General features: G+C 39.7%; 6 protein-coding genes and 3 long non-coding RNA genes across 24 annotated transcripts; 4 read left to right on the forward strand and 5 right to left on the reverse strand.

Moving 5' to 3' along the window:
• Positions 1 to 45,385: 45,385 nt before the first annotated feature.
• Positions 45,386 to 74,829, reverse strand: LOC117657572 (uncharacterized). Its single transcript, XR_004589142.3, has 2 exons — positions 74,602 to 74,829; positions 45,386 to 50,615 (listed from the first exon to the last, which is right to left on the reverse strand). It is a non-coding gene; the product is annotated as an uncharacterized LOC117657572 (long non-coding RNA).
• Positions 51,564 to 56,188, forward strand: LOC148115450 (uncharacterized). The gene is made up of 2 exons (XR_015732534.1): positions 51,564 to 53,350; positions 55,446 to 56,188. It is a non-coding gene; the product is annotated as an uncharacterized LOC148115450 (long non-coding RNA).
• LOC148115451 (uncharacterized) lies at positions 74,131 to 74,848 on the forward strand. The gene is made up of 2 exons (XR_015732533.1): positions 74,131 to 74,221; positions 74,615 to 74,848. It is a non-coding gene; the product is annotated as an uncharacterized LOC148115451 (long non-coding RNA).
• A 37,369-nt stretch (positions 74,849 to 112,217) lies between these two features.
• IL17B (interleukin 17B) lies at positions 112,218 to 122,980 on the forward strand. The gene is made up of 3 exons (XM_034408743.3): positions 112,218 to 112,529; positions 113,976 to 114,301; positions 117,444 to 122,980. Exons 1-3 carry the CDS (start codon positions 112,509 to 112,511, stop codon positions 117,688 to 117,690), a joined length of 594 nt encoding a protein of 197 aa, XP_034264634.2. The 5' UTR covers positions 112,218 to 112,508; the 3' UTR covers positions 117,691 to 122,980.
• On the reverse strand, positions 120,971 to 132,967 carry PCYOX1L (prenylcysteine oxidase 1 like). 2 transcript variants are annotated; one of them, XM_034405693.3, is made up of 6 exons: positions 132,354 to 132,967; positions 130,572 to 130,778; positions 128,552 to 128,726; positions 126,958 to 127,169; positions 126,661 to 126,801; positions 120,971 to 122,409 (listed from the first exon to the last, which is right to left on the reverse strand). In XM_034405693.3, exons 1-6 carry the CDS (start codon positions 132,481 to 132,483, stop codon positions 121,751 to 121,753), a joined length of 1,524 nt encoding a protein of 507 aa, XP_034261584.2. In that variant the 5' UTR covers positions 132,484 to 132,967; the 3' UTR covers positions 120,971 to 121,750. The 2 variants fall into 2 exon arrangements, with proteins under 2 accessions (XP_034261584.2, XP_087743519.1); XM_087887393.1 differs by having other exon boundaries at positions 120,971 to 122,406; positions 132,354 to 132,842.
• A 3,935-nt stretch (positions 132,968 to 136,902) lies between these two features.
• Positions 136,903 to 153,508, reverse strand: GRPEL2 (GrpE like 2, mitochondrial). Its single transcript, XM_034405685.3, has 4 exons — positions 153,237 to 153,508; positions 144,750 to 144,906; positions 139,564 to 139,645; positions 136,903 to 138,914 (listed from the first exon to the last, which is right to left on the reverse strand). Exons 1-4 carry the CDS (start codon positions 153,320 to 153,322, stop codon positions 138,547 to 138,549), a joined length of 693 nt encoding a protein of 230 aa, XP_034261576.2. The 5' UTR covers positions 153,323 to 153,508; the 3' UTR covers positions 136,903 to 138,546.
• Positions 153,509 to 155,170: 1,662 nt separating this feature from the next.
• Positions 155,171 to 233,532, reverse strand: AFAP1L1 (actin filament associated protein 1 like 1). The gene is made up of 19 exons (XM_034405676.2): positions 233,089 to 233,532; positions 189,281 to 189,409; positions 186,427 to 186,510; positions 185,576 to 185,673; positions 184,034 to 184,145; positions 182,894 to 182,992; positions 177,651 to 177,862; positions 174,785 to 174,964; positions 171,862 to 171,957; positions 170,540 to 170,633; positions 169,172 to 169,324; positions 168,198 to 168,409; positions 167,415 to 167,560; positions 165,260 to 165,338; positions 164,914 to 165,025; positions 163,943 to 164,107; positions 161,413 to 161,591; positions 158,416 to 158,544; positions 155,171 to 156,742 (listed from the first exon to the last, which is right to left on the reverse strand). Exons 1-19 carry the CDS (start codon positions 233,114 to 233,116, stop codon positions 156,719 to 156,721), a joined length of 2,331 nt encoding a protein of 776 aa, XP_034261567.2. The 5' UTR covers positions 233,117 to 233,532; the 3' UTR covers positions 155,171 to 156,718.
• A 10,710-nt stretch (positions 233,533 to 244,242) lies between these two features.
• On the reverse strand, positions 244,243 to 415,424 carry ABLIM3 (actin binding LIM protein family member 3). 10 transcript variants are annotated; one of them, XM_087887404.1, is made up of 23 exons: positions 414,472 to 415,424; positions 320,913 to 321,053; positions 310,848 to 311,031; positions 300,885 to 300,997; positions 294,150 to 294,276; positions 291,640 to 291,733; positions 280,203 to 280,290; positions 276,527 to 276,585; positions 275,713 to 275,784; positions 274,992 to 275,147; positions 270,065 to 270,094; positions 269,471 to 269,600; positions 268,655 to 268,753; positions 266,361 to 266,411; positions 260,114 to 260,248; positions 259,545 to 259,609; positions 258,783 to 258,930; positions 255,883 to 255,912; positions 254,122 to 254,180; positions 252,296 to 252,356; positions 251,221 to 251,228; positions 248,278 to 248,358; positions 244,243 to 246,422 (listed from the first exon to the last, which is right to left on the reverse strand). In XM_087887404.1, the coding sequence occupies exons 1-23, from the start codon at positions 414,482 to 414,484 to the stop codon at positions 246,309 to 246,311; spliced, it is 2,058 nt and encodes a 685-aa protein (XP_087743530.1). In that variant the 5' UTR covers positions 414,485 to 415,424; the 3' UTR covers positions 244,243 to 246,308. The 10 variants fall into 10 exon arrangements, with proteins under 10 accessions (XP_087743530.1, XP_087743521.1, XP_087743522.1 ...); XM_087887395.1 differs by lacking the exons at positions 244,243 to 246,422; positions 248,278 to 248,358 and adding an exon at positions 266,503 to 266,532 and having other exon boundaries at positions 250,994 to 251,228; positions 320,913 to 321,050; positions 414,472 to 415,398; XM_087887396.1 differs by lacking the exons at positions 244,243 to 246,422; positions 248,278 to 248,358 and adding an exon at positions 266,503 to 266,532 and having other exon boundaries at positions 250,995 to 251,228; positions 260,114 to 260,233.
• An 18,601-nt stretch (positions 415,425 to 434,025) lies between these two features.
• Positions 434,026 to 484,546, forward strand: SH3TC2 (SH3 domain and tetratricopeptide repeats 2). 6 transcript variants are annotated; one of them, XM_034405637.3, is made up of 18 exons: positions 434,030 to 434,591; positions 450,200 to 450,316; positions 454,564 to 454,668; positions 456,230 to 456,357; positions 457,622 to 457,727; positions 458,064 to 458,207; positions 458,976 to 459,174; positions 460,390 to 460,463; positions 462,459 to 462,654; positions 467,539 to 467,672; positions 468,812 to 468,853; positions 468,951 to 470,663; positions 470,769 to 470,949; positions 475,319 to 475,469; positions 476,445 to 476,567; positions 478,091 to 478,241; positions 479,358 to 479,554; positions 481,335 to 483,113. In XM_034405637.3, the coding sequence occupies exons 1-18, from the start codon at positions 434,573 to 434,575 to the stop codon at positions 481,524 to 481,526; spliced, it is 3,972 nt and encodes a 1,323-aa protein (XP_034261528.2). In that variant the 5' UTR covers positions 434,030 to 434,572; the 3' UTR covers positions 481,527 to 483,113. The 6 variants fall into 6 exon arrangements, with proteins under 6 accessions (XP_087743531.1, XP_034261528.2, XP_034261541.2 ...); XM_034405650.2 differs by lacking the exon at positions 434,030 to 434,591 and adding an exon at positions 441,775 to 442,029; XM_060688571.2 differs by lacking the exon at positions 434,030 to 434,591 and adding an exon at positions 443,124 to 443,540.
• The last annotated feature ends 41,831 nt before the right edge of the window (positions 484,547 to 526,377 follow it).

The following is a 526,377-nucleotide window of genomic DNA, read 5'->3' on the forward strand; positions in this document are numbered from 1 at the left end:
GGTTTCCGATGTCCCAATATAGTCAGCTGGTGCCATCTCTGACTATTGGGGGCGAATCATTGGCCCCCACGGAAAGGGCTCGCAACTTGGGTGTCCTCCTGGACTCATGGCTGTCTTTAGAAGAGCACTTGACGGCCGTGACCGGGAGGATTTTTCATCAGGTTCGCCTGATTCGCCAGTTGCGTCCCTTTCTAGATCAGGACTCCTTACGCACGGTCACTCACGGTCACTCACTCACTCACGCCCTCGTCACCTCCCGTCTGGACTATTGTAACATTCTCTACATGGGGCTCCCCTTGAGGAGCACTCGGAGGCTCCAACTGGCGCAGAGAGTGGCCGCGCGGGTGGTGACGGGAGCGACGTGGTGCTCCCATGTAACACCTCTTCTGCGCGAGCTGCACTGGCTCCCGGTGGTCTTCCGAGTGCGCTTCAAGGTTTTGGTTATCACCTTTAGAGAGCTCCATGGTTTAGGACCTGGTTATTTACGGGACTGCCTGCTACCACCAATAGCCTCCCACCGACCAGTACGCTCCCATAGAGAGGGGCTCCTCCGGGTGCCGTCGGCCAAACAATGTCGACTGGCGGCTCCTGGGGGAGAGCCTTCTCTGTGGGGGCACCTACTATCTGGAACGAGCTCCCCCCGGAGATACGGAGGATCCCGGATCTGCGTATCTTCCGTCGCGCGCTCAAGACCTTCCTATTTCATCAAGCCAACCTGACTTAAGTCTTTCCCCTTTTTAAATGGAAATTTTAAATCTGGTTTTAAATTATTAGGGTTTTAAATTTGTTCAGCCAAATTATTTAATTCGTTTTAATCTATTTTAAATTTTGTATTTATATGTTTTATTCTATGGCTGTTCACCGCCCTGAATCCTTCGGGAGTAGGGCGGTATACAAATTCAATAAAAAAAAAAAACCTAATTCCAATGTGGCTTCAGCTACGAACTTTATGTAGCCACCAACTTATATCAAACCTATAAGGGTGACCTTATAAAATTTCACTCCCAACTTTGATATCTTTTTTCCACAGATTTCCTGTACAGAATTTAAGAGTGACCATGCTTCTCCTAAAATTCTGCAAAAGTTCTTGTTTTGAAGATAATGTTCTGAGTGACTCCTTTTCTCATCTAGGTACTAGATGTGAGAAGCTGCAAAGCGTGCTTCTAGACTGGAATTTCTGGCTTCACTTTATAAACAACCCAGAATTTAAAACATAAATAGCATTCTATTACTTTCTCCTAAATTATGGTTAGATTTGGCATTAGATTAGGTCTCAGCAGCAAAGGTGAGGTGTGGCTATGCATTTTTAAAGTCACATGAACAAGCTTATATTTCAAAGCAACGATGAAGATGTCTACTCTTGCTGGCCTCCTTCCATCATTCTTTTTAAAGAAGTTAAGGGCGGGGGGACGGACGTATCTGTTACCAAATAAATGACAGGAAATCTGCATTAGCTGGCTCCAGAATATACTGCCCATTAAATCTTTAACGGGAGAATGGGATTCAGCAGCTGGCCAGCTTATAAAAAATGGAGCTCAGTATCCCTTTCTCAGGGTTGCCTAGAAACTAGTCAACAGAGTAATGAATAACTTGGGGAGTGAGGAGATGATGTCAAACTTTTCCTGCTTTCAATGTTCAGCTGTTTCACCTTCATGCATTCATCCTAATACTTGGGAAGTGGAAAGAGAATGGGTTCACGAAACCTAGGCTCTTTCAGAGTTAAACTGGGTCCCTCTGCAATAAGCCTTATACTGTAATTTCATATCAAGATTTTAATACAGCACTAGAAATAGTGAATTCAAACAACTCATGCTCTCAATTTAATAATCATAAGGGAGATTGTTTATATAAGGATCTTATCTTACTTTGGTGACTGAACAGGATCTTCTGCATTTGGGACCCTTTTCTGCTTTCCAAGTCCAGTTTACCCAAGAAATAATCCTTATTTTGCAGTATGTCAACATTATGTGAATATTGACTTCCTTTTCTGGTATTCCCTAAAGTGCATGCTTTATTACTCTATTTCTCCATTACACTAGTTGGGCTACTAGGAATCTCCAAAAATTGGAGAGAAGCTCTTCCATGTGCAAGAGTCATGCTGATACGTCTTTGGCATTGCCCTAGCATGTCTCTCAACGTCATGAAGGTCCTAATAGAAACTGAGCTACTTCTGCAAATCAAACAGCTCAATTTCTACTCAAGAGAAAACACTTACTTAGATTTGTAGAGCAACCATTTCCCTTGTATGGAACTCCTGTTCTGAACCCCAGGATGCTCATCTTCAATCTAGCAATAGTAGTGTTCTGGGGTGTTTCTGACTTCTTTGAGTGATGACTTAGCCACTTCCCCCATATAAACAGTCTGCTTTCTCCCCACTTTTTTTTGGGGGGGGGGGGGCTGTAATTTTTATTTTGCTTGGTTGTAGTAGACAGCAAATGTGACCAAGGTAGAGAACCAACTGCCAACTGGTGGTTTGTGTATGTGTATGTGTGTGTGTATTCCCCAATTGACCCACCAAAGGAAATGTTAACAGTTTGATGGAGATTCATTCAGGGTACTTATCTGGTTGTGCAAAAGGAGTGTAACTGTAATTGAATCTATCCTTTTTCTGCTGGTTGTCCTCTTTCCTTCACCTCGGCTTTATAGCTTCCTTTTTTGGATTTTGGCATTCTTCTTCCACAATTTTTCAGTTTTCATTTATAGCTTAAGTTTACTTTATTAGAATGCTGAATATCCACTCAATATACATAAACATTCCATATTACTGTGACATGAGACTTAAAAAACAAGGGCCCTATCTTGAAATTTATTAGGCAGCAGGAGTTCTGCAAGTTTAGAAATGGCCACTTCTATCCCTAGAAGAAATCAGAGAAACAGTAATACACCCCAAAAGTAAACAGTCATGCATTTCATTATACTAGTATACTATATATATATATATATATATATATTATATATATAAAATAAACTATATCATAGCAGTTGGTTTGGTGTAGTAGTGAAGGTGATGTCCTGGAAACCACCTTAGGCATCAAAGTCAGCTGAGTGACTAGACCAGTCACTCACTCAGCCCAATTCGCTTCACAGGGTGGTGATTATGGGGAAAACGAGGAGCAAGGAGTATCAAGTATGTTTGCTGCTTTGAGTTACAGGTAGTTCTCAACTTATAACCACAATTGGGGCCAAAATTTATGTTGCTAGGTGAGAAATTAGTTAAGTAAGTTTTGACCCATTTTACGACTTTTTGCCAAATTTGTTAAGTGAATCACTGCAGTAGTTTAATTAGTAACACAGAATAGAATAGATTTTTTTTATTGGCCAAGTGTGATTAGACACACAAGGAATTTGTCTCGGTGCATATGCTCTCAGTGTACATAAAAGAAAAGATACGTTCGTCAAGAATCATAAGGTACAACACTCAATGATAGTCATAGGGTACAAATAAGCAATCAGGAAACAATATCAATATAAATCGCAATGATACAAGCAACAAAGTTACAGACATAAGTCATAAGTGGAAGGAGATGGGTGATGGGAACGATGAGAAGATTAATAGTAGTGCAGAATTAGTAAATAGTTTGACAGTGTTGAGGGAATTATTTGTTTAGCAGAGTGATGGTGTTCAGGAAAAAACTGTTCTTGCGTCTAGTTGTTCTAGTGTGCAGTGAGTGCTCTATAGCATTGTTTTGAGGATAGGAGTTGAAACAGTCTATGTCCAGGATGTGAGGGGTCTGTGTTATGGGTCATGGTTTAAGAGAATCTGGTTTCCCCATTGACTTTGCTTGTCAGAAGGTTGCAAAAGAGGATCTCGTGACCCTGGGAAACTGCAACTGTCATATATGTGAGTCAGTTGTCAAGCATCCAAATGTAAACCACATGACCATGGGGATGCTGCACCAGTCATAAGTATGAAAAATGGTCGTAAGTCACTTTTTTCAGGTCATAACTTTGAACAGTCACTAAGTGGACTGTTGTAAGTCAAGGACTACATGTACTTACAAAGTAATAAAGTTGGGATGAAAGTCAAATTAAAAAAAATACACTTACTTCTGTTAAAAAAGAAAAACTAGTCCAGTTTTCCCTAACATAGCAATATGGGGTGTTGTAGTCCTAATGAAACCAAATAGTACTAGGCTGAAGATCGCTAATGAACTACTGGGATTGGCTTATAGTTTATCTTGCCACAATAAAAAACATTCTATGTGTCTCAGATAAAAATTTCTTAGTAGGAAATCTTTATCCACTCAAAAAATTCTAAAAGGATACAATGATTTTTCCTCCCCCATTTTGTATTATTACCCTGTTTCCTAATACAGCTGTTCTCTCTCCAACCCCTGCTGAGCCTTAAGTGCAAGCCCCAATTTCCGCAATACCTTGAATCTCTGTTGCAGAGGACTGTCATTTACACAGTAGGCTAAAAGGGGGTTAGACAATTCGTGGCTTCAGATATTGTAGGAAGTCAGCCATTGTCTTTGCATGTTAGGTGAACTGGGCTGCTCATTTTATGGTTACTTAGCTATAGCATATTCTGCAAACACAGCAATTGAAATTCCAGTGTCTAAATTTTTTACTGTGGAAGCAAGTTTCCGTATCTCTGAATATTTTAGATGTGATGAAAAAAAGTGTAAAAAGGAAAATGTCCTAGGAATTGCATCTTACTATCTGCTGCTGGCAAGACAGATGGAACTGTAGCCTGCATGGATGAAGTAATTTTGCAAATATACTATGGTATATAATTTCATGAATATAAGCAGTCGTTTTCTTTTATGTTCCATCCAGTGAGTAGTAATCCAGAAACAGATGTGGGGCATGTCATAAACCTGAACGTAAAGCTCTCATTCTAAAGAAAGGAAATCAATGTTTCAGTTGCTTTATTAACTATTTTTCAAGATGGTTCTTTTAATAATTTAAAGGTTGATTTAATATTGGAAGTGTACAGGAACTGAAGGGTGCCTTCAGTTTCAGTCTATATACAAATTAAGTTTGGAAAACATGTAAATTGTTTAATATGGTACATCCCCTTCTAAGTTCCAGATTTGCTAGCAATTTTCTTTCTATGTTTAGTGTGATTAGTCAAGAACAGTCTAATAAAATGCTGACCAGAAAAGATTTGAGATGCTTATTAAGGTTGCTGTTTCATTGTTAAGAGACTGTGGTTTCATTCATGCTGATGAGCAAAGTTGTATTTCAACAATTAGCAACATGACTTATTGAATTACCAAAAAAAAAAAAAAAAAAAAAAACCTCATCTGGTTTAGTACTTCAACTGGATATTATAATTTTTTTAATTATTGAAGGAAATTGGGAGAATTGAATTACCCATAATTTACAATTAAGTATAAACATATTGCAACTGGCTTTTTTTCCTATCTGCAGAACTCAAAACAGACCCTGCTGAGTTGCGTGACACATGGCATATCACCTGCCCACAACATTTGCCATCACTAACTACAGGAGACAAAATTAGAAAATAACATATGGACTGCTTTATGTTTGTTCCTCTGGCAACAGCGGTCAGATCTATATGAAGATGGTATGCTAAACCTTAACCTAGTTATGGCAATATTCAGGCCACACAGGTTGAGCAAAGAATCCATCTGGTGTACTCCTACTTAAGTATAAACTATGATTATCTGGCCATGTGACTAACCTAAGCCTTGGACTGGGAATGGGATGGTACAAATTTAAAAATCTTGCTGAAAATTGGGAACAGTCCGTAATGTGAATCTAATTTAAGACTGTTGCAAGGGTAATATGGCAGGGGAAAGCAACTACTGGTCTTTGCAATCTTAAATTCACATATGCTCTCCTTTAGTTGGCAGAAAACTGAATGTGGATGAAATGTGCTCTCCTCACTGCCATTTCCTCTTCCTTCTATTTATTTGCCCAAGTATGCATAGGCAGTATGTGATTGGTGGATATCTTTCCCATTTATTTAACCTAGCAAGGTGCTTATGGACAAGCTCGCGTTCCTCTCTGTGTGCCTTTCCTCCTCTCCTCCATTCTGTTGTAATTCAGGCTGGAAATAGTTAAAAGGAAAAAAAAATCACAAAGGAGCTGACTAATAAACAGTTTCTGTATTTAGGGTTCCCTCTATCCTTTCCTTTCTTATCCAATAAATACCACCATCTTGGGTTCTTCTTGGAAAAGAAATGGACCAGGCAGGGATTGGTCTCTTCATTCCACTCTCATTCAGCATTAGTCTAACTCTATTCCAATACGGGCCATAGGCAGTGGTGGGTTGCTCCTGGTTCTATCTGGGTCTTATGAACCGGAAGTAAAAGCGGCAAAAGGCTCTGCCCACCCACCCGGACATCATAATGGATGATCTGCGCATGCGCAGAAGTGTGCTCCCGTTGTGAACCGGTAGTAAAGGTAAGTAGAACCCATCCTGGCCATAGGGTTAAAATGTTCACAGTAGGGCAGTCTAGCGCTATTGTGTAATTGTGATAAATGGTTGATTACATTAACTGGCTGTCAATGTAAATGTGAGCTACAGGAAGTCATGTTCTTGTGTTAGGGAATGGTTTGTACATGGCTAAAGCAAAGTTGCCAGAGAATCAGCCCCTGTGCTAAACGGTGGAGCTCTATAATTCTTATGCAAATGTGAAGGAATCCCCCACATATTACTGTACTATCTATTTAGTGATGTACCAAGAGAAGAGAATATTTGTAGCTCTTGAGTCAGTGGTGGGTTGCCCCCGGTTTGCACCGGTTCTATAGAACCGGTAGTAAAACCGGCGGGAGCCTCCACCCACCGACCTCGACGTCATCAAAACGCTTCGCTTGTGCAGAAGAGCGGCGCACGTGCTTGCTTCGCTCACACGCGCGGGCAGCCCCGCTGCAAATCGGTAGTAAAGATAAGTAGAACCCACCTCTGCTCTGAGTTGAATTGCAGGGACCTTGGTGCTCTTTGAGCACCAAGCTTGGTTGTTTTCTTGCAGATATTTCATTATCAAACTAGGTAACATCAACAGTGTATTTCAGTATATTTAGTGAAGCTATAGCAGCACTTCAGCCTTACTATTGATCAAAATGGAAGGGATATATGCCTTGTGGGTGTCTTAGAATCTGTTGTCCTAAAGGGGAAAGAAATACTTGGGCAGCAGAACAGCTAAGGCCCACTTAAATCTGCCTCTAGCTGGGGATCAGAGAAAGGCAATGTTATAGGGACATGTCTGTGAAAAGATGTCACCAGGATGTACATTTATACCATGGAACAGGAGAACCGGGTTTTGTATGCTACCCTGACCTTCCAGAAAGAAAGCAGGATTTTTATTTATATGTCCGAAACAATATCAGCCTAAGCTTACATTGAAAGGCTAATCTAGTCTATGTAGCAGACTGAAACTTCTATATAAATTGCTAATTATTACTTCGGTTCACTTATAAAAACTCACATTAAGGAGATTGCAAATTTCATCTCTTGTATCAATAAATGTTACGTTGCATTTCTGACTGGGTTCTTATTCAGCTGTAGCTTCTGCAGGAAGAGAACAAGCTACATTAGTGTATCTGATCGGCCATGCTGTTCTGGACAGCTGCCATTTGCTAATAGTCCAATGTTTTCAGTGAGTAAATGGATCCATTTGAAAGGCTAGCTCTAGGTTTATACGTGAGCCTAAAAGCAGGCCAGAGACAGAAACTGGAGTGAAATCAGTGCTGCTTGAACTGCTGCAGGAAAACTGTTGTTAGACATAGATTAAAATATCTGGAAAGAGAATAGAAGATAAGATATCAAATAATTCAGGAGGAATATAACCCTAAAACTAATCATAAAATAAGATCTAAAGGCATCAGAAGCAGGAAATTGGCTGGAACAGGGCAGTTGGATGATTGAATGACTGGTAGCCTGCACTTATGATATTAAGGGCTTTAAAAGTCATAACCAACACCTTTAACTGCACTTGGAGGTAGATCAGTAGCCAGTGAAGTTCATCGAGCAGAGGTATAATATGGGCCATTCTAGGGGCTCCTAAAATTGCTTTCGCCGCTGCACTTTGCGTCAGACAAAGCTTTGGAATAGATTTCAAGGGTATTACAAAATGTTGTAATTGTTCCATGCTCAATGGAAGCTCTGATACTTCTGTGAACTCTCATTCTCTCCAATATGTATTTGGTAATATACAAGCAATGGTCCTCTTTAAAAAGTAAACATTAAATGATATGCTGTTTTTTGTTGATGTTGTTGCAGCCAACAGCTTGAAGTTTATCTTGACCTAGCAGTCAAGATACATGAGAGTCTATGAATTAAGCTATTGTCAAGCAGTGTTTTTCCCCCTCAAATTTAATCTTGCTCTTAACCTTGCTTTGGCCTTTACATTGTTTAGTCCTGTTTGATAACTCCAAGCTTTTGTTTATTTGCTTTAACTGAAATTACAGTGCAAAACATCTGAGTGCAACTCAGATGGGCCATCTGAGATGAACTGGAACACAGTTTATGCCTCCTTGCAATGTCTCTTCAGCAAACTTGCTTCTGGCTGTAATGGAAGCAGTGCCTTGTATGTGTCAGCAATATATCACAGAGGGGAAAAGGGAAGAGTCAAGAATGACGCAATTAGTGGAGATATAACGTGTATTAGAAGCAAGCACTTCATGGAGATAAAAATTTGCTAGCAGAATATCTAGCCAAAAAAATGTTTCTGGTTTGTAATACTTAATAATCCAAATAGGTCAGCCATTCCCAGCTCAGTGTCTTCCAGATGCCTGGTAGTTGAGCTGATGGGACTTTTAATCTAATACCATATGGGGGGAATCAAGCTTTTTATTTTATTTTTTCCATGTGAATATTTAGGATCCTTGTGTGTAATAACATTTATGATGACTTCTCTTATTCACTTTTTCCAGTTAGCCTTGCCTCCTTTAGTTTAGACAGCAAAGACTTGGCTAGTTTATGATATTGAGATTTAAATTCCAAGGCATGTCAAATATTCTACCCTAGATGATTACCAGAAAACAGACCAGGGCTTGGGAGATGGGTAGTGAGAGAGGAAGCCTTGTTGGGTGTTTGAAGTTGAAAGGGGAAAATGAGACAGAGAAGGAGGGGAGGATCATGGTGGTTACAGGGAAATATGGGGGATGACATGGGGCAGGCTGCTTTTAGAAAAGGGGGATTGGAAATTTGAGGCCAGTCTTCACCACTGGTTTGGCCATTTCTCAAAGCCATGTTCTTCAGCCTTTGAGGGCCATGAATACCAAGTTTGCTTGTAATAAAGCTCTGATCAGTTATGATTTGACCATGGATGAAAAAAACTTGTATCCCCAAGATCAGGATGCATGAGGGGGAGTGGTTGACCTGGGGGAAAACAAGGAGGAGCAACAGCTGTTTCTTGGAAGGCTCTTTCTCTCTCTCACTGTTTTACCAAGAAATCTGAAGGGATGGGGAGGTTTTTTTTTGGAGATAGGGCTTCAGGGATGAGTTGGGATTGCCATTTCCACTACACACCACCACCACATGCTTCATCCCTGCTTGAGCTGCTGGACTCACTGCCAGGTTGCTGACCCGTTTCCACAAGCTTCCTCAAGCTTCTGCCCTCAAGGGTCTTTAGTTTGCTTTTCCTGGGAGATAAGTCACCACCATGGAGGCCAGAAGGAGAGCACCCTATAAGCATAGGGGCCACACATTACATCTGGTTTTAATTTCAAAGCAGATAGGATATAGATTCATTCTTTATGACCTCTGCAAATTGATGCACATGGTCTGCCCTTGAAGATCAGATTTCTATATCATCCCTATTTCCAATCATTAAATCATTTTTGTTAATCTGATGTAAAGAACAGAAATCAACTAACTTCTGGTTCCCGACTCCATCCTCCCTTTGGTAGTTAAGATGTCTAAGGCAAATGGGAGTAAAGTGGAAAGAAAATGATTTTTCTACCTCAGCTCTCGGTTTACTGCTCCATGGCTTTAGAAAAATCCAGCCTATCTCCTACAAATAAATATGGAACAGCATGATCCAAACCTCATACAGAACTCATCTTCACTTCTATAAGTTACACAGAAATGGCTTTAAAATTCACCTGGCCAGCCTGTTTCTATGTCTCTGGAAATTATCTCTGCTCTGTATGCCTGGATCAGCTGTGGGAGTCTGCGCAGGAAGGGTTGGTTAAATTGCCTTAGGTGCTATGCTATTATTTTCAACTTAGATGAAGCAAAACATTACATTCTCAAAATAACTCTTAGCTTTTCTAATTTTTTTATGGTTTCTAATTCTGCAGAACGTGATTTTTAATTTCAAAGCACCTGTCTGGATGGAAAGAACATCGCTATCATAAAATAAAACTTGCTGTACATACATGAGCATATACACCTTCCAGATAACATCTGATTGAAACAGTAAATCCTCTTCCAGCCAGATGCCCTCTAGAAGAACTGGGACTACAAATCCTATACAGAAATCCAATGCCTATCCCCATATATAAATCCATCCATCAAAGGAGCACTAGGTTGCGCAGGATGGTCTACTCTAGGGCAATGTCATTTCATTCAGCATCTTGCCCAGAAATATATAACCTGTGATCAGAAACAGAACAGAGAATCAGGGTGTGAGTTTCTGTTTACAACCAGGAATGGACAATCTGCAGCCCCAGGAGCATCGGCAGGACTCAACCAGTTTCAAGGCTGATTGCAAGCGATCAGTTTACAGTTATGGCAAGAACAACCTGACTTTCTTGCTTGCAAAGAGGAAGAGACCATAGAGGACCCTTAAAAAGAAAGAAAAGGGAAGCCAGAGAGAGAGAGAGAGAGAGAGAGAGAATGGATAACTGCCCTATATTGCCATGTGACATAACCCAAACTTGGTTTTCAAGACTTCCTCACGGAGAAAGAACTGGGTCAGCGGGCCTTTGTTCCCTGCAGGGCTTGAGTTTGCAAAATGATGTTTTTGTATAGTCTCTTGGGGGGGGGAGGCTTTAAGTAGGACACGAGGAACGGGGATTCTGTATTTCCAGGAGCAGAAATTTTCAGGTTTCATACGATTAGTCCCCTGGGTTTCTGCAAGCCCTTGTCCTTCATCGTGTACTTCTCTTCATTCCCTTCCCCATCCCATTTCCACCCAAGTTCTCAGCTACAGCTGGCTACAGAAATAGAATTACCGGTTTTAGGATTAAGCTACATTGTTCACAGCTTGGCTATGAACCTGTAAAACAATCTGCTAATGATAAGTTGGAAGTGAGGGAAGCCTGAAGCCATTCTGTTTCCAGGGTCTTTACATCTGATATTCCCATCTCTTGTCTCTTCTTAATGCCTGTATTATGGAGAAAACAATGGCTACAAATGTAGGGACTGCAGGCCTTTGCTACAGCAGGGGAAAGAAAGAACAACTTATTTTCCTCTGATCCAAAGCAACTTAAAAGGCCTCCACAATGTATAAATGGCACGAATTGGCAGTAGCTCAACTGCCTTGCTGTGCCCTTCACAATATCAAAGTAAAGTATGCATAAGCAATGAACTGAAAGCAACAATAGAAAGCATGTTATGTATCAACACACCCTCTCACACCTCCCCCTTTCGTCCTGTGAACACAGCGAATGAGCAGAGCCCTGTTCCTGTCTTCATACTCCAAGGTCTTTGGAGGCAACAACAAACATAGGAGACCCTATGACTCCTAAAGTTATCCAAATTGCACAGATTAAGGAAAGTGGGCTGGAGAGGATTCAGACTTCACCCTTAGTAAATTCTGTACAAAAGAGGTTCTGGAGAAATGTAGACAACTCTAGTGTTGGAAGAAATATCTAGGTCCAGTTCCAAGCCGGATGAAAGGCACTGGAGACAAAATGGAGGCTGAAGGCTGATTGGAAAGATGGGTTAATGATGAAGCAGAACTACAGTAGAATGTCTGGTCATGAACGCTTCTGACCACGACCAAATCGGGTTCTGATAAAAAAATTCACAAAATTTTTGAATCTGGTCATGAACACATACTTTGCTGGCGATCAAACACGGCCACGGCCTATTTCCCCTTCTGCGCCATTTTTTTTTTTGTAAGCACTGAACAACAGCAACCTCATGTGGCCACTGCATTAAGTTTGGTTAGGTTCAGGTTGCGACTAAATTTATGGAACAAATTATGATCATGGCCAGAGGTTCTAGTGTACATGGATGGTCCTGGACAGCTGACCACATGGAGAGTGGGGGGATTTTATACCTTCTCTTGCATTTGAGCTTCCTGTTCGTGTGCAAGAGCATATATTCTATTGGCTGTTTTAGGGATCATAGCTGCCTGTATATGTTGTCTGAGCTAAGTTTGATTGAAGTTTGGAGGGTGATGCAATGTCCTTAAGAAATTATGCAATGCAGTGAGCTCTGCTGCTAGATGGTAGTGGGCTAATCCTATTATGTCCTGAAGGGTCATGTCTTAATCCCATCATCCTAGAGCTGGACGTCTTTTGTTTTGTAGATAGGATAGCCCAGTCTTTCTTAATGGGCACAAAATATCTGTGGGGCTCTGAGTTTCTGTCTCCCTTAAGATTTTTCTTTTTCTTTTAGGGGAAATATTCTATCCTGCCTTTTTAAATATTTCTCAAAATATTTCATTCTTCTAGGAGGGGGGTGGGTGCTAACTTTCAACACTAGTTTGCATCACTGGAGAGGCCCACCTGGTGACCTAAAGAATATGACCCACCTTCCAGGTTTGACCCAGAGAAATAGGACAAGTAATTGGGCCTCAGGGCCTCAGAGAGGAAGAAGTACTGCCCCACCTTTCCCAAGGCCTTCCCCACCGTGGTGTTAATCCTGTCCATTTACACAAGTCCTATCACACATTGGGAAACAGAAGAATCTGAGGGAGATCCCAGATTAGGAAATTACTAGAGTACTGAAAGCAAAGAGCCAAACATTCAGTGGCCTGAATGGGTGCTTTAAAGGGCTCTGTTTAAGGCAGACAAAAGCTCTGCCTTGTCTCCAAGAAAAGAAGTGCTTCAGCACAAAGAATAACCCAGCTAATGGGGGACCAAAGATCAGCTAGAAGGACGATAAGAGGAAGAGTTGCCAAAAATACATCACTGTTGCTTCTGCAATATGCATAGGATTGGTAGGCAAGAATGTTAGCAAGGGAGGGCCTGTTTTTCCATCACCAGCTGCCTTTTTCCTCTACGTGTCTGGACTTGCCCGCATCCTCCGAGCAGCCACTTCCTTAGCCGAGCAATGGCTTGATATATGATCCTTGGAGGCCTGGTGCCACGTGAGTGATGGGGCATTGGGCCGCTGGAGGCTTCCAAAGCTCTTTATGTAAAGTTTATTCGGCAAAGAAAAAAACCCTTTCATGATAGAACTGCCCACAGCTCCACCTCTCTATACCCCTCCCCCCACCAACACACAATCCCAAGGATGGAGAATCATACAGGCCAGTAATTGAGGCTAGGTGCTGGAGGGAGGGGGGAGAGCAGGGAAGGCTATTTAGCTTTTGTGTTTTGCTCCAGCTCTGCAAATGCCCTTTATTGGAGACCTTCTGTTAGAGAGCTGAGCTGCGGGTAAAGGAGGGGGGGAGTCCCAGGCATACATTGGGCTGAAAGGTTGCGGCAACAGCTCTTGAGAGTGTTTTCAATGCACTCTGAGCAGATGGATCCGAGGAGAAAGGGCAATTAGGCTATAATTCTCTGCCTAATTGTACGTCTAGCTTTTCCTCTGCGAAAGGGGGGGGAGGGAGAGAGAGAGAGAGAGCAGCTGAGAGGAAGCTAAGCTAAAGCTGAGCCTTTAGAAAGTGGCCTTCAGTTGCCTGAGCTCATAATGCTCCCACTGGTCTGCCCTCCCTGCTCCCTTTCACGGAAACTGGATTCCGCTCGGCCTGCCAAATTATTGACTTCGGCGCTCTTTGTTGCTTTTGCAAACATTTCAGCCCCCTCTGAACTGCCCTGAGTCAATTTCCTAACTCTTTCAAAGTCAACAACAACTGGGGGGGGAGGAAAAACAGGAACAAAGCTCAGCAACGAAGCCAAGCGAAGCAAACCGGCAGGACAGGTTTAGGAAGGAGGAAAAGGCGTGTTTCTTTCCTCCCCTTGCCTTGTCCACTCATATTCCAATGCCAGCTTGATTGCAGGACGAGGAGCTCATCCCCATCCCCAATGCATTACATCCCCAATACTGATGGCTTGCTTGCTTATTTGTTTGTTTGTTTGTTTGTTTGTTTGTTCGATTTCTATGTCGCCCTTCTCCGGAGACTCAGGGCGGCTTACAAATGCATTAAGCAATAGCCTTCATACTTTTGTATATACCTGCTTAGTAGGGTTTTCGCCACCCCCCCCCAAGCGGTGTTCTTTTTTATACAAAGTCAGCTTATTGCCCCCACAAACCAGGTCCTCATTTTACCTACCTCGAAAGGATGGAAGGCTGAGTCAACCTTGAGCCTGGTGAAATTCAAACTTACAGTAATTGCAGGCAGCTGGCAGCTAAACACTACTTTAACAGTAGTTTAGTTCACTGCACCACCAAGGCTCAAGAGTAGGTGCTTTGACACTTAGAAACCTATTAGAAATGTCAGAAGTGCCCAGCCAGTGAGAGTATCCTGGAGGGGCATGAGAAATCTCAGCTTCTCCCAAATTATAGTATCCTCAATTTACGACCACGATTGAGCCCGAAATTTATTTGTAATAAAAAAAAATGGTTAAGTGGTCCTTTCTTCTTCTTCTTCATTTTACGACTTTCCTTGCCACACTTGTTAAATGAATCGCTGCAGTTGTGAAATTAGTAACACGGTTGTTAAGTGAATCTGGTTTCCCCGGTTGACTTTGCTTGTCAAAAGGGGATCACGTGACCCAGGGGCCGTGCAACCGTCATAAATGTGAGTCAGATGCCAAGCATCCAAATGTAAATCACGTGACCACAGGGATGTTGCAATGCTCATAAGTGTGAAAGATAGTCCTAAATCACTTTTTTCAGTGCCATTGTAATTTTGAATGGTCACTAAGCAAACTGTTGTAAGTCGAGGACTCCCTGTATACCTGCTGAGCTATAAAAGAAAAAAAACAAGTTTTCTCCCCCAAGCTATTATTCAAGAAGCCCAGGAACTGTAGAAAGATATGAGTTGAACTGACTCTTGCAACCCCGCCTGCTTCTTCCTCCCTGCGCCATCCTAGCTGGCAGAGGCGTGCCCTGGTGAGAGAAAGTCTCACCAAGCAAAAGGAAAATCACAGGCACACCCAGCTTTCTCTGCATTTCGCTGCAAGGAAGAAAAAGAATCTAGAGTGCTCGCAAGAATAACATCAATGGTGCCAGCTCTCAAGCTTTAATCTTGATTTTTACACAGGCATGCAGAAATCTGAAATCCCATACTAGGTGTTAAGAGTCTCCATTTTTAGAATCTTTAAAAGTAGGTCTTAAAATGGTGCTCGGGACTCAAAAAGCAATTTTGTAAAAAGATATAATATAATCCATGCGTTTTGTTCTTCAAATGATAATCCTTTAATTATTTTGAAAAGCTATTCAGTTTATGCTCTTGCTTATGCCTCATATGAACAGATCCAGTGTGGTGAATTGCACGATAGCAGACAACAATGTTTTGAGGATATAAAATAAGGGTTGATGGTTATAGGTTGCTTGCATATTTCATAAAAACCTGGTATTATTTTAAGAGGTGAAAGGAATACTAAGAGGTCACTAAGCAGAGTCAAATCTCTGCTCAGTGTAAATTTTGCTAAAGCATTTTTCAGGTTAATGGCTCTTTACTATCAGGAAACCCCCTCTTACTATCTAGCCTGCACCCAGAAGTTTTCACCTTTGGGGCAACATAAAATAAATCCAGTCCACCTATTTATGAAGGTTACTATCAAATCTCTCTCCTCAGTCTTCTCATCTGTGAGTTTAATGAGAAATCATGTCTAAATACTCTGTGGGTTGGCCGTTCTGCCAATTATGAATCTCCCTAAAGTTGTATCATCTGCAGTTCATATTTTACCTTTCTTTTAATGGAGTTACAATAAGAAACTTTGCCAAATGCTTTGATGAAGACAAGCTACAGAATGTTAAAGGCATTCCCTAGATCAGTGATGGCTAATCTTTCCGGCACCGAGTGCCGTAACGAGCGTGCGTGCGCTGGAGCACTGGAACGCAGAAGAGAGCAGCTGGCTATTGCGCATGTGCACGCCAGCCAGTTGCTCTTCCAGGTTCTGTCACGCTCATGCGCACCGGACAGCTGCTCTCTTCTGCGAAGACCAGCTGGCAGGCACATGCACATGCCGGACCCCGGAAGAGAGCAGCTGGCCAGCACACATGTGCATGACAGAACCCAGAAGAGCAGCTGGCGATGGCGCGCGTGCCCACAGAGAGGGCTCTGCATGCCACCTCTGGCATGTGTGCCATAGGTTCGGCATCACAGCCCTAGATCAGAGGTGAGTTTCAGGTTCTGACCAGTTCTGGAGAACTGGAAGCGGAAATTTTGAGTAGTTCAGAGAACCGGTAGTAAAAATTCTGACTGGCCCCGACCCCATCTATTCTCTGCCTCCCGAGTCCCAGCTGATCAGGAGGAAATGGGGATTTTGCAGTATCCTTCCCCTAGAGTGGGGAAGGAATGGAGATTTTATAGTATCCTTCATCCTGCCATGCCCACCAAGCCACGCCCACCAAGCCATGCCACACCCACCAAGCCACACCCCAGAACCGGTAGTCAAAAATTTTGAAACCCACCACTGCCCTAGATCTCTTAAAGTAGTAGGGGAGGTAAGGTTAGTCTGGCATGGCTTGTTTATGACAGATCTATGCTGACTGTGGTTATGTGTTGCATTCCAATCCACATGGTATTTATTAAGCTGCCTGGATATACAAGCTGACAGGCCTGTAATTTCTACCTCTTTCCACTGTTGGAAGACGGACATCTTTGCTCTCCTCAATCTTCTGGGACCTTAACAGTTCTCCAGAGATTCCAGTTAGTAATTTTGCAGTCCCCTTTCTTAGTTCTTGTAGTACCTTACCATGTAATTTAGTTGGCCCTGGAGACTTGCATCCCTTTAAATTAACTAAATTTTTGTTTGTTTGTCAAATTTTCTCGTTAACCACTCAGAGTTTCCAACTTCCATCTTCCATTAATGGCATAGTGATAGCTAGCTTGGACTTTGTTTTCCTTTTGAGAGGAGAAGACAGATATGAAATATGAGTTAAGATGTTCTGCTTGTCATCTTCACTAATTCCATCCCTTTCTCCTTACGGCACTACTTTGTCTTTCCTTTTGTTTCTGACAACACTTGAAAAGTCCTTTTGTGTTGCTGTCGGATTATTCCGAACCTTAGCCTTTTTGATACAGTCTTTACAATTTTGTGACTGCCTTTCTTTGGGCATTTGCGTTTCAATTTCCCATATTTTTATTTTCAGCATTTTTTAAAAAAAGTTCTGTGCAGACACAAGGGTCTCTCTAAATGTATCCCTTTTCCCTTCTAATAGGAAAGGATTATCATTGTACCTTCTGTGCCCTCTTCCAGTGGATTTCTCATCTCTCCCTGTCACTTCATTCATTGAGGATTTCTGGTCATTGGATTTGACCTATGTTTTTATCTGAATTCATCAATAATGAGAAACTCATTATGGATTCAGGGACTTTTACTTCTTTAACTCCACCCCACCCCCTTTTTAAAAACATTTTAAGCAAGATTAGGTTCAAAATAGAATATTTCCTTATTCTTTTTTTAAACCTTCTGACAAATAAAATTAGCAACATAGGACAGAAATGTATTGGGCCTGTCTTTTAGCAGCATTTGAGTCCCAGCAGATGTAAGAGTTACAAAAATCTCTCAAGGTCAACATGGTGTTTCTCTTTAAAAGCTTGGTTTGTTAACTTAGCATTGTGTCATTCATGTCTTCTACTTGTCCAGATAGTCTATAGTTTATTGTAATTGTTTTGAAATATGTCTTTGTTGCACCCTGTCAAGTAAAGTCTTAATTATTTCACTGGAACATTTGTTATCTCACATTTTTCCTACTTCAGAAGTAAAGTGCCTTGTTATTTTCTTTGTTTTCTTTTCATTGATATCCAGGGAAACAACCAAAATCTTTTATTACTTTCATCAACTCCTGATGAGATTTGCGAAGCATCTACCAAAAGACTTAATGTAGATAAATCTGTGGTTCAGGAACCCAGTTCTATCTTGGTGGCACAATCTCCCTAACCAGTCCATTTCTTATGATCTCTTCTTAGCAGTGGTGGGTTTCAAATTTTTTTACTACCGGTTCTGTGGGTGTGGCTTGCTGGGCATGGCATGGCTTGGTGGGCATGGCTTGGTGGCGTGGCAGGGGAAGGATACTGTAAAATCTCCATTCCCTCCCCAATCCAGGGGAAAGTTACTGCAAAATCCCCATTTCCTCCCAATCAGCTTGGGAGGCAGAGAATAGATGGGGTTGGGGCCAGTCAGAATTTTTACTACCGGTTCTCTAAACTACTCAAAATTTCCGCTACCGGTTCTCCAGAACTGGTCAGAACCTGCTGAAACCCACCTCTGCTTCTTAGACTATAATCCACAATTGGAAGAATTAATGAGGACACGGATTCCCACTTTTCTTCGTTTTTCTTGTGGTCTCTGGAGATAGGTTCAGAGTTTGTTCTAGAAGTGTCATTTATCCCTACATGAATTAATGGGAAGGGATGATCTTCTGGTTGGCTCGAAGCATTTAACAGCCTATATGATGCATCCTGGATAAGAGTACCTGGAAGAAAACATACTTCTTGCAACATTATGTCACGCCTGCCCACTGTGACCTCGTTTCCTCCTCCCAAGAGAAACTCATCCAATACAATCACAGCTATGCTTCTTTTCTTCTTTGAAGCACTCTTGACTTTCTTTAGCCCATGGAGACCTGAGGGTCTTCTACTTACACCATGAAGCCAGAGTTGGTGAGGTTGGTTGGTCTTCTAAAACGAGAGCCTGATAGAAAATGCTGCACTGAGTACCTCTTGCTTCTTTGGGACAGATTTTTACTTGTGTTCTTTTTTTTTCTTCTATGGCATACATTTTCCTTTTCTGCCTTCCTGCATGGCAGGATAGAAATTCTGTCATCAAGCTTTATAATCTTCCAATAAGAAGTGAAGTACTTCCAATAAGAACATGAGGCTTCACTTCAAGAAAACATACACTTCGTAGATTGCCATACTGTTCCTATTGCTTGAAATATTCCACGTACGCTCCCACTACCAAAATCCCACACAAAGTTCCTTGTTTGCTACCTGTTATCACAAGCTCCTAGAAGATGCTTCTCTGGAAGGTCTACCTCTGAAAGAACTCTAGGCATTAGGATGTAAGTGCTTATAGACTTTAGATGTTTGAGAGTACTGTAATTCTACATTAACAGTGTTGCCTGCTGAAAATGCATTCTTGTAAAATGGGATGCCCCTGCTGTCCTTTTTGTAGCTCCCATTTGTCCTCATATTTCCCCTTTCTTATTCCAAGCTGCATTTGGCACAAAGCTTTGTTTTCCTATTGCTACAAGAAAAGCCCTTGAAAAGGCTCTGCTTGCAATTCAGCACTTACTCAATTTCACTGAATGCTGACTAAGCCATGGAGAGGAGCATGTCATTCTGCCAGGGAGAAATTCCTCTGCTTTGAGTTTGTGCTCTGATGGGCAAAGGGCAGGCTGGTCTCACATAGAGACTGGCAGGATCCTACACACACATATCAGCTTTTTCCATCATTATTCACAGTTTGTTGCATTAAACATAGGAAGAACTGTGTGCAAGTTTAGGCCATAGACCAAACTGTTCCCACTGTGGATTTTGTGAAGTCTACAAGCAACAACATCGTCCTACTATTCATGCTGCGTAGGAACTGGAATTGGAAGGCATTTCATCTCTGTTCCTGGGAGGCAGCGTATACACATCATTGTTGTTGCCATTGCCTGATTCTCCATGAACTTGCCTAATTCTTTAGAAAGCTGTCTAACTCACTGGCCATCATTGAGTCAAGGTGGCGCAGTGGTTAGAATGCAGTACTGCAGACTACTTCTGTTGACTGCCGGCTGCCAGCAGTTCGGCAGTTGGGCAGTTCGATTCTCACCTGTTCAAGGTTGACTCAGCCTTCCATCCTTCCAAGGTGGGTAAAATGAGGACCCAGTTTGTTGGGGGCAATAGGCTGACTCTGTAAAACTGCTTAGAGAGGGCTGTAAAAGCACTATGAAGTGATATATAAGTCTAAGCGCTATTGCTAAGTGCTATTACATCTTGTGATAGCAAATTCCAACTTTAGCTGTGCTTTGTGTGAAGATATAGTTCCTGTCATCACTTCTCAGTTCCACTATTTGGTTACAGAGAATGACTGTATTGTGCATTAAGTGTTACAGGAGAAAGAGAAAATTATCTCCCTTTCCACACCGTCACACTATGTCTAATTTCAAACTAAATACAGCTGCCTTACTAACACCACTCCCCAAAGGTTGAAGTCTTTATTTTAGCCCTTTGACCATTTTAGAGAATAGAATAGAATAGAATAGAATAGAATAGAATAGAATAGAATAGAATAGAATAGAATAGAATAGAATAGAATAGAATTATTGGCGAAGTGTGATTGGCCAGACAAGGAATTTGTCTCTGGTGCATAAGTTTCTGTGTATATACAAACAACCAAGTAATATAATCATAATAATGTTTCTTTCTCTGTTTCTTCAGTTACATGTTAAAGGGGAAAAGGATGGGAAAGGGGTGAGCGGAACAAAATGGCCTGGGCCAACAAATGGGGTATGTGGTCAAAGTCTTGAATTTGGTTCAGTTAATTTGTAATAATGCAGTTGAAATTACCAAATGCAAAGGAGGGAATCTCACCTCAAACAAACAGCATATTAAATGTGGCTTCCATCTTTGCCTTCTTCAGATATCTCTGGCTCCAATATGTTTATGTTTAACACCTCTCCTGCGCGAGCTGCACTGGCTCCCGGTGGTCTTCCGAGTGCGCTTCAAGGTTCTGGTTATCACCTTTAAAGTGCTCCATGGGTTAGGACCTGGTTATCTACGGGACCGCCTGCTACCACCAATAGCCTCCCACCGGCCAGTACGCTCCCATAGAGAGGGGCTCCTCCGGGTGCCGTTGGCCAAACAATGTCGACTGGCGGCCCCTAGGGGGAGAGCCTTCTCTGTGGGGGCACCTACGATCTGGAACGAGCTCCCCCCGGAGATATGGAGGATCCCGGATCTGCGCACCTTCCGTCACGCGCTTAAAACGTTTTTATTTCATCAAGCTCGCCTGGCCTAAATCTTCTCCCCTTTTAAATATAAATTTTAAATACAAATTTTAATCTGTTTAAATCATGGGGTATTTTAAATTCAGCCAAATTATTTAATTCATTTTTAATCTATTTTAAATTTTTGTATCTCTGTGTTTTATCTTCTGGCTGTTCACCGCCCTGAGTCCTTCGGGAGAAGGGCGGTATAGAAATTTGATAAAATAAAATAAAATAAATAAAATAATTTATGCCATGGCCTTCTCCCAAGCTCCCTCACATGCAACATGAATCTCAATAAGGAATGCATCTCTGTAGGCACTGAGGCCTCTATCCAAGCATCGGAGCTTCTGTGCACGTGTGGACATGTGTATGTGAAATCTTTTCTGCTGATATTTCTGTTGTACAAGGATGCACCCTTTGCAGGGTTACCTTGTGAGAATGAAGTTCCTTGGACTCATCATGAGTGGAAATAAAACTCTTTGCCATTATGCCTAAAAGGGCCTCTTAAGTGGTCATTGGCAGGAATGGCTGCACTGCTGCATTTGATGACTATGTTTCTTTCACAGAGGGCATCACGAAATTCATTCTGCACAAGGGCCAAGGCTGGAGTCCAGCCAGATCATGCCATTTGTCCGACTGGTAGAGAATCTGGGAAATTACAATACTGTTTGCTTATTTTCAGATTGTGAAAATGGCTACAATGATTTGAGTCTCATGTGTTTCTCTATCATGATCTTCAGATTAGGAAAAGCATGCAGCCTTCTGCAAGTTTTAAGAGAAGGGAAGGGGAAAGGGAAAGGAAGGAAAGGAAAGAAGGAAAGAAGGAAAGGACAAAGAAGAGGAGGAAGGAAGGGAGAGAGAAAGAAAGAAAGAAAGAAAAAGAAAGAAAGAAAGAGTTAAGGTCAGCAAATAATGGAAGTATTGGGAAGTGATAAATTATGGTTTCTGTAGAAGCATCATAGTGGCAAGTTGTAATACTGTCACTAACTAGCAATCATACAACCAATGTCTGGTTCATTTTGTGTTGGACTGTGTGAATCGAGATTTATATCATGAAGGGTTGTGTCAATCTGGCCAATCTGGTTAGTCCACAAACTATGTTTTACTGTATTATGCTAACTCAGCCAGCATCTATATTACTAACCTAAAGCCAATGGTCTCCGAATGTACCTAATATGCATGGCTTCCCTCAATTTCTTAAGTTAGTATTACAGTACAGTACACACTGAATCATAAAGTAGCTACAGAGTCTGAGTTCACACAACATGCTTAGCTAAAATGTGATGGTTATCTGGTTTGTAAGTCAGGGTCTTGTGTGTACACAGCCCAAGAGCTTCCTGCAATGGAGTTGCTAGAGGCCATTCCTTTGGTTTGCCTTCCTTGTGTTGCCAGAAAGGACCTCCACATACACATACTAGTTCTGCCTGTTGTTAGAGTCTTTACTTTCTCTTGAAAGAAATTCTCAAGAGATTCAGATGAAGTAAACAATCTTGAGGATTGTGGCTGCCCTGGGCTTCAGCAACTTTGCACAAGTAGGTGCTACATTGCTGGGAGGCTGCTTAGGGCTAAGGCCGCTGTGCTTTTGTTCTTGTTATTTTCAACAAGGACAAATGGAAGGCCATCTGTGCTGAGTGGGTGGCACTTCCTAGCCTTAGAACTTGTGGCACTGCCAAAAACAATTGAAGTTGCCTGCTCCCTTGGAGATAGTGTCCTCCTGTCTGCCTTTTCCGTGGTGTGACAGAAGAATACTTAATTGGCACCTGGAAGGGGACTCTCCTAGTATTGAGACAGAATCAGACACATTGCAATTTCATTCCTGAGGTTTCCATCTTCCTTCAGAATAAGATCCAGTCCTCCTTAGCATGTAGGGGAGAAAGTAGTCTTTGTTCCCTGAACCTCCAGATCTTCTGCTCATGGATTAGGACTGAATGCAGCCCTGTTTATTGTGCTTTAACGCACCTAAAACAGGAAGCCTCACACATCAGAATGAAGTGGTGCTTAGCAGACATTTAGAACTGCTGTTAATGACAAACTGAAACACACATTCCAAATGTTGCTGTTGATGGCTGATCATTCATCCTAGGCCAGGGCTGAATAACAGAGTTAGAAGGGACCTTGTAGGTCATCTAGTCCAGCCCCCTGCCCAAGCAGGAGACCCTACACCATTTCTGATAGATGGCAGTCCAGTCTCTTCTTGAAAGCTTCCAGTGATGAAGCTCCCACAACGTCTGAAGGCAAGCTGTTCCATTGGTTGATTGTTCTCACTGTCAGAAAAATTCTCCTCATTTCTAGGTTGAATCTCTCCTTGATCAGTTTTCATCCATTATTCCTTGCTGGCTTTTGGGGGGCTTTGGAAAATAGGTTGCCCCCTTCCTCTCTTTGACAGCCCCTCAAATATTGGAACACTACTATCATGTCTCCCCTGGTCCTTCTCCTCACTAGACTAGTCATGCCCAATTTCTATAACCGTTCTTCATATGTTTTAGCTTCCTGTCCCCTAATCATATTTGTTGCTCTTCTCTGGAGCAACTCTTTCTAGACTCTCAATAACTTTTTTTATAGTGTGGTGACCAAAACTGGATGCAGTATTCTAGATGTGGTCTTACTAAGTATTTATAGAGTGGTATTAGCACCTCATGTGATCTTGATTGAATCCCTCTGTTAATTCAATTTAGGATTGCATTGGCTTTTTTGGCTGCCGCTGCACACTGTTAGCTCATGTTTAATTGGTTGTCCACCAAGATTCCAAGATCGCTGTCCCAGTTACTGCTATTAAGCCTGGTTTCTCCCAATCTATGTGTGTACTTTTGGTTTTTGTTACCTAAGTGTAAGACTTTACTTTTCTCTACATTGCTCATATACTGCTCATAAAGCCACCCACAGCACCTTATTCTTACAAACAATAACACGATGGCTGTGTTTGTGACAGACACCAACAAGTAAGAGACAGAAGTAGCTGTTCATAGGCTCTTAATGCTGTCCTGGCAAGAGATTTCCAGGGCGTGCTTGGCAATGCACTCTCTTCTTGGCACTGAGTCATCTGTACAGCCCATCTTCTTGCTGCTCAGGCAGTCTGATTCACTAGCTTGACTCAGTTTTCTTGGCCAGCCATGGCATGCTTTCCCTCCCCTTTCCTCCCCTTCCAAGAAACCAGCCCTTGATCTGGGTTACCAGCTCGATGTGGGACACGTCACTTGCTCCTTTGAACAGCCTCTTTCAGGACTGGTGGTCAAGCTCTGTCTCAGACCAGAGGTCAAAGGAGAAAAAGTGGATTAACATTAGGCTAATTTTGATAGCCATATCAGGAAGAGATTAATATATATCACTGCTCCAGTTGCTGGCAGATTGCATGACGCCCAGTTTTTCCAGAGACTGGAATGAGGATTAAAAACTTCAGTGTCAGATCAGAGATGTGGGAATGGAAGCAAGGCAAAGCATCAGGGCACTTCTACTACTGCCTTCCTGCTTATTCGTTTTTTGGCCCCACCTTGTGCACACCTGTGAATCACACAGCTCACAAGTCAGGGCAAACTGTGACTAGATCACAGAGAATTGAAGTGCTGAGTTTATCAGAAATGGAGGCCGCCTGGAGCTATTTGACAGGGCCAATTTTATAATTCAGCAAAATTTAAATGAATCAGCCATAACTATAGCACACAGACATGAAATAAAACATAATGAGGTCAAGCCGAATAACAATCTGATTAGGGAGAGTGAATTATCCAGTCCTGGAGGTCTGGTGGAACAGACTTGAGCATGAAATTGCTCATGGGCAATTTTTTTTCTCTTGAGTCTTGAGCTCCCTCAGCCAAACAGGGTCTGGCCACTTTATTTACTGACAGTCTTCTTCAGGCAGAAACACAAGGTAGGGTTGACGTCTCCCCAAAAGGTCTCAGTAGACCCTAATGCAGGACACTCGAAAGGCAAAACTGTAAAATGTGCTTGGCAGGGCAGTTTTTACCAGAAGCTTCTACAGAATGAAAGAAATACTCCCAACCAGGTTGTATTGGATCCAGTTGTATTGGACTATAGTTCTCCACAACTAGTGGTCTAGGGGTAGCAATGGAAAGTGTGGTGGGGACTGGGTGATGGAACTTGTGTAAGATAATGGATGGCCTACACCCATGTGACAGTCAGACTTTTCCCTGGCATGTGGTTGTTTTTCTTAGCATTTGTTCTGCATGGTCCATTTGCTTTTGCACTGTTTGTCTAGTTTTTACAGCAAAACTATCAATGCGTAACATGACCAAAGGTTTTGTTTGTCAGTTGGGTAGTCACACAGACGCTGATTAGGGCTGAGAGGGAGTGACTGGCCTAAGGTCACCCAGCTGGCTTCCACAACTAAGAGAGGACTCTAACTTGCATCTCTCCATTCCTGGTCAATACTTTAACTGCTTTGCCACTTTCCCCTAGCATGGATTGATTGATTGATTGATGCCACATTCTACACATCTGACTTCTGTCATGGTGACAGAAGTCAACCTAGCAATGATCCCATTATTTATTATGGCAAAACCCAAAGAAATAGGTGTAATATAGGTTTTGCTTTGTAAAGAAAGTACAGTGAAAGTTTAATTTTAAACCAGCCAAAATTGACATGAAGATCTGTTGTCTTTGGCAGATTTAGCCTATGAAGGTGCTTTAGAATTTCAATGGAGACTTGGCTAGAAAGGGTTATAAACAAAACAAAAGACACTAAAGTAAAAAGAGTTTACTTTCATCCATCAACCAGTTGATGGATGAAAGAACTTGAGATGTTGATCATGTCGAACAGCCTTCTCTGGACTGGCACCTCTATGATGTATGGGGCTGCCAATTCCTTTTTTCCTAGATCATCATTGGAGACAGTGGAAGTTGTAGTCTTGCAAAGCTTTTCCAAATTGGAATGCTCTCCAAATGTCTGGGCTTCCTGGATTTGGGAAACTGAAATCCACCCACATTTTGTGCTGGGGAAGACTAATTTAACCAATTAAAAAACTGCTCTAGATTACAGACAGACACAAAGTGGGTTTCAGTGGTTCTTTTCCCAGCCCAGGGAGCCCTTGTGAATCTGGAAGTTTAGTTGCAATCTCCAGCCCAACTGGGCATATGGAAACACCTGTTAATGGAAGTGGGGAGGCTTTGCTCTGACCTTGCGCAAGAGGCAGGAATGGTTCTATGTTGTAAGCTCTGAGGTTCAAAGGACTGAAATGATATAAAAGCACAATATAAATACAAATATTAATAATAAATACACGGATCCCTGGAAGTAGACAAGGATCGCTGTGTCTCAGAAGATCTGCTTTAAGAAGACTTTAAAACAATGGTGAAATTCAAAAATTTTTACTACTGGTTCTGTGGGCATGGCTTGGTGGGTGTGGCAGGGGAAGGATACTGCAAAATCTCCATTCCCTCTCCATTCCTGGGGGAAGGACATTGCAAAATCTCCATTCTCTGGCCAGCCAGAGGTGGTATTTGCCGGTTCACCAAACTACTCAAAATTTCCATTACCGGTTCTCCAGAACCTGTCAGAACCTGCTGAATTTCACCCCTGCTTTAAAAGGCCTACGGATGTGCGAGAATGCTGACTGGTTCATTAAATATAACCTCACCATTCTCTTGCCATTCAGTGGCTTGGATGATTTTCTTCTCAGATGATTTTAGCCCCTGAATTTGGGTAAGGCTCAACCCACGTGACTGGCAGAAAGTAACTTGAACAGTTTGCCGAGCAAGCAGCCAGCAGATGGGGCATAATATTCCCTCCAGGTTAGTGTCAGTCACAGCTTGAATGACAACAGTTAATGGCGTACCATTTTTCTGCAAGTCCCTTTTCCTTTCTGCGCCTCTGTGTGTGCATTTTGCCCTTTCTGCCGCCTCAGCGGGAAATCGTGCATCAGGAGCCTGTGTAGAGAAACAAAGAGTGATGAACGAGTATGAAAGAGTACCACGGCCTCAGCAGGATGAGGGGAATTCACAGCACCTGAGACATTGTGGAAATGTGCAGATACAAGGGATGGCTGAAAGGCCCGGGATTGTTTATCTCTGAGCCTGAGAGGACAATGCGATGAAAAAGCATATTGATTTGGGATAATGCTTGGCTTGAGGGAGCAAATTGTCAACTGACAAGAGGATCAAAGGGAACTAGAAAAATAGCAAATCCAAATCCCTACAAAGAAACACTGTCTCTCTATAGCATGAGTGCAAAATATAACCTGAGGGTTTTCAGAGGCATCATAAACAGTGACAAAAGTTGAACATATTGAACTAATTGCAACAGGCTATTTTGGCAAGCAACCCAGAGGCTCACACAATGACTATAACCCTATACTCAGTTACAGGATAACAGATGGTAAATTTAATTTTCCCTCTGTTGTCTCTCCTGCTTGTTGTACCTACTGCTGGAAAATGATCTTCCAAAATAGTTGATAGGAGGTGAGTGCAAAAAATTATGAAGCAACTCAAATTCAAATCACTGTTTTGAGCTTGAAATGCCCACTTTGAGCAGAAGACAGGTTTTGCGGGTGAAAAGGATCACGCCAAACATTTTGGAATCATTTTCAAGTTCAAAACAGCTTTGTTTCAAGCATGTGACCCCTCCCAACAGTTCAAAACAACTCATTTCAAGCTTGAAATAAGGTGTTTGGAAATCAGAATGGTTCAAATTTTAAATATGTTACACATCTTGGAGCTGAAATAAATTAGAATTCGGAATACTGCACCATGTAAAGGTGAAGCACAATAAAGAACATACTAAATAGTAGAATTTATATCTTCATCTTTATCTTCATCTTTATTTGATTTATATACCGCCCTACTCCCAAAGGATTCAGGGCTGTGAACAGCCAAACAATAAAATACATAAATACAAAATTTAAAAACAGAATAAAACTGAATTAAACAATTTGGCCCAGACAGATTTAAAACACCTCAATCATTTAAAAACAGATTAAAATTTTCATATTAAAAAGAAAAAGGGGAAAGATTAGGCCAGGCCCGCCTGGTGGAATAAAAGGTCTTGAGAGCGCGGCGGAAGGTGCGCAGATCCGGGATCCTCCATATCTCCAGGGGGAGCTCATTCCAGATAGTAGGTGCCCCCACAGAAAAGGCTCTCCCCCTAGGGGCCGCCAGTCGACATTGTTTGGCCAACGGCACTCGGAGGAGCCCCTCTCTGTGAGAGCGTACCGGCCGGTGGGAGGCTATTGGTGGTAGTAGGCGGTCCCGTAGATAACCAGGTCCTAAACCATGTGGGTGGAAATGTGGGTTTTCTAGGTAATCCAGTCATTAATGTAATTAACGTAGTACTATCTAGAATCTCGAACTTTTGTAGTGTCTCACCAAGTGTATCCTCTTTCACATTACATTGCTCACATTCACTTATAGGACACCACAATGCAGCTATCTGCCATTAAAAAAAAGCAACGGTATTTCTTAAGGTCAGTGTTTCTCAAGTTTAGCCACTTTAACATAATGTGTGGACTTCAATTTCCAGAATTCCTCAGCCAGCATGCCTAGCCCTTGGGCCAGCATGTGTGAAGTTCACACATCTTCAAGTTGGCAGCATATTCAAATCCTTTTTCCTGGGTGGGAGTTAGTTTCTAGATACTAATAATTAGGATCAATTGTCTGTGGGCAGCAGATTATAATCAAGCATTTCTTCCATATAGCAGTCAGATATAAGAATCTGACTGCTATATGGTCAGATATAAGAATGAAGAAGTACCCAGTTCAGCATCTCCTCATTATTTGGTGGCTCACCAAAAACTAACTACAGTAGAGGTTACTTGCTTCTAGTTGTTTATTTATATAGTCAATTGATATTCTGCTTTAGGAGCTCAAGACAGTATACAGAATATTCCTTCCTCCAGTTGTTTTTCTCTGCAATGATCACCTTGTGGAGTGGGTTGGGGTTGAGAAAGTATTGCCTGCCCCAAAGTGAGCTTCCATGATGATGTAAACCTGGCTTTCCCAGATGAATAAACATGTCCAACTTGATAACACCCTTCAGTTTTCAGGTTGTGTTTTTTTCTTTTTGGTTACAGCCCTGTGATTCTTGACCAATATAAAAACGTAGATATGAGAGTAGAGTCAGAATGTGAAGCTAATTATGTACTGTAAATTCTATGAGTCATGTGTTGGGATTATATATAGCCATGAATTACCACAGATTGGGGGGAGGATTCTATGCTTACGAAGAAGAAGTGGCTATTGTTAAATGACCAGGAGTCAAAAACTTTTGCTGATCTCATGCAAACTATCCTTGAAAATTGCTCTGAGGAGAGTTTTTCCCTCAGCTGTTGACCTGAACTTGCGGTTGTTAGTACACTCTGTTGACTATAGAGTACAGAGTTACCAATGCTGAATTGCACAGCACCACAGTCCTAAAGGAGACAGAAACACTTGATGTATTCAAAAGGAAAACATGAAGGACAGCATTGCTGGGAATCATGTTGAAGGATTCCATCAACCAGAAAAAAAAAAGAGAGAGAGAGCATTATTAACCTCTTTCTGCAGCCAGCCCTACACTTAATTGATCTTGAAAGAAGAGACAATTAAACTATCAACAAGTCACTTAGATGTGAGCTAATTATTAATTATTACTTGGCTGCAGTGTATTATGAGTCTGTAAGAGTGTCTTTGCTGAGAATAGTACTCTCCCTTCCTCTCCTTTTAGGAAGAGCTTGGACTAGAAGGCCTCCAAGTTTCCTTCCAACTCTGTTATCCAGTAGTCCTTCCCCCACCCCCACCCCCCCACCCCGTCCCTGCCAGTTTTAATCATTGGTCCACATTTAACCAAGAGCTGCTAAAGAAGTGATAGAGCCATTTTACAGCCATTTCCCGCCCCCCGCCCCCATTGAAGGAACAAAAACCTCCGTAGAAATAATTACAACGAAGTGTGGGTACTGTCAGACTGAAGGGGGTTATGTCAAGATTGAGGTCAAAGGTTAGAAAAGACTTTTGAGAGAATCCTCTTTAATTGTTCTTGGAAGCAATCGATAATCAGACTTCCCCTCATCCACCACTATTAAAATAAATCAATGGAAGTTCCTGTTCCAAGAATCACCACTTCTATCCGATTTTTTTTTACTACATTTTTATCTGTTCTATTAAGGTGTTTCACCTCTCTATAGGGAATAGAGATCAATCTGAGAAGCAACTTAATCTGTGCACGAACAAAGAGCAAAGGTGCTCCACCTCAAAGGTGGAGCTGTTTGAAGATGACCTGACTTTAGGGAGAGTCTGTCCTCAAAATATACACAACCTGGAAATTCTCGTTGGCCTGGCTCCTCTTTTCTCAGAGGTACCTTTCTTTTTTCCCCTAACCTTCAACCCATTAGCATGTCTTCTGCTGACAGAGTGCCATTGCAACTCTTCTTGGAAAAATTCCTGCCTTTCCCTCAGGGACAGTCCATAAAGTACGTCACTCATCAAAGCGAGCAGGCAATAAAGAAGTTGTGACAAAGGAAGGGTTGGGCTTTGGTTGAAACGAAGGAAAGTATTACCAGGGAGTTGACTAAGGGAGGCACAACCTCCCTTTCAGAGCAAAAACAACACGCATGACTGAAAAGCTATTCCATTGACCCAGACACAGAGATACAATCAAGCTTGGCTGAACTTATCAAGAGTTGCCGTTTCTCTCAGAAGGAAACTGCTATCACATGCATTGCAGTACTTTCTCTTAGGTTTGGAATACTGGCCATTCCAATCACCTCCAGCCTTTGAATTCTGATTGTGATAGGGTATTTCTGTGACTGGTCCTAGAAATGATTCTTGAAATGACCCTCCCACAGAGATAAGTTGAGTATATTGTGTAGTATATAAACACCTATAGGAGATAACAGAAAATGCTTTCCCTCCCACCACCCAAAGAGAACACAAGATATTTTTGTGAAAATGGGTCTGAGCGGGAGAGAATGTACATGAATCAAAGGTTAATTATAAAGAAATATGCTTTTCAGTTGAAAAGAGCTAAAGGATAATTTCTTGCCACTGGGCAGTGGTGAAATCCAAATTTTTTTACTACTGGTTCTGTGGGTGTGGCGTGGTGGGCATGGCAAGGGAAGGATACTGCAAAATCTCCATTCCCACCCCACTTTGGGGCTAGCCAGAGGTGGTATTTGCCTGCTCTCCGAACAACTCAAAATTTCCACTACCGGTTCTCCAAACTGTTCAAAATTTCCGCTACCGGTTCTCCAGAACTTGTCAGAATCTGCTGGATTTCACCCCTGCCACTGGGTATGTCAAAGTGTATCACAACTCCTATTAAGATAACATGGTTATTATAGTCCCATACATTCTGCCAACCTAGCAGTTCGAAAGCACATAAAAAATGCAAGTAGAAAAATAGGGACCACCTTTAGTGGGAAGGTAACAGCATTCTGTGTGCCTTTGGCATTGAGTCATGCTGGCCACATGACCATGGAGATGTCTTTGGACAGCGCTGGCTCTTCAACTTTGAAACGGAGATGAGCACTGCCCCCTAGAGTTGGGAACGACTAGCACATATGTGTGAGTGGAACCTTTACCTTTACCTTTACATTGTGAGGGCACCACATTGGGAATGCTAGTTTTGAGCATGTTACCATGCAGCTGTGGTGTATTCTCTGAGTCATCAAACTGACCATTTTTTCCAGGATCTTCTGAAACTAGACAGAGAGATGGGAGGGAAAAAAAACATGGCTTCTGTGAAATTCTACAGGAGCAAAGCATCCGAAAGAAAAAACATCAGAGATAAAATTGTTTTGACAATTTTTCTGTTTTGGATTTACTATGATTTAGAGCAACATCTGAGTGAGACTAAGATTGATGCAGAAAGTATAAAGGGCACACCTGGAGTCTTCCATCTGCTCAAGATGGCAGGTCTGGGAAGTGTAGTTCCAATACTGCAATAGAGTACCTGGTTGAGGAAAGTTGGGAAGAGTGTACAGAAACTTGCTGACTTAGTTCTTCATGGATTTTGGACTTGCACCAGCTCCTCTTAATTCGCACTATGCCAGTTTTCAGTTTTTATTACCCTACCTGCTAAGAGTTTAGTATACAGGTAGTTCTTGACTTACAACCGTTCGTTTAGTGACTGTTCGAAGTTACAACGGCACTGAAAGAAAGGAATTTATGATCATTTTTCACACGTACAACGATTGCAGCACTCCCATGGTCACGTGATCAGAATTCAGATTCCTGGCAACTGGCATGTATTTATGACAGCTGCAGTGTCCTGGCATCCTGTGATCATTTTTGCGACCTTCTGACAAACAAAGTCAATGAGGAAGCTAGATTCACTTAGCAACTGGGTTATTAACTTAACAACTGCAGTGATTCATTTAACAATTGTGGCAAGAAAGGTCGTAAAATAGAGCAACACTCACTTAACTTCCTTGCTTAGCAATGGAAATTTTGGGCTCAGTTGTGGTCATAAGTCAAGGAGTACCTGTAATGAATTAACACTGCATGTTTGCCCAGTGGTGAAATTCATTTTTTTTTACTACCAGTTCTGTGGGTGTGGCTTGATGGGTGTGGTGTGGCTTGGTGGGTATGGCAGGGGAAGGATACTGCAAAATCTCCATTTCCACCCTACTCCAGGGAAAGGATATTGCAAAATCCCCATTCCCTCCCCATTCCTGGGACCAGCCAGAGGTGGCATTTGCCGGTTCTCCAAACTACTCAAAATTTCCACTACCGGTTCTCCAGAACCTATCAGAACCTGCTGGATTTCACCCCTGTGTTTGCCTTAGAAATGGACATTTGCAAATTTCATCTGTGATTCCTAGCACTCGGGCGTGGATGTAAATATTCATTCAGTGTGTGGGCATCCACTGTACCATGGCATTTAAGCCTAAGAATTTATTTTTGGGTGTATTTAGAAGTTCATCTTTGTTGAAATAGGTCTGAAGAAACTCTTCATAGATGGTTCATAGAAACATTCAGCAGCACCAGGAAGCACAGCAAACTGACTAGTTATAAACAGCTAATTGGAAACTAGGCTAATTTTGATGGAAGCACTTTTAAGACTGTCAAGTTTAGGCTGTAGTCCCCTTACCTTCTCACTTGGGAGGAAGAATCCAGTATGATCCCCTTCTGAAACACCACAAGAGCAAAACAATGATCAAAGTCATTCTTCTTTCTATATACACTGACATCATTCTTCCCTAAAAGTAAAGGTAAAGGTTCCCCTCACACATATGTGCTAGTCGTTCCCAAATGTAGGGGGCAGTGCTCCTCTCCATTTCAAAGCCGAAGAGCCAGAGGTGTCCGAAGATGTCTCCATGGTCATGTGGCCAGCATGACTAAACGCCAAAGGCGCATGGAACACTGTTACCTTCCCATCAAAGGTGGTCCCTATTTTTCTACTTGCATTTTTTACGTGCTTTCGAACTGCTAGGTTGGCAGAAGCTGGGACAAGTAATGGGGAGCTCACCCGGTTACGTGGCACTAGGGATTTGAACCGCTGAACTGCCGCCTTTTGATTGACAAGCTCAGTGTCTTAGCCACTAAGCCACCATGTCTTCCCTAGCTTTGTTTATTCCCCAACATGATGCAAGCAGACCCTCTACATCCATGTGAATCCATGTGAATGTTGTCGCCAGTTTCTGAATCCATGTGAATGTTGTCGAATGTTTTTGAAGAATGGGCAACTGTCTGTACTAAATCTCATGTCAAGTAATCTACCGTACCTGCCGGATTGTTGTTGATGGAAACAAGACTCATTACTTTGTCTAGCTCAGTTCAACTTCAGGTTTTAGCACTGGGATTCATATTCAGGGAACACACCTGGAGCAGCATGGATTCCAAGGGGGAAAAAAAAGAATTGTTCTTTGCGCATTGGAGAATGTGCATTTCTGTCAATTATACTTAGGTAGAATATATGAGGGCCCATAGTTTCATGAAAACACATCAGTTCAGGATAGGAACTGGGAAAATGCTGGAAGCTAATTGGAAGGAATAAGGTGGAACCGCTCTTCCCTTTCTTAGACTTGCCTAGGTTTGTTCTTTTCACTAGCGGCACATTGAATGCACCCTCTGGGTGGATACCTCACCAGGGTGTGTCTCACCTGCACTGTATACAGTTGAGTCAGCAATTGCTGCAGTAGAAAGTGAATCTCTATTAACCCACTGGATGCTAGATATTTCTCAAGCTGGTACCTTGCAGAAGGGATGGGCTACCATTTCCATAATGTCAAAACAGTGGTGGTGGAGTAATAGGGATGACAATCTAACTTATCCAGAGGTCATTCAGTTGGAAAGGTGGGGGCTACAAATGTATATCATCTCCAGTACATTTCTTTTCGAAAGGTGTAGTTTAATTCAATTCTAGTGACGTTCTGGACATATTCACGCCATTGTCTTGGCAGTGTTCCCAAGGTAGCTGGTTTGTGTATTCTGCCAAAATGTCTTAGTCTACAGCTTTACTATTCCCTAGAGGAATCCTATCAGCCATGCCTGACTGATCCTATGTAGTTTCCAAACCCAGACAAGGTCAGGGAAATGCTGTCATCAGCAGAGACATGTACATTTCTGGAATCTAAAGGACATAAATTGTCATTGGGTAGCAATGACAGATACAGTATTAGGGGTCAACTTCACAGTACTGTCTAGTAGGAGAATAACAGATTAAAATCTCTAGAAGCAAGTGTGATCCAGTAACATCTAAGCCAGGTACATAGGAAGCTGTGTTTTGAACAGATGAGATCTGACCAGATCATTGGTTCATCTAGATCAGCTTTGTTGATCAGCTCTGCCAATCTAACCGTCCTCCCAGTATGTTGGAAGTATAATCCAAAATGCGCAGCTGGCAAAGCCAAAAGACCAGTATATTGAAAGTCATCAAGCTGCTGAAAGTTCATCACAATCAATAGTGTTTGGCAATAAGTCTTCAGAGTTTCAGATGGAGAATGTCTGACTGGAGACATCAAAGTTTGAATCTGAGAGCCTTTAGGGCCACAGCCATAGGTCCATGGGGGAGGAGGAAGGCAAGGGGGGCAATCAAATGAAAAAAAATATGACTACAATGCAGGGGTGAAATGCTACTGGTTCAGACTGGTTCAGCTGAACTGGTAGCACCGGCACGTGGTTCGGAGAACAGGTAGCAGCGGCAGTGCAAGGCTCCTCCTACCTGCCCAGATGTTGTTACTTCCTGGTTTTAACCAGGAAGTAACCTGTTTCTGACCCTCTGCGCATGCACGGAAGGCTTTGCACGCACACTTCTGAACCGGTAGGGAAGTTAAGTAGATTTCATCCCTGCTACAATGGAAGTCATGTATGTACTCTGAGGTGGGTAGTGCGTGGTCGCCAGTAAGATGTTGCTTGCTTCTCTAGCCTAGAAGGGCAGCATATACATGTAATAAATAATATACACGTGCAAAATAAGAATGTTGCCACTTACTCCCTCACCGTGACTCTGCTCCAGGCAAAGCAGAGTAAAATATGAGAGTGGTTTGGCTCAGACTGATTGCTGCATGGATTTGTGGGACAGCTACTGAATTCCACTAAGAGGCGGCTACTGTAGATGGCACTAATCCAGCTGATCACACCCTGAATTTCCATTGCGAAGGGAGTTTCTCTGAGAGGAAACCGGGTTCATACACCTGCAGACTCAACCACATGGTGGCTTGATACAATTCGTATTCCAGGATACGTAGTATTCTCTAGACCAGCGTTTCTCAACCTTCACAACTTTAAGATGTGGGGAACTTTAATTCCCATGCTGGGAATTCTTTAAATTGCCAAGGGTTGAGAAACATCCCTCTAGGCAGTTGTCCAGGAGCAACAGCTATTTCCCCCTGATCAAAGGCCTTTCCATATTCAAAAATTGCACCCTCAACTTACAACAGTTAGTTATGACAGCTGCCGTGTCCTGGGATCATGTGATCACCTTTTGTGACTTTCTGACAAGTAAAGTCAATGGGGAAGCCAGATTCGCCTACCAGGTTACTAACTTATCAACTGCAGTGATTCACTTAACAACTGAGGCAACAAAAGGTCACAAACCTGGGGCAAAATTCACTTAACAACCGTCTCGTTCAACAACTGAAATTGTGGGCTCCGTTGTGGTCCTAAGTCGAGGAATACCCATATGAGATTTGAATTTCCCTTGTCCCACTTTTGTTCATTTCATGGCAAAACCATGGTAAAGGAAGAACAGAAAAGAGATTCAGAGTGTTGGGAAGCTGCTTTTGAGCATTTTTACATTGTCCAGCTGGTGGGAGTGCTAGCCAGCTCAAGAAAGGGGAGGTGAGGACACCTGCAGTGTGCTGGCACATAGCACCACAAAAGGGAACGAAGGCATTTGGAAGGGCCAAAATTGATAGATGATCACATTTTGATGTTCAGTTCCAAGAGGGATCATAATGGTCCTAACAGGTTTAGATGATAGATGGAGATGACTTAATTTTCTTCTCCTGGTACATGAAGAGAGGAGGGGAGCAGTTTCTTATGTTACAAGTTGTATAAGTGTTGGATGTTGATCAGAAAAAAAGAGCTGCTGCCTTTTTTTTCCTGCAGAACTGGATGGCTTCATGAGTCCCAACCCACCCCACCTCCCAAAAAAAAATTCCAATGTGGACCAGGGCTTGGTTGGAGTCCGAATGTTATCATGAAACCAATCTGTTTTTGCAAGGTTCCAGACTGTCAGCACCCAACACAGACATGCCTTACCTACAACTCTACCTTCAAAGAAGCATCTTCTTAAGTGGGACATGGTTGGTTGGTTTTTTAGCAATTTATTTATTTAGTTAGTTAGTTTGTCAAACATGTACGAGATAAGAGGAATAAGTATAAACATGGATATGAATACAGGAAATGGGTACGAAGGAATGGGGACAGTAGGACAGGGACGGAAGGCACACTGGTGCGCTTATGCACGTCACTTAGGAATGGGGCGAGGTCAACAGTAGACAGTCTAAGGTTAAAGTTATGGGGCTTTGAGGATGTAACAAGAGAGTCAGGTAGTGCATTCTAGGCATTGACCACTCTGTTGCTGAAGTCGTATTTTCTGCAATCGAGTTTGGAGCCGTTTACCTTGAATTTGTATCTATTGTGGGCTTGTGTATTATCGTATTGCGGTTGAAGCTGAAGTAGTAATTGACATTGATTACATAGACAGAAAGGGAAGTTCAACCCTTCCTTGTCTAGAAGAAAAAGCTTTGGTCTCCTTCGACTGGGAGTAATCACTAATGGAAAAGAAGAAAAGCAAAACGTTTACTAGGCTAGGAAAACTCGAGACTATTTCACTTCAGCCTCAGATTTAAATTTGGAATTTCCAGAAAACCAAACAGGAAGTTACAGGAAAGACCGAATCGAAAAGGAATTTCTGATTCAAAGGAACTGTCAGTTAGGTAGTGTTGCAATGGTTCATGAAAGCTCTTGTCTTTTAATGCAGTGGGTTAGTCAGAAAAGGTGTTACCAGACTCCTCTTGGATTATTGTGATTATTAATTATTATTATTTATATCCTGCTTTTTTTTGTTACCATAATCTTACATGGCTCTCCTCCTATAATGTCTACAATTAGACAAACATAGGAAAATGCTTACTTAGCATTGTGTGTGTCTTTCATTACTTTCTGTGTGCTGGTTAAGCTTTTTATTTTTTTATCATCTCTGATCTTTATTTAATATATGCAAGACTGGTTATTGTATGTTTGATGCACTGTAGAATCTCTTTGCAGCATCTCCCTGTTTCTTAGTCAATCATTTCATCCTGTTATCTGCCATAAATTTATATTTTCTTCATAGCAGCGTATGAGGGATTCTTCTCTGTAACTTTAAAAGTACTATATTTTAATTATTTCCACTATTGTTTTTACATACAACTATCTAAAGTTTGAGAGGGACGTGGTGGCTCAGTGGCTAAGACGCTGAGCTTGTCAATTGAAAGGACAGCAGTTCAGTGGTTCGAATCCCTAGTGCCACGGAATGGGGTGAGCTCCCGTTACTTGTCCCAGCTTCTGCCAACCTAGCAGTTCGAAAACACATAAAAAATGCAAGTAGAAAAATAGGGATCATCTTTGGTGGGAAAGTAACATCGTTCAATGTGCCTTTGGCATTTAGTCATGCCGGCCACGTGACCATAGAGATGTCTTCGGACAGCGCTGGCTCTTTGGCTTTGAAACAGAGATGAGCACTGCCCTCTAGAGTCGGGAACGACTAGCACATATGTGTGAGGGGAACCTTTATCTTTACCTTTATCTAAAGTTCAAAGAGAATTTTTATATTCTTTTTTTACTTAACAAAGTTGTATTTTATCTATACCTTGTGCCATTGATCTAACATCTAACTTCTGTTGGCCAATAAGGCAATTAGTCTATGGGCTCATGTCTGACTACCAGGTTAGGAATAAAGAGAACTCCAGGTTAAGGTATCCCTCTGGAAGATAGGTGGTTGACAGTATTATCAGGAAACCAGGAAACTGAGCCCAGGATAAAACCCAAGAGCTAATAATTCCAATTATTCAGTTATTATTATTCATTATTCATAAGTGATGCCAACTATTTATTTAGGGGAGTAACAGTTCTAGGAAATTACACACAAGATTTCTGCTGGGGGATAGGCAAGCACACATACCTTTTCCTACTACATTATCCCAGCTTCATTAATAAAATTATTGGGGGGGGGGGGAGAAAGGAATTATCCCTGCTTCCTTCGGGTTTAAATTAGGGATATATAAAATGCTGAAGGGTTGGGCTGGAACGTTTTTTGTTCTTTGCTCCCTTACAATGCTCTGGAGTCTGTGGGCTGGTTCAGATAGCCTCGGGAACCAGCTTAACCAGTATCGGCTGAAAGGCTCAGTGTTTCCGGGGAGTGAGTCACAAGGCCTATCCTTGCAGCGCCAGCTCTGTTTGCTGACGATCAAATGAGAGGTCGAGACAAGGGAGTAGCTAGCCTTGTTGGGAATGATGGGTGCTGTGGAAAAAGCATCTGGAAAGGTCCAGATGTTGCAAGGTGGCGCCTTGAATAGGGTTAAATTAGAAAGGCCAAAGACTGAGAGTTTGTTTGAAGTCTATGAGATGCCTCCGTATCAAATACAGGTAGTCCTGATCCTAATTGAGGCCAAAATTTCTGTTGTTAAGTGAGATATTTGTTATGTGAATTTTATTTTATTTATTTATTTATTTGTTTAAATTTCTATACCGCCCTTCTCCAATATAGGACTCAGGGCGGTGAACAGCCAAAGTAAAAACAAGACATACAAAATCTAAAAACTGTTTAAAATAATTAAATATTTTGGTCGTAATTAAAACAATTCCAATTTAAAATCAGTTTAAAATTTAACTCAAGCCAGCCCAGCTAGTTGAAATAAATGGGTTTTCAGGGCCCGACGAAAAATCCAGAGGTCTGTTATTGTACGTATCTCTTGGGGGAGGTTGTTCCAGAGGGTGGGCGCCGCCACAGAGAAGGCTCTCCCCCTGGGGGTCGCCAGCCGACATTGTCTGGCGGACGGCACCCTGAGGAGGCCCACTCTGTGTGAGCGTACTGGCCGGTGGGAGGCTATTGGTGGTAGAAGGCGGTCTCGTAAATACCCCGGCCCTGAGCCATGGTATTTTGCCCCATTTTATGACCTTTCTTGCCTCAGTCGTTAAGTGAATCACTGCAGTTGGTAAGTTAGTAACCCAGTTGTTATGTGAATCTGGCTTCCCTATTGACTTTGCTTGTCAGAAGTTCACAAAAGGTGATCACATGATCCCCGGAACACAGCAACAGTCATAAATATGGACCGTTTGCGAAGCGTCTGAATTTTGATTACGTTATCATGGGGAATGCTGGAAGGGTAACTGTGAAAAACGGCCATAAGTCACTTTTTTTCAGTGCGGTTGTAACTTTGAAACGGTCACTAACTGAACTGTTGTAAATCGAGGAGTATATATGCCCAGTTTTCTTCTGGCAAAAGCCAAGTTGCTTTGAATCAGGCAGGGAGTAGGAGAAACAGCATTATCTACATTTGCAAAATGACAATAACAACCTATTGATGGAGGCAGGTGGGGTCCTTTGGGGCGGATTTTTCCCCTCCCCAAGTTCGTTTCCCACAAAAGAACCACAACCCCCCAAAGCTACGATTGTGAGGGAAGGTGCCGGGAAGTGGCAGCCCAGCGTTGCGTGACTCTGTTGCGCTCTGAAGCAACAACGCCTTGCAAAACGTCGCGGTGCTGCCGACGAACTCGCGACTGACTAGCGGGCGGAGTTGGGTTGCTCTGCTCTGGGAAATTACGTTCACAAATTATACCCAGAGCAACTGCAATCCACGCCACGCGTTGCCCAAGCTGACGACTCCTGTATCAGGGAGGGAGGGCCGCCTCGCCTTGCAGGATCAAAGGATTCCAGAGCAGCAGGGAGGCCGCCTTTCCTACCGCACGCAGAGGAAGTACAAAGGCAACGTATTATTACTATTTTGAAATAATAACAGCGTTCGGAAGCGCCAATGATATTTCTCCTGCCCCTTCCTGAAGCGCGCGTTGATTGCAGATTTCCGACCAATATATAAGGTGGCCATAAATCTGAGCAGCGCAAGCCAGCAGCGCCCTCTGCTGTTCCCAGGGTGCCTTTGCAGAATCCCTTCAATTACAGAAATAAATATATCAGAGAATCCCACCCAATTTCCTACATAGATTATACCTACGATGAATGCGTGCATCCGAATCTGTATTTTTTTCCCAGGGACCTCTCTCCCTCTCTCTCCCGTCCTTTCTCCCCCCCCCCCAAAAAAACAAAACTTTGTTCCCTTCACCACTCTTTCTCTTTCCTCTTCCCCTGCTCTCCTGCCCATTCTTGACTTTATAGTCAATTTGACTGGGGGCCTCTCCACTTTTCATGGAAATTTTATTGGTTTTTTTTTTCTGACTGATAGAGATTTATAGCGTGCTGCTGTCACCCTAAAGAGTTGACAGTAGCGTCAGGCATATGTGCCGATTGGATTCACGTGTTGTGCTAAAAAAACGGTTTACATTTTAATGAGCGAGGGTACATGAATGTAACCACTGTGACTTATTGTTATGAATGAATCTGAGTCTTAATTAATAGCTGTAGAGCGTCAAAAGTCATGGGAAGTGATGGTACCGTTCTGTATTACGCTGGCCAGACCATCCTTTTGATTGAAGGAGAGGTAGGCTAGGCTTTGAGAATAGAATAATACTAAACTGCTCCAGAGGTTTCTAATCCATTGCTCCATATTGGTTTTCAATTGGATATGTTCTTTTTTCTACTCATCTTACATTGGCTAGGCAAATATTGGTGTCTTGCCTGTACATTTACTTAAGAGTCACCTGACCTATGGATGAGAGAGATCCCCAACTAAAGTAATTATCTTCTATAAACTATTTATTTCTGTGTCAAATCCATACACCTACCTAGCTCACCAAAGGCAACTCTGGGCTGTGCACAATTTCTGCTTCTGTACAACTTGCACACTTATTCTATTTATTCAGTTAAATCGATATTTTGTGTTGGATTTGCACAACGCACTAAGCTGAAATAGGGTGGGCTTGTTTCTGATTCGAGGTTGTGTGACTATCATTAGTGAGAATATCACCTTGATCAGGGCTGTCAAACTCCCGACACTCGGGCCGGATGCATTGCGCACTGGCCACGCCCACGCCTGGTTTAGTGAAGGGGGGGAAGTCCGATATGTTACGTGATGCTGCCATGACAACGTGAGTTTGACACCCCTAATTAGTTTTTAATATTTGTTCTTCCCAATTTATCCAAACCTGTTTTTAAAGGAAGTGAGATTTTGTGTTCAAGCAGAAGTAACTTGCAATGCAGGGTCTTAATTTTGCCCAGCTGCTTTTTTAGTTATACGTTGGGTTCATGAAACAGCATAGAGGAGATAGAACATGTGAAATATAGACAATCTAGGATAGTCAGTAGAACCTATGCACCATCCCTTTGTGTGCCTTACATATAAACCGTGTGTATACAGGCTGGCTTGTGCAATCAAACCCTGCACAAAATTAGTATCTTTAAAAAAAAAATTAAAATCAGTATCCTTTGGGACGCAGTGGCTTAGTGGCTAAGATACTGAGCTTGTCGATCAAAAGGTCGGCAGTTCAGTGGTTCGAATTCCTAGTGCCATGTAACGGGGTGAGCTCCCGTTACTTGTCCCAGCTTCTGCCAACCAAGCAGTTTGAAAGCATATAAAAATGCAAGTAGAAAAATAGGGACCACCTTTGGTGGGAAGGTAACAGTGTTCTGTGCACCTTTGGTGTTTAGTCATGCCGGCCACATGACCATGGAGACGTCTTCGGACAGCGCTGGCTCTTCGGCTTTGAAACGGAGATGAGCACCGCCCCCTAGAGACGGGAACCACTAGCACATATGTGCGAGGGGAACCTTTCCCTTTTCCTTTTATCCTTTGAGAATCCTGGCATTGTGGAATGTACAATATTTATTTCCCGATTAAGAACTCACTATGATACCCATTAAGGCCATTGTGAATTTAGGTTTGTCATTAGACTAATCATGTTCATTCAGATGCTTATCTGACTCATAGGCAGAAGTTTGATACCCACTGATCAGTTCATAAAGAGCAGCATGTTTTCCTTCAAATGAGCCATATAATCCTCCTATCAAAGTCTGAATGGCTCCAACACACCCGACTGTTGATGCTGAGTCAGTGGCCTAGATTGCCTTGTCAGCAGAGACTCGCTGGTCTTATCTGGCTCTCTGCTTTGTAACAAGTCATCAGGACCATTCAGATACATCTAGTGCACAACTACACACATGCTGGCACATTATTATTATTATATTGTTTCATTGCCAAGGCCAAAATGTGCAACATTTTATTTTTCTGTATCAATTCAGTTCAAATGAATAATTGTGGAAGCAAGTTTACTCATAAAAATAATGTTTCAAAAAACAAGTTTTAAGCTTTATTGACACAGAAATCTTCACAGAAGGGATTAGGTGCTGCCTGTTGTCCATTCTGCAATGATGGGACTGTTGAGAATGAGAGGAGGAATTTCAACAGTAAGATTCAACCATTGGCATACTGTACAATACCGAGAAAACTGTTCCATATGATTCCTTGCAATCCAAAACAGATTCCATCTTTCATTTATTGAGCTAGATTGGAACACCAATATATGAATGTACAGATGTGTGAAATTCTCCAAATTAAGTGAAGAACTATGATATTATTGGGGCCCATCTCCCTCACGGAGTGGCCCTGGGTGGTATACAAGTAGGCATAAAAACATAAAAGATATATATATATAAGGCAGGGGAGGGGTTCCAGGGCACTAAGCAGCCCCATGGTTTCAGGTACACATCCCAAATATGTGGGCCCCGAACAAGTCAGCAGAGCCAGCTGCAAACAACCAAGCTCAGGAAACACAAGAATTCCACAGCCACGATATTCCACTTTGATTCCCTTATCTGTGCTAGCTTATTTTTGTTAGTGAAAGAGTTGTAAAATCTAAATAAAATGTGAGTGGCGCCTGCTAAGAAAGATCTTTCTCTAGCTCTGATCTCTTAGGAAGCTAAGTTTCTTAATTTAGGACCTAAATTAGGTAGGTTGAACCCCAGATGACATGTGGCCTTCAAAAACAGCAGCCATTGCCTCCTCCTACATTGTAATGCTTAATATTAAAGAAGGTGAAAATATTAAAAACAGGAGGGCAAGCCAATTCAACACCTTAAAATAAAATGTAATTTAAATGGTAATTTTATTTCCAATTAAAATGTAAATAAAATGAAATCAGAAGACGTTTTGCCATCTACTATTCTTCAGAGTACTAGGTACTTCATTCAGAGGCTGTGGCCTTCAACCCCAAAAGAAATTATAGGTTTGAGAGGATCCCTGTACAATTTTTGATCAGGTTTGTTAACTTTTGGAAAGCTTAAGAAAATAAAAATGGATGTGTCTCAAAAGTCTTTTAGAGATCTTGTTTTTCTATTCCCATTGACTTTCTGATTGTTTGTATGGCTCCCTCTGACCTGATAAAAGCGAACAGTTGTATCGGTTGCTGAGCCATGACCCCAAGAACAGTATTTCCAGGAATCCCCTTCTTATCTTCTAAGGGATTCCTGGGAAAACTGGACCCCGAGGACATAGTGAGATTGGGCTGGAATTTTCTCTTAATTCGCTCCTTCCCCTCTGCTACACAATAAGTGTTTCCCTCAGTGTCTATTTCCACTGGGTGGCAGCAGTTAGAAGGTGATTTAGTGGAACCAAAAGAGGCCACTGATTCCCGGGCCTATGATTTCTTTTTCAAAATAGGAATGATTTGAGAAACCTTCCTCGCCCCTGTTCAGGGCAGGAGTCTGTTTGGGTCACCTGCTTTTTTGCTCTTGTGAACTTCACTTCCTCCCAAACCAGAAGGCCAGTTGCCTTGCACTATATCCTCCATGATGCCTGGCCAGACAGAATGGGTTTCGGTATTTGTAGCATTCTCTGCAATCTGTCATTTTCTCCACGCTGTTCTTCAACGTTGTAGAATCGTCACCTTCTAGATCAGGGGTCTCCAACTGGCTGAGGAATTCTGGGAGTTGAAGTCCACAAGTCTTAAAGTTGCCAAGGTTGGAGACCCCTATTCAAGATCATATCTGCCCGGATTCTTACCTCTGGGTGCTTGACTTGATCACAGGAGAGCAGGGCTGGTCCTTTTCTTTCCGTGGCTTTGTTTCTCCCTTCCTGAGCTACAGTGCTTCATCTCAGACTCACAACTGACCAGAGATGCAGCACTGCACCTTGGGCTGGGAGACATCGAAGTCATAAAAGTGTCCATCTTGGAAGCAGCTTTCACTCAGAAGAGCTGTCGCAGAGAGCTTAGGCAGTTATTGGGAAGAAAAATAAGAGGATTTGGAGCGACTTGCAGTTTCTAAATTTTCTACCATGTTTTCCCGAAAATAAGACACTGTCTTATATTTTTTTGAACCCTGAAATAAGTGGTTGGCCTTATTTTCGGGGAGGTCTTATTATTTTGGGGCGCATGGAATAAGATGGGGCTCCTCTTGCCATCTTACCTGATTTCCAGGTCTGTCCCCCTATCCAGAGGAAATGGCGGGGACTGGCTGCGTATGTGTTTAAATATTTTCAAGGAGGGCTTATTTTCGGGGGAGGACTTATTTTCAGGGGATGGTTTATTTTTTGGGAAGGGCTTATTTTGGGGGAAGGTCTTATTTTTTGGGAAACATGGTAGTACCATTTTTTTCCTACTACTTCCCCCCTCCCCCCTATCAAGTTGCTCCCTGGGAGATCCTGATCATCTTCTCAGGAAGCCCTGAATTTTGCAAAGGATTCTCCAGACCATTTATTCATAGCAGGCACCAATCATATGCACTGTTAAAAATCAAAGTTGAAGTAGAGGATTTTTATGGAGCTTTTGCTGTAGGAAATATGTTTTAATACAATGATTGGACATTTTTGCAGGATTTTCCTTGTAGGAAGTTAGATGACAAAATTAGAAGTACGGAAAGTGCTTACTGGCCAAGGCCATATCTGTATAGGTGTCAAGGCACCTTTCAGATGTATTTACAGAAAAATGTCTCACTTTAAAAATAACAGCATGGTGTCAGAATGATTAGCATATCTAATTTAGTTCAAGAAGACCCACATTCAGATCTTCCTGTAGCCAGAAAACCATGACTCGATGATCTTGAGAAACTTTACTAAGCCTAACCTAATGGTGGCTACAATTGTCTCCTTGTTTTTTGTTTTTTTAAAAAAATACAATAAATAAATATCATTGAAGAAAACTTATATGGAAGGCAGAAAATAGTTGGGAAAGTTCTCTGAATCTGTTGCTCTACAACAATTCCATTTTGTGAGCATGTACCCAACAATAACAGGATGTTTGGCCAGGCGTTGTTGATGCTCAGAATAAACAGAGATTGCTTTTGATCTTGTGAATATTTCTCAACACTGAAATTGAGATCAGTAGAAATTCTGCCAAGGCGTAACAAGGATTTAGGCTTCCTTTCCTTTTCGGTATCAGCTTTGGTGGGTGTTTATGAGTTTTTGCTGCTGGTATTGCCAAGGCATTGCTTTCGGTGTATGATAACATTATATATGCATTTTCTACCTAGACCCCTCCAGGCCTTCATACAGTGGACACAAATTGTAGCTGCGCTCAGAATAAATGTAGTGGCTGATCAAACAGCGTGCTTAAAAAGACATTTCAGCCACTATGGGAATGTTAGATTAGCTATGCTTGGCAATGCTGAAATAAGTCAGATGTGAGATAATCAGCTTGATGTTTGTCTGCTTAAAGTTGAATTCCATAGCCATATAAACAAAACTATGATTTAGCTATTCCCTGACCTATATGCCCATGCCTCTTCCAATAATACACATTGTGTTTGGAAGCAAGGAATAAATGTAATTCCAGATACAGGTCGGACCCAGAAGGCGCTGAGGGAATTAATTTTAGAATTATCTCATCTTTTGGGTGAGGCCATCTGAGAGAGACAACCATGACCTGGGAATTCATTTCAGTTTCTTTTGACTTTTCTACGTACAGATGGACCCAGAAAGGGAGGATTTGATTGCATGCGCTGAACGAAGAGCCTTGGTAGTACAGTGGTTTAAAGCACCCTGTTATTAACACAGCTGCCTGCAATTACTGCAGGTTCGAATCTTACCAGGCTCAAGGTTGACTCAGCCTTCCATCCTTTCTAAGGTAGGTTAAATGAGGACCCAGTTTGTGGGGGCAATAAGCTGACTTTGTATAAATATATAAAAGTATGAAGGCTATTGCTTAACGCATTGTAAGCCGCCCTGAGTCTCCGGAGAAGGGCGGCATATAAATCAAATTAAAAAAAAAAAAAAAAAGATCGAGCAACACTTTTTTCCAGGGAAAAGCTAACATCCTGTGTCAGCCTGACTAGGGCTTGAAGTATGGTAAACAGAGCATCTGTCATAACCGCATCCTCACACTGCTGTCCAGCAACCTCCGTCATCAGGAACAAGCACTTCACAACAACTTGACAAGAAGCAGATGGCAGCTCCAGGGGCTGCAGCTCCATTCCGGCTGTTTGGCAGCCTCTCTTTTCTCTCTGCTCTAGGCTTGGTCCTCGGAAGCTCTTGGATCGCAGCATCCTTACCAGCTTCCTCCATCAACACAGCGAGAGGCGAGCATTGTGCCATGAAAGATGGAGAGAGAGGTAGCAGCTCACTATAGCACAGGTAATCTATGAAGCCAACTTCAAGCAGAGACGCAGTAACCCTCCAAAACGAACAAGAAACTTGTTTCTTCTATTTTTTTTCTATCCCCCCCCCTCCCAGCTATCACATTTGTTAAATGAAATGGGGGAACAAAGAAGAGAAGGAAAAAATGGCAAAGGGATTTTTTGTAGCATTTTTCAGACCCTGAAAGGCAATGCTGGTTAAGATATCAGCAGCAATATGCTTTGCGTTAAAAGCCCTGCTGTGACTTAGAAACTTTCCAGATACCCTAATCTCACAGTGTAACATGCACTCCTGTATATGAGGATGCACTTTTCTCATATTATCAACAATCAAATCCTCATTTTCTCATATTATCAACAATCAAATCCTCAATAGCTCTGCATTCACTTTTGCTATAGCTGAGCCTTTCTAAGTTCTAAATCCATAGTTAGATTGGACAGATTGACAGATTCAAGACCGGTAACCATTTGGAAATTATATAGATCAAAACCTCAAATGGATCAGGTCTTTGTTTCAGGAAGCTTGCCAAATGCATTATATTCAGCCCGCGAATAAATTTGGATTGATGGATGAAAAATAATAGCCAAATTTGGGAATGAGCTGCAATGAGTTCAAAGGGAAACCAAAGGACATTATACCATTGTTCAAATAGTTTCCAAAGGAGAAGAGCCTGCAAATGTAGAAAAGAAAAATGAAGAGCAGGATTCAAGAAATATTTGTTATTGATGGTGGCATCTATAGCTGTTTTTCTCACTGCAACTTCTTTTTTTTTTTAAAAAAGGCCACCTAAACAACAATGTTTATAAATCGGTATTTGGCTAAGGAGACATATGATAGCTTAACAGGCCAAGCTTATGTACATTGAACAGTGTTTTGGACTATGGCTATGATGTTACTTACACTGCAGATCTGAATTGACTTCCTTTCCTCTTGGAGCTCTATGAACTTCCATTTCTATAATGGAAGAAAAAGTGATGGGCTACATCCCTATATAAAACATGTAAACCTGGATTTCAGTATTATTGAACAAGTCAGAGTCCACATGCACTGCTAAGACATAAGGTTCATATGTCATGCCTATGGAGATTCTAGGTTAGGTGTCTACTCAGGTGACCCTGAGGACACAGATAAACCTCCAAGTGGCCTCAACAACTCTCTAAAACAATGCAAATGGCCAGCTGTCTGCAAGGAATATAAAACCTTCCATTTCCTAGCATCCACTCAGAGATGAAGAAGCTTCTTGGATGACAAGCGAAATGTCCTCAAAGAAAAAACAAGAAAGTCCAGTTGCCTCTTGAAAAACGTTCATATGTCATGCTGTGTCAAAAACCAACCAATGAAGTATGTTATGTCTTAGTTCTCTGTGTAAACCAGGCCATTGACTAGGGATAGAGAGAAACATTGTATGGGATGTGACAGGGATAGCAATAGCACTTAGACTTATATACTGCTTTACAGTGCTTTACAGCCCTTTCTAAGTGGTTTACAGAGTCAGCCTATTGCCCCCAACAATCTGGGTCCTCATTTTACCCACCTCGGAAGGATGGAAGGCTGAATCAACCTTGAGTCTGGTGGGATTTGAACTGCCAAATTGCAGGCAGCCGGCAGGCAGCAGAAATAGCCTACAGTACTGCACTCTAACCACTGCGCTACCAAGGCTCTTGAAAAGGTTCAGGTTATCCTTAATTTAATTCCCAGAATTGGTTATGGCAGCCTTCCTCAATCAGGGATCTTTTGGATGTATTAGGATTTCAAATGCCTAGGCAACTTGGTTGTAGGCTTGGAGTTATGGCAGTTGTATCACAGAAAACTTGGAAACTACAGCAGGGAAAGGTTGCTTTAGAGCAGGCTGAGGAATTCTGGGAGTTGAAGTCCACACCTTAAGGTTGTTGAAGTTGAGGAAAAAACATTGCTTTAGGCAAACCTATTACAATGAAACAGTTTGTTCTGATACTGATACAGCGCAATCATGTGCAATGGTGGTTTTTAGGAAAGTCATCTGCTACAGCCAGACAGGTGGCTGACCTAAAAACAGTCTTAGATGGTTAAGTTGGCTGATTCACATAAATATCATATGAAGTCGATGTGGACATTGATGGGACTCAATGAAGTATGAGAAAGGAAGCCCTGTGTGAAAATCACTAAAAGTTTCTATTTAGCTGAGGGCTTAAGCCTATGATGGCTAACCTTTTGCATGTATGCCACATGTGGCACACGATGCCATATCTGTGGGCACGCGAGCGTTGCCCTAGCTCAGCTGCAGCGTGCATGCGCGTGCCGGCCACCTGATTTTCCAGCCTTCCAGGCCCACCGGACATTGGGAAACGGACTGTTTCTGGTGGCCTCTGGAGGGCTTCCGAGGCGGTGGGGAAGGCCAAAGGGTCCAGGATGGAACCAGGCACAAGAAAGCTCACCTCAGACTACAGTCAGATTATCATTGTCATCATTGTCATACAGTCAGATGATCATTGTCAATCAGAAAGGTTGGCAGTTTGGCGGTTCAAATCCCTTGTACAGGATCTCCTGTGTGAGCAGGGGGTTAGACTAGATGACCTCCAAGGCAGGGGTGAAATCCAGCAGGTTCTGACAGGTTCTGGAGAACCGATAGCGGAAATTTTGAGTAGTTCAGAGAACTGGCAAATGCCACCTCTGGCTGGCCCCAGAGTGAGGAGGGAATGGAGATTTTGCAGTATCCTTCCCCTGCCATGCCCACCAAGCCACGCCCACAGAACCAGTAGTAAAAAAATTTGGATTTCACCACTGCTCCAAGTCCCTTCCAACTCTGTTATCTGTTATCCTATTTAAAAGTCTTCTGCTAGGAAGGGATGCCTAGGAAAGAAGGAAGCTTATAAACTAGGAAATAACTATAGCACTTCTCCCATCCCACCCCACCTCTGAGATCTGGTTCAATTGTTTAGTTTGAGCTCAGCAGGATATTTATTATACCCAGTCCACGCTCAAACAATTATTATACTATGAAGCTGCTCATATAAGATGAATGGACTGTGCTGAATATGTATATCTATATATTAAAGTATGAGTTCAGCATGAGTGTATGGAGGGATTTGTTGGTGTTCATATGAGCAGCATACAAAAAAAAAAAAAAAAAAAACCAAGCAAAAATAAAAATAATGTCTGGGAACGAGATCAGCATTACCTATTGCCTCTCAGCAGCTTAGCCTATGAACAATTATCTCCTGACTTCATGTCATATTGAGATATGAAGTGAAAATGACTGAATGAAAGTAAGGTTTTGAGCAAACAACAGTCAAAGTTTCCCCACTGTGTACAGGTAAACTGAACTTGTTTTCTGCTCCTCTGTTTCTGTTCCTTTGAAGGCTGACTCTCCACTCTTCTCCACAATGCTGCTGCCTCTCATCCACATGTCAGAGCCCTTCCTGTAAGAAACAGAGAAAAGAACCTGTCAATCACCAGGAATCAGAAAAGGATTATCTTTTTCCCATATATCAATCACCATTTCTCTACTTGTTCTGAATATTGCCAGCTAGACAGTCTTCATATTAATACAGCCAACCTGGAAATTCATTGGATGGATGGATTGATTTTAAAAAGCAACATCACATTAAAGGGCAATTCAAGACTGCATGGATGAAGTCAGCAGGAGTTGAGCTTGACAATAGATTATGGGAGAAAATATTGTTTTACATAGATGTGAGGCAATTGGCCATCAGTTTCACATAAGAAATAGAATAGAATAGAATAACAGAGTTGGAAGGGACCTTGGAGGTCTTCTAGTCCAACCCCCTGCATTTCAAGGCTCAAACACTCTGGACATTTACTTTAGATTTGCTGTTAGTTTGCCTAGTATCCAGAACTTGAGTTGAATAATTCACAATTCTATATGCCTGTCACTGCTTCCATTTATTTTATTTTCATTCATGCCTCTTACTGCTCAGCATTCATCACACAAATTCAACACGGTTACATAAGTCCACATACTGCAAAACATTAGGAAGCCATACAGGCAGGAAAATTCATTTAACAACGCCAGGAGGAACCGGGCACTTTATATATGTTAGTCTCAAGGTTTAAATCCTGGCTCTTTCTCTCCCCTTTTTGTTTCACTATTTTTCTCTTGGCTTTGAAAGATTCTGCTTCTTCTCTCTTATTTATAATATGGCTTTCTCCGGTGTAAAAATGAGAGATTTCTGCCTCACCAGCTTCAAACTTATCACTTTCTACATTCTCGTTTCTTTGGAGTGGTAGCTCATTTGTGTCCTGTATAACTCCACAAATTTAGATAATAGGAGAGGAGGGGAGGGGAGGGGAGGGGAGGGGAGGGGAGGGGAGGAGAGGAGAGGAGAGGAATAACAGAGTTGGAAGGGACTTTGGAGGTCTTCTAGTCCAACCCCCTGCCCAGGCAGGAAACCCTACACCACTTCAGACAAATGGTTATCCAACATCTTCTTAAAAATCTCCAATGTTGGGGCATTCACAACTTCTGCAGGCAAGTTGTTCTACTTATTAATTATTCTAACTGTCAGGAAATTTCTCCTTAGTTCTAAGTTGCTACTCTCCTTGATTAGTTTCCATCCATTGCTTCTTGTTCTACCCTCAGGTGCTTTAGAGAATAGCTTGACTCCCTCTTCTTTGTGGCAGCCCCTGAGATATTGGAACACTGCTATCATGTCTCCCCTAGTCCTTCTTTTCATCAAACTAGACATACCCAGTTCCTGCCACTGTTCTTCATATGTTTTAGCCTCCAGTCCCCTAAATGCCTGGATTCTGATCAGAGCTACTTCTTTCAAGTACTTTTGAGGGCTAGGAGGTCGGGCCAGTTCTATTCCCAATTTTTAGTCCTTTAAACAAATCAATCATTATCTGTATCGGATCAGGACAGAAACCCATCAAATCTTCATGAATGACTATATGCCCCATCCCCACCGGAAATGTATTGAGCAAGCAAGGAAGAAATATCTCCCTATTGCTTTTTATAGTACTTAGCACTACGACACATATTGCCTCTCAATGTAAAATCTTTATTGATTTGTAACAGGATAGTAACTGATAGACATAAATAGTAACATAATATATAGTACAAACTATTAATAAAAATTCTCCACAGTAATATAAAGTGAAGTCTACAAATACGTTGGTTTCTGGACAACTAGCGGGTCCATGTATGCAAAGCTTCAATTTATATGAATTCGCAGACTATGTTCATGTATTTGGAAGTAAGCCTGCTTAAATTCAGTATTTGTAAGTGTATGATTGTGATGTGAAACACAAGATTGGATGAGCTATTAGACGTGCTATCTATCTCTCCCTTTCCTTCTCTCTCCTCCAGTAACTGGTGCTTTTGGTCCTGTACAAAGTATTACCAACAGACTCTGTACTAAAGATTTGCTGATAAAATGAATCCAGGGACATTGTGAGTCACAGTTTGTTTTCTGGGCAATGTTGATTTCTCTCCCCCACCCTCCAGAATAGCTTCCTTAATGCATAATTCTCATCCCTCCCCTGAGAAAGAACTGATTTTCAAAGAAAAAGTGCTACTTTGGCAAGAAGGAATCGATCTGTTCTTTTGATGCTCTGACAGCTAAATGGTGTTACTGCCCCAATATACAACTGGCCGACGTAACTATATGAAAGCCATTGGATAAAGTCATCCGAAACTTTGGGGTGTGGCATCATCAAAATGCTGATGACGCCCAAGTTTATCTCACCACCCCATACCATAAGGGAGTTGCTGTCAACATCCTGTCCCTATGCTTGGAGGATGAAAAAGTTTAGATGGAACAGAACGGATGAGCATGGAACCCTAATAAGGTAGAAGCATTGTTTATATAATGGGGTTCTCTGCTGACACTAGGATTATCAATGGATGGGCAGGCACCATCCTTGAAATACCATGTTCACAATTGGATGCTCCAGCTGCTCCTGTTTGAACGGCAGGTGAAGGACGTGGCTAGCAGAACATTTGCAGGTGAAGGACATGGCTAGCAGAACAACTTTAGCTGGTGCACCTTTTTCAACTCTACCTGGTGCAAGAAGACCTAGCTACAGTAATTCATGCAAGTGCTATCACCACTTGATTTGATTATTGCTTTACCTGGGATTACGTTTGAAGAATGCTTGGAAACCACATTTTATCCAGATTGTATTGGATCAGGTAAGTTACCAGTTCCCAACATTTGGAACATGTAACCTCCATGCTGCAGGCTCTGTACCAGTGTTGAAATGTAAAATTTGTTGCTACTGGTTCTGTGGGCGTGGTTTGGTGAGCGTGGCTTGGGGGAGTGTCATGTGACTCGGTGGGTGTGGCCAACTCTTTTTTTTTAACTTTTTTAAAGCATTTTTTACTACCAGTTTGGGCGAATAGGTAGTAAAAAATGCTTTAAAAAAATAAATAAAGTACATGGCTTAGACCCGGGGTATTTGGCGGACCATCTGCGGCCAGCGACAGCTCCCCGTCGCCCACTGTGTTCCCACAGGGAGGGCCTCCTTGGGGTGCCGTCGGCCAGACAATGTTGGCTGGCGACCCCTAGGGAGCGGGCCTTCTTTGTGGGTGCACCTACCCTGTGGAATCAGCTCCCCCTGCGGCTCCGGGTGGCCCCTGACCTTCGCTCTTTCCGCCGTGGCCTTAAAACATGGCTATTTCACCTGGCCGGCTTGGACTGAAGGGGTTTTAGAGCGGATTTTAATGGTTTTTACAGTTTTATTGAGTATTTTTAAAGGAAGGATTGGACTGTATGTGTTTTATTGTTGTGAGCCGCCCTGAGTCCTTTTGGAGATAGGGCACCATATAAGTCCAAATAATAAATAAATAAATAAAATAAATAAATAAATAAAAGGTTCCGACGATCGCGCGGCACACTTGTGCCGTGCGATCGTCGGAACTTTTTTTTTTTTTACCTTTTTAAAACATTTTTTTTTCACTACCAGTTCACCCAAACAGAGTGAACTGGTAGCATTTCACCCCTGCTCTGTACTGATTATTGATTTTCCATGCATGATTTAAAATGCTGATATTGAACCATAATCCCCTTCTAGTCATTGCTTCTCCCAAATAGATTGGCTTAATATATCAAATTTTGTAGGAAAACATCCAAGAGTGATTCTATAGTCTGGAACGCAGGGAATGCTATACTTCTTTTTATTCCATTGCTTTGGATTGGGTCCCATTGAAAAATGGGACCCGTACGTTCCCTCCCTGACCTTTAGGAAACTATTAACAATGACTAATTCAGAAAGCATTTTCACGATCAAGCTAACTAAAATTAGTTCATCTGAAAAGTGATTCATTGAAATTCTTGCACCACTTTATTTCACTCTCTCTTATTTAGTTATTGCACTTAACACTGATACTCTATATTATTGTTTAAATTATTATTTTATTGTATTCATTGTATTTCAATCCATTTGAACACTAGATAGCACCAAAGATTTAGAATTCTCTGTATTTCTTTGGTGTTATCCAGTAGTCATTTTATTTATTAATTTATTTATCTGTTTATTAAATTTATATATTTTTACTTTTGTTTTATTATTTGTATCCCACCTTTATCATTTTTATAAATAACTCAAGGTGCTGAACCTACACAATACTCCTTCCTCTCCTATTTTCCCCACAATAATAACCCTGTGAGGTGATTTTGGGATGAGAAAGACAGTGACTGGCCCAAAGTCACCCAGAGAAATAATAGAAGTGCCTAAGGTAGGATCAGGACTCATAGCTTCCAGGTTTGTAGCCTGGCTCCTTAACTGGGACACCAAACTGTGCTGTCCATCTCATGCTACAAAGCAGCTCTAACTGTCTTTGTAAAGGACTCAAGTGATTGAACATAGAACTAATGTGTTTCCCTTGCTCTTGCCCCTTACACACAGATGCCCCACCCATTAAATCACCTGAAGGGGAAATTCTGTCAAAATAAAAATAAAGATCCATTAAACAGAAACGTGGCTCCGTGGCTAAGACACTGAGCTTGTTGATCAGAAAGGTTGGCAGTTCGGTGGTTGGAATCCCTAGTACAGGTCTCCTGCGTGAGTAGGGGGTTGGACTAGATGACCTCCAAGGTCTCTTCCAACTCTGTTACTGTTAAAATAAGGTCTTGCTGGTCCAGGTCACCAATGGAAAAATAAAAAGAAAGAGACCATATGTATCTACATACAAGGTAGCCAAGAGCATAAGTTAGCAGGGGGACCTGTGGAATTTAAAAGACCCCAAATGATTGCCTTTTTTCTTTCTTTCAAAACTCTCTGAATAGAAAGCAGCTCATATTATAAGCCTGTCCTAGGTTCATCAGAATTCGGCTCAGATACTGTTCCTGTTTGATTCCGTCCTGTCCCTCCCTCAAAGCTAGCCACGAATGTGACCCACAAGGCTCTGTGGAAAAACAAACACTCCCTTGATCCCAGGCCGAAAATCAAGTTCTCAGCTGCCTGCCCTTGGGGAATTGAAGTCATGGATGAATTGTCCCCACGTTCCCTTAGACTGGAGTGCGGCTGGGCATCCTACAGAACTTGGAGCAGAAGCATCCCTCGGGAAGTCATTCCAGTACTGATGCTGGATGGGAAAATTATGAAGGACATTCAAGACAGTTTGTAAATAGTCCTACAGTTATCTCCACATTCTGTGGGAAAGATGGAAGCTCATTTTTCCGCCCAAGATGGTGACTATAAATGAAACCTTGGTGGTGCAGTGGATTAAAGTGCTGTTAAGTAGCACTTAGCTGCCAGCTGCCTGCAATTACTGTGAGTTCAAATCTCACCAGGCTCAAGGTTGACTCAGCCTTCCATCCTTTCGAGGTAGGTAAAATGAGGACCCGGATTGTGGGGGCAATAAGCTGACTTTGTATAAAAAAAACACCGCTTGGGGGGGCTGAAAGCCTACTAAGCAGGTACATACAAAAGTATGAAGGCTATTGCTTAACGCATTGTAAGTCACCCTGAGTCTCTGGAGAAGGGCGGCATATAAATTGAACCAATAAATAAATAAATAAATAAACCTTTGCATCTGCCTTGTGAAATTCATGAATTGGGAAGAGCGATCATAGCGCTGGCTGGCCTGTCTCAGCTTCTCCCAAACCTAAACCATCAGCTTAAGGTTGAAGCTGTATTCCTAACCTGAAAGTTATGGGAGATTGTAGCCCCAACAGTTTCATCAGAACAACTTTAGAGAAGATCAATGTATTTCAGTCCTCTTCTTGCACAGATGAAGACCCCTAGGGAAATAGTGACAACTTTCTAAATACACTCACTGAAACACCTCAGAGGTAGCCTGGGAGCTGATGCGTGTGATATCTCTCTGTTCATTTATATTATATTATGCAGACTGGCTTTTTTCCCCTCCTGTTTGTCACAAAAGATGGCAAAGATGGAGAAGCAGCACTAGCTATTAGGAATATTGGTACTCAAGTAAATCTGCATATTGCTTGCCTTTAGGAGTGGATAGAGGAATAATTAGACCAATTATTCACAAATAGGTATTGGCATAGGTTAAGGATACTTTAAAAATATGAGTTATCCCCTACTGAAGGGCACACTCTGTTTTTCAGTAATATATCGTAGATCACATTTCAAACACCAGGCGAGGTCAGGAAAATGAACTAGCTGGACAAAGCAAAATTTAATATAATAATTTACATTTAATTTGCATTAAACTAATGAAAGACTATTAATTTGACTATTCTCCCTGTACAACTGCATATTGTTCGATTTTCTCGCTGTTTAATTCTCTTCTTCCCCAAAATCAGAGATCCAGGAGAAGGGGGTGGCTTGCATTTGCCATTTCCCCCTTCATTTATCTAGACTTCTGCAAATTCAACTTCTATAAGAATTGCAAACTGTTAATCCCAAAGATTAGTGCAAAGGAGGTTCAGCCATGGAGTTCCATGGAAACAGTGGTTAAATTCTATTTCTTCCAAGAAAGTGACAAAGACTTAGAAAGCTAAGGCTAGAAAGTGACAAACTCATAATTTCCAACAAAACCAATCTATTTGCCTCATGCTGTCATAGCCTCCCCCCATTTGTCTCCTGAATAAATCTTGAGGTTTGGCATGTTGCTGTGAGTGAAGAATGAGACTAGTTTATCAAGATCCAAGATTGGCAGCCCAACTAAGGTACACGAGAAAGAGTATATTAGGCCCAGACAACTGTCTAAAGCCAAATAAAGAGATGCAACAAAACAAAACAAAAACCCAACAACAACCAAGACAGGGTAGAAAACTCAGTATAAACACAACATGGTTGGCTGGGAAAATCAGAAGGGGCACAAGGAGGCATACTCCTGAGCTATTGGCCCTTGCTGAAAGGAAAGTTAGGATTGAAGGTTCGCAGAAAAGGTCCATGCTACAATTGGCTTGCTATGTCTGTAAGCCCACTCAAGTAAATTACTTAGTGAGCCATGATTAAGCATGCTAGCATTGTTTCTCACCTTAAAGGACTAAGAGGGCCAATTACGCCCAGTACGCTCCCATAGAGAAGGGCTTCTCAGGGTGCCGTCAGCCAAACAGTGTCGACTGGCGGCCCCCAGGGGGAGAGCCTTTTCTGTGGGGGCACCCACCATCTGGAACGAGCTCCCCCCCAGAGATACAGAAGATTCCGGATCTGCACACTTTCCGCCGTGCCCTCAAAACATTCCTGTTTCAGCAGGCCGGCCTGGCCTAACTTTCCCTTTATATTGCTTTTGATTTTATTTTAAACTGGGATGTCTTGAATTATCTAGGACCAGAGTGTTTAGTATATTTTAATTGTTTTTTTTTTTAATTAACGTTTGTATTACATGTATTTTTTATCGTTCGCTGTTCACCGCCCTGAGTCCCTCAGGAATAGGGCGGTATATAAATTTAATAAATAAATTTAACAAATAGATAAATAAATAAATAAATAAATAAATAAATAAATAAATAAATAAATAAATAAATAAATAAATTATTGTCAGGACTGATTGCTCATCAATTTAGGTAGCAGCCCTAGATTAGGATTGCTGGTGCTTACGTTTTCTAGCCCTGTTGCCAGTCAGCTGAGCTTGAAGGCAAGGAATAAACTTTCGTTCTAAATTCCAGAGCAATTTCTAGCATTTCAACTGAAGACAGAATTCCGTCTTATTCTGACTGGAGGGAGTATACAAATTTCATTCTCAGAGGTTGCTTCAAATGTTTTTCTATATGGGCAAAGATACATGAGCAACAAAACATATAACTCCACAAGTGCACATCCACATGATGTGCAAGCTTATGCACTCAGAAATAATAATAAGGAAAAAATTGGATGCATAGTTTGAAATAGGACTGGGGGTTGTTAATATGATTTATTGGGTTAGGGATTTTCTGCCTTCACTGTGAGCTTCATTGTGTTGGGGGAGGGGTGCACTGAGGGAGCTCAACCAATCTCTGTACATATGTTGTGCACTGACAATAAAGATTTGAAATTTGAAATGTTGCATGTGATCACACTTATTTATTTATTTATTTATTTATTTATTTATTGATTGATTGATTGATTGATTGATTTATTTATTGGTTCGATTTATATGCCGCCCTTCTCCGGAGACTCAGGGCGGCTTACAATGCATTAAGCAATAGCCTTCATACTGTTGTATATACCTGCTTAGTAGGGCTCCCCCCCCCCCCCCGGCGGTGTTCTTTTTTATACAAAGTCAGCTTATTTTCCCCATAATCTGGGTCCTCATTTTACCTGCCTCGAAAGGATGGAAGGCTGAGTCAACCTTGAGCCTGGTGAGATTTGAACTTGCAGTAATTGCAGGCAGCTGGTGCTATTTAACAGCACTTTAGTCTGCTGCGCCACCAAGGCTCTTATAAATTTTATATGCATGTGCCTTTTAGGCATGTAATCTACATCTTCCAATTTGTTCCTTGGAAGAGGTGCTTCTGCATCTACGTACAGGGTGTACCAAAAGTTAGGTCCCATAGGCCAATCGCAACATGTTTGATTAATTAATATTATTTTCCAGGGAAAATCTTACTGTTTACAAATGTTCAAAAGTCATGGGTCAAATGAGTAAAGAAGCGTTTAGATGAAAATAGCAACCAATTTGAACATGAAATGTCACGTAAGAATAACTTGCCTGATGTTTAGCGCACACAGTGTATTCGGCATTGGTGTGCTAACATACAAGGATAAAAATGTCCTGCAAAGCTATCCTAGAAACTCAGGAGTTCAGAAGTCAAAGGAAACAGGGTTAGAGAGCACTATTTATCAGTCTCCTGCTCTACTCCAAGGTTTCTGGTTTCAGATCAAATGCTTATGAGAAAACAAAGCAAGATCCCAATCAGGTCCCACAGTCGCAGGCTGATTAACCCTGAGTTCAAGCCCAGACCCTTACAAGGACTATAAATAGCTCTGCCTTTTCCTTTCCCATCCTCCCTGCAGGAGCTGAGAAATGCCTGCCCTTTTATGGTAAAAATGGCAGATTCCTGGAGCTGCACAGTCCAGATCTCCCATCCTGGGGCTTAGCCAAGGGGCCCAGAGGGACGTAGCTGCTGCTGCTTCTCCTCCTCCTTCTCCTCCTTGAGTTTTCTGGGATAAACTGTAATGCCAAGAACAAAGAGCAGGTTTTCACGGCCTCGGTGGAAAGAGGATGCAATTTGGAACCAGTGCTTAGGAAACAACGAATACTGTACTGCCCCCCACCCCTTTCCCCCATTTCATTTCTCCCTTGCCGTCATCAGGGTTTGCATCTGGGACCAGACATTCTGTTTTAGCATTGTGATCAAAAACTGCATTCTCTGCTGAAGATCAAAGGCTCTCTGATTTTCTTTTAAATACAGGACCAAATCAATGTCAAACAATGTTCAGTGAACATGAGGTTGAGGAGACACCTAACGCTGTGTAAATAAACAAGGAATGCAATGTGAACTTGATGAGTTATTTATTTATTTATTTAAGATGAGGATTAGTGCTGTGAAGATTCATAAATATTTCATAAATACGTGTAGTTGTTTTCTGTAATTATTTTAAAAATTCCTCCGAAATCAAATGATCAGAATTATATAGAACTTTCATTGTTTCGATTAAAAACCGTTTTACGCTTATAATTCTTTAAAGAAACTGCACGCATTACATGCAATGTGATAGATCAGTATTTGCACATATGTAGTTTCATCGAAACAGGAGAAATATATATAGATATAATAGTCAGGTGAAAATACATATGGTTAAATTTAAATGGCAAAAAGCACATTTTATCCAATCCCACTTCAAAACTGATAGAAAGAAAACTCTTCTTTTTCAGTTTGGAGAAAGAAGTTCAGTGATTTAGGGTGTGAAGAAAGTATAGCAAGGATGGGTAACCAAAAATGGCAGTCTTAACAACAGCTGGAAGACTGCAGGATGCCCATCCCTGATTAACTGTGGATTATATAAAAAGCAAGGAGTGGAGAATGGGAAAACATAGGAGTGAAGAACAAAGTTGCTCCTCATTCTTTTGTTTTCCGATGTCTCGTGTGGACAGCAAACCCATGAAAAATTACGGATGAAGAACTACAAGGAACAATGAGGTGGAGAGAACAATTGGGAAAAGGAGGCCTAGCGCCAGGGGTGGCTGCTGGGGGTTCACAGGGCTCGAGGGCTCGAGGAAAGCCTCTGGAATCCGGGGAGGGCAAAAATGCCCCCCCCTGCCATAGTGCAGGAGGCCAACTAGGCCCCGCCCACTCAGCAACCGGGCAGAGAACCCCTTGCTAAAATTTCTGAAGCCCACCCCTGCCCAACACTGCTAATCCCAACCCAAGATGTTCATCCGACATTTCACCTATCTTAAATTTGGAAATAGTTTATGAAACAAGTTCTAATAAAACTGGAAACAGGAAGTCTGAGAGAAACTAAAATGGAAAGATTCATCCTAGTCCCGGTATATATCATAATTTTATTTATTTATTTATTTTATTTCTATACCGCCCTTCTCCCGAAGGACTCAGGGCGGTGTACTGCCTGATTAAAAGCACAAAGACAGACAAAATTTAAAATTATTAAATAATTGGCTCAATTATAAAACCCCCAAATTTAAAATCCCATATTTAAAACCAATTAAAATCTTTACATTGATAGCCCGGCCTGGCGGAACAACAAGGTTTTGAGAGCACAGCGAAATACATGGAGATCGGAGATCTTACGCATTTCTGGGGGCAGTTCATTCCAAAGGGCAGCAATTTGATAGCATTTGTTATCATATGCTGATATACAAAACTTTAGCTTTGCCTCCTGGGGTAAAAGTCAGTGTTTGCATTGATATATCCTTCAGTTAAAAACTAAAGTTTAGTCAAATGTCTATGGAGATCCTCAGTCATCCAGGTCATGGTTGTCCCAATGGTGCTTTTTCAAACGATAACTGGACTTTGTTTTTCCTTGAAGATGTTTTGCTTCTCATCCAAGAAGCTTCTTCAGAGAACTGAAAAAGCTTCTGGGATGAGAAGCGAAACCCCTTCAAGGAAAAGCAAAGTCCGGTTGCCTTTTGAAAAAGCACCGTTGAGATAAAGTTTAGTCATTTTAGAAAGCAGCACTGGTGGCATAAAAGGGTTTAACATTCACTCTAGCTCCTTTGGTGGTATAACTCCAGACCCAGCAAGAATCTGCTTAGCAGCACATAGATAATCACATGCTGGTTTATGACAGTAAAACTACATCTTAAATCCACAGTAGGGAATAGGGGTGTGTATGAAATTGAGAAGGGAGGGAGTGCAGAAAAAAAAAATACTTGTCAGAGAAAAAAATGAAGCTTTTCTGTCCTGCTGCTTTTGGACTGACCTTGTATTTAACCCAGGGCTAAATGTCATACTACATAGTCAGCATTCTGTAACATAAATGGGGCAGCAAGACAAGAAAGAAAGAACCGCTGATCTTAGAACAAGAAAAAGAATGAAACATTTTCTTTTTCCTTGAGAGCAATTCCCAAGTGTCCAGTACAGGACAAGATGTGCTTTCAGTGACTGACAGCTCCTTCCTGTGTAATTTTTCTTTCTCATCTCTTTCCTATTTGCCTGATTCTCTTCATTCCAGAATTAGTCTTGTTTTCGTCGCTCTTTCAATGTTCCCACAACTATCTACCTCAGTGGATTGTCATTTAACATCTCCTGAACCCTGAAAAATTTCAAAATCCTGGACAATTTAAAATCTCCATTGTGCCTCATTTGTTTGAACTATATAAAGTCTCTTAGCTAAAGGTGTTGACAGAGACATGATTTTATAGATGTTAGTGTTTTAATACAAAGAAACCAAACAATAATTTTGTCTGCAGTTATTTGAGATCCACTAGTGCCATGATGGCGAACCTATGGTGTGGCACACGGAGCCATATCGGTGGGCACGCGAGCTCAGGTCCAGTTCACATGTGTGCGCCGGCCAGCTGATTTTCGGGCCTTCTGGGCCCACTGGAAATCAGCAAACAGGCCACTTCCAGCCTCCAGAGGGCCTCCAGGGAGGTAGGGAAGGCCATTTTCACCCTCCCCAGGCTCCTAGAAAGGGTCTGGAGCCTGGGGAGGGCGAAAAACTACTGGATCCACTGTGCCATCGCGTGCCAAAAATGGGGGAAGCGTGGGGGGGTGGTCGCACACACATGCGCAGGGGCGGGGCACATAGAATTATGGGTGTGGGCACACAAACGTGCGACCCCCCCGTACTCCCCCCCACTTTTGGCACGTGATGGCAAAAAGGTTAGCCATTACTCCACTAGTGTGTATGTGTGGCATGTGTATGCAATTTGGGCATCTTTGAATCACGATAGGGATGTACAGTGTTTTTAATCAAAACAGGAATACTTCCAAGAAAGTACTTAAACGATTACATGTGCCCATTTTATATTTGTGGACAGTGGCATTTTAGAGCTATTATTGTTTCATTACACCCATTCCATGTGGAACAGAGTGTAAGTGGGTTGATATGAACTTCCTAGAGATGCACACTTTAAAATATTTAAAAATATTATGGGGGAATTATGGATGAAAATGGGGACAGTTTGCTTATCAGAATTCTCCTGCTTTTATAACAATTATTTATTTTAGAAATAGAAAAAAAACCCTATTTAAACCACAAGAACAACCACTAGAAACCAAGAAGGCTTCTAGTTTTGAAGCATGTGAACTGGGGTGTCTGTAAATGACACCTCTTGCTTGTTTACATATTGCATTCCTAAAATAAAGGAAATGGTTAGCAAGATTTGTTTCCCAGTAAGGCTCAGTTCACTGGGGAAGACTGTTCTTTTTTGATTGGTGACCTCCATCTGTTCCCAAAGACTGAGCAAAAGAACAAGGGGAGTGTGAAAGGAAGTCCCTGGAGAAGGTCAGAGCAATCCTGATAAAATCCATGTGATTCCCAGTTTCCTGAACTTGGAAAGATTATGGTTGCCAAGGCTGGACATAAGATGAGTCCTTGGTGGTCTCTGAGTTGGGTTGTTTGCTTGAAGATGATGTCTCCAATGGACAATCCGGTGACATCTTCAGTGCTAGAAGGGAGTGGGGTTTGCTCTCTGTTAAAATGAACCTTCAGTGTTTTTCCCTAAGTGAATACATTGCCTGCGTTCTATTGCAGAGAGCAATAGCATGAAGTTACAGGACAAGGAGGCAGAAATGGTTTTGATTTAAGTTTCGACCTTTTAGTAGTCTTGAAATATAGAGACAAGATGCATATAGTTTACTCATGTGAATGCTGTTTTTCTATGATCAGGATTTTATAAAAAAACAGAATCCCTAAATCCAAATAATATTTTGCTACTGTGTTTCCCCCAAAATAAGACCCTGTCTTATATTTTTTTGAACCCTGAAATAAGCGCTTGCCCTTACTGCCTTGCGCTCAAAAGCCCGATTGGGCTTATTACCAGGGGATGTCTTATTTTGGGGAGAAAAGGGTATTCTAGCAAGAACATAGAAGAACACGCAACTACTGAACTGAGAAAGATTGTGAACCTCTATTTCAACCTTATGGAATCCATACTTCAACAAATGACACTGTTGTTATATATTTCATACATACATACATACATACATACATTATCTATCTATCTATCTATCTTTCTATCTGTAATACTTTTCAATATTTTATTGACGAACACATAGAAACCGAAACAAGTTCCTGTTCTCCATGCTTTAGAAATGACATTGGGCAAGTACAGACTATAAGTAAGTAACAAGTACACAAAGGCTTAATGCAAGGTATGAATTCACCTTTCTCTCCTGAGAATTCGAAGTAGTATTAACACTGAAGGAGTTGTAATGTGCAGGTATGCATAGTAATAGCAATAAATAGGTAAATATACAAAATACAAAAGTAGAGAGAGTGGTTTCACCAGGGGCACTGGGTCATAAATAGTGTCCTTAAATATAAAGACAAATAGAGGATGTGACAGAAGTTATTAGTTCAGGTATATCGATCCCAGGGTTTGTCAATAAGGCCACAATAGGACAAACAGAACATTATTCTGTTCAAACAAGCATGGCGGACTTAGGATTGAGATCAGTAAATATTCTAGATGCAATTTGTAATTTGGTTTGAATGATTGAATCTGATCCCTCTCCTCCACCCCTTTGGGTGTTGCTTCTTTTCATCATCCCAGTTTGTGCTTGAAAGAACAGGGGAGAGAAAGGCAAGCGGGGGCGGGGGATGGTTACAATTCTTATTTGTAAAACACTTCCTTTAATGGGCAATAGGTAAACTAAGACTAAACTTTGCTGGCTTTCCCGTAACTGTTTCTTGGCTCAAATGGCAGCGTTTATATATGGGAAGAGACTGAAAAGGCCTCCCCAAATTACCATAAATAGATGATGGAATAGAAATGAACTCTTCTGAGTAATGATAGAATATAGTCCGATATGATGCCAGTTCTGTGCTTTTCAAGGAGAGCTGTCCATAAATGGCACAATTTTCTTGTGGGAAGAGTAGACAGACCTGTTAAGAGGGACGTACTTCCCCTTCTACTAGAATCCTAAAGTCCACTAATCACACCCCTAGTTGAAAATAGTTCAGTTAAGAATTAAGACACAGTATGAATTCAGAAAACTTGTAATTGGCACTGAAATCAAGCTCACAATTTTTCTTATACAAGTTCCACTTGTTGGGTGGAACTGCATGTATGTGTGGCCAGAACAGGAATGAGTTGCAAGGTTGGAACACAACTTTCCAGAAAAGCCCTAAGAATTTACCTGCCTGAGACAACTTGACAGAAATATAAAGTTACAAAGTGGAGCGATTTAGGGAATGCCCACAGGTAGTTTAGGAAGGTGTCAGAGAATTTTGGACTCGACTTGCAGAATGAAGTAGCAAAGGTTACAACCATAGAAAAGATACCCAGTGAGTAGTCTTACAAGTTGTGCCAGGAGCTTTATATTTTTGAGTAGGACAGCCCTATCCAGAAATGTGCAGTCATGGATGAAAATTATTTAGGCACCTGCAGGATGAAGGAGACAAGGAAAAACTGACTTGCTATTGGAAGAGGACTAGTAAAAAGAGAAATTCCTAAGAAATGGGAAAGTGAATAATCCATAGAGAAAACCGTGTTAAAAGAAATCCAGTAGTTTAGGAGCAAAGATGGGATCTGAGAAGGAGAAAAAAAGTATGTGGCAAGGTTGGCCACATAGCCCAAACCTGCACTAAACAGACCCAGAAAGGTTTATTTTTTGTTAATCTCCAAAATGCAGCAGGGATGCATATAATCTCTTCTGTGATGAGCCAGAGGGCACAAATTTCCCCAAATTTTGTCAGTTAATTAGCCAATCAAAAAAAAAGTGGGGGGGACAAGCAAACAGAGCAAAAATAAAGAAAGGAAAAGATGGAGCAAGAAAGGGAAAATTTTCTCAAGGGTAAAGAGAAAGCCAAGGTTAAGGCACAGCAGAAGGGGAGCTAGTGTAACATCAGCGAGCTCATTACCAGGGGAGAAAAAATAGTTGGTGCTGATCAAAGCTTGTTTTCCAACTCTCCTACATTTGTCCAATGGAAGAACCCCACAGAAAGCAAAGTGAAGAATCAGCCTTAAAAATAAGTGAGGAAGAATCCAGAACTAAAGGAAACAACAAGGACCATTCAAATATAAGTCTTGAACCTACCCCTCAAGCAGTGGTGGGATTCAAGTAATTTAACAACCGGTTCTCTGCCCTAATGATTTCTTCCAACAACCACTTTGCCAAACTGCTCAGAAAGTTAACAACCGGTTCTCCCGAAGTGGTGCGAACTGGCTGAATCCCACCACTGCCCTCAAGCCTTATCTTAAAGAAGGCTGTGTGTAGCAATGTTAATCATCTTAATTTTAACACCTGCCCTCAGTTGCTTTTATAGGGTTGATCCTAAGGTGAATGGGGTTTTTTTTTGTGGGTCAGATTCAGGCTCAGTGGCTCAGAGACATTGAGAGTTTTGTACCCAATTAGAACACTTGGATGCAGATACATCTGCCTTATAGCCTAAAGAGCAGAAATATTAAGTAATGGAGGAGAAGGTTGTTGGGCCTTCCCGGAGTTGTTTTTGTGAATTGGCCATACTGTGTGGGTCCAGGAGAAGGGATCTTCAGGGTGGAGATCCGGGAAGAGCAACAGGACCCCAGAGAGTGATCTGCTAAGTGAAGTGGCCAGTGAGAAAGATTGCAGTTTGCAGAAAAGAGAGCAGAGACAGGGAAGGCAGCTTGACATAAGCGTTGGAAGCCAAAAGTGATTTTTTTCCCTCCCACTTCCCATCCTCCTCCCTGGGAAAGAAATTAGCCCCAAAAGCGAAAGCACATAAAGAAGCTGAGAAGAGGGGGGAGAGAGGAAGCACAACAGATAAGACACTATAAAAAGCTAATTTGAAATTGTTTGTTTAGAACTGTATATGCAGACTTTGTTAAGGGTGGAGTGGTATCTATATATCAGAGTAAATAGAGAACAATTTTGTTTGCCTATCTGGAAAGTTCCTGGTCCTTTTACCCATCTACCAACAGTTTCTCTAAAGCATTTTTTTAAATAGCCAGAATCCTCAGTCCACAACCTCTGATGAAGTCCTTTAGTAATTTGATTGTGAACATTGGAACTGCACAGGATCATGCCTCCAGACTGCTGAATTCAGAAATGATATTCTCTTTGTGTTTAGGCAAACAAAGAAATAAAATAAGTGTCTTAAGACTCTGGTAGGCTTTATGAGCTTTTCAATAATTTATTTTAGTTTCAACACCCCCCCCAGCCCCCAAATCATTAAAAGAATGATTAAAAGATGGGGGGGGATCTAGCCTCAGGTTCTTGATGATTTCCCCATGTCACTACCGTGCCTTTTGTGGCTGTTAGCTACCTCAAAATAGTATTGTTTAAGGAAAGGCAGCTCTGCTGTTTTAAAGCGATGCATTTTGGACAAGAACTTTATCTGCTGCATTTGGCAAACAACAAAGAGCTTCACATCCTTGCTAACCAACTGCAGATCACCCAGAGATCTGGCAGAAAATCCTGACCTTTATTTTATGAGACATAAGCAGGTGAATTACATATAATATTTTCCCTTGACTTAGGAATTCGTGAGTCAGCATGGCCATAGTTAAGAACTCTGAAAAAAGTTCACCTAATGGTAAAGTATTTGCTCACTTCAGTGACAAATCTTTAGGTAACCTTCTGCTGATACCTCTGGACAGGAGAAAGAATAAAAAATCCTGCCCAGATATTCAGTGTAACTCTTTCTTCCATAGTGTTGTTGGAATCAATTTGTTCTTAAATCCATATAAGCAGCCAGACTCCAAATTGTTTGAAATAGCACCCATGACCAAATTTGGTGAGAATTAGGGGGCAGATGAAGGAAATGGGTTGTTTCTTCTTCCAGTCCTGTTTCTTGAATCTCACTGTGAAACAATCCATTTATTTTAATTTCATTCATTCACATGTTTACAAATTTGGAACAAATTTGGAAGGCTGAAAATGGGCTGCGGAGGGGGGGGCGCATGTGTCCCCTCCGTGGCCCGTTTTGGCTGGCAGAAGCACTGCAGGCCAGTCCTTTGATATTTCCAAGCCGGCCCTGCGGGCCAGTTTAAGCACCCTGTGGGCCAGATCTGTCCTGCGGGCCTTGAGTTTGACAGGAATCCTTCAAGCCTTTTTGTCTCAGAGCCACCGCTTTCTTCAGTCTTACTTTATCCTAGTTCAGAAAATCCAGCGTGCCAATATGTTTCTCAGAACCCTTCCTTTTCTGTGCTGCTCAAATGTTCCATTCTTCTTTTTGGCTGACATTTTATTCTTATCTATTTATTAGATGAATTGGCTGTGTTTTGCTGTCCAATAGTTCCAAGCTAACCATTTCCTAGGTTAAGCATCCAATTTACAGACAACTTCCACTTACGAAATATATAACTATTATATTTAACATTTGAGTTAAATGCAACCATTTGTAATAACAAATGCACGCCCTACTTTGTGACACTTTGTTGTGAGTAGGGTTCAGTTCAATCATTTCAAAACAAGGGCAAATTTCCATAATATTGAAGTGCAAGGTGGAGTACTGATGTAAGTGCTGTGCATGATTTTGCTGAAATGCTGAGAAAAAGAGTATTGAGGAGGGAAGTTATTTGCCAGACTAAATACCGAATGAAGAAGAAACAGGCTTATTTTTGTAAAGAATGCCTGAAAGAGCATTTTGAAAGAGGAAAAGAAAGTGCACCGGGGGCATGAGGTATCAAAGGATAAGCTAAGGTTATTGAGAGTAACATTATCCAGGGATTGTATGCTCAAGTCTTCGTATGTGTATTGCTTCCTAAATCCAAGGACCCTTCGCTATATCATGAAAGTATCTCTTCCTGTTCCTTGGAAGGCCAAGGCAAAAGCTTCAGGTACAATTGCCATCTTTTTAGATTGGTTCTTGAACCATTTTGTCCCTATTGTTGAACATTTTTGCTTGGCCAAGAAAATCCCTTTCAAGATTCTCCTTGTGCTTGACAATGCACCTGGACATCCGAGCACTTTAGATGGCATTCACACCAATATAAAGGTCATATTTTTATCCCCAACATCCTACTGCTACTTCAGCCAATGGATCAGGGGACCGTAGCCTTCTTTAAAGGCCCAATATTCATGGCAGACTTTCTACAATAAGTCCTGTTATGCAAGTGATGTGAAGAGCTGATGGAATTATAACATCTATGATCCCATTACAAATATTGCTGATTCTTGGGATGAGCCAAATATGAAAGGAATAAATTATGGAACAAATTGTGTATGTGGAAAAAAGTGTATCCCCATTTTGTGCATGCTTTTCAAGGGTTTACAGCTGACAGCATTGTTAGAGTCAGGAAAGTTGTGGTTGGCATATTGGTAATCAAGTGCGAATAGAATAGAATAGAACAGAACAGAACAGAACAGAACAGAACAGAACAGAATAGAATTTTTTTATTGGCCAAGTGTGATTGGACACACAAGGAATTTGTCTTGGTGCATATGCTCTCAGTGTACATAAAAGAAAAGATACGGTCATCAAGAATCAGACATTTGTGAAAATGTACTCAACTCCCATGCTGAAGAACTGACCCACTGAGCACTAGAGTAGTACATGCCAGCAATTGATTAAGATGGGGACCCAAAAACTCCAGAGCCAAAAATGTTTTTGATGGAAAAGTTAGCTGAAGTCTCTGGTCTCTTTGAAGCAGGATGGCAAAAGATAAACGCGCAAGATCTCAATTTAGAGAGGTTCATCAAATTCATCAAGGATAGTTACTGAGAGCGTTAGCTGCTACAAGGCCATTTATGATGAGAAAAAGATAACTCTGTCCAAACCTCCCTTGATGTTTATTTCAAGAAATTAAATCCAGTAGTAACGCACCCTCCCATCCTCCAGCAATAGAATCAAACCCTCTCCAGCACCAGGCCAAATATATACTATATATTAATACACACATTTGATTAACTGATGCTAAATAATTGTTCTGACTTACCCACAAATAAACTTAAAAGACAGACTTAGGAATGGACCTCTTTCGTAAGCCGGGGACTGCCTGTATACTCGAAGAACATATTTTATTTGACTCTTCAGCCAAAGCAAAAGCCAGTGACACCAGACTATTCAATAGCAATCATAACCTTGTAAGAATATGAACATGAGTAATGGATTCCAATCACAGCTCAGTCACAAGGAGAATCATATTGGTCCCACATTTTATTGTGGTCACAATGATTAGTAAGTGATTTCAACAGTTGAGAAATATGCTGTATGCATAGTATGTCTGTCCCACAGAGTTGTAACTGATTTATTAACTTAAGTATTTTCCCTCGGGTGCTGTAGACTTTTTTAAGCAAATGGAACTAGGAAATTGTTCCTAATTCCACTGGTTTAAAATTCTCAGCCCTCTTATCAAATATCATTTGGAGGAAGTCACATAGGTTAATGAAATAGAAATTTTTAAAATGAGGATCATATTTTTAACCAGAAGTGGATATGTAAAAGAGATCATGTTTTCTCTCCCCCTCTTCTAGAAAAGAAATAGTTAACATTCAATTATATATGTCAAATCCCTGGAATATCCTAGAAATGACAATGAAGCTACTCTAGAATAGCGTAAGAGGAACAATTGATTGTCTGTTCCAAAACTTAAGATTGCTGATGCTTAAGGTAAGAGTCTTCCAACTAATTTTACACTAAACTACTATGTTATATGTGTGAAACCAAGTACTCTCTTCTGCCCCTTCTGCATGTGGGGCTGACTTGATCTGAGATTGGCACCATTTAGATGGCCCTATAATAATATGGGGTTTCTGAAGAGCTTGAGAAGATGGTTAACTAATGGCTTGACATCTGCTTCTGAGGAAATATAACAAAAAATGCTTTACAACCTTTTTTCTTGAGTTGCAAGATTTCCTATTTCCCAATGGGAGGAACTCCTACCTTATCCTACCTACTATTCCCAAGATCATGCATCTCCTGCCAGATGGCTTAGAAATGTTGCCCTCTCTTCCACTGCAATTATAATATAAGGAAAGAATGAAGAGGGGAACAGAGTGTTATTTAGCTATTTTTTTTACATTCTTCCATTGCTAGTTGGAAGAAACATTGGCCAACATTAAAGGAAGATGGAATGCAAGAGTAAGGACAACCACACAGTACTTCAGAAAGACTTCCAGAGGCTCTGAGGGAGTTCCCTTTGTCTTAAAGCACATGAGAATCCAATCTCCCCTTTCTCAATCTTAGAGATTGCTACCTACAACTAGAAGAGTGGAGAAAATGATATGTCCGAAGAAAATGAGCAGTATAATAATGTTCAGAGACACAGTTTTGGATAGAACTTTGTGGGGATTTTTGATGAATTACTAGCGCTGATCCTGTTAGGAACTGATATCATTCAGAATCTGGTCTGCCTTGTTTGAACATTGCCAAATCCCTTCACTTACAATCTTGTTAACAAAGGCACTCCGATTGCAATTTTATTCATATCTTTCTGGGATTCAGCCACATGTAGATGCACCACTAATTATGCATAAGATTGTGTTGTAACTTTCTTAGCATTTACCACAATAGCCCCTATCCTCAGATACCGGTAAAGGTCAATGCAACTGTTCCACCAATAATATGTAGTAAAATGAAGTTACACTGTCCTTTAGAAATGCATGCACTATCTCTGGCACAATGTACCGTAAGTTAACACCATTGTATCCATTCTAATTAATAGATTCAGACATAGGGTTTACTATAGCATAAGAAAACTTTCTTTTAAAAAGATTAAATGCTAAAAAAAAGATTATATGCTCCAAATTATATGAAAAGGTAGGTTCATATCCATGTTCCTTTCTCCAGTATTTGAATATAACTTATGGAAAAGTCAGCACCTAACCTTCTGGACCTAACCTCAACATCTGTGATTGGTCATCACAGCAGTGAAAGGTCAGACAGCAGATGCAATTGTCCTTCTCCATTGACCCATGGCGAAGATCATAAAATATGAAGACAATTATTCCATAGGAGGCGGATGGCTGCATTCTATAGTCAGTGTTTAGGCTAATATTTTCAAAACAGAAAAAAATTATCAAGACATTAAAACCTATGAGCATTTTCATAATTATATCTACAGCAACTTCCCCCAGCCTTATGTCTTCCAGATATAAGCACAGCTGTCTAACAATTCTAAACAACTGCAGTATCTGATGAATATTGTCTGGTAGCTTGAAGGAGGCTAATTTACATCAACTTTTGCTTTCTTTCCTGCATTATGAGCTTAAAAATGATATTTGAATTCAATTATGACTCATTTCGGATTTCACTACAATGAAATCTCACATCCAGAGTTGATTTGATAGGTCTTGTAAAGACATATATACTCAATTCTTGGCTGCTTCCCTACAATAAAAAAGAATAGAAAAGAAATAACTAAACAGGATTAATAATGATTAGGGTCAGTTTTGGGAAGTACATCTGTACTTCTTTCATGACATTCTATGAAGAGGGATAAATTGAAATGTTTTGGAAAAGCCGAGGTAAATGAGGAGGCATTTTATTTGATTTTCATCAGAATCTGAATAGTTTTCTGAACTATTTAAAGTTGTAAATGTGATTTATGAACTGCTCTTTTTTTTTTTTTTAAAGTAAGGTCTGGGGGGGGACAGTAAATGATTTCCAGACCCCGTTTTCACAAGTAGGAAAGGAAATATTACTCTCTCCAGGAACTATTTAACATTGTACCCCGTCTAGACACACAGACTTTCCTATAAATAATTGCTTTGGGAAATCTGAATCTGTATGTGCCTGTTTTTATTTCACTATAGCAAGAAAAGAATTCCCTCCTTGCCAGCTGTCTTTTTTTTGCTTGAGTGCTTTAAATCCTGATACCACATTTCTTATCAGATATTAGCATTTTAAAAGAAACATCAATACTGCTCATATTGCTACCTATATTCTAATAAGGGAGGGGAAAAAAAAGAAAGTGACCAGATATCAAGATGATTGACAGAGAGGTAGTTGTGTATAACTGAGATGCTTTGGAAAGAATTGTGTTGATCTATTAACAACAACGAAACATGTTTAATTTCTACCAGCATGTTAAAACATTGCTGATAGAGGAGAATATTTGTAGTTCAGGGTTGAAATGAGGGGTCCTTGGTGCTCTCTGAGCTTGGTTATTTTCTTGCAAACTTTTCATTACCCAAACTAAATAACATCATAACTAGCATTGATATTATGTGTAACTAGCATCCATAAGAGAACAACAAGCTCAGAGACAACCAAGGACTTCTAAAATGTTGCTATCAAGAGCAAAAAAAACCCCAGGATAAACAGGGGTAAATCCCTTGCTATGAAAAATCTTTTCTTTCTGCTAGAAAATTTGGCTGACTGATTATTCAGGGACGGATTGAATAGTCAGTGTCTCCACTTCTGGTTCTGGCCTGGATCACATTACCAGAAAAGCTGGGTATCTGCGTGAAACAAATGGACAAAACCAGACACCTTTTCCCACTGGGTTGCTTAATGCCCGTGAAGCTTTTTTGCTGCTCTAACTTTAGCAGCACCTCTGCTTCTAGGTTGGCTCCACTTTGGCGACAGAGCCCTGGGAAGACACAGTGATCTATTGCCTTTTTCCATTGCAGTGTGGGAGGTGAGGAGGGCAGTTCGGCTGGAAATATTTCTGGTTTTTATTTTCCAGCCTGGAACACATTCTCTGGAACAAACAAATACCAGAACAGCTCTATGAGACATCTGCATTTTAGAGACTGCCTTTGTAGAGATGACTGCTTTATCTTCCTTTGAAAAGTACAGGGTCACATCAGCATTTTGTGCTTGGTGCACAGCATGGGAGGATGGCGGTAAGAAACAGGAGCAGCTATAGGCTTAACGGTCCTAAAATCTTAAAAACCATTTCAGCTTTCTAACTGAAATCTTTCTACTCTTTCACTTGTGCCCTGAAACTCTCAAGATCAAAAATCATCTCTCTAGAGAATAACCTCAGGATGCTGAAATAAAGAGACCGACATGTCACGGTTAAGAAATAAATCTTATTTCATAGCTTCTTTGTTTCCCATTTCCATCATCAGTTCTCAAAGTCTGGAGAGGAGAGAGACTGGCAAATATATATATAAAGATGCTTCCCGCAAACAGATTCCCTCCCCTGCTCCAATTGCTTGAGGTAGGTTCTTTAATTTCCCTTCATTTTCATGAAGGGCATCCCAATCTTTTTCTTTTCTGGTCAAACCCCCATCCCCCCCACCCCCCTTAGAAAGTTATGTGATGAAAAGATGAAGGCAAAGTGATTTTAAGCATGTTAAAATTATGTATAGTCTAAGAACAGAAAGAGGAATTCAGACACAGACCGTTTGTTCCATCAGGATATTCCATATTACCCAAATAATGACACAAGTAACTAAAGCTATAAAGCCAATATAACACAGATGATGATGAGAAATACAGAAATATAGAAATACACACACACACACACACACACAGAGAGAGAGAGAGAGAGAGAGAGAGAGATTTTGTTCTGCAAATGTTCAGCAGTTAAAAACATACCTGCTTTCAACAGGTGGAAATCTCTGCCCATACCTGTCGTATACCAGGACCATGGAGTGGATGGAGAAGATGGGGACCTTTTCATCTGTTCAAACTATAGAGGGGCTACTGGAACATCCGAGTCGCCACTCCTCTTTTAAGCGGCTGGCACAAGTGGTCCTCTTTCCTCACTGCTTAAAATCTGGAAAACCTTTTACTTTTACCTTATATGAGCTGAAAGATGATGCTGGATGGCTGTCGGCCACATCTGTCAGGAGCCCCGAGCAGACCATTCGCTAAGGCTCAGTCACGTGCCACTACTGCCTTGACCTGCAACAGTTCAAGCGAATGTTGGTTTTACCCCCTAAGGAAGGCGTGCTTGACAATTTTCATATTTCTTCTAAATTTGGAGATTTCAGACAATGCTCAGAATGCCAGAGACCCATGTGGAAGTCATTAACGCTGGGAAGGAGGGAGGGAGAGAGAAAGAGGAAGGAGGGGGGAAGAGGCCGAGGGAAGGCGGGGAGGGGGGCAAAGGAGTGAGGCCTGGATGCTGTTGCCAGCTACATGCCTGGGAACGTAAATGAACTCACTTAGGGAAAGTTGTTTGTAATAATTTGCTTCCTTTCCAGTTCTCCTGCACCAACACATGCTTAAAGGGGATAAGTTCTACCCAGTCAGTGACAAACGCAGCAGAAGCAAAATGAAAATATATATATATATTTGGAAGGCAGTATTTTTGAACCCATAGAATGGAGTCGCTCCAGGCAGGCTGCAGCCGACACGGTTCAAAATCTGAAGAGAGACAAAGGCACTTCTCTGGCCTGGCTTGAGTTACCTTGTGATTTTTTTTTTTAGGTTTAGAAAACTTCATTTGACCAGGCTAAGAAGCATATAAGCAGATGAAAAGCAGCATACAAATTGATTTCTTTCTCCTAGCCTAAACTTTTCTTGATTCTCTCTCTCTCTCTCACTCTCTCTCTGTTTCTAGCTATACTGTAAATCTAGAACAAAGGTGACATAGAATCCCCCCCCCCCATGTGTGTTTTTCAGTCTGATTGAACTTTTCAAACAAGGATTATGTTAGATATCTAAAGTAGACTCTGAAGTTATAAAGAAGGTTGGCATGGTGAGGAAATATACTCATGAAGTCTTTCAAATCAGGTACAAAATTGGAAGCTAGAATTTCTAGTGCAGCTTTCTCTAAATGCTATCCATTTAGGTTTTAAACATTGGATAAAATATTGGCATAGCACAAGGATTCTCAACCTCTGGTCCATGGACTGAGACCGGTCCGCAGCCCATTGTGGGTCCACGCAAGCAGCAGGCAAGCATGTATGAAAAATCATTCCCTCCCCCCGCCACCACCCACTGCCACCACCACCACTGCCGGTCCATGGAGGCAGAAAGTCTGAGGATTGCTGGTATAGCACATACTGGCGATTAATTTGGTAAAACCCATGGAACATTTTTGGGAGAAACTCAGTGAAAAGGGAAGGAGCCCTTTTTGTCCAAATGGAACCAAACTGCTTGAATTTACCATCAAAAAGTTATTAAGCTGATTTGAGGGACAATTCAATGAATCCGAAGACCTGAGGAGTTGGGCCACATATACATTTAATAAAACAACAACAGCAACAATTATTATGGTTTATCACACAGTCAAACAGATATTTAGATTGGATTTAGCATTTTTATCCACTTATTGAGTCTTTCTCAAGGACCCGGGATAGAAAGATGTTGTTCGATGATGTTATTATTCTGAAGAGATGACTGATTTTTTTTTGTTTCCCCAAAAAGTGATAGGTCAGAAATAGGACATAAACTAATAGTAGAATGTGATAGACAAAAAGCCCAAAGGAAAGTCAAGCAACAGAAATATTTGGGGAACAATCCCATATTAGTGTTTTATACTAATGCTAGCAGTTTCAAATTGTTCCCAAATGCTTGTTGTATATATTAGTAGGTCTGTGAAGTATAAGGATGTAAAGAAAATCTAAACATTCATCAGCAAATGAATGGCAAAAATACATGTAAATAACAATGATCATTCACAAGCAGCGTTTAGGTGAAAATATTTTTCACCTGCTTTCAGTCAGTGATATCATTGGTGATAAAATAGCTATCATGGCGGTAATAAGCTAAATAATATTTGTTATGATCAACAGAAAATTATCGACATAACACTGCCACTATAACAGTGGCATTTTGCAATTTTAAGTTCCTTCAAGAAGAAAGCAAGGAATGGGTGAATTGGGGTGGTTTGTTTGAATGATTTCTACATAGGTAACGGATATTGTGTGTTGAAACAAAAATGGAAAGTCTCATGTAGCATACTGTAAAAGATTATTTTGTGGGATAATCTTTTGTGGATGATAACAGACTTGAAATGCAGGCATAAAGAAAGGAAAGAAAACCAGGAATAGACACTCATCATTAGATACGAACTGTGAAAAAAACTGGGAACTGCTTCCTAGAATAGTATGCCTCTGTGACAAAGAAAGCATGATGACCCATAAAGCAAATTTCTCAAAACGAAAAACCACCTCCATGGAATTACTGTGAGTTATGATATCAATTTCTCCAAATTGTTTTATCCTGTGGACATACTATTGTCCACCTGCCCGAAATATTAGGAATGACCCTGAGACGGAAAATTTAATCAGGGAGGCATCCAGAAAGGCATGCTGTGTAAACTGAGGTAATATCAATTGTTGTGATAGAAAAGAAGAAAAATATTATTTCACCTCTAAGGATAGACCTGAATCCCTTTCTACAGGATAGGACACATCTAGACAGCATACACGATATAGTAAGACATATAAGTGTTTCACTGACAAGAAACAGTGATCCCAATATTTTCAAACTTTATTTAAATGTCACAGGTAACATATGCAGAAAATCCAGCATATGCCAGATTTTTTTTTTATTGGGGGACAAGTAAAAAGGAAACAAAGAAAATGAAGTGTCAAAACTCTTGAGATTAATCATTTTGGGCTCAACATCATAATTTGTTTGTTTGTTTATGAAATTGATTTGCCATCACATATCTAATGTCTCTGGGCGGCTATAATAGTATAGCTTGAACATAAATTATAAGTCAAACTCTATCACCATCCCCAAGAGGATAGCTACCCAAATAATAGGCAGTGTTAAGGAAGCTTTGACTTTAGATTCCTTTAGACTAGAGATGGGCAACTGAGGGTCTATGGTCACATGTAATTATTTTATTTTATTTTATTTTATTTTATTTTATTTTATTTTATTTTATTTTATTTTATTTTATTTTATTTTATTTTATTTTATTTTATTTTATTTTATTTTATTATTTTATTTTATTTTATTTTATTTTATTTTATTTTATTTTATTTATTTCATCAAGCATGTAATAGGTAATAATGACCATACCTTACTCGAATCCTGAAACTCCTAAGGCTATTTCCATCAAGATTTAGCAGTAAAGTTCTGAATTTCAAAAGCATATTTTTGAGTAGGAGGGGCTGATGGATTTACTGGAAGAAAGGGTAGCAATTTGATTTCTAGAACCTTCTATTCTCATTCCCACTCTTATTCTCCCTCAAAAACAAACAAACAAAAGCAGGTAAAAGAAATGCGGCATGCCTCTTCCGCTGATACTACTATGTCACCCGATATCTTTTTCCGCAGCCCTACAGAAGGTGGGAAGTTTTAATTCCTCTGTTCTGTTTTAGGAAATGGATGCCTTGTTCAAAAAAAGAACAAAATGAAAAACATCAAATTCAGAGGTCATAATCATTTCAGTATTAGCTGCTGGGAAACACTAGCATGAAAACATTATTTCATTCTGTTTTACTAGTGAGCTTCACACAAGCTCAAGTTGGTCTCTATGAAAGCAATAAGTGGTGAGATTGGCCTATTGATCCAGTGCAACCCTCGTTATGTTCTTACCATTAGAGCTTAGCTACTCAGTGCTGGAGGCAGGAAAATAGCCTACATAGCCTGCATTGCACTTCCAATATTAGTCTTTGACGTTCAAATGTGGTGGTGGAAGGAGTTTGTTATCGACGTTGAGTTAAAATATAATCTCAGTAGCTTTTGTTTTGTTCCTGTACTCTCATGAATTGCTTGATTTAGCCTTGAAAGTGTAGAATATTTGTGATGGAAACTGAATCATAAAGGAAAAACGTTTCTGGAGACCTGACTACGTTTTCGTTTCTGAAGTTTTAAATAACAGATAGGAGCTCTTCTGTATAAGAAGACCAACTGAAGTTACAGTGTATGCGTACAGGATGGAATTGTGTGTACTAAATCAGAATAAATGTGCATTTTTCTTTTATTGTTTTGTTTATTTGTACTTTTTAATGAAAGAGATTTTGTACTGTTTAAATCCGGGCAAATTTTATTTCAGTCAGCCAGTCAGTCCCAGTGAATCCACTGTGGCTGATTGGATAGGCAGCCACCATCTTGTTATGCTCTTCAGAGAACAAAATGCCTTGTACTTGCTCTGAGATAAATTATACTTCTCCCATGTTTCATTTGAGGACAGAAATATAAAACGTGCACATCTATGGTTAGGAAACATGAGCCCATGTATGGTAGGGTCTGTCTCAGAGTGATTTAATTACTGGTATGATGAAAAAACCATGAAAGGCATAAAGCTTACAGGAGCTCTCTATCAGCAGTTTCTTTTCTTTCGTATTGTTCTTCTGCTAATGAGGACGGCTAGCTAAATCCCAGACAAAGAATCTCAGCTGGCCTTGATGCTTAACATCTTTTCTTCTTCAAAGCAAGACACAAAATCTATCACAGCACAGGGGTTATTTTATGTAAGGAGTTGAACTGTGAGCAGGAAAAATATTCCTAGAGTAAAACTGGACATAGATTTACTAGTTCTTTTTGATCACTAGAAGATGATGATCTGTCTGATTCGAGTTCCTCTGACATTGCTCTCTGTTGGGGGGGGTGAGTGAGTGAATATGTGTGTGTGTTCACCTTGGCCCTCTCTATGGAACAAAAAGTGAAAAGATATTTTGTTAGCAATGTATCTCCAGGTAACCAATGATAATCATGATGACAAAAATAAGTGTGATTGTATGGTATTGTTCTGCTAGATAGGAATGACATTAAGAGAAATTAGAAGCCAAAAAGAAGCAGCCAGAACAAAATGTCTGATCTCTCAATTAAGCTAATTTTCACAGTGGCTCTCTCACCCTTTCTCCAAGCAAGGAAACCTTAGTCACTGTTTAGGTGAAGGTAAGAGATTTGCACGAATTCCAAGTTGTAACCAGAAAGGGTCTAATTTCCAAGCCCGATCTCAATATAAATAGCATGCACAGCTCTGTACAGTTGTACAATGCAATTAATCTACTAAATGTCCCTATCTCTATTTTGAATTCCTAGCTTTGGGACCGGAACAGACTGTAGCTCCTTTGAAGACATGGGACTATTTTTTAAAAAAAAAGAATGTTGAGAAATCAATATGGATTACTATGGCCATTATTGATTTTTCTTAGAAACACAGGCATTTCAAAATAGCAGATATCCATACTCAAGTCCTAGAAGTTGAATTTGGAAGTTAACTATTCTTCACAACTTCATGCCTTTCATATGTGTTGAATGAGCATGAACTCCTCTTATTTGTCTAGTAACTATTGGGATTTGGGAGATTATGGGAATTGAAGTTCAACTGATTTGGAGGATGTCAACTGAGGTTCCTTGTCCCTAAAGGTAAGGACATGGTGCTCATGTCCATCTTTTGGCCAAGGGAGGCAGCATTGTCCAAAGACATTTTCTGTGGTCATGTGAGCAGCATGCTTATGCCCCAGAGGTACATGGAATGCTGTTAACTTCCTGCCAAAGTGATACCTATTAATCTACCCACATTTGTGTGCTTTTGAACTGCTAGGTGGGTAGGAACTGGGGCAGGAACAAGAGCTCACCCTGTTGCACTGCACTCGGGTCTCGAACCCAGGCTGTTAGCTTTCCAACTGACAAGCTCATATGTTTAACTGTTGAGCCATTACACCCCCTGCTCTCTTGTCCCTAAGTCTACCAAAATAAAAATTGTAAGGAAATTAAACTACTGTTCCTTGGTAAGGAGTTCTATAGTCTATGAGCATCTACCAAGGAAGACTTCCTTCATGTTCCCATTAAATATATGCCATTAGGAGTAAGTGAAACACTTCTTCAAAAGATCTCAAATGTATTGAGAAAATGGTTTTTCAAACAGTTGAAATAACACTATCCAAGGGAGATTAGTCCAATTCTCCTATTGTTGGCCTTATTCATAGAGTATAGGCAAAACTACAGTATTTACTTGATTTGGGAACTAACATGGGAATGTTCCTAGTCCCCGGTCAATTACCACTGAGTTCAAGACCAGTGAAAGTCCACAGCTCATATTTTTTACATTAAAAAAGGAAATATATTTGCATCCAGAGACTACATATTTGGGACAGATTAGAGGTTTAGAACCCATTGGACAGCCATTTGCCTGGGGTAAGTTAAAGATCCATGTCTGGCAAGGATTTGGCTAAAAAATCTCCAAATCTTTTTCTACCCTGGGACTCTGTGGTTCTAGCTTCTGAAGATCTGTCAGCAGAATCTATCAAGTTTGCTGTCCCAACCTATAGATTCTGAGCTGAGGCTGATACAGATTAACAGATTTGGAAGGGACCTTTTAGGTTTTCTAATCCAACCCCCCACCCAAGTAGACCCTACACCCGTGATGGTGAACCTATGGCACACATGCCACAGGTGGACCAATATTGATGGGCACGCGAGCTCAGCTTATTTTCAGACCTTCTGGGCCCACCGGAAGTAGGGAAACAGGCTGTTTCCAGCCTCTAAGACCTCATGGGCGGGGTGGGGAAGGCCCGTTTTTCGCTCTCTCCCCAGGCTCCAGAGCCTTTCTGGGAGCCTGGGAAGGGTGAAAATGGCCTTCCGGTCCCACCAGAAGTCAGCAAATGGGCTGTTTCTGGCCTCCGGAGGGCTCCGGGGGGTTGGGGAAGGCCGTTTTTGGCCTACCCAGGCTCCTAGAAAGGCTCTGGAGCCTGGGGAGGGTGAAAACGGGCCCACCGTGCCATCGCATGCCAAAAGCGGGGGGAGTGCGGATGGTCGCACGCATGCATGAGTGGGCGGGGCACATAGAATTATGGGTGTGGGCACACATGCACACGATACCCTCCCACACACACACTCCCCATGCTTTTGGCACACAATGGCAAAAAGGTTAGCCATCACTGCCCTACACCATTTCTGCCAGATGGCAGTCCAGTCTCTTCTTGAAAATCTCAAGTGATGAAGCTCCCACAACTTCTGAAGGCAAGCTGTTCCATTGGTTGATTGTTCTCACTGTCAGAAAGTTTCTCCTTCAGGCTGACCCCCTGTAAGCAACAAGAACTGTCTACCTCAGTAATGTGGTCTATATATTCCATAAACAATACCTTTCAAGAGAGACAATGCTTCTAAAAGCCTGTCATGAGATGTCAGGCTACACGTTGACTGGATGAGCAGGAGGAGAGATCTTACATGAGGAAACTTAAGTGAGTAAGGTCTGCATTAGCCTTATTCTCATGCAGCTTCTTTTGCTTTTAGTAGAGAACCAGTATGCCTAAATCATTAACGATAGATATACATTTCTCTTACAACTTTCAATCCCTGCAAATTTAAGAAGCCAGCTGCAAGAATTTAAACTGAACAGGCTGCACTGGAAGCTGTCACTCATGCTAACAACTGACAATCAACAGGCTCATCTATGAATGGCTGGGTGCCTGAATTTCAAAAGGCAAACCGATTATAGATTATTATCATTTAGCTAGGAAAATTGGAACAGATATGAAAGAGAGGAAGGGAGGTGATTGTGCTTGGCAGAAGCATCCAGACCAGATCCATTGCAATGGAGCCTTGTCTTACTACATCTTGGACAGAAAACAGTATTTTAAGAAACAAAGTCTTCTTTGGAATTCCCCTTCAGCCTGTATGTTTCATTTTGTTCTTACACAGTTCAATAAGACAAGGGCTATAAAGATAGTAACCTCCTAAACATTACCTTATTAAGTATTCTTAGAAACTAGAAGGCATGGCCCTATCGGGTCATGGAACAAGATTTTAGCTTTTAGTGAGCGAATAGAAGGAACGTTACATTTTTCATTTCGTTTTAGAAATCAAGTTACTAATTATAGAGGGTATTTAACAGCAGTGCTTATTTGTATTTCTGCTAGCATTAGTCCATCATAAAAATGGTCTGGATGAGTGATTTGAATAAGTAGGGGAGGAGGGCTAAAAGAGATGGGTACAAAAGTCTCCAGAAAAGTAAATATAGAGTTGCACTGCACTAAGAGAGATCATGACTACAATTTCCTACCCATATATAAAGACAGGCTATTCCTATGACTTCTTTGTACTAAGGACTTTTATTATACAGGAACTATGCGGACATAAATGCTGTTGTCTAGGGTTTAACCTAAGTTCCCAACCTAGTGCCCTCCAGATGTGTTAGTTTGTATCATCCAGCAGCACAAGAGAGATTGGTTTCAGCTAAAGCGGGTGTCTTTCAAATGCCTTATATTAACGTTCTCATTCTAATATATGTTGCACCATCCTGGATCAGCACCTGTGTCAATTTCCCTGTTCCTTTTGTTGCACTGCTTTGATGTATGCAGCTAAAAACATTTTGCATTAGGTCACATTCGTGAGCCAATCTCAACGAAACAAGTGATCGGAGGCCAGAGAAGCCTTGTTTGACTCTGGAAGTACACTCAGCTTGGAAGACAATGCAAAAGAGAAATGTGATTTGAAGCCAACTATTTTCTGAAGGCTAGGTCTACTTTTTGTCTTCTCTCTGGAACAATAAAAAAAACAAACTGGTGGAAATATTTGTCCATCTGTTGTATAGGCTCATTTAGTGTCTCATCAAGTGATATGAAGACATTCTGCTAATCATTTTACTGACTTTGTCACATTCCCCAACCCACCGTGGAAGCAATTTTATTCCTTGTTTTTGCTCTTCCAGGTAAAAGGTAACATCTTTCATTTTCTCCCAACACAGGTCTTGGCTTGTGAATGATCCAAGATGCCTGATCCAGTGGTGGATTCCAAATTTTTTTACTACCAGTTCTGTGGGCGTGGCTTGGTGGGCATGGCAGGGGAAGGATACTGTAAAACTTCCATTCCTACCCCACTCCAGGGGAAGGTTATTGCAAAATCCCCATTTCCTCCCGATCAGCTGGGACTTGGGAGGCAGAAAATAGATGGGGGTGGGGCCAGTCAGAATTTTTACTACCGGTTCTCTGAACTACTCAAAATTTCCGCTACCGGTTCTCCAGAACTGGTTAGAACCTGCTGAAACTCACCTCTGGCCTGATCCCAAAATCTTGATGGCAAAGCAGTCAGGTATCTTCTGTGGGCCAGGTGAAGTTGTTGGAAGAATGTCCTTCCTTCCAGTCAATTGCCCATCACAACCATTTTGGACTTGGACTGCAAGGGGACCCAGACATCTGATTTAAGTATGCCTGACTTGTGCTTCACAAAGCATGGTTAGGACTTTAGGTGGGCTACTGTACTTATGTACATCCTTTGGATTTACTACACATATGTTCAGTGGTTTATTAAAAGGTTTTTTGTAAAAAAAAAACAGTTGCCAAATAATTTAAATAGAGAAAGACAATCTGTTGCTGGTTCTTTCCAAAATTAGTGCATTATAGGTTTTCTGTGCTTCTGGAATGGCATCATTTTGTACACTCATTGAGAATTTTCCGGTGCAATGGAAAGACTCGGAAATATCCACAATGGAGGAAGATGACAAAATTAGCAGAAATGGTAAAATTAACTCATTTGATTACAGAAATATCAACAACCACATTTATCAGTGACTGGATACAGCTTAAGGACTTTTGCTGAAGGGGGAAAAAAAGAGAGAGAAATGAACTTGTGATTTATGGTTTGGAAGATTAGAAAGAGCAGTTTATGGAAAGAAGGAAATTATGATGTAACTTTGGAGAAAGAAGGCAAAATATAAATGCATTTATAACCACTGCTAAAAAGATTGAAAGCCTTTTTTTTTGTCTTTCTTTTTTGTCTTTCCTTTCTTACTTATTAACTATTCCTCCTTATTTTCTTTGTTTCTTTTTAATATTTGTATTCTTTTTAATCTGGTTCAAAATGTATTTGATAAAAATTACATTTAAAAAAGATTTTTTTCCAGGTGTACCCAGCTGTGATTCTGTTCTATCAACACTGGGGCTGCCTTGCAGATCTTTCTGGTGCATTTGGAAGGGGGTGAAATTGACAGCAGTCCTTCCAATTTCCCCTTCTTATGTACAGCAGGCCCTCTGACAAGTCAGCAGGTTGGAGGATGGGTCAGGGTCAGGGTCAGGGGTGAAATGCTCCCGGTTCGGACTGGATCGCCCAATCCAGTAGCGATGGTGGCAAGTGGTTCGAAGAACCGGTAGCAAAAATTCCTGCGCCCCCCCTCCCCACCCAGCTGAGCCGTGCAATCATCAGAGGCTTTTTTTTTTTTACTTTTAAAAGCATTTTTTCTACAACCTCTTCGGCAAAAAAAAATGCTTTTAAAAGTAAAAATAAAAAGTTGGCCACTCCCACCCAGTCACATTACACCTCCCACCACCAAGCCACGCCCACAGAACCAGTAGTCACACATTTTACATTTCACCACTGGTCAGGGAGAAACCAATGCAGTTCTCCCATTGCACCACCCAGGCTCCTTCATGCTTCATTTCCTGCCTATTTTCTGTTTGTCTGCCCAACAAGCTATCAGTTAGTCTATTTATAGATATAAATCTATTGGTCTACCAAAAGATTTGTATGTTCAGAATTAGTCTGACTCTCAGGTTACCTCCGTATTGGAGCTGTTGGGCAACTTCAATCACTTATCCAAGACTGTTCCATCCCATTTGTAAGGAAAATTTCATCTAACCATTATCAGGAATTGGGTCAGTATTGTTTTTGTTAGTTGCTAAGTCATGACTGACCCATTGCAACCCCATAGACAATGTTCCTCCAGGCCTTTCTGTCCTCTACCATCCCCCAGAGACCATTTAAGCTCACGCCTACTGCTTCAGTGACTCCATTCAGCCACCTCGTTCTCTGTCGTTTCATTCTTCTTTTGCCCTCAATCTTTCCCAGCATTAGGCTCTTCTCCAGTGAGTCCTTCCTTCTCATTAGGTGTCCAAAGTATTTGAGTTTCATCTTCAGGATTTGGCCTTCTAAAGAGCAGTCAGGCTTAATCTCCTCTAGGATTGACTGGTTTGTTCGCCTTGCAGTCCAAGGGACTCGCAGAAATCTTCTCCAGCACCATAGTTCAAAGCAGTGGTGAAATCCAATTTTTTTTACTACCAGTTCTGTGGGCGTGGCCTGGTGGGCATGGCAGGGGACGGATACTGCAAAATATCCATTCCCACCCCACTCCTGGGGGAAGGATATTGCAAAATATCCATTCCCACCCCACTCTGGGGCCAGCTAGAGGTGGTAATTGCTGGTTCTCCGAACTACTCAAAATTTCTGCTACCGGTTCTCCAGAACCTGTCAGAACCTGCTGGATTTCACCCCGGTTCAAAGGGTCGGTGTAGGAAAGATGAAAAGTGAAATATATTGTAATTTAGGATTAAAATACACCCTAATTGTTTGGATTTGAGACTTTGAGAAAATGCCCAGACTTTGGGGGGGGGACACACCCCTTTATCCTTACTGTGCCCTATCCAACATTGTAACGCCAGTTGAGAGTGAGTGGGCTGTTTGAGGGAGCTTAGCTATTGAACAACAGCAGTGTGTGCTATCAAGATTGCAGGGTCAATTGCAGACCATGTCTGTGGTTGAATTTCTCCATTATCAGTTTCCCATGTTGTGAATATTGTTGTTTCCCATGTTGTCCAACTGAGAAATAGCAAAATTTGGGAAGCGGAGACAAAGTTTGTCTGTTTACATGTCTTTCTGTAGCGATTTTCCTTAATCCATTCTAAAACAGCAGCCCCCAAATATTTGGGCACCAGGGACCAGTTCCATGGAGAGAGGTTTTTCCACGGACCATAGGGGGTATGATTTTGTGTGCTGTATGCATCCTGTGGATGGGGCTTTGCTTGTTTGCTTGGCCTGATTTCTGATATGCTGCGGATTGGTGGCGGTCCATGGACCGTGGTTTGGAGACCTCCTGCTCTGGAATGCAAAGCAGATTGTAAATTTGAATGAGGTTTGGTAGTCCTAGTGAAATTCCGATTCAAAATATAATGGACATTCTTTAAGTAGAAAAAATATAGTGTTGCAAAATAGTGATCTTTAGGGATACCAGATAAAATGATCACACAGAATTCTATCTTTTCTTTGATATATTTTTGTTAGATATGTAGTGACAGAAATGGAAGAAATAATTAAGAGCATGAGAAAGTTGCAAATGAAAATCAATGACATCCAGATTAGGGTTTTTTGCATTCCTATCAAATGAGGGAGGGTAATTTACAATGAAGGTCTTGTGTGGGATCACCCTTTTTTTCTAGTTCACGATTGTCTAGGAGGGGTATTAAGGCTTTTTCTCCCTTTTCCAGATATTAATGTTTTTAGAAATCAATTATTAAAGTTCTCATGCTGACCTATAATCACAGCACTGACTAGAATGGCTTGGTTGTTGCTGAAGCCACCAGAACCAATAGGATGATATTAGAAAATTTGGTTTGAGAGTTTTGTTTAATAGAATCTAGCAGGACCCTATTAAACATTTAAAATAACTGGACACCAAGTGCTTCTGACTCCATTAGCAGCAATCCATTCAGCAAGAGACAATGTGGTTTGTTTGGGCAGAAGAAGTGAATTTCTCATCCATCTCCAAATCCCTGTGTGACAACTTAATGGTTTGAAGGGAGTGCCAGGTACAGGCACAGAAGTAAATGTTAGGATTTTGTGAGCCATAAAATCTTTTTGCAGTCAGTGTCTTGGCCAGGCTTGCTCAGAATGAGGCCAAGCTTCACCAGGCAGATATAAGACCAATTAGGGAAAGTTTTGAAAGATGTTTAGACTGGTTTGAAAGCCACTTTGTTGGTAAGGAAACCAGAAAAGTCCATATAGGCTGTAATAAGCATCTATAATCCATCAGTTGTTGAATGAAGTCTACTGACTGTATATAATGGCCAACTAGTAGCTTGATGTGCTCCTTTTATTCTTACTTATTTCTGGATCTAAAACACAAAAATTGTGACAAATAGATGGCTATGACATTCATTGAACACAGTCTACGTCAGTGTGGCCTAGAAAGCGGCAAAGCAAAGGTGGTAAAAATGCTAAGAACTCTCTGCATGTAAATAAAAGCAAGTTATGAGGTCACCAACACAGTATCAAAAGGAAGACTGTAACTTTTGAGAGGAATATCATTAAATGTATTTATTTTTTTATTATTCTTAGGAGATGATTGGATGTGAATCCCGATCAGACTCTCCCATGATTTCAAAATGGAGTGTCTACAAATTTCCCCATGCAATATTTCTTCAATATTCCTTCTCCCAAATTTGCCCCCCTCCCCACCCAACATGCTATTTGTCCCTTTGGAAAAAATCTATATAGGCATTTTATTTTATTTATTTATTTATTTATTAATTAAATTTTTATACCGCCCCCTCTCCCGAAGGACTCGGGGCGGTGAACAGCCAGAATTAAAAACACACAATACAAATATTAAAATACATTAAAACAAAATTAAATTATCTCAGGCTACTCCAATTTAAAACCCCATTACCCATAAAATTCACCCAATTAAAAATTTTTAACCCAGCCCGGCTTGCTGAAATAAAAAAGTCTTCAGGACCCGGCGGAAAGGTCCAGAGGTCCGGGATTAGTCGTATCCCTGGGGGTAGCTCATTCCAGAGGGCTGGTGCCCCCACAGAGAAGGCTCTTCCCCGGGGGGTCGCCAGCCGACATTGCCTGACAGACGGCACCCTGAGGAGACCCTCTCTGAGAGCGTGTTGGCCGGTGGGAGGTTATCGGAGGCAGAAGGTGGTCTCGTAAATAACTGGGTCCTAAGCCATGGAGCGCTTTGAAGATGAGAACCAACCAATTTGCCCTATGCTGTGGCAAATTCTGGAAATTACAGTCCTTCCAAAATGTACAAACTTAAGAAAAGGTTACCCTTGAAATTTTGCATTGGGACAAACACCTTATCTGTCAGCAGTATGTGATTCTGAGTTCACCAGCAAATCGCAACCTCTTCCAGGAAATAATGCCAATTTCCACAGATAGCTCAAGTAATAATTCTGTCTTCACTTCTTTGCTGAACACTCTCATATAATAAACGATGGGCCACTAAGGTTCATTTCATGTGCAACTATTTTCTGTCATCAAGATTTTTTTTGTGTGTTGGACAAAAAGCATGCATTTCATAACCCTGGTATCGGTATAAAAGCAGCGATGTAAGTGATATGTGTTCAGATCATATAATATTGAAAAGCCAATATGGTTATTTCCATTCCAATGCAAGCTATATTCCATGGCCTAAGTCAGGGGTGTCAAACTCAAGGCCTGGGGGCCGGATCCAGCACATGGGGTGCTTAGATCTGGCCTGCGGGGCTGCCCTGGAAACAGCGAAGGACTGGCCCGCGGTGCCTTTGCCAGGGAAAACGGAGTGCTCGGGCCACCACAGGCGCCCCTGACACGAGTGATGTCGAGCTGGCCATACCCACCCTGGCAATGCCCCCCCCAAGGTCAAACACAACCCTGATGCGGCCCTCAATGAAATTGAGTTTGACACCCCTGGACTAAGTGATGTATGGACTTTTTCTTTAATGTCATTTGCTACTCCAAGTCAAGTAAACATCAATTATCCATTCCATGGAGTTTCATATACCACAAGCTTTCCTTTGTGTATAAATTGCCCCTCCTATCTCACTGAAAAAACTTAAACTGCATTATGTGCCTACATGCACACACATGCACACTTAAATCTCTGTTCTTTTTCTCCTAGAGTAAAGCGATTTTTAAAACTATAATTGTTTAACTTCATATATATAAATATATATATGTGTGTGTGTGTGTGTGTGTGTGTGTGTGGAACAGACATTTGTTTGGTATAGCAAAATTGTATATACTTGTGTCTTCCCACATTTTTTGTTGCTGCTTTTTTATTCTTACAATAAAATAGAGTGGAAATCAATGCATTATTTGTTGAGGAATACTTTGTGAGAAATCCTGTGCCTTCTTTGTTTATGAACCTATGAACTATCTGGCACTTTCCTCCATTTATGTTATGGAGTTATGTCCCAATTAGCATCCTTTTGCAAAAAATAAAGCTGTTATTGATGGCATTCCCAAACTGAGCTGATTGTTTTGCAGTTTATACACATACGTTGAAAGCTATAAATAGACTAAGCCCACCCTTAGATCCACCACCACTGAGGCTAGGTTGTTCAGGGGCTAACAGAGAAAAATAGCTGGGGATTGAGAATTCCCCAATATCCACGTTTCCTGCAAAAAACAAAAAAAATCAAATTTTGACAAAAATCTAAGAAAATCTGAGTCTGCTTGTTTTGGGACCCATCCAGCTATGTTCCAAGAGAGGACAGAGATAGTGATCAGGATGTAATTGTCAATTTGCTGCTTTTCTTGGCTATTTGGTATGTTTTTGTTTGTTGTGGTTCCAGATACATATCATCTCTTTCTCTTTTGTTATTCTGCATTTTTTATTACGTCAAGTATATAGAATCATCTGGATCTAGGTGTTCTTTAAATTAATTTTGTATAAATAAATAAATAAATTAATAAGCTCCCAAAATGTTTATTTTTCCTGATTGGTTCCACTATATCTCCTTCTTGCCTTGGCTAACTCAGAGGATCAGCTGAGGGCAAATCCACACAACTTCCTTGACCTAGAGCAAGAATGGCCCACTAACCATTTCTAGAGGATGTGGCTACATGTATTATCCACCTGTATCTGAAGCAGCTGGAGGACAAATTTTGGTGCTCCATTTTGGAATGCATGAACATGGGGGGAAATGATGTGTTCTGTATCAGCAAACTTATGGCTTCAAATTTTATTTTGCTACTGTCCTATAGGAAAAGCCTGTTGCATCCATTCCCTGATCTGTTTACCTCTCCCTCCATTCACTTTTGGTTGTGAGGAAGACTAGAACCTAGATTTCATGGTCACTTATTTTAAAATGTCCATTCTGTGGTATATGGTAAGGTCATACTATGGGAGCAGCAAGAGCCTCAGTGGTGCAGTGGACTAAAGTGCTGTTAAGTGCTAGCACTTAGCTGCCAGCTGCCTGCAATTAGTGCAAGTTCGAATCTCACCAGACTCAAGGTTGACTCAGCCTTCCATCCTTTCGAGGTAGGTAAATTGAGGACCTGGATTGTGGGGGCAATAAGCCAACTTTGTATAGAACAACACCGCTTAGGGGCCCCCGAAAGCCCTAATAAGCAGGTATATACAAAAAAGTATGCAGGCTATTGCTATAATGCATTGTAAGCCGCCCTGAGTCTACGGAGAAGGGCGGCATATACATTGGACTAATAAATAAATAATAAATAAATAAGATTGGAGGTTGTGAGATCCAGGGACGGAGGAGGACATGGCAAAACAGCTGAGTGGATGTAGTTTAAGGCTAATGCAGAGAAGCTATTGAATCAGGAATGCTGAGTGAGACTTAAGTACAGTATATTGAACTATCTAGACCAGCTTTCTGTTATTGAGCAAGCCAAACAGCGGCTAGACTGATGGGTTGCTGTAGATTTCTTTCTATCCTAAGAGGGATTTTATTTCTAAATTCCTTGATGGTTTGGACTTTTTTCCCCTTAACTTTATTTACTTGTATTAGTGTTTGTCCTGTCCCTATTGGCTTAACTTGCACGGAGAATATATTTGGGGGTGTGCGTGTATTATATCTTAAACTTTAAATAATACAATTTATTGCTAGACTTTTAGCCATAAAGCATTCATGTTACTGTCTTCTTCAGTTATATTGTTTTATCATAAAGTAGCCTTCTGCAATGTGGTACCATCAAATATGCTGAATGTGCATGGCAACCTGGATGGGAACCCTCTGAGTTATCATCCAAATAGAACATAGAATAGTAGGGTCTTCTTTGGAGGTTTTCTAGTCCAACCCTCTCGTCAAGCAACAGACCCCATACCATTCCAGATAAATGGCTCTCCAATCTGTTCTTAAAAACCTCCTGTGATGGAGCACCCACAACTTCTGGAGGCAAGCCAATCTCACTGTCAGGAATTCAGTTTATTTCTAAATTGGATCTCTCTTTAATGATCTTCCACCAATTACTTGTCCTCCTTTGATGCAACAGCCCCTCAAGTATGGAAGACTGTTATCCTATCACCCTCTTGTCCTTCTCTTTATTAAACCTGGTGGAATATTGCCCTGGATGAACTGTGCATCACAGAAGATTTCCAAAGGCAGAACTACCCTTCTTTCTCAATGGTTTAAATAACATTTTTTAAAAAATCCATCTAATCCCATTTTACCTCTTCTGCCTTTCTGCTCTCCTTCAAACACATGGACTTGTCCTTCCAGCCTTTATCATCTCAGAATTGTGCTGAACTGCACTTTTGACCAGCACAGATGGGCTCCAATAACAAAGAGCCACCCAGTGTGTGTCTGCATGTATCTTCATCCATTTGATCATTGATAAAGATCATCAAAGTAGGGACAACTCTTATCCTGCATTTCTGCAGCTGGAGTGATAATTCACAAGCTTTCAAGCTATTCCTTCTAAATAAATCAAATTAGTGCTTCAGAAGGAGAACACAGACATTGTCTCTGGAGGATCATTTCTCTAGCTATATAGGGGCATTATGCATTAGGTATTACAATATAGGTCAAAGGCAGCTAAATAAACGAGAGGGGATTCAGCTATTCATCGTTCCTTACCCTTATGTCCTCCGATTGTATTGGAAGACAAACCCCTTCTCCAGTTATGCTGGCACGATACAAGGAATATTATAAAACACATCTGGAAAACACTAGGTTGTGGAAGTCTGGAGTAATAGAAATAGCAACAGCACTTAGACTTATATACCGCTTCAAGTGCTTTGCAGCCCTCTCTAAGCAGTTTACAGAGCCAGCATATTGCCCCCAACAATCTGGGTCCTCATTTTACTGACCTGGAAGGCTTGAGTCAACCTAGAGCCGGTGAGACTCGAACTGCTGAACTGCTGGCAGCCAACAGTCAGCAGATGTAGCCTGCAGTACTGCATTCTAACCACTGCACCACCATGGCTCAGTTTGAACATCTAATCCTGTCCAATCCAGCTCGGCATTGAATAATGTTACAGTTAAACTTTGGGGGAAAGACATTTTCCCTTTCTTTTTCTCCATCTTGCTGATCTAATTGGTGGGACACATGTAACTGGGTTCTTAAATTCCTCTGGAAACAAATGTTTCCATCTTAAAACAAATGTTGCATATGATGAATAATCTTGTCGCATCATGTGGCTGTGATGCATAAATGTGATTCCTAGTATTTAGGTATTATACTTGGGGAAAATGCCATCATCGCATACTTTTAAATTCTTAGGCAGTGGAATGACTCGCTAGACTAGCCTTTCTCAATAGTTACGCTGACTAGCATTGATGTAAATCCTACCAAGGCCTCCTCCTGGGCTTGGATAAAATCAAAGTTGAGAGGTTTTGCTTGTGTAACATTTGAGGTTGAAGCCCCGGCATCATCCAAACGCTCAGAGAACACATGACTGAAAGAAACTTTGTCTAAGGCTTTGTTGTTGAGCAAGAGAGACAATGTTGGAGAAACTGAGAACTTAGGAGTTATGGAATCTGTATCCCTTTTTAATGCCTATGTATGCTGAGCTTGTCGATCAAAAGGTTGGCAGTTCAGCAGTTCGAATCCCTAGTGATGCGTAATGGGGTGAACTCCTGTTACTTGTCCCAGCTTCTGCCAACCTAGCAGTTCAAAAGCATGTAAAAAATGCAAGGAGAAAAATAGGGACCACCTTTGATGGGAAGGTAACAGCATTCCATGCACCTTTGGCATTTAGTCATGTTGGACACATGACCACAGAGACGTCTTCAGACAGTGCTGGCTTTCGGCTTTGAAACGGAGATGAGCACCGCTCCCTAGAATCGGGAACGACTAGCACATATGTGCGAGGGGGACCTTTACCTTTACCTTTTTATGCTTCTAATTGGGAAGTTGAACAAAAAACCAACAAGATGGGAAAAGCCCTCCTACAAACCCTCTCAAAAAACTCCATGGGTGCAGGTACCAGGTGTGAGTTCAATTTGAGGAAGCGCTTTTATAGTTTTCAGTATGGTTCATCCATGAAAGTATCCCTTTTCTTTCAGATGTTCTTGGCAGCTCCAACCAACAACACAAGGTGCAGTTGGGACAGAAACCCAGAGGAACAGGAAGCGGGAAGGAAGTTGAAATAGTGTTTTTATGTACAATTATTAGCCAAACTTTCCATCAGGTGTTTGGGATCAAGGGACAAGAAACAAAGTTATAAGAAAGGAAGAACAAAGTGTACGTTCACAAGAAGTCTGTGCATCTGGAACTTGTCAGAAGATGTGATATAAACTCTGGAGTGATAAATGCTCTCTGGCCATTGCTGCAGGATACACAAGATGCCTAGACACACATCTGGGCCTGCTTGCTAAGAAAGACTGTTTATTGACAATGAAGCTAATTTTGCTTCCAAGAGCTTCAAACAGCAATATGTTTATTAAACTTTTTCCAAGTGTGAGCAGGAATGAGGCATGTCAAGGCTGGGTATAGCTGGGGGAGGGGTGGAGAGCCAGAGATGGGTGGCTACTGCAAAGAAAGGGCTTTATACTACAGCACAAAGACTCCACATTCTCTGAGCATTGTCCCTTGCCTTTTGATCTAATGGTTAGCATGCTGGATTTAAAACCTTTCCAGGCTTTAAACACCATTTCCAGATGTGTATTTAGGGTACTTCTGGGTAAACATTTAGAATGCTTCCAAGTGACATGTTTAAACTGAGGTTGTTTCATCCCAAAATCCATATCTGGTGATACATACATACTGTACATACATACATACATACATTTGTATATGTGTGTTGGTGTGTATTAGGAATGACCAAAGTAAGGATGTATGTATGTATGTATGTATGTATGTATGTATGTATGTTGTTCTGACCCATCGCAACTCCATGGACATACATTCACACACAAACACACACACATATACATATACATACATATACAAAGTATTCTAAAAATACGAGTTCCAGGTATATTAGTAAAAAAAGAAGCAGACATACTGCAAACTCCGGAACTTAAGATTTTAAAATTTTAAAAGAATAAAATTAAATAGATAAAATAAAATAGAATAGAAAAAAATAAAAAGAGTAAAATAAAATTTTAATTCTTTTAAAATTTTAAAATCTTAAGTTCCGGAATTCGCAGTATGTCTGCTTCTTTTTTTACATAGATATACATATATATATATATACATACAGTATATATAGCAAAGCGCGTTTGCAAAGCGAACCGGTTGTAACACCAGTTGAAAACCACCACTGATACATACACACACACACATATACATAGATATATACACGTGCGTGTGCGTGTGTGTAAAAGTTCTCCAGAACTCTTACACAGGCAAGATGTTACCAAATCAGAAGACTTGATGCAGATAATATCTCTTTCTCTTAAATATTTTTTTCCAGAATAAACATATCAAGAACAAGCAGTCAGAAAATGTGCCGAGTTAGAAATGAAAAATAGCACCATCTAATCTTCCCTTCTAAACTTCAGTGATTGAGAATGATTTGTATAATTAGAATATAATCTAGAAGTGTCCTCAGATGAAGCAGATTCAGGTTCAAATTCCAGTCAGGCATGAAATTTGCAGTAGGAGATTGGAAGAAAATGTATCTTAATGAAAACAAAAATCCTTACTGTGCACACCAATAGTATTATATTCAAGACCTACAGTATATGTCCATTAAAGAAAAATATATAGTACTATGCCATATGCTCTGAAAATGATATCTATTAAAATAGAACATTCTGGCATTTTAGCTGTGTGATCTCATAAAGGCAACTTTCTATTCAATCATTAGGAATCTTTGGGCTGATTGCTTTCTAGGGTTGTTACGAGAATAAAATAGTACCAAAAATTCTTGAAGAGAATATAAACATATGCAGGTAGTCTTCAACTTACAACCACAACTGAGCCCAAAATTTATGTTGCTAAGTGAGACAGCTGTTAAGTAAATTTTGCCTAATTATTTTGTCTTGCCACAGTTGTTAAGGAAATCACTGCAGTTGTTAAATTAGTAACCCAGTTGTTAAGTGAATCTGGCTTCCCCATTGAGTTTTCTTGTCACGACGACGCAAAAGGTTGATCACATGACCCTGGGACACGGCAGCCATTGTAAATACATTTTGATCACATGACCCTGAGGATGTTGCAACAGTTGTAAACGTGAAAAACAGTCATAAGTCACATTTTTCAGTGCCGTTGTAACTTCGAATGGTGACAGAGTGAACTGTTGAAAGTCAAGGATGACCTGTACATAAATAAATAGTTTGCCTTGGGGTTCAAAGCCATTTGCAGAGATTCTGCCTTCATGCACTAAGCCTCCCCCCATATGTGACAAACTAAAGAAAGAGGTTCAAATTAATACAGCTGTAGTCCAGCCCAGATTACCTTGTCTACCAACTGGTGTTGCCAGATGTGAGAGAAGAAGCAGTTGCCTTTTGGGCTGGCTTTTTTTTGGTTCATTATGGCTGTTTGGAGGGTCAACTGTGGAAGATCTGGTATCTAACCCTTTATACATACCATCCTCAATTATCCATTTAGGGACAAAAATGTCCCAATCCTCCTGCAAGTTTGTTGGATGAATGTAGTTAGGTAAGGTTTTAATTATCTTGTATAGATGTGCTGCCTCTAATAGCATTATATTAAAAGCTCATACATTCTTGCGTGGCTAGGATTATGCTGATAGATTGCTAGAATGGAGATGGGTTCTTAACGTTCTCAATTGTGATACATGCAGGCATTACCTTTTGGGAGACGTGCTCAAGAAAAGGACAATATTTTATGCTCAGCATTGACTCTGCAACTTAACCCTCCAAATTCCATACCATTGGTTACTTTACGAATTGAGGGTAAAGAAAATATCTACATCCAATGCAAATGTCATGGGAGAATTCTGCCAGGCAGTGGGAACTGGACTCCCTTCCTGACCCACTGACACTCCTCCTGATGAATGTCCAGGAAGAGGGCACTGACCTTTACTGGGTGCCAGTGAGAAATTCCTTGCTACCCTCTTTCCAGCTGGGATGTGTCTCTGTGTTTATACAACCCAAAGAATCTGCAGAATTAGCCGCTTTTCATTTTGCCCTTTTTTGAGAGCCGAGAGTTTAATTCCCACCAAACAATGTTTTTTTTTTTTTTCAACAAACTTAAAATAAGCCCTCTAGGCTGTGATGCTCTGCAAACTGCTAGCATTGTGCAAATATGGACTTGTGCAGGGAGTTATGACACAATGGCAAGGCTATTTACTGTTTAGGAGAGGAGATGGGCAGGATGTAATGGGAGGGGCATTAGGAAAGTCTCAGGTCTTCATGCCCCCATATGGCTATTCTTCAAACAGCAAGAGCTTTCTTCCAGTGGATGCTGTAATACGATGAACTATAATTCTATCCACTACATGGAAACTTGTACATAAACCCATTTGTATACAAGCACATGAACATGCACACACACAACAAGAGAAGGCTATATACAAGCTGCTGAGTTCATGCGAGGATATCCACTGGAATTCCGAGGATGAAAGGGCAGGGAATATGCTCCGTGGACTTTTTCCTCCTAAACAGAACCAAGAGGTTGAATGTGTTGTGCTTGTGTGGTCTCTTGTAGTTTGGATAATGACATGATTATAATGTAAAATAATTTAAACCCCCTCCCCGGCTTTATACTGCACTACTGAGGCCACACTTGGTATATACAATCAAATCGAATCAAATTGAATCAAATAACAGAGTTGGAAGGGACCTTGGAGGTCTTCTAGTCCAACCCCCTGCTCAAGCAGGAAATCTTACACCATTGCAGACAAATGGTTGTCCAATCTCTTCTTAAAAACTTCCAGTGTTGGAGCATTCACAACTTCTGGAGGCAAGTTGTTCCACTGATTAATTGTTCTAACTGTCAGGAAATTTCTCCTTATTTCTAGCTTGTTTCTCCCCTTGATTACAATTTCCATTCATTGTTTCTTCAGATGTTTTGGAGAATAGCTTGACTCCCTCTTTTTTGTGACAAAACCTGAAATATTGGAACACTGCTATCATTTCATTTCACTCCTAGTCCTTCATTAAACCAGACATACCCAGTTCCAGCAACTGTTCTTTATATATTTTAGACTGTGTCCAGTTCTGGTCACCAAGATACAGAAAAGATGCAGAGGCCCTAGAAAAAGTACAGAGAAGAGCAACAAATGTGATAAAGGATCTGGAGGCTATACAATGAATGGTTGCAGGAACTGGGAATGTCTAGTCTAACAAAGAGAAAACTTAGGGATGACATGATAGTTGTCTTCCAGTACTTGAGGGACTGTCACAGAGAAGAGGGGGTCAACGTATTCGCCAAAGCACCTGAGAGCAGGACGACAAGTAATGGATGGAAGCTCATTAAAGAGCGATTCAAACTGGAACTAAGGTGAAATTTCCTGACAGTGAGAACGATGGAATGGCTTACCTCCTGAAGTTGTGAGTAAAGATTTTCAAGAAGAAATTGGACAACCATTTGTCTGGAATGGTGTAAGGTCTCCTGCTCAAGCAAAGAATTAGACTAGAAGGCCTGATCCAAAAAGCTTCTTCAGGGCAACCCTTTGATTCTATTTCTTAATAAAGTATGGCCAAATCTGAAGACAGTTTTAACACATGGAGATTCGTGGGGCTGCCCTGAAGAAGCTTCTTGGATCAGAAGCAAAACGTCTTCAAGGAAAAAAAAAAAAGTCCAGTTTCTTTTTGAAAAGCAGTTTTGGGACAACCATGACCTGGATGACTGAAAATCTCCATAGATACAGGCACATCTAAATACAAAGGTCAATACAGATTAAAGAGTCCCCTTAAACTTTTCATAGTCCTATTAATTAGTCCCCTATATACTATTAATCCCTTAAATGCCCAGTGACAACAGTTTAAATCTGAGTAGATAGTTTGCCCTTCATTTACTCTGTAGTAAAACAGTTTCTAGATGTCACTGTGTTAATGGAAGGCACACTTATTATGCCTTATACATGGAGAAAAAGTCTGATGCTCATTTCACTAATTGAATTTACACCTGTTTTATGTAACCATTGCTACAAGCACACACAATTTTGGAAAAAGAGACTATGGAGAAAATGAACCTCTCTTCTTAACTTAGAGGCCTTAAAACAATGACAGCTATTCTGTCTTCTGCCTATATAACATTATCTTTTCCAGTCCCAAACACAATTGAAAGACTGGCTACTCTGAGGAACTGAATACATTCGGTTGCTGCCATGTGTGCTCTACTGAAATGCAGCCCAGTGTGGTCAGAGTTGGCTTAAACTTTGCATCCATAGATGGAAGCGTCAAGACAGCTGGATTGTGTTTCCAGCAAAAGTTGGCTGGTAGGTCAAGTGATAGAGCTGAGTGGGTGGGCTTTCTCTCCTAAAGGAAAGTTACTGAATAATGTGCAAAAAAATACATTAAAAAAAAAACCAAAGAAAAAAAGGAAAATGAAAAGAATGAAATGTTTAAATCTTGCAGGAACTGGTAAATAAAATAGTCTCTGGAAATGTTCTACAAGGGCTGAGAAGATGAAAGAATACATCTACCATGATTGCGTTGGAGTGGAATATTTGTGATATTCATTTCCAGATGAGTATTAAAAAGACAGAAGAAGGCTCTCTTAGAAGGTAGCAAATTTTCTGACCCAGGTCTAAAAGATCATAAATTCCAGAATACTTCCAACAATTCACGTATCTATTAGGTCTCTCATACAGATACAAATATACTGGACCAAAATGATCTTCACTCATGTACACAGATCGTCCAAGCAATCTTATAAAAAGGCACAATCTTCTCCAAGTTGAGCTTAACTCCTGGTGACTTCATAGACATGTCTACTGAAATGGAATTCATTTGCCACTGCTTTCTTCTGGAACTTCCCTGTCTAGTGTAAAGCCCTGGGATTGCCCTGGTGGAATTCCATCCAAGGACAAATTGTCTTGATTTTGCTGAGTTTCCAAAACAGAGCAAGGTCTCTTGCTGAGATAGATAAACTGACATCTTTGATTAGAGAAAAAACAATATCTCCATTTATTGGTGACTGGAAAAGTCCCTTATAGACTTTTGGCACAAAAATGGGGGAAAAAAATGAAGTTGTGATTTATAGTTTTGATGATTAGACCTGCTAGATTATAGAAGGAAGACAACTGCAATCTAATTTCAGAGAGAGGAATTAAAATGTAATTGTACTTATATCTTCTGCTATGAAGAATACCAGAAGCTAATTTATATCTTTATATCTTACTCTTTTTCTACTTTCTTCTATTTTTTTTTCTGATTGCACTTAAAGCTTTTTCAGTTATTTTTTTCTTTTTCTGTTCTAATTTAGTTTGTTGCAGTTCTTACAACTTTTAATTATACACATGCCCGCACACAGACACAAACACCAAGTCGAACAAGGTCAACCAGGTGTTATCATCTGCTGAGACAGACCAAAATAGATCTTAAGTTAGCTCATAATTTCATTCAGCCATGAAGCTAAATGATCTTTGGGCAAGTCCCTCTTTTGGAGATTATGTGACCAAATAGATAGTTTGCCGAAGACAATGAAGTCAGTTTTGACCCTAGGGCTGGTTAGGGAATTGTTGACTTGCCTCTTGGTTTCTTAGAAAACGATAGTTTGAGAAAATTCTGGACCATCCACTTTACGTGTATCTTTTAATCTGGATCTTGGAAGTCAAAAATGAAACACTATGTTTTAAACTGTTAGACATATGATTACAGACAACCAGTTATTTATTACATATTGTAAGTTTTCAAGGCGTTAAAATGAATGATAAAAAACAACGACGAATTAATGCCAATGGAAAATGGAGGAAAGCTTTTTAGTTGCCCATCAGTGGCCAAGTACTTGACCAAAAATACATTTACCATTTGATCACAGTCTTTCTTTTTTTTTCTTGAAATGTTTGACATGTTGATTTAAATTACAGTAATTATTTCTGAAGGTGACTTTCTCCCTGCGTCTATAAATAAACCCATGCAAATTATATGCAATGTTTACATCCATTTCTACTGTCTTGATGAGGCATAAGAAGTTTTTATAAACACTTTTATGGATTATTTGGACATTTTAGAAAGTATGGAACACTTACCTTTGGATGGAAGGAAAACATTGATGTCCTTGTTTGGATCTGGAAAAATGGCACAAAACTGCCTCCTTTTTCTTCCCAGTCCCAGAAGAAATTCCTCATCTGAAAAACAGCGAGTTTCTCTCTTTTTATAATCTTATTTTAAGCATTAGAGTGGTTGGTAGAGTTTCTGGATATTAAAGCCACATCACAAGCAATTGAAGTATAAATTGTACCTTTGTGAGGCACTTTAAATTTAATCCATTTTTAAAATCGAGTAGACCTTGTCAGCAGATCTGTAGACCAATTTATTTTCAGTTGTTCATATCCATGTCTCAAGCAAAATCTTGAGCATGAGAAGAGTGTGACTATGAGAAGCAATTCATTGTGATGGTTGAGATTTTATACATCTTCTGAATTGAAAAGGGTAAAACGTTTTTGGCCTAAGTCCTGAAAGCACCTCATTCTTAAACAAACACAATTTTTAAATGTTGACAGAATGAGATATATTGGGAAATATCTAAGTTTCTCAATAAGAATAAGTGGGAAAACTAGACTGGCTTTTCTAAAGCCAGTAAATGTATTCCTAGTTATTATTATACCACGTGACCATTGCAATTGTTCAGTTGTTATGCTTACTCGATTATTACACTAAATAAACAGGGAGGAGAATCCAAACTGCCTGTGCAGGCAAGAGAGATAAAGTGGACGTCCATTAAGCCGAAGAGTGTAACCCAACATTTTTCCTTGCACAGCAGTTTGAAAAGCAAGGACAAATTGTTAAACTGTTCCCACAGTTCCCGCCTCCCCAAACTTAGCTTTTGCTCTCATTGGCAATAAAGCAGCACTTTTCAGTGCCATCAACAGCTGCAGTAGGCACCACCTTGTTCAGAGGAAGGTGTAACTCATAGAAGCTTTTCAAAGTAGAACCCTGTAGAGAATAGTGGCTATCTGGCTGGAAAACACATGTGCTCAGCCTAAGCTCCTGATCAAATTAGGCAAACAATTACAATAGACTTATTTAATCAATTCATAACTGTCCAGTACATTAGCCCATCTCACTTGGTCAAGCAGAGAATGCATGCTGCGAATCTCACTGGCCCAAGAATTTTGATTGGTGAGATCTAGAGGAAGGGCCTTCTCTGCTGTTGCCCCTGTCCTTTCCAATATCTTATTGGAAACTCAGGGGTAGGTTCTACTTACCTTTACTACCGGTTCGCAACAGGAGCGCATGTTCTATCCATGATGACGTCCAGGCGGGTGGGCAGAGCCTCCCACCGCTTTTACTACCGGTTCACAAGAACCAGACCAAACTGGGAGCAACCCACCACTGATCTTATCCTCAGAGGTGAGGTAAGCCCCCACTCTTCTGATTTTTTTGGAAGAGTTTTAAGACTCGGGTCTGCCAAGTCTAAGAAGGTGATGCAGTCCTGGATATGGCTGATGGCTAGAGGGCATTCCGACTGCTTTGTTAAATTTTTTAGTCTCCTGGATTTTTTAACTTTCATTTTTTAACCTTCGTGTGTTTATGTAGTTTTATTATATTGTTGCAAATAACCCAAAATCACTGAGATGAGATGGGTGGTACAGAAATGTAGTAAGTAAATAGCTAATTATTAAATAAATCTCCCTTCTCTGCTCCCCAGTTATAGAACTGATTGATTATGCAGCATCCAATCATTGTTGACTTTTAGCAACTACATGGATAGATTATCTATATTGTACAATTTTGGAAGCAATGTATTTGCTACATTCTACTTTGAGAATTACAAAGGCATACTAGATATATAAGCAAAGCCGATAGGTCAGACCTGAGAATAATTGTCATAGTTTCCTCTTGCACATGTCCTTCAACAACTGATATTAATAGACTTCTTCTAATTGTGGAGGCAGGGATGCAGTGGCTCAGTGGCTAAGACGCTGAGCTTGTCAATCGAAAGATCAGCAGTTCAGCAGTTTGAATCCCTAGTGCCACGTAATGGGGTGAGCTCCCGTTACTTGTCCCAGCTTCTGCCAACCTAGCAGTTTGAAAGCACGTAAAAAATGCAAGTAGAAAAATAGGGACCACCTTTGGTGGGAAGGTAACAGCGTTCCTTGCACTTTTGGTGTTTAGACATGCCAGCCACATGACCATGGAGACGTCTTCGGACAGCGCTGGCTCTTCGACTTTGAAATGGAGATGAGCACTGCCCCCTAGAGTTGGGAATGATTAGCACATATGTACGAAGGGAGCCTTTAGCTTAATTGTGTATGCAATATAGAGCCATCAGCATAGTAACCACTGAGAGTATCCTCCACCATGACTCTCTGTGGATTATTTTCAAGTTGATGAGTCTCACTCCTGTTTTGTGGGAGGAAGTTCCACAATTAATCAAGATGCGGTGTGAAGAATCTATAAGGCAACCGGAATCTCTCATGATTTGGTTTCATTAGATGGTCATGTTCAAACATACACATTTTCTATCATTCTGTAGAGATGAAGCAAGCCCACCTCATTAAGAGATTTATTTGGGGGGCGGGGGTTGATTCTCCTAGTCTGTGGTTTTCCAGAATTTTATGGGATGGATGGAGAAAATCAAAACAGTCAAAATTCTCAGCCACTTGGGCTAATAGTCTTTGTTATTCATTGATAATAATTGTCCTTATTACTCATTATTCTGTGAGTTGTCATACCAGGGCATGGAAGTCTGTTTGGAAAGACTATAGGAATGATATAAACTCCAGTTATAATAATTCCTTCATGGTTCTCTAACAAAATTTGAAGAAAAATGTTTTTCAAAGCAAAAAATGAAGGGAAGGGGGGTACTTCTCCAGAATAGGAAAAAGAAATAGGACTGATCAACCCATATGATGCACATAAATTAGGGTGGTAGGCTGGATGATTTTCTAATGTTTAGGCTATTTAATTTTGTCAATTTTAAGATGTGTGGATTTCAATTCTAGATGTTAGAACTCCTAACGTAGCATGTGGCTAAGGAATTCTGGGAGTTGAAGTCCACAGTTAAAGTTGCCAAGGATGAAAAACATTGCTTTAAGCATTATGCCTTGGAGCAGTAGAATACATATGAGCAAGTGCATCAACTCATCTCTACTGCTTGATTGAGCTTTCCCTGAGAATTTGGCCCTAGGGCTGTGCACCACTGTTCTCAAGTACTCTTAAAGGAAACCGTCTCACCTGTTTAAGAACTGGGAGAAGCACTGAAAGGATAAACACCAGAGAATCTGAAGAATTTCTGGAACGGTTGCTTTGGATATTTTGGGATCTGTTCTTCTGCGTTGGGTCAGGTCAGTTTGCTAGAATCTTTCTAGCTTCAAAAGAATAAAATATACAGGGACGGTCTAGCACTGGCTGGGTGAAATGGTAGAATCATTTGCCTTTGCAACAGCACCACCTTGTGGCACTGAACTGGAAATACAGGGATGATGGCGCAAGGGAGGAAATAGTGGTATCTTTGATGGTTTCCATTGATCTCTATTTCCAAGAGAGGAGGAAGATTGCAGTAAATCCCAAATCTGGACTGTTTTGGGTGAGACTTTAATTAATCTTGAAGCTTGCCAGAAAACCTGGACATTTAGTCTTCTTTTGTAAACCCTCAAAAGAAGGGTTTACAAGGACCCTTGTAACTCTCACAAGGACAAAAATTGAATAGGAGCATTCAAATAACCACATGCATTCCTATCAAGTTATTAGGCCACTAATAACCAGTTATTAGGCCATCTCAGTCTTGAAATGGTCAGTTAGGCCAATTATTAGTGGCCTAATAACTGGTTTCTTTTAAAATTTATTTTGATTCTTAATACTCATGCCCTTCCCTAGGGCTGCTTTTACTTTTTAGTGTGGAATAGATAGCAGAAGAAATGATTTTTCAATTAAACTCCTCTTTGGTTTATTGGCACATCACAAACAAGGCTGAGGCAATCCCTGCTCTCAGGATTACAGATTATAAAACATGACCAAAGGAGAAGGAAGGGTGTGGTTGGAACAGAAAACAAGCAAAGATGGGAAGAAATCAAACTCTTACAGCAATTGGCTAGAAAGCAAAGCTTTCAGGAAGAGAAAGAACCAGACAAAGTTGGTTTGCCAGTCAAACAGACTTCTTATTTTATTCTGCTGCCAGGTAACAACTGAGCCAGAGCCTCAAATGCACAGCAGCTTGATATTAAGCGTGAAAGAGATTTTTCGTCCTGAAAAAAGTTGGCCCAGAAGTAATAGGGTAATCAGATCTCACTGCACAATAGGAATGGCATTCTGGATCATCAGAGGATGGCATCATATTGCACAACGGTGCCCATTGACTCAAAGGGGAGTTGCTTCAAGGTCCACTGCTTGCTCATTTGAGGACTTCTGTGTAATAGGCTGCCTAGTCAGGTACACGGATATAAATAGCTGCCATCATCTAGCTGCCCAGATTCAAAAGGAGAAATTAACGCCTTCAAAATGGCTGCCTGCTGCAAAGGATCCTTCCTTAAAAATGCATTCTGTTCAGTGGTGCTTATTCCAACAGAAATATGGTAGAGAAAGGTAGTATGTTTAAATCATTCTTCAAGTAGAGACTGCTTTCCCAAAACAAAAACCAAAACATTTGTTTTAGACACTGCAGAGAAGTTGCCTGATGTTGAAAACTAATAAGAATGTCAGGGTTCCGAGTAACATGTCCGTAGCGAATAAAACTCTGAGGTAGGTAGATTCCTCAAAGAATAAGTTTATTGGATATGTCATATTGGCACAGGCTGGTGAAAACCGACTGTGAATATTCCGGCAGTTTTCACTTAATTAAAAGTAAAAGTTTTTCACTTTCTCAAAATAATCAGTCTCATGGTCCAATCCGGATACTGTCCAGTTGCTAGGTGACTCCAATCTTCTCCTTCCGAGCACCTGTAGGAATGTCCTTAGTTCCCAAGAGAAAGTATTTTGTTTTGACTACAACACCCCAACTGTCTCTATTCCCCCCTCCCTGTCCCTCTTCTACAGTGTGTCAGCGCTGAAGTCTCAAAATGGCCTCAGTCAGGCCAGCTTCAGGGTTGACATTTGGGGACCAGTGTTCATCAGAGTTTAAGGTTCTATATTTTAGCCATCCATCTTCTGCAGAAGGATCACAGTAGTAGTGTTATACAGGTAGTCCTTGACTTACAACAGTTCATTTAGTGACTGTTCAAAGTTACAGCGGCACTTTAAAAAAGTGACTTATGGCCATTTTTCACATGTATGATCGATGCAGCATCCCCATGGTCATATGATCAAAATTCAAACATTTGGCAACTGATTCATATTTATGATGGTTACAGTGTCCAGGGGTCATGTAATCATCTTTTGTGACCTTCTGACCTGCAAAGTCCTTGGGGAAGCTAGATTCATTTAAAAACTTAACAAATTGAAGAGATTCACTTAACAACTGTGGCAAGCAAGGTCGTAAAATGGGGCGAAACTCACTTAACAAATGTCTCACTTAGCAATGGAAATTTTGGACTCAATTGTGGTCATAAATCGAGGATTACCTGTATCCCCCTTTGAGTAATAAGATGTGGCTGGAGGGTACAAAAAAGTCTATGGCCGAGAGAGCACCAGATCCAAGGTGAACAAAATCCAGTTCCTTCTTTCCTCTGCAGAAGCCTAGCCAGGGCAGCCAATTTGACCAGCATACAACGCTGGCAATCTGCATAAGAATTATATCATCTGTTTTTAAAAATAAATGTACAGGATGAAGCCCTGCTGGCATTAGGCTGCCTGCATCTTCACCAAAGCTGATCAGCTTCTCACTAGCTAAATTGTACATAAGACAGAAAGATTGATTGTTAGACAACTGCCCCGTCATCCTGTCCCCTGCACTATCCAAACCGAAGATATGGACAAAAAGAAGAAACACGAATCCCAGGCTATCACTGGAGCATTTCAAATATATTTATAGCCAATGTGAAAGTGTCTGTTACAAATAATTGAAGCTCAACTTGGAAAGCAGCCAAACATGGATGGGTTGCTGTCAGGCTGGCTAGGTTGCAAGCCTCACCTGGAGGATACGTGAGACCGAAAGAGAGGAATCTTGTGTGTGCCCGATGGAGGGAAAAACCTGAGCGTTGGCAAATATAATTGGCTTTTTTTTTTTTTAAATAAACACGTTTGTGAACATTCTTGACTTGTTTTCTTTGACTGGGTATGTGCCTTGTGGCTCCGGCCCCTATGGAGATTTTTGGTATGCAGACTGCAGTGCTGGGAAATGTGGTCACCTCCATGATTTGCTTGGGCCTAATAAACAACAACAACATCTTAGTTATTCAAGAGGAAGGGAGGAATCCTGTTTTCAGGGCTCCGCTTAATACATTGCTTGATTGCTTAATTATAGATTTCAGAACATTCATTACCAAACAGTCCTGTTGCAAATTCCAGATGGATCTGTTTGGCAGGAGCCTGAATGCAAGTGATCACCAAGCAGGTGTGCCAGTACATTATTGAAACTACTTTTGTGTTCAGCAACCTTCGCCAACCAAATACCCACAAAATACGAGTTTTATTGCCCAGAGCCCAATTACCATCTTGGCTAAGGGAAGGGGGTCCATTACATCTGGAGAACACCAGTTTGAGAAAGCTGACTATGGGATTAAATTATAAATTATGCATCACCAGTCATTTACTAAAGAAGGTTGGGAGTGCAAGCAATCTCTATTTGTGAAAAAGAAATAAAAGTCAAGTTAGGATAGTGACATTTTGCCTATTGAAATGTTTTAATTTTTAATCAATGGAAACAGGGACGGTGTTTTCGTGGCAGTCTAAATCTTGCTTGCTTGGTTATTGGAACTGAACACGCTGCAGTCTTATTCATTCCATAAAACTCGTTAATCCAGATCTCAGATTTATTTAAGGCTCACTGGCCATGCTAACTCCAGAGCAGCTGCCACTTCTGGATAGCAGTTATCAGAAACCAAAAGCCAGTGTGCTCTAGTGCTGACATAAGTAATCTGTGTTTTATAAACCAGTTCTTACTAATCCAAAACTGCAGCTGTTCTGAGTTTACATGATTAAACCTTAAGTCAATATTAAATCTTGGTTAAAGAACAATGTTCTAAGGGATTGGGAGAAGACAATGACATGCACACAGGCCCATTAAAGAAGCAGATTTGATAAATGTGTCAGAACTTGTTCGTGATGGAGCAAATCTATCAGTGAGTCATCATCTGTATGCTGTCGTTACAGGTAACTGTTTTTCCTAATAGATTCCGGATTAAAAAAGGAGAATAATTCCCTATGTGTCATAATTGCCACCAAGCTTAAGTAGCCCTTATCATAGCATTAAGGGAAAATGTAATAGTAAAGGGCAGTACCTTTACTACTGGTTCACAACGGGGCTGCGTGCATGCGCAAAAGCATTTTGATGATGTTGGGGTCAGTGGGCAGAGCCTCCCGCCAGTTTTACCACCGGTTCTATAGAGTCGGTGCGAACCGGGGGCAACCCACCACTGGTAAAGGGACTATTCATGCTCCCCCATGACTTGTCTTCATTATATAGGGCAATTCAGCTAAGATATTAAACAGAGACTTGGTAAACGGTTCACAGCAAGTATTTCTCAAAACAAGCTTTTGCTCTCTTGCAAACCTGGATCTAAAAGCAGTATAAAGGTAAAGATTCCCCTCGCACATATGTGCTAGTCATTCCCGACTCTAGGGAGCAGTGCTCATCTCCATTTCAAAGCCAAAGAGCCAGCGCTGTCCAAAGATGTCTCCATGGTCATGGGGCCAGCATGACTAAACACCAAAGGTGCACGGAACGCTGTTACCTTCCCACCAAAGATGGTCCCTATTTTTCTACTTGCATTTTTTATGTGCTTTCGAACTGTTAGGTTGGCAGAAACTGGGAAGTAACAGGAGCTCACCCCGTTACGCGGCACTAGGGATTCGAACCGCTGAACTGCCAACCTTTCGATCGACAAGCTCAGCGTCTTAGCCACTGAGCCACCACGTCCAAAAGCGGCATAGTAAGCCTAATTTACATTTAATGGATGGTGTTGAAGATAGGGGGATAGCTTTTGGATTTGGAACAGTATTGGCATCTTTCTGTACATCCATCTCCTTCACTACACTTAATGCTAGCCTTGAAAAAAAAAATGCTGCAAGAGTGACTAAATAGCTGGTTGAGTTGATTCAAGACTAGAAAAATGCCCAAGAGACCTCCTTTTCAAGAACTTTTCCAGTCAAAATTGGAGTACACTGAGATTCTCAAGCAGACAGACTCATCTTTATAGATGGTTTCAAATCCTAAGATCATCTGTATTACAGGAGCCAAACTTCTGGCAATGAAGGTATACTCATTTCTTGAGTTGGTAGAACTCATACACCATTATGGGCCACTGAGTAGATAAAATCATTTGTCTGGTCCTTTTTAGGATTCTGCTATAGATATCAAAAACAGCAGAACAATATGATGAAATGAACAACAAATAGAAGGAACAAGCAGATTTCAGAAGCTGTTAAATAGCAACAACTAAACAACCATGCTTGTGAACTAGAGGAAATGCAACCCCCCCCCACCCCCGAATATAAAGAGGTTTATCTGAGAGGCAAAACATTAAGTAGTGCAACTTTCCCCTCACGCAGATATATTGATACAGCAAAATAAAGATGCACACACTCTTGCCAGGAAATCCAAGTCATAGTGATTTCTTAACTTATGTGGACAACAGGAATATTCATGGGCAGGTTTGGATCCAAAAAAGTCAAAATGGGAGCTACGACTATGGAACTGAAGTCCCACCCACACCCCTTTACAGCAAACAACTTGGTTTGTTTTTTTTTGAACCACCCCTACTGATGCCCCTGATAGACAAATATTTGAAATACAACAAAAGAAAATGATTTTTTAAAAATTTAGCTTGCAGTATTTGGCACAGGACTTGCAAGTACTTGTTCCCCTCAATTTTGGGGGCAAAGGAGTGAAGAAAAAAGTAATTGAGAGCTACAGACAGAAGGAAAGCAGAAAATATGTTTTCTTTTTGCAAGCTATTTTTTTTTTTAAAAAACCTTTATGTTAAAAAAATTTGGACATGGTGGAACCATCTTGGCGATATCTCCCCCATATAAAGTGTAACACAAATCTCTTATGTATTCAATATACATTACTACTTACTAATTATATACACATACTTGACCTCTTATACACGCTTACAATTACATGATATATTACATATATTGCCTCTTGTTTCAATCTACGCATCCTTGTTCTTATCCGTTCCGACTTCCATTCCTTAAGTCTAACCATTGATAAAATTTATTCCAAATCTCATAGTACTCTGTCTCTCCTTTATTTTTCAGTTCTAGCGTCAGTCTATCACATTCTGCACAGTCAAGTCTTTTCTTTGTTATTTCCCTTTCTTTAGGTATGTTTCCACTCTTCCCTTGTTGGGCATAAATTATTCTTGCAGCTGTTATGATATGCAGTATTAAATATGTTAACCATTTACTTAGCTCTTCTTTAATAATTCCTAATAGGAATAATTCTGGTTTGAGTTCCAATCTCTGTTTGGTCATTTCTTCCAACCACATTCGAATCCTTTGCCAGTATTCTTTTGCTTTTCTACATGTCCACCACATGTGGTAGTAGGTCCTGGTATTTGGTCACATTTCCAGCATTTAGGTGATAAATTTTTGTACATTTTGGCTAGCCTAGCTGGTGGTAGGTGCCACCTATAAAACATTTTATATAAATTCTGTTTGCACGATGTGGCCAGAGTTAATTTCCTGTTCTTTTCCCACAATTTTTCCCACTTTTCCAATTCGATATTGTATCCAAAGTTCTTTGCCCATACCACCATTGTCTCTTTAACACACTCTTCCTCCATTTTGTATTCTAGTAAAAATTTATACATTGCTTTGATCATTTTCTTCTCTGTCCCCAATAAAAGTTTATCTAATGCAAGCTATTTTTTTAATAACTTCCTGGTTAGTTTTGCTTTTTGAACAATCCCAGTATATATTTTTGTCTCATAAATAGGAAACATAGTTCAAAGAATACAAATTTGGGAGTGGGGGGAAACCTAGTTACCAACAAATAAAATAAAATCTAAGATAAGATAGATACTTTACTTAATGTTTTGGTATTTAACTGTTATTTAAAATGCATATAATGTGTTCCTTAAATTTACTGAATTGTAATTAAATTTGTAATTGAATTTCATGTAAACTAGTCTTACTTAAATAGTTTTCTTGGCATTCACTAAATAATTGGCCATTTCTCACCTCTAGTATTTCTTAGTGTTGCTTCTTTTTATCTGCAGGAAAAAAATGTCTACAGTTGATAGCATGAGAAAGTGCCACTCCGAGAATTCCTAGGCTAGGGTATGACAAGAATGCAAGATGCCTCTCTTAATCTATTAGGCTGACTTGGTTAGTTTGGTATTTAGAAACCTTGCTGGAAACTAAATGAAATGGGATTTAAATTAAACTAAACTAAGGTAAATGAATTTTACCTACTAATTTTCTCTTTCCTAAAAAGGATGAAGGCACCACAGTACAGGGATTAAAACATAAGTAAATAGAATCTGATCTTGGTCAAGTTATAGTTGATAGTTATAAATGTACGCTAACATAACAAGACAATTATACTTCCCATTAAACTATGGAAATAATTGAAAACGAACTGTGAGGGCTTGGGCATCAAGTAACCATCTATATATCTATATATCTATATATCTATATATCTATACCTATAACTATATCTGTCTGTCTGTCTATCTTTGGTCTATCTTGGTCCATTCAAAGCCCAGGTTTATGCAGAATCACATTTTTCATTCTACATTATTGAAGCACTTTTTTTCTTTTTTGGGGGTACGATCTCTCTTTCATTCAGACCCTTTCATTATTTCTTCTGAAGCAATTCTACAAAGAAATATATCCAGTTCCCTCTTTACAGAAAAAAAAAAAAATAGACCTAGTGCTCAATAAATAGAAGAGTTGTCCCCTGCTTTCCAATTTCTGCTTTCACCACCCATTCAAGGAGGGCAGCCCTTCCATTTTCATCATGTCCCTAACTTGCCTTTGCACTGCTCCAGGGTACCACCCAGGACTCTGGTTTTGCTAACGGCTTGTCTCTGCCACTTTCCAGGAGTTGCACAAGCCTGGTATTGAATTGCTGGGCCATTCAGGGTCTTAAGACACAAACCAAGCCTCCTGTCAACAGATGTTCTTCTTTTCCCTGCTTTCCAAGGCCAAGATCTAACTTTGTCTTTCGCTTCTGAGCAACTTTGGAAATCCTGCCACTATGGTTAGATAATATCCGGCCTTTCCTCCACCGTAAGGGAAATCTGCCTTCACAGTAATTTACTTAATGCTCCCCCCACTCCATTCCATTCTACTCCAGTCTATCAAGCAGGCCAGTCCTGTGGCTAGCCTGTTGTTCTCATCCCAGGGAAACCAGCTGTCTGGATAGCAGACAGCCCTGACGGTTGTCCCTTCTGTCAACATCCTTGTTGGCATCCTGGGAAAATGCCTTGGTGCCAGGCAGGCCCACCTCCCTGGCGATGAAGAGATTAAGGGTTGTTGCTTTCCTTCTTAAAGCGCCCGGCCCAATCTCCTTCGCTTCATTCTGCGGCAGAGGGAGGCATCTGCAGAGCCTTGGCTTACCCACCTTCAGCGGAGATGGAGTGGGCTCCCAAGCTGGTAGGTGCTTGGCCCTCTTGGAGCCTCTTTTATTTACTTTCTGCTAATTAATGACCTGTCAGGCTTGTTTGCTTTGGGAAGGATAAACTGTGTCTGGATGAGCAATTGCTTTTAGAGCCTGGCAAAGTGGGGGAGACAAAATCCAGCCACCCAGCTAGAGACAAAAATCAGAGAATGAAGCTCCCCTGTGGTGGGGGGTGGGGGGGGACACAGGGACAAAAAATGAAACAACTGCTGGCACACTGGAACGGCTGCCTTAAGTGCCACATGTGTCCCATATCTGTCCCAGCAACCCAAACAGATGCATGTAGAGAAGCAGTTGGCCAGGCTTCCTGGCATCACACTGTGGCTTTTCTTTTATTAGCACTGTTGTTTCGCCATAACAAAGGCAAGAAAGGAAGGCAAGGGCTGGTGTGGAATGGGTTGGAGAGATGAGGGGGACAGTGGGCTTATCTCAGAGGCCTCCAGATGTGTTAGATCAGCAATTCTCATTCTCCTTGCTGGGAAATTCTCTAACTCCAGTCACATCTGGAGACTGATATGTTAGCAATGTGCTTGAAATGATAAAAATCCAAATTCTTTTCTCCGAGTCTCAAACAAATCCGTTCCACTTGAATTTTGGAACAAGAATGCTTAAAAAAAAAAACCTGAGCATAGAAACGACAAAAAGCATAATTATTCTGATAAAAGGTTGCTTCAATGGCTTACTGTGTCATTTTTTCTTTTTCCTAATACACATCTCTGGGGATTGTGTGATAGATAGCATTCAGTGTGACCTTCTTTTGTAGCCACAGGAATGGGGAGGGGGAGGGGAAACAACAAGGAATAGGTCTTATCTCATTCCTATTGCATCCTGTAGAGGAGCCTTGAAATAAAATATTTGAACTTGGAAAACATGGGAATGTTCCAAATCAATCAAGTAGGAAATCTCTGGATGAGATATATAAATTATTGTCAGGCATCTCATGGAAGAATTGTTGTTTTCCACTCTTTTCATGCATGCAAGCAAGCAAACAAGCAAGCAAGCAGATTTTTGAGCAGATTTTTTGAACCCTGGACGGGATGGTTAAGCAGCCATCCCTCAGAGATAGTCTTTGACTATCCAGCTGCCACTCAGTCTTGAGACTCATTGAAAAATCCTGAGTGAATCACCAACTTTTAGGTTACTATCAAAAGTTTATTGGGTAGATGCTCCAGATCGATCAGTAAGAAATAAAAAAAAATATTAATCAGTTTTTTAATTAAATGTTCAACAATATTTTGTTATGTTTTGAACATCAGATCTTCTTTGTTTGCTACTGTACCTTATTTTGTGTTGGTTTGCGTGTTGTTCTTTGATCTTTGCTAGGGTTTCTGTTTCATTTTAAAACCATCATACAATGCTGTATTTATAGAACCTGCATTCATGCAAATGAATGAATAAAGTTTGCCTGTTTGCTTCTCCAGTTGCTTTTCTGTGCTCTCTGCCTCTCCTTGGCCCTGGATGCTAACCCTGCATCGAAAGAGCAAAGCAGAGGAACAAAAGGAAGAAGGAGAGGCTCAGCCAAAGTCAGGGAAGAACATCTGCGGGCACAGGAATCCTCGCCTGACCCTGTGCTGAGGGTAAATCTGGGGGCCCTCACCGACTACACCTTTGTGGAGGATTATGAGCGGAGCATTCAGGAGATGGTTAACCAGCTGCGAAATAGCTCTGAGCTGCTGAACAGCAAATGCCAGGTCAATCTGAGACTCTGGATGTCGAACAAGAGGAGTTTGTCTCCATGGGCCTATAGGTGAGGCGGAACAAAGTTTGGTAATTGAGGATCTCTCTCTCTCTCTCCCTCCCTTCCTTTCTCTTACATTTTGTGGCAAAAAGCACAATGAAAATTAACAGGATCAAGTAAAACAGGACTGGAGCAGGGAGGACTCTGTGTGTGTGTGTGTGTGTGAGAGAGAGAGAGAGAGAGAAAGAGAGAGAGGGGGGGGAGGGAGGGAGGGAGAGAGATGTTTGGAGAAATCCTTGCATTTTTCTTGCCAAAATTTCAGAAGTGGTTTGTTATTGCCTCCTTCCTAAGGCTGAGAGAATTAGTCTCCTGGTTTCTAGTCTGATTCCTTAACTATTACATCAAATTGTCTCTTCAGGAGAGAATTTTGGAAATAAATTTACATTTACAGTCTCCCTGGCTGCTTTAGATTACACATTACCGTAGTTTGTCAGGAAGCTAAAGGGGATTTGGGTACAGTGGATCCATCAACACCAGTAAAAATATTCACTTTTTCTAGTGTAAGAGGTCCAACATCAGAATTTGAGTAGAAATTGGGACTTTACCCTCTCACTCAACAAAAGGGGAAATATGAGAAATCCTACTGCCTCTGGGGATTAGAGGAATGGAGTTTAACTCTGTTTAGTATTGCTCAGACTGCTAAGGATCATCTGAACAGCAAGGATATATTTCATTCTGTATATTAACTAGTTTGGATTAGAATAGCATAAGTATATGATCCAGTCACTGCATGTTCTTATTTAGAATCTTGCACTGGGAACAGCTTCGGTGCTATTTTCCTAAATAACTTCTCTAAGTAAAAATATTTTGATTGCTATTAAGAGATTGACATTGAAATAGGAAAACTGAAATTTATGAACTTTGATCTAAAACTGAATTTTACTATAATGTAGCCACATGTAACTCCAGACTTCAGTGATCGGTTTAATGCTTCAGGTGTATTAGCCAACTCAACTTACCTGGAATGGAGTAGAATAGAACAGAACCTAAAAGAGAACTAGTAAAAGCCTGGTCCTTTGGGGAGGTTGTAGTTTGTGATTCACAGCCTGGCAACATCACTGGTTTAATTATTGTACATTGGGACCCTTGAATTGTCCAGAGCAAAAGTGACAGGAAGGAAGCTACCTTGACATCATCAAAAGCTGAATCCTACATCCAACCAGCATGCACTGTTGATAATAAAAGAGAGCTTATAGGGAATTTTCATTTAATGACTACTTATTCAGTGACTATTTGAAGTTACAGTGGCACCGAAGAAGGATATTTATGACTGGTCCACAGTTGTCATAGCACTCCCGTGACTAAGGTGCTTAGCAAATGACTTGCAGTTACAACAGCAATAGCATCCCAAAGTCATGATAGCCATTTGTGATCTTCATTGTTGTCTTCCAACAAAATCAATGGGGAAGCTGGCAGGGTCACAGTGACGACATGACAGTATGCTTAACAACCCCATGGGATTTGTTTAAAGAGCACAACCGGAACTGCTATAACTGCCATTGTAAGTCAACGTAGCCCCTTGATGCTGCATATTACAATTGCGTTACTTAGCAATTAGTCCCAATTACATTATCTCTGTTCTTGTAATGAACTTAAAAAGGAATGGTCAAACTGAATCTTTTATCTAGCAGAGCCTATATGCAGCTGTGATTCTGCATCTCCCTCATAAGCAAACCTGAATCAGTTTAATGATTCAACACTGCCCAATATTCAGATCAAGAAGATATTCAGGGTTGTCCGAGTTTGTAGCGCTGTATCCTCCACTCGTGGTATTTTTAACGGTCTGTGAGTTCACTGTATTTCTGAACATTGAACAAGTGATTTCATTCATCCACTAAGAACTGGAGATCCCAAATTCTAACAGGTCCAGAAGTAAAAGAATTGAATTCATGTATACTTTGCTTCATAGGAAGCAAAGGAATGCAGTCTATGTCCCATCATTTCCAATGGTGCATGGAATCACTGTTGCTTCACTGGCATTTAGCTTTGCTCAGTGATGATACATCACTGCTTAGTAGTATCAGAAGTATCAATTTGTGATCTGTAATTATCAGCAACAGCAGCAACAGCCACGAAATGTGGCATCTAAGCTATAAGGGCTTCTGGGCAGCTATTTCTAAGCCCAGCTCTGGTTCTAACAAAGTGTCACAGCAGAAGAGACTTCCTGGAACTGGCCATGGAGATACAATTCTCTGTTTACTTCTGCAGCTTAGTTAAATAATCGTAATAGAATTGCATCATTTTCTGGAGCAAATCTCCAGAATAGATTGTTTAAAAAGAAGGCATTCATCTAAGTTAGTTAGTCTTTCCCAATCTGAGAATCATAACTCCAAGAATTCTTAGCTGACAAAGCCATTAATTGGGAATGCTGGAAATCTTCATCTCAACATTTCTAGAAGGTACCAGATTGGGAAAGGTTGCTTGTGCTCTCACAAGTGGAAGAAATTGCCTATTGCAACCATTTTCTATGTGGCGGATGTTTGCCCTACTGTCCCTCTTGTCGAACCATGATTCTTCCCATGAACAAACAGGTTACAGGCAGATATTCTTCCCATCTGGAAAATAGAATTTTCTAACGAGAGAAAGAATTCCGTGCCATTTCCTTACAAAAGCTTTGGGGAGTGCTACAACAGGCAGCTGTCGTTTGTCACTGTTTATTCTGGGATATCGTCCAGTGATGCAATATCATCCTCATCTCAGCCATCATCTGTCTTTAAAAGGGAAACTGTGATTTACAGTGTTTTTCCGGTGAGACTGATCTATTAAGGCAACCTGGTCAACCCAATTACGGGATGGAGCATAATGCTTCTGCTTTTGCCTTTCAGCTCCAATCCCGGAGCCTTCGCAGGCAGTTACTTTCACGACAAACTATTTTTGTGTTGAATTTATATTAACATAAATTCAACACACACAAAAAATGTGATTTACAGTGTATACAGGCAGGCATGTTATATAAGATGGCACCTTCTCAGTCAAACGTATTTTCCGGCATTGTGTGATGCCCAGAAAAAGCAGGAGCTCCTTTAAAGAGCCTGGAAGTGCAATATAGATGTCAAGAACCACTTTTTCATCTCCATATTAGACTGCTGCCCAGTCCTACCAGCCATCAAGAAAAATATGCATGTTTTAATGTCAACCTGTTTTCCTTTAGGATAAACCATGATGCATCCCGGGTTCCAGTTGACATCCCAGAGGCACATTGTCTGTGCGCAGGGTGCATCAATCCCTTCACCATGCAGGAAGACCGCACCATGGTCAGCATTCCTATCTATAGCAAAATCCCAGTGCGACGGATGCTGTGTGAGCCAAGTAAGCCTCACAGGAAGAAGAAAAAGTGCCACAAAGAATACAAGATGGTTATGGAGACCATTGCTGTGGGCTGTACTTGCATCTTCTGAGTACCCAGAAGGAAGGGACTTCCTGCTCTTATGGATGAAGTACTATTTTTGCTCTTCTAAACCGCTCTGTTCTTTTGCCAAATGACGAAACACCAATGTACTTTTAGATATTGAAGTCACTGCAGTGGCGCAGTGGTTAGAGTGCAGTACTGCAGGCTACTTCTGCTGACTCCTGGCTGCCTGCAATTTGGCAGTTCAAATCTCACCGGGCTCAAGGTTGACTCAGCCTTCCATCCTTCTGAGGTGGGTAAAATGAGGACACAGATTGTTGGGGGCAATAGGCTGACTCTGTAAAAGGCTTAGAGAGGGCTGTAAAGCACTTTGAAGTGGTATATAAGTTTAAGTGCTATTGCTCAGCTCACATCTCTGCATTACCTTCAAGAAGGCTGGCAATATATATCTAGCAGGCAAATTACTCATTAATGCTTTAGGTCCAGTTTAAACAGTTCAAGCTACTTGCTATGATGCTATAGCCACAGTTCCCACTTCCTTTTTTTTTTCTTATCTGGCATCCTTGTTTGCTTAGGAATTTAGAGAAAAAACAGATTATTGGTTAAAATGTGTATCTATTTTCAGGCCTTCAGACTGGTGGCAATTTAGCTTATAAAGGTGAGTTTGGACCGAACCTTTACAGATGAATCACTATATAGATCAGTATGTCATTGTCTGTATGTGTGTTCAAGTTAGTCTTTAACTTTTGGCAAATATCTGGACAATTCCATAGAGTTTTTCTCTGCAAGATTTTCATAAATGGGTTTGCCATTACATTATTCCTAGAGCTGAGAGAGTGACTGGCCCAAGTTGGCTTCATATATTCAAAAAATACCTTTCAGAGCATCCTTTTTAGACAGTATTGGGACACTGAGTATAGAACACTTTGGCATAACTAACTAGCTGGGTTCACACTTTGTAGAGTTCATATGTCTGATTTCCAAACCATACTTGATTGGGTTCACACAAAACATAAGCCCAACCCCACTATGGGTAGCACAATAGAACCTACTCCTCAACAGTTTAAAGGTTAGAGAGTGCTCCATTGCCTCTCAAGTCATAGCAGAGAACAAGTCTAAGTGTTGGCCAATGGAGGAAAGAGTTGAGCAATGGAGAGGCTCTTTAAATCAAGATTGTTTGGCAGGCTACTATTCACCTTATGGAATGCTATCAAGAAAGCCTAATCTAAATACCAGCAGCCCCTGTGCTCAACATTCTGATAATATGGCTTGCCTGTCAGCAGGAAGCTAGAGGGACATTAAGGGTGGTATTTGTACCAAGAATTAGACTGAGAATGCAGCAAGAAAGCCCAAGAAATCTTTCCTGCCAATCACTATGCACGCAAATTTGTGATGGACCAAAGTATCTGTAATAACCTCTTTTAATACCCTATCCTTCACAATGGGAGGGGAATCACAACTCAGGGGCTGAGCAGGCAGTCTTTTGGCAGAAGGGCCCAGGTTCAATCCCTGCATTGGGGGTTCTCCAATGGCAGGATTGGAAAACATCCTGACATGGGATAAGCAGCTGAAGGACTGTTAAAATACAGAGAAAGCATCAGTGCTGCCTGTCCTATAGAAAGGAAGCTTGCCATTATTCAACATGGTTTGGTCCATGTTGGAAGAGGAGCCCGAGTCCAATCCTTGGGTTCTGTATGTAATCTCTAAGAAAGATTCCCATTTGAATCCTAGTTGAATTGTTTCCCAGAAACAATTTTTCATGGATGGAATGCAGTGCCATTATGGCTATGAAGCAACAGAGCAAAATAAAGGGCAGTTACTCAATCGGATGCCAAGAAGTACTGATATAACTGTAAGCAGCTGGCTTTTGTACCTGCCAAGCCCCTGCTGCACCTTTCTTTTTAATTATTTTTGTTAAGCGAAAAATGTGGGCGTACTTCCAAGTTCATCTGCCGCTATCTTATGTGGGGCCCAGTTTGCATTAATCGCAAACATCTCCTGAGGTCTTTCTCAACATTACATATGATCGTTGCAGTCTAGTGCTTTGTTTAGAAGTCCGTCCATCTACTCAGATACAGGAGAAGTGTTAAGTTGATCTAGTAAAGTTGAGATCAACTGAATAACAGGGAACAGTTTCTCAGTTCACCCTGACCAAGGAATATTTTGAGTCTAGCCACATTGACTGTGGCAGCCATTTCCTAAAAATACTCACAATATGCCAACATTCCAGATCTGCCAACCAGCTGCAAACAGTTTGCTACTCTTGATCTAAGATTTTGTCTATGTGCCAGAACGTCACAGCTTCAAAAGAAACAACTTGATAACTTTATTTTCATTTTCTCCGTTCTTCCCAGCCAGCTAAAAGATATGACTCAAGGCACAGTGAAATATCTCATTAGAGGCTAGTTGGGCCTACTCCTATTTAGCTGCTAGATCATAAAGTGCGTTGCTCGCCTGATTCTGCAAATATGTCATTGATTTAACAAAGTTCATTAAAGAAAACCTTATCAATATCCATGCTGTACACAGGGTAACAATCGAAATTAAGCATTTTCTTCCATTTCTAGAAAGATAGGGAACCTCACTGTTTTATTGCATCTGGAATTAGCAAAAACAAGTTACCCCTTTACCCTACACACAGTGGTGGGATTCAGCCAGTTTGCACCACTTCGGGAGAACCGGTTGTTAACTTTCTAAGCAGTTTGGCAAACTGGTTGGAAGAAATCATTAGGGCAGAGAACCGGTTGTTAAATTACTTGAATTCCACCACTGCCTACACAGCTGTTGTATGGGAGCCCAGCTTCATTAGCAGCAGAAAGCAAATATTCAAGTCCCCAATTCACACACTTTTTTTCAAGATTTAATGGATCAGCCTGACCAAATGGCTAGGGCAGAGGTCTTCAAACCTGGCAGCTTTAAGACTTGTGGACTTCAATTCCTAGAATTCTTCAGCCAGCTGCTGGCTGGAGAATTCTGGGAGTTGAAGTCCACAAGTCTTAAAGCTGCCAGGTTTGAGGACCTCTGGCCTAGGGCAGAGGTGGGCAATTGTGGCTCTTTTACAACCGGTGGACTTCAACTCCCAGACACCCAAAGCTTGGCTGTCTCAGGAATTCTGGGAGTTGAAGTCCACCGGTTGTAAAAGAGCCACAATTGCCCATCCCTGCCCTAGGGTATTGTGGAATCTACTCAGGAAAATTCCTGAATGTTAGTTCAGTGGTTTTTCCTGATTTAGGAATCAAGGAAATCTTTTTTTTTTTTAACCAAATGCTGGAGGACAGCTTGCTTAATCTATTTCCAGGAAAAAAGGCCCATGGGATGGCTGGCAGATCAGCAATTAATTGTGCACATATGTTTATCAGGATTGTGGATAAAAAGTTACATGTTTGATTAAGCTGTTTAGCTTTTCTCACAGTAAACATTCTAACACAAGGTCCTTTGCTTCACCACCATGGGGCTTTGTAATAACCGTAAGGGAACACAGTGCTTGGGATGCCAGGAAAACCAAGAAATCATAAAAGGTCTTACGATCCTAAAAGTGTCATTTCCTTTAGCTTAGGGGATGAAGTACAAGAAGAAGGTCCATTCCAGTATAAATTATTTGGGAAGGCTGCAGAGGAAGACACAAGAAGGAAGTATGAATCCAAAGTTGTAGCTTGCTGGGTGATATACACAATTGGGCTGTAGGAATAGGATTCAGCAGGTAAAGTAAAAGTCAAATGGAATTTGACACTATTCAGTTTCTTCCATGATTTCTGAAGAATCCTGAACAACTAGATAGAGCCATTAATTCACAGACTCTCTGAAAGAGCGATACTACGCTAAAGAGATTGCCATGACACAGATAACAGATGAACGTATAAATACACAGATTTGCCACTGCTCTGCTTTACTTCTGTTAAATTTGCAGTACAATTTATTTCTTAACTTAGAGGAGTTGGGGATGTGTGGGACTGCAAATCTCAGCATCTCTTACTATACTGATTGGGAATTCCGAATGCTGCAATCCAATATAACTGGAACACAGCAAGTCAAGGAATGGCACTTAGTAGCCTCAAATATCCCCCTCACTCTGCATGCAATAAAGTCTTGTCTCGCAGTGCTTGCTAAGTTCACAGCTCAGTCTTCACTTTGTGCATTAAGTCTTTCTGGTCTATTTTCTCTACATCACGGTTCCACCGATTGTAGGCTAAGAGAGCCACATTTTTGGCTGCCACGGCAGACATTTCCATGGAGCTGGCTGCCCACTCCATGGTGTTGAGGTAGAAGAGGCTGTCATGCAGGATAATAGGTGGGAGATTCTTGACTGATCCGTAATCAGGACAGACTTGCCATTCTGTCACCTGAACAGAATAATAAGAACGGAACAGCATCTTCAACTCTTGCTTCTCCAAAGGATGTTGAGAGTGGACACGCCACACAGCAGCTTCCTGGGGCTGCTTCCGCTTGAAGGTATTAGATATGTTGATGGGGCAAATATTATCCATGGAGTTGAAGAAGAGGCCAGGAGCTTCTGTGGTGAGGACACTGGCAAAAGGAAAAAGCTTGGGATCTGGGAAGCCAAAGTATGAGGAGTTGAGGTAGCCGTGAACAATGGAGGTGACTGTGGTGTGAAAAGTTCCAGGAAACTCAGCAATAGGAGGGTCAAAATTCTGAAAGGTAATATTGTTCTTGCTGTCATGTAGTTGAGTGGCAATGACCACTATGTCATAAAAGTTGGAACCTGGACCGTCTTCATTTTCATAGTGCACTTGGTAGAGGGGTTTTCCTTCTGGATAAAAATGCAAAGGGAACAAACAGGGGGAAAAACAGTAACTCAGACAGCTAGCAAGCAAGTCACCATCATTATCTAAGAAGCTGAATAGATGAGACTTCAAAGAGAAACAATTCTGCTAAGACCTCATAGTTTGCCCTGTTTCTTGGTTGATTCCATTGTTTCTGCAGCTTGCTCACTGCCTGTTGGTTTTATTTTTGAAGACTAGCTACACGAAGCACTCACACAACCCATAAAAGTAACAATAGGAACTGATCAAAGAGCAGAGAGAGGATTTCCCTGTCTGGTCACAAATAAGGGAAAATTTTATTGTAGTTTTTGGCTTTGGTAAGTGAAAATAATTGGGTTAAGTTGTGTATGTCTGCTGTCATTATAGTTTGGGATATTTCATTCAAAAACGATATATTTTATCTAGGAAGCTAGATGATGCTGAACAGTTCAACAAGCACAAAGCAAGTCCACCATGGCCTAAAATGGAAACCTGTGGGTATAGCAGCAACAAGGAGGGTAATTTTTCCACAGATCACTATCAACACTATTAAAGAAATACCGGTATACAACAAAAAAAGATAGGCAACTTTGTACTATCCAGCATTTAAGAGAAAAAGCCGTCAAAAGGATCCTTATTATGAAGGCTTTCTCTCAACTGCAAGTCAAAATACACATTTATCTAGATGCTTTTAGGAAGAAAAATATATGCCAATTATATCCTGTGTTGAAACTGGATTTATTTGTTTAGGAGTGGCACATTTTTTCCGACATTTATTTTCTTTAAAATCTCAATATCACTCCAAAATGTTAAAGGTAGAATTCTTATAATAAAATTATATCCTAAGCTATTGATTTTTATATCCTAAAGTTTAATATATTGGGTATTCAGTGGTGTATGATTGGATTACCTTAAGAGTTAAAATCTTATTTAATACAATACTTTATGAAGAAATAATATAGAATGAAAGTTGTTTCTAGCTAGAGGTACATCACCGTAGCGGCTGAACCACAGGATGATAGTTTATTTATGACAAGGCCACCAATATTTTTCTTTTTTCCATTTTATATATATATTATATACACGATTGTTATTTATTTTTATTTTCTTCACCCTCTTTTTATTCTGTCTACCTGAAAATGGTATCTCTCTTCTTGCATAGTTTTCTGCCCCTCTTCCTTATAAGGGAGCACACAAGTTAATTTCTTATTCCTTTTAGTAGAATGCAAGTAATCTACCATTTCATCACAACCTTTCTTAAAGCATCACATCTGCTTAACTGGGTACGCTTTGAGTGATCACAGCAACAATAAATACCCCGTTTACAGGAAACACCATCTTTTCTTAGGGAAGAAAAATAGTTAAGACTGTGAACATTTAGGAAATTTCAGTTGTCTCTGTGCAATAAATATGTCAACCTTTAAAGCAAGTGGAAGGAGAAAGTCATTTGAACCTTCCTTCCGTAAAAGGATCCTTATCTGTGTTGTGTCCTGCCTGCTTCTCTGCATGCATCAATGGATGCTTTACGTCAAAGGTATTTAGGTGGCTTCCAAGGTGCAATTATCCAGAATTCTTTAAAGCAGGTCCAGAGCAGTGGTGAAATCCGAACTGGTTTGCTACCAGTTTGCTGGCCACGCATGCGCGCTGCGTGCCAAATGTGCGCTGTGTGTGCATGCAGTGTGCATCAAACACGTGCTGTGCATGTGTGCACACGTGTACAAACTGTAGCACGCGCCAAAAGGAGGCTTGGGAAGGTAAGTAGAAGCGAGGGGGAGGGGAGTCAGCTGTGGTGTGCAATTTAACTTTGCTAGAAAGCAGGATTTCTTGCTTTCTAGCAAAGCTAAACTCCGCTGCACAGCTGATTCCCCCCCCCAATGTTCTACTTACCTTCCCAAGCCTCCTTTTGGCGCGTGCTACAGGAAATCCTGCTTTCTAGCAAAGTTATACCTCGCGCCACAGCTGATCATCAGAAATACCGGTTCAGAAGAACCGGTAGCTTTTTTAACTACCGAGTCGGCTGAACTGGTAGCTTTTTTTGTACTACTTGTTCGCCCGAACTGGAGCGAACCAGTAGCATTTCACCCCTGGTCCAGAGGATAGTAATTTATGACTATAACCTTTTTGCTTTTTTTTTACTACTTCCATCTTTTCCTCCCACTTTCTCCCAGTTGGAGCCTGGGTTCCTCCCTCTAACACAGTGGTGTCAAACTCGCAGCGTCACATTGTTGTCACGTGACTATCATGACTTCCCCCCCTTTGCTAAACCAGGGTGGGCGTGGCCAGTGTGTGATACATCTGGGCTGTGGGCCATGAGTTTGACACCCCTGCCTACTCTAACAGGTTGTCCTCCATTTACAACAGTTTATTTAGTGACCGTTACAACAGCACTGAAAAAAAGTGACTAGTGACCACTTTTCAAACTTATGACCGTTTCAGCGTCCCCATGGTCACGTGATCGAAATTCAGATACTTGGCAACTGACTCATATTTATGACAGTTGCAGTTGCATGTCATCATCTTTTGAGAACTTCTGACAAGCGAAGTCAATGAGAAAGCCAGATTCGTTTAACAACTGTGTTAATAACTTAACAACCGAAATGATTCACTTAACAACTGCAGCAAGAAAGGTTGTAAAATGGTACAAAATTAATTTAACAACATAAATTTTGGGCTCAATTGCTTAGTAACATAAATTTTGGGCTCAATTGTGGTCATAAGTCTAGGACTACCTGTAGTTGTAGCTAACAGAGCTTTAAAAAGAGAAAACTCCTTTCCTTAATGCATTAAAGTAGCTATAAACTATGGAAGACTCAGCTGCCTCAGACAGTGGTCTGCAAACACATGCGCAAGTACAGACATTTCCACTGGGCCTGCAGAAAAATGGAACAGCTGTGCACAGATATCCACAACAACTGGGAAATCTGCAAAGCAGCCATGCTGAGTTTTCCTGAATATGTGACTCTTGTGTTGCTTTGAAGAGAGGTACCTAGCTCATGCTAACCTGCTTTGTGACACTTTGGTTGTAATGCTTTGTTCAGCCTAAGTAGGTCACTTTCTATCATATGGTACAATATCCAGTCAATATTTATTGCATGTACTATATATCTCCGGAAAGCAACAATATCTGAATTCTGGGATTAAACCAGAGGGGATATTGAGTGAATACAATGAACCATGTGTATGTGTGTGTTTGCTCCTTGCCACCACTCAGTAAAGGCCCTCTCAGAAATGTTGGCTTTTTTGAAGAACCTTCCCTGAAAAGCAAATAAAAGACTCTGGAGGTGATGAATTAGCCAGAGGTGTGAGAGAATGAAAATATGTTCCATTTGCTTCTATTAAAGTCCTAGGGTTGGGTCATCTCTTGTTCTGCCCCAGCTACGGACCCCAAAGAATGCAGCACACACAAAGTCTGTACAAACCTTAGTTTACTAAATTAAACCAGTCTTTTTCAAACAAAGGCTGTTAATTAACTTTCTTAACAGCCTACAAGAATCCAAAGAATAAATAATCGTAATCTTACTAAGATTGGCAGAAAGCCCAGAAGCAATTTGCAGGAAACTGATAAAAGAACTAAGATCAAGACACGAAGGAGAGTGAACTAAGTTGTTCCCTGCAAATTGCCTCAGTCGTCATCCATCCTTAAATAGGACTTAAATAGGGAGTGGCCAATTAGCCCCAAGCCTTACTCTCAAGGAGACCTCCTCCTGAGGAGCCACTCCTGCCTTTTGGCAGCTCTGCGCGCCCGTGCATCGAGAAGAGGCTCCTCCTCTTCTTCCTATTCACCCATGGAAGTTTCTGGAGGCCCTGGCTGAATCCCTGCCTCTGGCACCACATCTTCTCCAGCCTCCTCATTGTCCGACACGAGTGCCAGCTGCACAGGCTGCTGGCAGAGCACCACACCAGCCTCCTCGCTATCGGAATCAGCTACTAGCTGCACAGGCCGCTGACGGGCCACAACATCTCTTGTGCTAGAATTCTCTCACAGAATCTCTAACAGCATTTATCCAATGTGCAGCACATCCACATTGACCCATAGGTGCCCCTTCTTTCTAAATTGCTTTTAAAATTCAGTCCTCCAGATTTGAAGTGCGCCCATACGAAAGGAGAAATCTGTCTTGCACAAAGTAAGACCCTTCGTTCATCCATCCCAGCATGTTTACTTGGTCTGAAGCAGCTCTTTAAAATCTCCAGCCCCCCTACCTGGAGATCTTTTGGTCTTTATTTTCAGTCTTGGATGAAGATGGGTTTGTGTGGCATACCTGAACTGTGCAGAGAGATAGCTGTCACCCTGGCATGGATTATGTTGGCTTTGGTTAGCTTCAGCAAGCCTGAGCACACCAGCTTGTTGCCACCTTCAACTGCCCATCGGTTGCCTTGAGCTCCTGCTAGTAACATGGCCCCTTAAAAAAGAAGCACAGAGGGGACAGCTGTCAAGAGAATAAACAAGCCGAATTGTAAAACATCAGCCTTCCCTACAACCTATTTGTCTCCCAAGCCTGAGCAATGGCCTATTGAAAAAAGACTGACTGGAGCCATAGAAGATGGGTGGTACTCACCTGCAAACGCAGGCACCAGTACTGACTGGCCATAGTTGGCCCGGAGAATGGCCATGATGACATCATCGATGAAGCGTTGTGTGACACCCACCTCCAGCAGGGACTCTACCACAGAGCGCTGCGTCATGTTGACAAAGGTGTCACCCCCCAGTGAACGCAAGAGCTCCTCAAGGTGAGAGAATGCATAGCCATGGGCCTGATACCTGTAGATTCTGCAGGTCATAAAAAGGGTGAAAAAAATGTAGAGCGGCACAACTTCTCTCTTAGGAAAAGACAGCCCTACAAGATAGACTGGACTAAGGAACCAAGGCCATGTAGGTCAGGATTAGATTTATTGCAATATTTCTAGCAAGAGATTTTGCAAGGCAGAATGTGCTTCCTCCTCCTTCACTTTGTGTGCACTGAGGAGGGGCTTGTTTTAGAAGTGTTCTTAAATTAATTCCTTGGCCCGGCTCAAGTCTAATTTAGCTGACTGCTGCCAACTTAGTGGCTCTTCCTCCTGCCCTTCAAGGCCATTCCCTATGAGCTTTACAGGAAGTCTTAAGAATCTTCTTTAGTTTACTTTATTGATTAGCCCTTGGGCCATATCAAAGTGCAGAGTTCCAGACACAAATTACTACTAAAATCTGATAAAAACAATTTAAAATGAAATTGGAATCAAATACAATAATTTAATATATAGATAAATAGAATGATAAAATTATATTTCGATGTCACCCCTACAATTTACCACAATCAGTCCCACATATGCAGATCTTAACCAAAGCATTTTGCTTAAGTACTGTGCTGTGTTAAATGTTATTTTCAGATTCTGGCTGCACATAAGGTACTGTATTTTTCGGAGTATAAGACGCTCCAGACTATAAGATGCACCTACCCCTTTTTGGGAAGAAAACAAGAAAAAAAAATCTGCCTCTGCCTCCCAGCATCCATCTGGTATTCATTTGGCCTGTTTGCTGTGGCCCATTCGGTGATGCCGCAGCCTGTTTGCTGCCACCCATTTGGCGTGGCCTGTTTGCTGCCGCGGAGGCCCATTCGCCACTGCCGCCGCAGCCCATTCTAGAACAGCTGATTGGCGCCACACCAACCCCCCGCCCTCCCCACCGCAACATTCGCTGTATAAGACGCACCGAAATTTTCACCGACTTTTAAGGGGAGGGAAGTGCATCTTATACTCCAAAAAATACAGTAAGTTGTTTTGATATGGGGATCCCAATGGGTCATTCGTTTGTTTTATAGACCAAGGTACCTGTCTCTCACCCTCTTATTCAGGCAACAATCAAATAGGATATGAGCCATGCCTTCTACCTCTGCTGCTCTGCAAATGCAGAGATGTCTATTGTAGGGTAGAATGGAATCTCCCATATTGTGTCAATATGTTGGACCATTGTGTCAAGCTGTTGGAATTTCGCTCGCATAATATCACCCTAAGATATTTGGCAGTTGCAACTTTAAATAGCTTTCTATTTGAAAAGTAATCTCCTTTATAGTATATTGCTACCACCTGGCTAGAAGCAAATTTGATCAAAGGAAGATTGTCCCATTTTTCTCTCACTGCCCTGGAGGCATCAGTGATGGCCTCTTTGTTACCTACCTCATGAACTTCTCCATTACTTCCTCTACCCACATTTGTAGACGTAGAAAGCTCATTCCATAGTGCCACCAGAGCCGAAAAAGGTTGAGCAGGTACCAGTCTGTCTCCTCAAGGACAAACTGTTCCCCAGTGAAGATGGCACTCTTTCCTGCCACTTCTCGGCGGTGTTTCAGTCCTATAGAACAGAAAACAAGGTCCAGTAAGGTTGGCTTATGACTTTTTTACCATAATGGCAGGGGTGAAATCCAGCAGGTTCTGACAAGTTCTGGAGAACCAGTAGCGGACATTTTGAGCAGTTCGGAAAACTGATAGCAAAAATTTTGAGTAGTTTGGAGAACCTGCAAGTGGGAATGGAGATTTTGTAGTATCCTTCCCCCAGGAATGGGGAGGGAATGGAGATTTTGCAGTATCCTTCTCCTCCCACGCCCACCAAACCACACCACACCTACCAAGCCACACCTACAAAACCGGTAGTAAAAAAATTTGGATTTCACCATTGCATGATGGGCTTTGCAAGAGTGTTGACCATCTTGATCTCTTTTGCTATCTACTTCTAACTCGCATTAATTCAGAGAAAACTTTCTCAGTTGTGATTTTTAATAGTTTCTCATTTGTTATCACGCTCATTCGTACTTCTTCCATTTTGGCACTGCAGAGTTCCATGACAGTGGCCAGATTTTGTTACCACAAAAACAAACCAAAAAAATATACTTCGCCTTCATCCACAACAGCCATTTTTTTCTGGCTCTGGGCTTCATGATGCTCTTTACAACAGAGGATTGAATCTTAAAAAATCAATGAAGACTGGTTAGGAAAATAAAGACAATTTCCAACTTTATTTAAAAGTAAAAACAACTTGGTTTCAGCTGGACTCTGGTAGAATTATGTCTAGAATTAATTTGTCCTGTTGGCTTATTGCTTCCTTTCCCCTTCAGCCCAAATCATACTATGAGATCTGTGCCAGTCAATCTGTGGAAACCCAACTTTTAGCTAACAAGATTGTTGTTAAGGGAAAATGAGAGGAGGGAGCCCTACATATGCTTCCTTGAATGTGAGTGAAAGTGGAGAGTCCAAGTTCCATAAATTGTATAATATTACAGGATTGATTGTCCATTTTCAGTTTTGCGCCAAGGCACATTTAATAATTGGATGTTGTTGTTACAATTGTTACATTATATTATGTATAATACATTAATGTATATTTCATTATATTTACATTCTACCTTTCCTCTGAAGGAATGGAAAGGCTCAGCTGAAGATGGCATATATTGATTTATTTATCAGAATTATGGAGTTGCCCATCTCACCAAAGTCAACTCTAGGTAGTGCACAACAATCAAGGACATCTAACAGATATAAAAAAACCCATATATTTTAGGCATATTTTAAAAATATAAAAATCTATATTAAAAAACAAATTTTGTAAAAAAAAACCCAACACACAAACTGTAGGCAAAGGGAAAATAAGAATGGCTACCTCAACTTTAGAATGATGAAAGCATGTTATATGAGGATTCCCCTCAATTTAGATTCTCAAAGTCCACTAGAAGGCTGGGCTGAGAAAAGAAACTGGTCTAAAGTCACTCAATGAGGTCCATGTTGTACAGAGGTTTTACCCTGGTTTTCCCTCAGCTCAGTTCAGTACTGCTTTATACTTAAACACCCATGGATCAAGCATGTATATACAATGTATTGAGCCATCACCATTCATTCACAAAAAGGACATATCTTGTGGGGAAAAAAAGAACTTCCGATTACAACTCCTCCAAATAGTCCAATTGTATTCCAAAAGTACAAATGGGAATGGAATGGAAAGTTTGGGCAGGAAATGACAGGTTGGCTGAATAGAACAAGAGAGTGAGCTCCGTTGTAACAGAACAGTGATGATTCCTGATCTCATCTATCTACCATGCCAGAGGAACCAAAGATCTGCCATACCACCCAAACTCAGAGGCAATAAAAGGATACGTACAGAAACCAAGCTTGACGTTCATTCATCTAAATGGTCAATCGCACTTACCCAATTGCTGCACAAAGTCCTCCATGTGTAAGTTGAGAGAATGGAAGAAGGCCCCTCCACTTTCGTAGGACTGTTTGTTGACTGTAACTGTGGCCAGGCGACCTCCCACCACAGCTTTTTCATATACGTCCAGTTGGACCTGAGGCCCAAAGTGCTGCTGCAGGAAATAAGCCACCGAGGAGCCGCCAATTCCAGCTCCCACCACAGCTGCCAAAGCAAAACAAGTGTGTTAAGAACCACCATAAAAAGATCCACCTTCAACCAATAGATATAGTTTCCCAGGAAACAGAGGATTGGTCAAACCACATCTCAGTCTAACAGTAGGATATAATAAAATAATAAGAGAGAGCCAGTTTGCTCTAGTGCTTTCTAGCCTGGCGTCTTACCAGGCTAGAAAGCAGGAAACTAAGTTCTAATCCTGCCTTAGGCATGAAAACCAGCTGAGTGACTTTGGGCCAGTCACTCTCCCTCAGCCCAACCCACCTCACAGCATTGTTCTCGTGGGGAAAATAGGAGGAAGATGTATTGTGTGTGTATTTGCTGCTCTGAATTATTAAAAAATAATAAAGGTGGGATATAAAAAAGAATAAAACAGTTTTTCTGGCTAAGTCTGAGCTGCGGTGGCGCTGTGGTTAGAATGCAGTACTGCAGTGCTGACTGCCACCAGTTCGATTCTCACAGGCTCGGGGTTGACTCAGCCTTCCATCCTTCCGAGGTCAGTAAAATGAGGACTCAGATAGTTGGAGGCAATATGCTGACTGTGTAAACTGCTTAGAGAGGGCTGTAAAGCACTATGAAGCAGTATAAAAATCTAAGTGCTGTCGCTATTCCAATCTAACTTCAAAACTGGTATCTCACTGTGAAAACTATTTAATGATTATTTATTTATTTATTGGTTCGATTTATATGCTGCCCTTCTCCGGAAACTCAGGGCAACTTACAATGCATTAAGCAATAGCCTTCATATTTTTGTACATAGCTGCTTAGTAGGGCTTTTGGCCCCCCCTAAGGGGTGTTCTTTTTTATACAAAGTCAGCTTATTGCCCTCACAATCCGGGTCCTCATTTTACCTACCTCGGAAGGATGGAAGGCTGAGTCAACCTTGAGCCTGGTGAGATTTGAACTCGCAGTAATTGCAGGCAGCTGGCAGCTAAGTGCTACTTAACAGCACTTTAGTCTGCTGCGCCACCAAGGCTCCTTCTACCAATCTTCCTCAACCTCTGTGTGTTGGGACTGCCATTCTGAATTTCTAGCCAGCCCAGCCAATTGTTGAGAATTCTGAGTAGGGTAGATCCCGTGTACCTGACAGGTATCAATCAAATGGGAGAAGGGATGTTCTACCACCAGCAATCCCAGCAGAAGGGTGGAAATCTGCCCTCCACAATACACACACACACACACACACACACACACACACACTCCTACAAGAGAAGCAGGGGTTAAATATACACAACGACCCTGCCATTGGGCTGGGCTGGCTTTTTAAAAAATGGGGGGGGGGGAAGGGATCGTCGGATAAATTTCAAAGCACGTGTCGGAAATACGACCGCTCCAGGATGGCCACTGAAACGCCAAGCCTAGGAGAAGCCACAGCAGCTCCACATTCAGCCACCATCGCTGCTTTTACGCTATTCCCTCAATGCAAATACGGGAAGCTCCAGGCTGTTTGCGCGCAGAAGCCCACCTTACGGGGGCCAGGTGGTGGTGTGGCGGGGGGGGGGAGGGCAAATGCCACCCGGGAAGCCGCGAACTGCCCGCTGCGATGAAACGAGCAACGCCTACCTATTTTGCCCGGCGGAGCTGCATCCCCTGCCGCAGCGAAGGAAGGCTCCGTTCTCATCCCCCCTACAGCTACGGTAAGAAACAAAAGCCACCGGGCAGGAGGCGGCGGCTGAGCAAACTCTGCCATCATGGTGACAACGGGGAGGCTGCAGCGGTTGCAAAAGCGAGAAAGCGCCGCGGAACGGCGGAAACCAGCCCGCACCTCCCCGGATGTTTCTGCCGCAGCGGCCGGGGAGTTCGCAGCTTTCGGGGCCCCGCGAGCTTCCCGAGATTTTTTTTGGGGAGGGTGGGGGGAGATGCAGCGGATCGTCGGGCTGCGCCTCCCGGGGCCTTTTTGACCTTCGCGGGGCGGATCGCAGGCAGCGACGGCTAACGAGGCAACCTCTATTATTAAAAAAAAAAGAAAAAGGGGGAAGTCTTTTGGTAGCTGAGGAGGTCGCGTCTTCTGGCTCGCTCCAGTGCGAGCGCCCCTTGCAGGAAGGCCCGAAATGCCAATTTGGTGAGATGCGCTTTCAACCCACAGCCCCGAAATTCCAAGTTTTCTGACAGAGACGCCTCCGGAAGGGAAGCCGCCTCGATCGCCGGTTGCAAAAGGCCCAGTTTCTCGGCGCCATAAGCTTGCACTGCTTTCCCAGGTTAGCCTGACCGAGCCCTTTAGAGTGAAATCTCCAGGCGCCCGTACAAAGGTGTTGGTTTTTCCGGGTCATATAATATATGCGGGTATATATGCATAATTTTGTATTTATTTTGTTTGTTTGTTTACATAAACAAACATGACAAAATAAATAAATGTATATTAAGAGATGGAGAGACTCTTTGAGAGCTGTAGGCAACGAAATTTCATTTTAATGTATGCCGATTAGTGTACATTCAAAGTGATAATAGAGTTACTCTAAGTCTAAAGGTAATCCTGGGGAATGGGGGACTTTTGGGGTTGCACCGCAGAGGCGCAACTCTCCAGGAAGCGATTTGAGTCTGAAAGGGGGGAGAGAGAGAGAGACGCGCCTCTTCTGGACCCCGAGATTTTCCTGCAATGGTGCACGAGGTCAGGTAGTATTTGAAGCACCTGGCTTGTTGTTTGTTTGTTGTTGTTGTTGTTTTTTTTACTTAAACCCAGAATTTATCCAACGTAGAGCGCATTTGCCAGACACACTGAACCACAAAGTAGCTGCCCCATTCCCTTGGTGTGGGAATCATAAAATTGGAGATTTATAGTTCAATGCCATTAATCCCCAACCCAGACGATAATTCACAACAGAAGAGAATAACAGAATTGGAAGGAACCGTGGAGCGAAGGTCTTCTAGTTCAAACCCCTGCTGAAGCAGGAAACCCTGTACCATTTCAGACAAGAGGCCGTCCAGTCTCCTCTTCTTTGAGAAAACGTTGTTTGCACAGGTTAGCCTGCCAGATCCACAGGTAACACTAAACTGACTTCAACTGAAACAGCTAAGTTAGATTTGTCTGGAATTGATTCTGCCTGCCCAATAGGTTCACTCCAGGTCCCTTCCGTTGAACACTGCCATCTTGTGGGACTAAGAAAGTGCATGTTCTCTGTTGCAGCCCTCAACCTCCAAAACAGGATTCCACCCCCCACCCCCCCAGATAAAAATGGAGCCTGTTCTCTTGAGGTTTTGGAAAGCTTTGAAACCCTGGCTTTGATCCCTGGCTTGGAGTTGATATTTGCTATTTGTTTAATGGCCTCTGCTTTGTTTTGTGGATTTTATTACCAGCATTGATTTGCCTATTGATTAAATATCTTTAATTGTTTTTAAACTTTTTTTTAGTTTAGTGCATTTCTTAGAGTCCGGTAAAGTTAGGCAGCCAATAAATTTAAATCAAAAATAAATTCAAATGGCTCTTATTTAACAATTACTCGTTCAGCAAGCATTCAGATTTACAATGGGACTGCAGTGCTGAACAAAAGGTAGTTATGATTTAGCTATCATACTTATGTCCGATGCAGCAGCATCATAGTCACATGATTGCCATTTGCTACCATCTTTGCTGGCTTCCTAGAAGCATCGTCAATGAGGAAACCACAAAAGGTGGCAAATGGCAACTACATGTTGTCTTCACATAACAATCCACAATGATTTGCTTAATGGCAAATGGAAGTACCAGAATTTCTGTTACTAAGGCAGAGCAGTTACATACATCTAACAACTATGTGACATTTATGACTGCATAATTTAACAACAGAAATTCCGGTCCCAATTGCTGTCATTAAGTGAGGAGGACTACCTGTAATAAATTGAGTTAGAGCTGATTACACATGAGATCTAGAAGTTCATGAAGTTGCATGAAATCCCCAAAGACAGATGAAGCAATTCACCTCTATGTTGCTGGAAAAAAAAACAGCAACATAGATATGGCCATGAAGTCACCAGAATTGAGCTTGACTCAAGAGATAATAAGTTTTAGCCACATATGTACAATGCAACCTGTACAGTTTATAGTCTGATGTTCATGTAGATCCAACCCCTTGGTAAGTCTACTGGGTGGACAAAGCCAGTAAGGAAGGGAAAAAAAATTAAGCCTTCAGATCTCCCTCTGGCACCACTAGGGCTTTTGCTTTTGCCCTGGAACTGGTTTAAAAATCATCATCATCATCATCATCATGAACTTTATTTATACAATTACAAAAACTGATTTGTGAGCTGTTTTGTAGGATTTGTATCTTGAAAAGTGGGATATAAGTAATCTCTATAGACACGTACCTACGTGTATATTTAGCCATTACTGTATTTCCTTTTAAGTAAGCAACATTACACAAGTGCAAAACAGGAGGCAGATAGATGAAGGCATTGCATAAGAAAAGGAAACAACTACATCTTATTTATAGCAGCAACATTCACTATTATGTCATTCTCTTGTTGATCCAACTTCCAGTGTATGCAACTGTCACTTCCATAGAATTAAGTGGGCTGAAGTATGCTTTTATGAGTCACTTTTACTTCTCTGGAAAACATTCATTCTTCATATCAAACCATATGCCATGAATTATCTTTCTGCTAGCATTTAAAAATTTCTAGATTCATCGGACCATCTTTGGAAACATTCAAACAAGATACACAAATGTATCTCTTTGCTCTACTTTTTCACTGTTTATGTAAAACTTGTAATTGCCTACTCAATGACCTTGGTCTTTCGTAAACTAATTTTCAATTAGATGTTCTTAATTGCATCCAACTTGGGCAAATCAGTTGGGCTCTCAGCAAAGAGCACTGTGTTATCTGCATACCAAAGTACACACATATTCATTCCTGCAACCCACACACTTGATATCTACAAGCATTCCTGAATAAATGAAAGAACATCGCACAATGTGCTTTACTTTGTGTTGAGCTATTTGCTAAAGGTTTTCATGCATGCTTTATTTTCATGCATACTTTCTTTCATCATATCCCTTTCTTATCACGAAGCATTCCACAATTCAAGCCCATTAATTTTATCATACTCCTTTTTTTCCTCAATCAGCAATTATACAATTGATTCATTAATTCTATCATACTCCTTTTTTCCCCTCAATCAACAATTATACAATTGTTTTCTTTCTCATACACATAAGTTCAATTATGTTGAAAAACAGAAATCTGCCTGGCACCTCCCTATATAAAGCTGCTTTGAATTAACTTTTAGTTAAAACTTCTTTAGCTAAGGATCAAAGGAAACCCACTTTGTGCATTACATCTGAGCCAAATGTTCCTAACAACAGAAAAGCAGTTAACAAGTATTTTCTGAAAATGATTAGAAAAGTATGTGAACCCATTAGCCTTTTAAAGGTATCAGCCATGATTGGAGCAACATGGCTATTTCCTCCTCTCCCAAAGCTCTAAATCCACCAGAGGCCACTGTCTTGGGCATTTGTGAGCAAGTTCAAGTCCTCGTCCTCTCCTTGTCCAAAGAGGAATTATGAAGAGCCAGTCTATTTGCTGGTCCTTCATTCCATCATGGTCTGCTTTTTGTGGAGCGGTCTTGTTTGCCATTTCTTCCCTAAAGTCTTTATTCACTCCGCTAAGGCTCCTTTCCCCTCCACTTCCAAAACAATTTATTTTCATCAATATCATTCTGCATTTCTCTGCCCCTCATAATTTAAATCATTCCTTGCCTTGCAATGGTTCTTTAATTACATTCTTTGTGACTCTCTCTCTCTCTTCTCTACAGATTAACACAGTAGCTGTCTATCATTACTTGTTTTGCACTGATCATTCTCTTAATCAGGATTGCATATTTCTTAATGAAGTATGTTGGTTTCTTGAGCTAATGTACACCATTATAACTTGCCCCTAGTTTCACCTGTCAGCCAGTTGATTTTTTCATATCTGTTTGCTGTTCAAGAGTGATTCTCTAGGAAAATAGCAAGGACTCTGTTTTATCAACAGATATAAGCAGCACAGATTCAGTAGCACACTTCATTATAGCCTCCATCTCAACTATGTTTTGCTGCACAATATGGGCTTATTTAGAGTTGAACAGTTCCATAAAGCCAGGTCCCATTTGTATCAAAGCTCACATGCTCAGGTTTGATCCTGAATTAAATTTACTCAGTGATTCTGTAACTTTTATTTTTTTTTTTTAAAAAAAAGACTAAATTAAACATAAAACAGATGACATCTAATCATTTCTAAATTAATATTTTTCTCTGTTAACATCTGCATATTCATTATCCCTAAGTTGAAACCCCCGCAAAAAGGCCAATACCATTCATTCTTTCCACCACTGGTGATAATATGTCAGGCTGTGCTGGAAAATGGCAGCTGATTATTTGCAGAATTATTAGCAGTCCACAAATCATTCATATATTGCTGTTCACTAGTTCATCTAGTCCAGTCATTGTTAGATAGTACGGTTCAATACATAGTCCCAAGGGAAGATCCTTCACAACAAGGATCTTGTTGCAAGAGACTCGACAACTTGAAATATTATGAACTGACCTGCTTCATGTAAAGCATATGTTTTATACTAAGTATTGATTTTTCCCACTTTAAAATGCTACATTTAGAGGACCTTTTATTGAATTAAGCCAATTTATGAAATGTGGAAAATCTTGATGCCGAATTTGTGGGTTTGGTGGGATTGCTAGATCATAATGTGGAAGACCAAATTCAAAATCAATTTAAAAGAAAAACAACTTCATAAATTATTTGGCTGGGCATAATAAACTCCACTGTATTACTCAGTACCCCAAAGAGATGTTCATCTTCAAAATACTTCACAATTTTAAACTAGCCAAGCCATTCTTGTAAGATAAGATATCCTAGGGTAGGGTAGGGTATCATATCCTACTTGAAAGCAGCTTCTTGAAAATTTCAAGAAAACAAAGATTATATTTAACCATCCATTTTCAGAAAGTAATTTAGGACAGAGAATGTTCTTTTACTGGCCAAAGCACTCAGGGAAATTTTGAGATGCAAAACCAAATCTAAGAAACATTCAAAAAGAAAAGTGTTGAAGCTTGAAGACTTGGCACATGCATTCTTGGGTTACGAATGCCCAAGAACAGTTGAAATTGGGTTCAGAAGGAAGGCAATCTTAGACTTAAGTGGGTAAGTGGTGCCTCTTCTCCAAAACATGTACTTGGCTGATTGTAAAAGAACCCCAGGTCTACCATTGTCCACATATTTAAAGGTGAAAAAAAAAAATTAAAATCTTGTATTGCTTAAGGTGAATGTCTCAAATAACACATGAATTAAAAAATAAATGGAAAAAAAACCCAGATTGAAATAGGAATGACTCTGGGTTGTAAATAAAGCTCAGATGAAATGTATACCACAGATAATGAAAAAGGAAATAGTGTGATTAATAAGCAAATTAAAAGTAAATCTTGGAAGAAAGCCTTTTTTCAGAGAACAGGATCCAGTTTTAATCACCCTTGAAAAGACCTATTGAAATCAATGGGATTTTACCGACTGACTTTTCAACAGGTCTCTGCATTGTTGGAATGAATCCTACATTCCTTTTAATGCAGGCTTAAAATTAACGATCAGAAAAGAGGGCACCACATTTGTGAAACAACTGAAAAAATATCTTTACATAACAGGAAAAACTAACATTGAATAATAACCGCTTGAAAAGGAAGGCCAAATGATCATGCCAATCCTGAGAGACCAGCAAATCATACCGGTGTGGCTTAATAAATAAAGCAGCAATGATGATGTGGACAAAAGAAATAAGTTCATAGGATCCCAATTGCTAAGATGCAGGTTCATCACATTCTTGAGATTCTACTGCCACCCCTACATGTGCATGTCTGATAGTGCGGCCATGAAGTTTGTAACCATCCACAGTCACTAAAGCCACAGTGCCCGGTTGCATATTTTCTGCTGGCACATGACACACAATTTCATGGTCATAGGGGTCATATCTGCCACCAATGGGGTTCATTTTTTGCAGACCGTGCTTAGTAAAGATGCTCTGTAGTTTGACTTCTATAAGAGTCAGGCCTTCACATATCTTATTCAGGGTCAGAGTTGGGTCATCATCTTCTTCTACAACAATCTCCAATGTGGTGTTCAGGATATCTGCTACTTCTACCAAATCTCTACAGAAACTCTGGATGCCTGCAGACACAAAGATACGCAAAAAATCAGGATGACAATAGTTCAGGAGGATAAAAACATTTTGGGATCTTGGATTATCTACAATAGAAGGATTTCCTGGGTCTCAGGGAATAAAGTATTTACACTGATTTGATGCTTCCACCGAACTCTGGAATCCAGATATTACATGTGTTTGCATCACTAGAATATATTTCTTTTAACCTGTAAAAAACTGTTCAGTCATAGCAACTATCTTCTTTTGAGGTTTCACTATATTGTCATCTTCAGGTCACTAATGAGTTAACCCAATTATTTCATACTCCATTTTATTTAGTAATATGGAGTAATAAAATTGTGTCTCATAGGCTATTACTGATTTTTGATCCCCCAAATGATTACTTGACTCTGTAAATTGTTGTGTAATAAATATAATGAATCACCTTAACTTTAAGGATGGATTATGTGAACTAGTGGTATCTTTTTTCAGGCTCATGCAGAACTTAAAACATTGCTGGACTCCTTCAATGAAGAGAAGAGATGCTGGATTCATATGAGGTCCAAAGCATTTCTTAGGAATCATTTTCAATGTGTGTAGTCATAAGAAATATGGAGATATAGAGGTACCACTGCAACAAACTCTGGTACAACATTGGCCTGTTTGTTTACTTACCAAAAATCTTAGCATCCTCAACAAATTTTTGTGTTCTACGTCTGACATTTTCAGAATCCATCATGGCTCTTTGGTATCGTTCCTACATGCAGAGAAGAAGCAGAATCAGATTAAAGAATTCTAATTCAAGTAACAGAGGATTAGAGGATTTCAATATCACTGCATATATTTAATGCAGCTTGGTGAGATAACTTACTCATGGGCAATAGAGTTGTTATTTACTGAAAAGAAATAGACTGATGTAGAAGCCACATTAGTAAATATTATCTTGATATCAATTTCCACTTTTCCAGGTGGGATGCCACCTGGCATTTATAAGACTGACAGCTTAATTCCCAGAAAGGGAATTCATGACCCTGAATTAAATAGGATCCTCCTGAGGAGAAATGCTTATTTTAGCATATAACAAAAGAACATATTCTCCACAACCCTTCTTTCTCTAAATTTCCCCCTACAACTGTTCGTTCTCCAGGCTTTAGTTCTTTTTAAAACTGTAGGTAGGAAATAGCTGAGCATCATAACTAAAAATAGAGCCAACATCTTTAAAGAAAGGCTACAATCTGCAAGAAGCTGAAATAAATCCAGATAAGCGAGAAGGGAACTTTAGCTTCAAGCATTAGCTTGTCTTAGAAAACAAGCAACAAGCTCAGCTAGAAATTCTGCATAAGATGAATTATTTTGATTGGGTATATTTCTTAATATAATTTATTTTCTCTGGTGGTTTTTTCTTTGCACAAGTTCAGTAATTTTGTGTTGTTTGCAATTTGGATCCTCCTTGTAGCAGTTAGCTCTAAATAGGAGAACACCATTACCTTTGCTATCAAGTTCCTCCTAAGTTGCCATCTGAAATTTGACCTTCCTTCCTTCCTTCCTTCCTTCCTTCCTTCCTTCCTTCCTTCCTTCCTTCCTTCCTTCCTTCCTTCCTTCCTTCCTTCCCTCCCTCCCTCCTTCCCTCCCTCCTTCCGAGAGGGGCTGTGGACAATTTGCCATCGAATGCTTCCTTCTGACTATCTAAGATTTTTTCTTCTCTTTTTTTCTGTTTTTCTTTCACAACAAGGCTTAATTTTTATTTATCACTTAGAACAGGGATGTCAAATTCACGGCCCGCAGGCCAGATGCATCATGCGCTAGCCACACCTATGCCCAATTTAGTGAAGGGGAAAAGTCATGATACGTCATGTGATGATGCAAGTTTGACACACCTAACCTAGAAGATCTCCTAAACCTGAAAAATGCTAGCCTTGGGTGAGACGGCCGTGGCAAAGCTGCTCAGAGGTGGCTGACAAAATGGTGCCCGTTTGCAACATGGTAGACCGGTGCATTCTGAGCTATTGTTAGGCTAGTTTCCTAGCAAGTAGACCAGTGCACTCTGAAAAGAAGCAGTAGACTGGTGTCCTCAAAAACAAGCTTGAAAAAATTGAAGCCGAAAAACTGATTTCCAATGGCATCTGAACAGACATGGGCTCAAATAGCTGAATCTTCCCAGAGATGTTTCTCTCAGGCAGACTGAGTCGAAACTGGGCCTGAGAGGAAGGAGCAAGGGGTGTGGCCAAAAAACTATGACTCAGTCTCTAGGCAGATCCGACTGTAGCAACCGATGTCTGGCCGATGCCACAACCACACTGAAGAAGGAAGAGTTCATTTGAGCCCCATATCTCAATACTTTTAGAGGCAGCAAGTGGGGATACAGAAATTATTTCATTTTTTCTCCTTTAAATTTGCCAGAAAATAATACAAGGTGTGGGGTCACTATATTTTTTGCAGGTTGTGGACGGAGGAGGAGGTGGCCCTAGATGAACCACTTCCTGGAAAATAGGTGGTGGCAGCAAGAACCACCAACCACAATACTAAAGTCAAATTGGGCTGCAATGGATAGAAATGAAGAGGGGTTGGAAGAGATGGTTAAAACTTCCTATTTTTTATCTATCCAATGGGCACAGCCCTACCACCATAATCATAAACAAGAAATAGGTAAAAGGACCATTTCAGAGACCCCTTCACTGGCCCTTTAAGTCAAATAAATTGAATTTCTGAATTTTAATATTTAATACAATAAAAATTAATTAATACAAACTACATAAACCTAAGTTTTTTGAGGTCCTCAATCATTTTTAAGAATGTAAATGTGTCCTGAGAACAAAATGTCTGAGAACCACTAACATAGATCAATATGCAACTGTTATGCAATACAGCAGCAATAACAAAATTGGGAAAATGAGAAAATACATTACACCAATTCTCCGCGAGCTGCACTGGCTCCCTATCAGTCTCCGGGCGCAATTCAAGGTGTTGGTTATTACCTTTAAAGCCCTACATGGCTCAGGACCAGGCTATCTTCGAGACCGCCTTCTACCACATAGCTCCCAGCGACCGGTAAGATCCCACAGAGTTGGTCTCCTCTGGGTCCCGTCAACTAAACAATGTCGGCTGGCGGGCCCGCGGGGAGGGCCTTCTCTGTGGCTGCCTTGGCTCTCTGGCACCAATTACTTCCTGAAGTCCGGACCGCCCCCACCCTATTGGCCTTCTGGAAAGCGGTGAAGACCTGGCTCTTCCGGCAGGACTGGGGCCGTTGATCTCGTTATAGTGATCTTGCGAGACCCGGCCACAAATTGGAGTGTACGTGTTTTAACGTTTTAATGTCTTCTTTTAACTTTTGTATGGGATATTGTTGCATTGTTTTATTCTCTGTTGTAAGCCGCCCAGAGTCCCTTGGGAGTTGGGCAGCATAGAAATGCAACAAATTAATTAATTAATTAAATAAATAAATAATTAAATAAATAAATAAATAAATAAATAAGTAGGGCTCTTACATAAATTGTTTCTTATAACTGTGATAAAATGTGTGCAAGAAGAAATTATTCTCCAAGGTAATAGACAGCAAAGTTATTTAAAGGCTATTTTAGTAACCTCAGCAAATAGCATGGATGGATGATCTAGAAAGGTAAGCAGAGTTGAGAACTCTACTTGTGACCATGAGCAATGAGCAAGAAAAAGGATGAGGATAGAGAGAGTGTGAAAAATAGTTAAAATAAAATAATAATCCTAAAAGGCAGCTATGGGAGACCACTTTTTCATCATGCCAAGAAACTTGCTTGGATGTATCCTGTAAGCATCCAGGAGTCAAGCTAGACTCAAAGGAAACTTTAAACTCTGCAGACTTCTTCCTCACTTACTGCCCAATAACAGTAGTTGGACTTACCATGGAGTAAGTCACTGGAAGATGGCCAGGACAAGAAAAGGTTAACTCTGCCTCTTCTAGCTAGAAGCTGGACTTAAGACTTCTTCTTGTCCCATGAAGGAAATTTCTTCCCTTCAGTCACATGTATTGACTTCCGCTGAGTATCGTTCAATTCTTCCTTTATTGTATATTCCACTATAACAAAATTGTTAAGACACATGGAGATGGAAGAATAATATGTAACTGTTAGTGAAAGACTGGTAGCTTCTATCCCAACCCTGCTTGGTTTCCTGATCCTCTTCTATTCCACATAGGGTGGGATTGTCAGTTCCATCTTGCAGTGACCAGAGAGATACATCAGAGAAAACTCAACTACTATTCTTGCTCACTGGGGACACAGTTGACAGGAAAAGGACATATTACAGCAGTATTCCCAGTAACAACTGATAGCATCAAATAAGTTGAATTTATTTATTTTATAATGCCTTATAGTTCCACCTGGATAGCTGTGTCTCTTACAGAATTACTATGAAGGAAGGAAGGCTATCTCTTGTTGGCTGTATATGCCATAGCAATGTGTTTTCCAACTTGAATACCAAATATAGAGTGAGAAATTTTGTAGGAGACAAAAGTGTTAGTATTTTTCTTCTCCAAAGATATATTCTTAAGAGCCCTGAACCTATTTAGTCTGAGCCACCTGTTTGATAGGCTTGGCTGGATTTGGACTGATGTTGAGAAGCACAATCTCTAGTGCATAATGGAATCTGGGAACTGATCTTCAATCTGTAGGAAACTCAATACTTCAAGACATGTTCACATGTCACAAGTTTCTGTTTTTTGTATTACCATTCTTGGACCAGGTTATCTTGTGACCAAGATGGTTTTACCACAAATATGGAAGGTCCATATTCAGCAACTGATCTTATTTAGCTTCCAGGCACAAGGCTGGAGCTACTCTGGACCAGTAGCTTGCTAGAATCAACTGTGCTTTGGGTAACTTCCTTTGCACATCATCTTGTATAGCAAAATGAAAGAAAGCAGGAATACAAAGTGTAGTCCTTTCAGTCATGATGCCATTAGGGTGCGTTAGTACTCTCTGCTGCCTTGTTGGGCTATAGGATCAACCCTTGCCAATACAACGGGTTCTGTTGCCATAAATCTGGCTGCAATTATAGAGAATCTTGAGAGATATATGTCATCAGGTAGGGAACCACAGAGATTACCTTGAAGAAACTATTCAGAGCCAGAGCATTTTAGGAAGAGACTCAAACTGACTCCTCCCTAACTCCCTCTGGTATCAGAGGGAAAACCATTCAAACTTGCAAGTTTCTGTTATAATGGCTTATCTCAATAAAGTACAGTTCTAAACATTTTGTGAGTCTGTTTTTTGATCTAGTCAACCTTATCACATCATTAGGTTCTTCTGGTGTATCCAGTATATTAAACTTGCATATCTATGATAACATCAAATGTTCATATAACTGAAGCTTGGTCAAGGATGTAAGAGATATGCTGCTGCCCATATTCCCAGGCTGCTCCATGGTCATTAGGGCCAATAAAACTCTTTCCTTCTTTTTTCAATATCATTTAATTCAGACATTTAAGACTGCTATCATCTCATCAAGATGATATGCAGAAGATACAAACTGTTAACTACTCCCTCTTCTTGGATCTCTTAGTATCCTTCATCTCTCCCACTGGCATCCTGGTGGAGTAAAATAGATACCAAGTGGATTCATTAACACTGGCATGAGAAGCCAGATGTAGCCAAATTGCTCTTTGGCTATTTTATTTGGAACAATGTATTTCTAAATCATCTTCAGTTTCAGTTGCAATTTGATAGATGCAGCACTATTAAGCTTTAGTCAATGACAAATACTCTATATGGTCCCATAGATTTTTTAAAAATACTTTTAAGTTATAGGGCTGAATCTTTTAAGAAAATGCACAGAAATTTAGATGTGTGGATCCCTTATTCTGGATGTCAAAACTAAAAAAAGTTACTCACTGTTAAGACACGGAGTTGTTCTTCTAGCTTGATAGTCTTGTGCTCTAAATTTTCTCCCCTCAGGATCTGTCTAGGTTCATTCTGAGGATCTTCTGGGCCACAATCATCCCCTGTGCTCTTTTGTTGTGCAGCAGTACTGAAGGCGAAGAGCAAACCTCTAAAACAACAAAGACCAAAAATGTAGTGAAGTATACATTTTCAAAAAGCCTTTCCATTTCAAATTTATTTTAAAAATAAAGATTCACTTATTAACTAGAAAGCTTTTGGTTTCTATCAAGAAATTTAGCCGTAGCATTGTACTACAAGTTAAGGATAGCAATAGCACTCAGACTTATATACCGCTTCACAGTGCTTTCCAGCCCTCTCTAAGCGGTTTAGAGTCAGCCTATTGCCTCCAACAATTTGGGTCCTCATTTTACCCACCTCGGAAGGACGGAAGGCTGAGTCAACCTTGAGCCTGGTGACATTCGATCTGCCAAACTGCTGGCAGCCGATGATCAGCAGAAGAAGCCTACAAGTACTGCACTCTAACCACTGTGCCACCGCAGCTCTTATTTTTGTTCACTTTTTTGCCAAATGAAAAAGGACTTATTCATAGAATTAAGACTGAAAAATGAATAGCTAGGAAGTTTTTACTTAGTTTGGAAACTTGATTCAGATGTTGCTGATTTACAGATTGGATGATTATCATGGGCATAGGACATTATCTACTATAATAGGTTTTTTTCCCCCTGTCTAGCACCTTCAAGACATAGGCACAAAACGTAAGAAGAACTGCCTAACAAGGAAGGAGAGTCCTACACCCCTTGTCATTTATAACACAGGGAAATGTTTAAAATTACACTGTGAGCTAACATTGTGTATATGATCAACAAAATGGAAACATAGAGCAGGTATCTATTGTCTATGCTGATTAGAATTTTAGAAATATGAATGTCTTGTTCTACAAAGGATTCTATCAACATCCTATGTAATGCAACAGTCAACTGTATGTACTTTATTTAGCAGAGGTGACTTCACTCAGCTGAGAAATGGCTGCAGCAGATGTAGGCATTCAAATTTTCTGAGAAGGTAGAACTCAATATACAAAACCTGAGTGAACAAAATTACTTTGCTTTCAATAAGGAAAACTCAGTTTTGCTGCTGTTTCTTTGTGTAGAAGCACACAATTATGAAAAGGCTCTGAATCCACATTTAATTCTCGGCTGCAGCAACATGGGAATCGGTATGGTAAATAGTCACAAAGGCATTTAATTAAATGTGCTAATGTTATTTGGAATTCTAATTCGTTTCCCAATGATCTTTTAGATGCTTAGATATTGCCTAAACTCACATTTAATTTTAAGCAATTCAGCTAATAATTGAGTGGGGCAACTGATTTTTATTAAAGCCAACTGACAGGTTATGCTAATAATTTGGGCAATAAGGGTGGCAGCAAGCAAGTTTATGAATTTATTAATTTACATTAATAAATAAGAATGTAATATAGTTTAGACTTCCAGCCAACAAAATCCTTAGCTTTTAGGATTTTGTTAATGTTATCTCCTCTCTAGCCAGTTTGCAAAGGGAAAAACAACTTCTCAAAAACAAACAAACAAACAAAAAAGCATTAGGTAAAGGTTAGATTCCACAATCCCTTCTCCTCAGTACATATACACATAATTATACTGCCAGCTACTGATAACAATTTACTATTAAATAAATTTTTCCTCAACTTGAGAGGCCTTTCATTCATATCCTGGTCACCTCACAACTGGTTTATTGCAATGCACTCCACATTGGGCTACCCATGAAGACCATCCAGGACCTACAAGTTCCAAATGCAGCTACGTGAGCAGCAATGCGTAAAGTTGCATTGGTTGCCAGCTTGCTTCCATGTGCAATTTAAGGTGCTGGCTATTACCTATAACGGGTCCCCAAACTTTTGGACCTCAGGGACCACTAAGTTCATAATTTTAAATCCCGCAGACTACTAATACGAATCCAGTGTGCCACTTGCTGAAGACTCCCAGTGACGGGATGGGGTCACTTCAGGTACTTCCCTCCTCTCTCTCTCTCTCTCTCCCCCCTTCTCTCTTTCTCTCCCACTCTTTTTCTCTCATTCTCTCTCTCTCTCTCCCTCTTTCTCTCTCTCCCACTCACTCTGATTCCCTCGTCTCTCTCTCTCTTTCTTTTATTCTCTTTCTCTCTTTCTGTCTCTGTCTCTATTTCTCTCTGATTCTCTCTCTTTCTTCCATTCTCTTTCATTCTGTCTCTTTTATTCTATCTCTCTCATTCTCTCTCTGTCTCTTTCTCTTTCATTCTCTGTCTCTCTCATTCTCTGTCTCTTTCTCATTCTGTCTCTTTCTCTCTTTCATTCTCTATCTCTGTCTCTTTCTCTCTCTCTGTCTCATTCTGATTCTCTCTGATTCTCTTTCATTCTGTCTCTCTTTCTTTCTGTCTCATTTCTCTCTTTCTCTCACTGTCTCTTTCTCTGTCTGATCTCTCTTCCCCCTTTCTGTCTCATCTCTCTCCCTTTCTTTCTCTCTCTCTCCCACTCTTTCTCATTCTCTCTCTTTCTCTCTCATTCTCTCTGTCTCTTTCTCTCTCTCTCTCTCTCTCTCTCTTTCTCTCATTCTCTCTCTCTCTCTCTTTCTCTCTGTCCCATCTCATGGGCCAGCCAGTGTCTTGGGGCTGAGAGGAAGTCAAGCATCTCCCCGAGAGACCAAAGTGCGAGGAGCACCAACAAGGGCTGGAAGAAACGCCTGCGAGATCCAGCAAGAGATGAAGTTTTGCTCCGGCTCTGGAATATGGAGTGAATCTCGATCCCTCGCCCTTCCCTTGCCAGGCGAGGAGTGACTGGGAAGGGAGGGCGAGGGGCGGGGACAGCCCCTGGTGTGTTCAGCCAACAGGAAGCTACAGCAGGGGGAAGAAACAGCCCGGGGTTCCCGCCACCCATTGCTTTGGCCCGTCTGCACCGCCACCCACCCTTTCACCATTACTTCATTCCGGTCAGCGAGGACTGCACTGCAAAGTTGCAAGTTGCACAAACCTCCCTCTACAGTGGAGATTTACAGCCTCCACCATCAGCTGCCTGGCCAGTCCCATATTCCAGAGCTCTAGTCACAGGACTGGCCATTGCTCATCCCAGAGCAGCACCTCCACCCGGGTGCGCCACAGACCACCAAAATTTTCTCGTGGACCACTGGTTGGTGACCACTAACCTATAATGTCCTTCAAGAAATAGGGCCTGGTTGACTGAAAGTCTATCTCCAATTATTTGTGCCTGCTGGGGTACATTCTGGTAGAGTGGATGTGCTTCAGGTTTCTTCATTTAAATGTCATTGTGTGGGCACCTTCTCTGTTGCTACCCCTGCCTTCTACATCAGCACTCCATTCAATATGTCTTTACTGTCAAGAGGTCAATTGTATGAAACCATGCAATGCATAGTAAAGTTAGTTTTTTAAAAAAAAAAAAACACACGCAAGCACTCAAAGGAAATGCCAAAACTTTCTCTAAGAATCACTTACAGACAACCTTTATCAAGTACACAGTTATATACTCATTTAATGGCAAATGGGCTATTGGCAGTCACCACCTCATAGGTAGTTCTTCTTTAATGCCTGCCTCATACAGCCACTATAGTTACAGTGGTGATGACAAATTAACTTTGTGACCAATTCTTGCATTTATGACTTTTGCAAAGGAAAGCTGAAGTAAGATCATAAGCACAGTTGCAATTTCACTTGCTTCGCTTAACAACCAAGTTGCCAATCCCAATTATAATTGATAAATGAGGACCGCTTGTGCATGAAGTACCCATGGACAGAAGAGGAATTTTCTTTTGAGATACAAAAATAAAAGTGATATAAGTTGCTAAAAAAAAAGTTATAGTTTAGTATAGAGGTGTCCATTCTGCAACCCATGGGCTGCATGAGGCCCTGGACAGCTAGTAATGCAACCCCACAAGATCATAAACTTTAACATTATAAATAGTTATATGCATTCCAAGACAATTCCTCTTCACTCAATGAGGCCCAGGCAAGTCAAAAGGTTGGACATGCCTCTGCTTGGTAGATGGTGGGTCTCGTGCCATATAATAAATTGCAATATTTGAATATCAGAAGGGAACCGTCAAGTTGATTATATCTGGACTTGGGAATTTAAGCAGGGCTGAGCTTGGTTAGTACCTAGACCACCAGGGAATATTTTGCCTTTTAATTCTTTTCTGCTTTTTCCGGAAGGCAAATCTTAATCTGCAATTAGAATTTTTGTAAATTGACAGTGATTAAATCAACCAAATTTTGAAGTCTTACCTGCCAAATTAATAGCAGGTAACTAGGATGCCCGATCCCTTGAATTATCTCCGTTCTTAGCACAAAGGCCCCCTTCAGCTGTCTCACTTGAAGGCAGAAAGGCTGGAGGAGGACAGGTCATGCGCAGCCACATTTCTTCTCCACAGGTTCAGGCAAACACCTGAATGAGGCTTAGATTAGTGAGGCAGCCACTCAGAGGACACAAGCTTAAAATAAGTTCACAAACATTCAGAACAGCTCATAAATCTCTTCTCTAAAACAAGCTGCCCTTTAAATGCTTACACTTTATCGCTGGTTGTTTATATCTGAACATAACTGCACATGCTGTTTATTGCGTGACAGTGAGTTTGAATGAGCCTTTGCCAAAAACTTACTTAAAGCAAATCACTGTCTAGACATGCACTCTCTTTTACCAAGCTCAGTAAATTCAGCAGCACAACACATACCCGCTTAATTTATGACACTTCCTGCTATTTCAAGTTATCAACCTTCTTTGGCCTTTAGGGCCAGATCCTAAAAATACTTAATATATAAGAGAGCTGTCCTTTGTCTTTACCTTGTCATATGCTTCAGCACCTAGAAAAACCTGTCTAAATGGTGAAATATTCAAATTGCACTACTTATCTATGGCCTTGGGTGTGAACCATAGTTACAAGAAAAGAAGGAAGAAAGGTAAGGGACTTGCCTCAATGACAACAGCTGGAGTAGGATCCCTTTTTTCAACAGAGTCTGAGGAATTATTTTGTCAGAGTAACAAGTCAGATATTCCAAAACACTAAATCACAATGAGCACTCTTACGGTTTTTAGTTATTATAGCACTTCCAATTCTAGAACAGATTCCTGTACAGTACTGTGCTCTTGTGTGAGGCTATCTTTGAAAACAGTACAAAAGCTTCCATTGATTCAGTACAGCTGTTAGTTCTTTCTGGATGCTTCTAAGTATTAGCAACCCATTTAATTTAGGGTTCAATAAAGGATGGTGAATTTTTGATCTGGATTTTAAAAATCCAAGTTTAAAATCTCAACAGTCGATTCCTTCTGTATGAGCCTGTTCAAGAATCTTCTTCAGTTCTAGAAGGCCTGTTTTAGGCATTCTGCCATCAGACATACAGTAGAGATGAGTAAGTGAAAGAAAACTTTTTAATTTGATCAATAGTCATCTCCAAGAGATAGTATGCTTGATACCCTGGGGTGAACATCAGTGGTGGGTTGCTACCGGTTCACACCATATATGGCGAACCGGTAGTGGCGGTGGTGGGAGGCTCCCCCCACCCATCTAGACACGCATGCGCAGAAGCGCCGCACACACGCACGCATGAGCAAACCGGTAGCGATAGGATTTGGAACACGCCCCGGTGAACATCCTCACAGTAAAGTTGAAGTGGAACAACACACCCTCAGAATGGTGTTGAAATCTATCTAACTAGGGAATGCATATGCCTTTTGTAACATAGATGTTTGTACAGTTGACATAAATCTATCACATGCTGGGTGTTTGCCGATCCTGTACTAAGTTCAAAAGGGAAGTTCAATGTTTAACTTTAGAATTTGCTGTGAAATCATTTACTTACATATAGGATAAGAAGTTTGCTTTTTTGCTACTTTGGTTTAATCATCTGTGGGTCCATTACACACAGGACAGTATATTTGTGAAGTTTTTGTTTCTCAAATGTGTGTAGCCACCTATCTCACAAACCACAACTGTGAGCAGCATACAACAATCGGACAACAACACATATAAAAACAAGAAATATAAAAATATAAAATCCATATTAAAAAGTATCATAAAAACAAATAAAAAACACTACTCAGAGAGGATAACAACTGTCTCTTAGCAATGGAGCTACCTGAATATATCTCCAGGTCCTGGAAGCTCCAGGCCTGGTGACATAACCTGTTCTTAAGGGACTTCTGGAATGTCAAAAGGGAATGGACCTAATCTAATTTTGGGGGAGAGGGAAGAATATTCTATAAGCAGGAATCATAGCAGAGAAGGCACATATACAAATACTCTGTGTGTATACAATACATGGGATTTTCCCCACTTGTAATTAACAATGACACAAACATGTCCCTACATTTTTTTTTGCTGCCATGGCTCCATGATCTTGCTTTTATCTTGGCCCATGAGCTAGACAGGCCTTATTCATCCATAGAAGCATGCTCATCTAATTTTGAGGTCATTTAAAGATATCAAAATGTTTAAAATCTGCTAAATTTTATGTTTGGAGGGAACTCGGGTGAAACAGGGAATAGAGGCAGGAAAAGGATCAGCAAATTTCATGCCAATATAATATTGTTGTAGATAATTGGATGGCACTATAACTCAGCACTCAACAAAAGCCCCTAAAAGTTGTTTCCTCATTTATAAATTATGTTCTACATTAATATGCATAGCTTGCTTACCAATAGTATTGCAGAACAGTGGAGTTGCTGGAAAATATATAGTGTCTGAACCTACCTGGACAACTAAACAACTATTCCAAAGTATTAAGCCCAACTATTTTTAAAAATCATGTTGATCAGCAGTATTTTAAAGGTTTTCATTGTGGTTTCAAAAGTGTTTCACAGAGATCTATTTTTTCAGTCTGAGTCCTGACATTGTAACCCCACCACCTGAAAGTTTTGTCCATTTTTATCTACAGATTAAATCATGGCAACTAGACCAAACTTTGTTAATCTGTTTTGTTGCTCATCCAAGCAACTTCGTTAGTCAAAGCAAAATTAGTTAGGCAGAGAGGTCCAGTTGCCATGATTCAACCTTTGGCCTGGATGATTGAGTCTGCATTGACATTTTGTCCAAGTTATTCTAATGTTAGTACTTATGAAATCAAGTGTAATTTTAAATATTTCTTGATCAATTTTAATTTTCAAGTATACAATTAAAGAGATACTGCCTGGAAGAGCAATAAAAGGAGTTAGATGGTTCTATGAAGGGCATCATAATGGCTACCCTAATCAGCATATTCAGAGGCATTTGCCTGCAAACATCACTCATTTGGAGATCAATGTTACCTTTGTATCAATAAAGATAAAAGCTTAGTCTTTTACAAGCTATACCTTAATATAACAGGTTTCAACCCATGTATTATATTTTAATATTGTGTTTGGTTTGCAAGTTGCTCAGAAAACTTGGAAGCAGCTGTACAACTCTATTACTGTACAGAAATGAAGACATGTGGCAGAGAAACTCCAGCCTGGTCTTCTCATTGAAAATCTCCTCCCCCCCCCCCCCCAATCTCTTCTGTAGGGATTTCTCCTGCTTTCAAGGCTGCCTCTGAGATAAAATATCCGTGTGAAGGAGGAAAATTGGGGTGTGTGTGTGTAAAATATTAGCTCATTTAAAAGTGTGCAAGTAGAAACAAGCCTGTGGGGAGAGAAAAGTTAAGAGAAAGAAAGGTGAAAAGACCAGGCAGGGTTGGAGAGTGATGTCAGATATGGTCACTTCTGGCTCTTATAGCGCAGGGAGTCATGCGATACCAATGTCGCCCCCACGCTTCCTCCCCACCCAACCCTGAGCAAAAATGGCTCTTTCACCCGATTGGAAAGAGGGACGGGACACGGCCTTTCATCTTCGCATCCATCTCAAGAAAGGCCGTTTTAGGGGCTCCAGCAGCATTTCAGCGCCGCCCAAATCATGCCACGTCCAGCAGCTGCTTGCACTAAGAGGATGGTGTGGGGGGGGGGGAAGGGGGGGCGTCCTGGCTCCCGGGTGCATCTTTTGTGTATATATATATATATATATATAAGCCCAAATTCTCGGGAAGGGGCCGCTTGGCAAAAGATGCACCCGGGAGCCAGGACGCCCCCCCTTCCCCCCCCACACCATCCTCTTAGTTGCCCATTCCCGAGCACGGGCGAAGCAACCACAGGCAGCAGGAGGAACGGTAGGCGGCTCCCGCATCGCCTCGTGTTTCTCCGAGAGCCGCAAGGGGCATCCAAGGGGAAACGATTTTAAATCGAAACATCCCTCCCCTCCCCCCACCCCAGGACCCTCGCTTTGGAAGACCTTCTCTGCAAATAGGGACCAAGCAAATAGAGCTGCACGACGCCGCCCCGTCCAACCTCAAACAGGGACCGCACATTTGAGATAAGCCGCAAGAAAAAGCGACCCCCAGAGCCCGCGGCGTCGGAGGATAACCAGCCCGAAAGCCAAGGGACGAGGAATAAAAAGAGTGAGTGGCCCGTACCTGTTGGAGTGGAACCGAGGGTAATTCAAATGGAGCAAAGGGCTCAAGCAATTCCGGGCCGCTCGCACAGACCTGCCCGCTGCCATACCGTCACCGTCGCCTCCGCCAAGACTGAGCGAAACGGACCCGCGGCTTCCCAGACGCCCACGGAGGGGAAAAGAAGAACACGCGACCGACTACAACAACCGGCGGCCACTGCGCCGTTGATTAAAGCCCGGACTGCGACTCCCGCCAGGCCTCGCGCTACATTACAATGCTCTGCCCTTAAGGGCGGGAACTTCGTGGGACGGAGGGAATTTATTAGGCCGAAGGAGGAGGCTAGCAGGCAGAAATCGTACTGGCTATGTTTTATCTTCCAGCCAAATAAGAATAATATTGCACGGGCGTCTTCCAGCTGGATCGGTTGTAATACTTCCCTGGTTCCGCCATCGTTGTAGCTAATTGTGAATTTATTTTTAATTTTATTTATTTTATTTCGTCAAGCATGTATTTTATGACAGATACAAGTGTAAACATAATTATAAATACATGAAAAGGATACGAATAAAAGAAAACATTAGGACAGGGACAGTAGGCACGCTGGACTCTTCATATTCTGCGAACCCTTTCGGCTCCCTTCGTTTTTCAAACATCCTAAAATTGTTCCTTGCTCCAAGAATTATATGTCAATTATATGTTAGTCGAAGAAATTATCATTGTAGGGCACACTTTCTAGCTAGGAGGAAGCGATTATGACTCCTCGTCATAAGACTCACGGAGCTGAATCAACTACCTGGGTTTCAGCAAGTTCCGCTGTTGCGTCTGTTTTTTTCTCGGCTCTGTCCTCCGTGACTTATGACTAGTATGACTTCATGACTTCTGAAGTGCAAAAATTTCGAGGATCTTTGGATGGCAATCGGGTTTTTCTGTGTCTCTGTTGCCGTTTGGAGGTATTGCATCCCAGATAGAATAAGCTTAGCTTTAACCTACGCTAGAACTACTGTATTGTAATGGTTGATCCATTAGAGCCAACTTCAGTTCTTTGTGATTTCAGAACTCACTGGGTGACCATATGTAAATTTACTTAATCTTAATCTCAGATAATACTATTATCTGTGAATCTAGGAATAATAATAGTTCTGTAGTAAGTTTGGGCCATTTTAAAAATATCAATTTTCCTTTCTCCAATTTTAGACCCTAAGGAACTTCATTGTAGAAACTGGATTTTAAAAGCAAGTATTACATGGCATAATTGAGTCAAGATAATTGTGTAAATGTTTTCAGCTGTTCTGTGTCCCAAAACCAAAAGGAAATAATTAACATATGTTCATTATTTCTCTGTGGAGATTGATTGATTATTGGATTTTTATCCTGCTTTTATTATGTTATAAGTAAGTCAAGGCAGCAATCATACCTAATACTCCTTCCTATTTTCTCCACAATAACCCTATGGGGCGAGTTAGGCTGAGAGAGAGTAACTGGCCCAAAGTCACTCTGCTGGCTTTCATGCGTAAGGCAGGACTAGAACTCACAATCTCCTGGTTTCTAGGCCAGCACTTTCCCCATGACACCAAACTTAAAGTTTGCTTTAAGTCAGGGGTGTCAAACTTGCATCATCACAACGGTGTCACATGATGTATCGGGACTTCCCCCCCTGCTAATCTAGGTGGGCGTGGCCAGCACATGATGCAAATTTGACAGCCCTGCTTTAAGTGATGGATCTGTGATGGAACTGTAGCTTTGGTTGTGTGTTCTCAAACCTGATGCCTTCAAAGATGTTAGACTTACTCCCATAAGCATCTCCCAGCATGACCAGCGAGAAGGCTTATGGCGAATTAAAAGAGCAGATCAAATAGATCTGGAAAGTACAAAATTGGGGAAGACTGATGCAGTGTATGGTTTTGCAACCCAACATTGCCCTAAAAGTTTGAAGAAAAACTGAAGAATACATACTGCTCTGTACAGAGATCATATTTTATTGAAAGACAGTGGAGCAGAGGATCCAGATGTTAAAGTGCAGATTGTTCTTAAATAATCAAAGATATGTCACACTATGCATCCAGAAAGAAAAAAGCACCTATTCACTTAATGTTTGTGAACGAAAGACAAACCACTATATCTTCTGGTCTGTTGGAATAGCACAACAGGAAGGTAATTGTAGACATTGATTGGGGTTTTCCTTGAGGTCTCCTCTTCAGGATGTGTAATTCAGTTTTAGTTTTCTTCACATCTTCCAGGAATTAGTAAGCCTAAAACTGACCGGAGACATTATGCTTATTAAGGCAGTTGAACCTCCATGTAGTGCAAAATGAATGTAAAATGAACTTGTCCACTGTTCCCTAAAAGAAGGATTTTTCTTGGAAATGGGAGTAGAAGATAACTTATATTATGAACAAACATAACATCTTCCAGTGGCTGATTTATGGGGAAAGTCCTTCAGCAGCAGTCCCATTGACCAGAGGTAGCACCTTTAAAGATATAGCTCTGGAGCAATTTATATACATTTGTAGAAGCTGATTTTCTTGCTATAGCCATCAACTTCTTCACTGTTCTTTCTCATTACAAATTGGATTATATAGAAAAAAATGGAAAGGGGAATTGTACAAATAATTGAGGCAGGATGACATATCTCCTGGGTCAAACCAAACCCAGAAAACCTTCCATGTCCTCCTAACCCATTACTGATTTTATTTAACACATTAAACAGCTTAAATAGCAGCCTGAGAGAGAAAGAGAGAGAGAGACTGAGAATATTCCTAATTGGCAGTCCTGAGTTAAAAACATCATTCTGACTAGGTCTTCTCTCTTTGGGACTCTATTGTGCCCTCATTACTCAACAGTTGCTGCCCTGATGTGGTTTGGCAGAAAAAAAAGGAGATTTGAATCAGGCTGACGGAATCGGGGGCTTAAATAATATCCTCCATGAGGACTGATTAAGGCACTTCCATGTCATGCCTCATTTCCTAGCACTGAGGAATGTTCATCTGGCTTCCCGTGTGAGAGAAGTTGCAACAAGATTTGTCCAAGGTTTTAGATGATTTTTTTTTTGAATGAGGATCTCCAAACAAATTCACCACCACCACCATCATCATCCCCATCATGAAAATATCTATTCTCTGGTTGCTTTATTACCAAGAGCAAAAGGATCAGTCCAGATGCTTGACAGGCCAACCCTACTGAGTTGCTCCTCTTAGGCCACTCAACAAAGAGTACTCTAAGGACACACACACAACAAACAAATCCTTGAAAAGATTTCTCTTCCCCCACCCTGCTTCCCAATGTCCCCGCCCTCCCTGTTACCCATGCCAGTTTTCAAAAGCTCTTCTGCTTGTTAATCCTTCATTTAGTGGAAGTTGGCTGCTCTCGCTGTGGAGGAACCAAGTTTCTCAGTATTCTGCAATTTCTTTGCAGGGTGAAAGACTCTTGTGGTGCTTTAGCCTTTCTCAAGAGTGTCCCTGTATCTGAGAGGAGTTCGCCTCAGGGATGAAGGCCCAGAGATCCTCTTATGTTTTCTTCATTTCCCATTCCTAGGAAAAAAAGGAGGGTGGGGTGAGGAAACAACATTGTAGGCCACTGAGTTACAAAGGAGATAACCATGCTTGAATAAACTGAAGAAAGAAATGAGGAAATTGAGTCCTGAAGCCAGAGTAGAGTAGATATATTGGGTCTAGCTGAACTTTCATAAAGGAGGCAAAATTTAGTGAGGCGCAGTTATGTACCCGGGATGAATGTTGCTTTTCAAATATCCTTTGGATGCTGCTGAGGAATTCTTTTAGAGACGTGATGCCGAACCTATGGCACGCGTTACAGAGGTGGCATGCAGAGCCCTCTCTGGGGGGGACACACGCTGTCGCCAGCTGCTCTTCTGGGTTCCGTTGCATGCATGTGCACCAGCCAGCTGCTCTCTTCCAAGTTCTGATGCGCGCATCTGGCACACATGCATACAACGGAACCCGGAAGAGCAGCTGCTCTCTTCCGGGTTCCGGTGCGCTTCAGTTTCGGAACTCAGTGCCGTAAAGGTTAGCAGTCACTGCTTTAGAAACTTTTGTAACTTGCTTTTTCACCAACAACATTCTCACCAAAATTTGTGATCAAATATGTACTATATATTTTCTATTATAGAAATGTCATAACCTCCGTAAAAAGATCATATATTTTTGCCCTGCCACAAAAAGTCAGCAAAAGTCAGTGATTGGCCCTCACTTTGCTGCACTATGGGCAAAAGGCAAGATGGCATCCTTCCATTTGATGTGTAGAGCTGACAGGACCAGCATCTGAATTTCATTTCAAAAGAAGGCAAGTTGGCAAACCCAGCTGTCTTGTTTCCAATCCCCTAGCAACTGTTGCCTGAGACAATGGCCTCACTTGGTGTTATGGGCTTTGACTATAACCAATGAGCAGGTTTGTAACTAGGCCAAAAGTAACTTGCTTGTTGGAATCATTCTGAGACCATTAAATCAGAAACATTGAGGTTGGAGGAGCTGAAGGAAATTAAGAGAACACCACCCCACTTAGCCCCTCTAGACCCAAACTTAAGCTTGGCTATTTTTTGGTGTGGTGGGAAACAAGAGGGCACCTTGGACACCTACTCTCCAATCTCTTTCACAGACATAACTCACGTAACATGGCTGGAGGAAGGTTGATCCTTGGTCCCTTTATCTAAATTCTCTACTAACTGTGGTCAGCATTTCTGGAGGCAAGTTGGAAAACTCATCTTGAAAAAGAAAGAAGGTGAGGGAAGCCATTCTATGTACCAGGGGTGAAATCTACTTACCTTCCCTACCGGTTCAGAAGTGCATGTGCTGTGCGCGCTTGGACCCTCTGCACATGCGCAAACCCTTCTGCGCATGCGCAGAGGGTAAAAAACAGGTTACTTCCTGGTTAAAACCAAGAAGTAAAGGTGTCTGGGTGGGTGGGCGGAGCCTTGTGCTGTCGCTACTGGTTCTTCTAACCACCTGCTGCCACCGCTACCGGTTCACCCGAACTAGTGCAAACCGGTAGCATTTCACCCCTGCTATGTACCCATTTCCCAGTAGATTCATGGCAGTAGTAGGATAGGGGCAGCAGAATAGGTATCTGCATGAGGCTATTTATAAACTAGCTGGAAGCAATAGGTTATGTGAAAGGGACATAAAGAAGGACTTTGAAATTTCTGGAGAAGGAAAGGGCTGAAATTGTTGTATGAAGATGGACTCCATACCTTCGCTTTCTGCAACACAGTCCCTTTGTTGGCGGGAAGGAGAGAGGGGCTTCGCTTCCTCATTTCTGATGCACAGTTAACTGGGACCAAATGGTCTGGGGGACTTCCATTTGGCTGGGTAACAGTGTCCTGTAAAAAGAAATAGTTACGGCCATATAGGTGTGCCATTTCAAAGTCAAAATGTTCCAATCCTGGAATGCCACAATGACCTTGGAACAGCTTGTTCCAAACTGGAAGAGAGCCAACCAGGCTGTTCTGATCTCTGGGGAATGTTCAGGATCAGAATGTTTTAATCTCAAAATATTTGGCAAACTTTGTTGAAGACTGGAAGAAGACAGATGCTTATTATTCCAAGGAGTTACTCTCTAGGCACTGTTTATCTCTGTGAAGAAAATTAGAAATGGAAAGAATTACCTTCTCCAACATAAATTGGCCAGTGACAAAAACTGTCTCTCCCTTTTAAGGCCTGGTAAGTAGGGACAGCCTTCTCAATTAGGATGTATTAGGTTAAGCTATCTTTGGAATGGTTTCCTTAGAGAGGTTTGTCTGACACGTCCTTTTAAAAATCTTTTTCAACATCAGAGAAAAAACTTTTTCCCCATATCATGCAAAGACTTATTAAGTGAATTCCATTAATCAGCGGTTATGATTTTACAATTATTATGTGTTTTATACTTAGTAGTCTATGGTCATTATTAATTGACTCCCCTAGAAAAGGATACTCTCTTTCCCTGATACAAATAAAGGAGTGAAATGAAAAGAATAATTTTCACTCTTTATGCAATCATTATCTCTATGATACTGAAGTATATCTTGATATCTTGTCCCATGTTTGCTCTTCTAACAAGCCAGTAGCACTTTCCTGGATGCCTTTCCATCATGGAATATCTTGGTTTACCCTCTCTATAAGCATCCTAAAATGATATCGCTAGTTTCAATTATTGTGGTTTCTGCTTGCTTGCCCAAGGGCCAGCTAACCTCTCTCTTCCAGAGAGATGCCTGAGAAAATCAGATTCATCTAAGATGTCTAGTTTATGTCTTGTAGTTCTAGTTTGATGAAAAGAAGGACTAGGGGTGACATGATAGTGTTCCAATATCTCAGGGGTTGCCACAAAGAAGAGGGAGTCAAGCTATTCTCCAAATTACCTCAGGGTAGGACAAGAAGCAATGGATGGAAACTAATCAACCAACCTAGAGAGAGAACCAACCTAGAATAAGGAGAAATTTCCTGACAATTAGAACAATTAATCAGTGGAACGACTTGCCTCCATAAGTTGTGAATTCTCCAACACTGGAAGTTTTTAAGAGATTGGACAACCGTTTGTCTGAAATGGTATAGGATTTCCTGCCTGAGCATTAAGATGTTGCACCTCCTGAAAGTTCAGATGGCAATATCACCTTGCAATAATTTCAGGACAGTGTTTGAAGAGACGAGAGAAGACCCACATGTACACTATGTCTTCTTCAAACTTCTTGCAATGCCTCTCACTAAGCGTGCTGTAATAAACAAGTCTAACAAAGGCCGGTGCTTACAGCAGAAACTTGTCAATTAAAAAATATTCAATAAAATATAAACCCTGGCAAAAGAAACTGTACATTTACTGCTAAGTGATGTAGGAAAGGATGCAAAATAGAGTTATTCACGTTTATAAAGTCACACCATGCCTTTTGTTTCTCCTTCAGTGGAAAGACTGTGCATTCAGAACCTAAAGGCACTTGGTTTTCTTGATGCACAGTAAGTGCACAGTTAAATATTCAGTTATGAGCTTGGATACAATGGATTTATTTCAACATAGAAAATGACACAAGAATGCATGTTCTTTTGCATTGGTGACCATACATGCAAATACAATCAAGATATGAGAAAGATGCAAGAATGCATGGTTTCTATAAAGAACAAACAAAACTAGACCAGATATTACTAGGGACAGATGAAATATTAATTTAAAATATTTATAGCTATTTATTGAGTATTAAAATGGAAGAAGAGCAAGTGAAAGAAACAATTATAAGATGGTCTAAAAACTTTGGTTACTCAATAGAATTAGACAAATGGCAGAAATTGTGGGATAGAAACTGTAAATTAACAATGTCAACACCTATAAGGAAAATCTATACAAAATGTTTTATAGATGCCATTTACCACCAGCTAAGTTAGCTAAGATGTTTGAAAACTTATCAGCAAAATGTTGGAAATGTAATCAGGTTCATATTATCATATGTGGTGGACATGCCCAAAGGCAAAAAAATAAAACTAAAACTACTGGACTAAAATACATACTTGGTTAGAAAAAATGATAAAACAACCCATAGATTTGAAACCAGAAATATTTCTGCTGGGGATATTACCAGAACAGTATAATAAAGGGAATACATATTTAATTTTGCATGTAGGAATGGCAGCAAGAATAGTATTTGCACAACAATGGAAAAATGATGAGGCCCGTCAGATGGAAGTGTAATAAAAAAATATTAGAATGTGCTGAGATGGATAGATTGACACTTGAGATAAAAGAAAAGAAAGAAGCAGAATACTTTTTAACATGGGATATATTTTACCAATGGTTAATCAACAAAAACAAAGGTTAGAACTTAAAAATAATTCAGAGATAATAAAAATCTGTATTGAAAATATTGCAAGATGGCTAAACTTATTTTTATTATTTTACGATTAATATTGATATGTTTATTAAGATTACTAGTATGATTATGGTTATTGTTGTACCTTTACTTAAAATTAATTATGCCCAGACAACACGCTGTTCAGATAGAGATGGAATTTTTTATGTTTTTAATGAAAAAATGCACCAATAAAACATATTTTTTAAAAAAGAATGCATGTTCTTTCAAATAGTTGTCTTTGTAAATATCCAGCAAAATAAACAGTTGTAGGATTTTCGTGACTGTCATTATTTTTGTTCTGCCCGTACATAGGTTACTTATCATGTTGAAATGGCTGTAATATGAGGTTGGAAAAGCAGACAGCTATTTCTTTACCTTGTTTTCAGTCTTGGTGTTTACAATTAGACCCAGAGCTGGCCCTCCTGCTAGTGACTGCTTTAACTGATCTTTCACTTCTGTCAGCTTGATTTCTAGATCTACCCGTCTGGCCTCGTTTGCTTTGCACTGCTCCTCCAAGGCTGCAACACGCTGTTCCAGCTCCTTCAAGTCTTTCCCTGTTACCAACATAGAAATGTTTACTTATTATTACTTTTTTTTCTGTGCATCTTACCACAGGGTAACTTACATAAAGCAAAATCTGAAAGAAACTAATGAAACTATGCAGATTCTAGAGTTCATACGTCTTTCCAAAATGGTTCTCCAGCGAACCTAACAAAGTTCAAGAATAACACAACAAATCACAATTTGTCATAAATTGTGATTTGTTGTGATTTATGATTTAAGAATCATAAATCACACAATTGTGATTTATGTAGAAAATCACAATGTAAAGAAATGGTCTATTTTGAGGGTAGAATATAAGTGGTCAAAAATTGTTCCCCATTTCCCTGAGGATAAATCTATTCCATCTAATTTCTAGCTCTGAATTTCCTGGGCCCAGCAGAATACTGGGCTAGACTTTCCATTGAATCCCTTGCTTCTTGAGTGAGTCCAGAAATACCACATATGGTTTTAAATTTAGAAAAAGCGAGAGAGAATAAAAGTGATTGCTAAAGAAGACTAATACTACATGGAAATAAAAATGAAATTTATTCTTGTCATATTGATAAGAGCTGAACAAACAGAAGATTAATAACTTTGTTAACTGTTTATACTTTTTGTTCTAGGAAAATAGTTTGTGGTTTTATTTTTCTGGTGTTATTTCTCTCCCTTTATCCTACTTTTTCTTCATTTCATGATAGCTTTTGAAAAAGCTGTTCTGGGTGTGTGTGTTTATAGTGGATATAGAGGGTATATTTTTTTCTTCACCTTTTCACTGTACTTGGATGAGGAATATTTATGGATGTCTTTTATTCCTAATTATATATAAAAAACCCCTTTCAAATTCTCCATATTTTTCTATTATTACAACAAGTACTTTGGGATGTGGCAAACTAAGGTAGAGGTAATCCTCAACATTTCATTTAGTGACCATTTGAAGTTACAACAGCACTGGCAACTGACGCTCCGCAACTGACTCATATTTATGACGATTGCAGTGTCCCAGGGTCATGTGATCACCTTTTTTAAATTTTATTTTTATTTTTTTAAATTTGATTTATATGCTGCCCTTCTCCGGAGACTCAGGGCGGCTTACAATGTGCTCAGCAATAGCCTTCATCCTTTTGTATATTTATACAAAGTCAGCTTATTGCCCCCACAACTGGGTCCTCAATTTACATACCTTAGAAAGGATGGAAGGCTGAGTCAACCTTGAGCCTTGGCGAGATTCGAACCTGCAGTAATTGCAGGCAGCTGGTCTTAATAACCAGCTTAATAACAGGGTGCCTTAGACCACTGTACTACCAAACCCTTTTGTGACCTCGGGGGTCATTGGGGAAGCCAGATCCACTTAACAATTGTGTTACTAACTTAACAAATGTCTTGCTTACAACAGAAATTTTGGGCTCAACTTTAGTCATAAGTCGAGGACTTCATATAATAAATTTTAGTGTCCTCTACCTTCCAAGCTTTCAGATAATAGTATTGATATTTTTAAATGGAAAGCATGGTTTTTCCAGTAGGTGGAGCACCTGAGCTTTCTTTTCTGGAAAGCAGGACTCAATTTGAAGCTGTGTAGATTTGGCAGACTGAAGAGATATTAGCAATATATCTAGCATTAAATGGGAAGGAACAAGGTGCAAAGCCTAACAACATGCTCTACCTTTGAGTAATGTGGAGGTACAGGTAGACCTCAGGTTACGAAGGCAATTGGGATTAGGAACTCTCAGTGATGTGGTTGTAAAGCATGATATCACATGATTGCATTGCTTAGTCTTGGTTAGCCATTGTTAAACAAGGACTGCATGGGTCATTAAGTGAGGACCTTACATGATCATGATTTTCAACTTCCTGGCTTTCCCATTGACTTGCTTGTCGGAAGCCAGCAGACAACATCAAAAATTGCAATCTTAGGACTGCAGCGATGCTATAATACCTGGAACTCTGAGGGGCCTTTGCAAGTCCTGTCATAACTTTGAATGGTTGCTGAAGAAATGATTGTAACCCAAGGACTACCTGTAATTTTTTGCAGGAATCACCTGACACCGTTTCTTCTTCATCAATAGTTAGACTTTCATAGTGAATCTAACTCATTGAACCCTCAAAAGGAGAGAGGCAAAACACACAGATGGTTTTGGGGAGGTCATAGCAGGTGGGGTACAGCTTTGAGCTGCACAGTTTCAAACAGAAATGTCTGCCAAACTGATAATGAAGAAAATCTTCCAGAAGCCAGGGGAGGAGACTTAGATGTAGATCCTCTTACCTATTACATATTGAACAAAAAACCCATCTCCATAAACCTACTATAATGTGGACAATAGAAAAGGCACTGCCTCACTGCCCTCGCCTTGAAGCAGGACTGTACCTGATTTGCTCTTCATGGCCTCACGTAGTTCCCGCTTTTCTTTACGCAGTTCAATAAGCTCATTTCTAATGGACGCTTTCTCCTTTTCCAGCTTATCTTTCTCTGTTAGGAACCTCCGAGCATCTTCCTCAGCCCGGTTCTTTCCATATTTATAATTATTGGCATCTGCACAAACATACACACACAACAGACAGGTTCTTGAGGGGAGCTCTTTTTTAGCAGCAAAGAAAGCAAATGAAGCTCAAAGACACACAGTTCCCCATTTAAAGACTCAAACCAAAGTGTCATCAGTAACTCCCGTACTTCCAACATAGCTGCCTTATTGTTTTCCAGAAATTGCTTATTATTGATATTTCTAACTCTATAAATGAATTATTAATGAGCCTATTACAACTGTAGCTTAACCTAGCATCCTTGCTAAAATGATTTATAGCTATTAGGAAAATGTCTGTGGCAGGACATCTGAACACCACCATTCTCATAGACCAAATTTCAGAGGATTATACAGCACAGGAATCCCCGGTGGACTTTGCCCAGCGTTCTTACAGCATTGTAGAAAATTGCAAGTAGAAAATTAGGACTCTCATTCACACTCGGCCATTTCAAGACTGTATCCCAAGTAATAAGGGGACACTATAAAAGGGAAAATATAGTATTAGCTTAGGTTTACAAGGATGTTAGCCAGGCCTGCAAATTGGGATTCTTGCATTATCAGAGATATAAGTAATCCTTGGTCATTAAGAAGCAGCGTTCAAATCATATGCAATCAAAAATTTGACAAAAGCAGAAACATCAAACAAAGAATGGGTTCTGTGCTTTTATATGTTGTGCTATGCAGCTGGAATTTTTATTTTATTTTTTAGGAATGGGAGTTCCTGACAAATCCCTCTCCCCCCACCCCATTCCCTCTCTTAGTTGGTTGATCCAGGACATTATGCAAATATATGACAGATGAACTCCATCCAACCTACTTGATGCATGACGCTTGACTTTAACTTGTGGATCTATACGGCGTGATTTCTCACTGCAAGAAGAGCCATGGCGCTTCACCTGGGATCCTGATGGCCACCCTGATTTTTCTGACTACACAAAGGAAACAGGAGGGCAAAAACAATTATGATGTCATGAAGAGCATTACCAAGGAGGTCTCAGTAAGAAATCCAGTTTTTCCCTAGATTGTGGAAACTATTTCTGCCTGGGAACAGTTCTCCACAAGTTGCCAAGCAACTGGGAAGGGAGGGTCACATGCAAGCTAGAAGAATAGTGATGTCAAGGAAATTTTAAAAAAGAAAGAAAACAGGATAATATTTTTGCTACCTCCACTTTCTCGTAGGGGACTTCATCATATAACACACGAGTTAGCTCTGTTTGGTTCTCAAGAGAGGAGCTGGCCCACCTGAAGAAGTAGTAATAGATTAAAAACAGCTTTAATTTTCTAAGCAAGTATTTAATAGGTAAAAATGATAAGGATCTTTCTCTACCTGCTATTAACTGAATCTAAACACTTTTCTGAAATTCCATGACAAATGTCACCTCATCTTGCTGTATTTAGCCAAAGCTAGTGTTTTTGGTAAGGCAGGAGAGAACATGCCTTTTGAAAAGTGGAAAACCAAAAAAATAGGAGGACATAATTAGCCTTTGATTCTTGATCATGAAATATCATGCAGATTTCCTTTATCCAGACTTTTTAGCTGCATCAAGGTTGAATCCCTGTAATTGTTGTTCATAGGACTGGAATTGTTACAAACTGCAATCCAGCATTTCTGGAGGACAGAAATATATAAAATATGTGAAGTGCACATCCAAAATAGAGACAGGATCCCTTGGGATACCTGTCCCTATGACAAGTCTGGGCTTGCTGTTAACTAAGGACCTGATACAGCAAACTAAATCAAAACACAGCTAAAGAGCAGCTTACCCAGAGGACCTCAGCTCTCACAGAACTGAAATCCTCCCAGAAACTCCCATCTCTTGTGCTCTCAAATATTCCTGCAAAACACTGAAGGATTTACTCTCCCTTCCTTTCACAGAAAGAAAATCCTTTGGGAGGCAGGGGGGTGGGCAACTACAGGAATGGGGTTGAAATCCTGAAAATTTCAGGTCTGTTCCTGCAGTCTGTTGAAAGATTCCCCCCCTCCTCTATAACCTCCACTTGCAGCCTTCCCTGCTGGCTTCCCCATTGATTTTATGGGGAAGCAGATAAGACTGGAAATGGTAATCACATGATCATGGGGCATCTGGCAACAGGTCCTAAATGCAAGTTAGTTGCCAAGTGCCTGACATGCAGTTACATTACTATGGGGAGGTGTAGGGGGATAGTTTAATGTTTTACATGTTTTATGGACCATAAAGTACTCTTTCTTAGACTGCAATGACTTTGAATGGTTATTAAATGAATGGTCATAAATTGAAGACTATATCTCTATACTTCTCACATTAGAGAGTAGTTTGCACTTATTTTTTTCTAGATGCAGACAGTTCCAATTTTTTTCTTTGGCAATGTAGCTTTGTAGCTTACTTTTAAAAATCAAATAGTAAGTCAAATATCATGAATATAGAGTTATCTGTGCTAGGCTTTGTCTCCACTAACCCTGTCATAGATGACCTAGCAAATCTCTTGTATCATGCCCCCATGATGTTGCATTCATTATATCTCAAGCCCATGAGTAAGATTGACTTAAGTCATTCGTTTTAGCAATGCTTAAGCAACATTCCCCACCCCATCTCCTCAATTCCAACACTGCCCAAGGGCAGCCTCAAGGCAATCTAAAATCTGCTAGGCACTTCTTACTATGAATGAACATCAAGTGACTAGTACTGACTGGGAACAGAGACATGACTGAAACTGACACAGATAACATCAAATGTCACTCTAGAATAATGTTCTGCTGATGTCACAGCGTTTTTTGTATTTGTCAGCTGGGCTCCCATTCTAAGACTTATGGTAGACAGAGTCTTATCTCTGAAGCTACTGCGCATGTCCACATTCTTTCACTTTTCTTCTAACTTTCTTTGTTCACCTGCCAAGAGGTAAGGCAGGAACACTGCCAAGATGTAATCATTAGCTAGTAAGATTTTTTTTTACTTCTTTATAATAAAATGAGTTTTATTAGAATATATCTCAGGTTTTATTTTTTTAAAAAGTATACTCCAAGGAAAAGCCATGACCGTCTCTAATTAAGGTGCAATTACCCAAAGCAGAATGGGATTAATTGCCACCCTGACAAAGGAAGAGGGAAAGAACTCAGCAGTAGAGACCCTTAGCTTGATATTGCTATATTTGTAGCCTAAAAGGCACCTATATTCCATGCTTATCCATTTACCTTTAGATTCAAAAAAGTTTTAGGAAATATCAGAAAATTTATTATTGTCATTGACCAGGAGAAAGTATGGAAGCAATCTGCAGAGGCAGACACAGAACCCCTTGTCAACCTAGCTATGTCACAAACATATCAGTAAGAGGAGCTCTTACATATAAGAGTGTCTCACAGCATTGATGATGTTGGCTATTTTCTCAACATCTACATAATCGTAATGCAAGGTCTCTGGAGTGGTCTGGGAACCAGTTTCAACCAGCAGCAATCCAAGCCAACGTCCCAGATCTTCATAGCTGTTTGCCTAAATGAGTAGATGATGTATAAAAGTAAAATCATAAATATTTCTCTGGGAAGCAACATGGAACATTTTTTCCTGCAAGTAAGTAAGATAAAGATATAACTTTACAGCAGCACTACCTAATCAAATAAAGATAGCAATAGCACTTAGCACTTATATACCGCTTTACAGTGCTTTACAGCCCTCTCTAAGTGGTTTACAGAGTCAGCAAATTGTCCCAACAATCTGGGTCCTCATTTTACCCACCTCGGAAGGATGGAAGGCTGAGTCAACCTTGAACCTGGTGAGATTTGAACTGCCAAATTGCAGTCAGCCAGCAGTCAGCAGAAGTAGCCTGCAGTACTGCATTCTAACCACTGCAGTGAATAGATTCAATAGCATGCTAAATCATTTGTCTGATTTTGGTTTAGTGTATTGTGTGAATTCAACTACTGTGATCTAGAAATAATGGGTTATGGATTAGTGCAATGTGGCCATGTGTTGTAGCTTATTCAAGAAATCATAATGAAGATAAACTATGGCGGATCACAGGATATGGTAACACTGAACCTACACAATGTAAAATCACTCCTAAATGTACATGCGTAGAGGTGTAAATAAAAGCATTCTTCTTCTTTATGAAAACTAAAAGCTCCTTTACCTCTAAGGCAGAGACTTCTTGTCCATTGCGAAGGATACGAAAAGCAAAGGGATGCTTGGGGCCCAGTCCTGGTGCCACCTCACATCCCCGCAGGACAATGGCATTTACATGGGTCCTTAAATCTGTGCGGTCCTTATGGAAATAAAGCATGTTGCCTTTTAAACGACACCAACGTTCCTTCCAACACTGGTTAACAAGAACATGCAAGTAGCCTGTCAGGAATTATGAAAGAAGATCAGCATTAGTGCAATGGCCATCATGAGAAAGAGAGAGAGAGAGAGAGATTAAAAGTTCCAGAGATTGTTTCCTAGGCAATCAGAAAATGTTGCACTTAGATATGATGCAGTTGGTTCCCAAATCCAAAATTACTTCAGACTAAAGGAGGGGAAACCTGAAGTTTTCTGGATGTAATTGACTTTTAACATTGGAGTTGGACACTTGGAGTTAAATAATATCTGGCTGGTTTCCCCTTCCCAGCATTATTATCAATGAGATTTTTTTCCTGAGTACATACATCTCTATTTTTTACACCCCCCATACCCCCCCCCCCACAGAGCATAAATTTAGAATAGCATCATCTTTGCTCTAAATGATTTGCTGTACATCTTAAAGTACCAGAAACAAGGCAGTTTTGTAAGACCCTCGGATTGAACAAATCAGAATATGTAGATGTCAGGGGCAAGGTCTTGTAAAATAATTGTTTTATTGTTTTAGGAAAATGGAAAGGTGGGGTGGGGGAGGGAATTATTCCAGGGATGCCTGAGATTACTATAAGAACCAAGATTACTATGTGCTGGATTTCCCTTTGAAACTTCATGAAGAAATGAGTGTGCATTTATCTGTCACTTTTATTATCTATTTGCAGTGCAAGGAAATAGCTGAGCAAGTATTTCTATCCCTACCCCCACCCCCAGGTTACCCCCCAGTGACTGATTCCCTCTTAAATGTGCTCCTACTCATGTCCTAATACAAACCACAGCAAGGGATGTCTTCTTCTGTAGAGGATGTTTGGGTATCTTCAGGGGAAGCCTTTTTCTTTGAGAAACTGATTATCCTTGTTATTTTCCTCCCAGCAGCTCTACTCACAGAGCCCTTGAGTTCAGCCAAGCCACTTTTTTTGCTTTTCCCTTGGAGAAGGAACAGAACATGAAGTTTGCATGTGATTTATCTGAGCCAGCAAAAAAATCATGAATAGATTAAAGGTTTCCCTCCCATCTTCCATAGTTATCTAGAGCATATCTCACCATATATCAAATAAATAGTATCCTGGGAGATCATATGCTTTTGCCTCTTAATTGTTTTTCTATTTTAAAAAATAATCTTGTTTTCAACTGGATGAAGGTGTTGGATTTTGCAGAGCTGAGCTGATGGAAGTAAAAGTGTGTCGGTGTAATTAGAGACAAAAGGGGGTAAATTGTATGTTAGATGGTATGAACTGGTGTTATCTAGATTATTGAAGGTGCATGTAAAACTACAAATGTATAAGTTGGTGATAGTTTCATGATGTGCTTCATTGAATGGTGATAAAGAAAGGACCAGAAATAAATTTTAAGAAAAGTTATTTTATTACAGAAAAATGAGGCTTCTTAAAGGATGACTGTAGCAATTGTTTGGCAGGAAACCATTTAGGAAAACATCTGTTTTGTATATATCCTTTAAGCTTAGGTCATTTTAGCATCTTTGCCACAGAGATTTTTCAAAATAGGTACAAGACTGCACTGCTTCTACTTGGATTTCTGTGTGATTCCCTTCCTTTGTTTTCTTTATATTTCTTTTCCTCAGCAAACTCTTTATATGTCTTATTGAAGGGATTGTCTGGTTAAACCTTTTCATTAAAATATTTATTGATTATAACACTGTACAATTACCCAGTTACCTCTTGTATTTTAGGATTTGTCCAACGTTTGTAATTTTTGTGTAACTGGGCTTTGGGCAGGAAGATTCAACTCTATCCCTTCTAGTTCACCTAGAGTTGGGCTGAAGGGAGAAATCCTGAATAAAAAGAGTAGTAACTCCCAGGTGGATAAACTAGAATGGATCAAGTAGTTAAGTCTGATAGGTGACAGCTTATTGATATTATCTTTTACTAATGAATTCTTAGACACATTGGATAAGGTTTAAATTATCCCTCTGTGGTACCAATAAGGGAGAATATTTGTAGCTCAGAGTTGACATGAGGGGTCCTTGGTACTTCTGACCTTACTTGTTTTCTTGCAGATGTTTCATTACCCAAACTAGGTAATATCATCAGTGCTAGTGATTATACTAAGTCATCTAGTGTATGTGCTCTAATTCTCAGCCATTTTTTTTCCTCTTATAAAGTGGAAAGATATCAGACTCACCTTGTTCGTGGCTCTCCCTTTGGGGCAGAGTAGAACCATTTTCTGCTGTTGCTATGCTGTCAGAGTCAGAAGTATGTTTATCCTGAGATGACCTCTGGTCAAAGAAGAACATACATCCAGTTGGTTGTCAGTATTTTTTTTTCAACCAGGGCTTTCTTCCAGGCTCAAAATGCTTATAGATTAATTGCCTTCACTGAGCAAAGCTCATTGAAGAAAGTGATATTGGTTGCTATCCAAAATAGCACTCAAATGCTCTTTACTTTGAAAATACACACTTGTAAGTCATTCTGGGAAAAGTTAGTTTTGAAGAGCAGCACAGATACTTTGATTAACAAACAGACAAAAATTAGTCATTTCCAACTGTAGTGTCGCTGTTGGTTACTTAAGAACTGGATTTTAAAAAAAAGAGTTTGCTTTATGCTCCCTTAGGGAAGATGATAGTGCCTTCTTCCAAAATCTTTATATCACAGCCAGGTGTCTCCTTTATAAATGGGCCTCATGCTGATCTTACAGCTCTGAGATATTTTTGCACAGTTTATTCAGACTGAGAACCACTCTTGGCACTGGACGGGGAGGTGGGGGGGGGCTAGGAAAGTATTCCAAAAGGAGATGGGGAGATTAAAAAAATGTAATGCAATTACAGATAGTTCTCAATTTATGACCAGTTGCTTAGGGATCATTTGAAGTTACAATGGACCTCCCTGGGGTTACTTATGACTAGGTTTGAAATTCCAACAACAACCCCCCCTCCCATCACCACAGTCACACAATTGCATTTTGGGTGTCCGGCAACTGACTTACATTTATGGCCATTTGCTATGTCCTGCGGTCTTCTGATCACAATTTACAACACTTTTTGCCCAAAACCAGCATTTACTTCCAGTTTCCAGCAAAAAATGCCTATCGTGGACAATGGATTAATTTAATGACCACCGTTTTCACTTAACAACCAGTGATTACTTAACTACCATAGTGAAAAAGGTTGTAAAATTGTGCTTGGTCACTAGGGACCTGCTTAATGACCAGCACAACTTACAACCTTAATTCTGAGCTCAATTATGGTCATAAATTGAGGACTACCTATATATTTTTTTTCTGATTCCAATGAAAATCTCTTTCTCCAGCTGCTACTTGCATCAGGATGGAGCCTTTTCTCTTGAACGTGGGGTATTATTTAAATTAAGCGTAGGATCACAACAGATAAAAAAATGTTATATTCTTCCCTCTTCCACTTGGTAGTTACATGTGGAAAATTACACTTGAATAGTATGAATGTTACGTGCATAATGTCCAGCTTGTCCTGGGAACAAAACAAATTTTACCTTATCATGATCCATCTTGTAGGTAAGTGTAGGAGAAAGAGGAACTTCATTTCCATTTAATCCTCCTCCAGTGGGATTGCTTACTTCCTTTATCACCTGGGCAAGAGATAGAGTTTAGAATGACAGTAATGAATTCCATCACTTTAAAAACAGGGATACACCTCTGCTATAATAAAAAGCTCACTTCATTTCAAACTGTCAGGTTACGGTTTCCTTGCCTTACAAAATAATACAGCAAACTCCATCTGGGATCACAGGTTAGCAGCTGAAAAGCCAACTCTTAATCCAGGAGCTATGAACTATGATTGCCATTTATCAAATTTGAGGAATAAAGAAAAAAAAACTTGTGATCGATTTTTGAGGAATAGAAATTAATATATACAAGCCTAGTAAAAATGAGTGTCGTCCAAATAATTTGGGACCACTCCTAGCTAGGAATCCTGGAAATTAGAAACCGAGTACATGGTCAGCATCAGATTGAAAAAGGCAAGATCTACACCTAATTTTTCAGCTTGTTTGCAGGATTAGTTTCTAATGCTAGCTATTTTTGATTAGGTTATGTTAAACTGACACCAGTTTTATGCCTAAGCCATTTATGTTAGCCATTTGGCTAAGAGGTCCTTCCTAACTCAAGATAATGTTTTTCTTATGCCTTGTAACATAGAAGGAAACAAAATTATAAAGTTCATTCAATAGCTCATTCATTAATTGGATTTTGCTGATTTTTATTATTCCTATTCCCAGTTTCTCTAATATTTCAGCAGAGAATGTTGACCCAAGTTTTAAGGAGATAAGAGCTTTCAATACAGGGCAGTAGCTTTTTCCTTATAGGGCAGGAACTGCATCTCATTCACATTGGGTTATACTCTGGTTCCAAAACAACCCTAGTTGACTTGGTTATCAGGTATTTTTAATTCAGGGAGGTGGTTTTTCAAAAGAAAGTTGGATTTATCCAGCCCGTTGAAGAATCAGGTGGACTGGGGCCAGGAGAGTACTTAACATTCTGAGGAAGGGAGGATCTGAACAGTTTCATCCCAAGCCAGGAGGGGGGAATACTTTAACTAATATATGCAGTAAAGGCAAGATGTGAAAATACTAAAAACAATAACAAAAAAATTCAGCCAGTAATATAAGGAGGAACAAAGACTTTTAATACTAATTTCCTGACAGTACTCAAGCCAAAGAACACTGGCTCTGCAAAAACAGAAAATAAATCAAATCCCAACTCATTAAACTTCCATCCCTGCAGTTCTGATATAAACTACTTACCAGTAGTTTATAGATTTCATTAAACTTCTCCCAGATAAATGCCCCATAAAATCTCCCAAAGAGTACATATCTTCATGTGAGGATGGGCAAACTACAAAGAAGCCAAGCCCCCTCCCCTCCATGTAGCAAATTCTCCTTTATGGTATAAAATTGAGCCTATAGGATCAGCCAACCCATTCTGTAGAGATCTACTGTCTATGGAAAATGCCATTGGTTGTTTAACTCCACACTTCTTCTTTCATAGCTACATAAGAAATGGTTACTGTGTGATCAGCTGATGGCACTTAGGTATTAGGGTAAATAGGAAGAGAAATCGTCTTCAAACATTGCCCTCTACAGGTGTTATATTTCAGTCCAAGTAATTCTGTTGCTTTTGTTGGGAATATATAGTGGGATACCAGTTAAACATAAAACAACAAGGAGAAGGCTGTTTCCACTATGTTCTATTTATAAGTATACTGTAGATATTTTACTGAATATTAATATAGCCAAGGCCTTTTGGAGCATTTGAAGGGCTAGGTGTACACTTTACAATCTTCTAGAGAACACTGATTTTTTTCCCTCAGTTCTCAGTGGGGATCAAGAGTAGAAAAGAAACAAACAATATCTGTGAGGCAAACATGTCCCATTCCTACTCTAGAATTCCCATAAATATTTTTTTAAATGCCCCCTCCCCATTACATCTCCATTTTCAATGACAGAATTTCAGCAATATAATTTTAAGACACTGCTATCAGTAGAAAGGTGGGATCAAGGTGCCGATGGACACAATATGCCTGCTTCTATCAAGTTTGCAAAAACACCAAAATTTAAATAATCCTACCACAGGAAAATGGGGTGTTGAGAAGCCACAAAATAGGTGCTGCACGGAGAGGCTCTGTGTATGTAGATTTCCTTTCTCTGTCCTAAACTCATTAGATCCACAAGAAAATTATTTTTCTTTCTTATAGATCATATTGCATGTATCTTCCTAGAATAGGTATTTACCAAAAACAACAATAACCATATCCAAGCCTGATAAATCTTCGTGATTTATTAAACTGTTTCCTATAGCATATGACTAACCACATGATACGGTATGTAATTAATCACACTGACTTGCCTACTTTTATATCTATCAGGCTGGTATTTTGCAATTTACCTTCTCCAAGTATATCATGGTTGCTACTCCTGGGGAGGGCAGAGGTGTCACTAGAGAAAACTGAGTTGAAGGGACTGGTTCTCCAGGAAGAGAAGGCAAATTTTACCTTTCCCAGAGATTCCCTGAGTTTATGAGCTCATGCTTGAGAACAAAAGCAGGAAAGGCTGAGTGGGGGTAAACAAACATCTCCCCTGCCAAACAGTTCTATATTGGGTGGGGAAGGTCTTCTCTGGTGGGTGGATATTCTCTCCACAGCTGGTGTTGCAATCAGACAGGCATGATAAGAGGGCTGGAAGGAAAGCCTTTCCCCAGGAGAAAGATAAGTCCCACTTCCTATGAGATCCATTCTCACTTGCTCATCTCCAAAAAATCAGCCACAGCATGATTGCTAAGCATATCTTGGACACTGTAAATAAACAAGTCAACAAAAAGATAACAAGTGTAGAAGATATGAGCCACAGATAAAGACGGGTTTGCAGAGGAATAACAGTCTTTTGTAGTGGTGAGAGATACCTTCAGCCATTCTTCAGCTTGCTCTTTACTTTGCACTGCTAACACTAGGACCTCAGCTCCTGGTAGTGTGAAGCGCAGCTCATGTTTCTTGCGGCGTCCGTCCTTTGGCACATAGACAACGTGGCTGGTGCTCAAAGGCACTTCAAGGTGTGGCTGTCTGTGCTTGGAGCTTTTGTAACACTAACATTAGAAAGAAGGGACAATTGAGATTTCATTCAGCTAGTCTTTCTTGCACATTTCACACCTGTTCTCCATGTGGTAAGAACAAACAGATGAGTATTGTCATGATAGGGTTGCTATCATGGAATTTGGAAATGGCTGGGATTTACATATGTCAGAGAAAGAAGAAAATTTAGAAGATTCGCACAGGTTAACAATACAGCCTTCAAGTCAGAACACTTTGTTACACGAAGCAAAAGGTACATTGACCCTGATGTTCTGTTTGACACATACATATGTCATGAAATATTATATCAATGTATGTTAAATTTCTCAGGTTGTTTTAAAGAAAGTAAAAAATATGCTTCCAGAGGGAGATCAGGAAGCAGCTAAGCATAGTTGGTAGAGCAGCTAGTATACTTCCTGATCAAATAGGGTCTTTCCAAGTGATATTGGTAAAGGAAGATGTTAGATGAAGAAAGACTTAAACTCCCTACTTTGTGCTTTTCTAGCCCATAATGAAATTTGAAGAATAAATTCCAATTAGAGAATTTTGACTGGATTTTTTTTCATTTTCATCTTAAAAGAGATATTTGGTGAGACTGGACAAGTACATCTTACAGTCAATGCAATATAAACCCCTTACAGGGAAGAACAAAGGTATCAAAAATGTCTAGTGAATGGACTGTGAGATGTTATACATTGGTTCAGAGAAAGGTATTATCAATATGCATCAAAATGTATAGCTGATGCTATTCAGCTATACATTTCTCTCCTGGACCTATTGGGAGATGCAGTGGAAATCATGACCTGCTATGTGGAAGCTGATGGCTTTATTCCTTCAGCGGTTTGAGAGGAACAATCCTGACCTATAAGAATCCTATAAGAGCAACGAAGAAACCATTATGCCATTACATTTGGACGTGGACTCTCTCCTAGAGTGGGCATCAGTAACCTGCTCAGAAACAAATCTGAATGGTAAAGATCAAGTCTGGTAAAGTCCCTGAGTATCATTATGTAATACTACATAATAATGTAGTTATACATAATACTACATTCGATAATTAGGAAAAACCTGGATTAGTGAAATCCAAATCTGGCTTTTCTTTTCCCTTTTTCATTGACTGCATTATGCACATCCCTAAAGATGAGGAGTGGGGGAGGGATGGCAATAATAATTCCAATGTACAAAAAAGTGAGACAAAGCTGCCACCAAATTAAGAAACTTAAAAGTCTGTCCAGTAGAGTCAGCAAATCTGTATGAATGATTAGTAGATTGGATGGAGTCTGAAAATATTTTGGCAGAACAATTTGGCTTTCAACCAAGCCATTCTGTTTTACATTCAGCCTTCATGTTGCACCATCTGGCCAAAGAACTGATCCCCCAAAAACATTTTATGCATTTCTTGATTTTAGATACATATTCAACCTGATATTAAGAAATTCTGGCATATTTTATTCTCAACAGCAACTGAACTAATTTTAATATCAAAACTTACATTAAAGATTCATTTTGGTGGGGCATCTCACCAAAGACATTTCAACCTTTAGAAAAATTAGGTAGAACTCCATCTTGCTTCCATTATTGTTCAATTTACATATTAATTCACTTGTGTTCATCTTGGCATATATCTTTACGTGGTTGATGTGGTAATTCTCCCTCAAACCCAAGTGGTTTACAAAGAACATTCTGTGCTCTTACTCCCTATTTTGACAATCAATCCTTAGAGATTAATTATAAAAATAATGGTATTCACTAAAAGATTATAGGCACTAAATTGGTCACTCAATGGACCCAATTTACAATTAGTAATATGCTTTATTAAATCCCTTGGAATAATTTTCCATCTATCAGGGCAAAGTGCCCAAGAAATATTCTTCAAATGCTTTGGTGTGTATAGTGCTGTTCTTCATGTGAAAGGAAAACTATCTGAAATTAAAGCCAGTGCATGAATTAACCTTTTCAAATTATTGTACAGACTTGTTATTTTTTTTTCTTGTAGACCTAGCCACATCTGTGTTAGCTGACCTCTTTATTTGAAATGGGGAAAGGGGCTGGAAGAGAAGCTGTGCCATTATCACCTCTCCCAACACATTAATGGCAATAGTGTATTATATAGCCAAGAAGACATTCAGACAATGAATATATGATACAGAACATCAAACTGAGCACAGCATCATTCCTACTGACCTTAAATAACCAAGTTAGCATTTATAACAGTTAGATATTTTAATCGGAGTATCATACCAAAATTATAAAGAGATCTGTGATTTTATGCTGCAAACTTTTATGCCTGCAAACTGGGATTTTAGAAAATCCCAGATAATAAAATGCTGTTGTCATTGTCATTGCCTTTAAAACAATAGCCAGCATGCTTCTTTTATCCTAGAGACTGCCTTTTTCCAACAATTTCCGCCTATCCCATTGAATATCTAGTGAGCATCTGCTAAGGGTCCTTATCCACCAGGAAATAGATAGCAGCTTCCCTCTTTTGGAATAGCTTTTCCCTGTAGCAAGGGGACCCCCGTATTTATGGTATTCTAGAAGTAGGTGAAAACATCACTCTATCAATAGATCATTGGGGTTCATTATAACTAGTGGTGCTATAACAAATTAATTTTAGTATGTAATTTGGAGAGGAATTTGTCTTCTTCAAAAAGACTTGTCACTGCAAGAAGACTGGTATTCTAAAAACCACTGACTCACCAGAAGCTTGTTGTCCTTAACAACTGTCAGCTGCTTGGCCCACTGTCCAAAGCGCTTCTTACGCAACAGGAAAGCACAAATCCGGCAATCCTTCACCAGGTTCATGGAAGCTTCCTCTGATGGCCATTGGTGTGTTAACCTCTGGCCTTTCCCATCCTCCTCCTCCTCATCGTAAGATTCATAGGAGCTGCTCATTGCATCAGAGTCATTGTCTATGAGGAAACAGAGAGAATTTAATCTTCCATAATGTTACTGCTAATCCCATAGGATTAGAGAGACTATTTTTATTGAGACAGACTACTAGTCAATCTACTTTTGTATCATCTACAATAAAGATCATCAGTTCAGTGTTCTTGTACATCAAGGTGCTTACAACTATCCGAATCCACAGAGTTCTAAAGTAAATTATTTTTCTTAAAAAAGAAAAAGAAAAAGGAGTGGCTGAATTCCCATAGGATCTAACACAATTTCAATTTGTTTTTCAAAAATTGTATCTGCACTATTGCTCAATTGCTTTACACTATAAAGTCAGAAATTTGCTTACCCTTGATCTATGCTGACTAACAAAGAGTCTTTAGGATTTCAGTATAAAAGCTTTCCAATCCTACCTAGACATGGAAGGAATCATCAATATCCCTAATATATGTAACAGAATACTATCTCTACCTGAGGGGCTATTTTTCCTAAACACACACACACCTCTACGTGCATGTTTTAGAATTATGCAAGCAAGAATCATATGTTGATTTCTGGTATACTAATAGTTTACAAGATTTCTACTGTTTTATTTAAACTTGTCTTGCAATAGTTGGAGGCTAAGTGCAACCTGCCATGCAAAACAACTTCCAAACTTTTGGAATTTCAATGTTATAAATATTTGCCTAAAACATGCCTCAGGGCTCTTTTTTACAATTTCTGAATGCCTCTCATAGAACTATTATGAAATCCTTTAGTTTTTAAAAAATGAAATCCAAGTTTGCATTCTACAAAACCACCCACCAGTTTGTAACCTCATCTTATTTCTAAGTCTGTGTCTGGGAATCTACATTAGTCCATATTTAGAAAATAAAAATAATGAAGGAGTTTGACCAGTACTTTGAAAGTTTGCCTTCTCCTACAAAAAGCATACAAATAAATTGGTATGGTATGGGGAACTAAAGAATCAATCTCGTTAATTTTCCTCCTGGTAAATTGTTTTTTGTGGCTGGCTTTGCCCATCAATTTGTAAATAGGTAAACTCAGGTAATAGCCTTTTTCTTAAAGTACCTATAGTTATGTGTCCAACTAGGATTCATAGTGAAGCAACCTGCAGATATGAATTCTGTCTCAATGTGAGACAATTTTCATTTTTCACAATCTAAACAGGCACATACTTGCTATCGCTTCTCAGTACCCCACTGCACTGAGTTTCATAAAATTTTGGGGGTTTTTTCCTGCATTTTCTTCATTCTTCTGGTAAAGGTTGGGGGGGGGGAACCATATAAACTTTCAATTTGTTTTACTGTAAAGTATGATAACCTCTGACCAAAATAATTTTACAGAGCTGAGGAAAAGGCATAAACAAACTGACAGATTTCTACAAGCTATTAGAAATAGCATGAATTGTTGCTGTAATGGCTATAACCTGGTCACTGATTTTAGAACAGAGGATAAAAATGCTGATAACAATGACTACATATGGTTCCTAAAGACGAGGTGGCACAGTGGTTAGAGTGCAGTACGGCAGGCTACTTCAGCTGACTGCTAGCTGCAGTTCAGCAGTTTTCAAATATCACTGGCTCAAGGTTGACTCAGCCTTGCATCCTTCCAAGGTCAGTAAAATGAGGACCTAGATTGTTGGGGGCAATATGTTGATTCTGTAAATTGCTTAGAGAGGGCTGTAAAAGCACTCTGAAGCGGTGTATAAGTCTAAGTGCTATTGCTATTTTTGGCCCAAAAATTACAAGCAACAATTTCTATACCGAATTAATGAAAATTATACACTGCTCAAAAAAATAAAGGGAACACAAGCAGAAGACATCCGAGATCTGAATGAATGAAATAGCCTTATTAAATACTTTGTTTGTTACATACAGTAGTTTTGTGTTCCCTTTAGTTGTTTGAGCAGTGTATAAACTACTGTATGTAAAGAACAAAGTATTTAATAAGGCTATTTCATTGATTCAGATCTCGGATGTCTTCTGCTTGTGTTCCCTTTATTTTTTTGAGCAGTATATTTGAAGACATTTATATTGGCTGATGCTCAATAGCTCACATCACATTATTGAACAAGTTGCCCAACTTTACCATAAACTAATAGAAAACTTCCTTATTCATTATGTAAAAATATTTAATATTCCTCTTTTATATGGATTTCCTGCCATATTAAGTCCAAGAAAGTTCTTAACTATGCCATTGAATGTTGCCCAACTTTGATAACAAGGTGGAAGAAGTGAAAACAAGGATAAATTAAATCCAGATGAAGTTGAGGTGGTGTTGGGCAATGAAAAGGGATTAGGATTCAGCTTGTATGAATTTGGATTGTATAACTCCATGAAAGAGCAAGGATATTGTCTGAAAAATGCTTCCTAACCTTATATCTAGATCCTCAGGTGATGGCGATGGCAGAGAGTGTGTTTGTATAGTTTTATCTCATGATTTAACTACAATCATTCAATTATCTGTGCCTTGATTACATCCCAAAGTAATTGCAATTACCTCTACATGAGGTTACCCATGAAACATATCAGGGAAAGATGGGGAAAAAATGCTAAATTAGCTAATCTGCTAACTGGTCACTGTTTGTATTGTAACATATTCTTGCTTATTGTTTTCTGGAAACAAAGTCCTAAATGTTTTACATATGCTGGTTATCTAAGGGATTATATCTGGCAGGTAAGATTAAGACCTGACGAAGCCTTTAACTACGCTTAGCTTCAGAACTCCTATATCTTAAGATATAAATCATGAAAATAAAAGAGAATGGCAAATATAACCCATTAATTTTGCATATATAAACAGGAGATGCTACCAAAACCCCACTCCTGATTAAATAGAACATATTTTTTGTAAAAATGTCTTATTTCTATTATCAAATGTTTTATTACTTTAATTAGCAGATATAAATCTGAATAATTTTACTTTATAGAAACAAAAGAGCAGCACAGAGCAGATCAGAACGTAATCAATTGAAGTAGTAATATAGTCTGTAATGAAAAATTAATACTGATATTCTGAACAAATCATATCTTGCAATATTCCTATTGCATCCTATCATCATTGTGTACTTTTAAATGAAAATGCATTCTATTTTTAAAGAATTTTTTAAAGATAAAATAATATGAGTACTGTATAAAGTAGAGCATAATACACAGAATAAAAAAACCTAACTTATATTATCCATTCCCTTTTTACATCATAGAAATTTTTTGGTGATTTTAAAAGAATAAAGCCATATAAAATATGAGATAATAAATTATGAAGATTATAATTTTTATGCAGACAAGGATTAGTGCATATTTGAAACGGATTTAGTTTTTGGAGGAACTGATCACTTATAGGTTTAACAGTAATGAGTAAAATATAGTAGCTGGGGGTTACAGCTGAGGAAGAGTCACAAAGGAAGTAATACCCATTGTAAGCATTTGGAAAAAAATAGTTGTTGCTGGAAAGACTAGAGAGAAAATAACTGCAAAAGAACTAAGCAAATTAGGTAGCTGCCAGATATATTCAGCCACTTTCTTTGGTTTACAGTCAATTTTTGTATAGCCCAGGATGCTATCAAGTTGTCTAGAATAGACCTCAGATTAGACAAGTAAATATATCTTCCTAATATTTGTGTTCTCCAACACAAACCCCCTTCGGGCTAAAATCTGTGTTGTGGTGTTTAGAAGGTTTTGGATAGTGAATTAGAACAGAATGTTTGGTAGAACCAATGCCTAGCTTGGCACAGGGCTCTAGTGCCAAGCTAGGCATTGGTGGGCCAGCAACCATCATCTATCTCTTCTTGAGGTCTCAGATAAGGTTAGACAATGTATGGAGAGGCAAGTAATCAGCAGTCCTAGAAAGAGTCAGATTTGGGTGTAGATCAGGACAGAGATGAGAGGGTTCAAAACTCATGTGGCGGATAGTATGTGAAAGGTTCTTTAAACCAAATCAATTATAATCTATTATCTGCCATGTTAGAAATCCTCAAAATATGGTGTCCTAAGATATGACTGATTTGATTTTGCTTAAATAGACCATGTTGTCTCTCCTGCTATTAACCTGCCTGGACATTTTTAAAAAGGTCACTTTTAAAAATGCTGCTGCTTTTTGAGGCACCTGGGTTAAGCCTTCTTGAGTGCTGCTTCCAAAATAAAAAAACTTATTTTTGATAAATATATTTGGCTCCCACACTCTCATGTGTAGAAAAAAATACATCTTTTTCAGTAGAGGCTTTGAATAGTTTAATATGTGTATGCCACGCCATCTCGGCTGCCCTAGATGGATAGAAAGGAGAGCTATGAATGGAAAAAGAACAAAACAAGAGGATTATGGCACTGTTACAGAAATTTGCAAACACATCAAAAAGTAATGATACTAGATTTTAAATCCTGGAATTGGGAGAAGCATAGCACAGCGATCTTTCTATTTACCATGCCATATCTCCCCCATGCAAGGTTTTATTTCTTTTTTGAACACAGGCAAACTTTAAATCAATAAGGCAATACAGACAAAGGAGAGACAATGACAAAGGGACCATCATGATATAATTCAGTGATAAGAGGCTGATTTACTAATAGTGATTAAGAAAAGTGCTAGGTACATAACAAAATCTCCAGGACTGTGAGGAAGAAAGAACTTTAAATAATGAATATATGTGATTAGTAATAGTCAACTTCAAATGAGCTCCATGTAAGAGACTTAATCTATTTAGTGGTGGAGAAAGATCCAATAACACTGTGGGTGCATTGGAATAACAATGGAGAAACTGGGAGAGAAATTCAAGGGTAGAAGGACAAGAAGGAAGAAAATACAGAGGTGCTGTAGACTTGTCCTTTCCTAAAATCCAAGATGGTTATGAATAAAACAACAGAAATAAGAAGAGGCTTTTCTTCTTAAAGCTACAGTAGCTTAATGGTAACAAAATTAACAACAAAAACATATAAGAATATAATATTTCCATAAAATTGTATTGACTGCCTGAATCTTCTGCAGTCAGGATGGTTCTCTTCCCCCAACAGATGTATGCAACACATACATATAGTTGCAGTGTTACTTACAAGAGTTTTTCTGCTCCCCATTTATTCTGGTGACAGGATAGTTGCTATCTGCATCCTCATAGTATCCATCCTCTATTGAATTGGGAGGACTGGAGCTGTCTGTACAGAAAGCAGAAGGAATATTTTAAATTGTACAAATTAAGCAGTGAGAAAGACTTTGCAGGGAGGTGTATGAGCTGTACTGTAAGTCAACTCTGAAGCATATAGGTAAGTTTTTATTACCAATAAGTCAGGACTAACAATAAGTGCAGACAATTTTTTATTCAATTTCTATGCCACCCATCTCACGGATAAATTATCTGTCATAACTTCAAATTCTCTTTCACTTTTACTTGCCCATCTCTAAAAGGATACTCTAAAGGAAACCACAGCAAACATATAATATGTCATTGGGTGCCAGTCATAATTATCTGTTCCCAACTGTTTTCTGTTTTCTGACTTATTCTTATTCTCACATTCTTTTCCTTACTGCAACCATTAGTAGAAAGCACATACTCTGCCTTCAAACAACCTCAGTATCTCATCTGCTTTACTTCGGTTGTTCTTCACATTCATTCAGAGTTCCCGTGGGGCTGAGTCCCAGAGCCAAACCCCCATTGAAACAGCTTCTTGACTTTAATATAGGAGGGTCTTTCCAGAATCCTTGTAACAGGATCTTACTCTCTCCTCATGTTTCTCATGACACTTATGCCACGAGTCAGCTGCATCAGCAGGAAATCTTATAATGTTCTTGTTTTTGTTGCTAGACCTGTACGTGGCTTCACTAGGGCTCAGTGATTACAAGAACAAGAACAGGTGCTGGGCCCTTTTCTCTACCTTCCCCTAATCTCTCGGACAAGCTACTGGAGAGACAGAGAAACATTGTTCTCAGGCAGGCCCTTCCCTTCCTTGTCACTCAAGATTTACTATACATTTCCAGGCAAGTCTGAGCAAACAACTGCTTGTGACATCTGACCAACTAGAGATGGGGGAGGAAGAAAAAACCCCCCAGAAAAGGAACAGGAAAGCCTGCCCCCGGTACCAATTATAACCGTGTCAGCTGCCAGACACCTCTGGGAGGAGCCTTTATTTTCCTAGCTGATAGGAGAGTGCCAAAATACCAGCTGTTTCCTTCCATAGCTGGCCCTCTTTAAGGCTTACTGTGAGATGTAATGTATTCAGGAGCTTTGCCTGGGCCCAACGGCAGCGCTTCTTCATAATAATCTTCTGGAGGAGGAGTCGTGGGCAATGGTGGAGGTGGCTCCCCAGAAACCTATGAGAAAAAGAATGCAGTATTCAAATGGGGTTGAATGTTGCACTGTTATTATCTGTCCCTGAATGTATCTTCCAAATGGAGATATTTCTGCAGAGAAATTCCTCAGGCTCAGAAGCTTTTGTTCAAGCCATTTACCTTCTGCTCTTGTGTCTATAGCGTCAGGGTGGATAAGGCAGTTTCAATGGCCGTGGGAGGACCCCATTAAACTACCTACCAGAAGATATCCAATCTAGCTTTCTAACCTTAACTGATTTTTCTCAGGTAGGAAAATAGATAAAAGAAACAATGGGAAAATTCAAGGATATTAGTGTAGATAACCTACCTCAATATCACTCTATGAGTGATGTAGAGCAGTTGCATAATAAAATATCTTTAAGAGCCCATAGTGTTACGGTGGATGTGTGTGTGACTTTAGAGCAATCAGTTGGAAACAAGGGGAAATTATTATGTAGACCATTGTTTAATCTTGCTCTGAGCAATAAGAACTATTCTATCTAAATAAGAGATAATTCTTTGCTTCTCTAAAATGCATACACATACACTTCTTTTATCCTACCACAGTTGGATAAAAGTAATACTAACATTTGCAAACATTTGTTGCTTCAGTGGAGTGAGTATGTTTTCATGTGTAACAATGCTTCTTTTCAACTTTTTCTGGCTTAAAAAGGGAAGAAAAACCGCCTTTCTATTTTTTTTGTCTCCAACCTCATTATGCCTCTTCCATATGACTATATTTGCATCTTATTGCATATCAGGTCTTTATGTGAAGTAAATTTGACTGTAAAAAAGGAATGGATTTTTTGTTTCTCTTTGGATGGAATGTTTTCATCTAACCAGAATTTAGAAAATAGCTGATGAAATAAGTGTTCTGATGGCTTCTTTCCAAGCTATGTGTCTTGCAAGCATAGAATAAGCAGAATTTTTCAGACATGATGTGATCCTTAGTTCTTTGCTTCTTAGCATTTCTTTCTGTCTCTTTCCTTATCTGAAGAGATCTACAATATAGCTCCACCCCAGGCATCAAGTGCCCAGAGAAATCCACCATGACCCATCTTATAAGAGCCTGGTAGAAAGAATTGAAAATCTAGAGAAAATGTCTCCTCTGCAGAGTTCAAACCTGTTTTGCCCACAAGTGGCCTCTTCAGTCTATCAGCTAAGAAAGTCTCAGATATAAAACTTTAAATGTCACAGTCAATCAGTGTAAACCAGCCTTCGCCAACTTGGTGCTCATTAGTTCTGCTAGGATAGAAGGTGCTGATGTTGCCAACCAGCATACAGTAGTTAACTATGGTTCCAATGTTTCTGGAGAGCACCAAATTAGAGAAAATGAAAATGAACAGCACTGAAGTAGATGACCAGTGTTTGTCCTTAGTATAAAACACTCTCCTGTGTTATGGAATGAGGAACTGAGAATTGGTGGAACTTACACTTTTAGCTGATTGACTCCTTGAAAGCTCCAAGCTGATGCCTTCTTTACCATCTCCATCATCTTCTTGCATGTCCTGAAGATTGCCCAAGTCACAGTCTGAGAAAAGATTAGAAGCCAGAGATTCAATAGTAGAGTAACATGTATATTCATTGTTGCACCAGACCCTAATGTTTGGGCCCACAAAGGTACAGGGCATGAGATTTATGTAGCCTCTTTCTTCTGAGTCACTATGGGAGACAGAGAAAGGAAGACACAAAGAGAGAGTCAGCTGTCCTCTTACTGAAGTAAACAGGTGATCAAGAAGAATGAAAGACTTCTTGGATGAGACTTGGATAGTTATGCTGATGACAATCTATGTTGATTCTGTGATATGTTAGGACTGGGGGGGGGTGGAATTATAATTTGAAAGTATTAAGTTGGATACAACCTTGACTATGAAATAAAAGATCAGACCAGATAAACGAATTATTCTCAATTCAGAAGAGCTATTGCCTTTTAGAACTAAAGCAGGGAGGAAATATATTCACTCCCAAACCTATATCCAATACTAAAAAAATGGTAGTATTTAAATTTGTCAAAATCTACAGGTAAATAATCAATATGTAATATGTATGTCAAATCAATCAGCTGTTGGAGATGAAGTGAACTGCAGCTCATGAAAGCTTAAGTTTTTAAATGAAATGTGTTAGTCAGAAAAGATGCTACTAGACTCCTCCTTATTTTCTGATACCTTGTGGGTTCTCTGTCACTTATAGTACTTCCATTACTCTTCTATTTCAGGTACTGAATGGGACCAAAATAACCACACCTATAGGTGACAATGTAATCACATCAATCCACTGTACATACCAAACTTTTCAAACAGTGATTCCACAAAACTAGTGCCATTATGCAGTGCTGTCGTATTCATATACATGTAATTCACATCCTTCCCTGAAAGATAGAAATGATACAATAAATAAACAAAAAGTGAAATTCAATGTTTAATATTTGACCTTCCCTCTCACTGTTGCAAGTCATTACTAGGACAACTTTAGCTTCCTTTATGCAGGAAGCTAAACTCTTCAGCTTCTCATTGGTCTGCAATGCACACAAATGACTCCAGAATATACTCAATATTTCCTATTGTACATTTTAAAGGAGCGATCAGTAGTAATGAGGTAGCATTTTTTTTCTATGAAAATTTATTTGCCATGTGTGATCTTTTAAAAGATAAAAACTGGTGAGCATCCACGGAACATAAATATTTTCTAGAACAGCTTAAACTCCTGTTCTAGATCTATAGGAAAAAATATCCAATATAGCAAAACAGGTATTCAGTCCTTGCAGAATTTTGAATTCCCTATCCGTCAAATCTGTACTGTCTTACTAAGTTGTAGATTTGATTCATAGATGTGAATATGCCAACATGAGTTCACAGAATAGATATGAGACCATCCAGATTTGCCCATTGTGTTAATTTCTTGTCAGTTTGTATCATGATTTCATAAGACAGCAGTAAAATGCACAATATCAGAACAAATACTGCATTTATATTTTCAGCTATCTGAATGAAAAATTTTCACTTCCTGTATCTATGGTTCCCAGAACTTCAGCCAGTCTAATTAAATAGCAATTTCATGCAAACTTCAAAGAAGGTCAAGAAGGGCAATGCCTATCTTCAAGAGAAAGACTTGATATCTGAAAAGTATAAGGCATGAATGAGGAGATATCACTTTCCTTCAGAGAGGGCCATTTCAGAATTGCTTCAAGTGATCCAAAGTTATGAAGAATATATATGCTGGGTGTTGCTGCAGGACAGAAGACAGAAATCTCCTGATCAGACAATGCGAATCATTTGCTCTTCCTATGGAAATCTTCTGTCTCAGCAGAAATCAGCCAGCAGGAAGTCTAGTGGAAACACACATTTCCACAGGAAAGAAAATAACAATTCCTGGCCAACTAAAGCAAGGTTAAATAATATCACTATTTTCACTACCCGAGGGTTCTGCTGTTCTACGCATATAGAGTCACATACATACACGAGTATGCCCACACAAAGTCACATACACACAGAGATGTAGACAGTCCATGGATTCTGACAGATAGCCCATCCCATCTGGAAAAACTAGTATAGCACTAATGACACAAATTTCCAAAAGGTAATTGGCTGACCTGAGAAAGCATGAGATGCAGTACCAAAAATTAAATGTAGAAAAATATCCACCCTGAAAGGCTTAAAATTTCATTTGTCCTGTACTGGGAACAATCATAAATATAAAGAAACCCTGTGTTTAAGGCTCAAATGGCTGGAAGAATAGAACAGTCAGCTCTTGCCAGCCATTGTTTAATGCCTGTTTATTTCTGCTCCTCAAGGTCAGCTGGAAGGGTCCATTAGCATGGAATGCTCCACCAGAGGGAGTCAGGTACTTGTAACAACAAAGGACCAAGGATCCTGTATTATGAAAACCATAATGGAAACAGATGCAGGAGGGAGGGAGGGAAGAGATATGAAGAAGTTGTTAAAGATAAGCTGCCTCAGATAATTGTTCAGCTTTCTGGGATGTAGACCCACCCCCTCCCTGCAATCTCCTGTTCCTGTAAAGAAGACAAAGATACTGCACACATGTTTCATTTGTGAAATCACAAGACCTAAAGGATGCTTTAGGCATCCTTTGGTTACTATAATGATTCATCTTTCTCTCTCTCTCTCAATCAAAACTATTTGGAGCAGAACTAGAGCACTGGAGGACAAGCATTTAATCATCTGCCCCTATGTATGTAATGTGTTGGTACTTGCCTTCTTGTTTAATGTTCACAGCAATTACACAGCAGTTGGATTTAGAGAATGCGAAGAACTGATTGTAAAGGAACAGTTCATTTGCCTGAATTAGCATCTTTTTTTGAAAAAATATTTTTATTAAACAGTTTTTTTAATAAAAACCAAAAGGCTTATGCATGCCCCCTTACGGACCTCTTAGGAATGGGGTGACGTCCACGGTAGACAGTTTAAGGCTGAAGCTATGTGGGTTTGAGGATGTAACAATGGAGTCGGGAAGAGCATTCCAGCATTGACCACTCTGTTGCAGAAGTTGTATTTTCTACAATCAAGTTTAGAGCGGTTTACCTTGAGTTTGTATCTATTGTTTGCCCATGTATTATTGTGGTTGAAGCTGAAGTAGTCGTTGACAGGTAGGACATGGTAGCAGACAATTTTGTGTACTATACTTAGGTCAGACCATAGGCAGCATAGTTACAGGTTGTCCAAGCCCAAAATTTCAAGCCTAGTGGCATAAGGGATTCTATTGTGAGCAGAGGTATAAAACTATATTTTCATCTTTCATGAAAATATAGTTTTATACCTCTCTGGCAACATGGACAGTCCTTGATAACAAAGCCTCAACTTGCCTTTTGCCTTCAGGAAACCATTCTGAGACATTTGCTTTTAAAAGAGCAAAACAGGACTTGCTGGCCAGGCAACTGATTACTGTCAACTGTCACTGGAGGCAAACGACTGGAAAAATGTTGCAATCATTCCAGTGATTCCCCAATACCTAAACAAAAAACTGACACCTGCCGAGACATGTCAGGAGTCAAAACATGTCACAATCAAGGAAGAAAAGATGCCAAACATATTTTTTAGAGTTACGGTTGTACAAAAAGGAAAAAAAAGGAAAACAGTAAATTAAAACACAGTGATGAAATATGACAAGGGTTTCCCAACCTGCAGGAGGCTGTAGCTTTTGCAAGATATTTGAAACTGTGTTTTTCTTCTCCACTGTGGTGGCACTCAGGTATTCATGGTCCAAGAGTTTGAGCAGGATGTTCAGCTCGGGAAGAAGCTGATCCAGTACTATGGGCAGAAAGGAAGATCTTAGAATTAAGAGTTCACCCACTTCAGCCAATATTGTAACAGACACAAGAGTTTGTTCAAGTAAAAAAAGAACAGAGGAATGGGGATGGAAGCGCTGATAAGTTTCATGTGAGCCTGGGTTCTTCCCCACATGATATGCTGGACAGTACTTTATAGTTCAAGAAGAAACTTGTCAAGTATTTGCAAGCCATTGGCACATGTGTCATATAGACACCAGTGGAGGCAGAGAGTGTCTCCACCCCTATGTGGAAAGGAGGGGCTTACCCCGAGTATAAAACCCCCTCCAACCTTTTCCACCTTGCTCTCTCCATCTCTCTCTTTTCATGTTTGTTCCTCATGAGACTTGATCTCTGTTGTACATAGTTAATATGCTTTATCATATGAATAAATACATTTAAGACATTTATTTATGCATCTGCCTCTGAACTCTTCTATGCTCCTGGGTGTTTCTACGATCCCAATTCCACAAAACTATATGCCAGCACTGGATCTTACAGCAGTTGGCAGATGAACAAAAGTTTGAAAAATAGGGCAATTTAATTAATGAGGGAGCGGGACAGGTATTGCAGCTTCCTTCATTTAAACCATTGGCACTGGGTTCTAGAAAAGGTCTCATAAGCTTATGGGTAGGTGGGACATGAAGGAATGAAAGATTCCTTTCATTCAAGGCCCCACCTACTTCGCCTTTCAAGTTCTTGTCATTTTTGCATTTGCTCATTTATAATGTTGTTGTAGCTCATGTCCATATTAATCCTCTTCTGTCTTAGATTGTTAAAGTCCAAGAGTGGATAAATCCTTCTGGTATCTTTATAGAAATGTGCTCTCCTCCAGTTCACATTTAAAGGCTCAGAGCCATTTACCTGTTATCAGAACTTGAAATGAAGGGGCAGGAAGGGACATTGAAACAATAATTCTGTAACACTGCCAGAATTCTGTAAATTCTGTAACAGTATTAATACACTTCCTTTTCCCACCTATTCCACTCCTCTGTCAATCTGCATCCTTTCATTATCATGTCCCTTTTAAAAAGGCTAAAGACTTTTTCCATGGCTTAATATGAAGGAAAGTCCTTGAATGATTAACTGAGAAAGACAGAGTTCACCCTAGATGCTTCAGAAAAGTTATGACATTTGATATGCATAATTACATCCTATATACTACCTTTGACAGTAGAAATAATGTTTAGTAGATTTATGGAATGCTTCAAATTCAAAGCAGCAGAGAACTGCTTTGGACAAGTGAAGTATTCACATAACACTTGTTGACAGCTCTTTAAACCAACTGTGCCTTGTAAGGACAATCCCAGACAAACTTGCTTTAAGGAGTTACCAACAAATGTTTACATTTATCCATGCATGCTCTGAAGCACCTTTTTTTTCTTTTTCAATCTGAATATGGCACAGCCCCAATACATAGTCATAACAACAAATAACCAGTGAGAGACTTATCCTTCATGAATTTATCTAATTCTTTTTAATATGCTGCTTTTGCTCAGGAATTCTAATGAAGGATTTTTGGAATACAATTGCAGCTGTGGCTATTTATGCTCTAGCCCAGGGGTGTCAAACTCGCATTGTCATGGCGGCCTCATGTGACGTATCAGGACTTTTTCCCCCTTCACTAAACCGGGAGTGGGGGTGGCCAGTCTGTGACGCATCCGGCCCACGAGCCAGGAGTTTGACAGCTCTGCTCTAGCTTGATATTATAGAACAGGGGTGTCAAACTCACATCGTCACGTTGTTGTCCCATGACGAATCAGGACTTTTTCCCCCTTCGTTAAACCGGGGTTGGGTTTGGCCAGCATGTGACGCATCTGGCCCGTGGGCTGTGAATGTTCTGACCCAGCCTTAGCAGAAGCAAGAAACAGACTCCTTGTCACGAAAACCCCCTCTTTATTTATCTCTTGTGAATTAATTGCATTCACCCACCGAAAAGTCCAGGCAATAGTCTTCAAGGAGTTAACTGCAGTACAGATCTCATCAGTTCCTTGTGATAATTGCAAGGCCATGAGCTCCCAGCCAAACAATTAAGTTCTGGTAAGCAATCTTTGTGGCATGAAACACAACAGCAAAATCTTCGGAAATATGAACTGTTGTCTCCTACGACAACCACTTCCCTTTCCTTCTATTTATTCCCCAGCCAGGGAGGGGCCATTCAGCATCCATGTGTGCTTTGCTTCCCGAGTCGACTCCTTGTCCTCTGTTGTTCACCTCTTTTAACTGCTCTGCACATATGTGCATCTGGAACAGGCCCCAGCTGTTCTTCCTCCTAACTTATATCAGCCTCCAAAGGCAGCTGCCTCTCCGGTGGCTGAGAAATGTTGGACAGCCCTGGCTCTATCTCTGCGTCCAACGCAGAGCATCCATCAGAGCCTTCCGCAGACTTCAGAACTGGCCCAAGTTCCTCCCCAGACTCCTTATCCGAGTCTGCTGCCAGTGGAGCTAATGGGCCACAACAGTGAGTTTGACATCCCTGTTGTAGAAGAATGGAAATATCCTCTAAAGTAACCATCAAATCATCAAGAAATCCATCATCAGTGCTGAATCATGAAGTCATTGGTGGCATGTTATTTTCTCTAGTCTATCATCAGAGCTAGCTAAGGCACTTGTCCGTTGGTTGATTACCATTTACTATCACCTAATTTACACACTGAGATACCACACATATAAAAATACACACATACACACCCTTTATCTGGAATAACTAACATTTCAATAAAGCTATCTTGGAAGTCTTGCTTTATACTGTAATCTCCTACTTGCAGCTTAACATTTATTTCCATTACCATCTCATTTAATAAGAGATCAATCATATCTCCATAACTGTTTAGAATATAATCTGGTATATTTCAAATATACATTATCCACTCCAGGACAATTTAATAAACAGCTGCCTTTTTGTTTGAAAATCTATTGCTACATTATAGATCATCCACTTCTAACTATTTGATTCAGTCTTCACTATTTCTTTAACATCATATGAACAGCAGCATGGTCCAGATATGTGTTATATCCAATTTTATGCAAAGATATTTACAAACCCAATAAAGGAAAGCATACTGTGAATCAACAGAGCGTAACCAGAATAGAAGTGAAGGAAGAAGCAAAGCTGGAAACTGTACATATGTATATGTGTTAAGATCATTCATTTTATTTCTTCTAAATATGTATGCCAGTTTTCTCCAGATAGTTAGGAAGAAGTCTGTAGTAATAGACCCAGATCCTATCATCTGTTGCACACAGGTTCCATTTAGGCTTTAGACCAAATACATGAATATCAAGGAATTGTCCCATGTTCTGCATGAGAAGCTGCAACTATAAGAACTTGCAACTGGACATTGTATAGTTTCTTTCAAGATACTCCAACTAATTGAGCCAGGTATAAGAATTGGTTTCTAATCTCTTCAACTCATGAATATGAACAAACCACAATTCCATGCGAATCAGATAATTTTAGCTTATGTCACAACCACAAATATCAAGTTTTTGTAAGTACAAATTCTTCCACATTTAGGTAAGATTTCAGCAGCGTTGCCCATGCTGGGAATTCCAGAATGCTGACTCAGCATTTTATGGGAAATGGTAAGCAGGGTTGTTCAGACACACACTTCACATTCCTATAGAAACACCATAATAACAGGAAAACTTAAGTCCTTTTCTGAATCATGTGAGAGGCATGTGAACTGCCATCCTGTTCATTTCACGTAGATCTTTACTACAGATCCTAAGAATACAGTATCTCCCAAATCTGGAGACAGACTATTTGTGGATCCACTCTAGGTCTTAGAAAATATGCAGGGTTCATCAACATAGCATGCCTCAAGTAAAATCATAATACTTCACAGTTGGCTCTGGAAGCATTTAATTATGTTAACTGAGTTAAGGCTTTGTAACCTCATGACCACACCTACCAAGATGGTACTTGCAAGATTTCATTATAACAATGATTCCTCCCCAATGGCCACTTTGGCAAACAGGCTAGAGTTTGGCTCCTGTGGGCAATCAATGTTGGAATGCGTCTTCTGTGGTAACCAGGCCTTTTGTTTCAGCTGCTGGACAACTCCCTCTTTTTCTTGGAGGACTGATTGGGTGGGGCTTGGACCCTGCCCTAAATTGTCCAAATTTGGCAGGGTCTGTAGTATGCCTGACTAGGCGGCTTTGCCTTGCAAATCCTTAGTAAAATTTTGAGTTAAAGCTGCTCCTCTCTGCCAAGTATTGACCTGTATGAGCAGCAAGTTCACACAATAGCCTGCCCCATCATTGGCCTACTGAAGTATGTTGTGTGGATCCTGCCATTGGGGAATGGCAATACAGTATTTGTGAGGAAAATTTGAAAAGGAAAAAAAAATCACACATGCATGCACGCATACAGCGTGATGCTTTCCATCTCAACCTCAATGTATTTGGTTAAGGCTAGAATGGAAGGGTTTTCTTTGCTATACAAGGACTACCTAAGTCAGCATCTTATATCAAACAGTGGCTGACCAGATGTATCTGGAAAACTTCCAAGCAGAGGTTGAAAGTGTCAATATTCTTCCACTGTTGCATCCTTCATATAAAATCCCCTACATGCACTACAAAAATGGCAACATGAGATGAAAGTGACCCTAAATATATATCCAAAATCTTCTTTTCATTCTGCCTTATCCCTCTTCCTACCTTTGGGATGCAAAGATCCTTGGTCTCCTGTTGCTGGGAACAGATTTGGAACCTGAGTTCACAGCAGGCTCAGGATGCCTCTATCATAAATGTTTTCCTGCGGCCTCCGCTGAGGTGCTTTATCTCCCTAGCCTTCTGTTTCCTCCTTCTTCAATACAGCCAAGCAAAATATGAGAGTTTTAGGTTAGGAGGCTACAAAGACAGCACATGCCAGAAAAGGGATATGGGCAGCTCCAAATAAGGGGTATACCTAAGAGAGGCCTATTAGGCCTATCAGGAATGTTGAGTTAGCTGCCTCAGCAAGAATAAGAGGGGACCCCTAAATCTAAAATTTCTCTTCCCCTTTCCTCTTCTGGCATTGCTATAGGATGGTAATTGGAGGCATCAGCATTTAATTAGGCATTTCCATTTAATTATAAAGACCATATTTTAATAAATAGCTGAAACAGCAGGTATACCACTGGTTAAGAAAAGAATGGGCAAAGCACCATACCAAAGTGTCTTTATGTTAGATGTGCAGTCAAAGAGAGGAAGGAGAGGGACAAATACGTCATACCTGACCTCATTAGATATTCGTTCCCAAATATGCCAGCTTTGAGCAAGCATTGGTAGGCACCTCTTTCTCCTTAGATTCAGTTGCAGTCAATAAACATTTTTGTGAAGGGTAAGAATAGAAATATATAGTTCTTAAATCTGTGCCTTGTGTGCTCCAGTTAGGTCGCATAGTAAGTGATGTGGAAATTGCATGATTTAAGATGCATGACATAGGACACTTATTTTCCTGTTCCCATCCATCACCACTAGCCTAGAACTAGCCAGAAGAGAGCTTCTGTTCATACTTGAATGAGTCTCTAGACAGACACAAATCAAGTAATTAAGTAGAAGATTCAATTTACTGATAACCGCAATCAAAGAGTACTTAAATGAACTATACAGCCACAGTATAACAATATAACACTGTATATTTTGTAGTCATTGAGTGTTCCACAAGAGGGTAGCATTAGAATATAAAACAGTATGAAAAAGAGTCTTGGATGTGTGTGTTCTCTCCCTCTCATATGAAATAGTAGATAGAAAAAGTAAAAAAAATCAAGATTAAAATGTAGCATGGAAATTCTTAATATAAGATTGTTGTCAACAAAGTATTAATCATATACATGTCTATAATCAATTACTGACCGGCTTTTAATAAATTCTTTTCATACTGCATATTTTAGAGAACTAGAATCCTGTCACTTTAATGAGAAAAACATTCAGAGGTGGGCAATCTCCATCCACTGATAAGACTAATTTATATAGTCTTATATAAAGTCTTATAGTCCCCAGGTGACATTGGACTTTCTATCAATCATCTTGACCCTCTGGCCATGATTACCTGGGGTGGCTGGGAGAACCCAACAACATCCAAAAGACAATGGGATCAGAAAGATTCAGGAAGGATATAGTGCAATCTTCTCCCATGTGTTGCCTTCATATGTGCTCAGACTGCAATACCGCCCACCCCAAATCAAACAGATCTGTAACCATCAGATTAAAATAAACCAATAAACTGGCTTCTTGATCCTCCAATGAGGATATTTCTTTAGAACACCAACACTTAAGATGGATGGGAAACAATTAATGAGATGCAAAAGGAAAAGACAAACATTACTTATTGTCAAGACAACAGCCAAACAAAGTTGAAGCATATCTACTGATTCCAAATGGAGTCTGAGCTATGTTTTGAAAAGAAACCACATCAACATATGGACAGGAACATTAGGACTGTGAGCTGAGACACCTGCTTTTTAGATCGGTGCCCCTCCTAGCTGGTTAAAGGGGAGTTCTAATGGTGGCTAATTCTTCTTTGAGTGAGGGCATTGACCCTTCACATCTTAAGAAGATCCTGGTTCATCACACTTCTCAAGAAGCCATCACTGGGCACCACTATATTGGACAATTTTTGACTTGTATCTAACCTCCCCTTTTTGGGGAAGATGATTGAAAAGGTTGTTGTACAGCAGCTTCAGAGGACCTTGGAAGAAGCGAATTATCTGGATCCCTTTCAGTTATGATTTGGATCTGAGATGGAAATATTATCAGTCATGCTTTGGGATGATCTCTAATGAAGGTGGGATGGAGATTATGCATCACCCTTGCCCTATTTGATCTCTCTGCGGCTACTGATACTATCAACCACGGTATCCTTCTTGATTGGCTCAGAAGACTGGGGGAAGGCTGTACCAACTGTACTGGTTTGCTTCCTTTCTCCAAAGCCAATTCCAATCAATGGTAGTTGTGGAGGAGAAATCTCACACTTGATCACTATTATGTAGGGTGCTACAGGGTGCAGTGTTTTCCCATTTCCTATTTAACTTCTATATGGCACTCTTCTGTGAGTTCATCTGTTGTTGTGGCATAAGGTATCAGCAATATGCTGTTGATACCAATTATATATCTCTTCCCCTTGCAAATTAAACAATGCTGTGAACATTTTATCCCTGTGCCTAGAGGTTGCTTACTCTGGCAAGATTGAGTGGCGTTTTGGTTTGGGGCCTTCTGGTTCTAAGACTATGCCATCTTTGGCGCTGGAATGGATGGCATTTTGCCAGATCGACCCAAGTTGCAACCTGGGGATCCTCCTAGACCAGGGGTGTCAAACTCAAGGCCCAGGGTCTGGATGGATCCGGCCTGCAGGGTGCTTAGATCTGGCCTGCAGGGCCACCCTGAAAACAGTGAAGTACTGTTCCACAGTGCCTCTGCCAGCAAAAATAGAGCTCAGGAGGACTGTGTGCGGCCTTCCGGCGCTCTGTCTTCCCTGGCAAAGAGTTGCAGGAGGCCATTGCAGCTGAAAAAGGAGGTTGTGAGGGCTGCGGGTGGCACTCCCAAGCTCCATTTTCACTGGCAGAGAGTTGCAGTAAGCCGTTGCAGATGAAAACAGAGCTCAGGAGCCTGTTTTCCCTGGCAGAGTGCTCGGTCCATCACCGACACCCCCAACACAAGTGACGTCGAGCTGGCAACACCCACCTTGGCCATGCCCACCCCAGCCCTCCAAGGTCAAACATAACCCTGATGCGGCCCTCAATGAAATCGAGTTTGACACCCCTGTCCTAGACTCATGACTTCTGCTGAAAGAGCAGATGGAACTCATGACTTGGAGGGCCTTTGCAGTTTTGTGTTGTGTACCTGTTACTCCCTATTCCTGTATCAGCGGCCCCTGCTCCCTGTCACTCATGTCCAGTTACCTCCCAATTGGACAACTGTAATGTGGTCGACCTGTGGCTGCCTTTGAAGAGTATTCAGAAGCTTCAGGTGGTGCAAAATGCAAGGCAATTATATGTGCCCCTATAATAAATAATTTTATTCTTCTGCTCTGAGAACTGCATTTGTTGCAGATTTCAGGATCCAATTCAAGATGTTATTTTTAAATTTAAAGACCTTTAAAACACTTCATGAGGGCCAGATTACCTAAGGGACAACTTCACCTGTCCCCAACAGAATGCATACTGCAATTCTCAGGTTGGCATGTCCCAGGAAGTGGGTCTTCTCTGTCATTGCATCCATTTTATGGAATCTTCTTCCCTGGAAGTGAGATTAGCTCTATTCCTGTTAACCGCAAGTCCCTCAAGGCATGGATATGTCTTCAGGCTAGGGGATCAGTGAAATCAATTTTTTTATGTATTTATTGTTTTTTAATTATGCATCTCAATTTTTTGTGACATGGGTTGTCATACACATTACACACATACATAACATATAACGCTGTGTCCAGTATACTCAAGTTTAATACTTGTATATCAAACATTATTTCCATCACAGGATTGCTCACTTGGAAATTCAAGCAGCCCAGATAGTATTAAGAACTTTATCTCACTGGAAAGAACATATTACAAAATAATTACATATAAATCTTTGAGAGTTTTTCTGAACTGATACCAATCTAATTTTAAAAATGGGTGTCATATTTCTAGATATTCCAGTGTAACTTCACTATGCTATTTTAGAGCTCATTAAAATCTCAGTTTAACTTGCCATGTAAAATGTACTATGTATGAACAATTCTACATACCATACGGTACTTGCTTGCAGTTTTTTTCATTTTTAAGTCAACTTGGCTCAGGGTGACTAGCAGGAACATATCAGTTTTCCTCACGGGATACAGAAGTGATTTGCTACTGATTTCTTCTAACAGTCTAGGCCACAGCCCTGGAAATCCCAAGTAGTCCTCTGTCAAATACTAACTAGGACCAACTCTGCTTAGTTTTCTATAAAAGCCAAATGTTGCCTCTGCATTCATTTTTTTTTTAGATATTAACAAAATGACCCAATGAAAATATATACTGTTTTTCATGTTAACTGGGAAAATCCCTCCTTTGATCTTTGCAATTACTCTGGAGAATTAGGGTCTCAAAGATTGAGCCCTTCTACATAAAACGAATCTTCTCCTTAATGAAAACATTTTTTGACATAGAAAAGAAAAAGAAAATACTATACTGATCAAGTAACTGAAAGTTGTTCCTGCTGCAGTATTTAGAAAATTACGGAAACTTTTTTCTCACTTCAACTAGTACTTATTAAATTGTGCCTTAAATTAGTCATATATTTATTTATACCATTAAATATTGGTGAATCTATCAGAATTATGACAGGTCTTCTTGTATGATAGCCAGTAGAACAGGACAATATAAATAAAAATCCATCTGAATATCTTAAAATTGGTGGATATGTGTTGCACAGTCAACTTTTATTTAATACATTCTTGATACATTAGACCTATTGCAGAAGTAAAGAAAAGGGTGAACATATACCAAGTGTATTTCTGAATGTTTGTTTGTTTTCCAGGTAGAAAATAGCATGAGGAAATGTTTTCTGCCTATATGTGGATTACCTATGGCTAAAATAGCTGTTAAAAGTCAGTTCATCTCCTCAAAAGTGGATCTTAATCATAGGTTCTAGTTACTAAATAAATACAAAAAGAGCAGGTCTCTGATCATTGCAAAACTAATTATAGGAAGAAAAACACTCAAACACTATTCTACCCAATTGTTTTGTAAAGAAAGAAAAAAAAGCTTGTGCCTGCTCTTTCATTTGATGTCAACGAAACCATGCTTGTGACTAATGCTGCTGCTTAAAATAACTGGTTAGAAACATTTGATAGATATCAACATTGCACTCTGTGAGGTTCTTGGTACACTAGAGCTACTCAAGGATGCTAGGGTTGACACCATCCATACAACTCCTGAAATTGAATTTACCTGATCTGATATGTAGTATGAAACAGTTCTTCAATAATTGGAAGGACACTTTGGATCCAAATCATATTAGGGACATGTAGCTTTCTTATATTAATACTCTTATTTTTCCATATAATTATCTTGTGTGAATAGCTTCTAATTGATACTCCTTAATGAGATATGCTTAATAGTTTTCTTTGAAAAGTATTTTTATGGGGTGGTTTTAAGAAATTTTCAGCAAAAGGCAATGCCGCTTATCTAGTATTAACAAGACCACCAAAAATCCAAAAAGATGAAGGTCAAAGTAGCAAGGCTCTAGCCAGCTTGGAATTCTCTCTCAAGGATGCAGGAAGCAACTATGTCAATAAATGGCATGATCTCAGAAGTTAAAAACAAACAAACAAATGAAAACATCAAAAGGTATTTCTGTATCCTTTAGATGAACTCAACTGCAAACCAGAGTGGGTGGGATAGAAGGAAGGAGATCTAAGCAGGTGAGCAATTGTCAAGGCAGGAGACTCCCTGCATCTTAATCTACAGAGAGTAATCAACCAATGGAACAGCTTGCCTTCAGAAGTTGTAGGAGCTTCATCACTGGAAGCTTTCAAGAAGAAACTACCATCTGTCCGAAATGGTGTAGGGTCTCCTGCTTGGGTGAGGAGTTGGACTAGATGACCTACAAGGTCCCTTCCAACTCTGTTAATCTGTAAGTATTTTCTCTGGCTCCCTGTCATGCAGGGGTATCAAACTGGCGGCCCACAGGCCAGATACGTCATGCACGGGCCACACCACCCCATGAAAAAACATCATGAAACATCACGTGATGACGTGACACTGCAAGTTTGATACCCGTGCCCTATAGTATTGATGAACATTTGAACACCTAAATGGACTTCTTTTTTATATGCTTATACCCAATTACCTTAGTAATATTAGGAATGTTTCCCTCCCTTTTCCAGGTGTTAAGATTCCAGCTGCTCAAAATTGCTCCAGTTCATAAATTTATCCTTTATTTTGCTGAGGCAAGAAGCATTTCAGAGTCAATCTTAGATTTATATCCTATTTCTATCACAACCAGATTTTAGGTTATCTACAACCCAACAATTAAAACAAGGTAAAAGGAAAACCCAGAACCCTGCTCAACTTTTAATCCTAGAACAATATTTAAAGTTTAATCTTCATAATGAAGTAGTTAACTCTGAGATAATCCACATTGTCTAGTTGCCATGATGCCAGGATAGAACAAAACAAAAAAAATTTCAGGACAGAAAACAGGTGACATAAGCCTTTGTTCCTCAATGTTCCACCACAAATTTGACCTCTGGATGTGGTTTTAAAATAGTATTGATCTTGTACTGCCTTGAATGCTCCTGTTGGTTTTAGATATCTGAAACCCATTTACCTCAAGTGACTGAAGAAACAACAAAATGGTGTCACCTGCACCTACTTTTGTTTTTTCTCTCTCTATAAAAGCTCTTAATTAGCTATCTTAAAAAAAAAACACTAGGAGGTTTCAAGTCAGCAAACACTCAAATACATATTAGGCAAAGTTCTACTCCCAATGTCATTCTATCACTGATGAAAAAGGTTCAGAAGTTAGAGAGAGAACACAGCAGCAGGGAAATTGTGCACAGGGTAGTCTGCTGTGTGGAGTGAATAACCTTGAAATCTGTTTTATCTTAGCCATACATGTTTTCCCTTAAGCCAATTTAAAAATTAAGCTGCAAACAAGAGCAACATAAATTGAAAGTGTTCTATGTTCTATGATATAAGGAGGGGGGGGGCTTTGAGCACCAACAAATTGATTGGATCCATAAAGAGGCTAAATTCAGAGGAAGGGTGCACAAAAGATTGGATTTGGAAGGAGCTATTATGTAATCATCCCCATGCATGTGTCCATAGTGTTCTCTGACTCTGTTTGCAGATTTCTTGATTTAGAATCTTTCAACTTCTTCTTTCAACTTTGGAAGCTCCCAGTTCCTGTTGTTTCCTTCCTTGTTGCAAGCATTTCCTTCCAGTTGCAGGTGAAGGCTGAAAGGGTGGGCCAGGGAATAATCATTGTTTCTAATTTAGTACAAAGGACTTCCTGTTGCTCAGGCCTCAAAATAATTAGCCACCCTAAAAACTGAGGCCTAGCATGGACATTAACAAAACAAACCTTTGGAGAAAGAAGTTCTGTCTTGCTTTTCTAAACCTAAATATTGGTGTGTGTATGTATAAAATTGAAAATTAAGCAAATATTATCAATTTCATGACATGTCGGTATCTTCGGTTAAGATGCATTTCTTATTTATGAGAAAATACAGTGGGTGAGGTATAATTTCTAAGAATATTGAAGAGTATTCTTACAGAGATTTGTGAAACTAACCACAACACCACCTTTCAATACCTTGATTTAAATTAATCCTTCAAAGTGTTCTCAACTATTTCTCTAACCCAGGGCTATCAAAGTCATGGCCCGTGGGCCTGATGCATCATGTGCTGGCCACGCCCACACCCGATTTAGCGAAGGAGGAAAAAGTCACGATACGTCACACAATGACGCCATGACGATGCAAGCTTCACATCCCTGCTCTAGCCCTTTAGGACTTTAGTCTCAGTGCCCACCTTTGGACACTGAACCCTGGGGTCATCTTTATAAACTAACCTTAAAGAGCTTTAGGCAGTTTATCTCTCTTTCCAATAGACCTCTGAGTCTTTTCCATTCATAAAATGTTTTCAATGAGAAAGGAAGAATGTGAATTAAGGCCAGAATCTCTAGGAAATCCTCCACCGAGGGGAAATATAACTCTCCCAGAATTGTTCCTTTGTGCCTGTGGTTTTCCTAGGTTGGCTGAAATTCCAGTTTGCTGAATAAAACAATTTTATTGCCCATTGTCTGCTAACATACATTGAAAAAACTATAGAAATTACACAATTGTTCTTCTCTCCTGTGTTTAGTTGAGTAGACTGTGTAGTAATGACCACACACACACAAAATAAGGCTTGAGTGGGAATGGTGAGAAAAAAGCAAGAAACCAGTCATTAAGATGTGCAGATTTATTCAACCAAAGGCAAAATATACTTAATTTTTGAAATGGACAATTCTGATATATTTCAAATTACTTTGCCTGCTTTCAAAGCAAATAAAAAGAGAGAGATCTGATCCAAAATTATTTTTTCTAGAAATCTGTGTTTCAATTTAAGAACTTCTTAAAAGATAAAGACTAGTTCTATGACCATATTTTCTGCTTTTTGCCCATTATTTTCCTCCTACTCTGATGTATATTGGCCACCCAATTATTTAAGCACAACATAAAGCCAGATATGTCCCAAAGGTTTTCCAAAGCTGTCACTACAACAGAGGAAAAGCCAATCAAAAATGATCTTATTTAAGAATTGTGTTTTCAGAATGAATATCACTATGTTTTCATGAAACCTTATAGCTTAGTCTATTTGTCCACAATGGTGCCTATGATACCTGTTTAAGAATTACAGGCCTCAAAAGAGACTAGAGTCCTTTAGAAATACATGTTAATTCAAAAAGTAGTTTTAATTTTTATTTGCAAATCTGAATTTTGATAGCCGTGAGTTAGGTGCTCAAATATTTTTATTGAATCTAATGTCTTATTTTAACAGGAAATTTTAAAATAACACTTCTTTTAATGTCAAGTAGCAACTTTTGTTGAATAAATTGTGGAGGGTTTTTTAAAAACACCAATATAAAGTAATGGAATTATACTGATAATAAGAGTAATTCCATTTAAATCAAATAGTGGCAGATGATCAGTTAAAATTATTGTATTACATGTGTAATTTGTAAATAAAACTACACACAGAATGGCCACAACTGGCAATTTTTTGCCTAGTGGCATCCAGTTATTTCATCTTCAAATGACACTTGCTTACTATAAGATGCACAGAGGAACACAAATGTGTGTTTTGTTTGGATTTGGATTTTTCTGATGTTTCCTGTTACTGATTGGTTTCATTTACTGTTCTCATGTAGAAATCTTTAGGATTGTACATGCTACTTGATAATTTAGTTTTACTTCTGATCTTATTTCTCTTTGTTATCACCTCCTCCTCCCCCATACTCAAGCTTGACTTTGCTGATGTTCTACTTCACCTTTTCTTATATAACTTAGGACAACTTACCTGGGTTCACCCTTCATTTTATTCCCACAACAACAAACTTGTGAGATAGGAATAGTGAATAGAATAGAATAGAATAGAATAGAATAGAATGAATAGAATAGAATAGAATAGAATAGAATAGAATAGAATAGAATAGAATAGAATAGAATAGAATAACAGAGTTGGAAGGGACTTTGGAGGTCTTCTAGTCCAACCCCCTGCTTAGGCAGGAAACCCTATACCATTTCAGACAAATGGTTGTCCAATCTCCTCTTAAAAACTTCCAGTGATGGAGCATTCACTACTTCTGGAGGCAAGTTGTTCCATTGATTAATTGTTCTAACTGTCAGGAAATTTCTCCTTAGTTCTAGATTGCTTCTCCTTGATTAGTTTCCACCCATTTCTTCGTGTCCTACCCTCAGATACTTTGGAGAATAGCTTGTCTTCTTTGTAGCAGCCCCTCAGATATTGGAACACTATTATCATGTTGAGAATGAAACTGTTGAATATTTTGTTATGTTTTATGCTTTCTTATATGGGATCTTTGATCAATGACCATAATGAAATGTTGATTTCATATACTGTTTCCTATACAGCTACAGCACTCCTGTAAATTTTTCCCAGAACCCTGCTGAGGAGCCAAAGTTTTTCTTTTCTCATTCTGGCCCGGGCAGGTATAACATCCACATGGACTATATTGCATGAGGTCTCTATTTTTATAGATAACCACTGCTACTGCCACCCATCCATGCACATGAACATCTAGGCGATAAGACAGAGGGTGTGGAAAGGGATGAATGAGAACCGGGGTGTAATCTACTTACCTTCCTTATTGGTTCAGAAGCGCATGCGCACAGCGCATGCGTGTCATGTACACATGCAGACTTGCGCATGTGCAAAACCTGCGCATGCGCAGAAGATAAACACATTACTTCCTGTTTAAAACCAGAAAGTAATGATATCCGGGCGGGTGGACAGAGCTTCGCTCCGCCATTGCTACTGGATCGCCAAACCAACGGCCAAGATCACTACTGGACTAAGCGATCCGGTCCGATCCCAGAGCATTTCACCCCTGATGAGAACCAAGGTCTGTAGCACATCACTGCAGCTACATCAGGAACAGGGGCAAGGAGGAAAGGGGGATAGAGAAGCTACTCAGGGGTGGGCTTCAAAAATTTTAGCAAGAGGTTCTCTGCCCGGTTGCTGGGTGGATGTAGCCATGGTGGGCATGGCCTGGTCGGCCTCCTGCACCATAGTGGGGGGGCATTTTTGCTCTCCCTGGGCTCCGGAGGCTTTTCTCAAGCCTCTAGGAGGGCAAAAATTGCCTCCCCAGGCTCCAGAGGCCCTCTGGAGGCCAGAAATGGGCCTTCCTGAACTTCCGGTAGGCCTGTTTTTTGCCCTCCCCAAGCTTCCATGTGCACTCTGCACTTACCTGCATCCAAACCAGGCCACGTGGGGACTCCTGGGAAAGGCGGGGCGGGAGGGGCCAGCCAGGAGTGGGATTTGGTGGTTCTCTGAACTGCACAGAATCTTAGCTAGAAGTTCTCCCGAACCTCTGTGAACCCCCAGCAGCCTACCCCTAAGGCTACTGTGAAGCAATGAGCAGATGGTGGGAGAAGAGAGGAAACTGGTTTGTGCCTTACATATGTTCTCACTTCTTATGGAGCATTTTCAGTTTGGTTGCTGCTGCTACTAGACAAGTTCTCATTGAGGAAACTCCTGGCTCTTCATAAGGCCCAACTTCTTAATCCCCAGAGTCTACATCCAACTTTTTCATCTATTCTCACAAAAGGAGGAGTTGTCCCCTTGGTGTGGGAGTGCCAGGGGATGGGAATGTTCTGGATTTAGCCCTCTAGCTTTCCTAACAACTCCCTTATAGACAGTGACAACCTCCAAAGAAGCAGAGGAGGAACAAGTAAAGAGAATAAGCTAATCCGTTTTTCTCTTTGTTTTTGCACAGGACACATGCCTTAATTTTGAGGCATAGCAGGAAGAACATTGTTTGCATCATTTTTCCAAACAACAGGCTGTCCTCACATCTTGAAGACAGGAAAAAAGCAGCACATCACTGGACATGTATGGACAGTCCAGAGTAGTTTTAAACACACTTCAGATTGCACATTGTTATTTCTCAAACATGAACTTGCATATGAGATCCTTCCCAAAATTCTTTGATTGTAAACTTTTCCCATCTTTTTTTTTTCAACTCTTAAAAGTTGGAAGAGGGGGAAATTGAGTAATTGAGTATTCTGACTGTAATGCCAAGAATATTAAGTACCTAAAACTGGGTACTTTAGAAATAAAAGCATGTAATAAATTAACCAGACCTGCTGACCTTTCAGTATTGTCACAAGGAAGAATGAACCTGTGCTATGCATGTATCAAAGATCAAAGAATCATTTTTTAGCCCAGATTAAAAGACAAAGAGATGAAAAATTCCATTATGATGAACTCACTGTAAAACTAGAAAAGATCTTTGTCTCTTGAGGCTTTTATCTCTATAGGATCAGGATGATTAATGTTCTATTTTCTGATAAGCCTGAAAAAGTAGCCTTGAAAGACGAGTATGAAAATAGTAATTTTTAAAAAGGGAATTAAAAAAAAAATACAGGCTGGGAGTGGAGATTCTTTCATATCTGTGGTCATATCTAACTAGCCAGCTTGATTTACTGGATAACATATCTAGTAAGTATTCATTATGAATACTCAAATATATCTAATATACAGTAGATATTTTGTATACAGGTAATATATGTGCAAGAAAGAGTTGTTTTGCTGCTGGAAGAAAAGTAACAGATTAGAATATAGTGCCCATAAAGGATAGATCAGACTACTGACTGGTCTCTCTGTACTGTAAAAATAAGTATCTAAAATGACTTCACTCATGCAAAGACTCAGGAATGAAGTAGGGATCGCTTGTAAGCAGCCTGACTATCTCAAAGAAAGTAAAATATTCCTTTGGAAAACAGAGCACACACAAATTGTTTGATCTTATCTTATTATTCTGACTTTGTTTCTGGTCAGATCTTAAGCAGAAAAGTGTTAACTTAAAAGAGTATAAAACCCCAAGTTTATTTAGTATGCTCTCTTGTGTTTTCGTTTGACACAATGACACACCCTTTGTACAGTTCAGGCAATAAAGCCTCCCCTGTATTTTATGTTTACTTGATCTATTCTGGTATGACAATCTTAAATATAGAATTCTTTCCGATTACTATGTTTCGACATGAATATTAGATACCAGCAACAAAGTGCTGGAGCAAAGGAGAAATAAAGAGGGAAAGAGTGCACATATGTATGTTGAAAACACTCTGTTCCAATAAAATAAGCGGAAAAAAATTCAAACTAGATTTATCCTTTGTCAGCTCATCATGTAAGCACATTTTTACAACACATTCATTTGGTTATTTCAATGACAGAAAGATGATTCATGATTGTTCACACACAGAGACCACAAATTTGAGGAGACAGCCGAAGCAGACAATCTTCCAAAACCAAGGGTCAACATTTCTTAAAAAACAATTGTTTCAGCTCCTAAAGACTATGGCAAGAGCATGAGTGTAAATGAGTGAAGTTTTCATGATGCAATAGGTGTCCTATTTTCCATGCTTTCCTCTCTCATTAGTTCTACCAAAGAGAAAAGGATGATTAGATGTTTAAAATCTACAACATACTGCAATCATCAATATACAGGAAACTTCAGCCATGATTGTGCTGTCACTGAGGGTCCTTGTCTTCTTCTTAGAGGACTAATCCCTGTTAGTCACATTGTCTTCCAGTTTACATTACACAGTAGCAATCAAAATCCCACCACAATCACCACTATCCAGAAAAAAAGGAGAAAATATCTTCTCCAAGCATTTGTAGAGCTTCCAATGTTATAGTGTTTGTGTAGACACAGCAAAAAATGTATTGAAAAGCCTAAAAAGACTGCTTGGTCACCATGACACCAGACACGCATTACATTCCAAAGCCAACCTGAATTGTGAAGCAAAATGAGGCCTGACTTCAGGTTAAGTATCTTCCTAATCCAGGTATGTTGGGTGGAGGAGACTGAGAGAGTAGTGCATAACAGTAATCTGGCAGGATGCTTTTTTTTTTGCAAACTGCTGGACAATCTGTACAAATGGATATGGCCAACTACAAGGAGTACAAGTGAATTTTGGAAGGGGCAATAATGGATATCATTTATCCATAGCCTCAATGAGCCTACAGAAAGATGCAAAGGATACTCAACAACTGGTCGGATATGAAGAAGCAAGGATGGAATTGATTGTTTGAGATATCTGGTATAAATTCTAATTTGTGGTGGGTGGGGGTGTGCTTGGGGATTGTTATGTGTGTTGGACCTGGTCTTTGGGTGTTAAGTGAATTTCGTTGTATGGGTATACTGTGTATATACGTACAATGACAATAAAGTTATTATTATTATTAATTTGCAAACATATAGATGTGCTCCTAATCTGAATACTGTATAACAGGAGGTATTTGGGGAAAAGTGCACCCCCAAAAGAAAAATCAGAAATCTCATTTGAATTTACTAAGCATTGCAAAGGCTAGTGATTTGGGGAAAAAAATAGAATTTGAAATTCTTGTAGATAGGTGTTTTGAACCTTAGTGGAAAGAATCCAGGGTTTGGAAGCATATAGATGGACTGATAAAGGAATCTGGATAGGCAACATTAAGACTGAAGACATGTTCATACTTTCATTGGCCTTGTTTTTGGTTGAGTTTCCCCAATAAACAACCAAAACTAGTGAAATTAACAGAGATGTAATAAATACCGTACATGGTTGATGAAATAACCAGGGAAATAGCTCAGTGGCAGAAAACATAATGTGAATGTCAACATTTCAAGTTCAAGCTGAGGTATTCCCAGATTTTGGTAGAAAATCAAGACCAGCAACCATCAGTCACTGTAGAAAATTCTAACTAGAAAGACAAATGGTTTGACCTGTATACAGTATATTCTATATTGTGTTTGCCCTTAAGCCCATTTGAAATATATGCTCAATGGGGAGTACAAAGGGTGTTTCTGCATAACAGTAGAGGCATCTGCCTATATGTCACATCTAAAATAGCCTAAGGGGCACAAATGAAATGTTCTGTCTTTGCAAAGACACAAACAACTGACATGACATGGAGAGTCACTTTTCATCTTATAGCCAATGGCTTTGAGGAGTATTCCTAACTTCCTCCTTCTGTAGGATGACAGTGAAATTGATATAAACAGAGACAGGCAGTTTTTACAGACGTTGCTATTTTGGAGGTTTGTTTGTTTGCTCCCTAGTCACTTTGTAGATGCATTTAATTTGGTGTTTTGCATTCTGTGCAAGGTAGTGCATATTTTGCAGAGACAATCACTGGTTATTTAAAAAAACAGAGTGGTGAGTGGGAAATGACAGTAGTGGTTACCGCCACTGTATACTAAGCTTCTGAATGTATTGTTTAAATTCAAGGAGGACTATTTGAAAAAAAGATCCAAAAAACTCTCAAGATAGCATATACTAAGACTTCAGAAGAATGGATATTATCTTGTTTGAAAGGCAAAGATGTAGTTTTGCAAACTGCTCTGAAAATGGATACTTATGGAGAAAATCAGGCTTTTCAAATGTCCCTTATTATTTTTATTTTTGTTTTAAAAAGTTGTCACTAGAAAGTTTTTCCAATAAGTCATAAAGCAACAACCATCTATATCACATTTTGTTAACCATATTTTTCTAGGCTATTGTGTGCTTTTAAATTAATTCAGAAAAGGTGTTTCAATATGAGTCAGCTCATTAAAGCAACTACATCTTTTATAGGCTTGAATGAAAACCTGAAAAAACACACAGCTGCTTTAAAGAGCTGCTCTTTTGTACTGCCATGTATTCCTAAACACTCTTGCAAATTATTTCCAAAGCATACACACTCCTATTTTTCCTTTTAATGGTTTATTTGTACATTTCAAACCGACTTGAATGCAATTATTTTAAATAATGAGGTGATGTGTTATGGAAAGAGAAAGAGAGTTATCCATAACAAGTCTTAAAAGTTCAAAAAAGAAACAACCAGGAAATATATAGTACTCTGCTCTCTTTTTTTAAAAAGAAGAGGGATCACATTGTGCTAATTCAATTTTGGATCTATCTATTATACTGCAAGAATCATACAACTGGAATCCAAGACTTTTCATATAAACTGTTTTTGTATCTTTAGTGTGTCTTCATATTTGTTGAAAGCATTATTTCTACATATCAATTGCAATGGGAAACACAGGACACAATTTTGCCAGATGTTGTTTTAAGTGCTAGTACTCATCTACTGAAACATACCACAGAGACCCAAAGAACACAAAATGTTCTATTTTTATAACCTTGTTTCCCAATGGGAGAGGAAAATGTAAGAACATACCTGCCCATTTTTAAACCCACAAGAAAAAAACAGGTTCATCTCTGCTATCCTCTCCCCCACCCCGACTTCAACCACAATGATGATAAAAAAAACATAGACAAGAAAACTAGACTAGATGTGTTTGTATTTGCATTCTCAGATATCATATTCCCCAATGTCCCACAGTAAGTCTAGAGCCTATTTAAGCTTTGTTATTCTGTTTCATTGGTAAATTCCATTCTGTACACATTGTACTGGCAAAAATGCAAGGAACTCTGATTTGGCATATGGGTTCTAATTTTGCAAATCTTAGAAAAGACCGGTGGTCTTACAATGGGATATGCATGAACTGCCACTACTGGATAGAAGTATTCAGCTGTCAACAATATTATATAGATTTATTTAGCGTATGGTTGGTCACACACAGTATTAAAACACTTCATTTTTACAGTTAAAAACAATAAAAACAATAAAAAAGAAATAAGAAAACCTAAAATGGAAAACAGAAATAACATTTCAAAGTTTAATGTCGAGTTTGGATATCCAGTCAGTAGCTGCCGTTGTTATGCAGAGGAAGTCCCTAGAATCTCCTGGATACCTTCTGTTAGGGTATTCCCTCACTATATGCTGGATAGTCTGTCGAGGGGCCCCGCAATTCACATTGTGCCGCAATCACATTGTGCTGAATCACATTGTGCTTTCTATTATATAGAAAAAGAGAATAAAAAAATAAATGCTTCCTGCATACTTGGTTCAACTGCTCAGAATAAAAACAAAGCCTAAATTCTAGAATCATAGGTTGGAAAAGAACTTGGAGGTCTTCTGGTCCAGCCCTAATTTCTAATTCAGCTCAAATCACATCCTGTAACTGGGGTGGGACAGAAATATGGTAGCCAATCATTCATATCAGGTGCTTTATAATCATGTCACAGTAGCACAAGGGTTCTGGAAGTGCTAAACTGGTGCTCAGAATTTGATTTTGGACTATGCTTGTGTCTTCATGGTTATTCAGAAGTTGCTTGTGAAAAGGAATGTCCGTATGTCTAGAATAACACTGAAAGAGCTTCTCAATAAGCATGGAAAAACTATAGTCCTAAACATCTTTTAAAATATATTTTATTTATTTGGCGTGTCTTCAAATCAATGTTGATTTAGGCAGCATTTGCAGAAGACTTGCCATTGCCTGGGGCTGAGAGTATCCAGCCCAAGATCACTATCTGAGGTGGGAGGACAACTCACATTTTCTCTCATACGTTTCAAGCCTGATGCCTTCATTATTATACCTGATTGCCTCTGCGCAATACCAAACCACTGCTTTGCTCCCCTCCATATATGCCTCTTTAATGTAAGCATATAAAATGTGGTACTGGGTAATAGAGTTAAAAGAGTTATTAAAGCTATTGAATGGGTTCACACATTTTTCTAAGTTTGGCATGTTTTATTGACCAAACCTCCATTGGCCAAGTTCACCCAACATGTTAAGCCATAAACTGTGATTTACCAAGCACAATGCTTGGCTTTCCCAGCATTGCAAAATAAAAACCAAGCACATTGTATTATGGGTTTAGGCCACTTTATAGTTGTCTTATGCAAATCAAACTTCTGATTTTTGTCATCACCAGTTTTCAGAATTACATATTCATTGGCATTCATTTACCTTGCAATGCCCAATTCTCTACTGAATCCAGAGAAAGATAAAGAAGACAGAGAAAGAGAAATGATCACAACAGTTTTCTTGAAACATTTACTAGGCTGTGTAATTTCAGAGTGTCTCTTACTTAGTTTATTAGATCAACCTTTTCAAACCTGATGCCCTCCAGCTTTGTTGGACTTCAGATCCATAACTCCTAGCCATTATATTCTTACATATCTATAGAGGATCTAGAATGCTGATCTAGATCAGGGGTCTTCAACCTTGGCAACTTTAAGCCTGGTAGACTTCAACTCCCAGCAAAGCTGGCTGGGGAATTCTAGGAGTCAAAGTCCTCTAAGCCTGGAGACCCCTGATCTAGAGTACCTTTGACATGTATTATATGAACCTGTCCTGTCCCAGCAAGGAGGCAGCAAGCTACTTCCTATCTAATGCAGGAGAAAAGGGTACTTTGTAAACAAAAGTTAGTTTAAATCTGTGTTTCAAGAGATATCTGTATATGAGAATTCACATGTGTATATTTGAGATAAACACGATTTTAAGATCACCATCACCTCATGCTTGATCCCCCCCCCAAAAGAAATAAACAAAGCTGTGCCAGACTGATGACATAATAAAGAACAACAATAGCCTCACATATCTAGCTAAGATATGGTTTGTTTCTGGCACAGCTAATTGGCAGCTATTGTGAAATGTTCAATCTGCAACATTAATGGAAGAGTTAATGATTTTCCAAGAGTGTTTTCTGCATCACTTTTGGAATAATGAACATCGGGGTGCTTCAAAATAGAATGCTCCTTGTGCTACCAATGAAATCATTCACCAGTTCCTTCCAAAAGATTGGATTTAGATTTATAGTGTTTATTTTATTTTTTATCCCCCCTAACCATGATCAATTATAAACAATATTCCGTAAGTAAATGGAGGGGAAAGATTAGTACATGGGGAACAAAAGAGTACATCAAGACCTTAAGTTGGGCTGTGTTAAAAGGAAAAGTAAGATTCTTTCAGTTGAGGGTTTGCATTTGATTTGGAATTCTAAAGAGTATTGTGAATTTTATTCTATTCCTTCTGAGAACTCAGAACAGAAAATGCATCAAGGTTGGAGTACCTTAGAAACTGAAGCTTCAGAAACCAGAACCTGGAAGAAAAAAAGGAGAGCAACCAACTGAAGGCCAAAGGTGAGTTCATCAAGCAATTGGTCTGTTCTCATTAAGTTGACGTGGTGGCTCTGTGGCTAAGACGCTGAGCTTGTCAATCGAAAAGTCGGCAGTTCAGCGGTTCAAATCCTTAGTGCAGCGTAATGGGGTGAGCGCCCGTTATTTGTTCCAGCTTCTGCCAACCTAGCAGTTCGAACGCACGTAAAACATGCAAGTAGAAAAACAGGGGCCTTTGGTGGGAAGGTAACAGCGTTCTGTGCGCCTTTGGCATTTAGTCATGCCGGCCACATGACCGATGACATGGAGATGTCTTTGGACAGCGCTGGCTCTTTGGCTTTGAAACGGAGATGAGCACCACCCCCTAGAGTCGGGAACGACGAGCACATATGTGCGAGGGGAACCTTTACACTAAGTTAGCCTATGGCCTTCAGTGTGATAGTGGATACTGTTCTATGACCAATACTGACCCAAAATTTAGCTGCAAATCTAGCTGACTCCAGAATATGAGTGGGAAAAGGAGTGGTGTCTTGCTTTCATTTCAGACATCATTTGTATGGCAATCTGACAATGTCAATAAAGCGTTACTTTCAGCCTCTCTTACATTCCTTGACTATCAGATGGACTCTAAGCAATATATATTTCTACTTGCTGACTAGAGATCATAGGATTATGGTACCTAGCCAGCACCTGAACGTTGTCAGATTGAAGAATATAACTTTGTGGAATGGAGAAAGCAGTTTCTGGCCTGGGACATTTACAGTCGTTCAGCAATTGAGAGATGCAAAGACTAGTGATTGAAGCAGGCAAAAATCAAGGGCAATTGTGTTTACAACAAATTATCTGTATAATCAAGTTCCATTAAGCTTTGCAAAAGCCGTTTAAAAGGAAACAGCACCATTTAATGTTCCTGGAAACTAGGTTTTATGCTCTTTTCCCTCACGACTGGGAATCTGTAACCTCTCATATGCAATTATTCTAATGTGCAATGGATACAACATGAAAGAACCTTCGCAACAATCCAGGACCCCAGGTAGCCAATATATCTAGATGGACTTTCTTCAATAGTCAAGTCTGCACACAAAATCATTTAGATTCATTCCACCAAGTTATGTGGAAGGATATCAGCATGAACCATATTACTGACTATTTAATGGCTTAATTGTTGCTTAAGCATTGTATATGATGAAAGGAACTGTGAACTGAGAAAGAAAGAAAGAAAGAAAGAAAGAAAGAAAGAAAGAAAGAAAGAAAGAAAGAAAGAAAGAAAGAAAGAAAGTTAGTTATTGGACTTCTTAAAAAAGAAATATTTAAAACATTTTTGCAAGTGGTTAGCCAGCAAGAAGTAATAAATGGTATTAAAAGGCTTCTAGCTGTTAAGAATGCTTACCGCTTAGGGGCTTTTGAATTTTTTGGCAAATTCAAGAATACTGCATACTGGCATGCTAAGGTGCAGTATTCTAATGCTACTCTAAGACTATGACTTAGAGTATTGTGTAAACCCAGCTAGTATAGTAATGATTCAAATGATCAGGAACACCACTATGGATATGAATGGAGTGCCTTCTGGGAACCTATAGGTTTTATGTGTTTTGCCCATGGAGCTCCAAATCACTTTGCCATTTGAATCTAGTTCCCTGGACAGCCCTAATAATTGTATAATGTGTCTTTTGATGTCAGATACCTAGTCTAAACTATTGCTCAATTAACAATAGGTTATTGTCCTGTGTACACACAGCCTCCAAGATGCCTAAACAAATGTATTGCCTCATTTAATCAAAAAGCATTTACTATTAAGGTTCCATTTTTTTTTTGCTTATTTGAGTCCTATTGCATCCCAATTCTCTTCATCTTTCAATTTTTTAAAGCTAATTATTCCCCATTTTTTACTTTCCCGGCCCCCACTATTATTGGTACAGTTTGAACTTGCTCAAAACTAACTTTTTATCAAATGTGTAAGGCTGCACTTCTCATGCAAGGTAACTCTGGGAAGCATACGATAACCAAGAGTTAAAACAGTATTCACAAACCAATTAAAACATATATAAGTAAAAAATAAGGTGATGAAAGGGAACACAGTAGAAAATTAAGCATGATGCAGCCAACACATAGGCTCCCTGTTGGTAGATCTCCAGACTTGCTGGAAAAGCTATGTTTTAAGGGATTTGTGGAAGGTCAGAGGGTCAGGCTGATCTCACCTCAGGGGGGATGATGTTCCAAAGAATAGATGTAATTGGGGAGAGGTGGTTGTTCAGATAACCTGGCCCCATGCTATGTAAGGATTTAAAGGTCAAAACCAGCACCTTGAATTGGACCCTGACGGAAACTGGTAACCAAGGCAGCTCATGGAGCAGAGGTGTAACTTGCATCTTTCCAGGGGCACACATAACCTGCCCATGCCGCTGAATTTTGTACCACTTGAAACTTCCAGATATTCTTCAAAGGACAGATCCATGTACAGTTCATTGCAATACTCCATTCAGGAGGTGACCATGAGCAGAGCATAAGTGACCATGAGCGGAGGCTCATAATCCAGGAATCATTGTGGCAAACTCACACATGACACGAAGTTGCACAACCTGACCAACCTTGGCCAAGATCTGTGAATCCAGCAGGATTCGCAGATTACCCACCAGGTCTGATTCAGGCAATGCCACCCCATCTAGTACTAATGATGGCAAAGTCCCAGATACAGAAGGCCCTAAAACCCAAAGCCACTCAGTCTTGGCAAAGTTCAGTTAAAGCCTAGTTCCCCATCCAGGCCCAGGCACCAAGACAAGACATCAACATCACCACTTAATTTGCCACGGACAGAAAGAGATATAATTTGAGTTTTATCATTGGTACCTCATTACATGGTGACAGATGATTTCCCCTAGCAGTTTCATGCAGAAACATAGAAAACTGGCAGTAGAAAAAGATCCAGTGATTAATCAAATCTTCTATTTGAGTTTGTTTGTTTTTATTTTAATTAATTTATTGTTTTTAATTATTGATTTTTATTTATTAATTTTTTATTAATTTGTTTAATTTTTGTCAGATGATAGGCAATGTGTTTATCCCAAGAATGTAGATTTAGACAAGAGTGGAAAGAGCATTGACCCCTGTCGCACCCCACAAAGTAGATGGAGACGGCAAGACTTCTCACTCCCAGTTAACATCAATTGGCATCAGACCCATAAGAAAGAAGAAAACCAGCACAACACTCTGGTGTCCACTTCTAATTCTTGGACCCATTCCACAAGGATATCCTAGTTAGTACCATGGTACTGAAAGCCACTAAGAGGTCAAGTCACACAACTCCCACCAGAGATTATCCAAAAGCACAACCAATAAAGTTTCCATCTCAGGTTTGACCTGTTATCTGATTGGAAAGAGTCCAAGATCTACTAAAACTGTGGGTAATCAGCTTCTCCACAATCTCCCCTAAAAAGGGGACACTAGACAGAAGTTGTCCAATAAGATGGGATCCAGCAATGGTCTCTTGAGAAGGGGGTAAACCAAAAATTTTACCTTAAAATGTGAAGGAAAAACCTCCTCTCTCAAAGGTGAATTCACCACCACTAGAACCACATATCATCTACCAGGCAGTGTTAGCTAACCACGAGGGGCATAGATTTAATGAGTAACTGGCCAAACGTGCGGTCATAAGGACCATGTCCACTTTCTCAGGCCCAACATGTTCAAACTGTTCCCAGATAGCATTGCAAAACTATGACATAGACACCTCCCATCAGATCTGTGCCAAAGCAGATGTCTAACTGGGAAGGAGAGAAAATTACTATTTATGTGATTTCTATCCTATCCCAATCCCCATTGAGAAAGTTAGAGTTTTAGAAAATATCTTCAGTAATATATCTATTTAGTTTGTATTGGAACTGTGCCACTCCTGATGCAAGATTGTATTGAGCTTCATTTCACACGCTGGTGCGTACAAATTAGCTCTTCTATGGAAAAGGCATTTTCCATATACCTTAAGGAACTGAAAGAGACAAGGTACAGCATAGACCAGAAGACTTATAACAACAACTGTAAGGAGATGTTCTTTCATCCATTTCCCTAAGCAGCTACGCCCCAAGACTTGGTCTACTCTGAAAGCCTCAACTGCTGAACAAGTAGTTATCCTAGTAACAGTACTCTTTGGTTCATCCAGGCTATTCCTCTGAAACACACCCAGTTTCCCAAATCTTTTAAAGCTGAAGTTGGCAATCTGGGCTAACACATTTTGTTCCATGTTGGGGAACAAAACTATGGGAGGGCTACAGCTGGTTTGAGGTCAAATGTTAGCTGGCTGTACCAACACCCTAAACCTGATACTAGAGAAGCATCAACCAGTGTAATTTGAATAGAAAGATATGTATACATTATTGCAAACTCTTCTAGCCTGTTCCTTGACATTTTGCATAACAAAAGGAAGAATCAAGGGGCTTGGAGGAAGAGAGGGCCAACCAATACATCCTTTTAAAGAAACAGTCGGCTCTGACTAATGTATAAAAACAAATGTTAAGACCAAAGGAGAGAATGTTAATATTACACACAACTTAGAATAAACCAGCTTTTTTTTAAAGCCAACTCTGGTGTGGGCCTCTTAAAAACAATCACCATGGAATGGAGAAAAGCAGCAGGCTTGCAAGGCTTTGGAGCCATGCTCTTCCAGTTGACAGGAGATGGACTCAAAGATAAGAGCACACAAGGGAGATTAGTGACTGAAGTCCAGAACAGATTCTTGGCACAGAACTGAAAGAGAAGTCAGTGCCAAAGGACAGACCCCTGATGGGAGGGAAATGCCATCCCCTCTTTCGTTTTGTTTTCAATCTCCCCCACCCCTAATTAAAGCTCCCCCAAGATGCTCAGGGGAATGACATTTCCTGTTCTGGGGCACTCGTTCTTCCCTGTAGCAGCCTTGCTTTTGGGAAGTGGTACAGTGTAAATAGCTTAAGAATAAAAGTTATTTACTTTTAGGGATTTTTGCAGAAAAGAACCTGTAAAAAGCCCTGGCCAACAGACATAATGAAAAGCAACTGAAGAAGAGCTCAACCAAGAGAAGTGTTAACTTTCAAGAGGAGAACAAGCAACTTCAAGATCTTTTTTCTCCGAGGGAGGAGATTGAAGGCGGCGCTATGATTCTGCATTATGACAGAAGAATTTAACTAACTTGCCGGTCGGTATTATTTTGTATTTCAGAAACCTAGTATCAGTTGATCTGCCATGGAATGCCCTCTTATGTTTTCACAATAATTGACTGATATAGAGGAAAGGCAGAGGTGTTTGAAAGCTAAAATCCAGGTGCAAAGAAACCTAGTATACTAATAAGGAGCATGTGATTATGTGGCATAAAGTCATTTTTTTTTACTCTTAAGAGACCAATAGGTAGTTTCCCTGATGAACTGACCCTAACCTGGCTTTGCAACATTGCATCCATTGGCCCTGTGTCTGAGTCCATCCACCTTGCAAAGAACATATGCCCGTACATTTTACCTGGTCTTGATCATGAGGATCCTCTGTTAATGCAATATCACATGTGTTTACTTAGAAACTACTTCTACTGTGGCCACATTCTCAGGTAATTCCCTCATTCTACAGTTGGCCGCCAGAACACCAGCACATACAACAAATTTAGTGAGAGTTTCAAAATATTTCTAATTCTGCTTGCCAATCATTTCTCTGAACTCTGTAAATGGAGGATGGACAGATTATATTATCTTTTATTTGTTTAAAATAAAGAGGGTTCTCTACACCTTTGTCAGAAAGTGATAAAACACTTGTCATGCTATGGGGCGGTTATTCAAATTGGGTTCTGACACAAAGTTGTATTCTACCTCACACCAAAAAGAGTGTTCTACATTTCTAGTTAGTGCCTCTGCTCTCAAATATTTTCCCTGAGCTGTACAGATTATTGTCAAGCCTACAACTCTATCTACCCAAGCTCTGGGGCAGTTCAATAATTAATTTTATTTGGGGGAAGGGATATACTAGCATTCTAGATTTAATTAACTTTAAATTAGCTGTGTAGCTTGAAGCTCAGAGTTTTCTTTAGATAGGAGGATACTAGTCTTTAGGGCTTCAAGAGCTATGTCTGCAATGGAGACTCAGTTTGGGTTGCTGAGACCCAGTAGCTCCCAAGACACAAAAGCTCCTTCCACTACAGTGATACAGGAACTGAAAGAACTTGGATGTAATACCAGGAAATCCTGCTCTAGCTGATGCTTCCTCGGGGCATCTAAATGAACAGCTCCACCCAATTCTAGGATTTAGTTCATTTTAGGGTTTTATTTATCTTAAGAATGCTATTGTCAAGTTGATGGCTTAAACGTCACTCAATCCCTGTGGAGTAGAAGTTTCAAGCTAAGGTTTGATATTCTGGGCCTAGCTAACTTGCAGTGATTTCCCAAGTGCTGGTGGTCAAATCCTGTGGCTTTTTTGCATTGTCCAGTAAATCTCTAATCCTCTATTCAATTACCTGGGAGCAAGTCTCCATGAACCCTTATTTCTAACTGTCTCCTTACTTCTCAGAAGACATGGCTAATGTTGCAGGATCAGGACCATTTTCTCCACATTTTAATATTTGTAACTGCGTTGATTCAGAATGTAAACCACAGGCATGTTGAAGCTTGCTTATTTCCAGCCTTGAAGCAATGATAAGTTGGAGTGTAGGCAGCACTTTTCCTAGAATTCCACCCCTATAAGAAAGAGTTTATTATCAAAAGCAGTGAAAACATTGGTGAAAAGTTGATAAGAGTTTAAAAAGGAGTTAAAGCCCCAGGAATGTGGAAAGGCTGTCTTGCATTTGTGTATTATGTTACAAAAACCAGATCCTTTTAGTGGCAACAGTGGCTGCTATTAAAACAAGGCCAACAAATGCAAGATAGCAGAAAGAAAGAGATTAATAGAACAAAAATATCTTGCTGTTGCAGTAGTTTATGGAATCTATGTCTTTGATGTTACTCTCCTAAAAAGCCATGATTTTCTATCATCCAATCTTGAACATTCAATTAAACAATACAAAAAGGGTAAGTTTTTAGTCCTGTGAGTAACAGTAAGTTATTTGTTGGTAAGGAAAAGTACTCAAATACAACTTCTGTTGGACAGAGTAAAGCACTGTCCCGCCCCTAATCTCCAAAGAAGGATTTTTTATTGTTGTTAAATAAATTACCCTTCATTCCAGCTAAACTATGCTCCCCAAGCAATATCCAACCCAACCAATTTTTTAAAATGAAGTGGGTTTTTACAAGCACTTCTTGCTTCATAAAATGAAAATACAAGAACAACAAATAAATGGGACCATCAACAATCAGAATCCCACTGTCAGATTTTAAGCAGAAGATGACTGTTTTTCTGTGGGTCTGGGTGTAAAGGATAAAGCAGTTAAGCCTCAATATATAAAGTGACAGATTTCTCCATCTGCCTTCAAACAGGAAATAAAGGCCCTTTTAGGCAGGGGAGGACATTTCCTATACCAAGCATCAGAAACTAGATTCATGCAAACAGGGCTTCTCCAGGACATCCCTTGGCATTGTGCAGGCCAAGATAGATCATGGAGCAAAGATGACATAAACATCCTGTATGAATGTAATGCTTTCCTCACCCTGGTTTCTTCAGTTGTAATGGGGCTGATGACATCCCAGTTACTATGGCCAAATGCAATGGAGGCAAGGACAACAGCTATTTCAAAACTAAAGATCCATAAACAGATTTGCTTCAAAGAGGTACAAGACTCCATTTAATATTCTGCCTTGGTAAAGTTTGACTAAAGTTTTCCTGAAACCCTGATGCTGGTGCTCTAAATTTTACATAAATATGTTTTTCTGATGTCTATCTACTGGTAACCTTACAGAATAATTTTGAAGCTGTTATCTTTAAATAAAATTTCTGTTTTTTCTTTGTCAAATATCCTCATACACTTCCATTGGCTACATAGTTATAGGAGTTACAGGAGTCCTACGTCTCCATGCAGAGTAGTCACATGGGGATGACAAATCCCCCACAGCCTTTTTGTCAAAGCAATTTGGAATATGGATGTGGCTTGTGCTATGGTTTTCCTTGGCAATGCTGTGTCATGGTCTTTCATAAAATGAACCGTAGTTTCTCTACTTTGGCAGCTTTAGGATATATGGACTTCAACTCCCAGGATTCTCAACTGTCTGGGGAATTCAGAGAGTTGAAGTCCACATATATTAAAGCTACCAAGGTGGAGAAACCTAAAATTATAGAGGCACTCGGCCTGGAAACCTGTCTACCCATAACAGCTGTGTGGTAACTAAAGACTTTTCCTAGTCTCATAGATAGTGGTAGACAGCCTAAAGTAAAGAAGCATCCAAATTTACCAGTCGTATTGTATGAGGTAGTTCTCAAATCAGCTGAGAACAGGATGGGAAGCAGTTTTAGTCTGTTTCCTGGCTGGGCCTGTCATATCCGCCCCTTGCTGAGCACTGCTGACTAGTCAGGTGCAACATGAACACACCGCTTGTTAAGGTACTTCCTATCAATTGTGAGGAAGGTTATCACCTTTCAGCAGCAGCTCTGATAAATGGCATTGGATTTTGTGCATAAAGTTAGAGGAATGTTTTCCAGATAAAAATCTAGAAGCTTTGATCGTGTTGACTTATTTTTATGACACAGACCACCATACATTGCCTCCTATTACCTCACTTTATTTTTCTATAGTGTGAGCACGCAAATTGACAAGGGCAAAGTTGAACCATCAGAGTTATCTGAATCATTCATGGTGCATCTATTGATATGACTTCCCACACTACAAAAATATATTCGTGTATTTACATTGTGCATTTCCTTTCAAGGAAATCAGCATGAGACACGTTTGTCTCCCAGTCTCCCCAAAATTATTCCAAGAGCAACTTGTGAGATAAGTTAGGCAAAAATATTATACCTGGCTCAAAATCAGTCAGATTCAGGGACACATAGGCAATTTATTTCTGTATCTAACAGTTTCATGAGCTTAATCAAGTTAGCAAAGTGACACTGGTATTAGGTGGAAATCACAGTGTCAGCACAATTTGCAACAGTAACATTCTTCTTGTCCACCTGTTTGGACAAAAAATGCTCATGTTCTATTCCCCAGTTATAAGGTAAAAGGCAAAACACTTTTGAGATCCAGGTCTATACACCTTCAAACATGATATAGAAGAAATATTTCAGATATCACACAAAACAGCACCTCTCTGCTACTTATTAAAGCAGTCTTTCTTTGTTCTGGCTCCCACACAAGTCAGCAAATGAAGATGTTTAAAAGCAGACACAACTTCCTTCAGGCTAATGAAGAAGTTTAAAAATGGTGGGATCATTTAGTACACAGAATAGGAGTGCTATCAGACATGCACAAGGTCTGAAGGTCTGAAGCAGTTCTCCAAATCATATTTGAAAGAATGCAACAATTCAAATAACAATTATCAGCATCTGCAAGGACCACAGAAAACCATGATGATATCAAAATGACAATGCGTGCAAAGGATGTCCTCATGCAAATGATGGAGTTATGGATTTGCAGTCTGATATCTGACAAAGGGATGGCTGTCATGGTATTTACATCCCGATAGCTGTGCACATTTCATCATCTGCTGCTTGTACTTTCCCCTGCAGACATCCGTGATAATAGTACTTATTTCTTGAAGACATTCAAGTCCTAATTTAAAATGGTATAACTATATGCAAGCATGATTACAATGTTCATCAGTGCTGTATCAGCAACAGCTAAACAAGAAATTCTGCCTGTCATCTATTTCAGCTGTGCAATTGGACTACATTTGCCTTCTGAAAATTGTTCATTCGAGGTTACACAAGTTCTGATAAGTCTCTCTATTGCATTACCAAATCCTGTGGTTATCAGCAAATAGAAAGAAGGTTCCAAAGGATACTTTGTTTTTTTTTCCTTTGATTGACTTTGCTGACATCAGCAGCATCTATAGCTAAAGAGACCAGGATTGAAAGCATAAGCAGGGCTTGCCTACTTGACAATGAAATAAGTGCTACAGAGTAATCAAAAAGCTATGCTATTCTTGGCTAAAAGCTCTCCCACATGTGAAACTTTGGATCTTCAGTAGTGTTTAGATTTATTTCCACAATTTTGTTCTTATTTGGCATACTTGATAATAAAGGAAACATTTTCTTACTCATAGATTTAGTACAAGTAGTCCTTGACTTACAATCATTCGTTTAGTGACCATTCGAGAGTCCAACAGCACTGAAAAAAAGTGGCTTATGATTGTTTTTCACACTTACAACAATTGCAATATCCCTGTGGTCACATGATCAACATTTACATGCCTGGCATGTATTTACCATAGCTGCACTGTCCCAAGGTCATGTGATCACCTTTTACAAGCAAAGTCAATGGGAAAGCCAGATTCACTTAACAACTGTGTTACTGACTTAACAATTGAAGTGATTTACTTAGCAACTGTGGTAAAAAATGTCATATAATGGAGCGAAATTCACTCAACAACTGTCTTGGTTAGCAGTGGAAATTTTGGGCTCAATTATGGTCGTAAGTCGAGGACTACCTATATAACCCACAATTACTTTAAGTTATATTACATATAAATATAACTTGGGTAGCACTACAGATTACCCTCCATTAATCTATCCCTGGAAAAATGCAAAACATGGGGAAAAGAATAATGGAAATGGAAAAGGTTAGATTTATGGAATTTGCATGGCAGAAATGTAGGTAAACATCATATACCTATACCCTTGAGTATATAAATAGCATTAGGAGCAAAAGTTAAATAGCAATATTTCTAATTTCTTGGAGATTTGTCATATCAACTTTAGAAAAAAAGGAAGAGCTCTATGGTGTCATGAAATCTACATGATAGAATAGTGCAAGGACAGCTTTTCTGAGTTGATGTGAATAAACATTCAGATGACTTTTCATTTAACACTTCCCTTTTTTCCCTAGTACTCATGTTTACATCTGAATACAAATTTTCAAAGAGAAAAACAAATATGGGAGAAATGGCTTTAGATCCCTCTAATTTTTTTGAGCGGGGGGAATATATTGTAAAGAGTTGTCATTGCAATGAGTTTTTGCCTAGTGCAGTGGGGGGAAACATTGCAACAATGTGGGGGAGAGCTTTTTGCTGTTCTCAGTAACAGCTGAGGGGTGATCTTATCCCTTCCCTTCTCATTTCATAACACACACCCTTGCATTTGGCTACATTTTACAAGAGGGTGGAATTCCCATAGTGGATTTTAGGCAACTAATCAAGAATGATTCAGGATTCCTCCCACCCAATACAGTGTCACCCTTTTTCTGGGGCTGGGCAGCTCCATATGTGCTTAATAGTCCAAAATGTTAAACCCAAGCAAGTAATTATAAGGTTGCTTACATGACATCACTCAGCTCCTGATAAAACAAAAATGAATATGCAATTGGGAAAATTAATATGTGATAAATTAAAGGCACACATTGTCCTTCAATTAAAACATCAAGACTTTGTCAGAATGACAGCACAATAGACAGGAATATATCTTCTTTCAGAATCAGTTGCTTAATTCTTGACCATAGCAGTTTTCTCCTGCATTTGTGTAAAGTCAGGAGGTATGCTCTTAAAATATACTGCAAAGTTAATCACAGTTTGGGGAAGGATTAAATCAAGAAAATGGCGAAACAGAAAGAATTTTCTTTTTGCAGCTGTGTAACTTCTCCAGACTTACATATATATATATATAGAACTATTGTTAGGTAAATACAAAGACATTTGCTTGTGACTCTCTTACACGAATCTGGATATTAGTCCCCACAGCTTTGTAATTAACTTGCAGTTGTCTATATAGTAGGGCATTTTAAAACAGTATTTTTCATAGGCTTTCTCATTCTACATTCTTCTTCATTGGAACTTAAAACATGCCACATAAGGGTTGACTCACACATCCAAATACATAGTTCTCATTATGCTATCAAAAAATTCTGGACAGCCTCTGGCCTCATAAAAATGCTCGAAGCTTATACTTCAGCCATCCAAAACAGAAGCAGATAAGTCTGTTTTGACCAGTATGTCCAGAAAGGAATCACAAACAAAACAGTGCTGTACTTTCAGAGGCATCCACAAGATCCAGAGCTTTCATAGCAATGTTACATCTATCTCATCTTATAAGTTTGTGTGATCACATGATACAAATACAAAACAGGCAGGGATTGTAGCATTACCCTTCAACACCACTTTCGTCAATCTAATGAAAACAGCAAGAGTTTGTGGATGCAGTCATTTAGAACAGCATTGCTCTGTGCTGTGACCTCCTTCCAACTTTTTCTCCTGTGATTCCTCCTGTCCAGATACCATTCTTGGGTACAAACATGGGGCAGTGACTGGTGCATTTTCTGGCATCATCGAGATAGTATTAGCAATATAATACAATTTGCTTTTGTGGGGTTCTCTCCCTCAGCATGTGCTGTTGCCCTGTTACATGTTTTTGATCTGTGGCCCCCTTGAAATATCCTAGAGCCCCAGTAGTCCATATTGCCACCAATTGAGAACAGCTGATCCAGAAGACACCACTTTGAGGAAGAATACTTATATACCGCTTTACAGTGCTTTATAGCCCTCTCTAAGTGGTTTACAGAGTCAGCCTATGGCCCCCAACAATCTGGGTCCTCATTTTATCCACCTCGGAAGGCTTGAAGGCTGAGTCAACCTTGAGCCTGATGAAATTCAAACTGCCAAATTGCTGGCAGCCGCTGATCAGCAGAAGTAGCCTGCAGTACTGTACTCTAACCACTGTGCCACGGCGACTCAACAAGCAAGAGATGAAGGCTTTCCCTCACTTTTATTCTCCAAGAATAAAAATAGTTCTCAACTTACAATTACTATCAAGGCCAAAATTTTCTTTGCTAAGCGAGACAGTTGTTAAAAGTGACTTTTGCCTCTTTTAACCTTTTTTACCACAGTTGTTAAGTGAATCACTGTACTTGTTAACAGATTCAGTTAACATGGTTAAGTGAATCTGGCTTCCTCATTGACTTTGCTTGTCAGAAGGTCGCAAAAGGTTGATCGCGTGACATCAGGACATTGCAGCCATCATAAATAAATTCCAGTTGCCAAGCGGCCAAATTTTGATCACACGACCATGAGGATGTTGCAACAATCGTAAGTGTGGAGAACAGCCACAAGTCACTTTTTTCAGTGCCACTGTAATTTTGAACAGTCACTAAATAAATGGTTGTAAATCAAGGACTATCCGTATCTGCAGCTTAGACAAAAGCAGGGACCTCAACACCAACCTTTTCTTGTTTTGTCTGGAATCATTCCAACTCTCTTCTTTGCATGTTGAAGCAAAGGTGCAGTCCTCCTCTTCCCCACTATTTGTACATACCAAAGGATTCAAGAGCGGGACAAGTTCAGTGGGGAATAGAAATACAGTAAGTTATCAACATGTCAGCCAGCCAGCATAACTATGGGCCCCTTTTCTTCAAACATAACTCATTATTTGATCCGAAACCTTTTTATAATGAAAGAAGATTAGGGAATTTTCCCAAGAGCAAGTAAAATGCATTTAGGAACAACAGGACATTCAGGCAAAGGACACCCCCATTTTACACAGATACAGTAACTTGTTTTCAGAGTTTAATTAAAAGATAGTTGGAATCAGTTGTACTTTACAGTTATTCTATCAGTTCTGGTTTAGGCTCAGCTCATTCAGTGACACTGACGTGCTTCCATGAAGAAGGGATAACTACCGGTAATTAAGCACATTTATATACAATTTACAACCAGATTCCCAGTTTCTGCTGGGACGGAGCATTTGAAACTGAGGAAGATCATGACAAAAATCCACTTACATACCGGTAGTTTTAACCAACCATGACCTTTGCTCCAGTCTAATAGTTATGCAAATATTTCCTTTCCCTACCACAGTCTATATATGCTAGTAGTCAAATACCTTACCTGCATTCAGACATAAAAAAAAAATCCTTTTATCTTGGAAATAAAGTTAGATCAGGTGAGATAGCAGTTCAATCTAAGAATCAATACAATGATTACTAAGTAGTTTCAATCCCTCCACAGACAACATGTCTGGACTCTATGACTCTGATACTTTCAGACAAGGCTTTTATCATGCAATCCACTCCAACACCGCCTTTCATTTGTAACTGTTGTGTGTTTTTCCCCATTTCTTGTATTTTCTTGTACAACTGTAAATTATTAAGACTAAAACACAGGATAGCTATAATATATCTTGGCAGTACCATCTAACTGAATATATCTCAAGAAAGCTAGATCATAGACAATATAATGACCAGATTTGGGCTAATGTCACATTTAACCTATATTTTTATACCCGCAACAGCCATTAATTGGGCATTTAATTATATAGCCAGGGGAATCATGAATCTGTAGGGATGCATGAAGTCTATTCTTCTACATACTTTGGAAAGAATTCAACTTACCCTATTTACTTATTACCCTCTGTTCCTCTCACATGGCTTCCATCAAAGGAAGATAGGTAGGTAGGTCTTGGAAGGATATCAAGATTTTACATTATCCCCCTATTTAGAGCAGTCCAGATGCCAATAGCAATTTATTATAAATCTTGTTCCTTTTAAGTATGTGAGCCATTGAATTTACCACAGAATAAAAGCAAAAGCCAAAAAAGTCTAAAATACAGGCATTTCTGTATTAAATAAATAAAGCTAGGTCTATAAACAGAGGCTCTTCAATAGGAGGTTGCCATAGTAATAAAAGTCTTGCAGAGAAGATTAGAGACTACCACCTTAGGTTGAGATGCCCTGTTCTTGATATGCCCTTTCAGTAGCTCACCCAGGATTTCTGTTTCATACTTCTCTTTGATACTTATTTTAGAGATTTGGGCTTGAATATCCATACACTACTTCTTCAAGGAAAAGGAGGAAAGAGAAGGCAAGAGGAAGATACACAAATTGGTTCTTACTTTTTTTGAAGGCAAGACTGTATTAAAGAGCTGTTGGAACCGTTAGCCTGAAGAAAGTTCACAATAATGCTACTTTAGATGCTGCAAGTTGCAAAAAACTGGTGCCTCCAAGGAAGAGGAAGAAAATATAAGACATTGCTACCTCCCAACTCTAAATAACATACTTTAGAAAGAAATCAATAGCTCTAGGGAAGTCTGTTGTAACTTTGAACACTGGCTAAGTGACTGATCTTAAGTCGAGAACTACCCATATTACCATTTATTTGGCACAGTGTAGTGTTTAAGGTTTTGCATGGGAACTGCATAATGCCCTCAAACACAAAAGCTGCTAAAAATCAGGAATCTGGCAGCATCTTTGTAACCAACATTTTTTTTAATTAAAAGGCATAAACTTTCATGAGATGAAATCAGGTGAAGTGGGCTGATTTCCATAACCATAGACTAATATTTCTCTCCTATGGAGCGTGCTAAGTTACTTTGGTCAAGTCAGAATTTCCCAGACTCATTTACAGGATTAAGAAGGAAGAAGACATGTCACATAAGTTGCCTAGAGCTTTAATAGAAAAGGATAGTTATAATTATAATACAAGGTAATTTAATGATAACAGCAATGTGTAATACAATCTATATATAAATAGTTTGTGCCAGTAACCAAGATATATACATCTGGTCACTTGCAGAACTATTTCATTATATTTCAGAACATTTTCAGTATTTAAGACATTTCTCTACCGGGATCAAGGTGGTAAGTAAAATATTTGTAAGTGTTCTATTATCTGTTCTTATTACTAGGCAACAGGCATGTTTTCTATTTCAGAAGGGTTGCAAAAATGGAGCCGAGAAACTGAATTCGAACACTGTTATTCTGAGTTTCTGAATGGCAAGCCTTGAATTCAGGATGAGGAAAGTTACTTCAGAGAGTGATGGACTTTAATCCCCAACCTGCAAGGGCTATGAACAGAGTTAATGGAAATAATAATCACAACCTTTGAAGGACACTGGATCTTCACTCTTACCTTAACAATACACAGTGTAACAGGATAAGGGCCAGAATAGAATCAGATGTCAGCTCCCAGGTAGGAAATAGGGCCAGAGTCATCACCATTTCCATGTTCCACAAAGGAAGTGTACCATTATAGACCTTTTTTTCTTTGTAAGGAAAGGGAGCAAGGCTGGCTTTTCCAGGATTGCAGTATTATTCCACTCTGATTTCAACCCCACCAAACCAAGGATCATATTATACCACCCAGGGTAAGTAAGATCATATTAGTACCACCCATGTAAGCAGGAAAGAGGAAATTTATTTTCCTATTTCTTGGTGCCAGTGCCCTGAAGACCCAATACAGCTTCTACAGTACTGTATTATTATTTTCTACTGAAACTCATCTCCAGTCCAAAAGATTGCATGTTTTAGCAGAAGCCAATGGTGGTCAAGTGCAGAAGAGGGTTTATTTATAGTCACATATCATAGCAAGGAACCCATCAAGGCTGTCCTCACAGCTGCTCAGACTATTGCCGGAATGTGCACCCTGGACACAGAAGAGATATACATAGCATTTCCAGACATGAGCAGTTAAGATTCCATTGAATGCCAGTTGAGAAAGAAAGAAGAGAGATCTGCTGCAAAGATTTTTTTTAAAAAAATCATGCTGACATCTGTTAATCAGCTCACTAAGACAAGAATGTCTATATCACACCCAACAACTGTTCTGTGGATGGTCACTCGTAATAAAATAATTGTTGCTACCTCTGTATCCTTCCCATCAAAATTTTCCCTAAAATTCCCTCCTATGAAGTATGAGGATATACTGTATCCATTCATCCATCCATCCATCCACTTATTTCAGAATAACGCTTTGTGAAGCTTATGAGAGGGATGTAGCCTGCAAAAACCTATGCCAGAATTAATTTCCTAGTCTAACCAGTTCCAAGATCTGGTTCTGTGAACAGATCTGTCTAGTACTGCCTCATAAATGAGATGAAAAAAAGAGAAAAATGGTTATACCATGATTCCTTTGCAATTTCTCTCCAAATAAAGAGAAAGGAAAGTTGTCAGGAGTGACAAAGCATGGAAATTTCATGCTGTCACTGAAATATTGCAATAAAAAGTGTAAACCCCACCCCCAAAATAACCTTAAAAATAAAGGTACAATATCCTTTTATCTTAGTCCAGTAATTGAGCTGCAAAAGTCCACGTCCTCAAAATATGGACACATCATCTCAACTACTATTTACCAATTTAGGACCTTTCACTTGTTATATCTAACTTCTAGACCCGTGATGGTCAACCTATGGCACACGTGCCACAGGTGGCACACAGTCATATCTGTGGGCACGCAAGCGTTGCCCTAGCTCAGCTCCAGTGCGCATGTGCGTGCTGGCCAGCTGATTTTCAGGCCATCCATTCCCACCGGAAGTCAGAAATGGGCCGTTTCCTGCCTCTGGATGGCCTCCAGGTGGGTGGGAAGGCCGTTTTCACCCTCCCCAGGCTCCAAGAAAGTATCTGGAGCCTGGGGAGGGTGAAAAATGGGCCTATCGGTAACTTTTTGAGCGCAGGGGATCATGCATGCATGCGCAGGGGGGCGGGGCTTGGGGTATTGAATTATGGGTGTGGGCGCACGTGCGTGACCACCACCACCCCGCATTCCCCCCACTTATGGCACACAATGGCAAAAAGGTTAGCCATCACTGTTCTAGACCATGCTGGCTGAGAATTATGGGGATTGAAGCTATAAACATCAGGATTATTACATCTTGGGGAAATGTAATCTTAAAATACAGTGGGATCCTCTGAGCTTAGTTCTTTCATTATCCAACTAGGTAACATCTTCAATGCTAGGAGAGAGTGGGGTTTGTCACAAAGCAAGCCACTGTATTAAAACAGATAGTAAAACCCACTCCCCAAAGCCCTGAAGAAGTTTCTTAGTTGGATTATGAAACGTCTGCAAGAAAACAACCAGACTCAGAAAGCACTAACAGTTCAATCCTGAGCTACAAATATTCTCTTCTGTTGGTAGTCTTAAAATACGCAAACCAATTTAAGGATCTTCTGGTTGCACAATTAGTTGTGAGTGTGCCTAAGTATACTTGAATTGACCTTCTCTCCCCCACCCTTTTTTCTCCTTTTTTCTTCTACCTATCTCTGAAGTGAAATCATGTGGACACTTGAGACATTTTATTTGTTTGTTTGTTTGTTTGTATCCCACCATAACTCAAAGTGGCAAACATATCCAACACACCCTCCTCCTCCTATTTTCCCTACAACAATAAACCTATTTAAATGAGTTGGCTGAGAGTGACTGTTCCAAGATCACCCAATTGGCTTTCAGGGCTAAGGAAAGAATAAAACCCACGGTTTCTGGGTTTCTATCCTTAATCACTAGATAAAGAGGCTCTCTTAATATGAAAGATTGTCATAAGATGCAGATTCTTCTAACACCATGATAGCTAAATGGATACTTTGCATAGTGATACATGAACCCAGCACACACAGCTTAAAAAAAAACCCATTCAAAATTAAGAGCAGACCTCTGGTGTAAATTTCCCCAACAGGGGTCTTGCCTCCAGGTGTGTTTGCATTACAGCTTCTCAAAATTCTCGGTAGCAGAGCCAACATTGTCTGGAAATTCTGGCAGAGGGAGTCCTCAACACATCTGGGAGACACCAAGTTGGAGACAGGCTGCCCAGAAGTCAATGGGAACTGAGTTCACTCCAAACTGATTTTCCGATGTGCCTCTCTACCTAGCACCAACACCATCATTTTCAACAGCTACCCCAAAGTAATGTAGCCAAATGAACTCAGAAATAGGAACCAGGTTGACCGCTTTGTAGAATCACATAACCCAGGTCAAAAGTCTCATCTCCTCTTGTCAAATACTTTTGGATTGGCTTATCTAATTTTATACTTACAATAGTGAATAAATATGGAGTCAATATGGCTAGAACTTCACTAACACACCCCACTTCAAAGGCTGAAATAACATTCCTGACCCCTTTTCTGAGTATTTTTTTTCTCATGCACAATGAATATGTACACAGATGGAGCCATGGTCTTAAGAATGCGCTGTCTTTTGGAACACAGATTGCCTAACAACACATGCTGCTCTATCATTTTGCCTTCTCCGCCTCAAGACAGAAGCACTTCAACATTGTGTATTGAGATTCTCAGTAATTGGGGTCATGGTTGTCCCAAGAGACAATTGGACTTTCTGTTTTTTCTTTGAAGACATTTCGCTTCTCATCCAAGAAGCTTCTTCAACTCTGAGTGCTTCGCTAAATGACCATGGAAATTCTCAGTCATCCACGTCATGGTTGTCCCAAAGCTGCTTTTTCAAGAGGCAATTGGAGCTGAAGGTCTTTTTTTTAAAAGAACCAGAAAATCCAGTTGCCTCTTGGGACAACCATGATTGAGATGACTGAGAATCTCCACAGACATTTAGCGATGCACTCAAAGCTGAAGAAGCTTCTTGGATGAGAAGCAAAACGTCTTCAAAGAAAAACCAGAAAGCCCAGTTGCCTCTTGGAAGAAAAAAAAAAAGCACCTTTGGGGCACTTCAACGTTGGGCGAGTCGTTGTCAGAGCAGAAGAGCCCCAGCACGTTTCGACGGCCTTTGCACCGAATCTCAAGCGCAGCCCCCGACGGATCTAGTAAAGGGCAAAGAAACAACGCCGAGGCCTTCAGACAGCCTGCCAAGGAAGTTCGAGGAGCGCCATTTGGCAACCGCTCGCCTCCGCCTCCGGCGCGCAAGTCACACAAAGCCCTATTAAGAAGACAATGCCGCGGTGGAAGCTTTTGGGCGCGCACAGCTCGCCCTTGGCATCCTTTAGGTCTCTTCCACACCTGGGGGACTTCCCACAATTCTGCTTCTCCTGTCGCGAGGTGGTCGCGGCCGCCCCTTCATAAACATGACACGCACGCGCACGGACGCCAACGCTTCTGTGTAGACACGCGCGCGAGTCGATTTGACGAACCTACCATTTAGGCTTCCGACGTTCTCCCCCACCCCCCACCCGAATCTTGCGCTTCTCCCGTGCCCACCTATATGTTTTTTTCCACCCGCCTTTTTTTCTCTCTCCCCCCCCTTCTTCGCGTTCGAGCCCCACAATGGAATTGCCCCCACGCGGAACGTGTCGTGAATGCGAGCTCGAGTGGGCGTGGCTCGCCCCCCCTCCCCTCCCCTCCCCGAACCAGACCGATGGATCTCAATTCGGGGGACAAACTTGAGGCACTTGTGCCCAGAAACGAAAAGCTTCCTATTGATAAACTGGTGCAAACAGATCCGTGGGGAAAGGAAGCGCTCGGTGTCTTCGGGATGCGCTGCAAGCCTACGCTGGTTTTTAAAGCCCCCCACCACCACCATCCCCGATTAGCCTGTCTTCCCCCCAAAGCGGCGCAGGAGTCCCTCGGAGCCAGGAGAGACGGCGTTTCAATCTTCGGCAGCAACACAACAGCAGCGGCGCCGTTTCCCAGGAGCCCTAACTGACGTTTCCCTCAACCCGCCGGTCCCGTTAAACAGATTTTTTTCTCTTTTTTAAAAGACGCCTCGCAGCTAAACCGGAGCAACCCTTGGCTCTGGCAAAGGCTTACCGCTGAGTCTGTCCATGGTCCGGAGCATGAACGGCGGGAGGCAGGAGACAGGTCGGGCGGCACGTGCGACTCTGCCGATATCGCTTGCCCACAGCCGGCCACTGAGCGCGAGGAGCTCTCAGCGCGGCGCGGCTCTGGCTCGGTCCGGCCCCGAGTAGAGCAGAGGGATGCGCGCCGCTGCACGGCACACACAAATGTCAACCTCTCAACCGGCTCCCTCAAACAATCGCCGAGCAGCAGTCCCTCCCTAGCTGCCGCTTCCTCCGCCTCGGGAAGACTGCCGGGTCTTAGCGCCGTCTTTGTCAAGATGCGCCCTTCGCGGAGCGAACCTCCGCCTGTGCTGGGTGGACTCCGCTCGCTTGCCCCGCCCTTCCGGACCAGGTGCGACAGTCTGTGCAGTACACAATAACAATAGTCTCCACTCCCCGTAGCGCGTGTGTGTGTATCGGGGAGGGGGGGGCAGCCTCGTGGTCAGCTTGCCCGCGCCCAGTGGCGCGCGCTTTTCCCCCTCCCAATAAAAGGGTATTCCCTCCCCCCAATATCCTCACTCCGTGGGTCCATTCCTACCCATCTCCAGCTATGTTTGCCCAGGCTGATATTGATTACTTAACTTGCATTTCGCGTTGTTTTCTGGGGGGAAATGCAAAATACTGTTCAAATAAATATAAGCTTAAAATTCATATAATCTATATATATAAAAGCGAAAACCACCCATGCAGTAATCATGAAATCTCCAGAACCGTAAAGCCTACAAACTTGAAATTTGCCAGGTATGTTCCTCTTGGCTTCTAGGTGCTCACTAAGAAAGGATTTTTTGAAATGACCATCAGAGCATTAGTATTTCCTATATTATGATTAACACCATGGGTGGGTTCTACTTACCTTTACTACCGGTTCACAACGGGATCACATTGAAGCTTCTGCACATGCATAGATCCCCATTGACGACATCTGGGGCAGTGGCCGGGACCTCCCGCCGGTTTTACTACCAGTTCTTGTGAACTGGTCCCAACCGGAGTCAACCCACCACTGATTAACACGCTCTGATGCTAAGGAGTTCTACTCCCCCTCCCCAACTGAAAAGAAATCTGGTTCAAATGCAAAACACAAGCAGAGGAGAGGAGTTTCACTTTCAGTTTTACTTTCACAGCAGCAAGCAAGGGATAAGATAGGGGAGGCTTCTGTGTGGTAAGGCTGAAGGAGTGAAGGGGATAGAATACGGGAGGCTTCTATGGGGCAAAACTGAGGGAGAGAAGGGGATAGGATAGGGGAGGCTTCTGTTGGGCAAGGCTGAGGGAGAGAAGGGGATAGGATAGGGGAGGCTTCTGTGGGGCAAGGCTGAGGGAGAAAAGCGGTTAGGATAGGGGAAGCTTCCTTGGGGCAAGGCTGAGGGAGAGAAGGGGAGAGGATAGGGGAGGCTTCCGTGGGACAAGGCTGAGGGAAAGAAGGGGATAGGATAGGGGAGGCTTCCGTGGGGCAAGGCTGAGGGAGAGAAGGGGATAGGATAGGGGAGGCTTCCGTGGGGCAAGGCTGAGGGAGAGAAGGGGATAGGATAGGGGAAGCTTCCGTGGGGCAAGGCTGAGGGAGAGAAGGGGATAGGATAGGGGAGGCTTCCGTGGGGCAAGGCTGAGGGAGAGAAGGGGAGAGGAGAGGCCTATCATAACTACTCATTAATTTTCAAGCTTTAAGTGTCAATTTATCAAGTCCCATCACATAGTTTAATAGCAAAGCATGGGTATCCAGCTAGTAGTAGATATAAACAGTAGTTCTAAGCACAGAACTGACCCATAAGATACATCTTTGTATGCATTTTCCTCTCCCCCCGTATTTGACACATACCATTTGGCAGTTTATAAAGCCTATGTCATTAATATTTTACTCCAGCAAAGTAAATTTTCCCAATGGCTCCAATAACCCATTTTTCCTTATCACATGTTAATTTTCTAACAGTGTTCATACTTCATATAGGAAACTCTAGGCATTGGGGTCATAAAAAATGAGAAGTGTGTGATTAGTACACTTGGAATATGCTTTGCCAATATGCTTTGCCATTGGAGAGTGTAGGATACTACTTGTCTTCGTAAGTAAGAAAAATGCAATGCATTGGCTGAAGCAGACACAATGCATGTTATTTTCAGGTCTCTTCTGGTATATCCCAGTATAGACAGTCCCCTCCTAAGTAGAGTTAGGACTGCACTCCAATGCTGAATTGAAGCTCAATCTGCCCTTCTTTGGTTCAGCAGAAAAACCATCCTAGCTTGAAAATTGCTCTCCACACCACCAATTCTGCCTGTACTATACTGTCACTGCCCACTACCTGAATTCTTTCCAGGAAAACTCACACTTGTTTGAGATCTCCTTTTAAGATAAAGCACAGCTGTTTCACTTCTAGGCTAGGGATGAGATGAAAGCAAGGTTGTGAGGATATGCCAGAATATTGCTAGGACACATTTACAGCATGGTTAGCTGCAGGCAAGAAAGGCTCTTAGAAGTGGCAGCACCAGGGCTACACATACAAATGGGGGTAGATGAGCCAGCTTGGTATAGTGATTAAGGCAACAGGTTAGAAACTATGAATTGTCCTGCTTTAGGCTCCAATCCAGCTAGGGGTCTTTGGGCTAGCCACTTTCCCTTGGCGCTAAGAAGGCAATGGCAAGCGACTTCTGAAAATCCAAGCAGTCAGCAGGAGCCAACACTGACATGAAGGTAAGGAAAGAAAAAGAAAGAAAGAAAGAAAAGAAAAGAAAGAAAGAAAGAAAGAAAGAAAGAAAGAAAGAAAGAAGGAAGGAAGGAAGGAAGGAAGGAAGGAAGGAAGAAAGAAAGAAAGAAAGAAAGAAAGAAAGAAAGAAAGAAAGAAAGAAAGAAAGAAGAAAGAAAGAAAGAAAGAAAGAAAGAAAGAAAGAAAAGAGGGGGGAGAAGAGATATATTGCAAACCTATCATATATTCTCTACCCAGATAGGTTGCTGAATTCCAATGGGATTCAATTAAGGGCTGCTTGCCCAGAGTGTTTTGTTACCTAAGAATGACATAGAATAGAATTCTTTAGAATAGAATTCTTTATTGGCCAAATGTGATTGGACACACAAGGAATTTGTCTTCGGTGCATAAGCTTTCAGTGTACATAAAGATATAAGTGATGAATATAGCACATACAAACCCATACCATCTTGTAAATGCAGCTCCAGATGCAGAATGTGGATCTTCTAGTAAATGCAGCTCCAGATGCAGAATGTGGATCTTCTAGTACTTCCATCATCACAGGTGATGGAAGAACATCAACCGCTACATTGGTGGGCAGCAGCCAAGCAACCAGGCAGAGGACAGATACTCAGTCTCTTGCCATTGCTTTCTGCCATCCAGCATCTGCTAAGTGGGGCAACTATTCTGATGGGAAGGATAGCTCTTGATGGGTACTATCATGATGGGTACTTCCCTTGTACTGTACTACTTCGTTTCTGAATGTCTGCCAGACAGGCAGTCTAGAAGGGCTGATGGTAAGTCTAATATCAGGGGATGGCTGGAGGCTCTTTAGCATTCAAAGACAAAGGAGGAATCCATGCCTGATACAGAAGTACAATAATAATGAACTTCGGGAAGTTTGGCAGCATGCCTATAATATTTTCAATAGTAGTGAAGAGTGACTAGTAAAGAGTGTGGTTGTAAGTCCTTGATTTACAACCACAATTGAGCCCAACATTTCTGTTGCTAAGTGAGTTTTGCTCCATTTTATGACCTTTCTTGCCACAGTTATTAAGTGAATCACTGCAGGAGAGACAAAGGAGAGGAGAGCAGAGGGAAGGATAAGAAAGGAGAGAAAAGGAAAAGAAAACCCTACCTTTCAGCATTTCTCAGTACCTTACTGAGAAACAATACAAAATCAGATTCTTGGTATGATTCACAGACCACTCAGCTTGAAGTCATACCTCATCATTCACTTGAGGGTTTGTCACAAAGTAGCCAATTTGATGCAGGAAACTCCCCCTTCCCCCCCATATTGTGGTCATGCAATCTCTCCCACAGGGAAACAGCGGTGCAGTCATCCTGTTGGCAGTGACTCATAGTCTGAGAGGCAAAACTCAAATCTGTTTTATATGAAATATTAATCCCAGGTAAATATGGTAGATTTTAGTCAGCCATACGTTTCTTTGCAAGATTATTGTCAGGGTGACTTCAAATTAGCTTGAATTTGGCAGCCTGGATTTACTACCACATTGATTGATTTATAGTGTATTACGTTTGTCTTCATTTTGTCTATGCTACATTTTTGGGCATCTATTGTTTACATTTTTACATGCTTTTAATATGCACACATTGACCTGATACAATTAAAAGTTAAATGGAAATTGAAAAAAAAAAAGAACTGTAAAAGGAAAGGAGAAACAGAACTGAATAGAAGAATCTATAGGATAATAAGATTTTTTAACACCACATTCAACATCATAATCATTGTTTCTTTTCCCAATACTCATTTAACAATTTTATGAATTAACAGTGCCACTGTAAATAAGCTAAAAAAATTAGTGTCTAATCAAAAATATCAATTCCGTTACATTGAAATAAAAACCCAAGCCTTACTATAGTACCCATCCTGAGGTAGCCACTAAACACAAAGTAATATTTTGCTACATTAATGACATTTTATATTATTATTATTATTATTATTTATTGGTTAATCTTTAGTGAGATTCACAGCCTTTGAGGCTGGTTAATAGCTCAGCAGCTCGAGTCCTAACCAAGGACCTAGGAACTGTTAAGGTATCGTCGGAGGATGTAAGCTGTTCCGAGTAAGGTGATTTTTTGTAGAGTCAAAATGTTCAAGTCCGGCAAATTTATTATTTATTTATTTATTTATTTATTTTTTATTATTATTATTATTATTATTATTATTATTGTTGTTGTTGTTGTTGTTGTTGTTGTTGTTATTAATAATAATCTCTTTTATTCATTAAACATGAAACTCAGTCAACTGATCATTTAAAAATGTGTCACAATTACCATTGACTGGTGCTAATGGTTGATACAGGTTGCTGCCAGCGTCCTAGATATCAACCAAGTATCTTCTTAAAATATATGATGTTCCAAGCATAGTTTTTTGCAGCTCCGCTGGTGTTATTGCAGGAAGCTGCAATTTCTTGATGTGTTTTGTAAAATTCTTGGACATGGTACCAAGTGCCCCAATGACAATGGGTATCACTGTTACATGTTTCATCCATAGCTATGTAGTTTCGATGGCCAGGTCGTGATATTTCATGATTTTTTCCGGTTCTTTTTCTTCAACTCTGGTATCTCCTGGTACAGAGATGTCAATAAACTGTACGCTTCGGCCCTCGACAACCATGATATCTGGCATGTTGTGTTCCAAATGACAATCTGTCTATATTCGAAAGTCCCACAAGATCTTCACTGTGTCATTTTCGGGTAACTTTTTCCACTTTGTGCTCCCATGACTTTTTGGATACTTTTTGAGTATTGATTCAAGTTCAGTGGGGCTTTTCACATACAGTTTTAAGTCATCCATGTATAGTAGATGGTTTATCTTGCCATGTTGGCTTGAGATTTGGTAGCCCAGTTTTGTGTTTCATAGGATTATTGTCAGTGGAATTAATGTGATTTTTTCCAGTTCTTTTTCTTCAACCCTGGCATCTCCTGGTATAGCGATATCAATAAATTGTACGCTTCGGCCCTCGACAACCATGATATCTGGCGTGTTGTGTTCCAAATGACGATCTGTCTGTATTCGAAAGTCACACAAGATCTTCACCATCTCAGTTTCAACAACTTTTTCCACTTTATGTTCCCACGATTTTTCAGATACAGATAGGGTGTATTTTTTACATAATGACCAGTGGAGTAATTTAACAACTTGATCATGTCTAGCTTTGGAATCAGTTTGCGTGATTTTGCTGCACTCACATAGCTGCACTCACGTCGTTATTATTATTATTATTATTATTATTATTATTATTATTATTATTATTATTATTATTATTATTTTATCCCATCTTTTTTATGGTGAAAATATTTAAAGACCTGCTTCCTATTTTCCTCTCAACCCTGTGAGGTTGATTGGACTGAGAGAAAGTCACTGGCCCAAAGCTCAGTGGTTTTAATATCTAAGGGACAGGGTTTCTAAAATTTACTATCTCCTACTTCTAGGCCACCACTTTCACTACTATACCAAACTGGCTTTTTAAAAAATAGGACATCAATTTAACATTCATTAAAACTCTAGGCTATTGATTTGCCAGAACAGGAGATTCTAATTCTTTATTTCACATTACTTGCAAGTTGTCTACCTATTATCTTAGTAGTAGTATTGACTGTACATTTGGAATCCTCAAAATATTTTTCCAATAATGTTAGTAGTTTAAGAATTTCTGAATGACAAATGTATTTGGTTAAGATTTTAAAATTAAGAGAGGTCTTAAATAAACCTATTGGTATTCCACAATTCTAGGCAACCTCATTTTACAAAACATCAGATCTTTTAAAGGGCTAACAAACAGCTAGTATACTGTATTTTGTATGGCAGTATATTGCAAAGACCTATATTGTAATAAAGACTATACTAAACTGGAATATCTAACCTAAAAATTGTCTGATAAGTGATCACTCTATTTTCATATATATGTATGATTTCATGGTTCAGTTTGTGAACCTTTCTGAAGTACATTAGGTTTAGATTAAATGGATTAGTAGATTTTGTGAAGGAGATTATTTTGTGAGTGCATCCATATGTGCTAGACATACATCACATGCTGTGAGTCAGAGATCCATTCAACTAATCCATTGGAAGTGAAGCAAAAACAGCAGTAGGAATTATGAAAAAAACAAAGCTCTAGAGCTGTATAGAGACCACCCAACCTGATTTTCATGCCTGAGATTAGACCCAAATAGCTCATCCTCATTTTGGGGATAGCATTTCCAATTCATTCGTGGTTCCACAGAGTGTGTGTGTGTGTGTGTGTGTGTGTGTGTGTGTGTGTGTGTGTATTTATTTATTTATTTATTTTCTGGAAATAAATTTTGCTTCCAGTATTACTTTCTTGTTTTCTTTAGCTGAGAAAGTGAGCCATGTCCTATAATGCATTGAAGTTTTTTTTAAAATCAAGGCTAACAAATTCACATAAAAACTAGTTCATAAACCTGAAAGGGGGGGGGAGATAATTTGCATTTTAATATGTATAAAAATCCTCCATCAATGCAAACATCTCTATTAAATAAAAAATGGAGAATATTAAGCAATGCCATTAAACCTACATTCAAAACATTTTATAAAAGAAAACTCGTTTTTTTTGCCATTTATCTAAGACTTGGCCACAAATTTCATTACCCAGAACAACAATATTTCATTTGCTTTGTATTGAATAACAATAGAAAACTATTGAATCTAATCATCTGAAGCTTGGTAGAATTTATCTTCTCTGAAAAGTTGACTATGCTTAAAATTATTTTCAATTGTGCCATTTTTAAAAAATGATATTAGCACTTCTGTTTAAAAGGAAAATAAATGTTTCATGTCCAACTCACTATATATTATATTCTCATATGCTGCTAAGATTCCTGCAAATTTAGATCCATTTCAAATTACCTTTAGTAGAAAGTGGACTAAAAGCTGACTAGTTATATTTTTGTTCACACAGAGGGAAAAAAAACTGCTGCCATTTTTCAGCAGTTATAATTAATGGAGAAACATGGAGGTTTGAGGATTCACATCAAGTTTAAGATTTAAGCTTAAGTCTCTCATATCACCTAGGGCAGGGGTCAGCAACCTGCGGCTTTGGAGCCGCATGTGGCTCTTTCATTCCTCTACTGCGGCTCCCTGTTGCTGGTTGGCTCCACAATTGATAGGGCTTTCGGTTAGGACAGGTAGAGGAAAAAGGATGCCACACTAGGAGGAGACACTACGGTGGGGGAAGTGGACTTCTGGTCAGCAGAAGAAAAAGGATGCTGCACTAGGAGGAGACTCTATGGTGGGGAAACCGGACTTCTGGTCGGCAGAGGAAAAAGGATACCATACTAGGAGGAGTCTCTGGTGGCGGAACTGGACTTCTGGTCGGCTCCAGAATTGAAGGGGGGGGAGCTTCCGGTTAGGACCTTTGTGGCTCTTTGAGTGTTTAAGGTTGCCAAGCCCTGACCTAGGGCAATGGCCCCCAACCTTTTGGGCACCAGGGACCGGTTTTGTGTGGAGAAAGGTTTTTTCATGGACCGGAGGGGGCATGGTTTCGCATGCTGCCTGCATCCCGCAGATGGAGCTTTGCTTGTTTGTATGGCCCAGTTACTGGCATGCTGTGGACCAGTGCTGGTCTCTGGATTTGAGTTTGGAGACCCCTGTCCTACGGCCATCACAGATGGAAAGCAATCAGCTTGGGAAGATCCTGTGACTGGATTCTTTGGACACAAGGAGGATAACATAGTGTCAGGAACGGAATAGACCAGGCTGGGCATGCCTTCTGGTTTATAAGTGAGATACCTTGAGAGAGTCTGTAGAGAATTCAACAGCTTCTTCATCTTGGCCCCAAGGCACAGAGTATAGCAGGCAGAACGTCTCCCTCCCAGAGGACATCTTTGTTATTGTAGTTTTTGGCAGTAACAATGTTCAGCCTCCTTTGCATCATGGTTTCCTGAGAGACATTGCCTTTTAGTTGCTCCCTATCCCTATCTTTGTTTCCAGCTCTTCTCTTGCACCCTGCAACACAAGGAGGCCTTGAGCAAAGCTCTTACTGCCCTGTGCTTCCCTCTGTCCCTGAATCCTCTGATGATGGGCTACAGTTTCAATCATCTCAAGAAGCACTGTCAAAGAATTTAAGGTTGGGAAAGACTCCCTTAAGGTAGGAGCTCCTCTGAAGACATTTGAATGATGAATTAAGCATGCTTAATGAAGCATGATTATTTTTTTTTATTGAAAAGTTTTATAAGAAATACAATTTTCTCCCCCCCACCCTTTCCCCCTCCCCACATAATAGAAAATATACATTTTCTTATACATAATAAATCCTACATATACATGTTTCCCTTAAAGAAAGCATTAAAATAAAACATTTTAATTACATTTGGAGTTGCTCTTCTTCTCTTTCTTCCCTCATTCCACAACAAACCTTCTTCTTCTCCTCCTTTCTTTCCCTTCCCTCCCTCTTCTCTCCTACTTTCTCCTACCTCCTCTCCTACCTCATCCTACTTCCTTTTCCTTTCCCCCACGTCTCTCTTCTTTTCCCCCTTCTCACCTTCACTCCTACTCCTATCCCCTTCCCTTCCTCCTCTCCTTTCTTCCATTCCTCTCCCTCCCTCTCCTCTTCCTACCCTCTCCTCCTCTCTCCTTTCTAACTTCTTTGCTGTGAAATATTCTCCTCCTTTAGTATCTGAGCAACTGAAGCATGATTATTAATGTCCTTTTGAAAAGAATAAATCAGTGGTGAAATCCAATTATTTTTACTACCGGTTCTGTGGGCGTGGCTTGGTGGGCATGGCGTGGTGGGCATGGCAGGGCAAGGATACTGCAAAATCTCCATTCCCACCCACTCCAGGGGAAGGATATTGCAAAATCTCCATTCCCACCCCACTCTGGGGCCAGCCAGAGGTGGTATTTGCTAGTTCTCCAAACTACTCAAAATTTCCGCTACCGGTTCTCCAGAATCTGCTGGATTTCACCCCTGGAATAAATTCATTTTAGAAGCTATTGCCCTCAATCCATCATATTGCTAGTGAAGAAGATGATTTCCACACCAAACACACCCAGTTTCTACTTGGTAAACTCCTTGAAACAGGAACCATAGCATTTGGGTAGTCCTTGAGCACCTACATTGGTAAAGCAAAATACAGCCATTGGTTTGATAAATATTTTCTGGAGTTGCAAGTTTTAAAGTGTTTGCTTCTGCATATTTCATGGATATAGGCAAACAGCATCAGATTCACCTTCCATATGTAACGTTTACTTGTCAAACGGGAAGGCTTAGTTGCTTTTGTTGTCATAGGGCACTTTGTAAAGTAAGCCATTAGAGCTGAAAAAGATATGATTATCCAAAAACTTCACCTTTTATCTAGAATTTCAATTCTATTGTCCTAGCTTTAAATTTAACCAACTTTCCTTTGGAATAAACTAACGTCTGAAAAGTGTTTTGAATTTGAAAAATGTTCCATAAATATTAAATCAGGCAACTATTTAATGGAAGCATTTATACTCCAGTCTTGTTTTATCACAGTATGGCTTTCTTCCATGGAGCAGAAGATGTTTTACAGCAGCTTTGGCCCACCTGGAACTCAGCATATATTTTAGATCTTATCCTTCTCAGAATTCTCTGACATCAATACAAATCAATATAAATATGAGCAGACAAATTCACTAATGCACTAAATGAAACTGAATTATTAACTCAATATTGTAAACATTATTTGAACGCATAAAGAAGTTAGGATCTATGGTTACTAGCTAGAGATTTATTTTTGTTTTGTTGTTTGTCACCTCTAAAGCAATACTTTGACATAACCTGCATATTGCCAGTTCTGAAATAAGCTTCTTTGAGTGCACTTAACCCACAGTATGTAAGAATAGGGTTATACCTTTGTACAGAAAGAGTGTGAAAATTGCTGATTACAAGATTTTCTTAGCTAATATGAGTACCGGTAATACAATATACAATTTCATTTGGTAAAAAGCAGCATTACTTTCTATATGTAATCAGCATTCTCTCAGCTAGAGTAAGTAGATGTATAATATAGAATTAGTCATTTCTTCCTGGGGAAAAATGTGTTGTATTCTTATATAATAATTGATTTCAGAAATGAGAAATAAAACACTGGAATCCTAAAATTATGAGTTGGAAATGGCCTTTTTGACCATCTACACCAATTGTGAACTTGACATTGAAGTAGAAGAACATCACTAGCAAAATGGCCTTTGTTTAAACAGAATCAAAACTGGATATCAACAAAGATGCCACACTAATATGGCATTAGTCTCTAATATATAAAAGAAGAATGTATTCGTCACATTAATTTAGATGCCATTGCCTTTCCAGGAACTCTGAGCAGTTTGTCAGTTCATACAGGAGAGAAATGCATTTGCCCACCTTGTTGGAAGTAATAGATTCAGCTTTGGAGCCAATTCATTCAAAGAGGAAAAAAACAATAGGAAAACAATACGAGACAACTCACAATTATTTTGTTCAAACAGTGTATTAGGTAAGAAATTTCTTTTTCTTTTAAGAAAGAACAAACATACAATCTCCCAAATCAAAACATTCCATAAACATTTCTTCATTTAGGAGTTGATCCTACTGATTTGACACAATATCAGAAATGTGGCTAGTGACCATGAAAAGGCCAGACATACTGAATGCAATTAAATTAGTTAAATTAAAGATGAACAAGACATTTCAAGTGCCAAGGCTTCTCCAAACTCTTTTTTCCCTATAATCCAACAGTTTTTATACACGTTTGAAAGTTCAAAGTTTGATTCCTAATATGACTGCTGTTTTCAGAAAACATATATAAAACTCACTTAAAAGTTCAGATGTAATGCTTTGAACATCACATCTGCCTGGGTAAAGCTTCATTCTTTTTCTAGCAACCATAGCCAAAGTTTATTTAAAGAACAACAGTGACAAGGTCCACATATCGTGCTAAGCCATAATATAATTTATTGGATTTTAGCTTAGCATATTATGTGAATCAAGTCACTGTATCTTCTAAACTATGATTAATGGCTTTCCACTATTATGCTTTATTCAACAAACCACTGATTAGGGTATAGAACTGTTTTGTTTGAGAATTGGACAGTGGTGCCAGTTATTCCCTGTGATTTTTTCCCTTTTTTAAAAAAGTTTTATCTTAAGTTTGTAAGGTTAAGCTCTTTCATAGCAGTGCTTTTTAAAAAATTGACTGCTTAAAGTGACTAGCAATAGAAGACGAAATTGAAATAATGGAAAGGAAGATAATTTATAATTGGGTGCATATCACAGATTGTACCTCCAAACTAGCCTCTACAAACATGGTGTCCATAGTTCAGTATGACTTCTGGAAGTTTTAGTCCAGCATGGTTGGAGACCACTAGATTGGGAAAGGCTGTATATAGACCTGGGCAAATGTAAATGATATCCAAAATTGTGTTAAAGTACCTAAATATTTAGGTAAGCATATAATTCTGTGTTCCAAAAAACCCAACTTCCTATTCCCTGAATGTAGCAGTATCTGCTGAACCAGAATGAATTTTAGTAAGTGTTTCAGTGCACTGCTTTCTACAGATCTCCGAAGAGGAATGGAAGTCAGCCTGCATGTCAATGTAACTGAGAGAAAAAAGAAATGTTGGAACCTAATATTTATTCATGGAGAAACCATTTTAAAGATGGTTACTCTCAATAATAGCTATATAAAGCCTCCATACATAGAGGTAATCAATCTGATTGCTGGATGCTGCAGGGAGGAATATAAAGCATAGGGATGCTCATCACCTTAAAGCCCATCTTTTTAATTTCCATGAGTCATTTGGATGTCTGCTGTAAGGGGAAAATAAAATGCTGACTGAATAGATTTTGGTTTTATTTGTGTCCTTTTATACCAGCATGTTTAAATCTCGGTGCAAAGGTGTTGTGAGATCTTACACCAAGGTCTTGGTGTTGATTTAAACCAAGATTTAAACATGCTGTTGAAAAGGACACAAATAAAACCAAAATCTATCCAGCCAATATTCTTTTATATATATATATTGCCTTGGAGATGATTAAGATAGTGAGGAAAATAATAGAAAAATGTAAAAGATATTTGTTGAGCTATTGTTAGAAACAAAAGGCAGGTTGAGATAAATCCTTGGCCTGATTGAGCAGCATACTTCAGATATTCTGAAGCCATGGGGTGGGGGGGAGGCGTATAAGGATGATTGGCTCTATCAAAAATGCCCCCAGTTCCATCATCCTATCTCTCCAGACTTGCTTTTAAGAGGCTCACGGGTGAACTATGATAATGCCCAAGGTTCTCAACATTGATGTAAGAAAAAGAAACAGCTCAGTATAAAACAGGTTCCCACATCCTCCCCACACTTGAAAAGTTTCCCAAATAACAGTTACTCTTTAAAAAAAAAAAGAATAAAAGAAACAAAGAGCATAAAAATATCTGTGAGACTTCGGTTCATTCTACAGGCTTCCAAAGAGAACAGCCAGAAATTCTACTCTGTACTATACAGAGCTTCTATATAGAGATATTTATATAGTTTTTGTATATACTGTTTTCAAAATAGCCGAGCCTGCTTCTTCAACTCATTTCTTTTCCACAAAGCCAGGCGATCAAATTCAGCAATAGTCATGCCAAACACCTGGTAAAATTCCTCTGGGGACAGATGGCGCTGGAAAGAGAACAGGGAGGTATGCTGTTATACAAATATGACAACAGGCACCTGATCTGTACAAGTGTGACAACAGGCATCTGATCTGAAAGATATGTAAGCTCTGAGGCAACATTTAGTTTTCACCACTGTATCTTCAGGCTCTACATTTGAGGCTGCACCCAGATATGACCCTTCTCTCATAGTAATCTGTTGGAGTTTGTAGCACAATTATTCACACAGTCAATTTTGGTGATTTAATGAAAGGACTTTCATACCAGAGGTGGGCCTTGATGAATTTGGAGATCTAAATATCTGAGTCATTCACCCACCCTCTTTTCCAGCCCATTCTCACCTACCTGTTCCAATTTCCCATGAACACATCTAAAGTTACAGACATTCAAGCACACATTTGGTGTCCTTGCATGCGTTCCTTTTTATGCATTTTTATTTTTCTCTACAAAATACTTCTAGGCTCAAGGTATTGTATACTCCTTCTCCTGTTATTATATTAACACTCCTGTAACACACAAGTTTGTGTGCTCACAACTTTGGTATACAGGAATAGAATGGAGGAAGAAAGGGTGATAAACAAAGCAAAGCTTCTAGGAGCAGAAACAGTCAAAAACATCCATATCTTTGATGATTTATATTTCCGTTTTAGGTCTTTCTCTCCAAATACTTCTCTTACTATTTCTTTACTTAGAACAAAATTGACAAAAGGAAGGCCAAAACTAAGCTGATTATTAAAGAAATATAAGTTATATTTTTTGTATCCACTGAGAAATTATCAGGATGGACCAGCAAACTGTAGCTCAAAAGGTCCATCTGAAAACAACCTGAGTCTTAATTACCTACAGACAGGAAAAATATGTTCCAAGGACAAACGATTTGCTTTGTGTTCCACAAATGAGGAAAGAAACTGATTTAGAAAGAACATTTTGTCAAGCACCAGAAAAATCAGGAGATTCAGGCAATTCAAATGAGTATAAAGATTTATTGCAAGGTTAAGCTCTCTACAAGTATCTGCACTACTAAAAGTTGAAGGATATTGGTGGGACTTAAGAAGGCATTCAAGGTGAGCTAGACTTGGATCTCTTGTGGGCATGCAGGGACTTATGACTGATGATGCATTTGACCCCTCCCTCAGGCTCAGCCTGGTCATCTCGTACAAATATACGATGCAGGCAGCTGTGAAAACTGTAAAGGCAGGGAATCTTTTGGTTGTTAAGGCTGGCATCTAACATGTAGGGGAAGGAAGAAAACTGCAGTGATTTTCCTTGCTTGCAGTAGGTTCAGTATTTTCTTGATTAGTTCTGTCTGTCTGTCTGTCTATCTAATCTATCATCTTTTATCATCTATCAATAAATGAATCAATCAGATTTACAAGCTGCCACAATCTCAATATTATGGCAATATTGGCCCTGAAACAGTGCACTGCTTACCATAGTTACTTGTATAGTTAGGCTGAATATAGGTATGTATGTTAGGTATGTATGATTAGTTTAAAAGTGCTTACTTTACCATTCACTTAATTGAAAACTATTTACCAGTAATTTAATAGTCTGTTAGTAATATTACATAGTCACTGATCTGAATTTGAAAGCATCTGTCTATAACAGAATCAGGGCTGTCAAACTCGCACCCCCGCAGGCCGGATGCATCACATGTTGGCCACACCCACGCCCGGTTTAGCGAAGGGGGGAAAAGTCCCAATACATCACATGATGACGCCATGATGATGCGAGTTTTACACCTCTGCGATAGACCTCTTCTTGGATCTCGCTGACATCAAAAATCCAAAGAATGGGAAGATTCAGTTTCAGAGGTTCCAGAAGTACCTGAAGGAGATTTTCAGATGCTGGATTTGACTTACCTCTAACCGAGTTCTGTCCGCATCTTTGGGCAAGCGATTTTTTCCCCTAGTTGTCACCAAAAGCAACTCATAAGGGTATATCTACAAAAGAAAGGGGAAAAAATATGATGCTGGATGAAAGAATCAGAAAAATAAGAATCAGTTGAACATAGTTTTGAGAAAATGTATGGAGGCTTCCACACCAGCACTTTGCATCATTTTAGGATTTAGCCTTGGATCCAATCAATCTCACAATACTTTTTATGTTGGGAAGTGAGTTTATTAATTTTTGAATCTATTCCAGTTTATTGGAAATCACAGCAATGCTGGCATTTCCTACCTATTGAAATGCAACAACTCTGTAAAATTTATAAGTAGTCCATTTTCCCTTTGGACAAAATGCTTGTCTACTACTGCTTTCTAGTACCTATCCTTAAGTTCTGCTCATAGAGATTTAGCATCCTGTGTCCAACAGTGTTCTGTTGGAAAGGTTGCAAAATTGCCAGCATGCTTAACATTTCACCTTTACAAATTCAGAGGGTTTTTTTTAATTGTCATTTTTTAAATTGCCATAGAGGAATAGTGGAAGATGGTCAGGAAGCCTTTAGAGGGAACCAGCATTTTTCTTTACGTTTTAAAGAAATCATCTTCAGATAGTTTTCCATTATAACCTTTTGGGATTCTTTGTTTTGGAAACACTAAGCGATTTCACATACTGTAAAATATGGGTTGAGATGCTACTAATTTGTTTCCTTTTCTGTGTGACATGGTGACGATGTGATTTTTATTACACCACGACCCATGATAGCAGTTGGGACATTGGTAGGATGTCTTATTTTTCATCTCCTATTAATCAGCTATGAAGAAAGAGAGTGAGTACTGATTCCCTACATTTTTTCTGCGTTTTGCAATCAGTAGAAGTGAAGATACCGTAATCATTGCAGGGTTCCCAGACTGCTTTGGGAAGGAGTCGGAGTAAATTTGCTGGTGGGTATGAAAAATTATTTATTTATTTACTAATTTAATTAGATTTAAGCACTTCCCAATTGTAATATGAATCTGGCAACTCACAATTTAACACATGCCATAAGAGAAGTGCAAGAATATTTTTGGAGAATATTACTGCTTTCTCTGATTACAATACAATGATTCTATTCAGTGTAACACTGATATTTACAGTTTCTATTTGCTCAGGATAGCAACAGCACAAGTGATGCCATAATGATAACAAAATAACAGAGCTGGAAGGGACATTGGAAGAGACAACCCACTGCTCAAGCAGGAAACCTTATACTACTTCAGACAAATGGTTGCCCAATCTCTTTTTAAGACCTCCAGTATTGGAGTACCCACAACTTCTGTTTGCAAGTCATTCCACTGATTAATTGTTCTCACTGTCAGGAAATTCCTCCTTAGTTGTAGGTCGGTTCTTTCCAAGATGCAGAAATTTATCTTTACTTAATTCAGTATATTATTAGTAATATGCTGTAATTATTAATAATAATAAAATAATGTCTTTCTTTGTAGAACATGGTAGACTGGAGCTCAGTAACAAAGGTCATGTTTTACATATATAAAAAAAATCAAGTTCATTTCTCAGCCTCAGTCAGCCTCAGGAAAAGATTTCTGTTTGAAATCCTGCCAGTCAGTATAGCTCATACATCATAATAGTTTTTAAATATATTGAATTTCAATTATTATACTTTTCTGTCAGCATATACTTTAGGAACTAAAGTCAAAGATATTTGAGCTGGACCAGGTCACGAAATGCTAATTTGCAGGAAGACATTTTATAACCTCTAATTATACTTTTTCAATGTGAAGATGCTCTGGGAGAATCTGATTTAGGCTGATATTACCTCAAAGCAACAGGGCCAGATATTTGTTACCAGAAGAGGTCAGGGGAATCCAGGAATCTGAAGGTGAATTATGATATTACAACCCAGATAGGATATAATTGTAATATCTATGGGAAATGATTTGTTTTCATTTGTTTATTAGCAATTGAATGGCAGTCAGTGTTCTTGGCACATAGAAAAGAAGGTTCCAGCAAGTGTTAAAAATAAAAACTAGAAGCAAAGTAGAGCAACATTTTTATTTTCACCTTTCTTGACTTCTAATACCCTTTACTTAATTCCTCAAAAACTGTCCTTTACTTCATTTTATACTTTACCTTCTCTCACTCAGTCTTTCCACAACTATATTGATCTAATTCTTCAAAAGCACACATTTTCACAAAGACTTCATTCATTCGTTCGTTCGTTCGTTCGTTCGTTCGTTCATTCATTCATTTATTCATTCATTCAATTCTTATTTTTTTATCAAACAATTCTTTTTTATATATCTCAAATATAAGGAGGACTAAGATTTCTTTCTAAATCATCAAATTCAGCTCAGCATCATCCACATATATATTAGTCCAAAGTTTCATAACTCAAAGTCAGTATCTTCCAAGGCCATGTTAGTTTATGACTGGGTTTAGTTAAGGACTGGGTTCCGCAAACTGTGAGCTGTACCTTTTTGGGGGAGGTACAGACAGAGACCAAGGGAATGTGAAGGATGTAGTTCAGTTACTTTATTACAGTAAACCCATCATCCAAACACCAAAATGAACACAATGAAAACAATACAACGAAACTTGCAATGCTTTCATTGTTCATCTGTACATTTTGGTATTTAGATTTTTAGGGGAGGTGTACATTAGGACTACACTAAAGGGAAGCATGGTGGCAAAAGATTTAGAAACTCCTGACTTAGAAATAGGCATTGATGATGCCTTTATTCAAATAGATGTTACTCATGGCACCAAAAGAAGCAAAAGAGAATAAGATCAGATTCTCTTTTAACTTGGCTATTAATGCAGCTTTTCCTGGTTGCTATTTAGTATAGTGACAGCTTCCTGCTTTCCAAAGAAAGAGCATCCACGATTCTAGAAATCTCATAAGGATCTTGAGAGCATGTTACCTTGTATTCTGAAAAAAAAAAGACAGGGAGAGGGTGGGAGACAAAAAAAGATAAGTTAGTCTCCAGTCCCTTTTCTTCAACAATGGCATCTTTGGCATTTGCAAACCTTTTTGTTGTTACTTAAAAATTAAAACAAAACAAAATACCCTCCCCCGTTGATACTGTGGTATTTGCAAAATTAGGCATTATTTGGGTGTGCTTGACTATAATAGGTAGCACTATAGATTACCTTTAAAACAATCTAAAAGAAATTCATTGTAAAGCTAAATTTGAGGATTCTAGTCATGTAGTATAGATTTGTTTAGTTCAGTGTTTTCTAAACTTATCTGGCCATGGACCATTTGGGAGATTTGAATATACTGATAGAACACATAGGTGCTTTCCAGAGATAGAAGACTTTTATCCTGATGCATTTGATTAGAAGGTTATATTTAAAGAATGACCAATTCAATCTTTGAAACAGTAGAAACTAGTAACAATAGACCTCAGTGTCGCAAGTGCTTTCTCTTGTAACTGCCACTATGTGTCAACTACAACTGTGTTTACTATCCACAAAAGATTAATAGGATGAGTATTTTTGCTTCTGCTAATCACAATTTCCTTTAACATTAAATCTTTAAAAACTTTATATCAGAAGCCAACAACATGTGGGCTTCATATGTCATTTGGAATCTAATCAGTGTCATATTTCCCACCATTAATTGTTGAGCAGACTCTGAACTGAAGATTGATTTCCCCAGGCATCACAATTTAACTTGTAATAATCACAGCCAATTCTGTTGCCCTTTTGTAAAATTTTGTAAAGTTTTTCAGAAATATTTCCCTAATATATTAACAGCACTATCTCAGGCCAGTATAAATCCTGATAGGAGAAAATCTGGGAACAAGCAAATTAAGATTCTGGTACAGGCCCCAAGAACACAGTATCGATTTAGCACATGGATCTGCCACCCAATCTTAGCCTGCCTAAAAGCAGTCTTCATCATAATACATTGATAAAATCCAACCTATCAGTCAGCAAGTCTATGAATCATCCCACTCCCCCAAATTTCTGTCCTAAGGTCATTCCACTCACCTCGCATCCCCCAGTTGACAGCATTTGTGCTGTCATAGTGGAAGAGCTCAGCGCTGGGAGGCTGCATAGAAAATTGTAGTATGGAAGAAGGAATGGTCAGTAAATGGAACAAAAACAGAATCCAGTTAAAAATTCTTCTATTCTTTTATAGCTGCTTCCAGCAAGAAATACAGTATATGGAAACGTTTGATTCAATAAAGATGTTAATAAACTTTCCTGCCATTTGTATGTACTGGCAGTGAGAGTGAAGTATAGGGGGAGATTAATCAGAGAAATAGTGTAGGATGAGGGGGAGCTAAGAGGAAAGAATAAACATTTCTGTGGAGATTCTTAGTCATCCGGGTCATAGTTGTGTCAAAGATACTTTTTCAAAAGGAAAGGAGGAGGAAGGGGGGGGAGGAGGAGGAGGAGGAAGAGGAGAAGAAGAAGAAGAAGAAGAAGAAGAAGAAGAAGAAGAAGAAGAAGAAGAAGAAGAAGAGGAGGAGGAGGAGGAGGAGGAGGAGGAGGAGGAGGAGGAGGAATAATAATAATAATAATAATAATAATAATAATAATAATAATAATAATAATAATAATAATAATAATTCTGGACAGAACCAATGAAGCTTTGTGGATTAGAAGTGAGATGTGGTCTTCTTCTTTCTCAAAACAGTCCAGTTGCCTTTTGAAAAAGCATCTTTGAAATAAAGAATAAAAGTCTTTCCCAAAATCAGTGTTTTCTAGAGAAAATATGCCAGAAGGGTAATAGCATATTAATCTTAAAAATGAAAGTTGACTTCAATTTGGGATTTGCCTTTATATGAATATTCTCCTCAGCAGGAACCAATAACATTTTTGCTTGTTTATATATTGTATGCCAGTCTTGTTCAAGACAATGTCCACAATAACTATAACAATGTTTAATGTTATTCACATAATCATCCTTTGAGGAAGTTTATCTAAGTGTCATCTTATTGATTGTCCAAAGTCAGATATATTAGCATTTGAATAATTCTCAAGCCTTAATGAGATTGAAATAGGTTACACATTAGCTAAAAATTGTAATAGTTTTGAAGTTATAAGATTAGTTCATGAGTAGTGTTATCCCAATACATTGTACCCTTTGTGGAACTTTTTTTTTTAACAGAAAGAGGCTGGATTAACAGAAAGAGGCTGGATTTGTGAAGATCCTAATTTCAACAGTACTAATGGGATAGTGTCCCACCACTATCTCTGTGCAGCAGGCCAAGTTAAGGGATGCTGGGCACAATATAACTCTTTCCTTATCCCTTCCATCTCCCAGCTGTGTCAGAGAGCTTCCTCATTCTCACAAGAGAGAGGGAATATGATCCAGGAATTATTCCAATGATGTAAACTTTCCTCTCATTTAGCAGTGGATTGTGCTACAAAGCCATAAGCAGGCTCTATGGAATACAGTACATAGGCCTGAGCTTAGATCATGAAACTGCTTCTCCAGCAGAAACTTTATACACTGGACAAATGCTTTCCACTCTAGTTAAAGAAGCCATTCAGAGGCACCAACTATTCTTATATATTCAGGAGTGGCTGTGGTTTTCTAATCCCAAACTCCCACTCGTAATCTAATATGTTCATATCTTCACCAGGAGTCTCCCTAACTGTTTCTTAGCAACTGCCCAATACTCTTTCAGCATAACGCTTGTGGAAGGACATCAGTCCCATTTCTGATACCGACATGACTCTCAACATTAGCTTAGAGAACTCCTATCATGATGGGGAGGGCAACATTAATTTTATTAAAATGGCAGTTTTCAGACAAATAATTGGAAATACTTTCACTTGGAGCTGAAATCTATGGCCACTCTTACCCTATGCAGCCCATTCCTTCTGTAAGCAGGAAGAGAAGCGGATTTTGAAATGAGAGGATCTGAGGAAAAAAAAAAGAATGGGCAAGTCAGAATTAATATCTCCAGTGAAGGAAAAATATCCTTCTTGTGGCCAGCTACAGAACAGTACTATTTATTTATTTATTTATTTATTTATTTATTTATTTATTTATTTATTTATTTATTTATTTATTCATTCAATTTGTATACCGCCCTTCTCCTAGTGGACTCAGGGCGGTGCACAGCCAAAACTAAAACACATAACAATACAAAATTTAAAATTATTAAAAGAATTATATACTTTGGCCCAATTTTAAAACAATTCGAATTAAAACCCATTGACAGATTAAAAGCTAAACAACTAAAAAACTAAAAAAAAAAAAAGGGGGGGGGGTTTCACGCCAGCCCTGCTTGATGGAAAAGAAGAGTTTTCAGGGTACGGCAAAAGACCTGGAGATCCGATATCCTTCTTATCTCCGGGGGCAAATCGTTCCAGAGGGCGGGAGCTGCCACAGAGAAGCCCCCCCCCGGGGGTCGCCAGCCGACATTGCCTGGCTGATGGCACCCTGAGGAGTCCCTCTCTGTGGGAGCGTACTGGTCGGTGGGAGGCTATCGGCGGCAGAAGGCGGTCCCGCAAATACCCAGGTCCTAATTATCAGAAGAAACAGAAAGAATGTCCACCCATAGCATAATTATTGCTATTATAAGTAGTCCTTGCTTAACAATTGTTCACTTAGCGACTGTTCAAAGTTACACAGATCACCCAAAGGCTACTTATGACCCTGTTCAATAGCTGGACATACCCCTGCAGTCACGTGACTGGATTTTGGGCGCTTGGCAACCAGCTCGCTTTGATGGCCGGTTGCAGTGTTCTGCTCTCACATGATTGAAATTTACAAACTTTTTTTGCTGGTTTTTGGCCTTTTCAGCCAGTTTCCAGGAAAAAGAAAAACTAAAACCCAGAGGAATACATAGATTCACTGAACAATCACAGCATTTGCTTAAAGACAGCTACAAAAAATGTCTAGAAATGCGCATGTTCATGTGAGTACCTGGATTTATGGCAGAAATTTCGGGCTCTGTTAGTGTTGTAAGTCAAGGACTATCTGTACTGATCTATACAGATAAAAAAAAATCTGTATTTTTTAAAAAATCTTGCCTTTCTTCAAATAAGCGTGCCGTAGACTGTGTGATTCTTTACAATTTCTTCATCATCAGCTGGTATGACTGCTAAAAGGCAACTAGTCCAAGGGTGCCTAGTCAGACCAAGGATCTGATTTTGTTCTTTCTTATGTCTGACCAACTCATTTATTGCACCGCATTTTCTCTGAAAGAACTCCACCCCCCAGAATAGCAGAATAATTTCACTGAAGGCATGATAGGGGAAGTTATTCAGAACATACAAACCCATTCCTATTAATTCTAAACATACATTAATGAAGTAAATCACAGATAATAATCCCATGAGAACTGCCTCCCAAGGTGGTTTACCTCAGGTTTATCTCAACCTGAGCATAGTAACCTATTTCACTCTGTTTAATAAATAGTAGGGTTGCCATTTCATCTTTACTCTTGAACATTATGGATGCACATATGTGAAGCCATACAGCAGTCCATAAATATCACCACCTAATTATGGCTAAAGAGTCTTATAACTCATCGAGTCCAATGAAACCCCATTAGAGAGGCAAAATGGATTGAAGAACACAAAGCAAAAGAGGCAGGAAATCAAGAAGCACATACCACTGTCTGCCAGGTAGTGTGATCGGGGTGCTATAAAAGAAGACAAACCAAGATATCAGGTGCATTATTGGCATTTTTTTTTCTTAAGAGCATTAAACTAGATACACTCCTGCAAAAAATTGTCTTAGGTGATGGTACCACTATGAGAATAATGTCATCATACTGTCCAAGCGGTAGGTGGCACTGGACTTCCTTGTATCTGGGCAGAGTTGGGAATTTCATATTATCTTCTTATTTTCTTTCAGAATGATGATAATATTCTTATCCTGATATACTCTATAAGCTCTATCAACAACAGTGCACACAAAATAAATAATCATGACTTCAGAAAACTCTGGATGATTATACGTTGCCAGCAGATTCTCTGACTCCCACGTCACAAAAGTCAAAAGACACATGGATACTCACACCCCTTCCTTCCCTCCAAAATGTTCCTGCCCACAAACTAGTTGGTGGAAAAGAATGCTGGGGAAGGTGAGAGAGAGAGAGAAAGAAAGAAAGATTTGGTATGGAAGCATTTGCCGGTGTAATCTGATATTCTTCATAGATTTCTGGGCGGAGTCTGTTTTTCAGAAACCCTGGATCCAAGCCATTATTTTTCACCTGGCTCTGGATAATGAACTTTAGGCCTCTATTAAAGTAAAAAAAAAAAAAAAAAAAAATCAGCAATCCTGAAATTTTCCAATCATCAAAGAGGCCACTGCTGCTCAGAGTGCAGCACATACCTCTGCAGTAGTTTAATTGGATCCCATCCTGAATACTTTCCATCACTTGCCTGTTTGCCACAATCCTACTTTTAATTAATTGGGACTCTTCCTAATCAGCCAATGACTACAGTTCCCTCTCAGTGCAGAAGCCAGACCAATCACTAATGCAAATCCAGTTTCTGCACTAAGAAGATCTACAAAAAATAATAATAATAAAAAAATGGAGCTTGCAACAGAGTACTGGCCAGAGGGGCCACCAAATGGGCCTACATGATACACGGAAGGAATTATTTGCAGGAGTTTCACATCTCTCAGAAAATACAGCACTGATGAACAATGAGTAGTTACGTGTAAATGCATTCATGTACATATATATGACTCTACACATGACTATGATTGCATATACAGACACGGGACTCCATGTTTTATATACTTCCATGTATCGGCACAATTTTAGTATACTATATGTCTCTTTCTTAAATTGTTGCTCTTATATAACATTTGCTGCTCAAAACCTTCCCCAAACAGTGTACTTCTGCCTTTTCTATGATCAAGAGTTGAAAAGAATGAGCTTTGAGTGAGACTTTGTGTTATGTGTGCCATGTTCCTATCTCATTTATCTACTCAGTCTAACAGCCCTTAAGACTGCTTTGCATTTATTTTTTTAAGAATGGCAAAAAGGTGCACATACATGCCAGGTCTAGTTTGACTTTAATAATAATTTAAAAATTGAACAACTGCTCAGCTAACAATAGTCCCATCTGGTGGTCAGTTGATGCTATTGTTGGTGCACATCTGTAATTCTTCAACTTTCATTCATTCTCTACCTGCCTATTAAAATAATGTAAGTGAGATAAAGTAGTTCATGTAATAAAAATCTCTTTTGATTCCATCTGTAGTAAGGTCATTCAGGTGTACTAGGATGCGAAAGTTGACTGTTGCAACAAAGTGGTATGTTGTTCATCCACATTGCATCATTGAAACACAGAGATACATACAAAGTGATTCATATCGTCAAATAAATTCAAGTGTCTTGGAATATCTGGCTTTGGTGAGTATGTTTTTATTGTTAGACCTCAACCAATAGAGAACAGCCTCTTGAATTTTATTTTGACCTCAAACACTAGAAAACAGCCTCTTGAATTTTATTTTAGCACCCTGAAATATAAAACTCCAACAAAACACAGACATATGCATCACCTAGCCTGGTACAGTATGTGTGGCACACAACCAATAGGGAAACAACTAGGAATCTCTTCAGACATCTAGCTCATCTAAGCAGTGAAATGGATGTACTTAAAGGCTACTTCTTGATGTTCCTTAGCATTAGTAGGGGGATATATTGGATCTGCAGGAATTACTATGAGGGCAGAGCTCCCTAATCAGAACAGAGGCAAAAATGCTTGGGAGTCAAGGGGCAATTAAGTTATAGAGAAAATAGAGATTGAGTAGAGACAGTGGTCATGAGTTGGACACATGCATGTGGGAAAGGGAAAGCTCAAAGTTACATTTGAATTATTACCAGGTAAAGGTTTTAAGAGCTTATTCTTTGGCCTTTTTTTTTTTTAGCATGGCAAAAAAATCAGATGGTTTGATTAGTCGAAGAAATGCAGTACAAGTGCCAGAAACAGAATTAAGCAAATGGATTGATTGTGTTTGATCACTCTGAACATACAAAGTTCCTCTTCTTTGACTGCTGTTATTTTCTTTGTTTTCAGGGCTCTCCTACCTCTAAGGCCATTTCCCACTAGTAATTTTTAGTGGTCCAACATTTTTGAGCTGATATAAAACTTGTTTTCATTCCTATTACATCACTAGAAATTATGATAATTGGCTAATCGGCATTTAGCCCCAATCTCATCCCCCTTTATTATGTTTTTGTACGGAGCAAGTAAAATATAGCTGGAATGATCACATCCATAGTTTTGTTCAATTGTACAAATTTCTTCAAGTCTATTCTTGGTTGTCATTGAACTGCTAGCATTGGAGCTTTCCAGCGCTAGCAGGTTGAATACCTGATTTCAACTGATCTCAACACTCTGGTGGGAGATCGATGCTCTGGGATCCTCACATACAATCAGGGTTCCTACAGAAAATCAGCTGATGACCACTCAATCTTTCATTGTTGAGGGTTCCCCAAAACAGCCCTCTGCTGGAAGGCAGAGTGGTTGTGATGTGCCTGCTGTTGCTTACAGCCATTTAAGGAGCCCTCGTAGCCTGCTGTATGAAGAGCTTCTCTGCTGCTCGCTGAGCTGCGGGGAGGCGTCCAAGGGTCCATGTATGAATTAGCACGGGCCTTCATTTCTTCCTTCAGTATCAATCGGCCAATTCCTGTCTGGATCTACATATTTTAAAAAGTTAAGGGTAAAAAAAGAGTAGGAGTCATAGACACAAATGTTTTCTTTCAGCTTTGGTGTAGAATTTTAGGCATACAAAGCATGCATGCATGCATACACATACATGTATGTTTGCATTTAATAAGGAGCCTCTTGTTTTTACAGAAACAAGAAAGGTCTGCTTAAGACTAATATTTGGTTAATATTAATACAATGACCTAAAGCAGACAAACAATTACAATACAATATAATAATGTCCAAAGGTAACATCTTGTATGAGATAGGCTTGATGAGGTCAATGTTTTTTTTTAGTAACTATCAATGTTAGATGATGTGGAGTTCAATTTTCCATATTTTCCAACCAACCATATGAATTTTGGAAGACCAGCATATCTGATAGTCATCAGGCAGGTCTACCTCATCACAGAGGAAGGTAGCTTTATCTGAGGCTATACAAAAAATAGCTGGGGTCCTTGCCAAGTTGTGAGTCCTCCTTTCCAATGCACTAGAGGTCCCCATAGAAAAAATACTGAAGTTTCACTACCACAAGAGAAAATAAAAAGAGTATTATCTATACCAGCATGACAGGAGGAAAAGTTAATCAGAGCTGTACACTCACTCTGTGCATCCCTCGATCAAAGCTATCTTCTTCTCCTCCTGATGAGAATCTTCGAACTCGGGGAGCTACATGGAAATATAGTCAAAGCATTCAGTTTGGAGTTTGGCCAATGTCAGAATAAGGCAACAAGTTATTGGGGATGAGCCTAAGACTGATTTCTGTTGCCCTGTGTGATCTATTCTTTTTAGCAGGGCCATCAAAGTCTGATGTGCACTGGAGTGAGAGTGGGAAGTCAAGGTGCTGTTAGAATTGAAAGTAGATGGATCCATAACATAAGATAAATTTTGTCTTTTTAACATTATGTTCATATTTCAGGGAATTGAACATGTACTCTCCAGCCATACAAGCTATAATTCCCTCTTTATATCGTATTTCAACTTGGTAATTAACTTGGATGTCTTTGGAGACTGCATCCAAGGCTTTCAGAGAACCAGGGTTAACTGTCATAAAATGCAAAAGCATCTTGTCCTCTTTTGGAGATCTAAGATATAATCTCCCCCAGTAAGTCCTTGACATATGGGGTATAGTTGGAATATAAAGATTTTAGTGTCCTGAATGGAGAATGTTACCTTTGGGTGAACCTTGAAAAGTCCAATACTCTGTTTCAGAGTGATAATATGGATCTGGAGAATAAGCTGGACTATATTTGGAGGTCTGGGTGATGTCTTCACTAGTTTTGCTTTTTGTAGCTGCAGAGTGGGAATCTGAAAAAGCAACCAGGGAAAGAATCAGCAGAAGTGGAAACCAAACCCATTAGATGCTCTGGCTCAAATAATATAAGAAAGCAGATGACCAGCCCTATTTACATTCATCCTGGATATCCCAATATATAAACTGGAGGATCAGCTGGAAAACTTTTTATGCAAAAGCCAAACTCACTTCCTACCCACTGGTATGTCACCATAAGTGTTATGTGGTGTTGGACGTAAGATATGGGAACAGTGTCTGGGAGATCGATGGGGAGAAATTGAGCTGGATTCAGATTTGGAATCTCCTTCCTGCCCAAACCCTTATAATTAAACATGGATCCTGATCTTTATGTGTAATTACAATAGATCGAAGTGGTTCTACTCCTGTCAGGACTTCATAACGTAATAGTGAACAATTTTGTACTGTAGTGCAAGATGCTCATCTCCCCTGTTGTTTCTGGCTGCTTCCAAAGTCAACTTCAGAAATTCCAATCTAGATTGCAGTGGGTTGCAATGGAACTAGCTGGTGTTTAGTGTGCACTATGGCCACTGACTGGTCATGTCCTTCCCAGATCATGCATGAAAGGCATGTGCCCAGCTTTTGATTCAGCGATTATTCCTTCATGTTTTTCCTTCCAGAAAACTTCTTAGCAAGGGAGAATTGATAATTTAGCTTCATAACAACAAAGTTGCAATATTCCTGTATTGCAAATTTAAACATATTTTAAAAAGAAAAACAAAACAAAACATTGCAGTCCTGTAGGCAGACTGGGAAAGCACCATGCTTCACCCAGTTGGACAGAAAAAGGCTGCCTACTTGTAGGTGTTCAAATGGGCCATTAACCTCCAAGGTCGAAGGGACTTGAATGAGTTAATGAGCTATCGTTAGATAAACAACAGATTAAAAAGAAACCCAAACAGCAACTGTAGATGCAGAGAACATAATAGCTCGCTATGTTTGTCAACTGAGTGACCAGCCAGAGGAGGGGAGAGAGCATGACAGACACTGCAGCCAATCAGAACTGAAGCTGCTGATAGACTGAAACAAAGCTCTGAGAACAGCTGTTTTGAATGGAAGCTGGAAAATTCCAGGCAAGGGTGCCTGTGGGAAGGGTTGGGAGTGGGGCAAGGATAATGTCATCTGTTGCTATAGTCTGAAAGCAGTCAGTGGCCCATATTGGCAATGCGCCAAGCAGAAAGTTGGCTATGCCCATAGAGAAATGAAATTACTCGGTTTGTCATTTGCCAGTAAAACTTGCCCAGCAAAATCTACATTGGCCAAACTGTAGCTGTAGCCAGGGAATGGTTCCAGTTCTGGAATTGCACATAATTTAAAAATAGAACAGGCTGCACTCCATGTCAGCTGGTGCCATTTTTAATTCTCTGCATTCAGGAGAGTTATAGTTTATTTCTTGCAGAGAATTCAATATCAGTTATCAACAGGGAAGACCAGGAAAGACTCCTGATTGAAACTTTGGAGCCTGGCTGCCAGGTGTTCCTTGTAGACATCCCTTCATTAAGTGGACCAATTGATTGACTTGGTATGGGGCAATATGTCAAGTTTCCATGCTTTAATGTCCCAAAAATGTTGGGTTTAGATTCACGAGGTAGCAGAAAGGGAGGAGGAGGAGGAGGAGGTGGTGGCGGTGGTGGTGATGGAGGAGGAGGAGGAGGAGGAGGAGGAGGAGGAGGAGGAGGAGGAGGAGGAAAACGACAAAGGGGCACTCTTAACTGCTAGCAGAACTGTAGTAGCAACAAGCATTTTCTGTTAGAGCTAGTATGTCATTTATCAATCTATAATCCACTCCAGGATTTACAGAGTAGAATCCCACTAGAGCATTTACAATCCAAAACACACAGCCTAGATGAGCTTTTACCTCCTTGCTGATATCATTCAAGTGATGTCAGCTATTGTAGACATTTTTGCATTCGGTGCAAATGTCTGAAGCAGGAAAAGTATATTGGTTCATGTGAAAGCCTATATATATATCTACGAAAATACACACACACACACACATATATATGTATATGTATATATATGTATATATATGTATATATATGGCACATGTTAGCAAGAGATCACTGAAGCAGCTGGCTGCCTCTATGAAAGGAATTTTTTTGGGTGATGTTATCTTACCCGTGGAATGCTGGGATGCCTGAATACCAGTAGGCAATTGGGGGAGGCTCCTTTCCTGTCCCTACGTGGTTTATTCACTCATGGGAATCAAGCCACCAAGCTCCCAGTATCAGCAGAGTGCAGGCTCAGCGTCTTACCATGTGAGCCACCGCAGCGCCTACCCATGAAGATCTTGGAGCCACCCACTCAGTGCTCATTGCCTACAGCAACAACCCATGTCTTTGAAGCCAAATTGATGGGGAACAAGTTGAGGAGGGAGGAAGGAAACGTTAATCTTAGAGTCAAAATGATCAGATACTACTTAAATAGCTATCAGTTGTGTTGTTTTTGAAAACTAAACAACCTAAACAAGGAATTTATCTATATTGGAATTCAGATGGCAGTTTGGGACTTGGTTCCTTAGATTTGCTATTTTCATGGGGAGAAAGTTTGCAGTGGAGCAAACAGAAACCTATCTAGGAACTATGGTTGGATAAATATTAAAGTCCCCTACTCTTAACTAGGATCTTAATTCTGATTTATCACTCCTGAAAGCTAATTGTTTTTAAAATTTCTGATTGCTTGAATAGTATCTAGTCCAGGGCTGTCAAATTGCGGCCCATGAGCTGGATGCGTCAAGTGCTGGCCATGCCCATGCCTCGTTTAGTGAAGGGGGAAAAAATCCTGATATGTCATGTGATGCCACTGTGACGACACAAGTTTGACACCCCTGATCTAGTCCAAGGTGACCTTACAGAATAAGGGTAGAAAAAAAGAAGTTAGTTGCTACTCAACATGGGATGAAAGTATCCATTCCAAGTTTCCATCTCAAAGATCAACAGCAAGTAAGAAAAACTGAACTGAGATTTTTCTCCCCTTCCCTCCTCTCTGTCTTCATATGCCCAAACACAAACACCCACAATTAAAAACATTTATCCATTTATGCCTCATCTGTTTGGGCTGTAAGTTTGGAAGGGGATAATAATATTTTGAGAGAAAGCTAGACATGATTTGGGGGTCCATGCTATGCATTATGAGAAGCATGCATCAGCATTGCTAAACTGGATTCTTTTATATAAGCAGCTGCAAATCTCTAATCTCCCAATCTGGATGTAGCTATGGCAATAGACTTCATGCGCATGTACAAAATTTTATTCCTTTTTTTAATGTTTTAATTAATCCATGTTCTTTTTATTTCAGATCAATGCAATTTGTTCCTGCTGTGATGCTCTAAAATGAATATGTAAATTGAATTAATAGATAACCAATTATAATGGTTTTGTCTTAAATATATGCCCCCTAGCAAGTATTATGGGCAAAACTCTGGATTGCATGCCTGTAATTTACAAAGTAACTCATCTTCATTGTGTGATTTTGGGTAAAAAGATTCTGCATCCAAAAAGAAAAAAAAAGAAGTTCTATCTGCCAAGAGTTCATTTAATGAACAATTAAGAGATGTGAAGTACACAAACTCCAAGTCTTGCTGTAGGAAATCAGAAGGTTCTCAGAAACTTGCTGCTTCAAAGGATAGAGCCAAAGGCAGCTACTTACAATGCAGTGGGGTGCAGTCAGCCAGCAAGCAGGGAGTTATGAAGATAGCACATTAGGAAAGGGGGGAAAGAAAGAGAGGAGGAGACACCTGGTTACCACATTAAAGGAAATGTCACAAGTCTTCTAAAATAAAAGCAGACTGTTGAGAAGTTCAGAGGAACAGTTTTTCCTCTTCAGAGCTCCACCTTCCATAACCTCAGAGCTCTGTCTCCAAAGGTGACAAAGAGAATTGGTTCCTGTAACTTTTCCTGCCATACAACAAGACAGGGGTGAAATCCAGCAAGTTCTGACAGGTTCTGGAGAACCGGTAGCGGAAATTTTGAGCAGTTCAGAGAACCGGTAGTGGAAATTTTGAGTAGTTCAGAGAACCGACAAATACCACCTCTGGCTGGCCCGAGTGGGGTGGGAATGGAGATTTTGCAGTATCCTTCCCCTGGAGTGGAGAGGGAATGGGGATTTTGCAGTATCCTTCCCCTGGAGTAGAGAGGGAATGGAGATTTTGCAATATCCTTCTCCCAGGAGTGGTGTGGGATTGGGGATTTTTCAGTATCCTTCCCCTGGAGCGGGGTGGGAATGGGGATTTTGCAGTATCCTTCCCCTGGAGTGGGGTGGAAATGGAGATTTTGCAGTATCCTTCCCCTGCCATGTCCCACCAAGTCACGCCCACCATGCCACCATACCATGCCCACCAAGCCATGCCCACAGAACCAGTAGTAAAAAAATTTGGATTTCACCACTGCAACAAGAGTATGGGATACCCAGCTTTGAAGCAAATCCAGCCTTGTGCCTTTTGCACGATCTGTGCCTGCATCCTAACCTGAAGTCAAACTATGTTTCTGGCCTGTTTTACAAACAGTAAAAGGCAGAGAATTGGACTGGATACTCTGGTGGTGCTCATTGGTCTTCAAAAGCAGCCAAGTAATCATGATTCATACAATTCTTTATATCGTTTGCTAAACATTTTGCTTAAGCTTTACTCTTCAAACCCTATGAGTCTTCTAAATTAATGATTCTTAGAATTATGCTACGCTTTTCTAAGGACTTGTAAACAGACATGCATTTTCTGCTTAGTTGGGAGGGTAGGCTGGTACAAATTAGAGATAAATGAGTGGAGGCCCCTATGAATGTTTTGTGCCTATTCTCAACTGCTCCAGCAGCAAAGAGTTTTATACGATAGATATCTGATGATTTATAGCCAGATATCTGATGATGCTATAGCAATTTTTAAAGATCTGTGATAGATTCATATGGCTTGTACTTTTAAACATTAATACATTAAGATAATGCCACAGAAAAGTACAGCGAGGTTCATATATTATTCACTTTGTGACATTTTCGCTTCAATATATTTTTCAAGTACAAATTTGGACTTACCATTCCTTCTCTCTCTTTTTAATATAGAAGCCATTATATCCAACTATCTCCTTAAACCAGCCTAGAGCCTTTTTAAAAAAATTGAAATTCATTTCTCTTCTGTACTCCTATGTTTAGCTCATCATACAACTAAGTCACTTCTGAATTTGCACACAATATTAAAACAATGGGACTCTTTTAGTTCATCTTCTTGGCTGAAACTCTACGTGTTGGACATCTCTTTTGTTGATTACTGCAGACTTCACTCTGATTCCCATGATCTCAGCTTGATCTCTCAATACTTATCTGACATTTTGCTGCCCAAATCACGCACTCCTATCATTACTCTGACTTCTTGTGACACTCCTTTATGTAACATACTTTGGTTTCTTGTACACAATTATATAAACCCCCTAATGTGTAGATTTAAAATCCTGTAGGGTTGTCAACCCCCTTCCACGAATACTTTTTTGTTGTTTTCTAAAATAATTATTCACGATTTTTCACTTTGCTGTTCAAAGGTTCTTCTCTCTTGCCAAAGTTCTCAATCTGCCTTCCCTTTCCCCCCTACTCTTCTTTTTTCAGCTCCTTTTGTAAAATACTTTGCTCCCTTTGGTTCTTGTTCTTCCCTCCATCTATTTTCACACCCTGCAGAGTTTCAAGCTAAGGAGCAGCAGTAGTAGTAGTAGTAGCACAACCACAAATCTAAAGGATCTCAGTAAGTATATGGACCTGCTCCAGCTGATATCCTTATGTTTTAAAAGTTAATTGAAAATGAGAATTATACACTTTAAAAGCAACGTGCTATTTGCCTGCATGAGTTACATTATTGAGGGTTTACTTTTTCTGAACGCATGGAGGCACCCTAAGATAAGATAAGAGATTACGCAAGCCAAACTTTTCTGCTCAATCCTCATCTCAGGTTTCTGAAAGGCCATTATACTTTCCTTCTTTTCAAAGTCTATTATGTCGATGGTCTGGCAGTGCCATCAACTTTTGTATAGTTTATCGAGCCACTTCCAATGCACACCACCAGACCTGAGCAGAACTTTGGTTTATTCTAAGTTGCATGCCCAAATATATGTTAAAGCCATGCCCAAACTGTACCGTGTCTTTTATAGATGGGTGGTTTCCGATAGATGTTACTCTCTGCAGCAGCTGGAGGTAAAGAAAGAAAAATAATGAAGGAAAGAAGGAGATAGCAAAAGGGAGGAGCCAGAGTGTGTAGCTTAGAGATACAGGAACCTGCCTGTCATTCTTGAAGAGGGGTGGTGGGAATCTTCTCCGTATCATTTTGGCAGCACAAGTAAAAAACATATATGATATAGAAAAGGTTAGCATGATCCCTATACTAAGCACAGGAACCATCAGATTTGCAAATAAAATTGCCTGTCCAAGATTACATTGCCTGCTTACTTTACTACTCAGTACTTTCCCATCTTAAGATAAAACAGCCTATCTTAAATACCTGCCGAGTGAACTTAGGTTGGGAGATGGTTTGGGGGGGGGGAGAAGGAATTAATCCTCTTTGTGTGCTATTTCAACAGCTTTAAGACAGTGAATGTGCGTGCACAAGAGGTCATGCGGTGAGCATGCTCACTAATGACAGCATGCAGGGTCAGGCAGACAGCTTTCCTTCTAGCACAGTTGGTAGCTGGCCTCAGCTCGAGAGATAGGAAGGCCTCCTTTGGTGAGTACTAATGGCCATTGTCTCCTTGTCTGGCAATGGCACAGGATGATTTATGAGTTGGTTACCTAGAGATTCAGGGACAAAAACCCATCCTCATCCAGGAGTCAGCCATATTCTCTTCAAATAAGAGAGAAGCAAAGCAAGCTGGGAATAGGAGCTACTAGCACAGAAGCTTACTGATGGGCTGATCCAATGTATAGGCAAAAGGACCATCCATAAAAGACACAAGCAAAAGCTACAGGAGCAGTAGCCATCACAATGCCTGTTTCAGTAGGGAAATACTAGGGCAAGGAAAATTCTAGGAGGCCAATTAAGGCAACTCAGGCCAATTACATCTGCTGATCTTGCCTAATTCAGGTCAGTTTCACCTTCCTGCTCCATGTATCTCTGGAGATTCCCTGCAGAATACATTAAGGTCAAGAAATTGCAACAAACATGTGGAAATACTTAATCCCAAACTATAAATTTCAAGTATTTCTACAAGGACCAACATCCATCTGGAGTTTGATTAGGAAGTGAATGAAAAATAATCAAATCCCAAAGAGGAACTTTATCAGCTGACTGACTCTTCATATGTGACCTTAATGGATGCTAATGGAATCCATGGAAAACAAAGAGCTTCTTCTTCTTCCGTGTCTAGATCAAACTTTAAACTGCCAGAATGGAGCCACCTTCTTGGTTTTGTCATTGGCCCAAAGTTATCAGTACAGACAAAGAGCGAAACCTAGAAAGTGGACTGAGGTTTCATTCTGGTAGGAAGATGTGTATCAAAGGAATAGATCTCAATCCTAACTTGCATTAATTCTAGATCAGGGTTCTCCAAAGTAGTTAATGTGGGTCTAACCATTACTATTATTTTACTTTTATTGTTATTATTCATAGTACTATTAGTTAAATTAGTATTTATTAAATTAATAAATTAATTATTATATTAATATAATAAATGTTTGAGGGTTGATGAACAATCTATAACTTCATGAAGGGATTGATTGAACTGAAGAGTCCAAGGACTCCTGTTCTAGAGTGAATGAAGGAGGGCTCCCACAGCTGCCAGCTTTGGTACAGGAATGGTCTTTATTTGTTTTGACCAAACAAATGAGGCTCAATTTATCTTGTGAGCAAAGCTGGTTGCAGATTGTGCAGGCAGGCAAGTGGGGAGGGCATTCAGGTCTCTACCTCCACACTGATAAGAGACAGAGGTTGACTTCCTTCCCTCCCCCTCTGCAGGAGGGGTGGGCAGTGGCCCTTACCTGGGTCTCTGCTGGAGGGGAGCAGTCACCTGGCAAGTCCAGAGAGATCTGGGGGAAGGGTGCAGCGGGCCCTGAGGGGAGCAGGAGGAGTATAAGATAAATTATGTGTCAAAGTTGTGGGGTGTAGAAAAGCTCTTAGCTGACAGACAAGCTTTGCTCTCTGGTCCTTGAGGTAGGAGAAGGCAAGGCAAGGAAGAAGACAGTCTTTCCTTTGTGCAGGGAAAGAAGCTGCAGGGCAGAGGAGAAGGAGATTTTAGAGGAGAAGGAGAGAAGGCTGCAGGTCTTGTTTATGGATGGCCTCTACCATGCAGTTGTAGCTTGCTGCGGCCAGCTTACCTTAGGCTGGCAACAGCACTACTCATGCAAATAACATCCTTGGCACAAGCATGCAGACTAAAAAAACCAAAAAAGATCCCATATAGCACTCCTTCACTGGCTGCCCAGAGGCCTCCAGAGCCTACCTGGAATGTGGAAATGCTTAGGAGCTTGGTATGAGGTTGGTGTAGAAGACCTCACATCTAATTGGCTATAGTAGGGGGAGCTGCGCCCACTCTCTGTCCCTTGAAAGAGCAGATTGGAGGGAGCAGCAGAGAAGAAAAGAGAGGCAGAGGAAAATTGGTGTTAAAAACAGTATTTTAGAAAATTAGTAAGCCATCTGTGAATTTATGGTGGGAATACATAGGTGGAGGGAGGTGATGATCATAATGGTGAAGATTTGTACACATAACAAGAAGCCTGGGTTGTTCCAATCATTCCTAAAGTGTTTTAAACTCAAAATAACACGGGTTTTGAATTTGAAACAAATTTCTCAGCTGGCAAAAGGGCTGTTCCTAGCTCAGAACACTATTGGATCGGTTGGAAGAACCCATCCTGAATTCAGGACAAGTATTTTGCACATCTATAGTTGCTGCTTCCCATGTCATCTGCTTCTTTCTATTTCCACTCTGCCACAGAATTGCCACTCTGAATTTGCTTAGGAAAAAAGAAAACGGAGCATGACAACGGAGTGAAGTTCATCACAACTCATTCGTATCCCAAAGAAAGTAAAAAAAACCAGAGCTAGGCACTTGCCTACCATTCTGTTAAAGATGGATCCTATGCAATGGACGACACTGTACCTGTGTGGGACCCTCCTTGTCTCTCTGATTTCATGTTCAGCCTGTTCTGGATATAGAAAATGTTTTGGCAGCATGTGTGTGTCCCTTGAATGTGCTAAAGCCGAGTTCCGTTGGACAAATGTCTTTATTTGAATCCTGATGGAGACAGCCATGCCCTACCTGAGCGGTAATAATGATGTGGAGAGCGTGGGATGGTGGGAGATATGCCTTGGCGACTGTAGGTGGGTGAATCTATGTAGCCTGGGCTGGATGCTCGCCTCTGCCTGATGTCCATGCTCTCATAAATATCCTGCAAAAAATGCAAAACTTTGTTCATAAAAGATCCAGTCCCAGGAGGGTCAAGGTGTATGTACATTAGCATGCATCCTGGCCCTCTGAGAGCAGTGGTGGGTTGCTCCCAGTTCTGTCCGGTTTTATAGAACTGGTAGTAAAATCGGCAGAAGGCTCCACCCACCCGCCTCGACGTCATAAATTGCGATCTGCACATGCGCAGAAGCGCAAGCGTGAGCGGCCCCGTTGCGAACTGGTAGTAAAGGTAAGTAGAACCTACCCCTGGCTGAGAACATTTTTCATTTCATAGAGAGTGGGGGAGAGGAGACTTCTTTTATATCCTCAAGGCTTAGCAGTAAAGCTAAATCAGCTTCCTTGGCCTTCCACAGGTTTTTCCAAACCCAGCTCTCCTCAAGTTCTCTTTCAGCAATACAAACCCTAGCTATGTAAACCCCCAATTAGTCTTAAGCGTTGTGTGATTACCTGAGAATATGGAGACAAGGTTCCAAGAGACTACAAGTGACAGAAGGTCAGAGACAAGCCGCCAGGGAATAAAGAGCAGGAAAAGAAAGAGAGAATTGGTTATTAGAGAATTGATCTAATGTTTCTGTACCACAAGTCATTTCATCTTCCCCCAAACTACAACCTTCTCAGAATTTGCCAAGGCATTGAGAAATCTGGGAGAAAGAGATTCCAAAACGCCAAAGAAAGAGATCAATCCCATAACTTTTCCCATTGTTGTGAGAAAAGGCAGCTCAGGGTTTCACTTCCCTTCGATTATATTCTTGTCACCTCAAAGGGATGTGTGTGCCTGCCTGGATTAATCTAGATTAATCAGGTGCTATCGAGCCCTCTTCTCCTGGATTCTCCATTTTACAATGGTTTAAGTCACTGAAAACCAAATCTTTTGCCTTTGAACAAACCTAGTTTTAAAAGTAATGCAAAAGGACTTAAGATATTATACTCAGTTTATAAGGTAAGAAATAAAGCTTTGAGGGATTCTCTTTGAGCAATTATATGTGGAAAAATATGACAAGGGCTGATCTGTGAATGTAAGAGAACAATGGAGGGCCACAACTTTTTTGTATCAGACTCACACCTTCCTAGCAGTGTATGACAAACATGTAGAAATTAAATATTTGCATGGTTCCCTCTTAATCGTATTTTTGAAACTAGCGCAGAAACTTGCCTACAAGTTCATTTAAGATGCTCCTCCTTAAAATATTAAAATATGTCTTTAGTATAAATTTACTTTGGAAAAGTAGGACTAGCTCAAATACAGAAATAGACAGCAAAAGGCGAAATATTAGGTGGCATCACTTTTTTTTTAAAGAAAATCCTTAGACCATTTCTGAAGGTCTGATTGCACCAAACTGGTTCATTTAAATTACAGGCATAGTCCAGAGCACAGGTAGTCCTTGCTTAATGACTACAATTTGTCACTAAGTGATACGGTCATTAAGCAAGATATCATGTAATTGTGGCAGACTTATGACTTCATTTCCATTTGAGTCATTAAATGAGTTACCACAGCTTGTTAAGTGAGAAATCGCATGACTGCAACTTGTGATTTTACTGCTGGCTTCCCCATTGTCTATTATTTATTGGAAACCAGATGCAAAGCACACAAATGGCAGTTGTCTGACCACAACATCTTGTGACAGTCATAAATGCCTGAAAAAGTCATTGCCTTTTCAGGGCTATCATAATTTCAAAAGATTGCTAAATGAGGCAATCAGTAAGTGAGGCCTATCTGCATTGCTGTGCAAATAAGAAGCATTCTGAAGTGGCAGAAGAGGCAGCTGAAGTAGTGCTGGCAAAGAAGTCACTACAACTGCATACAGATTAAGTGTTCAGGTTCAAGCCTACACCATCAAGCCTACACCATGATTGGATGAGTGGCAAAAGAGCAACGTTTCCCATAGATCCTAATGAAGGAAACAGAGTCTTCTGTGACATCAACTCTGCCGCTTGTGGATTAGATCCCTGCTGCTCCAGGTGGCCGAAAACCTCCAGAGAGGAAGGCAGAAAAATAGACTAAGTAGTTAAATGTCTAGATAGGTACGAAACAGATTCTGATGCAACCCCTACTCAAGAAGTCAGCACTTGAGTATGTAACTATCCACCATCCCAATCCCCCTGTTCTTTATCCAAGAGCTGGAGGGTGGGAACAGGAGAGTGGAGAATGTCTGACAGTAACTTAGTGATTGAGGCAGCCCTTGATGAAGTTGATCCCTGCTTTATGGGGTGTCTTATAATTTGATCCTCTTATTATGCCACTAGGATTGGGCCACTATATGGATGATACTTAGTTTTACATTGCTACCTTGGGCTGAACAGGAGATGTTAAGATTCTTCCCAGTTCCTGGAGGCTATTGGGGACTGAATGGAGAAAAATGGATTTAGTCTCAATCCCAGCAAGAGAGCATGACTATAGGTTTAGAAATTGAGGGATTTAAATAGAATTCCATCCTTGGCATTGGACAACTTTGTGTTCCCCTATGCAGAGGTCATCTATAATCTGGGTTCTTTAGGACATACAATTCTGTATGAAGAGCAAATAGAGGCCATGACTAGGAGACTGTTGTACAGCACTATCTTGTGCATCACTTACTGTCATTCCTAGCTTGGGAGGCTTTGACGATAATTACCTATGCTTTTTTCATGTTTGGATAACTGCAATTTGCCGAACATCAGACTGTTCTTAAGAAGCTACAGTTGGTTCAGAATGCAGTGGATTGAGTATCAAGGTGTGTGCTGTGGTTCACCCATGTTACACCATTACTTTGGAAGCTACATTAGTTCCTGGCAGGTTTCTGGATGGAATTGAAGTTGTTAGACATATGGGTCCTTTATGGTTCAGGACATGGATGTGTGTGGAATTGCCTTTTCTGGTGGAATGCATCCACCTAATAAGGTAGAAAAAGCTTGCTCTCATCCCACTGACATTGGGGACTCTGAGAATGAATCTTCAATGTGTCAACCCATCTTCTCTGGAAGAGCCAACTCCTAGAGACAAGGCCAGCCTATGTCTTCTAAAGAGTTTTTGGGGAAACTAGATACTTGAATAACTACTGAAAAAGTAGCATCGGGGTGTGTTTGGGTTAGCATTGTTGCAATACCTATCAAGTTTGATCTATTCCCTGTCCATTGAATTGGACAACTGGACAACGTAATGCATTCTCTGTGCCCTTACTGTGGCTAAAAGACTCATATTGCAACATTGGAAAGATAAAGGTATGGCTCCGTTTATTCAATGGATTGAAAATTTGATTACACTTGTTACGTATAAGCATATTGCATAAAATGTAAACTTTGTATGGAGAAATATAATGAAATATTTTATTTGTTTGTTCATTTATTTATTTAATTTATATGCCGCCCATCTCACTGTCAAGCGATGCTGGGTGGCTTACAAGCATTATGAAACAAAAGTACAAAAGATTAAATATTAAAATAAACAGAGATTAAATAAGTCAAAGAAAGAAAATACTATGGGGTGGAGGTGGGATCTTCTCTTTAGTCTGCTAACCAACATTCCTCCAACACAGAATGCCCTCATTGGGGCTGATCCACAGAGCTAGGAATTGAGACTCTTTCAGAAGGCCAAGTGGGTGAGGGTGGATCTCATCTCAAGCGGCATGGTGTTCCAAAGGGATGGAGCCACAGCAGAAAAGGCCCTTCTCCCAGACCCTTGTCAGGCAGAATTCCTTCTCCAATGGGGTCCAAAGCATGTCCCTTTTTCCAGAAGGAGTGGGGCAGACCAATACCATTGAAGTGAGACAATTCCTCGGTAGTTTGGACCCATGCCATAAAGGGCTTTAAAGGTCCTAACCAATACCTTGAATTGGCCAGCAACCAGTGCAGCTTGTGCAACAGTGGTATTACATGAGTCACTTAGGGACCCCTAGAACTGAATGGATGGCTGCATTCTGTACCATCTGTAGCTTCTGTATAATCTTCAGGGGGTAACCCTCAATACAATAGGTTAAAATGTAACTATGTAAGTGTTTATAGATATAAAAACAAAGCTATATCTCCCATTCTGCACAATATTTTAAACAAGAATACTGTTGTTGCCAAGCTCTGCTTTAAGTTTCTCCAAATGTTCCATTGTGCTTGATTTAAAAATATCCTGGCTTCCTTGGAGATGTTAAAACAAAAGCCTCGTGCCTTACTAATAGCACTTCTTTGTAATTCCAAAAATTGTCCAGGAGTGAAGGTCATGCCTTCATTTGCCAGGGAAAGATGGAACATAGGACTCATTGATTCTTTCTATCATGCTTCCAGTCCCCAATGAGATATAGGAGTGCAGCTGGATCAATGGATATCTTCTGTGAGAAACTGAGATAAGGAGCTTAACAAATTTGTGATTTGATGATTAATAAGGAGTCAGTTAACATGGGGTCTCTGGCCTGAGTTTTTCACTGCCTTTCCAAAGGAGGAGCTGTATTATTTTGTTGCTTCAGTCATTTATTGCTATGAAATATTTCTGATAAAGGGTGGTTGCCAATTATACTAAAAATCCCGCTGCTTTGTAGCAGACCAAAAGTGCTGTCTTCTGCCAAAGGTCCGGTATGCTTCTGTCAGAAACCCCTCCGTTTAATTATCCATTCCTTTTTTTCTCAGCAGAAGCCAGAAGGCTGACACTGGACTGGCTCAGCCTAGACATATACCCCATCAGTAACCTAAAGCAAACGCAAAAGCTTTTACAGACAGACTGCAGATAACAGTAACATTTCCAGGTGTAAATGCAGTAACATTTCCAGGTAGGTCAGAATCTGATCTCTAGCCCCATAAAGTACAGATTCACACTAGCATATCTGCCTCGTTTCCCATTGCACCCACTGAGACGTCCATCCTTCTCAGTTCAAGGAGGCATTGACGTGTTGGACATAAGAGTTGTCCAGGTGCATTTGAAACTGAGGGATAATGTTTTGTGCTTGTTCTATTAACCAGAAGCGAATTCTTATTTAATTCATCCTTAGCCAGATGTTACTCTAAATGAGTAATATGCAAATTCCCCAGGTGGCTTTTTTGGTTTGCTTTCGTATGTTCTGTCTATCCAGGCATTGTATATATATATATATTTAAGATTTAGTAACCAACTATGATTAAATAAACAATGGTCTAATGTTTGTCTTCAGTCCACTTTCCAATCTACTTATATTTGGAAAGGGCTTTTGTGTTTTCCATGCAAATAGTAGAACCTATTCTCTACTCTATCTATCAGACCAGTCTCACCTGGATACTATTTTAGATGTTTCTTTTTTTGGAGTAAGAGATAGTTATTCTGAATCTCATTGAAATTAATGGGTTTTTACAGCCAGAGGATAGAGACAAGTCTCTGCTTCCAACAGAGACGTCATTCATTGTGTACAATCCAGGTGAAATGCCTTAGAAACTGTACCTCCCCATAGCTATATCTCTCCAGTGTTTCATCCGAAGTATATCTGTGATAGGGCTCATAAGAAATGAGGTCAGGGCGTTGCACCTCGTAGATGGCTTTAATCTTGGGAAGAGCAGCCAAATCTTTGTAATTAAGGATTTCATTATCCACTTTAGCCTATGGAAAGGGAAAGATACAATAGACAACCACAGAAAGAAAAGGAACAGGCACTTGAAATGCAAAGAGAAAGATTACATCAGAATGCAAGGTTGAAGGAAACTTCTGAACAAAACAGGGACAGATATTTGTGATGGAAGGCGAAAAGAAGAAAGGAAGGCATTTTGAAGGGAATGCCAGAAGCAGAAGAAGTGGGAAGGAGCAGTTGGCTCAGGATTGAAAGTGGTGTCAGGCTTTGCTTTGACTACATGCATCTGAGTACTTCTGTAAGGCAGAGGATGCTCAAAGGCATAGTGGCATTAAGCAGACAGATATTCAGGGATGGGAACAGACAACTCAGGCTGAATTTGCCAAATGCTTTCCTTGGCACATATCTGGCTTGGAAATCTGTTCCAAGTCTAAAGGGAACAATCCTCAATAGATATTTTATTTTATTGGTTGATCTCTTCTTTTCATCTCCTCTGGGGTTCACAGGGCATGCATTTCCAAATTAATCTTATGGGGGGCTGCCAACCTCAATTTTCAGTTTTCCATGTTGCTTCTGCCCCATGTTGTGTATACTTACACAAATGACTCGGTTGGGGGAACCAATGCTGGAGCCAGGAGGGGATATGGATGTCTCTGACGTTCTTCTGTGCTGTGTACACAGAAACCGACAAGATACTGTTAAAGTTTCCAAGACTTTGCTTACACATAGTATTGAAGAAAGACTTCAACTCATGCTGACCAGAGTTGCCAATATAGTAATGGCAAAAAAGTCACATACTGTACTTTTCCTTCTGCTCAAAAAGCCTTAATCCCTATCGTATATATTTGGCTGCATTTTGCTACTTGCCATTCTAAGCTGCTAGCTCACTTCCTCATTCCATGCATATCGTGAACACTCAATTTCAAAATTAAATGTTCCAACCAATGCTATCAGTTACTACACCTTACATCTCCCTCAATTACTTTCAATTAAAGCTAGTATGCTGGAGGGCCTAACAAGATATTGTAGTGTAGATGAGCCTGTCATCAACTTTCCTTTTGCAGTATGTTACTTTCCAGTAACATTTGGTAAAAACCAACCAATTGGCACCTGTGCTCTCCAGTTCATTGCATGCCACTGGCAATCATTGAGTATAACGCTGAAATGTCACTTGTTTTCTTTCTTGGATACTATTGAGGAGACACAGTTCTGGTAGTCCTTGACTTATGACCATAGTAGAGCCCAAAATTTCTGTTGTAATGAGACATTTGTTAAGTGAGTTTTGCCCCATTTTACAACTTTTCTGGCCACAGTTGTTAAGTGAATCTGGCTTCCCCCTTGCAGTATCATTATTTAGCTAATACCAGCATCCATGAGTAAAATTTGGCTAATTACTCTTCCCCTAGTTTACCTTTAGCTTTTTTTCTGCTCTTGCTGCTTGTTTGCAGATAGGATGCCATACTTCTGAACCTGCAAAGGAGAACATGCATCAGAACTACAAGCTGCCCATCTGCATGTCTACCCTACCCAACATTACCTAAGATTGTAAAGAAACAATACCATCAAAATGTTTATTTAGAAATATTTCTTTTATAAGCAGTTCTCCTTTTTTTCAAGAAGATCCATTCACTTTTGTCTGCTGATAATGCCATGGGTATTTTTGTTCCAAAGATTCATTTGGTTTGAATTTTGGTTTTGAATTGCAAACAGGCACTAGGAAAACTTGGTCCTTTGCCCACTGTCATCATTTTAATTCCTCAGACCCTTAAAAGCATTTTCAAGGTAACCCAGAGTTGTCCTCAACATAGCCCAGTTCAGAATGAAAATAACCCCTTCCAGTTGATCAATGTTGGAGCGTAACATGGTTTTTGACACTGCTAAGCTGTAAAAATCAGTATTATTGGTAAAATGGAAACGCTATTAAGGCACAATCTCTCTGTTTATAATGCAAAGAAGAATGAAGGCTGATCATTCACCTTTTTGCTAGTTGACATTATATGGGGAATATGGAGAAACTAGGAGCGTTCATTGCCAATGTAGCATTAAGCAAACAAATAAATGCTGTCAAATGGTTCGAGAGTTTTAGGTCTCAGTAATTGGAAGAAATGAACAAAATACTGAATTTTTGATACTGTTCACAGCTACTGTTCCCTTATTGGTGTATAAAATAATCAAGGATGGCCATTTAGAGGAGAATATGAATTAATGACCTCATACAAAATGCCATCTTTGTTGGAGGTGTGCAGCTTAATTTGATTGTGGAGTTCTTGGTGGTCTCTGAGCTTGGTTGTTTGCTTATAGATGCTTTCTTACCCAACCACAGTAGCCAGACAAGATATATTCTCTTCCACTGGAATTTAATTTTGTTGTTTGTCTCTCCCTCACAGCTCTGGGCTTATCACATTTTTCTAGGTCTGACTGACTGAGAAAAGTTGATGGAAGGCTGTAATATAAATACATCTGAGTACTAATTGTTTAGATCAACTTTGAATCAGTCTTTACTCCTGGATATTTTCCAAATTGGCCATATTGCCTGTTGGAAATGGGAACAAAAAGCTGAACAATAGAGAAGAATCAGGTGTGTTGAGAGATAGAAAAATGAATCAAAGACCTAATATGAATAAGCAAAATAAATACATAAATAAAAATGCCCTTAGGGTGGTCTAGTAATAATGATTTATGTAAAAGCTAGCTTTGAGAAGAATAGACAATATCATGTGTAAAAAAAAACCAGTGTGATAAACCTTGTTGGCAGAATATTTATTTACATACATTTCACATCCATATATTTTTCTTTTGTTTATTCATGTCGTGTCTTTGATGTATGTATCTAATGAATAATAGTCAATCTAATGATGCCCATTTTCTAGCCTCTCCTCGTGTTTCTGAACTCCATAAGAGAGAGAATGCTTTCAGATTTAGGGATGGTGTTCCCTGATTTTAATTTATGGGCTTTATTGATTTGTATTATCATCTGCACTTGAAGGATTCTAGAAAGAAATATAATGAGGATACAATATTATCACATCACATATTTCAAGATTGTGGCCAGATCATCTTCTTTGGAATATTTTCAGTGTATTAAATTTCAAAATTAGTTGTGTGATAATAGAGGTCATTGTAGCATCACAAACATTCTCCTTTTTTTTTTCCTTGTCTTATGGGAACAAAGATCTCTATACAGTTTGAATTAGATAGGCTTCTCTGTGTTCACCCAGAGAACTTTTTCGTCCTCCTGGATAATTTTTCAGAGACTCTTAAGTTGAATGAATTGCTTGAGACAGAACAAAAAAAAAAAAAAGAGAGAAGAAAAGAAAAAAGAAGAGAAGGGAAAAGCCAGCTCCCATTTTTACAGCCTGAAAAGTTTGTTTTGGATTGCAAGAGATGAAAATAATTTTTCTGGACAGTCTGCCAATTCTCTCTGAATGTAACAGAAGGCTCCTCCACCTATGGCTTGTGTCCCACCCAGGATCACATATGTTGTGTTCCCATCGACCTTCTGTTGAGGAGGTGAGTAACATCTGATTCAGTGGCAATGTAGGAAACTCCATTGGGAGAAAAGTGTTAACCCTGAAGCTGTCCAGCAGGTGGTTTTCCAAAGGGAGCAACTTTTACCTCATCCTGTTCCTGAGTTCTCTTTTTCCCTGCTAAGATCAAGCCACCTTGGCACCCATTCACTGTGTTTCTTAAAGACCAGATTGTTGTTTGGGAAGGCAAACACAAGGAGGCAACAAGGAACATTAGAGGAAGATGGAGAGAATTCTACAAGAACTTATTTCTCTCTCACCGGCCAATGATCAGCTCATGGGAAGTAATGAGCATTTTGAGGATGGCAAATACTGGCTTGGGAAGTAACATCAGTGACTATGTAGAAGAGCCCAGATATGATATTAATCCAACATTAGAACAATTCTCAAATAGTCCTAATTATTCTCTATTAGAAATCCTCCATCTTGGTCCCTTCCTGTTGCTTCTGTTGCTATGACTTTATTCCTTTTAGACAGAAATGCATACATGTGTTCCAAGTTTGCTCTGGCTACCCTTGTTCTTCTTGTTTGTTCTAGGATAGAGGAGGGAATGAATATGGCTTCTTTGAACATGGAGGTTTCTAAATTTAATTGAGTCAAATTACACCAATATAACATTAACATACCTGACATTTGCTGTCAAGTTCCACTTAGATGGCTGACGAGCAAAACGGGGAGCTATTTTTGAGAGCAATTTGTTTATTTATTATCCTTGGAATCACCCCAGTATCATAAGGAGAAGAATAAACCTCTACCTTCTCCAACAATTATCATCCCCACCATTTTCCATCTTCTCACAGGATCAATTTTAGATGCCCTTTAAGGCCATGCAGTCATGGGACAGGTGCAACAGTTTGGAGAATTCATGCCCATCACTGTGGTAGGCTTCCTACTAGTTGATCAGCCAAGGAGCCATTAATGATGCCTCCACTCCTCTAAAACAAACAAATTGTTAATTGCCATCCCACGCAGAAAGCTGCCAGCAACTAAGCCAACAGTTCCTGGAGTGTGAGGGTGGGGGGAAAAAACCCAGCCCAGCAATTAATGTTGATATACAAAGGGTAATTAGTGACTCACAATGTCAAACACCAAACAACTATCTATGAGACTCCCTCTCTAAGCTGAAAATAGATGAACAGGGAGGAGAACATCCTAACCTTATATTAAGATCTAGTCATCTCGTTTCTTATTGCAACTAGATATTCCATGAACATGTGAATACACTAAGCTTGTTGCAATCAGAAAATTAAAATATTGTTTTAAGTTCAGTCAAATGCCTTCTGTTTGAAAATTTCAACACATTCTCCTTGAAGTGGGATTGATAATACGAATTCCAGTCACATGTAATGTTTAGAGAAGATTAATCCATTTCTCGCTAATAAAACCTGAGTCTATCACAATGAAAAACTGAATGTTCTTCAGAGAGGCCCAGCATGGCTCTTAAAATATGTTTCTATCATGATTAAGTTGCAAGGACAAGCATTAAATTTGCCTCCTATGGATTAGAGGCAGACTTTTTAATTCTTGATGAGATCTTTTGCCTCCAATAGGTGTTCCTACCTGTGAGGTACATTTCTTCCCCTTCTGTGAACATCTGGTGACATCGTACACATCTGGCACAAGTGGGATGATAGTGCTTTCCTCCTGCCTACAGAAATCAGTGAGAACAAAGAGTTGTTGAACAAAATATCCACATGCCAATGTTCTAGCCAAACACATGACTGTCTAGGAAAAGTGATGTTTCTTTGATTTAGAGGAATCGAAATTTGGCAGTAATTCTGTAATTTATGTCATTTTTTCCCATCTCACATGATTGATTGGCTGTATTTATTATAGATTTTTGCCCAAAAACCTTTTATGACTTTATATTCCAACCACACATTAAAGTTTGTTGCTAGATTTTCATAAAACATCAGGATAATCTTGCTATAAATACTGTTTCAAATCAAGGAGATGTACCACTTATAATTATATGATACTACCTAATTATTAACATGCCTCCTCTTATTTTTAAGAAAATTTAAATGGTTTCAGCGGTTCCATTATTGTGCTAAATTTGTCTTCTCCACAATAGACTCTGCCATACGGCTTTGAATTCCCTGTAATTTATAATACTAATATTTTACATTTTCTATATCTCTCAGTTTAAGTTTTTAAAATATTTTAATGGATCTATTGGCTTGATTTGTTCTAAAGTATAAACACTGAAGTAACTAAATAACCTGATTCCCCTGAAATTTGCTTTTAGTTTTAAGGCTTCCAATTTTTTACCATCTTCTCTTATAATTTCATCCAAATTCCCACCATGTGGTTTGTTGCAGGAAAATTCAGAGATATCAAAGCATTTTGAGACTAGAATCCTGTACCAATCTAAGTGGATTGTTCTGTGCAAGACTTAATGTTACATTTTATTATGCTTCTGGAACAACATGAGCTATATGCATTCATAAATTTTTCACTTTCTTATTTTCCCCCGATTCCTTTTCAATAGATTTGTTGCCTGTTTCATTTTGTACTCATATGATTTTTAAAGATTACCTGAAGCCTGCAATCATCATAACAGAACACAACAGAACATTTTCTGCAACAGAAAACATTGCCATAGCATTGGAATTGTAACATTGGAAAATAGAGGGGTTTTGAGTTATATTATTTTGATATTCCCTTATCTGCATAATTCTATTCCTAACAATATTATTTTTATCATTATATTTTGTGTTGTTTGAAAGAATATTTTAATCAGTAAAAAAAATATCTTGGCTATTATCAAATATTGCTGAAAATCATAACATTTTAAAGAGCCATTTAAATTTGGGACAGATCCACTGTGAAACTCCTGTTGTTGCTGGAAATATTTTCTAACATTCAATTGGAATTTGCTGTAAATTAAATCCATAATTCTGTGTCCTTCACTCTGGAATAAGGAAGAATAGGTCCTGACTTTCTTCTATGTATTATCCTTTCAAGAGACCTACTTCATTCCTCTTCGATAGTTTTTTCTCAGTGCTTAAGACAACCAGTTTTTACAACTTCCTTTCATGGGATTTAGCTTCTAGTCCTCTTTGTGCTCTTTTCAGAAAATTTTATAATTTATTAAAGCATAGTGGTCAGAACTAGACACAGTATTCAAGATGGGTCTATCTGAAGCAGAATTAGGTGGAACTATTACTTCCCATCATTTGGAAAGTATACTCCAGTATATTGTATTTTGTTTATTTTCTTTTTATTTTACAGCCATGTCACACTGCTGATTCATATCCAGTTTGATTTGAGTACTAGTACAAAATCTTTTTTCAGTGCTAGTAAGCTAAGTGTCCATCATATACTTACTCATTTTAGTCTTGCTTCATTAGTACAGAACTTTCCATTGTCTCTGTTATATGTTATTGTGTTATTTTCAGCCTATTTTTCTAACCTATTAAGATCATTTTGTTATATTTCTGCCTTCCAATCCAAATGTCTGTTATCAGCAAATCTGATAATATTCCACCCACTCCTTCATTTAAATCAGTGATGAAAATATTGATGAGTAGAGGACTTAAGACTGAACTTCTCCACATACACCTCTATATTTGAAGAGGAGTTGTTGATGAGAACCTTTTGAGTCTGATTTCTGATCCAACTACATATTGCTTTAACTGCTATGTTATCAAGTCCTCACTTAAATAGCTTGTTAATCTGTATGTCATGGATATTTTTTAAAATGTTTTACGGATATAAAGATATAGTCCGACAATATATGAAGGAGTTTATCTAGTTTAAAAAACGGGGTAGAGAAAGAAATTTAGTAAAAACCTGCCCGAATTGGTCAGTCTGTAAAAAAAAAAAAAAAAAAAGATGGTGGAAGAGTTGTACTTTCAGACTAGCAATATTGAAGTCAGCACTCTCAGATAAATCCAACAGGGAACACGACCAGATGAGCTAATTTTATTTTATTGAAAAGCAATATTAACAGAATCCTAAAGTTCTTACTGCAGCTCTCTAAGCAACTGCAGAGTCTTTCTCTCCACCCACTTTGTCTGGATCATTCCTTAGGCAGCACTGCTTCTCCTAGTCCCTCTTGGTTATTCTCACATACAATTACACAAATTAAACTTATTCAATATAAACAGGGATTCCCTAACCATGTTTCTATCAATCTCAACTAACAAGCATCTCCCTTCATCTTACTTTATACAATTCTCCGATGGAACACAAACTATTGGAGAAGCCCCAAATTGGTGCCAAATATATCTGCCTTTTTTTTAACCTAAAATCAGATAGAAAAAGCATCTTTGGAGAATGCTGTTGTTTTTTTAAAAATATATATGGTACAATTGGTAAGAACTAAGGTACATAGCTCAATGATTGAGTACTAACTGTCTTAATAAAAGGTACAAACCATACATGGAAATTATACACATATTCCCAAGACAACTGAAATAAGCAGTAGACAAAATGTAAAGGGGTTCTTCTGCACCAATCCTAGTTCTTACATGTAATCATGTCTTATACCTGAGACACTGGATGTAAGTTTGGTATAAAATATGGCATCAGGATAGTGGCGAGTCATAGAAACCCTAAAGTTGTATTTCAAGCTTTTATCAGCGCAGATGGCTTTGAAATCAATGGAGCCACCCAAGGATTACAATGAGTGACAGTTTACTGGATCCACCCTGGTATCAACACTGTTGTAGGGAGAGGCCAAGTGCCCAGTGCTGTCACTTTGATTAAAGGGGCCATTATTTTCGACCAATTTTCCACTTATTTCTATCTAATGACTTTGCTAGAGCTGGCCTGAGTAACAGCATGATCAAGTCCAGAGAGATATTGAAAATGTAAGCTATCCCTGGAATAGTTTGACAGGCCTGTTTACAAGCTGTCATTAAGTAAACTGTCATTGTTTCAGGATAGTGGAGCGATCTGCTGTTGAGTTAAGAATAAAAAGTGTCCAGTCCTATTTGTCTCTTGAGCCATTCCTGTAAGAAGGCAACTTTTTCTGCTGCCTTCAGTGACTCTGATACTGAAATAACAGCCTATTATTTCGCCCACTTGCAATGTATCAAGGGTGTTCTCTCTGCTCTTTAACAAAGATAATAGGTTTAATTGGTATCTTGTTTCCTTTCAAAAGGAATTTTGGATTTCAATTACAGACATGCTTTCTGAGCACCACAGCTCAGTTGCAGCCACTGGTTTAACTTGTTACCCTCACCACTTACTCCATGCAAAGAACGACTCCTAAAGGGGCTTTTACAGGAAAATAATAATGGTGGTGATCGTTGCATTGATGATGATGATGATAATGAAAGAATAAGAGATTATTAAAGAGTACCAGGAAGAAAAGGACAGTTGTGGCCTTTAATTAGAGACGGAACTTTGAAGTTAAGGCCAGAATTGACTTGAATAATTGTTTCAAGAGAGGGTTGAGTTTCACATCTGCAGAATTCTTGGTCAGATTGTTAGCAATAGCTCAGTACTCCTTGTCAGTTCAGTCATAATATTGCTAGCCAAAAGCATGAATAAAAGTTTGCTGCCCTGCAATAATATTTTGGTTCTCAGCCTATGAAAACTAGCCTTCTGCTTCAGGTCAGTGACACACATCTAGATTTGCCTCTACAGTATAACAATCTGTCCCAAAAAGGCAAATGGACTTTGTTTTTTCTTTGAAGACATTTTGCTTCTCATCCAAGAAGGTTCTTCAGCTCACTCCAGTTGCCTTTTGGGGGGTGGGGGGGAAGCACCTTTGGACCAACCATAAGCAGGATGACAGAAAATCTCCATTGACAGGAACAGCAATCTCTTTCCTGATCTATCTTATGATCATGTGCCAATAATATCAAAGTCATTGGGATTCCACCCCGGGATTTTTCTGAAAGGCAGTAAATGCTTCCCATCAAAAAGTTATCCCCAATTTTGCTATTCGAAAAAGATTGTGGTTATTGCCCGTTCAACCATGAATCTAATTAACCCAGACAGTTCTTACTGATGCAGCTTTGTTCTGTTGCAATTTTGTTTTTTGCAAGAATTTACTACTTTATTGCTGGTTCAAATTAGTGATCATTCAAATAAGAGCCTAGCTTTCCTTGTGTACAAGCTGAGAAATCATGGTTTATTCAGTTTTACTCATAAAATAAAAAGGTGCGCATTGACAGAATATGATTATGAACTAAACAGCAACTTGTATTTGAATGAGCATATTTCTTACATATACTTGATGCTAGTAGTTTGGATGCATGAAATATTGCCACATCTACAAGCTCAGGAACTTGGACAGTCCTTACGCTAATATTGGCCGCTATAAATGAGCAATATTAGTAAATAAAGAGTGATCCAGTTGCTGGAGTGGGATGGGGAAATAGCCAATGTAATGTAAATTATTAAAGAAATTACTTTTTTCTCCTTCTGACTAACAATTCTATCACTGCTCCAGGAAAGTGCTGTCTGGAGGGAGTTCAGTAACAAGATCTATGTAGGAATCCAATTTAATTAATGAATTAAAAGCATTTATAGGCCTGCCCACCTCAAATAATGTGATTCTGCTAGTGTACTGTAAACAACAATGATGTCAAAAACAAAATAATAATAGCTAAAAAAAGAGATATATAAACTATTAATTAGCAATTAGGTACTCAAATGTATTTTAATCTTCCAGACATGTCCCCAACACCAAGAACTCCACTGAATAAGAAGGACAAGCAAGGATGCTAGGAAACCAGCTTTGGAATGCAAACTTAGACAGAAGTGGATACAGAATAAATCTAATTAACTCATCCAATTCTAATTCCAATCCTAATCCACAAAGGAAAAGGGACACTTGAACATTGTGAAGATAGAAGGAATCTATCCTTCTTATTATGCATTTTAGAAGGAATTTCTAATTCCTTCTAAAATACATAATCTCATTCATAACTTCCACTTCTTTTGAATGTGAGGGCTAATGAACTGGAATAGCGGTGGAGAAACCTTGCATGCAATAATGTGACATAGCATTTGTTTCACTAGGCTTTTGAGAAGAAAAGGCGTGGTAGCAACCACAATTAACTTCTGGATCATCAGGAGTTTCCTTTCATTGTATCAAACAAATTGTCCAGCAGGCTTCATTGTTTAAACTAATAACAGAGATTGAATTTTTGCCAGTCTTACCTGGATAATTTGGGGAATGAGCATCAGCAATACATTTCTGATGACTGAGATATGATTTCTTTAATCACTTCTACATTACCCATATTTCATGTTTATTATTTTTTCTGATTACTGCTATGCTGCAATAGCTTCCTTTGTTTTTCTGCAGGTAACACCAGCCCTGCCTTATCCCCATTTACACCCAAAGCAAACATATTTTTATGGATCAGACAAAAACTTCTTTCTCCACTTCCCATTGTCCAGAAATGCCAGCCTATTTTTTTTATTCTAGGCATTCTCTACAGTCAATTTGTCTATAATGTAAGATTCATTCAACTTATTTAAAAAAGAAAAGAAAAAAGGCTGAGCTGTTCAAAAACCAACGAAGCAAAGCATTTCAGGCAGCTGCATTATCTGATGTCTCTGCCTCACAGTTTTATAGTTTGAAAGGGCGGAAATTTGGAAATCAATGGTGATCATGCAAATGGAGTGAATGAATCATTGAAACACTTGCAGCTGAAAGCAACAAATGTCTCTCTTTTTCTCTCTCAACTCCCCCCCCTTCATAAATATTTCAGTGCCTTGAGAGAGACATGTTTTTTTCTAATTCATGCATCTTCTAAAACTCCACTGAGATTTATGAGATTTTACTAGGTGAGCCACTGCTGGATTTGACCATCGCTATAATAATATAGTCTCCAATCTCATAATAGATTGTTGTTGCTGAATGCAATTGTCTCAAGGAAGCTGGCTAGGAGGTATCCACAGAAGAAAATGAAAATGTCCTATGGGAATTACAGCCTGATCCAATGAGCTACTGGATGCAGGTAACAGCTCAATGGCTCAAGTATCAAGCTTCTAGTCTTCCTATGAAAACAGAAGTCCTCACTTTACCAGTGCAATAGCATTCACATTTTTATGTTTTCTCTTTGCCATTGTTTAGTGTGTCAAAGCATTGTTGCATTGCTCCATGAAGGCAGAAGACTAAGTTCTCCATTCGCAACTTTCTTTTCTGATCACAGGAATCCTAAAGTTGAGGAAAAGTTGTGGCTCAATCTGGATTAAATTGTGGAAGAATCCTCATCGGTACCATCAATATCTAAATAAAGAAAGATAAAAATAGATGCCTGGCAGATCTATTGCCATCTCTGAAAAGAATTTCTATTTAGCCACAAAAATATAGGTTACAGCTGGCCTTGCTATAACTATGGTGTTACACTCTTATAAGTATAGTTGATGTATATAATTTACCAGGAAATATAGTTCCTTTTAGTCTTTGGTCCTTCCAATTTCTTAGTCTTGAGCTTTAAGAGAGACATTGGTTTTTTTTATTTAAACTATTTTTGTCTCAGATACAAAATATAAAATGTGTTTTTCTCACCATTTGGATGTATGGAATAGCTGTAGTGAGACACACATTGTGTGAATGAATATTTTCAAAAACAAATGATGTAAGCATTCACCCAATGCACCAATATGACCTTCTCAAAAGGAGTCCTGCAACTAAAGATATCGGGCAATCCAGCTTTGTAGATTATGAGATCAGAAAATATTTCTGCCTCTTGATTGATAGACAATGCTGATGACGTACCTAGAATATATGAGCGGAGCAGGCTGCAGTATATAGCATTAAAATGTAAAGCCATTGAATTGGTGTCTATCTTTAGGTGAACATGCACAGAATTAATCCTGAATGTTTTTCATTTTATCCAATTGCAGCCAGTTAAAACCTTCCATGAAAGACCAAATGAACTTCATAATACAGCTATCTTACACATAGAATTCAGTTTACCTTTTGTGAATTTATAATTCAGCAATAATGTAACTAATAATAAACATCTGAAGCACTATCTGAACACCATCAGCACTGACAAAACCACCATTAGTCAATTGCAAAGGGCAGCTTTTCTTGCAAAAGTTTATATCCTGCAGCATTTCTTTTAACATTATTAAGCAACAAAATCTGCTTATCCTAGGTCCTTCGGAAGGATTTGTTAGGTGGACAAAAAAAATGTCAAATACAGTCTAAACATCTGGGCAGCCCACCATCATTTATTAAATTTATGTGCTGCCCGACTGCTGGTGACAGCTTAACTTCTCAGCTACCTGGCAAAGTATCATAAGTGGTTGCATTTTGGTTTTGTTTTAATCACCCTCTAAAGGTCCATCATGAGAGGTAGTTTGATCATGAAGGGGATGCAACTGCCCACTTGAACAAACCACAAGCAATCTTGTTTATTTTATACTGATGAAAATTACAGGCCATTGTATGAGTCTGATGTTGCCAACAGTGAAGACAGACTGCTAATTATAATTCAAAGTGGGAGAGGTGTGTCATCGTTTAAGATTCATTAATCTTCTACGCTGGCTACACTGCTTAAAGCCATCTGGGACAGCCAGAGGCTTAAACATATGAAGACTGATTATGGTTGAAATAGAAGACTTTCATACCCTGTTTCATTGAGGAGAAGGGAAAATAGCAGCTGCCTATCTTGAGGGAAATCAGGAATCTTGGCACTCAGTAGGTATCATATTCTATAGTATCCTGCCATCCGGTTTGATTTATAATCATGATTAGTTGACTTAGAAATTAAATGCTTCCACCAGCACAATCAGGAAAAATCCCGAGAAGTTGAGCTTGTAGTCCATGAGACTCCTGGAAGGGACTATAAAATAACTCAGTCACGAATGTCTCCAAAGATAGGTTGAATCTTGCCCATGGGATTTCTAAACTACCCTATGGTCTTTGTAGATTTTCCTATGTAACATATCAAACATACCTCCTGATTTCATACCAAGTTGCAGGCTACCTGCAGACCGACCTGGAGTTACTCCTATCATGATGATTTTTGTAGTTTCCCTTGATCAAGGTCTTGGAATTTCAAAGGCCAGCACATAATTGAACAAAGATAACTATCAGTCAACGGGTTAAACCCACTCAGTAATGTACAGAAAAGACAAACATGTCTAGAATGAATCCATGTGTAACAATTTCTTTCTAAGATTTATCTTAAAGACAATTTCATTAGCTTTTCCCATTTCCGTGAAACAACTGTTAGCCATAGTGCATGACTGAAGAAAATAGATCTGGAGTGAAAATCCTTTTGAATTAAAAGTGCTATCCAGTTGTCCTTTAACCTACTTTCTGTTCCAGAAAACCTTTCAGGGCATCTCTGTCTTAAGCCGATGCAATTTTAGGAAGTTGGAAGTCTTAATGCAACTCAAGAGCACCTTTCTGAATGCAATCACTTGGCAGAATTATTTTTAAAACCTGCTCCAAATTATCTTGGTTTGACTGTCTTGGGTAGAAAGGTGGAAAATGAAAGCATGATCAAATTACTGCCAACAAGCAACATTTAAGCCTAAATACCTGGCTTTTTTCCAACATGCAATGAGTTTCAAGAATTTTTTTGGAGTATGTACTAAATTAAGTGACTAGATCCTTGGCAAGTTCACATCAATTTATCTCTGGATGAGTGTTAGTTAAATCCAAAATAAATAGTTAATTCAGAATCAGAGGAGGGGAAAATGGCACAAAATGGGCAAACACCTAACAAGGAAATGACCATTTCTGGCTCAAAGTTGGGACTCCTTTCTCCTCAATTTTAAATATTTGAACAGAGCACTGCTAGGCTCCAAGCCAACCTAAGATTCTAGGCCTCTGCCTGCTGCTCCTTTACTAATAATTAAACTTAGATGGGCTGCAATGAAACCACTCGTTAAGACCAATTATCAATTCATGCTCAGAGGACTTTTTATTATTATTACTTCATATATTCCAGGAATTAGATATAGTACTGAAAACCAGTTCTACCTCTGAATCAGAGCTCCATGTTAACTGCTGCAGAAATTAAGTTTAGTTGCATGTGTTAGTAGTAGGAAAATAAATTACAAGAGCAACTGTTGAAAAAGAAATGCAGTGATGAGTGATTTTCCATAATTAATACTGAAAACAACAACATTTTAATTCATTTTACTTCTGTCAGCATTACTAGAAAGTCTCTGTTCATTATTTATTTCAGGTACTACTTCTGTTGCAGTTTATTATTGGGGAAGCGATGGTGCTAGAGAGAAGAGATAAAATGGATTATTTGGAAGTTCTACTTAAACTAATATACACAGGAACCTCTCCTGGTACAAATGGTAACATTTTCCCTTCTTTGTCATTAATGTCTATTTTATTTAATTATCTCATTATGTTAAAGTATGCCTGGTTCACTTGCTTCATTCCTAATATATTATTTTGGTATACACACAGCAATTTTGCCAGACTAGATTTTGTTTTTCTTATTAATGTTTCATGAATAAGGTGAGCCACCATTTTGCTTTATTCTATTTAGTTAGATCAAACTTCTGCAATTGAATGCCCTCCAGATGACTTTCAATTTTTAGCTGAGCTTTCCTTTTTACTCATCCGAGCAAGGATGAATTTAGACCCAGGAAGAATATACACTTACTACCCAATTCTATAAATTCCATTGACTGGTTCAAAGTGCCCTTTTGCAGTCAAAGCCTTCTACCATTATGGTTCCTTAGTTCAGATGACTTAATATGAAACAAGTAGCAGGTGTACTGAATTTGTTGCCAAAACCAGAGGGAGGAGCAGGGTGGAATTTAGCTACAAAGCATTCTTCCAGGTGGATGGATTGAAAGAGCATCTGAATAAAAAGGTGTCACTGACACTTACCGCAGCCAGAGAAAAAATTACTTTGCCAAGCACTCTCTTGCATTCCATATCAGGTGCCCACATGCAAGCAGCAGTCCCATTGCCCAGACACAACATATACCAGGCTTCCCCAGCACCTGCCCATATCCTTGCCAGCCCATCCTTGTAGTCCCACATCTACCACTGACATCACCTGTCTGCCCATTTTTCCCAATCCCCACCTGCATTCCCTAGAGTCCATCTGTGGTGTCCCTAACCTCCTGCACTCCTTGCCTTGAATTCCTACACATTTTTGCTTAACAATCTGCATGGTTCCGAGATCACGATAGGACTACAACTCCTGTGATTGCTGTCACTATGTGAGGTGATCGCATGACATTGTACTTTATGATCGAATCACTTAGCAATGGCAATCTCGGTCACAATTGCTGTCATAACTGGAGGACTGCTGTAATGATAGTATGACTGAAGATAGGTGCATGGAGTGAGAAAGAATGGATTTTTCTTCTCACCTCATACTTACAGCAAGGATCAACGAAATAATTTTAATACTGGGAAATTCAGAACAGAGAGGAAGAAATATTATTCACAATTATGTGTAATTAAAAATGGAAGTTCCTTCTGCAAAGTGAGGTGACAGATTTACTGGCAGATGTTCTGAAATGGAATGGAACTAGTATCAACATTCTTCATTATTTAGCAAATGATCTGTCCTCATAGGATTTTTCTGTGACGTGTGAGGGCTTGAAATGAAACTAAAGGAAAAAAAAAACCCAAATGCAGGTAGGTAAGGTTTGATAGCAATCAAGTTCCAAAAAGCATGAATGTTCTCTTGTTCTATAGTGCTGACCCAGCCATGCTCAATTTTGGCGCACCAACAATAAATTCAGCAATGTTTAGCATCCATTAGGTTTCCCCATATACTGTATTATTTGTCCCATGGCTTATTTTCCTCTTGCAGATTCTTCAATTTATCCAACCTCTTTATAAAAATATCAGGCGGGGAAAAATCCTAACATTTTGGGGCAAATAGCAGTTTGTGAGCTCATCCCACAGTTATCCAAACATCCTTGGTAAAGAAGCATGCCATGCATGGTACTGACATTATTTCAGATTGGTTTACTTAGAGGAAAAAGAGCATGATCTCTTCTGACTATAGGCAACTGCTTGGCTGTTTCCTGTTTGCGTAACTCCTGTCATAATAAAGACATCTCTTTGCATCGGACTCACCTCTAGGACTCTGCCGCTAATATATCGGTTGCAGGTCTCGCACTTAATACCAAATTGGGCATGATAGTCGGATTCACAGTATGGGACACTATCCCTGGTGAGAAAAGAGCAGGCAGTGAGATTTCGAAGAGGGAAGGAACATTGAAGCTTCGCCATTCCTCCCAACCTAAGCACAAATGTTCTAGAGTTCGTCATGGTTGGATGCTGGACCACCATTCATACTAAAGTGAAGGCATTGTGAAAACTTTCCCAGACTAGTCAGTTGCCTTCTAATCTGTTTTTTGCTCCTAATCTGTTGGTTTCGTTTCGGGTCAATCTGCAGTTGCCTGACAGCAGCAGGCTCTTAAATCCCAGAATCTGAATCCAGGAATGGGGCCGTGAGGGAGTCCTTTGACGAATTCTTTCTAACTGCTCGCTCAGTTGGATGAGATTGATTCAGAAATAACATAGGAAGGGCAAATGTATGTCATGAAAAGGCAGCACACCCACCAGCACAAAAGTCAGAGGGCGGAAGGATGGTTCTGTTTCTTCCGGGAGACAGCGAGCCTCGGGTGCAAGCTGGAGTCAGCACGAAGGCTCAGAGGAGCCAACAGGAAAAGATGATACGGGGCATGACCAAGATACAATTGAGATAGGTTGTTTCACATACAGGTAGTCCTCGACTTACAACCACAATTGAGCCCCAATTTTCTGTGAGACAGTGGTTAAGTGAATTTCCCCTATTTTACTACTTTTTTTTTGTCACAGATTTAAGTGAATCACCGCAGTTGTTAAAGTTAGTAACATGGTTGTTAAGTGAATGTGGCTTTCTCATTGGCTTTGCTTGTCAGAAGGTCACAAAAGGGGATCATATGACGGTGTTAAATGTGAGTCCGTTGCCAAAAGCACTTAAATTTTGATTACACGGCTTTGGGGATGCTGCAACTGTCATAAGTGTGAACATCACTTTTTTTTCAGTGCCAGTGTAACCTCAAACGGTTACTAAATGAACTGTTGTAAGTCGAGGACTACCTGTATCCTATTTTCTGCACAATTGTTCATATTTAGTTCAGGAAAGCAAAGCTGGAAAAGCAAAATGTCAGAACCACCGTGGGCCAGTATTCTGCCTGTTACCTGGTGCATAAAGTTACCCTCTCTGCTTTTCTTCCCTTTCTTAGCAGAATCCGTTCATCTTTAAGAGATCCTTTGGTGGAATGTACTCACAGGTTGCTCCAGGGCTAAAGGTACTCACCGATTAATCATTGAGGCAGAATAATAAAATCATTAATTGCACCATAAATGTGGCTTTTTAATTGGGTTTTAACAGAAGTTGTCCAATGACTTTCATTGCTAATGGCAGTTTTACAAACAATTATCTTTTAATGAATTATAGATAATGTTACCCCCAATAAAAGGAAATCCACTTTTTTATTTAGTCTAGACAAAACACTGTTTTTCTTAAAACAGCTTCAGATATTATTTGGCACTGGGATTGGGCAACATCATTTATTTAATTCTCTCTTCATCTCCATAGTGCAGATATAAGCATTTTATACTGCAGCATTTATGTGCTCTGTTGAATGACACCTGCATAAAACTTGATCTACATTCTCTCTCCAGAGATAATTATTTTCTGGCACCATTATTACTTGATTATTCATTGAAATGTGTACGTACAACAAGATCATTGTCAGAAAGCTTGCTGTGATGGATGAACTAAGCAAAGCTATTGTAAATGAGGATTAAATACAAAAAAATTAAAATAATGTTTACAAAGAATTAGTCAATGTGCTAGTGCTGTTGAGGATGTAGAAAATAGAATGGTTGGATGGGGTAATAAATGAACTGGGACTAATTCCTGAATTAGTGGGGGTTGGACAATATAATCTTTGATTGGATTAGCAAATAATCAAATAAATAGATAAATAGACTAGTTTATGATTCCAGAAACCCAGGTACTTGCAACCATCCTAGAGCCTTCATGTGTAACTTGAAGAGTTTCAGAATTTCAGCCCAGAGAGTTCAAATTAAAGACACTTTTGGAATTCTTACTGAGCAACTGGAAAGAGTACTGATTTTACAAAAACTAGAAAATCTCATTCAAAAGCCTCTTCCTTATGGAGTAAGGGGTTCTCAGAAGGTTGCCTTTATTGCCTTCCAGTAAATCCATACAAGTGAGGCAAAAGGAATCACAGGTGGCTCTTGCTTCCTCCAGAAGTGAAGGTGATGCATTATGTGCACTGAAACGCACACATTCCATTAGTACACAAAATTATTAGATTCTGGTCTAATAGTGAGAAGTGAGATGTAGGTATCTACATCTCACTTCTCTGTGCATTAGCCGAGAAGGGTAAAAAAGAAAGTACAAATCTGTTTTGCTTTCTTTCTCGCTGCTCGCTTCTAATATGCAAAGTTGTACAGAAGTCTCAGAATTCTTCGAGAATAACATCTGATGCTTCACTTTGAAGGGATCCCCACCCATCTAGCTTATACAGCTGAAATGTACATAGGGAAGAAGTGGAAACACGCACTTGCTAATGTATTCTCCAGTCAGGATGATTCCACAGGTTTGGCACTTGAAGCAGCTGACATGCCACTGTTTTTCTAAAGCCAGGAGGGACTGACCTTGCTTGATTTCCTCTTTGCAACCTGCACATTCTAAGGAACAAAAGAAACACAGAGAACTGACCACACAGCAGAAGTAGGAACATCTCAAATAGATTTAAAATCTGTATAGAAGACAACAGTGTCTACAAATAACATGCCTTCTGGAACCATAAATAACAATAATATGAATGACAGACATGAAGCAAAGGGTTCCAGTGTTCGAAATGATTTGTGATACACAGGACTATCTCCAGGAAGGAACAAACAAAATGACTAGTAGGAAAGGTCCTTTATTTTGCATAAAAGTCAATGTGAAGAACCTCAGTTGTGTAATTTCCTCTAAATTGCATGGTTTTCTCTTTGGAGAGACAGCTATCCAAGACTGTGCTGTCCATAGGATGGATTCCCCATCCCCAATCATGACTGCCCATACTGGTTTAAAAAAAGGTTGATAAGCTGATTCCAAAATATGTTGAGACCATTCAGGTTGGAGAAACCAGTTACATGGTCACAACCATAATTTGTTCCATAACTTTGGTCGCAACCCGATTTGGTCGTGACCTGAACCTAATTTTGGAAATTTGGCGCTTACAAAAAAAATGGCACAGAAAGGAAAATTGGCCACAAAAAAATAATAATTGTGAATTTTATGGTTGGAACCCAATTTGGTCGTGGTCAGAAGTGTTCGTGACCACAGGTTGTAATGTATATGAAAGTCGTATGAATGCTTTTCATGGGTACCTTGTCTCTCTATATGTTCTTGGATTTGTTGATAAATCACTGTAACTCCAAACACCACCTTGTTTATAGAGCAGCTGCTAACAGCAACATCAGCAGTATTGCTATCAGAGTGTGTAAACCTAGTGGAATATGTAAAATGTTCAATACTGAGTCCACATTATGAATCATAACATTGGGAGTCTTGGAAACTATTTATACATGTAAATTCCTGTTCAGACCTCACCTGAAGGGAATTAACAGAAATTAATGAACAATTTCCTTGGTAAGATGGGTGGCTATACCAACTGAATAAAATAAATCATAAATACATAAAATGGTTTCAATATGGAATACATTTACCTCTTTCACACTAAAAGATTTAATTATCCTGAATAATTCTAATTGTAGGATGCAAATATTCCATATAGTTTATACAGAAATGACTGACTTTCTGTTTTAATTCATTTTTATGGAATTGTTTTTCCTTGTTTAACTGCTAGCAAGTATAAATTATGTTAACACAAAAAAACTGATGCATTGGCCTTTTCCTCTCCTGGAGAATTACAGATTGTCATTTTAATCTTGATCCTGCTGCTTGAACCAATTTAGATAGGATAATGCAGATGTAAAATTTGCTTTAGCAAAAAAGAAAAATTAAAATTAAAAACCCCAAAACATCTAACTGAGACTCAAGGAGAACCTGGCATATTTGCCAAGGAAAGCAAAGAACAGCTATGCTGAATGTTGACCTAATACCAGAGTATTAGTACTCAAAGGATATTACAGATCACCTGGCTTAATGGTTAGACCAAGCTGAATTGCTAAAAATCAAGAATGGTGGGGTTGGGATGGGAAGGATTATTTATTATATATTAGTTAAATATTTATGGAAGGCTTCCTCTGTTTTACAAAATCTGGACTAAAAGGAGATTTTTGGGTTTTAGCCAGTGTAGTAAAAGCTGCTTCCTAACCTTTACCACAGTCAGTTTTGGTGTGTGCCTAGGTATTTATCTCTCTTCCTTCCTTTCATGTTTCCTTTGCTGTTTAGTTCAGTAGCAGGAAGCCCATGGGCCTGAAAGGGGTGGCTGTCCCAGCTATGATTAGCTCTTTCAGTCTCCTCAGCATCAAACAGTTCTTAGATTGTCAAGGAATCACTAATTTGTAGGGTGCTCATCGGCGTGGTCAATAGTTGTGAAAAATCTCACTGGTACATGCTATGGAATAAGCTGTTGCCAAAGGTATTTTATGAAGCCATTCTGACCATTGCTGCATTTTCACCTTACACACCTCTAAGTGCTGGAGGAGTTGTTTATAAATGCAAGGCAGACTGACAATCTCCTCTGATCACTCTTCTCTCTCATCGCTCACCTGTCAACACAATCCCTGGTTTGCCACTTGTCCTGGCAGTGGATTCCACTGCTAGGGTAGCTCCAGGGAACTTTTGCTATGCACATATATCAAGCAAAACTCTAATCCCAGAATCTTGTATGCTAACAAGGTTCTCTTCCTGCCTTGCCTACTGAAGTCACAGCTAGTTGTCCCCAAACATCACCCATGGAGATACAGTGAGAGCAGGAGCGGATGCAGAAAAAAAGATATTGGGGAGATGCTGTTCTTTGCACATTATATCCTGAATGTTGCTTGTCATAGTTATGAATTATCCATGGAGGCTTTGTGTAACCTGAGCTGTACATCTAAGGTGAAGAGTGAATTTCAGAGAGGAAGATGCAGGCTTCATATGACCTGATAGTATTAAAGAGAATGAGGAGGATAAGTGTGGGGGTGTGGGGGGGGGGAGGGAGAGGCAAAAAAGATATTGTGATCTTATGTTGGTTTTTTTTTCTCAGTGGCTTCTTAACAGGTTCCTGGAAACTGAGTAGGGGCGGAAGAGATGAGCCTTTCTTTGTGTGCTGATTCAGCAGATTTGTCCTATGCAGTTCTATTCACTGTGGCTTGTTTCTGAATTTTTGGTTGCAAAAACAGCTGGGCTATCTGGTTGGATGCAGTGACAAAGTCTTTTCTATTTGAGAACTGGATATTCTTCTTATCTTTCGTGTAGGTTTACAGGGTTGCCTTAAACAGTCACAATTTGATGAAAGCTTATCTAATTCATCCTTATGGAACCTCTAACTTATCTGGAACATAACTATACTTCTCAGTATAATTTTTATAACATATTTTGCAACTCAAAAATAATGGGAATGATACAGATAGGAGGGAAGTGCAAACAAGATGTATTAAACCAGGAGAGATTTCTTGTATCAGATATTCTAAAAAGTGCATAAATGGCAGATACTAAGAAAAACAGGTACAAAGCAGACTTTTGAAAAAAAAAAAACAAATTGGACAGAACAAAAGTATAGAAGGAGAGAAAAAAAGAGCAGAACAATATCTACTTTGGGATAATATAGGATGTGCATATCTATCCATACACCCATCCTATATTATAGAAAAGGTATTAGCTAGCTTCAAAGTATCTTAGCAGCTTAATGAGTTTTTATTTGTCCAATGCATAGTATTCCATAGCACCCTGATTTTACTATGTAATATCACACTAGAGCAGAGCCAGATAAAAGCATTTTGATGTAAAATGAATTCCAGCGATGTCCTTCAGATGCTAGTTAACATGGGACACCTGCACAAACTGTCAGACTTTGCACACAATCCCCATTGGTTTTAAAGAAGCATCCTGTGAATGGCATTTGTAGATCCAACATATTGTATTTCTAACAACATGATCAGAAACTAACTCAAGAAGCCATGTCATCTTATCCATGAGCAGACATCCGGAAGTATTTAAACCTAAAAGGAGACTTGCCACTTTCATTGTTCTAAAAAGTTCATTATAGGGGCAAACATTGAACCAAAGGGTAGGTAAGAATGGCATTTAATATTCTATTAACTTCTGTGGCATTGGTTGATTTCATGAGGAATAAAAGAAGATTATTAGAGAAAAGAAGACTAGAGAAAAGAAAAACTAGGGTGGCATGATAGCAGTATTCCACTATTTGAGGGGCTGGCATAAAGAAGAGGGGTCAACTTATTTTCCAAAGCACCAGAGGGCAGGACAAGAAATAATGAATGGAAACTAATCAAGGAAAGAAGCAACCTGGGATTAGGGAGAAACTTTCTAGCAGTGAGAACAATTAGTGGAATGACTTGCCTCCAGAAGATGTGAATGCTCCAACACTGGACATTTTTAAGAAGAGATCAGACACCCATTTGTCTGAAATGGTATAGGGTCTCCTGCTTGAGCAGAGGGTTGGACTAGAGGACCTCCAAGGTCCCTTCCAGCTCTATTCTGAAGTGAATTAATGAGGCATCCTTTATCAAAATACTAAAGCACAATAGCGGGACGTGGTGGCTCAGTGGCTAAGATGCAGAGCTTGTTGATCGAAAGGTCAGCAGTTCAGTGGTTTGAATCCCTAGTGCCGTGTAATGAGGTGAGCTCCTGTTACTTGTCCCAGTTACTTGTTACTTCTGCCAACCTAGCAGTTCGAAAGCATGTAAAAAATGCAAGTAGAAAAATAGGGACCACCTTTGGTGGGAAGATAACAGTGTTCCGTGCGCCTTTGGCATTTAGTCATGCCGGCCACATGACCACGGAGACGTCTTTGGGCAGCGCTGTCTCTTTGGCTTTGAAATGGAGATGAGCACTGCCCCCTAGAGTTGGAAACGACTAGCACATATGTGCGAGGGGAACCTTTACCTTTACTAAAGCACAATAACAACAGTGTGTCAATTATCTGGAGATACTACAAATACAGAAAGTAATGAGGAAAGGGGCCTCAAGTGTTTTGAGTACACATTTCCACTTTCTGTTATTTTTACAGTTGTTGTCCAGTGAAATTGCAAGACCCGTTCCTCCCTCTTTTTGGCCCCTACAGAACATCTGTGTTTGCATCTTCACGCAAACTTTAAAAACAAAGCAAGCCTTGGACTCAGACAGCTTTTTCTTTAGCTCAACTCAGCTGATCTGGGAAAGGGTGAGCCAACACTGTGGAATTCTTGTTCACTTTGTGATTTTCCTGCATTAAGACAGCCTTTTAAATATTGAAAATAGGAGCAGAGAAGCAACTACCTTTTCCAAATGCAGCTACACTACAGCTCTCATGTTTCTGTAGAAACGAAGAAAGAAATGTGAATTTTACCACCTTGAACCATACAGCCTGCAGCCCAGCTGGGAGTTCTGTATGTGTCAGCAGCTTAAATCAACAGGCTTACGAGCCCTTAATTCTCCTGTTGAATTGTGGCCACTGTGTTCTTGTTTGGCAGCTTCGAACAGCTCTGCCAAGAGCCCGCTGTCACAGGGAAGCACTGTTTTGTGATTGTAGCAAGGAATACTGTGTCATTCTTCTCTTAGTAATCAATGCGTCTAAGGAGACAGTAACATCTATTGCCTCCACTGTGAGATCACACAGCTTGCTGTGCAATTGCATCCAGCTGGTAGGCAGCCCAATAGAGATTGCTCATTACAAGGCTTTTACAAGACTTCCCTGTCTTTGTATGTTCAGTAAGCAACAGCTTTTTAGCATGGTTGGCCATAGACGTCATCATATAACCTGAAGGTGGCTTTTGCTTCTGGGCCCTTTTCTAGCCACAGATTTCAGCATGATCTACCAAGCCACAAGCAGGGAAGCTCTCTCCTACACTCCGTTGATCTGGGGAGTGGGGGCATGCTTCATTCAGGGTGTGATTGAGGAAACAATGCTGAAACAGGGAGCACAGCATTCTTTTTCTCACCCCACAGCTTTCATGGAAAAACTCAAGGTAATGGGAAGGGGCCTGAAAGGTTTCTGGTTTGTGGGCATTTCAAAAATTCATCAGTGCTTCAGTTCAAGAGAGGTCAAGAAGTATAATGGTATGTTGGAATGACCTTGGGAGACTGAGCCCAGTCATGCTGCCTAGGACTGGTCAGATAAGAGACAGCATAGTCCATAGCTGGATAGAAGCTTGAAAGAGACCCTCCCAAATTTCTCGGGGTAAAGGAGATGGGAGAAGAATTGTAGTTTCAGACTTGCAGGATTCCGTTAATGTAACCTTAGAATGCAGTAGAATTAGCTGATCTGATTGTGCTTTCTGTCTGACAGCAAAGGAGAAACAAATAGCAGCTACCCCACTGGGACAATGCCAGCCTTAGGCACTCCTTCAAGTCAAGACTACACCAAGGGATGAAGATTATGAAAAGACTGTGTTCTAGCCCTTTGAGTCTTCCAAATCATGAAATCAGAAGTCAGACCAGAAGTTCAGCATAACCAAAAAAATAAAAAGTGCAAGGCTACAACAATGTTGTTCATGTAAAACATGAGTAAATTGAACCTCCTTCCCCCACCAAAAGAAAAAGTTAAATGCGGCTTTTGGCCACCACAAATATATATGATCACATTTGCATATTTTGATTTTTTAAAAATCATCATCATCATCATCATCATCATCATCATCATCATCATCATTTACCTTGTTTTAATCCAGAATTTAATGACTATGGATATTGTAAATTATTTTCAGATTTTCTATAATTCAAAGTGATAGAGAAATACTTTAAATAAATCAAGTTGGTGGTGATAGTGATGATGAAGACCATCGCCATCATCATTATTTATAAGATATCCAACTTTCCTTTCTCTGCCAAGAATCCCAAATAGCTTGAACCGGGAAAAGAATTTCTTTGAGATGTGTCCTTTCAAAAAGTATTCGTATTTAGTATGGTTATAATTTACGCTGGGTGCCTTTTAACATTTAACAGTACATGGGAGCAAATAAAGCCAAATTATAAAATGTAAAATCAGTTGAGGGCAAAAATCCTACTAGATTGCATAAAGATGCAATAAACAGTTCTAAGTTGCTAGATGACCTCTGGCTTTTATGGTCATTGCAGTACTTTCTTCCCTTAATCTTCTTTGGATGCTGTATAAAGAAGAGAAATCAACATGACTTACGGCTTGGTCCATGAATCTTGATAGGTTTGTTACTAATCAGTGAATGGGAACAAGTTTGGCAAACACAATCCTTGCCACTAAATGTCACTTTATCTCCAATAGGAAAGGGCTTCCTAAAACAAGGAAAAATAAGCAAGACATCAGAAATGCATAGATTATTACCAGTATGAATGGTATTTCACCAGTTATTATTGCATTGAGTCAGCTATTATGGTTCATGTATGTTCTATTTTCGAAAGAGTCTATTGATGAAATTTGGAATTTAATGCTTATGGAAATAAATGAAGTATGAGACGCCTGCTTGCTTGGGAACTTTTGTTGACAACTCAATTGTTTTTTGTTATTTTTGTGGGTTTTTATGACTCATATTTAGACAATTCTCACTCTTGGTTAATTCTGCTTGAGTTGAGAAAAGCAGTTTGATGCATACCACAGAATTAATTACTTGTTGACTACTTTAAATACTGTATAAGCAAAGACATGGCAGATGAAAGATGACAGTTTTGACATGATGTTGCCAAATGAGGATCTCAGAGAACTTGCCCATCCTGTTTCTGAAGAAAAAATGTTTAAAGTAATTCTCACTGGCCCAGGAGCTATCTTTGAATTTGTTTATCTGCTAGAACCACCTCTTGGAAAGAGTCTGAAAATCACCACAAAGTGGAGAGGTTTTTCCTTTTACCATAAGATGAACCAGTTGGGAAGTTTCCAAAAGAACAAAAACAAAGAAACCTAGTTAAAGAGACAAACAATTGTAAGTATTTCCAAAATATGTTCAAGAGCAAAAGAAATGAGTTACCTACATCAATCCAGAGAATGGACTTTTAAAACCCAAATTTAATGATTTGGGATTTAGTATTTTGTTTTGTTTTATAAAAGGAGAGAGGTTTTTTTTTTTTTTACTTTAGACAGGGATAGACAAAGCATTGTTTTGAGCTTGAGTGTCTTCCAAAAATATTCAAAACCACCAATTTTGCATTCAGAATACAAATGCTCAAAATTTGAGCTTCATGCTCAAAATAGGGCACTGAAATGAATTTGTTCTGAATTTGAAACAGTCTGATTCAAAATTTTCTGCAAAGCTCAGAAGAAACCTTGGTTATCTCTTGGGAAGGGGAATAATGTACCCACACTCCCCAAACCAGTAATTCAGGAATTCAGCCCAGTATTATTTACTTTTAAAACACTTAGATAAAGTTTCAACTGCTAGTGACTTCATGGACATGTCCATATAGTTTTCTTGGCAACAGTATGGAAAGAGCTTCTTGTTGCTAGATGGCCTTTTGATTTCCAAGTCTAACCTACAGATATTTCCTAATTATCTGTCGGCCTAACACTAATTGGGTTTAATACTGCATAGTTTTTCAAAGCCAACCATGGTTCATTTGATTGTCACCATTTAGTTCAAGTTATCTTTACAGGATTGTAAGTCACTTATGCAGCACTATCAACACCTTGTGTAAGTTCTAATGCAGGTCTGCAGTGTTCCCAGAGTTTTTCCCCACACTCCCATTGTTTCTGCAAATTTGCTGATGAAGGAAGGATATCTGGGAAGATTTCACCTTGTCATCCTCTTCCTTGGCATATAATCTTTCCACTGCTAGTCAAACAATTGTGTCCTGGAGAGCCAGGAGATGGTTTAGATCAGGGGTGTCAAACTGAAGGCCCATGGGCTGGATCCAGCCCATGGAGTGCTTAGATCTGGCCTACGGGGCCACCCTGGAAACAGCGAAGGATTGGCCCACGGTGCCTCTGCCAACGAAAATGGAGCTCGGGAGGGCCGCGGCAGAGGAAGGTCATCACAGCTGAAAATGGAGCTCAGGAGTCCGATTGGCCCACAGGTGCCCTTGACACGAGTGACATTGAGCTGGTCACACTCACCTTAGCCACACCCTCCCACTCCTGAGGTCAAACACAACCCTGATGCGGTTCTCAATGAAATCCAGTTTGACACCCCTGGTTTGGATGGAGTAGGCACAGCATGAGGATGCTGCTTCCTGAATACAGACTTTTTCTAATTAAGCTGATGGATCGACCCATAATATCTCAGCATGTAGAGGAGGAAGGAAGAAGGTGTTTTGTGGCGGGCCACAGAGTATATCTGAATGTGCACATGTAGAAGGGTGATATGCTGAGTTTAAAATATTATTGCTAATTTGTCTTTATTGCTCCATGTGGCTTTGGGATTTATTGGGTGGGGGGGGGGAACCCACTTGCTTATACATGCTTTATGGACACCATCTCAAGCATGGTCTTAAAAATCCAACACAATATTAGAACAAAAATAAAATAAGCACCAGAACAAACATAGCAGGCTGCAAAATGCAAACAGTGATTTAGTAATTGACAGCATACAAACAAATGAATGAAATGTCTTCAGCTAAAAGTCTGGGAAGATAAAATCAATTCAGAAGAAAAAAATATGTGTACATTTAACACCCTTGCAAATGCCTGCTAAATTATGTGATAAATGCCAGGTGACAACTGATTCCATATGCACAAGAACTCTATGGAAAAAAATCCTGTCTTGTTTTTCTTACTAGTCTAATCGTTCTCCATAGTAAGCTAAGCAGAAGCATCTCCAATGCCAGCCACAAAGCAATGGCACTGGTCCCACTTCTTGAATTATCCCAAACTTAAGTCACAGAGCTTTTTAAGGATCAAAACCAGCTCTTTTAAATAGATCTGGAAACTAAACCAGGGCAGTGACTACAATAAAGGTATTATTTAAACTGACCCTCAACACCACTTTTTGGGACTACTTGTCCTGGATACTCAGGCCTTTTAAGATCATCCTGGATACTCAGGCCTTTAAACCTCATCCACAAGCATGATCCAGAAAGATACTTGTGACTGAGAGTCACGAAAGCTGCTAAAAGACTGGGGAGTCAGAAGAACCCTGAAGGTCTATCCCTTGGTTTAAACTGAATGAATTCAGCCAAGGTTTTCTCTGATCTAAAATGCACCTGGAGCTAATGTTCATCAAAGATAACTTCCATGAATTGCCTTTCACTTGATATTATTTGGAAATGAGGGGCTGCACTATTTTCTTAGGCGATCAAGGATATGAGAAAATTGGCCCATTAAAAGTGAGCCTATTAGGCTAGAATGATTAGTAGATTCTAGAAGACAATGAGTTGGCATGAAATCCTGTGGATGAGTGTAATTAAGAGCAACTCAGTGCTACAATTAATACGCTTATGTTCATGTTTCTTTAGCTGATAAAGGTCTTGATCCAAAGGCATCTGGTCATTGCAGCTTTGCGCTTTTCACTGATAGCTAACTAAGGTACAAATATGTCCTTGCAATATGTATTATTACTATTATTATTTTTGCCTTACTCCTATGACAGTGTCCTCATCTTGTCCTTGTAGTAAGACAGGCCAAAATCATGCAAACTGTACAGTATTATTTCCCTTATTCTGACACTGTTCAAAAACAGCTTCAAAGAAATGTAAATTGTTAGGCTTTGTCACTCATTAACTTGGAGGGAAACCAGACAACAGGCAGGGACTGGGAAGAGAAATAGAACAGAATCAATCAAGGATAAGGAAGAGCAGTAGGATAGCAAATTTCATATCCACATAGATTTTTTTTTTTCTGGTTCATTCTACTAAGCAGTGGGGAAGGACCTTCTGTAAGCAGCTGTCATTTTTTTAATGGAGTGTGCCCAAACTGCAGTTTTCTTGATGTCCAGGAAATTTATTTGAAATCTCATGCAATACAAATATTTGTTTGGTTGATTGTTTCAAGTATTTATAAGATTACTCAACAACTTGATTCTGAGAAGTGTACAACAGGAATAAAATGTTAGCAGAAAACAACCCCAAATTGTTAAAAATAAAATAAACCTGTACCATATATAAAACAGCAAGCCAAACGAAACAATTAAAATAACTAAAAGGGAACTCCAAGTCAGGACTTCATTGCTTTTCTAAAAGCAAGCCAGTAGAATATTGGACAGAGATCACTCCAGACTATAGGACCGTGATGGTGAATCTATGGCACGTGTGCCACAGGTGGCACCCAGAGCCCTCTCTGCAGGCACGCCAGCCGTCACCCTGGCTCAGCTCCACTGCGCAGCTGTGTCGTCGGGTCTCATGCATGGGGGGTGGGGCACATGCGGGAGATGCACTTGTGAATGCACGGGGGTACATGCGTGGGGGCGCTCGCATTGGCCAGAAGTAACCTCCTGCCATGTTTTGGCTTCCAGGTTGGTGCAGAAGGCTTTCCAGGCCCAGAACAGGGCACGGGGAGCTGCATGAGGCCCCCCCCAGGCCCCATTTTGAGCCAGGAAAGCCTCCTGCACCAACCTGAAAGCCAAAATCGGGTGGGGGGGTGCATGCACGGGGGATGCTCGCATTGCATTTTGGGGGTTCGGGCATGCATGCTTTGGGCACTCAGCACCAAAAAGATTAACCATCACTGCTATAGGAACAGCCATTGAAAAGGGACACTTCCTAAATCCAATAAGATTACAGTGTTTAACAGAGGGACAGACAGATATACCTGGGAGCAGGCAATTCTGCAATTTCGGTATCTGCTGGTCTCTTTTCCATCTTTCCCCTTATTTTGCTATGAGATTGCTCTGTTTTCCTTCAACACCTTGATGGTTTCAGTGCTTTCTTCACATCCCTATCTTGTCTTAAAAAAAGAAGTTGTGGTAGAAGACTGACTTTTTTGCAGACATGATGTTAGTTGGGCAAACCTGCAGAACTGACTGTTTGACATCAAATAGCATGGTCAAAGAACTGGCAAACCTCTCCCGGACAGTTGAAGAATGTAATGCAGACAGTTGGTATACTTTAAAATACAAAGAGTTTCCTTTTCACCCAGATAAGCAGCTATTACAAGAATTAGCAACAACTATTATTTATGTGCACTCAAGTCGTGCATGTATACAAAAGGAGATACATGAGATGAAATGGGCTGGAATATAAGACATGTGCACATAAGCACAAGTGCCAATATCTACCAGGAAACAGAATTAAAGGTGCATGGTTAAATGATCAACTTATTTCCTGTAAAATGTAAAGACAGAAGCTTGCCTTATTATAGTTAAGATAGAAATAACACTTTCAATAGTATTCGACAGCCTCCCTCCATATGATTAAACAAGGAAAATACTACAAAAGCTATGTGAACCCTAAGAAAAACCATGAGAAATCCTAATATATGATTATTCTTAAACACATCGGCTCAGAATAATTAATACTGGTTAGCATACTTTAACTATACTTTGCTTTAAATTGGTTAAACACTAGTAAGAGGAAAACTATCTTCTCTATGAGCATAAATGAATGGAGTTAATATTGAAATCTAGGTTTCTGAAGGAAGAGCAACTACTCTAAATTCATTATAGTGGCAGAAAAGATGAATTTAAGCTTGAGTTGAGAAATGCAAACTAATTACTCCCCTCCTTAGAGACAGATAATTGGAGAAATTAACCCAGAGTGGAGGGTATATACAGTAGCTAGCAGCAAAGGACATTTCATTAGAATGAAGAGAAGGATTTTATATTTCCTTTAGATCAGGGTTTCCCCAGGGATTGAAGGGAATATTTAAAGGGTGGTTGTTGCTACTATTTGTGCTACTATTAGTTAAAGTAGTATTTATTTATTTTTATATAATAAATGTTTGGGAGATGATGGACAATCTGAAATTTCATGAAGAGATCAATGAGCTGAAGCAATTGGGGATCCCCTATTCTAGATGTAAGGATGTATATAAAACATCTTGAACACCAAAGCTGAGAAGAATAGATTTATTTCAATGTATTAATTTCCCATACAAAAGAACAAGGCTAAGACTTTACTAAATGCCCATTTTAAAGCATGGGATCAAATAGGTGATCAGTTTCTATTGGTGGAAACAGTAATACCCCTCCTATAAAGTTTAAACAAAGGAACTTGAATAGAAAGAGATAAACTACAACCTGAGCATTAAGTACCAATTCTTGCCCTTTAACCCACCGCAACAGGTGATCAGTGAATATCTCTATCTCTATCTCTATCTCTATCTCTATCTCTATCTCTATCTCTATCTCTATCTCTATCTATCTATCTATCTATCTATCTATCTATCTATCTATCTATCTATCTATCTATCTATCCCAGGTTGTGGAGAAAAAAAAATCTTTTGGAAAGTGATTGACATCAGACTTGCCAAACTGCTCACCTCTGCTCAATCATCTGGGAAATCTAATCTGAGCATCATATCCACCTTACTCAACTTGTACCTTTACCTTGCTCAGCATTCCTCTTAGCCTGTACTTACACTCTATTGCGGTTTGTTGCTATTGCCATTCAATACTGGGGCAACTTGGGGATTAGCTTACCAGCTATTTCCTGGTAATGCTTGAAAGAAACAAATGGCATGGATCACGTCAATAATAACTTCCCACACTGGTATCACCCTACCTTGAAGGTTAGTGATTGATGGTGGACTCACAATGCCATTTAGGCTAAGTGGAAAACAGCCTTGGTTGCTACAGAAAGGGTGGTGCAGATTCCACAACAAAGAAACTTCGGCTTAGTGTTTCTGACAAAATACGGCACGGGTAATGGCATCAGTTTGTAGGCGTAGACACGTAAAGCTACTTGGGTTAATTTAAGACTACCTTTTCCTGTCATTCACTGACACTTTTTCTTAATTCTAATGTTTCTCTAATACAAGCCAAACATTAAAAAAGACACAGTAATAGACTTGTCTTACCAGAGGGTTTCTGAGACCTAGAATCATTCATAGGTCACAGCATTTTCACCACTCCCTTGGGAGAGTGCTAATCACCCTTCCTCTTGCAGGGACATCCAATTGAAACTCCAATTAATCATTAGATCGCCACTACAATCAGAATTAGTCCAGCGCTTGCTTCCCACTTTCTTCATCTCATTAATGTCACATAATCATAACGTATGGAACCAGTTCCTGCCTAATTATATCCATCTTGTTCTCTCCGTGTCAAGTTATTGTCTGCAAATTGTGTACATGCGTTTTATTGGTGATTCTCTTCCTTTAGAGAAATGACAAACGTACACCACGGCTTTTGTTAGGAAAGTGCAGACGTCTTCCCAGCAGCCTGTGCAGAAATCTTCTTTTTTTTTCAGCACTCAGTTTGCAATTTGGTGCTCCCTTCCCTAGCAACTGCCTCCACTGCCAGTAAAGGCAGCTGCAATCAGACAACTGCTATAAGAACCTACAGAACTGTATGGGTGATACCATTGACAATAAGGGCCATTATATGTTCTTCACGTCTTTATGCTTTCTAATACCTTTTTTTTACATTACAGTTTTAACTTACAATGGGGATTGAAAAAAGCAAAGCAACAATTTTTTCCAGGGAGGCAATTTAATTAGACTAGGGCAGAAAGACAGGATGGTGGAAGCTTTTCAACATATTCCCCCTCCTTTGCCATCGGTGATTTATTCTGTTTTGCTTTTTAATTATCAGTTGCATTTCTATCTCAATATTTAAGTATCAAACCAGTTAAAAACAATATTCAAACAACATATTTGACACTTTGTTGCTGACAAAGGATCAAATTTGGGGAAATGATTAGACTAAATAGAATTTCCCTGCCATTAGTTTCCCTTCTGAACAATCTAGGCCCGTGATGGCGAACCTATGGCACACATGCCACAGGTGGCACGCAGAGCCATATTGGTGGGCATGCGAGCTCAGCTCCTTTGGGCCTTCTGGGCCCACCAGAAGTAGGGAAACACATTGTTTCCTGCCTCTGGAGGGTCTCCGGGGGGGGCATTTTCGCCCTCCCCAGGCTCCTAGAGAGCCTCTGGAGCCTTGGGAGAGCAAAAAAACCGGACTTCCAGTCCCATCGGAAGTTGACAAACGGGCCGCCGGCCTCCGGAGGGCCTCCGGGGGTGTGTGGAAGGCCATTTTTACCCTCCCCAGGCTCCTAGAGAGGCTCTGGAGCCTGGGGAGAGCAAAAAACAGGCCTACCGGGCCCAACGTGCCATCACGTGCCAAAAGCGGGGGAGTCACGCACACATTTGTGGGGGGCAGGGTGCATAGAATTATGGTGTGGGCATGCACGTGCGACCCCCCGTGCTCCCCCCACTTTTGGCATGTGATGGCAAAAAGGTTAGCCATCACTGATCTAGGCATTCTATAAGGCCTCTGCCCAGAATTTTTTTTATGTATAGCTGCTTCATCTTTCAGGGGAGTCTTCTCCAGTATCATTGCTGGTGAAGGATCATGGCAGTTCAAACCTAACACATGGAAGTATACCATATGAAGAATAGCAATAGCACTTAGACTGATATACTCCATAATGCTTTACAGCCCTCCCTAAGCAATTTACAGAGTCAGAATATTGCCTCCAACAATCTGGGTTCTCATTTTACTGACCATGGAAGGATGGAAGGCTGAGTCAACCTTGTGCCAGTCAGGATCAAACTTTTGGCAGTGGGCAGAATTACTTCATTCTAACCACTGCACCACCACAGCTCTTACCGTGGTGCCTGGGACAGTGTCACATATTTTGGAAAGCATTTTTTGAGATAACGCCCAGGACCCCTCTGTCTTTCACTCAGAATAAGCAGAAGCTTCTGATATCAAGTTTCAGAAGATACAGGTGGCCAGAAGCTAGTACAGATAGTCTTTGACTTACGACTACAATGGAGCCCAAAAAGTATGTTGCTAAGCGAGTCAGTTGTTCAGTGGATTTTGCACCAATTTGCAACCTTTTTTTTACCACAGTTGTTAAGTGAATCCGGTTTCCCCATGGACTTTGCTTGACAGAAGTCAAAAAAGCTGATCACCTCAGGACATGGCAATTGTCATAAACATATGCCACTTGCCAAGCATCCAAATTTTGATCACATGACCATTGCTGCAATGGTCATAAGTGTGAGAAATGGTCATAAATCCCATTTTTCAGTGCCATTGTAACTTCAAACGGTCACTACCCTAATGGTTGTATGTACAGCACTACCTGCAATTCTTGCAATAACAGAGAATATATGTAGCTCAGGATTGAATTTTTGCACTTTTCTTCTTCTTCTTCTTCGAGATCCTTCATTGCCCTGCTGGTAACATCAGTTATTTGACCACTTACTGAAAAGGCAAGATTTTTATGTGCAGGATAAATTATTTGGACAACAAGGCAGAAGAAAAGGAAACGAAACACCTGTTGATGTTGAATTCCAGAGGAGCACATAAAGCTAGAAAGAAAATGCATTTAGACAGCCACCTACTCTCAGGAGAAGATCTGCCAACTAAGGAGCAAATTCTAAGTGTTGAGGCCAAGCATCTTTTGCAACTTGCTGGATTGACATCAATCCTTGGCATCAACTGATAGGATGTTCCAATCTAGATTCTGTTTTTCCCAAACTACAAAGAATCAGTTTTGACAACTCTACCCTCCCCCTTGTCTGATAAAATGCAGAGGCAATGTACAGGTAGTCCTTGACTTACAACAGTCCGTTTAGTGACCGTTCAGAGTTACAATGGCACTGAAAAATATGAATTACAACTGTTTTTCACAGTTACAACCTTTGCAGCATCCCCATGATCATGTGATCAAAACTCAGATGCTTGGCAACTGTTTCATAGTTATGACCGTTGCCGTGTCCCAAGGTCATGTGGGACTTTCATGCGGTGTCCCAAGTTTTTGCGACTTTCCTACAAGTAAAGTCAACAGGGGAAGCCAGATTTGCTTAACAACTGGCTTACTAGCTTATCAACTTGTGGTGATTCACTTAACAACTGTGGTAAGAAAGGTCGTAAAGTGGGACAAAGCTCACTTAACAAATGTCTCACTTAGCGATGGAAATTTTGGGGCTCAACGGCGGCCGTAAGTCGAGGAGTACCTGCCTACTGATTGCAACAAAGCTATAATGCAATCTGCGGTTTTACACGAGTACTGCAACTTTCCCCAAGGGAGATTCTGCTCACCGTCGTCACTCCTGAGGGGTTCACACATTGCTGTTAGATAGTTGACTCACCTGCACATGCTGCATACAAAGCACTTGGGATGGTAAGTCCGGCCCAAGGCTGAGATAACCTCTCCAGTGATGAAGTCTTGGCAGCTGTCGCAGCGGGTGCCATAGAGCTGCTGGTAGTCGTGGGTGCAGATGTATTCCCCATTTTTAAAGAAGAAACCAGACTGAGCTAGGTCACAGCCACACACTACAGAGGGGAAAGTACATGCAGAGATAGAAAAGTCAGTTCTTTCATTTCTCCAAACAGGCACCTTTCTCTTAAAAAACAAACAAACAGACGCTTCTTGAGGTGCCATCATAAGGATGGGGTGTCTGGGTCATGCCACAAGTCTCGTTTGTCAATCAAAGGGAAGACATCTGTAGAGATTCTCAGTCATGCAGGTCATGGTTGTCCCAAAGGTGTTTTTTCAGGAGCAACTGGACTTCCTTGTTTTTCCTTTTGAAGACGTTTCGCTTCTCATCCAAGAAGCTTCTTCAGCTCTGACAGGATAGTGGGGAATGGAAGGATTTATATCCCTTGCAGGCAGCTGGTAATCTTTATCCTTTTAGAGGGACTTTTAGCTATACAGTTTGGGATGAACACCCTTTGAATGGTGTGGGAGTAGGAATGGATTTCCAGAGGGGGGGAAAATTACAGACTACAGGAACCAGGAGCACTACTCAGGTGACCCTGAGGACACAGATAAACCTCCAAGTGCTCCAAGGACCCTCTAAAAGGATGCAAATGACCAGCTGTCTTCAAGGAATATAAATCCTTCCATTCCCTACTATCCTGTAGGAGCTGAAGAAGCTTCTTGGATGAGAAGCGAAACGTCTTCAAAAGAAAAAACAAGGAAGTCCAGTTGCCTCCTGAAAAAGCACCTTTGAGACATCTAGGAGTTAAACCCTGCCCACTCTGCATAGCCATGCTGAATGGCTCCACATTTTGTACAGTAATTTTATTGGCAACAGCCCCCTTTTTCCTAAATATAAAAGTTGTGTTTCTTCCACAAAACATAATAACAGAAGAGACCTTGGAGGTCTTTTAATCTGACCCCCTGCTCAAGCAGGAGACCTGGTACCATTTCAGATAAATAGTTGTCCAATCTCTTCTTTAAAATCTCCAGTGCTGTAGCACCCAAAACATCACTTCTTAAGAAGAGCAAATACCGGAGGACCAGCCATGCTTAGGAATTCCCATCAGCCAGTCAAAAACTGACTTCATTCTTATATCTATGACCCCTGGCTTCCAGGTCATTTCTAATCTCAACTCAATGTACTTGGTCATTCATTTTGCAAATTGAAATGGCTTAAACGTATCTGCGGAATCACCTCCTTTCAACTCAGCCTATTCCCGCTCTCTAGTATCTAAATATTAGATAAAGCAGCCTGAAGCGGGATTATCTGAATCAGCCACCTGTTTTTTATCCCATCGCTGACACCTGAGGCTTGACTGGTGCTGGTATGTGAGAGGGTCTTTCCGTGGCCCAGCTTTGGCAGGCCCTGCCTCAGGAAATCCTTTAGCTTCTCCCTGATGACAATCTCCCTGATCAAGCTTGAAAGCTTTTCTGCTCCAGCATGCCTTCAGCCAGTTTCTGCCTCCTGGTCTGTCAGTTCCATCTTTGCTATCCAAATTACATTTTCTGCTCTCTGTTTTGGTTTATTGACTTTTTCATGTATATATTTGCTGTGGTTGTCAAGGGCCACAGAGTATGTGTGTATGTGTGTGCGCGCGTATGTGCAGGATCACATTATGCAATGCTTTCCTAAAGTGAGGGTGGAGGGTGTGTCTAATGAGTGCTTATGTGTAGGAGACTGTGAAAAACAATCTTTAGAAAACAAGTTGGGCAAGAAGCCACCCAGAATAATTACAGAGCTACAAGGCTGCTTTGGTAGCCTCGCTGCCCACTCTGGATGACTGGCACTGGGCAGTGTGATCGGACTTGTACTGATGAACTCCCTATGTGAAAGGTCCATCTGGTGTGTTAAAAGTGCATCAGTGTTCTCTGATGCACAGATCACTAGTAGATACAAGTGCCTGAACCAGTTTTCAGTTTTTCTGCAACAACGGACTCCAAGTCACCTGAGTGAAACAATTTCTTGAATAGTGAGGGTAAACTTCCTTCTGCCACCCTGCCCTGCCCTTTACCAAGCAGTATCTTCTCATCCTGTATCCCTGCCACCTATAGACTCTACAAGGGCAACATACTTCTTGCGGTCCTCTCAGATGTCACCGTTGTGTTGTTAACACTGTGCAGTGAAAATAAAGCAAGGGTTGGGATGGGGGAGATGTTGTGAAGAGAAATTTCTGCTGAGAGAAAGCCTGGCCTGGGGGATTGTCTGTGAGCCTTGGTGCATGACAGCAACAAGATGCGCCCTTTTTGATTGACTACAAGCAGACATGTTGAGAGGCTGAATAGGCTAGCAGAAGAGCCACTGGTGTATTGGATCTTTAATGGCAACTGGTGAGAAATACATCGAATGGGATTCTTGTCTTTTGAGAGACCTTGGCCTATAATTCCCCAGTGAAGCAAGAGAGAGAAACAAACTGGCAACGCCATGAAGAAATGGCTCAATTACTACACTCACATGCCATGACCCACTGAAAGACAGATAGTCTGAGCAGTAGTTCTTGAAGTGCTTTGCCATTTTAGAGTCATACAGGCAAGCTTGCCTCAATTTTACCGCTGTCATTCAGTACTTTCCAATATATACAATTCCCAGTGAGCATACATTGGGGAATTTGAATCCCATTAGATCTGGAAAACCCAAACTGGGATAAGTAAGTTCCTGAAAAATTTTGGAGTGGGATGGAGAAAATTACATTTATTTTTCAAGTATGGTTTCCTGGGAAGGTTAAAAAGATGAATGGGGACCAAGATAAAGCAATAACAGGAACATGACCAATGCTGAATTTAATTTTAAAAAACATAGTTCATTCATTTTCATCCCATATCTTCATGCTGCTTCTTACTTTGCCTTTAGTTCTTTGCATTTTTCACCTCTTTCCTTTTGATAATCTGATCAGCTTTATCCAGCTACAACTTTCTCAATCTTCCCATTCCTCTCAATCCATTCAGTCATCTTTAATATATGTAACATGCAATCTGATCCTCACTGACCAAAACATCTTCATACACTTTGTTTGTATACAATCTTGTATTAATCCTTGAGCCTTCTCTTCTTGTATTTTGCCACACAACTGCCATTGCATTCTATTTGTTTTTATGTTTCTCCTGACATACATAATACTGATTTCCATACAGCAAATTTGACAGACATGTATTCATACATGCAGATACTTTCATTTTTCATGTTTCATTCATCTCACATTATCAGACATATTCTGTAAATCAATATTTGTACATTCCCACATTCATGCACCTCTCCTTTTGCTAAGGAACAAAAAAACAGTCTGGACACCTACTGTCTGGCATGAATCCACACAACACATCCCAAACTTTGCTATTTCCCTTTTGAGCTCTTTTGATTAGAATTCTGATAAACAACTTCCAGGTGTGCTAAACAAACTAATTTCCCTGTAATTCATTTTTGTTACTGCTTCCTTTGTGTCAGAGAACAATAATGACATCCCTTTTATTGTCAGGCACAAATATAGTACACACACATACGCATGTTGTGAGTGGCCGTTCCATAATGAGACCACATTTGTACACATAGTCCTTGGCTTATGTCCATTCATTCAGTGACCAGTACAGTTACAGCTGAAAAAAAATGGATGTACTAACGAATCTAGAAGCTCTGGCTATTCTAGCAACCCCATGGTCATTTGATTACAATCTAAATGCTCAGATTCTTGGCTTGAAGTTATAAGGTTGCAGACACTGCTGGCTTATCAAAGGCAAATTCAATGGAAGCCAACAGTCAAGGTGCAAGTCATTTCAATAAGTCATTCTTGCTTTTTCTTCTGCCTGTAGCACCATCACCTCACCCACGCATAGCCTGCATTGACCCTCTCAAATCTTCTCCTGGCCTCTCCTGACTTGCAAGCAGCCTGCACCAGTCTTCCCAGCCCCTTCCCCCAGCCTCTGAATTGTATCTAGACTGCACTGGACTTACCCATCCCCTCTGCCCTCTCAGGCTCCTCACCTGGGACTCATTTCATGATTTGTGCATCTTGAGGTTTTACAATAGCAACGGCGACTGCCGAGACTGCCATTGCCAAATCATATGGTCCAAGGGTGGGTTCTACTTACCTTTACTACCAGTTTGCAATGGGATCGCGCATGCTTGTGCATGCTTTGTTTGCGCACGCGCCTTGCTTCTGCACATGCGCAGATCGCTGATGACGACATCCGGGGCGGTGGACGTGGCCTCTCACCAGTTTTACTACCGGTTCTTGTGAACCTGTCCAAACTGGGGGCAACCCACCACTGATATGGTCATGTGACATTGTGCTCTATGGCTGCATTGCTTAGCAATGGCAATACAGGTCCCAACTACCATTACATTACAACTCGACGTCTATTGGTATCCTAGATTTTTCCAATTATCTCAGCTACAGCTGCAGAACCATCATTTTTCAATATTTTCCATAGCATTAATGTTTTTCTTTTCATTGTTTTTTCCTCAGGTATTAACACTTAATAGCATTTGTTTCAGTTCCATTTTTTAATATGCAACTACCTTTCTCATACGTATCTCTAAAATACTTCCGGTATTCTTTCATTTTCATCCCAAATCATTTAAAGCGTTTTTATTTTTGATGCCACTTATCCTGCTCGATTATCACTGTTTACCTTCATCAATCACTTCCAAAACAATGTTTAAATTCCATCAAAGAGTCCAATTGACCTAGTGGTTAAGGCATGAGGCTGGAAATCAGGAAATTGTGAGTTCTAGTCCTGCCTTAGGCATGAAAGCCAGCTGGGTGACTTTCGACTAGTCATTCTCTCTCAGCCCAACAAATCTCACAGGGTTGTTGTTGTGGGAAAAATAGGAGGAGAAAGGTGTATTGGATATGTTCACTGTCTGTAAAAATAATAAAGATGGGATTAAAAAATATTTTAAAAACACCATCTGCATTTTCTTTGCCTCTTTCAATCCTTCTCTCCTCTTTGTTCTCTTTGATTGCAACTATATTTTCTCCCCATACCTATTATGGGGAGCCTAGTGGTGCAGTGGACTAAACTACTGTTAAAGTAGTATTTAGCTGCCAGCTACCTGCAATTACTGTGAGTTCAATTCTCACCAGGCTCAAGGTGGACTCAGCCTTCCATCCTTCCGAGGTAGGTAAAACGAGGACCCGGTTTGTGGGGGCAATAAGCTGACTTTGTATAAAATAGAACACCGCTGGGGGGGGGCGGCAAAAACCCTACTAAGCAGGTATATACAAAAGTATGAAGGCTATTGCTTAACGCATTGTAAGCCGCCCTGAGTCTCCGGAAAAGGGTGGCATATAAATCGAACTAATAATAATAAATATTCAAGACCTCTCTCTCACTTTTACTTTTTGCAGGAATCTTCATTCATTCATTTTTTTCCCGCCTCTACTATTTCATCATTCCACCAAGCATCCTTCTCTTTATTTCCCATTAAGGAATAAGGATTTCCTTTGGCTTTGGAAGCAAATAAAGAAGGCTGCCAAGTTCTCTCCTGGTGGTTCTAAGTCTCTTTTGAAGCTGGAGACAGAGTGAAGTCTTTGTCTAACCGAATAATCAAGACCAAACTCCATAATCAGCACCAAACTCCAGGGGGCTGGAGACACACACTTTTCCTGTGGTGTTCTGAAAGCTGGGGTAGTCAATAGAGTCTAGGAAGATGAGAACATCCAGTTTTGCTTGAATTTTTTTTCCCCCACACATAAATTATCCCTGAACTGCTAAGATAAGTTGTTTTGTATAGACTTCCCTGGTTGCAACCCAATGAATCAATCCAGATATTGTCCTTGGCCTGAAATGTGGACTAGGAACTCATACAGCTGCAATATGACATGCTGATTCTTTTTTTTTTTAATGTATTGTTCATCTTTCTCCCTGAAGGCTGATAAATAGGATGATAATACTGCCGCACAAGTAGGCTAGAGTGGAGTTTAAGTATATGTGGGTGGGGTGGACTTTCATGTTGAAGGAAATGTTTACTAGTTAGATTCTCTGGGCTCTAACATGTTACTTAAAAATGACAGCAGAAATAGATTGCCTCGATGAAAGTCTCACTCACAACCACAGAAGACTGTTTTGGGGAGATGAGTGTGTCTACATATTTGAATAAGTAATATGCCCCCATCATGCCACAACAGTGATAATAATGCTATGTCTCTGCAATAAGGAAGACTTCTTTTATTAAGTACTCTCTGCATCCTTTTTATCCTCAGATATAATTATGATTAAGATCAGTGGTAAGCTATTGTGAATGTGTATGAAGCGTAAAAAAAAATCATACCTGGGTTTCTCTAGGAGCTTTAAACTGCTGTTGATCTCTTCATTTACTATGGTTTGTTTATTGAATATTGTGGAAGATTCTCTGAATGAGATTACATTTACTTTGCAAGTTGAGTACACAAAAAATGCTAGCAATGCATTTTTTTTTAAGTGTTGCAGAAGGCTGTTTCTTAAAAAGAGATAAAAATGGTTTGGAATATGAACAAATGATATTTGGAGCTACTTTTTTCATGGGCTTGGCATGTAAAAGTTCCAATGCACTGAATTTGTTCACACTTGGTTAATTTTTTGATCTATGCAAGTTTGTTCATTGCTTTCAAAGATGTTTTGTAATTCTAATCTAAAATCTTGTTTACATCAGCATGCATCCTTTCTCATCACAATTAAAACAACTTGCACCTACTCTTTGGTGGTTTGGAAAGATAATATACAATTAGATTCTCAATTTCAGTGGCTGTTCTGGTTCACTGAGAACCACTTGGGCAATACATAAATACCCAATGTTATGAATAATCAATTGCATGATCTTGTTTTGTAAGATCCATTGGGCGGGCAGGTGGGTGGGGTTAATCTAATGGCTTTCTATTATATAGAAACCCCAGATTAAGGTTCTTAAAATCCCAATAGAAGGAGGAGGTGGTGGCAAAGGTCAAAGAAATATGCTCATGTACATAGTAGATCAAACAATTTTAGTTTGGCAGACTGGTTGTGAACCCTCTTCTCATTTGTCAGCAAACAGCAGGATGGAGATTTATGGCATGATGTAAAAGCAGGTGTCTTTCTATTTATAGGAAAAGACATCCTAGGATTTCTGAATTGAGACTTTGTAGGTGGCCAGTCAGCTGATGTGAGTTCTATTATGGCCTACAATAATTTGCTAACCACCTTTAACTGAATTTCCTTGGGTAGTTCTGCCTTGAGATAGAGGCGGACACAAAATGTGTATGAGCGACAACTTCCTGATTGTCCTAAAGATTTAAATATGAGGAAACTTCATGAAATCTCACAGAAAGACTATTTTTGCCCTTGTTTTTAATTTAATTGCAAAAACATCAGCAAGGTTTGGACAGAATTCCTTGGGCAATCTGAAAATGAATTGGATATATTATACCATTACATAAAAACCCCATGCAAAAACAATTCCTGTGAAACACTTTTAGAATGTGCTGTGCCGCTTGTATATGAAAAAGGCACTTCAAATCATATACATTTGGTTAATATCCCTTTTAAACAACATTTGGCTGGTATTTTAAATAGTTATTTCTTGTGTTTTATGTAATAGTATAATAAGTTGAATTCATTTTCAAACTATCCCTGTGGAAGGAATTTTGTTCTGAAATGTATTTAACATTTTTTTTTACATTGCATATAATAATGAATAAAAAGAGAACAAAAAATGCTTTGTTTTCCTATGAGGCTTTTCTTTTTCTGTATATTTACTTAATAACTAAGAACACTTTGTTCCTTTTCAGAGTAAATACTGATACAGCCTGCAGGACCAAATAGACATTACTTTGCTTATTTAAGTGAATTGTTACTATACATGCCCATTTTATATTTTAAGAACCGATACGCTTTCTTTTCACCTAGCTTTTCATGTACTACCGGTAGTGCATGTCCTCATTTTCATGCCGTGAAGCTTTGACTGACAGGAGCCATACGTGATACTGCATACAAAAGTCTTTGGAATTCTTTCCCATTGTCCTGTTTCCCGTTATTTGGGATAGCTTTTAACTTCCACATGTGATCCTGAACCTATTTGGAGACTAAATTGCTTTCTGCTGAAAACTGAATATTGTGAATTACTAAATTATGTCCCTGCCCTACTGATGGAAGGGTGAGTGGGAGGGGTAAAGCAAAGAAGTTGAAAAATTAAACCCAGAACAGATGTGAGTGGGCTCCTTATTGCATTTATTTGAAACAGCTGTTCTAAGGGGTAGTTAGCAGATCCATAAAGTGTACAACATGAATTACAAGAGATTCATCCCTCTCCCAATTCACCACTTCTGTTACTTTAACAAAATAGTGAGTTTTTCCCACATTAGCTAGCATTTGTACAATACAATGGCCTGCACCAACACACAAATACTCATTTATTTGAAATGATCTATCTGTCTGTTAGAGAATAAGCATTGGGGAACCTGAGGTCCTGCAGATATTTGGGAACTGCAGTTTTCTAGTATCCCTCCCAACTAGCATGTGGTCTGGAGATGCCAGAAGTTGCACTTATGTCTAGAGACACAAGTTCTCTGTGTATGTGAGAAAGAGACAGAGAAAATATAGAACTGATCTTGGACATAAGGAAGAGATTGAAGAAGCTGTTAATGGGGGAATTGAAGAAAATATTAAATAGTTCTGATAAAGAGGAAAGAAGCCCAAAGTAATCCCACCTTGATTTGTTTATTATATGGTGGAACAAACTTGGATAGGTCTTCCAAGATTGATATCAGAAATTACAGGACATCTCTTGGTTATTTTAGCTTACAATTTTTGAGAGAGGGAGAGGGAGAGAGAGATCATTCTTAGTATAGGTTTTTTTTATCAGATTAACAGGCATGACTTCCTCCAAAATATCTTTGAAATTACACATTGGTGAAGGTCCCTGACTTCTACTAAAAACTCTAGGTAAATTCATGAAAATATCATTCTTGAGGCTTTAGGAATGAGTAATAGACCACGTTTAAATGCACATCTCCAGTTTTAAGCAAGAACAACGCTATAGAGCATTGCACACCAGAACAACTAGACACAAGAACAGTTTTTTCCCGAACGCCATCACTCTGCTAAACAAATAATTCCCTCAACACTGTCAAACTATTTACTAAGTCTGCACTACTGTTAATCTTCTCATCGTTCCCACCACCCATCTCCTTCCACTTATGACTATATGACTGTAACCTTGTTGCTTGTATCCTTACAATTTATATTGACTGTTTCCTAATATGATTTGATTACTTATTTGTACCCTGTGACTATCATTGTTGTACCTTATGATTCTTGACGAATGTAACTTTTCTTTTATGTACACTGAGAGCATATGCACCAAGACAAATTCCTTGTGTGTCCAATCACACTTGGCCAATAAAGAATTCAGTTCAGTTCAGTTCAGTTCAGTTCAGTTCAGTTCAGTTCAGTTCTGTTCTGTTCTGTTCTGTTCTGTTCTGTTCTGTTCTATTCTATTCTATTCTATTCTATTCTATTCTATTCTATTCTATTCTATTCTATTCTAAGAACCTTCTCACTTTTCCTAATCCCAATTATACCCAGGTTCCTCCTTTTCAAATTTGTATATTCTATCAACTCCACGTACTGACCTATATTGTAGGTAAAGGAACTTGTTTATCAACATTTTGCAACTGCTCAGGGACATTAAATTTAGTTTGCAACTAAACTGTACTTCTTTCTAATCATAACACCAAGTTTTCAGGACTAAAACAGACATGCCTCAGTTAAAATGTTTTAATTGCATATTTTTTTGAATTGTAAGTCACTCAGAGTAATTGATTGAAATGGATGGCTGTAGGAATTGAATGAATAAATAAATAAATAAATAAATAAATAAATAAATAAATGCGCCATAACCTCTGTTCCTTTCTATTCACTCACTAAATGGACCTACTGGCATCGTATACTTTAAAGAGGTTCACAATCTTCTCTCAGCTTGGAGCAACACTGAACACTTACTTACCCTGGCATGTGAAACATCTGATGTGGAAGTGATTGTTCTGGACACGCACCACCTCGCCTTTACAAGTATCTCCACAGCGATAGCATTGAATTATGGTGGGACGACCCCCAGAGTTGTATGGGTTTTGTTGAAAAGGAACTGCTGGTGAAAGTAAAACATACAGCTTATTAGTGTGGCAGAAGAGGGGGTATAGCCAAAGCCATCTGACAATTTATTTTGTTGACTATTTTACTATTTGCTCTTTACCCATACACACAAATACATACAAATGTAATTATTCTCTTAATTATGTCTCCCTTCAGATGTTGCCTGTAGTGAAACTGATTTCCTGTCTATCAAAAGCCATTTTCCCTAGTGACGTACAGCTTATCATAGCATCACCCAGTCATCACTGAAATGACAGAAAACCTGCCCTCATTGCAATTATTTTGGCACAATGATAGTTGGAGGACTATAGCAGATTGCTACAAGTGACTAATGAGGACATTATCTAGGAGAAGGAGGAGCTAGCCAATCTTTTGTTTCAAGGAACAGCTCAGAAAGAACAGAGGCAGAAGTTAGTTGAGGAAGGAAGAGCAAACACTGAAAGCAGTTTATGTATTTTGGCTATTGTAAATAAGCTCTTGTTTAGCTCAAAGTCTCTCAAGCCATTTTACAAAGAACAAACATTCCCCACTTCTTCTTCATAAACTGAGGTTGGGAAGAACGTTTGATGAGAGCTACTTCAAGGATCGCCATTTGACATGTATTGCTACTCCTTGGAAGAATAAAAAGCAGAAGGTCAAGAAGATATTTTGTGTGAGGATTGTCTGCTTGAGGAGGTCTTGAATTCTCCTGGGATTCACACAGCAGGTGCTAGGGACTGATTTGTTAAGCTTAGTTCAACTAGACCTGAGAATTCTTCAGAAAAATGTCTCTCTGGGTATGTATGTCACAGAGCGAGAAGAGAAAAGTAAGCTGTTGGTTTTAGAAAGTCCCAAGAGAATTGGCTGAGAGATAAGCTTTTATGTTTCTTTTCTCCTGAAGTTTGCTCAGTAATCTCTGCTGCAGATTTACTGGAGGCCTCTCCAAATGACCAAACATTCTTCCCAAACCATGCTCTTAAGAGTACAGTACCAATGATAATGCCATCCTATTAGAGAAAAGGAGAAAAACCCTTGTAATCAAGAGGAATTGTTTGAGGACATCTGAGGACAAGACAGCCTGTTGAAAGCCTCAGAAACTCTCTTTCTCTGACACACACGGGATGTACAGTACTTTCAGTCTAGCAATCCTAGAGATTCCAGTCAATGGTTTTTGTGCAGCTAGTTCATCTTTTTCTCCTTACAAGTTAATTTTTAATGTGTGGCAAAGGGGAAGAGGGAGAAAAATTATGGGAAATATTGGAAGCTTATAAGTGGAAGATGATAACTGAATCTCATAAATGAGTCAGGAAATGAGATAAGCTCACATATTCCTCGGTGAGATCTATGTGCCTCAGCTAGAGAGGGGAAGTGCTTAGCCTTCAAAAGCCTATTAAGAAAAGGAAAAAAAAAATCACCACTCAGTGGTGGAGGGGGCTGGCTTTTGTGCCTATGCATCTCCAATCATCTCATGGGCATTAACCAATAGGTGCCCAGAACTGCATAGCACACAAAGTACTGCGACAAAAAAGCTTCCTTGGGAAATTAAGTGTGTATTTCCAATGACAAAATACTGCAGTGTGATTGCTGAATAATGCACGATACACACACCAAAAGCATTTCCTTGGGAAAACATGTTTGGCTTTTCTAAGGCAGATTCTGTACATTGCCTGGAAATTACTGTTGTTTAAATTTTCCTTCCTTTCGGCCTCCAGACCAGGCTATTTGCTTTGCCTGCATTATCTTTCTGTCCTCTGATCTCTCAATATGTTCCTTCCTAACCCCTCTATTTTTCCAAGATCCTCAAATTGCAGGTAACCTATGGTCTCCTACACCTTCAAATTAATAACAGAATAATAGAATTGGAAGAGACCTTAGAGGTCTTCTAGTCCAACCCCCCACTCAAACAGGAAACCCTATATTGTTTCAGACAAATGGTTGTCCAATCTCTTCTTAAAAACTTCCAGTGTTGGAGCATCCACAACTTCTGGAGGCAAGCTGTTCCACTGATTAATTGTGCTGTCAGGAAATTTCTCCTTAACTCTAGGTTAGTTTAGTTTCCATTCATTGCTTCTTGTCCTGCCTCCAGATGCTTTGGAGAATAGGTTGACCCCCTCTTCTTTGTGGCAGCCCCTCAAATATTGGAACACTGCTATCGTGTCACCCCTAGTCCTTCTTTTCACTAGACTAGACATACCCAATTCCTGTAACTGTTCTTTGTATGTTTTTGTCTCCAGTCCCCTAATCATCTTTGTTGTTCTTCTCTGCAATCTTTCTAGAGTCTCCACATCTTTTTTACATTGTGATGACCAAAACTGGATGCAGAATTCCAAGTGTGGTCTTATCAAAGCATTATTTATTTATTATTTATTTATTTATTTATTTATTTATTATTCATTCATTCATTCATTCATTCATTCATTCATTCATTCATTTAATTTGATTTTTATACCACCCTTCACCTGCTAGACTCAGGGCGGTGCACAGCCAAAGATAAAAACAGAGCATACAAAATTAAAATTTTAAAAGAATTAAACTAGTATTGGCCCAATAAAATTTAAAATTATCCCAACTAAACCCAATTTAGCAATTAAAAATATCTAAGGGGGGGTCAAGCCAGCCCAGCTTGATGAAATAAAAAAGTTTTAAGGGCACAGCGAAAAGCATGGAGATCTGGGATCCTACGTATCTCCGGGGGCAGGTCGTTCCAAAGGACCGGTGCTGCCACAAAGAAGGTCCTCCCTCTGGGGGTCGCCAGCCAACATTGTTTGGCCGACAGCACCCTGACGAGTCCCTCTCTGTGGGAGCGTACTGGCCGGTGGGAGGCTACTGGTGGCAGAAGGCGGTCCCGTAAGTACCTAGGCCCTAAGCCATGGAGCGCTTTAAAGTGGTAACCAACACCTTGAAGCACACCCGGAAGACCACCGGGAACCAATGCAGCTCACGCAGGAGAGGTGTCACATGGGAGCGCCCCATCGCTCCCATAATCCCCCACATGGCCGCATTCTGCACCAGTTGGAGCCTCCGGGTGCTCCTCAAGGGGAGCTCCATGTAGAGAGCATTGCAGTAGTCCAGGCGGGAAGTGACGAGCGCCTGAGTGACTGTGCGTAGGGAATCCCGATCCAGAAAGGGACGCAACTGGCGAATCAGGCAGACCTGATAAAAAGCCCCCCTGGCCACGGCCGTCATATGCTCTTCTAAAGACAGCCGTGCGTCCAGGAGGACACCCAAGTTGCGGGCCCTCTCCGTGGGGGGCCAGTAACTTGCCCCCAATAGCCAGCAATGGCACCAGCTGGCTATATCGGGACGCCGGAAGCCACAGCAACTCGATCTTGGAAGGGTTGAGTCGGAGCCTGTTTTTCCCCATCCAGACCCGCACGGCCTCCAGGCACCGGGACATCACTTCAAGGGCATCGTTGGGGTGGTCTGGGGTGGAGATGTACAGCTGATTATAATGCGGTATTAACACTTCTTGCTCTCAAATCTCTCTTGCTTTCTTTTATGTCCAGAATTCCCTCAACTACAATTCCCAAATTCCTAATCACTGGCTTATAAGTGTGATACTAGTGCTCCTAATTCTGTACCACACAACTAAACTTAATTTGTACATTCCTTCGGGCAGGGAATAGCATTTTGCCTACATAAATTTTCAGTTCTCTATGCAGTTTGTATACTTGATGGCACAACAAAGATAAATCGAAAATGAGTTTCAAGCATGCCATAATAAAGTATACTATTTATGTGTTTGTGGATAGGCAAAAGAAGAAGGGGACGACAGAGAATGAGGTGGCTGGATGGAGTCACTGAAACAGTAGGTGTGAGCTTAAATGGACTCCAGATGATAGTAGAGGACAGGAAGGCCTGGAGGAACATTGTCCATGGGGTCACGATGGGTTGGACATGACTTCGCAACTAATAACAACAAAAATGCCTTCACATCAGTTCTGAACCTTGCCACCATATGTATGTCCTTGTGGTTTTTTTCAATACTTTCAGAGTGGTTTTCCATTGCCTTCTTTCTAGGACTGAGACAGAGAGATTAAGTGACCCAATTGATTTCCATGCCTAAAGAAACACTAGAATTTGGATTTCTATACTTCTAGTCCAGTGTATTAACCACTATATTATTGTTAGATTTAGACAGTCAGTGCAGTATAGCAGTTAAGAAGTTGAACTTGAACTTGGAAAACAAGGTTTAAGACTACCCTCAGCCATGGAAGCTAACTGGACAACTTTGGGTATTACTGTCACTACTAGTAGTACTAATAATTATGTACAGCAGTGGTGGGTTGCCCCCGGTTCGACTGGTTCTATAGAACTGGTAGTAAAACCAGTGGGAGGCCCCGCCCACCGACCCCGACATCACCAAAACGCTTCTGCGCATGTGTGAGCGAAGCAAGCACGTGCGCACGTCCCCGCTGCAAACTGGTAGTAAAGGTAAGTAGAACCCACCCCTGATGTACAGCATTTCAAAATGATGAGAATGTAGAGGTACAATTTTTCCACTGCCTGCTTTCTGAACCAAGAAGAAAGAATTGTTAAATGTTCAGACAAAACCCTTTTTGCATCCAAGCTGTAGGCAAGAACAGATGAAGGGTATTAGAGTCAAGGAAATAATTTCCACTTAAACAAATAAACATACCAAAAATATATTTGTTGAATGATGATTATTATTATGGAATTCTGGTCTCTAGGGAAAACTTTTGGGTGCCTATAGCAACTAGTCACCAAGCTGGGGTGTTTCAAGATTGATAATGCAAGAGATAATGTACATGATAAGGACAGGTATGAAGGTAGGGAAGTGAATTGCACAGTTGAAATTTAAATTAAATGTCAAGTCAGGCACTACAGCTCTGATTCTTATTGTATGAAAACATATGCTTATACTAGTGAAGACAAGATCTGCCTATGGGAACTGCTTGATATCATGGCTCAATATCAAATTGTCATTCCTAAGTTCAGCATTAAAACTAGAAATTCTGCTGGAATTTCTCCTCCTATATTTAACCTACATTGTTTCCTTTCCTTAATCTCCAACTGTATTCCAGCAGCTTCCTCTCCCCCCTTTTCCACTTATGACACCACTGTACATCACATTATTATATCAGAAAAATCCAGTAAAAAGATAAATAGCATTAGGGAATAGATAGGATACGAAATAAGGAGGACGAAGGAAAAGAAAGAAAGGAGAGAGAGAAGGAGAAAAAGGAAAAACAAACCAGAATGCCATTAACGCATACTGGTTTATTCTTGCTGTGGATGGTTACAAATTTACCTTATAACAATTAACACATTCATGCTTGTTTTCCAACAATGCACAAAACTATGTGGGATATATTGCTCCATGGTACAACTTGATTAATGCAAATTATTGATCATAGATAATGAATGGGGACTGATAGGTTGCAAATAATTTCTCCAAATTATTACCTTTGCAGAAATGGCTAGAACTGGAAATATAATGGACAGTAGCCATTCTGCCGCAATTAATCAGCAGATACATCATGTCTTCAAGAATTAGAGGCATTCTTTATAAAATCAGTGGTGCAACATATTTATATGGAGATGCCATCCAAATAATTTTGCAGTGGGAAACAGGGTACCCACAATGTATGTCTGTGTGAAGGGCAGAATTAAAAAGGCCAAGATGATAGCTGCCACTATCAGATTGAAATCCTCACCCCTTTTTATTTGTCCCATGCAACATAAAAAAAGGCAAACGCTTCAATTGCATAGTTACAGGTGCCATCTTGTCTTCTTTAAACCTGGCCCTTCAATGGCTGACCCAACTGTTGGCTAATAATCCGACTTTCCAGTTCATGCTATCTAAACATGCTATGTTTTAGACTTCAACTTTCATAAAGAATTACTTAAATTGAAACCTAACATGTCCCCAGCAGGTCTCAAAACCTGCTACTTAAAAAAACACCCAGAACCCTGAAATCAAAGCTCTAATGTTAGGAAATTGGCTGTAGTAGATCTCTCCCCACCCCTTATTCTCCCATGGAATCCCATCAAAATCTCATGGAATCCTTAAGTTCCAGAGAACAGAGTTTAGAAAAGTCTGATCTAAAGGATGCCATGTTTGGGATACTTGCTTGAAAACTATTTGCTGCAGGAGTTTAGAATATGCGGCCAGGAAAGAAGGAATGTTCATACTGTTAACCTAAGTAATGCAAGATAAAATGTGCTTATTGAGGAAAGGTTTGCTTTTGTTTGAATAAATATAATTAAATTGGGGTTTTAGTATCTTCAAAGTGACCCCTGACATGGATCATGATTTCTAATTCTCACTAACAAAAGCTAAATATCAATGCTTTCTGGTTTCTGAAATGACACCTGTTTTGTAGAACAGCCTCTCTGGAAGCTAAATAAAATGCTGTGGCTGGTTCCTCCTTACCAGAAATTTATACATTGGAAGTCATTTGGGGACTTAGGTGGGGTCTTAGCTTATTATTAATGTTAACTGTTTGTTATTCTATTTTAAATTGAATTAAGTTATCCTTAAGAATAAGTCACATATTATCACCATGGATATTTTCATTTTTGGAATTAATATTTACTGCTCTTTTAAATTGCTGTTTAAACTACTGGAACTCCTTGGACATTTCAGTAGTATACAGATGTGATAAATAAGTATGTTCATTTGTTGCAAAGACTACTTCGTTATTTTATCTTCTCATATGAAACTTTGCTATATATTGAGCATGTAAACCAGAGGTGTCAAACTCATGATGATAGGTTGTCATATGATGTATTGCAACTTTTTTCCCCTTTGCTAAACCAGGGGTAGGCATGGCCAGCACGTGATGCATCCGGCCCGTGGGCTGCGAGTTTGACACCCCTGATATAGACAATGTTGCCCTTGTTAAAGCACCGTTACAGTAAAGTCTTCCCTTCTAGTACAATTGCAGTTTATTTATTTATAGAATAAATTAATTAAAACTTAATTCTGCTATCTCTCTGGAATAAACCATAGCAAACTCATGGTGGGATTATGTGTATGCATATGTGTGTCTATGGCACAAGCATATATAATTGCATATATATTTGCTGCATGAAATGCTGATACAATGGACTATTAGGAACAGAATCATATAGTGCAGCATCAAAGTATCTGGAATGCCTGTGGCAAACAATTTGCTTTTGAAATGGAGAGTCCTTCTAGGGCAGGGGTATCAAACTCAAGGGCCAGGGCCCGGATCTGGCCCATGGGGTGTTCTCAGAGCACACGGTCCTCTCAGGCTCTGTTTTCAGCCATAACAGCCTCCTGCCACCCTCTGCCAGCAAAAACAGAGCTTGGGGGGACGTGTGTGGCTCCCCGAGCTCTGTTTTCACTGGCAGAAGTGGTAGGAGGCCATCATGGCTGAAAATGGAGCTCAGGAGCTCATTTTCACTGGCAGAGTGCTCGGGCCACCACAGACGCCCCTGACACAAGTGATGTCAAGCTAGCCATTCCCACACTGACCACGCCCACCCCTCCAAGGTCAAACACAACCCTGACGTGGCCCTCAATGAAATTGAGTTTGACACCCCTGATCTAGGACATCATTTTGCATATTCAGTGTCCTAGAGACATGGTGGCTGCCTTAAACTGGTACATGAACAAATGCAGGATGAGTGATTGTCTTAAAAGCTATAAAACATTGACCCAGTGCCAGCGTAACAGACAGAAATGGCTGCTGTAAAAAGAAATCTATACTCATTATGCCTGACTTAAATCAATTAATCACCTGGCACAGAAGTGTAGTTCAGAGCAGAGAGAACACAAAATAGTTTAAAAGAGAGATCAGAACATACTGAAAAGAGACATCACAACATATTGGATAGCTGGGAAATGTTTAGGTTAGAATTGCTTCATGCAGCTACAGTAGAATCCAACTTAGGATCCCATGTCCAGAACTAGATGAATGCAGACATTGTGGGTGTAAATTAAAGTGTGATAAAAAAAAACAATGGGTAGCAGATGGACTCCAAGGGCTAAGCTACATGAACTACATCCACAGTGTGCAGCTGCCTTTATGATTTTTATTTATCTATTACGGAGGTAGATGAGATAAACTGTTATTCTTCTATCAAATGCAGCTGGCCTGACTATTGGTAAGGATTAGGAAAGTTGTCATCCAAAACAATTTCAAAGTTCTACCCCAGTAACACTGCAAGCAAGATTCTGTCCAGAGGAAAGCCTCTGTCTGCAAATAGGAAATGTGTCTGCCTCCGTAGCCCCACGCAAACCATTAGCCTGAGAAAAGGGAGGAGCAATGAAATGCATATTTCCTTTTATTTTTGAGCAGAGTCAAACAGAGTTTTGCAAAAGAAGTAGCTGGAGAAACAGGTGTCTCTCTTACAGATGTGCAGTGGTTTTAATTAGGATAGAATACTCTGCACTTACACTACCAGAAGCAAAAAGAAAGACAGTTGCATTGTGTTTGTTTAATGTTTCATGTCGTTTAGCTCTGAGCGGTACAAAAGACAGGAAGAAGCTACTTGGTTATTATAATCTTTACCAGTTTTCCATATGACTATAGTGCTGCAAATCAACTTAAGAAGATCTGCTGGTCGATGACCATAATAAAGTTATATATTCTTAGGAAGATGCATGCATTCTGAAAACTTGATTTAAAATCTGTTCAATAATCACACCCACTCTTTTGATTCCCAAGCATTCCTCATCCGTCACACATTTCAAACCTGTCTTCACTTTGGAGTTCCACAAGGATGCAGAAAAATGAAAGCACCAGAATCCCCCATCAGGAATACCTAACTGTAAACTTAGCCCGCCTCCCAAGCAGGCAACCCACTTTATAATTCTGTCCCTGGATGAAGCCTTGGCATCTCTGAGTTATCTGCTCTCACAGCGGTAGAGCCAGATCTAATTAACTACCTGTAATTAATTTTTGTGAAGTGCTTGGAGGAGGCACTTGATGATGCGATAGGCATGCCGAATAATCTGTGTTCTGGGATTGTTTGTGGCAGATTTAATGCACATCATGCAGATGAAGGGTGAAAAAGGGAGTTTTTTTTTAAAAAAACAAAACACACTATATATACTGCAAATATGAGGGTGGTGGGGTAGATGCTGCAGCTTTTTAAAAATATACCTTTTTGAGCCAATAATTATTGGACAAGTCCCTGTGGTTTCTTGGCAACATTTTCAGAAGTGGTTTGCCATTGCCTCCTTTTTAGAGCTGAGTAAGAGTGACTGGCCCAAGGTCACCCAACTAGATTTGTGCTCAAGAGGATACTAGAACTCACAGATTTCCAATGTCTAGTTCAGTGATGGCTACCCTTTTTGGTGCTGAGTACCCAAAGTGCACAGAAGCTTGTGCGAATGCACATGCGCGTGCCCAAACCCCCAAAATGCAATGCAAGCACCCCCCCTGCGCATGCATGTGCCCCCCTGCGCATGCGCCCACCCATGCATGTGCATGCACCCCCCGCACATCCCCCCCACATGCATGGCAGAGACCCGAAGACCAGCTGACTGGCAGGAGGCGCTTGCGCATGCGCTGTGGAGCTGGGCTGGTGTGACGGCTGGCGAACCCACAGAGAGGTCACTGTGTGCCACCTGTGGCACGCGTGCCATAGGTTCGCCATCACAGGTCTAGTTTGATTCCTTTAAACATTAAACTAACATGACTCTCCTGCAGTTAATGTAATTGCACTGAGTTTACCTGAAAGGAAGGCTATGTTTCTCCTAAAATAAATTCTCTTTAAGATAATGTGTTATCACTGTGATTATGGTAATGAAGCTAATAAATCTTTTTGGTCTAATTGCTCTTTTTTTTTTTTAGGGAAATAAAAGGCAGGTTCACATTAAATTCAGATTGACTTCTTTTTGAGTAAATACAGCAATGACTTCTAAGTCTGCCTTGCAATTTTTCAGAAGATTTATTCTCCTGAAAAGGAAGTTTTTCTTCCATCTGTCCTGTGTTTGAGGAAATTTTGGGGGGGAGTTAATTTTATAGGTGGAGTTGGTGAAGGGTGCCAAATGGTGATTGGTCAGAGCATTTATTTGACTCATCTCATGTTATTAAAGCTTATTTAAAGCAGCCACATCATTTCCAGAATTGAGGCTGCTGTGGGGAGTCATCTAGTTCTGCCATGTGATCCTGAAAATAGATGCCACTGCCTTTAATTATTAGACAAACAGGTGTTGCATTTTACTCATTTGTGTTTGCAAGTAGTTATGAATCAAATATGAAGCATGCATAACCCAACACCTCATGTTTCCATTTTACATTACTGCAACATCTTTCCATCACTGTTGAAATCTCCCTAGCTGTGCATATTTCCTAGTTAATGAAAGCTCAGGGAAGGAGTTCCCCCATGGTGTCTTTCCATAGGATTTGAGACTTGAGAATATAGACACTTGCAGACTGCTGCAGAGGGGATTCTTCTAGGAAATGTAAATCATTCCCATCTCTTGGCTAACTTGTAAATTAATTCTTTCAAGGATCTCACACACCAACCATATGAATATCTTCAAAACTTTTTCTTTGGAAGAAATTTCAAAAGCAACCGGAATGTGAATTGGCAAGAAAAATAAAAAATAAAAATTTTTGGACAGCGCTAACTGCGTTATATAGCAATAGCAATAGCACTTTGACTTATAAACCACTCCATAGTATTTTTACAGCATTCTCTGAGTGGTTTAAAAATGCCAGCATATTGCCCCCAAAATCTGGGTCCTCATTTTACCAACCTCAGAAGGATGGAAAGCTGAATCAACCTTGAGCCCATCAGGATCGAACTCCAGATTGTGGGCAGACTTAGCCTGCAATGCTGCATTCTCACCACTGTGCATTCTAACCACTAACCATAAGGGGTCTTTTTATGTCAAGATATGCCCATACATTCACCAATATGTGGCACATAATTGCTATGCCCATTGATGCATATCTATTAGCAATGGGAGAGAATATAATTGCATACTAAAAGACCAGGAACCTACCAGCAAAAGGGCATTGGATGTATGATAGCCTTTTCTGACTTTTGGTAAGCAATCTGCCAGCTTTGATCACTCTTGGCTATACAGTCTGAAGGATAAAGTCATCTTAGAGAAAACTCAATTTCTAGTCACTTTTTGCTAGAAGAACCATTGTTTGTTTCTAGGAGTTTGTTTTCAACTTCCTATTCAATCCTGCCGCCTTAGTAGTCCCTGGAGGCATTAGTATCCCCAAATAATAATAACCAGGTCCAGCCCTGCTTAGTTTCAAAGTCCAGACAAGATCAGCCAGGTGTACCACCTGCGGAAACACATGGAAGACCCTTTTCATAACTATTCTTTCCATTGCTTTCATTTAATGATGGGAGCCGGAGCTAATGAATGATTAATCACATTAATTCCAACCCATTTTCTGCAGTAATTGGCCTGTAAATCATCCTTTTAGGGAAATCCACATTGCATGGCAATTGCTAAGTCCAAGATATATGCAGCAGTATGCAAGCCAGAATGGCTCTAAGAAGCTGAGTGAGTGCTTCAAAGAAGCCAGGGCAAAAAGTACCAGCTTTCTCATAGCCCATTAAAACATCTATAATCTTCCCACTTGGCCTTCGATAGGATAATTCCCTTTGAAGTTTAGAAATGTTGCTCACTTATAACAAATCCATCCTTACCCTTCTTTCAATCATCAGGCCATTCTGCTGCCTAAAGCTAAGGACAAGATGTCCACCCAACTGTCTTTCCCCATTTAGATGTTGATAAGTCTAGCATGTGTGCCTTATGCCCACCCTAGTGGTAATAGAACAGGTTCCATCACTGTACCTAAGGGAGCAAGGCCAGGTTGTTGAGGTTTCTCCTCCAACATCTCCTCAGTACTCACAGTCTCCTCTGCTTACTGCCTACAGGTAGTCCTCAAGTTGTTGTGATCATAATGAAGCCTTCCCATCATGTCGTTACTTGTGATAGTCCTAAAATGACTCATAAGTCAAGGACTACTCTACTTATTTTTCAAAGAAGTACATTGGTAATTGGGATGTATAAGCAGAAGAACACACCCACAAGGGCAAAATCTGGCCAGTCTGGCTGCCTGTATGGCAAATTATTCATTATTCAGTCAGGTGTCTTGCCCAATGATTACCAACAACTACCTGCTATGAAAAGCTGACTAAGTAGTTCTTTGGTAATTATTGAGAAAGCTGACCTATCCAACAGGGCAAAAACAAATTGTTGGCTTAAGAGGGAGAATGATAGGAATTTGTGAAGAGGGAGGACTAAGTGGAAAGGAAGATAACATCACTGTCTCCTGTCTACCTAATAGTAGGATGGACCCTCCCCCCTTTTATGCTATAATCTTGATAGCTAACATTGTGCGTGGATGTTCAGTGTCTCCCTATCTAACTTTCTCTCCCCCACCCCTTAATCATAAGGAGCCTGCCTACTGTAAAGCATCCAACTTTCAGCATTATGTTGATTTGTATCAATGACACCCCTCCCAATGAGACAATAAAAGGCTAGTTCACATTTCAGGCAATAGGTGTGACAATATGGGCCTCCTTTGTTTGTTTGGTAGGGTTTTTTTTGATGATTGGCCATGCCCAAGGGCTTTTACATATTGGCCACCATTTGTCTGTGGATGAAATTAAGGTTTAAAAATGTATATATTTACTGAGAAGCCACAATTAGTTGCCTCCCCATTTATCAAAGAGGACTTAAATAGGTCAGTGCGCCAACGAGTCAAAGGCTACTACATAATTTAACTACTCACTTAAATGCAGTTTAGCTTCATGTTCTATGTTGATGTCCCTTTGACCTACACCACCATTTACATCAGAACATGTATTCTGGTTTAATTTGGTTTTGCTCACTTAACCCAGCCTTCCTGTGAAAAATAATTCCCAAAATCTGTATAGGTTTGCTGGAAACAATAAGGAAGTTTTCTTCTGGGATACTTTTTGAATTTTGAATAATCTACAACCGTGATGGCGAACCTATGGCACGCGAGCCAAATGTGGCACACAGAGCTCTCTCTGCTGGCATGTGCACTGTCACCCCAGGTCAGAACTCCGTGGCGTTTCTTTTGTGAGCTTCTGTTTCCCTGCAAATGATGAAACAGAAGCTCATGAAAAAAAAAAAGATCTTACCACTTGCTGTACATGCACATGTCTGCACATGTTTGTACATGTCTGAGCATGCATTTGTTCATGTCAATGCATGTGTGTGTTCATGCATGTCTGTGCACACACTTTTCAGTTTGGACATGCGCAGGCGCGGAGTTTGGGCACTCTGCACCTAAAAGGTTCGCCATCACTGATCTACAAGGTTCTCCCATTTGAGTAATAGCTCAGTCCTGCTACCAGTTGGAGGTAGACTTTGCTTCTTAGCAAAGGTTGATAGGTAAAAAATCTCTCTCTCTCTCTCTCTCTCTCTCTCTCTCTCTCTCTCTCTCTCTCTCTCTCACACACACACACACACACACACACACACACACACACACACACTCACACTCCAAAACTCTAACTCCAACAATTCTAACTCTAACAACTCTAACTTTAACTAAATCTCTATCTCTAACTCTAACTACTGGTAAATCTCTATCCCTAGCTCTAACTCTAATTCTATCATCTCTATCTCTATCTCATCTGAGTCTAACTTAATTTCGATGCAACATTGGATTTTTCTTACGAGTTACTGGAATGTTTCACTCTGCTATAGGAGCAATCAAAAAGAAAAACAAAATTTTCAGGGTGCAATGAGTTGGCAAAGTTCATGAACAAAGGCTTGGATAAATGAGTTAAATATCCTGCAATTGTTGGAGAACCAAGAAATGGATTAGGGAAATACCTCCCCACTGTTTAGTAACACAGTGTGCATACATATTCAATGAAATAGTCACATAAATTGTAACTATTTTCATGCTATTGCAGAAAGGCTTTTTATGGGCCAACTTGAGAATGATTACTAGATCCAAGAAGAGTGGTAATTTTTTCTTTCTTTCTGGCCCTTAAGGTGGTTCAACACATTTAGACTTTATTGGAAAAGAAATGAAAAAAACCCCACTGATCTTATTTTTTTAAAAGAGAAACTGATGCATTAGGCCAATGTTTCTCAACCTTGGTAACTTTAAAATGTGTCGACTTCAAATCACAGAATTCCCTAGCCAGTAAGGCTAGTAGGGAAATTCTAAGATTTTTTTTTTTTTTTGCTTAATATGTATTTTTCAAATAGTTTATGGATATTTACACATATTGGATTTAAAAAAAATCATTGAAATTGGTATAGTAAGGAGTTATTAGCAACAAAGTTGAAGTTATCTTCTTGTAATTCTTTATGCAATTTAGTCAGATAGTCAAAATAGTCAAATGCTCTTGTTTTCTCCCTTACTATAACAGCTGCTCTCAAAAAAATTTATCCTCTCATTTTACATGTAATTTTTGGAAGTTTAAATGCAAAACAGAGAGAGAAAGAAGAGAATTGTTATTGACATTTAGGTTGTGGTGATTTGGCCCAACTAATGGATGGGATGAATGTTTAAGATGCTATATGACACTTTTATGATGTTTATAATTTGCAAAGTGCCTAGTGACCTGGGAGCTGGATGGTATATAAATAAATAAAAATACCGGACCGTCCTTGCTAATAAAATAGAGATTTCATGCACATGTGAAACGGTCTTTAAATTCAGTGCTTATTTAATGAAAAGTATATGAGCCATCTGAGCTTGGATAATCAACCTAGATCATATGTATAGCAATTTAATGTCCTGTGGATAAGCACATTAGAAATGCTACTGAGCTGAAGATTGCTACAGTAATGAATGTTGATTACCACACCTCATTAAACAAATGAAAGGTTGATTGTGAAGATCCCTTTTTTTCTCCTCTATGTCACCATGGTGATTGATGTAGTCCCCTTCACTCTTTTCCAGTGATGTGTAATGCTCTTTGTTAGGACAAGTTCCAGATTCATGTGTTTTGTAGTGTGCCACATGCGTTATAAAAACATACATAGCTATAGTAAGACAGGCTTTAAAACAGATGACATATTATCACAAAAGCAGAAGTCTAAAGCAGAATGCAGACATTTCCCCTAAAGATATTGGTTAGAGATGGAAGAAACGTTTGTAGAAGATATGGTGGATATGTTATTTCTAGGGCCCTTGTAATTGAAAAGAACAATCATGCTAGAAATCTGCGTGCAGTTCAATTTTTTTCAACCCAAATGCTTTCCAGAGATGTTGTCTATTAATTCCCAGCATAGTGAGCCATGGTGGCGCAGTGGTTAAAATGCAGTATTGCAGGCTAATTCTGCTGACTGCCAGCAGTTTGATTCTCACTGGCTCCATTGGTAAAATGAGGAGCCAGACTCTGACTCTGTAAACCGCTTAGTAAAGCATTATGAAGCGGTATATGTCTAAGTACTATTGTTATTACTATAGTACTAGGAGTCAAAGTCCAATGATTCCACAGGCAGGGTAAGAATGTTTTGGACAAAAAATATATATATTTAACATTAATATAAAGTAAGGGACATCAGAATGAAAGTGATAAATACAGGTAGTCCTCAATTTACAACAATTTGTTTAGTGACTGTTCGAAGTTACAACACCACTGAAAATAGTGACATCATTTTTCACACAGGGTCATGTGATCCCTTTTGCGACCTTCCAACAAGCAAAGTCAATGGGGATGTTGGATTCACTTAACAACAGTATTACTCAACTGCAGTGATTCATTTAACCATTGGGCAACAAAGGTCATAAAATGGGGCAAAATTCACTTAAGAACTGTCTCACTTAGCAACAGAATTTTTGGACTCAATTGGGCTCATAAGTTAAGGACTACCTATAGCAGATGACAGCATTTAATTTGCTGCTCATAGCTGAGCTGGCCATCGTGATTTGTGAAAACCTGATAAAACAAACTAGGATAACTGAAATACAATCGCACAGAATACAAAGAGCAAAACTGGAATAAGAAATCTGGTCTGCCCCATATTACACCCATTAATTAACCTTTATTTATTACAACTACAAAAAGTGCTACTTATGTGTACAATGCAAAGCACAGCACATGCTCTCCTCTGAATCATGCAACCAAGAGGGAGAGCAGTGGTGGGTTGTTACCGATTCACTCCAGTTTGAGTGAACCGGTAGCGGCAATGGCAGGAGGCTCCGCCCACCCACTCAGACATCATCAAAAATGCTCTTCGCATGTGCAGAAACGCCACGCACTTGCAAAGCGAATGCCCGCATGCTTCCAATAGTGAATCGGTAGCGCCAGGATTTGAAACCCACTACTGTGGTAGATCCCAGTTTTGTGACTGGCCATGATCAGTCTGGAAATCATAATGGGAGGGCACCCACAACCCAGTTCATCCTCTATCTGTGAAAGCCTAACTAGTTTTGATTTTGTAAAGATATAATGTCCATGTCCAAAATGGGAAAAAAAGATTGTAAGCTTCTTATTAAGCTAGGCTTTTAGCAAATATTTCCAAAGCTAATTCAATGTGAAGATCGACATAAAAGAATATTTACATTCCAGGAGAAATTAATTTCTGCCATTCCATCCAATATAAAACAATGTCAGGGAGTTCAGACCAATGTCTGTGTTTCTTTGCAGCAGGATTTGAAACCCTCAAGATTTCATACAATGTATTTCAATCTTCACAGATAAACTCCATTGTACGTGACAGGAGAAATGAATCTGGATTTAAATCTGCTCGCAGAATCACATAGACACCAATGGGCACTAAAGCCTCCTTCCCAGAAAGCCTACAAAGTGAGCAAGCAGCACATGACCTATTCTGCAAGCCTTTCCTTCTTTTATCTGTCAGTAAGCTTGCCCTCGCTGACAGCTGAAGCCTCCCACTTGCCTGCTTCCATGTAAAGAGCAGCATATGGTCCCCAGAGCAGGAAACCTCCAGCCAATATGTCTGCACTCACGTGCGGAGTTCAACAAACGCCAAGCCAAGATGGATCTTACTCGCACGGTGGCATGCGGCCAAGAACAGATAGGCTGGAAAGGGCACCAGCAGCTGGCAAGGAGCTGGCGGAACCAGCTGAGAATCTCGCCTTGAGGGGGTACATGTGTGCAGGCAGCAAAGAGCTCGTTCAGAGTTAACAGAGAAAAGCTGCCATCAATCCTCATGCAGCCCAGACCTCCGGCTGACTGACTGACTCAGGCTTTTAACAGTTCCAGAGACGCAGGCCTGCCTTTCTGGCAACCTCTTTCTCCAGTCTTGGGAGCTCAGGCTGGCTCCAGCTACTCAAATAAAATAAACACCTGGGTTCAGAAGAGGAGCCCATCCAGAGGAATGTGCTAGATTTAACAAACCAAATGCACTCCTGAGGGTGAGTTAGGTTGGTTACAAAATATAACCAAGCACAGCCTCTTCAAGGAATAGGGGAGGGGAGGTTTAATTTTTCCCATTCTTCCCTCCCAGCTCCTAAATATCATTCATACTCACAACTTTCTACTAATTCCTGTCAGCATCCTTTTTTGTATACAGAGGGAAGCGGTTCAGATGCTTGTAATTCAGATCAGGTTCCCAGCACTGGGCTTTAATTGCAGCTCCATTTAACTGCCATCATTCCTCTAATGTACCAACCTGGAGATCATGACTTTCCAGCTGTTGCTGAACTATAGCTCCCAGCATGCCTAACCATTGATAATATTGGCCAGAACTGTGGGAATTGTTCTGGCCAATTACTACCTGGAGCCAATTTCATCAATGAAATAACAGGTAGCCCTCAACTTACACTTACAACTGAGCCCAATATTTCTGTTGCTAAGCGAGTCAGTTGTTTAGTGAATTTTGCCCCATTTTTTTTTTTTTTTAATTTGATTTATATGCCGCCCTTCTCCGAAGACTCAGGGCGGCTTACAATGTGCTCAGCAATAGCCTTCATCCTTTTGTATATTTATACAAAGTCAGCTTATTGCCCCCACAAACTGGGTCCTCATTTCACCTACCTTAGAAAGGATGGAAGGCTGAGTCAACCTTGAGCCTTGGCGAGATTCGAACCCTGCAGTAATTGCAGGCAGCTGGTCTTAAGCAGCTTAATAACAGGGTGCCTTAAACCATAGTAGTACCAAGGCTCTTGCGACCTTTCTTGCCACTGTTGTTAAGTGAATCACTGAAGTTGTTAAGTTAGTAACAAAGGTGTTAAGTGAATCTAGCTTCCCCATTGACTTTGCTTGTCAGGAGGTCAGGAGGTCATAAAAGTTGATCACATGACCCCAGGCCACTGCAACCGGCATAAATATGAATCGGTGGCCAAGTGTCTGAATTTTGATCCATGGGGATGCTGCAATGGTCGTAAGTGTGAAAAATGGCCATAAAGGCACTTTTTTCAGTGCCATTGTAACTTCAAGCAGCCACTAAATGAACTGTTGTAAGTTGAGGACTACCTGTATTATGGCCTGGGAAAATAGCATGTGCAAGTGCACACGTATGCATATTTTATATATTTCTCATTTTAACTGGGTGCTTTGTTATTATTTATTTGGGAATTCCTAAGATTCCTTTGGGACTGCAGCATGATATATATTTATTATTTACTAGCTGTACCCAGCCACGCGTTGCTGTGGCCCAGTCTGGTGCTTCCGCTGGGCTGAAAGAGCGAGGCTGAAGTTCCAAACTTTCCACGAACATTTGGTGGGCGTGGCCAACTCAACGTCACTCACTTTCATCAGTCACATGATAGCCCCCGAGCCACGCCTAGCCAGCTGGTGATTAGGGCAAAGAACCAGTTGCTAAAAAACAATGGGAACCACAAAATTCTCCCTCTGTGTCTCCCCCTCTCTCTTTGTATCTCTCTATGTCTCTCTCTCTCTCTCCCCCGTCTGTATCTCTCTATGTGTCTCTCTCTCCCCCATATCTCTCTATGTGTCTCTCTCTCCCCTCTCTCTCTGTATCTCTCTGTCTTTCTCTCTCCACCCTCTGTATCTATGTCTCTCTCTCCCCCCTCAGTATCTCTCTATGTCTCTCTCTCCCCCCTCTGTATCTCTCTATGTCTCTCTCTCCCCCCGTATCTCTCTGTGTCTCTCTCTCCCCACTCTCTGTATCTCTCTCTCTCTCTCTCCCCCCTCTCTTTCCATATCTCTGTATGTGTCTCTCTCCCACCCCTGTCTCTCTGTATTTCTCTATGTCTCTCTCTCCCTCTCTCTCTGTTTATCTCTGTATCTCTGTGTCTCTCTCTCCCCCCCTCTCTTTCCATATCTCTGTATGTGTCTCTCTCCCACCCCTGTCTCTCTGTATTTCTCTATGTCTCTCTCTCCCTCTCTCTCTGTTTATCTCTGTCTCTGGCCCAGCCTCTTCTGCATCCCCCGCCATCGCCCTTAGCTTTTCAGGCCAGGCCTTCGCAGCTCTCTGCACCACAGCAGAAACTCGGGGGCTCCCTCCGTCCTCCCAACACTGATGTTCTCTGGGGGCTCGACGGGGAGACGCATAGCAGGGAAGGGAAGGGAAGGGAGGGAGGGGGTGCGGAGAGGTTCGAGGCTGGTTTGGGGCTTCCTGCCCGAAGGAAAAAAGCGGCAAAGCCAGGAGCCACGCACACCCCACTGGATCCCTGCTGCGCAGTTCTCCTCCCCCGCCTGCCAAGGGCAGGGGAATGATTAAATCCCCCACTCTTCCAGGCGAAACAAAGGAGGGTCGGCCATCCTCCCTCCTGGCCGTTTCTGCCCCCCGAAGCCTCCCCAGAGTCCCTTTTCTGCCAGAGGCCGAAATTTTCGTGTAGGCTCCATGACCTGCTAGAGCGCCCACCTGGGAAGCAAAGGCGGCGCTGGTCAAAGGCGACCAGAGGGGGGAGGCTCCAGTTGCCTCCATCTCCCGCTCACTGACCGGATTCGCATAGCGCCGGTTAGCAGCTGGTCTTTCTGACCTCAGGCCCATGGTAGCACTGGGCAAGGCGTGATTCGGGCCAGGCGAGGGACAGAGGGTTCCCGCTTGGCAGACCCAGGCAGCCTCGTTGCCAGGTGTTCTTTGGAGGGAGCCCCGAGAGCAGCTGGCGAGGGAGATGAGCAGCAGCGCCGGGTGAGGCTAGTTCGCGGGGCGGGCGGGGGAGGTCGGAGCCAGGCTCGGGTGGTCCCCCCCAGCCCTAGAAGCGCCGGCTGTGAGGGCTTCCCGGCGGGGAGCCGGCTGCCTACCTGCCGAGCCTGGTGGCAGGATATGGCCCTCGGGCATCTCTGCGTTCCAAATGCGCAGTTTCTTGGAAGCAATATGGAGAGTCTAAATATAAGGAGCAGAAATCTGTTGAGTGTAATCAGGGCTGGGAGGCTGCCATGTTGGTTTTGGTCCAGCAGATGGCACTGTTTTCCAATGTTTTCCAATGTTTGTCAATGTTTTTCAATGTTTTCCAATGTTCTTCATGTTTTTAGCTATCACAGGTGTGACATGTATATAATATAGGTACATATAAACATGCCCGTAGTCGAATGCAACATTGTGTCAAAATTTGAAAGCAATCGGTGAAGAACTTTCGGAGATGTGCGGTTATGTACAAACGAACATTTACATTTTTATTTATATAGATTTACTCAGATACATAGTTAAAACATGTGTATTGTTGCTCAACTTCCAACCAATTCTGGGCAGCTTCCAATCAAAAATTTAAAAAACATATAAAATTGTATTAAACCTATTAACCCAATTAAAACATTTATTTACGGTAATACATTTATACATAAACATAAATTACCTAACTATATACTGTACTAGCTGGATCCCCGTGCTTTGCTACGAAACTATGTGCTTGGGCTTGATAAATAGACACTTACAGCTTGAATCCTCCCCTATCCTATCCCCTTCTCTCCCTCAGGCTTTCTAGCCCCTTCTCTCCATGAGGCTGGCCCCACAAAAGCTTCTCCTCTCCCCTTCTCTCCCTCAGCCTTGCCCCACATAAATGTCTCCTATCCAATCCCCTACTCTCCCTCAGGCTTTTTAGCCCCTTCTCTCCATGAGGCTTGCCCTACAGAAGCCTATCCTATGCTATTCCATTCCCTCCAGAGTTATTTTTAAGTTGGGAGGGGGAGTAGAAAGTCTAACTAATTAGCATCAGAGCATGTTATAATAATATAGGAAATACTAATGCTCTGATGGTCATTTCAAAAAATCCTATCTTAGTGAGCACCTAGAAGCCAAGAGGAACATACGTGGTATATTTCAAGTTTGTAGGCTTTACGGTTCTGGAGATTTCGTGAGTAATGCATGAGTGGTTTTCGCTTTTATATATATAGATAATATTTGAAGACCAGAAGTTAATTTGAAAAAAAAATGGCATCTCATCAGAGGTGGGCTTCATATAATTTAACAACTGGTTCGCCCAGAATTGAACATGTGAGCGTGCGCACATGCACGCTGCATCAAAAAGCACTGCAATTGTATAGGACAGGATAGCTTCGCTCTCACGCATGCCTTGCACACATTCGCACTGCATCAAAAACACAGCGATTGTATAGGACGGGATAGCTTCGCTCTCGCGCATGCCTTGCGCACATGCGTGCTGTGTCAAAAACACAGCAAGTGTATAAGACAGGCTAGTGCCAGGGAGAGTAGGTGGGCCTAGTCGCTGGCCATAATTACTGGTTCACCCGAAACCAGTCCAAACCGGCTGAATCCCATCCCTGCATTTCATGCTCTATTAAAGCAGGCTTTGAAGAGTTTTGAATTGTTTTCAGATCTTAAACAAAACTTTTACCAGTATTATAAAATGTCGAACACTTGTGTTTCCTGAGCCTAATGTCCTTCAAATATTGAACCTCTCTTGTGTCATATAGTACAGTTGTACCTGATGCCAGGTTAGGAAAGACTGGCACACAACATTAAAAAAAAAAAATTACAGGTCCTCTTTTAAATCATCTTCAACTTTCTTAAAATCTGTTGTCCTCTATTCATTGGGGAGAAAATGATTCTGTTACTTGTCGGGGAATAAAGAAACACCTCCTCCCATCACATGCCGGTACCCCATGCTTGTACTTCTCCAGAGTACCTGAGGGTGACTGAGGATCTGTAGCCTAATTATTATTTGTCCCTGGTGGTTTGCTTTGATGAAATCTTTCTGCTCTTTTCTGCTTTTATTAAGCTTTGAATACATGAATGGTAGTTAAAGAAGGAAGGCTTCAAGACAGAGCAAAAGAACTGCCCAAATTGCATAAGGCAGCACTGAGAGGGTTCAACTCACGGGGCAATAGAGAGGGGAGAGAACCTCTAAAAGGGGAAATTGAATGGTGTCAGGAAGATTGTTTGGGGATTCATGGTATTAGCTACCAATCTCGAGGAGTAGGAAACCTGCAACATAAACTTCAAGCAAGGCTGTGCTACATTTTTCTTACACATCATCCATCAGAGGCTATATCTGGTACGGATCAAAACATAGCATTTCCGTGTCACTGCTTCCCATCTGGCCCATGGCTTCTCTTAATTAGACGAGAAGCAGCTACTGTGTGCACCTGCCTTTCTTTCTCTTATGTTGTGACTGTCACCAACGCATAATCATTTCTTCCTCCTGTAAACAAAGGTGGGTGTGCCTTGCAAGGAGTCCATCGGGGGCACCGAAAGGGTGGATGCTCTCCAGTGGTGGGTTGCTACTAGTTCTATCCAGATTGGCGAACCGTTAGCGGCGGTGGTGGGAGGTTCCGCCCACCCACGCCGGATGCTTCTGTGCAGAAGCATCGCACACGAGCGAACCGGTAGCGACGGGTTTTGCAACCCACTACAGATGCTCTCCCACCCATCTGAAAGCAGGCATGAATAAGCCATCAGGAATAGAAACGTCCATTGTAAGTCCTGGGTATCTTCTTCTGAGAAAGGGAAACAGAAGGAGCAACACTGAGTAAGCAGCTTGTTTCCGCAGAGCTCTCCATCAGATAGAGTTGCTCTTCCTTTCTGCCTCTGTCCTAAGACTGTATACAGTAGTTTTCTACTGAACTTCATGTCTTTACAAGTACAGGCAGTCCTTAATTTATGACAACTGAACCTAAAATTCATGTCGCTAATTGAAGAATTTGTTAAGTGAGTTTTGCCCCATTTCCTGACTTTTCTCACCACACTTGTTAAGCGAATCACTGCAGTTCTTACATTAGTAACAAAGTTGTTAAGTGAATCTGGTTTCCCCATTGACTTTGCTTGTCAGGAGGTTGCAAAAGGAGTTCACATGATTCCAGGACACTGAAACCATCATAAAAGTTGTCAACTATCCGAATGTAAATCACGTGACCATGGGGATGCTGCACTGGTCATAAGTGCGAAAAAATGGTCATAAGTCACTTTTTTCAGTGCTGTTCTAACTTCGAATGGTCAATAAATGAATTGTTCTAAGTCAAGGACTACCTGTACAAGATTAGGTAATTAGGCTGCTAGAGAATATCTATAGCACCCAAGGATTGAATTCCTTCTTACATTTCAAATGATGGTTTCTTGTTTTATCTCTTGGCTGGTCTGAGTTTCAGTTTTTTTAATCTGGATTTTACTGACTTTGAATTCTCACAGGGAAGTTTGTCCCTCCCCTTTTGTCTAAAATGAAAGCATGATGATGGAGAAATGATTTTGTTTGGTCTTTTGCTACGCAAACACCCTCACAAATTACAACTACTTTACAACCTTGGACATAATTGAATCCAGTAGCCTAAATCTAATATTGCTGAAAATTCAGGCAAACAGTAATTAGCAAAGGATAAACTAAGGCAGGAGAACTTTACCTGACAATGTCTCCTTTCTTGTTCTGTGAAGAGCACCTCATTTTTTTATGCATGCTTCTAGGCTGAACACCGAGTAGACATTTCCACAAACTTTTATAAAAGAACTTAGGCCTTTACCTTTGTCCTGGGTGCATCAGTGTTAAATCTTTTGCTTTTATTTAACAGGTCAGAGGAAAACTTCCTTATGCTAAATGATCTAGGTCAGGAGTGCCAAACTTGCAGCGTCACGGCGGCGTCACGTGACATATCGGAACTTCCCCCCCCTTTGCTAAACTGGGCATGGGCGTGGCCATTACGTGACGCATCTGGCCCGCAGGCCGTGAAGTTTGACAGCCCTGCTCTAGTGGTTAAGGCACCAGGCTAGAAACTAGGAGACTGTGAATTCTAATCCTGTTTTAGGCATGAAAGTCAGCTGGTTGACCTTGAGCCAGTCACTGTCTCTCGGCCAATCTCACCTCACAGGGCTGTTGTTGTGAGGAAAATAGCAAGAGATGGAGGATTAGATATGTTTGTCACCTTGAGTCATTTATAAAAATAATAAAGGCAGATTATAAATAAAATAAATAAAAATAATAAGTAAAATGTACTCGGGGGGGGGGGGAATCAATAATATTTTCTTTGCTTCCTATGGTAGACTTCTCTATAAAACATGCATCTAGTTTGCAATGACACCATGTATTCATCAGTTAGGTCAAGGAAAATGAGAACGCATTTGGCCTCTATGTTCCACATGCCTATTGCATCCCTAGCAATGGTCTATGGCTTCAAAAGTATGGGCCCAACAGGGCAATAGGAGAGCACCGGAGACAAATTTCTTGTGTGTCCAATCACATCTGGCCAATAAAGAATTATATTAAAAGCATTGCGAGCAGTAGAACACATATAAAAATGGGTCTGGTTTGAATTACCCGGTCACTCCCACCATTCTGAAACCAGAGACTGCAGATACCCCTGGAAAAGAGCACAGCATTATTATTGGTTAAATAGTTTTCTGTTCCTTTTATCATTCAGAATTTTTGTTTTTCCTGAGCCTTTTTCCTTATTGGTGCTCTCCATGCCTCTCTGCGTTGGCAGAAATCTATATTGGCATGAAATTTTGTATCCCCGTTGTCAATCCTTATCCTGCCTCTGTTTCAAATCACTGTTATTTTCTAACTTTCCTCTAAAGTAATGGGTGTGACAAAGCCTAGCAGATTTTATACATTATACAAACACAGGCTGTATTTGGACAGTAAGGTGGAAAATACTACTTCAACAGGAGCACTTAGCTGTGCTTAGATCTGTTTCGCTCATGGGCCAAGATGAAGACAACATCATAAAAGATGTGTTGGAAAAAAATAGTACTGCCAGGATATGTTTTAGTTGTGATCAGATGCAAGGGTGAAAAAATTCCTCTATCTGGAGAGGGGAGAAAAGAAAGAAACAACATCCGATGTTCTTGCTTTTGATAAGAATGGACATGTAAACCTGCAAAGGTCATGGATATAATCCAGTGCTTGAGTTTAGTGAAGAGTTGTGGTGGGAAAATAAATGCTGCACTCAGAGATGTGCACATTTCCTGAGTAATAATACAGGGATGTATATGTGAACCATCAGAAACTTGGCATTATCTTTAATATTATTCCTGTGCAGGCAGCTTCTGATGGATGATCAAAGAGCAAATCAGAAGTTTATGCACAATATTTTGATATGCATTTCACGCACATACACACATTTCTGCATACAGTTTCCTCTGCGCACCCATCTACAAAGTACGTCTGTTTTTAATAAACATATTTTTGGCTATGTTTTCTGAGCTGCAATTTTCACAGAAATATTTGGAAATCATGTGTCTTGTGTTTCCACATAAACCTGGAAAGATGGATTAGATACATTCCCATAAAAATGGTGGCTGAACACTTTTCTTCAGCATTCCCAAATCCCAGGACATCCCTGTTACACTACAGTCCTGGTCAGGAAAGAGGGGGAGGCAAGAAGGAGGAGAGTAAGAAAAGTAGAGTCAGAGTGTAAACTGTAAATTAAAATACAGAATGGTTCAGTAAAGCTATAAAGATGGTGAAGTTGGCAGAAGGGAGAAGGAAGCAAAAACAAGAGAGAAAATGAGGTGGAGGCGTCGACGACCACCAGGGCGCCATTTCTGGCTTTTTTTTTTTTTTAATTTGATTTATATGCCGCCCTTCTCCGAAGACTCAGGGCGGCTTACAATGCGTTAAGCAATAGCCTTCATACTTTTGTATATTTATACAAAGTCAGCTTATTGCCCCCCACAATCTGGGTCCTCATTTTACCTACCTTAGAAAGGATGGAAGGCTGAATCAACCTTGAGCCTGGTGAGATTTGAACTTGCAGTAATTGCAGGCAGCTGATGTTAATAACAATGCTTTAGTCTGCTGCGTTACCAGGGCTTGGCTCAGGTAAATTGTTCCCTGAAAATTCTCAAGTGGTGAAGGAAGGCCACTGTACAGATAGTCCTTGACTTACAACCATTCATTTAGTGGCCGTTCAAAGTTACAACAGAACTGAAAAATATGACTTAGGACTGTTTTCCACAGTTATGACCTTAGCAGCATCCTCAGGATCATGGGATCAAAATTCAGATGCTTGGCAACAGGTTCATATTTATGAACTTTGCTGTGTCCCAGGGTCACATGAATCATCACCTTTTGTGGCCTTCTCACAAGCAGTGTCAATGGGGAAAGCCAGATTCACTTAACAACCAGGTTACTAACTTAACAATTGCAGTGATTCACTTAAAAAACTGTGGCAAGAAAGGTTATAAAATGGGGCAAAACTCACTTAACAAACGTCTCATTTAACAACAGACGTTTTGGGCTCAATTGTGATCATAAATCGAGGACTAACTGGTGAATAACCTGGTTACACGGCACATCACAGGGAGCTTTGTTAGCCAGTCCTTTCTCCGCAGGATGTTTGCTTCCTCCAAATTTGGCATGCTGCAAAGGTGGTTCATTAAGGATGGGTACCCAAACCCTAGTCTATTTTGTGAGTTTGTAAGGAACGTTGACATAAATTACCCTTGCCTTGCTTATGGTGCAATTTATAATGTTTATTATGAACTGTACTGCATGTGCACCCAAGGATTTCTGGATCATTCGGGATCAACCAACACACAAGGAACAGGAGTTTTATCTCATACTGTGCTGAATTAGAATGCACGGGAATCCATACTGAGTGACGACTTAGAATGATTACATGAGAATGCTTCGTCTCAGGTTTTCCAGCAAAAAGCTGTAGGCAACTCAGTCTGTGTTGTTGCTAAGCAACAAGGACATCCCTTCAAACACATACCCAGTAGACATTGAAGTTGATTTTGAAGATGCAGCACAGGGTTTTGTTAGAAAGCAGGAGGGAAAAAAATAGTGCAAAGCACAGGGATTATAAAGAGAAAAGATGAGCACACAAGTCTTTGAACATGGATAATTGAGATGCCAATCTCCGTGCATGAATGGCTGTTTCTGCATTCATGAAAACCTTATTAAAAATGTTTGGGTTGGTTAAAACTACTGATCTGGGATTAATTCATAATTGGGACACTGCCTATTTGGAAACCATGTCACAATCCTGGTAGTTCTTAATCATGAAAATACGAGATGGAATAACATTTATTTTTTTCTTTCTTTCTTTCTTTCTTTCTTTCTTTCTTTCTTTCTTTCTTTCTTTCTCTCTCTCTCTCTCTCTCTTTCTTTCTTTCTTTCTTTCTTCCTCCCTCCCTTCCTTCTTTCTCTGCCTCTCTTTCTCTCCCTCCCTCCCTCCCTTCTTTCCTTCCTTTTTCTGTCCCTGTCTTTCTCTTTCTTTCTCTCCTTTCTTCCTTCCTCTCTCTCCTCCCTCCTTTCTCTCTTTCTCTCTCTCTCTCTCTTTCTTTCTTTCTTTCTTTCTTTCTTTCTTTCTTTCTTTCTTTCTTTCTTTCTTTCTTCTTTCTTTCTCTTTTCTGACAAAGAGGCTAACCACCTTTCAAAACAATGCAAAACATAAAAAGTTTTAAATGCAGGGTTTAAAAAACAAGAAGCTAAACTGCAATGAAGCAGACACTGGACCACTAAGCTGACACTGATGACACTGATAGGGTTCAGGCTCAGAGGATTAGCGCAGCTTTTTCACCTCTACCTGGGGATGCCAGAAAAGAGTTAATGCTTTGTTAATGGCTTTGTATTAATCTTCCCAGTAGGAAAAAATGGTTCAAGGCGACAGACATTTCAGCACAATTCAAAGATGGCGGCAGTATCACATGACACAGTGTGGAAGCTTTCCCCCCCCCACACACACACTTTGGATTCAGTTTTTTTTAAAAAAAGCTACATGATGCATTGATTCCATGAAGCTGTGTCTGGATTTTACGGCTTCAATCAATGTTTTTTTCACTTGAATGTGTCACAGTATGATGCTGCATCTTCTCCTCAAGTACTATACAATGATTGGCAGAGAATGTGTCCCAAGCTGTGGAGAGACTCAGATGCAAAAAGAGGAGAGTTTGCTCTTTTGCTGAGTGGCAAAGTAGTGGAAGTTACTCAAGGGCCAGAAAGTTCAACGGCATCAAAACACAGAGGCCAGTAAACCTTTTGGCATTAAGTGAGAGGGTCTTTCTTCTTTAGAACAAGCAAACTGTAACTGACATTTTCTGAAATACAAATGGACAATGGAGGTGTATTCATGTAAGAGACACCAAGTATAGCAGTACAGCATGTGAACAACTGCAGCCCAAAAGTCAATCCGGAGGAGATCTGTGCAGAATTTTTTGTACATTCAATTGAATGCACTTTCTTAAACCCCAGTACTGTGCTTAGTTTAAATTTACAAAACAGCTGCTGCAAACAGTTTGTAATTTATATCAGAAGTGAGGAAGTGTTGGCCTGCAAGGTTTTGTATCTTTGTACCTGGCCTCTCCTGTATTTTGGCACTGCCCATCACTGGCTGCAAACAGCCTCCCCTGCCACGCCACTGACAGGTTTTACCACAATTATAGTAGCTGAAATATTACCCTCTCTTCCCTGTGCATGGCAAGATCAACAAGAATTCTCACGCCGTCATTTGAATAAGAAGAAATTTCCCATTCATTCCAATGAGATGTTTTCACCCCAATTCCAATTAAATAATATTTTCTACTATACTACTAGCTAAAAATATTCCTGGAGTGCACATTTACAATGCAAAAAAATTGTCAAAAGAAAAGGCAATAAAAGGGAAGACCAAAAAGAAATGTCAGGTTCCATTTCTTAGTTACAAAATCCGGTTCCAGTAATACCACAGGTTAAAGACTGGGAAAAGAGCTGATTCTCCTTTATTTCTGCTGGTGTTCATACAGACAGCTGGTGACTGGAACAGGAGAGAAAACTCAGCTGGAGTGGAAGCTGGTAACGTCAAACAAAAGCCCTCCCTTAATGGAATATGAATTTTCTATTTGGGAAATATAGAATAGCGGTCGGCAGCTAGATGGATGTTTAATGGAGTATGTTTGTGAGAAAGAACATACAAATCAAAACATAAATACATCCCATTTAAGTTGCCTTTCTGATATTCAAATAGCCTTCAAATCTATTTCTCCCTTGTCCATCAGGAAATTAGAACAGCTTTGTAGGAGGGGATAGGCCGAGCCAAGCAGAGTCCAGGGGGTTCTTTGGCAGTACCATTTGATTTCTCAGTGTAGCAGGCTTTCATCTTTAATCAAAATACTGGCAGTTGCTAACCAAAACAACTAAATAAATGAAGAAGCAAATAGGACATTGCGTATCATGGTGGCTCAGGGCACTCTGCCATTTGGCAAGCTCTACATTTTCGGGAGTAGCTTCTGCTGTGCACGACTCCCTTGAGATGTTCTGTTAATAACTTGGCTTTCCAATCGAAAGGGCCTGCCGGGAACCTGTCAGTGCTGCCTGGTACAGGATATGTGTGTCATACCACATATGGGTTTTAGATTCCTCTTACATTTTGCTTGATTGATGTGTGTAGGGCTTTGTCTTCCTCAACAACAATAATTTCAGCCTTTTTTTTAAAAACAAAAAATACAGGGTGTTCTGATTTCCCAGAGCAGTTTAGAAGGCTAAAATGAGATCAAAGAAGATCTGATTTTTCTGATCTAGGATAACCTGATCATCTTTATGTATCTCCATGCAAACAATCTACTGTAGGCTAAAAAAAAAATGTTGCTATCTGAATGGTCTTGACTCTTTTTTATTCTTTGTTTGCATTAAAATATGAGTTTTAAAAACACAGGTATCGGAACACATACACAATAAGGCTGTGATAGCAAAGAAGAATATTGAAGCTAACATTAAAACATTAAAAGCGAACAGATGTTTTGAAAGGTAATGGTAGTTCTTGTGATTCTTCATCTGATGCCTGGGATATTCCTTCCCGTTCTCTCCTTCTCATTGGTTGTATATTCATGAAGGAGTAAAAGGATTGTACATCAGTTAGCGACCTTAACTATTTTATAATGTCACTGTCCTTTTTCAGTGAAAAGTAAGGGAGTGGGATTCAGGGAAAGAGAAACTTACAAGTTATTTTATCTCAGAAATTTGTTGGCTGGAGGTCCAATATCTACAGTAAGTCTCCATATTGCGTCAATATATATCCTGCTTGAGTAAGATCTAAATCTTGATTCTTCTAAAATGGATGCAAAAGTTAATTCAATCACTGCAGTTCCAAAAGAAATACTTGTTCCTATTAGTTTACAGTTGAATAAGACGGTATTGGTAACACAATTGAGGTTCACATTTGTCTAACAAATGATTATAAATCTGACTGGCTCTAACTGGATGAATTTCAACAAGCCTTTCCCCAGGGCCAATGAATGAAATTCTTTTGCGAATGCCAATACATTTCAAAATTGTTTGTTGGCCTTTCAGCTAAAGACGAGGTCCACTCCGTTTCTGTTCTCTTCCAGAAACAGATTCAGTCTGCCTTAAGATTGTGTCTGCAACACAATCATTTTCTGCAGAAATTGCAAACGGCTGTTTGTTTTCCTTCCTGCAAACACACCCACACTGCATAGAGCTTCCTGATTTTCCACTGCTCTTTCAAGACATACCCTTGGCCACTGCTGCACAATGCAAGATGCACGAGTGAGTACAGATGAATGCAACTGGATGTGAAGTCACACGTACGATTTTCCACAATTGACAGATTTGAGCACATGAGTATTGATATTAATGTATTATAGGAAGAGATTATATACTGTATAATTCTGTCTTATTTTAGGAGGGTTTAAACAAGGAAAAAAATTGAAGTAGACCAAGTAACCTGTGGATTTATTTGGGAACTAGGGCTGAAACCTTCCATCTCGGGTGATTGGAAAAAGGAAGTAGTGCACAATGGCACTGAAAAAATGAGACTTCTGACTATTTTGCACACTTACAACCATTGCAGCATCCCCATGGTCACACGATTTACATTTGGGATGTTTGACAACTGGTTCATATTTATGATGGTTGCAGGGTCCCGGGATCACATGATCCCCTTTTGTAACCTTCTGACCAGCAAAGCCAATAGGGAAGCCAGATTCACTTAACAACTGTGTTACTAATTTAACAACTTCAGTGATTCACTTAAGAAATGTGGCAAGAAATGTCGTAAAATGGGGCAAAACTCACTTAACGCATTTCTCACTTAGCAACATAAATTATGGGCTCAATTGTGGTCATAAACTGAGGACTACCTTGTTGTGGCCCGCCAGCGGCCTGCGCGGATTGTTGCTGATGCCGACAATGAGGAGGCTGGTGTGGTGCTGTGCCAGCAGCCAATGCAGCCGGCGTTCGAGTTGGACAGTGAGGAGGCTGGAGAAGATGTGGTGCCAGAGGCAGGGATTCAGCCAGGGCCTTCAGAACCTCCAGAGGCTCCTTTAAGTGAAGAGGATGAAGAGGAGGAGCCTCTTCTCAATGCACGGGCACGCAGAGCTGCCAAAAGGAAGGAGTGGTTCCCCAGGAGAAGGTCTCCTCGAGAGTAAGGCTTGGGGCTAATTGGCCACTCCTTTAGCCTATTTAAGAAAGGACGCAGCTTGCAACAAACTGCAGGAAACAACTTTAATTCGCTAATCATCGTGTTTGGGATTTCTCTGCAACCTGCTTTCTGGGCTTTCTACCAACTCCAGTAAGACTCTGACTATCTTATCTGTGGAATTCTGGCAGGCTGTTAAGAACGCTTATTAACAGCCGGCATTTGTTAAAACTGCGTTATTTGAGTAAACTAAGTTTTGTTCAGAGTTTGTGTGTGTTGTGTTCTTTGGGATCCATAGCTGGGGCAGAACATACCTATATGTGGAATTTGATAATTGGACAATATCAATGAATTCTCAATGTCCTTATTATAGCTAAAAGACTGATATGGCTCAACTTACTCAATATATTGGAGAACATGATTACAGTTGTATGAGTGGATTGCAATGGATGTAGACTTTGCATTATAAATATAAATATATATGGGATTAATTTACACCAATTACAGTAGATTAAAAAACAGTCATGAGATCAACAGGGCAATAAGAAATGAATTTTCATTTTAAAACTGTGTTGTGTCTATATGTGTTTGGATGTCCAGATCTGAATACCTTGCTAGTTTGTTGTCAGAATATCTCAATTTGGACAGGATTTTCTTAAGCCAGTTTACAGTCAAAATGGCATGAACGCAGAATAAAAGCAGTTTATACATGAAGTGTGGATATGCTCCAAAAATCGCTGTACTGAATATAGTCTAAGCAAGCAAACAAAATGGTACAGGGACAGAGAGTAGGAGAAGATGCAAAGCTGCCAAACAGCACTGGATAAAGAAAGAAAGAAAAACAGCTGAATTGGATGCTTCTATCTATATTTCCCCTGCCAATTTTGTCCTCTTGCTTCCAATTATTCCAGAACTGTGAAGTGTTAGACCTGATCCCCAGGACCAATTCGGAAATTTGTTCCTAAAAACATTGCTTCTTTGAGGAGTTTTCACTCCTTGGGAACATAAACTTCTAAAGAAAGCTTTGTGGCAGTAGCCACAGTCTGTGCTTGTTTTGATATGGGATGGGACAAGACTATCGGTGTAGGAATGTTCTAATCTAATCTTCTCATCGTTCCTATCACCCATCTCTTCCCACTTATGACTGTATGACTGTAACCTTGTTGCTGGTATCCTTTAGATTTATATTGACTGTTTCCCTATGACTATCATTAACTTTTGTACCTTATGATTCTTGACGAATGTATCTTTTCTTTTATGTACTCCGAGAGCATATGCACCAAGACAAATTCCTTGTGCGTCCAATCACACTTGGCCAATAAAGAATTCTGTTCTGTTCTATTCTATTCTATTCTATTCTATTCTATTCTATTCTATTCTATTCTATTCTATTCTATTCTATTCTATTCTATTCTGTCTTAGGCAGCAGCATAGTCTGGGTACCAGCCTTTTTATAGGACAAATACAAGGTTGAGAGGGGTTGTAAAATAAAACTTACCTTCCTACATCCAAGAAATTAATAGGAACACAGTGTGTGAAAAAATATGGCAATATCTCTATCTTTGGTTCATGGCTGTAGAGAATTATGGAGATGGCCTTGAAGAAGATATGTGGCAACTCTTAGCAAAACATGACCATGTGAAAGTATGTGAAAAAAACTCAAGACTGCCCTGTCTTGATTCAGTTTAAAAAGCTGGGAAAGAGAACTGTCAGGCTTTTAAACTGTGTGTAAAACTGTGTGTAAAACACACACACACACACACTGTGTGTAATAACTTATATTAATGAAGTATATTTTTCTTGTGGTGTTTATTTCCTGACCCTGTACTACTTCAAAGAGCTGAACATGGCCGAGATAGTTTGTCTTACAAACTATTTTCCTATGGCTAACTTAAGAACTATACAGGTAGTCCTTGACTTACAACAGTTCGTTTAGTGATGGTTCAGAGTTACAATGAGACTGAAAAAAGTGACTTATGACTATTTTTCACACAACCGTTGCAGTATCCACATGGTCACAAGATCAAAATTCGGAGGCTTGGCAACTGGCCTATATTTATGACGATTGCAGTGTCCTGGGGTCATGTGATCACCTTTTGTGACCTTCTGACAAGCAAAGTCAATGGCCAGATTCACTTAACAACCATGTTACCAATTTAACATATGCAATGATTCACTTAACACCCGTGGCAAGAAAGGTTGTAAAATAGGCCAAAACTCATTTAAGAAATATCTCATTTGGCAACATAAATTTTGGGCTGAACTATAGTCGTAAATCAAGGACTATATGTATTGGATTATACAGTCCATGTGTATACTATTCAGTTAATAGAGAACGTTAATATTTTCCATGCAATCTCTCTCATGTTAAATCATTACATATAACTAACACATCTTAGACGTTCATTATACTTAACAATTTCCCAATTTTATGCACTATACAGATAATAAATTGCATTGCATTGTTTCTATGCAGATATTATTTTTATATTACTTCTTTGTACACATGCAGGAGTGGGCTGCTGGGGGCTCACAGGGGTTCAGGAGAACCTCTAGCTAAGATTCTGTGCAGTTCAGAGAAACTGTAAGTCCCACTCCTGGCTGGCCCTGCCCACCTGCCCCTACCCTCCCAGGAGTCCCCACATGGCCCGTTTTGGATGCAGGTAAGTGCAGGGCACCCGTGGAGGCTCTGGGAGGGAAAAAAAGTTCGGGAAAGCTGAAAACAGGGCTGAAATCCCCTCCGGAGATTGGGGAGGTCATTTTCGCCCTCCCGGAGGCTCGAGGAAAGCCTCCGGAACCTGGGGAGAGCAAAAATGCCCCCCCTGCCATGGTGCAGGAGGCCAACTAGGCCATGCCCACCATGACCACGCCCACCCAGCAACTGGGCAGAGAACCCCTTGCTAAAATTTTTGAAGCCCAGCCTGGTACACATGATATCTATTGCTTAGCATGTCTTTTTGTGGAATTTGAGGGGGTCCTAAAATAACATTTCAATATTTGTTTATTTGTTTTTTAACTCACAATACCAACAATAGCCTTGGACGTCTGTCTAGCCCTCTCTATAGGAAGCAGAATTAATTATAGTCCTTACTTGGGCCTCTGAATCACACACCCACTCCTAACATAAAATCTAACAATCAAATCTCAAAATAGCAACTGACAATTGGAGGATGATAAATAGGCCAAAGATAGCTGCTATGCCAAGATATAGCAGTATCAATAAAGTTAGGCTGTCTCTCATTTCATTCATTTCAAATGTTACCTTTTGGCATCTTTAATCCCTGTCCACTGCTGCAGCGTTGTAAAATAAGATGTGCTTGTTGGATTTCTTGTTAAAACATACACACACACACACACACACACAAATATGTGCCATTACGACTTGTTCTCTCTGTTTCTAGGAATGTGCCCTTGTTCTGAGAAGAATGAAAAACTGAACTTAGCATAGCTCATTCATTTCAATTTATTTTAGAATGAATATTACATGCTACAAATACATCACGCTGCCACTTTTAGAGTTGGGCAACATTATGCAGAGTAGAGAAAAGGAGTACCAAATAGTAAGCTAAAGAAATAAAAGGCACGAGATTAGAAAAAGAAAAGAAAACATAGCTAAAATTACTTTATACTAACAGCATTCGTTATGATTCTCCGTATCTTTTTATCCCTGGAAACCATCTACACTTCTACAACATTCAATCAGTCTTTTTTGTTTGTTTGTTTGTTTGCAAAAACACCTCTCCTTTTTGCAGGATCTCACCACCTAACAAGGATGTTCTTTGCCTTCCTTTCCTTGACCCATTCACTCTTTCTTCATATATATGTTTTGCAAGTCTGTTCTCATTCTTTTTGTCTACATGACCAAACTTCAAAATACTTCTTTCATATCGGCTACTAATTCTGTATTCAGTTAATACCCGTGTTTTCCTGAAAATAAGACCCTATCTTATATTTTTTTTAAATCCAAAAATAAGCACTTGGCCTTATTTTCTAGGAGGTCTTATTATTTTGGGCTGCGTGGAGCAAGACGGGGCTCCTTTTGCCATCTTACCTGATTTCCAACTCTGTCTCCCTAACCCTAACCAGAGGAAATGGCAGGGACTGTCTGCGCATGTGTTTAAATATTTTTGGGGAGGGCTTATTTTAGTGCATGCGCTCAAAAGCCCAATTGGGTTTATTATCTGGGGAGGTCTTACAATCTCACAACTAAACAATAATAATTGATTACAATTGTTATTGTTATGAGATTAGTTGTTGGTTCTAACACAGAATTAAAACTCAAACATAACCAAACAATATTAATGCATTTATATAGTGGCAGCTGAAGACAACAATGAACATCCATCTTTGAGTTTAATTAATCTCTCAGCCTATATAAATTGGTCTTCTCTACTGGCCATGTCTGCTGATCTAGAAAGCATCCTGTTTGCTTATGGAAAAATGTGGGATTAATAAAATTGTTGTATTTCAGTTTGGGGACCTGCCAACAGGAAACATTATAAGCTTGGCTTTTACCACTTCAGTCACGATATATGATTTTATTATTTCTTTCTCCTAATCTCTAAGAAAAGGTCAGAGGTGGATGTGGAGCAAATAACTTGGAAAACAAAAGCATGAGAAGTGGCTGCAAAATAGGCTAATACAGCCATAATATCACTTTCAGATTTTATTCACAGATCATCCAAATGGAACTCTACTAGTAAGGAGAAAGACAGCTTGATCTAAGGTATCACCACTGTATACAGATAACATCTGTTTGGCACTTGCTTTATCTTCTAGCACAACCATCAACTTTATAGAAAATTCGGGAGGGGTACTTGACAGGTGACTGCTTCTAAAAGTCTACCTGATGTAATTTGTGGAGCATTTGGAGGTAACCTTTCTTTGCTTGTTCAGTTTTTTTTTTCTTTTGAGCTGCAAAATTGTGTAAGAGATCTTCAGATTCCAAAGGATGGGTTAGATAGTGAAATAAACCAGTATTGCAACCGAACCCGAACCAGTATTGCAACTTAGAAACACGAGTTTAACTGCTTTTGCTGAGCTTAACACAAGTTTATTGCTTTTGCTGAGATAATTATGAAGCAGGTTTGTCAGATATTCAGCAATAAACTCAGCAACAAAACGGTATAAATCCAGTTCTAGAATCTGTGTGTTCCAGCCTCATGGAATGAATAATAATTCATGGAATGCAGTTTTCTTAACTTCACAACTGGAATGGAAAAGGAAAAGAAGATCCCCACATATCCCCTCTGGGAAAAATAAAACTGTCAGTTGCACTTTCATTTGGTTTCTCAAGTTGTTGAATGCAGTATGCATATATGTACAGTACTTGCATCAATTTATGTATACGGAAGTAAGCCCACACCCGAACCATCATATATATTCACATACATATTATTCCAATTATATATACTGTATATTGTTGTATGCACTTTCCTTAACATATACAATGACTCCTAGTGAGTTACCACGTCTGAAAAGAAACTTGAATCTGGGTCCCACCCAGTGGTGGGATTCAGCCAGTTTGCACCACTTCGGGAGAACCGGTTGTTAACATTCTGAGCAGTTTGGCAAACTGGTTGTTGGAAGAAATTATTAGGGCAGAGAACCGGTTGTTAAATTACTCGAATCCCACCACTGGTCCCACCTCCCCTAGTCCAACACCTTAACCAGTGGTAAAATTCAAATTTTTTTACTACCGGTTCTGTGGGTGTGGCTTGGTGGGCATGGCTTGGTGGGCATGGCAGGGGAAGGATTCTGCAAAATCTCCATTCCCTCCCCACTCTGGGGCCAGCCAGAGGTGGTATTTGCCGGTTCTCCGAACTACTCAAAATTTCTGCTACCGGTTCTCCAGAACCTGTCATAACCTGCTGAATTTCACCCCAACCTTAAACATTATTTTGATAAAGACTTTGAAGACTGGAATGCAGAAGAGGTTTGTTTGCTATAATACAGTGCTGGAACATCTGATATAAAGTTCACACTGTGAAATTGTCTATTGGATTCCTATAAACTTAAAACTTTGGGATTCTTGGAGACAATGTCTCTGATCATGTCCTATTATTGTTTACCTCATCTCTGATCCCTTTGGCTTGCTGAGTTTTGGACTAAGTTCAGAGTTTTGCACTGATGGATTAATTTTGGTCTTGGTGATATGCCAAGTACACTATTTCTTATCAAACCTGGTGATTTTCCATCTGGAACCAGGCAAGCTGTTGCAAATTGAGTGACATTCATGCAGAAATTTAAAATATTTTGTTGTTGTTCATCCATCCTTGTTTTCCAAACCTTTTAAAAAAAATCCCTTGTTAAAATCCTAGAGATTTAGTTGACATGATTCTCCATCATGGGATGCCCCTACATTCAGGTACTTTGTGAGAGTTTATCTCAGCCAATGCATTTCGGAGTTTGAAAATGTTATATGGGGAAAACTATTAGAAATCACGCTTTACAAAGATTACTGCTCGTGTAAACTCATATCTGTGTGTGTGGCAAACATGGAGCTTCCTCCATGCTGTTCTGCTACAAAGAATGAAGTTGTTTACAGTTCTTTGTGACAGATCCACATACTGGGCTATTGTACATATTATCTCTGTACGAAAAAAAGAGTGACAGCAGCAAATGTTTTAAAGTGGCTTCTAAATTTGTGCGCTGACCAGTTTCCCTGAAAGGAGACCGTGACATGGCAGTGACTTCAAACAAGAGAGAACCTTTCGGGTTGCAGTTTATTTGATAGAGCCACTATACTACATACACATACTTGTTTTTGAGTCACTGCTATATAGTGGGAGTCTGCAGGTTTTGTTCTGATGAATAATTCAGCTATTCTATATTGCATTTGAAGGCTTCTTGCAATGGTGCACATAACATTTGCCCTGGAATTATTTTGTGAATTGGAATATTGGATCGGGATATTTCCACATCAGCATCATCGGATATGACATCATTCTAAAAGATTGGGCCTGTCACATGACTAAGTTCATTTAAATTGTAAAATGTTAATTTATCCGATTTATTATTTTTGCAATCTCATTTTTATGCAAGTTCATAATAGCAACAGCATCTTCACTTGGAATTGAAGAGTCAAAACATAAAAAAATACAATTTTTAAATGTGCAGGCAAACTACTCTTTGGGAAAAAATATAATTATAATGTATATTTTTGTCATCAAACTATTTTTGCTCTGTTCTTGCAAAGCAAATTGGATCACAGTTCTATTAAAATGTAAAACTACATTATATTAGGAATAACATTATTAGGTCCATCTGCAATCATTGTGAGTTGCTCTGTGTTTATACTGTTCATCACTTTTCTTTCTCCCAGATTTTGCAACTGACTCCTCCATAGCCTGGACAGATGTTCATAATATTACAAAATCAGCATTTTGGGATGGGGAAAGGTTTGTTAGATGCAGATGGAAACAGAATCCCATGGAGCAGCTGAGGATGGAATTTCATTGTTACATCTGTTTCCACTCAGAAGTTTTGCCCAAGATGTTAATATAATATACTGTTTATTTACATTGTTAAGACAGTGTGTGGGGTGTAGAACCGAATCTTTTATTTTTCCTTGAAGAGCTTTGAACTTCTGAGAATTCTCAATATTTTGTGAAACAGTAGTTAAAAGGAGGGCAGGCCATTATTGTCCCAGAATCTATTTTTTTTTTCAAGTTAAACTAACATGGAAATATGAGATAAATAGTTAACTCCCTCATATGGCTGTGCTCAGAGTTTGAAGATCAAGTTGGGTGATGACAACCTGTAGTCTTAATAAGGCAAAATGCTTTTTGAGAGCTTTCAGAAAATTAAGACTTTTTCCACCTGTTTTATATTAGTGGACTTGCTCAGTTCAACAATGAATGAACTGTTGCTTTGCAGGTAGAAACCAATGAAATTTAAAAGCAAACAAACAAACAAAAAAACGGATAAGAAATGCAGGAAGATGTGGCAGATTCAAATAGTCCTGAACAAATTTTGGGTCTTCCATTAAGAGAAAACAGTCAGGAATTCAGAGCTGTGAGGGTCCTGAATTTCTAGAGCCTTCAGCAAAGTGCCCTCTGGTGGGCTGTTTCCTCCATTACTTGGCTATCTTAGCTGGCTAAAAAAAAAAAAAGTACCGTAATACAATTGATTGAATCCATTACATGGTTATCTGATAGCTGGAAGAATTGATATCCCTAAGTTTTTCCCACCATGCTCTGGAGTGGCAATTGCAAAGACATTATGAATTTAAAATGATGGTTCACTGACTGAGACAGCAGGGAAGTGCCAAAAGTGATCATTCCAGCAACTGCTCAATAGGCTTAGCCATCTTGTAGACCAGTTGCCTTTATACCAAGCAAGAAATCCATCACCCTGAAGCTTATCAAATCATTCAACCTGCTTTCTTCCTCCCCTATAATTTTCATTACTGCTAACTGAAATCATAGGCATGGGAGGTTTCCCACAGCAGTTAAATGTGCATTGCCACATCATGGTTACTCAAACTGATAGGGATCACAGTAGATATGAATGGGACTCATTAAACTTTATGGGGATATTTTTCATCTGCTTGTACTTGCATGTCCTCTGGTCTGAACTGACTCCCATGCGAGGATTATTTTTTAAATTCATTCTTGCATGCCAGACTGTGTAGCATGATATACCTTGAACGCAAGGAGAAGAATTAAACAGTAAGCTCAGTCACAGCCCCATTATTTTTCCATTTCCAAATTGTTTCCAATGGACTTGAAATACAGCCTTCAATTTCCCACCACATTTACAGACCCCTAATCTGTTTAGGTGGGTCTAGAGTTCACAACAAGCACTTCAATACAATCATTGCTTTGCACAAGCTAGTTGAAAGCAGAACTTTAAAACTGTCAGCCAATCAGCACTTAGTCTCTCTGCTTCAAACTTGCCACTGTAATTCACAGGTTGATTCCAATTCACCGAGAGCTTGTCGTATTCCACAAATTAACAGTTCCTGTCTTATTTTTCACAAAAAGAGGAGCACACTAAAATATTTTTTTAAAAAATCAATTCAGTCTTGCTTGATTCTAGGAAGCTCTATAAAGCTATACATATCCAAGTTATAATACCATTTATTTAACTAAATGAGCCTCAATCAGGCCCAATTCCATTTGGAAATTCAAGAGGGTGTAATTTGCGGTTCAAATTTGCAGTTCAAAATTTATGATGTTATTTGAGTCAAATTTAAGATTCATTTTTTTAAAACAAATATCAATGGAGTAATTGGGAAAGCATCAACCCATCTTTAGCTGTGCATGGCATTTTTTTTTTCTCTTCAGAAGGGGATGAAAATAGCAGGGAAAGTAGATTAGAGGAGACATTAAATCTTCCAAGTTTCAGCTGATTTACCTTTAGAAGTTTCACTGCAATAAATAACTGAAATATTACTCCACATCTCTTTTAAGGCAGACATAGGATGGATGAGGAGTGGATAGCACAACAGCCTTTAGACTGTCCAGCAAATAGCCTAGATGTAGCCATACAAAATGATTTTTCACTATAAAAACACTGAAAAGTTATTAAATGTTCATTGGTTTTCCTAAATTACCAAACTCAACATGGCACCGAGGACTGCCCATTGATTTTTTTTTTTATCAAGCTGTGAAATGCACAGCTTTGATCGCTCTGATCATTGAGTTTTGTGGTTGGCATAGTTTAGTGGCAATCTTGGCCTCCCAAGAAGGTTGCAGTTATCACCGGTTTTAGTGGTGTGCCCGGCTGGGCAAGACACATTAGCAAAGATTTGCTTCATTAAAGCAGGATTCAAACAGAGGCAGGCTGAAACAGTGAAAGACAATTGCATAAACTGGTACAGAAAAAATAGCATTTGTACCTCTGCTGCTTGTTCTCCCTAAAACAGTAAAGGTTTGCCTTGTCTCCATCCACTCACTGATGAGAGACTTACATCTACCCCAATTACCTAGAATTTGAAGTTTGAGTCACATGTGCACACTCAGTGGGTCAATCTTGAGCCATATTCAGAGTGTTGAGAATTTAGCTGAGTTGCCAGTTGTGTTAGTGGGATTAGCACAGAAGTGTCACATGCCATTAGCACAAGAGGGAGTAAATTTAGGGCTTGTGACTGGCCATATAAAAGAGCTGAGTTAGGCTGAGTGCTTAATGTGGTGACAAAAACTCAGGAGCCATTTATCTATGTCAATTGTAATGAGCTGCGGTGGCACAGTGGTAAGAGTGCAGTACTGCAGGCTACTTCTGCTGATCACCGGCTGCCAGCAGTTTGGCAGATTGAATCTCACCAGGCTCAAGATTGACTCAGCCTTCCCTCCTTCCGAGGTGGGTAAAATGAGGACCCAGATTGTTGGGGGCAATATGCTGACTCTGTAAACCGCTTAGAGAGGGCTGTAAAGCACTGTGAAGCGGTATATAAGTCTAAGTGCTATTGCTAATTGCACCTATAGGTGCAATTATTCTTTATTAAAGAATAAAAAAGCAAAACAAAGCTGCAAGCTTTTGTTATCTATATCTATGCATTTATATCTATAATCTATATCTATTTATATCTATCTATCTATCTATCTATCTATCTATCTATCTATCTATCTATCTATCTGGGAGTGAAGATGCAAGACTTGGTGCATCATTTTATCGTTTTTCCAGTTCACCCTTACCTTCCACATAGCCAAAATTTATTTATTTATTTATTTAAATTTATATACCGCCCTTCTCCCGAAGGACTCAGGGCAGTGAACAGCAAAAGGTAAACACACAGAATACAAAAATTTAAGAACAGTTTAAAAAACATATTAAACAATTTTGGCCCAACAATTAAAATACCCCTTTTAAAATTAAAATTAAAATTAAGCAATTGGAGAAGTTAGGCCAGCCCGGCTTGTTGAAATAAAAAAGTCTTAAGGGCCTGGTGGAAAGTACGTAAATCCAGAATCCTCCGTATCTCCGGGGGGAGCTCGTTCCAGAGGGCAGGTGCTCCCGCAGAGAAAGCTCTCCCCCTGGGGGCCACCAGTCGACATTATTTGACCGATGGCACCCTGAGGAGCCCCTCTCTGTGGGAGCGTACTGGCCGGTGGGAGGCTCTCGGTGGCAGAAGGCGGTCTCGTAGGTACCCAGGTCCTAACCCATGGAGCGCTTTAAAGGTGGTCACCAACACCTTGAATCGCACCCGGAGGACCACCGGAAGCCAGTGCAGTTCGCGCAGGAGAGGTGTTACATGGGAGCGCCATGACGCTCCCACAATCACCCGCGCGGCCGCATTCTGGACCAGAATTACAGAAAATAATTTCTGTAAAAACAATGAAATGCAATACTATTATTTTTATTATTTTATTTTCAATACTTTTAAAAAATGCAGAGAAGTAGGAAGCTTAGGAGGGGTGGAAATAGTAATTAACAGAAAAAAGTTTCTGTCCAGTTTTGAATGCAGTTATAGCCAATATGTTCTTACAGGATTTATGATAAAGGTTGTTCTATTGGAATATATTGGACTATTGGAATATTTTTGTATTCAACAAATCTAATTGGATACACAAGGAATTTGTCTCCAGTGCAAAAGCTCTTGTTGTACATTATAAGATACAATCATAAGATACAAACAACAAGTGATAAATCATAAGTTATGGTAGAGACTATGGTAGGTGTGTTTAACTGGTGGCCTGCAGGCCAAGTGTATCACACACAGGCCACGCCCACCCCAGCTCTGCAAATGAGAAAAATGTCATGAAATGTCATGTGATGGCAACGTGATGCCGCGAGTTTGACACCCATGGACTATGGCAATTCAGTTGAAGCAGTGTTTCTTTCTCTGATAAGTAGCCAATCAACTGGTTGACTTAGCCCATAACAAACTGAAGTTCCTATCTGAAATGGACAGGTGTGTTCAAAGGTGCATAACATAGAAGAAAAGTTGAAAAATAAGATTATTTTGATTGTGGGGGGATTAATAGAAGATGGTAGTTGCTGGGCTATTCTGGCAGTAAGGCAAATAGTTAATATGAGGAAGCCTAAAGTCTTTCCTATTCCAATCTCCATTTAAGCAGTTAGACATATGATGTGGGTGTGAGAAAATTTTGAAGTGGAAGTGAATTCCTTATTCTATCTTTGTGTTTCACCTTTTTATCTCAACTATAATGTTTACATGGAAAAGCACAAGCTTCCAATGCATGGAAATCTATGAAGTTCTGTTCTGAATGGAACAGAAAGCTAGAAGAACAGGAACTGCAGGATATGCATGTCCCTCGGCATTTTTGCTGGAATGGCTGATAAAACCAAGTTAGCACATCAGTCTACAGTTATGTTGTGCTAACAAGATTAATCTAGTCTTTTCAATTAACCCAACTTTTCAGTTTGCATAATATATCAAATATAAGTGTTAATAAACTGGTCTCACAAAACATGCAAACCACATCAAGACCATTTGAGATTAAAACTAATAAAGCTTCATCACTTATATAAATATAGACTACTAGGCATTTGCTGATTCAATTAATCTTGTGTGAACAGATTATATATATATATATATATATATATATATATATAGGTATATATATATATATAGGTATATATATATATATATATATATATATATATATATATGTATATGTATATATATATATTACAGTATCTGATTTGTGTTACAAGTTGAAATGATTTGGGTTCGTTGGTTGGTTGGCTTTTGATAACAGCAAACAAGGACTGTATGAGTTGTTGCATCTGAACTGCAGGTCTTTAACATAAAATGGAGCCTCCAGGTTGAATTAGTAAATAATCCTTGAACATACAAGCTTTAGGAATGTAGTCAAGTGTCTAAATCATTGCTGCCTCACCCATTGCCTACTATGAATTCAATTTCACATATTTGTCTCAGTTCTGTTTTACATGCCAAGTCGTGATTAAGCAGGATGCCAGTTTCTTGATGACTGTGCATGATTGCTATCTCACCAAGTTTGAAGGCTTTTGAATGCTATAACTCCAAGCACCATCAGCCGACAATAATCAAACAGGGAGGTGGTGGATTAAGACAGACATTCCAGATGGAAACACATCTGCCACATAACCCTTCTGGGTATTTGCATTTTCCAAGGCAACAGGCATCAGAATAAATGAGAGCTCCAGAGACAAATTTGAAGGGAGAAGATGAGTTGACCTTGAAGGTAGATGCCCCCAGTCTATGCACAAGCAACAGCATGGGAGTTCAAAGTGCACATCAGAACATTTAACAAGCAAATGATGAAAGCAAAATTGCTTGTCTTTCAAAGCGGGATTTGACACTTCAATTGTTGATAAAAGATGCTAGAAAAAAGCCTAAACAACCTTCACATCCTCATTGCCATTCAGCAAGCAATATTTATGGTTGTATCTAGTCATGGCTGTCTAGTCAAAACGGTTATTAATTCATTGAAGCAGATGGTTGAATACCAAGAAGGTGGCTACTTGCAGAGGAAAACAGCTGAAGCTGTTTGCTCAGTATCTAATGCACTTCTGAAACAAGACCTAACAAGAGCACGTGTGGTTTATTGACTTTGGGCCAATTGCTATTTCTCAAACCAGCCTAATGACAGGGTTCCTATTAGAGTAAAACAGAAAGCAGTATATGGATTGCTCAGAGCCCTTTGGATGTAATATGAAAGAACTGCATCATAAATAAAAGCAGTGTCAGAGCTGGTTTACATGTGAATATGAATTATTTGATTATTGTGCTCTTTACAAACAAGTATTTTCAATAAGAACATATGGACAAAAGAATGAAGAACTGCTCCAATTTGCTTACATTAATTTTTACAATTTAAGATTTAACTGTCTGTGTGAACATCTGAGCTGAGCTTTACCTACATGACAAAGCTATTGTGAGTTTTAAAAGACACTCTTTGAAATTCAAGGTACACAGATTATCTCTGGTGAGGATTCATGGTGAACAAGATGTTTCTAAAGGAGCAGCGATAACAATCCTTTCTTTGGGAAAATGCTGTTGTCCTGAATTCTTACCAAAAATATGATAGAATGGGACTTCGAAGGTTGGCTATGAGAGTGAGTCAGAAACAACTAATGATTACAAATAAAAGAGAAGAACAGTCAGATTTAACTTACTAAATCAGAATAGAGCAAAATACTTTAATGTTGTATGTCTTGAAGGATAGTTGTGAACAATGGACTCTGAAATGTAAGAGTGTCTGCCATTATAGATAGATTGTCTTTTAAGAAATGTTATGGAAGAGGAACTGATATTACTGGACAAGAATGAGAATAATTTAAAGTGGATTTTAAAATGACAGGTTATAAGAATGATATGGGAAGAGACGCTACAGTAGATATACAAATGAAACCAGCCAATGTCTTAATAATTAAAAGGTATATACAAATTAAAAACAAGAGAGTGGGTTTTAAAATGACAGGTTATAAAAATGATACGAAAAAGATGCTACACTGGAAATACAAATGAAACTTGGTGAAACCTTAATAATTAAAAGGGATATACAAATAACAAAACAAAATAATACCCTGGTAACTTTCCTATATTGAATTTATAAAGCAAAACTTTGTAAGGATTTTGTGAAAAGGGACAAAGAAAAAAATGAAATGAAGACAAGTTCTTGGACATTATTTTAACGGATTAAATATCAAGATTGTTAAAAATAAAAGAAGGAAAGTAAGATTGGTTTATTTGAACAAGATTAAAATAGATGTGTTATCGCTAGTATCTCTTAATGGTGTTTTGCAGACAAAGACTGAACAATGATGCTTTAAAGATTTGTTTATAGATAAGAGATGAGATATGGGAAAAAATATCATTTGTTGTGTTTTAACAGAAGATGGTAAGTTAATAAAATTGTTTAACTTGTAATGAAGGAAGAAGTGATTAATTTCATATACTTCTTTGCTTTTGATTTACTATATTTTTTCCTTTTTATCTTTCTATTTATTTTTCCATTCTTTTGTATGTTTTAGTTTGTATTAGTTTTTATCTTTTTAATTGAAATATTTAATACCATTTTTAAAAGTTTAAGATATAAAGAGATTAATAATATGGGGCAGAGGATGAGGTCAGATAGACAAAGAGTCAACCAAAGGTGTAGTGACATAACATTCCCAAATTGGCACTTGTCCAAAAAGGTTAAAAGTAGTTAAGAAAAGAGAAGCAAGGAACAAATACAGTCAGATAAAACTCATTCTGATAAAGAAAAGCAACAGCACTTAGACTTATTTACCACTTCAAAGAGCTTTACAGCCTTCTCTGCCCCCAACAATCTGGATCCTCATTTTATGGACCTCGGAAGGATGGAAGACTGAGTCAATCAAGAGCCAGTAAGAATCAAACTGCCAAACTGCTGGCAGTCGGGAGTCAGCAGTAGCAGCCTGCAATACTGCATTCTAACTACTGTGCCCCCACGGCTCAATACTTGTGGATATGCTCAATATTACTATGGATCATAAAGGGCATTATAAATACATTTGAGGAATTGTGTGCGTCAATATGCTGAAAATTCCAAGGAGACAAATCAGATTGTGACCCATTCTGTGACTCAAGTCTGTACCTCAAAATCTCAGCCTTCATCCCAGCCTCCTTCTGACATCCCTTTTACATTTGCTCTAATTGTGTCTGGTAGACATAGAAGATGAAAAGTCATAAATACAGAATGCTAAAGGATAGATAACATTAAGACTGAGATTTATACTGATCTAGTGAGACGGAAAGTATCAAGGATCACTTGAAGGCAAGATGTAAGGAAATAAATCAGCCCTCTTCTCCTATTGTGGTTTTGCAGTACTAGCTACAAAGTATACTATAATTTTTTCTTTTATCAAGCAATCAGATATAATGAGTCAAACAATAGTTTCTTAAAGACCCAGGTTCAAATTATATCTTTGCCACAGCCACAATTCTTACTCTTGGCAATTCATTCCTGCCTTATTTCTTATCAGTAAAATGGGCATATTAAAATCCCTCTCCAGACACCAGAATCCCCCCAAAAAGGGGATTCTGGTGCTTTTTATTTATTTATTTTATTTATTTATTTATTAAATTTATATTGCCACCTATTTGCCCACGGTGATTCAAGGCGGCTTACAGAATATAAAAACCACATTTAAAAAACAATAAAACTAAGAAAAAAATCAAATAAATTAATGTAATAAAATCAAACCCACCCCCACCTCCTGCCCCAGCGTCAGCCCATCGCACAAGCCATTTAATGGGCTCCATCCTGCTCTGGGTTCCCCAGGCCCACTGGCAGAACCAGGTCTTCAGCGCCTTCCAGAAGAGAATTAGAGTGGTGGCCATTGATGTTCCAGAGAGTGGGAGCCACTATGGAGAAGGCCCTTCTTCTGGGTCCCACCAGGTGTATCCCCACTCTGATGGGTCAGGTAGATGTGGCTGGCAAGGGATGGTCCCTTAGATAACCTGGTCCCAAGTCATGAAGGGCTTTAAAGGTGACAACCAGGACCTTGAATTGCACCCGGAAGCAAATTGGCAGCCAATGCAGCTCCTGCAGGAGAGGTGATACATGTGCACACCGGGATCTGCACAAAACTATGCAGGCTGCTGCATTTTGCACCAACTGGAGATTCTGGATGCTCTTCAGGGGCAGCCCCATGTAGAGCACATTGCGTTTGCAATACAGTTCCAGAAACATACTCCAGAAACATCAGTATCCTAATATGCATATGAAATGCTTCCTCCAAATGGTATCCGAACAGTGCTTTTCTGGACTTTGATGGTTTCCTGTAAAATTTATTTCAGATGTTACTATGATGATAAAGGTACCTGGATTGTATTATTAAAATTTTGACTTGACCTCAAGCAAAGGTTAGAGCCAAGAATCCATAACAAACATAAAGGTAAGTCGTTGTAAAAACCAAATATTTGGGACCAAATGACCAATCCTAGATTAGAATATTTAAACATCACAGACTTTATGACAGAGAGAATGCATCATAATAAAGGATTATGCTCTTGGAATGAGTATAATTTATACTAGCAAACATCTTATGACATAAATGTGTTCAGGTACCTTTGGGGGGGACCTTTGGGGGGGAAAACTGGAAAGAATGAGATAAAATGATATAAAAGCTCATTAGATACAATATCCAGAGATGAGTCAGAAAAACCAATCGATAGAATTCTAATGTGTTATTCAGTAAGTGGGCTCTCTTGCTACATAAATAGGACATAACAGTAATGTAATGTTATGGAATCAATGCTTGTAGTTATGATTGTAACTTCATCACTCAGAAATCAAATGCATATCTTTTCCTTTATGATCTACATCACAGCTGTCAAACTCCCAGCATGCAGGCCACACCCGGTTTAACGAAGGGGGGGAAAGTCCTGATACGTCATGTGATGCCGCCAGGACGACGTGAGTTTGATACTCCTGATCACTTTTATATAAATTTTTAAAAAGCATGATCTCAGTCTCTGAGTGAAATGTTTGCATTTCTCATTACTATACTATGTAAAGTTCAAATCCTAAATTTGCTGGAATTGAGATGTATCTTTACTATTTGCTCCCATCTAAATTGACATAAATGGGAAAATTTGCAGAACCAGCCCGAATAATTGTCACTGAACTACTGAAAATAAAGTGTCTGATGTACTGCTGTACTTACAGCTTTCTATTCAGCAAACGCTACTGTAACTACTGATAATAAGTATTGGACAGGATAGAGCTACAAACATTTTAATGATTAATCTCCAATAAATGTTCCTTCAAAAGCATAGTCTTTTCTCATGATATTACATGGATGATCTGGATGCTGAAAAAAAATACATGCAGGTAGTCCTTGACTTATAATCATAATAGAGTACACAATAATGATTGAAGGTGTGCCAATTGTTAAGTGGTTCACCATGTGACTGTGCCTGATTTTACACCTTTTTTTTTTTTTTTTTGCAATAATTGTTAAGCAAACACAACAGTTGAAAAGTGAATGCTATGGTTATTAAGCAAATGCCACAGTTACTAATTGAACCTATTGTCTGCAATTTTATTATTTATTTATTTATTAAATTTATATGACACCCCTCTCCCATCAAGTGACTCCAGGCAATGGAATTTCTTTCATGGAAAACAAAAAGTTGGAAATCACAGTCATGTGACTGGCTGTAAATGTAGGCAGATACATTTACATGTAACCTTGGGGATAGGGAGTTAAGCAGCTGCCAGAACTTAGAATTTGGGTAGTAAGTAGTTCTGGGTAGGCTTGTTGTAACTTTGAACAGTCACTAAACAATTGGTCATAAATCAACGATTATCTGTATTTCTGGAAATGGTTAATATTCAGCAGAGTGCAATTTTATAAATAAGAGCATAGGATTTATGTCTTTCTGCCTTAAATTAGGGAAAATATAACAAATAATTGTTATAGAGCACATAATTTTGTTGTGCTTTAGCACAACAAAAATGATGGTAGTATCATGGGACGAAATCATAGTAACCATATTGTGGTTCTATATAATGCAGCAGAACAATCCCTTAACTTTGCTCTGTATCTCACAGTCATCTGCAGAGATTTGGGCTTGGCCTAAGGACTTGGTTGCAACAAGGAGTAGAAGGATTGTACAAACAAGATGGATATGCATTAGGTGGTTAGGGAAGTTTCTCTACTTCAGTTCGTGTACTTGAAATCTCTGCCTTTTGCTAAATTCATGATGCTTGCAATTTTCTGGAGCCATGCTTAGACACTGTTCAACATCAGCAAATAATGCAGAATATGAAAGGACAGAGACAAGCTGCAGTACCAGCTGAACCTCCTGTATCCCAGTTGTGAAATGGACCACTCAGAAAAGCCATAGCATTGCAAATCACAAAAGAGATATTTTGCCATTTGTGCTGCACCGCACTTGCCCAAGGGAAGCAGTGTTGTGGAAATAGAGGTGTAAATGCTATGAATAGAAGGGCCCAAAAGCTATTAAAAATTTGCACTCAGCTGTTTATCAATCCATAGAATGGATGGACCTTGATCAATTCAACAGGCCTCAGGCAAGATCCTCCACATTAAAATTGACATTCATTCATATTGAAATACCATTAAGCTATCTTCGAGACCACCTGCTGCTACCGCCGACCTCCCATCGTCCCGTGAGCTCCCACAGAGAGGGCCTCCTCAGGGTCCCATCAGCCAATCAATGTAGGCTGGTGACCCCCGGGGGAGGGCCTTCTCTGTGGGGGCACCTACCCTCTGGAATCAGTTGCCCCCGGAGATAAAGAGAATCTAAGACCTTAGTGCCTTCCGCCGTGCCCTTAAAACCTTCTTTTTCCAGCAAGCCGGGCTGGCTTAAGAAGAAATTTTAAATGTTTTAATTGGTTTGTATTTTTAATTTTGGGCCAAATTTATATATATATTAATTGTTTTTAATATTTGTATTTCATGTTTTTTAATTCTGGCTGTACACCGCCCTGAGTCCTCAGGGAGAAGGGCGGTATATAAATTTAAAAATAAAATAAATAAATAAATAAATTTTAAGCACAGAGAACAGTTTTGCACATCACACTAATTCACACTGTAGAACATAAAATAATAGAGTTGGAAGGAACCTCAGAGATCTTCTAGTCCAACCCTCTGCTTGAGCAGGAGACTCTATACCATTTCAGACAAATGGTTGTCCAGTCTCTTTTTGAAAGCCTTCAGTGATGGAGCACCCACAACTTCTGAAGGCAAGTTATTCCATTGGTTAATTGCTCCCGCCAATGGGAAATTTCTCCTTAGTTCTAGGTTGCTTCTCTCCATGGTTAGTTTCCAAGCTTCATTTCTTGTCTTTTTTTATATTGTGGTAACCAGAACTAGATGCAGTATTCCAAGTGTGGCTATGCACTTAGTCTGGCGAGATTCTTGTAAATAACAGAAAACAATAAAGAAGCTACTCTGATTGTTCATAGAGTCATTCTGGTTCCTTGCACCTGACAGAAATGCTTTAGAAGGAGATTTGACTACATTACATCTGGAAGTAATTTCCGGGTTCACACAATTCTTGGATTATATATGTATAACAAACCACAGTCGGGGGAAAAATACAGGAGCAAACGTTTCCATCTCCTCATGGCTTGTTTTGGGCTTTAGAATGTGGTTTATAACTGCTACTTAGTTTATAGACCATTGTTTAGGATGTCAGTATTCTATTAGATCACACGTTGAACATGAGCCAATAGTGAGATGCAACTACTACAAAGGCAAATGCTATCTTGGGATACAATAACAGACATATCAAGTCAGATAGTAGAAAATGATTGTTCCATCTTCTCTGCCTTGGTAAGCCCCCACTTAGAATACTGTATCTAATTCTTGGCACCACAATCTAAAATGTACACTGACACAGGGACTGACACAGGGGAATAAATTCAGAAGAGAGCTATCAAGATGGTGAGGAGAGAAAAAAAACCTAAATTCAATTCAGAACTGCTGGATAGCTTAGCAGTTATTTAAAGGGTTATGATATAGAAGTGGGGTTGTGTCAGCCCCACTAGGTAGACGAGACCAGGTTAACACGACGAAAGCTAAAACTATTTTTTGACTGAGATTGGCTATACCAACTGAATCCTACAAGTCTGACAGGGCTGTACCTTGTCCTTCTTAAACCTTAGTGAATGAGGGAGGCATCTCCCTGAGATGCTTCCAAATGTTATCTTATTGCTCTGGAATTTAAAAAGAAATGTTTCAGTCCTTGTGCGAAGCAACAGTTCCTACATATCTCTGTCAAAAGTCTTCCTCACTCTCCAGAGAATGAATGTTTTCTCTCTTGCTCCGAGGGTGGAACTAGAATCAATGGGTTCAAACTGCAGGGAAGTAGGTTCAAAAGAAATTTACTAATAAGAAATTGTCAACTAGTGAATAGATTATTTTATGAAGGCTATGCCCCCATTCACTGGAAGCTTTCAAAGAGAGGCTGGATTGCCTTCTTTCTGAAATTGTGGAGTAAACTTTAGCTAAAGCAGAGAGGGGAGTAAAGTGGCTGGCTAGTTTAGAGTCTCTCAACAAGAGAAAGTGACAGAAGTCAGCGTACTGAAACCTTTATCTGTCTGTTCCCATGAGAATGCACTTCGTCTGGCGAGATTCTTGTAAATAACAGAAAACAATAAAGAAGCTACTCTGACTGTTCATAGAGTCATTCTGGTTCCTTGCACCTGACAGAAACGCTTTAGAAGGAAATTTGACTACATTACATCTGAAAGTAATTTCCGGGTTCACACAATTCTTGGATTATATATGTATAACAAACCACAGTCAGTTGGGGGAAAAATACAGGAGCAAACGTTTCCATCTCCTCATGGCTGCACCAGAGTAGAAGAGAGGAAGTGCATGAGCCAGAAGACTGTGAGAAAAAAACCCTCAATAGTAATGTTGTTCTCATGTTAAAGCCACTGATCTGTTCTAAGTATTTATTTAGTAAAATTAAATGGACAGTCCAGGCAATATTAAAGCAAGTTGGAGGAGAAGAAGAAGAAGAAGAAGAGGAAGAGGAAGAGGAAGAGGAAGAAGAAGAAGAAGAAGAAGAAGAAGAAGAAGAAGAAGAAGAAGAAGAAGAAGAAGAAGAAGAAGAAGAAGAAGAGCAGCAGCAGCAACAACAACAACAACAACAACAACAACAACAAACAACAACAACAACAGAGTTTATTCTTCATCAGAACATGTGGGAATCACACAATAAAAATAAATGATTAGATAGCAACATTTGACACAGAACTTCTAGGAATCACTAGGCTGTTGTTAGATTTTTAACCTAAAGTGAAATTTGAAGCAGTGTGTTTGGGGGGGGGGGGGATTCCTCAGGTGAAACACTGAGGAATTTGGAGTGAAGCCAATGCAATTTAGATAAAACTAGAAATATTTCATGAGGGTGTTTTCCAGACATTCCCAGCCCAGTGTGCCTTCAGCCTCTGTCCTGTTCTTGCATGCAATTTTGAACAGACAATTGGCAGCAGTAATGTGCTGAAAAATATTTTAAAGACACCTGCCATCCTATTGAATTATGCATTTTTATGTTAAGAAAAGCTTTTAAAAACAACATGGACACACCTCTCTCCCACTTCAGAATTCTTTTCCCATCAGCACAAAAGGAATCTGGCAAAGCTTGCCATGCAAACTCAGCTCAGCCTAATAAATACATTTTTCCTCAATGGTGCTTCTTTCCATTACAATAATATTTACGCCGGTTGCAGGTTTGTAAGAAGAAGTGAGTCACAAGCTGGATCTTTCTCCAATATAAATGGGCATAACATTGTCATATACTTTTATTTGTTAGTATTATGAAGTTGACACACCTCTTAAACAGGATATGAAACATCTTTCTAAACATAGAGTGAATGTTTAATATTGTCTAGAAACAAAACAGAAAACATGAACTCTTAGAACATTTCTATTATGCAATTATCCTTTCTGAGTAAGGTGCCTCCTGCTGTTGAACTGTCCAGTAAATTACATTTTGCTTAGTTCATAACACAGGCATTAGCAGGACGGGGACAGGGTGTCAATAATGATTATAGGGACCAAAAGAGCCTTTAATTTAATTTAAACTTTTTGTTTCCCAATAGCAATTGATACCCACCCCACAAAGTATCTGATTTGTAGAGATTTAGCAGCTCTGCAGGAGATTAATGTCACTTGCAGAGTTTAATCCTCAATAAATATATTTTGGGATTTTCCCTGGTAATCAGCTGTTATCATGACCATTCTTGTTAACAGGCATCTTAAAATTACACATTTCTTCATTGTGTCACAAAAAGTCTACTGTTAATCACACTTCAAGCTATATCCCAGAATAAATAAAAAACCCAGCAATGTTGCAAGAACTTTAGTTGAATCAAATCACCATGGCAGACACTGTAGATAGGATATAATCTCTTGGAAGGGAAACCAAGTTTGCACTCTGATGTTTATTTATTTATTTATTTATTTATTTATTTATTTATTTATTTATTTATTTATTAAAAAGTTTTATAAGAAATACAAACAATTTTCTCCCCCCCCACCCTTCCCCTTCCCCACATAAATTGTACATTTTCTTATACATAAGAAATCCTCCATATACATGTTTCCCTTAAAGAAAGCATTAAAATAAAACATTTTAATTACATTCGGAGTTGCTCTTCTCTTTCTTCCCTCATTCCACAACAAACCTTCTTCTTCTCCTCCTTTCTTTCCCGTCCCTCCCTCCTCTTCTCTTCTACTTTCTCCTACCTCTTCTCCCACCTCATCCTACTTCCTTTCCCTTTCCCCCACTTCTCTCTTCTTTTCCCCCTTCTCGCCTTCACTCCTACTCCTGTCCCCTTCCCTTCCCTTCCCTTCCTCCTCTCCTTTCTTCCATTCCTCTCCCTCCCTCTCCTCTTCCTACCCCCTCCTCCTCTCTCCTTCTAACTTCTTTGCTGTGAAATATTTTCCTCCTTTAGTATCTGAGCAACTCCTATATTCTACTCATAGAATACACTTTCTTCTGCTAAAACATTTCTCTATTCACCACTTTCCCCCCCTCCCTTATCCCCAAAATAAATATTTATTTATTTTTAATGAACAAATGGTTCAACCTGGCCTCTATAAGCAGCTGCCTTTTTTTTTTTTTATAAACAGCACTGCTTTGCATTGTATACCCAATGGAGAGGAATTTGTGAAATAGGTATACAGGTTTAGCATACCCTTTTAGTAACTGCTTCATCTAGCAATCATTCAGTTATATAAAAGTAACTTTGTGGTCAATCCTCATGTTTATAACATTTACAGGTCTATCAAGCAAAGGAAAACTGAAGAAAGATTAAGACGATTAAATAGCAGTTTCACTTAGTAACTGCTTCACTTAATGACTAAGTTGCTACTCACAGTTGTGGTCACTGAATGAGGACTATTTGTAGTATCTAATACTACACAGAAAGTTCTACATAGAATTGCCTCCATTTATGATCTCAATTCCTCACCTCATCTACAAATGAATGTGGGATTCCTTCTGATAAGTTCTTTGTTTTTGTCTGGAAGCACTACACCATTAGAGTAGATTTTCTCATCCAACAGAGCTGATAGAATTTGTAAAAATAGGCATCAACTATCTGCTGAAGAAAAGCTCCTGCTAAGGCTGTGCCAGCTCTAGCACCTTTCTATCAAAGTCCTTAGTATTTTGTTGCTGATTAATTGTTTCTTCCCTTCTCCACGCAGCACGTTTTATAGCCTTTTCATGCTGTTTACAAACCATAGGCAAATTCTGACCCCCTAGCCATTTTGCATTTGGGACCACTATAGGAAAGATTGAAATCAAAGCAAGACCGTCCAGCTTTGGGGATTATTTAAAATTGACATTGTCTTATATTACTTAATGGAACATGGTTAAAGAACCATTGTTAAAAAGTCCAATAATTTTTTTTTTTTTACTTTGGCATTCCTATGAGAATGTTGACCCATTTTTGCAGTATTGTTTTATCATGTGTTCATCCTGTCTTTGCCTTCCAGATGTACATAGATTTTAACATCCAGAACTCCCAAGACAATATGGCCACGCCTGGGAATTCTCGAACTTCCAGTCCAACATTTGGAGAACACATAATTTGGAGAAAACTGGTTTCTAGCAAAAATTACACATTTATCAGATATACATTTGTTTGTTTCTCAGATTTACATCCTGCCTTTTCTCCAGAATTCAGGGCGATATACATAGGACTCTCTTGTCTAATTTTCCCTACAACAAAAACTTATAAGGTAAATTGAGCTGAGCAAGAGACACTGGCCTAGAGCCACTCAGGGACCTCTGTGGCTAAGGTTGGACTTCAATCAGTCTATTCTGGTCCTTGTATCTCTTAACCTACTAGATCTTTTAGCTATGGCTATGGAATTATCACGTGTGATTTGATATGTATTGGGGATCACCTTAAACTATTTTATAACATTTAACCCCATAAGGTGTTGAACATGCAGCTTTCTTATGCACACCAACAGCTTTGATGAGATATACTAAAGAAATGAGACATTTATTTATTTCCAGAACCAGGATTAGGATTATGGAAACATGAGTTCACATCTTTCTCAGCTCCTTTTATTCCTAGTCTATTTAACAGGATTCTTCTAACAGTGAAATCAAGTAGGCAGGAGGAAGAAAACAAATTCCTTGTGTGTCCAATCACACTTGGCCAATAAAGTATTCTATTCTATTCTATTCTATTCTATTCTATTCTATTCTATTCTATTCTATTCTATTCTATTCTATTCTATTAACATATTATGTTAGCTTATGCACACTGAAGGAAGGGCAGCATTTAACTGAAATACACCAATCCATATTAATGGTTTTTCAAGATGCCTTCCCCCCCCCACTTTTTTTTTGCTTATATTATGTTTCATCTCAATCTCAATTTACTCCCTTGATTTTGATACTGTTCTCATGTGAATTTTCTGAAATGTTGGCATATGCAGCAAATGAAAACAAGCAAACATGCTGTTGCTTAATGTGTTTTTGATAAGGTATTATATAGTCTTAAATTAATGCCTGCCGGTGTGTGGTGGATGCCTGTTAAATCTAAGGAGGCAGTCCTTGCTGCTACAGTTACTTTTATGTTAAAACTACCAGCAGCTCATTAAAAACATATTTACCAAAGATTAGCAGCCACAGTGAGGAGAGACTGTGTGATCTTGCTACACAATTAGCCATGTCTTATTGCAAGTAAAAGTATCTTTTCAGATCTTATTACATTAAAATGTTATTCAAGGTTCCTCTGAAAATTCACTGGTCTTGTGATCCAGCATGGTATATAGCACTGTATCCCAGTTCAAGTGAACATTTGAAAAGTATGATTTGTCCATGCAATCTTCACTGCAAACAAAGAGGACTTTGCTATAATTATGAAACCAATGTTTGCAGGGTAAAGGACCTGGGGTAATGATATGTTATCCAAAGAAAACAGGCAAATCTGTCTGCTTCTATTTTGAAAATCCATGGAAAATCAGGATTGAAGCGTTTTAATATTTTGTTTCTACTTATCATATTCCATTATTCTTTTACTTTCGACTGATGTGTCACAAACACCATTCATTATAGGCAGGCCAGACAAGGAAATAAATGGGATCTGGGAATTAAATAATTAAAATTTCATTAAACTAACATGTAAACTTAAACTAAATTTAAAACTTCATATAAAAGTAATAGTTCTCTTTTCTAAAATTACACTTTTGAAAGGGCCCAGAAAGTGACATCCAAAGGCTTGAGGGGCTACACAGGGTCCTGAGGCTTCGATTATCCATTTCTTTAATAAAGTTTCAGTCCTTTACTGACTTTCTCAAGCATAAGGCCTGTTGGATTTAAGAGCCTTTACTTGCAAATTTAAGAGTTTTAAAAAAAACATGGTAAATGCTGAATTTCCCCATTTATGGAAATGTATATATTGTTCATTCGAATTCTTTAACATGGTAATTTCCATATGTGCTAGATAAGCTCCTCATATGGAAGTTGAAGTCTACATCAATAAAGGACCAATCAGGGAAGTTTCCTTGTATAATATGTAATTGCACTCTTCCAGTAAAGAATTCTGCAGGTAAAGTGTGTGCTGTATGAAGAACTTTCTTTTGTCTGTTCTGAATCTTCTTCCAATTAGCTTCAATGAGTGACTCCTAGTCTAGTATTTTGAGAAAGGGAGAAAAACATTTTCAAATCCTCTTCTTCCAGATCATACATGAGTTTATGACCTCAGTCTTCTCTCTCCTCAGGTTACTTAGCTAAAACCTTCCAAACTTTGTAATGATTTTCTCAAAAGTAAAGTTTTGATTCCTTTGACAATATTGGTTAACCTTTCCTGCATTTCCTTCAGTTTGGGCTATAGCAGGGTGTCAAATTCACATCATCACGTCATCATCACATGACATATTGCAACTTTTTTCCCCTTTGCTAAACCGGGCGTGGGCATGGCCAGCACGTGATGCATCCGGCCCACAGGCCATAAGTTTGACACCCCTGTGCTATAGCAACAACTGGAAAATTACATCCGGATGTGCTATGATTGTCATCCCATGACTCAGTAGTCAGTAGTCCAAACCCAGCTAAAAGGGCCAGACTGGGAAAAGCTGATTTAGTATATAACTTTTTAAAAAATATCTAATTTGGGTTTATATATCTTCACTGAACAGATTGAAAGAATGAATTCAGAATAGAGTGACAGTTAACATATTAAGCTGGAATTGTGAAGCACAAATTCAAGCTCTCATTTGACCATGGAGCTCCTGAGATGACTTTGACTTTCTCTCAAACCAACCTGCATCCCAGAACTATTGAAATAGGAATGAAATGGAGAGTTCTCATGCATGCTGCCTTGAGCTCCCAATGAAAAGGCGAGATAGAAGCACAATAAAGTAATATATAAATAACACCAACACTTGGGGGAATGTATAATTCAACCTAATAGAAATGGCCAGGGTTATTGCTATGTAGCCATTTCCATCTGCTTTGCATCCTTTCATGCCTCAGTGATGTGCACTCTCATCCCACCCATCAACATATACTGAAGGAATAGCAAATCCTGGCCATAGCTTCATAAAGCAAACATTGTGGTTGCCATGCAGAATCCATCACCATGGCAACCCCATGGCTGCTGAGATGAACAAAGCTATTAGAAACCAGAGAGAGATGGAGAACATACAGTCAGCTGCTGCTTCACTATAAACGCTCTATGCCATGGCTAAATATCAACAGAGGATAAATGATATTGTCATTTAGAAATACTATCTTAATAAAATGCTGATCTGTAAAGACTTCTTTGAAGCTAAAAATATGTCCTTGTTTTTCTGATCAGTGGAGGAGGAAGATGAATTGTTAAATAGAGATCATTATTCTATCTGATATGGGTTAATTAAGCCAATTTTATATTTGAAAAGTAGAGATGTAAAAGAATTCAGTCATGCCAATGGAGCAGATTTGACACTAACTGAATATAAATATCTGAATTAAATGACTGCCAACTATCATCGGGCTTCTCCGAACAAAAATTCACCAAGTCTTACTTGGAGGAAAACAGTGGTTTTCTACTTAAGCTGCATAAAATAGCAGTAGTTACATAAAAAAAAGTTGTTTTTAAACCCAGAAATGTATGTATGTTGCCAAAGAATGAAAACACTATGATTTGCATTTTTAATAGTCTCTTGGGCAATTTATAATAGATACCTAAAGTAGAGACTCATGAACAGTTTTTGTGTGTTGCAGTGATAAAAGTTATGAAACTTTTATGAATTTCAAAAAGCTAGGCAAAAACCTGATTTGGAATGCTGTTCTATGCTATTCCAACACAGGTTAGGATTTTTACAGGTTCCCAACTTCACAAGGCAGAAGCTCCCCCAAAATGCTAATGATAAAGATTCTGAATTAAGGCATTGTGTTGGAAATAGATGTGATTTTATGATACAACGGTAAATTCATTTCATTTTTTTTAAAAAAAAATTTTTTTTACCATGATTAAAACAAATCCAAACTCCTGGAAGTTAAATGTTGGACCATATGCCTCATTATAAATCTGGACTCACTGAGGAGGAAAGGCAATATTACAAAAAAAAGAAATCACAATATTTATTAGACACTCCAAAATGTTGTTGTGATTCAACAATCACAGCGGGTGAGGTGATGTGTGGTAATTGCTGGGTGAATAAATAAGGCTGAGATATTAAGAATGCTTATTTAGGGGCACTATTGGTCTTACTTCCAAGTAAATGAAACCAAAAATAAAATATAAAACGAGGCAGATAAAATTAGGTTGAATAAAGTAAAATGAAGAACTAATACAAGTATAGAGTATCCCCCTATAGATTCAGTCGTGGGGTCCATCATCTCAATATTCCATCAATGAATTTTGCTAAACACGAAATACCCAACCAACAGTCTGTTTGGATGCAACAGCACCTTCTATTCCTAACTCCTAACACCTCTCAGCCTTTACCTGTCCCTCTAGGTCACAGGTGTCAAAGTTGCCACGTTATGTTGCCGTCACATGATGTGTCACAATGGTTTTTTCCCTTCAGAGAGCTGGGGTGGGCGTGGCCCATGCATGACAAAACCTGCCCGCGGGCCGCCAGTTTGACACCCCTGCTCTAGGTAGACCGGACCAGGAAAATAATTCCATAGAAAGACTAGAACTATTTTTACTGATATTGGCTGTAAGAAAAAAAATCTTGCAAGTCTGTTTTATACTCTAGTGAATCAGGCAGGTGTCTACCTGAGCTGTTTCTGAATATCATCTATGTCTCAAGGCTGAAATAGTGTTTTGTTTCCTAGGCTTCCCTTTTCCTGGGTGATGGTTTTTGCCTATTTCTATCCAGGTCATCTTTCTTGTTCTGTATAGCCTTTCTTTTGGCTAGAGCTAGTCTTCGGCTTACGACCACAATTGAGCCCAAAATTTCTGTTGCCAAGGGAGACATTTTTTAAGTAAATTTTGCCCCACTTTACTATCTTTATTGCCACAGCTGTTAAGTGAATCGCTGCAGTTGTTAAGTTAGTAATACGGCTATTAAGTGAATCCGTCTTCCCCATTGACTTTGCTTGTCAGAAGGTCACAAAAGGTGACCCCGGGGAGTATTGCAACTACCCTAAATATGAGTTAGTTGCCAAGGCTCTGAATTTTAATCACATAACCATGGGGATGCTGCAATGGTCATAAGTGTGAAAAACGGTCATAAGTCACTTTTTTCAGTGCCATTGTAACTTTGAACTGTCACTAAACAAATTGTTGTAAGTTGAGGACCACCTGTATTCCACTTTCTCTTTTCATCAGTCCCTGGCCACTACTTACTTTTAAAAAATATATTCTTATGTAGCTCTGCTCTCTCCCCGCTTTTAAATCTGTCTCCCTTCTGCAAGGTAGCCCCAGAATATTGTTAAATATTGTTCAAAAGTTTCTTCATCCTTTTCCTTGACAAAGATTGCATATCTCTCAGCTTAAATTTATGCAAAGGCATTTTCACAAGCAGGATTCCTCAGCTGTTCCGATCAGACAGTTCAGAAGGTTTTTAAAGTGTGGTTCAGGAAGAGAATCCTGACACTGCAAACCAGGCAGGTAAACGATTTCTTAAACCAAAGAATACCTTTTTAAATTTCCAAAGGAACTTTGAACTATCTGGAGAATCAGCAATCAACTACACCCGATGCTTGTTCCATAGTCCAAATTTGAAGATTCATACTTGACCAGTGTTTAGCCAGTTTTATCTAGTTCAGGTGAACCAGTAGCGGCAGCTGCGGGAGGCTCTGCTCACCCGCCCGGACATCATCACATCCCGTTTTTGATGCTCTATGCAAGCACGCGCTCACATTTGCGAACCAGTAACGAAGGTTAAGTGAATCCTACCCCTGTACTTGACCCATTCAACTGCAATCTTGAACTCAAACAAATAGATGGGAGAATGCATCCCATATGCATGTTGCTATAAATTACTGAAACAATACCATTTTCTATTTCGTTCTCCACGGGAAACCCCTCCCGTTGTCCTCAAGTCTACACATGGAGTTTGAGATAAAAGATAATTCTAGTTAGGATTGAGAACAGCTGAAGCGATCCATCAAAATGGAAAATAATACCCCACTTGGATTGTTTCTTCTAATGACATACCCGAGCCCAAAGGGCCTATTCCCTTCCCATTGATTTGCCCTTGTGATAACTAAACACCAAGCCTACAAACAGCATTTGCATTCAGAAGCCGCAGTCTGAGTAGCCCAGCTTCTGGGCAAGATGCTTTCCTCGGACTGAAAAAAAAAATGGAAGAGAGAGAACAGGAAGCAGAGAAATTGGTTGCCTGGGAGAAGACCCAAGAGAGCTCTCAGATAGCAGACAACGAGCCCTAGGAAAACTCCGGAGGAAAGTTATTGCTCAATAATGGCTGCTGAGTGAAATGGCTGAGCTGTTCTAATGAACCAACCTGAGAACATCACAAACAGGGAAAACTAGGAAATAGTGATCATTTAGTCTGACCTAAGTGTAGTACATAAAATCATCTGCTACAATGTCCTACCAGCAAATGAATACCTCAGCTTCAACCAAAACAATACAAGAGCACACAATAGATACAAACTCATGGTAAACCGATCCAAACTAGACTGCAGAAAATACGTAACAGAGTTGGCAATGCCTGGAATGCACTACCTGACTCTGTGGTTTCTTCCCCAAATCCCCAAAACTTTAACCTTAGACTGTCTACTGTTGACCTCACTCCATTCCTAAGAGGTCTGTAAGGGGTGTGCATAAGCGCACCAGCATGCCTACCATCCCTGTCCTAATGTCCCCATTTATTAGTATCCATTTCATGTATTTATAATTATGTTTACACTTGTATCTGTTATCAAATACATGCTTGACGAAATAAATAAATAAATAAAATAAAATAAAATTCACATTACCAGCCTTAGAACTGCCCGTGTGAAAGGGTCAGACTTATAGGATTTTCTGACTGACCAGGGGGTTGGACTAGAAGACCTCAAAGGTCCCTTCCAATTCTGTTATTCTGCTTTGCTAATGGTAAAGAGGGTGTACTTCCCTCCCCCCACAAAATAGGTAATGTTCTACATTTCATAACCAAATTCACAAACCATAGGCCACTACAGCATTAGGAAAAAGCCTAATGCTGTAGAAAAGTTTTATTTTTCTAATCTCTTGCAATGAAATAGAAAGCTGGCTTGGTGGCGCAGCAGACTAAAGCACTGTTAAGTAACACCAGCTGCCTGCAATTACTGCAAGTTCGAATCTCACCAGGCTCAAGGTTGACTCAGCCTTCCATCTTTCCGAGGTAGGTAAAATGAGGGCCCGGATTGTGGGGGCAATAAACTGACTTTGTATAAAAAGAACACTGCATGTGGGGGGGCGAAAGCCCTACTAAGCAGGTATATACAAAAGTATGAAGGCTGTTGCTTAACGCATTGTAAGCCGCCCTGAGTCTCTGGAAAAGGGCGGCATATAAATCGAACCAATAAATAAATAAATAAATTTTAGAGTGCAGCTTTTTCTTGACAGGCAAAAGGAGTTGATGTTGCTGCCTTAGAAAGCATTAAAATAACTTCAGGACAGTATTTACTTTTTTTTTTTTTTTTGCAATTTGCTTAACATGCATCTGAATAAACATGACAGTGTCATCTGCATGATTGATAGTTTGAAGCAGAATCGATTGTGACTTCCCAGTGGGTATGTATACAGAAAGAACGTCATAGGTGCCTGATATGTGATACCTTCAGGCTTGAATTCAGTTCCTTGTGATGTAACTTCCATTTTTACTCATGTGTAAAGCAAACCTAGCAGTCTCGTGACACAGCATGCACATGTGCTTGTGCATTCACGTACCTCCCTAATTGCACAAAGCGCTCAACGCAACTGACTTCATAACAAAACAATAAGTCTCAATAAGCCTGCCAGGCTTCTTTCAAAGCAAATTTCAAAAGGAAAAAGAACCTTCTTTCCAAATTTAAAAAAGATCTGTGCTATTGTTGTGACATTAACCAGCCGATCATATGGCAGAGCCTGCTGGGAATGGAGGCTCCTGCCGGTTTTAAGCAGAGGCATAATTGGCTTTCCTTCCTCTCTCTGTACGTTCTTTGGCTCCTCTGTTGCTTTAATCAGACGTGCCCAAATACCAGATTTTGAAAGACAGAAATCTGTCAGTGTACACGGCACTGCGGGTGAGCCCTTGCTACGCCCTGTGTCTTTAATCACGGTTAATGATTGAAGCTCTGTCACCAGCAGCCCCTTCATGTGTGAAGACAACTGGGTCAGATTTTGCTGTCACTCAGGAACTGGTGTATGCTTCCTTCCACATTGGCCAGGTTTTTGGAGAGAGGTGGCACATGAGATCCCCCCCCCCAATCTATTTGCCAAATATATCTCTTCTTTCCCTATCCGCTGCCTTCACAATATAGACATAAATAAATCCATCTGTGTGTAGTAAGCACAGGAGATCCTCTTAACACTCTCTGCAGTACAACTGGCACTAAGCACAGCTTAGGGAATGCCAGTTTAAGAACAGGGCCATTTTCCAATTGCAAATCCATCCATGCGGTTAAAATAATCTCTTTTGAGGTCAGGGCTGACCCTTGCCAAACCACCATTGAAAACAAGCTATCAAAGGCTATTCTTCTCCAAATGAAGTGACATTCCATATCCAATGGCTTCTAAAAATCAAGTCTTCCACCTCCTGCTCATTAGCAGCAATTAGCATGCGGTCAGTAGAAAGTTGAACACAACCTGGCATTTTCCAGACAAATGCTCCTTTTGCTATAAAATGTAGAGACGTGTGTTTCCTCTGACTTCTTAGAAGGATAAAACAGCATTCCAGCATATTCATTTCAAACCTTTAATCCTTTGCAGGTGAACAAATCCTTCAGTAAACAAGGGCATTATTGTAGTGAGATTTGGGCAAAGGTAAAGCTTAACAAATATAGTAAGCTGCAACATGCTTCCTATGCATTCCCTTGTATGCTTACAAGGAAGTGAACCAGTGGTGGAATTCAATTTTTTTTATTACCGGTTCTGTGGACGTGGCTTGCTGGGCGTGGCAGGGGAAGGATACTGCAAAATCCCCATTCCCTCCCCACTCCAGGGGAAGGATACTGCAAAATCCCCATTCCTTCCCCACTCCAGGGGAAGGATATTGCAAAATCTCCAATCCCTTCCCGCTCCTGGGGGAAGGATATTGCAAAATCTCCATTCCCACCCCACTTCTGGGGGAAGGATATTACAAAATCTCCATTCCCACCCCACTCTGGGACCAACCAGAGGTGGTATTTGCTGGTTCTCCAAACTGCTCAAAATTTCTGCTACCGGTTCTCCAGAACCTGTCAGAACCTGCTGGATTTCACCTCTGAAGTGAACTATATGAAACACAGTAGAACTTTCTTCTTGGAAATGTGTTATAAGTAATGTTATTAGCTGGGATATTGGGATAGAAACAATGAAGGCTGATTCAAATGGAGCTTGACTTCTAAGCAAGACCTTCTAATTTTAGTTTGTCATTGTCTTCTTCTGGGATATTTTTGTTCAATTTCCCTGCCTAGCTTTTTGCATCTAAGTAACTAACCAGCCTGACTTTTCCGTTCGAAGTACTGATTTCGACCTAGAAAGCTCAGTATGGTTTGGTACCTGCATATCTGTAGAATTGTTTTCTATTACAGTTGACCCTGCCAATTTGGGAGAAGCTGCTTGGTTGTATCCCACTTTCACGAAGGCTGAAGTACAGAGGTTCATCTTTACAGTAGCATCGCATCTCAGTCCAAGTTTCTCCCTGACTTTCTTGAGGAAGATGCTTTACACTGAGCTCTTTCACAAAGCATTTGTAAGACTGGTGCCATCTAGGCTATGCATGTCTCACTGAGGTTTTAGTCTCACTGTTTATTCTGGTTGGATTGCATTAAATTGTTAGGATGTTTTTCTATGAGTGTCTTATATACGCTTCATTGAATGCTTACGAAGGACGTTTTATCTGTACATCACCGCTAACAGTGTCCATCACTGCCAGTCAAACAAGTTTCAGTGGTATACAGATTGAACAAATGGATTTTTTGAGATGAGCCATGGCCAGCTTGGGGAAATTCTTAAAGTATTTCATGGAGGTTAATATGTTTGGTGGTTACTGATCATAGTGGCTATAAATTATCTCCAGCATCAGAGACAGCTGCTGTAATGGTTCTCTTATAACTATGTCTTGCTTTTAGCTTCCCGCTGGCATTTGGTATGGCTCCAGAGGAACAGCATGCTGGCCTAGACAACTCCTCTTAAACTGATCTCTTTTCCTACAGTAGCTAATTTCATCCTGCTTCTGTAATGGTTGTGGAGAGTGAGGTGCAGGATATACAATAACTAAATTATTGTGTGCAAACAGTACAAACTCTTCCCCCTGTGAATTGTGGCACATTATCTGTTATGAGTTCCTCAGGACATCCCCATCTGGCCCTAATTGTTTTAAAGCAACCAGCAGCAGTAAATCTTCTCAGATCAGCCATGCTTGCAGTATCTAGATGCTTAGAAAAATAGTTTGTGTATATTATGTTCTTATCTACATAGCACTAAAACTCTCATTGTGTTTATCTGTTTGATTGTTTATACCCTCAAGTTAGCCTCTAATGGTGCATTAATATACTGCACCACTTTTTGAATCAAAGTACCTAAATTCCACTAACTTAAACAATGTGTAAAACATCCGGGACCTGTTATTTCTGTGGAATTGAAATTTCCACAATGTTTAAAATGATTTTATTTGCAAAGTTGTGCCCATTGCACCATTCTGGCAGTTACATTTTTGTGATTTCCAATACTCCCTGCCAGCTTCCCACAAGCAAAGCCAATATTGCTCCCACTGCTTTTATGCTGCTCAATGTGCCCATGGTCATTCTGTTTCTCTCTTTATTTATCAAACTTGTATGCCACCCATCTCACTTAAGACGACTCCAGGCAGTTTAGGTAAGTAAATATTGACTTATTATTGATGTTTGTTTGCCACTATAAATATCTTTCTATTTATGATGCATATAGCAAGAGCAAGAGCATTTAGACTTATATACCACTTCATAGTGCTTTATAGCACTAAGCAGTTTACAGAGTCAGCATATTGCCCCAAAAATCTGGGTCCTCATTTTACCGACATCAGAAAGATGGAAGGTTAAATCAACCTTGGGCTGGTCAGGATTGAACTGCTGACAGTCGACAGAATTAGCCTGCAATACTGCAATCTAACCACCGTGGCACCATGGCTCTTATGTATATTCTTCTTACAGAAGCCTCCAGCATTAGGATTAAAAAAAAACAACTATGAGCAACCTAAAATGTAATGTTCCTTCTGGTGACTCCAGACTGCATTACCTCCCTCTCAAAAAATGACCCAATAGGTCACAGGGTGATCTAATGACTTCTATGCTGACAATATCAGCTTCAGTTCTCTTCCAGGATCCATCTGGCTTTGATGTATCCATCAGTAGCTCTTCTTCATTCCAAAAGTATGGTCTTTTTGTCTAAAATCACAGCCTGTTACAAGTGATTCCTGCATGGCCACTAAATAGATTTACAATGCTATTGGGCCACTTGCTATGTTTATGGCATTTGGCAGTCTTAGTAGGACATTCTACTTTGGGGGCATGTATCTTCCTACAGTAAGCCCTTTGGCTATATTAATACAGATCATTATGATTGTAGAACAAAACCTGTCTGACCAGGCCTCCTTGCTCTTTCCCCTTTGTACATTTGAGTTAATAACTGGAGCCTTTCAACAACCCCATGCACACTTACTGAGTTTCTTTGTTCCTAGAACTAGATCAGCAGAGTTTCCCTGCACTATCATTTCTAAAATTAAAACCATTTTCTATGGGTAACGTTGGGATAATCCCACTTTCAGATGCCCATAATGCATCTATCCAGAATGATAGTTGGAAGGGACCTGGAGGCCTTGCAGTCCAACCACCTGCTGGAGCAGGAGGTCCTATACCATTTCAGACAAATGGTTGTGCAATCTCTTCTTAAGAACCTCCAATGTTGGAGCACCCACAACTTCTGGAGGCAAGTCATTCCGTTGATTAATTGTTCTCACTGTCAGAAATTTTTTCCTTCATTCTAGGTTGGTTCACTCCTTGATTAGTTTCCATTCATTGTTTCTTGTTCTGCCTTCAGATCAGGGGTGAAATGCTTTTGGTTCAGACTGGATTGCCCGATCCGATAGTGATGGCAGCGGGTGGTTTGGAGAACCGGTAGCAAAAATCCCTGCCCCCCCCCAAACATTCTGAGCTACAACCTCTTCGGCCGAAAAAATGCTTTTAAAAGTAAAAAAAAAAAAGCCTCTGATGATCGCGTGGCTCAGCTGGGATCGTCAGAGGCTTCTAAAAGCATTTTTTCTGCAACCTCTTTGGCCGAAGAGGTTGTAGGAAAAAAAAATGCTTTTAAAAGCCTCTGAGATCCCAGCTGAGTTGCCTGATCACCAGAGGCTTCTATAAGCATTTTTTTCTGCAACCTCTTAAGGTTGTAGAAAAAATGCTTTTAAAAGTAAAAAAAAAAAAAGCTGACCACACCCACCCAGTCACATTAACCCACCACCACCAGGCCACACCCACAGAACCGGCAGTAACAAATTTTACATTTCACCACTGCTTCAGATGCTTTGGAGAATAGATTAACCCCTGTTCCATGAGATTCTTGTTTCTATGCCTTCAATTTACAGTCACCTCCCTTCACACGCATTACTTTTTAAAGAAAATTTCTCCAGGCCCTCTGCCCATGGATGAAAGACAGCCCTTCCATGGAGGAGGTTTCTGTCAGGTGCACAATATTCATCAAATTTTCCAAAGAGAAGTAGATAGTAGTCTGTACATGCAGTAGCAGCAAAGGTGGAGGGTTTTTCTTTTTTAAAAAAATTATTTATTTATTGTTTATTGGTTTGATTTATATGCCGCCCTTCTCCGGAGACTCAGGGTGGCTTACAATGCATTAAGCAATAGCCTTCATACTTTTGCATATACCTGCTTAGTAGGGCTTTTGGCCCCCCAAGCAGTGTTCTTTTTTATACAAAGTCAGCTTATTGCCCCCACAATCCGGGCCCTCATTTTACCTACCTCGGAAGGATGGAAGGCTGTCAACCTTGAGCCTGGTGAGATTTGAACTTGCAGTAATTGCAGGCAGCTGGTGCTGCTTAACAGCACTTTAGTCTGCTGTGCCACCAATGTACTCTACTTGTGTGATTTCATGGCATAAGTGGAATGTGTATGGTGGTGTGCTGCTCAGCGTTAAAGAGCTGACTCTGCTGGCTCCATTGCCACTGCCTGACTGCTAATCACAGAATAGCTGATTGGTGCACTAGGTATCTAGACTCATCTCTGCTGTCAACTGGTTTGCAAAATTCCAGAAATTTTAACAATTGGCTCTTGTGAACCTGTGGAAGCCACCTCCAGCACACTACTGGATATGTACCTGGATTTCTTCTGCATTCAATTGATAACAGTCAGGTAACAAGAAAGCCCTTTCTTCTAAAAAGGTTATCTAATACAGGCACAAAAGTTTCAATGAATACTACTTTGTTTCTAGGAAGCTGAATCACCGGTTCTTCACTGCTACGTGTTTCTGTGGATCTACAGTAGAACGAGCTGTTCTGTTTGCTTTAATTAGTGCAGCATTAAAGCAACGATGGTACAGTCAGAGGTGGTTAGAAGAAAGGGTTTGCAGGAAAGAACCTGGGTAGGGAAAATGAAGACCTGCTTGTGTGGAAATCTCCAGGAAAACAAAGAAATAGAATGGGAAAATAGGTAGGAAAGAACTATCCTGAAAACCTAAAGGTAGGCATGGGAACTGAATCACCTAGCCAATGAAACTTCCTTCCTGCATGGATGGGAAGAGCACAGAGAAAGAAATAAAATTATTATTATTATTATTATTATTATTATTATTATTATTATTATTATTATTATTATTATTATATGACCATTCAGCACCTTCAAAATCGGTAGTGCAGATGAGTTGCTGAACCATTGAAATCTGGACCCAAGTTTTTAAAGATCAGCATGAAGAAGCAGCTTAGGCTGCCATGTGGAAAAAATGCCAGACCATGCCAGAGGAAAAAAGGCCTGGTCTGAGGATTTGGGATTCATGACTCGGGAGCTGGGCAATTATAATGCAACCACATTTCAACACATGTAATACTAGGCATTGATCTTTTGCACAAGATCTCCATTTAGCCTCGGTGATGGTCAAAATAAAGCTAAGCAAAGGATAATCCCCGAGTGATCCTTTTATTTCAAATAAACATTTCTTGTAGATAAGCCTCACCATGTTTCCTAGTTCTTTAACAGTGAAACACCAGATGTTAAGATTCCTGATACCTCAGCGCCTTAGATACCAAACTGATTCTACCATTACTTCCTTGAAGGACATCAGTTTGCCTCAGTTTCTGAAAAAATATTCTAAGAAGTTGTCTTCTTCCAAGGTATTGGGCTAGATCAGGAGTGTGAAATTTGCATCCCACAGGCCGGATGCATTACGCACTGGCCACGCCTACCCCTGGTGTAGCGAATGGGGGAAAAGTCGCGATACATCACGTGATGACAATGTGACGCCGTGAGTTTGACACCCCTGGGCTAGACGATACGATACCTCATGTAGAACTTAAAATTATTTTTAAAATAATATTAATAATATTAATATTAAAAATAATATATTAATATTAAATAATATTAATAATAAGAATCTTTCCTCTTGATCCAGCAGCTCTTAGGTAAGAATAAATTAATTTTGCTTCTCTGTATATATTATATTATTATTGTGTTGTTGCTGTTGTTACTATCGTAAAATGGGTAACAAAGCTCTTCTATTTCAGTAAGAAAGCCAGTTCGGTCTAGCGATTAGGACGTCTGGCTAGAAAGTGACAGACCAGAAGTTCTAGTCCCGCCTTAGCCATGAAAGTCAGTGGGGTGACTTTGGGCCAGTCAGTCTTTCTCAGCCCAGCCCACCTTACCCAAGGTTGTTGTTGGAAAATAGAAGGAGGAAGAAGTATTAGATATATCTGCTGCCTTGTTTATAAAAAATATAAAGATGGAATATAAACTAAAGAACTAAGGCTGTTTCTTCAACAGCAAGTCTTCTCTTCCTGTCTGTTTAATCTGTAAATTGAAAGTTATGTATATACATATTTTATGCCAAACAGGCAATAGGACCATACGGTGACACACACATACATGCCATAACTGCTGACCACTAATGTGTAATACAGTAGAACCTCTGGCCACGAACAATTCTGACCACAACCAAATCGGGTTCCAATCAAAAAATTCACTTTTTTTTTTCGTGGCCAATTTCCCCTTCCACGCCATTTTTTTTGTAAGTGCCAAATTTCCAGAGTAGAGTAGAGTAGAGTAGAGTAGAGTAGAGTAGATAGAATAGAATAGAATAGAATAGAATAGAATAGAATAGAATAGGCTTTATAACTCTTTATAATTTTGATAAAAACAGACCAATTGTTTTGTAGTTAGTAAAAAGAACTTGATTGCATTGAAATATTTGGCTAGGATGATATTAGTTAATATTAATTGGAGAGTGAGCTTAACTCTCAGTTAGTCTTGTTTGGTTTTAGTCCTGTGTTTAGGTGTTTCTATGTTTCACTTCTTATATTGCTTTTCAACCATTATTGTGTGTTAATTTTATTGTAAATATTTAATAAAGATTATTTTTTTTAAAAAAAGAATAGAATAGAGTAGAATTCTTTATTGGCCAAATGTGACTGGACACACAAGGAATTTGTCTTGGTGCATACGCTCTCAGTGTACATAAAAGAAAAGATACATTCATCAAGAATCATAAGGTACAACACTTAATGATAGTCATAGGGAACAAATTAGGTTCAGGTCATGACCAAATTAGGTTGTGACCAAAGTTATGGAACAAATTATGGTCATGACCAGAGATTCTACTGTATAATATAAGATTCACAGCATTTTCCCCAGTTTTTCATTTCTTCAATTCATTTTCCAGACATGAGCTTGGCATCCCATAGTCTGAAATAAATTTGTTCACTACAATCTGTGTTCTGCAATGCATTATTAATAGTTTCCATACAATCCCAGAGCTCAGGTTGTTTATATTTCCAACATTCGCTTCTGCAATTCTTTAATTCATGATTTGTAAGTCCATTCATAGAACATATTTAACCCAATCTATCCAAACATCTGCAGAAATTCTTGAATGTAATTAGACTTAGATGAAACCATTGATTTTAATGAAGTTTCGTGTTTGTTGTTAGGAGGAAAAGCTTTAATCTGGAAAGCATTCAAAGGATATCAGTTTTCTAGCCAATTGAGATATCCAGCTCCCATTCTTTTCATGAAAAAGAACAGCCAACTCATTGGCACATTTTCAAAGAGGCACTTTGAGATCTACCAATAACAACTATGAAACTGAATATTCCAATCCCATGGGAAATTATCAAAAGATGGCATAACTAGGTCCAAAGCAATTAATTGTACCCAGAAATAAGCTATGCATTTCTCTTAAAAAGGAATATATGCCAACATCAAGCAAGTGGCAGAGTTCTTTTTTTTATCCCAAGGAATTAATTGATTACTTTTCTCTGCAAGACTGCAATCAGGAAAAGAGTGCATTTTGTTTCAAAAATCTCATTCAAAATGATGAATGAAACATTAAATGAAACCCTTGGTAGCAAGTCAGTTTAGCAGGCATTTTGTATTGCTTATTTCAGATTCGATATAACTGAAAATTCAGGAGACATCAAAGACCAGTATGCAAGACAATTCATCAGAACATGCCAGAACCTGACACAAATGTAAGATGTTGAAAATCCTATTCAGTCAATTTGGAAAGGAGATACGCCACTTCCTTTAGGTTACTACTAAACAGTTTCTCTGCCCATTCCCCTTTCAAAAAGCTTCAGAACATATTTATTGGCCCATGTTTAGGCCAGTTGAAGATTCCATTAAGAACTCAAGAGACCAGTGATTTCCATGTATGGATATTCCACTTTTCCTATATGCTCCACTCAAATTCCACTTTTCCTATATGCTCTGTATTGGTCAGAGGCACCACAAATTGCTGGGTCTGAGATGCATCAACCAACTCCTACCCTCTGGGAAGGTACCCTGTTTCCCCCAAACTAAGACATCCCCTGATAATAAGCCCAATTGGGCTTTTGAGTGCATGGCAATAAGGCCAAGTGCTTATTTCAGGGTTCAAAAAAATATAAGACAGGGTCTTATTTTCAGGAAAACATGGTAATAGTCCAGTTGCCTCCTGAAAAAAGCACCTTTGGGACAATATGAAGACAGTTCCAAATGTTGTCATTTGAAGGACGCCTAGCCTGTTGGCTTGGTGCATCTGAGACCCAGGTTTTTAATAGATCCTGTTCATCTCCAGGCATTACAATAAAGAGAGCACCACTATAATCAAGCACATGCTTGGCTGGAACGTAAATGTTTCCATTACAGCATTGGCTCAGTTTTCTTTTCTTACCTTATTAGGAACCACCCCTTCCCTCCTGCTCCTGTTGCTGCTAGGCTATTTTTAAAATGCCTATAAAACATAATAGACATTTTGGACTGGTAGCATCTTCCAGGATGATTTATCTATAGCCCAGCACAAGCAAACGTCATCATATATTTCATCACATTGACAGGCAACATTCCAGGGTTTATACAAAGACATGGTTCCTTTTTCCAGGACAAGCAGTCAGTCTTAGGAGCTTCTCCACTCACTCTTAATCACCCCATCAGTAAAGCTGAAGAACTATACTCTGGGCATTCTCAGCTGCTGAATGATTCCTCCTCAAGACTTTCACAGTCAGCAAAGACACTTTCAGATCTTTCCTTGTTCAGAACTGTAATTATTCTCTTCAATATAATTTTTGGGGGCCCGTTGATGAAGTATACGAACCCATCCAAAACACAAACTGTGACAACAGCAGAAATTAATTGCCTGTAATATTTGCTGTCAGTAGGCTACGTAAACAAAAATCACTGGGCTTTTTCCAAACAGAACAATCCATTTTGTAAGAGCTGCAGTGGGTTGAAATGGAAGGCGATAGAATGTGATTAACTACGTGCACTTAGCAAAGCTTTCTTCTGAGTTAACGTGGAGTGTAGTTGTCCAATGAGGCAGAGTCCTCCAAACCATGAAATCATCTTCAGAGATATTCTTCTTCCAACAATCTCTTATTTCTAACAACAAAGCTGCAAATATCTGAAGATTTACGATCTAGCTTTTTTTTTTTTAAGGAAAAAAAATGATGGTTACCTTTCTTATAGGGGATTTGGTCTTCGAACTGGTTAAGATATATGAAAAAGTATAAAATTTTGCATGCTGTGCTTTCCATTAGCATTCTGTCTGGCTCCCTTGGACATTTACATGTGCATACTGTATGCTAACCTAACAGCAGGATGCCTGCTGGTGCTGAATGATATTGTAGATTCTGTGTATCATGATAGGCCCCCTGCTGTATGTTAATGTGGGGGCAAGCCCAGGCCTGTTTTGGATCTCATTTCTTCCCAGGCCCAGGATGACTGAAAGCAATGGGTATAAATTAAAAGATGGGCCCATTTCAGATTAGATCCTTAATAACAAAGACCTTTCTATAAGCTACCTAGTTGTGGATTTTTCACTTGGGGGATGTGTGTGTTCTCAAGTTAGGGTTCCATAAAGCCCAGGAAGCAATCTTATCAGTCAATTATTCATTCATCTCAGTCACATTCTGCTAGAGAGAAGTTCTGCTAGAGAGGATGGGCTCCAGCATGAATCCAAAAGCTCAGAAGACAAAATCTCTGGTCCAGGTGACTGACCCAAATCCTGTAGCATTATTCTGGAATATGTATATTTACCTTCATTCGTAGTTGTTTTTAGTGATGGCACTAGTAGTGTGGTATTGCTGCTCAAAGAAGAACCCATTGGTGCACTGTCTAATCAATACAAACTTGGCCAACTTAAAGTATGACCTCACTACACTGACTTTCCTCATTCTTGAAATAGCAATAACAATAGCACTTAGACTTATATACTGCTTCACAGTGCTTTTACAGCTCTCTCTAAGCTGTTTACAGAGTCAGCATATTGCCCCCAACAATCTGGGTCCCCCACCTCGGAAGGATGGAAGGCTGAGTCAACCTTGAGTCTGGGAGATTCGATTTGCCAAATTGCAGGCAGCCGGCAGTCAGCAGAAGTAGCCTGCAGTATTGCACTCTAACCACTGCGCCACTGTGGCTCTAAATAGAAGGCATCAACTAGCTTTGCACACAGCTTGGACATTAATGGGACTCTGCCTCAATTTTCATCTTGTATGCAAGGTTACTGGTGAGCCAAGGAACACTTGGCCCTTCGGATGGACACAGCATGTTTACGTGGAAAAAACCATGGAAAGGTTATTTGTTAACAGTTTATATTTTGCCAAGGCAATATTATTTCACTCGTTAACAGTCAGTCATCCATTCATCCGGTCATGCCCTTCAGTGTTTTTTCTATTAATGGCTATCTGCTTGTATCTTTCCTATGTCAGTTGTGGAAAGAATTGGAAAGTGGTGATGATGACTTCCTGGATTACCCACATAAAATACCTACTTAAACTAAGAAGTTAAATGTAGACTGCTTTTTCCAACTTTTCTGACCACATTGTTCTAAGCCATCACAACAGAACAAGGAATTCAAGACCTATTTCCATGCAGGATATATTCCCCTTTTAGGATAAGCAGTATTATTTAAAGTAGAGAAAGAACAAATCAAAAAATAAAATAAAATAAAGACATGAGATACAAAAGAGAAAAGGAATCAGAACTAAAGGTAGTTTACATTAATAGCTTTCACAGTGCGTCCACTTAACATTCATTCTGTTGGCAATTTAACATATCTTATAATGCAATTTTGAACCAGAAGCACATGTTCTCTTCACTCAGCCACTCTATCTTTACTCTCATTTTTTTCCTCCATGTCTACTTTTTACAGCTGTATTTCATTTTCTGAATAATTCATCATTATTATATTCTTCATTACTATAATTTTCTCAACCAGTCTGGTCCTTCTTAACTTTCAAATATGACAAGGTGATGAGGGTGGAACATTAATACACTGGAAGTACCTAATCACATCCAGTATGTTTAACTAATGAATTAGATTTAAATTACATTCTTGTCCTGACCTGACTCAGTTTTTGGCTTGTGGTTTCTGCCCACTACTCAAAGCCAAGTATGGTCTTTGCCTCCCACAGTTGTGCAGTTCTATTTATTAAACATTTTGATCAAGGCTAGCAACCAATGCCCAGCCCTTCCACCACACTTCCATCCTTTATCTTAAATCCTGGCAATACCGACAACAGCTGGGATGTCAGAATTCCATCAGAGCTGCTTGACATATTCAGACAAGTGCCTCTGAAAAAGGAGGGCCTGCTATTGCAAAGTATACAAGATATTTAAGGAAAAATGATTTTAAAAATGCATTATTTAAGAGATCTCCTACTCCCAATAATAAAAATAGAGCCAGCAAATCATTTGGAAATATTAGTTGCTATAAGGGAACAGATACCAATGCATAGGCTGCCAAATATTTAACAGTATCAGTTGCTAAATAACAGATGTCAGATATCAAAGTCTATAGACTGTTCATTGTCAAATTTCAAATACTGTTAAGTATCACATAGCATGTTGATTACACATACTACAGCCTAATATCCAACTTTGGCAACTTCTCATGAAAAACTGTTCTGGAGTATTTTCAGAAAGATTTATGAGAGTAAATTTAAATTAGCTATAAATGTGATGAGTGTCGTTTACTAAAAATTTAGAACAATCCCTATACAGATCATTTCCAAAACATGCTACCAGCCACTCAGAACCTAAACATGTATCTAGTTTATATCCTTCACAATTGTTTGTCCTACATATGTTGAGCTGATTTATGCAAACAGATGAGCTAATAAAATCACTTCTAGACTTTCCATTTTAAACTGCATGGGGGAATAGACATTTGAATGCTTCCACAAGTGGAAAAATGTTCATACCATCTGGAGAATCTTTCTGCAAAAATCAAACTGCTCATTGTGTAAATTTTGCAGCTGACCATAGATTTTTATTTTGAGGACTCAATCTAGACCAACCTAAAAACAAAACATAAAGTCATCTATTTGTCATGTGATTAACGTAATGTATAATTTGTCTCAAAAAAATATATCTCATTTTTAATGTGGAGGGATTTTTTTCTTACAAAGAAAAAAATATAAACAACAAAACCTCCCATCTGAAGTCTTTAGAAACCAAGAACAGTTTTAGTTGCTAAAGAAGGCTGAATTTGAACAATTGATGGGAGGATTTTTAATGTGCAAGATCAAGATCAAAATTTGTAGTAAGAAGAATGACGACAAGCCTAAAGTACATACTTCAGGATTTAACATAGTTTCATTTAATCTTCTGAAACATTACATAAAAAAGCTTTAAGGGTTGGATCCACTGAAACCAGATTAGCCAGTATTAGTCTTCATTGAAATCATTGGAACAAATTCTTGTTTAAAATAAATGTAGCTAACTTATCTCAAAGAGTACATTTTGGGTTGTATCATACTAAACTAGGGCTTGAATAATAACAGTTTATTGAAAACACAGTTGTCTGGGTTTACACAATACTGAGCACCAAATCATATGGTGTCTGAGTACAAAGTCAAACAAACTCAAACAAGCCACATTATAGTTTATCTGTCCAGACTAAAAAAAACTACAAGAGAAAGAAGGACAACCTCAGTCCTCAGTCCAAGCTTTTAGCCTTCAAATTCTTTTATATACTAGAACCCATAAACATAGAAGTAATGTCCCATGGAATCTGTCTGCTGATAGAATTGATGTCAGTCATGGAAATGGATTCCCCCACTAACTCTGCATATCCTCACACCTGCCCCATGCTAGATTTTGGAGTGTAGAGTTGCAAAGGGAGGAGAGGAAGACAAAGAGCTGCTATATGACTACAAGTCTGCTTTCATGGCTGTTGAAAGTGGTCCATATTTTATCTTCCTCCACTCTGTTACCTTTGGCATACGTTGACCTATAATTCTCATCCTACCCAGAGGACACACCTGTTGAACACGAAGCAACAGGAACTGAAGAACAACTCTTCTTGAGTGCATCAATCACCCAGATGATCTCTTAGTGCAGGCCCTACTTTTTCTGTCAAACACATGATATATGTTACAAGGTGCATTTGTACGTTGGTTCCTGCTTTATTCATCTCCTACTGACTGACCTAGGAACACTCCTTTGCTTCCCAGGATGTTTTTGTGAAAGAAGGCAGTGTGAGTGAATGAAACCAATTTACCAGGTGTCCCGGGCATTTTTATTAAGCCTCTGTTCTGCTGGGCTTCAAATAACAGCAACCACCCAATCTGCTCTCTCTCCCTATATTTTAGAAATAAATGGAATACATTAGGCTAGCTCCTCAATGGTAATCACTCCAGGAGGCACTACCCCTACCTTGCTAGTATCATATGGTTATGCAGCCAGCTGTGCAGCCACTTTCAATAGGAGAGTTGCTATCAATTTTATCTCAGCACATCAGGTGCAGAAATCGCTTTGCTTTCTCTAAGAGTTTGATATTCATCAGCCTGGCAGAGTGGAATGAAAACAATCGTAGGCTTTACCTGTCTCAAAGAGGCAGTGCCCCTTGAACAAGAAAGCCCAAAGAGGAAATATTTGAGCTGATAAATGGATTAGCCTAGGTGGAAAGAAGAGCCCTGTTGGCAGAAAAATAATAATAATAAATTATGGCGTTCTGTAATGCAGAACTTATGACCCATCCAACGAAATATATTGTAGGAGCCACTGCAGGGGGCTTAATTAACTTGTCATGTTTTTTTGCTGCCTGCCTGCGCTGAAGAAAGGAGAAGATGGTTCACGAAACTGACAGAGCTGTGTTAGGCTCAGCCCATTAAACATTACATAGGTTTCATCAGAATGCATACAAGAAGCATTATGGTCCTGAATTGAGCTTCCAGAAATATAAGGGTTGTCTGTGTTCATTGAGAAGAATCTCAGCCAAAAGAGGCCCCTCTACTAGAGAATGGCAGGACATATCCTCAAAGAGAGTGCTTGCAGAGTCACCGATTTATGGATAAAAGGAATTTCTCACTTATGTTTATGGGGTCCATTAGATAAATAGAAATGGCAGTTCTGGTTCTTCACCCAGCAGGACTTTAGCATTACACTGGATTCCATACCGTGACATACAGTACAGCAAATCCTCGCAACAGCAACAAAATTCTAATAAGTCCTGGTTTGATAAGTGATCATAAGGAATAATGATCAGGATTTGCATTAAGAGAAATGCAGCAGCATGCATACCGGTATATACAGGAGCAAAGCAATGTCATGTGATCCTTGTTTAATTAAAAGGAGCATGAATGGAGTTTGCTGATAAACAATATGTAACCATATGTCTTGGAAGATTAGCACATAATAATACTTAATGGACATAGCTGTTAACCCTGATTTGGATGCCAAAAATAGTCATTCGGTGTTCTGATTCCTATAAATTACTCAGCATACACTTTCCAACCAAGACCTAAGCTTAGGAGCCTCTTAACTGCTTTTGCAAAGTGCATGTATGTACAGTATGTGTATGTGCAGTTTTGTGTGTGTGAGAGAGAGGGGGGGGAGAGGGAGAGGGAGAGAGAGGGAATACCACAGGGATTTCTTTCCCTAAGAAAACTGCATAACTAATACCAGAGACAGTGAAACAGATTGTATACTACCTAACCTGCCTTCTTCAACAACTGTGCCAGCTTGAGACTTTGGAAGCTATAGTCCTATTAAAATTAGTAGATATCAGTTGGGAAAGAATGTTTGGGAAAGAATTGGCATTTTTTTCCAGAGACGTTTCTCCCAAATCTTGCAGTGAAAACACACACACACACACAAAAACCCCACTATGACAAATCAGTCCTTTAACTTGGTCATGTGAAGAATTATTATTATTATTATTATTATTATTATTATTATTATTATTATTATTTTTATTATTACAAATAGTAATAAACTGGTATTGAGTTCTTCCTAAGAATGTAGGCTGTAATAATGTATTGTTGTAGTATATGTACAGGTCCAAGCAGTGTGGCTTTTTTTAGCTGACAGATGGAAAATTTGTCAAAGTGCAGATTTGCTAAGTGTCATCCAAGAGTTTTTGGTATGATACCTAGTGGGATCACTATAGCTGGTTTATATTATAAACTGTCAACTTCGATTTTCAGAGCTTGATACTAATAAAGGAGAATATTTGTAGCTCAGGGTTGACATGAGGGGTCCTTGGTGCTCTCTTGCTTGCTTGCTTGTTTTCTTGCAGATGTTTCATTATCCTAACTAGGTAACATCATCATCACTAGCATTTACGATGTTATCTAGTTAAGGAATGAAACACCTGCAAGAAAACAAGCAAGCTCAGAGAGCACCAGGGACCCCTCAGAGCTTGATCCTTTGTAATACTTATTTACCTTGTTATTTTGTTAATGTATCTATTATATATCTTCGATGATGATGATGACAATGACAATTGGTATCATTGTCAGTCAATATTTAGACTAGATTTGGAATGTTTGTCCATCTATCAAGTCCTTTCCAAAGACATGAGATAGGCAGATATCATTATCTGATGGTGTTAATGTTATTGTCACAGGATGTAAACTGCCCAAGTAAAACTGCCTTTTGCAATTGATTGATGGTAATTTGGTCAATGTCAATGGTATTCAAATGGTGATGCAGATGTTTTTTGGATGTGCCTTTTTGTATATAACAGAAAGCAGTGAGCATATATTTTATAACCGCACTTCCCCCACCAGTAATTATTTGCTCATGGCACTCCACGATGAAAAGAGTTTCATCTATCCCAAGTGTAGCACAGATCACTTGATATCCAAAAGTAGCTATTTTCCATGGCAGCTTCATGAAATTGTTCATTAGCTGCATTGGTCACTTTCTGCTAGATTTAAGTGAGGCGGGAAATGAATCACAAGATGTTTTTCAGCAGGTAGGTCCCTGTTGTTTTACAATTTAGTTTCTCAGCAAAGTCAGCTCAAAACTAAAAAACTGGTTGCAATAATAATAGTAGTAGCAGAATAGTAGAAGCCTTGTAGATGGCTCAGTATTTTGGGTAAAGGTCAGGAAGCCGCTGCTTTCACATCAAAATGGATCAAAGGGTGAAGCATTAGGATTAGTTTAATTTAATCTCTGGTGCAGCTTTTTATACTTTTTCCAGTGAAAACTAAAATCCTATGTAAAAACTAAAATCCTATGGCATCTCCGGACCCCTCCAAAATTGGATAACTGCATTCCTGTCAAACAGACAACAAGTGGTCAAAATAGGGAGTGCCCAGTGGTGGGATTCAGCCAGTTTGCACCACTTTGGGAGAACCGGTTGTTAACTTGCTGAGCAGTTTTTTGTTGTTTTTTTTAATTTGATTTTATATGCCACCCTTCTCCGGAGACTCAGGGCAGCTTACAATGCGTTAAGCAATAGCCTTCATACTTTTGTATATTTATACAAAGTCAGCTTATTGCCCCCACAAACTGGGTCCTCAATTTATCTACCTTAGAAAGAATGGAAGGCTGAGTCAACCTTGAGCCTGGTGAGATTCGAACTTACAGTAATTGCAGACAGCTGGTGTTAATCACAATGCTATCAGTCTGCTGAGCCACCAGGCCCTTCCAACTGGTTGTTGGAAGAAATCATTAGGGCAGAGAACCGGTTGTTAAATTACTTGAATCCCACCACTGGGAGCGCCCTATCAAATCCTGCACCAGTTAATAGTGATGTCCCCCAAGGCAGCGTTCTAGGACCAACACTCTTCATACTATACATAAATGACCTTTGTGATCATATTATAAGTAACTGTGCTCTCTTCGACAATGATGTAAAACTATTTAACACCACTGACAATGCTGATACCCTTCAAAAAGACCTTGACTTTGTGTCGGAATGGTCAAAAAACTGGCAACTCCAAATCTCAGCCAACAAATGCTCTGTCTTACACATTGGCAAAAGGAATCAGAACACAAAATACAAGCTGAGTGGACATGACCTTGTAGATGACCCTCACTTTGTCAAGGACCTTGGAGTACTCATATCAAATGATCTAAGTGCCAAAGCCCACTGTAACAAATTGCCAAAAAGGCATCAAGGGTTATAAACTTAATCTTGCGTAGCTTCTTCTCCGGTAATATTACACTACTAACCAGAGCATACAAAACATTTGCTAGACCAATTTTCGAATACAGTTCATCTGTCTGGAACCCACACTGCATATCGGACATAATACAATTGAACGTGTCCCGAAATAAGAAGACTCCTCCATTCCTCCACTCGCAACAAAATACCTTATGCCACCAGGCTTGAAATTTTGGGCTTAGAAAATTTAGAACTACGTCGCCTTCGGTATGACCTAAGCAAAGCTCATAAAATCATCTGCTACAATATCCCACCTGTCAATAACTACTTCAGCTTCGACCACAACAATACATGAGCACACAATAGATACAAATTTAAAGTGAACTGCTCCAAACTTGATTGCAGAAAATATGACTTCAGCAACAGAGTGGTCAATGCCTGGAATGCACTACCTGACTCTGTGGTTTCATCCCAAAACCCCCCAAATTTTAACCTTAGACTGGGTACTGTTGACCTCACCCCATTCCTAAGAGATCTGTAAGGGGCGTGCATAAGAGTACCAGCATGCCTACCGTCCCTATCCTAATGTTCCCTTTAATTGTATTTATTTTATGTATTCAATTCATGCTTATACTTATATATATTATCTAATATGTACTCGACAAATAAATAAATAAAAGCCAATTGCATAATGGTGTTTTGTTTTTAACCTGCCATTCTGAATTGGTGGAAAATATAGAAGCTTTTGCACTGTAGTTATGTAAAGTTGGAAGATATTTGAGATGTGAATCAAAGTCCATTTACAGAGATGTAGCTTATTTTAGGTCAATAGTTTTACACAAAAACTTTCCAAAGCTCTGGAATGAGTATGGAGATTATAAAGCAGAGATCAGTACTGTCTAAAAATATAAAAGTTGTGGAGAACTTCTGATCTAGGAGCATTTTATGGTTTTATCTAGAAAAATGATTCTATATTATAGAATGTTATTATCCATCATTATATTGCTGTGCTGGAAATCTATCATATCTATCTATCTATCTATCTATCTATCTATCTATCTATCTATCTATCTATCTATCTAGCCATCCACCCATCCATCAGTCTATCTATGTAATAATAGCAATAGCAATAGCACTTAGACTTGTATACTGCTTCACAGTGCTTTACAGCCCTCTCTAAACTGTTTACAGAGTCAGCATATTTTCCCCAACAGTCTGGGTCCTCATTTTACCCACCTTGGAAGGATGGAAGGCTGAGTCAACCTTGAGCCTGGAGAGATATGAACTGTCAAATTGCAGTCAGCCGGCAGTCAGCAGAAGTAGCCTGCAGTACTGCATTCTAACCACTGTGCCACTGTGATTCATGTTTCTATATCAATCCAATCAATCAACTCTGAGCAATGTACAGTATCATTAGTACAGTGAAACCTCTTCCATAACCTTTCCCTAACTAAAATGTAACTAAATCGTCACCCAACTGACTACTTCAGATGGAAGTTCTAAGTCGTATGCTTATTTTCAGCAAGCAAGACCATGAGAATGCAGTAGTTCTTCCATTTGAAACAGTTAAGATCATTCAGTGCCTCTACAACAATGAAATCCCATTTACATAAAAATAAGAGAAGCTGAGCTGGACCACATCAAAAATTTTAGATTAACTTCTCACAACATCTGGTTGGTACTTCTATGAAACTCAGTCTATCCGTGAATGCAATAGACCTTTTGTCTTATTTCTCCCTAGCAGATTCATTCATGGAGCCACAGAACTTAGTGGTTTCTAATTTTTATGACAAGAAGTTATTGACAGATTATTATCCGTGTAACCCAGTGTTTTTCAATCTCATCAACTTTAAGACATGTGGACTTCAACTCCCATAATTTCCCAACCAGCATCGTGGAGTTGACAGCCATGCATCTTAAAGTTGCTGAGAAACAGTAATCTAATCCCCTTTCAAAGCTATCAAAAACAGCAGTGATCATCACATCACTTAACAGCGTATTAGATCCATTAATTAGGGGTTGCATCAAAAGGTTCCTTTCCTGATTTAAGTCTCCTGCCACTGGCTTTCACTGGATTTTTGATTCATGGCTCACTTCACCACACCTGTTGCTTTTTTTCCAGAGTAAGCATTCAAGTTTTGGATTTTAAAAAAATTTCTCTCTTTGGAACAAAATCAAATGTGTTTTAATGTACCTGCACACTCATACATCTATTTAGTCAGAAGTATATTTGCCATGTATTTCATGGGAGAGATTGTAAAAAAGAAATGGAGCCTTTGAAATGTGAACAACTGACAAAATAAAGTCATAACCAAGGAAAGCCTGAGCTAATTAAATTTTATAATAATAATAATAATAATAATTTTATTTCTATACCGCCCTTCTCCCGAAGGACTCAGGGCGGTGTACAGCCAATTTAAAAACACAAGACACAACAATAATTAAAAATTAAAATAATTAAATAGATTTGGCCGATTTAAAACCCCAAAAATTTAAAATACCCCAATTTAAAATTATCATGTCGATAGCCCGGCCTGGTGGAACAACAAGGTCTTCAATGCGCAACGAAACACCCGGAGGTCGGAGATCTTGCGTATTTCCGGGGGCAGTTCATTCCACAGGGCTGGGGCTCCCACAGAGAAGGCCCTCCCCCTGGGTGTCGCCAGCCGACATAACTTGGCTGATGGCACCCTGAGGAGACCCTCTCTGTGGGAGCGGACTGGTCGGTGGGAGGCTATTGGTGGCAGAAGACGGTCTCGAAGGTACCCGGGTCCTATGCCATGGAGCGCTTTAAAGGTGGTAACCAACACCTTGAATCGCACCCGACCTTCTTTTGAATCGCACCTCAATCTTCTTTTGAGAAGATATTTATGGGCATGATCACTACATAGGGCAGAGGAAGCTAGCCTGTTCACCAAATGCTTGCTGCGGTCGATGGAGCTAATTACAAATTTACCAAAAGACAAACTGGTGAAGTGTATGTAGTGGTGGGATTCAAATAATTTAACAACCAGTTTTCTGCCCTAATGTCCAGCAGGGTGGGCATGGCCAGGGTGGGCATGGCCAGGGGTGTGACAGGCAGCACTCAGCCTCCTGCACCCCCCCTGGGAGCAAAAATGGGCTGCGGGGGGATGCCCCCCCCCATCGAGCCCTGTTCTGGGCCTAGTAGGCCTCCCTGCAACTTCCTGGGAGTGAAAATGGGCCACGGGGGGGATGCCCCCCCCACCGAGCCCTGTTTTGGGCCTAGGAGGCCTCCCTGCACTTACTGTACTTGGGAGCCAAAATGAGGCGTGTGGAGATTCCTGGGAGGGGCAGGGTGGGGCCAGCCAGCAATTTAACTACTGGTTCACCCAAACTGGCCCGAATCAGCTTAATCCCACCACTGAATGTATGTGTTTACCTATTTATGTTTTTGATATACCATCAAAATCCAAACTTCTCCTGGCACTTGACAAGAATAAAAAGCAGAACAAAAATAATTTAAAAAAAAAAATCAAATCAACTGTAACATAATTACAGCTACCCAGTACCATGTGACAATCAAAAGCAACTTCAACTTTCAAAACTCCTGTGGAATAATTCCATCTGGACAGGCTTTTGAAATGATATCCAAGTTGCCCTAAATTCTGGAAGAAGATTGTTCCATAATGTGGGAATAACAGCCAGGAAGCATTACCCCAGGCAGGGATGTCAAACTGGCGGCCCATGGGCTGGATGCATCATGCACAGGCCGCACCAACCCCAGCTCCGCGAATGGGAAAAATGTCATGAAATGACATGTGACAGCAACGTGATATGGCAAGTTTGACACCCATCCCTCAGAGCCTCACTAATCTCACTAGTCAGGGTGTTTTATGTCTATATTGATATGCAGTTTAGTGCCTCCCCTTGATCAAGAGAAGCATTCCCATCTGAATCAAGCATCCTGGATGGAACCTAGAAAAAGTGATCCTGCACATTCATAGGAACCAAGCCATTTAAAGTTTGCCACTCACACTTTGAACTGTATAAGGAGCCCAGTGGCCTCCAATGCAGCACCTGCAATGTAAATTTCTCACTCTAACCCACTCAGGCTCTGTTGTCTTCCATTGCATTTACTTTTTCTTTTCCCCAGGTAAGTGGTTTTTCCATGTGAATAATGGGTTGCCTCTACTTACAATGCATTTATTTTATAAGATTGCCTACAAGGCTGAGATGGGGCCCAGGTCCATTTTTATAAATAAAGATAGTGCCGGTAACTACTGCATCTCTTGGCATCTTCCATTGATTAATTAATCAATCAATTACTTACATTAATTAAAATAGCTTAAAAATGAAGTCAAGTGGGAACAGTGTCACTGTGGGCACCATATTCCTACTCATGGGCATATAGGTAATGCCCATGGGTAGGCCTTTGGTGAAATAAATAGAAAATGCCACGGTAAGAAAAAGAGTAGGTTAAAAATACAGGTAAAAGTAATAAGCATAGTTTTGTTATACATCATGTTGTTCAATTCCCTCTATATGAGCACTTAGTACTACAGGAGCTACATAGTTGGTAAATATCTTCTGACATAGACATATGTCCTAATAATAAGTATAGCAATGGTTGGCATGCAGGAATCTTAGGAGGGGTTAGGATAGGCAAATATTTGCAAATACTGCTGTATCTATAACATGTTTTTCAAACTTGCAACTTTAAAATGTGTGGACTTCAAGTCCCAGAGTCCCCCCAGCCAGTATGGATGGTGCTAACAATAAACTACGTAGAGCAATAGCTTCATGCCTATAAATTACAATCCTAAAGTTCTTAGTCGATCTTCTCAAATGCTAAATTAACTCTACTATCACTAAGGGAACAAAAGGCCTTGCTTCTCATGCAATTCTCTCCATCAAGGTCCAGTGTTTCAACACGTCATAAGTTCCCTACGTAATGGAAAGAAGACCTTGTTCTTATTTCTTTGATTGCATTGCTCCAATATATTATATGCTATCTTCACATGGAAGGCTATGGAAGTAACAACAGATGTACCGATAATTAAAGATGAACATATTGGATGCCTATGTCTCAAAATCTAGACAAGAGCTGTATGAGAAGTTCTGTTCCAAGCTGACAAGTGAATCTGGTTTGCAGGGCACAAAAAATCCATCATATGGCATCCAGACCGGCTTATGATTTGCAGCACTCAGAAGAGACTACTCAATGAAATCTGTGCCATATAATGATCTATTGCACTCAAATAGCCCATCTCACTTCACATTCATCATATGGTGATAATTTCAGTCAATCTTTATGCAATGGTTATTTTGCCACAAGAAGGTCTGTATAGTGATAACCGAATATATAAAAAAAATATTTAGGACAAAAGAGTTGTTCTCTCATTTTTCCTTTTTATGGACAGAATTACCAATGGAATCCTGACATCATTGTAATACATGGCTTGTAAATAGAAAGCTTAATGGAATCTCATCATAATTTAATGCATAATTGTTATCTTTTGAGAGCTGAATGCAATGAAATTTCATTTTAATGTATGCTGATTAGTGTATATTTAAAGTGACAATAAAGTTTCTGTGTTCTATCCTATCCTATCCTATCCTATCCCATCCCATCCCATCCCATCCCATCCCATCCCATCCCATCCCATCCCATCCCATTCACTGTATGAGGAAGATACTCAGCTATTGTACACAGACCTAATTCCATATGAATGTATAAGATCTGGTGCTAATTTATATTAGTTGAAATTCCTGTTTCTTGCCCTTTGTTGGTCTATTTGAAAATGTGAAAATGAGGCACTATGCTATATCAGGTGCAAGCAATTCAGTTTACAACATTGATTTGTGATGACTGTTTTATCTGTCCACTCAACAAGCCTATATGAGATTTAAATGAGATTTAAAGACAGGAAACTATGGCTAAACTGAGAAAAGACTTCAAGTCAACTCTCTCAAGATTGAGCCCTTGTAGTTTGATTAAATTATTTTTTAAATGTTTTGCCACCTGGTTTTATTATTTTTGCCATAAAGTTGTTTGCCTCTTATATTTTTATCTCAAAAGTCTCTGGGTTTCTTTCATAGAGAGACATCACTTGAGTCCCAATGTCTGAGTTGTAAATGTTTGACATTACTGTGAGGTGACTGAAGAGTATCTTCTCACTGAGCCTAGAATACATGGGATGTTTTTGGACATTGAAGCTTGTTGGTAGCCTCAATTTAGTGGCAAATTAATAGCAAGAGCGGTGGTTCAAAGGAGCAATCAAATCAATAAGACTACATATTTCTTAGTGTTGGGTGGAAGACAGACAGTTCTCCCTTATCCCAAAAACAATAAAAAAAAAAAACCCTGTAGAATAGGTTTCTCCTGGTCTCCTGTAATTCAGCCAAAACTCATTTCTTCAGACAAGTTAGCTATGCAGCAAACGAGAGAGCCAGTTGTCTTTAGCTATAAGGGCACAGAGAATCCATTTGTGTTATCCAGTTATTAAATTCCATGTACTGGGTATGTAATTCAAGAGAATGTTACCTTTGAAAATTTTAGCTTTTATCACACAGTCACCTTTGTATAGTCCATTGCTTTCTCCCCAAACTTAGTAACATTGTAGTTATTGTAAAAACACATGTTTTAAAGAAGCATTGCTTTTATTATATCTCCAATAAAATGCTGTCCTAGACAATCCTTTTCTATACAGATGTAAGGGAAAGGAGTCCCTGCGGGTTTTACTCCACTAGTTGTAGCTGACTTTAGGGGGGAAGAGCTCATCTCTGTTCCTAGGTCACTGAGCCAGTGTCTGAAGACATTTCTGTGGTCCTCTGGCTAGCATGACATCACACTGCAACGCAGAGTGTCCAATGAAACACCTTCCCACTGAAGTGATACCTATTTATCTACTCACATTTGCATGCTTTCGAATTGCTAGGTCAGCAGGAGGTGGGGTGCTCACTCCATCATACGACACTCAGTTCTCGAACCTGAACTCTCAGTTTTCCAGCTGACAAGTCCAGCATCTTAACCACTGAGCCATTGTGCCAGCTTATACACATATAATAGAGTCCAATAAATTCTATTATTTTTGTTGTATTAGTTACAGTTTAAGGTGAACTGATACTCTTGCCATAGAAGTTAAGACACTCTCCCATTGTTTAGGCTGTACAACAACCTCTAATTCCTTATTCCCCTAATATTTAACATCAGCATATAAAATTGATTTATTGATAACAAATATCTTTAGAAACTAATAGTATGGTTTTAGTTTTAAATGATTTAACCAGTGTTCATGTATATTGGGTATGTTAGAAGCTAAAAAAGCTGCTGTTCCAAAAAATGTTGTTAGCAAATGTTCAAGCTGCAAATATTGCCACTAAGTTACATCTCATAGATATTTGTCTCTTAGCCAGTATATGTTAAACATTCATTCTCATATTTATTAATTAGACAAAAATCCATATCCCACTTTCATCCAATTTTTCCACACTGCCATCTTTTTCCCAATTTTAAATGTTGGGTTTCCCCATAAAGTCAATTTAGCATGGAAAAAAGGATAAAATATTTCCTTTTCCATTACATTCCTAACTGATATATTTCCAGAGGTAGTAGAATTTAAGTAAATTTAGATCGTAATACATACACACACACACACATATATACGTACGTACGTACGTACGTACGTATGTATGTATGTACGTATTCCAAAGTTGCCCAAATCAGAAATTTAACACCAATTGTTGGCTTCCAGTATTAACACTTGATAATAGGTAAGCTTGGTAACATACCACCAGATTTGGAAAAACAAATTCTTCCCCACTAAGTGTATTTTCTGTAAAGATATTCTCAGAATTGAAAGAAAACCATAAAACAAAGACATTACTTTCTAAAAATATTTTCTGGGTATTTGAACAAGAATTCCTCTCAGAATAAAATTAATCTGAGAGTAATATTCAGACAGAGCCTGTTGTAGCGAAAGAACAGAAGTCTGTTTATTGAAATAGTGAGATTTCCCATTATGAAATTACAACCTTCTTTTGAAATTGTATTTAAGGTAAAGCTTTCCCTGTCCATTCGTGTCCAACTCTAGGGCCCAGTGCTCATCTGTTTCTTGGCTAAGGAAGCCAGCATTGTCTGAAGACCTTTCAGCATGGCTATATGCCAAAGGCACACAGAATGCTATTACCCACCCAAGTGGTATGTATTAATCTACTCGCATTTGCATGCTTTCAAACTGCTAGGTGGGCAGCAGCTGCGGCAAGGAACGGAACTCACTCCATTGCATGGTGCTTGGGTCTCGAACCTGGACTGTCAGCTTTCCAGCTGACAAGCTCAATGTCTTTAACTGCTGAGCCATTACACCCCTATTTGGAATTGTATTAGCTATAATAAAATAATAAAGAATTGTTAAGATAGTTAGCCCTGCACTCTAGGACACAGTGTGACATACAATGTTATCCTAAGCATGTTTACCTGGAAGTATGTTCTTCAAAGAAAATAGGACCTACTTTCTTGTATATGTTCTCAAATTGTGCAGCTAAATACTTGTACTAATGATTAGATATTACCCTCTAGGAGATACTGTGCATCTTAAATATACTAGAGGGCATGGTTCATGGCTTGTGATGAAGCAATAATTCAGAGTAAACCCTGATCTAAGTTGGTTTATATTAATTCCACCATGGTCTTATATAGGACAAACTTCTCCAACCTAGGTGTTATTCAGATACAGTCACCTTCTAAAAGATATCATTGTTGGAGAAGGTTATTCTAGGGAGATCAAGCAAAGATAAATTCAGGATGATCTATAATAGCTGAGGATACTACCATAGGAACTGGCAGATGTATTTATCTTAACAACATCTCTTTCATTATTCCCATATAAATGAATGTTTGTCATTCACTCCAACAAGGTTAATTAAAGAATAGTTTTTTTAGTTTCTATTGCAGTAAGATGAGTATGTAAATCCCTCCCACTACTGGTTGATTTCATTGATGTGGGCCTACTAGAATAAAAATTATTGCAAAAGAAGCCCTTTCCTTCTACCCAAGATTATGACTGATTGCTACTGCACTAGGATTATAATGCATGGTTCTATGGGATGAAAGCGGTCATATTACATTAACAGAAATACATTTGTGGTTTCTTTTGAAACTAGTAACTGTGTGAGATTCTAATTTTGGCTATTAATTTGAAAAAAGGTAGTTCTTGCTTTCCAGACTTTCATAAATGATAAGAAATGATCCATTGCAATGTGGTAAAAGAGCAGAAAGTGCTTTGCCCTGGGAGGAAAATACATTTTTTCAGTATCACATCATGGTACAGAGGAGAAGACAAAGGCACACAAATGTGATGTGACAGTTTGGGTAGGTTGATCATAGCTGAGCCCACTTTGGCTCATCCAGGCATGGGCCAAATTAAGAATAGGCTCAGACTAAGCAAGAGTGTATTGATGTGAGTAAATGCCTTTTTTTTTTTCATATTCCCAATATCATAGTAATACACATAGCAAATGTATGCTATACTTGTAAAATGGCTTCTTCCCATTCAGCATTCTATATAGATGGATAGGAGGCACTTATACTCTCATTGTCTGTAGATAGTATAATGGGGAGCACAGCCCCAACATTGGAAGCCCTGAGTTGCTATGGGAGTGGACTTTGAACAGAGTGCAGAAAGTGCATACAACTGTAGAGCCTGAGAGGGAGGGGCAACACTCCTGGAAAAATAATGGATTTATGAAACATTAATCCCACATCATTACCAGGAGAAAGGGGCCACCATTACCCAGCTATTGGTTGTGTCTGATAGAACTGCTCCCTCATTCTGCTTAGCCTTGTTTTTCTGCCACCCAAGCAGAAAACACCCTGGTCTTGAGTAAGACACCTTGTTGGGTGGTGCAGGTGAGCTCTAGGCTTTTGTTATTAGGCAGATACTGGATGGAAAAGAATACATTAGTAGGGCCTATTATCTATGCCTACTTATCAGAGCATCCTTTCTAGCTCGTAATTCAGCTGTGACTCATAGGGAAAACACTGGGGCAGTTTATTTCTTGAGAATGTGGCATATGAAATCTAAAAATCACTCGTTCTTTGGATTAAAATCTTTTCCTTGGCTGTCACCATTGGAGCAGCACCAGCACCACCTGTTTGTGTCTCAAGAAAATTGGGACCAACCCAGCACAGCAAAAAGAAAGAGGGAGGAATCTGACGAAGAACACTGAAAATTCGACTGATGCCATTCTTGGGAGTGGGGGGTGGGGGGGGGAATCCCCTGCCAAATATTTGCTAATTGCAATATCATGTCAAATCCCAAGGACACAAATGCAAATGAAGAGTTTTCTTATGAACATGTAGACCTACATCAATGTCAAGACCATTGGTTAATTTAGATGAGACATTAACTCTCCAGGATTGCAAGCAAGAGTTTTTGACCCAGCCCTGCAACCTACCTATTTACTCCTTTCCCCCCCAAATCCTGGAAAATCTGAAATCTCAGTATCTAAAGATTTCTCCTCTAGCTATCAGAGGAGGAAGGCTACAAGGTGGCTTCATTTGCCTCACAGATGAGTGAAAATACTATTAAACACCAAGAGAAACAAAACAGCAAGACTAACATCAACCCCAGCAGCAGATCTTTCTGACCGATTTGTCAAATTCAGTGCTGTAGAAACTGAAACCCTCCTGTCTTTAAAACTGGTCTGACACAGTTCAGTTTTTTACCCTTTTTTTTTTTTTTTACTCCTTTACAAATTCAGATGTGGCACTTTTCTTAATGCTTCTTGCCATTTCATTTAGGCGCTATCGTATTGTCCACTACAGAGAGAGATCTTGCAGTCTGATTAAAGAGTGGGAAACGTTTGGCAACATATCAATGCACCTACACATACAGTCATAGTTTCATCTCCCAACCCTGCCACCCTTCCTCTGAACTCTGCCCTGAGATGCCACTGAAAAGATTATGCCTATCTTTAGTTAGAGGCACAGGTGGGGGCGCAGCCTGAAGACACCAGTGAATGTACTCTTTTAACCTAGAGTAGTTAGGTGTCTGTGGAAGTGACACGCCCCCCCACAGCCTCCCCCCCCCCATTTAAATCGAGTTGTCAAAATTCTAGTTAGGGGTAGAGCTCAAGATCAGCAGGTGTACCCATCCCACATAATACCTCCATCTTTTCTCATCCCAAATCCCAAACCGGGGGGGGGGAGGGGGGGAACCATTCTCAAACTGCTATCCTGGTCCATCCTTCTGTGGCATCCCTCGTCCCCGCAAGGCGGAGTGCAAAAGAAGCCGCTATTCCTCCTTCCCCCCAAAATCAAGGGAGAGCCGTACTTACTGCTGGTGCTCATGGTGATCCGGCGCCGTCCTTCTCATTCAACAAAGGGAGGGAAAACGCTCGGCGAAATTCTCCCCGATTCCTTTCGTTGCCCTGCCCTCTCTTCTCTTTTGGAGCAGAAGCCCCCCTTTTCTCCCCCTTTCTGCTTTCGACCGGCTTCTTTTCTTTAAAAGAGAGAGAGAGAGAGAAGGGGGCGGGCGAGTAACCAGCTTCCCTAGAGAAAGAAATGTGTATCTCCCATCAATTGCAGTCTAATAGCGATGCGCAGGTATTTCTCCTTGACCCGGTGCTATTTTCTCTCTCTCTCTCTCTCTCTCTCTCTCTCTCTCTCTCTCTGGGATTCTGTCTTTCTGCTCAGTCTTGGGCGGCCAGAGAATAAGGTCAGGGGTGGGGTTATAAACAGGAGCGAAAGGCAATCGGAGACGAGGAAGAGGAGGAGACGGCGGCGGCGGCAGCAGCGCCCTGGGAATCAGACAGGGCAAGGTGCCTTCTGGGCTCACACCCCCGCCGATCCCCGGCGCGTAGCCTTCCACAGATTTTCCTCAGCTGGGCTTGGCTTCCCACTGCCGGCTGCTACGTCGTCTTCGGAGCCTGGAGCTGTCATGCAGTGCAGAGCGATGCCAGCTCAAGCCCAGCTAGAGCCGAAGGGGGTGTGAATCGGAGCGGGGGGAGGAGAACCGGGAGGGGAGCCGAGGCGATGCGCACAGCTCGCTGATCGAACCAACAAGCCAATTCTTCCCTCCGGTATCTCCGGGTGTTTCCCCCCCCCCGCCCCCTTCCTCTGGACGGTTTACACAGGACCTGGAGCTCCAGATCCTAAATCTCCTCGCCCAGGGCTCGCCTCGCTTCTTTCAGCCAAGTTTGTCAATAGACGCCTTTTTCAGGTGCAGCGGGAGGAGTTTTCGTGAGGATGCGGCGGGGCTGGCTGCAAATTTGGGTGGAAAGGGAGGACCGAGAGGAAGGGGAGGGAGGCGGGAAAATAGCTCCGTTGGGCAGGGTTTGCTTGGCGACTGGCGAAAATGGGATGTTGCCTTACGCCATCTACTGGTGGCAAAGTGGCTACCCTCGCACCAGACGTCGCATTCAGTTTGCAAGAGATAGAAAGGGGGGTGAGGGACCCTGTAAGGTGTCTACATTATATTAGGGATAGAGAAAGCCCAACTACAGTACAGTTTTGTGGAAATATTTCATACTGGTTCCAAATATCAGTTGGGGGACTGCCTCAGTTACTTGGTGTCCACCTGTAAAGTAGGATAATCACATAGTGATTATTTTTCATTTAGTGAAAGAAATAAGCAATTTTGGCTGATAAGATACTATTTGGAACAAGTACAAAGGGGCTGAATCAGAATTAAGTAGCAGCAGTGTATTTAAAGAGCATTTGGTGTTTTATATGCCTCATAATAGAGATATTCTGAAATGGGACGAAAATAATTTCTTTTTTTTTAAATAATTATAAATCACATATACATACAAAGTCCACAACATATTTGTTGTGGACTTGACTCAAGGAATTGACTCAAGTCTTTAAAATCTCATGCTATATTTTAGCTAGAAGACAACTCATTAAAGTCCAGAATATTGTTAAACTGTAGTTACTATTGTTGCAAATCTACACTCATTCCAAATATTTTTTATTCCAAATACTTTTTATTCCAAATGCTTTTTATTCCAAATACTTATCTTGATCTTATCTTGACTGTAATCAGGATGCATTTGGTTATTTATTTATTTATTTATTTATTTATTTATTTATTTATTGGTTCGATTTATATGCCACCCTTTTCTGGAGACTCAGGGCAGCTTACAATGCGTTAAGCAATAGCCTTCATACTTTTGTATATAACTGCTTAGTAGGGCTTACTTACTTATCAGGAACTTACTGTGAGGCTTTTTTTAAAAAAAAATTAGATTTCATCTCATCTATATTATATATACATTATATTGAACATTTAAGAAAAATATACAGTAAGCAAAAGAGGGAACAAATGGAAATGGAAAACCAAAAATTTACAAGTATCATAGAAATTAAGAGTTTTTCAGTATTTCATGTACCTATATTTTGCCATTTTAGAAATCTGAAAATCACTATTAAACTTTAAACAGATTATGGTATATAGATCAGGACAAGCAGTCAACACTTGTTGGGTTGTTGATAAGGTGAAATGGTAAACCAAAATCCGTAAACCAAAATGGAAATTCTGTCCATACTACTAGAAATCTAGTCTAATTTAAGAAACCCTATAAACCTAAAATACTAAGACTTTATAAAAAAAAGAACATCGCCTTTGGGATGTGGTACAAATCATCATATAAAACTGTAATTTAGAAATCTGTGCCAATATGTGGCAAGCTATTGTTCAATCAACTGAACTTGTTCCCAGGTGTCGTGAGAGGAAGGCTTTAGATGGCCCCACCAGACATTCCACAAACACTGTAGCCTCAGTGCCCGGTTAACACCACTGTGCTATGGCTTCAACTCAAACTGTCAGGCTGGCTGTCAAATATGAGACAGCAGTGTCATTGTCAAGCTCCAGGAAAGTGGAAGTACATAAAAAACGAGTGGAATTTAAAATCAATGAAAGAGGTGCCTTTGTGCTGCCTGACATCCTGGGTATTTGACACATGCATTCTGTTCTTCCTCCAGCTACGTCTGCGGCCTCTTATCTGTTTGGATTGGGGGAAGCAGTTACTGTAGATTACATGATGAGACAGGTAGAGAAATCTAATGCATCAAATCTTGATTGCACTGTATGTAAAAAATGAGAGTGAATGGAAAGCAAGAAAAGGAGCTGGTGTGCTGAAAATTAACATAGCAATCAATTGAATGGAAGGGGAGTTTTGACATGTGATTTCTATCTTCCCTGTGTGGTTTCATCAGTTCTAAGGCAATAGTTGAATTCTGGGGCTGTTTCTGCTCCTGGTTGCTGGAGGGGCAAAAGGCAAGCAATCTTGATTCATGTTCTGTATGCAGAAAGGAATGCATCAGGGGTGGGATTCAATTTTTTTTACTACCAGGTCTGTGGGCGTGGCTTGGTGGGTGTGGCATGGCATGGCATGGCTTGGTGGGCATGGCTTGATGGGCATGGTAGGGGAAGGATACTGTAAAATCTCCATTCCCACCCCACTCCAGGGAAAGGTTACTGCAAAATCCCCATTTCCTCCCAATCAGCTGGGACTCGGGAGGCAGAGAATAGATGGGGGTGGGGCCAGTCAGAGGTGGTATTTACTGGTTCTCCAAACTACTCAAAATTTCTGCTACCGGTTCTCCAGAAGTGATCAGAACCTGCTGAATACCACCTCTGGAATGCATATATTTAAGTTCTATACAACACAATCTTCCTTAGAACTTATTGGGCTCCAAATGCACATATGGACCCTAAATTTGGGGATGTTTTTCTAGCAGCTTAAAATCAGCATTGAAGTTTTAGACATTTTAGGCAAATTCAGGGAAACTATAGTATAAAACCTAAAATAAGCTTAATTCAATTAGAAAAGGAAAAGAAAGAAAAGAAAGAAAAGAAAAAATCCTTTCTCCCCAACCTCAGAAATGCCCATGGTCTCTTCTATATGTATGGCCTAGTGGCCCAGTTAAATGCAACCTGTGGTCATGAAAATGAGGCCTGCTGCTGTCTCAAAAAGAACCCTACTTCCTCTAGAACTGATGCTAAATGTATTTTCAGATTTATTTCAGATTAATGATAGACATCTTAAGTTCAAGTTTGCATTCCTTCCAATCCTCACTTCATATAATTTAACCGAGCAATGTGAATGTACAAGTGGCAGTTGAAACCTATGGTAGCATTGCTACTAGATATTTTCTACTGCATTTCTTTTACTTTTACTTTTACTCCAGGTGCACCTGTCATTCCATTATTTTGTTATTTCAGCTTTGAGTCAAACAGGTAAAATACGGGTACCAGATCTGCGCTTAAGAGTTGGAATTCTGTATATTTCTTGGATGTCATCAAATGGTCTTCATAATTTTGGCAAATCATATGGGGTAGCCCTCTAGTAAGGGCCATAGATTCAGTACAGTGCCTCCCAACCTTCCGACTCTCCGGACCGGGAGTGGCGATGGTGGGGGTGGGGGAGAGGGGATGGTTCAGTACAAATGGAGCTTGGTGCACAAGCATGCACGTGTGCTGCTTGTGCAAATGGAGTTTTGTGCTTACCCACCACATGCGTGGCCCAATTCCCAAGAGGCTATATCCCGGTACTGGGCCACAACCCAGGGGTCAGGGACTCCTGATGTAATATATTTAATGCTAGTAAATAAATTTGCATCCCTGTGTCCTGTTCTTTTAAGAGATACAGTAACAGCAGAACGGAAAAGACAAGAAACTGGGACTGAAAATGAAGGAGCCTGGAATATCAACAAATACCTTTCTGATCCCACCCTTTACTATTCACTTGACCTTGCATCTGATGCAATAGGTGGCAAAGCATAACAGATTTGATACAACTTGAGACTCTTGATGGATGCTGAGGGAAATGCTAAGCACAATTTAAGACTGTTTCACTCCTGGAATGGGAATGAGCTGAAGGTAATGTTGTGGGGACATAGCAAATTAAAGAAGTTGAAGGACATGCTTGTGCCATGATCAGGTGCCAGTGGGGAAAGGTCCTTTATCAGGTTATAAAGACCCTTGTACTGTTTAAACATGATCACGTTTGGGGGGTGGGGGGGGAAAGGATATATTTAAAAATGCAAGAAACCTCCTGTGATAATTTTCTACAGCAAACAGATCAAAATAACCACTATATCCCTGAAACATCTTATTGTTTAAAGAATCATGATGAGCATAACCATTTTCTATCCTGTGAGGTGTGAATTGGATATGATTTACAGAAAAAAAAAGATATTGAGGCAGAAAATATGGATTCCCCACAGAGTAAATATAAAAAAACAGGAACAATGTTGGAAATTACAAAGAAAGGAGCCAAAAATAAGATGTGTTTCATAATCTCTTTCTCTGAAAATATTGTTGTTTTTGGAAATCCGGTGTAAATTTCAGGCTGCTTCATCTACAAATGAATGTCATAACAAATAAAAGTTGCCAATTTGAACAGTGGCATGTAGTGTCTTCCCTATCAGAGAAAACTGATGTATTTGGAGCTTTTAAGATTATTAAAATGTGGATTGAGAGGATTATAAATTATATCGAGAGAATGGATAGAGTTTTCTGTACTGTTAAAAAAATGACAGTGTTTCAGGCTGAAATGAAGTTTATTTCTTATGTTACCAAGCTACCCTCTTAGCTTTCTTCTGAATCACAGGCCTACAAATAGAGGAATGGCCAATATTAGATGGGTTTTTAATTTAAAAAATATAAGGTATTCAGAGAGTGTTCATAATGTGTTTTTTATTAAACCTGGATGCATAACTGTTGGGATCAAGCCAAGGTTAAACATAACTTTTAAGAAAGAGGGAAAGCTGCGAAGCAGGCTTGCATTCCAAAAAGGCCGGGAGGAAAGGTATTGTATTGTATTGTATTGTATTGTATTGTATTGTATTGTATTGTATTGTATTGTATTGTATTGTATTGTATTGTATTGTATTGTATTGTATTGCATTGCATTGCATTGCATTGCATTGCATTGCACTGCATTTAGAAATTGAATAAATAAATAAATAATCCCCCATCCAAGTTTAGTTTAATTTATATTAAATTAATAATTAATATTACTCCACAAGTATAGGCCGTATCGGACTTTGGGAGCCCGCCCCCGCTATATCCGAGCAGTGGTGCGCTCCGACCCTCCTGGTTCTATCCGACCTCCTGGGGGTTTGAGAGATTGGGGCCCTGGGCTTAGGCTGGTTTATTTTAATGCTAGGTCTGTGGTCAATAAAGCTCCCCTCATTTGTGATTTGATTGAGGAGGAAACCGCAGACCTGGCTTGCATTACAGAAACCTGGTTGGGCCCAGAGGGGGGGGGTCCCTCTGACTGAATTGTGCCCACCAGGCTTCCGGATGGTGCACCAGCCAAGGGCGCAGGGGAGGGGAGGGGGGGTGGCGGTGGTTATTAGGGAGGTCCTTAGTCCGCGGGAGGTCACTGTTCCTAAGATTGACGGATGTGAGGCCCTCCTCATGAGGTGGGGCCCATATGGCCAGTTGGGCTTGTTGATTGTGTACCTGTCTCCCAGCTGCGTATCAACAGCCCTGCCTGGACTACTCGACGCCCTCTCAGGGCTGGTGGTGGAGTTTCCCAGACTTATTGTTCTGGGGGACTTCAATCTGCCATCCCTGGGTGCGGCATTGGGAGTGGCTCGGGAGTTCATGGCTTCCATGGCAGCTATGGACCTGACTCAGATTAGTGGCTGTGGGTACCGGCATCTCAGTTCAGGGGAGAGTTGCCATCGCTGACTATAGGGGGTGAAGTTTTGCCCCCTGTAGACAGGGTGCACAACTTGGGCATCCTCCTGGATTCATGAGCTTAGAAGATCATATAATGACCGTGACCAGGGGGGCATTCGCCCAGATACACCTGGTGCACCACTTGCGTCCCTACTTGGACCGAGATGCCCTACGCACAGTTACTCATGCGCTGGTCACCTCACGGATTGACTACTGCAACGTTCTCTACATGGGGCTGCCCTTGAGGACTACTCGGAGGCTTCAGCTAGTGCAAAATGCAGCCACGCGGGTTGTGATGGGAGAATCCCGATACTCCCATGTTACACCCCTCCTGCGCGGCTTGCATTGGTTACCGGTTGCCCTCCAGGTGAGATTCAAGGTGCTGGTGATGACTTATAAAGCCCTATATGGCTTAGGCCCAGGATATTTGGCGGACCACCTACAGCCAGCAACGATATCCCATCGCCCGGTTCGTGCCCATAGAGAGGGCCTGCTCAGGGTGCCGTCGGCTAGACTGTGCCGGCTGGCAGCCCCCAGGGGTAGAGCCTTCTCGGTGGGTGTGCCCACCCTCTGGAATCAACTTCCCTCGGAGTTCCAATTAGCGCCTGACCTTCGCACCTTCCGTCGTGAATTAAAAACTTGGCTTTTTAAATCGCTTGACCTGGTCTGATGGGGGTTTTAAGGGTTAAATTTTAAATTTTTCAGATTTTAGATTTTATTTTGTATTGTGGCTTGTGTTTTTATTATTGTGAGCCGCCCTGAGTCCATTGGGAGATAGGGCGGCATATAAACCGAAATAAATAAATAAATAAATAAATAAATAAATAAATAAATAAATAAATAAATAAATATAATCATTTCTTCATTTATCACATTCAATACCAATACAATTTTTGTGGATGGAGTCTACCACTGCAGGCTTGTCCGGGCTGTATCTAGCCCTAGGGCTAAGGCATCATGAGATCATGAGCTCTTTCTTCAAATATGGTACAATTGTGAATCAATTTGGAGAAAGAAGGCCAAACAATGGATGATACCAATGGTGTTGATGTATAGGTTCTCTGGAGAAGTAGGACAGGGGTGGGTTCTAATTACCTTTACTACCAGTTTACAATGGGATCGCACGCACATGCGCAGATCACCTATGATGACATCCAGAGTGGTGGACAGAGCCTCCTGCCAGTTTTACTACCGGTTCCTACAAACCGGTCCTACTGAAGTAGGACCAGTGTCATTGTTTTGTGGCCGCATTGGTAGTGCTTCCGCTTATTTTGCTATAGACAACAATTAGGCTAGTGTGTAAAAACAAGACAGGATTTCTGAAAACAGGATACTGCCATGGAGCCTCAGTTTATTTCTTCCTAGCTGTTCTGGACTTTTTGTGTAAACAATTGTTTATAACTAATAGACTGACGTCAAGGAAATCAATCTAAAGATAAAGAATAAATCTACTGTTTGTATCAGGAAGTGATCAAGACATTATGCAGTTATAATCCAGTATATATCTTCCTAGTGGATTATTATTGCAGACTGTTCTAGTTGAAGGATTCTGGGATTGCAGATTAGGAACTACCCAAACTATTATTTTTGCTTTGCTTTGTTAGACTAGGTTAGATATTTTTTACAGTAAAACAGCGCACAAGGAGTTGGCAAGGTGACCACAGATGCATTATGGCACTCTTTCTATTCAAAACTTTGCTAATAAAATATCTTTTTAGCCTTTTCCAAGCTGATGCCTGCCAGCTTGTTAGGGCTATAGTATTCAAAATCCTCACCATCCCTAGAATTATAGATTTGGAAGGAATCATAGAGGCCTATGATTATACCCCTTTGAAAGTGTGGTTTGGATAGCAGTATGGAAGGGACGAAACTGACAGGCTAATCACAATCAGTCTCATTATTAATGGTTCTATATCAAGTTGAAAAGCAATAACATACAGGATCTGGGAAGAATTTGTTATGAGACTAGTATTATTTAACATTCAATGACCTAGAAATATGGATTGATCAGCTACTTACCAAATTTGTGGATGAGATAAAGTTGGGAAGTCTGGACAATAGCCCGGATTATGGCAGAATGTGATTATAAACTAATTCTGACAAGTTGGAAAAGTAGCTGAGAAGAACAAGCTGTCTTTCAACAGGGAAAACATCATGGAAGAAATATAAGGCATACATATAAGGAGGATTCATGGCTTGGAAATACCACATTAGAGAAGGACCTGAGTGCGGTCACCGATAACCAGCTGAACACGAGCCAGCAATGTGAGACAGCTGCCAGAAAAGCTAATGCCATTGTGGACTGCATTGGAAGTAACAAAGATAGTTATTATTCCCCTCTACTCTGCATTTGTGAGACTGCATTTGGATTATTGTATACTGTTCTGGACATCACATTGCCACAAGGATATTGACAAGTTAGAACAGGTTCAGAATAGAGTGACAAAAAAAGGATACAGAGAATTGAGGATATCCCTTATAAAGAATGGCTGAAAGAAGACGACATGATATGTCTTATGACATACATAAAAATACATAGGAAATATGTACTTTTTCCATTGGCTGAAATATGGAGTAGACATACCGGTAATAGACAGCTTTTAAGAAAATGTGGTAGTCTGAAAAAGTACTACAAGAGAAAGAGAAAGAGAAAGAGAAAGAGAGGGGGGGAGGGAGAGGGAGAGAGTGAGTGAGTTAGTTAGTTATTGGTTACCACTGACTAGTACAACTTTCCTTTTAACTATTCCTGACAGAAAAATCTAAACAACTGTGGGACAGTTCACTTACAGTAGTTGCTGGTTCACCATCTCTTGAGATTTTTAAGAAGAGGCTGGCTCTATTTTCTTGCCTTGTATTCAACAACTTATGGACAGTTTTAGCAAGGCCTGCCAAGACTTTGGACTAACAATCAGCCTGAAAAAAACACAAGTCATGGGTCAAGACGTGGATTCACCTCCCTGTATTACAATCTCTGCACAAGAACTGGAGGTCGTCCATGACTTTGTGTACCTCGGCTCATCTATCTCTGACACTCTCTCTTTAGATACTGAGCTGAATAAACGTATTGGTAAAGTGGCCACCACATTTTCCAGACTTACAAAGAGAGTATGGCTTAATAAGAAGCTGACGGAACATACAAAGATCCAGGTCTATAGAGCCTGCATCCTGAGCACACTCTTGTACTGCAGTGAGTCTTGGACCCTTTACGCAATGCAGGAGAGAAAGTTAAACACCTTTCATATACGCTTCTCCGACGAATTCTTGGCATCACCTGGCAGGACAAAGTTCCAAATAGCGCAGTCTTGGAACGTGCTGGAATTTCTAGCATGTATACACTATTGAAACAGCGACGTCTATGCTGGCTGGGGCATGTTGTGAGAATGGCTGATGGTCGGATTCCGAAAGATTTCCTGTATGGAGAATTAGTGCAGGGAAAGCACCTCAGAGGGAGACCACAGCTGCGATATAAGGATATCTGCAAGAGGGACCTAAAGGCCCTGGGAATGGACATTAACAACTGGGAAACCTTGACCTCCAATCGTTCAGCTTGGAGGCTAAAGATACAGCATTGCCTTCTCCAATTCGAAGAGACACTTGTTCGGCAGGCTGAGGCAAAGAGGCAGTTCTGGAACCAGCGAAATCTGGGGGCTGGGCAGGGAACAGAATATATCTGCCCTCGGTGTGGAAGGGATTGCCACTCTCAAATTGGCCTTTTTAGTCACACTAGATGCTGTTTTAAGACCTCTTTCCAGAGCACGATACCATAGTCTCTTGAGACTGAAAGATGCTAATGTACATTTTCATCTGTTGTCAAAGGTTAAATGGCAAATTCCTTCATGTCATGGGTCCTGTTTTTCTGCTTATTTCACTCTGTAAAGCAGTGTTTATCAAACTTTACAACTTTAGGATGCATGGACTTCAGCTCCCAGAATTCCTCAGTCAGCTACACATGTTAAAGTTGCCAAATTTGAAAAAAACCCACCCATGGCTATAAACTATCACGTACATTGCCGCTGTATGCAGATAGAGATATATATACCATGCTATAATTTGTGCTGGAATAAAAATGAAAGATAACATTTACCTAAAACATCTATGTAGAATATATCATGCTTTGTACATTATACTGTATCATCTGTCTCATAACAAGGCAGGCACTTAAGTTATGGTTTTTAAGGGAAAAATAATTGTAAAGAAGCTATTAAAAATAATTTCAGTGTTTATGATGTTTTAGGTTTGGTGCAATGGGTCAAAGTTAAGGACTATACTCTAAACTCCCTATATTGTTTTTATCGATTTTTCCTTTTTGTTTTCCTTTTTGTTAATTTTTTGCTTTTTCTTCCTTCCTCTTTTCTTTTCTTTCTTTTCTTTTCTTTCTTTTCCCTTTATATGATTACATCTTCTGTTTTTGGAACAATAAAAATAGTGGTAATACCAATATCAATATTTTATATAAATAATATATATATAACTAGAATTTTATAGAGACTTCTCATTATTTTTTAAGCTGATCTAATAAACTTAGCTATATGTATTTAATTATTAAATAAAATAATGATTTTTCTGATAATTGTACATTGTAAACTCCTTGTTTATTTATTTATTTTTTAATCCATCATATCTTCTTTTCTTTTTTTTCCTTTGTGGTAGTTACAGTATTTATTCTGATCCTTTAAATGTCTTAAAAAATAAGTTAAAGCAAAATAAAATAAAATAATAAAATAAAATAAAGAATCAACAGGAAAGCAAGCAAGCAAAACCAGATGTTTTTCAGTCTGTCAACATTAAGATAATAATCAAAAAATAGTTTATTCATATAGCTTCACAGTAGAGTTTTGTTGCCATGCAAATACTTTAAAGAGAAACTTACGCCAGACTGCTAGTGAAAACTGTGTTCCTTTGGAAACCATATAATCAATTCATGAGCTCCATTTAAGAGAAATTATGATAAGTTTTGCTTTGCTAATTAAAAGGGATACGGGTTATACTAAGTCTATAACAAATTCTCAGAGCAATACTGTGTTCAAAAGAATTTAGTCTTCTGATAATAAGAACAGGGCACTGCAGGCATCTTGTCAACAAAGTGAACAACAGAAAGAAGACTGAAAGACAGATGCTAAAAACACACTTCAGCATCCTGGAACAAACAATTCTCTTGATAAAAAAAAAGGAGAAAGTGAGGACACAAGGAAATTAAAATGATTAAAGGGAGCTGAAACCTGATTTGAAATATGCCTCCGTAAAACTAAGTGAGTCTATGGGCTAGCCAAAGAAAATTTCCATGGGATAGGAACCAGTGATGAAATCCAATTTTTTTTATTACCAGTTCTGTGGATGTGGCTTGGTGGGTGTGGTGTGGCTTAGTGGGTGTGGCAGGGGAAAGATACTGCAAAATCTCCATTCCCACCCCACTCTGGGGCCAGCCAGAGGTGATTTTTGCCAGCTCTCTGAACTACTCAAAATGTCCACTACCGGTTCTCCAGAACCTGTCAGAACCTGCTGGATTTCACCCCTGATAGGAACCCATAAATTTCAACAAAACCTACTTTTATATAATTATGTGTGAGATTGCAGTGTTAGGCAAAATAGGATTTTAGCTACAGCTACAGGTAAGCTTAGGATACATGCTCAAAGGTCTACATTAAATTATAATCTATGAGAGTGTCAAATTGATAAGAACTAATTACATTACTAATGATTGTAAGGAGGACTGTAGAATATAAAGTTCTAATTCTTTCTGCTCTAAACTTTACCTTCAACTGGTAAATTGTTAATACAGTTAATATGTATCAATAAATAATCAATTTTTACGATGACACATAAAAATAATTATACATACTTGGTATATCCAGACACATATACCAAGTAATAATGCAATGAAGATTTCAATATCAAATAGTTTAGTTAATTTTTATTATACAGCAAATACATTGATGTATATTGTAGTGTTTCTTCTTTCATCCCTTCCTTTCATTTAACATTCAGCTTTGATTGGAAAAAAAACTAATTGTATTTTGTAATATTGATATCCTAAACTGTAATATATCTATATATCTATATCTCTGTCTCTGTCTCTGTCTCTATTTCTATATTATATATAATATATAACTATATCTATATCATCTATATCTATCTATCTATCTATCTATCTATCTATCTATCTATCCATCTATCCATCTATCCATCTATATATCTATCATCTCTCTATCTATCTATTTATATCATCATCATCATCATCATCATCATCATCATCATCATCAATCATCATCATATATCATTCTTTCCTTCCAGTACAATAAGATATCTAAATAACAGGCTACCAAGAGTTTCATTAAAGTATACAAATATCATTGTATTGAAATAACATGAAATATTAAGATTTATAACCTCAACATTAAAAAAAAATTGGCAGTAAAGTGGGACATCCATTTCACAAAGAAGTTTTTTACATCTCATATAATATATGATTTTGGATTTTTAATGGCATTGTTCCTGGCATCTTAAAAGAGAAAACTTATGTGTGTCAGCCCTTCAAGATAATCCAAACAAGAAGCACAAACTAAGAATACTAATGCTACCTTTATTGTATGGTTACAGTAACAGAATCTTGCATGTCTGAAAGACCTTCTCTCTCCCTTTACTTTTAATTTCCAGAAAACATCTGACATTTTTCCCATGTTCTTTTTCCTTCTGTAATGAGAGGCAAGGATCATCTAAACTGTGGCTCTTCCAACTATCTCCCAAGGTCATTATTACATACCATGATACTAGTTATATGTTCAGGGAAGCTGCCCCCCCCCGTTTCATACAAATGCTATATACAAGTTCTATGCTGTTGCTTAGTTGTGAATTTAGCTTGTCTTTTTAGTAGTGAAAATCTACCTGCACACCTAGCACTCACTCCACCTATATCCTATATCCTACATCCTCATCTTTTTCTTATGCAGATCATGCTCCTTTTTCATTCCCACATAATATGCATCCTGTTAGTTAATTCACTTGAAATGGATAGTGCAAAAGATAGATATATTTGGATGGTTTTTATATAGCCTTTTTATCAGGGCAGTGGGATTTAAAGGACTCATATGTTCCAAGTGATGATTGCTGTATGGCATTTTCAGCTGAGTTGATAATTACAAAGTGCTGAAACAGCAAATAAATATAATGCGCAGTAATATGATGATCAACAATCATAAGCATTGATTAAGACTTTGCATGGCTGAGCAAAATGGAAGAAATATCCCTGGGCATAAATATTTGGATGTGATCTGAAAGAGAAAGTGGTGCTGCAGTAGACCCATGTTCCTGAATTAAAACCATCATTTACAATTCTGAAGTTAGAATGTGAAGGCTCAACACAACAGTAGAAAAGGAATATAATTTATATGAACTGTATTCACTCAACCAATATGCCTGTGAAGTATAGAAAAACACTCCGGATGCTTGGGAAGCTTCCATCTAACCTAAGTGAAAAGTGACCTGTATGGGAAATGTAATATGTATATAATTACATGGAGGCTCACCACCCATTATTAATATGTGCTACAGGTAGTTCTCCACTTAGAACAGTTCATTTAGTGACCGTTCAAATTTACAACAGCAGTGAAAAAAGTGACTTAATGACCGTTTTTCACACTTATGACCGTTGTGGCATCCCCATGGTCATGTGATTAAAATGCAGACATTTGGCAACAGACTCATTTTTATTTTTTTTTATTTTTTTCTTTCTCCGGAGACTCAGGGCGGCTTACAATGCGTTAAGCAATAGCCTTCATCCTTTTGTATATTTATACAAAGTCAGCTTATTGCCCCCACAAACTGGGTCCTCATTTCACCTACCTTAGAAAGGATGGAAGACTGAGTCAACCTTGAGCCTTGGAGAGATTCGAACCAGCAGTAAATTGCAGGCAGCTGTGTTAATAACAGGGTGCATAGACCACTGTACTATCAAGGCTTATGACAGTTGCAGTGTCCCAGAGTCACATGATCACCTTCTGTGACCTTCTGACAAGCAAAATCAACGGGTAAGCCAGATTCACTTAACAATTGTGTTACTAAGTCAACCACTGCAGTGATTCTCTTGACAACTGTGGCAAGAAAAGTCGTAAAAATGAGGCAAAACTCACTCATTCAACATAAATTTGGGGCTCAGTTGTGGGCGTAAGTTGAGGACTACCTGTATACAAGAAATCAGAAAAGCGAAAGCACAAAAGAAGGAAGGAAAGCGCCTCTAAAAGAATAAACTAGTCATCCCAAGTCAACCTGATAATCTTTTTTGCTGGCACCGGCATGCCATGGACATAGTCTATAACTTGACTTCTGCAGAGCATGAAGTCTCTCATCAGATTCTAGCAGAGAGGCTGATAAAGTAAGAGATGAGCTATGCTATAATTAATTGGATACAGAGCTGGTTAAACAATCACGGACAACCTTCGAGGAACCATTAGAGGTTTTTGTATGTTGAACCTGGGAAAACAAAGAGACATGACTGAGGCACTACTCAAATACCTGAAAAATTGTCCTGTAGAAACTGTTTAGAGCATAGCTCATCTCTTACTCTATCAGTCTCTTTGCTAAAATGTGATGTGAGACTTCATGCTCTGCAGAAGTCAAGTTAGAGCTGCTCCCACATGACAGGAGAAGAAACACTATACATTTCTAATATTCATGAACATGCTTTACCTGGTTTCTGAATTAGTCTATTTTCTGGGTTCGTATAATGCTTTAAACCATAAGTGAACCTATTGGTCCTGACTTTGTATAACAAACTGGCCACCAAGATTTAAAATAACCATGTTATCATAATATAAGTACATGCATATATTATTTTTCCAAGTTAAATAGGCTGAGAGCTGAGGTGGTTAAAGTGCAATACTGCAATACTTCTGCTGATCAGCAGTTGCCAGGAGTTTGGCAGATTGAATCTCACCAGGCTCAAGGCTGACTCAGCCTTCCATCCTTTCCAAGGTGGGTAAAATGAGGACCCAGATTGTTGGGAGCAATATGCTGACTCTGTAAACCGCTTAGAGAGGGCTGTAAAAGCACTATGAAGCAGTATATAAGTCTAAGTGCTATTGCTATTGCTGAATGAGCACCAGCCAGAATGCAAGCAAAGGCTGTGTTTCCATATTATCGGTTTCTTGAACCTATGTTTGCTCACCAAACCACAAATTACTGGATTCATACAAAACATGGTTTATAATTCACATGGTTAAACTTAAAAGAATTGCAAGTGAACACAATAAACCGATGGTATACATTAAGGTTGATGTGCAAGCCTAGACTACAGGAGAAGGTTTGAAATGGCTAACATGGCAAAATCCATGGCTCCGTGGACAAGCTTTAAGCCCAGCACCCATTCCATGTTCCATCTAAAGGGTAGGCAGACTTTCTTTTCTCTTGAAGTTCATATATCCTTAGGGTAATCCTATAAGGCACTTACACAGTAAAATAGGCTGAATCCAACAGTAGAGCTAAGAGCACATGCAAACACATTTTCTTTGTTGTCTTCTTTTTCTCTCTCTTTGCAACATCTTTCTTTTCCTCTTCTTCATTCTCTTTTCAACACTTCTTTTCTCTCTCCTAAGCAGCAGGCTGTGGAGAAGAAAGAAACAGCTTTTCTCTAGAGGGCTGACCTCTTATAGAAAGTATTTGAGGTTAGCTTAGGGTTGACTAAGGCGGCAGGTTACCCATCCTTCTTCTATCTGATCCACTACTATAGATTTTGTGAGATATAAAAGTCAGTGTACATTATACACCTTTGTAAAGAAAGCTGTCTCAATGACAAAATACAAACTATTGATCTAAATGGAATTGTGACGGTAAGCTCTTGACTGTCACACAAAATGCTTTCTTTGAAAATAGTAGTGACACTTTGTTTCTTGTAGACACTTCTCACAGTACATCATTGGGCAGTTATTATTTTCCTCTTCGTAGCAAATTTCTTTGTGGAAAGAAAAGAAAGTGACAAAACAAATTACAAAGTAGGGAAAATAACTGGCATTTATCAGTAAGCTGATAAATGCAAGTTGATTATGATTGAATGTTTTCTAAAAAAATGTGAATAATGTAAAGCATCTGCACAATGGAAGTATCATTCAAAAGCATTCCTATGGGAGACAGAAAACATTTTTTTTTTTTTTTGGACAGGGATCTATTTCTAAAGAGAATGCAGTGAATTGCAAAATCCTGTTGGTTGAGGCATCGAAATCTGACAAGGCAGGAAGCTGTGGGAATGATTAAATCCAGGGGTGGACTGCTGGAGGTTCGGGAGAACCTCTAGATAAGATTCTGTGCAGTTTGGAGAACCCCCAAATCCCACTCCTGGCTGGCCCCACCCCTCCCAGGAGTCCCCACATGGCCTGTTTTGGATGCAGGTAAGTGCAGGGCGCATGAGGAGGCTCAGAGAGAGTGAAAAACAGGCCTACTGGAAGTTCGGGAAGAGGACCTCCAGAGCAGGGGTGGTTTCTACTTACCTTTACTACCAGTTCGCAGTGGGAGCATGCACGCTTCTGCGCATGCGCAGAAGCTTCTGCACATGCGCAGATCAACCATGATGATGTCGTGGTGGGTGGGCGGAGCCTCCCACCGGTTTTACTACTGGTTCTATAGAACCGGATCGAACCGGGAGCAACCCACCACTGCTCCAGAGCCTGGGGAGGCTGTTTTCACCCTCCCAGAGGCTCAAGAAAAGCCTCCAGAGCCCAGGGAGGGCAAAAATGCCCCCCCACCATGGTGCAGGAGGCTGACTAGGCCTCCCCATGGCCACGCCCACCCAGCAACTGGGCAGAGAATTGTTAAAATTTTTGAAGCACACCCTGATTAAATCCTATTTCTAGATTGAACCCCCATTGTGAAACCATCTTATTTCAGAAGGTTCCTTATCTCTTGACTGTTATTTGCAGAGATACTGTTAAAGAACACATAGGTGTGCTGTCATAACCCAGTTTTGACAAACTTTGGTATTTTTTTCTTTATTATTAGTGGATGGAGGTTATCACAAGTTCCATTTTCCTCTTATATTTCTTACATTGTTTTTTCAGGAAACTGAGAATTAAAGTGGTTCCTGGTAGATTTCAGATAAGTTTCATTTCAGGATATGAGAGGATTATTTCCCTAACTTAATTTATAATGATAAAAGTTAATCATACTTGTTTACTTTGGGTTATGAAATTACTGAAAAAGTAATTTAGAACTCTTACAGAAAATTTGCTCATATAATTTTTGAGAGCTGTAGAGTGTTGTGCCAAAACAAAGGGGCTGTAGGATGTTGTGCACAGCCACTCACTGTAGTTTATTGTTTAGTAGGATCGGTGAATTAACCAACTCTTTTTAAAAAGTCATGTTCTTCTATACAAAGTGCGATCATAACTAGTAAAGGGTTATAACATACAAGTACTTTTAGATCAAAGATACTCAACCTTTGCAAGTTAGGCCTGAGTTGCTAAAACAGGATTTGAACACACTTGATAGCTAGAGGTTTAATAACTTGGGGGAATGAATATTATCTCAAGTGGATACAACCATATATGTATGGGTGGGCTCAGGAATGTGGCTTTTTGCATTTTTGGAAGTAGGAGTTGGGAGTTCTTGATGGTTTGTTTGTTTTTTAATTAAAACTCTCTTTTAATGACCCTGTAGTCCCTATTTTTTAGGTGGAGTTGGGGGCTTTTCAAAAACTTGTGCTACAATTTATCTGAAATAATCAGATAATGGGCATAACTATTTTCTATTTGAAATGACAGAATTGAAATGAGCGAGCATTTGTTTTTTTTACAGATATCAAGTAGAGATGAAGGTAGAGAACAAATAAGACATTAGACAGGGAGCAGTAATATGTTTTCTTTTCCCATAAAAGTAAGAACCTAATTTGTCACAACGACCAAATATGATCCACTGCTGTGTAAAATTCTTTTATCAGCATAAAAATGAGGATGTTTCTTGTTTTGTTTTGTTTTCATTTTCCAACTGTTAGGTCCCTGAATCTTTTAAACTTTATTCTGTTTTTCAGACAGTCCCTGTTCTTTTAAATATTGAGATCAGAAAGTGTCTCATGTTGACTTCTCTTTATTATATTTCCTGGTGCTCAGACACAGTGATTTTGTTTGTCCCAAGTTTGCAGGGAATAAAAAGATTTGGCATAAGTAACTGCTGCCATCTACTGACTGTAGAAATATTGGGGATTTTTTTTTTCATCCATCTTCTTTGTAAATATGTTTTTGTGCTAGCCAGGAAGAAGGAAGGCAAAAAGAAAAAATAACTTTTACTAAGTCAACATGATATTACCATAGCTCTTCCCTTTAGTTTGAATGTTGTATTTATAATGCCAATGTCGTATTTATAATACAATTTTGCATGCCACTTTTCCTCTCTGAAAGCTGGATTTACATCCATGGATTTGATCATGCATATGATCACTTCTGATTGTATGGGCACTGATTTTCCAGTGAAATGGAAACAACAACAATTATGAATGAAGTGTTAGCCATACAATTTAAGATTACCATGGAAATAAACGGTTTATTATTTGTTTCAGCTGCCGCATGGAACAAATAGATGTTCTGTGCCACTAAAGCTCTTGAATTTAGGTTTCTAAACTATGTGATTCAGCCAGTGCCCTGCTTGCTCTGAAATCTGGCCTCACTGTGTGAAAATCTTGTATTTTAGATCATAGGTATCAAATGGTGCTATAGAATTTTAGCAAATTTGATTTGTACCTTGAAATAACAAGCTCTGGGACATAGGCTGATATTGTTATAGAAAACAAAATTGCCTGGAATTCATGCAACATGTCCGCAAATGTTCAATCTGAACATTTCAAGATAAAAAGTTTCTTCCCACCTCCCACATCATTTATTGCATATTTGTAATCCTAATCTTTGCTGCTCTTTGTTCCAAAGGAAACGATGTGCTGAAGGCAAGGCTTCCCTGAACTTCCTGTCACTCAGAAAAGAAGAAGCAAGGCAAATAATAATTGCTTTATTAGCACTCTCCACGCAATAGTTTGTAGAGAACTTTGACCTATTTTTAAAAAAATTATAAACCTTTTAAAATGGTCATGACAATAATTCCATCGAACTATACCTCAGAATGGGCAGCTGGCAACACCCCTCCCCCAAACGTTCTTTGAAATGCCTTGTTAGTTCTTTGCCAAAAATTGAGAAGTGAAATTGAAAGTGTTTTTCTCTTGTTGCTCATTCGCTGGGGAAAGAAGAAAACGACAAGTTGCAAAGGGTCTTTAGCTTGTGCTCCTCCAAGTTTCCCAGAGCTGCCCCCAGTTCCAAGTTGCGTATCTTGCCTATTGTGTAACAATGGGCCTTTTGAGTGCTTGCCAACAGATCTCAGAAACGAGACTGCAATGACGGATTATTAAGTGATTTTAATGAGGTTTGTTAGTGCTCTGTGCTTTATCAGAATTCCTGTTGAGGTTTCTGAAGGGAGGAGTTGCCTGTATCTAGATAAAAAGTTGTACACCAATTGGTTTCCTGCATTGAATAGACATTTACAATCTGCTTATTTTATTCTTCTTTTAGTGCTGAGAAGAATTAGTTTTTTCCTCTAGGCTGTAAGCACGAGGATGCAGTATACTTAGTACAATCCTCAGTAGTTTAGGCTATTTTTTCCAATGTATGAGAGATAACTTTTTCAATACATGAGAGATAACTTTTGAACTTGAAAGCAATGAAGAACTCTTGAAAAACTCAATTAGTTGTATGGACAGATAAACCTACTGTTGGAAATAAATGCAAGGCATCGCTTCAAGTAAGTAAAAGAACACTACATTTAAGAATATATCCTTTCAAATATTAATGCACATTTGATATTATTCCCTTTATTCTTTATGTTATTGCATTATTATGTTGTTATTATTCCCTTTTTCTTAGTTTATGTTAACGATAATGTTAAAGCTAGCTGCTGTGTCTTAGCTGTTTCCAAGACTAATTGAAAGAGATAAGAATGTGATCTGGGTGTTTAAGAATTTTCTTTTTAAACAGAAGTTCTTCAGATATTAAAATAACTAAAAGTAGATCTTATGTGTAGATCTCAAAAAATGAGATGCTAGATTTAATTTTAAGCAATATGTTTCTCATATTATGAAAAATTTAAGACGTAAATGTGTATTGATTTTATTCAAACTTTCGTTTCATTTCCCACTTTGATTTTTACAGATGTTAGATGGAACTAACATCTTAGAAGCATGCTGCTTAAGTAAATGGGTTTTGTCCAGAGGCACTATTTTGCCCTCTTTGCAATCTGTGTCATAACCTACCTATATTTGTAAACCAGAGTCTGTATACTTTTTCACGTAAAGGACATACTTCAGCTTTGAACAGATTAAGATAAAAATTAAGTTCTATTTCATTTAATTCATATTTAAATGTAATTAGCTGTAGTTAATAGCAGAGCTGTATAATTTGAAGTCTGGAACTACAAAAGTTGTGGATATGGCTTACATAGCAGAGGATCACAAATGGAAGCCTGCCACTTCTTTTCTACGATATTTACCCTCCCATTATTTCTACCCTACTTCCAGAGTGTAACCATTCCCCAATATAAAAGAATTGTTATGGGTATCTCTTCTCAAAATATTCTTAAAATTTCTCTTTCCCAGAACAAAGCATTTAAATAAATAACTCCCATTTTCCCTATTCATAGAATAAAAACAATTTTGGAGTAACAGGGACTAAAGAATTTGAATAAATACAAGAAAGTGAATACTTGTGGAATAAGATAGCTATGGATAACCAGTTTGGGGTAGTGGCTAAGACAATAGGCTAGAAACTGGGAGTTTATGAATTCTAATCCCATCTAAGATACAAAGCCAGTTGGTGACATGGGCCAGTCACTTTCTCTCAATCCTAAAAGCAGGCAATAGCAAACTACTTCTCAAATAAACTTGCACCAATCCAGGCACTCACCAGGAGTCAAAACTGAATTGAAGGCATGCATGTATGTGTGCATGCACACGCACTGCTGAATTATGTCAAAGAAAACCTAGATCTTCATAGCATACTTATTAATGGGGGATACATCAAAGTTCTGTTTTTGACTGATGCTCTTCAACATCCTCCTAAATGATCTAGATGGGAGAACAGAAAAAGAGCTCATCAAATTTGCATCAAGTTGGGGGTAGTTGATAACACTTTGGAGGCTAGACTAAAGATTCAGAAGGATTTTGACAGATTTGAGCATTGGGCCCTGAGCTAACAAGAAGCAGCTCAGTGATGAGAAAATTAAGGCCTTGCACCTGGGCAGAAAAAATAAATGCACAAGTATAGAATAGGCAGTACATAGCTCAACAGTAGTAACGGTGAGTGTGATCTAGGTATCCTAGTAGACCACCATGTAAGTATGAGCCAGCAATGTACTGCAGCTGCCAAAAAAGCCAACACAGTCCTGAGCTGCATCAGCAGAGGGATAGCATCAAGATCACGAAAAGTGATAGTATCAATTTATGCTGCACTAGTGAAGCTACACTTTGAATACTGCATCCAGTTCTGTTCACCATGATACAAAAAAATGCTATGACTCTATAAAGGGTGCAGAGAAGAGCAACTAAGGTGATAAAGGATCTGCAGGATAAATCATATGAAGAACAGTTAAGGGAACAAGGTATTCTAGTCTAACAAAGAGAAGAATTATGGGTGACATGATAGCTGTGTTCTAGTACATGAGGGGCTGCCACAGAGAAGTGGGGGTCAAGTTATTTTCCAAAGCTGCTGAGGATAGAACAGGAAGCAATGATTGGAAGCTCATTAAAGAGAAACCTGGAACTAAGGAGAAACCTTCTGACAGTGAGAACAATTAACTAATGGAATAGCTTCTCATTCATGCCAGTCTCAGACCTGACTAGGAAGGAAGAAACTTCCAGCTGCACCTTCCAGCATGAAACCCAGACAGAGATGTAAGTAGAGGTCAACTGGGGCTCAAGGCAAATATTTAAGAAGCTTTTTTTCTGTGGTAAGAAAGACCACCTCACTTCCATTGCTCAAAGTTACTTAATTGTTCCATTTTCCTGAATTCTTGTTCCATTGCCCAAATACAGGCGGCCCTGTTCCAGTTTAGGATTGCCAACTCTTGTTACAAGATTTCTCTTTACACACTTCCTCCAGTTCTCCAAATGCTAAGTACAATCTTCGCCTTGGTATTTAGAACTGACATTGTAGTTCAGTAGTGGAATTTATGCTTTGCATGCAGAAGCTTCCAGGTTCAACCTCTGACATCTCCAGGTAGGAATGGAAAAAATTCTGCCTGAAGAGACTTTGTTGCTGGGATGGTTTCAACATGAGATAAATTTTATGTTCCATCAGGTAGCTTTGGAGCTACAAAGAAAACAGTACCACAGCACTCTGGATAAATGTAAAGAGAGCAAAGAACATAATGCTAGTATAATTAGAAACAATTTAGCATCATGGAACATAATGATCCTGAATTCCCACTTCTATCATAATGGCCATGAATAACTCTTGGTGTTTAATGTCTTTTAGAGCAGTGGTCCTCAACCTTTCTAGCTTGGCAGCCAGGCTTGGTGTGGTGTGTGAGTGGCAGGTTCACACATATGTGCACGACTCCATTTTGCGAGCAGCAGACACGTGTCCTCCCCTTGCTCAAATTGACCTTTGTGCATGAGCAGAGAGTGCTTGTGCTCGTGCCCAAAGCTCCACTTGTGTGAATGGAAGGCACTTGAGTGGAGGGTGCTTGTGCTCATGCACAAGGCTCCATTTGAGCAAATGGAGCTTCGTGCATGAGCACAAATGTCCTCTGCTCATGCGAGTGGAGCTTTGCGCACAAGCACTTGCCCATCTCTCCCGTGGCCCAGTTTCAAATAGGTCGCGGCCTGGTAGTGGATCATGGTCTAGGGGTTGAAAACCCATTTGAGAAACTCATTTGTTACAAGAGATCTTAGGAAGTGACATCCATTCTCCCAAAGACCAGTTATCTGAGGCTTCCAGTTCCCCCAGCATAGTAATCTGGATTATAGCCAAGTCTTTTCTTAAGAAAGGCCTGTAACATCCTCCTATGCAGGTTGATGCTTGCACTCTACCTGCATCCAAAGGCCATTGATTATTATCCTGCATTATTTATGGACTTCAAGGTACAGTACTTAGCACTATTGAAGATGCAAGATAGTGGATATTCCTAGCAAGGCTTAAAAGCAAAACAAAATAGCCCAAGAGTGAAAATAGCAACTACAAGGTGAAGAGCAAATGAAGGTGAATCCAACTGACCACCACTTGGTAGATGCCACCTGAGCAATGAGAAATCTACCTGTCAGAAGTAATTCCTTGTCTTCCAGATGCCCTTTCCTTTAGAGAGCTAGAAGGAGGATTTCCAATCTGGAGAAATGCCATATTGACCTGTTGTGCCATCTATGGAATGAAGACCAGGCTAGAGAAACTAGCACTGAAAGAACTGGAACCCATCCAATTGCCAGAAGGAAAGGAATGGGCATTCAGGCTCTACTGAAGGCAAGGCTGTATGAGTTTTTATTCCCTTTGTGCTTGCAAGGGTATTGTGGGCTGCTAACCTTTGAGGAAGAAGTGCAACTTTTGGCAAATGTTTTTGGGTTTCCAATGAAGACAGACCTGCAACATTGGACCTACCTGTTCTGCAGTTGAATGCTGAGAATAAGAATCTGACATTTGAGATACATGATGACATCTGCATGGTGATAATGAGTGGTATCTAGGTATGATTCTGTTTTGAAAGTGAATATGCTGAAACAAGAGGAATATATATATATTAGGCTCTTCTGAAAAATTAAACTAAAACCAGACCACCATTTCACACTTCAGGGAGAAATCAGGAAAATTCAAGGTAAGATTCCAAAACATTTTGAAAGCAGGTGCTATGATTATTTTGAAATCCTGCCACACAATAAGAGGTATAAGAATGAATAAGATGGGGTTGGTGCATGAATAGAAGTTACAAGCTTTCCTCTTGAGGCTTTGTTCACTCAGGTAAAGAGACAAAAAATTGGGAAGTGTTTGGAACCATTGTGGTTACTGAAGCTTCCCTCACTGCATTTGATAACAAAGACTCCTAATTCATAGAGCTAAATGATATATCTCATGTCTTTTTATCTTGCAATATCTTAGCACATCATGAGCTTTTTCCTTGTGTGACTTTGAATTACAATGTCTATGCTTTAGGAATCTCTCTGTGAATATATGTGTATGTGCAGGATGCTATTAATGTTACTTTAAGGGTGAGTGTGTGATTTCATTTCATTGTAACTCGTTATTTTAAGCAAAACCTTTTTCAAGTCAAATTCAATTCTTGGTGATCTATATGGCTATCTATATATCGTTTTTTTCAGCATGACTCAGAACAGGTTGTTGCCTTCATCCAGTTTTCCCAATATAGTTGTATTGATATGCAAACTATATTGGGAACTGATATTTTCTGTTGGCTTCTTGTCTAAGTACTAATCAAACTTAGCTTTTAGAGATCCTAAGATTTTAACTCTTTCCCTGCTGTCACCTTTAGTGCAAACTGTATGGAAAATCCCAAGGAGATATTTATTTCTGAATTTCCTCCTAGTGGTGGGGAGGAATTAAACATGATAAGTCAATCCCAGTTGTTTCTTCTTTCCATTGGGAAAACTCCATATTTATCCATATTCCCTTATCCACATGTGCTATGAAATATCTATACAGAATTGGATTGGATTAATATTTTTTAAAAAGTTGTTCTAAATTTCTACTAACTTTTCCTAAGCCACTTGATGTACATATTTAATCTGGGTAGTTAATTAAGTACCCAATAGACTTTGATTTAGTTGTGAAAAAATGTGGACTCAACCAGTAGAATGTTTCCTGTTTTGTGGAACCTGGAGAATACTTCAATGTCTATGTGGGTAGAAGTTATAACTGTTACCATGTTTCTCCGAAAATAAGACCTAAACATAAAATAAGCCCTAGCCTGATTTTTTTAGTGTGCTTCTAATATAAATTCTACCCCCAAAATAAGCCCCCGTTAAGGTCATCATCAGCCAGGTAGGTAGGTGGGTGGGTGGGTGGGTGGCCATGCCAGAAACAGAGGTGCAAGGGTGTGGGGGCTGACAGTGTCTGGGAGCAGCCACAGCCCACATAGTGCAGGTGAGTTGATTACCTGTCCAAGCAACAGGCTGGGAGGCACATGATCCGGATCCACCTCATGGGCCGCAGGAAAGCTAAGAGACAGTAGGCTAGAGTGGGCAGCTGGCTGCAGGAGGCTCCTCTTTGCATCTCTCGGCTTGCTTGTGGTCCACGTGTTGTCGGGATTGCCTGCCTTCTGCCCCGTGCCTCTGCCTCTTGTCTGCTGCTGGTGCTGCCACACGAAGATGAGCCTCCCGCATCCAACTACCTGCTCTGGACCCACAATTTGCAGCTTTCCCAGATTCACCATCATCACCTCTGCCTACACCTGCTGCTTGGACAGGTAATCAACTGACCTGCAGTGCGTAGGCTACGCAGCCCCAGAGTACGCCAATCAAGGGGCCAGCAGGCTGTAGGTTCTGCAGGACACCTTTGGCCCCCACGCACTCACCGCCTCTTGAGTACATGCTGGGGGTGGGGTGCCCAGCCAGGCTTATCACCCTGATAGCATGCATAAGCCCTAATGCTTATTTTGGAGTCCCCAAAAAATATAAAGCCGGGTCTAATTTTTAGGGAAAAACAGTAGCATTTGGAAAGACCATGAGGTACAATCGTCCTAAACTTGTTGTGCTTAGAAGTAATTCTAACTAAGTCTAATTTTTCTTTTTCTCTATGAAGGGGGCTTCCAGGCTGTTAGGACCATCTTCCAGAATGCACAATCACTGCAATAGCTCAGTTTTTCTTTTCTTAACACTTCTTTTTTAATTGAAAAAAAAAGTTAAGTTCAAGTAACAGGAACATGCAAGAAGATTACAAATAGAAGATGATGTCACCTTGGACATCATAATATTCCATGAATATGGCAGGGCAATTCAAAAAGATAAACTTTGCTTGGAAGCATTCTGCCCTCTTAATAGAGAAGGACCGGTAGTAATTCTGTTGGTTCTACCATGAGATGAAGGATCCTGGGCAAAAGGTCCTTCAAAGAGTCAAAGTGGCTCTTCCTAATGCTCCGCCTGCTCTTTATTTCTCTCCCTCTTATTATTTTCTCTCTCTGCCAACACTCTTTCCCTCTGCTGACCCTCACCCCTTCTCTAGCAGAATTATGACCAACTTTCTGTCCCCCCCCTTTCTTTTCCTTTATATCTCTAATGAGTCTTTGGAGAAAGAAGGGGGAATAGGAGAGGCAGAAAAACTGCTTGCTTATGCAGGATTGTATTTACAGGGGCCCTTCAGTTGCAAAGTACCAGTAGGCTAATCTTTGCTGTGCCTCTTTTACTCTGTTTCCCCAGGAGATTTGAAAAGATTTAAGCTTGCATGTATATTTTAATATAATTTTATTTAAAGATTTAAAAGGAAAACAGCAGAATCAATCCTACTTTTAAGGACAAATTGGGAAGACAAGGGCGGCAAATATAATTGTCTAATTTTGTATGCATGCTCCTGCAAGAAATGATAGGATTATGTGTGCTTGCATTTAACAGCAGCCTTGCAAGCAAACATAATTCTGTACACACACACACACACACACCAGTATTGTAATAGTCAATGAAGCAAACTGTGCACACTTCAAACACGTTGGGATATGGATTCATATGGGATATGTTTTTAAGGAGAAGGTATCTTGCTGAACTGCATAAAGATTGCTGGGATACTTTAAAGCTTTAATACATACATTAAAGCTTTAAAGTATCCCAGCAATCTTTATGCAGTTCAGCAAGATACCTTCTCCTTAAAAACACCACATTTTCTTGTGTCCTGGCTTCCTAAGGAAATCCCTTTCCCCTTTAAACAATCAAGGAATAATTTTCCTATTTCCTCTCCCTCCCCTGCTCTTTTCTGAGCAGCCAGTATTCTGAGCAGCCAAAATACCAACTTACTGACAGCTACAGGACAGGCGCGCGATGCCTTTGCTGCTGCATTCTTTGCATTCTTCTTGTAAGTGTTATCTGCCAAAGGTCAAAATGGTAGGTGAGCCGTAGACAAACACCTAGGGCTTGCCACAGTTCTACTGTCGTTATATTATTGCACAGACTCTCTGGAAAGCAGAAAACGCTCTGTGCTGCCCATATTGCTTAGCACCTGAAGATTTCCAAAGGTGGGACTATTTCACTTATAAAGTAAGTATTGCTTGTAACCCTGTACATATCTGAAAAGAATTTGGATACTTTGTAATTATAATGATTAGATTCACAGTATTCATAAAAGAGATTTTAGAGTAAAGGAAGAAGGGGCCAAGTCAGGGAGAATCATGTTGTTTGGGATGGTGTTGTCTGATCCCAGAAGATAAGCTAGGTCAAATCTATTTAACACTTGGGCTGGAACTCTACAGGAAATTCCATATGTGGAAAGTTGGGGGGAGGTAGATTTTATTTTTTTAATCCTGCCTTTATCATTTTGGTAAATTAGTCATGGAGGAGAACATACCTAATATGTCTTCCTCCTATTTTTTCCACAACGACTATGATGACTGGCCCAAAATCACCCAGATGGCTTTTATGCCTAAGGCAGGACTAGAACTCACAGACTCCTAGTTTTTAGTCTGGGACCAAAGTGGCTGAAAAATAAACATTGTGTCTGCCGCTATTTGAACTTATTCTGCCTGGCAAGGGTATTGTGAGGGCTAAAAAAGAAGACAACAGAAAGAAAGGAATAACGGTAATTTACAGTAATTCCGGCAGGTTTTGTAAAGCAGTAAGTTTTATTCCAACATACCAAATATGTCTCTTTGTCTAAGTTTAGTTTTATATCATCTATGTCACTACAATAGCAAGTGAGGATGCATAAAATTTTAAATATGCCTGTGTATGCAAAGGCCTACTCTTTAAGCTGCAACTTAAGCTCTCTCTGTTTCTGTCTCTGTTCTGTCTTTCTGTCTGTCTGTCTGTCTGTCTCTCACTCACTCACTCACTCACTCATACACACACACACACACACTAGAGACAACTACCCCGCCCCCCCCTACTTTCTTCCTAACTCAATGCCAGCTCTGCCATTTCAGTTGATGTTTAACTAGCGGCGAAACTTCTCGCTTTCAAGGGCAGAGAGGGACATTGGAAAGGGTCGGCTTGCGCAGGTGACCAGACCAGAAGAGCTAGTTTTAGCAAAAGCCAGGCGGGCCCTCTTTCGATCCAGCCGCCGGCAGTCTGACCGGTAAACAAATCCCTGGCCCGTTTCACCGGCGGCCTCTGCCAAGCTCCCCTCGCATCCCACCGTAAGGGAGCGGAACGCGCAGCAGGAAGGGTGCAATCCGCGCCGGCTGCACAAACTCCGGTTTTAGCGAGCTTCGGCTCGGGAGCTGTTTACGGTTTTGGCTCCCGGGTAACTCTGACCTCACCGCGCAAAGGTGCTGCTGGGAAACGGAGCTCCCTCTGACAGATAAGCCCCGGAGAGAACATTCCTTTTGCTTTTGCGGCCGAGCCAGCGAGGTAGGCAGGGAAGGAGGAGCGGAGAAGGTGCGCCCGCCTCCTTTTCGCTGCCCCTGCTTTTGCGCGGGGAAGCTTGTCCGGATCTCCGAAAGTTTTGAGTTCTTTCTTCTCCGGAGTCCCTTTGAACCTCGCGACTCAGGCATCGGGGGAAGAGGACTCAGAAGATCGGAGTCCGAAGTGAATGTCTCCAGATGAAAGGCCAGGTCAGTGAAGCGGGTTCTCCCGGCTGTTTCGCGAAAAGAGCGAGTCCCTTCCTGATCACCTTCCTTGTTGGTTCAAGTACAACAATGATGAAAAGTATCTTGAATGCAACAAAGATGATTGGGGACTGGAGGCTAAAACATATGAAGAACGGTTGCAGGAACTGGGTATGTCTAGTTTGATGAAAAGAAGGACTGGGGAGACATGATAGCAGTGTTCCGATATCTCAGGGGTTGCCACAAATAAGAGGGAGTCAAACTATTCTCCAAAGCACCTGAGGGCAGGACAAGAAGCAATGGGTGGAAACTAATCAAAGATGAGAAGCAACTTAGAACTAAGGAGGAATTTCCTGACAGTTAGAACAATTAATCAGTGAAACAACTTGCCTCCAGAAGTTCTGAATGCTCCAACACTGGAAGTTTTTAAGAAGTTGTTGGATAACCATTTGTCTGAAGTGGTGTAGGGTTTCTTGCCTAAGCAGGGGGTTGGACTAGAAGACCTCCAAGGTCCCTTCCAACTCTGTTATTCTATTCTAACAAGTCCACCTTCTGGGACAGCCTTATCTGTCATCGCAGCTGGCGGCAGCAAAGCCAAGCATTCCGGGCTCAGTCATTCTTACATGCTGGCCTCAACTAACCCCGATAGAGCTCCCAACCTGGTCATGGGCACCAGACCTCCACTGCAAATACCCGGATTTTGGCAGCCCAGATATATTGCAAAGCCTCCGCAATTGGGCTGGGCTGGGAGGAGTTGGGTTGGAAGTCCAGCTTTGTGGTCATTTTATTTTCTATCTGAAATGATGGAAGAAGCAATGAAAAGATGTTGGGCGGCAGTATCTAGATACTTGCTAGGATTCTGTAAATGAGGCAGGATATTTGTGCAATAAAAAACTTAACTGGAAGAACTTCTGTTAGTGGCACAAGCTGCTGGAGTGATGCAATTTTTTAAAGGTTGCAATGTGCTACATTGGGCAGCTACTTCCAAGCTCCACGGATCTTCCTTTTTTTTTGTTTTAATTTGATTTATATGCCGCCCTTCTCTGGAGACTCAGGGCAGCTTACAATGCACTAAGCAATAGCCTTCATACTTTTGTATATTTATACAAAGTCAATTGCCCCCACAAACTGGGTCCTCATTTCACCTACCTTAGAAAGGATGGAAGGCTGAGTCAACCTTGAGCCTGGTGAGATTTAAACCTGCAGTAATTGCAGGCAGCTGGTCAGGGCCGGATTTTCCTATAGGCTAACTAGGCTTCAGCCTAGGGCCTCAAGATCAAGAGGGGCCTACATTCAAATTGTTAGCAAAATTAAAATTACACTTTCACTATAGGTGAAAGGGCCTCATAAGTGGAATAGCCTAGGGCCTCTTTTCATCTAAATCCGGCCCTGCAGCTGGTCTTAATAGCAGGGTGCTTTAGACCACTGTACTACCCATTTCCTTGGGAAATGCTCCCCTGAACCTGTACAAATCCTCATAAAATGGTATTTCTTTTTGCCTGAACTCATTGTATAACCAATTATTAACAACAAGGACCCAGCTTCTTTAAACAGCCTCCTTACAACTGAATCCTACCTCTTCCTCCAAAAAACAAAGTGTGCCTTTTTTTCTCTTCAAACAACCATCTGAAGCAGGCAGGTGAGAAGAGAAGGATTACTAAATTATCTTTAAGGCCACCCACTCTGAGTTTTGTAGTTAGTCAGTCTCTCCAATCCTTGCCTAGCACTTCAGATTATTCAACGCATTGGCCTTAGTAGCTAAACAGAGAAATCAGAACCAGTCTGCAGCTATTAGTTACCAACAGGCATATCAATGGAGAGCCTTTGCAAAGCAGTGCAGAAGAGACATCTCAGTAAAACCTGTATGGCTCAATTCTGCATGTCTGTTCAGAAGTTACTTCCAAGTAAATTCATTGTGGTAGCTTTATTATTCCGGGATGCTTTAAGTACTTTAGCCTTTTGTTTACACCATTCACGATAAGTTTACTTAGGTATAAACTATGATATGCTGGACAAGCAGCATGATTTATGGGACGGTGGTGGTGGGGGAAGGGTAAATGAGATCAGGCTGACAAAAGCAGAGTCTCAGTGTTGTGCACCCTGTTTCTACATCCACTGTAGTGTCGTGGGTAGTCCAATTCTAAGGTGTTCTTACAGATTCTCCTCTCTGTGACACTTCTAAAGACATCCCTCTGTTCTCTTTGATCCCATCCATTACCTTTTTCTATTTTCCTCCATCGATCTACAGCTTTGGATAAATACCTTAGCTGTGGTTAGTGCCAGACTTGACTTAATGTCTATGGCAAATACATTTAGAATGAAGATCTCTTACTAGTGTGGTTATTTTTCACTCTCCTTTGTCAAATAGCTTAGTTGTGGTTTTCCCCATCTTGAGCAGGGAAACAAACAAGCAAATATTTTTATTTCAACTTTTGATAAAAAAATGGGTTCTCAATTCATTGTCCCAGTTATGGGACCCAGATTTATCTATCTATCTCCCTCTCACTCTCCCTCTCACTCTCTCTCTCTCCCCCCCCCGCCTATCTCTCTCTCTCTCTCTTTTGAGCAAGGCTATATCCCCCCTCTACCCCTGTGAGTAAGATCTTTAGCTCACAGTTCCAATGATGATCAGAATTCTGATGGTTAGCGAAGAGCAATAGGTTACATTCTATAAACCCTCATTCCTAAATCTGAAAGTACATTGCCCAATTTCAGACATATACAAAGTACCTAAAATAAACCTAATATAAACGTTGCTGACTTCTGGAAGCATAAGATTGTTAATCTAGCTAGCAGTGTGATGCATGGTGACTTGCATTAAGTTGCTCTTTTTTTAGAAGACTGAAATATAAAAAGCTTTCCTGGTACAGAATAAAAGAGAGGAATTTCTCTTTAATTATGAGAAAGCTAGATATGGTGCTATATCTTTTCATTGTTTCCAATTAAACAGCCAGAAGTTATCAAATTATCGTGAGTGAGAGTGGCAATGGATATGATTTGCATAAACAGCAGTTCTCATTTGCCTCATTTGCAATGTTACGCTAACTCAAAAGTTATGAGGTTTCCAAAGGGGAATCTGAATCAACTATATAAAAAACGTTTGTGTTTTCCACCACCACCACCCACCAAAGCTCAGAATGCCGAGAATGTGTTGCCTGGCATTTGAAACACAATCAGAAAAGACGTGCATGTGTTTGTTTGTAGCGCTGGGAGGAATAAACCACCGAAATGAACAAGTTATTCTGAGCATTCCCTGCCTATTGGGAGACTGGCCCAGCCATACCTCCCACCTTGCAATGGCCATCAACAGATGCATTGTGTTGTGAGAGGCTGCTTTGCCATAGCTAACTGAGCCCTTTGAAAGAGCTGACACAGAGGTCTGCCTCGGTCTTCTCCTGGGTCTGCTAGAGGGGAGACGACGGACTTGTGGGGGTCAGATGGGCTGGTGGACACATGGGCTGCTGCTTTGGTTTCCCTTTACAGAGGAAATGCTCAATGTGGTCAACAGGTGAGCTGCCTACAACCCCACTCTTAGCAAAGCATTAGACTTTCTGCCTCTTCTGTTTGCTTTTAAGCCTTTTTGTGACAGCTCTTCATGAGTAGCTGGCAAAGCCACAGGGAAAAAAATAAATCTAACTTGCTCTCTGTTCTCCATTGTTTCCTGCCTCACTATCAGCAATTAATGGTTGAGGGGCCTGGAAACACGCCATAAACAGGAAATACAATTTTGTAATTCAGGGCTGTGAAGCCAGAGCTTCACAGGGCTTCCCTCATGGAAAATATGTAGCATTTCTCACTTCTATCTTTCCTGCTTGTATGCTTCAAAGGGGGTACTTGATAATTTTACAATATGTATATTTAATACCGGTGTGACTAAGGACTCACAAGTGGAAGAACTTGGATTTGTTGAAATGTATCAACTTGGATTTGTTGAAATGTATCAACCAATGCATATGCAATTGCTTTTCTGTCTTTTTATGACTTTTTGGGTAACCTCTTACTATTTCTTCCCTTTTCATTCATGCTCAATATGCTTTTCTCGTGGTTTTCTACATCTTCTCCCTAGTTTTATAATATCCCTTTCGAAATGAGACATTCCAGCTTCACACAGAATGCCGTATGCTAGGGACTCACATTATGGATTTATAAAATAGCAGCTGATTTTTCTATTTTTATAGCTGCAGCACAATAATACTGCTGTTTTTTTCTGCTGACAGAGAAACCCCAAATCCCTTTACATCATTTCTTTTCAACTTTCTGCAGGACTAGCTAGAGTAAAATGTTACAACAATAGTGATGTATTAGACTTTCTTTGTCAGCAGAGTAACTTTTCAAAATCAGAACAAAATAGGACCAAATTTGATGCGGGAAAAGGAGGGAGGGAGGGAGGGAGGGAGGGAGGGAGGGAGGGAGGAAGGAAGGAAGGAAGGAAGGAAGGAAGGAAGATAGATAATTACAGCTGTAGAGAAGAACATGTCCCCAATGCACACCAATAGAAAAAGCAATTGAGTAATGGCCGTGAATGTTACTGTTTTCAGTGCTAAGTCTCTTCCCTTTTCACTCCCAGTCATGTTATCCAGAGTGAAGCTATTACAAGGGATTGGAAAGAATTCCAGAAGCCTTATTCTGCAAGTTCCCCTCCCTTGTTTTTTTCCCCCTAAAGCTGGTCTTGATAGCCTGAGAAAATCTTGAGCGGTGATTTTTATTCTAGATTTAATAGTAACTGTAAATATGAATAATTCATTAACAATTCATATGAAATTATAATCAAACATTTGGCTTTGGCAAGCTCATCTAATAGTTTCTACGTTGGGAGAAACATGAAACATGAAATAAGAGATATTAATCTGTGAGTTTAAACGAGTACAATTATGTGACTTCTTTTTTTTATTTCACTCAAAGCAATGAGAAAGGATTGGATTACGTAAATACGACAAGTTCACAAATGCATGGTCATCATTAATTATGCTGCCCTTTCATTGTGTGGTCTAGTTTGCAGCAGTTTGATTGCAACATCTGAATTTCTGAGAAATGGAGCTGAATACTCTGACAGTGTTCCTTCCCATGCTTGCAGTGCTGCAGTTTTCAGCAGTGGGTTGAAATTAAACTGTAGCTTAATACTGTAGCTCCTGAACTTAAAAGGACATTTTGTCAGGCATACAAAGTGATTTGTACCTAACGAGACCCATTTTTTCAAACACTAAATCAGAAATTCTGTATTACTTTGAATGCTACCCCTCCCCCCCTTCACCATACGTTAAATCATGGATAGTCTATTGCAGTGATGGCGAACCTTTTCGACACCGAGTGCCAAAAAGGGAGCATGTGCGTGCCTGGGCTGCAACCCAGAAGAGAAGCTGCCCAGGGTACATGCGAGTGCCCAAAAATGAACTTCTGGTTTCAGCTACTGAACTTCCGGTTTCAGCCAGCTGCTCTTCCAGGCTTCTGGCACACATACTCACACAGGAAAATGGAAGCCCAGATAGAAGATCTTCTACTTTTCAGCATTGCCGCATGCAAAAAGGCCAACTGATCATCGCACGTGCATGCGCACCAGAAACCCAGAAGAGGAGCGGGCGACGCCATATGTGCCAGGCGACATGGCTCCATGTGCCACTTCGGGCACGCTGGCATCATGGGTCTATTCTGTTATTTTCCAGATCTTTTGGGCTGCAGTTTTTATAAACTACAGTCAATATAACCAGAAATGAAGGATTAAGGGAATGCAACTGGCAGCATCTAACTGACTTTCATGATTTCATAAATTAAGCAAAGTTAGTATTTAAGATTGGGAATTACCTGGGTAGTCCAGAGATATTGACTGGCTCAAGAAGTTTGAAAAATAGCTGGAAGAAGACAGTAGGAAATTAGTTCTATAATGCTAGGGGAAAAAACTGTTTAGGTATAATTATAAGACATCAAGCTTAATTCAAGGACATCTGTACATACAGTGGAAATAAACTGGAGGGTCAGATTACCCACTCACACCTAGTTCTGATTCATTCCAGATCAAGTGTAAAATAACCCAGTGTGTGAGAAATGAGAATCATCCATTAGGCTGATATCAGTGCAAAAATGTAGCATGCCCTGTTTGCTCCCCAGATTTCTGTCACTGTATTGATGCTCAAAGAGTAAATTGATACTCAGGGTGCTCTGCAATCCTGTTCTTATGGAAATATTATAAGATGCTGTTATTTTAAAATAAGATGCTGAACATTTAGCATAATTTTAGGGGGCGTGCATAAGCGCACCAACATGTCTACCATCCCTGTCCTACTGTTCCCATTTATTCATACTCATTTATTATGTATATGCTTATACCTATTTATACTTACATGTTTCTATGTTATGTTCATACTTATACTTGTTTTCTCATACATGCTTGACAAACTAAATAAATAAATAAAATAATTTATGCAAACAGTGGAACTAGTTTCAGTTCACTTATTTAAACATTTAGTTCCCCATTTCTGGGCAGTTTGAACTAAAATAAATAAGTAACTATACTTAACAGAGATATATTTCTGAACTTTCAGCACAATTGCAAAAATTGTGAAAAGGACCTGATTTCTTTGTTTTCTTTGTTTTTGGAGTAGCAAAATACATCAGTTAGCATTAACAATATTGGTTTAATTTGTATCTCATTTGCTCCATGCATTTTCCAGGTGCAGAGTCAAAATCATCTTCTATCCAATCTGTACTCCTGGCCACTTGGTCAAGTCTGCAGCATTGTCAAGCTGAAACTTCAGAAAGATGCTTCCCAGAGAAGAAGATGGCATCAGGTGAATTTTTTTTTAAAAAAAAAACACCACAATCTTATTTTCAGCTTTGAAACTGTGGGTATGGTTGGGTGGGTTACTGTGATGGGACTATCAAGTATAGCTTGGCCTGTAGGGATAAAGCTGAGCCAGTAGGTAGAGTCTGCACCGTAAAATGAACTTCAGGATTTATTTCAAAGATAATTGAGTATTAAAAGAAAAGGCAACCTTTAGAAAAGAGCAAAGCATTTATTGGCATACTGGTAGTCTTCAATTTACAACTATAATTGAGCTTGCTATTAGAGTTGTAAGTTGGGATGCTTGTTAAACGGGCTATCATGTCCCCATATCAGTGGTGAAATCCAATTTTTTTTACTAACGGTTCTGTGGGCGTGGCTTGGTGTACGTGGCAGGGGAAGGATACTGCAAAATTTCCATTCCCTCCCCACTCCGGGGGAAAGATACTGCAAAATCTCCATTCCCACCCCACTCTGGGGCCAGCCAGAGATGGTATTTGCTGGTTCTCCGAACTGCTCAAAATTTCTGCTACCGGTTCTCAGAACCTATCAGAACCTACTGAATTTCATCCCTGCCCAATACCCAATTTTACAACATTTTATGTGGCAGTCGTTAATCAAACATGGAGATAGCAAAGCAAACCTAGCAGTCGTTAAGCAAACTCATTGTTCGCTATCTGGCAAAAACATTGTAAGTTGTGGTCATGTGATCAGAGGATGCTGCAAACAGCTGTAAATAAGGGCTGGTTGCTGAACGCCCAAAATGCAGTCATGTGTTTGGAGAGGGTGGCAGCTGTTGGAAGTTCAAATCTGGATGAGTAACTTTTTCAGAGTTCATTGTAATTTTTAAACAGTCGCTAAGTGGCCGGTCATAAGTCGAGGACTACCTGTACATGTTAGCCCTGAATCTAAGTAGTTTATCTGGTTTAATTATTTCTATGGAAAGGAGGCAAGAACCCCCAAGATTCTTAAATTTCTATCTCAGAGAAGAGGTAGAAGGGAGAAACAAATTGTTTCTCTCAGAAGCGACCAAATCAAGATGCCACATGGAGGTTTTTCAGGCCTTCAATTTCCCATCAGGGAGAAGGAGGGATAAATGCAACTGCCTCTAAAGGTGCTTGAAGTGCTTTGAAGAGATGGTTCCTGACGGAGCAGGTCCTTTTTCATTGCTATAGCAGGGATAAAGAGAGAACTGTCTGGCGGTGTATAGTATAAATGGGGCAGGTATATGTATGTAAGAGAAAAGGTTAGACGAGTAGACTTTGAATCTTCAACTAGGTTGTTTACCATAATCTCACAATGGGTGGGTTTCAAATTATTTTTACTACCGGTTCTGTGGGTGTGGCTTGGTGGGCATGGCTTGATGGGTGTGGCAGGGGAAGGATATTACAAAATCCCCATTTCCTCCCGATCAGTGGGACTTGGGAGACAGAGAATAGATGGGGGCAGGGCCAGTCAGAATTTTTATTGCTGGTTCTTCAAACTACTCAAAATTTTTGCTAAAGGTTCTCCAGAACTGGTCAGAACCTGCTGAAACCCACCTCTGCTCACAATATACTCCTAGATGTTCTAGTTCTGATGGCAAAGAAGGATTCCTTATCCCTGAGTTAATCAAAGTTCAATGGCAAGTTGGAGCCATTTCCTACTATGTAAAATATGTTATTGCTGTGGCTATATGGTAAATATTTATGTTCTAGGAGCCATCATTTCTCACAGTCCTTGGTGCAGCATGACTTCAATTAGCAAAGTGCCTGCACCCATCATAAGGATGAGATTAGTGTGATAAATGCTAGAGTTATTTGGATTTACAGTAACTGCAAAATATGGTTATCGTATAAAATCTGGCTTGTCACTTTTTGAGAAAAAAAATATTTTATTATAACAAATAAAGTGAAGGACATGGCTATGGGGTCTCTGTTACAAAATCTGCCTTTGCGCTATTTGAAGTGCTTGTTGGGGATTTAAAATTCAACCCTACATAGAGAAACTACAAGAAAAAGCAAAATGCCATAGGAGACTTATTTTTTAAAAAAATACAACATGCTTAATAAACTTCAAAGAAACCATTATTTTTCACTTGGAACTCCAATAGAGTTTATACTTCAGTATAAATCAAATCACATTTTATGTTTATAGATGGATTAGCACAGCTGACAATGAAGAGGGGAAAATTTAAGTGAACCTGCCATTGTTTACAACCCATATACTGTATCTTGGCAGTTTTGAAGCCTTGTCAGCTATTGATGTATTCCAGACTTTTAAACCTTATTAGACAATTAGAACAGTTGGGAAACTGCATTGTGGTTTTTGAAAAAAGGGGCCTTAATCTCAGTGGTGAAATCTGAACCGGTTTACTGCCGGTTTGCTGGCTGTGCATGCGTGCCATGTGCCAAACGTGCACCGTATGCATGCATGCACAGTGCGCACCAAAAGGAGGCTTAGGAAGGTAAGTAGAACAGTGAGGGGGGGTGATCAGCTCTGGCGTGCGTGGGAACCTTTTAAAAAACTTTTTAAAAGCATTTTTTACTACCAGCTCGAGTGAATAGGTAGTAAAAAATGCTTTAAAGAAGTTTCAGTTTCAGTTTCAGTTTATTTAGATTTATATACCGCCCTACTCCCGAAGGACTCAGGGTGGTGAACAGCCAAGATAAAACACATACAATATAAAATTTAAAAACAATTTAAAACGTATTAAATAAATTTGGCCCATACTAATTAAAATACCCCTTTTTTAAAAAACAAATTAAAATTAAACAATTAAAAAGAGTTAAGCCAGCCCAGCTTGTTGAAATAAAAAAGTCTTGAGGGCGCGGCGGAAGGTGCGTAAATCCGGGATCCTCCGTATCTCCGGGGGGAGTTCATTCCAAAGGGCAAGTGCCCCCACAGAGAAGGCTCTCCCCCTGGGGGCCACCAGTCGACACTGTTTGGCTGACGGCACCCTGAGGAGCCCCTCTCTGTGGGAGTGTACTGGCCAGTGAGAGGCTACCAGTGGCAGAAGGCGGTCTCATAGGTATCCAGGTCCTGAGCCATGGAGTGCTCTAAAGGTGGTAACCAATATCTTGAAGCGCATCCGGAAGACCACCGGGAGCCAGTGCAGCTTACGCAGGAAAGGTGTTACATGGAAACGCTATGTCGCTCCCATAACCATAAAGTAAAAAAAAAAAGGCTCCAGCAATCATGTGGCACAGCTGTGATCGTGGGAACCTCTTTTTTTCTTTTTCAAAATGTATATTTAAGCGTGAATTTTCATCTGCACTAAATGATACACAAATATATAACTGTTCTCAGACTCCATATCACCATAAATATTTTGATTTATTTAATCTTTCAAGAGCAACATTACAATAACCAGAGAAATGGGAAACTGAAATAAAACTCAAATAAAATGAGAGCTCACCTGGTGTAGTGGTGAAAGTGCTGTCTTAAAAACCAGGAGGCTGTGAGTCCTAGTCCCTCCTTAGGCATGAAAAACCAGCCAGGTGACTTTGGGCCACCTTCTCTTTCTCAGCCCAGCTCTTTAAAGATTAACTAATTTTATTACCCATAAAATTTCATGGGTCTCATCCACTTCATGAGATAAAATATTCATGAATGAGGTATTTTTAGTTGGGAGGGAAGCAGGTGAAAAGTAGCCATGAAAATAGGTAACATTGTTTTAAAGCTCTGAAGAGATAGAATCAACATTCCTTAGATCATGATAATAATTAAAGTGGTGGTATTACACTACCGTTTTGTCTTTAAGCCTTTAAAACAATCCTGCCCATTCTCAAAATTCCATTCTCTCTTGCACCTCATTTTCAATATTTATCCTATTCATCTGATGAAATGTAGAGTATCAAAGAGGATTTTTCAAAATAGTAAGTGTAGAAAAATGTAAAATGTGGGAATCGATGAGGAAAGCAAAGTTAAAAGTGGCTGTCTGGGAAATGGGGTGAGAGTTGGACTACTCTTAGCTTCTCTGCCTTGGTAGAGGTCATACCAATGCTACCCCAATACTAAATGGTATAATAGATTTATTTTGGGAATATAAGGTTCAATGTTCAGTCCCAGTTTAGACTTTAAGTGTGGAAAAGATTTCTGAGTCACCAGGGAGCTTCTTTTACTCAGTCCACATCCTTGGACTTGATTGTCCATCCATTTGTCAGTGCTTAGCAGCTCCCTTTATATTCCCGTGTTCCCCTTCATTACAGCCTTACTTTACTTCCTCTAAAAAAAGTTGACAGTAGTCCTTCTGCCTGCATGGTGACTTATCAGGTAACCCCAAAGAACTGGATCCAGGAAGTCATCCTGCACAGATAGGAGAGGGCACTCTGGAAACTGAGTCCGTGTCACTGGCAGTAGGGGAAGGGTTCCCAAATGGTAAGTTTTTGTCTAATTGCTATTTTATGTTGGGAAGGAAGGAAGGAAGGAAGGAAGGAAGGAAGAAAGGAAGGAAGGAAGGAAGGGGTAATTGAATTTCATTTCTTTGAAATGAGCACTAGTGTTCTTTACATCATATTGCTATTAGCAGTGTCAAAGATTAATCTATGAAAATGGAAGGAGTGAAGGAGAGTAAAATTTTTGACAGCTAATCTGTCATTCCAGATGTCAGTGCGAAAGGCATCAAGATTGATCAAATGATGTGCCAATTTCTTATATCAGCTGACACCTTGCCAACAGTAAAACAGTATTCAAAGTGTTTGCGTGTTTGTGTGTAGAACCTATTCAGATTTAATTTACAAGTATAGGGCTTTCTAACCAAAACAAACAAGCTCCCACTCTGAAACATTCTCAGATAACTACTGCTTTCCCTGACATAATTTGTTATGAAGTCAGCCATAGAGAAAAGATATGTGCTAAAATAAATTCTCAATGATGGAAAAATTTGGGGGAAATGAAGTGCTCTGACTTAAATCTTAAGGGTGAAACAACTGATTTTAGAATTACGTTAATCCCTTTTAATAGATTGCAGTAACAATAAATGGTGGAGGAAACAAGAAGTCTGGATGGAAAAGGAGTTATTAAGTTAGTTTGGGAAGAGTTAGCAAAGGAGACTTTGCTATATTAGGCAGAACTTGGCAAGCATCTTATTCTATGAGTTCCTCTTAGACTTGCTAGGCAAATCAACAATGCCACCTTTTGCCTGTTGAGACCTTTTCTGTTTGTGTGTGAATCTTCTCTGAAACGAAAGACCAACAGCAACAGATATAACCCATACATTCTTAGCATCCCTTCCCAGAATCATCATGAAACCCAGTTGCTATTTCAACTGCTGCACCTGCAGATGTTTATTTTTTTATTGTTTAAAACTTTATTGTCATTGTACATGTATACACAATATACACATACAACAAAATTCACTTAACACTCAAAGACCAGGTCCAACACACATAGCAATCCCCAAACACACCCCCATCCACCACAATTCCCCACCCCTAAACCACCCAAACATCCACACAACAGACCAAGTAATGCTTTCCAACAGCTCACTGATGGTGGCCCTTTAGTTCATTGTTGAGTACAATTATAGCTCTGGAATAAAAACTATTCAGAAAACGTGTGGTTTACTGCTTTCCAACTATAATTATGTCACCTAGTGCAGGGATAACCAATCTGATACCTTCTAAGTGTTTTAAATGGTACCTTTTGTAATCTTCAGAAACTGTCTTTTAGCTGGATGCCAACCAAACCTTTTCTTTTTAAGAATCTCTAGAGGAGGATAGGTTTCCTGCTTCTGTTTTCTTGCATCATTTAAAACTAGTGTGGTAGAATGTATTGTTATGCAGCTACAGCTACAGTTATATTTTTTTTTAAAAAAATAGGCCTTCCAGTGATGAGCATCCTAGAGTCCTTATCTATTCAAAGGGACAGAAGTAAGAAAAAGTTTTAAATGTATCCATTTTCTCCCATTTAATTTCCCGTCTTTCTCTTTTTCTTGAAGCAATTTCTCTCTCATTTTCTGTCAAGAGTCGTTCTGCACAGGATCTCAATCTGCAGCTACAAGAGGCAGCAAGAAAGAAATTATGGGCCCTGGAAAATGACGATAAAGATGTTTGTGCTGTTTTCAAGGTAAAGTGGTTATTACTATTCTTTTCAAAGAAAACTGTATTTCTGTAACTTTTTGAAAAAAACAAAACAAAACTGTGAATCAGACCTCCGGTCATCTTGCCAATAATGAAGTAACAGTTCCTCAGAATCATAAGTACTATCTTTTGCTGATGTACTGCCTACAATACCTTTAATTGGAAATACTGAAGATTGAACTACATGCAAAGCATATGTTGTTATACAGCTGTATGACATCCGCTCATATTGTTTTGCATGGCTGCATAGCCCCACCAGAGGCTGGAATTATTACCATCTCCATTTATTATTTATTGCTAAGTGGCATTGCGAGTGCAGTAAAATGTGGAAATCAAACTATCAACAAGCCTCTGACCTATAAAATCAAATGCTATGTATAAACACACACACACACACACACATAGCCTTTTCCTCCCTGCCTCAAAATAATTTAAATGTGTCATAGCTAGGCTAAAACTGCATTAGGCCCAAATTACAGATGTGTACTTCATGCCCGTGGAAATTTTAATCTAGATAATTTAAATGTTTTAGGATGATTTTATCAACATGCCTTAACATCTTAAGTATGCATAACCCACTCATTCCTACAGTACTGATCTGTAGTTGTAGTCCTTGGAAGGGTTTTGGATACAGGACAAAACTGAAGGAAATATAAGCTGTTTGAGTAAAAACCAACCAAGGGATCATACTCAACGGACTGACTACGAAATGCTATGTTTTGGACACAGGGATGATGGAAAAATAGGAGAATAGAATGCCATATTTTGAAAAAGATACAGCTGGTTAGCACATGGATCTGATCAGGTTTCACTCTGTAGCTTATTTTAGACCCCATATTTAAGAATGAATCCTTAATTCTTGATTAGATTTCATTGTCCCAGGGTAACTCATACCTTGTTTAAGGTTCCAAGTTCCAAATGTCATGTCTATAATTTGCAAAAAATACGATAAGGTATATGCTAATCAGAGGTGGATTTCAGAAGGTTCTGACCAGTTCTGGAGAACTGGTAGCGGAAATTTTGAGTAGTTTGGAGAACCAGTAGTAAAAATTCTGAGTGGCCCCACTCCCATCTATTCTCTGCCTCCCAAGTCCCATCTGATCGGGAGGAAATGAGAATTTTGCAGTAACCTTCCCCTGCCACGCCCACCAATCCACACCCACAGAACCGGTAGTAAAAATTTTTGAAATCCACTACTGATGCTAATCTTTTATAATAATTGAATCTTCTCATTTTCTGTCTTTTTGCAGGAGCTGTCAGCCAGGCTGGCATGCATCCAGGCACAGGAGAATCGCTTTCTGCTTTCCTTCAGAACTGTGGAAGAAATCTGGAAGTTTTCCACTTATTTGGCACTTGGTAAATCACATTCCATTGACAAATGACTGGCATTCCATCAGAAGGGCAGTTGTGGGAACATAAAATATATTGGCCATAGTGTTAAGGCAAAACATGTGCAAAACAGTGCAAAACATGAACCACTTATAATTTTCTTTTCAAAAACTAGTTTAATATGATAGGAATGTCTCTGTAATTCAGGCACTGGAAAAACACATGCTCTGTTGTTAATGTGACTCTATAGAATGGCTGACAATTTCGGTTAAATGTTGGTCTGTAATAATAAATAAATACTGCTTTGATCTTTGCGGAAAGCACAACGCAGGTTTTCATTCTTCCTTTGATATGATGAAATAGGATATGTGGGTTGCTGCCTGGAACACCTTCTCTTCAGTCCTGAGTACTGGTTGAACTGTGCTCAAGTAGATGATACTGAGATCACTGTCACTGTTGATGAGGACTGCATGACCACCATGTATCTGGGTCTCCTCCTCCAGGAAGGTAAGAACTCTGAGACAGAATCCAACCCCACCCCCCATCCCCAATGCTGTTTCACTGTAAAGTAGGTCTCCAATATGACGAGGAAGACGGATGTGTGAGAAAGATATGCTAGAAAATATTGGATTGGAGGATAAATCTATGCACGTTCAAATAAACATATTCTGGTAACAAATAGCATCTACAAATTTACTTCCAATGTCAGGGGACCCTTTCAGCAGCAGAGAACTGTCTGGTACTAATCCTGAGTTATGGCTAGGCAAAGGGTGGAGGAATTAAGTGTTTATAAATAATTTCCTTCAGCTGAAACAAAGTGTTTCTGATCCTTCCTCATTGCAGACATCTTCTGTATGTAATTTTCTTTCTACTTCCCCCCCCTTCCTTTTTTGCACTTAAAAAAACATTTTAAACTATTGGGAAACATTGAACTGTTAGACTACAGTGAGGAAAAATACTTTGAACCATTCAATAACTGTGTTTAAAGTGACATTGAACTATATGAGATATTCTTGCAAAGAAGAAAGCCTCTGAAATCTTTTTGAAGGGAATCCTATACTAGCAGATAGTTTCATGGTGGCAGCGTCATGACAGAAAAAAAATTGCTTGTGTTAGACTGTCAGCATAATCCTGGTATTACATGGAAATTGAAATGACCTGGAATAGAACTTTTAGAGAGCTAAAAATGTGCAAGCGTTCTTAGGAAAGTAGATACTGCCACATTATTTGCAGAACTCATGTTGTTTCTTTCTCTTTTCCTCCTTCTGTCCGTAGGCAATTTTTTTGCCAGAGCAACACTCACCGTCCCTGCAGAGGAGGAAGAAGAAGAAGATTTAAAGCTCTTCAAGAATGAATTAGTCCATGTGAAAGACATTGGACATGAAACTAAGTGGGAAGGGACGTCATTGTTGACCGATCAGAGGGGACTGATACATGTCACAACTATAGAGCCACTGCCCCATCCTTTTTACCAGTAAGTAGATTGTTTGTTGCCATGTTTACATCCAGCAGTTGTTCTGTAAGCAAAGGATAAAGGGCCAGTGGCGCTTGGAAAATGTGGTTGGTGGCAAGAGGGTTAAAACAGCTCTTCCCTAGCTTTTCCCTGAGTATATCTGTAGTTAAGCAGATAGTTGTTTTAGTCTGGCAAGATTCCGTCTGTAGATGAAGAACAATGAAGGAAATTGCTCTTAAGTAATTCCATATGTCATTCATGGTTCTTGGCAAAAGCCCTCCATGGCATAGGGCTGGGTTATGTGAAGGACCACCTCTTCCTGATTTCATCTCCACATCCCAACAGATCCAACAAAATGGGCATGTTCTTGTGCTGTGAAAATGCTGGGTTCACTTGTACTACTTCAAGCAAAATAGCATTTTCTAACTTTGATTAGAATTGGCTGCTGTTTGTCATGTGTCCTTAAAATCTTATTTTCAGCCTCTAATTCACTTATAGCTTTTGCAATAATGTTGTCATTAGAAGGGTTACCAAATGTGATTTGTATACAAAGATGTATATTTGTTTCTTTAATGGGAATTTTTTTGGCTCTTCAGTTACACACTTTGTCATATTGGCCAAATGAAGATTCAGTGTGCCAGATTTAAGAGTGCTGACAAGCTTTTTAAAAATCATGTCTGTCAAAATGTATGTACAAGCTGTATTGGAAGATCAAATCAATATTCTTTCTACATAACATTACCTTTATGCCTAGACAATCTTCTCTAGATTTGCTTTGGCTTCCCTGACTGACAATATCTGTCTGACAATTATTCCTGTCATTTGCTGCCTGCCTTTTTTTAAGTGTAGGAGTTGGGGATGTAATTTTCTGTGAAAAGCATTTACTCTAGTACCAATCTGAAGTTCAAGATCAACTGTCTCCATCTCCAATAGCATAAGTCAGATATTTTGAAAACACTCACGAGTGATCCTGATATTTGCATCTATATTTTAGCTCCAGAATCTTGATTTGTGTTATATTTGGGTAACACTCTTTTAAAACAGGCATCTAAGCTATTGCTATCACTATCATCATACTTTTGGGCCATGGATTCCATGAATGAATTATAAAAGAGAAGGCATACAAGGAATCTGATGCCATAGAGCAGATCTAGTAACTAATTGTCTCCTACCTTGGACATCAGCCATATATTTCCCTCAATGAAGCAGTTTGTTCATAGCTGTTTGCATTCGCAGGTGGTTTTTGAAGAACTATCCAATCAGTTGTGGCATATCCAAAGAAATCAATGGGCCTGACTCTTTGCAGATTGGTGAGTGTAATAAAACTCAAGATCAGTTTGCTTAGAAATCATCAATTGATCACCTCCCTTTTTATTTCACTTGCTGTCTATGTGCCACATTCATAGGGCTTTCAAACAGCCATTTGTTCTCAATGTGTACATTTGTATGTGTGCATGTACTGTATGTATTTATACAGATACACACAAATACACAAACGTGTGTGTCTGTGTATATTTATTTAAAAGAATTAAAAACAATACTAATTTTGAAAGAAAAAGAAAAGGAAAGAAAAATAAAAAATGCAAAGAAAAAATAGAGAAAGGGAAGGAAAGGAAAGATAATAAGGTGAATTACAAAGAAGCTGCTTTCAATCTTCTTAACAGCAGTTAAAAGTACATTATTACTTTATGCTGTCTCTAAGGTTACAACACAATTTTCTTTTTTTCCATAGTCTTCTTTTTCTAATCATGAAAGCTATAAATCACACATTCACTTTTTTTTCTTTTCTCAGTCAAAAGTCCATAAGGGGTTACAATACAGTCATTGTCCTTTCTCTAATCAAGCAAGTCAATTTTGCTATCTCTGCCAATTCTGTCATCTTCACTGGCCAATTCTTTCCTTAAGGGTATTTCATAACCTTTCCATTTTTGTATATATAATAATCTTCAAGCAGTCACCACACATAAAAGCAATCTTCCACAATTATTTTGTAACTGTCTGTCTATTAGTCCCCCAAGAGAAGTTCTGCTTTCAATTGACTAATTAATCATTAAAATTATTTGCATCATTGTGTGTATTTGAACCCCAAATTTTCTGGCTTCCATTTGTTCTCATTGTAGGAGTGCTGCTTTTGAACAGAATGAACAGAATTATATATAAATTGAAAGAAAGAAAGAAAGAAAGAAAGAAAGAAAGAAAGAAAGAAAAAGAAAGATGATAGATAGATAGATAGATAGATAGATAGATAGATAGATAGATAGATGATAGATAATGGTGTATTTATAAAGAAATGGTTGGTAGCGGACTCAGAGGAAGCCTATCTGTGTGCATGTACAATCCCTTTTCCTAACTTATCAAGCACAGCATGATTATGATGGTTACCGATTTTTGTGTAGTTTGATTCATAAAAAGGCAGAAAAAAATACTGCCAATCATGACATTCGTCTTATTTTAAGCTACAAATGGAATCATTGGAATTTTCCTTTCTATTTAGTTATCTTTAGAACATGTTAGTTTGGAGTCTAAAAATGCTGAGAATATTTCCCCTTCAGTTTCTAAGATCGGATTTTCTGAGGATGTCTTGTGTTGATTTGGATTTTTTAGAATGACCATCCCTGGTGCTTCTGTTATTTTATAGCTTGCTGAGAAAGTGAGGAACTTCATGAACACTTGGCCAACATTTAAAATTTTTTTTCCCAGGGATTTTCCAGCCATCAGTGAAAAAGTGTATATTTGTTCAGGACGTCACCTTGTACAGTCTTTATTTGCCTTCCTGTTTGGCAAGAAACATCTGTGCGACCAATTTAGACTGAGTTGCTCTCAATGTTAATTAATTTGCTGTCAGTGGCATCTGGAAAAAGTCACAGATTACCAAATATGAAACCAAGATACCATCCCAAGAAGATGCAATATGATGGAATTTGTATTTGTATGAAACAGGGAGGAAATAAAGGCAGTGGACTAGGTGAAAAAGTAGCAAAAAAATGCATGATGTAGGGCAATTATTTTTCTCAAAGGCTGTTCCCCCTCTCACCCACAAAACCCCCTGTAACAAATTGAAATGTCTTCAGAGCTTCTTATATGTCTGTGGAATAAATAACTGCTTTTAAAAAAACAGACTAGGCTTGCCTGTGAAGTCTAAGCTACTGAAGAAAACAAAAATGTCACGAAACACAAAGAGTTTTTGTTAATCGGGCTTTGTTTGCATGCACACTCTCCACTGCTTTTAGCCATGGTGCTGCTGTGAGAGAATGATACAATTGTTCAGCCTTCTGATGTGAGACTGGTCTCCTTCTATTTTTCAGGCCAAGGGAGGTGCACAGCCACTGAAGATCACAGGGGAAAAAGCTGGGATGAATTGAGTTACTGCAAAGGGGATATCCTGGAGGTGATCGGCTTTCTCATTCCGGGTCTCCGTTGGTTTATAGGAAAATCCACTATTAGCGGGATAATTGGCTTTGTCCAAACCAAATCAGTGCAGCTCGAGAGTTATGAATCAATGTAAGTATGATGTCTGCATGTGTGTTTATATAAAAATTAAAAAAAACCCATAGGTAGAAACCAAGGCAGAACTCAATGACCTTCAAATCAATCTAGTTGAAACATGGCAGGATCCAAGCTTTTATATTTACATGAGAAAAAAAATCATGCATAGAATCCCCGGTAAAGAAATAAATATTTACTTGTTCAAACCACATGATAAGAATATTTTTTTAAAGAAAAAAAAGAACCCAGAAGCTTTCAGTTTTTTCTTGACTATTTGTGGCTGAAGTAATCAGAGGAATATTGAGTTCTCTTTCTCTGTGGATTATAAGTTTTTTCTGCTCCCAAAACTGTATGGCACTAAGCAATCAGGATTTATTATTTGAGTTTTGTAGGCTTTTTTATTTTTACTGCATCTTCTCATCAGCTGCATCTTCTCATCCTTTCATCCTTCCAAGGTCGGTAAAATAAAGGGCTTTGTAAACCACTTAGAGAGGCTGTAAAGCACTAAGGAGTGGGATCTTTAGCATTATAGCCATTTCCACCAAACTTATTAAACTCTCCTTTAGAATATTGAGCATTTCATTAAAACATATGCCCTTTTTCTCCCAGTTTTTCTTAACATCAGCTATAAATAAGCTTGTCTGAGGTTGTGATAAATGTTACCTGTGATATAATAAGCATAAACATTCTGGTAAACATTAGAACAATATTAGAAGAGGTTTCAGTTTTCATGTACAGGAATTACACACTGTGTTTATTTTATAATTCTTGGTTGAAGAAGTCCCAGGTGGCTAGATTGATATCTTGAGATATTATCCAAACACTGTTTTACAGACAAATATAGCTAAATGAACATGTGCTAAGCCAGAATTAACAATGCCTAAATCCAGCAGAATCTTTATTTTAGGAAGCCTCAAGTAATAGATTAAAAAACTCCATCTAGTATGCAAAAATTGTGCCATTTAATTGCAATAGCCTCTGTGCATGACTTACACAAACTGATAAACCTGGAGATTCACCAGGAAAAACTGACAAAGCAATGTTGTACATTAGTATAGTTTAAGAGTGGAAACCAACTCCTAGCTAACAATTAAGAGCACTTAGCCTCCATAGGGTTTTAGCGTCCTCTCTAAGTGGTTTACAGAGTCAACATATTGCTCCCAGCAACCTGGATCCTCATTTTAAATGACCTTGGAAGTATAGAAGGCTGAGTCAACCTTGAGCTGGTCAGAATCAGAATGCTTCCTACAATGAAGTTTGTTCCATTAATTTGAGGTACTTTGTCTTTTGCCCAAAGGTTCATAACTTTTTAACAACTTTGGAATATGTTTTTTCAGAATGTTGGTATAGATTTCTTTTGGCAGAGCTTTCCACGGAGCTCTGACAGAGGTAAATAGCTATCAGCCAGGCCAAGATAGGTCAAGGAGTAATTTGGATACTTGGATACAAGATGCAGAATATGGAAATCATTGCATGGAGACTGAAGGAAGTTTATTGTGGGATGACAGTTCCTGATAGGTAGGCAGGAAAAAAGCAAAAGAAGCTAGCAAACCTATCTCGGGGAACTTTCAATTGAGACAACTAAAAATACAATATTTTTAGAAAAATGAGTGGGGTTTTATTCAGTGGAGTTTATTTCCAGGATGTTGCCTGAGCATATATGACATTCCTTTTGAAAACATCCTTTTTTATTGTTATGTAAAATTCCAAATAGAATTTAATTTGACAACAATGGGACATAGAATAAAACTGGCAAGCAAAAGAGTAGTGCAGGAAATGTATTTTAACGGTACAGAGCTCAACTATTAACGGGTTCATTAATAGTTCCATACCTCAAAGCATTTTATTCAAGAATAAATAGAAAACTATTTTCCATAGCTTTCTTTAAGATTCTTTTTTATTTCTTTGTTTACTTTCCAGTCTAGATTACAACCACGGTATTTCTTGGTTGAGCCAAGGCTAGAAACTGGAAGACCCTGAGATATAGTCCTCCCTTAGATGTGAAGTCAGCTAGTCAACCTTGGACCAGTCATTCTCTCGTAGCTTTAGGAAGGTGGCAATGGCAAACCACTTCCAAAAAAATCTTGTCAAGAAAACAGCAAGGATTAGTCTAGTCAGTCACCAAGAGTCAACAATGACAGCAAGGCAAAAAATAAAATAAATAAAACAAAAATATTCTTGGTTCTCTCTAATTCAACTGCTAAGTCTGCCGTACTTGAGTTTCCAAGATCAGTTTCAGTTGATCATGTGCCCATTAAATAGTTATCCTTCCCCCTCTTCTGTTAAAATTTCAAATATAGTTCTTTGTCCAATCAATGGAAAACACGCAGATGGGGAGGAGAGATGGGATGCTTTTATCTAAAGTAAGGTAAGGACTCATAAAGAATTCAGCATGCAAACCAATAATGATGCTGAGCTAAAGGACGCTCTTCCTCAGTTATTCTGCATCGAGGTTAAAATAGTTTAGATAAATGCAGTTATATTTAGTTTTGCCATTTGACTCAGTTTTACCTGAATGGAGAAGATATGTCTTTCATGTGACTGTTGTAGAATTCTTGGAATGTTACCCCTAGGGTGGACACACCAGGAGTCTTAAGAGATATCTATGAGTAGAGTTTGACCACAGGAGCCCTCTTTGTTATAGTATAGGTTTCTCAAATTGCACCCTTTCATTTAATAAACTGTCTCTGCTTCCACTTTTGCCCTAACTTATGCAGAGCACCAGGATATTGTGAGAGAACTTCATCTGCAGTTCCTCTCTTCTCTCTCTATGACTTTAAAGTTACTTTTAAAACAGATTAAATTAAAATATAGGAAATGTAGACCTTAACCACTATCAAGATAGATTTGCAATAGACCAGAGTCATGCTTCGGGCTAAGGCCAGGGTTATTTAATACTATTTATTGAGTGGTTATTATGATTTGATTTCCTGTTACTTCCACTGGAGTTGGGCGGCTAATGCAAACAAACAAACAAACAAACAAACAAACAAACAGACAAACAAACAATACTTACGTGTGCCATCAGTGCCAAAGACAATGGAGAATGCATTTCTACCAAGTGCAAATTTATGTTTGAGTTAATGTCTTCTTGTCTGTAAAAACATTGTAGTCATGTGAAATTGTGGTGGCCACAAGGTGTCGGTATTGTCTTCCACAAGATCGTAACTTTGCTAATGCCCTGAAAGGAACCTTGCTTTGCCAGTTTTTATGGATTGTAAATGCCCAGATTTATACATCTTCCAATAAGATTTACTTCCAGATAAGTGGCCATTGAACTGCATGCTAAATGATTGAAAGCAGAAACTTATATTTTACATAAAATATCTAGGTATAATCAGTGGAGCCTGTTAACAATATTTGAAGAATGCTATATATATATATATGATTCCTTTAATAGCAAAGGAATTTTAACATTTATATATAAAACTAAACATGACAAGTTTTCTTTAACAAATTAAATCTGGGAAGATAATTTTGGATTTGATGAATGCCATTGGAGCCTTTTGTGCCTTTACATTCATTTTAGTGTATCATCCAAAAGGAAAATAGTTCAAAGGTCTGATAAAACTGGTCTATTTAGTTGTATTCTCTTTAGACTGTTTTTGTGCTGCAATAATACACAAAGGGAGAATGATGTGTAATGTGGCATAACTGTACAAAGGCTACTACTCAGAACTTGGGTCACATCACCTGATGCAAGTATATAAACTGTGCCACGGTTGCCATCTCCAAACACTTGTGTGTTGGTAGAATTGTATGAAAATTGGCATATCAATAGTATCAGTCCTCAATTACTCAGTCCGTTTCATTGAAGATATGGAGAATTCACCAACCAGTACTCCATTAAAGATTCTTTTATTAATTTATTGTTTGTATTCTCCTGGTATATACATTAATATAATATAAGAAATCAATTCAATTCCTGTTATTATTGCAGAAATCTAGAAAACTAAAAATACCTGTAAAAACCCCTAAAGTATGTTTTTATAGGTTCTGTAGTTTTAAAAAATGAGAGAAAACCTCTGAAAAATGACACAACAGCAAACAGCTTCGAGTAAAAAAAGAAATCTATGTTAATATGTTTTTCTAATCAATACTTTCAGCTGTATAATTGTCATTCGGAACAGCTAAGTTGAATAATAGATACAATACTTGTCTCTCTCCCTGTATATTTCCAATATATTTTTCCTTTGGTTGCTTTTGTTAAAAAACTTCATTGCAAGCATCACTACCAGAGAAGGTTTTGAATGTCTTTAGTGTGTGTTTGAATCCATCCTTACTTAACTGTTAAGTGACACCTCCTTGCCATAGGAAGAAAAAAAAAAAAACCTGGACTTTGAATTGCAGGAGAAGACATAGCTGAGATGTTTTCAAGAGCCTTTTTAAAAACATAACTTGGGATGTCAATCAGATACCTTGCTTTCTATTCATTTTCCACACCCATTTATCCTCCAGCTACTCTTTTTCAGCAATGGCCCTGTGGGGTTGGTTTCATCATTAAATGGTGCAAGATCATCCCTTAGTTTTAGGAATGAGTGGGGATTTGTGCTTGGATTTTTCTAGTCTTAATACTAGATTGCAAGATCTGGATTTTTCTTTCTGCATTTATAGCAGGAAAACGGTAAATGGTGAAGATGAAGGTTTGTTCCCCAAGCTTATGAGTTTGTTTCCGAATGTTTCATTACTAGGCTAGGTAATATCTTCAACAGAGTTTAGAGGATGTCAGGGTTGAAATGTTCGGAAACCAACCCACAAGCTCTGAGAACGAACCTCCACCCTCATCCTTCACTCGAGCTACAGATATTCGCCACCATTGCAAAAGTTAAGTGGACTCTGGCAACATAAAAGATATTCAGCACTAACTGACCATTCTCTGCCCTTTCATTCCCAACACAGGAGAAAGAGCCCAGTGTTTTTTAGTGAAGAAATTTCTGCCTTCCTCCAGGCTCCATGTAATGGCAATGAGGTATATTACAGTAATCTTCTTAATGAATGGGCACAGACAGACATCACCTCTGTATATAGATTGGGTATGTCTCCATATCTCTAGATGTTGTCTCTTTCTAATGTCTCTTTCTTGTTCCCAAATTTTCTGCTACTCCCTATCTTTATACTATTTATCTTCTGATAGAATATTATTATCGAAAAATACTCAGGAGATAGTTTGATGTCATGTTGATGATGTCTATGTGCTTTAGTTCTTAGTAGACATATTAGCAGGAAGATGAGATGTAATAAGGAAGATATAACCAAGGCCATCAGTCTTGTCAACATAGCACACTAAGTTCTCCTCCAGATGTGATTGGAGTACAGTATATGCCTATGTACCTGATAACACCTCCTTGCTCATCAGGTTTTATGCCCCATACCCTACTCAATTTTATTTATCACCTGTTAACAGTTACATAGGCATATGGTACTACATTTTCTTCTGCTTTGCTTTATTGTGCTTTGCAGATACTGCCTTTCTGAATTCAAATTGAAGGTTTGCAGCAACCTTGCATTGAACAAATCTGCTGGCACCATTTTTCCAATACCATTTGCTCACTTCATTGTCTTTGCATCATATTTTAGTAATTCTCATAATATTTCAAACTTTTTTCATTATTATTAATCACTTTAGCAATAAAAAAAGTTTTTAATTAAGGTATGTACATTTTTAGACCTAATGCTATTGCACACTTAATAGACTACATATAGTGTAAAAACGTAACTTTTATATTATGCAATGGGAAAGCAAAATAATTGTGTGATTTATTTTATTGCAAAATTCACTTGATGTGATCTGGAACTGAACTTGCAGTATCTTCAAAGTGGCCCTGTGCTCTGTCACATCAAAGGGCAGTTGAACAATAGGATTGAACAGAGTTTTCTGTTGTTTTTAATGACATTTCCAATGTAGAAAATGAACAAGTTGATCTAATTCAGAATTTACAGTGTACTCTCCCTTCATTGTAGTACAGTCATATAGCTTTATAATCCTTACACTCATTGTATTCTTTCCTTGTAGCATATCTCCCAAGCTAAGATTGGACTTCATTTTTTTTTGTGTATGCTTTGAATGAAGCAACTTAAGTTTTTTTTTATTATAATGCCAAGTTTGAAGTTTGACCTTTGACCTTGTAGTGGGTTCCTTTGAATATTTCTCTCATTTTTCTTGATTACACAGATGGCTTTGAACCTATTGCGATGTATCCACGAAGACCATCAGGTGAGTATGGTTGAAAGGGAAAATGGGATGGGTTTTTTCCCTGAAATATATCACCATAAAGGGAATCATATCTTTGTACTTTATTGATCATTTTCAGATGCTGCTGTACATGGACATAAGAATGGTTGGATGTTTGAAAATTGGGGGAAGCAATCTTATAACAGTTTATTTACTCAAACTGATTCTGAGAAGTCAACTCCAGTGGTTGAATCTTCACCTTCCATCCTTGAACACTTACTTCTGCCAGAGCCAGATGACCTTGATGACCCCAAGTTCTTTATTGATCTAAATGCTGGGCATATGGAAGACTGTGATGTGTTTGATCCTATACTGACTTTCCTCAATCAAGATAGCTATGTGCCTCATTTCCAAAGTCTGTATGACCTCTCTTTTTCCTTCCTTAGTTCTACCTTCTATGGTTTCACCAATGAAGAGGAGTTAGTCATATATCTGGAAACATCCAGGAACTGGGCGAAGAGGGGCCACCTTGCTTGGGCTCACATTCGGATATGCTATCTTTTGGGCCGCCTCTGTGTCAGGAAGGCCAAGTTCTCCCAAGCACGAGTTTACTTCGAGGAAGCCATGAATGCTATGGACAAGGGGTTTGAAGATCTACCTCTACTTACATCATTGCATGCAAACCTGGCTGCCATTTATTTAAAGCAAAAGATGAAGCAAAAGTTCTTATCGATGATTGGGAAAGGGATGACACTTCTGGCCTGCTTGTCTGGACACTGCTTCAGTTCTGAGGCTGAACTAGAGGTTGTGATGTACATTCTGAGAGAAGCCATTGCTGTAGGCAACACAACAATGGAGATTAGGTCCTGTTTCCTCATTGTCAGACTTTTCTTGCAGCTGGGCAAATATGATGAGGTTCTTCCTTTTGCAGAACGCTTGCAGTTTCTGAATGCACAGCTCACCAGCCAGGTTACCAGTGCATATCCTTTAGATACAATGCCTTTTCTTGCCTATCTGTATGAAAAAAAGTATGTGCCCCATGTAGCTTTGGCGGCTGCCAGGATGTTCTCCCCTAGCAATATAAAAGATGGCTTCACACCCATTTGGAGAGCTGGATTCATCCTTGCAAACACCTCTAAACTCTTGAAAGTCCAAGAGAAAAGCCACAACGGCATCTCAGCATTGGCTTGCTTCTATCTGCATTGCGGGTTGTCCTTTTCCCACGAAGCTGGGACTGTATCAACTGAAAAGGCCTTGTGTGCACTTTTATCCAAATTGTACCTCAAATACGGCATGCTAGAAAAAGCCGTGCATTACTCCAACCAAGCTGTTGCCCTAGGTAAAGTGATGGGTGAAGAAGAAGCATTTGAAGCATCCCTTTCTTTGGGGTGGCTGTTTACTTTGAACAGTCAGCCAGACAAGACCTCAGAGATCATGCAATACCTCCTGTGTTCTCTGCGGCAGACGGACAGCATCACACAAGATGGGGTGGTTCACAATCTTTTAGCCATTGCCCTTAAAAGAGAAGGGCAGGTCCAAAAGTCAGCAGAGAACTACTTTTGGGCCTTGAAGAAAGCCCAGGAAAATGGAAATCAGCGGAACCAAGCCATTGCCTTAGCCAACTTTGGTTGCCTTATCACGTCTTTGGGGGCTTACTGTTTAGGAGAATACTATTTTCTCCAGGCCATTCAGTTGTACTTTGAACTCCAGGATGGTGATGATACACAAATGGAACTGGTGCACATTTTGTTATGGTTGGCTCAGTCCAAGGTAGAGAGGTGTAAGGCAGAAGAAGGCATCATCTTTTATGAGCTGGCCTTGGCCATTGCCTTGAAGACTCAAAATGTGATAAGTGAGTACTTATTCTTTGGGGAAGTTGGTCAGGTCAAGTCAAGTTTGTTATTTATTTGGCAATTTTTAATATATATATATATCTGTCTTATCTGATGCTATTTAGGTCAACTTCGTGTCACTGAGTCCCTCTGCCATTTCTACAGTAAAGTGCATCCTGATAGCAGAGCCTGCATTCTATACCATGAGCACCAAGTTCTTCTAGCTCGGCAACTTCAGGACAGAGAAAAAGAAGGACACCTTCTACAGGACCTCAGCCAACTTTACCAAAGTTTTCATACACCCAGGTGAGTCAGCACTCAGGTTCCCTGTTAAATGTTGAAATAATGACTAGGGCTCAAAGTGTTGCAATATTTTGAACAGTGCTTCGGTTACATTGGATTTTGTCATTAAGCAATTCCCTTTTATCATTTTTAAATGAAAAACAGTAATATTTAAAGCATGAAATTCTAGAATATTGATGCCTTTATGCCCAAGTGGCATGAGTTCCACTGTTTATAATCCATTGAACACCAGATCATCACTAGAATCTTTTCAAAAAGATTCATTCGGTTTTAGTGCATTCTCTGCCATTGATTTTAATGTCAGATGCTTTAAACATTTTGGAAAGAAGGAAGGGGAAAGAAATCTTTAAAAAATAAATAATAGTAATTTGATATTATTAGCTTATATGTATCATTTAGGAAGAATGAAATATTCTCCCGTGTTTAGTTGTCTTGGTCGCTGAGAAAATCGGCACAGATCTGTGACACTTTAAAGCAGAGCATGTTTTCTCTTGGTATACCAGAAATCACTTCATCAGTCGTATATGTTCACTTGCCAGATAAATATAGATGGCAGAGACATCTTCAATATAAGGAAAGAGGCAAAAAGAAAGTATATACAAAGATTTACTTGCTTTTAAAAAAGATGTAGAAACAATTCTGCATTCAGATGCAGAATGTTAATATATTTACTGTGCATTCAGTTCAGAACTCCTTTGTTAACAAGTGTAGACATATTAATATGCCTTGTAACAAATGACTGAAAAAAGACACTGGGCCTACATACAATAACCAAGATCCAAAGAGGAGTGTGTGAGTGCACAGGAGAAAATCTGTATCTGTCACCAGAAATTTCAAACTAGGTTTGTCATAGTGGTTCACTTGTTTCAAGTTCCCACCTTTTCCTTTGTTTTTTCTTTTAATAAATAATTTGTTTGAAATATTTAAAGAACAGAATAAATAGCTGCATAAGAAAAAAAAAGGCAAAAAAAATGTGGGGAATAAATAAATATCAGCAAAGAAAGATGGATAGTTATCATAAAATTTAAAATGCATTAACTTGATATTTCATTAATTTGTTAATTAAATATATAGACCTGGATTCCATATATTATCTTAAGAAAAAAGTTAAAATCTCTATAAGATTCTGAGATCAATATTGATAACGTTGTTATTTGTCATTGTTCTAAAAATAAATGCACATAATTATATAAAAGAAAGAAAAGGGAAAAGGAAAAAAGAGAAAAGAATTAAAAAATATAAAAAGGAAAAGAATTCAATAAAAACAATATTAAGTTCTAATCTCTCTCCCATTGCTTCTGACTGGCAATTGCATCAATGTACTTTATCAGCCCTCCAAGATAGGCCAGTCTTGGAAACTTGAGTTACATATACTAACATCACTTTTATTACAAATTTATAATAACAGAATCTTGCGAATTTGAATGTATTTTCCCCCTCCTTCAGTTTATCTACCTGAGAACTAGAAAGACTTCTATCTAAAATGCTTACTCAGGTTACTGATCTGCCCAGCCCAGATTTTTTTTATCTTCCCATTGTCTTCATAGCAGTTCTTCCTTCTCTTTCTCAAGGTTATTCCTTTTCCCCTGTTGTTTACTTATACATATTGAAGTTGTTTCTAATTACCTGCTTCAAAGACATATTTCCCCTTTTTTCAAAAGCACTAGGCTTCTTCACAACAAGGCAATGTTGATATAACTACAAAAGGGGAGAGGGATGTTGGAAATCTACATTTGCAGGAAGTCAGAGGCAAGATTTTAAGCCTATCCTATTATGGATAGCTTGGAGATAGAATGAGAGGGGAGTAATCTTTTTTTTTTTTTTTTTTTGCTTTAATTTTTATGCCGCCCTTTTCCGGAGACTCAGGACCGCTTACAATGCGTTAAGCAATAGCCTTCATACTTTTATATATTTATACAAAGTCAGCTTATTGCCCCCACAATCTGGGTCCTCATTTGACCTACCTTTGAAAGGATGGAAGGTTGAGTCAACCTTGTGCCTGGTGGGATTTAAACTTGCAGTAATTGCAAGCAGCAGATGTTAATAACAGTGCATTAGTCCACTGTGCTACCAAGGCTCTTAATGAATTTACTAGAAAAAAAGATTACATGTTGGTAACATAGCCATTGTTGATTTTGGATACAAACAGCACATCGATTTCAGAGATGGATACCCCATGGATCTAATGATGTGTTTACCCCAGTGTTTCTTAACCTTGGTACCTTTAAGATGTATGGACTTCACCTCCCAGAATTCTCCAGTTGGCTGGGGAATTCTGAGAGTTGAAGTCCACAAATGGTAAAGTTGCCAAGACTGAGAAATGCTGGTCTACCCTCTTGATCTCTGAAGATTGTCACTGATTCACCTGCAGTGCTACCTGACAGTTGCTTTGTAATCTCTAGAGCCTAACCTTTGAGGAAAGGCATCTAAAAGCAGACGAAATAGCACTGCCTATATCCCTCAACCAAGGCAACAGTGAGAATTCTCTAGCTTTAAAGACTCCATAGGTCACAAAAAGAAGCACAAAGAGGTCAGTGGCTTATGATCTTGCCCCTTAAATGAATGCATGTGCTATCCTGAATATATGCCACTCAAGAGTTAGTATGAATGGAAGATAATAAAAATGATGCCGCTTGGAATTTTTTGAGAAAGAGGAAAATGAATAGGGCAAACAAACTAAAGAGAATGGATTGCTTTATGCTTGGTTCTCATCTTTCTTCAAGATTTTTTGTGCCTGAAGAAAGCAGTTTGCTATGTTATATCTCCTTGGGGTTTCTCTTGCTATCCAAAATCTTGGAAACTGTCTCTTCATAACATGATTTCTAAACCGTATAATAATAATTTAAAAAAGCAAATAACCTGTTTCCTTATTATTTTTTAAATCTCTTGAATGTGTTTCTTGCAGCTTTATTGTTTAATGTTAATTTTTGGTGGTGTGGTGTGGTTCATAATGGAATGGATTTTATATATAATAACAATTTAGATTTAGCTATGATCACTTTTCAATTGTTTCTTATTATGTCCCCTTGCTACAGATCCTGTCTTCTTCCTTCATGTGTGTTTTTCATAGATTATATTACTTCTTTTTTCAGGGGTACCATTCAACAACTAGCATTAATAGTTGATAGTATTAATAATAGAAATAAGAACCAGTTTGCAAGTAGACATGCCTTTTAGTAACAGGTTGTGCTATACCAATTCCTGTTTAAGGAACTATCACACTCCAGAGATCATATGAGTATCATATCCTATGACATTATGTCAAATGATATCATATCATATATCATATTCATATCACATTAGGAGAAATTATTAGCAGCTTGTGATATAGTGATTGTTCTTTTGTTATTGATTTAGGCAGTCTGTCTATCTTTTCATCTGTAGTGAATGTTAAAGAATCTCAGAGCGAGACAGCTAATGTTCTGTTGAAATTTTCCTTCCTTCCTTCCTTCCTTCCTTCCTTCCTTCCTTCCTTCCTTCCTTCCTTCCTCCCTCCCTCCCTCCCTCCCTCCCTCCCTTCCTCCCTCCCTCCCTCCCTCCTTCCCTCCCTCCCTCTCTCAAAAGCCCAAATTTAGTCCCTGGTAGTCCATATTTTGAGGGACACGGTGGCTCAGTGGCTAAGACACTGAGCTTGTCAATCAAAAGGTCAGCAGTTCAGCAGTTCAAATCCCTAGTGCCATGTAACGGGGTAAGTTCCCATTACTTGTCCCAGCTTCTGCCAACCTAGCAGTTCGAAAGCACGTAAAAAATGCAAGTAGAAAATTAGGGACCACCTTTGGTGAGAAGATAACAGCATTCCGTGTGCGAGTTTACCTTTACCTTAGTCCACATTTATTTGGGCTATTTGGAAGATGGGGTAAAATTCTTCCATTTCAAGTGACAGAAAAAATGATAACACAATGTACCAATGAGCAGATATCCCACACCCTGCAAGATGAGGGCAACACGTCCCAGGGTTGCGGTGTTCATATATATACATTTCACATGTGTCGTTTGTAGTGAACAGGTCATGCATCATCCTGAAACTCCTTCTATAGTGTGTCTTCAACATGACAGATAGGGGAAACATGTACCACATAGAGTGATACCATTTTGCCATGAAACATTAGTGGCAGTCCAGTTGTCCTTTCATTAAGAGTGATATCTTTAGAACAAGAACTTGTTTAAAGACCTATTTAAAGGTCCATCTGCTTAAAAGAATTTCTCCATTGGATTTAAAACCAAAGGAAAGAATTCAGTCTGTATAAAGGTCACAATACAGTTTCTTGTAAGGGATGTTATATAGAGTGGATTAAAATGGGGCAGTTTATTCTGACCATGCATGAGTTTCACTAATTTCTTTGTAATAATGAAATACATGTAAATCCAACAGATCTTTGAAACAGGCATTGGACTGTACCAAGCAGAGCCTCAGAATATTTATTGACCTGGAGGAAACTGTTAAAACAGCCCAGGCCTGGTTACAGGCTGGTAAACTCTATTATCAAATGCAAGAGAATGAACTTGTGGAAATGTATTTACAGGTACATAAAAAAGTTATTTTCTAAGTTGGTATCCCCCTGCTTGGTCTTTTTTACTAGTTGTCACTTTTTAATCTAACCACTTTGTAAAAGATTATTGCAGAAGTATGATTTAAATCATTGGATAACACAGATCACTAGTCAATCTTTATAAAATGTGAGTTTTCATCTGTGTCTGGCACATGAGGATGCTGAGTCAGTGTCTAACAATACAAAGCATCACTAACCATGGCAGTAAATATCTCTCTAGCTAAGATGGATAGATAGATAGATAGATAGATAGATAGATAGATAGATAGATAGATAGGTAGATAGGTAGATAGATAGATAGATAGATTATATAAATATGGCTGTGATTCAGCCAAGATATAGGATCTTGGCTGAACCACAGATCTTCTGCATTGCACATATGCATGTTTTGTGCTCAAAGCTTTATACGAAATGTGCAATTACATATTGCACACTTATCTTAATATTACATCATATTAAATATTAGTGTTTAATATTGGATTATGTAATATTTAATACTGAAAATCTATGACTTTCATTTGTCATAGATTTTGGGTGCAGAATTTAGATTTTGTAATGTGGTGATTTCAGAGATTTGGTAGTAAAAAGTAAGAGGAGGTTGAGTAGAACATTAGCGTGATGAACATCAAACTACAAAAAAAAAAAAAAGGAGAACTGAATGTTACGAAGTAAAATAAGAGGGTACATATCACTGAGCAATGGAAATCTCTCTGTATGGAGAGATTTTTGAATCTTTCGCACCTGATTTCCACTTTTTCTTTCGGAGTTATGAGGTCTCTGCCATTGAAATAAAAAAATTGTCATGAAGCGTTCTGTATTTTGTTATGCATAGGAGCCTTAAAATGTATGCAGCTAAATTGAAATGTCTTGAGTTGTTTTGAGAAACATTCACCTTTTTGCCCTGATGGTATTGCCTCAGCTATTAACCTCACTGGTTCCCCTTTTCAGGCATCCATAGAGACAGCACTGAAACCCAAAGAGCTGCACCTGGCCATGGGTTTATATGAAGAGGCAGGAGATGTCTTCTTCAATGGACTCAAGAACAGGCACCAGGCACTGGAATATTACAGGGTACCAACTACAAGATATATTTGTATTGACATCTCTAGAGGTTGCCACTAGTGGGTGTTACTAACATTGATGGAAAGAAACTGTGCAGAAGTAGAAAGTGGAAAATGAGATGTACATCAGACAGAAATCATGGGGGGAACCACCAATCTGCTCCAGTGATTCATTCTATGCGTATGTGCTAATATTGCTGGCTGAAAATAAACATACTGGAATCTGGGGGTATAGTTAGGCATGGCAGTGAAGGTGAGAGGACCACAGATTGTGTTGTGGTTGTTAATTGTGGAAGTAAGGTCGTGGTGAGGAATTTTCTTCTTGTTGCTCTTTGTGTATGTATCATCCTTTTATTTTATTCATGCCTTCATGATACAACATATGATTTGACTGTAAAAGGTCACTGGTTCAATCCCTGATACCATCAAGTAATATTGGAAAAGCAATTTTTTTTAAGAAACCTGGATTGCTGCTGCTGATTGCTAGGGTAAAAATGCAGTTCAGTGCAACTGTGGCATTTGACACAATGGTGGAATTCAATTTTTTTTTACTACCAGTTCTGTGGGCATGGCTTGGTGGGCGTGGTATGGCTTGGTGGGTGTGGCTTGGTGGGCACTGCAGGGGAAGGATATTGCAAAATCTCCATTCACTCCACACTTTGGGGCCAGCCAGAGGTGGTATTTGCCAGTTCTCCAAACTACTCAAAATTTCTGCTACCGGTTCTCCAGAACCTGTCAGAACCTGCTGAATAGCATCCCTGATTTGACAGCTTGATGATGGTCCTTGCAAGAAGTGTCCCTTCCATCTGTACTGAGGGATGCATTCGAAAACTTTACTTAAATATCTTTAACTACAAAGAAAGCAAGAGTTCTCTTTCTTTGTGTGTGTTTGCCCTTTCCCCCTTTGTAGTAACAAAACCTTACCTTCTCTTTTTAAGTGTTCAAAGCATTAATGAAGTTGTTCCCTTTTTTAAAAAAAGAAAAGAGAAAATGTTTAGCCCTTTCATCTTTAAAAATAAGAAATCAAGATATATTTTTTAGAAAAAAATGCCCACTTCCTGAAAGTCTATAATGGTCTGACTGATCCAACAGTAGCCTTTTCTTTCATATTAAACAATGTGTGCAAACTGTGTTAAATATATAGTGACAGAAGGCTTTAATTTTGCTGAATTAAATAGACTTAAATCTGTTTCTAGGCAAAAGCCAAATGGGCAGCCATCCAGTTGCCCAAAACAAGGAAACAAAAAGCAAAATGATCTCAGGTTCATCTAAAGTTCAAGAGAAGGTTAAATGAGAATCCACGAAAGTTATGTTTGCACTTTTTATCTATAAACATGAAAACTGTGAGATTTGTTCATTTCAGTTATAAGAAAATGATGCTATGGAAAATGATTATCAAAGAGACTGAATGCATGGTCAGGTCTTCTTTGCTTTGTGTGACCTCTCTGAGGGACTCTTGGTTGGCTGCAGGGGGAGGATGGATAGTAGATGGCTATGAAACCACCATGACAAATTGTTTGATGTTTTTACCAGGGAGGAGCTATACCTTTGGCCAGGAAATTGAGAGACACACAAACGGAATTGAGAGTGTTCAACAAGCTAGCTGAACTCCAAATTGGGCTCCACAATTATGAAAATGCTTTGGAATTTGCTACCTTGGCAGTCAGACTCAGCGTGGATGTAGGTAGGAAGGAATCAAGGTTTATAACGCAAGAATATTAAATTCATTTTCTGAAAATTGTCAATGATTGGTGAGTAGAAAAATAACCAACATACATCTCTTAGAAGATGGTCTCACCCAAGCCAATTTAAAATGTGGAAATACTGGAATTTAATTTGGTAGCACCCAAGTCAATTTAAAATACTCAAGTTAGCCTCAGTAAATATTTTAAAAGGCACAAAATCTGATTACAAAGGTAAGTAGACATTTATTATACTTGACTTCATTTAGAATCAAAGTAATGGTTCTTCACAGATTTTATGAATCCACAACCACTAGGAAAAAATTAGTAGATAAATTTATCCTTCCTTCTGATGTCCCAGTCAGAGATTACTCAGTCGGCATTGTACAAAACATTGCTTGTTTTTGGATACAGAATTTAGTTGACAATGATATTGCAAGTAATAGCCTAGAAATTCTTAACTGAAAGCAAATGGAATGTGTTCCTATCAAATTGATTATTTCACGTATCTTTGTCGTTTTTGCCATCTTCATTTTGTTGTGTAACTGCTCAACATGGAACAACATATTTTTTTCCCCTAGAGTAGAATATTTCTGCGTGAGCTTTTGAAGATGGCACGTCTAATTTCATCGCAGTAAAATTTAATAGTCTACATTATCATGTTTCAAGCAGGGAATCTTTCTTTCAATTTTTTTCATTTCCGCTGTGAATGATTGTGTCTATGGAAAAATTGTATGCACATTTTTCAAGATTGTAGCAATGGACTGTTTAATGCCTACTATATGAAATTGGCATTTCTTCCCTATCATTGAATTTTTTATGACATTAGGAATGTGCATAAATAACAATTGTTTGCATTGATTGTTATGGCTGTTACTGTGAAACTTTTCAGCATGCGGAATTGGCACTGCACATTAACTTCTGGGGGAACAAAAAGGTGGTGGCAAGGGAGCATGTTGCAGTCTTCACAACTCTTGGGAACTGGGCAGGAAACAATTGAAATGTTGCTGCTCAGAGAACATGGTCTTTTGGGGCTCTAGGAGGAAGGGGAGAGTTACAAATGTTCCAGCCTTTACAATTGCCCAATTTATGCTATTTTGACACTTTTCTTCTTCCAGGAGATCATTTGCAAGAATTGGTTGCCTTTCATCGGCTGGCAACCGTGTATTACCTTCTGCAAATGTATGAGATGGCTGAAGACTGCTACCTGAGGACTCTCTCTTTGCATTCACCAGAATTGCAAGGGGTTCAAGAAGCCATATATTACTCCAGGGTTTACTACCGGCTGGGAGATCTCACTCTCCACAAATTAAAGGTGAAAGATAGCATCTGTAACGTAATAATGACCTGTTGCATTTTAGCAAAGGTGTTCTGGTTTGATTTACTTTGCACTTAAAAAGTGAAGGTATACAGAATCTTGTGAAAATATTGAATGGGTGCATTTTTTCTTTGCTGCAATGTCAGCAACTATTCCATTTTCTGGACCTCCAAGTCACTTTTATTCAGTTAATACTTTTTTCAGTTTACAAAAGGCTAATGTCCAAACTTTGGCCTTCGAATGACAAATCATTCAAAGGGCTATGCTTCCAAGCTAGGATAAAAGCTAAATTTTACTTTATTCCATTTCAGTTAAATTGAGCCTCTGTGATCCCTTCTCATACATTCAATAATTGCTCATCTTCTTTCAAATTAAAATAGACGTTTCGTTGCACTTTGGAGTATAGCAACGAGAGCCAGAATGTAACTATCTCCAAGAAATTACTAAATGTCAGTAAAAGACTAGAACTCTCTGAATCTTTTTTCTGCCCTTTATTATTCATCAGAGGTTTTTCAGTCCAGATCTGATATGCTCTAATTTGGAAGGGTTCTGGAAGCTTCACACGCTGCTTGGAAGAACTACACGTGGCTTGGGTTGCAGGCTGTTAACTGTTCATAATTTATAATATGCCATCCGGTTGTCTTCTACTTTTGATGCTCTCCTTATTTTGTTCTGCAGTTGCCATTCCCTTTCTAAATACCCTTACTTCGGGTATGATTTTCAGTAGCTCCATCCTGTCCAGGGGTGGGTTCTAAATTTTTTTTTACTACCGGTTCTGTGGGCGTGACTTATTTTGTGGGTGTGGCTTGGAGGTCATGTGACTAGGTGGGCATGGCTAACTGGTCAGAGTCATTTCTGGAAGGTCCTCGCACTTACGACCAGTCCTCGCACTTACGACCCGACTCATTTGTTTGCTTTTAACACTGATCAGCTGTAGGATGGCCCTTTGAAGCCCCGCGGCAAGAGTTTAAACAATTTTTTTCCCTCTAGTCATCAGCTGGGACTCAGGAGGCAGCAATAGATTGGGGGTGGGACCAAATAAAAGGTAAGAATAACGTGGGGGGGTAGGGGGTAGGAGGGCGGGGGGAGAACCGGTTCGGTGACGTCATATCGTCACCGCTACCAGCTCGGCCGAACCGGACCGAGCCCACCACTGATCCTGTCCCTTCAGGAGCTCCCCACATAATCATAATCATAAGTTTATTTGTCAAGCATATATAAGATAACATGTAAAAGTATAAACATAATTTGAATACATGAAAAGAATAAGTAAAAAGGAATATTAGGACAGGGACGGTAGGCACGCTGGTGCACTTATGCACGCCCCTTACAGACCTCTTAGGAATGTCCCTTCATACATATTATATTATTTTGTATTTATTAGTTGTACTTAATATGTATGAAATTGACGAATTGTTAGAGTTGGAAAAGCCATGTGAGGTTCCAATCTGTAGCAATAGCTATAGCACTTAGACTTATATATCGCTTTACAGTGCTTTATAGCCACCTGTAAGCAGTTTGGGCCCAGCAATCTGGGTCCTCATTTTACCGACCTCGGAGGGATGGAAGACTGAGTCAATCTTGAGCCTGGTGAGATTCAAACCGCCAAATTGGAGTCAGCTGGCACTGAGCAGAAGTAAGGCTCCTGTAGTGAGTGTTGAAAGGTTCTTCTAAATTTCTTAGGCAATGGACCATTTTTCATCCCTACCATTCTTTCAGTCTTGACTGGAAGTGCCTTCCAGTGCTTTACTTTTTCTCTCTTTCCTTTTATTCTCAGGATGAGCAGGATGCAGCCAATTACTTCTTCTTGGCCTTGGCTGCTGCCACTGAATTTGATGACTACAATTGGCAAGGCAAGATCCAAGCCAGGTTGGCTCAAATATTTACTAATTCCCAAACAAATAAGAGCCCAAGAGGGTGGACAACATATCGGGCTCGATGGTTAAGTGAAGGAAGACATGATGTATGATCCATCTGTTATGGAATTCACAGCTCATGAAGAAAGGACATCATTGTCCCTCTGCCAAGAAAAGAAGAGAATCATGATCTGGTGGCTTCTAGTCCCTTGTGTTTCTGAATGAATAGAAATCTTGTGGGCTGTTGTAAATGGATATATGCTGGCCATCAGCTAATGTGTTCTGAGTGAAAAAGCAAGCTCATTTTTTAAATTTTATTTTATCAGCAACATGTAAAGAAGACTTCATTCACATACATGGGCCTTATTTAAGAGATTAGAGGATGCAAAAGAGTCAGTTGAAGCAAGATTGAGAGACAGTTTGTTGTAAGGGTTAAGGCATCAGGTTAGAAACTGGTTGACTGTGAGTTCTAGTCCTGCCTTAGGCACAAAGGAAGTTGGGTGACCTTGGGCCAGTCATTTTCACACAATAGCCAATCACTTTTGGAAAACCTCACCAAGGAAACAGCAGATTCTTCCAAGCAGTTTCTGAGAATCAATATGGTTGAGCAGAAGGAGAAAAAAGAGCAAGATAATGAATGTACAACGTAGGCACTGAAAAGGTATGTGAGTGCAGATTGTCTGCAATACGAAGTAAATGGGTCTGATCCTTGGAGAGGAGAGTCAACCTTCATCCATTTATCCTCAGTGCCAAAAGGCAAAGTCCGTTACAGGATAGAGATCAACGGAAAGCCTCTGACAGCCTGAACAAAAGACAAAAAGTGCAAAAAAAATGCTCTTGCAGCAAATGTGACACTGGCACAGTTCCTGTGTATTTCATCAGTTATCTGTGCTTCGACCAGAAAGGGGGTAGAATCCACCCAGCCACGGCTCCTCTCCAAAAGCTAAGCAAAGCCAGATCTATGTTTCAGTGGAAAACATCATGAAATCCCAGGGTTATGAGCTGGCTATGGAGTAAAAAAAAAAAAAAAAGCATCACAACAAATTGTTTCTATATTATTGCCAAGAAAATAATGCAAGAACATGCATAAAGTCACCAAATGCCAAGAATAACTCAAATACTTATCAGTATTTATATTTATGTTGATTTCTTATTAATATCTGCCTCATGCTTCAAATAAACTAAATTAAGATCCCAAAAGTATCCTTTGGAAAGGATGAAACCCAGAATACCATATCCTAAGTATGGTTAAATGAGCTCTTCAGAGGTATCTCCTTCCTTCTTAATGATTTCCATTGCCAGCTCTCCACTGATCCTGAAGAAGAAAGGAAAATGGCTCCTGTATACCTAGAGAAGGAAAGACATGATTGGAAGCCTCTTGGGAAAGCAAAGACATCTCCATACTCAGCCAGATGTATTGGGCTTCCATACTGCTGGAGAGTGACTACAAAACTTTCAGATTCTTTGTCTCTGTCAGATACCCTGAGGAAGAGCATGCTTACTACCCCACCATAGCTCTATCTGACATATAGCTCATGGGATTACTTTGAAACATTTGCTCTCTGCCCAGCCTACCTCACAGGGTTATGACGGTTTGTTAACAAATGACACATGAGATGACCTCTATGCATGATGACTTGACTTGATCTCTTTAGAACAAAGTCAGGAAATAAAGACACACACTTCTTTTTGCCTGTAAACTATTGACCGTCCCCATCACCAAGAATCAAACATTTGTTTTCAAGTTGTTTTTCAGAATAGAAATGTGCTTTTTTAAAATGAAAAAGGAAGTTGAAATTCTTAGGAGGTTTAATGCTCTGCTAGCTTTGAGATGCTACAGATTTATAGACCATCTTGTAGCCCCACCAAGTATATTTGGTTCAAATGAAACTTCAAAGCCAATTGTCCAGGATGTCCGCATGTGGAAATATTTTAATATGACCAGGGCTAAATGTGGGAAGCTGAATTGATATAGCCCCATTTTTGATGCTGTGTGGTTGGGCTGTGTTTCCTTTAAAGTCAGAGTACAAATCTTTTAGGGGCCAAATAGTGTATCATTCTTCTGAATAGCATGCCAGAAGTAAGATCCATAAAAGGAGTGTGACCAGGATTACATCTGATTTAATTAAATTTAAAAGTAAATGAATTAGCTGCAGCTACAATAGTAGGATAACTCCCCAATTCCGGAATTTTTCCCTTAAAAATGATAAACAGAATTGGAATAATTCTGGGGCTCAAAGGCTTTGGAAAGCAGCAGATTGTTTTAATCAAACCATTTTGCTTCATGAAGTACTCTCGAAACATCTTGCCTTGCCTCTAAGATTTTGTTCTTGAAATGAAATGTAACACAGATACAAATTCACCTTATTTTGTTTTTTTCAAGAACATTCTAGAGGAGATTGCCCATTCATTTCAATTCTGAGATGAAATAGGATGTCTCAACAATTTAGAGCAGACCTGATTCCCCATGCAATAAATAATGGTTATGTCAGATTGTGTTTTGAATATTAAGGAAGGAACACAAACCAGTTGCAAACTTTGTCTCTCTCTCTCTGTCTACTGGTGAGACCCCTGGGGGATTTCCCCTGACCTGCTTTGTGTCTGAATGTTGAGTTTTGCACAAAGGTATGAAACAAAATGGTGAAGGACATGTCACAACGAAACTGGAGAAGTGTTCACAAAATTAACATTGTTTGTGAAAATCTTCTCTATTATACCAGCAGCCATTCTGAAGGAGGATAATAATTATATATTTTTTCAATTCTCTCCCAAGCACTGCTACAGTCATTCACAATGACTCAAGAACAAATGTTGCAGCACCCAAATAACTGAATATGACAGGGCCATGGCTCAAAGTTAAACTACATGTTAGTTATGCAGATGGCTCCAGGCACATTCTTTATTACCTTGCATGAAAAATGCCTCCAATAGAAAATCTGGATTTGTCTGAAAGACTCACCTAGCATCTTCCAGATCTGAGCTAATGATCTGATTCTGTATGACAGCTACCTATGTTTATATAAGATCCTGGGTGTTATCACTGGTTAAACAGATTTTAGCATTTGCTTTTTACTTGTACCAAAGCTCATCTCACCATTAGAGGGCAATAAAGGCAGTATTTTCAATTCCTTTAGACCTTTTAGTCCTTATTAAGAACAAGAAAGAATCTGTTAAGAAATGGATAAAGGCTTCTAGTCAGTCTGAACTTTTAAGACTTATCTGTGGCTGGATACTGTATGTTGAGAAACTTACAGTACATTTCTCTACATCCTATATAAAACAAATTTCCTAATGTTATGCACAGAAGCTGAGATTTGTTATCTTACACTCATTTTTAAAAAAAGTCTACTGCAATAACAAGAACTTGCTTCTCAAAAAAAAAAATCTCATTATTTAAGGAAAAATTCAAAAACAATCCATGTTGGATTGGCAAACTTAAATGATGTCATGGCATAGTATGACTTAAGACAGAATATATTGGAATAACATTTGTTATTTGAAAAAATACCGAAGCAGTTCAAAAGATTTCATGATAGCATGCACAATCTCTTTCTCATATACACATGTATGTACATCTTTCTTCTTCCTTATATAGAAACATATTTGCTCTTTCACTAAATTTCTACCTGCTTTGACTTGTCTGGACAATGGCTGGAATAATAGGTGGAAATAAAAGGAGAAAAATAATTTGCTTTTCTGCTCTCTAAGCTGGTTGCTGCCTACCTCAGGAAGATGAGTTAAGACATTGCCTGCCATTCTCCACAGTAATGCCAAGCCGGTCTGCCAAACTTCCAAAGCCCAAATCTTTATTTGGACATTCAAGATGATGGTTATTTATTTTACTACCTTGGAATTCTGAGTGAGTTAATGTAAACAATTCATGAGAAAATCTGTGGGGCACTTGGAACATTGTTTGGCTTCTTTTCTTGGTTTTAATTGCTCAAGATCTACTCTTGAGACCCCTTCTCACAGTTCTTGAACATTTCAATTTGGCAGTGACAGAAGTACTTTCCTAGGGGGTTACATTTCCAATTGCCAATATCCAGGGGTGATATTCACTTACCTTTGCTACCAGTTCGCAAATGTGAGCACATGCGCACGCTGGCTTCATTCACATGCACCACCTCCGCACATGTGCAGACCCTTCCGCGCATGCACAGAGCATCAAAAACGGGATGTGATGACGTCTGGGCAGGTGGGCGGAGCCTCCCACAGCTGCCGCTACCAGATTGTGTGGATCCGGATAAAACCGGCTGAATACACCACTGCCAATATCTGGAATGAAGGCAACATTGGTCCAAATGGGCCTTTTCCTGGAAAGCTGGTGGAAAGCAGTACTTGAATTTAAAGTAGGGAAATCCAGTTTCAAGACACCACTTGACCAATCAATCTAATTGGGTCTCTTTGACCAATCATTCTGTTGCGGTGAAAACTGTACACCATGTTGAGGTAAAAAAACCCAACCTCTGTATAAATAAAATGAACTTTTTATTAGTTTCAACATGGAGGCCCATTGTGGTGGCTTTAAAAATTTTACTGAGAGATTTTGCCTGAAATTAGAGATTTTTTTTTTACTAAGATTCACTGCTTTCCTGACTAACCTTTTTGTACTCAGAGCAGTGGTGGGTTGCCCCCAGTCCGCACCGGTTGTATAGAACCGGTAGTAAAACCGGCGGGAGGCTCCGCCCATTGATCCTGTTGTCATCAAAACGCTTCTGCGCATGCGCAGAAGAGCGAGCAAGCGAAGTGAGCGAGTGCACGCAGCCCTGTTGCAAACCAGTAGTAAAGGTAAGTAGAACCCACCCCTGACTCAGAGACACAAATTTGTTTGTTTGTTTGTTTGTTTGTTTGTTTGTTTGTTTGTTTATTTATTTAATTAAATTTCTATACCGCCCTTCTCCTGAAGGACTCAGGGCGGTGAACAGCCAAAAAATAAAACACAGAGATACAAAATTTAAAATAGATTAAAACAGATTAAACAATTTGGCTAAATTTTAAAATATGCCATAATTAAACAAACTAAAATTATTGTTTAAAATTTAAATTTTAAAATTTTAAAAGGGAGAAGATTTAGGCCAGGCCAGCTTGATGAAATAAAACGTTTTAAGCGCGCGACAGAAGGTGCGCAGATCCGGGATCCTCCGTATCTCCAGGGGGAGCTCGTTCCAGATCGTAGGTGCCCCCACAGAGAAGGCTCTCCCCCTAGGGGCCGCCAGTCGACATTGTTTGGCCAACGGCACCCGGAGGAGCCCCTCTCTATGGGAGCGTACTGGCCGGTGGGAGGCTATTGGTGGTAGCAGGCAGTCCCGTAGATAACCAGGTCCTAAGCCATGGAGCGCTTTAAAGGTGGTAACCAGAACCTTGAAGCGCACTCGGAAGACCACCGGGAGCCAGTGCAGCTCGCGCAGGAGAGGTGTTACATGGGAGCTCCATGTTGCTCCCATTACTACCCGTGCGGCCGCACTCTGCGCCAGTTGGAGCCTCCGAGTGCACCTCAAGGGGAGCCCCATGTAGAGAGCGTTACAATAGTCCAGACGAGACATGACGAGGGCATGAATGGCCGTGAGTAGGGAGTCCCAATCTAGAAAGGGACGCAACTGGCGGATCAGGCGAACCTGATGAAAAAGAGTGGTGTTTAGGAAGAACAATTCTTTGAGTGTTGGTTAACTAGTGTTCTTGGTGCTAAGATGCAGCAAGTTCAACCCCCAACATGCTTGCTTGAAAATCCAAACCACTGAACTCTATGGGGATAGCTGTCTAGCAAGCATACTTCAACAAATTAGAATGTTAGATTTTGTTCTGCTTAAGTGTGCTTTTGACAGCTGGAAACTCTCTCACGTCTCCTGTAAAGTAGGTGAACATGCATGCCAGCTGAAAAAGTGACTCAAGAACATTAATAACTTCTATGTCTTCTTTAATTCACTGCATAGCCTGGGAAAATTCAATAAGGGTATTACTCTCCCATTTCAAAATGTCCCATGTGGCACAATTTCTTTTTCCTCCTTGACAGATCTTAGCTGTTTTCATAGTGGATAATGAAACCTTGGTGCCCAGAGATAATTTTTATATTCAAGAGCCACCCCAGTGATTTGAAAATGCTGATAGAGAAGCTCTTCATTCAGAAGAGATCCATAATGGCTTTACATGATAGATAAAAACTTTTTAAAAAATCTTTTGATTGGGAGCTGTCCAAAGTTGGTTGAAAGATATGTGATAATAAAACATGCGTGTTAGTCATTTCCGGCTCTAGGGGTGGTGCTCATCTCTGTTTCAAAGCCAAAGAGCCAGCGCTGTCGGAAGACATTTCCATGGTCATGTGGCTGGCATGACTAAATGCCAAAGGTGCACAGAGTGCTGTTACCACCAAAGGTGGTCCCTATTTTTCTACTTGCGTTTTTTACGTACTTTTGAACTTCTAGGTTGGCAGAAGCTGGGACAAGTAACAGGAGCTCACTCGTTTACGCAGCACTAGGGATTCGAACAGCTGAACTGCTGACCTTCTGATCGACAAGCTCAGCATCTTACCCACTGAGCCACTGCTTCCCTATGTGACAAGAGGCATGTTTTAAATAAATAAATAAAATTTTAAAAAAATATTTTTCAGTTGTCAATTGTGTACTGTCCCCATCATTCCTTCCCTAATATTACATTTTTAAAAGCACTGTTTCCCATGGAGTAGGAGTTTATCCCCTTCCTAGTACAGTATTTGGTATTATGATTTATTGTATGAATGACTGATGGTGAACAATTAGTTGCTGAAGTTTCTGGTAAACACCAAGATGCTGGGTCTGGAAAACAGTTGAAGGCTGGAAAATCTGGTTGATCTCAGGAGCTGAAGGAAGGTAAATGGAGTGAACATAACACTGTCATCTGAAAAATAAAAGAGTTTTGCCATCTGCTGTAGATTTATCCTTTGGAAATGCTATAGTGTCAGCCTGTATTCCTCTTATAATTACAGTTGCTTAGGAGCATAAAAAAACCCTATAAAATAAAAATGTAGAATGAATGTTAACCCAATAAGGATAGCACTATGGTTAAAAGTTATGGAGGGAAATAGTTGCTGTGGTCATCATTGAAATTCATAGGGTAAAAGTTGCTGTAGAAATGAATTGTATATTATGCTGGAGATGCCCAATATTTGGGGTGAGCTAATGAGCACATCTGAGTTTCAAAAACATAATTCAGTGCTGTGGAACATATATGTGGCCACTTATGAAGCACCCATGCCCCAAGGCATACCATAACCCTGATGGCATCACTCCTGCAATTTCTTCTCTATGGCTTCGTCTTACCTTTTCTTCCCCCTACCTCAACCCCCTAGCAGAAAGACAGACTTGGAAAGACTCCTAGACTGTAGCTATCTATGTTTCACATTTTTGAGGATTTGCTTCAACATTCTTGGAAACAAATATAACACTTCGTAAATAAATGATTTGTTGCCTGATCTCATAAAGCTAAGCAGGGTTAGACCAAATTAATACAAGGACTGGAGACTATCAGGATATTTTATAACTGAAGATGGACTGGGAAGTCAAAAAAATACAACCCCTCATAATTTTTTTTAAAAAATAATTATTATTCTAAACCAGAAAACAATAGGTAAACGCAAACCAATTTTTAGTATTTCCATGAGAACTGCATAGATATATCCATATTGCCATTAGCTTAACTTGGTCATATTGCTTTGCAAAGCAACTTCAGAGGACTATGCAGAAAGGGAATCCAAAAAGTCAAGATTATGGCTATTTTTCATAGATATCTTTCATTGCATAGTCCTTATCTTTGTTCAAGTAATTGTTAAAAATCCAAGAATGGAGTGAGTATGACCAGGGAGAAAAATGACTAGAATGACAGCTTTAACATCTGGTGTCACTTGGGCAAACTGCCAGATGATCTATTGCTTTGGGGGAAATACTGTTACCATCACAGCATTCCAGAAATGCATTCCCTACCTTGCTTTTATTATAAGGTATTCCTTCCCATAAACATCCCATACTTCTGAAATGACAGTCCTAGAAATTGTTCTACCGACATAAACATTAGATACAGCAGAGAATGAGATATCTGAGTTAATAAATTCAGCAGCTGCATATTAAATTCTGCCCAAGGTGCTAGAATATAAACAGATAACAAACAGGGACCACAGGGAATGGTCAAAAATGCTGGCAACCAGATGGTGCAATCAAAACTCTTACCTGTTTTTAGGTACATTGCACATTTGAAGCAAATACAGAATAGACAAAGCTTTCATGGCACCCTCAAGCTCAAAGAGTGCCTCAAAGCTGCCATTTTTACTCTTTCTGGACAGACTCCTGCATACTGATACAAAAAAAGTCCTCAATTGTACGTAGCATGGGATAAACTGTGTATGCTATTTTGCCCAAACCCAGCTCATATGGCTTTTGCAATATATAGAAGATGAATTAGAATACAGGAACTTTTGCCCCTCAGTTCCTCAACAGTAATTTAATCTGATCAGTTGGGGGAAAAAGACCAATAAATTTACAATGGATAAAGCACAGGTCAGCAATGTTTTAAAGAGAGGCCCAGATTTTTTATTTATTTATTATTAAATTTATATGCCACACGTTTTCATGATAAGGCAACTAGAGGTGGGTTACAAGCTGTAAAAAGATAAATAGAAAAACAATTACAATTTTTAAAATTATGCAAAACAGAACTGAGGAGACAAGATGGCATGGAGAGATCTTTTTACCTTATCAACAATCTCCAGTGATAAGATCTCCACTTAGGGTCCCAAACTAATTAGCAAAATCAGACTTTAATATCCTTCTAGAAGACCAAAAGAGTGGCAGAAGTTCTCATTTCTCGTGGTGGAGTGTTCCACAGGAACATGGCCACAGTGGAAAAGGTTCTTCTTAATTCTGCCTGCTGGAATTCTTAGCAGACAGTGTCCGTAGCAGGCTTCTTCTGCTAGAGCAAGTAGGATGGGCTGGTTCTATTATTTTTAGTTAAATATTTTTTAATTGTTTTATATCACATATTCCCTTTCTATGTTGAATGGTGTGTTTTCTAGGTGTCCAAATATTAACATATAAACCTCATCATCATAATCATTATAATCATATATACATAAACATATATGAGATAATATCAATCGTTATTGAAAAGTATACTACCTTCCATTATAGTATCAATTATATTCTTTCTCATGTAGTCCATATTTCACATAATTCCACTCCTCTAACCTCAGTATCTGTCACTTAACCATTTATAGAATAGTTCCCATGTCATAAAATATTCCAAGTCTTCTTTTCCTTTGATTTTTAGGGTTAACCTATCCATTTCTGCACATTCCAGAATTTTTTTGATTATAATGTCATCTGTAGGGGTTTCTGGGTTTTTCCAGTATAGGATGGGCTAGTTCTATTGGGTTGAATTGTCTCTTCAGATATCCTGAAGATATCTATTTGTAAAAATGTTTGTTGGATATTTGTTGGATTTTTACAGGATACAATTTGAACCACTCTGGAGACTACATGGATAATGGGGGGTGGGGGTGGGTGGGGGTGGGGGTGGCATGCTATGGTCCATAGAGTCATTGAGAGTTGGACACAATTTAGCAACTGAAAAACAACAACAAGAGGACTATATGAGGCTCAAAGGCTTAGTTGTCCATCCCAAATCTATGAATCATTTTATTTATTCCTTATATGTATATAGCTGCCCATCTCATGAAATATGAGTCTAGGCAGTATAAAAGAAGCCACAGAACAAACATTAAAACACCATATAATTAAAAAAAAACAATTATTAAAAAAGAGACCATCTTCAGTGTTAAAGATAATACAAACATTTCAACAAATGATCATTTTCTGAGATCCCCAACACTATTGACATAGCTGTGTTTTGAGGGCCTGGGAATCTGGATAACAGCTCTACATAGCACTACATATCTTATGTAGAAGACTCCTACTTGTAAGTATTTTTACAAGGAATCTTTCCCAACCTAATTTCTTAGATATCTATATGCAGGAAAGCTTGGCAATTATTGTGAAATGCGGTGAAGAACTGCAATTCCATTTGACGGCTGTAAAATCATATGTGAATAAATAATATAGCCAGTTCAGGAAGAACCTAAACAGACTGGAAAAACGAAAGGAAAAAATGTACAAGGAAAAAGACAGAATGCTCAAAGATTCTAGAATTAGGGAAAAAATGGCTGAAAGACTCATTAGCATGTCAGAAGAATAATGGATTTGCTAATCTGGCCAGAAATGAAAGGGGTTAGAAGCAATAATTCTACAGGACGTGTCTGATTTGTATTGAGTCTGACATTACTTCAATATGTAGAAAGCAAGAAGGAATGAATCCATGTCATTCACATGGCAGATCTTCCCAGTTAGCACTTGACAAATTGGCATTTTCAAATATTTAAAAGGTTGCCATAAAGAAAGAAAAAAAACCCCTCCAAGGGCTTTATTAGAGTGACAAGGCAAAATTCAGAAAGACCCTCAAGGAGTGCTATTTTGCAACTGCATGCCTAATTTTTGCTAATCCCCCTTTATCCAGATGTTATCCAGAAATCATCTTCTGCAGCATTCTGGATTGTCATCTGTATTTTCTTCCATGTTTCAAAGCAGCCTCTGAAGTCCACAAATGACTGCAGAAGAAAAAGCATACTGGAAAGCTTCAGTAACACAAGTGACATTCTTCTCATTCATCTGTATTTCACCCATAGTTAACATTTGGGATAATTATTTTTCAGCAACAGAACTGGGTCATCTCAAAAGAGTCTGGCATATTGTTCAAAAGTGGTGCATGGGCTGCTTGGAAGGGGAGAAGACTTTCTGACACAAGTGAGGGTTTGGCCTGGAGGCCCATTTTTCTCCCAGTGTTATTGTTGTTGGCCTGAATTCATCCTACCCTGTTCTTTTATGCTCCCTAGAGTTCCTTGGGGATCCTTCTTGTCGCAAAGCAGGAAGAAAGGGCCGGAAACTTGGCAACAAGGTTCTTCTTTTACAGAAGTGATAGGAAACAGCCTAAGTGCCAACAATTCTTGGAACACTGCTTAATAATGTTAAACAGTGGATAGAGGAGAATGCAACTTCTAAACATGAAGGCTGCCATGAGACAATCCAGGAATGGAAATAAAAATACTGAAATTAGCATCCAAACTCTAGAAGCAAAACAAGGTGCTTTGGCCAAAAATCCATCTCCAGAGAGCTCTCTCTTTCTTTTAGTTCAGCAAGAAATCTTCAAGATTATCAGACTGATTCTGATGAAGAGAAGTGTCTGACTTCCCTTTGGCGTCACTACTGACCTTTCTGGAAATAAATCTTTACTTGTTCTGGTGAATGGTTTGGTTGGATTGAACAAGTGGTGCAAATTAGAAAATTGCAGCCTTTGGATCATTGCATTACTCCAAATGGCTAACCACATCAGAGAGAGGGAGAAATAATTCAGATGATGGGACAACCTTGATATGAGAGCATTTTCAACTACAATACTATCTGGTCAAGGATAACTGGTCAAGTTGTGCCATTTCAATTCTAAGATGTTGGTTTGATTGTTTTCACAAAGTGAAAGATCCAACAGAGCAGAATAATTTTTAAAAAATCTTGAGTGAGTGTCCTTATTCAATCATAGAGATGAATGGTATACTTTAAATTAACTGTATATTCTGAAAATTAATTAATTTCATTGTTCTACAATACATTTAATCAGGTTGGTTTCCCTGGCTATGAACATTCAAGTTCAGTGCAGGTATTAGTCTTCTGGATTCTAGTTTCAGAAAACAGATACAACTGAATTCCAAAGACATTTATCTTAAATGTATCTGATATAGCTCAATGTTAATAATAATCATACCAGTCTCTTCTATGAACTAATAAATGAAGGAAATTCATTTCACCCAAACTATGGACAACTTCTTTGACAATCATCAATGCTCAAGATAGGCCTGACCACTGAGGAGGTACCAAAGTAGAAAGGGGCTACATCCAGTTCTTGGCTACTAGTTGTCTATTCCTGGTTTAAAAAATGTAGTAAAGCTACTTGTATTGAATGGCCAGCATGACCTTTGCACTTTGTCAAGCTTGATAATGTTTTCTACTTAATTTTAGAGAGGCCAGTGCCAAGATTAACATTCTTTTGGGGAAAAGTAACTCTCGTGCATCGGTTCCAATTTCCTGATAAGAAATGCCTTCATTCCCACCCCAAACTGTTCTTTTAAGATAAAGAACAACTTAGAGGTTTCTTAGAGACAATCTATGATGGCAAATTACTTAGTTAAAATTTGCAAAGTTACGCCATCTAGATGTATATGGACTATAATTCTCAAGACTTTGGGGTGACTGGTGTGTGTGTGCCTCATGTGTGTATTTACTTGAGCATTACAACTAGTTCAGTTTTTCCTGTGGTGAATCTGAGTCATTTCTGAACAGGGTTTTAATAGAACTTACTTTGATCTCTTTCCTTAACCAAAAATGTAAACACTTTTGACTTTACTTCATTCAGGATGATAAATTTCCTACAGAAAAAAAGCTCTCCAAGTAGTTTAAAGTCAGCATCTTGCCCCCAACAATCTGGGTCCTCATTTTATTGACCTTGGAAGGATGGAAGGCTGAGTCAACCTTGAGCCTGGTGAGAATCCGAACTGACGAACTGCTGGAAGCTGACAGTTAGCAGAAGTATCCTGCAGTACTGCATTCTAACCTATGCACCACCATGGCTTCAGATCCATATGAAAAGAAAACAAAAGTGTCTCGAGATCTTCAAGTTATGCATAGAGAGAAGTGGAGATAAATTCATTTCTAGAGGAATGTTGTCCTCATTTCTGTTCCCTATAAGACCATATTTTCCAATACAGCACGTATGGTCATGGAATCATAGCATTGTAGAAGGGGCCATTTTAGGACATCAGGTGCAGTCCAATCCCCTATTCAAGGCAGGAATCCAAATTAAATCATTTCCAGTATTTATCATCCAACTTCTGTTTGAAAACATCACAAAAGTTGTGAACAAAAGCTGTTCGTACTGTTCCTTAGCGTTCAACTAGAATCTGTCTTCCTGTAAATTAAAGCCAAGCTCTCATATCCTGGCTTTTGGGACAGAAGATCTTGTCCTTCCGAATGAGAAACGTCTTCAGATATTTGCAATGCGTCATTCTGCCAAGTATGACCCTTGAGTGTTTTGTGTGTGTTCGTGTGTATGTGTGTGCTGAGTTTCACTCTGTTAGTCTTTGAACTAAAATATAATTTCATTTTGACTAGGGGAAGCAAGACCCTGCCTCACTTTTTCCTTCACATCAGGTTGGGAGACCTTGGCTCCTAAGAAAACGCTAACAATTCACTATGGAACAAAAGCAAGTGGCCAGTGCCAGAAACTACTATAAACATCATTTTCCTTTATCCCTTGGCCTATTGTGTGGAGGTATTCTGCTGTGTGACCAAATTAAAAAAAAAAGCCACTGTATTGAGCTGACTTTTTGGCACCCTTTTTTAAAAAAAAACTATTTACAGCACATTTCCTCGATATAGTGTAGTGCACACTACTTCTGTCTTTCAAATGCAAATGCCAGCTTGCCCTCATAGTTGTGTATGTCCAAAGTAACGATAACCATGCAAAACAGAGCTGTATCTGACCTCCCTTAAAAACAGACCTAAGATTGAAAGTTGATGTGGAGGATCTGGAAATCATTCTATGTTTTCAGTTCCAGCTCTATCTTGATTCTTTCACCCAGGAAAGATATAAAAAGGGGTATACAACGTGAAGCCGCAAGACTGTATTCAGCCTCCCCCAAAAGCCCTTTCAATTGTTGATGTCATTCTTAACATTAAAAAAAAAGGTGAAAAGTATTAAGGGCATGGAAACAGAATATATTAATAATAAATAAACTGAACGGGAAACAATTAATGAATTACTTAATTAAGGTTTTGTTCAGTTCTGCCCATGTGTTTGCCCTGTCATAAAACAAAGTACAACCTGGCTTCTTTCTTTAGTTTTAAATCTCAGATTCTGTCTTCAAATCCAGCTCCTCCATTTTCCCCAAGATGCCATTCCAGTACTGTGCTTTATGACTGTGTACATGAAATAGAGAAGGAAAAAGCATTTTTCTTTCTAGAAACTACAAGGAAAAATCTCAGGAGCTTTTTAGCAAGACTCTCACAAGTGGTTTGCCATTGCCTCCTTCCTAGGGTTGAAAGAGAGGGACTGGCTTTTCCAAGAATTAGACCTCTGGGGTTGTCATCTGCTCATCTCAATTGTATTCAACATCTTTGACGCTCCTTCAAAAGCAGGCATTTAGTCCATACAAAATAGCGTTGGCTCACCATAAATAAATAAAAGTGGTGCAAGAGAGAAAGTGATGCAAGAGAGAAAATGCTGTATTGAAGATCTCATTAAGGTGCCTGAGCATCTCCAGAAGGAAATTGGGAAGACCTCTGGCTCTCATCTCTTCAACAGCATGTTCAACTTGCCATGTCATTGCCAGAGGGAGGGTAAGGATAGGAACCAATCCAGGCTTTATGACTAGGGCTTAGAGAGAGATGAGGTGTTAATCAAAGTGGCATTTATTATTATTTGCAATGGATTGCAATCAACAGCTGGCAAAGTTTGTGTTCATTTACAGTATTCCACTTGTAATCTAAGGCGACTCACATGTCCATAACTATTAACTGAACCAAAATCTACAACATGTATTTATCAAGGCTGTTTCCAAAAGTTTCTAAAAGTATGTCAGAAACACACAGTTTTCACCTATCCTTTCTCCCACAGTTGCTTTTCTAATTGCAGGCGTAGGAATGCAGACTCCCTACTTAGCAAACTTTATTTCCCTTTCCAAAGAATAAGTCAGGTATTACCTAAAATGATGGGGGGAGGGAAGTGGGGGGATGGGGAGAGAAGAGAACACACACCTGCCTTTTAATCAAAACTCGCTTGGCAGCACCCGAATCTGCCTCCCTTCTTTAATGGCTCTGCACCAATCCAGGGCTACCTTGTTTTGTGGTTTTCCTTTCCAGCACCGATTTGATTCCCTTCCAGGCAGTCTGTCCTGCCAGGTATATTTCACTAAAACCTCATCAGTTGATTATAGTTGTCCTCTGATCTTCTGATATGTAGCTCTGGATCTTCTTGTTCCTGTGCTAACTTAGATGCTCCTTTTACTCTCAGTAGCTCCTTTGAACCTCAAAGAAACTCTTCCCTCCCTCTCCTCACTGCCTATCTCTTTTGGCCTTACACTCTTTGCCTCATACATAAATAGATGGATTATATAAAGATAGATGATAGATGATAGATGATAGACGATAGACGATAGACGATAGACGATAGACGATAGACGATAGACGATAGACGATAGACGATAGACGATAGACGATAGACGATAGACGATAGACGACAGATGATAGATGATAGATGATAGATGATAGATGATAGGCAGGCAGGTAGGCAGAGTGGACCAGATTGCAAATGATTTAAGGACTGAATTATTAAGGATTTTTTTCTGACTCCTGACATACTTTGAATATTGCACTTGTATTGAACAAGCAACCTAGAAGTAAGAGAAACTTCCTAACAGTGAGAACAAGTAACCAGTGGAACAGCTTGCCCTCAGAAGTTGTCCGTGTTTCATCATTGGAGGCTTTTAAGAAGAGATTGAATAACCACTTGTCTGAAATGGTATAGTGTCTCCTGCTTGAGCAGGGGGTTGGACTAGAAGACCTCTAAGGTCCTTCCCAACATTGCTTTTCTGTATGCTGAGCCTGAGGAAGGGAAAGGGGAGGAGGTTGTTATATCATGGCAGTTCATCCTGCCACAATCCTATTCTAATTTAATAACCCAGCAGCCACCAGATTCATGGCTACTTAAGCAACTTCTCAGACACTATCAGTTTCCCAGCTGCCAATCACCAACTCACCTTTAATTACACTTTCTAGTTTCTGCTATCATATTCAATTTCTTGAACAAAAACCAAAAGCCACAAAAGCTAGGTTTTAATAGAAATTATTAGATGAACATTTCTCTTTCAGTACTGAAGGAAAAATCTGTTATCTTATCGTAGTGTTGTTAGACAATAACCTTGCTTTACACAAGTCATTAAAGCACATTACATAGGTATCTTGGTATGTGGTAAAACCAAGGAGAGAAAGAAAAAACAACAACAAGCATGTGGACCAAAAGTGATTCTAGGAAAAATCAAACAATATTCCCTAACTTGGTATCCTTCACATGTATTGGCCTGAAGAAAGAGAAATCACAATCAGCATCTGAGTATTTATGGGGCTTCCAGAATCAGCCAAGGATTCTGCAATTATCACAACAGATTCTCATTCCATTGTCCTACTCCCTGGATCCTAAATCTCCATTAGAGACTTTATGGTATTTACAGGGCATGTGGACCAAAAGTGCTTCTAGGAAAAACCAATTTTTCCACCTTCCATTCACTTTGATGATCCTTTCCATCAGCAGCCCAACTCCTAAATTTCCAGACAAGCAGCCTTCTATCTCGATGTCTCATTTCCAAGGAATCTAGCCAAATGCTTCTATAATCCTCTTTCCTTCACTTTGTTTTGTTCGTTTTATGTAAAGCATGTTTACGACTCTCTTTTCCAAGAGAGTCGTAGGATGTTAGGGTGGTCAGCAATAGAAAGTACAACGACATGATTTACGCCCTTATTAATCTCAAGGTAAGCAATTGCACCACTCTGCAGCTCAAGCAGACTGGTGGCTGCAGCTGAAATTATCTTGCCATTTCATATCATTTCTGGCATTAATCATACCTTAGCAATTAGCTGCCGAGCGTCCGCTATATGGAAATCATAAGAACAAAGCATTTACATTTAAAATGGATAAATTAGGATGACATTCGTTAATAAAGCACTGCATGTAGGGACTTTGGAGCCTACAATTTAAATATCCTTTCTCTGCAATCACATGCCCACACAGCAAGGCAGGGATGTCAAACTCAATTTCATTAAGGGCCGCATCTGGGTTGTGTTTGACCTTGGGGGGCAGGTAGGTGTGGCCGGGGTGGGCGTGACTGGGATAGATATGGTCAGTTCAACATCACTCGTGTCGGGGGTACCTGTGGTGGCCCAGGTTTTCAGCTGCGATGGCCTCTGCAGCCCTCTGCCAGTGAAAATGAGTGCACACGGCCCTCCCAAGCTATGTTTTTTCTGGCTGAGCAACTGTGGGCCGGCCCTTCACTGTTTCCAGGGCTGCCCCACGGGCCAGATCTAAGCACCCCACAGGCTGGATGTGGCCCGCAGGTCTTGAGTTTGATGCCCCTGCTCTGAGGGAAATTAAACAATTTTCCCTAACTTGGTATCCTTCACATGTATTGGCCTGAAGAAAGAGAAATCACAACCAGCATCTGAGTATTTATGGGGCTTCCAGAATCAGCCAAGGATTCTGCAATTATCGCAACAGATTCTCATTCCATTGTCCAACTCCCTGGATCCTAAGTCTCCATTAGAGACCTACTGGTAATATACCATCCAGAAGTTACTAACTTGTACATCCATCTTTCATTTCTCTCGTTTCAAAGATGATTGAAATGTGGGGAAATAATTGCAATAATAAAATTAGATAGCCCCTCCAAATTAGTTTTAATTATACATACCTAGCTGTATGTAGCCCTAAATGGGGTATGAACATTAGAATGGTATACACTGCTTGGATCAATGGAAAACAAGCCAGACTCTTGATACAGATGGTGGATTAAGTCAATGTTTTTCTTTGTGGCTTGTGGAAGAGTCCGTATAATTAGCACTTTATGATTCAATTATATTTGTGACAGTGGAATGTAACTTAGTAAGATATCTTGTATATTACATGAAAAGATGTGCCAAAATTGCATGGCTGTAAATTCGAGTATTTGAACTATCCTCCTGTTTTTCATTATTACACAGAAATACCTAATAAAATCTGCCTGGCTAGGGATCAGTGCAACAGCACAACAAGAAATAAAACAAGTTTACTTGGCTTGGTTAGAGAAAGTCATAATTTCTGAGATTACTGCTTTTTACAAGAGGTCAATTGTCCAGTGTACACAATATTTTGACCAAACTATTCCACATGATAAATTGCAATGAAGAAGTGAAAAAATATAGATGTTTTGCAGCCATAATGAGAACACTGACTCGGGTCGTTTCATGTCTATTAGAAGAAATATTAACAACCTTTCATCCTTCTTTCTGACTTAGCGGAGTTTTTATTCATGATACAGGTAGTCCTCAATTTATGACCACAATTGAGCCCAAAATTTCTGTTGCTAAGTGAGACATTTGTTAAGTGAGTTTTGTCCCATTTTTCTTGCCACAGTTGTTAAGTGAGTCACTAAAGTTGCTAAGTTTTTAGTTAGTTACAGTAAGTGAATCTGGCTTCCCCATTGACTTTGTTTGTCCGAAGGTCACAAAAGGGGATCACATGACCCCGGGACACTGTCCGTCATAAATATGAGTCAGTTGCCAAGCATCTGAATTTTGAACACGTAGCCATGGGGATGCTGCAATGGTCGTTAAGTGTGAAAAATGGTCATAAGTCAATTTTTAAAGTGCTGTTGTAACTTTGAATGGTCACTAAATGAACCATTGTAAGTCGAAGACTACCTGTATTTCTTTAATGGCATGTGCCACATTGATGACAGTGTTGCTTATCAGTTAAGCAGCAAAGATTTTTGCAAGCTTCCTATGAGACATTGCTTATTACAACCTGTGATGACTAAAAACCTTTGATCAGCTAGACAGAGGAAGTAGCTTTTTTAGATAACAAAGACATAACATAGGAAAATATGGAACTAAACTTAAGATCACACTTATGCAAGCATCCAAAGCCTGGGTTATATTTCCCAGCATTCTCAGCAATGGCCATGAAATTATGGAGCTGAAATCAGTGGTGGGATTCAAGTAATTTAACAACTGGTTCTCTGCCCTAATGATTTCTTCCCACAACCAGTTCACCAAACTGCTCAGAAAGTTAACAACCGGTTCTCCCGAAGTGGTGTGAACTGGCTGAATCCCACCACTGGCTGAAATCTAGTATCTAGTCCTCAATAAGGAAGATTAACCTCAACAGCCATTGATTCTCTCTTGTCTTGGATAAACATATTGAAATGTTCTTCAGTATCACAGGCCAGCAAAGAAAACTCAGATAACCTGAATTTCTTTTCAATGGTCATCTCCAAAGGGTGATCCAAGATTTCTTTTTAGACCATCAAGTGCTGCTCCACAAAGAGCACCACATTATCAGTGTCTAGCCAGTGCAATCTAGAATAGAAACCCAAAGGGATTCATCCTCCATAAAAGGCTTCTTTTACTGAGGCAGTACGGATTCACATGCACATTCCTGCCTTATCTATCTCCTCCTACTCTTGCACGGTGAGGCCAGACATGGACTGTGGTTGTGCAAAGCTATATCTCATTCTCCCTTTAAAATGGGAGGGCATAAATTTGACTGAATTACAAACATTGGCCAAACTGCAATAGCTATATATGAAAGTGACAGTGGAAAAATGGTATAACTGAATTATGGAGTATGTTGTAAAATGTAATACATTGCAGACACCTGTTTGAAAACAAGCTTTAAAAACAAGTTTGGATAACTTCATGGAGGACGAGACTCTCAGGGCCTACAGGCTCTAGTGCAGTGGTGTCAAACTCAAGGCCCAGGGGCCGGATTCGGCCCGCAGGGTGCTTAGATCTGGCCAGCGAGGTCGCCCTGGAAACAGCAAAGGACTGGCCCACGATGCCTCTGCCAGCAAAAATGGAGCTCAGGAGCCTGTTTTAGCTGGCGGAGGGCTCTGGCCACCACAATACTTGTATTCCTATACAGGGATGAATAGTTATCAAATTTGTTTATATTTGTGATGAAGATTAAAAGTCACTCCTTTGTTTCTTTTCTTTTTTTTTCTCATGCTACTTCCTTTACTTTCTTTCTTTTTCCTTTTCCTTGCCATTTTGTGCTCTCTATTTTCCTCTGTTTCTAAGTTTAATTTTGTTAGAATTTATTACTGTAATCGAATTCTTTAATAAGAATTATATCTTTTTTTAAAAAATCCGTGCTACTAGCTACTATTTCTCACTGAATCAGGAAACATTTGAGTTTTTCCAGAGTGTTAGCACTGACAGGAAGTGAGAAGAATGTAAGGAAAGAGAAAAAAAACTAAGATCATAGGAAAATGTATGCCAGCTCCTACATTGATGTGTTAGGAAACCCCTAGAGAAGCTTCAAAAATGCCAATTTCTGAACAGGAAAGGAATTTAGAGATTACTTTGGAAAATATTTAATTGGAATCATCAAAACAATACATATTTCCCTTTCATGTCTACTGTGTATCCTGAGTTCATGACATGCTAGAGGTTAAGAAAAGATTTTGCAGATCCTTTTTCTCAAAAAGAATGTTTTTTTTTGTTACAGTAGAGAAGAAGAAAAAATTCATCAGCATGTTTTTTAAGAAGCGCTTATTGACTGTTAGACTGTTAGACAATAAGACAGCTTATTGACTGTTCCCATCAGCCATGGCTTCTCAAAAACATGCTGTCTGTATCATTTCCTTCAACAATTTAGATAAAAGCAAGGCTAAAATAATTATCTTTTAGTGAATGGATAAGACTCCCCTTAAAAGGAAAAGTCAAGTTTGCCATGGAGAAGACAAATAAACACATATTCAACACTTGTTGATTTTATCATCTTCTCCTGTTGGAACTGAACCTGGTATATATAATACTTTTTGCGATGTTCTAATAGACATCACTTAATCCTATAGAGCAGAGGCAATCGCTGTAGGGGTTAAGATGTGGAGGCTAGGACTGAGAAGACCCAAATTGGATTCTAACTTTAGCAATGGAAAGTTATTGGGTTATTTTGAGCCAATCATTGTTTCTCAGATCGAACTACCTCCAGAGTTGTTGTTGTGATTGCTGGAAAAAATGATGGGGAGGACATAATCTGCCCTGCCTTGAATTCTTGGGAAAGATATATGTATAAATCTAACAAATAAAGAAATTAAAAAATGAGTTGAACAACACAGATTTTGGTATCCATATCTGTTTTGTTCAGAAATTTTGCCAGCTGGATGGGGCTTGACATCCATTCTCAAATAAGAGACTTCTAAATTTGAAATCCTGGACTTTGGAATGGGAGCAGAATTGTCATGACTAGCTTGGAAAGAATTAGTTGCACCTAAATTGATCCACAGGAAAAATATTCATAGTCCCATATTCATTGTTGGCTTTGGGTTTTCCCAAAGGGCCAATAAATTATGCTGGAACAAGGAAAGAAATATTTTTCCCCCAGCTGTTTTTTTCTACAGAAATAGAGAGCCCCGTGCTTTGGACAGAGGTCCAAATCAAGCAAATTAGCTCAGATATTTATACAAAAAGTTTCTTTTTATTTACGAGATGTCAATCTATGTGATTTCTTTCATAAGGTTAGGGTTCACACTTGGTTGATCATAATTGTCATTTTTGGTACAAGATTACATTTGTCACATTTAGTACAAGAATACTTATAGAGGGTCCTTCCTAATCCTATCTCATTGTCAGAAGTTTCTAGCTGTGTGTCTATGACTTTGTTAATCAGTTTCACAAAAAAGCCAGCAAAGAGAGCAGAAGCTTAGACACTCTAGTGGGTCATTTAATCAGTTCTAAATTTTGGTGGCTTGTTTCTACATAGTTTGATTAAGTCCTGCCTTACTTGATGTTTAAAACATTATTTGAGACCTTTTCTTATGAATGGAATTCCTTTCCTATAGAAGTTATTGCTTTTGTTATAGCTCCCTCTAGAATTAAAGGAACTTTCCCTAGTTGAAGGATTACATTATTTTATATTCTTCAGCTATCCATGGATTGGGTTATACTTCAATTACCTCTCCTCAGCAAGAGCAATGGCCTGTCTTGGATGTTAGAAGTTGTAGATCAATCCTGTTAGAGCCACCAAATTAGGTGGGGCTAGACCAGTGGTGGGATTCAAGTAATTTAACAATCGGTTCTCTGCTGTAATGATTTCTTCCAACAACCGTTTGCCAAACTGCTCCGAAAGTTAACAACCGGTTCTCCCGAAGTGGTGGCTGAATCCCACCACTGGGCTAGACTATACAAAGGAAAGAGACAAGAATGATGAGCTCAATACATCTGGTGAACAATGACATTTCAGACCTGGGTCTCAAATCAGGCCCAGGTACAGTTATAGCATTACTGGATTATTGTTAGGTGTCAAGAACCAGATCCACATGTTCAATTAGCTACTTTATTGCTCATGCTTACTTCACAGGAATCTTCCCAGACTGATAGCTTGTACCTGGGCCAGACTATATAAGGTTCGATGGCATTCAAGGAAGTTGGACCTCACCCTCTTGTGCCTATGTAAGGATTCCAGACTAATTACTTTCTTCATTCCTACCCAAGTCTCTCTCTGACAGTTACAATAGCAAAGTAATGATAACAAATGCTTTTCAGATATTCTGCTTGCTGCAGTTTGATCTAGAATAAAAACCTGTTTGAGTTTTAGCATTTTGTTCCTCCTTCAAATCTAATATCACCCTCCTTCTGTGATGTCCCCTTCAGTGCCTTGTTCAATTGTTCCCTTTAATTCACATAGTCATTGTCTGTTCTCAGATAAGACTTTTTCATTGTCCCCTTTAATATAGCCAAAAGAAGAAAAATGCAGAGAGGAAAAGAAGGAGCACTTTGCTTGAAGAACAAAAAGCAGGACACATGTGTTTAGCAAAATGAATGATTTTCTAATCACAGCCATTTATTAAAAGCTGAGCTGATGGGAGACAGGAGACCTTCCCCAGTCTTTATTTTTAATAGCCTCAAAATTGGCCATTGATGCTAGATGCATTTAGGAAACATAAAGGCAATTGGAGAATAAGAGCAAGCCTCAAGTATATGTTCCACAGAGTGTTTCATTTTGATTTGCACTTTGATGTGCCTGCAATCGGATAGATTTTTTTTTATTAAAAGCCATTCATTACAGTGTTGATTTTTTAAAAATTGCCCTTATTACACAGAATGAGCACTTAAAAGTTTTAAAGCAACCTTCCGTTTTTACCTATTTTTAAGTCATTCCATTATGTGTCATGTGCATGCATGTCTGTTGGTGCATCACAACTAATATTTTACAAATTGTCCCTAATAGGTTCCTGGTGAAAACAAGTCTTTATCAATTTTTCTAAAGTTGCATTAATTTATATATAAGACTTCAGGATAACCAGCCTTCCGAAACTACCCCTGAGACAGTTATTTTAGGAGCCTTGTAAAAAGAGTAGTAATAGAAGAATAGAGGAATGTTTGTACCTTTCACTTACATTGGAGTATATGTCTCTGTTAGTTTTAGATCAGGGGTGTCAAACTCAAGGCCTGGGGGCTGGATCCAGTCAGTGGGGTGCTTAGATCTGGCCCGCAGGCCCACCCTGGAAACAGTGAAGAACTGGCCTGCAGTGCCTCTGCCAGCAAAAAGGGAGCTCAGGAGGGCCACGCACAGCATGCCTGGGCTCCATTTTTGGCTGTGACGGTCTCCTGCACCCCTCTGCCAGTGAAAATGGAGCCTGGGCAGGCCACACGTGGCCTCCCTGAGCTCTGTTTTCACTGGCAGAGGGCTGCAGGAGGCCATTGCAGTCAAAAATGGAGCCTTGATGTGTGATGTTGAGCTGGCCATGCCCACCCTGGCCATGCCCCCAACCATGCCCCATGTCCCCCCCAGGTCAAACATAACCCTAATGTGGCCCTCAGTGAAATTGAGTTTGATACCCCTGATTTAGATGGTGGGATTTGTAACCCAGCAGAGATGAAAAATGTTAGTTTGGGAAAGGTTTCTTTATTTTTTGGCTAGTTTTTCCACAGCTCCATATTTGAAGGCAAGTGCTGAAATCTAGCAATTGTCCTGTGATTGGCCAGTCTCAAGAAGCCTGCAATTAATCCTCTGAAGAGCCATATTTGGCTTTTTAAAAAAGACAAATAAAAGGATTTAGTATACTCTTCCCCAGTTTGATTGGACTACAGTGTCTTTCCATCCTACTAGGAATGATTTGGAAGACTTGGTGTGCTCTACTTTGAGGATTGCTGATCTGATATAAAGAGTTGCTTTTCCTTAGAAGTCAACTATTAAGCTGATCCAACTTATTTTATGGCGATCATTACTTTTTTTCTTCACACAGAGAAGATTTAGAGGTGTGAAGTGAACTTCTTTTCCAATGGCTACATCAATATTCATTCTTATGTAAACAGAAGCTACTGGCTGCTGGAACCACTTCAGATTATTCATATTGATTCAGCAGCTTCTAATGATTGAATGCAATATTCTTCAAAGGTAACATTTAACAGGAAAACTTGATTTAATCTGTTGGGTTCTTTGCCTTATGAAACATTATGTCAATTTGTAAATGAGGGATCACATGATTATCTTTTTAATAATAATAATAATAAATCCTGTTTCTGAACAATTTGCATTTAACCTGAATAAAGTGTGCATAGTTTCAAGTCTCCAGTTTCTGGAAAAATGTGTTTTTTTAAAGGAAAGTAAAGACAAAATGCTGTTTTAAAGAAAGTGCCTGGCTTTAATAGCCCTGAATGATTAGGTCTTTTGTGAGAGAAAACATCCTTTATACTGTAGGATATAGGTGCAAAAATATATAGAAATGGAATAGAAATAGAATAACAGAGTTGGAAGGGACCTTGGAGGTCTTCTAGTCCAATCCCCTGCTTAGGCAGGAAACCCTACACCACTTCAGTCAAATGGTTATTCAACATCTTCTTAAAAACTTCCAGTGTTGGAGCATTCACAAGTTCTGGAAGCAAATTGTTGCACTGATTAATTATTCTATCTCAGATGGGATATTTATTTATTTATTTATTTATTTATTTATTTATTTATTTATTTATTTATTCATTCATTCAATTTCTATACTGCCCTTCTCCCGAAGGACTCAGGGAGGTGAACAGTTAAAATAACATACATATAAAATGTGAATATAAGATGATTAAGACAATTTGGTTCATCTGTTAAGAATTTTCAACATAAAGATTTAGGAAAATTAGAAGAGATTTATGCCAGCCCAGCTTAATATATTTGAGAGGGTCAAATAGATTGTCTACATCCTGCTCTCTCAGAATGGGGCTTCTGGGGCAGCTTTTTAAAATATTTTTTAAGAGTATAGGGAGTTTAAGAGACAAAAACAGCTGAACTCTTCAGATTTTTGAGGAAAATCTTGCTTACTTTTCAAGCTCCAGAAACTCCCTCCTCAAGTGAGCTCCAACCCAGTGGTGAAATCCATTTTTTTTACTACTGGTTCTGTGGGCATGGCTTGGTGGCATGGCAGGGGAAGGATGTTGCAAAATTTCCATTCCCGCCCCACTCTAGGGCCAGCCAGAGGTGATATTTGCCAGTTCTCCAAACTGCTCAAAATTTCCCCTACCGGTTCTCCGGAACCTGTCAGAACCTGCTGGATTTCACCCCTGCTCCAGCCCTGCTGATGTGGGTTGTGACACGTTGTACAAAGACATGCACATATGGGCCTTGCACATCACTGCTATGGGATAATCACAAAAGAACTAAAGTGAGAATTTGGTGTCAGTCCAAAACAAAGAGATATCAACTTTCTCCTGGGCTAGTGACAAAAACCATGATGCGGCCACAACAGCAAAAGAGCCTTCCAGGAAATTAGATCTCAAAATTGCCACATATCATTTTTCTTCAAGTAGAAATATTATTAAGCCCATACCTGCTGGCATTAATATTGTGACTGAATTACCTGGTTTCATCTCTCCCAGGACGTTACAAGGGTCAAGACTAAAGCAAAATGACCGTTGCTTTGCCTGATTGCAATATATGGTAAGAGCTGATAATAACTTTAGCACTCTGGGACCTTGGCTTGCAATGACAGAATACTGCAATCTGTGATCCCAGACTGTAGATTTTTCAAAGCAGGTTTCTTTTCACCCATTCTTATCTGAACGTTCCTCAAATTGCAAAGGCTCAGTGCTATTTAGGAGAGAGATGGATGCTTCTCCTCTTTCATCTGCAAACCCTATGCAGTGCAGATTCAAAAGTAACATGTGGTTTGCTGTGACAAATTCAAGCTGTGATCAGTTCAAACTGATTAGTTTTAAAACAATTGCAATAATTGACTTTTAAAAAATGGAATGAAGCATGTGCTGCGTTACAGCTCTCCAGAAGTGTGGCCATTGCTAAGAATGTTGCATGGATAAATTAATATAACTGGATGGCACCCATATTGTGGGAGGGGAAGGGGGAACATTAGATCCTCCCAAATATTCTGGATTTCCAATTGTACTCGGGTAATGCATTTTCAAATATTGGCCAAATTCTCAGAAATGGCTAGCATATCAACTAGTTCCTCGTGATAATTTCAAGCATTCCTAATGATGGATTTTGAATACACTCAGTGCATTTGCAACAACATATCAAAGACTTGGAAGTCCAACAGGACCAATGTGTAAAAATGGAGCATTCAAGCTCCTTTTTACAAACTAGCAACAGTGGTGGGATTCAGCTGGTTCTGCGTGGATCACATGAACCGGTAGTAGCAACTGCGGGAGGATCCGCCCACCCGCCCGGATGTAATGCGCGACTACTGTACATGCACAGAAGGCCGTGCACATGTACAGAGGTGGGGCGTGTGAGCGAAGCAAGCATGAGCGCACGCGCGCTCACATTTGCGAACCAGTAAGTAAGGTAAGTGAATCCCACCTCTGACCAGCAAGATACTTACACTATATAATTGCTTACAAATTCTGAAGTGCATTGCCTTTATCATACTTTAACACTTTTCCCACAGAAATTTCAGTTCTATATTAAAAATAAATATAAATAACCTGAATAATATTTACATTAGATAAATATATACAGAATTGTGACTGTTCATTCTTATAATCAAAAATCTACTTTGTTTATTTTTTACCTTTTTCTGTTGTATTTTAAAGCACTTTTACATGGTTTCTAAAGGATGGCTGTATTTGTGTTATGATTATTTTAGTGTTTTGTTCTTTTTCTTGTGTGTTATTGTGTGTATTGTGTGTTGTAGCAATGAATGCTACCTGCACAAAAGGCTATCACATCTTTGATTACAGCTTGCTGACTCCCTGGGGAAAAAAAATTCTTCAAATGTCCATGCTTTCAGCAGTGCTTTTAATGAAAGCTCAACACTGATGGATTTAACAGTACAATGGCTGGAAGAAATTACAAAATTAAAACTGGATCCCTCTGGTCCTTTAGAAAATATCCCACGGCCTATAGACATTTTCCGTGTTTCTATTCTGAATGCAAATAGAAAGACATCTGGCCTTGGAGGAGAAAACCTGATTCCCCATCCCAATAAGCAGAAATTTAATGGTATCAGCTTTTTTTAATACTATTTTATCTAACAATTTGCCATATTTGTTTGCAAAGAACATAAAAGCTTTCAATTGGGCTAATATTGTTGGATTTCATGACCTGCAGTTCCAGGGGGCTCATCATGAAAAGAGTCAAGACATTATCAAGTCAAAATCAACAAGTGCTGCTTCTGTAAGTGTGCAAATTTCTTAGACAAGTATATAAAGTTCCATATATACAGTGTGTGTGTGTGTGTGTGTGTGTGTGTGTGTGTGTGTGTGTACACATACACATATGCAGAGGTGGGCTTCAGCTGGTTCAGACCAGTTCGGGCTAACCAGTTAAGTTTCTGCACAGCAAAATCCCACCACTGGCTGGCCCCGCCCCACCCCACCCCATCCGCCCACCCCAAACTATCTCACCTCACCTGCCTTGACCGGTAGCTAGAGTCATGCTCGCTCCTAGCTGAACTCCGTGCCTCATCTGCTCTGCTCACCATGGCTGCCCACAAAGGTAAGGCGTTCGGCCAAAGAACCGCCTCAGGGTGGACATGGTAAGGCTCAGCTGACTTTTGAGCCTGTCTCTTGCCATCCTTCCGCCTGCATGCCACCTGCTTGCCCTTCACTCAGGTCGGGGGACGCACCAGTCCCTGGCTCTGGCCTTCCCCGGGGCCTCCACTCACATGCTCCCCACTCGTCCTTCGCCTTGGGTCAGGGGATGCACCAGTCCCTAGGTCTAGTCTTCCCAGGGGCCTCTGCCTGCATGCTGGGCCACTGCTGTGAGAACGTTGTGAGCCCCATGGGCTATAGGGTAAGGCTGATGGCGGGGAAGGAAGATCCGCTGTAGGCTTGCTGCACTTAGCCGAAGGACTGCCTTGGTGGGGGGGGGCACACGGTGAGGCTTGGCTGCCTTTTGGGCCCAACTTTGGCTCCCACGGAGCCTTCCAGGTGTGACTCCTGAGAGGAAATGCCTCCCCAAGAGCCGCCCACTCACCCATCTGCCAGCCGAGCTGGCCGGGAAATGGCATGTTCCCTTCTCAGGGGCTGGATGCAGGACCCAAGGCAGAATGGAGGTTGATCAGGCGGCAGCCCAGAGTAGGGCCCGAAAGGTGGCCAAGCCTCACCATGTTCCCCCCACTACCTCTTTGCTGGTGTGAGACGCCTGCGGCCACCACCTCTTTGCTGGCACAAGAAGTCCAATCGACACTGCTAACTAGGTTCCGGCCAGCAAAGAGGCTGCTGCTGCAGGCTTCTTGCGCCAAAAAACACCGGTGGCTGGAGGCTTCTCACGCGAGCAAAGACTGATAGCTGCAGGCTTCTTGCACTGGAAAAGAGGCGGTGGCTGCAGGCTTCTCGCACCAAAAAAGAGGCAGCAGCTGCAGGGCAGTGTTTCGGGGTGGGGTCATGTGCCCAGCTGTACTAACACAGGCTGGAAGTAGCCGCCCACCATTTCCTGCTGCAAAAAACCCTAACCATTGGGCAGTGAGACCCAGCAAGAGATGAGGCGTTGGGGAATCACCATTGCTGTTGCTGCAGAAAGGTAAGTCTAAGGCTCTGGCCATCACCGCTTCTGCCCACCTACACTGACCCATCTTGTCGTGAGTGACATCGAGTTGGCCATGCCCACTCAGTCACATTAACCCCCCCCCAGCCATGCCCACCCAGTCTTTAGGTTGAACCAGTTGTTAAATTAGTTGGATCCCACCATTGCACATATGTACATATGTATGTATATATCTTTATATATCTATAGATATATATTATAGATGTAGATATATACTATAGATATATAATATAAATATAGATATACTGTAGATAGAGATAGAGATATAAATACTGTATGTACATACATACATACAGACTTTATACATACTTGGGTGATCTTAACTGGGCTCAGAAATTAAGCAGGTCTAGAAGGCTGGATATTATTTGGATGGGAGATTTGAAGAGATTTCCAGGATTGTAGGCTAACTTGAAAAGTTAAAAAAAAATTCCCCAAAGACAAACTATTTTCACATCCTGCAGGAAATGATATAGGTATGTCCATGTAGTCACCTTGAATTGAACTTGAATTGAAAAAGACTTCACCTACCTTCACACATAATAGGATTATTGAAATGATAGCTGATGGAAAGTTAATGTGACTAAAGAAGAATAGGAATCAACTAATTATCTACTTGGTTGACTATTCTTAAATATCAATCCTATACATGTTATAAAATGAAAGACAAATGAAAGAGAAAAGAGCAATCATTTTCTATCACTATTGTACCTCTTCAGGTTTTTACAGTTCATTTTATGACAGTCATTCATTTTTATCAACATAGCACTAAGAAACTAGTGGTGCTAGACAAAGAATCAGAAGATGAAATTATATCAGTAACTGCTTTCCAATTTCAGATGGCCCATCAGGTGTAAAATACTTTGTTTCATAATTCATAACAGGTGGTATCTGGCTCAAGAGTAGTAACTCTGAGACAGATCTAGGTGTCCTAGTGAATAACCACTAATGTATGCATCAGGAGGTTGCTGCAGCTGCCAAAAAAGCCAATGCAGTCCTAGGCTTTATCAACAGAGAGCTAGTATCAAGACTACATAAAGTGTTAATATTGCTTTATACTGCAGTAGTAAGATCATACTTGGAATACTAAATCCAGTTTTGGTCACCATGGTACAAAAATATGTTGAGACTCAAGAGCAACAAAGATGATTAAGGGACTGGAGACGAAAGTGTACAATGAATGGTTGTGAGAACTGGGTATTTCTATTCTAATGAAATGAAAGACACTTTCTTTTCATTAGAATAAGAAATACAGCCTCTCTAGGAGAAAGACAGCATCTCTAGGAGTCTCTAGAGGCTGGGGACAGCAAAAAAGTCACTTCCTGTCCAACTGGAAGTTGGGAAACGGGCCATTTTGGGCCTCCGGAGGGCCTCCGAGAGAGTGGGGAAAGCTGCTTTCACCCTCCCCAGATGCATAGAGAGGATCTAGAGCCAGGTGAGAAAGAAAAATGGGCCTTCCCCCCCACCCTAGGCCCTCCGGAGGCAGGAAATAGCCTGTTTCCCTACTTCTAGTGGGCCCTGAAAATCAGCTGGTTTGCGCTGGAGCTGAACTGGCATGCCCACTGATATGGCTACGCGTGCCACCTGTGGCACACATGCCATAGGTTCGCCATCAAAGGTATAGGGTATCACTGCTTCAACAGACGGTTGGATTAAAAGACCTCCAAGGTCTCTGCTAATTGTTATTCTGTATTCTTGTACACAAACTGTAAAATGAATTATTAATTTACTTTGAACTAATCTTTCCGCCCCTCCCTTATTCCAATGGCATGATCGCTAGCCATGGTCCTGAACCCAAGCCAAAAATGTCAGCCAGGACCAGTCGAAGCTCTTAAACAGGAGGAACTGTATCAAGCATCCTTTATAAGTTCTGACTTGTTTTGTTATCTAATGTGTACCTCCAACTGAGCAGGACAGTAAAGAAGAAAGAATTGCATAAACAGGTGGTTCAACTAATGGGAGAAATTCAGTTAAGCCAAGGCAAAATGAATTAGTCTGGCCCATCCCCTGGGGAAGAGATTTTCTGTTCATTTGCATTTCAAATAGATACTGAATAAAACAAAGCGGGTGTGTTGTTTATTGTGAAAGACAACATCCCAGCAGGCAGGTATATACGTCTCTAGATTATGTTAAACTTAATTTCATTTAGCATCAAAATCCCACCTTTTCCATTGCATTATGTTTCCCAAGGTTTTATAAGAAGTAAACTTTCTTCTTAGAATGTTGTCTGCAGAATTCAGGAAGAAATTGTTGCTCCACGCACATTTAATTGCCATGGAAACAAAGTCATGGCACCAAGCCCAGAAGCAGAGAGGTGACAATATGCAAATAGAAGCCTTCCCCCACCTCCTCCACAAGGGCTGATGTTAGCCTTGTGGAGACAGAAAGAAAACAATACATTACATTGATCTAAAATGAAGCTTTTCACATTTGAAGTTAAGCCTTCAAATGCAGTAAAACTGCATTTGCCATAGTGGAAAAAAAATATTTTCTGACACCTTCAAATCAAAATATATTGTATTTTCAAATAATGAGTGAGAGCTACCTGCAGGAGTCTTTGGCTGGGTTTATGCAACACGCTAAACTCTGAGTAAAGAAAATACATTTGCTGTGTTCATGCAACATAACACACTCAAACAGCACATAATGAGAAAAGAACTCTGGGCTCCATAATGAAGATTGCCTGGTCTTCCATGTTAGAATGCTTCCTCTTTTTTTAACCATTGTATTCTATCTAATTCATTACAGCAGTAGTACTTAGACTTATATACCGCTTCACAGTGCTTTACAGCCCTCTCTAAGCAGTTTACAGAGTCAGCATATTGCCCTCAACAACTTGGGTCCTCATTTTACCCACCTCAGAAGGATGGAAGGCTGAGTCAACCTTGAGCCTGGTGAGATTTGAACTGCCAAACTGCAGGCAGCCAACAGCCAGCAGAAGTAGCCTGCAGTATTGCATTCTAACCACTGTGCCACCATGGCTTATCCTCCTGTTCATTCTTTTCCTAGAAGCAATAAATTCAAGATGGACTATGCCTACCAATACAATTGTGGGAAAGGCATTTGAAAATCATTGCTGGTCCAATAAATGCCTTTCAGTTCAATATTTATTTTCACAACTGGTGATGAACATGAAATCAGAAAGCCTGCCAAATGACTGTCCTCTCACTTTTGAACCTAAAAGCAATTGCAGAGCTGATGTTGTTGATCCAGCTTTAAAATAGGAAAAGAAGAATAGCTCAGAGCTTCTGGAAAGTTTTGATGTGAACAGTAAACAGGATGGGATCAAAGGGATGGGAATAATCATGACAGTTTTTCCATCAAACTTCACTCAGTATTGGCTTGCTGCCAACTTCCCTTTCCTACCTAGATTTATTTCTACCTTTTTTTTTGTTCCAGGGCATCCTACAGCACTCAAAAGGTGCAAAGCTAACAATTGCTGGAGTACCAAACTATCAACTTTTTTCACTGGTTCATTGGCTAAATCTCTGCATTACTGAAACCAGTGGATGAATGCCTATATATGCTCATTTGAAGTAAATGGTGTCCTTTTGCTCCTGATTCTGTCAGGAAAGGGTTATAAATTACAAAAGGAATATGTGGCAGCACCATGTGCTGCATATTGCAGAAGCCATGTCTTGAACTTAGAAAATTGATAGAGAGAGCATGGGATAGAGAGGAATTCAAAAAAAAACCCCAAAACACGTCTGTATGACTGAATGCTGCTTCTTCCTGCTGCTTGACCTTGGGGAAAAAAGACTCAGCACTGGGAACATGAACTGACAGTATCTATGGACAGATGACCTTCTGTCCAATGTTTCCTGCTTGAAGGATAGACTGCTACTAGGACATTATGCTGCTTGACCTGAAAGAGGGAGTTTGCAGATGCAGAGGAGAAATTCATGCCAATGCTGCCTACTTGAAATGCAAGAAGATGGCCAATGTCACTTCGCTAGAGGCTGCTCTGCTTTGAAGACTCCTTCCACTAAAGCAGGGGTGTCAAAATCGATTTCATTGAGGGCCGCATCAGGGTTATGCTTGACCTCAGGTGGGCATGGCCAGCTCGACATCACTCATTTCAGGGGCATCTATGGTGTCCTGCAACCCTCTGCCAGTGAAAATGGAGCTTGAGAGGGCCACACTGTGGCCCTCCCGAGCTCTGTTTTCGCTGGCAGAGGCACAATGAGACAGTCCTTCGCTGTTTCCAGGATGGCCTAGTGGGCCAGATCTAAGCATTCTGTGGGCCAGATCCAGCCTGCAGGCCTTGGGTTGGACACCCCTGCACTAAAGGAACTCAGGGCTGTTTTTCTGCAGTCATAAGAGAGGGCAAAAAGGACCCTCTGGCTAGTTACTTTCTCAATTCTTTTCCTATGCAACCTATAACATTCTCAGCACTTTCATCAATCCCTCTATCTCAAATCACTTGCTTGAGAGTCATACCCTGTCTCCTGTGCCATCTTACACGCCCATTTTTTTTCAAACAAATTGGTGAAGTGGGACTTTACATTAATCCATTTCCTGTTTAACTTCTACATCAATATATTGGTCCAAACAACTTCCAATGATGACTGAGAGAGAAGATCCTGCTGTCCTGCTGTATGCTGATGTTGCAGCCATCTTTTAACTTTCAATTCTAGGTCTAAGAAAGGCCTCTGAATTTTTGGTTCCTATTGCTCTGGGGTAAAAATAATTTATTCAAAGATCAATGTCCTGATCTTTTCTAAGTGTTTAATTAAATACCAGTAGCAGATCGATGGACATAAAGTGGAGCAAGCTGAAATATTGAGATATCTGGATGTTGTTCCAGGTCTTGTGTTCCTGGATAGCACAGATTATAGATAATACAGAATCTTCTCTGAGGTGGTTCACCATGGTTTTCAGTCCTTTTTCCAAAATGAGGGTTTGCACATCCCTCATTTCATTCATTGTTAGCGCAATGAAATAGGGCAAATGAGAGACAACACAAAATGTGGCAGGGTGAAATGTTCTCTTTGTAGAGTAGCAACTCCTTGTTTTCTGTCTGCTTCTAGTTTTCTTAACTCTCTAGGCAACATTAGAGGCTGACTGACTATACTCAGGAGGGTTTTGAGGAAATTTGTCTCCTTCTCGGAGTTGTTTTGTAAAAATGTTTTGTACTTCTGTGGATCTCAAGGGCTGGTAACAAAGGCTGATAGAAAATTGAGATCCCTATTAAAATACAGGTAATCCTCAATTTACGACCACAATTGAGTCCAAAATTTATGTTGTTAAGTGAGAAATTTGTTAAGTGAGTTTTGCCCCATTTTATGACTTTTCTTGCCATATTTGTTAAGTGAATCCATGCAGTTGTTAAATTAGTATCACAATTGTTAAGTGAATCTGGCTTCTCCATTGCTTGTCAGAAGGTTGCAAAAGGTGATTACATGACCCTGGGATATTGCAATCATCATAAATGAGAGTCAGCTGCCAAGCATCTGAATTTTTATCATGTGACTGTAGGGATGTAGGGTCATAAGTCTGTGAAAATGGTCATAAGTCACTTTTTTCAGGGCTGTTGTAACTTTGAATTTACAGAATTCTTACAGAATAACAGAGTAGGAAGGGACCTTAGAGGTCTTCTAATCCAACCCCCTGCTTAGGCAGGAAACCCTACATCACTTCAGACAAATGGTGATTCAATCTCTTCTTAAAAACTTCCGGTGTTGGAGCATTCACAACTTCTGGAGGCAAGTTATTTCACTAGTTAATTGTTCTGTCAGGAAATATCTCCTTAGTTCTAAGTTGCTTCTCTCCTTGGTTAGTTTCCACCCATTGCTTCTTCTCCTACCCTCAGGTGCTTTGAACTGTCACTAAATGAAGTGTTGTAAATTGAGAACTACCTGTATACAGAGATCAAAGGGGTTTTGGATCCCATTAGGTGTTCAAATGCAGACATAAGGTTGCCTTCTCTGTGTGATATAAAAAAAGAATCACTATAACTGTTGATTTGGATTTTGTAATTTAAGGTACGGTATGTCTATGAAGCTCCATAGTTTCAACTCTTTTTTTTTTTTCATCCACAAAAATTGCAACATTTATTGTAGTAGAATGCAAAGAAGGGCATTTAATCCTCTGCCTTCATGATAAAGCCTAAATCTAAATCACGTTCACAGTTTCTATAAGCCTTAAAGGCAAATGTGATCATTTAAATGCATGATGTGTTAGTGGGAGTTACTCACCCATAGTTTCCTTTTGACACAGAAAAAAATGATCTCAAGAACTCAGAAACTGACCTCTGATATCATGCTCATGTTGACTCTTTAGGCTGACCACCTTTCTACTGATAATCATTGAAGAGAGTATCTTTGCTTCATTTTTGTTTATGTGGTAGGAAATAGCATTTACAATAACAAACCAGCAAGATGTCATGGAAACCAAATGGCATTGCAGTTCTTTAGAGATAAGAGACCAATCCTTTGGATTCGTTGTCACTGCCCAAGAGTTGGGCAATAGATAATATTTCTGGCATCAATATACAAATATATACATTTCTTTAAGATATAATATTATTCAAGAATTGGCTCTATTTTACATGCTCCTTCACTGAAAAAGCAGTGCTGCAACAGAAATTAGAAGCGAAGGTGTTAAATAATTTCATCTAGCAGAAACAAATCAGGATTTCTCTCTCCTGCTTCCATTTAATAGCTTGCCCAGAGCTGGCATCAATATACAACTGCAACCATTTTTATCACACATTGATATTGTCTTACTCTTGTTTCCCAGGTCTTAATTACTATTATTTTTATTTTTGTTAAATACCCTTTCTTTTCTTGGCCTTTTTCTGCCAGTGTGAAATGTGCAGATGGCACACATCCAGCTGGTTTCTATTGATTTCTTCAACAGGAAATTGAACCAAGTTACTCAACAAAATGGAGGGACGTGGTGGCTCAGTGGCTAAAATGCTGAGCTTTCGTTCGAAAGGTTGGCAGCTCAGTGGCTTGAATTCCTAGTGCTGCGTAACAGGGTGAGCTCCCCTTACTTGTCACAGCTTCTGCCAACCTAGCAGTTCGAAAGCACGTAACAAATGCAAGTAGAAAAATAGGGACCCCCTTTGGTGGGAAGGTAATAGCATTCCGTATGCCTTTGGCGTTTAGTCATGCCGGCCACATGACCATGGAGACGTCTTCGGACAGCGCTGGCTGTTTGGCTTAGAAACGGAGTTGAGCACCACTCCCTAGAGTTGGGAACGATTAGCACATATGTGCAAGGGGGACCTTTACCTTTACCTTTTTACTCAACAAAATAGATGAAGGGAAGAAAATATTCTTTATAATAGATCACTTGCTAAGATGCTGCAATTTGTAAAAAGAAGTTTTAGCTTCCATAGGGACAAGGGAATGAGTTATGCATAACATTCTTTCATAATCAGTGCTATCAAATATATTTAAGTATTTAATTCATTGTGCTTTGCCTGACTGTTGATGAATCACAGTGTTAATAAAAAAGAGAGTGACTGTGATGTTGTAAGTAATCATTTGAAGCAAAAAGATTTGCTTCCTAGGTTTGAAATAGAAAGAAAAATATGAGATTTTCAGTCCCTGATAAAGTTAACATTGAAATCAACCAAAGTCAACAAATACTTTCAAGCCTCCACACTTCAGAATTATGAATTTTACAAATGTAGGACTGGGCCTTACTACAAAACATTCTGAATGCCAAATCCTTGATTTGACTTTTTACTGATGGAAAGCACTTTGGCCTCATTTAGATTAAGCTTCCTTTTGTTCACTTTCATTTAATGCATTATTTACAACATATAATGAATTAGAAATTCAATAGCTTTCCTGAATTGATCTGCAAAGGAAAAAGAACGTTGGCTGCCTTTCAGATATGTGAATCAAACACCAAGGAAGAGGTGGAGGAAGATAATAGAAAAAGAATTTCTGGGTTGCAGGAAGTTCTCAGTTTGCTGAGAACAGCATCTAGAAAAGAAATGTTGGGGTTGGAGATGTAGAAGGGAAGTGGAAATGGCTACAAATGGATACGGGATATGTTGTAGTGCTGGTGAAAATGGAAAGATTGGAAAAAGATGGAATGAAATAGATTTCTCCATGAGTTGAGTTGAGGTATGAAGAGTGTAGAGAGAAGGGGGAAATAATGAAATAGTGATAAACAGGAAGAATTAATGATAGGAAGCAGCCCATCCTCAAGAAAAGGAGACTAGAAATCTAATTCGAACCCCATCTCCTGAATCTTTTCTTGGAAGATAGTGAAACTTTGGTGAATAATGAACTCCATAGTACGGAATCTGTAAGGTAAAGGTAAAGGTTCCCCTCACACATATGTGCTAGTCGTTCCCAACTCTAAGGGGCGATGCTCATTTCTGTTTCAAAGCCGAAGAGCCAGCGCTGTCCGAACATGTCTTTGAGGTCATGTGGCCGGCATGACTAAACACCAAAGGTGCATGGAATTCTGTTACCTTCCCACCAAAGGGGGTCCCTATTTTTCTACTTGGATTTGTTACGTGCTTTCGAACTGCTAGGTTGGCAGAAGCTGGGACAAGTAATGGGAGCTCACCCCATTATGCGGCACTAGGGATTCGAACCACTGAACTGCCGACCTTTCAATCGACAAGCTCAGCATCTTAGCCACTGAGCCACTGCATCCCTCGCTGAATCTGTAGTATGCCTGTAATTTCCTCCACAATTTGGATGAGAAATGAAGTCCAATATGCATCATTAAGACCAGGCATGGAAAGTAAGGGGATGCAGGTAGTCCTTGACTTACAACAGTTCATTTAGTGACCATTCATAGTTATAACAGCACTAAAAAAAGTGACTTATGACCAATTTTCACACTTATGACCATTGTAGTATCCCCATGGTCATGTGATCAAAATTCAGATGTTTAGCAATTGACTCATATTTATGATGATTGCAGTGTCCCAGGGTCACATGATGTCCTTTTGCAACCTTCTGACAAACAAAGTCAATGGAGAAGCCTGATTTACTTAACAACGGTTTGACTAATTTAACAATTACAGAGATTCACTTAACAACTGTGGCAATAAAGTTCATAAAATGGGGTTCTCTTAACAAATGTTTCACTTAGTAATAAAAATTTTGGGCTCAATTGTGGTTGTATGTATGTACTGTATATATATACATACGTAATACATACATACATATACATGCATACCGTACATACATACATACATATTCTAATGGGTAAAGGGAATGTTAATGACTAGGTTCAGGAGATCTATAATTTATCTCTTTTTTAGACAATCTTTTCTACCATTCAAGAATGATATGCTTGGCATAGATTCCATATTTTTCAACAATAGCCTCTTACTTTCTACTTTTAAATTAGATGTTTTTATATCCTGTTTAATTTTTAGTATATACAATATGTGATGTAGAGAACCAGTTTGGTGCAGTGGTTTAGGCATGAGGCAGAAAACGGGAGACTGTGAGTTCTAATCCTGCCTCAGGCATAAAGCCAGCTCAGTGACTTGGGGGCCAATCACCCTCTCTCAGCCCTAGAAAGCAGACAATGGCAAGTCCCTTCTAAAAATCTTGTCAAGAATATTACAAGGTCTTTCCCATAAAATTTCTGGAAGCTAAGAATGACTTGAAGGTATTGTATATCAGACTGTGCAAACATTTTTTTTCTTTTACTGTTCCATTTTGTTTGATCTATTATTGTCAGTTATTTATTAACTGGGGTTTATGGGGGATGGAGTATTTTGTATATTCTTTAAGTTAATAATAGCATTAAAATATTTTCATAAATAACTGAGAATATTGACAACAGTCCTATACAAGAAAGGACTATGAAAAAATTCTGAGGGGAAAGTAAGTTGAGGAAAAGGGCCTCAGAACTGAAAAATCTTTATAGAATTACAGAATAACAGAGTTGGAAGGGACCTTGGAGGTCTTCTAGTCCAACCCCCTGCTCAAGCAGGAAACCCTTTAACAGGGCTCTCCAAAACAATCTCCCCTTCAGAAGAAGACAAGCTGGTTTGGTGAGTTTGGGCCAATCACTCTCTATCTGTCCAACCCACTTCACAGGGTTTTCTGCTGAGGGGAAAACAGGAGGGTGGAACATCATGCATGCTGTGAGTTTATAAAAAAAAAGGTGAAATATAAATCACATAAACAGCAAACAGATGCCAAGAAAGAGCCCAATAAGCTCTTAAATATATTCGGTGTACTTCTAGTTAACTGTTAGCTAAAAAGCAAATAAATCAATTTAAAGGAGAAATGGAACGGGAATGACTGGTAAAGGCAGGAATGAAAAACATACAGGTAGTTCTCAGCTTATAAAGATTCTTTTAGCAGTCCTTTGAAGTTATAGTGGCACCATACCAGTCTTTGGAATCCCCTGTACATCTATAAATCAGGTAGAGAAATCAGTTCAGCGCACTGGACTGGCAATGTCATCTATAACAAACTACAATGACTTTAATACAATAAGACCTATGCAATGACATCATGATATAAATACAGTGACTTACACATATATGCAAACATCTTGCATACATATATGCAAACAGACATACTGTATGTATATATCTATATAAATAAAAATGTAAATGTCCGTTTGTACATAACCGCACATCTCCGAAAGTTCTTCACCAATTGCTTTCAAATCTTGACACAACGTTGCATTCGACTACGGGTGTGTTTGTATATACCTATATTATATACATGTCACACCTGTGACAGGTAAAAACATGAAAAACATTGGAAAACATTGAAAGACATTGACAAACATTGAAAAACATTGAAAAACAGCGCCACCTGCTGGACATAAAACCAACACACCAACATTTTACCACATGAATTTTGAAAATTAAATCACAAATTTTTCACTAGGTATAATTCCAAAATATATCAACAAAAAAATATCAGCAGTCCAGATATAGAAGACTCAGATAGCACATACATTTACATGTTTAAGAATGCTATAAAAATTGTTGCTCTGTTCTCTGAGGAAACATACAAGATTGATAGTATCTTGGCGACGTTTCGACGTTTCGATGAAGATGACGAGTGGGACCTCGTTGAAACGTCACCAAGATACTATCAATCTTACACGGGAAAAGACCCAAATACACCAAAAAAATAAAGGGAACACAAGCAGAAGACATCCGAGATCTGAATGAATGAAATAGCCTTATTAAATACTTTGTTCATTACATACAGTAGTTTTGCGTTCCCTTTAGTTGTTTGAGCAGTGTATAAACTACACTGTCTCCCTTTATTTCTTTATCAGCAAAATATAAATTATATATATATATATATATATATATATATATATATATATATATATATATACATACATACATATATATATATATATATATATATATATATATATATATATATATATATATATACATACATCACAGTATTTGCATGATGGCATCATAATCCCCATCTACCCCCATGTCACACTAAGGACATCTATGTAAATTGGTCACTTGTGGGCCTAAGAAGGGCAGATGAAACTAAAGACCTAATCCAGAGGTGGGCAATTGTGGCTCTTTTACAACCTGTGGACTTCAACTCCCAGAATTCCTGAGAGCCAAGCTGTCTCAGGAATTCTGGGAGTTGAAGTCCACAGGTTGTAAAAGAGCCACAATTGCCCATCCCTGGCCTAATCTAATCCAGAATTTTGTAGTCAAAGAAGTCCAAGCAAGACAAAAGCACAATAACATTACTCTTGTTTCCCAGCAACCAGGGAAAAGCATATTCATATTGAAGGTAAAAAATAAACACTAAAGGTAAAAAAATAATTGAGTGGGGTGGGGTTCGGAGAACCGGTAGCGATGGCAGCACAAGGCTCTGCCCACCTGCCTGGTTGTCGTTACTTCCTGGTTTTAACCAGGAAGTGACATGTTTTTTACCCTCTGCGCATGTGCAGAAGGGTTTGCGCATGTGCAGCAGGTCCACGCGCAAGTGGAGCAAGCATGCGCGCATGGCACGTGCATTTCTGAACCGGTAGGGAAGGTAAGTAGATTTCACCCCTGAACTAATAGTATTTCAGCATCTTTGGGCAATAAAGTTCATAAATTATGTGCCTGGTTCTGGATTCTTTTATTTATAGAAGATTGCAGGGGTGAAATGCTCCCGGTTCGGACCGGATCACCCGATCCAGTAGCGATGGAGGCGGGTAGTTTGGAGAACTGGTAGCAAAAATCCCTGCCCCCCCCCATGCCCAGCTGAGCCGCATGATCATCAGAGGCTTTTTTTTTTTACTTTTAAAAGCATTTTTTCTATAACCTCTTCAGCTGAAAAAATGCTTTTAAAAGTAAAAAAGAAAAACTCTGATGATCGCGCAGCTCAGCTGGGATCGTCAAAGGCTTTTAAAAGAAAAAAAGCCTCTGCTCATCAGGCAACTGAGCTGGGATCATCAGAGCCTTTTGAAAGCATTTTTTTACAACCTCCGCCGAAGAGGTTGTAGAAAAAATGGTTTTAAAATTTAAAAAAAAAAAATTGGCCATGCCCACCCAGTCACATTACCCTCCCCACCAAGCCATGTCCACAGAACCGGTAGTAACAAATTTTAGATTTCTCCACTGGAAGATTGGTTACCTTTATTGAATGATCCTGAATTAAAGTTTTCTGGGAAACCATGCCAAATTCACTATTTACACTCTCCATAAATTTGTACGTAGCTATCATATTCTATTTTTTCAGGTTGAAAGTAAGAATGAGCTAAATCTCATAGTGTTTGTTCACAAATAAGTTACTGTTCATTAACTTCCACTTTTCTACATTTTTCTACCTTTTCATAATGTTTTCTAGAAAAAAAGCAACAGAACTACATACAGTGTTCTAAAAGTGAGAGTTCAGTAGAAATTCAATGGGTGGCAGTATCATATCTGCTATTTGGTTTTCAATCATTTTCCTAATAATCCTTAACAGAGAACTCGTTCTTTTTTTAGTAGTATGGCAAATTGCACTTACATTTCCCAGAAACTTCCTGCTGTGATCTAAAGATCTATTTCCTAGAAACCTCATTTGCATATATGTAAAGCTGCTAGGATTCTTTGTTTGTTTTAATCCCAATATTTATCATTTTGCTCTTGGTGATTTGAAAACCCTTAAAAAATATTATTCAGGGCAATCATACAATGTGGGAAGTTATATTTAGGGTGCCTGACAGTTTATTTGGGATTTCATCATTGTCAATAAATGTGTATTATCTGCAAACGTCACTGCGACTTCAATCTCAAATCCAGATTATTTGGAAATTAGCATAATGATTTGATGCCAATATAGATCCGTCTGGCAGTCCTACCATTAGACAGGATGAGATGGTTACCTGAAGTGATGGATAATGTTGAGTTGTTCAAAGTATAACCCAATCTGTCCTGTACCTTCTAAAATGAATCTGCAGTCACATCATTATTGCTGTGACAGCAAGAGTCATCTGCTAGAGTTTGTCATTTTGGGAATGGTGGTTCTGAAGATGGAGGAGCACCAAAATCCCAGTCTTCAGTAATCAAATATATCAGCCATGTACTTCTACTAATCTTGCTTTACTTGATGCATTCAGCCATGTCAGGCTTCAACTTTCCTATTACCCATTTTTTTCTCTAAATCTAAGATATCTAGACAAAACAAATTTGGGGAAAGCATCTATTGCAATGGTTCTCAACCTGTGGGTCGGGACCCCTTTGGGGGTCGAATGACCCTTTCACAGGGGTCACATAAGACCATAGGAAAACGCATATTTTCAATGGTTTTAGGAATAATTTTATTGTTGGGGGTCACTACAACATGAGGAACTGTATTAAAGGGTCGCAGCATTAAGAAGGTTGAGAGCCACTGATCTATTGGCTTCTCCATTTTGCTCTCCTGAATGCTTGGTCAGCAGCTTAGTGATATGATGACCAGTGAGGCCATATTTGATATGAACTTCAGGATCAATTCATGTCTGAATCCAGCTATTCCTAAATCTGAACTCATCCACCCTGCTATTCTATTAATTACCTGTGTATTTTCCCCTTTTTATCCCTTCTTTGATTCTTTTTTTTCCCCTTCTGGAAGAGCCTTCTAGCTACAAAGACAATATTTAATTAATGACTCTGGGATGGATGTGGAGTTCATAAAGGCAAAGCTTAGAAATGACACTAGTTGTCCTCTTCATTTCTGCCTCTAATGAGAGTTGCAATGATCAACTCTCCTCTTCCACTCCCTTCTTAAGGCAAAACTGTAACCCATCAAACAATTATCAATTTTAAACTCTTCCACATAGTCCAGAAAGATACTATGGATTAAAAAAATAAAGTCGGATAACTTGTGGTTCATCTTTTGTACTTCTTTTCTCAATTCCACTAGCAAAAGAATGGATTGTGCATTACAGAACTGAGCATTAAGTTAAATCCAGCAGCAAGAGGAAAGTAACATACTTATGTCCAACATAACAATATTCTTCAGGAGACCTGACATATTTTAAAGTTGAAAAAGTTATCTTTAGAAAAACATTGTTCCCTAGACTCCCTGAAATATGTCCTGCAAAACCAAATCTTGCTCAAGCATTCATTCTTATATTTCTCATATTAGAAAGCAAGATAAACATATGCCCATTTGTCAGCAGCAGTCAAACTTCATAAGGGAAATATACATGAAAGAAATGGAATTGCTAATCTAGATTTCCTGAAATTTAAAGCAAGTGATATTTAGATTACAAAATGTTTGGCAGTAAAATATCTTGAGCATAATGCCATTTGCATCGGAGGTAGCATGTATGTTTGTTTTGTATTTCATGTGATGAAAAAGGAAGGGTGTCACTTGCCCATAATATTACTGAAACTTCCTGATCCATCATCCTGTTTATTTTATTACCCTTGCTAGTAGCAACCACTTGTAGACTGGGTGCTGAAAAACGCAAAGCAATTTGATGCAAGGACTTGTTCAGAAGCCATATCACTGTTTCCTTGATATCATTAATAAGGCTCCCTCCGCTCCCAGCCCTTACTTTTGTAGAGCTTATTTCAGGAAAAAGTTCTACTAAATATGGTCTTGTCCATGTTTCATTTACTGTTAAGCACTCATCTTTGCAAGGATGATGACATATGGCTAATACAAATAACCAACATCCCACACTAGTGCTTGATCTTCTCTCTTAATATAAACACCATGTCAGTTTTTACCAAATATTTTTATATGTAATCAACCTTGCAGTCTCTTCCAGACAGCCACAGTGAGGAATGAGAAAAAGGGCTCTCAGTTTTAGAAGTGCTCTTATCATAAGGAAGTGTCAGAGGTGAACAATCAAATCCACACATGCAGAGTTCAAGCTAATTACTTTGTTATGTTCTGCATATAATATAGGAATCTCCCCAGCCTGGCAGGCCATTCTTGGGAACAATTAGATAAGTTTCCAAGGAACCTGGAGTAGGGTCAGTCCTAACCCTTTTGCGGTTGCATAGTGACTCCAGGCTAACTCTGCATTTGATCCCTCTTCCCTGCCAAGCCAGGTGCTTCCCAACAGGAAGTTTTTCTTAGCATCTTATTACAGTAGATATTCAGATACAATGGCAATTAAAGCTCAACTGGATGCCTTAAGTTCAAAATAATTAACTAAGCAGCATCTTCAGCACAGGTTAAGGTCAGACTGACCACAGATGTTGGTCAGACTGTCAACAGGAACATGGTGGCATTGCAGCATCACAGTGCATAGAGAGTAAGACAGATAACCTTAACAGAAAGATGCAAGAATCATTTCCTAAGAAATGAGTGAAAAGACTGAAACATTATTGAAATCCTAGGAGCAAGATCGTATGTGAAAGCAGCTCAGGCAAACACCTCCTTTATTCACTGGGTTATAAGAAGGAAGAGAAATGAGTGGTCTGGTGACCTAGTGGTGAAGAGGCTTGCCTCACACTCGGGAGGTTGAGAGTTCAATCCTAGGCAAGTGACAGGTGTTTCTCTATCAGGGTGCAAAGAGAAAATATCTGCTGCGAACTCCATGTAGGTGTCAGGAAGGGCATCTGGCCAGTAAATGCTCAGCTTCATTCAGTAGTTCCAACACACACACACACACACACACACACACACACACACACACACACAATAAAAGGGATTAGAGGGTCATAAAAAGCAAAACAAATAAGAAAGAAGAGAGATACCA

The sequence above is a fragment of the Pantherophis guttatus genome, chromosome 2 (genome assembly GCF_059756535.1).
Source record: "Pantherophis guttatus breed Tessera chromosome 2, ASM5975653v1, whole genome shotgun sequence".
In the NCBI taxonomy this organism is placed as follows: domain Eukaryota; kingdom Metazoa; phylum Chordata; class Lepidosauria; order Squamata; family Colubridae; genus Pantherophis; species Pantherophis guttatus.

Excerpts from the sequence above, each read along its gene's own strand:
- IL17B (XM_034408743.3), top strand. The coding sequence starts at position 112,509 with ATGGAGTGGGCTCCCAAGCTG. Across the intron at positions 112,530-113,975 it reads TGGAGTGGGCTCCCAAGCTG|TTGCTTTTCTGTGCTCTCTG; the intron begins GTAGGTGCTTGG and ends TTGCTTCTCCAG. Across the intron at positions 114,302-117,443 it reads TTGTCTCCATGGGCCTATAG|GATAAACCATGATGCATCCC; the intron begins GTGAGGCGGAAC and ends GTTTTCCTTTAG.
- PCYOX1L (XM_034405693.3), bottom strand. The coding sequence starts at position 132,483 with ATGATGGCAGAGTTTGCTCAGCCGCCGCCTCCTGCCCGGTGGCTTTTG. Across the intron at positions 127,170-128,551 it reads GTAATGGAGAAGTTCATGAG|AATCTACAGGTATCAGGCCC; the intron begins GTAGGTAACAAA and ends TATGACCTGCAG. Across the intron at positions 122,410-126,660 it reads TATCTCTCTGCACAGTTCAG|AAGGAAAACCCCTCTACCAA; the intron begins GTATGCCACACA and ends ATTTTTATCCAG.
- GRPEL2 (XM_034405685.3), bottom strand. The coding sequence starts at position 153,322 with ATGGCAGCGGGCAGGTCTGTGCGAGCGGCCCGGAATTGCTTGAGCCCT. Across the intron at positions 144,907-153,236 it reads CCTCGGTTCCACTCCAACAG|AGGTTTGCTCTTCGCCTTCA; the intron begins GTACGGGCCACT and ends TTGTTGTTTTAG. Across the intron at positions 138,915-139,563 it reads TGAGGATGCTAAGATTTTTG|GCATCCAGAGTTTCTGTAGA; the intron begins GTAAGTAAACAA and ends TTGTGTCTGCAG.
- AFAP1L1 (XM_034405676.2), bottom strand. The coding sequence starts at position 233,116 with ATGCTCCGGACCATGGACAGACTCAGCG. Across the intron at positions 171,958-174,784 it reads AAGCTGAAGAATGGCTGAAG|GTGATAAAGGAAGTAAGCAA; the intron begins GTATCTCTCACC and ends TCTCTTGCCCAG. Across the intron at positions 170,634-171,861 it reads ACAAGATGGATCATGATAAG|AGGTCATCTCAGGATAAACA; the intron begins GTAAAATTTGTT and ends TTCTTTGACCAG.
- ABLIM3 (XM_087887404.1), bottom strand. Across the intron at positions 294,277-300,884 it reads CAAGATTCATGGACCAAGCC|AATGTGCAGGTTGCAAAGAG; the intron begins GTAAGTCATGTT and ends TTTGTTCCTTAG. Across the intron at positions 252,357-254,121 it reads GAAGGAATGGGCTGCATAGG|CCTCCCAGCGCTGAGCTCTT; the intron begins GTAAGAGTGGCC and ends TTTTCTATGCAG.
- SH3TC2 (XM_060688571.2), top strand. The coding sequence starts at position 443,519 with ATGTCTCCAGATGAAAGGCCAG. Across the intron at positions 459,175-460,389 it reads CTGCCCCATCCTTTTTACCA|GTGGTTTTTGAAGAACTATC; the intron begins GTAAGTAGATTG and ends TTGCATTCGCAG. Across the intron at positions 479,555-481,334 it reads TCACTCTCCACAAATTAAAG|GATGAGCAGGATGCAGCCAA; the intron begins GTGAAAGATAGC and ends TTTTATTCTCAG.